General features: G+C 43.5%; 3 protein-coding genes, 3 long non-coding RNA genes and 1 pseudogene across 10 annotated transcripts; 4 read left to right on the top strand and 3 right to left on the bottom strand.

Moving 5' to 3' along the window:
- Positions 1–64,436: 64,436 nt before the first annotated feature.
- LOC103294129 (transcription factor BTF3-like) lies at positions 64,437–65,260 on the top strand. Its single transcript, XM_054726546.1, has one exon. It carries the CDS (start codon positions 64,530–64,532, stop codon positions 65,013–65,015), a length of 486 nt encoding a protein of 161 aa, XP_054582521.1. The 5' UTR covers positions 64,437–64,529; the 3' UTR covers positions 65,016–65,260.
- A 30,324-nt stretch (positions 65,261–95,584) lies between these two features.
- Positions 95,585–97,236, bottom strand: LOC129151472 (uncharacterized). Its single transcript, XR_008558161.1, has 2 exons — positions 96,913–97,236; positions 95,585–95,957 (listed from the first exon to the last, which is right to left on the bottom strand). It is a non-coding gene; the product is annotated as an uncharacterized LOC129151472 (long non-coding RNA).
- Positions 97,237–97,334: 98 nt separating this feature from the next.
- LOC129151524 (uncharacterized) lies at positions 97,335–193,580 on the top strand. Of its 2 annotated transcripts, XR_008558184.1 has the most exons (4): positions 97,335–97,431; positions 190,977–191,190; positions 191,759–192,809; positions 193,362–193,580. It is a non-coding gene; the product is annotated as an uncharacterized LOC129151524 (long non-coding RNA). The 2 variants fall into 2 exon arrangements; XR_008558185.1 differs by lacking the exons at positions 97,335–97,431; positions 190,977–191,190 and adding an exon at positions 191,365–191,434.
- Positions 193,581–222,123: 28,543 nt separating this feature from the next.
- Positions 222,124–423,421, top strand: MKLN1 (muskelin 1). 3 transcript variants are annotated; one of them, XM_054726677.1, is made up of 18 exons: positions 222,124–222,231; positions 283,151–283,220; positions 297,198–297,340; positions 299,400–299,488; positions 311,356–311,465; positions 314,202–314,394; positions 332,408–332,485; positions 336,449–336,514; positions 349,785–349,897; positions 359,088–359,300; positions 365,294–365,515; positions 368,738–368,867; positions 392,627–392,774; positions 394,328–394,442; positions 397,210–397,349; positions 403,856–403,958; positions 410,501–410,555; positions 423,067–423,421. In XM_054726677.1, the coding sequence occupies exons 1-18, from the start codon at positions 222,224–222,226 to the stop codon at positions 423,186–423,188; spliced, it is 2,118 nt and encodes a 705-aa protein (XP_054582652.1). In that variant the 5' UTR covers positions 222,124–222,223; the 3' UTR covers positions 423,189–423,421. The 3 variants fall into 3 exon arrangements, with proteins under 3 accessions (XP_054582652.1, XP_054582654.1, XP_054582653.1); XM_054726679.1 differs by lacking the exon at positions 222,124–222,231 and adding an exon at positions 267,905–268,197; XM_054726678.1 differs by lacking the exons at positions 222,124–222,231; positions 410,501–410,555; positions 423,067–423,421 and adding exons at positions 268,083–268,197; positions 398,490–398,574 and having other exon boundaries at positions 403,856–403,928.
- Positions 306,074–388,007, bottom strand: LOC129151523 (putative 40S ribosomal protein S26-like 1; annotated as a pseudogene).
- A 12,649-nt stretch (positions 423,422–436,070) lies between the features above and the next one.
- On the bottom strand, positions 436,071–522,379 carry PODXL (podocalyxin like). Its single transcript, XM_028159083.2, has 12 exons — positions 522,137–522,379; positions 517,925–518,012; positions 506,899–507,047; positions 504,085–504,194; positions 480,710–481,137; positions 445,956–446,543; positions 444,306–444,556; positions 443,897–443,968; positions 441,879–442,035; positions 441,545–441,606; positions 441,106–441,273; positions 436,071–440,113 (listed from the first exon to the last, which is right to left on the bottom strand). Exons 1-12 carry the CDS (start codon positions 522,377–522,379, stop codon positions 439,916–439,918), a joined length of 2,514 nt encoding a protein of 837 aa, XP_028014884.2. The 3' UTR covers positions 436,071–439,915.
- On the top strand, positions 446,978–466,677 carry LOC114234790 (uncharacterized). Of its 2 annotated transcripts, none has more exons than XR_008558126.1 (4): positions 446,978–447,410; positions 460,031–460,393; positions 465,901–466,104; positions 466,402–466,677. It is a non-coding gene; the product is annotated as an uncharacterized LOC114234790 (long non-coding RNA). The 2 variants fall into 2 exon arrangements; XR_003620976.2 differs by lacking the exon at positions 446,978–447,410 and adding an exon at positions 449,271–449,415.
- Positions 522,380–576,716: the final 54,337 nt, after the last annotated feature.

Below are 576,716 nucleotides of genomic sequence, written 5' to 3'. Positions count from 1 at the left end.
GAACCCCTCTCTCCAGCCCATCCCTGGCTGCTTCCCACAGGACAGGACCCGACACACGCCTGTTCTCACACGCAGAACACACCTGCTCTCCCCAGAGGACTTAACCAGGACAATGGGATTAAATGTTCAATAGGCTGAAAAGAAAAACATGAAACAAGCCAGAAAACAGTAACTGAAGGCCACACAGACCACATGTCCTGATGCGGCAGGCATGTGCCACACGAACAGGACACTAAACCTCTCTAGTGTGTACTGAACCCCCTCACCCACACCCTCAGGACGCACACCTGTTGCACACCCCATGCAAAGGCGGGGGGCAGGGGGCAGGGGGCAGGGGTCTCCTCGAGTCCCCACTACAAGAACCACAGAGAAACTCAGGACAATTCCGGAGGCCTTGCCACAGACTGAAACTTGTGGTCCATGCAGGGAGCCTATGGCTCTTCAGTGTATACCAACCGTGTGTTGCCATCCTGGGCTTGGGAGAAGTCTGCCCAGTGCAATGCCAAGGACCAATAAAGGGCCAAACTTCAGCAAACAAAGGAACAAATGGGAAGAGGGGGGGTGTCCCCCTGGGGTCGGGGAAAGGAGAGAGAATAAGCATTTTTAAAAAATGAAAATATTTGTTTCTCTAGAAGGAGAAAGGAAAGAAATAACAGGGAAACACTGGCCAGCACAGCCTCCTGCAAGAACCAAGAGTGCACATCGGCCTGGGTGTGTGCTTGCCTCCACTCCCGCCCACCCACAGATCCTGGGGCAAACAAATTCTTGGCTGAGCAGGTATGTGTGGGAGGCCTGATTTATTTTCCAACTATTAAAGCGTTGCCCAGAACTACTTAATCAGAAATGTTCAAGGTCAGACATTCAAATATGGTGTTCTAGCCTTACAAAATAAATAACTCTGGGGTTGGTGGGGCAGAGGGTGGGAGTATGAGGAGGGGGGGAAGAGGAATTAAGCATCCTTCTTTTTAAGTCTAGCTTCTTACCCGTGCTTACTTTATATCTACTACATATTCTCAGAAAAACTGACAAACTGGAAAAACACTAATAGCTAATTGTAATCTAATGCTTCCTCTATGGCAGGCACAATTCTAAATACTCTATATTATAGTATATTAACTTGTTTGTCCCTCAGTAATCCTCTGAGGTAGGTATCATTACATGAAATCATCTCTATTTACAGATGCACAGAGAGGTTAAGTGACTTGCCCACTGACCAACAGCACCTGGCAGCCCGTACCTGCACTATGCTGCACCCCTTCTCTGTGCTCAGAAAAGCAAAATGCAACAAGAGCTCTTTTCTGTCGCAGTGTGTCTAACTGACTTTTCCCGTGGAGTTTTCTTTAAGCCGCTTTCCTGGGAGAGTATTATCAGAGCCAGGCCCCACCACAAAGTACAGATAGGACAGCACCAGCCCTGCTGCTGAAAAAGCCATAGAAGCTGGAAAATTCCCAAGGCTCAAACCACAATTCCCCTCACACACTGCCTGATTGGAGAGGCAGTTCTAGGAAAAGCTTTGATCCCTGTTGAAACGTAAGAGCTCTGGGAGGTATACATTTAATGCAGTTATCAGTTTGTAGGGAAAGTTACACTGTTATCTTTTTAAAATACAGTTTCATGATAAGAACTGTAGGTGGTTTCCAGGTACTCGATTCACCTGTCCAGTTCTGACTTGTTCCCTGCTGGGTGCCTAGAACTCTCCAGGACCTGGCTCGTAACCAGGTGCTCAGTATACCAGCATGGGTGAACACATGAGGGATGAGTGGCTATAATTCTTACAGAGGCCAGGCTTTAGGGTAAACTTATGATGCATGTAGGTCTTAAAGGGGCAGCCAAGTTAGGCAAAATATTGCTGGAAAGGCCTAAATCTGAGCAAGTTAAATCGCTGTCTGCTGGGAGTAACTTTGGAAATAATAATAATAAAATTAAAAAATAAAAACCTCAGGCATGAGTTAAATATTTGAGAATGGTCCCTTTTAGAGATGATTAATGGAGTACATTTCAAAATGCATATAGAGCTCATTTATTAATGAAGAAGGTAATCTGCTTAAGAGAGTTGTGTTATCTACATTATTTTTCCCTAAAAGTATACGCTCTCAAAAAGTAAAGTGGCCTAGAACATCACTTCTTCTCCCTAAGAGTCTCACATCCAAGTCCTATATGTCCGCAGGACTGCCCACATGTCTTCTCTTCCAGGAAGTCCTCCCTGATTTTCTGTCCAAAAGAGGTCACTCCTCCATCTGTACTCAAAGGTAGTCTGTCCTTTCTTTGTGCACATGAACTTACTTTCTGAGTTACCGTTTTTCCTCATTTACACTACCTAGTTGTCCCCAAATGTATCTCTGTATTCCCCAGGAAACCAAACATTTTTCCTAACATAAATCAAGCATCCAGTCAATATTAGACTACTGTTTTTAGAAAGACTCGTATGGAAGTGCTCCAAGGATACCACCACCATCTGTTTCTAATGTTTAAGTACATTTTAGGTATTTTTAGAAACTGTAATTATTTTATAAATGATTCCGAAATGGCATATGTGCAAACCTCCCACCTGCTGCAGACACTGTGTCCCCGGGGCCAACGACGCAGTCTGGGAGATCTAGGCAGTCCTCCCGGTGGACTCACTCTGCACCTCTTGTACTTCTTTTTTTTTTTTTTTTTTAATATATTTTATTGATTTTTTACAGAGAGGAAGAGAGAGGGATAGAGAGTTAGAAACATCGATGAGAGAGAAACATCGATCAGCTGCCTCTTGCACACCCCCTACTGGGGATGTGCCCGCAACCAAGGTACATGCCCTTGACCGGAATCGAACCAGGGACCCTTGAGTTCGCAGGCCGACGCTCTATCCACTGAGCCAAACCGGTTTCGGCCTCTTGTACTTCTTATAAGTGCGATACTGAAGGGAAGTGGCAGCCCTGCCTCAGCCTGGTGCAAAACACTGGTGTGCACAGTCTGCTCTCATGAAGTCGGTCGAGCAAGCACACGGACACAAGGCCACACCTGAGTGGGCTTCCACCGACTGCCAGGCGAGGCTCGGGGGCATCTGGACGGCCTTGCTTTCATCACAGTAAAAAGTCCTTTGTGGTAATATCCTACTTGAGAGAGGGTAAATATTTATTCTAAGAATTAGATATTTCCTGTATGACTCTAGATTTATGATAAAGGAATGTGAGCAATTGTTTCCATAAGGTTAGTTACAGGGTTACCGTTTTGAAACAAATATTCCCTCCCTTAGACTGGCTGCACTGAGAAATATCCTGGGATTCTAAGGCAACTTATTTACTGGTAAAAACAAAACTAAAACTCTTGTTACCATTTCCAAGTAATTATCTATATTGGGTTTTAAAACATTATGCATTTAAGGCAAAGTATATAATTTTACTAAACACAGAAGTTGATAATATGAATATTGCTATTAGAGTTACTATCAACACCCGATTTAAGATTTTTATGTCTTTGTAACTGTCTCATTGTTCTTATTCTTCAGTAAGCATTATAAATGTAAACTTCAAACATTTTATTCAAATAAAATGTTACTTTATCTGTTTTATGTGGTAGATTCCACCCAAGATTTCACTTGATGAAAGGATTTCCTATCCCCCAAAAGTCTGAAAACCAGTCTCTGGTTTGCGAATACCAGTGTATGGACCAGCTGCATTCCTGGGCCCTTTTCTCAGTTATTCCTCTCCAATAGACAAAAAATAAATAAATAAAGGAAATGAGTGATCTAATCAACAGATCACCATCTTCAGAGAATTCTTGGTCAAATGCTTTGATAAAATCAAGACAAAACCTGCCGACAACATACCCTTCATGTGTGAACTCTTCACAAAAGGAAACACTCGTTTTGCGTTGTTTGTCCTCTAGTGAACTCTCGTTGGACCTATCCCATATACTTTTCTAATAGTTCAGAAACAATCTACTGAACTGAAAATTTCACTCCAGAGAGCAACCACTTGGCTTCCAGAATCTCTTGCTTTATTTAAAATTTGGACAAAGGTTGTTTTTCTCCTGTATTGAACCCCTTTTAAGTCCTATGTGATTTTTTCAAAGGGAGTCGGCATTGGGAGTCTTTGGAGGAGTAGTTTGCAAGCTCCTTCAGCAAACTGGAGAGTGTGAGAACCATTTTTTTAGACCAGTAGTCACTGGGTATCTCTCCACACTGAGCTACACTTCCAGAGGGATGGCTGCAGCTCTGCACCCTTTTCAATTAAAAAAAATTTTTTTTCTTGCTTAAAAAAACTGGAAGTAAAACAGCAGTTGAGCAGAATCACAGATTTTTGACATGGAAGGTGGAATGCAACTACTCGACACTGATTTTTCAGATAAGGGAAACGCACTGAAGAAACATCCTCAATGTGAGAGCTCAGCAACCACATTCCCAGGGGTTAGTTGCAAAGCGCCATCGAATCTGAGTTCACATTCAGATTCCTCCACTCACTAGCTGTAGGCTCTGGGCCAGACCCCATGAACCACAATTTCCTTATATGTAAAAACGGACTAATACCATCCAGGATGGTTATGTGAATTAAAATGAAGATACTTAATGGTCTTCCAGAATAGTATCTGACTCCAAGTAAACACGCAACCAATGTTAGCAGTAGTTTTTTTTTGCTGGTGTTTTAGAACAAGAGAGAATTCATTGGGTCTGGGGTGGACTAACCTGCAGACCTCTGAGTGTTAATGGTGGAGACCAAAGGAATGAAGGTGCTAGAAGACCTCAGAGCTATGGGTGTGAAGGTTGTGGCCTTGAAAATGGGAGTTACTCAACCTCTGAGGCTGATTTCGCCAACACTGAGCGGGGAAGGGGTTGCTGTCCCCTGAAGGGCAAAGCCCTGACCATCACACAGCTGCTGGAGTTGGGATTCCGATGAAGGTGGCTGGCAGGCTTCTCCTGGGGATGCTGGTGAACACATGGGCTCGGGGAATTCTGCTAAGACCCCTGGGAGAGCTGGCCATCGTGGGGCAGAGGCGCTGACAGAGCCTCCCTCGGGCGCACCGCAGGGACGGGACCTGAGCAGCAGCAACCGTGAGGGGTGAGACTGGGAGTCCCTCTTTCCTTCCAGGAGGCGAGGAGTGCCAACAATGACAAAGAGTAAATTTCCCACCCCCTGAGGAATAGGAATCCTCACCAGATTTCATCTGATTTAGAAAAATGATTTAGATCAGGTTCAGCCTCAGGTTACACAGCTCGGATTCAAATCCAAGTTGGTCTGATCCCAAAGCCCTCACTCCTGTTACCCACACTGCCCCTGTTCAAAACCTGCATCCCATGGGCTCCATCTTCTTAGGTGGAGATTGGTACCTAATTTCCCAATAAAAAATACTTCAGGTATTGTCTACCTGAAAACCATTTTTTTGATAGGGCTATCCGAATGGCCTAGATCTATGGGGCTGCGTTTACTATGCTTCCCTCTGCAAACAGGAAGTCTGGAAGGAAGAACATACTGTGAAAAACCTGCATAAAGAGCAATGCAAGTCAGATTTCTCGAGATATGTTTAAACCCAGAATGAGAAACAAGAGTCCTGGGGAAACGAATGCACCAGTCAAGTCAGAAAGTTTCCCTGGTTCCGATCAAGTCCTGGGGTGGCGCAGGCAGCCAGTGAGTTACGTTGGTAGAGACACCCGGCTCCCAACGTGGCAAACAGCTGGAAGAACAGAGCGCCTGGCCCTCTATGTACCTTGGAGTAATGAATTTGATGTAAACCAAGTAACTATTTGGTTTTCAAGTTACTAATATACTGTTAGTGAATTCAAGATGTTCTATTAAAAAATGAGACATGGTTGCCGCAAGGTGGTCTTACTTACTTGCAGCAAGTGAAGGAGACAAGGACTCATCTCTAAACCCTTTCTCCCCACAGGGAGGCTCAGTCATTGCTGATACACACCCTTTGGTTCATTACATGCTGATTTCTTCTTTGCAGCTGGCTACACTTATCAGGCTGGGTTCCTGTCAATCTTACTCTGTGTGCAGCTGGTCTCCAAAATATTGTGCTACTCTGCTACATTTTAACATTTATCAAGAATAGCATTTATAAGAATGGCCCAGACCTTGAGACCCTTGTCCTATCTTACAGAACCACTAGCAAAGGCCAGATTTATACAAATGATGACTGTATGCCATATACCAAAGGAAGTCATTTAAATTAACTTATCTCCTAGTTGTGAAATACATGGCTTGAGCATATGTGAAAAGATGCCAAAAGGATTTCTATTTGTCCTGCTGATGGTCAACGACAAAAGTAAAAATCCATGTACCAAGGTGTGTGGGAATTAAGCGTTTACCTCAGGGGCTTAGCTGGGATGGAGACTATGGAAGGGTTAGGTTTCCCAGAGCCTGGTTGGAGACCAGCATCATCGCATCACTGGAGCTTGTCAGAAATGAAGAGCCGTAGGCGCCATCCCAGAGCTACTGATCAGAACCTGCAAGTTAGTAAGATCCCCAAGATCTGCATGCACATTACAGTTTGGGAAGTACTGCACTTAAGTACCTTACTTAAGTACAATCAGAAGGCTATGCTTAAGTACAACATTTGGTTCTGTAGCTGTAATCACCTATCAGATCTTTCTCATAAATTAAAGTGTTCCTTAAATATTTCAAGAGAAAAGGATCGCTCCTTGAAAATGACCTGACATTCATCAATCTCTAAGAGCCTGACTCCACAGGCATGTGTCACATCAAATGTTTTTCTTGATGACGCTTTTTCATTTTTGTTTCTAATTGTCCTCAAATGATAGCAACTCCTATGACTTTATAAAAATCTCTTAAACTGAAAAAAATTTTTTTTAAATTCCTTTTTACCTCCTACCGTCCTTTCTCCTTCTGTAGCAATTCATTGTGTGCTAATTCTTAAATACTAGTGGCCCTGTACACAAAATTCGTGCACATTAAAAGGGAATTAATTACAGGAAATATTTTAATATTGCTATTTGCCCTTTCTCTATAATAGAAGTGTCAGAGATAAAAGAAAATTAGTAAAATTTATAAGGAGAAAGAACAGGAAAAGGGGTGTGGGGTTTGTAGTATTCCTTAGAACATTTCACTATACTGTTCCCCAGCCTGGTTTTATAACAAGTGATAACTAAACCCCCTTCCAGTCATGAACAATCTTTCATTAGGTGGTATGTGCTCTCTATCAGCCCAAACCATTGTCATACCAGCCCAAATCACTATCATACCAGCCCCAAATGACTGTCATACCAGCCCAAACCACTCTCATACGAGCCCAAACCACTGTCATACCAGCTCAAATCACTGTCATACCAGTTTTCCTCCCAAAACTAAGTACAAATGTATTTTAATCTATTTATCTGTACATCAAGTGATTTTTCTTTGGAAAATAGCTTTGGTGACAATAAGCCATCAGATCCACTTCTACAGGAAAACAGTGCTCCTCTGATAAATGTGTTAGCAGACAAAATGAGCCAGCTGTAGGAACCTTGAGCGATGAAACCATTTCCTCCTTTCCTGGTTGTTCTTTTGAAAAGACAACCTGTCACAGTGAGACTTTTTTAATAACAGCATCCGTTTTTGTGACAAATATTTGCCACTGGTGGGAGCAGAAGGAATAAAAAGGCAACGAAAGCAGAAAAGAGAAGCAGACGCCACCTGCTGACAAAAGGGAGAAGGAAGAAATCTGAGAACACCACTTCCTATGTGTTTGCAGAAACGCTATAAATCAGCTTTTCATTCATCCTCATGAAATAGTTTTACTATGAAAATATGTGGAATAAGTTTTAACTTTTGTATATTTCGTGTCCTGAAAATTACTATTACTACTAAATCAAGTAATAGAGACCACCATTCTCCAAGTGCGGACTATTTTAGGCATTAGAGTAGTATTACACCGAATGAAATCTAAATATCCCAGTGATACCTTTCAGCTGAGCCAGGCAGAGCCCTCTGAGGGATGATTTCTTTGGCTAGAAGCAGTCACCTAAGGTTTGAACAAACCTGGGACAGGAGAAGACAACAGAATACCTTAAAGGATGATGATCCTTTATAATCCAAATTTTGCTACTTTATTTTTCTTTCAAAAAAAAACCCAAAAAACTGTGCCCCTAATTAGTTTGATCTTTATTATCCACAAATAGGATATTGGCCATTACTCACTACTGATTACGTGCTAGCCAAGCTTTATCGTCACTCATTCTATATTACAAAAAAGGCATGAAATCTTATTATGAGCTTACACTGTGTGTATGTGGAGCACCTAAAGGCACACCCTCCAGAGCACATCACGTGTTTCAGAGCTGGAGAGGGTGCCCGGCAGTTCTTCCTTCACACTACCTGAGGCTTGCTAGTTTACCACACTGATACTCTCAGGCATTTAACCTACAAAAACACATTGTTTTCATTTCTTTATTTTGTCTATACACTATTTGATTGTCTTGCATTAAATAGATTTAAGGTTTGTATTTTGTTACCTAATTATGATGTTTTGTTTATAATTCTGGTCTTAAACTCTTGGTATGGGATAGCTGCAAAGGAGCTTTAAAAAAGTGGACAAAGAGCTATACTCTAGAGAACATAATGCCTTCTTAGGTCATGCTACCGTGACTATGCCACTTCTTGAAGCAATTAGGTCGCATTTCTAAGTGAATGTGGTGCTGTGTTAGTACAAATGGATGTCAGGTTGAAGGCTCAGGATCACTAAAATTTTTCCCATTGGAATTATTTAATAATTGATGACTTTTAAGAACCTGTCCTACAAAGGTTTTTCAGGAATAAATGATCCATATAATGCTGTGGCCCATTTATAAAATATCTTGGAAATTTTTTTAAATGTGGATAGAACCTAATATATTTTCACAGAAGAAAAATACACTCAGGGCTTGGGGATCTATGCAATTGCCACGCTGCAGGAAAGTAGGCCTTAATGAACCCGAGTCATTAAATTGTTCTAATGGAGGGTGTCTGAAAGGTTGAAGGGCATGGTTCCAGTCACATACATTTACAGAAAAGATCCTTCTTTATGAGTGGACACAAGTGTGACATAGCGCACTGAACTAGCCATCAGAAAAACCTGATTCTTAGTCCCAGTCCTAGCACTGGCAACCTGGATTTTCACCCCTGCCTCTCAGCTTCATCCTCCACAAAGGGAGAAGCCTCCACAAAGTCCAGCTCTGACTTTCTATCAACCCCATTTGCCATTAAATACACACACGTGCACACACACACACACACACCCCATCTATTAACCGAGAATAGAATTTGGACAGTGTCATCTCTAAAGACAATTTAGGATTATAGGCTTCAAAAAGAAGAAAATAGTCTCAGCTCAAACCACTATTCTGAATTTAGTGTTCATCAATCCCGTGATGTCTCCAAATTTTTATACTTACTTCTGCATCCATAAAAGCTAAATGGTGGTGTCTTCCTGAACTTGTCTCTTTATGCACATGTTCCAAAGTTTCTCTAGACCATATACCTGGAAGTGGAGAGGTGGGATGTAGGGTTTGCTCAGATTAAACCTTACTATACAACCTCATTCCTACATCACTCGCCCAGAACAGCTTCTTGAGTTGGAATCTACTCTTAATCCCAATTCCTGCTGGTTTCTAATCCACTTATAGTTTTGCCCTTGACACTCAGCCCAGCTTTTACCACACGGCTTTGCCTCCTCCTGTGATTCAAGTTCCTTAGGTGCCGGGACTGACTGGCAGACCCTGGACAATGGATGAATGATTACTCTTGACACATATTTCTGTGAAAGAGAGGGCTAAGGGACTACTTGACTATAGCCACCAAGTAGCCCCATTCACCTGCCTCTTTAGGCTGTTATTGTAACAACAGCTTGAACTAAAATTAACAATTAGATACTATCAGCCGGGTAGGCATCCTTGAGAAAACATATGCATCCTTTAAGCAAGGATGTTTTGAAGTCTAAACATAAAGATTCCAGGAAAACACCCGGGGACTCAGACTTGTTTGAAAAAGTCAAGGCAGGGGCTGCCACCCTCGGCAAGGTCCCCCAGGGGCCTGTGACCTTTCAGAGATTCTGCCTTACAGACTTTCCAACCAAGTCTCGTGCTTCCCCACACCTAACTGCTCTAAAAAATAAATTCATGCTATCTAATAAAAGAGTAATATGCAAATTAACCACCACTCTGCTACACCCACAAGCCACACCCACCAGCCAATCAGGAGTGAGTATGCAAATTAACCCCAACCAAGATGGCTGTGGCCACAGAGCGAGCAGGAGGGAGGCTTGGGTTTCCCTGGTGATAGAGGAAGCCAAGCTTTCCACACACCCTGGCGGGCCCAGGCCTACACTCAAGGGTACAAAGTTTCAATTATAGAAGATAAATAAATTCCAACAGAAATGGCGGCAGCCACAGAGCGAGCAGGAGGCTTGGCTCCGCTCCAGGCTACAAAGTTTCAATTATAGAAGACAAATAAACCCCAGATACCAGGGTCTCCACTTGGGTTGCCGGGAGGCATGGCCAGCCTGAAAACCACCACAGGCCCCTCACCCAGGCCACCCCACGCCCCAAGGGAACTCACACCCTGATCCGGGACACCCTTCAGGGCAAACCAGCTGGACTCCACCCATGCACCAGGCCTCTATCCTATCTAATAAAAGAGTAATATGCAGATTGACCATAACTCCAACACACAAGATGGCTGCCCCTATGTGGACACAAGATGGCCACCACAAGATGGCCAGCAGGGGAGGGAAGTTGAGAGGGACCAGGCCTGCAAGGGAGGGCAGTTGTGGGCAATCAGGCCATCAGGGGAGGGCAGTTGGGAGGGGCCAGACCTGCAAGGGAGGGCAGTTGGGGGGGACCAGGCCTGCAGAGGAGGGAAGTTGGGGGTGACTGGGCCTGCAGGGAAGGGCAGTTGCGGGGGACCCAGGCTGCAGGGGAGAACAGTTGGGGGGGACCAGGCTGCAGAGGAGGGAAGTTGGGGGTGACCAGGCCTGCAGGGGAGGGCAGTTAGGGGTGACCAGGCCAGCTGGGAAGGACAGTTGGGGGTGACCGGGCCTGAAGGGAAGGGCAGTTGAGGGGGACCCAGGCCTGCAGGGGAGAGCAGCTGGGGGGACCTGGCCTGCAGGGGAGGGCAGTTAGGGGTGACCAGGCCTGCAGGGGAGGGCAGTTAGGAGTGACCAGGCCTGCAGGGGAGCAGTTAGGCATCAATCAGGCTGGCAGGGGAGTGGTTAGGGTGTGATCAGGCTGGCAGGCAGAAGCGGTTAGAGGCAATCAGGAAGGCAGGCAGGAGAGCAGTTGGGAGCCAGCAGTCCTGGATTGTGAGAGGGATGTCCGACTACCCCCTAGGGGTCCCAGATTGGAGAGGGTGCAGGCTGGGCTGAGGGACACCCCCTGTGCAAGAATTTCATGCACCGGGCCTCTAGTGTGTATATATTTTATAATCATAAATGTTCGTTACTACTTATTAAAAGAAGGGGAAAACACTCCCTTCTCTTAAAATTAAGACTTATTCTGTCATCTACTGCATGTTCGGTTTAATTTAAACTTATTCTCAGAATTTCAATAGACATTGATTGCTGCTATCCCTATTTCCCTGATACAAATCTTTTTTTTTTTTTTTTAACTCTTTACATAGGAGATGAGGCTGCTACAGAGACTAGAAATTTTGGAAATTTGCCATGGTTTGGCATTCTAGAAATTTTCCTGACGTGTTCAATAGAAATAGGGCAATACTACAAGCTTGTATTTGCCCTTCTTCTTCCTGGCTGTCAGGAAGAAAACGTAGTATCCTGACATTTTTAGGTCAAATGTACAGCTTTTATCTTGAATGTAGCACCACCAACAGGGACACTAAGAGAAGGCCTTGGTTATAACACATAAGTAGTGTTCCTTTATTATAAGGCTATATTATTTTATAAAAACAGTGTTTTATAAAAACATAAAAAAAATACTCAAGATATTAACTTCACAAACATTTATGACAGGTGATATTCTGCCACTTAATAAATGAAACAGAAAAAGAACCTCTCACAATAAAAGGACCCAACTTCATACAGCATCAATGAACAAGGAAGTTCACTGGTGGTCTTACTTCACCACCAAAGAAAGAAAATCTAAATTAAAATAATTTGGGACTTTAATGGTGTCAACACCTTGGGTCTTGTATAACATGCCCAGAATCATTCTTTCCGAATCCTTAACTCCATTAAAAAAAAAAAATAACAACACACAGACAAAGGCTACCTCTGACAGCCAATGAGCACTTCTGGATGGGCCCGAGGCAGGTGCCACCCTATATAGTAAGGTAAGACGTACATCTCATAGAGCCAACAGGACACCAAGAAAGTCCCACGTTAACAATGAGATTCAAAGCCTGAATTTTCTTAGGAACTCAACCTACTCAGAGAGTAACTTCCAAGACCATTTCATCATTAACTGCTTATACAAAGAATCATGACGTAGTTCCACAGAAGGTTAAATTTTAACAGATAGAATTTCCATCTTCAAGTTAAGTTTCAGGACCTGTGCTAAATAAAGTTAAACAAGTTTCTTAATATCTGAGACTTAAAAGGCTAAGTAAGTGTGCACTGTAAGTTTCCAGAAAAAAATTAGAACCCAGCACTTTCCAAAACTTATTTGCCATAGAATCCTTTTTATACAGCAAAATCCTACAGACCCAGTGTTCCCAGGGATACACTCAAACAATTAAGTGTCCACATGAAGATGACAAAAATGAGTGAACTGGAAGCACCACCCAGGGCACCAACAGGAACCCCAGCCGCAGGTCAACATCCCTCTCTCCACTGCAGGTTCTGCTGCCAAGTAGGGTTTCGCACTGGGCCGTTTGCCAGCCTCCCCAGCCCTGCTGGGCCTCACCTGCCCCCAGGCAGCAACTGCCAGCCTGCCCGCCCCCCAGGCCCAGAGCAGCAGGCACGCGGCCACCTCAGGTTCCATGTCTAAATTTTGCAGAAATGCTGGCTGCAGAGGCTACCCTGCAGTGACAATCCAAGTAATTGATGACCCTCGTCCCACTATCATCCTAATTTCTACATTATCACATAATGAATATGGGGAATGTTCTAAACTAGTTGCATAGTAAGAAGAATTCTAAAAAAAAAAAAAAAAAAAAAATCCCAAATTTTCTCCAATGTAGATGTAACTGAAGAAAATGAACGAGTGGGGAGGGGGGTGGCAATGGTAAGATATGTACACATATAATACCTTAATAAAAAAAATTGGAAAAAAAAATGAACGACAAAACCTCTCCTTGAACTATTCTTTTCTTCGCAGAAATGTCCCCATTAGGAAATGACACGCAAATACTGGAAATTAGAGGAACAACACAGGTTTCTTTGAAATTAAAAAAAAAAAGGTTTTTCTGATAAGTATTATTGACTGAAAAGCAGTTAACATGTTTGTCACTTTCAAAAAGCCACAAATGAATTTCTCTGAAAAACCCAACGTCTTTTTTAAAAATCCACAAAATTGGGACTCTGCCAAAGCATGAATGTTACAAAACCATGTGGCACATGCCCTTCTTTATGTTTCGTGTAACTGACTAAAGCGAGAACTGAGCTTTTGGCCATGTGCAGTCAGAAAGATCACACATGGGGTTCCAGTGCTGGCTCTATTGGGTGTATTTGGGCGAGTTAGCACTTAACTTGTATTTAACCTCAGTCTCCTAATCCATTAAATTAGAACAAGAATACCTGGCTCACAGGATGGTGAGAGTTTGAAATAAGATGAAACTGAATTTGCCTAGCAGATTAGGGACCTGCATTAGTTAGAACTAGGTTTGGCTGAGAGTGACAGAAACCCCCAAGTATCAGTGGCTTCAACAAGAGAAGTTTCTTTCTTCCTCAGGAAAAAGTCCAGGAAGGTGAGTGTCACTTCCATCTATTTTGTTGCTCTACCATGAGTGACCTCAACTTCATGGTCCAAGAGGGTGTGGCATCCACATTCCAGAGAGCAAAATGGGAAAAGGGCAGCCACACCAGTATTTAAGGCTGTCATCCATACCGAATATCTGGGCTCCTATGCTGCACACGTTAAATATTTTCAAAATGACCCTTGCCTGGACGGTATGGCTCAGTGGTTGAGCATCGACCTATGAACCAGGAGGTCAGGGTTTGATTCCCGGTCTAGGGCCATGCCTGGGTTGCGGGTTCGATCCCCACTAGGGAGCATGCAGGAGGCAGCCAATTGATGATTCTTCCCTTCCCCTCTCTCTTAAATCAATAAAAACTTTTTTAAAAAATTATCCTTGCCTTTGCAAAGTGCTGCCTTAAACTTCTACAACAAAAAAAGATTTCCTTTATAATATACACAGTTTACGACATAGTTTTCTCCTAACTGGTTTTAACATAGTTTCTCCCCTTCATTTTCTTTCCTAAAAAAGTACAGATCCTAGCAACTTGCTTTAATAGGAAAAAAAAAAAAAAATTTTGTGGAATCACGGGTTCTGTTTTCAAAAACTAAGAAAGACTTCGCTTTTCCTGCACAGGCACTCCATTTTTGAGGTTGTGGTCTCCTGGAAGCTGAAATACAAAGACTTGATGGCGGAAGAAAGCCGCTCTGTCCCCACAGCCCAGTGCCCACACTGCGGGACCTCGCCACCTCTTCGTCACTGTAAGGCAAGGATGGGAGGAGAAGGGACAGTGTGGACTATGACGTCCATACTCAGTGCCCATGTGACTATGTGCTGAATAGGCTGTGGTGCATCGCTACTCAAATTAAGCTCAATTAACACGAGTGATCATCTTTTTTGAAAGACGAACTGAAGCAGGGTGCCCCAGACCTAGAACAATTTATTTCAATCTCATCTTTCTGGGCTAATTATCTCTTAGAGCAGGGGTGGGGAACATTTTCTCTGCCAAGGGCTATTTATAACATCATTTGCAGGCCGTACAAAATTGTCACCTTGAAAATTAACCTGCTATATCTGCTCAAGCATATAATTAACTCACCCCCCATGCCTTGGCGGGGCCAGACCACATGATTCCGTGGGCCTCATATGGACCGTGGGCCAGACGTTCCCCATCCCTGTCCTAGAGTTTTAATCGGCATTTCCTGAGCTGTGTTAAGTTTGCATGGGAAAAAAATAAATAAATCGGTACTAGGAATATTTTTCTTCTAAATGTATTAAATTATACATATAAAACAGTTTTAAATAGCTTTAATGGCTGCAAAATAACAAGCCCGTAAGAAATGGCGTGCTTACCTCAGTCCTGGCGTACCAGGAGGCCTGCTGAGGATTCATCTGTTGGTCACATGAAACCTCTGCCAGCCCTGGGCTCTCATTCAACTGGATAATTAATTATTTCTGTCCCAAGCGACCTTTACCTTCTAAACAAGCTATTCTGCATCCTGCACACATTTTAAGGATGTGTTTTATTTTTCCCTTCATTATTTTATTGACTGATTTTTTTTTTTACTAAGTAATACAAGCACATAGTTACAAGGTACATAAAGAAAAGGCTGTTCAGTGAAAAACTCATTCTCTGTTCTACCCATATCTCCCTCTCACACTATTCCCTTCCACACAGAATGACTCCTACTGTTTCTTATAAATTCGTGCAGATTATGTACTAACATAAATACATGCTGTTTTGCACAAAAAGATGCATTTCCAATATTCTATTATTTTGTCATTTTAATTTTTGGTCAGCACTCATTGTAACTCACGTTACTGGACACTTCCCGTTCCACAGTGAGCAGTAACATCTGCTGTTACAGATAGGTACTGTTTGACAGTACGTGTGCATCACCAATTATCACTTCAAGTAACATTCTATCCTCGAAAAGCTATCGAGCCATTTTTCTTCCCGCGATTAACTCTCTGTGGAACATTAATTCTCAACATACGACATGCTTCTTCCAAGGGAAGGATCAGAATCTGGAGTGGGGAGGGCATGAACGAGCAGCTCTCCACCCACTCCCAGGAATTCAGGCACCTGCTCCTACGCTGAGCCCCCCACCCCTCGCCTCACCTGTGGAATACGCCCTGCATTTAGTGAGAATGTGTTTGAAGACAGCTCTCAGTGCAGTGCTGTTCAAGGGAACCCTCTACAAATGACAACGCTCACAGCCACGCTGCCCCACAGCACACCCGCCCCCCACATGTGGCTAATGAGCACCTGACACTGGCCAGTACCACTGAGGAACTGAGTTTTTAATTTAACTTAATCTTAATTTAAATAACCACATGTGCCTAGTGGCTACTAGTGCTGGTCTACTGAATGATGGGTAGATAGAAAAAAAAACCTGAAAGCCCTGTTATAAAATATAAAAACAATAAAAATATGTGTGTCTGAATATGTATGGTAAGCATAGTAAATTAAGCTCAAGATCTCTGAATCTTCTTTCTTAACATACCCAATGCTGAGTGGACTATTTCCAAAAGTAATTTCCTTAAAGTTGGAACAAGCATTAAAGATATGTTGCAATTACCTCTAAAATCTGGAATTAAAATAGTTTTAATTTACTAAAACTCTGTTTGATTAGGCACTCTGTTTAAAATTTTTCCTGGCATGATGTTGCCTGTGGATCACACTAAATTAGCAGTTACTCTGTTAGATGAAAAAAAACAAACGGTGGAAGAGCATATACAATATTATGGCAGCTGCGCATACATGTGTGCACATGCACATGTATGTTTGGATATGAAGAGGATTCATCTGAAACAGTGCTGTGCAGCAGCACGTGCTGCAGGGATGGACATGCTCTGGGCCTATACTGTCCAGCAGGATAGCAACTAGTCACATACAGCTACTGCGCCTTGCAAGGGCTCATCTGACTGTGGCACTGAATGTTATAATGTCCAATGTAATTTCAATTACTTTAAATTTAAATCACCACAAGCAGCAAATGGCTATCTTATTAGATGGGACAGATCTAGAAGAACAAATCTCAAATTGTTAAAACAGCTACTTCAGAGAGATTACAATTAGAGGAAAGAAGATAATTTTTTACTTAAACTGTATGTACCACTATATTGCTTTGATTTAATCATTTAGTTTTGTATAATAGGCATGGATCACTCATTAAACAAATAAATAAAAAGTTGTGCCCTAGCTGGTTTGGCTCAGTGGATAGAGCGTCGGCCTACAGACTGAAGGGTCCTGAGTTTGATTCCAGTCAAGGGCACATGCCTGGATTGCGGGCTCAGTTCCCAGTAGGGGGCGTGCAGGAAGCAGCTGATGAATGATTCTCTCTCATCATTGATGTTTCTCTCTCTCTCCCTCTCCCTTCCTCTCTGAAATCAATAAAAATATATATTTTTTAAAAAGCTGTTATAGTCAACCAGACTGCTTTAACAAATTACCATATACATAGATGGGATGACATAAACAACAGAAATGCCTTTCTTACAGTTCTGGAGCTGTACATCCAAGATCAAGGTGCCAGCATGTCGAGTTCTGCTGAGGGCTCCCTCCCTGGCTTGCAGACAGCTGTCTTCTCAATGTGTCCTCACATGGGGGAGGGGGGCGAGTTCCATCCCTCTTTCTCTTCTTACAAGGAACTAATCCCATCATGCGTACCCCACCCTCATGGCCTCATCTAAACCTAATTATCTCTCAAAGGCTCCACAATGCCTGTAAGCTAGCATCCCCAAAACAGGCCTCCTTGGTCCTAGGCAGCCTGCATATTCACTCAAAATCAAAGTTGCTTTCTTGTACCCCATAAAAAGGTTAAGGGGCTTGCCATGGTCAGGAGGAGGGGGAATAGGGAGTGACTGCTTAATGGATGCAGAGTTTTCTTTATAGATGATAAAAACAGAGGGATGACGGAAAATGGTTTTCTTTAACCCTCTCCCCATATCCCGTCACATCTACTCCAGCAGTCCAGATCATGCTCTAGAACCATGTCTCGAAAACATATCTATATATATAAATGGCTAATATGCTAAGTGTCTGACCATCCGACCAGTCGCTAAGACATGCACTGACCACTAGGGGACAGACGCTCAATGCAGGAGCTGCCTAGCTGCAGTGACTTGGCAGCAGTGGTTCTTGGGTGATCCACCCTGAAACCAGAGAGGAGGGAGCCCTCGTGATTCCACCTTCGGCCGTGGGTTATGTTGTTGCTGGGACACGGTCAGCCCAGAATCTGGTTTACTGCACACTTGCATTTGCATTCCACAACCTGTACGACAGCAACTTTGCAGAGTGCCCTCTCACACTCTGGGACCCCTGGAGGGATGTCGGAGAGCCAGTTTCAGCCCGATCCCTGCAGGCCAGGCCGAGGGACCCTACCTGCCGGAGGGACCCCGCTCACTCCGAGGATGCTGGGGAAGGACCGAGGGAGGTTGGCTCCAAGGGGTGTCTGGCCTGTCTTGCCCAGTCCTGCCCCGCCAGCCACCTTCTAATTAATTTCCTTTCAATGTGCACGAATCAGTGCACTGGGTCACTAGTTTGACTATAAAATCAATTTCATGGAACACCTACCAACATCTTCCCCTATTGACACCACTCATCCTGCTCTTTCCCCATCTCAGGAAATGGCACCTTCCTTCACCTAGTTGCTCAGTCTAAAAATCACAGAATTATCCTTGGCTCTTCTTTCCTTCATACTCCACAAATGATCTATAAGCAAACTGTACCAGCTCTACTGTCAAAGTCCCCAATCTAACCACCTCTTCCAACCCCTACTGCTACCAACCAACCAGGTCTCAGCCACCAACCCCTCCTCTCTCACCTAGACCACACCACACTTCCACCTCGGCCCCCCTCCCCCAGCATCCAAAGTGTCTATCTAAAATTAAAACTCCTGACACAACCTTCCCCTGCTCAGAAAGGCTCCCCATGCCCCGGGAATCACATCTAAACTGGCCACCAGTTTAGGGCCTTACAGGGACCCTGTGCTACTCCTCCAACTTCACTTCCAAATGCTCTCTCCTCCATTGCCCATCTGCTCCAGCAACAATGCGGGGGCCACAGAGCTGTTCCTCAGACATGCCAAGCACAGGCTCATCTCAGGGCCTCCGAATTGCAATTCCCTGTGCCTGGAATCTCTTCACTGCGCTCAGTGCTGTGGACTGAATGTTTGTGTTCTCCCAGGATTTAGGTATGAAAGCCCCAACACCCAAGGTGATGAATTTGGAGGTGGAGCCTCTGGGGGCGATTAGGTCATGAGCACGGAGCCCTCGTTATTGGGATTAGTGCCCTTATGAAGAGACATGAGACAGGTGGTCTCTCTCCTCCGTGTGAGGACACAAGAGGGCAGCCACCTGAAACCTGGAAGAGGCGCTCACCAAGGCCCTGCCCCTGCTGGCACCCCCATCTCAACCTCCAGCCTCCAGGACTATGAGAAACAAATGTCTGCTGCTGTTAAGCCTCCCAGCCTATGGTATTTCTGTCCTGGCAGCACCAGCTGACTAAGACACTCGGGTCTTGGTTATATGTCACCTGCTCAGAAAGACCTGACGACTTAGCCGAAATAGCCACAAGTCCTTCCCTTCCCATTTCTCCCTATCCCTTTCCTCGGCTGCACTTTTCTTCACTGCGTTTCCTATCATCTGGCATTGGGTCACGTTTGCTGGGTGCCTCCCACTCCAAACAAACGCTCGAAATGGGCAGAACTGCCCTATCCTCAGCAGGCAGAATGGTGCCTGGCTGGGAGGAAAGTTTAATAAATATTTACTGAATAAATAAATAGTTCTCAAAATAATCTGTGAATTTTTCTGTCTAGAATAAAACAATAAAAACAAAAGGAGCCAAAGTGGGAGAGGGTAGGAACCATTAGGATCAGAGCACGGGAAACAGCTCTCTGAAAAGAACAGAAGCCGAGCCACAAAGCAGGGCCAGGCCAGCGGGCCTGAGCAGCTCCTGTTCCTCAGGGAAAAGCAGAGGTGCGGCTCCCAGCTAACTGTGATAGATGTAACCGGGCGATTAAAGTTAAACTACTATTTCCAGTGATCTAGAAAGCAGTTCCCATAATCCTTTCAGATGCAAGGCACTTAAAATGTCAAACCCAAGGTGAAGTATTTTAAGGTGTAAATTTGAAGTTGGCTCTTAAGAAGGTAACAGAAGGGCAAATACAATCATTTGGTGAGAATATGTCACACAGGAGACTCACAGTGCTAACAAATGCACTATAAACTGAATAAAGGCAGCGTAATTTTCAGGCAGAAGAAAGACACTGCCTTCCAGCAATCATACTGAAACCAATGGAGGAATAAAAACACGACATCACATAACTTTTAGCCAGTTAATTCTCCAACTCCTCACTGAGGCTAATAGTCAATGGTATAGTCCATTATATTTCTTGAATTCTGTTATTTGTGGCCTGCCCTCTGAAAGATGTGGGGAGTAGAAAAACTGTTCACAGCAGTGAAAAGCATGAGCTCTGCAGCCCACACTGAGACTACGGTCCCACTAAGTGCCTGCTGTTTAAGAGACTGAGCAAATGCCTTCCCATCCCAGAGCCTCAGTTTCCTCCCCTGTTGTATTGGATATAACCAAAAATCTTACAGGATTTTTAAAAGATTATATAAAACCAAGGGCCCAGTGCACGAATTCATGCACCTTGAAAGGAACTGTGGTCTATGAGTCTGTGGTAGGCACAGGGGCGGGTCTCGGCCCATCCTCTGCACCCCTCCTGCCACAGGCCCGGTCCCCAGTCTGCCACAGCCCCGCTCCTAAAGCCCCACTCCTGCTGCTCCCACGCGCTGACCTGACAGCACAGGACCCACTCACACCCGCTGACGGCATGGAGTGATTGGGGCCGGTGCCGTCAGTGGGTGCAAGCTGTGGGTGCTGCCCTGATCGCCCCTCAGGAGCAGGGGGAGGTGGAGAAGCCCTCAGGGGTGATCAGGGCCAGCAGCCACCGCTCGCACCCGCTGATGGTGCCAAGTGATTGGGACCAGCGCTGGGCACCGGCAGCTGGTGCGAGCGGGGTCAGCACCGGCAGCAGGTGCGAGTGCCGGGCAGGACTGCGGCATGTGGGAGCAAAGAATTTTCAGTAACCACCAGAGGCTCCCCCTGATGACAGTGACCGGCGCCCTGCCTTGGTCTGGTGCCCCCACTCACCTGCTCCACCATCCCACTGTGGCCAAAGCCCACCATGTTCCGCACACACCCCCTGGTGGTCAGTGCACATCATAGCGACCTGTTGTTCGGTTGTTCCACCATTCAGTCTATTTGCATATTGGCCTTTTATTATATAGGATTACGTATATGAAATGCTCGGTATGGACTTGAATAGTACTTATGATAATGTGTTGGAATTACTATAACCATTTGATGTTTCTTATGATCACCAGAAGAGTGTCATTCTCACAATCTGCATCCCCAAGTGTCCAGCTCTGGATCAGAAGAGTTAATAAATCAGTGAATAATGTCTACTAAATATCCATGATTTTATGTGAAAGCCAACCAAAGAGAGGTGGCAGAAGGAGAGAAGAGGGGGGAAAACCTGAAAGGAATATAGAGCCTCGCACAGCAGCAGGTGGGGGTGGCGGCATTTACAAGGACAACAGGAAAGTAGGCAGCGAGCAGCAAGCTGCCACCAGCATCGCAGAGTCAGCACACGGAGGCATAGAACAGAGCACACCTGAGGCTTACTTGGCAGGAGGGGGCCCAGAATCCACAAAGGCACCGATGAGCTACACCCAAGACAGCACTTTAGAACACAGTAATAATAAAACTGATCTATCTGGGAAATTCCTGCCCACTTCTAATCTGAAAGATGCCAATCAAACCTTTCCCTCTAGGGACTATTTCTGCAGAGTGCAAAACGACTCAGCAGCAAGGAAGATGGTTGCTATGCACGAGTTGGCATAGCATCTAGCTAAGATGCAGAGTGATGCCCATGCACACTCACACACAGCACGAGAGAGCCAGGGGCCCTGCCACGCTGCAATAAATTCCAGCTTTCCTCCAGCAGAAGGCAAAGGACAGAAGCACAAAGAACGTTTTACTGCACTTAAAGAAAAAACAGACATCAGTACTTGCCTTTTGACGGAAGTCAGTTTGACAGCGGTGAAACCAGTAAAGATGACTCAGGCAGTGCGAAGGAAAGGTCATCGGGTGGTTGCCAAGGGACAGAGAAGGCTCAGTGGCAGGTGGGATGGAGCCCTGCTGCAGGAATCCACCTGACTAGAGTAAGGGGGAGGAGAGCATCATACATCTGAAGAGTGAATTAGCTTAGCAACGGTCACTATGAACAATCAGAATGACAGCAATCCAAGTAACACGGTGCAACTACTGCCCAGTGCTTGCAATCCCCGTACTTATGCAAACAGGTGCCAAATTGCTCAGTTGTATGATTTTCTCCCACTCTGCTCAGCAGCCCAGGTGCAAGCAAAAGGACAACATGGTCAGGATGTGTACGACTTTGGCAAAAGAGTGATTTAAAATCTGGTCCATGGAGTCTAAGTTGGAGGGATATGAAGACAGGAAAGAACTGATGGGTAGGTACAGCAATATTCTCACACCAGAAGAAGCAAAATTCACTAGCAGTCTTGGTGAAATCAAAGGAGAGGCGGGGTTTAACTGTGAGGGACGAGGTGGATGGACAGGTGGGTGAGATCAAACAGGCAATTTCTGCCTGACTGATCTGAGCCATGAGTAGACAAGGTCTAGGGAGTGGGGAGCTGGGGAAAGCTAGGGAGAAGGTCATAGGTGATGAGAAGCCCAAAACTCATGCAGTCAGGGAAACAAGTGGCTCATCCAATGAAGTGGGTCAGGTGGAGAACAGGCGTCAGGGGGCAGTGGGAGTAATGAGAAAGCCGGCAGGTGATGGTCGCTCAGGGGCAAAGGATGGTTATACGCGTGGCTGATGCTGGAAAGAGCACCTTCCTTTTCACAGGATGGTGGAAGTTGGGCACCACCAATTCTAACTTCTGAGTGATTCTGTATCTCTACAATGATAAAGCTAACTACCTACCTGATAGGTAATTTTTAATCTGAAAGATGTAAATAAATATTTCCCCTCCATTTAAACAAAATAAATACTAGTAGTCTATTTCTATAGAGTGCTACAGGTTTCCAAAGATAAAATCTTCAGTGATTGGGAAACTCAATACCTTTAAAAGGGGTCATGCATTTACCCACATGCTTCCAGAGTATAAGTAAATTAATCATTTCTGTTAGAATTTTTAAGTGCCAAGTTTCTATCATACTTTACACCAACTGGAACCAAAGGTTTGACTTTAAATGGGAATCTATTTTCCTTGTCTTTTATATTAAAGACTCAGGGATTTGGTGTATTTTTTACTCTCCTCATCTCCCAATATTTTGTCACCGATTCAACTAAAACGCTTACGACGCAGCATTTTGTGTTACTAAATAAGTACTTTATGGCTCCTTTACTCTTCTGAATAGACTCGCTCAGGTATTGTCTCCTTTGGGAAAATGCCATTGATATCCACCCTTCTAGTCCCCATTTTCCCAGATGGATGCTCCCAGTTCTGCAAGAGTACTCCCTGAACAGCTGTTAATGCACTTAATGCATTTGTGCTTGTCAACCAAAACAAGCTTTATGACCTTAGACACGCACTTAGCTTCCCTGGGCCTTAAGTTACTCATATGGAAAATAGAGAAAATAATAGTAGCAACCTATAGGGCATTTGTATCAATTCACAAGTTAAAATTAATGTCTAGAAGGCACTTAGAACAGCACCTGGCATGTAAGTATTACACAAGTTTTTTCTATTCTTATGACAATATTTATTTGACTGTCTCTCCTTTTGGACTTGTCAGCATCTTTAAAATGGAGACAAGATCTTAATCTCCGTATCCCTAATGCCTCGTACAGTGACTGGTAAATGGGAGAAACTCAGTGAATGAATGCATCACAAGTCCATTAACAAATCATTTTTTTATCTCACAAAAGTGTAGGTATTAAAAGTGATAAGCCATCCTGGCCACTGATCTTAGTGGTTAGAGCATTGGCCCTCACAAACGGTCTCAGGTTCAATTCCTGGGTCAAGGGAATGTACCTGGGTTGCAGGATGGATCCCTGCCCTGATAGGGGCGTGTGCAGGAGGCAACCAATCAATGTCTCTCACATTGATGCTCTCTCTCTCTCTCTCTCTCACACTCTCTCTCTCTCTCTCTTCTCTCTCTCCCCTCCCTTCCACTCTCTCTAAAACAGGACTCCCTGTTCAGAGTCTCTCTAAATATCAATGGGGGGGAGGGGGAGATATCCTGGGTTGAGGATTACCAAAAATAAAAATAAAACGATAAACCAAAGTATTGCCCTGTTTATAACCCACCTTGTTTAAAAATAACTTAAGACCGTTCATAAATTATAGCCTGGCATTTCAGATATGTAATTAAATGAAACAAGTTAGAATTAAGGGTAGAACTGCACCATCAATATCACTAAACTGTCAGTGTCAAAATGGCCTTCTTTAGAATTAAGTGCACTTACACCGAGTCTAAGAATCAAACGTTTTTCACTTTTGCTACAGAAAACAGCATCCAGAGCCTTGGCTCCAGAACACGATTTGCTCCCATCATTTCTTCCTCAGATCGAGGGGGGAGGACAAAACTGAACAGCAAAGTCTCCCACTTAATCTGCCACCTGTCCGCGGTAGAAGGATCAACGGGGGTGTTCAAAAGAAAGTTCAAATTTGGGGGGGCTACAAGCCCCAAATGCTCCTAAAGCCCCCAGGGGCTCAGAGCAGGGAGCTGGCCATTTTCCGTATTTCATCTTGTGTTTCACATTTCTTCCCATCACCTGACCTAGGGTCATTACGTAACCCTCTTTAAAAGTAGCACTGCTAATAGTTTAATATTCTGGTTCTTTTCAGATTATTTCTAGCACCACTGACAATGAGTCTGTCAGATAACTAGTAGGACTTTCCTCTTTGCCTGGTGCATGGAAAAAAGCCACCTTACTCATTAAAATAGAATTTCAGGCAGGTCCATGTGAAATAAAGTCTGGGAGTGTTAGTGTTCCACAGGGTAGAAATGTATGTCACGTCCTTGCTGACATCCAAGCAGAAGCCTGTATGAAAAGGATGAGGGAAGAGTTCGAGGAAAACCTTCAGCCAATCCCGGCTGTGTCTGCTTGGCAACAAGAGCCCCTCATTCCTACTCATGGCCAGCCGCGGCCTACGGAGCAGTAGGTGGCAGTCGTCTAAGATAGAAAAAAATGACTAAAGCACTGGGACAGATAAATATAAATTTGAGCACTGAGAGAAGAAACAAATGGTTAATAAACTTCTCCACATCCTGGAATGTCTACTGATGAGGGCAAACTCATGCAAGCTCCTGAAAAGATGATCTGCTTTTCCAAATAACTTCACAGCCAAACGAAATCACTTGAAGCGGTAACTTTTTCCTGCTTTCCCAAACGAGCCAGCATTATGTACCTGAACATTCCCATCAGAGAAGGAGCATTCAAAAGGTAAGGATAAAGCACAACACACACGTCTTAATAGTGTTTTCCTACAATTAAGTGTTAAGCTTTTTATTTACTTATTTTAAATGAAAAAAAAAAAGAAAAGAAAACTGAGATCTCAATCGGACAAGGGGGATTGCATCTGAGGATTAAAATATCCAAGTACCTACTTCTTAATTCCTCATCTTTTAATACTGCATAAATGGTTGCCTAGGAAACCTCCTGACTGGATGAAGAGGCTCAAATGAACTCTCATTTCCAAGCCTGCAGGTATGACTCACTACCTTTGCTCCCACAAGTAAGTCCTCCTGCATTCTTAGAGGCAGATATTTTTGCAACCTACATGATATTAGAAAAGCAAAACTAGAATAATTATTCATTTTGAATGCAGATTTCTAACAGGAATAAAAGTTGAAGACAATGATCTATTCACATCGAGCGCAGAAGAGAAATGCATATTCTCAAATATGCCCTTATAATCTGTATCAGATAATTGTGGAGTGTTATTTTTGGGGCAATATGTTGATGTGACAGTGATTAAACGTTACAATAAAAGAGAACAGAGAAGACATTGAAATACTAAGACCACTGGGACACCAAAGGCGAACTGAGGGATGTGGCCTCCCAAATCTCTGCAGACCCACCCTGAGGTCAGGCTTCCTCGCTTTTCTTGCAACCTGGTTACACTCTGCCCCCGAACCCGTAAACAGGACAAGAAAAGCAGCATCGGTCACCACATGCCAGCAGATGTGCAACCTGGGGCAAGGGCACCTCTGAAGGTTCTGTTTTAACCACCGCAGATGCACTGATGGAGGCTGCAGTAGATTCAGCCAGGGGGACTTCTAAGGAAGGCAGAATCATTTGTAATTAGCAGTACATTAGAGCAGGAATAACTGACAACAGCCTCAAGGCCAAGGCTGAGGTCAGGGATACCCTGGTTCTAAAACTGCTTGGTTTTTTTAAATGCCTCCCTTTGTCCACACTCCTTTGCAATGAGACAGGGACTGTCCTCCCATCAAAAGGTGAAATCTATTTCTCCACTCCTTTGAATCTGGACTGGTGCTGGGCCTGCGTAGACCAATAGAACGGGGAGAAGATGGCTTGGAGCAGGTTCTGAGCCAGCAGGAAGGGACTTTGCAGCATCTGCTTTCTGAAACTGCTTCTGGGACCTCGGACACAGATGGAACCAGCGGGAGATGGAGGGGGCAGAAATTCTGGAAATTTTACAACCAGAGGAGAAACACAGAGGGTTTTAGAGAAAAAATCCGCCTCCCTCTCTCCCCACCAAGAGCCCTGACTCCCTTCTCCGAGTTCTCGCCGTCTGGCTGCTTCCTCTACCTTCTCTTCATCATCCTCTTAAGAACTAATCTCTCTTTTACTGTGGTAAGAACCACCACCATCTAAATTATCACACTCCACTCCAGCTCCGGCGAGGGAGGGGTAGGGAAGACTAGAGGCAGGGAAAGCCACAGGCTGCACTCAGAGCCCGCATCCTCTTTCCCTAGACAGTTACGATATTCTGCTACCCGCTTTCCCTGCTGCCCCAGCCTCACTGCAGCTAGTGCACTGCCCATGCTGAGGGCTGGGCTTTAAAACTCCCTCTCGGTGGCTCCCAGTGCCCTCAGGATAACAACTCCAAACTCTCTCAGCTGAGGTTACAAAGACCTTCCCCCACAGACCCCTAGAAACTTTACTGCACTCTATAGTGACCTTGAACCTGTAAGAGAAAAACTGTCCCAATCCTGGTCTAGAACAGCGAAGCAAGTTGCCTGCTCTCTAATTCATGATACCCTAGTGGGAAGACACAACAGCATTCCCGATGAAATGTTTTGTGTGTGTTTTTCTAATGGACTTTAAGAAGATTAAGACTTGTTCTAAAGAACTCATTACCATCCACCCAGCTGACTGTCAACTCTAAGTTAGAGTCTAAGGACTTTTAATGATGATTTAGTCATTCTTTTCTCCTATAGTATGTCCCTACCAAGAGTGAATCTACCAGGGGCCTCTTCCTTGCACTGCAAAAACTGTAATAAAACGGTGACACATACTCATAACTAAACTGTTTGAGAAATTTTCTTTAACAAACCCTAACCTCAAGTTGGTCCTATGTCAGTTCCTCCGGAACTATTGGCCTTGAGTGTCAGGGCTGCAGGCCCTCCCAGCTGCTTCCCGATCCAAGCTGCACCCCCACTGCACGCCCTGTATCTCAGGAGACTGGAAGCTTACTGAAGACAGCACTGGCCTTCTTATTTCTGTACCCCCATCTCATCACAGAACCTGGTTCACAATGAGCACGTAATAGTCCTGGCTGGGTGGCTCAGTTGTCTGAAGCATTGTCCCCTACAACAAAAGGTTGTGGGTTTGATTCCCAGCCAGGGCACATACCCTGGTTGTGAAGTCCATCCTCATTGAGGTGCATACAGGAGGCAACCAGTCAATGTCTTTCTCACATCAACGTCTCTCTCTTTCTCCCTTCTCTCTCTAAAGTCAATAAAAACACATTTTTTTTCAAAATGAGCATGTAATAAATGTTTGTTTAAAGAATTAATGTTAACTTAGGGCAGGAATCAACCCCACTTCTAGATGCTCTGAGTTTGGAATAAGTCAAAAACAGGTAAGATAGCTTGATATTAAGATTGTGATTTCTGGATCACAGTGTTAGAGAGACAAAGCTGAAAAAAAAAAAGTACTGAAGCAGATCATCCCTATGCAGCCTAGAAGCCATCCCTACGATGCAGTCTGGTCCTGCAGACAGCCTCCCTCAGGACAGGGCTGGGCTGGAAGCCATGAGGCAGCCCACGTGGCCTCTCCTGCAAACCAGCACAGAGCAGGGGCGTGAGGACTGGCTCGAGTCCACTGAAAAGCACAGACAGGCAAACAGGCAGTGGTTTAAATGTAAAATTTCTGGAAATTTTACAACCAGAGGAAAAGTACAGAGGGTTTTAGAGAAGAAACAAAATTCAAAGGGGGGAAATAAAAGCAGGATAACAATTTTAAAGCATCCTTACAACGCTGAATCTTCTTGGCATAAGAACATAAAAATTCAGTTTTTCATGAAAATACATTAAGTCCTCTTTTAGATGTAAAGGCCTGAGAGAACCAGGCAAATTCAAGAGAGACTATTTCTGTTTGTTTGTTGGCTTTGGATGGGGGTTGGAGGACTTCTCAATGCCTGAAGGGAAACCCAGCCTCGGCGCCTGCCCATTTCCCGCCATCGGTCCTATCTCTGGAGCACTCTCCTAAGGAGCACCCCCACTGAAGCCTGGCATCATGCTGGGAGGAGACCAGGCAGACACCCAGGGACTTTGCTTTCTCTCTACCAGTTACCAGCCTTCCTGTCACTTAAGAAGACTTCCATTTGATGCTAAATTTTGCAAGTGTGCTTGCAGAGTGGTACAGTGAGTGGGTGGCAGGGGTTTGCTGCTGGGGTTTCTCTGGGGGAACAGGGAGACTGAGCAAACAGGCGTGTACGTGGAACCTTGTCCCCACAGAAGCCATGGATCCTCTCCCAGAAGCTCAGGAAGGTCCAGGCACAGCACAGGTGGTCCACACAGATGGTTTTTGACGGACTTTCTCGGATTATTCTAATTCCACACGACAGGCCATGGCTCTTCATCCCAGTATATTTCTCCCCACATGGCTCAACATTTATCATCTTTTTAAAGATCACTTCAAGAAAGTGACTGAACAGTGGCTGCGGGGAAGCACCCCTGCCAGGCCTGAGCAGTGGAAACATGCCTGACTGCGCGCAGCACGGGAGCCTGCAGGTCCCGGGAGGGCAGCCTGATGCAGAAAGGGCAGGTACAGGCCTCCTGCCTCCGAAACCGGGTAGTTTTCTTGGCTCACTGCAGAAAAATGAGCCAGGACATAGCCACAGGGCTGATGCTTAATAGGCCTTTAGCCTACCTGAGAACAAACTGACTTTTTATATATTTCATTTCACCATGCTCGGCCTTTCCCAATCTTGCACACCCACACTTAGAAAAAAGAATGAGTAATGTCAGAACTAACAGGACACTGAACAGCCCTCACAACGGAGTTATCAGACGTGTGCAGCACTAACACTGCGCTACATTCTTCACATACATGAAAACTTTAAAGGAGGCTTCTTTTAGCACATGTGGGAATCCCCCCTCCCCCATGAGCTTAAGAATCTGTTGAGTGACTGAAAGCAGAATTGAGGGGCCAGGAGAAGGATTTCCCCTGTGGCTGATTAAAAGCACTCTTCTGTTTTTGAGTTGTCATACCATGAAGTGAGCCCTCCGAATGTATTTTTTTTTTACCTTTCCCCCAGTACTAGACTAACACTGACAAAGACAAAATACTCTGTCACACACAAAATAATTTCTTAAATAAGTTCACAATAATGAGAAGAAACATGATGTTCTAATATTTTGGAAATAGACCTTAACTGGTCCACCTTAACGAAATGTTGGCAACTACGGATGAAATTAAATGTCTGGAAATGTGGATTTGCAAAATTGGTCATTTTTGGCATCATAAACTTTATTACAAGGTTTTTCTTGAAACAGTAAGTTACCTTAGAGCACATAATATGATGATTCAACATTATATTTATAATTTCAAGGACATTCTATTATATGCTAAAACAGTAATTTATTCTTTCATTCTTATTTAGAAATGGACCTGAAGTGAAAATGCAAATCAAGTCATTTGAGTTGAGCACAAAAGAGTAATCAGCCAAAAATAATCAAATTCATTGAGAATTTCACCTCATGAAAAACACAAAAACAACGAGCAACCTGTAATCTGAACTTCGAAGGTTCGGCTACTTTACAGGTAGCAGAGGTGTGTGGAGGGCTAAACCACCTGCTATGATGTCAGAATATGTGTCAGAAAGCATTAAAAAACTCATAAATCTTTAAGGCCATTACACACAGAGAAAAACTTCTGTCAAATGCATTAGAATAAACCTATTTTGGTATATTGATTAGATAAGCTTCAGTATGGATAGAATGTTCTTACGCTAAACTTCCTTCCCCAACAGTAAAAGAAAGATGAGGCTCCCTTATGCTAGAAGAATAATGCACCAGCTGCAGCCACCTGAGCAGGACGGAGTGGACCAGAGGCACAAGGATGCAATGTGCAGGGTATGGAGACTCTAAAGTAAAGCCAATAAACCAAATATATAAGGACTGGAGGAAAGATTCAACACAGCTAACTACGTCAAATCCTTCTTGGGGCCTAGGCAATTTTTATCAATTCCTAAGGCTTTAAAAACAAAATCTATATAGAATAAAAAATAAATTATAGCCATGGTTCAAGTACAACAGGGTACAGATAGAGTAAACAATGAACAAAATTCTTTAATTGATGCCTGATAGGCGTGGCTCAGTGGTTGAGCATCAACCTATGAACCAGGAGGTCACAGCTTGATTCCCAGTCTGGGCACATGCCCAGGTTGTGGGCTAGACCCCCCAGTGTGGGGCATGCAGGAGGCAGCCTTCATCAATTACTCTATCTCATCATTGATGTTTCTATCTCTCTCTCCCTTCCTCTCTGAAATCAATTTTAAAAATATATTTTAAAAAACTCTTAAATTGAGTCTACACTCTGCTCAGTGACTTACCTCCAAAGAGTAGAGTATGGAAAGGGGGTAGGGATAAATTGACAGTGGAGAAACCTGGCAAACGCTCCCTTGGCCAGGTGTCCAAGGTCACATCATCAGAGGTAAGTCATGTCAATTTCAAGTTCCCTTCACACAGTGGGATGAGAATGTCACTTCACCTCTGTGGCCTTCCTCTCAAAAACCCCAGTCTAATAATCAGAAAAACGTAAGAAAACTCCAAACTGAGGGGCATTCTACCAGCATTCCTCAACACTGGCAAGGTCATCAAAAACAAGGCAAGTCTGAGAAAGTGTCACAGGCCAGAGGAAATTAAGGCGACATGATGACAAAATGTTATGTGATATGCCAGGTAGACCCTGGAACAGAAAAAGGACATTAAGAAAAAAATTAGTGAAATCTGCATAAAGTGTCGATTTTAGTTCACAGTAATGTACCAACGTTTGTTCCTTAATTTTGACAAATGTAACAATGTAAGTCAGCGATTGGAGTAACTGGGTGAGGACTATATGGGAACTCTCTACTACCTTTGCAACTTTTCTTCAAATCGAAAACTATTTTAAATAAAGGGTTTATTTAAACTTTTAAAAACCGAGCCCACAGCACCACGTAGGGGACTTCAAGTGTGTGTTGCTGCGCTGGTTACCCCACAAACACAGGCTAGGATCCTGACCGCTCTGGACGCTGACCAACAGACACTTTGGTCAATTTGGGAACCTGTCTAAGGTGCCAAGAGACCACAGATGGCATGCATGTGACAAAACAAACATCTCTGAAGTGCCTAACACTTCCATCTGAAGTGAAAAATAGGCAGTCTTATGCAAGAAAAAAGACAAAGGCTGAATGGTTTGGCCTGGAGCCCTGGGTGTTCTGTGAAAGCACATGACAAGCCAGCCTTCATTCTTCACTTAGCAAATACCACTGCCAGAATCCAAGCAGATGTGAGAGAGCCATGCGGACTTCCCTTCATACCCGACAGGCTTTGTGTATTATTATTATTATTATTTTTTTACCATAAAAAAGTAGGGGTACAGATATTGACTATTTTAAAGAATCTGCTCAGTCAGGTACCACATAAGCCATGTTGCCTTTGAAGCGCGGCTCCATATAGAAAACAGTGTCTTCACAGAATACACGTATAGTATATCTATGTTTAATTGCCTTGAATTTTAATTAAAAAAAAGAAATCTTGGGATTTATCTTATTTAACTCAAAAGTTCCAGAACTTATAAACTTTCAACAAGTATTTATATTTTGTTTGAAAACATATACTGCACAAATTTAAGAAGATTAAAATCATACCAAGTATCTTTCCCAGCCACAATGGAATGAAACTGGAAATGAGTAGCAGAAGAAACACTGATTTGGGAAATAAACAACACACTCTTGAACTACCAATAGGTCACAGATGAAATCAAAAGGGAAATCAGAAAATAGTTTGGGAGAAATGAAAACAAAACACAACATACCAAAATTTATGGGATGCAACAAAAGCAATTACTGAGAGGGAAGTTTATAGTAGCAAACACCTACAATTAAAAAAAAAAGAAAGATCCCAAATAAACAAGCTAACTTTATGCAAAGAACTAGAAAAGGAAGAATAAACTAAGCCTAAAGTTAGCAAAAGGAAGGAAATAATAAACATCAGAGCAGAAATAAATGAAATAAGAGAGTAGAAAGAATAGAAAAGAATCAACAAAACTAAAGAGTTGTTTTTTGAAAAAATCAACAAAATTGACAAACTTTGACAATGAATATGTAAAAAAGAGAGGACTCAATAAAATCAGAAATGAAAGAGCAGATATAACTAATGCCACAGAAATAAAAAAGATAATAAACAACTACATACCAACAAATTGGGTAACCTAGAAGAAAAACACAAATTCCTACAAACATACAACAAACCAAGACAGAATCATGAACAGAAAATGTGAACAAATCTACAACTAGTAAGTAGGATGAATCAGTAAAACTTCCCAACAAAGAAAAGCCCAGAATCAATGACTTCACTGATGAATTCTAGTAAATACTTCAAGTAGTATTAAAGCTCTTCTTCTAACATTGAAACTCTAAGACTCCAAGCATAAAACATAGGGGGAAAGTTTTATGGGATTGATTTTGCAACAAAAACAAAACTATTTTTTGAGGTAACTCCATACTGTCTTCCACAGTGGCTGCACCAGTCTGCATTCCCACCAGCAGTGCACGAGGGTTCCTTTTCTCCACATCCTTGCCAGCACTTGTCCTTTGTTGATTTGTTGATGATAGCCATTCTGACAAGTGTGAGATCGTATCTCATTGTTGTTTTGATTTGCATCTCTCAGATGATTAGTGACTTTGAGCATGTTTTCATATGTCTTAGCCTTCTGTATGTCCTCTTTCGAAAAGTGTATTTAGGTCCTTTGCCCATTTTTTTGATTGGATCATTTATCTTCCTTTTGTTAAGTTGTAGGAGTTCTCTGTAAACTTTGGAGATTAAACCCTTATCTGAAATATCATTGGCAAATATGTTCTCCCATGCATTGGGCTTTCTTGTTGTTTTGTTAATGGTTTCTTTTGATGTAGTCCCATTTGTTTATTTTTTCTTTAATCTCCATTGCCCTAGGAGCTGTGTCTGTAAAGATTTTGCTACAACATATGTCTGCTATTTTGCTGCCTATGGAGTCTTGTAGGATTTTTATGGTTTCCCATTTTACATTTAAGTCCTTTAGCCATTTTGATTTGTTTTTGTGTATGGTGTAAGTTGGTGATCTAGTTTCATTTTTTTGCATGTATCTGACCAAATTTCCCACCACCATTTATTGAAGAGACTGTCTTGACTCCATTGTATGGTCTTGCCTCCTTTGTCAAGTATTAATTGAGCATAATGGCTTGGGTCAATTTCTGGGTTCTCTGTTCTGTTCCACTGGTCTATATGTCTGTTCTTGTGCCAGTATCAGGCAGTTTTGAGAACTGTGGCTTGGTAATATAGCTTGAAACACAATCAGAAAGGATATATGCACCCCTATGTTCATAGCAGATATGGAAACAACCTAAGTTTCCATCAGCAGATGACTGGATTAAAAAACTGTGGTACATCTACACAATGGAATACTACGCCACTATAAAAAAGAAGGAACTTTTACCATTTGCATTAGCATGGATGGAACTGGAGAGCATTATGCTAAGCGAAATAAGCCAGTCGGAGAAAGATAAATATCACATGATCTCACTCATATGTGGGATATAATGATCAACATAATTTGATGAAAAAGAATAGATCCAGAGACAAATGGTAGGGGAGGGGGAGAGTTAGAGAACAACCAAAGGATTTGTATGCATGCATATTAGCATAACCAATGGATATAGACATTGGGGCAGTGAGGGCATGCCCGGGTGGGAATGGCTGAGAAAAAGGAGACATATGCAAAACTTTAGACAATAAATTTTAAAAAACTAATTATGAGACATTTAAAAAAAAAACTAAACAAGAGGGACTACATAAAACTAAAAACATTTGCATGGCAAAGGAAATAACCAACACAGACTGAAAAGAAAATCCAATTTAAAAATGGGCAAAGGACTTGAATAGACCAAAATATACATAGGGTCAAAAGTATATAAAAAGATGCTCAGAATCATCAGGAAAATACAAATCAAAACCACAATGAGATATCTCACCTGTTAGAATGGCTATTATCCAAAATAAATGAATAAACAAATAACAAGTGTTGGCAAGGATGTGAAGAAAACAGAACCCTTATGCATTGTTAAAGGAAATGTAAAATAGTTCAGCTACTAGGGGAATCAATATGGATGTTCCTTAAAATATTAAAAATAGAACTATTATAATCCAGCAATTATACTTTTGGGTATATTCAATCCAAAAGAATTGAAAGCAGTGTCTCAGAGATATCTGCACCCCCTGTTCATTGCAGCATTATTCGTATTAGCCAAGAAGTGGAAACAACCTAGGATGTCTATCCACAAGTGAATGGATAAAGAAAATGTGGCATATGAATACAATGAATATTAATCAGCCTTTAAAAAGAAGGGAATCCTGTTATATTCGACAATCTGAATAGACCTTGAGGACATTATGCTAAGTGAAATAAGCCTATCACAGAAGAACAAATACTGCATGATTTCTATTTACATGAGGTAGCTACAGTAGTCAAACTCATAGAAGCTCAAAGTAGAATGATGGCTGTCAGGGGGAATGAGTGTATAGTTTCAATCATGCAAGACAAAAGAGTTCTAGATCTGCTGTACAACCCTGTGCTTAGAGTTAACAGTAATGTACTGTACACTTAGAAATTTAAGAAGGTAAAAAAAATGTATTGCTGTTCTATTTATGTTTAGGAATACATCTGTATGTACTTAGTAAAAGTGTAAAGACACCAAACATAGGATAGTTACCTCTGTACAGTAGAAAGGCGGACAGGCTTGTGGAAGAATACACATGATGTTTTAATAACCACATAACATTTTAATTCCATAATCTTCCTTATGCTTTCTTCACATGCCTGGAGTATTACATAATTTTAAAAAATAACTTTAAAGAAGAGGAACAACTTGCCCCTATATCATCTACTCTCGACCTTCTTTTTACCACCAAAAAAACAAACAAACAAAAAACAGCATGGGCGGCATTCATGTGGATGAATTATCGTGGATGCCTCCACATTTTGATATAAGAATAAATTTCGTGGTAGAAGTAAAAAAAAGAAAAGAAAACCTACAGAGTTCCTTTCTCTTTTATATTCTTTCTTTTTTTTTAATGTTGTGATCTCAAAAGTATTTACAAGCTGGTAACTCCTTACAGCGTACCAGCAATAATAATTTTAAATTGGCTACTACACAGATACAATCCTGTGTAATTTCTATAGCAATTCCAGTTCTCTTTCTCCTGCTTAAGAAATTATCAGATTTCAAACCAACAAAAGTAATACTACACAGATAACTTTGCTTTTGTCAAGTTTCAAACATAGTGGTGCCATAATTTGAATTAAGGCAATCTGATTGTGAACAGTAACAAGCCTCAAAGAAAATTTCTAAAAGTAGGATTCTGAGTAAACAAAGATGCCTAGGATTGTTCTTTTTAAATTCCAACATTTTCCAACACAAAAAGATGCTAAAGTGTAATTTTAATTATGTAAAACACAATGTGTTTTTGTATAGAAATGCTAGCAAAATAAAATCATGTCCTAGATAATTTAAATAAAACAACACATTGACATGATTCATTCACATAGCTGACTTAAAACTATTTCCCTAAATTAGAATAATTCCACAAGTGCCAACTTCACTCTGTTTAGCTCTGATCATCATCTCAAATTTCAAAGTATATTAAAATTATTTCCATGTCCCTACTCGACAGAAACAATGTCTTTCCATGTTCCCACCCAACCTTCTGAGCAGTGCATGACAATAAAACATCAGATAAAAGAACTCAGAAGCTGAAACAAAGAAAAAAAAGTGTAGGGAAGTTTCCTAACTTAACTAATTTAAGGTAAAAAGGTTTTGTACAGTTCCAAGGCATCAAGAGCACAAACAATCCAATTTTTCTTTAACCAATATTAATCATTCAGGACTAGTACTAAGAAATTAAACTTTGACCCTGGCCAGGTGGCTCAGTTGATTTAAGTGCCATCCTGTACATCAAAGGTTGTGGGTTCAATTCCCCGTCAGGGGACATACCTAGGTTTCGGGTTGTGGGCTTGAACCCTAGTCAGGCACCTATGAGAGACAACCAATTGATGTTTCTCTCTCTCTTTCTCTCTTTCTCAAATCAATAAACATATCCTTAGGTGAGAATTAAAAAACAACAATTAAATTTTGTGTTCTGTAATTGTTTGATATAAAAGATTTATAGACAGTTGTAAAGAAGGGGAAAAACAAAACTAAAAAGTGAAAATTCTCAAATAACAAAAACAAGGTTGTTTTACCTGGAATAAAATCTGCAGTGATCTATGTTCAGCAAAAGCTTTCCTATCTTAAAGGAATTTTAGTCACAAGCTCTTCCTTTTCATTCCTTTATGTTTCAAGTGCCTCTTTCCCTTGACACTGTCCAAAAAAAACAACAACAACCTTTTTCTTTCACATTTTCCCAGCAACCCACTGGATCCTAACTTTTCAGGCGCATTTTAGAAGGAAATTCAGACCTCAGTTCAGGTTAGCAACAACATAGGCACTCCCTCTTGTGGCACAAAAGGAAACTGCCTGTCACTGGCACTCAAGCCCAAGTTACTCCTGAGTTTCACAGCACTGGAGCGGGTAGGTACTTCCTTGTCTTCAGCAACTTACTCCCTTAGGGTAGCTCGACCAAGAACACGTTTAAAGCAGGATCTGACCCCGTATCACTAAAGGATAAGTCTGAAGCAGAAGGCAGAACCTATTTTAACTCCTATTGTTTTGATACAGTTTCAAAGCAACAGTTTAGGCAGTAATTTTGGTTTATATATTCATGATCATTAAAAACAAAACAGGAAAGTGAATAGTGGGCAAAACTTTTCATAAGAGGAGTTACTGTCCAAATTATTTTTCAATACTCTCAAAAAGTACAAAAAAACAGGATTATTATTTTGTGCACCATGGATCACTTGTTACTGAAGTACTTCTTTCAAAAAATACAAGGCAGAAATAGTTAGAATTTCCAAAATAATAAATTGTCGCCTTCATTTATCCCCAAGCATATGTCATGCTATGTCATAGCCCATGCTTCATTTATTCTTGCAGGTATGTATGTCTTCTCTTCAGAATGACTGACAAATATGAGTGTTCCATAAGTCTTTGTTGAATAAAGAATTTGCACTGGGGAAAGGGGGAAGAAGAAAAAGTAGAATTTGGTTAAATAGCTGGTACCTTATTTGGGAAAATGGCTTGATGAATTTCAGTCAAGAAATTGGTTACTGAAATAAATTTTTGTATGTATTTGCATGAACTTGGGTAGAATCATGAGCAAAATGTTCTAGGTTGTTGATGTTTTTTTTTTCATTAAAATTAAGTAATTTTCTACCTGAAGATACTTGTTTTTACCTATAGATGTTAAAATTCAATCTCTTATTTTATATGTGAGGACACACAGGAGCAAAGGCACCAAGTCACCAACCCCAGGGAGCCGGACTCCTAGCCGAGTGTGGAACACGGCCAGAGCCAGTTGGAAAGTGCCCCAGGAGGGTTACTTTCTCTTGGTTGCACTCTATGCCCAGATTCCCTGATGCCTTCACATATATGGGGTTGGGGACAGGTGAGTGGACGCCTCAGGCCTAGAAGGATGTGTCTTTTTTGTACCTAAAAGATACAAAGGTGTTAAGCTCTCATCAATTTCCTCCCTGAAGAACTGAAAGGTGAAGGCAACCTACCACCACACATCTGAACTACTTTACACGGACAGAATCTAATCTAATAATAGACAAATATGCAAATTGACCGCACCTTCGCTACACCTAAGCCACGCCCACCAGCCAAGCCACACCCATCAGCCAATCAGGACGAGTATGCAAATTACCCCAACAAAGATGGCGGCTAATTTGCATATCAAGACAGCGTCGAAAGAAGCCAAGAGCTGCAGAAGGGAGTAAAGCTTCAAAGAAGCAAGCAAGCCGTGGGGGGGGGGGGTGGTGGGGGGAGGAGAAGGGAGGAGCGAAGTCAGGGCCGGGGCGAAGGGGAAAGCAGGCGGGCTGGTGGAGAAGGTGGGGCGGGTGACAAGGGCGGAGCGGAGGCGGGGCCGGGGGCGAACGGAAAAGCAGGCGGGCTGGAGGAGAAGGCGGGGCAGGCGACAAGGGCCGAGGGGAGGCGGGGTAGAGTGCAGCAGGAAATCCTATTGCAGGATTTTTCCTGCAATGGGAAAGCTAGTATTAATATAAGAAACTACCATTTCTTCCAGAAGGGAGTGTTAATAGTTATTAAACATAAACCATCATTCTAAACCAATATTCATGTGCAGGGAGATACAAAATTCTGGGAAAGATGACTAATAAATATTTCCGTTTTACTACTAGTATGGGGTATAAAACTGAAAGCAACAAATGAGCAAACAAGACAAACAAAATCTCATAGATACAGACAACAGTATGGTGGTTGCCAGAGGGAAGTAGGGTGGAGGGAAGGTAGTGAAGGGTAAAGGGGGTCAAACATACGGTGACAGAAGGAGATGTGACTTAGGGTGGTGATCACACAATACAATATACAGATGATGTATTATAGAATTGTACACTTGAAACCTATATAATTTTATTAACCAATGTCACCCCAATAAATTTAACATTTAAAAAAATCCAAAGAGCATTTAACATAGAACATTAATTCAACAGGTCTCATCGAAGTATTCCAAAGCAGTATGTTCAGCAAGTTATGTTATGTTAAAGATGATTTACATTTTTTAGTGGCCACCCATTTTTAACAGCTTTATTGAGATATAATTTATATGCCATGAAAGTCAACTATTTAGGTGACTTTTAGTAAATTTATAAAACTGCACAACTATTACCAAGAACACTTCTATCACCTCAACAATTTCCTTGTACCTATATTTACAGCCAATCTCTGCTCCCACCTCTGGCCCCAGGCACCACTGACCTGATCTGTGGTTTTGCCTTGTCTAAAATCCTATATAATAAAAGCCCAGTGACCATAACAACCATAACGACCACTTGACCAGTAGCTATGAGGTGCACTGACCACCTCTCGGACCCGCCCCCCCAGCCTGCAGGCTCTGATCTCTGGATGGCAAATGGGGAACCGGGGTGGGTGGTGCGGCGGGGTGGGACTGGTGAGTGGGCGGAAGGCAGACCTCTTGGTCCCTCCCCCCCGGCCCGCAGACTCCGATCGATCAGTGGTGGGGGCGGGACTGGGAACTGGCGAACGGGCAGAAGATGGCCCTGATTGCAGGCTAAGCCTAGGGACCCTACCCACGCACGATTTTGTGCGCTGGGCCCCTAGTTTCATATAAAACAGTATCTGCAATATACAGTCTTTTGTTTCTGCTTCTTTTATATGGTATAATGTTTTTGAGGTTCACCCATGTTGTCATATGTATGAGTAGGATGAATTAGGACTTCATTCTTTTTCATGGCTGAATATTATTCCATTGTGTGTTTTACTCATTCACCGGTTAATGGAGTTGGATTGCTTCTAGTTTTTATCAAGTGTGAATAATGCTGCTGTGAACTTTTTTGTTTGCTGGTTTTTGAATGGGCACAATCTTTAAAATAACCTCAATAAAGTGTAATTGTTTTACAATAAATTGCACATATTTAAAATATACAATTAGACATGTGTATATACCCATGAAACTATCATGCATAACCAAGAAAATGAATATATACAACATCCCCAGTGTTTCATGTGCCCTCCTTGGAATACTTCTTCCTCATCTCCCAAGCCATCAACCACTGATCTGCTCTCTGTCACACTATTCATTAGTTTGCATTTGCATTTTCTAGAATCTCACCTAAATAGAATCAGACAGCATGGTCCTTGGGGGGGAGGCGGGGGAGGTCCTGGGTTTTTCATGCAGCATAATTATTTTGAGATTTACCCATGTTGTTGTGTGTGTGCATGTGCGTGTGCATGTGTGTGTGTGTCTATCAACAGTCCACGCCTTTTCATTGCTGATATATGTGTGTGTGTGTGTGTGTGTGTGTGTGTGTGTGTGTGTATCCTATCTAATAATAGATAAATATGCAAATTGACCATACCTCCAACACACCCACAAGCCACGCCCACAAGCCACGCCCACCATCCAATCAGAGCGAGTATGCAAATTAACCCAAACCAAGATGGCTACAGCCACAGAGAGCAAGGTTTCCTAGGTAACAGAGGAAGCCAAGCTTGCCGCCTGCCCTTGCTAGGCCTAAGCCTCCACTCAAGCTACAATGTTTCAATTATAGAAGGTAAACAAATTCAAACAAATGGCGGCAGGATGGAGCTTGAGAGAGCAGGCCAGGGTTGCCACCGGCAACAGGGAAAGCAAAGCTTTCTGCACACCCTGGTTGGGCCCACCCGCTTAAGGCAACAAAGTTTCAATTATAACCCCAACAGAAATGGCTGCCAGCCTCGGAGGGAGCCCCAGGCTTGGCTCCGCTCCAGGCTACAAAGTTTCAATTGTAGAAAGAAAATAAATTCCAGATACCAGGGCCTCCGCTTGCGTTGCCAGGGGGCGTGGCCGGCCTGCAAACCACCACAGGCCCCTTGCTCAGGCCGCCCCACGCCCCAAGGGAACCCCCACCTGATCCGGGACACCCTTCAGGGCAAACCAGCTGGCCCCCACCTGTGCACCAGACCTCTATACTATCTAATAAAAGAGTAATATGCAGATTTATCATCACTGCAATGCACAATATGTCTGCCCCCATGTGGTCAAAGATTCTGCCCCCATGTGGACACAAGATGGCCACCACAAGATGGCCAGCAGGAGAGGGCAGTTGGGAGGCACCCGGCCTGCAAGGGAGGGCAGTTGAGAGGGACCAGGCCTGCAAGGGAGGGCAGTTGGAGTTGATCAACCCTGCAGGAGAGGGCAGTTAGGGGTGACCAGGCCGGCAGAGGAGGGAAGTTGGGGGCAAACAGGCTGGCAGCAGAGTGGTTAGGGGGTGATCAGGCTGGCAGGCAGAAGCGGTTAGGGGCAATCAGGAAGGCAGGCAGGCAAGCAGTTGGGAGCCAGCAGTCCTGGATTGTGAGAGGGATGTCCAACTGCCCGTTTAGGCCCGATCTAAGCGGGCAGTCGGATATCCCTTGAGGGGTCCCATATTGGAGAGAGTACAGGCTGGGCTGAGGGACAATCCCCGTCCGTGCACGAATTTCGTGCACCGGGCCTCTAGTATATATATATATGTATATGGCTAATATGCAAAGTGTCCCCTCGGTAGTTTGACCGGGAGATCAGGAGATCGCTCTCTATGATGTGTGCTGACCACCAGGGGGTGGCGTGAAATGAAGGAATGCCCCAGCAGGTGGCCGGCAGCTGGGGAAGGTAGGCCCCAGCCAGCAGCAAGGAAGGCAGGCCCTGGCCAGCAACCAGGCCTAGGGACCCTATCTGTGCATGAATTTCATGCACCAGGACTCTAGTCACAAATAAAGCTGCTATGAACACTGTATACAATTCTTTTTCTGGGCATATTCTGTTACCTTTTTTTACAGCATATCTAGGAATGGAGTTGCTTAAATATATGTTGAACTTTTAAATAAACTGCAAAACTGTTTTCCAACATGGCTACATCATAATTATATTCCTACCAGCAATGTGTGAGGATTCTGGTGTTTCCACATTCTTGCCAACAAACATATGGATTATAGTCTTTTTAATTATATCCATTAGAGTGAGTGTACTAGTAAAGTAATATCTTATTATTGGCTTTACTTTGCATTTCCCAAATGACATGTTGAAACTCTTCCTGTGTTTATCTACCATTCATGTACCTTCTTCAGCAAAATGTCTATCCAAATCTTTTGCACATATTTAAATGGGGTTGCTCTCTTATGATTGAGTTTTTCTAGATAAAAATCCTTTATCAAACATATATTTTATAAATATTATCTCCTAGTACCTGGCTTGACTTTTCACTTTTTAAAAAAACTCATTTCTGAGAGAGAGGAAGGGAAAGGGAGAGAAAGAAAAGCATCGACCAGTTGCCTCCTGTATGCACCCTGACTAGGGATCCTGTTTCTGTTCACAGGCGAAGCTCAACTGATCCACACCAGTCAGGGCGACTTTTCACTTTCTTAACAGGTCGTGTCTTTTGAAAACCAAAACTTTAATTTTGATTAAGTCCAATTTATCATTTTTTTCTTTGATACTTCACACTTTTTACATCCTATTACTAAATCTTTGCCTAGCCACAGAGACAAAAACTTCCTGCTATGTTTTCTTCACACTTTGGTCTATGACCCATTTTAAGTTCATTTGTGTGTGTGCTGTAAGGTCAAAGTAGAGGTCCATTTTACTTCACATGGATTTTCACTGTTGGCAGCCCTGTTTGTTGCAAACACAGTGCTGTCCCTATTGAATTACTTTAGTGAATGACCCCTTACATACCTATTTCTGGATATTCTGTTCCATGGATCTGGATGTCTATCCACATGCAAGATACCATGCTGTTTTTATTACTGTAGCTTTATGGTAAGTTTTGAAATCAGGTAGTTTAAGTCCTCTAACTTCATTCTTCTTTTTCAAAGTTATTTTAACTATTCTAGATATTCTGCATTTCCACCTCATTTTTAAAATCTGTTTGCCAATTGTATAAATATTCTTCCACAAAAATTCTTTCTCAAATTTTGACAATGACTTTGTTGAATCTATAGGTCAATTTGGGGAAAGCTGCTGCATTAACAATATTGAGTCTTTCAACCAATAAACGCAGTACATATTCCCCCTTATTTAGATATACTTTAATTTCTCTCAGAAAAATGTTGTAGTTTTCAGTGTGGAGGACTTATAGTTCTCTTGTTAAATGTATTCCTAACTATTCTAGTCTTTTTGATGTTAATATGAATGAATATCTATTCTTGACATTTCATATCAATGAAATCATATAATCAGACTTTTGTGATGGTCTTTTTTTACTGAGCGTAATGTTTTCAAAGTCCATCCACATGGTAGCACGTATCAGCAATTCATTCCTTTTTATTGCCAAATAGTATTCCATTACATGGATATACCACATTTCATTCATCCACTCATCAGTTGATAAACCTCAATATTCTAAGGGTTGATGTTCCTTTCAATCATTTGTTTGAACTTATAGAATCTGTCTCTTTCATGACATGTAGTCCCTGATGACTTTGCTGAGTTTTTAAAATTCAGATTTATAGTTTCTGACCCAGTTCCCTAGATGTTACCTCTGTCTGCCTAGGTTCATGGTCAGCCAGAGATGCAAGTAGGGGTTGTACCCAAAACTTTGTACTTGTAAGGGTTCCCCACTTCGCTGATGGAGTTGTTTGTGGGTTTTTTGAAAGTTGCACCCAAGCTTTTTTTTTTTTTATCCTCACCCAAGGATATTTTTTCCATTGACTTTTAGAGAGAATGGGAGAGAGAGAGAAAGACAGAGAGAAACATCAGTGTGAGAGAGACACATCGATTGGTTGCCTCCCGCATGCCCCCGCCCAGGACCAGGGCCCGTGACCAGGGCCGGGAGCCTGCAACCGAGGTACACTCCATTGACTGGAATCGAACCCAGGACCCTTCAGTCCACAGGCCAACGCTCTATCCACTGAGCCAAACTGGCTAGGGTGCACCCAAGCTTTTGGGGGGCCTCCCTTGGCTTTCACTTGTTATGTGATTGTCCCCCCTGGATATTCAACGCTGAGCAGTTGCCACAGATGTGTGGAGAGCTCATCACAATGCTTCTGCAGTTCTCTCATTTCCAGGCTCTCTTTCAATTTCTGCCTGGTGGCCCCAAAACAGGGCTGCAAACCTGATACAGCAAAGCTGGAGGTTTTTCTGATCCATGGTAAACTGAGTATGCCAGTTTTAGCCAGCAAAGCTGTGGGGTTTCACCCACAACCCCAGCCCCCACTACAAAGTCCCTCACTTCTGTAAAAACTATAAGCTGACAAAACTGCAGTTCCTACCAGCTGAGTTGGGGTTTGGGGGAACAGAAGAGGCCACACGTGAGAAGGCCACACTTCTACCCAAGCACCAGCATAATTATTTTCTGCCTTCCCCGTGCCCAGAAATGATTGTTTTTGACAATTTTGTCCAGTTTTACACTCGTTTTGTATCACTCATCGTCTTCACATCATCTTTAATGGGAGTGACCTTGGCTACCCATTTTAAATTTCTCATAACATAATCTCTTATGAAAATAAAGTATGACTATAATTTCACTTCAAGTATCAAATATAGAAATGCTCTCAAGTTTGACATAAAATTTATCATCATAACTTGAATATTTTCCATTAAGAGAGCGGCTATTCCACAGAGTTTCAGCAAACTAACATTAATGTGCCAAAATAGTCAGATGGTCAGTAATTTTGAGGCTCCTAGGGGATAAACTGATTGATTGTTTGGATCTCATCCATGGCTCTTAACCACAAAACTCTATGATGACCCAAATATGATTGACTCTGTGGCGTTATTAACAAAGCTTGACATATACAAAAGGCAAATTCTTGGAAGACTCTATTAGTATTATGTATTGTAGTTGTTCTCAACCCCGATTTTGTGACATTCCATTTATCTCTAGTTATTACAAAAACTGTCACAAAATCCTTGAGCCTAACTTTTAATGCTATTACTTAATAGGTATAGAATGCTTTATAGTTGATGAAGCTCTTTCACCTACTATCCCATTTGATCCTCATAAAAACCTCATGTAGTAGGTAGAACAAATATTATCCTCATTTTATACCGGTGGGAACTGAAATGCAGCGATTAAGTGTTCCACATAGCTAGTAAAGCAGCTCTAAGACCCAGTTATTCTGGCAATGTTTTGTCTTGTGACCTTGGGCATGTCTCTGCCTCAATTTCTCCCAATGCTTCTGGCAACCTCCTTTAAGGTAAGGAAAATAAATTACCCCCAAACACTAGTCTTCTCAACTCTTCCAGTTGAGGTGAACTAATTTAACATTTGCTTCCTTAAAGTTTTTATTAGAATGTGAATACAGACCCTGAGCAGGAAGAAATGAAGCCAAATTTCATAACAATTACAAAAGCAACTTTTAACACAATCTATGCCAACCTACACACACAGACATACACACACACACACACACACACACACACACACACACACACACACACTTTACAAAACACAATTCTATAAAATCCTCTTAGGAGGGAAACACTAATCCTTCCCACATAGGTCTTAACTGTCACAAATCTGGTGGGTTATTTCAGAAGATCTTAAAATCTTTCTAATATATGCCATTGAGAAAATATGGCATATATTTTTTAATTTCTCTCATTGAAAAAACTAAAACCAGTAATTTCCTTGACCCCTCTTGACTCCTCAGTTCCTGAAAAGAGTCTGTATATTCACCCTCTTCTATTCATTTCCTTCAATTCTCCCTTGAATCTATTCTACTCAGGCTTTTGTCTCCACCAATTCACTGAAACACTCTTGTCCAGCTCACTAGTAACCTCCTCATTGCTAAATCCAATGATCAATTTTCAACTCACATCTTACCGAACCTACCAGCAGCATTTGACAAGGCTGATTATTCCTGCTTTCCTGAAACACTTGGTCTCCTTGGTGACTACAATATCCCAATTCTTACCTTCTGGCCCATTTCTCAGTCACCTTTGTCGAATCTCCCAATCTCCAATTGTTGCAGTGGTCCCTGGCTCTCCTTTTTTCTATCTACTCTCACTCCATTGTTGATCTCAATTCTCATCAGAGTTTTAAATGCTAATGACTTGGACCCCTACCTCACTGAATTCCTTGACCTTTCCACTTAGATGTCTGAAGAGTCATCTCAAATTTAATGTGCCCAAAACTGAGCTCCTGGTGCTACTTCAAATCTATTGCTCCCACAATCCTCCCCAATTCAATAAAAGGCACTCTATTCTTCAGTTGTTCAGGCCAAAAGCTGAGTCAACAGTGACACAACTCTTTCTCTCTCATCCCATATGTAACTTCACAACAGCATATAACTAGAATTCCATCACTTCCTTTGGTTATGGTCTCAGGAACCACCACCTCTCAACTGGGTCACTGCAGCAGCCCTGAACTGGGCCTCTCTAGTGCATTCTTGCAATCTCCCACCCTCACCTCAGAGTATTAGAAACACAGCAGCATCAACAGAAAACCATCTCACTTCTCTTCTCAAACCCCACCAATTTCTTTTCATCTCGCACAAAGCCAAAATCCTTACAATAACCACAGCTCTCATTTCCTTTCTTCTTCTTCTTCTCTACCCATCACTCACTGCAACCAATCACAAGCCTCCTTCTACCATTCCAACAAGACAGACACAAGCCTGCCTCAAGATCTTTGCATTTGTTATTTCCTCTGCCTAGAACACTCTTCCCTACGTATCTATAAGGCTCTTTCTCCCATCTTCATGTCTTTACTCAAATATTACCTTTTCAGTGAGACCTTCCCTGAGTACCCTATTTATAATTGAACTTCTCTCTTATATTTTCTGCAAAGAACTTATTGCCTTCTAATAGATTATATATTTCACTTATTTACTTTTTAGTCTCTCCAATAGAATGTCAACTCCATAAAAGCAGAGAGTTTTGTTTACTTTGTTCACTACTGAATCCCAGTGCATAAAATACTGTTTGGCACATAGTAGGTACTCAGTAAATATATGATGAATCAAAGAATCTTATTCTTAAAACAATACAGATTTACAGTAATTGACCCATACACAGACAAGAAGGTTTAAGACCTACAGAATGCTGAGTAATGAAGGACTAAGAATGTTGATTATATATGATGATACAGACCAGTTCTGTCCATTAGAAATATAATGTTAAGCCTCAAGTAATTTTAAACTTTCTACTAGTCATATAGAAAAGTAAAATTTTAATATTTTACTTAACCCCTATATCCAAAATATTATTACTTTAACATGTGATTCATATAAAAATTATGAATAAAGTACTGGTAAGGACTAAGTCTCTACAGACTAAGTCTCTGAAATGTCATATTTTACGCACAGCACACCTCACTTGGGACTAGCCACATATCAAATGTCAACAGCTCCATGTGGCCAGCGCCTGCCATACTGGACAGCACAGATATAGGCCAAAATCAAATACCCCTGATGGGGGAAACATCTTCTGTATTTACTGTTTTTAAACTTAGCATTCCAAAACAAGGCCCTGGTACAACCTCATGGTTTCCTAGTTTTGTCCAAACAGTTTCAATGGGTATAACAAGAGTAATAATCACTTCCATTCTGAGAAATAATTTATATCAAGACAACTGGTTCAATTCTTTGGATTTCATAGAGATGTTTTGATTAGGAAGAATGAATGCCCTTCTTCCTCCCTAGTGTCTCCGATTCAGAAACAAAGCTAAATCAGAGAGTCTGTGATTTTATCTACATTAGCAGGAGGGGAAAAAAATCATTATTTACAAATACAACTATTAAAATTCCATTTCTACTAAAAAAAAACCCACCACAGTATTTATTTAAAGCTAACCAAAATACATTCTGTGTTAAAAAATTATTTTTGTATAGAGAGATAGCTGCATTTAAAGAATTCAGAACAGTTGCCTTACCAATAATTTTGCATTTCATTATATAACTAGTGGCCTGGTGCACAAAATTCATGCATGTGGGGTGGGGTCCCTCAGCCCAGCCTGCACCCTCTCCAATATGGAACCCCTCAGGGGATGTCCGACTGCCGGGGGATATCCCTGTGGGATCGGGCCTAAACCGGCAGTCGGACATCCCTCTTGCAATCTGGGACTGCTAGCTCCTAACCATTCACCTGCCTGCCTGCCTGATCACCCCTAACCACTCTGCCTGCCAGCCTGCTCGCCCAACTGCCCCCACCCTGGCTTGATTGCCCCCAACAGCCCTCCCCTGCTGGCCTCATGGCCCCCCAACTGCCCTCCCCGGCTGGCCTCATGGCCCCCAACTGCCCTCCCTGGCCAGAGGCCCTCCATGGCTGGGCACAGAACGCTTGCATCATCACCAGGGCAATGATGCAAGCGTTCTGCCCCTGGCCCATGCCACTGCCAAGACAGCCAGGCCGCCAGATAGAACATCCACTGTCATCACATGTAATAGGTTTAGTTACATCATAAATTCCATCCTCAACTCCATTCAGTAGGAAATGCCAACTACCCAGAGCCTATGGAATAACGCCTGGTGATTCCCTGCAGGTGTCCAAGCTGTGTATGAGGGAAAAGGTAGGGTGTGTGTCATATATATATATATCACAGCTGTGCATGCATGCGTGTGCCGAGGGAAAGGACAAACAAAATCAAGAGAGTTGGCAGCTACACCTCAGGAGCAATGACTGGCAGGAGACTGGCTCTAGACTGTAACTTCCCAAGCCTATCGCAGTACATTTCCAGGACACGTCCCAGCTCTGTCAGGCCACCTGCTGACAGGAGGCTGGCTCCTTCACCAAAACTGTTTCATGTGGGTCCTTTTGACCCCTGACCTCCCAGCATTCTTTGCCAGTATGTTAGGCATGCTGGTCGTTCACAGGGGGCCATAGCCACAGGCTGTGCAGGACCCCAGGCTGATGTCTTGTTAATCACTCAGTATGGGCAGGCAGAGCCGCCCAAGAGGCTGGCCTCTCCCATGGGCACACAGCAGCAGGGGAAAGCAGGAGCGAGAGGCCCTCTATACGCTGGGTGCTCCCGAGAGCTCCCATTCCTGGCAGGTGAGCATGTGACCCTCACAGGTGGGAAGAGAAGCTGGGCGACTGTAAAAGGTAGGGTCCTCCCCAAAAGGCGACCGTGAGGCAGCGGGCAGTACGGGCTTTCCCCTGCGTGCGTGGTTTCTGAACTGCGTCACCTGGACCTCCAGCCTCTTTAACAGCATGAGACTCAGAGGAGGGCTGTGCCGTAGACCCCATTCTCCGAACGCACTGGCAAGGCAATCGTGTGGCAGCACTGGCAGCTGCACTTGGGGCTCCATGATTCATCCCATCCTTGACCCTCCAAGGGCTATGAGGCCTGCCAGGTGCCCTGCAGGGCTGCTCCTCCCGTCCGCACCGGCCTGGCCGGGAGGCCCTCCTGCCACGGCGATGAAGCAAGTATTATTCTGCCAGGCCGCTCACGCTGCCTGCTCTCAACAGCTGCCCCCCTGGGGACTGGGGGACTCTGGCAGGGCTGAGAGGACTGGGCGCCGCCATCTTTTGTGATGGAGTGATGGTTAATTTGCATATTGTCCTTTTATTAGATAGGAAAGTAAAATAAAGCACTAAGGAGAATGCTTTTAATTTTCATTTAAATTCTCACTATGTCTCTTGATAGCTGAAGTATTATGTATGGAAATGTTTTCATTAATTTTTTTAATCATTAGGGGATTTCTTCCAGAATCCCATTACATAGAAATATTTACTTATTGGAATTATAATACTTGCCATCATTATTCAACAACAAAATTTAAAGAACCCAATTAAAATGCATAATATTTTAAACTTTTAAAGTTATAAAAATTTTACTTTTTTTTTTAAGCTGTAAAGCAGTATCTACTTACTCAGCTGTTCCGGGTGTTGTCTATCATCTCCCGTAAACTGGCAGGTTAGGCTTATGTCAGCCAGGCCCAAAAACTCCAGATGGTAAAATAGCCTGCCTCTTCCGACTCTGAAAAACATTAATAAATGCCTGTGTGAGAAAGAAAACTGGTATTACAACCAAGACAGAATGTTCCCGAATAGATTGTCTAGACAGAGAATAACTTCTGTTTCTCCTTTTCTTTCTCTTTCTCTCTCTCTCTCTTTCTTTCTAAAGTGAAGACTCACAACAAGTTAATTCATGGCCCTGAAGTTGTGGGTGACCTGAGATAGCAATACTTGGTATTAAAACTGCCCTTCTGCTTTAAGAAAGCTCATTGGGAAAAAGCCTAAATCAGCACAATAAATTATGCATCCAGTTCTAAAACTTGACCACTTTTTTTTACCAGTCTGACCCTCAACTGACAGAGATCCTCGGTCTCTAACCATATAATTTATCATGCAAACTAAGATACTTTTGAAAGTGGAAAAGGGAACTTTTGAAATATTTAACCAATAAACTGTTATTACATTTACTTTATTTTAAAAAATGAAAATAAGGTACATTCACTACATCAATGCAAAAATTTTAAGGTTTCTGTATATTATATAAACAGATTATTCTTGGTACTTATTCATGTACTCTTCTGTTCTTATTAGATTCTATCTCTAATATTGTGTCACTAGTAGTTTTTCTGGACAAAAAGATTGATATGGTCTTATATTTTTTCACAAAATTATCACAATTTTTGGTAAAAAATATTTTCATCTTTTTGTTAAATAATCTGAAATCACTGATACCTTCATCTGACTCTTCTGTATTGGTATTATTTTTAACAAGAAAATACTCTTTTCACAGCTGCTGAGAAACCTGGTAAACTCAAAGCAAATTATGCTAAAAGGAGGATATTCTCAATTCTATTTTTTTCATAGAAAAACTATTTCAGTCTACATATTTCCACAGATACTATCATTTTGCCTAAGTTGGTATTCTTTTTTCTCCACTGTTGCCCCCACTGATCCATTGACCATGACACAGCAGCTGTTTTTTTTCCCCGATGCAAATTGAATCATGTCATTTCCTACATTAAAACGTTTCAATGGCTTCCCATTGCTCCTAGGATATAATCTAAAATCTCCATGGCCAAGAAAGCTCTGCTAGACCTGGTTCCTGCCTACCTCTTAGGCCACACTGGCCACCTTCTAAAATCCTCAAAGCACCAGTTGTCCCCTGCCCCAGAGCTTCTGCATCTTCTGTTCCCTCTGCGTGGAACACCCTTCCTCCTCTCAATCATGGCCACCATTTATAGCTGGGTCTCCTAATGCTGCCAGTCTAAATCACACCATGGTATTCTTTCTCTCAAAAATACTCTGTACTTTTCCTGCTAAGCTTTCATCACAGTCTATATTTACTTATTGGTATTTTTAGAAAGCCTAACCCCACCAGACAATAAAAGCTTCGTGAGAGCCTGGCTGGTGTGGCTCAGTGGTTGAGCATCAACCTTTGAACCAGGAGGTCACGGTTCAATTCCGGTCAAGGGCACATGCCCAGGTTGCGGGCTCGATCCCCAGTGTGGGGTGCACAGGAGGCAGTCGACCAATGATTCTCTCTCATCATTGATGTTTCTATCTCTCTCTCCCTCCCTCTCACTTACTCTCCAAAATCAATAAAAATGTATTTAAAAGCTTCAAGAGAGTGTAGAGATCATTCCTATTTAATTCATCCCTTAATCATCATCCTCTACCCAGAACTTACTTCAGTCCTTGGCACCTTGTGAGCCATTAATACGTAACTATTCGGTAAACAAATGAGTGAAAGACTGAGAAGGAGAGGGTGGGAAACAAAGGACAAATCTCGTTATTTCAGTCAACTTGGGTCTACGACCCAAACACCTCACAATCCTTATCCAAATACATCATCAATTTATCCTCTATACAGGATGGTTCTCATCAGCATATAAACAGTGTGTACTTTCTCCCAACCACAGAGAGAAAAAAACCTTTCTCTTGACCCCACATTCCCATGGATAAACATCCCATTTTTCTACCTGCCGTCTCCCATTCTTTCTTCCCCTTCTCACTCAAATCCACCATTCCCATCAGGCTTTTGTGCCCATGGATCCCCTGAAAACTACTCTTGTTAAAGTCACCAATGACATCCACCCTGAACTATACAACCGATGGAGTGAGGCAGACGCTTTTTAAACAGTTCACCACAACCACCCTATGAGGCAGGTAATTCATTCAAAGCCATTTGGGTAAAAAGCATCAGAGACAATTTTTACTACATGTAATGATCAGTTTTCATCATCCTAGACTTGTCAGTGGTATCTGACAGAGCTGATTACAACCCTTTTTTAAAACGTTCTTTGGTTTCCAGGACATCACACTCTTCTGACTCTGCCACTACTTCACGGGCCATTTCTTCTTAGGTTTCTCATTATCCCACCCTCTTAATGCTAGAGTGGCCCAAGGTCTCAGTTCTAAAACTTATTTTTTATCTATACTCCCTCCCCTGGGGCCATCTCAGGGGTCTTATCACTTAAAATACCAATGATAAGAGCTCCCCTGAACTCAAGGCTCATATTTTCAGCTGCTTACTTGACATAGTCCTTAAATGTGTAATAGACATTTCACACTTCACGTGCCCCAGGCCAAACTCCTCTCTAAGATGTTTTCCAAGACTGATACTCCTCTAGGATTCCCATCTCTTTAAATGATAATTCAATCCTCCAAGTCCTCCCTGACTTTTCTCTTTTCCTCACACCCCAACTCCAATCCATCAGCAAATCTTGTTGGCTCTACCTTAAAATACATACATATCTAAATTCTAACTTCTTCTCCCTACTCGGCCATACTGCCATCTGAGCCTCCATCACTCCATATGGATGGTTGAATAGCCTGCCAGCTGCTTCTTCCCTTGCCTCACTGCACACTGTTCTCAAAACAAAAGGCCAGAGTCATAGTAATAAAATGACAACAGTGCCCCTCCTCTGCTCAAGACCCACCAATTGTTTCCTTCTCATTCAGAGTAAAGAGCATCACCAGGTAACATCTCTCCTTCATCAGCTACCATTCTTTCCCTTGCTGACCCCCACTCTTACCCCACTGCTCTCTCGGATGCTCCTCCAGGACTGTAAACACACTCCTGCCAGGGGCTTTGCACTTACTGTTCTCTCTTCACCTGCATGGCATGCTCCCCACTGACTTCAGGCCTTGACTCAAGTGCCAAACAGTCAGGGGTCGTGTGGCCACGCTATTTCATGTAACAGCTCATCACCACCATTACACTTTCTATCCATTTCCCCTGACTTTTGTTTATATTCATTCAGTCATTCATTCATTCGTATCACCCCACTTGGTACCTCCACCACCTTTTCCTATCTTCCCTCTATATAAGCTTCATAAGGAAAGAAATTATTGTTTCGTATTCCTCCAAGGGCAAGAAAATGCCTGGGGGTAACAGGTCTCCGATACATATTTAATGAATTGAACAAATGGTTGAAAATATAGTGTGTAGGTAATTTAACTAAATCTCCAGGCACCACTGCTCTTAACAGCACGCTCTTGAAGAGCATGGGCCATACAGTTAGAATCAAATTTTGTACAGTAATTTGCAGTCTTCATATAATTTTATCATTCATAACATTTCCCATTGACATTTTAGTTTTCCTATATTACACAAATGTTGCTAACTTTAAGAGTTAAGTAGAATATTTTTAAATATGACATCTGGGTCTCAATTATCAATACCAACTCCCTCAAATTACACTGCAACCACTTGATCACTTCCTCCTTTGGGGAGATGTACGTTTATTCATTAGTGCTGTCCTCACATAGTCCCTCTTGAGCTCTCAGCATTATATTGTTCGCTGCACGGCCTGTAGGGAGACCTTGTAGCCATGCACAGGCTTAAACTGGGTGGTAGGAAGAACAGTGACCGAGAGCCTAGTTGTGGCTGCTCTCTTTTCACAAAGTTCTTCTTTAAACTTCTCAGGTATATCATAATTGCCTTCATGCTCCCAAAGGCATTGCTCAGCCTATAGCCAATGATTTCAAGGTCCTTTTCATGAGTAAGCCTGTCTTCCATGACTCTGACTGGCTGCAGCAGTCGGCACACTTCTAATCCTCCGACTCCAGGGCTCCACCTGGTTCTCAGTGGATTCCACATAGGAGTACTTTATCAGTGCAACATATCTTTATGTGCTGAACAGATAAAGCTGGAGAAAAGTTGAATTCTGATACAATTATTCGACTCTTGAACTCTTGAAATCTTGTCTCGTTTCACCAAGAAATTCCAAACCATTTGCATTGTTTCCTGAGTTATTATCAGCCTATAATTTACTGAATAGAAACTACACTTTCAACACATGCTATTAGTGCTCTTAAGTGTTAATATAAAAGAACTCTACTAGAATCAGGATCAATCCCAACATGCCTAAATGTGTATGACCTAGAATAAGAATTCTAGAACTGTGTCTATGGCCATCATCAATGACATGAGAGAATGTAAAAGCAACATTGAGTACCTACTATGTGCCACGTATTTTGTCCATATTATCATATGTAATCCTGTAATAGCTTTGTATGGTAGATATACAGCACCAGACTTCTAAACCTCCTAAGACACCCTCCTAAAACCCACCAGTTCACCCTTTTACATGTTGGCTTGGTGTGACTCAGTCTTAAGAAGCAAAACTTGGTCAGTTTTTACCAGAATAAGGAACTAATACTTAACACCTATAACAGAACTGTTGTATATAGTAAACATGGAAAGATCTGTCTTAAACCTATAGACAGGCTAGTGTTTTAAAGTGTTTCAGTTAACTCAGCCCCGTAGGCTCAAGGGATACAAACATTCTTCAAAGAAACTGCACTATGATGACCAAACTCAAGTTTTTCAGTTCAGGTTTTCAAAAGATGATAGTTTGCTGTATCTGTCCCTCAAATATTTTAGGCGAAAGTTGTTTCTTCCCTGTCACCTGAAGTTGTGAAGTCTTACATTACTTCCTGTTATGGAAACTGAAATTAAGCACAAGCTCCTTAAAAAAATAGATTCCATTTTCTTCACTCTGAAGTGAACTAGACTTCTGAATGGGCAAAACTAGAAGCCCAACCCTTAAAATTCCATGAAAAAGGTGGCTTGCTTCCTTCGAAGCTTAAAAGCTTTACATTAATCTCCAAAATAAAATATCTCCAACTGCAGGTGTTTGCCGTGAGATGAATAAAAAAAAATCTCAATACCTACTATTTCAGAGAAAAAACAATCAATAGGTCCTATGGACAATTGTGATTTTCTAAGCTCCTTTCCCGAGTATGGCTTCAAACCAGCAGAGGCTGCGGGATGCGTGGCCCTGAGCCCTCCGAGCCGGCCCTGCGCCCGGCCCCCTGCAGCCAGCACACGCACCTCAAGCACGTTCTGCAGACTCCTCGACTCTGCCTCTGGAGAACCGCATCCACGTGAACGGCACTCCTGGGTCTTTTACATAACTGTGGTTGAAGATATTTTTCACTGGGTTCTTTAAACAAAGATTCACGTGATAAATTTCTGCTCAAGTTTAGTTCCAGGAAATGTTTGGTTTCTGCAGATGTTTATATGCTTCCGGTTGTCAGTACATGAAAACGATATAATTCTGTGCTTTTTTTCTCTCACTTGAGCAAGCAGAAAAAGTCAAATAAAAAGTATGACCCAAACCTACTGAGCACTGACAAATGGGAGTACTTAATCTTTCAGCTTCTTTTAGATGAGGTTGGTTTTATTCTTTTATAAAATTACTTTACCTTTTGGCCTGATATATGTAAGTTGCTTTAACTGTTTTCAGAACCAAGAAAAGCTATAAAAATGTAAAAGACATGTATCATGTTGACCTGCTTCTAAGTTCCAGAATAGAATGGGAAAAAAAGAGAAAAGCACTGTGGGTTTTTATACTGAGAACAGATATAAATGCCCAGAATTAAATTTCCTGCTACCCAAAAGATATGTTTCCATAGAGAAACAAAACAACATTCTCCCCGATTTATTTGATTTATTTAAAGACCTGGTTCACCAGCTCAAATACTCAAATATTCTCTTAGTTGAATTTCCCTCCCAATACAAAAATGCCTGAAAACTTTACAAACTACTTTAAGTAAGAGAGTTCTTCAAACATTATTTTGAAAATCCAAAACATTTTAGAAAACTGAGTAAAACTGAACATGACAGGTGAACAGTGAGTCACTTCACTTGGAAAGCAGTAAGATTCCATGTGTGGGGCTTGTAATTCTAATCAGCCAAGAACTGTTTTTAGCTCCTTCACCCTTTCTCAGGACGGATGTTCAGCAGTAAGTGGATCCTAATAAGTGACTAAGGTAATAAGTAACAAAAGTATCCATCAAAATCTTGAAGCTATTTATTTATTACTACACTAGAGACCTGATGCACGAAATTCGTGCACGGGAGGGAGGGGGTCCCTCAGCCTGGCCTCACCCTCTCACAATCTGGGACCCCTCGGGGGACGTCTGACTACTGGTTTAGGCCCAATCCCACCGAGCCTAAACCAGCAGTCAGACATCCCTCTCGCAATCCGGGACCTCTGGCTCCTAACTGATCACCTGCCTGCCTGCCTACTCACCCCTAACCACTCTGCCTGCCTGCCTGATCGCCCCTAACTGATGACCTCTGCCTTGGCCCCCGCCATCGTGGCTTCGTCCAGAAGGACATCCGGAAGGTCGTTCGGCTGTCCGGTCTAATTGGCATATTATGTTTTTATTATTATAGATACTTTGCCTCCTTTCAACAAAGCATTTGAGACAGCCTATAAAAATTAAGACATTACAGTAAAATCCTATTTTATAAATATAAAAATTCAGAGAAAGAAAAAATAAGCATGCAATTATGTAAGCCAGAGGTTTCTTAACTTTGCCATAAAGGTGGCCCTACACTATCTATTTGATAAAACAAAAAGAGAAAAACAATTACAAAATTCACACAAGCCATGATGGATTAGTATATCTCAGGAGAAACAGAATTTGTTCTAGTATGCAAATCTGAGAAATATTTCCCTAGCAAATTATTTTGTAAATAATACACTGGGGTCTTCAATACTGTCCCTGAGAGAGATCCTAATTGATTCATCCAGCAGTTTCTTATAGTATGTAACATATACAGTAAAAATATAAAGCTCTCTGGTAATCTAGATGAATAAACAATAAAACCTAGAAAGTGTCCAACAGAACTTTCTGCAATGATGAAAATGTTCTACATCTATCCTGTCCAATATGGTAGCCACTAGTCGCCTGTGGCTATTGAGCACTTGAAATGAGGCTAGTACAATCAAGAAATTGAATTTTTAACCACATTTCATTTTAATTTTAATAGCTATATTAGGAGAGCAAATATCTACCCATTGGGCCACACAGGTCTAAAACATTAGCTGTCAAACAATTTTTAGTAGCAAACATATTTTGGGGTTGGCAAACATACGAACTCTAACAAAAAAGAAAGGTATATTGTATATATTTATTTTTATAATTTTTAACTTACATTATTAACTAGAGGCCCAGTGCACGAAATTCGTGCATGGAGGGGGGATGTCCCTCAGCCCAGCCTGCACTCTCTCCAATCTGGGACCCCTTGAGGGATGTCTGATCACCCATTTAGGCCCGCCTAAACGGGCAGTTGGACATCCCTTCACAATCCAGGACTGCTGGCTCCCAACCACTTGCCTGCCTCTGCCTGATTGCCCCTAACAGCTTCTGCCTGCCAGCCTAATTACCCCCTAACCACTCCCCTGCCAGCCTGATCGATGCCTAACTGCTACCCAGCTGGCCCAATTGCCCCTAACTGTCCTCCCCTGCAGGCCTGGTCGCCCCCAACTGTCCTCCCCTGCAGGCCTGGTTCTCCCCTAACTGTCCTCCCCTGCAGGCCTGGGTCACCCCCAACTGTCCTCCTCTGCAGGCCTGGTCCCCCCAACTGCCCTCCCCTGCAGGCCTGGTCTCCCCCAACTGCCCTCCCCTGCAGGCCTGATCCCCCCCAACTGCCCTCCGCTGCAGGCCTGGGTCCCCCCAAACTGTCCTCCCCTGTAGGTCTGGTCCTCCCCAACTGCCCTCCCTGCTGTCCTGGTCCCCCCAAACTGCCCTCCCCTGTAGACTTGGTCCCCCCCCCAACTGCCCTCTTCTGCTGGCCTAGTCACCCCTAACTGCCCACAACTGCCCTCCCCTGCAGGCCATATTTGTGGTGGCCATCTTGTGTCCACATGGGGGCAGCCATCTTTGAGCACATGGGGGTGGCCATCTTGTGTCTTGGAGTGATGGTCAATTTGTATATTACTCTTTTATTAAGATAGGATTATAGTTAATGAAAATGAGTTTTCCAATAAATAAAAATTAGAAATTAAAGGTTATAAGTGAGTTATAAACTTTGATCAGCCCCAGTAAACACTTTATTTCTGCATTTTGAATTAATGCATGGTGCAATGCCCACATGGGACTTCTCACTACACATTCTGAGCTAGTTAATTACCAAGGGCCACACACAGCAGCCATCTACTCAGAAAGCATAAGAAAACACAGCATCCCAGCAGGGCAGTCTCAAGTGTTTCTTTCGTTCCAGGAGTCCAGAAAGTTCTCTTTGGCATTTAAATGAGAGCTCAGGTGCAAGGAAATGAGAATCACAGGGTGAGTGCAGAGTCAAGCTAGCTCAGAAGCCTTTTGTCCCAAACAGAACCCAATACACCTCACTGGCCCAAGCCACAGCTTCCAGGGTCCCCACAAAGTTTACACCCATCTCTGAAATGTGCTCCCAGGGGTGCTCAAAGCTATTGCTTCTGACCAAGAATGTGGGTTCATATGTAGTTCCTCCCAGTGCTGGTACATCTACCAAATAAAGATCCCTTTTACATATGCAATGTTGCCTAGTAACATGGTTGACTTTCCACTTTTATTAGGATTTAGAGGAAATGAGTAAGAAGTTCATCCAAGGTCAGATTTGTCCTTAGAGAATGAGAAATGGTTTCGTTAATTCTTTAACCACCACTCGTGATTTTGAAAAGTAATTCTAGCATATCAAGAATAGAAAAGAACTTCTTTAACAAAATCCTAAAATAAAATCATACTTAATGACTAAATAATAAAAGGATTTCCTTTAAAAACCAGGAAATGAGACCAAGGTGACTACAATCATCACTTTTATTCAATAAGGTAGAGATCCTAGTAATGTACTAAAAGAAAGGAACTGAGATATAAAAATTTTAATGAAGTGACAAAATTGTCCTTATCTTTAAATGACAAGTGTAGAAAATACTTTATTTCTATAGAGAATGATGAAGGAAAGCTATTAAAACTAATAAAAATAAGGTCATCAATGTTGATATTTATAAGGTTAACATGCAGAGAATAGTATAATACCTAAAAGCCAAAAACACTCTTAATAATTTTAATAGAAAAAGCTACCACTTAAATTAGCAACTTAAAAAAGCAAGACAAAAACTAAAAAAAAAAAGAACTCTGAGAGCTAATGGAGAGAGTGGGAGGGTGGACTAAATGGGTAAATGAGGTCAAAATGTACAAATTTCCAATTATAAAATGAGGAAGTTATGGGGATATAATATACAGTGTGGTGATTATCTTCTATACTAATAAAAGGGTAATATGCTACTTAGACTGGGAGACCTTCCGGACGTCCTTCCAGACAAAGCCAGGGTGGCAGGGCCGAGGCAGAAGCTGTTAGGGGCGATCAGGCTGGCAGGGGGGAGGCAGTTGGGGGCAATCAGACCAGCAGGGGGGGCAGTTGGGGGCGAGCAGGCTGGCGGGGGGCAGCATTTGGGGGCGATCAGGCCGGCAGGCAGAGTGGTTAGGGGTGATTATTAGGCAGGTAGGCAGGTGAGCGGTTAGGAGCCAGCAGTCCCGGATTGCTAGAGAGATGACCAGCAGTCAGACATCCCCCGAGGGGTCCCAGATTGGAGAGGGTGCAGGCTGGGCTGAGGGACACCTGCCCATGCACGGATTTTGTGTACCGGGCCACTAGTTTGTATGTATAAAAGCCTAAGTGACCCTTACAACTGTATGACTGGAACGACCAGTTGACCAGGCGCTATGATGTGCACTGGGGGCAGACACTCAATGCTCCCACAGCCAACCTCTCACAGCTCCTTCCCCCCGACCCCAGGCGGCCAGCCAACCTCCTGTGGCCCATCCCCCTGGCTGGCCAGCCCCAATCAGAACCTCCAGAGGCCCCTCCCTGCTGGCCGGGCCCTGATCAGGACTGGGCGAGACACCCCGATCGTACAGGCTGAGGGACCCTACCCGTGCACGAATTCATGCACCAGGCCTCTAGTAGTTAATAATACTGCATTACATACTAGAAATTAGCTAGGAGAGTGTATCTTAAAAATTCTCCTCACAAAAAATACCTGTGTATATGGTGACAGATGTTAACTAAGCTTATTGTGGAGATCATTTCATTATATTATACACCTGAAACTAATATAATGTTGTATATAAATTATATTTTAATAAATAAAACCCCACCAGAACCAAATCTGAATCAAAATCAATCAATATATTTGTAAACTTTCCCTTAGTGCTGATTTTCTGTTTACATGTTATTTCATTTTACATATCTTTGCTGTAGAATTGCCTCAAACCTTCTCCGAAAAAAAAGACAAGTTATTAATAATTTAAAAAACAATTCTTTAACAAATCCCACTAAATCCATGTCAGTAAACACAAAATAGAAGAATCAGTTGGAAAGGAACTAAGCACTGACACGGCAGCCCTGGATCAGGTGTCAGGACAAATGGTTCCATCACGAACTTTAATAGGAAAGGCTACAGAGGGGAGCCAAACAGGGCAGGCTGCCAGGGTGCTCACCTCCTTCTGGGCCACAAAACAAACAAATCAATCACAAATCATTAAGGAATATGAGAATAATAGAGGATCAGGTCAGAATCTGGGGGTGGAAAGTATATTTTTAATTTTAAAAAACTCCCCCACATGATTCTGATGCACTTTCCCCTCCATTGTACCAGCAAAGCCCCAACCCCTGACAGAGCCAACTTCCTGCCCCACGAATGGCAAGAATGAAACCTTGATGATGTGGAGTCTGGGGTCCCAGCCCATCTTCCTCAAAGTACAGGGACATACAAAGAAGAGTGGATTCTTGAACAAAACTGAGTTTCTGCTAGAAAAGAAGAGAGTGGACAAAGGCTGCAGGGAAAGCTACCAGAAGTGTGTGTTACCCTTTTACAGAATATTATATTTTGCACTAAGAGGAAATATAAAGAAAAAAGACCACCTTATTCTTAAGCAACCATATACACAAATTTCAATTTTTAAATTTTAACAGAGAAAAGCTAAAAATAAATGAATCTAACGGAGTATAAGTATCACAAAGGCTGAGAGATTACACAGTCATTGAGGGAGATCAGGTTTGAATAACCAGCAGCTCTGAAAGAAGAGAATTATGAAATGACCAAGAGGCTGGTTTATGTTTGAAGGCAGAAAGGTACAAATTTAGGGATGAATAGATATATTTATCTAGCTGTAATAGAGACTCTGTGGAGAATACTGAGAAAATGCATGAGCAAATATAACACCTACAAGTGTCTGTCTTGTTGCATAAAGGCACTCACACCTATGTGATGAATGAGTGAATGAAAAGGTTTGGATTTGAATACTATTTGACTGGAAAATCAGAGGACACATATGATCAAAACTATTTCTGATGAAAAACTATTGTTTTTTAACAAGAATCGACTGGAGGAAAACGAGACAAAAGTGTAATCCATTGGGAATCTACTGAAATCTTCCAGGCATGAAGCAATCAGGGCCTGGATCCAGGGATTCAAGAACTAAACACCAGAATTACAATTTTAAAAAGAGGTGTTTATACAGACTTCACTTATTTACAATGTCACAAACATAGAAAGAAGTAGTGTTGCCTATCTTAGATTCATTTTTTACTGCATTATGAAAAATAGGATGACTAATCTTTGATTATTTTAAGTGATCTTGCATTTGAAGAAGTTTTTACTGCATTTCATCAGGCTTTCTACCCGAGGTTTCCTTTTCAACTCCCACAGGAAAGATGCACGACTAAACCCAAGTCCATTAGAACCGTGGTCTCTGTGGCCTCCTAGTGCTAGCCGTCCAGAATGACAGCTTCTGTAGCAAATATTAAGTTGTACAGGCATACCTCATTTTATCCCATTTCACTTAATTGTGCTTTGCAGGGACCATATTTTCTACAGATTGAAGGTAAGACCCTCTACCAGCAAAAAAATTTATAAATTTAGGCTAGGATAATGGTTAGTACCTTTTAGCAATAAATGGTTTTCTAATTAAGGTATGTACATTGTTTTTAGACATAATGCTATTGCAGACTGAATAGACCACAGTATAGTATCAACATAACTTTTATATGCACTGGGGAACCAAAAAATGCATGTTACTCTCTGTATTACAATACTCACTTTCTTTGGTTGTCTGGAACCAGTATGCCTATACAGATTCATTCTGTCCTCTAGTTTTTCCTCTATATTTACATAAAGTAACAATGACATCCCCCAAAATAACATCTCAGACATTATTCACAAGCATACTAATCTATGATAAAGGTAAACGAAACACCTGCAAAGCTAAGCATCACTAGGTCATTCACACTTACGCCTCCAGCATTATTTCTTACAACAACCTGTGAGAAGCTCCTGCTAGGGATCTTTCTGTTTTGTTTTTTATTGCTTTAAACAAGATTTTAATTATTGTTTACTCATATCTCATATGCCATTTAGTCTTTCACCCCTGGCAACTTTATCCACTCTGCTTCTCCATGATTATTCACTATAAAAGGTGAGTACTCTATACCTCTCAAAAGACTCAAGTAACTCTCCTTAACCAAAGGATCTCTGATCTTCCGGCTGGACCTGGGGTATTTCTAGCTCATTATTTGTACTTGGCAGAGCTCTTGCTGACAAGCAGTCTTGATCACACACAAATGCAGCTCACTTCCAGCCAGCCAGACCCTGAGTCCCCCAGACCCTCTGGGAGGCAGCAGAGATGCTCCAACTAAGCTAAGAAAAGACCACCAGGTCCGAGAGGAAGGCTGTGTATGAGCTGGCAATGTTGTCCACTAATGAATGACATAACAGCACAAAATATCCAGGTGTCTGTTCCATGGAGCCATAAAGTTTTAGAGATACAAGTAGCCTAAGTCCTCATGTCATCTGGACCCTTCGTTCTATAAATGACAAAATATTTTATCAAAAGAGCTAAACTGGTCACATATCCTAACTATATTTAGACATCTGGGGAATAGGTTAGGAATGAATAAGTGATAAATACATAAAATCTAAGCAAACTCTTTTCCAAAAAAGCAATTAATACCAAGGGAAACAAAAAATAATTGTGTTGGAAAGAATAAGTAACCACGTATTATATGCTTCAGCTGTGAAAGTTTTTATAGTTTTACTAATATAACCACTGATTATTATTCAAAATTTAATTATAATGAGCATGAAGGAGGGCCCTTCATAGGGTAAGGGCACATAAGAAAGATAAATCTCTTCATCTATCATGAAAAGTCAAAGGTATTGCCTAAGACGGAAATATTAAAAATCGGAAAGAGCAGCAGGCTATCTAGAGATTTGGAAATAAATAATAAGAATCAGGTCTTAGAGTTGAACTTCCAAGAGTAGGGCCTGGGGAGAGGGGGAGGGTGAGAGTTGGGAGACTGCTGAGTTTTACAACCAGCCTTGTACAACTCCTGGACTACTGGCATTCTGTGCTTGTGTAACTGAGATTAAAATTAAATTAAGTGGCCAATCAGAGAATGGAACCTAGAATTTCTGGCTGTATAACACACACCCTTTTTTAATTATGTATTTTTCACTCAAATAAAATATAGAGAAAACACTGATATTTTACCTAACAGTTTAATTTTCTATTGTTCTTGTGGCTTTTCATGGAAGAAAAAAAACCCACAAATACTCATCAACTGGATTGAGGACGTTTGAATCTGCACTAGGTGCTGGGAAAACATGAACAAGACCTTCCCTGAAGAGGGTCACTCTGTATTAGAAAAACAGGTAACACACAAGTAACCAAAAAGCAATGAGATAAGCACCCTAACACAACTGTTCTGCGAGAGAGCCTTGGTTTCCTCGTTTGTAACATGCCTCATTAGGTTTTTGTGAATATTTAATGATTCAGCTCATATCAGTTCTTACAACAGTGCTTGCCAAAACCAAAGAAAAATAAGGCCAAAGGACAAACCCATGCCTGCCTGATTTTAAAGCCCGTACTCATTCCACTACATCACATTTCCAAAATAATCCTATTCTTTTCATAAACAAAAAATTATTTTTCTCCTGGATCCAAATGGAATCCAGTAAATGGACAAATAGTGATTCATTATGGATATAGAGGAGAAAGTAAATAGAACCTATTAGTAAGGATAAAAAAAATCTTTTCCAGATCTTGCGTCCCCGCGTGTGCGCGCGTATTCTCAGCTGGTCTGCCCTAGACCCCCTGAGCGTCAGCCCTAGTCCCCCGCGCGGCCCCGTTTCCTCTCCAACAAGATGAAAGAAACTATTATGAACCAAGAGAAACTCGCCAAACTGCAGGCACAAGTGCGCATTGGTGGGAAAGGGACTGCTCGTAGAAAGAAGGTGGTTCACAGAACAGCTACAGCAGATGATAAAAAACTTCAGTTCTCCTTAAAGAAGTTAGGGGTAAACAATATCTCTGGTATTGAAGAGGTAAATATGTTTACAAACCAAGGAACAGTGATCCACTTTAACAACCCTAAAGTTCAGGTATCTCTGGCAGCGAACACTTTCACCATTACCGGCCATGCTGAGACAAAGCAGCTGACAGAAATGCTACCCAGCATCTTAAACCAGCTTGGTGCAGACAGTCTGACTAGTTTAAGGAGACTGGCTGAAGCTCTGCCCAAACAATCTGTGGATGGAAAAGCGCCACTTGCTACTGGAGAGGATGATGATGATGAAGTTCCAGAGCTTGTGGAGAATTTTGATGAGGCTTCCAAGAATGAAGCAAACTGAACTGAGTCAACTTCTGAAGAAGATAAACTTGAATAAGTTTCTGGGAGCTGATATTTTATATTATGACTGCTTTTTCAAATTTTGTTTATGGATCTGATAAAATCTAGATCTCTAATATTTTTTAGCCCAATGCCCCTGGACATTGCAGCTCTTTTCAGTTTTTGCTTATACATAAATCATTCTTTGCAGCTAATTAAGCTGAAGAAGCTTGGGAATAAAGTTTGAAGCAGGTTAATAAAAAAAAATCTTTTTCAGCTTTTTACTTTTCTCATTATTTATTTATAAATATTTGATTTATTTTAAAAATAGCTCCCGCCCAGCCAGTGTGGCTCAGTGGTTGAGTGTAGACCTATCAACCAGGAGGTCGCTGCTCAATTCCCGGTGAAGACACATGCCTGGGCTGCAGGCTCTATCCCCAGTGTGGGGCATACAGGAATCTCTCTCTCCCTCTTCCTTCCTCTCTGGACTCAATAAAAATATATTAAAAATAAAATAAAAATAGCTCCCTATGTCTTATGAGTTAGGAATGATTAAAAATAAAGTTCTTGATTTATCAGAAAGTCAAATGTGATAGTGAACTATTTCCATTAACTAGAAAATAAATTATTTATCACTAGATGGCACTGTATTAGACAATTAAAAAAAAATTTTAGCACAAGATCCAACTTAGCAAATTAAAAGAATGCCTTCGATTATATTACTCCTTTTTTAAGTAATTTCATGGCTTTAAAAATAAACATATGGTTTAATGGAAAAAAATAATTGTATAATCAGGTTTAATTTTATTTTTTAACTATAATGATATTTCAAATATCCTGATATATTCGAAGAAGAAATAATTCTGAATGTCTCTCTTGTTTACAATACAACAAGTAAGTACAAGAACACATGTGGTTTGAACTGTAGTAACTTGGGTAAGGTGGAACTATTTCCCAGAATTCCCTTTCTATAAGTGATTCTAGGTCAGAGTTGGCCAAAAGAGGAATTTACTTGAGATTTGAAAGGAAGAACTACAGCAACAGTTGTTGCCCTCTGAAGTCATTCCTCGCTTCTAGGTTAGACATGGTGACAGTCACAGACTCTGCTGGGTTCCAGCTCATCCTCACACCCCTTTGTTCAGCTCTTTTCCCCAAATACTGGACCTACTGACCCACAAGGACCCCAGGCCCATCACCAGACATTTGGCATTCAAGAAATATTTAATGACTGACCAATGTATACTAAGCTATAATAACACAGTAAATGATTTAAGCTCCTTGTCACACAGTATCTTTAATGTCTTGATAATGTACTATTAATTTATAGAATTATATAACCTTTTGCACATATCAAATATTACATAACTTTTTAAAGAATAAATCACCTCACAGGGTAATCAGTGATATTAAATATTTATAATTTAATTTGAGATATCTGAGGAAATAGTGAGCTAAGAAATCCAACTCTGCCACTTCTTTATTATTTACCAAACTAGAGGCCCAGTGCATAAATTTGTGCACAGGTAGGGTCCAGCCAGTCAGCCCTGATAGGGGTGATCAGGGCCAGCCAGGCGGGGGGAGGGGATGCAAAAGGTTGGCCGGCCGGCCCCACCCCCTGGTCAAACTCCTGGTCGAACTGGTCAAGGGGACAATTTGCATATTAGCCTTTTATTACATTGGACTAGAGGCCCAGTGCATGAAAATTCATGCACTGGAGGGGGGGGTCCCTCAGCCCGGCCTGCCCCTTCTCACAGTCCGGGAGCCCTCAGGGGTGGGAGGCAACCTGGCAATCAGGGGAAGGCGATGCTCCATCACACCTCTGCTGCTGTCACTGCCGGCAGCGCAAGCCTCAGCCGGCCCTGGTTACCTGAGCATCAGGCAGCCCTGGGCAGCTGGGGAGCTGAGGGGTCTGGGGGACTCCAGAGGCAGGCATGTGGGGCGGGCCCAGCCTTGCCATGTGCCTGCCACCCCGATGGGGCTGAGAGGACTGGGCACCGCCATCTTGTGGCTGTGGGCACCACCATCTTTGAGGGCGGGGCAGTCAATTGGCATATTCCCTCCTTATTGGCTGTGGGAGCCACCATCTTTGAGGGTGGGGCAGTCAATTAGCATAGTCCCTCCTTATTGGCTGTGGGCGCTGCCATCTTTGCTATGGTGTGAGGGTCAATTAGCATATTTCCTCTTTATTAGATAGGATTATTTAGTAGTTTCACCCATTTTGCCTGAAAACCCTCAAACATTTACAGCCACCTATCTTTAATAGTCAGCCAAACACCTGAATTTGAGAGCCAGTCATCAGAATGGCTCCTTAACCTCCTGTTTTCAGCACTGATAAACTAGATCTGGTGCTAGAACCCATGGGAGGTGAACATAACAGGCTCCCTAATCATGTATCAAAAGAATTGATGTGTTATCTTCATATTGGTATCAGTCTGATTCAACTCATTTAACATCCGAGTTACCAGAAAGTAATACAAACAAAACATCAAAGAAAATAAGAAATGTAATTGCTAGACCACTTTTGTGGATTAAAAAAATAGTATTTCTTGGTTCTGTCCTGTTATTTCTTGTGTTTGCCTTTGGGAACGTCATTCAGTGTCATACAGTCTGGGTGATTGCTTCCATATAGATAACACCCCAAGTCGTATCTCTAACACTGAACTTCCAGCAAAGTCATAATGCCATGGGCCCACAGGATAACATTCTCTTCGTCTGTGTGTGTGTTGCTAATGTTTACAGAGGAATTCCTGTTCTAAATCCTTTACAACCATTATCTCTCTCCTTAGGCCTCCTGCACTCCTGTGAGATAGGTACTATTATAGAGATCAAGGTGTTGACATGTACTAGATATATAGCCTAATAAGGTTTAGAGAGACTGAGTAGCTTTTCCAAGGTTTTATATATAGTACATGTCAAAACCAGGATCTGAACTTGGGTTGGATCTGACTGCAGAACGCAAGATCCCAAGCATCATTCAACAGACAGACAACTTGAGAAATAAATGTCTGTCTCTGATTCATTTTAGTATCTGCTTAAAGCATGCAATGCACTTGCATTTAGTAGGTGTCCACAGTTATCTGCTGAGTAAATTTTTCTGAGTGAGAAAGCTAGCTGAGATATTGCCTCATATCAAAGAATAATTCCAGCTTCACTTTAGAGAACACTGTACTAAGTTTCATACAGCTTAACAGTGCAGATAATAAAAACAAAAACCAGAGGACAATGAAACTAGAATCATGTAACCTCTATACCTCAAATCTATCCTAATCTTTAGGATTCCAACTACATTACAGGACAATCACATAACATTATCGTACCTTCAGACACTACATTCTATTGCCTCCCCTGGGCTTTCTTCTCAAATGAATAAATAAACTCCAGGTCTCTACCCCTCCTGAACCTATTGTGGTTAAAGAGGCCATTTTCTGAGTGATAATAATTAGAGAATAACTTTAAGGATCAAATGTTATGTAAAAAAAAGGGTACTTTTCTGCCAACGCTCCCTGTCCCACCCTGAGATTTGGCACTTGGTTTTGTCAAATTAAATGCATCAGAGTTTTGTCCTGTGAAGACATCGTATCCTGACTCTGGTCTGCTAGCAAGAATCCCCTACTGGGTACTTGTAGTGAATAACAGACAGACAGTTTGTTTAAATACACCAAGACATTTACCACTGTGCACCTTGGGAATAGAAATGCTATTCATTTAGACCAGGGGTCCTCAAACTACGGCCCGCGGGCCACATGTGGCCCGCCGAGGACATTTATCCGGCCCGCCGGGTGTTTTTGCCGCTGCTGCCTGTCCTGCTTAGCAGCCGACTTAGCAGTGTGCATAGGAATTTGTTCATAGTTTGTTTTTTTTAAACTAGAGTCCGGCCCTCCAATGGTCTGAGGGACAGTGAACTGGCCCCCCGTTTAAAAAGTTTGAGGACCCCTGGTTTAGACTATGTTTTAAGCACAATAATCTCACCGTACACAATTTCATGGTAGGTCTAGAACATTAATCCTTTGCACTCGCTTGCTTTTTTCTCGATTCCTGCTACCAATGCTAACCGTGTCAAGTCACACTCGACATCCGAGTGCAAAAGGTTAAGAGGACTCTCCTAGGTCGTCCACATTATTATTTTCCCCCTGACTAGCAATTATTTGGAGTCAGTTGTTCTGTTAGGCCACCCTACCTCCACTCCCAGACGCGGCTGGGCTCTTCTCTCAAGGCCCGAGGTAAAGAGAACACGTCCATTTCCCTTTGAGACCAAGAGCTAGTCATTTGAGTCACTCTTCAGGCACCCAACACCCATCTAACCACTCAGTCTTCCTTCTCCTTCAGCATATTCTCAGCCTCACTCCTGTTCAGTTTAGCGTGGGTTCTCATTCCTTGCTAGAAGTCAGTTTTTTTCTACAACTCTGCCAGCATCACCCACTCACCTGACTCAGCAAGAGTCACAAATTGCATGCTTTAAAAATACCTTAGCTGTGTCTTGAACATTGTTCTTTCCTTTACACTTGAAGAAAATAATAAAGCTGAACATCTGATTACAGTTTAAGTCCCTGACTCTAAGTAGGCAAATGCAACCGGGCATGTGCTTTGTCCATGACCTTTACAATGAGGAATTTTTCACTGGCCATTAATTAGTTGCTTTTAAATATATGCAGTGAGAACAAGAGAAGAGCCCTATAATAAAGCAGAAGAGATTCTACACTTCCTAATCACCTGGACACTAAACCACTTAAATGTACCACTGGAAATTTTCTAATTCTGTCAATATTCGAGAGAAAATAATGATCTGTCATCGAAGATATGGTATTACTTGCCTGAAGGAAGAATGCAGGGTGTTTTACAGTTTCTCTGATTTATTCTTTGTTTTCATCATTACTTTAAAAGGTAATATGATCCACTCTAATGACCCCAGAAAACCACTTATCCTTTTCCAAGCACCCACTCTAAGACTGAACCTGGCTCCTGGTACTCTTCTTCTTTAAACTCATTCCAGAAATAAGCCTCAGAGGATGACTTTCTAAAGTCAACACAAACTTCAGACTTTGGGTCTCTCCAACAATTGGTCACAGAATGGAGATGAAACTAAAAAACTCAGTCACGCTCTCAAAGCTTTCAAAGCACAACACGGAACAAAGATGCCGAGATAAGCACAGCCTGCTAACGCCTCCAAAGCCCTCTGGCTGACTTCCATGCAGGTCCTGAGTTCTAGAAATAACTGCTCTATAAATGACTAGAAAAGAGAGATTTGACTCCTTTAGAGTAACAGAATTAGAGAACGAAGGGTCAAGAAAAGCGCAGGGAGCCTGGTATCAGGGTGATCAGGACTGGAATCCTGGCTCAGTTAACTTGCAAGCGGTGTGACCTTGTACAAGCTACTTAACTCTCTAAAATTCAGTTTCTTCAGTTCTAGAATGAGGAAAACCGTAATCTCCACCCCACAGAGCTGTTGTGAAGACTGAATGAGTCAAATGCAGCATTTGCAACTAACTCAGCACCTGACCAGTGGTCAATGGGATATAGGTACTAAAAGTGAATTCCTGTCTTCTACCTTCCCTTTCCCTGTGTAGAACTAATGTGGCAGAACTTGAGAACTTAACAATAGTTGTGGAATAGCTGTATTCTTGACAAAAAGAAGTGTGTTTTAAGTCACACTCTAAGAACACTGAAGGAAATTGTGACACATGCTACAACATGGATGAAGCTCAAAGACACTACACTAGTGAAATAAGCCAGTCACAAAAGGGCAAATATTGTATGATTCCTCTTATATCAGGTTCCCAGAATAGTCAAATTCATAGACACATTAATTATAATGATGGTTGCCTGGGGTGGAGGGGGGGCATGGAGAGTTAGTATTAATGGGTACAGGGTTTCAGTTGGGAAAGATGAAAAAGTTTATCACCACAAATGAATGGTGGTGATGGTTGCACAAGAATGTAAATGTACTTAAAGACACAGAACGGTACACTAAAAATAGTTAAAATGGTCAATTTTATGGTATGTGTATTTTATCATACAAAAAAGAATACTTAAAAGTACTACTTTTAAAAAAAAGTATAAATTCTTTTGAAAAAGATTACTTAGTAAAATAATCATGTCACAGTTTACTTGTTCCAGCTCCCAGGCTACACAGAGTGCTCACTGTGGGAAAAGATCAGGTAACTACCGTTTGGTGGAATAACTTGCTTTCCACTTCAACCAGGCCCTTGTTCCTGGGCAATCTCCCACAATTTGCCCTACTTGGCTCTCTTTCTCAGTTCCTACAATGGCTGTTCCAACCATATGTAGACACATTCAGACCATCATAGCATACTTATACCTAATACTTATCTATACTAAAAGGGTAATATGCAAATTGTCCCTATGGGCAGTTTGACCGACCGGGAGTTAGATGTGCACTGACCACCAGGGGGTGGCGTGGAACATGGCAGGTGTTGGCCAGCGCCAGTGGAGGCACTGCTGGCCCCGATGGGCCCCGACAAGAGTGGGACCACGGCGGGATGGTGGAGGTGAGCGGGCGTCACCAGGCCAAGGTGGGTGCCAAGGAAGGCCCTGGCCGCCGGCAGCAGCAAGCAGTCGGGGGAAGGGAGGCCCGGGCCAGTAGCTGGCAGCCGCTAGGGACCCTACTCGTGCACAAATTTCATGCACTGGGCCTCTAGTACTAAAATAAAGGACCTTCCCTCTACCCTTTATCTGTAATGTCTCTACTTTAAATTCATTTTCATGAAAATGCAGTCTATACTCATCGTCTCTACTCGTTTAGGTCCCCTGCACTTGGTCTTGAAGTTTCTAATGCTACTATGTTACAATTGTTCTCACTGAAAGCCTCTGACTTGGTCAAATCCAATGGCCTCAATTTTCTTCTCATCCCAAACTGACCTCTTGGTGACCTTTGATATTCACTACTTCCCTTTAGGAATGTGTTCTTAGCCAGTCTGTTCCTGAGTGTGCGCCGTTGAGCGCTGCAGTGCCTGGAGTCCTTTGCTTGGCCCTCCCTCATTGCTCAGCTAGCTCCCCTTTTGTGACCTCACCCACTCACTCATTCCACACTCCTCTCTTCAGTCCTAAACTTCAGTCACATTTCCAGCTGTCTGATGGTTACCACCATTTGGATGCCCCATTTTCTAATGTCCAAACCAAACCCAATGCTTCCTTTCTACTCTCCCATCCAGTGGTTAGAGGATTGAAGAATCTACAAACGTTTTCTGTCCTCCCGTTTCTCTCACAACTGCTCTACGTAGCTCCAGTCACTGAGTCTCACAAATTCTACCCACCAAAATCATACTCGGCGCTTTTTCTTCTCTTCCACATCTCCATTCTCTCAATCCAGGCCCTTCATCTCACTCATCTGGACTAGTCTGGTCTAGTTGTTGCACTGGTCTCCTAACCAGTCTATTCTCTTTAGTTTATTCCCTTCCAGTCCAATTTTTACACTGTTTCAAGGCATTTTACTAAAATGCGAATCTGTGCCATTCCTCTGATTTTAAAACCCCCAATGGTTCCTCACAGCCACTGGGGCAAAGACCAGCTACCAGCTTTATACACACACACACACACACACACACACACACACACACACGGCTCCTTCCAATCTCATTTCCCCACTCATCAACACTCATGAACTTCAAATGTTCCTTCTCACCTTTTCAAAGCGGGATCCTCAAACCTCTACAGCTTGGCAGATGCTCCTCCTCCTCCGAATGGTGAGCAACTACATACTCTTGAAGACTCAACTCAAAGGCCAGTCTTCCCAGGCCTCCCCAGGCCAAATGCATCACATGCTTCCCAGGTGCTTGCACAAGAGGCCTCTGCGGCAACCCTCACCGCACTGCACCGCTGGCTCGTTTCTTGCTCCCAAGCCATCACGGACCTCCGCAGTGGAGCACCTCGAGACCAGGATCTGTGCCTTACTCACTGGGGTCCCCACCTCCCCACCCCCAATTCTTTAAGGCCTGTGTGGTATCTCTCTCTTGTCACAGATCTCCTAACCATCAAAGCTCGGTGATTTCACTGCCACACTGATGGACCGTGGTGTGTCTACCACAAGGCACAGGAAAAGCACTCATCTGTTTATTCAACATTTATTAGATGTGGGATACCCAGATGAGTAAGACTGGACCCCACCTGCTGAGGAGCTCACAGTGTAGTAGGGGAAAGAAGCTCATAAACACGCTCATATAACAAGCTGTGGAAGCCCAGTGATAGAGTTATTCCAGGCCATTCTGGAGACAGAGAGGCGGGGACGAGGGCAATTAATCCAGCCAGTGTCGGGCACTGGGAACAGAAGAGGCCACTGGAGGGAGCTTCTGGGACGGCCGGCGCCCGAGGTGAGTTCCGGAGAACGTAAGGGAAGGAGGACAGCACAGGATGGGTGGGAAACAGGAAAAGAAAAATACACCAATTAACCACATTAAGTTTTTGTCAGATGCCCACATACAAGTAAAAAAAAGTCATGATATAAATTTTGCAAATATATCCAGCTCTTGAATTGTGAAAACAAACAACACAATCAGTGATCTCCTGAGACACCCTTTCTCATTCTCTTTTTTTTCTGTTCCTCCCTCTCACACCTACTGACAGAAAGAAAAAGCTTAACGCGCGTAATGAAAACGGCATGTGAGAACCTCCATGGCTGTACCGACACGTGCAGAGTCAGTGACGCTCTTTTTCACGCCACCTTCACCTATCTTCTGGGCTATCCGTGCCGAAATCGCTCAGCCTTTCCTCAAGCCCCTTCTTCCTGCCCACCGCTCTCTGACCCCTTCACCTCTGCCAGAGCTCCCCCAGGCACACTGCAGAACTAAGCGAAATCAAGCAAGGCCCCTATTTATTCAAAGATGATGTTGCCAAGAACAAGCATATCTTTTTGTGCTAAAAAGAACTGATAACAGCAGTTCTTTTTTCCCCAGCATAAAGTTTACCCTTTAATTTGAAACCACAGTTACTGTTGTTACGCTGATTTCATTTCTTTAAGTCTTTGGTGGACCTAAAGTTTTTTTCTTAAAAGAAAATAACCTGTCAGAAAAAAACACCACCACCTAACCATATAGCAGAGGAAACTCAAGATTTAATTTCTGGTTTTGTCAATGTTTTACTACATGATTCTTTGGCCCATTTAATCTCAAATTCTTATAGAAACCTTGAAATATACTATGTCATATAAAGTGATTTTTAACTATTTTCTTGTTTTTGTTACATCTTACCATTATTTTACTAATTGAAAACCGATTACATGTATAGATACAAAAGATAAAATCCATCTGGTAGTTACGACTTGACATTTTCAGTTACTAACTTTAGTATTTACTAAATACTAATTGCATCCCTACAAGTTCAATTAACAAAGCAGATAAATAATAGAAGTATGCTTGAAATTGGGAGGTAAGAGAGAGAGAAAAAAAATAGGTAATCCCTCATCTGATATCTGATCTGGAACAGTCATACTAAGAGGGTTGGGGGGAGAGTACAGATTAAGAGTAATTAAAAGCAACAGGTGAAGTTAAAAAAATTATCAAGTACGTTCATTTCACTTACTGTTAAATGATTCCCTGAAAACAAGAGGTAAAATCCTACTTCTTCCCTCCAGCCGAGAACTGAGTAGCAGTGCCATTCCAGGGAGGCTTGGTGGTGCTAAAAGGAAGCGAGATGGGTGTAAGATCTCAAAAGCTGTGACGGAAGGCGTGCCAGCCACTCATCCTCCCACCTCGAGCACTTTTTAGAAAGTGAATCATCGCTTTAAATGTTATAATCCAATTTCCAAAATTGTTCTACTCCACTTAAAGTGCTGTCACCTCTAATGTTCTGACAGGCAAATGCATGCATTTCAAACATCATTCTCTTCAGATTCTGTAACACGTGACGCTCGGCATCAGTCTACCTTCTCCTTCCTGCCAGGAACACAGCTGGCTCTTCTCTCTCCAAGGCCACAGATCTAGCTCCTGCTCATCATGCCCCAAACCACACCTTCCCCTCCCCCCTCCAAGGCTGGGGCCTCTGAGCTCTGGCCTGTCTGCGGACTCATCCCTTAAACAATTTGGGATGACAAATGTGAACTTTCTCTCTTTGGCTCGACATTTCAACTCGAGCCCTGGTTCTATAGTTTCAACTGCCTGGGAATTCCCCCTTAAATGTCTAAAACCAAAGGAGCACCCTGATCCCCTCAAAACTGGTTTCTCTTTCCAGTTATTACATGCCTGATCCTTCTTCAGACCTGGACGCCTGGAGACCATTTCTGCCTCTCATTTCCCTCTCTCTCATTCTGCTGCATTCCGCATGTGCCCTACCTGTCCCCCTCGCATCTCCCTGGACTAACTACATCACTGCTGGATTACCTCGCCAGCCCTCCCTCCCCTTCTCCCTTTCTTCAGGTCATCTTTGACACTGCCACCAGATTAATCTTCTGCTAGACACCATGTTTTTTTCCTTTTCAAAATCGTACCATCAATCCTCTCCTTCAGAACACAGACAGTGTGGTAGTTTTAAAATGTGTTCCCAGACTCTGACACCCCTCTCCTTGAAAGGAGGAACCTAGTGCCCTCCCCTGGAATGTGGGCTGAACGCACTGGCTTGCTTCTAAGGAACAGAATGTGGCAATAGTGCTGCCTGAGCCCAAGTCCCTGCCCCATAGAAACTGCTAGAGATCATTAATGTGTATGGGTGTTCTAAGCACTAAATTTGGGGGTCAACCGCTACACGGCAATAGAGTACTAAATCAGAAGAACCCTCTGCTGCCGAGTGGACCAAATCCACACCTTTAAGGAACTCCAGGTCTTCCTGGAGTCAATACTTTCTCTCTGCTTCAGTCTGAGGACAGTTACTCCACTGGCCTCACATGACATGGTGAAACTCTGCCTTGACGTCAGCCTATGTTAACCTCACAGGAAATGTCCTTCTTGATTCTCTCCCCTAAACTATATTCAATACTTTTAGTCTAAATTCAAAGTCTACTGACCAATGAAATTGTTGTTTTCTAATGCATATAAATAAATATATATCTGATTTCCAAAACTGTATTTAAGTTAGGGAAGGTGTAAATCATGCTTTTGCTCTCTTTATATTCCACATATCAATGAACAAATAGATATACACTTTTTGTTTAGAATTAACTGTCATGAGGCTTCTTTCAAACAAAAATTTGAATGTCTTTTAAGAACAAACATATACAATGAAGTTTACTTGATTTTAAAAGCGTCAAATAGTTTTGAGAGGATGATTTGGTAGAATATGTTACCAAAGATATATACATGGTCTATGACTAAGCAATTCCATTTCCAGGAATCTATTTTACAGATACAGTAACACAAGTAAGCAAGAATATAGGTACAAGGGTATTTTCCTCAGTACTGGTCATAATAGGGATACATTAGAAGCAACATGAAATACATCTGCAGAGAAAAATTAAATTAGGGCACAATGGATTATCATGGATCCATTTTATTTTTTTTAATCTTTATTGTTGAAAGTATTACATAGTCCTCCTTTCTCCCCATAAACCTTACAGCCCACTCCTGTCCTCCCCGACTCAGGCCCTCACCACCCCATTGTCTGTGTCCACAGGTTATGCATATATGCATACAAGTTCAATGGTTGACATGAATCCATTTTAAAAATGAAATACGTTTGCATGTACTGACCTGCATGTACACGTCAGATTTCCATGATATAATTAATGGTGAAAGCAAGTTTCACAAATAAAATATTTAACAACAACTATGTAAAATCCATCTGAGAAAAACTTCTAAAACATTCCTAAAAAGGCACAAATGAAGATTTTAACAAACAGACATTGCTTATTTGGGTATAGAATAAGTAAACATCAAAAAATGTATAGCATATGCCCGGTTGCAGGCTCGATCCCCAGTGTGGGATGTGCAGGAGACAGCCAATCAATGATTCTTTCTCATCACTGATGTTTCTATCTCCCTCTCCCTCTCCTTCCTCTCTAAAATCAATATATATATTAATCCTTTGCACTTGCTTGCTTTTTTCTCGATTCCTTTATTCTACTCGGGATTTAATTTTTTAAATACCCCAGATTTTACAAAGTGTGGCAGTAGAATAAAAAACTGTAGTTTCTTTTCATACAAACTTATTTATTTGGATTTTTTTATATTTCAAATTATTGATACATTCAATAACCGTCACACTCGACATCCGAGTGCAAAAGGTTAAAAAGTATAAATTTGCCCTAGCCAGTTTGGCTTAGTGGATAGAGCATCAGCCTGCAGATCAAAGGGTCAAGGGCACATACCCGGGTTGTGGGCTCAATCCCCAGTGGAGGATGTGCAGGAAGCAGCCGATTGGTGATTCGCTCTCATCATTGATGTTTCTATCTCTCTCCCCCTCTCCCTTCTTCTCTAAAATCAATAAAAAGGTATTTAAAAAAACATTTTAAAATAATAGATGGACTCTATATTTAGGTAATATTATTGCATCCATGTTAACTTCCTAATTTAGAAAAAGAATAAACTTAATAAATTAAGGGGAGAGTAAGCTCTGGCCAAGAATGCATACTGTGAATCTAACAATGAGGAAACATCAGACAAACACAAATTGAGAAACTTTCTAATATTAAAAAAAAGGCTCTAGTCTTCCAAAATGTCAATCTGATAAAAGACCAAGAATAAAGGACTTTATTACCTCAACTGACAAAGCTGCGATACAGATAGATTAAATGAAAATACTTCAAGAATATAAATATCTGAACTATTATGTAAGCAAATATTCTTATCCTTAGGAAATACACACTGAAATATTTAGGGGTAAAGGGCCATGATATAATATATATATGATATATCATGGCCCTTTACCCCTAAATTCCACTTATATGTGGAATCTAATGAACAAAACAAACTGTGTGTGTATATATATTTATATATATATATACATATATATATAATATTTTCAATTATTCAGAAAAAATACATACATATATACATACATAAATATAGAGAGGAAGAAAATACGCATAAATGATAAAGCCAATGGGGAAAATGTTAATAAGTGAATCTAAGTAAAAATAGTTATTCTTTGCATTAGCCTCAGGGTTTTTTGCAACTTTTTACTTTTTTAAATTTATCTTTATTGTTGTAAGTATTACAGATGTCCCCTTTTCTTTCCCCACTGACCACCTATCCCCCACCCCCACCTCCTCCCCAGGCCTTCACCACACTATTGTCTGTGCCCATGGGTTATGGAGATTTGCATATAAGTCCTTTGGTTAATCTCTTCCCGCCCCCTCCCCATCCCTTTAAGAATCTTCAGTCTGTTGCATGCCTTCATGTCTCTAGATCTATTTTGTTCAACAGTCTGTTTTGTTCATTAGATTCCACATATAAGTGAGATCATGTGATATTTGTCTTTCTCTGACTGTGAGCTTGCTTAGCTTGGTTAGCTTCATTCGGTCTCACAATCCCCATCAACTCTGAATGAACTAATAAAATCAAATTTCTCCACCTGCAAAGTCCCATCCTGGACACCTGATCAAACAGGGCAGCGTTCCTCTGGCTCCTGAAGGCTTGCCTGCCTACCTGCCTGAGAAGTCAGTGGCTTCCCTCCCTGACAGGAATTTAACTTCCACTGTTGAAATGTTACGTTTCCAGAAGCATCTGTCAAGGGCAGACAATCCGTCTCCATTAACCCCAGAATGCTCAGCAGACACTGGGAGCAATTCAGCACTCACTGATTAATAAACATTGGCCTTCAAGAGAAAAAGCACTAAGCACCAATCAACAACGTTTTGTTAATCTTATGAAAACAGAAAATAAACTGCGTCTGAGTTAACTCCGAAATTAATGCAACATATTTCAAAACACTGCAAAATATCAATTTTTAAGGATAAGTATCGTAAGTTCACCATGTAATTTTATAAGAACTACCATACAAAATAATCAAATAGCTATCAAATGAAAATAATTTACTAATATTTACCCGAGAAGGTTTTCTCTTAAACTTCCATATAATCTTTCATATAAAACCCAAAAGTCTTTTTTAAAATATAAAGAAAATAGCCAGACATTACTCCTAAATATTCATTTTCTTTTAGCAGCTTTTTAAACATACTTATCTTTTATCATCAAAGGTTTATGAATATATATGAAATGTAAATTCTGAGTCCCACTTGCCATCTTCTAGACTTTTCTACTGAAACAAACTACAAAATTCTATTCTTGTTTCTGTCTTAGAGGAGAAAAAATATATCCTTTATTCCAGTGATTTTCAACTAGTATTGCACAATTTTTAAAACTTGCAATACCTGACTATTTAGTCAATAAAAAGATGACAACAGCCAACACAATAGCCGTCCAGTGCGAATGCCCTGCCTTGAACCATAAATATATAGGTCACGTGACAGAGATGCATCTTATTGGTCACATCACATAATAAGGTTGCATCTGATTGGTTAATTATTGGTACCAGAAATCCTTATATACAAGTATAGATACCTGATTTTTTTTTAAGTCACTTTGGAGTAAAAAGAGTAATTACTATTTTTTTGTTAAGTCAATCAAAATTATGCCAATTTTTTGTCAGATTGGCAACAAATATTTTGGTGTGCCACAGAATTTCAGTGATTAGTTTGTGTGCCATGAGGTGAAAAAGATTGAAAGTCACTGCTTTACTCCAAGAAGAATATATAATCTTCCTTTCTGCTTTTCTCAGGGAAATTCCCAGCCTTCCTGACTATCAGGCCCCCATCAAGTCCCTCCTCTCCACATCAGCAGCTCCTGAAAAAATATCGTCTTACATCATGAACATCCTTTTTCAATAAGTGGCACAAAAGAGCAAATCTTCCTTCAAAAGTGAAGAGGAATATTTTCCTCCACCTTTCCTGTTTCAGGTCCCATTCTCCAAATTTCATTAGAACATAAAGAGAAGTATTGCCCTGACCGGTTTGGCTCAGTGGATAGAGCATCGGCCTGTGGACTGAAAGGTCCCAGGTTCGATTCTGGTCAAGGGCATGTACCTTGGTTGTGAACACATCCCCAGTAGCAGGTGTGCAGGAGGCAGCTGATCGATGTTTCTAACTCTCTATCCCTCTCCCTTCCTCTCTGTAAAAAATCAATAAAATATTTTTTTTCAAAAAAGAAAAGTATTATCCTACTTGCTACAAAGCTAATAATAGTATCAACATAAGTCTATGCTTGCTTATTTACTATTTATTTTTGAATAAGTAATACTATATTCAAATAGTTCAAAATTCAAAAGGTAAAAGAGGGTATTAAGGGAAAAGTCTCCCCATCCTCCAGTTCCCTACCTCCTTCTCTAAAAGGCACAAAATGTTAGTTCATTTTTTATCCTTCCAGATACACACACACACACACACACACACAAACTGTTTATAAATTTTTTACACTCTTCTATGCCTTGTCTTTACTTAAGATTATAGCTTTAAGAATAGAGCATATCAGAATATTAATAAGCTTTCTCTTTCTATTTTTATGGCTATATCTGACTTGTTAAGTACGTGCTATAGTCTCTTGTCCCATCAATTCATTCAATACATATTGTGACAGACAAATCTACCTCATTTAAAAAAATAAATAAATACACTTTCTACCCCCAAATTTAAATGTTTTCTATATATTTGACCATATTATTGTATCAATCCTAAACTTCTTGGGTATGATAATGTACTGTGTTTATACTAAAGAAAGTCCTCTTTAGCAGGTACTTAAAAGTGAAATGTCATGGTTTCTGCAACTTATATTCAAATGGTTAAGAAAGTATATTCAAATGGTTTCTGCAACTAATATTCAAATGGTTAAGAAAGTAATACAAACATACATGCCACATTTGACTCAAAACATACATACATGGAGCATGGGGGCAAGTACTGCTATAAAGTTAACGATTATTCCAGAAGAACAGCATATGTGTCCAGAGTACTGTTTTTCTAAAGATTTAAAATTTTCCAAATCAAAAGGCTCTGGTACTTCCATACGGTAGTACCTTATTTGCCACCTTAAAACATACAATGGTCATTTCCCAACTCCCAAGCCTATGTCTTAACACAGCCCAACCACATCCCTTGGACTCTCCCAAAAGAAAATTAAAATCAGTTAAGCCTCGGACTGACCTGTTGGCAAAGCCACAAACAAGTCCCAGTTTAGAGGGCACAGCCCTCTTAGCATAATTAAGCTTGACCTTATGAGGGTCCCTAGATCCTTCCTGGGTAGCTAATGGGCTGTGGGAGTTTCAGCAAGTGCTGCCAAAACAAGTGAAACTCACAAGAACATTGTAACTATGTTGTCCACTACCTTGTTTTTTCTCCAACTATAAAATAAAGCCTCGGCTTGCTGGCTGGATCTCTCTCTCTCTGTGGCCTCAGCCAGGCACAGGAGATCCACCGAGCCCCAACTTATTCTCTTTGTCTTTTCTTTAAATCCTTCGCTGTCCCCCCACCCCCACCCCAGGCTCACTGAACCCTTGATTGGGCTGGCCCGGCACATCAGTTCTTTACCTATTTTTTTTTTTAATCCTCATCTGAAGATACGTTTTTTAAATTTATTTTTAGTGAGAGAGACAGACAGAGACAGAGAGAGAAAGACAGAGAGAGATACTGTGAGAAACATCATTCAGTTGCCTCTCATACACACCCCGACCAGGGATCAACCTAGGTTTGTGCCCTTCCTGGGAATGGAACCTGCCACCTTCTTGGTGTACAGGATGATATTCCAACCAACTGTGCCACCGGCCAGGGTTCTGTGGCTATTCTTAACTCTTGGTCCTTCAAACTGCTCAAATGGCATGGCTCCTTGGGGTCTTCCTACTGCTTCAGGCCTTCTCCCTTCCCTCTCCTTGTGTAGACTATTCTTTGGGGTCCTCAGACATTTACTGTATCTCACCATTTCGTGGTCTATGCATTGGACACCCAGCCAGAGAGAAACTCCAGATGAGTAACTCTTTTGTAATTTCCAGTTAAATGTGATGCACATAATAGGTGTATACAATTTGTTTGAAAGAATGAGCTTACTTAAACAAAAAAGGCATATGGGAACTACTCCTGAGCAATGGGGGAAAGTCCCAAAGCTCAGTTAGTCTTATTAGAAAAGCATCTCCAGTCTGCTAAGCGTTTTCTCTATACCTTACACTCATCTCATCTTTCCCATCCTGCCAGATGGTCACAACTGTCTTCTGACACAAACAATGACATTGTCCTACTGAAAATGGAAAAACCTGTTTCACAACCCCAATTAAAGCCACTCTAGAAGTTAAACTAGCCGAAGTCTCTTATATTTTATTTATATGACATGACTTTCTAACATTATAATAAACAGTAAACCATTTGGAAAAAGCACTTCTCAATTACCTGTCTATGGGGCATTCCTTTGCGGTACCCTTTCACCAGTTTGAAGCTAGGGGACACCTGCCTCTGAATGTGTGTACTTCAGTGAATCAAGGTAATGCTAGAGGCATCTGAACACAGAGGCAACTATGATGTTGACAAAAACCTGTCTCTCACAACACTACACTTCGGAAAAGTTGATTCACAAACAAAAAACACACAAGTGACACCTACTAAAAAATAGGAACAATATTTACTTGAAATAAGACTCAAATTGAAACTACACAAATGTACAATAGGAAGAATCTATATCTATGTCAATTTCCTCTCCTGAGTACAGTCACAGGCCTGCAAGGGGCCTTAAAGTCCAACCCTCCCAAGACTGAAATTAGGTTAAACATCTAGTCCAACATCTCAGAACTAATGAAGTCAAGCTAGGTTTAGGACTCAGGCTTCCCTGCCTATTTTTGCCTCTAAATTTCATAAATTTAATTTTCTGTCCAAAAAAAAGCAGAGTGGATAGGGAAGTAAAAGACCTAATTGTGGTCAACTATGCCACTAACCAAGTGTGTAAATTCATTAAATTGTCTCATCTATAAATTCAGATTGAATTAAACTAGCTTCAAAGCCTCTTAAAGCTCTAATATACTCCGATCCTTGATAGTGGCATAAGTAATATTAAGGTATTTAAAACAAATTTGATGCTGTCACATTTTTTATACAGAACTTTGTTATAAATTAGGCCATTTAAACACATTATTTTAACCCCAAAAATATCCGTTTATCAAAAATTTCATAAATAAAAAGAATCCTAAAAAACACCATCTACGTGATTACTATTACCTAAATTTTGCACAAAATTTAAACTTCAGTCTGAAACCCACTGAATGCCTATTTATACATCCCAAAGAGTTTGGAAAGTTTTACATTTCACATATCTTTTCCATTCAACATGAAAAATGCTATATAAATGCATTAAACTTTTTAGAAATAGTCTGCACCAGCATGGAATTTTACAGACTACAGTAACCTTAAATGTCAAAGTAAAACTTCTCTTAAGCTCTGGTCTGCCATTAGTCAGGCTAAAAAATGCCTGTGGTAACCGTGGGATGTTACGAGGCTGTCCATACCAGGAAAGGGACAAAAGCAAAATAGTAAAGATGAAGAACAAAGGTAACAGAAAAGACCCAAAAAGGAAAAAAAAAAAAAAAAAAAGCGGGGGGTTGGTGGGGAGGGATATCAAGAGAGTAAAGAACATGGAAAGAAAAAAGAGAACAAACAAACAGGAGGGGAATGGCCAGAAATGGCTTGTCAGTACCCCTGGCCAGGGTGCACCAGCATCCCACCAGCTGTTTAAGTGCTTTAGTTTGTTTTCTTTTGTTTAGTTTTGGACAGAAAGTCTGCCCAGATAGGACATGTTTACTTGTTCCTGTTCTTAGACTCCCTGTGGAGAATTAGGAGGATTCCAATGTGTGAAAAGTAACACAGAAAGAGCTGCAATCCAAGCACACTGGGCTGTTTACCTGGCATGTCCAGGACCTGACATGTTCCTGATGAGTCATCGTCCCAGAACTTGGACCTCTGAACTCCAAAAGAGCACAATGATCCAAAAAGATGTTTTAGCAAGTAATATGTATACTTGTAAAATTGCAACTCAGTGCTTTCAAACAACTGCTACTCTCCAAAACCAACAACAAAGTACAATCAGAAGGGGGCATTTCCAGTCAGATTCCCAGGGCATTGCTGCTTCAACAGGGTCCCCTCCTCCATCAAGGGGCGGGGACCACTGGCCCAGAATAAGCCCAGGACATTGTCACCCTCAAGTATTCACAGGAGAGCTAATGCTCTCCAGTTGTTATAAGGCTCTTCAGCTAGTACATGGATAATACTTTTTTTAATCTTTTAAAAGCAAACCTGCTGCCCTCGCCAGTTTGGCTCCGTGGATAGAGTGTCGGCCGGAGGACTGAGGTCCCAGGCTCGGTTCCGGTCCACTTCGGTTGCAGGCTCAATCCCCGGCCCTAGTCGGGCACGTGTAGGAGGCAACTGATCGATGTGTCTCTCTCACATTGATGTTTTTCTCTCTGTGTCTCTCCCCCTCCCTTCCACACTCTCTAAATATCAAAGGAAAAAAATATCCTCACGTAAGGATTAAATAAAAACACAAGCCTACAAACATAGCAAGCACAGTAACCTTACACTTACTAAAAGGCATAAAATGGAAAACAGATTTCAAAGTTAAAATCCAAAGAAATGGCATTTTATTTAAAAATACTTTTCACTTGTTATCAAGTACTTGCATTTCAGACAATAATCGCTAAAAACTGAAGAGTCATCACAAAGTCTTTTGGGATAGAGCCTGTAAGTATAGGTATTGTATGATTTTGAAATGCTAAAAAAAAAATAGGAAAAGATGAAGAAATATTTACTCTCTCTGGAACATAAAGAAACAAAAGATATAATTATAGGTTTTTAGAAAATGGACAGTATGTGCAATGAACACGTTACACCAATATAATCGCAGAAAACAAAACAACTGTCAGTGACCTTGGCAGTGAACAGATAAGTAGCTTGGTGTCAATGTGAGCATTACAGAAAAGACTCAGTACTAACAAAAATTCCCCTAAAAATAGGAAACAAGCACTCAAGGTCACAGGCCATGTACAATTCTGAGAGAGAAAGCTGTGAGGTAGCATTTTTTATGAGTTGTTTAAGAATAAATAGAAGTATTCGGCAGGTTCCCGGAAACTCCCCCCGCTGTGTAAATACCATCAGCAGAAGGATGCTTCAGGAGCCCAGCTCTTTCACCATGGAGATGAGGAGCAGCAGAATCTCCCAAACATCAGGTCAACAAGCCTTCCCAAGGGGAGCACTCAGGCTCAACTTTCAGGTCTCCGATGCAGACAGCACAAGGATAGAGAAGAGCGCCCTGAGACCCAGCCCCAACTCCTGGAGGAAAAAGCAGCCGGGCACACTGCGGACAGGCTAACGAAGGAATCCTGGATCTCCTGGCCCCGTGTTCAAGCATCCCTCTACACGGAGCCCCGTCTTGTTTAACAGGTATCTTTCAAAAAGCTAAAGCACTCTTAGTAAGGATTTACCATGAGACCATGATGTGAATAAACTCAATCATACCCTTTAGGGCCAGAAACTCACTAAACCCCTCATTTTACAGACGAGGAGCCTCTGGCACAGACTGGGACACTCTTCCACGATCCAGTAGCTGGTGGGAGCTGGAATTAGTGGAAGGAATGTAAAGCACTAGCACAGTATCCAGCGGCAGGTACCCACAAATCATCAGTGCAAACACTCTTCTACTTCAGTACTCTTTCCACCAGCCGAAGGAAGACCAGGCACAGCACAGAAAGAGAACTTCTGTCAGGGAAAGGAAGAAGAAGATGCGGAAGCAGGGCCGTGGAGGAAATGCACAAGGAGGTCCGGCTCTCCAGAGGCCTGAAGGCTGGTGCCAGAGAGACAGAAATGTCAGAAGTTGCAAGAGAGGACCCTCAGGAGATGTGGACACCAAAGGCAGATGTTGCCGAGTGCTAGTGTGCTTACATTGAAGAAAAGGGTCTTAACTCTCTAAGACACGGGAGGAAGAGGTAGGGGAGAAACTTCAAGAAAGATGGGGGGAGCCCGGCTGGTGTGGCTCAGTGGTTGAGCATCAACCTATGAACCAGGACGTCATGTTTCGATTCCCGGTCAGGGCACATGCCTGGGTTGCAGGCTTGATCCCCAGGAGGGGGTGGGCAGAATGCAGCAATCAATGACACTCTCTCATCACACTGATATTTCGATATCTCTCCCCCTCTCCCTTCCTCTCTGAAATCAATAAAAAAATATTTTTAAAAAGAGATGGGAGGAGGGGATCACACAAAAGCTTCCCTCCCTCTGCTGCCCATGGGCCATGCCCAGCCCTCGTCATATAGACTGCCAACCCCACCTGCAAACTGTGAAGTCTAAAGAAGTCACAACAGTTCCACAGATTTAGTTACGAAGATTATGTCACAGATATTTCAGTCAAGAAATGACTGCATATCACGTGTCATTCTTCTCAAAGAAATAAACAGTAGCTCAAAATCCAAGGCTGTATCCATGAAATACAGTTTAAAATCAGTAATATGGATGCTAGATCAACTCTAAGATTTAAGGCTCAACCATTTTATAAAAGCAGTTAGAAAACAGAATTTTAAGATAAAAATTAAAACTAGTAGATATAAAAAGCAGTGAGATCTCCTGGCCTCGGCCCAGCTTTGTGGCTTGTGCTACACAAATGATTTGTTTCCTAATCCATAAAACACACCCAGTAATAGGGATCGAATGTACCTTCCGGAATTTGATTTAAACTATAAGTTAACGATCCTAAAACAATCTTAAAAAGTAAGCACTGGTTGAATCCTACTCATGACTTTGAAAGGCATCTGATTTCAGTCAAATAACAGCATCTGGTGATATTCTCAAGTATTCAGTAGAAATGAAAAGGAAAACTCATTAATTTATTTTCTAACCAAGAAGCCTGTGCTATTAACTAGCCTAGTCTTAACACACAGAGAAAGTTTTAGGACATTTAAAAACTTAAAAGCTTTCATTTTTACCTTCCCATTGCCTACTCCTCACCCATTTCTTATTTTTTATTTCCCTTTTCTCAGATAAGATATCAAGCTTCACTTCAACTCACCTCAAACCTCAAGTCCACCTGACTCCGGACACCTGGGAGGCAACTGTAATCTGGACCACATCCAGGGCACCACCTGTGAGAATGTCTTGGAATCTCCATGAACCTCTCCTGAGTGCCCTCCCCCCGTACCCTCTGGTCAGAACAGTGTGGCTTTAAGATGCCTCCTGGTATCTCTGCTTCCCCTTCATTTAGAAACTGCAGAGCCTCCACTGTTCCCCAAAGTCCTCAAAAGAGGGGATCCCGGCTGTGCCCTGGCGGGCATCTCCTTCCTGCAACCATGACCCTTCTATGAGGCAGTTATCCTCGAAGGACACCCAGGTTAATACTAGGAGAGTCAACTGTGGACCCAAACCCAGAGAACTAGGACAAGAACTATGTTCCATAAAAGCCACTTTATTTAGTGAGCCCACACTTATGCAAGGTGCCCCCATCATAACCTGTAGCTGTGCATTAAAAGGTGTATGATTAAATCTGATACTACTTTTAGGTTTAAGGAGCAGCAAATAGTTTTGTCATTTAATAACATCAGAAATATTTCAATATATTTTAACTAGAGAATCTACTTACTATTGGGTAAGTATACCCAATCCGAGCTCTGAGAGACCCAAAGTTTTTGAGAATTCTCAAAAACTCTCAAAATAAAAATTAACCCATTTCAAACGTTTAAAATTCAGTTTGCCAGACAGCAATCTTTAAATGCCATAATGTTGCAGAAATCGAAGAATAGATGCTGCAACTTGAAAAGGGGGGAAAACAAGCACAGAATCACAAAACTTTATTTAATCCACTGGTCCTCAAAATGCAGTGCTCTGTCCCACAACAGCAGCACCCCCTGGGACCTTGTGAGCAATGCAGATTATTAGGCCCATCCTACTCTGACTGAGTCAGAAACTCTGGGGTGGGGTCCAGCAATCTGGGTGTTAACAAGCCCTCAGTGATTCGAATGCACACTAGCATTTGAGAACCACTGATCCAATCCAACCACTCCACTGAAGAGAAAGATATGAAGCCAGTTACTTCCTTCAATTCTTATACCTTTGGTGACCAAATCATGAGAGACAGTTCTCAATAAACTTTCAAAATGATTCTTAAATTATACACCTGAATCCAAGTTGCCCAACAGGGTCTTCTAAGCCAAACAGATCGAGATCTACACCGCAGTGTGAATTCTTGTATCACTGCTATATAGTTAGGCAAAATATAAAACAGTTTGTCATATGTAATTTACATTTAATACCTAAAAAGAGACTTCATATTACTGACCTCGCCACAAAAGCAACAACTCAAATCTCATAGGCCTTATTTGTTTGGTTGCCTGGGTTAACTGTGTTGCTGATAGCAGTGGTTGGTTTTGTCTTTTTATGGTTGTGTTTTGGTTCAGTTCTGAAGGCAATAGCAGTCATTTATGGAACATAATGGTTGATGGTTTGTCTTGGCTTGTGGACTTCTCCCTCCACCAAAAAAGTTCACACCAAAGGTGTTAGAAGAGCAATCATAATGAACTAAGAGGCCAGAAATTGCTAAAAGAGAAAGTAACACACACACCCCCGAAAAAGAAAACGTCACATTTTACCTTGGCATACACAGTATGATTTTTTTAAACAACAGATTTATATTTTATGTTTACTTACTCTAGTATAAAATTAGTTTTCATTTGTGGCACCTAGTGGCAGAATGATAAGAAGGTAGCCTGTGAACTAGGAACAAGGACAGGCCTGTGGGCCAGCCACACAGAGCACCACGAGTATGTAAGCCTGATGCACAGCACGGACAGAAGGCTGTGTGCGCATCACCTTCCACATGATCTACACCACATACTGCATCTACCACATGAAATGGAATCTACAATTTTCAGCCTTAAGGTTCTTGTTCTAAACAGATGTTTGATGTATCTCCTACCTTTTTATATAAATATTTCAGTCTAGTGTTGGTTATCTGCACAACTAAACATCTGTTTCCATTTATGTTTCAAATATTCTCTTTGACAAGTTTAAAACTTGGGTGTTAGGATTACCACAGGCTGAGACTTAGAGGTTTAAGAAGTGTTTCCAGTCCTGTTTCTCATATAAAGCTGCTTACCCAATGGCATGCCATACGAGAGATATTTCAGTCCTCTTCTCAGACTCCATTAGCATGTATTACTACCTTCGATTTTAAAACCAAACTTTCTAACTAACGTAGTTCAGTGCCTGGTTTTATTTCTCTGAAGAAAAATCATGGTTGAATGAACAAGGCAACAGAAACAACTAGCTACTCAACTTGATTTACACTGCCAACTCTCTACGACCTGAGCACCAAATCTTCTTGTGACTTTATTTTTCAATCCATCATCAAATAAAGGTAACAATGCCTGCTACTTATCGTACAAAATAGAAATCAGTCACTGAGTTAACAGTAATTCCCCTGGAGAGATTGCATTCCTTGGAAGAACTGTAAATTCAGTGTAGTTACTCGTCCTCGGCCTCCTCTTCAGCTCCACAATATACCCCGGGAAAGCTAAATTAGAGGGGTTAAATTATCTGAACATTCATTCCTTCAACAAATATTTATGAGCACTCACAATGTGTCAGGTACTGTACAAGCACTGGGGGATACAATGGCCAGCAGGACAAATAAACTGCCTGCTCTTAACAATTCATCTTAGAGAAATATACTGGTTAGCTCACGGGACTTCCATTTAGTTTTATACACCAAGGGCTCAAATCCATTTTATTTGTAAACTAGAGACTGGGTGCACGAAATTCGTGCACCGGGGAGTGTCCCTCAGCCCAGCCTTCACCCTTTCCAATCTGGGACCCCTTGAGGGATGTCTGACCGCCCGTTTAGGCCCGATCCTACCAGGATCGGGCCTAAACGCAGACATCCCTCTCACAATCCAGGACTGCTGGCTCCCAACTGCTTGCCTGCCTATGCCTGATTGCCCCTAGCCACTTCTGCCTGCCAGCATGATCACCCCCTAACCACTCCACTGCCAGCCTGATCAATGCCTAAATGATCCCTGGCCAGTGGACCAGTTGTTCGGTCACTTAGGCTTTTATATATATAGATAACTACTCATAATCACTTTACTCTGCTCCTAAAAAAAAAAAGGGGGGGGAGGGGATGGAGGGGGGGAGGCCAGTTAACTACATGAAAGGCTCACAGAACACACAGACAAATGTTCTGTAATATGAAGGCCTCAAAAAAAATCATCCAGTAACAGCTTATAATGGGAAGCATAGTGTTAAGCCCTAAAAAAATGATTCAAGATTTTAATACCTTAGCCTAAATGTTTACCTGTCAAATACTCTATAATTGCATGTTCAATAGAGTAGCTACTAGCCACTTGTGGCTAGTTATATTTAAATCGACTAGAAATACAGTTCCTGTGTAACACTAGCCAAACTTAAAAGGGCTCAATCGCCTCAAGTGGCTAGTGACTATCACTTCTAAGTCATTAAAAATATATCATTATAATCATTCTTCTATCATCTCAGAAAGTGCTACGGGACAGTGCTGCTCTGCAAATACCTCTGATAATACTAAATCTGAAAGTTACAGTGCAATAAAATGTGATGAAGCACCTGTACTCGGCTATGGCACATGAAAGTATGTCCTTGGGCAATGGAGTACCATTTCTTCCTTCCTAAATAAACTGCAAGGTGATCATGTTGAGCATCTCCCCCAGTGTACCCAAGTAACCAAGAAAAGTCGTGCTGGCCAACTGGTCAACTGAGAATGAAATTAAGAAACAAGTGAAAAATTGATTATATTTTGCCCCGTCCTTCCTATTCCTTTTATAAGAACGTGTTTGTAATATTTTGTATTCTCTGTACATGGATGTGCTTTAGCCCAGTACATAGCAGCAGAGCTGGTGAGGACAGTTAAGAATGAAGATGGTGACGCTAATAATGCAACTCAAAGTCAATCCTGGCAATCAAACTCAAGTGCCTACTAGGTAAATAATCACCATTCCCACCTTTCATGAGCTCAATTCAGTAGGGGTGCCAAACTTGTAAACAAAAACAATATGACACACAGTGATACACACAGTGAGGCATGTGTGCACCAGACACAGGGGTGACACAGAGAGGGCATTAATAAAGCGTTTTCTGAGAAGAAACCAGAGGAAATTTCCTGAAGGAGGTACGCTGCGGAAGAGAAACCTAGGCAGAGCTGTACACAGGAACCACAAGTGGTTTGGCAATGCTGGAGAAAAGTGTCCTTGGCGGTTAACAGGGAAGGGGATGAGAATGAGAGAAGGACGTGGGGCTGGGGAGCTATTTCCATGCCAGACCTCAACATGACACTACTTAGGATTATGTCAAGCTTGCCTTGGTCAGTCTGTCAACTCTCCTCAGCAAAACTTGCAAGCAACATGAAAACCAATCCCTAAAACTTGACAAGTGCTATGCCTATGTCTACCATACAGCTAACAATATTAGATGGCAATCATCAGTAGGAACACCAAGACTTTTTTTTTTTTTTTTGGTGACACAGTACCATATAGTCATACATACTTAATACAAAAACATTTTAACTGTAACCCTGTTTTCAGGAAACCTGTGTTCCTTGTGGGTTTATTTGGAATATCCTTGGAAAGTATAGCAATGAACACATTTTCAAAACAAATGGATTACCCCCAGAGCTAAATATTCCCACCGAGTTTATCTGACCAGAAGACAAATGAAAGAAATCCAAGGGAGAATGGGGCTATAGAAGTTATGCTTCTGTATTCCAGACCAAAGTAGTCGTTTTCCTCCAAAATTTTCATGGCAGAACTTACGCTACTCTGTACACTGCCTTGTACTTTCGGCTACCGCCAGCAAGTGACCACCAAATCGACATCATGCCCAGCAGTCTACAACAGGGCTTCCGTGGCTTCGTGTAAATCCTTGGAAAATATCTGCATCTTCTGGACTCTTCCCTTCACTTTACACGTGTGTTCCAGTCTCAAAAAAAAAAAAAAAAAAAACTCCCATGGGATGTGTTTTCTTCAAGGTAACTGGGATACCCTCATTCTCCTCTTCACCAGAAACTCCTGGAAATATTGGTAGCCTATAGGCCTTTCTTGATCCACGAGTGGTTCTCCTCGCTTTAGTAACAAGCAAAACTTTCCAGATAAAAATACCTAACATGTAAATACATGTATATAAACTCGCTGGCCCGTAGGCAAACATCTAACCAGTCCTCGTCACACAAACGTGTGGCCCGTAAGTGAAGGTATATTTTCCAATGCAGCATATGTAATGGTTGAGTATGGGTTCTGAAGTCAGCCTCCCTGGGTCCTAACTATTCAAGGATCATCACTGACCAATGTTAACCTCCGGAGCCTCCAGTTTCCCCAACTGTAAAATGGGCATCAAGCATGTATATCCATGTCTGCGTAGGCACGACGCCAGCACACAGTGACCCCACGTAGTGACTGATCAAACAATGTTCGCTGCTTTAGCTATTTTTACCATTTCTTTCCTAAAGGTGGATCGTTTCACTACTATTCCCTCAAGCTGGTTCTCTCCGTACACTGTCAGCCCTCACTCTACATCAAAAGCACTCAGGGAGGGGTTTGTAAATGCATGGTGTCCAAGCCCCAAGCCCTCCTTGAATTTGGGTTCAATTGGTCCTGAGTTGGGTGGAGCATCGTCATTTTCCCTAAACCCCTCTAGCTGCTTAGACTGTGCAGCAGGATGAAGGACAAATTGCAGGTAGGTATCTACGTGCCCAGAAATACACACGCCGGTAAAATCTGTAGATTCCTGACCTGGCCAAATCAGCGCGCAGGCTGGCCCCGCCACCCGGATGGTTGCTGTGACGACGAACTCGGAATGGACACCCACGTCCGCACACGGCCCACGGCGGATCCCCCGCCACGACCTGACGCCCGGCACGATCCGGCCCTGTCCGGGCACACGCCCCCTCGCCCCGTGCCCCGCAGCCCCCCCACGGCCGCCCGGCCCCGGGACCGCTGCGTCACGGCGCCCTCCCCTCCCCGCGCCGCAGCCCCCTCCCGCCCACGGCACGTGACCTGACACGCGCCAGCTGCACGCGGGCTCCATCAAAACAAAAACAGAGGCGGCCGGGCGGCGGCGGCGGCGGCGGGGGCGCGCGGGGGCGCGCGGGGGCGGCGGGGAGCGGGCGCGTCCCCGCCGCCACTGCCCCGAGCCGCGGCCGCGCCTCCGTCACCCCGAGCGCCGCCGGCCGCGCGCCCCGGCAGCCCCGGGGCCGGAGGGCAGAGGGCGCCACCCTGTTTACAGCCCGCGCTCGGGGCGGGGGCCCCGCCCGGAAACGGTCCTCCCGGAGAGAACCCCGGAGAGCGCACCCCACCGCTCGGAATAAAACCGTCGCCACGGCCCTGGGGTCGGGCCCGCGCGAGCCCGCCTTCCTCGGCGGCCCAGCGCCCGCGGCGGCTCCGTGTCGGCCCCGTCACGACTCTGCTGCGCACTTCACCCTCCTCACCCTCCTCGCAGCGCCAGCGCTTCCGCAGACCCTCACGCGGCCGCTCCTCCCTCCACCGCGCTCCCCGCGGCCGGGGCCGCGGACCCTCGAGCACTTGGGGACCCCCAGCCAGCTCCCACCCCAGGGACGCCGCCCCCTGCGGACCACCCAGCCCCCCTCTCCCGCCCGGGCCGGGGGGCATGCCCACAAGCTGTCAGCAGCCTAGCTCCCCGCGTGACGAAGCTCGCTCTCGCCCTTAAACATCCCCGCTCACCCTTGAGCCTCGCTTCCAGCCGAATCCGACATTGGAACCGGGGGTCGGGGCGAGGGGTAGGGTGGGAACAGACTGAATGTTCTCCTTCATCCGCCAGGAAACGAGACGCAGCTCTGCCCACCCACTCACTCGCCTTCAGACTTCCCTCGTCGTCCCACCCAGGGCAACTTCCAGGGAGCAGTGCCCCCCGCACACCTGCCACGCCACCTGCCACGCCACCTGCCCGCGGGGCTCCGGAGACCCACCCGGCCCGCCTCCCGGGCCCGCGCCTGGGCGGGGCCCCCGGGCGCAATCCTGCGCCTTCCCTGAAGTGAGGGGCAGGGGGGCGGGCACCCCCTCGCCCCGCCCGGGAGCGCGGACCCCCGGCCCCCCAGCTCCCAAGCAAACCCCGGCAGCAGCCCACGTCCCTCCCGGCGAAAGGAGGGAGTCGCCAGAGGCCCGAGTGACAGGGGTGCGTTTCCCTCTGAGAACCCAGGCGCCGCCGCGTCCTCTGTCAGCAACACCGTCGCCCCTTTCCTGCGCCGCCTGGTTTCTGGGAGACACCAAAGCGGGGGGGGGGGTAGTTGGGGGGCACGAGCGAGTGCTCAGGGGGTTCGGGGTGTTGGTCTGCGCAGAGTGAAGAGGTGGGATCTCGAAATGGAAACAGCCTCCCTCCCTCCCCCCCCTACCCCCCTCCTCCTCCTCCTCCCCCCCCCTCCTCCTCTGTTTACCTCAAGTTTGAATTTTATCTGCGCAACATTAGTTGGAATGCGGACATTGAAAAAAAAAAAAAAAAAACCCTCTCAGCCCGGCAGCAGCTCCGGAGGAGCATGTGGCATCTAGGCTCCTCCAAGGGGGGAAAAGTGATCGTAGCCACACCAACATGGCGAAAACGCCCCGCATTGCCAGGAGCGCCGGGACCCCTACCTCCCCGCACCCGGCTCCCGAACACCCCGGCCGGGACCCGCGGCCCCCTCCCGGGCGCAGGCAGGGGGCCCCCGGGGAGTCGGAGGGTGGGAGCCCGGGGACGTGCGAGAGAGGAAATAACAGTCCCCGGTGCGAAGGTTCCTGCTGGACCGGCGGCCCCATCCATCCGCGTCGCCAGCGGCGAGGGGGCGCCTCGTTCCCTCCCGAGGAGAGGTCTGGACGGAGAACCCAATTCCCATCCCGAAGTCCGGCCGGCGGGCCGGCTCTCCCCGCCTTCCAGAACTTACCTTGGGGCCGAGCACCGGCGGCTGCCTAGATCCCTTTCTCTTTCCTCCCTCCAGAGCGAGACGCAGGGGGGGGAAAAACGATGCGCACGTAATATTTGCAGAGCGCGTTCTTCTAGAATTCCCCTCTGATCCTCACGGGGAGCGGCGGAGGCTCCGGAGACAGGTGCAGGGCCGGCCCAGGCCGCCGGCTGAAAGTTGTTCTCGCTGCGGCGGGCGGCGGGCGGCGGGGTCTGCGGGCCGGGGCCGAGGACCCGGGCTCCCCGCCTCCCGCCTTCCCCCCGGCGTCGCCCCCTTCTCCGCGCCCGCCGCTGCTGCGGGCGGCTCGGCTGCAGGGGAGGTGGCGTAGTTTCTCTTCCTCCCACCTCTTCTCACGCACTTGTTTTCGTAGCCGTGGGCTCCCCTAATGCTCTCCTCTCCACGGTGTTGTTTCATTATATCATGTCCATCATGTGACACCGGAGAGGCTTCTCTATGGAAACTTAAAGGGGCTCCCACGTGACTGCAGCAGCAGCGGCAACAACAGCAGCAGCAGGACTGGCGGCCGCGGACTCGGCACTCGCACCACCACCCACCGCGAGCCCCTCGCAGCGTCCTGGAGGGGCTCCCGGCGCTGCCGAAGCCCGGGGAAGGGAGCCGCGGCCTCCGGGAGCCGTGGCGTCTGCGTTGCGCGAGCAGCCTTGGCTCGTTACGCAGAGAACCGAACAGAAGGAGCGTCCTTAAATCCTTCCCAACAGTCACCAAACCCACGCTCTTGTGAAAATGACATTTCGTGGCTCCCACTTTATTTTCCCCCAAGAGTAATGAGTTCTCTCCATCAGGTCTGATTAGATTTTACCCGATCAAAAAGAAAAACCGGGTCTGTACCTCTGCGAGTTCAGCCAGCTCTTGGGCAGAACAGAAACGACAGGACAATAATAACAGAAACAGAATCGGGCATTTGATACATAATTACCATCACCACCAGCTTTAAAGCTTTCTGGAATTACATTCCTCCGGTAACTGTGGGTGATGCTTGCAGGAGACAAAAATGCGATGCAGTTTTCTTCCCGCAGCTATATTAGGGCTTTGTTGCTGACAACAGTGAAAACTTGTTTGTGTCAGGAAGTGAGGCACGAAGATACGACCTGGAAGGTACAGACAAAACCAAAGTGGCAGTTTCTGTATTACTTTCTGACCACATTCTTTGAAATGGCGAGAAGCAGCTGGTCCGCTGTCAAATGCATCGAGTGCTGGTGGGAAATAAAATTATCAGGGAAACACGTTTTTCCCTTAATCATACGTTACATGCTAGACACTAGAAATTATAGGTGTGTGTGTGTGTGTGTGTGTGTGTGTGTGTGTGTGTCAGAGACAGAGAGAGAGAGAGAGAGAGAGAGAGAGAGAGAGAGAGAGAGAGGCATGAACATTTTAATATTTTGAACCAATAATTTTGTCATTTCCAACATTTAATAACCACTATGAAAAGTCCAGTGATATGTGGATACTGTAACATCAGTTTTGAGTGCCTTTGGTATTATTGAATCACAACCCCTTTATGGACTGATGACTTAAATCCCAAATATCCGCCTTAAAGTTTGTGTGGACCATGGAGATTTCATCCCGTAAATCTAAGCTAAATAGGCATTTCTATGTTCCAGTTCATGCTTTTCCATTTATAAGGAAAACTCCCTGTTTGGATTGGCAGAATTATTAAAAACTTCACATACAACTAAGAGTGGGGTGTAATATCACCCTTTCTTTTGGCTTTGCCTCAATTAACTATCTCTTTCCACCTCATCAGCCATGATGAATGAGCTCCCAGACATCCCTTCTAATAATTCCATAGCATGTCCCCCAATTTTTACCTTCTTATCCAATGCGTAATTCTTCCATCCCTCTCCTCTTTTCTTCCCTTGCCTCCCCACTCAGCCCCCAGGCTGCCAGGGTACTTAGCTCAGGCCTCCCCAAATACTCCCTCCCAGTCCTCCTTCCCCTGCAGCTCCCTCCCATCCCAGCGCCCCCCCCCCCTCCAACCTCTCCCACCCCCCCCCCCCCCCCCTTCCAGCTCGGTCTCCTTTCTCAGCAACTCTACCTCCTTACCTCTCTTTGACCTCCTTTATTCTCCTTCACAGCCCGGCCTTTGACTTCTTGGCCTCTTCTTCCCCTTCTTTGCCTGCAAAGCCCTGCCCCTACCGGGGTCTCCTTCACACCCCGTCTCTCTGGTCCCATCCTTTCTGCCGCCAAACCCCAGCATTCCTCAACAGCTCGGCCTGGTCGGCTTTAGCCACATTTTGTGTCGGTGCCCCTGGGCTGGGAACAGAGTGCGTGGTGCAAAGTGGGGGGCAAGAACCCCCTCGGCGGTGGCTCCCCGCCTCGCCCCCCTTCGCCCCTCCGGAGCCCGGGTTGCGGCGCTTCCTGGGCGGATGGTTGGGACTTGCTGCAGCAGCTGCGGTTCTGCTGTGTCATGCAAGAAGAGGGCGGCCGGCGCTGGAGGGGGAGGAGGGGAGGAACCTGATCTCTCCGGTAGCGAAGGGCTGGAGGCTAACACCGAGCTCCCCCGAGCCTCCCCGGAGCAGGGAGGGCTCCGCTACCTCGGGGGGCCCTCCCCGCGGGCAGATGGTAAGTGGGGCGGCGCAGGTGGTCGCCTTGGGAAGGGAGCGCGTAGGGGCGCTAGGTGGGGAGGTGGGGAAAACGAGGCGTCACCGGGGCCAAAGTGAAGGAGCCCAGTGTCCAGCTGAAAGGGACCTAGGCCATGATAAGGCTGACCAGGAAAACGCAGCAATCATGACCATTCGAGTAACGGCCCGCAGTTGACCCAGGCTACAGAGGAGTTGTGCATCCCCAACCCAGGACAGGGCTGGAGGCAGTCATTCAGGGTGTGAGACCCTTCCTCCCATCAGCACTGGCTCTTGAGGGTAGAGCTGAGCAGTAGAAGTCACCATGCACCATATTCCTGCAGCCTGGCTGAGCTTTATGAGCTGACCTGTTTAAAAGTAGGGAACGGTATGGACACCTGCCCAGCCTCACTTTAGCCACGAAAATAATAATGCTCTTGGCCAGTGGCCCCAGACAAACAGCCACTGGAGCAATTAAACAATCAATAGGAAGAACAGCTTCGTTCCCCTCACCACCCTCCTTCAAAGAGAGTCATTTATCCTGCTGAAAGGAAAAAGAAGACTGCGTTCATGTTCGCTCCCTCCATCCCCATCAGCCTCCGCCCAACACAAGCTGCCCACCCCGCTATCTGACCATGATGCATGTTGGATGAGGGGACAGGACCGCCTTCACCTCTGAACAGTTTCGCCTCCACTGCCCTGGGGGATTCAGAAACAGAACTGAGAGCAGTGAATGTAGGGACAGGCTGGGCGCACAGGAACATTATTTCTTTTACCTGAGTGCAGTTCTCAGGGAAACCTTTTATTTTTTATTATTATTATTATTATTATTATTATTCCTTTCCATTTCACTCCTGGAAATTTTAAAGTGTTTTCTGAAACGTCCTTTATTTTTAATGTCAGTCATATGTTTAGAAAAGTAAGGGGTTGGTGGGGATTCACAGAAAGGCTAATGACTGTCTCCCAAGCACATGCTGTTGCTAGGGAACTCGGGCTCATCCTGCTTTCCAATCACTAGCGCGTTCTGTGGAAGTCACATTTCTCAGGGTGTTATTAAAATGAATGGCGTTTGGTTAAAAGTGTTCCTGCCTGTGTAGTAGCATCCTGCCTTATTATCGATGGCCCCACACCCACGTATCTTGTTTTTCTAATTTGATTTCTGTGTTTGCGTCACTGCCAGGGACAGCAGACCAGACCAGTCAGGTTCACTTCCTGTTTCTCAGAACTGGTTTATATTTGGTCTCGTAGCACTCGCTGGTAAAACATTATCAAACTGATCCTCTTGGAAAGAAATCCGTGCTTTCCGTGAAAACAAATTAGTCCAGTTAAATACTAATTTGCATGGAACATGTTCATCATTTGAGGAATAAAGTAGACTGCCCGTTGCCATTTGAGGAATCCATTCTTGAAATGTAAAGCTTACGAAAACCCATCATCTTTATTTCCTTTTTACCCAGAATCTTCATTCCTCAGCATTTAGAAGTAAAACAAACTCAAGTAGAGAGTGGATTTAAGGATGATATTTCTAAAATGAAGCCCAAAAAATACACATTGAAGCTGGAGAAATCATTTAGGCCAAATAAGGCGCAGAATTGAGTGGAATCCAGGCCCCAGGAGCACAGGGTTAGCACTGGGGCGCTCAGAGAACACCGTGTGATCGCCAGGCTACACTACAAATAGGAGCCCATCACTTTGTGGACTGTTTGTCTTTTACCAGTCCCCTATGTCCCATGCTTGTTGCCCCAGTTCCTTCCTCTCTATAACAAGGGCATCACAAAGGCAATATCATAAAGATAAGCACTATGTAAACAGTTTGGTGGGTTCTGGTGTAGATAATTAGTTTAGATGGAAAATGTAAGATGTATTTGGCATTGAGGGAAGGTCAGATGACTGGAAGTTAGGAAATTTGCTCCCATTTCTATAGACCAGATGACCTTGGGCGAACCAGTCCAGGCCTTTCTTCTCCTGTCAGTTTCCTCGTGGAAGCTTAACAACAGTGCTGGACTCAAAGATGTCTAAGTTTCCTTCCATTTACAAAATTCTGTGATTATATTGAATTTCAGTTTTAGCTGGATTTTGCAATGTTAAATGTTGACACTGAAACTTTAATACGTAGCCATAGTGACCTTGGAGGAAAGTGTAATGGGAAATGAGTTGCTGTTGCTAGATCATTTTTTAGTGTCCGTTTTCAGACAATAAAATGAAATCAGTCTTACTCTCAATGTACTTACTCTGCTTGTGTAGTGATGTTGTAGAAGCAACAGAAAGGATATAAAATTATATGGAAAGGGCGTTAAGCCATGTTAGATTTAGTTAACCCAAAATACTTTGATGAGCAAAACAGTGGAATGATGAAGAAGGGCTACACAAGAAATAATCAACTGAATCCTCATGGAGCTAATATCTATTTACCTGTATTTTAATTACTGATAGGCAAAAATATACATAGCACAGATTTTTGAAATTTTCAGATTCAAGATATTAAGAAGCAGCATCATGAAGAAATGTGAGACTTGTGCCACAGAGAAAAAACCCGACTTTGAAACCCCACTCTGCCACTTGATTTATTCATTATTGAGTGCCTGGTCTGTGTCAGGTACTGTGCTAGACACTGGGAATACAAAGACAAATAAGATAGTCTGCTTCGAAGGAATTTCAGTATACTGAGGAGACGCAATTGATCACACAGCAGTGAGACAAGAGAGCTCAGAGGGGGACCCAACCATGCCTGGCCATAGTCCAGGTCCCTAACCATAGAAGATGAAGAGGAGTTCTGAAAGATAAGTAGAAGTAATCCAGACAAGTGGGAAAGTTAAAGAGAAATGTATTCCAGGTTTAAAAAAAAAAAAAGTACTCTGTGTGAAGTCTTGGAGGTGAAAAGGTTACCCAGAGAGTTGGGAGGGAAGGACAGTGCCCAGGAAAGGAGTAGATTCTCAGTTAATACATTGTGTGGATGCGTGGCAGGAGTTCTGAGGGATACACCTTGAAAGATCAGTAAGGTCTTGTATGTCTTCCTGAGAAGTTTCAATTCATCCTAAGGCTGATGGAGAACCACTGATGAATTTTAAGGAGTATGTCCATTTTAGAAAGATCGTTACAGTTTGGAGAATTTATTACTGTGAGTAACAGTGTAAATAAAGAAACTAGTTAGTTAGGACATTAACATTATAGGCAGCAAATGATGGGCATCTAAACTAAGGCAGCAAGAATGGGAATGGAGAGAGAAGAAGGATTCAAGACATATTTAGGAAAATAGAATCAACTGAATTTTATTATTGATTTTATCTGTAGGATTAGGAATAGAAGGAGATTTATGACTTAGGTAAATGGGAGGATAGTGGTACCCTTTGCCAAGATGGAGACTTCAGGAGGAAACATAGGTTTAGGAGGGAAGGTAATAAGTTTAATTTGAAACATGTTGAGTTTGAAGTGTCTGTGGAATATCAAAGTGAAGCTTTCTATTACATAATTGAACAGGGAAGAATAGAACTCAGGAGAGAGATCTATGCTGGAATCATCAGAATGTGATAATGTGATGGTTTATGAAAGTAGATGACATACCCAACAGAAAAGGTATAGCATGAGAAGAGAAGAGGAACTACTCTGGAACCTTATGGAAATGCCAACATTTAAAAGGTGAGAAAACAAGCATACAAAGGAAGAACATCCAGAGAGGTAGCAGGACCAGGAACAAGTAGTTTCAGAGAAGCCAAGGGAGGAATTGGCAACAGTATTAAATGCTAGAGAAAGGTCAAGAAAAATGAGGACTGAAAGTCCTCGGACTTAGTAACAAGGAGGTCATTGTTGTGTTTGGCAAGAAGGAGTTTATTGGGGTAGTAACCAGATTGCAGTGGATTGAGGAGTAGAGGAGGTAGATAGAGGAAGTTCTTCTGGATAAGGAGGACTGAAGGGCAAGTAGAAGGGGGAAATAAAGGTATTAGGAAGAGAGTAAAATCATGGGCTGTTAAGGCTGCATAGGAAAAGAAGGAAATAATACAGCAATACCAAACTTTTTATTCTGTGAAGCCCACTCCTTCAAATTAAATGGCATCACCATCCACCAATTGCTCAAGTTGAAAAACACATGTACATGATTCTTCTCTTTTCCTCAGTCCTCACATCCAATCCATGAGGAATTCAGCGCAACCCTACCTCCAAAACACTTTCACAATCTATCTATTTCTATCTCTACTGCTACCACCCAAATATAAGAACCATCTTCTGGGCTTCTGTAATAGCGTTTTAATTGGTCTTCTTGCTTCCACTCTTGCTCCTACACTCCCCAGCACAGCCAGAGTTGTATAAAGCATAAAACATAAATAAGATCTTATTTCTTCTCTTTTTACAATCCCTCCATCTCTTCTGATTGCCCTTGGAATAAAGTCCAGACTCCTTTGCTGGCCTACAAAACCCTATGTGGCATCCCAGACTACCTCTTCAGTCTCTTCTCCCATCACTGTCCCCCCACTCCAATCACACTGGCCTTTTTGATAATCCTCAATCACATTGGATTTGCTCTTGTTTTAAAGGACTCACCGCAGATATTTCCTTTTTCCTGGAATAGTCTTTTGATCATTCCGATCTCTGTTTAAATGTCACCTCCTCAAAGAGGCCTGTCCTGACTGCCCTTACTAAAGTATCCTTCTCTGTCTACCTTCCCAACCATCACATGTATTTTTTTTTCAGAGTAGTAAAACTTTATTACTATTTGTTTCTATTATTTAAACCCTAAGAGGATTTCTGGCATATATTAGGCACTTAAAAATGTTCATTGGATGTTTATAGAAGGAAAAAAAGAGAAATTGATTATTAGAAATTAGAGGCACCAACCATCAGAGCCTGGTGTGGTTGAGGGATGGCCAGTGATGATGGATTACTAGGCTTTTAAGATTCAGGAGTGGGAGAGTTACTAGCTGTGTGACATTGGGCATTCATATTCTCTGAGGTTCACATTGTGATTAATAATAATATGTACATCACAGGGCTATTAGAAAAATTAAATAGTATAGCTATAGGTATAAGGCAGTCTTGTCATGCTATTATCAGGAAATCAGGACTTCTGCAAAGCAATTTATAACCTCTACACATGAACACTTCATGTGAGCTCCCCTATAATGGAGTTAACATTTGATTATTATTTTTTATTAGGGAAAAATGGCTAAGTTGTGGCTTTAAAAAAATATTAGGATGCCTGAAAGAACCTGGATATTAGATTATTTAAGAAGAAACCAAAACACTCCTACAAATTTATAAGAAAAGCAGCGAAAACCCTGGGAGATTGGGCAAAGAGTTTGACAGATTATAGTTAAAGAAATACAAATTGATTTTTAAATATGTAAAAAAGCTCACCCTTTCTCATAACAACAGATATACAAATTACAATGCAATGAGATGTGTATTTTACATATCAGGTTGGCACAAATAAAAAAGTTCAGTAGCTCCCTGGCCAGTGTTACTCGGTGGTTAGACCGTCGGCCTACACACTGAAGAGTCGTGGGTTCGATTCCCAGTCAAGGGCACATATCTGAGTTGTAGGTTTGCTTCTTGACCCTGTTAGGGGCTCTGGGCATGTGCAGGAGGCAACCAGTTGATATGTCTCTCTCACATCGATGTTTCCCTCCCTCCCTCCGTCCCTTCTACTCTCTCTGAAAAGCAATAGAAAAAAATATTCTCAGGTGAGAATTAACAACAACAAAAAAAGTTTAATAGCATACTTTGTTTGCCAGGCTGGGAAGAGGGTGAACATTGTCAGTAGGAGTGAAACCTCTGTGGAGGGCAACCTAGCAGTATTTATCAAAATTTTAAATGTACAAGCCTTTGACCTGGCAACTCCACTTTTATATATTTATCCAATAGATACATTCACACATCTATTGAAGGATGACTTTTCTAGGGTCTTCACTGATGCTTTATTTATGCTAAAGATGGAAAACAACCTACATATCCATCAGTAGAAATGTGGTTAAGTAAATTATGATACAGTTATATATACTAGGTATACCAGTTAATAATGCAGATTTTGTAATCAAAGAAAACACGATAATTTCAAGAGAAACATTAAAAGTGCTTTATTCAAAGTAATGTCCATTGCTAGCTACATACTTCTCCATCTTTCAGGTAATTTGTGGATACTGTCCCAATAGAACTTTTCTTGTTTTGAGGCAAACCATTCAGAGACCCAATTTTCCACTTCTTCGTACGTTTTGAAGTGCTGCTCAGAAAGTGTGTGTTCCATCGATAGGAACAAGTGGTAATCTGAAGGAGCAAGGTCTGATGAATACAGCGGGTGGATTAATACTTCCCAGGCAAGATCTTTTAACGTGTCTTTAACTGGTTTTGAAGTGTGTAATGGTGCGTCATCATGAAGCAAACTTACTTTGCTGTGTCTTCTGGCACATTCTGGTCGTTTCATGATCAAAGTGTGGTTCAAATTGGTTATTTGTTGTCAGTAGCGATCAGTATTAACAGTTTCACCTGGTTTTAGAAGCTCATAATACACCAAACTTTCCTGATCCCACCAAACGCAGAGCATTGTCTTCTTTCCGAAGCGATTTGGCCTTACAGTCGATGTTGATGGTTGACCTGGATCAACCCATGATTTTATGCATTTGGGATTCTCAAAGTAAATCCACTTTTCATCGCCAGTCACAATTCGATGCAAAAAAGACTTTCTTTTAATCCATTGAAGCAACATTTTACTGATGACTTTTCGGTTTTCCATTTGTCTTTCGTTCAGTTGATGTGGCACCCATTTTCCTCCCTTTAAAATCTTTCCCATTGCTTGTAAATGATCAGAAATTGTTTGCTGAGCAACGTTTAATCTTTCTGCAAGTTGTTTTTGAGTTTGACACGCATCTTCATCCAATAATGCTTGTAATTGGTCTTCAAACGTTTTTGGTTGACCTGGACGTTCTTTGTCTTTCACATTGAAACCAGTGTTCACAAGTATCTTGAGATGGAGCATGTTCACCATAAGCTTCCCGAAGTATTCAGCAGCACTTTTCTTCAAAATAAAGTAATGAATAAAACTTCCCGCAAATGCTCTTTTTTTGGCACAAAATTCGGCATTTTTAAGTGTAAAAATGTCTATGATGTTAACACCTTCAGAAAATTTGACATATGAAGTTTTGAAGCTTATTGTCAATACAACAAAATAGCATACATATCAAATCACATCTATATCAACCTATGTGTAACTCCATCTATCAAAAAAATCCGCATTATTAACCGGTACACCTAGTAAGTGAAAGGTAGGCAACTGTTTAAAAATTGTGAAGCGCTTTAGTGTACTGACCTGAAAAGATCTTCATGATACATTGCTACATTAAAAAAAAAAGATGAAGAACAACATGTATTTTGCTAGCATTGTATTTCTTTTTAAAGACTATTAACTTTTTTTTTTTTTTTTTTTTGGTCTGAGAAACATCTGTGAGAAGAGAAAATAGAGCAGGGCAAGAGCAGATGTGGGGAGACCAGCTGAGAAGGTATTTCAGCAACTCAAGTCAGAGATGATGGTTTCCCGGACTAGGGTGGTGGCATGTATAGGAAGAGAACTGATCCGTGTTAAGAGTTATTTTTAAAAATTTGACCATCTAAATGGAGAGGGAGGTAGTGTCATTGTTGACTTGAGAATTCCTCCAAGATCAGATGCATGAGTACAGGTGTCAATCACCAAGATGGAGAATCCTGAGACAATAACAGAATTCCCAGGATGACTCTTCTAAGATCTGTCAGTGAAGAGCCTAAAAGAGTCATCCTTCAATACATGTGTGAATATATCTATTGGATAAATATATAAAAGTAGAGCCCTAACTGGTTTGGCTCAGTGGATAGAGCGTCAGGCTGCAGACTGAAGGGTCCCAGGTTCGATTCCGGTCAAGGGCATGTACCTTGGTTGCGGGCACATCCCCAGTAGGGGGTGTACAGGAGGCAGCTGATCAATGTTTCTCTCTCATCGATGTTTCTAACTCTCTATCCCTCTCCCTTCCTCTCTGTAAAAAATCAATAATATATATATATTTTTTAAAAGTAGAATTGCTAGGTCAAAGGCTTTGTACGTTTAAAAATGTGATACATGCTGCCAGATTGCCCTCCACAGAGGTTGTACCAACTTTCACTCTTATTGACAATGTTCACCCTCTTCCCAGCCTGGCAAACAGAAAGCGGTGATGTCTACTGCAGACTTGTGATTCAGGCCTTAAGTCAGAAGAGCTGCTAGAACTGGGTTTATAAATTTTGGAGAAGATTGCTTAAAGAGGGAAGATAGAATCAAAAGAATAGCAGGCTCGGGACTAAGCTCTGCTCATTTAGGGATTGAATAAAAGGAAAGAGCTGGCAATGGGCACTGAGAATCAGAAACCAGAAAAATAAAACCAGGAAATTACGGGGCCAAAGAAACCAAGAGAAGAATACTTTAAAGAGGATCATGTTAAATGTTGCCAAGATGTCCAAGAAGATCATTATAACTTGTTTCTCTCATAAACCCCCAGTTCCTTGAGAGTTGGGATTATTTTACTTATTTTTGTATCTTTGGGACTTGCCCTGTGTCTCACACTTAATAAATAATCACTAAAATTTCATTAAATTTGAAAGAGAGACAATGACACCGAGAGACAGACACAGACAGACAGAGATACAGAAAGATAGTAGAATGTACCTATGAACCTCAAAAAATAAATAAGACATATTCCCTTGAACTTTGCTGCAAACCAAACTTGATCTCAGAAAAGCAAGGAGGTTCTGCTCCCTGATTTTATTCTGTGCCAACATATTGATTGAGCTCTCACAGGCCCTATTGTTGTGATGTTAAATGCCTCCCGAAAACATTTTGATAAGTCGCTTTCACCTGGGTCTGGTCATTCTGAGTCATTTTTGTCTTTATTTAGGTTCTGAGTGATGACAAAAAGAGCAATTTGCTTTTTCTCATCTATCTGACTCTGTCCTACCACCTTGAATCAGTTGATGGAGCCTGGGGAATCCATTTTGGTGCCACTACAGTTCTGTAATAACTGTAACCCCTCATCAGGATGCCCAGCCCTAGCTTCCCATCAAAGAAAAGGATGATTCTTGGCAGGAAGAGATGTATCACCTCTTAGAGAAACCACCAGCTTCTCAATCTGTTACTGTTTCTGCAGAGAGGAGCTATTAGGAGAGAATGGACAGGACACCAAAGGAGAAAAGGTTTTTCCTTTGTCCTGGGAACATGGAAACCTGCATAGCCACAGAGATGTCATGACCTTTTGGTGCAATGTCCTTGAATTTGAAACTAAAATAATAGATGTCGTTTAAACAATATTGAACATGTTATGACATCCTGTATTATGTAGTTAGAGCAAGATTAGCAAAAGTTTTCTGGAAAGGGCCAGATGTGAAATTTCTTGGGCATTGTGGGCCATACAGTCGCTGCCCCAGCTACTCAGCTCTGACACTGTAGTGTGAAAGCAGTCACAGACCAGGAGTAAATGAATGAGCACGGCTGTGTTCCAACTTAACTTTATTTATGGGCACTGAGACTTGCATTTCATGTATCTTTCACATGTCTGAAATATTAGTCTTCTTATGATCTTTTTTAGCTACTTAAAAATTTGAAAATCATTCTTAGCTCCTAGGCCATACAAAAATATGGGGTGGGTTGGATTTGGCCAGTGGACAGTAGTTTGGCCACTTCTGATTTAGCAAACATAAAGATCATGCCATGAGAAAGATGTTCAGAATCGGACTTGTGAAGAAAATAATATGTTCAGATACAGGGATTGGCAAAAGTAAGTTTACAGTTGTGAGCATGCGAAACACCGAGTTAATAAAGTCATTGTAATAATCATAACCTGCATGTCTTTTTCCATACGAACAACTGTAAGCCTACTTTTGCCCACCCCTGTAAACCTCTTTATTTTAACTTCTCAAGTTTATTTGAACATATAAACACATTTTCCCACATCTGACTTACCTGGAAATAAAGTATATCTCCTCAGTTCAGTATTCATATAACACTTTGCCCCTTCTCTCCTTGTGATGAACGAATGTGTAGGAATGTAGTATTTTTTATAGAGCAAACTGAAGAATTCTTACTACTTGACTTTATAAATACCCACACCAAGAGAGGACTAAGGAGTTTTAATAACATTTTAAAACTGCATTAAATTCCTTCAGTAAGTACTTATTAATGCTACTTCTTTAATAGTGCAGTACTGAGTGTTACAGAGTTAGAGATAAAAGAGGATAAATGATGATAGGTAGATGGATAGATAAATGATAGATAATAGATGAGAGAGAGAGAGAGAGATAGATAGATAGATAGATAGAGAGAGAGAGAGAAATCTAGAGGCTGATAGATGCCAGTGAGGATTGTTTGGATGTAGCACAGTATAAATGTAGTCACTTAAGCAACAGATAGGCCGTTAGACAAAACTAAGTTTAAATCTGAGCTCTTGTGTCCCAGATGTGTGACCACATAAGCTTCCGTGTTCGCTTTTTAGAATGGGGATAAAATACCTATTTCTCAATGAGGTTGTAGGGACTAAATAAGACTGTGCCTACCAACTAGTGTGGTACCCAGTACATGTAAGTCATCAGTCAACGGGAGCTGTTGTCGTATTACACCAACATGAAGGTACATAATTTGTTCAAAAGAAGCATACAAGATCAAAGGCAAAGCAGAGTGACCTTGTGAGTCAAGAACTTATGAACACAACCCTGAGGATCGATGCCTGGTAGAGAAGGTTGGGGTGAAAGTAAAAGCAGAAGTGACATGGTCACAGGAGCATACATCAGGCAGCCAGACAGTTGTCTTGACTCTGCTTCCCTAGTAACCAGCTGCTGAATTGTCTAAGGATTTCCACTTACAGGTCTGGCTCTCCAACCTCCCCAATACTTAAATGCCAGTTCTAATGGGGAGAAAGTGTATCATCAGTACAAACCCCAGCATCTTGCTTCCTTCCAGTCAGGTAGCTGTGAGCCTCACACACCTGTAGCTCCCTCCTATTCCTCCTGCTCCTATGTTTATCCAATTCTGGGTTTCCACCTTGACCTCCACACTTCAGTCTCTGGTCATTCTGCCTTGTATGACAGTCCCTTCCTGTAGATTTGGAACCCTGGCCTACTTCACCATGACTCTGACATCTTATTTAGCTTATCTCTAACCAGTCCTCTTCCCCAGAGGGTTGTATGCTACTGCCCACACCCCTGTTGCAATCCCCTTAAACTATGGTACACATATGGCTTACCCTTCATACTGGACTGTTCAGTATTAAAGACTTCCTGAACTTGATCTTGGTGTGAGATATCAAGTCTTGAACATCTCAGCTGCCTTAATCCAAGCCAGCTTCTGTATTCATGACCCCTGCCCTGGGAGTACTCCCCACACCAGTCCTGGCTCATGCTCTCAACCCACTGGCCATGTGTTGTCAACTAGTCCTAGCAAGACTTGTGATCCTGTTATGGCAATGCCAATAATGCTTTCCCAATTCAAATGACAAAATTATTGGCACAGGGCCACAATTTAGAGGTAATGGAGAACTTGAACATCTACGGACAAACTCATTCTGTGGAAAATGAGCATCAAATAAAGTTAGCATGACTTCAGTTTAGACTAATTGCTTAGCCCTGGCTGATGTGTCTCTGTTGGTTGGGCCTTGCCCTATACACCACAGTTGGGTTCCTCGTCGAGATGCATGCTTAGGTTGCGGGCTCAATCCCCGGTAGGGGATGTGCAGGAGGCGGCTGATTGATGTTTCACTCTCACATTGATGTTTTTTATCTTTCTCCCACTCCCTTCCTAGGAACCCTCTCTAAAAATCAATAAGAATATTTTTAAGTAAATATAAACTAATTACTCTTTGTATAGGTACAACTCTTCTATGCTTAATTCTAACCAGCTAAGAAGAATGTGTTGGTGAGGCACAAGTGACAGCTTAAAATAAATGACCACGGCATCCTTGAATTTGTAATGGCCAGAGAGGCAATTCTGTACTTTCCAAAATGACCCAAGGAAGACTTGAATAAGTTAAGACAAAACATGGACATGAGACTCTGTCTGGCCAGAAACTAGGAAAGCGATCTCAAAAGGAGTAAAACGACTTAAAACTTAAATTCTTATAAAGCCAGTAATTTCCGTGAAGAAAAGGGAGCATCTGGTAAAGATCAATGTGGCTGCTCAAGAAGTGTTCTCATAAATTCGTATTTTTATTTATTTTCTCCTCACCCAAGAATATGTTTACAATTATTTGAGAGAAAGAGAGAGAGAGAACATCAATGTGGGAGAGAAACGTGTATCGGTTGCCTCCATAAGTGCCCCAACTGGGGATCGATCCGGCAACCTAGGTATGTGCCCTGACTGGGAACTGGACATGCCACCTTTTTGGTGTATGGGACAATGCTCTAACTGAGTCACATGGCCAGGGCCAAGCTTGAATTTTTAAAGGATATGTACAAAAGGTAGCAGTTAGGGTATAAAACAAACCTCAAAAGAAGAGCTCAAATCTGTGAAAATAGTGCCAGAGGGCTAACATCCAGGGACAGCTAGGATCTATAGAAAGTACTGAAGACAATTCAAGGGTTTTGTGTGTTCGTTTTTGCTTATGAGTATAGTAAGAATATTATGAAGATGGGGTAGTGCTATTGAATGGGGCATAGTTAATGTTAATCGTTAACTGAAAACCAGAACTATTCCATTATAGCATTTTCTAGATTCTAAGGAGCAAGCTTTTCCCCTCATATTTTTCATAGTTTTAAAATCAGAAAATATATTTTTTAAATATATTTTTATTGATTTCAGAGCAGAAGGGAGAGAGAGAGAGATAGAATTATCAATGATGAGAGAGAATCATTGATCGGCTGCCTCCTGCACTCCCCCTACTGGGGATTGAACCCACAACCTGGGCATGTGCCCTTGACTGGAATTTAACCAGGGACCCTTTAGTCCGAAGGCCGACGCTCTATCCACTGAGCCAAACTGGCCCAGGCCAGAACATATCTTCAATAGATATGTTTTATAGTTATATGGTGGTATTTGTGGGGAGGAGGGCTCTAAAAATAGTAATTAAATGGTGGTGCATTATATAATAACTAGAGGCCCAGTGCACGAATTCGTGCATGAGTGGGGTCCTGCTGGCCCAGGCCGGCTGCGGGGAGGGGCCCCAAGTGGTTGGTGGGCAAGCCCCGCCCCCTGGTCAAACTCTGGTGGAACCTGGTCATGGGGACAGTTTGCATATTACCCTTTCATTCTGCAGGATTGGTCTTAGAATAGAGGATATATGGAATTCTTTTCACTTGGCTCTTCTAGTATTAATCCCACTTTGTGTCCTAAAAGTGGCAGTGCTGCCAGGGGCCACCAAAGGTAAGAAAGAGTCAGAAAGGAATTTGGAGGCCACAGTCAGAAGTGTGATGCCCATGAAGGGAGCAGAAAAGGGTGGATGAGCACTACTGAAGAATGGAAGAGTTGCAAATGCTAGAGAGAGGACTGAAACAGGAAAGGAATACTGTGGTCAAAACCTCTAAGAAGGGGTCAAAAAGAGACCATTGCTGACTTACAGAAGCCAAGTCACTGTCACAGAAGGCATAGGGAAGGTGTCTTAGTCAGTTTGAGTTGCCATAACAAATACCATAGACTGGGTGACTTAAACAAAAATGTTTATTTCTCATAGTTCTGGAGGCTGGGAAATTCACCACCAAGGTGCCAGCAGATTCAGTGTCTGCTGAGAGCCCGCTTCCTGGTTTGCAGAAAAGGACCTTCTTGCTGCATCCATACATGAAGACAGAGATCGTGCCTTCTTATAAGGATACTAATCCCATTCATGGGGGCTCCACCTACTTAACTCCCCAAAGCCCCACCTCCAAATATCATCGTATTGGGATTAGAGTTCAACATATGAAGGGGGGGTGGGGCACAAATGCTCCATGAATAGCAGATAGAGAGAGGGGATAAGTGTTGAAAAAACCAGGCATGGTCAAGATGCAGGGAAGGATAAAATAACTGCTACGAAGATACTCAGGAACAATATTTAAGAGGGGGTCGGTGGATAATGGCGTGGGTGAGGCAGAACATTTTGAACTTGACTAACATGTAGTATGTGGATATTACTGTGCCTTGCCTCTTCTGAATCGCTGCTGTGATTGACTTAAAGCCCCAGTGCTCCAGGGTCCACCTTGGTTAGTTCCAGTTGACCTAGGGAGGGCTCCTCTGAGAATATCTTTAAATCAAGATATGGGTCTGGGGTCACAAACCAGGAAAAAACATTGCCAAGTGACAAAGTGATAAGTAAGATCCTGAGTTTAAAAAAAAAAGACAATGGACCAAATAAGTAACCAGAGAACAAAGTAGCCAAAAGATAGAGACTTTACCAGAATAAATTCAGGGGAGAGTAGAAGTGTGGTCTAAGCCTACTGGCTCTCTGAAACCTATGTTAGAGAAGGAATTTAGCCCTGGCCGAGTGGCTCAGTTGGTTGGAGTGTCGTTTCATATACCAAAAGGTTGCCAGTTTGATCCCTGGTCAGAGCACATAAGGGAGGCAACCTGATGGATGTTTCTCTCTCCACATCAATGTTTCTCTGTCTCCCTTCCTCTCTCTCTAAAATCAATGAAAACATATTCTCAGGGGAGGGTTAAAAAGAAAAAAGAGAAATTTAGAGAACCTAAAGATCAGTAGGCCATAAGAAAAATGTTCCAACCACATCTGATTAGACCTGTAGAAACTGGTGCACCCAGGTGGCCCCTATGTAGCTTGAATATAAAGAGGTGAGTACCGAGGGAGGAACTATGTCATTCCATGATTTTGACTCTAGTTTCTACCATGTTAATAGTGGTAATATAAATGAGTTTTCAAATGGCTGAGTATTTGTCATTTCCTATTAAAAACAATTATCTTGATATTTAAAGATATAGCCCTTACCTTAGTTGTCTTCTCATATCATCTCCTTTCCCAGTAGTCATGTAGCTCTGGGAAAGCAGACTCCTCCTTTATCTCAGGAGGTAGGGCATGTGGTCCAGGCTAAGCCAATCAGTGAATCAGTACCGCAAACAAAATTAAAAGCTAAATGAGATGTTCTAGATCATAAAAATATATATGTAATAGTGTCCTTAATATATAAAGAGCGCTTAAAGGCTTATAAGAAAAAGACAACATCTCAAAAGAAGAATGGGTAAAAGAACATGAAAAGGCATAAAGAGAAAAAGGAATTCGATTAAAATGAAAAAGGTCCAGTCTTACTAGTAATTAAATAAATGCAAATTAAAATAAAACCAAAAGTTTCTGTGCCTAGCAAAATGTCAAGAAATTTAAAATGATACCTTGCATGGGTAAAGATGCTAGGAGTAAGCACCCTCGTATATCTTGGCATTTAAATTGGTCATGTATTCTGGAGAGCAATTGGCATTGTATATAAAAAACCTTAACATGTGCAAACTATTTAACATGGTAACTTCGTCTTAAGGCTTTATCTTAAGGAAACAAACCAGAATCACTCACAAAATGTAATGTAAAGGAATACTTAGTATACTATTCTTTACAATATTGAACACTTGGATAGCCTAAGTGTCCAAAGTGAAGTATTGCATAAATTATAATGAATACCGAAGATGAAATTTATTCATCCAGTAAAAAGCAGATTATGGGAAAGTGTCCTGACATCAGAAAATGTTGGTCATGTATTATTAAATATATTTGCTCAGAAAGAAGACTGGACAGTTACACAGATAAACATTAATAATGATGATATCTTGGTAGTGGCATTACAATTCATGTTCTTCTTGGTGAGTTTTGAATATTTTAAATCCACTCAATAAACAAATATTGCTCTTTTAGTCAGGATAAAAAAGAAATTTAAGCCAAAAAGGGAGCCCAAAGGTGAATAAGGAGGGAGAAGAGAGAACTTCTCATTTTTAAACGAGTTTCAAACCTTTGATCCATATAAACTACATCCTGTGACACAAAAAGAGTTTCCAGATATTATCAGAGACATGCTATGAGGAGGAGAAGTATCATATGGCTAGGATTAGACAGATATACCAATTATTGGAAAAGGAAAAGGTGGGTTCCAGAACCCACACTGACAAGTTTAATTTACTTAGGAAAACCAAGTTGGTATCAACAGGAGGCAGCATGGGTTCATGGAAATCCTTCCAAACTACACTCATCTTCCTGGTCCCCCCCATATGCCTTACAGCATGTGGTCCTCATCCCAGACCTCTGAGTATTATTATTATTCCCTTTACACTGAAGCTGAGCTGAGGCCAGAGATGTAAAGTGACTTGCTCAAGATCCTGTAGCTAGTTTGAAAGATTACAGACATATTGCTCAAGCCTGACATTGGACAGAGGTTTTCATGGGATCCTCGTATGTAATACAATGGAACATGGAACAGGATATTATACAGAACTTTTAGTAGATGAAATGATTATATCCAAAAGTGTGGATTACAAGAGCATTGCTTACCTGGAGGTTTCTAGTGGTGATAATACCTTCTCACCTATTGAGTACTCATGATAGGCAAAGTTCTGTGCAAAAGTACTTTCTATACTTCAACTAATCTTCCCCAACAGAAACAGGCACTGTTACCGTTCCCATTTTATAGATGAGAAAACCAAGGCTCAGGATGGCTAATGAACTTGCTTCCAATTAGACAGCTCGTAGGAGGAAAGGTGAGATTTGTTACAGAAAGTCTGTTTAAGAGCCCATATGTTTAACTATTATACTAACGTGGCCCTTAGCTCCTGTTCTGCTCAACTTGTTTTTTTTTTTTCTTTGTACTAAAAGGAAGGTTTATTAATCCTTAGTAATGATGTAAAACCCATATTTCTGCTAATACAAAGTGGAGAGAACAGAAGAAAAGGAAGGCAAGAAAAGAAACAATGAGTGAGCTGTCCTAACATATTACCAGTACGTACTGTGCTGCCTTCCTTTAAGCCTCCTCTAATGTCATTACACTTTGTAATGTAAATATGATTATCTCTATTTTCACTGATAAGCAAGTTGAGCTGGGAAGAGATCATGACATGTCCAAGGTCACTGGGCTACATAACAAAATCAAATAATATTGTTTAATTTACATCTGTCTGACTCCTAAGACCTTATTGTCTTTACTATTGACCAATAAAAATCAAATGTGAACATATAGTATTTAGTGGGAGAAAATGCAAAATCCTGCAATTGGCTTTAAAAAGTCAATGTTATAAATATAAAAAGTGGAAGATCTAGTCAACATTTCAAGTGCAAAAGGTCTGAGGACCTGGGTTGATTGTGAAGCACCATGAGTCAGTGGTATTACTGTCAGAACACTCATACAGTCTCAGATGGCATAAACAGAAGAACTGTGTCCCGGAAAATGGTGAGAATGCTCCTACTGGTTTGTGCACTGCTTGTACCAGATGAGAATTGCGATTAATTCTGAGTGCCACATTGTAAAAGGGACAGACTAGGCTATGGATCTCCAGAGGAGAGCAAAGCAGCCAGCTAATAACAAAATATATACATACGTACATGCAAGTATACTGTACATACTAGTACATAAAGATTGGATTATTTCACAAAAGTTAAACAAGTGAGAAAACCCAAGAAGTAGCTGAAAAACATCTTCAGTTAGCTGAAGGACTGCTATATGGAAGAGATTCTTATCCTATCTAATAAAGAGTGAATATGCTAATGACCCTCACGCCATCACAAAGATGGCAGCGCCCACAGCCAATAAGGCGGGAATATGCTAATTGACTGTCACGCCCTCAAAGATGATGGCGCCCACAGTCACAAGATGGCGCTCAGTCCCCTCAGCCCTGCAGGGGCAGCAGGCAGCACTCTGCATGCCTGCCTCCGGAGTCCCCTAGTCCCCTCACCCAACAGCAACCCAGGGCCGGCCTGAGGCACAGGCAAGCCTCGGATGGCAGCTGCCCAGCTGCCCAGGGCTGGCCCAAGGTGCAGGCAAGCCTCGGATGGCAGCTGCCCAGCCACCCAGGGCCACCCAAGGCTCAGGTAACCAGGCCAGCCAAGGCTTACGCTGCCGGCAGTGGCAGCAGCAAAGGTGTGATGGGGTGTTGCCTTCCCCTGATCACTGGGTTGCCTCCTGCCCCTGAGGGCTCCCAGACTATGAGAGGGGGCAGGCCAGGCTAAGGGATCCCCCACTCCAGTGCATGAATTTTCATGCGGGCCTCTAGTATTGTATAAGAACTGTGGGATAGAGGATAGAGAACTGTGGTTAGAGGGAGGCAGATTTTTGGCCAATAAGTGAAAAACCAAAATATAATTGTGTCTTGAATATCATTTTAGACACTGAAATGCCAAGCCCAATGCTTCAGACATAGCAGGTACTCAACAAATATATGTTGAACTGAATAAGATGTTCAATTGTTATTCAAAAATGCAACACCATTGTCTTGTGGGGTAGTAAGCTCCCAAGAGATGTTTGAGCAAAAGCTAGGTGCTGACACTTTGCCCAACCCCACCTTCTTCCAAGCCATTACCTGCATTTCCCTCAACCAAACTTCAGAGGAGTCTTCACTCAATCCATTCCTGCCTGACTTCTAACTCTAGAAACAGTGCTCTTCAGGTTTAATGACCAAACCCAATCTTATCCCTCATCCTACTCCAGGGAGAAGTGCTGGTCATGTCTTCTTCAAAGGTCTCCTCTCCTTTTACTTTCAGACCTCACTCTGCCCCTGTCTCCTGCTGCCTCTCTGACTGCTCTTGCCCAGTCTCCTCCCCTGACTCTTCCTCCTCTGGCAGCCACCTACATGCTTTTTTTCAGGGTCTTGTTCTTGGTATTCCTCTCACTGTTTGCCCTCCTCGGGATATTCCATCCATTCTGAGAACTTAGCTACCACTGGGCACTGACTTCTGCACCTCTATATTCAGTCCAAACGTCTCTCCTGATCTGCAGCCCTGTCTTTCATTCACACCCAGATCTCCTATAATCATAATAGGCTGGCTACTCATCTTCCCTGTTTATCTTAGTTAATGTCATTACACTTCAACCTTATCTCTCTCCCTTCCTCTGAGACCCCTGTCTAATCAATAACTACTAGAGGCCTGGTGCATGAATTCATGCACCAGTGGGGTCCCTTGGCCTGTCCTGTGCCCTCTTGCAATCCAGGACCTCTTGGTTTCAGCCCGATCCCCACAGGCCCGATCCCTGCACTGGACCTCTAGTATGCATATAAGATCTTTGATTAATCTCTTCCCACACTCTCCCCTCCCCCACTTCCCTCTGAGATTCATCAGTCTGTTCCACGTTTCCATGCATGTGCATTGAGCATCTTCCCCCTGGTGGTCAGTGCGCATCATAGCTACTGTTCCAACGGTCAAACGTTTGAATGGTTGCTTAGGCTTTTTATATATATATATATGATGTCATCAGTGCTACTTCTAAATCTCCATTGGACTACTTTTCATCCCACTGTTGCTATGGTGATTCAGACCTTAATCTCTCCCTCAGTCTGTTACAGTGGCCTTCTAAGTGGCTTTCCCGGCTGGAGTATCCCCTTAGTCCAGTTCAGCCTGCGGCAAAAGTTTTATTTTTTTTAAAATATGAATGATCACAACTACCTCCTATTTAAGAATGTTATATAATAAAAGCCTAATATGCTAAGTGTCCAACAGTTTGTTTCGACCATTTGACCAGTCGCTGTGATGCACACTGACCACCAGGGGGCAGACGCTCTGACCGGTAGGTTAGCTTGCTGCTGGGGTCTAGCTAATCAGGACTGGGTGAGTTGGGCTGGACATGCCCTGGAGCCCTCCTGTGGTCCCTCCCCGGCCCTGATTGGCCCCAATTGGGACTGGGCGAGATGAGTTGGACATGCCTTGGACAAATCCGTGCACCGAATCAATTTTGCCGGGCCTCCAGTCTCTTATAATTACTTATAATTACTTGCTACCTTAGCTGTAAATCAAGGTTCCCTTCAATATGGTTATAACTTACCTTGTCAATCATTTTTTAGCCTGTACCAGATTTCCCCTCTTTTCTTTGAACACAGTTAGCCTTTTCATACCTTTGTGCTTTTTCTCATCTTATTCTCCTAAGAATCTTCTCCCCTTGGCCAACTTATCTCCTCCTTTAGTGCCCAATCCAAATTTCAGCACTTTAGGAAAAGAATTTTCTTCAGCTTCCAAGTCAGACTTTGGGGCAAGAGATATGATATTTAAAACAATGGACTGGGTGGGCAATTGTAGATGACCATGCCCAAGGGGGCCCCCAATGTTCAGAAATCAGGAAGGACCCAGCAAAAGAGACTTAAAAGGAACAGACAATGAGGTAGGAGAGAAGCCGTGTGGTATGAAGTAGCCAAATGAGGAAAACGTTTCAACAAGAAGGGAGTGACCATTGATGCCAAGAAGCTGCTGAGAGGGCAGTAAGATGAGGATGGACAATTGACCACTGGATTTGACAGCATAGAGGTCATTGCAACCTTCACAGGAGTGTTTTCAGTGAAGTAAGGCAGGGGGCACAAAGCTAATTGGGTTGGCTTCAAGAGAGTCAGCAATGAGAATGTTGATGTTTCTTGAATGGGTGAAGTATTGGATAAATTGAAGAAATGATGTCTTAGCCTCAGAGGGAAGACAGGGGAGGGTGGGTGGGAAGAGATCAACCAATGAACTTGTATGCATATATGCATAACGCGTGGACATAGACAATGGGGTGATGAGGGGGGCAGGGAGGATGGGAGCAGGCTGGAAGAGGTTAATGGGGGAAAAAGGAGGACCTATGTAATACTTTAAACAATAAAGATTTTTTAAATTAATTAATGAAATGAGAGCATAAAAAAAAAAAGAAAAGAAATGATGTCTTAGGATTCTGTAATTAGTCAGGAACCAAAACAGATGAGCTATTTTAAACTCTTAGAATTTTGAACTCTGATATTTTTCCAAGATAGAAATTAAGATTTAGTGGTGCAAACCTTTTTTTTATTATTTTTTTTTACTTTAGAAAGAGAGAGAGGAAGTGAGAGAGAAACATTAATTTGTTGTTCCACCTATTTATGCATTCATTGGTTACTTCTTTCATGTGCCCTGACCAGGGATCAAACATGCAACCTTGGCGTATCTGGATGACTCACTGACCAACTGAGCTACCTGGCCAGGGTGCAAAGCTTTTCTTAAGAGACAAGGGAATTAAAAGAATTTCGAGGCAATAGGGTTAGTCTCGGAGAAAGTTCTATATGAGTTCTCTAGCAGTTGCATTTTATCCGGGGACCCAGTTCATAAAGGTCTTCATGCAGAACTTCTCAGAGGCTTCAGGGAAGAGCTGTCCCTTCAGGGACTTGGTGGAGAATTTTCAGAGCCTATTTCCAAACATCTCTTGCTAGTTTGTGGGGGTGCTAAGAAGCCTATAAGTCTGGCTCTCATTATTTTGAGTCTGTGCAGCACCAAGGAAGAATGGTTAGAAAGAGGTGAACAGGGAAAATCTGATCCATCCAACACACTGCATTTGAAAATGTTGTATTTGGAAGGATTTTCTATATAAAACTTATACACTGAAATAATAACAGAGATGGGCTAAGTGATCACCTTTATTTGATAAATAGGTAGGCTGCTCTTACCTGCCATCCCCTAGAGTAGAACAGTTATGAAATATACAGAATACAGACCTTGGGTAGACCAGACCCTGCCTTTGATTGTGTGCTGTTTGCCATGTGACATTCCTCACAGTTTCAAAAGGCACTTTGATGCCTGAAATACACAACTCCCCTTCTTCCTAGCATACTCAGATCTAAGAACACCTTCTCTAGGTCTTCCTCACACTCTCCGACAGAGACTGATCCCCTCTCCTTGCTCCCCAAACCATTTACCTGTGGGGCTCCACCTCCACACCTACCCACACTGAGCTACAGTTGTTTCCTCTTCTGGCTCCCTCATACAACTGTGAGTTTCCTGAAGTCAGTGATTTTGTCGTCTTCCTATTTTTATATTTAGCATCGAGAGTAGTGTTGTGCATTTTGGGCACACAAGCAATGTTTGTTGAATAGATGCATGAATGCTTAAGAGTGTGAATAAATGACTGAATGACTGAGTGACTGAATGAATGAGTGGAATGTATGGGTACATGAAAAGATCAGAAAAATGTTAACCCCCAATTGGAAGCTAATACAAGCATAAAAGTGTCAATGACTTTACATATATACAGAATTTACGCATATAATGGTACTTTCCAAATCCTATTGAGATGATGAGATCATGGCAGCGTACATAATGCATAAGAAGAGGAGAGTGATACACACATCAGCTGATAATATGTGTGGCACAAGGTGATGAGAATGGTGCTGATTAAAATTGGAGTTCGAGGATAGGAATTAATTGCTTTTGATCTAGATTTGTTGAGCACATGAACATTTTGGTTTTAGTTATTTCTCTTAAGCTAAGTTTTTTTTTTTCATTTTAAAATTTAAGGGTAAGATACACCTTAATAGACGTGTTTATCTAAAGCATGGCTTCATTGTAAAAAAAAAAAAGAAAAGAAAAGAAAGCAAACAGCTATTACACTTCTAAAATGGAAGTTACATTGAACCAGTTATTTTATTCCCACATGCCTCAGTTTCTTTCATGCAAATTTGTAAAATGATGATAGCCCTTACTAGTATTTACATTATAAAAGTGTTGTTACTATAAATTAGATAGTATAAAATGGGTTATGATGTCTTCTTTGAAAGATAAGCACTATACACAGATGAGGTATTATTATTTAGTTTTTCCTTTTCGATCTCGTTAAATGAGAATTAGATGGACACTCCCCTTCAAGCACTATCCAGTGGGTAAGTGATTATTGATTTGAGTGAAATGAAATAAAAAATTTCAGCTGTAAACTCAGAGTTTGTGCAGCTTAGCTAGTCCATGCACAAGGCAAAATTATTGTATTTATCTATGATGTTTACCACTATCCTTTATCTCCTCTTTGTGCTCTAATCACAAACTGCAGACGGTTAAGCCTTTCAGTTCAGTCATAGTGTTCATTTTAGAGAACATAAATATCCTGGAATGATTACAAGTTAGAACTAATGTTTCAACTAATCAAGCCATGCAGCTAGTTTTGTGATTGATTTAGGGCCTAAAATTTAGGCCCTAAATGAATACTGTCAGGCCTTGACTTCAACTCCTGGTTCTTAAGCTTGGGAACCCTTTCAAAGGAGTTGCTGCTGATGCTTCTGTGCTATCTTCTGTTATGATGGCAGGAGAGGGCTTGTGAAAATAAGATTTGAGGAAATGTTGTGAATGCTAGAAACTTTACTCTGTGTGATGAAGGCATGAGAACTAAAACAGTACAGTGAAAGGCTTCAGGATAACAGAGCTGGTGGCGTATACTCCCCTGTCCAGCATAATTGCACCTGGCCTCTGTGTATGCATAACAGCTTCAGCCCTTTCCTAGTTCTTGGTCCCTGCACTTGGACTGTCCCTGCTCTTCCCCCTCAGCCAGACCCCTTACAGTGTTCATCCATTACGTCTTGGCTCACCTTCACTCCTTAGAACTAACCTTCAGCATTTCTTGCACCTGTGGTCATCTGTTTTCCACCTGACCCATTTATTTTGGCTTCTGGGTTTTGCTCACAGAGGACCCCTGACTGGATAGTTGTCTGGCCAGCTGTGGGGCCAGCTGCCTGCTCCAGTCTCCAAGGTGACCAAACTCTTCCTCCCTCCCTGGCCCAATGCATGGGCTATGGCAATAGGTGAGCAATAGTGACAACGCAACAATTGCTTCTCACCAGCTTTCACCTGTGAAGATCATTTCATCAGTGGGCTGCTCAGGTGCACATTCATGCACCACATGGGCCTTAGGTCCAGGAAGCCTGCATGGACCTTAGAGATCTAGGGAAGGGATGCGTGTGAAGAAGACCTATGAAGAGAGCACGAAAGGCAGACCTGGTTTACTCCACAGTTTTAGCCACATCCAGCACTGGTTGAGATGCCTGTCCAACACCCAGGCCACGCCTACCAAGAGCATTGCCATGTGGTCAGGTAAGCTAATGTAAAGGTAGTGAGGGAAGCTTCACGGTGGTCCCATTTTCCCATCATTGAGAAGAAAACCCAGGGATTGTATCTTCCACTTTTAAGGCATACTTTTAAAAACAGTTGTCTACATTCATTGGTTCCATTGGTTCAACTCACGATGACCTGGCTCCTGCTTCCACTGACCCTGCTTCTGGCCAGCAGGTGCTCACCCATGGCACTTCTCAGTCTTTTTCATATCTGATTTTGTGAGAGCACCTGCCTTTGTTGACCACAATCTGCTTGAAATGTGCTTTCTCTTGTCCTCTGTGATACTTGAAAAAAAAATTCCTTGTTTCCCTCCTAACCCTCTGGCTGCACCTCTCACTCTCTCTTTCAGGATCCTTCTCTGCCTATCCTTTAAGCTTTGGCATTTCTCTGGCTTCTCTCTTGGGCCCCATTCTCTTCCCCAACATTCACCCATGGCATCTCTTTCATCCCTTTGGATTCTATTGTTGCCTGTTAGGTACTGGTGATTCCTAAACCTGTATCCTCAGACTTTTAGATCAAACTGCCTACTGCTACCCTGAAAATATTCCCCAGGAACCAAACATGACCAAGGCTGAACTTGCCCCATTCTCCCCCAAATATCCTCTGTTTTGTATTTGTATTTTCGCTGTCTCAGTGATAGCATTGTCCACACAGCTGTTCAAGTCAAAAATCTGAGCAGCAGGCTTCTCTTCCTTCCCTTTAAAACTCAAACATTCTAGTAATCACAGTTCCAGTAGAATCTTCCTCCTGTGTGACATGGCTGGTAAGGTCATGAATAATTTGGTCCCACGGACTTTCCAGGCTCTTGTCTGACCACTCTGCATCAGCTGTGCCAGACAATTTTCAGTGCTCAGATGCACAGCACACACTGCATGCATCTGTCACCTTCGGAACTTGCATCCACGGAAAGAGACCTGCCTCCCCTCTCTCCTGGACAGACTCCTTCACACCTTGTAAATCTTCGTGTAGAAGGCACTCACCTCCAATTCTCCCAAAGTTTGGGCGAGGTGACCTCTTAGAGCTCTGGGTGCTTTTCTCTTCATAACACGCTGCTTTCTCAGAGCTGCCTTTTCTGGCTACTGTAAGGTCCCTGTAAGTAGGGACCAAACTTTCCCCATTCATCTTTGCATTCCTAGCGCCAACAAAGCATTTGGTACAAAATAAATATCAGTGAATATAAATGAATATAAATGTTAAAACTGTCACTATATGGAAGCAACCTAAGTGCCCATCAATAGATGACTGGATAAAGAAGATGTGGTACATGTATACAGTGGAATATTACTCAACCCTAAACAAGAATGAAATCTTACCATTTGCGACAACATGGACCTAGAGAGTGTTATGCTAAGTGAAATAAGTTAGACAGAGAAAGACAAATACCATATGTGGAATCTAAAAAACAAAATAAATGAACAAACAAAACAGAAACAGACTCTTAGGTGCAAAGAACAAACTGATGGTTGCCAGGTGGGAGATGGGTTGGGTAAGCTGGATGAAAAAGCTGAAGTATTCAGAAGTAAAAATTGGTAGTCTCAAAATATATGATTCCCAGTGGGGTACTAGACTTATTGGGGGGATCACTTTGTAAATTATATAAATGTTTAATTAGTCACGGGGATATAAAGTACAGCATAGGGAATACAGTCAATAATATTGTAATAACTATATGATTCCCAGTGGGTACTAGACTTATTGGGGGGATCACTTTGTAAATTATATAAATGTTTAACCACTATGCTGTACACCTTAAACTAATATAAAATAATATTGAATGTCAACTGTAATTGGAAAAAGTCTTATTGTGAGAATACAAAATCAATGTCCAATTATAGGGTGCAATTAGGATTTTACTAAACAAAGATTTATCAAGTCTCTCTAACATGAAAAGGACTAGAAGATTAAAGCTATTTAGAAGAATTTATTAATGTTAGAATCATGAGCAGAGAGTAGCTGATAGAGGTAGATTTCAAATCGGTCCCTTAATGGGCTTTTTTCCCAGAAGTCCGTATCCAGGCTCTGGAAGTCATGTCTGGGGCCACCCTAGCACTCCATCCTCTTGACTATCCATAAACCATTGGATTCATATGCACTTCATACTTGAGAACATGGGGATTGGAACAAGGTAGAGTTAGATTTTCTGTTTTTCCCTCTATTATTTAGTCTCCAACCATATACTATATTTGTGGAGCAATAATTCTAAACTTCTCTCTCTGGAGTCTTCATCGGGAGGTATGACTGTTTCCCTCCTAGCCTCACTGGTCTCACAAGGTTTGAATATCCTATGCATGTAAAGAAATGTTGTGAAGTCTCTTGAGAAATTATGTCCTTTCGAATTTTGTTATTTCATGACTATTTAAATTCTTCATCATTAATCTCGATTTTTCCCCAGTATGACTACACATAGAGAAAAGTGAGTTTTGAAGAATCAGAAAGACTTGCTGCCCACTCTGGGACACCTTCTGGGCCAGATGCACGCTAAGATTGCAGGACATGAGCAGGGCAATCGAACTTCAAAACAGCTCTGCGCTATCCATACTGTCTATGGACAGCCCCACATTCCACCCCCACAATTAATCTTCTCTAGCCCCTTACCTGCTTTAGTTTTTCATTTAAAAAAAAAAACACAAAACCAACAACTTAGCATTATGTATTGACCTTCTTATTTGTTTATTTTTTAAAAAAATATTTTTATTGACTTCAGAGAGGAAGGGAGAGGGAGAGGTAGATAGAAACATCAATGATGAGAGAGAATCATTGGTCGGCTGCCTCCTGCATGCCCCCTGCTTGGGATCGAGCCCACAACCCATGCATGTGCCCTTGACTGGAATCGAACCCTGGACCTTCTGGTCCACAGGCCGACTATCCACTTAGCCAAACCAGCTAGGGCTTATTTGTTTATTCTTTATCTACTCTACTAGAATGTAAGCTTCATGAGGGCAGGGATTGTGTGTGTGTGTGTGTGTGTGTGTGTGTGTGTGTGTGTGTTTACCACTATATGCTTAGCACGTGGTACATAGTAGGCAGTCAATAAATATTTGTCAATTAAATAAATAATGTCTTTTTATAATTTTGAAGGGGCTGATGCACATCTAGATCTCCAGGGATCTGTGCAAGTCTGGTTTGCAGCCCTTAATGTTTTATTGATGATGAAGATGATAACATTGATGGCATGCTGAACAAGTCTAGAGATGACACACAACTAGAAAGAATAACAAATAAGTTGGATGATACAATCTGATTCCCCTCCCCTGCAAAGTGTCATAATGAATCCATCTATATATATAAAAGACTAATATGCAAAGTGTCCCCTCGGGAGTTCGACTGGGAGACCAGAGTTCAATTGCTTGCTATGACATGCACTGACCACCAGGGGTGGCACAGAATGAAGGAAGGCCCCGGCCAGCAGCCAGAAGGCCCTGACCGGCCCTAATCGCCAGCCAGGCCTAGGGACCCTACCCGTGCATGAATTTCATGCACTGGGCCTCTAGTTTCACTATAAAGTCAATGGGGACAAATATAAAGTACTCAAAGATCCCAAAGTTTAATTATACAAGTACAGGTAGAGGGTGAGATGGCCTACAATTGCTCATGTAGGAAGGTTTAATCTCCTATCGATTATGAGTAAAGGATGAATCAACACAGTGTGATGGAACTTACAAAAAAATCAATATTTTGTTGTATTAATAGAAATATAGTGTTCAAGTAGGAAAGGTTCTCTAGTGCTCACTGGTGATCAGGCCACATTTGTTCTGTTTTATGAATTCTGATCTTCAGCCTTTAAGGGAGACATTGATAAGTGAAAGGTTTTTCAAGAAGATAAAAAAAGGATAACAAGAGATCTGGTAATAAGTGTCATATCAGGGACGATTAAAAGACCTAAGTTTGTGTGTGGTCGTGTGAGGAGGAGGGTGATAGCTAGGACCATCCTGCAGAGGAGAGATTAGATTTCTTCTGAGTAATCCCAAATGACAGAGCGAGGACCCATGAGTAAAAGGTGTGAGCATGTATGTTATAACCCATTATAATATTCAACAATTAGATTTTCCCAGCAGTCAAGTGGACAATTTCTAGAGGTTGTAAGTTCCCTGACCGTGGTGGTATTCAAGCAGAAGCTGGGCGTTCACTCACGCCCCACTCACTGAATACACTTGTGATGGAAGTTCAACACTGTGGTATTTGGATTGTGTTCATCACAATAGCAAGCACATGAGTGCTTATTATTTGGCAGGTACTATAAAAAGTAATTAATGTGGGTTGCTATTTTTAATGCTCACATCAATCCTACTAGCTCCATCTTATGTATGAGAAAAGTGAGGTTTAAAGAGGTTAGGTAACTTGTTCAAGTTCTTACACTGTAAAAACAGAGCAAGAATTTGAATTTAGGCAGTCAAATCCCTGACCTTTATTATTCTGTAAGGGGCTCCCACTTCTAAAACACCATTTGTTCCCACCCTGAGGCTCTGTTTGAAGTAATCAAACCAAGGAGTTTATTATCTCTGGTTGGAAATTATCCCATAAGTAAGTAGGTCCCTCCAATACAGTATGTGGGAATTAAATTAGCCTGGGCATTTGCCACTTGTGGTACACTATATGGAGCCCAGCATAGGACCTGGCACACAATACAAGCTCAATGATTATTTATTAAGTAGTAAGAATGAGTGGATGCAACCACACAAGCTGCATTCGAAATGACAGAATCTCAATATGTTGTGGCTGAGGAAAAACAAGCACATTTTGGGGTGGTCTACTGAGGACACTTGGCAGAAAGTGATAATCCATCATTCTTGGCAAAAGCCATGAGAATTCCTGCTCAGTCGTTTGGACAAAATTTATTTAAGCAAATATTTATTGAGTACCTGTCCTGTATCAGGTATGTACAATGTGCTGAGGGTGCAGCGGTGAATCAGAGGATGCTGTGTTAGTGGGGGGAATGGACAAGTAAGCAAATGCTTATGATACAATGTGACGAGTGCTATAGCAGGTGTGTGTGTGTGTGTGTGTGTGTGTGTGTGTGTGTGTGTGAGAGAGAGAGAGAGAGAGAGAGAGAGAGAGAGAGAGAAAGAGAGAGAGAGAGGGAGAGGGAGAGGGAGAGAGAGAGAGAGAGAGAGAGAGAGAGAGAGAGAGAGGGAGAGGGAGAGAGAGATTTGTATGTTCTAAGTATTATAGAAGCATAGAGCAGAAAGGAACTAATTCTAGTTGGTTGAAAGGGTTGTCTAATACTTGATTATGTTTTTTAAATGACTGCCACATGCGTTGCATGAGTTTATGACCATGGGAATTTGTGACCCCTTTTTGTACACAAGAAGAGGTTAGGTGAATTCCCCAAGGTCATGCAGCTAGCAGTAATAATTGCTGGCATTTATTGAGTGCTTAGGATACCCAAGGCTCTGTGCTAAGCCCTGTTAAGACATGTAATCTTCACAACAATTCTATGAAGTTGTTATTGATATCATCACCATTTTACAAATCAGAAAACGGAGGCACGAGATTTAAATAAGTTGCCCAGAGTCCCATAGCTAGAAAGTGGCTTTAACAGGCACACATTTACCCACTGCGTTAAATTGCCTTAAACTTGTGCTCTGAAGAGGAGGAACTCACACTTAGATTCTGACTCCAAGTTCAGCTTCCTTTCCAGTGACCTTGCTTGTTAGCAATATTGCATCCAGATGAAAAGAAGTGGGGTGTGCGTGGATACAAGGAGAGATTGCGTAGGTTGGGCATCCCTGGAAGTGCTTGGGAGGGGCACGGGTAAAATCTGGATTACACATCAGTTGTGTATGCAGGGTTTCTCGGGGCAGCCAGAACGTGGCCTGTTGTTCTCCAGATCAGCAGTCTGGGCTCGAGCGACTATGATTTGTTACTCATGGGAACAAGCCAACAACACTTTGCCCGGAGGCCTTTTAAAATCTAGTTTAAATTTTTCTAAAAGAAGAAAACAAGATGTAAAACATTAAGAATGAAACAAGTTAAATTTAATGCCTTATATATAAGCAAGAACAGAGATACAGAAAAGGAGAACTGAGGCACCTAATTGCTTAAATTGTCCCAGCTTTCTCTCCATAATAAAAATTTTTGGATTGAAAAATAGCTCAATCTAATATTACTGTATCCTATATAATAAAAGCATAGTATGCAAATTGTCCCCCTCGACCGGGAGTTCTTCCAGGAGTTCGACCAGGGGGCGGGCCGCTGGGGGAAGGGAGGGAGGCCCCGGCTGGCAGCTGGCAGCCACTAGGGACCCTACCAGTGCATGAATTTCGTGCGCCGGGCCTCTAGTCTTACAATAATTAAGTTGTGTTGGCTCTATGGCAGATCTCAGAAAGAATTGGTATTAAAATGAATGAACAAGATTACCCTTCCCTCAGCAGTTACAACTTCAGCTAATGTGGACATGACCTATGCAATGGAACCTGCTGCTTTTTTAAGACATCCACCTCCCATAGAGGTTGGAGATTCGGCCATTTAAAAATCAACTGCAAGCTGGGATTTCTGTGGTAGGTGGAGAGGCAGAAAAGGTCAATGCGCTTTGGGCTTCTTTCCTTCACAGCACGTGGGGTTTCTTGGTTTTGTTTGGTTATTAGAGTTTTGTCCATGTATAGAGACCCGGTTGATTATCCTGGCCTTTGTGTTTCTGGATTTCTGTTTTCTTGGCTTCAGGTCCTTGGAAACATTTGTTTTGAAGGTGGCAGGAGCGTTAGTCATGTTTTATTTTTGTTGTTCCTATTTATTTTTGAGATCCTTTAGTTCAAGTCTACTTCCAAAGTATTGTGTAACTGCATTTACGTCTCCACAAATAAAATATTCCAGTAGTCACTTCTAGCACAACTTTATAGGAATAGTTAATGATTTGATGCCTAGTGGATGCCCATCAGAATGATTCTGTAGCATTAGAAGCTAGAACAAGGGTATGCCTTGGAAAATTATGTTTGGAATTTATAACTGGACTTAGCATTTAACATGTGAAGTTTCAAGTTTCTTAGATCAATTATTTTTGAGTTACCAAGCAGCCAAATTCTTATAAACATATTTTTCCTTTCCATCACTGAGTCAACAAAAGCTGGAAAACTCTTTTCTCACATGTTCCAGTCTTTAACTCAGCCTGAAGGTAAATTGCTTTTTAGAAACCACATCCCAAACAAACAGTTTTTCATGAAGTTGTGAGTAAATGAATAGAGTGGGCTCCACTGGCATTTGGGATGTACGTCTAATTAGAACTCTCTGTATTTCAAACATATAATTTACTAAAGTTGGGGTTTTTAATTCTTAGCTTTGAGTCCGTCGGGATGAAACAAGTGACCCTTGGTGGAAATATGTCAAGAATCAACTTTCTCAGGTTGGCTTTTTGTTTGCGGGTCACCAAATCGAAACACTGTTTATTCCTAGGCTTAAAGATGTCGGAACCTTCTCAACTTCCTTAAAAGATCAAGGCAGAAAGCTAGCTCCCCTCCCAGCTGGTGCCATTGTGGCTGCGGTAGGAAGGACATTGCACTCGAGTACATCCAGTTTGCTGGGGAGGCAGAGAGCCCTGACTTTACAATTAGACGGATGACTATCTGCCTTTGAACTGACTTTACATACTTTCTGGTACAAAGCTTGTTAGGCACCAAGGACCTCTACAAATGCTCTCAATCATCATAAACAAAAGTGGGGACACAAGATTTGCAATCAACTAGATTATTGTGTGACTTTGAACAAGCACCTTAACCTCTCTCCAAAATAACTATTTCTCAGGATTATTGTTTGTAATCAATAATTGAGACTGTAGATGAAAATACTTAGCAAAAGCCTGGCATATCATTGCAAGTGGGGATTGAAGCTACGGGAAGCAGATAACAATCCATGGAATCTCAAATGGACAAATGGACCCAAATCATTATCTGCCTTCAGCCATTTTTTAAGTAAAAAAAAAAAATGTCACTTCCAAACGAATAACTACATTTATCAATAACTTTGTTTTAAAGTCTACATTCAGAACAAAATGTTACTTTATGATAATCTGTTAATATAGTTCACAACAACAGCTGACTATGGTTTCTTTCGGAGAAAATTGCATGTGATCACAGAAGGAAAATTGGATAAATGAAATGTCTTTATTTCAAAATAGATGAAGAAGAGATGGTTATCTGATTAAAGATAATTCCAATGCTGACATAATTACATACTATATGTAATTATAAAACATACTTGTTTTTGCCTGGCTGGTGGTGCTCAATGGTTAGAGCATCAGCCTGTACACCAGAGGGTTGTTGGTTCGATTCCTTGGCCCCATCAGGTGTGTTCAGGAGGCAACCAATCAATGTGTCTCCCTCACATTCATGTTTCTCTGTCTCTCTTTCTCCCCCCGCCCCCCGTCTCTTCCACTCTCTCTAAAAATCATTTGGGGGGGGGGGGGGGAGGACATGTTTTCATAACTTAGTTTTAAATTTTTACTGACCTTAAAGGACTAATTTTCTCATAATTGAATGACAAACCCTGCAGTACCAGCATTAACTATTAATATGCTAAAAATACCCATTAACTATCTTTTTCTTTAATTGCATCTACTGTCATGGCCTTGCATTTATTTCAGCCATACAAAGGGAGTTATTTAAACTCCCTGTTCTCTCTGAATATTAGAAAGTAGGAGACAGCAGCATTCACCTGACCCAGTTAACTATGAAAAAAGGACTCTCGCAAGTTGCCAGGAACTAACACTGTAGTAAAATTACAAGAAAATTGTGTTAAGAAACCTTCTCTTCTACCAGTTATTTGACTGAAACCTGAGGTGCTGAGTTTTAGCACAAAGGTGACTTTGGAGGAGAAAGTTTGTGCCAAACTGGATCAGTTGTTTTTGTGTTATGTAAGGAGGAGAAAAACATTAACTGTTTACTCCTAAGCTATAATTTTAAGATTATTCTATTACACTGAATGACAGCATTTCCAAGCCTCAAACTTTGCTTTAGAGTTGCAGTTTCGTGAACTAGTATCTGTACCTAAGCAAAACTAAATATAATTAAATATTAAATAATTTGCCTTGCCCAATTATATTTAAAGCATACAAAGTAATTGTGTTCACTGTGTCAGAAGTGAATTCTAGTTGAATTGTGAAAATGGTATTGTTAAACAGCTAAAAGATTTTTCTTTTTAAATAATTTTTCCTGATTATAAAGACTATGATTCCAGCCCAGCTGGCATGGCTCAGTGGTTGAGCATCAACTTACGAACTTGAAGGTCACGGTTCGATTACGAGTCAGGCACATGCCCGGGTTGTGGGCTCGATCTCCAGTGTGGGGTAGAAGACAGTCAATCAATGATTCTCTCTCATCATTGATGTTTCTATCTCTCTCTCCCTCTCCCTTCCTCTATGAATTCAATAAAAAAAAATACATTTTTAAAAAAATGTTTAAAAAGAGGATATGATTCCACTTAAATGTGGGATCTAGAAAAACTCAAAGTAAATGAATAAACAAAACAAAATAGAAACAGACCCATAGATATAGAAAATAAGCTGATGGTTGCCAAAGGGTGAGGGAATGGGAATAAAAATCGTTTTTAAATTTAAAAAAAATGTGAAATTTCAGGCCACCTTGGTATCTGTTAAGGACTCTCTAGTTCAGAAAAGGTTTATTAAAAAAAAAAAGGAATATATGTCTAGTCAAAAAAATGTAGAAATAATTCTGATGATGACATAATTATACACTACAATCTCAAGCAGTAACCTGTCATAGTAATCACAGGTTACACACCAATTGGTAGATATATCTGTTAATATATCTGTTAAATCTTTTTAAACACATATGAGTTTCTACATATATATATACGTATATATGCTACATGTGTATATATAAACTATATATACTATATATAGTTTAACATGTTCTGTCTTCTGTGTTTCTTAAAACTATCTGTTAGCTTTATCAGACTCAGATTTCTCTTTTTTTGCAAGACTGCTTCACAGTGTGTTTTGTCATTGGGAGGTGCATAATGTGTAATAATATCTTCTTTTATGATGTTGCCTAGGTTTATTAGTCTATTAACAATTGCAAAATAGTGATATATTAATTCTATTATTCCTTGAGTTGATTTTATGGCATGTGCCAAAGGTGGCCAAAAGGTGTTTTGTTATTTTGCTTTTGTTTTCTTAATTATCCTTTCAACTCATTAATTGAAACATTTTAATGCACTAGGTCTTATTTATTATTCTTATTAATGCTGAAATTATCTGTAATTGGCCCGTGGTAGCCTCTTCAAATTGGCTCCTGAATTCTTTTGACATGACCCTAGTAGTCTTTGATAGCTCCCCTGCTATTTGGTAAGATAAGATGGTAGGCTCATCTTATATAGTTCCACACAGTAAAACATCTATTTATATTTAAGACTTAAGTATATATAAATATAACACAAAACCATAGGATATAAACTATATCAGCCACAGACTGGAAACAACCACATATTTATTAGAGGACTGGTGGAACAAAGTATGGTACAGCTACACAGTGGAGTTCTGTGCAGTTATATATGAATTACGAATCTTCAGATATACTTATATGGGTTGATCTCTAGGATATATTGCAAGTAAAAAAGCAATGGGGAGAAAAGTAGTCCAGGATACTATAATTTATGTAAGAATGGATATAAATATATATTTACATACATTTATATCCACCCAAATAGGAGTATATATATGTTAAATAACAAACAATAGAAGAATATACATCACAAAATAAGAGTTACCTATAAGAGGTAGAAAGAAAAGAAGTGGAAGGAATAGTGATAAAAATTAGACTTATTTAAATTTACCTTGTTTTATAGATCTGACTTTGGAATCATATAAATACACTAGAGGCCCAGTGCATGATTGAATCATGCACGTGTAGGGTCCCCTACACGCTTTCGCTTTTCGCGGTGGAGCTGGGTGCCTGTCCGCTGGTGCACCGGAGGCTTCTGAAAGGCCTGGTGCCGGAGCAGACAGGCACCCAGCTCCCCCATTTTTGATGGTCCGCGGCCGCTGAGGGGGGCTACCCTGCTGTTGAGAGGCGCAGGGGGCGGGACTCCCTCCCCCTGTGCCTCTAAACGGCCGCTGAGGGGGGCTGCCGTGGACACCTGGCTACCCTGCCATTGAGAGGCACAGCTGGATGTCCGCAGCAGGCCCCCTCAGCGGCCGCGGATCTGGCCGTTGAGAGGCACAGGGGGCGGTAGTCCTGCCCCCTGCGCCTCTCAACAGCAGGGTAGCCCCCTCAGGATAGGCCACCCCGAGTCCCGCCCCCCAGCCTCCCGCCGCCCAATCATGGGCGTAGCGGAGTGATGGTAATTTACATGTAACTCTATTATTAGATAGGATTACATAATTATTAAAAATACTAATTTTAAAATGCAATTTCTAATATTTTTAAAAAGCCTAATTGTGTATCCACATGGTGGCATACAAAGAATTATTTTCAATCATTTCAAGATCATCCCACATGTGGTGGGATATACCCTAAAAACAAAAAGAACTGCAAAACACTTTTTAACAGTTTTTGGTCATCATATTGTTGGTGGTAGTGTTGCTATTGCTATTCTGGGGAATACGGGAGAAGCAAATATTAATTATGGGATATTCTAATTCTATCATGCTCCGTGTCCTGGAGAATTGGGATCCTCAGCATGGGAGGAAGAAAATATAGATGAAAAAGAGAAGAGGTTAAAAACCCTGATGTTCTGCATTTGAATTAGAAGTTAGTGACATAAACTGATGATGCATGTGTGTATGTATAGATATATTTCCTATCCCTTCTGTTCACTAAAAAGACCTAGAAACAGTGACTAAGCCAGTAGCAATAAGCACCCTATGCAATGATCTGACTGAGTCAGGAAAGATGCCACACACACATACACATCTATCATAAATGTGTATATATTCATATATACACATATTTAATATATTCTGTGCAACATCAGTTGCTTGGCCATTCTTCTATTTCTGGGTACTTAGATTATTTCCAAATTTTTACAGTTATATGTAATACTGCAACAAAGCATTTGTGCACTTAGTACTTTTTTTAGTACACATTCCTATAAGTGGGATTACCTGGTCAGAGGGTAGGAACATGTTTAAGCTCTTGATTAGTATCGTCCGATCGCCTCTAGAAAGGTAATGACAGGTTACACGCCAAGCGGCAGTGTAGGAGAGTGACTGCTTCATCCCATTTCATTACGGACATTTTGGACCTTTACCTTGACATGTTTCTGCCAATACGAACTACGTCAGGCAGAGTCCCTCCTTTTCCCCCTTTTCTGTGTTTTCCCCTCCTGATATTCTTGTAGAGAAACTTTAAAAATGGAGAATACCACATGGAAAAACTACATTGAAGGAACATTTTTGTGTTTAGAATAAATAACTGCATATCAACAAAGATTAGAATGGCCTCTCAAACTAAATGCATTACTTATAATTAATGGAATTGCCAATACTTCAGTTGCAAACATATATATCATGAATGTATTAAGACATTCACTTCTATAGCTTTTCAGTAATTTGGTAGCTACTTTTGAAACTCCTGGGGGTTTTCATTATAACCTTGCAGTTGCAGAACTCATTATATGAAACTTTATTTCCTGGACATAAATGGTAACTAGTTTTGCAAACATTTCTTATATGAATCTTAAATATCATGAAAGCAAAAAAGAAAGTAGATTACAGATAGAAATCATGGGCTGTTAAAACTAGAGAGATCTTAAACTAGCGAGATCTTAGAGATCATCTGCTCCTTCCTCTTCACTTTATCCTCTGGGAAACTTAAGGCAAACTGACTTCCCTGAGGCCTGACAGCTGGTTCGTGATGACTGAGATAAAAATCCCAAATTACTCAATACAGTGTCCTCTTCGTGTAACTTCTCAGAGCTATTAACAAAACTTAAAGGCTATCTACAAAAATAAAAATAAATGTTGTTAGGGAAATTGGATTTGGGGTGTTTCCCTTGGAAATTTTATTGTTATGTTACCTTTTCAATGAAAACCTATAGAAAATGGATCAACAGCTACATTATAAAAGAGCACTTCTGTTATTTAGAAGCTAGAAATAAATTGTTCTGATAATAGGGATTTAGCAACCAAAGTGTACAGCATCTGAATGCCACACACACCATTGCAAGCATTTTCTTGGCATTATCTCATTACATTTAACAATAATCTCAAGCAGTAGAGGTCATGTGACTTGCCCCAGGTAATCTCATGCATGTCGGTCAGGATCGAACCTAAACAGTCATTAGACACAGTGGTTTGTTTTGAAGTTTCAAGCCTCGATGGTCAATTTCGTTGCTACTGAGGGTTGCTATGACTGGCCCTCCCCAGCTCTCTCTCTACAAGGTCAAAGTTTCCACCTTATGACAAAATAACTTGCACTCAAGGAAACTTATAACCTAGTAGAAGGAAAAGATAAGTACAGATTTGAAACAAAACATGTCTTTAGAGAAAAATACATTTTCTTTCTTTTTCTTTCTTTTTTTGGAAATAAATGTAACAGTTTAAAAAGTAAAAAAAAAAAGAGTTTCTACTTTAGAAATTCATTTATTTAAATAATTTGATACTATTTCTTAGAACAAAAAATTTTAGAGACAGTTCTTCAAAACCCCTCATCTGCCATTTGCTATGTGACTTTTCATTCCTCATCTATAACATGGGTATGATAATATATATCTCATTCGATTATTGGCAGATCAAATAAGATAAATTGCATCCATGTTTAGTAGAACACCTGACACACAGAAAATTCAATAAACAGTAACTGCTATCCTCAGCCGTGATGGTCATCAACATCTATATTATCGTTATCAACACCATCATCAATTCTTTCCTGTTAGCCATTTTTTAAAGGCAAAAACTTGTAGAAGGGGTAATACATTATCCTAGGGGCTAGTGACGCATCAGCTGTTCTAACAGGAGAGAGCAGAGAGGTAGTAAAGCATGAGGAAGGAAAGGGAGATACTGAAAAGAGAGGTAGGGGGCCCCCAAAGACAACTTAGAGCATAGTTTTACTCCAAACTAGTTGGGATAAGTTTACAGAACAATCCATTTGAAGTCCGGTGCTCTTCTATGGGGTCCTGTCATCTTTATCAGGTTCCAGAGGGTCCGTTAGGGAATGAGGAAGGCTGCTGTGTCCAGGAGGCTGCGGACACAGATCATCTGTGTCTGCCCAAGGACTCCCAGGCCCCGAGGCCACCTGCCTGTCCACGCTGCAGTGGTGGAAGTGGGCAAACAGCCCTGCGCAAACGCTTCTGTTTACTGTGCCTGGAAATAGGCTTTTTGCCATGGAAAAATTTCTCATTATGCCCAGAGGCACAGGACACAAATTGCACAACACGAAAGGAGTCTTCTGAAGACTCCTCGCTGACCTGTGCACACGTTGTGCTCCAAGCCCAGGGCTGTGTGCCATTTCCGAGGAGTCGTTCCGCTTTTTCTCAGGGGTAATGTCTAACGGTGGCCTTTCTCCTAGAACCCTTCTCTGGTCACGAGTACCTGAAGTCTTCCTGTTTTATGCGCCCCGCTTCTCGCTCAGGTCCACGACCACTTCTATTTCCATTATGTTATTTCTCACTTTACCTTGCTGTGCAAAGAACTTAAGTGCGTGGTAAGATAGAAATCAGTGCAGAAGGGTAGTTCGTGAAAGGTCCACCTCACTCCCATCCTGACCCCCAGTGCCACTGGGTCCCAGAAGTTGCCACTGTCTGTTCATTCAGAAACCACAGTAGGCTGCCTTCTCTGTGACAGCCACGTCCCAGGTGCTTAGGGTTGAGTAGCAGACAGACAGAGAAGACCCCTACCTTCTGGTTGGAGCTGATGGGTCCCAAACAAGATACATAAGCACATGATCATCTAGGTCAGTGGTTCCCAACGTTTTTTTGGCCATGCCCCAACTAAGTTTCTCTAAAATCCTGATGCTCCCCCTGTGACATACAATTCTTATTATTCAAAAAAGTGAACTCCTATTCACGTGGAGGACACCTAAAAGGCCATTAACTTGGTCTAAACAGGCTTTCAAAGAACATGGCATCCATGAAGGAGAAAAATAAAAGAAGGAAAGGACAGTTGAAGTACTGAGGAAGAAATAACCCAGAAGTTGTTAAAAAATAATAATATGAAGCGATATGAGAAAATAGCAAATAAAGTTTTAAAACATATAATAGAGAACTGAAATGCATAAATATGTCACAATATTTATTTATATACTGTATATGAGGCTCCTAGAACCATAAGAAATGCAAAAAATTCACTGTTAATAACTCATTCTCAAATTGCCCCCCTTCAAAATCAAATTGCCCCCAGTGGGGCGTGTGCCCCACATTGGGAACCACTGATCTAGGTGTTACCTGCTACAAACAGAAACGAGCAACCCAGGCGTGGGGTGGAATAAGCAGGGCTGCTGAGGTGGCAGCGGAACAAAGTGCTGAAGGAAGAGCGGAGAGGAGCTGACATGGAGAAAGGATGTGCCAGGAAGAAGGAAAGCATGTTCAAGCAAGGTTGGCAGGCTGGGGAGACAGCGTTTCAATGACTGCTTTGTTTTTACTTAGAAAACACTTATAAAGTATCTACCACAGGCCAAGCATTCTCTGAGCACTTCATATATGTTAACTTAATCCTTGCAATATGCCCAGGCACTCTCATCATCCCTGTTGTAAAGGGAAACCGAGGCACAGAAGAGTTAGAAAGCTGTTTACAATAACAAAACGAGTAGTGAGGCCCGGATTGAGCGCAGGCCTCACTACTCACCGCTGCGCTCCACGGCCACACAGAAGGCAGGCGGCAATGGAGAGGTGCGGGCCCCCTGAGGGTGAGACGGGCACTTTGGGAGACACGAGGAATGAGAGGTACGTTCTTTCAGGAAATTCTGGCACCTTTACATGCACTGATACATCTATATGCATGTGTGTCCTTGAGGTTTGTGCCTTCTTAGTAGTTAATATGTTTACTGTTAAAGTGTAAAACAACCTTAATTTATGGGAAGGAAAGACTTGATTTATGTATACTTTAGTTAAAGATGATATCCTATCCAATAACACTTTGGGCATGGGGGATCTATTTTTAAGGTCTTACCAATAATCCCTATTCTGGGGGCTCTGGCAGTACTTGTGTATCTGACTATGCTTTCCTGGAACAACAAATCAACTTCTTAAGAAACCACTCAGGGGTTTTGGGGTACATGTACAGTATTGTAGACTCATTGCCATTCTCTAATCCCAGAACATTTCCATCACCTCAGAACGAAACTCCGTTCCTGTTAGCAATTATTCTCAACTCTCTCCTCCACCCAGACCCGGGAAACACCGATCTACTCCCTGTCCCTATGGGTTTGCTCACTGTAGACACTTGCTCACTGTCTGAAGTATACAAGTGGACTCATGCAACATGTGGCCTTTGGTGACTGGCTTCTTTTACTTCACATAACGTTTCCCGGGTTTATCCACAGTTGTACTGTGTGCCAGCTCCCTCCCTTTCTGTGACTGAGTGGATGTACCACATTTTGTTTATCCATTCGCCAGCTGATGGACATGTGGGTTGTTTCTGTTTCGTGGCTATTATGGGTAATGCTGTTCTGTACATTTGTGTACAGGTTTTCGAGTGGACATACGTTTTACAATTCTCTTGAGCACACTTAGTGGAATTGCCGGGTCATTGGTAACTATGTTTAACTTATCAAATCAATTTTCGAGCACAATGTATTGCATAGCGTCTTGCTGCTTGTAAGGGGAAAGACATAGGAACAAGCAGTTGCTGGAGCAAATGCCCTCTCCCGTCCTCTTTGTAGGAGAAGGTGGCAGATGAGTGGTGGTGCTTGCTTCTTGGGGTTTAACGGGTCATTGGTACTCCGGGGCTATATTCTCCATGCAGATCCCACTTTTTGTCGCCCCCTGCATCGGGTACATGGAGAGTGACCAGGAGAAGTTGCCCCTGAAGGAACTGGAGGGCGCAGGCTTGAGCAATCCAGTTCCTCCGGGTACTCCTGAGAGCACCACAGGCAGGGCCAGTCGGAGAAGTGGAGGCTTTGAGAAGATTGTGCAGTTCTTCAAGAAGAATATTAATGATAACAATGGAATGCCTAGCTTTTCAGGATTCGCTGCATGCCTAGGATGATGGGTAAATGCCTTTATGCAGACCTGCACTCGCCAATGCGGGAGCCACTGGCCTTGTGCTTGCAGTGTGGTTAGTGTGCCGTGAGATAAACCATGCGTGTAAAATACACATTGGAAATCAAAGACTTAGTGCAAAAAAGGGAATGCAAACTATCTCACTGACATTTTTACATGTTGCAAGGATATTTTGGATATGCTGAGTTACATAAAATATATTACTAAGATTAATTTCCTCTGTTCCTTTTTACCTTTAGTGGGGTTACTAGAAAATTTTGCATTACATATGTGACTCACATTTACAGCTTGCATTATGTATTCCTATTGGACAGCACTTGTTCTAGACTATTCTTCACAGTAATTTGATCAGTATTATCATTTGACGGTATTATCATTCTTACATTACGGGTGAGGAAACTGAGGCTTAGAGAGCTTTAAGTAAATTGCCTGTGATCATACATCTGTGGCTTAAGTACAAATCTGTCTGCTCCAAACCCAAATTCTTTCCCGTTACTCTATGCTGTCTCCCCATAGCTCAGAAATACAACCCATGGGATAGGGTAATGGTGATGATCATTAGCTATGGCTAAAAGCTATTTTCATATCTCCATTGTAGAGAACAAGAAAAAGTGTCATGTTCTGTAAGGTAGACTTTAGGTTGTAGTTGGGGAAAATTGCCTGTGGGAAAGTTTCTTAAATACGAATCCTTTGCAATGGTTTGAGGCTTACTTGCCAAGGATAGAAGTCTGATGAAACTACTTCAAAGGTTGCTTTCATTTCTATGATCCTGTATTGCAATTCATGTCAGATTCATAGGTCAGTCGCTGCTGTAACACTCAGAGTGAGACAGAGTAGAGTGAGATGAATTAGTGCTACAGTTTTGTCCTTTTTTCCATGTAAAATGTAAGGCTTTGCCCTGGCTGGCATGGTTCAGTGGTCAGAGCATTGGCTCACACACTGAATGGTCTCAGATTCGATTCCCAGTCAAGGGCCGGTACCTGGGTTGCAGGTTCAATCCCTGGCCCTGGTCAGGGCATGTGCAGGATACAACCAATCAATGTGTCTTTCTCACATCAATGTTTCTCTCTCTCTCTTTCTCTCTCTCTCTCTCTCTCTCTCTCTCTTCCCCCTTCCACTCTCTCTGAAAATCAATGGAAAAAATAACCTCAGGTGAGGATTAACAACAACAAAATGTAAGGCTTTAATTTCATCCCATTTCATTTGAATTTGTGAAAACCTCAATGGGACCTTCTTCATAGCAATGCCACCCTCATCTGAATTGTAATGGAGAGAAGGCAAAACTGGATAGGAGAGAAAGAGTCTTTCCATTTCCTTTCTTCCCTCGCTACCTCAAAGCATTCTTTAAAATACATGTTTAATTCAGTCACATCTCCCTTTTCCTAAGGCATCAGTGTCATTACCAAGAATTCTCATATGTGCATATTAGTGCTATTACTATATTTTAAATACTATAACATTTTTACTATCCTTTTACATATACTTACATATCACATGTATCATGAGTATGATTTAATTTCAAATACCAAAGCAGAGGCCCAGTTTAGAACACTAGTTCCTTGAGCTATTTTTCAAAGTTGGGAGAATTGGGATAATTGGGAATTATGCTTTGCCACAGGCTCTCATCCCAAGTGTTTAAACCCTCTCATATTCTTGGAGGCTAGAAATGTTGCTGACAGTTGTTAAGCAAAATCACACACACACACACACACACACACACACACACACACACAATTATTTTCTGTATTTTCCCTCCAGACTACAAATTTACAGACTACCAAGCAGCATGGCAACCTGACCTTGAAAAGTTTAAGTGCAGCTCAAAAGTCAAACTCTAGGAAGGGGAAAAGATTATAATGTGCATGTGCTATGTTTTTTTATTTCTAAATTCAGAGTCAAAATTTTAGTCCCCCTAAATTAGTTTCACTTTGGTTTAAACAGCGACGGGGAAAATAAATTTCAGCATTTGCTTTTCTGTTTAGTCATCCTTCCTTAAATTTCCTTAGCGGTTTCAAATGTACTTCACATGAGATGACAATGAGCCATAGAAAGAAGTCAGAAAGATCGAATGGTATTGGGACAGGTAGATGGAGTTGGGATTCAGCTAACCTGAACTCTAATTGTGTTTCACCCACGAATTAGCAACAAGGCCTTGGGGAATTTACGTTCCACAAACACTTATTGGGCACCTAGTATGTTTAAGGCATTGTAATAAGTGCTATAGAATAAGCTATGGATCCTCCAGGATCATATCACTTAGAAGGAAAGAAAGCATATTCACAAAACTATGGCATAACATAGCACAGAAAGTATGAGTAGTGGAATGGAACTCAAGGGAACCCAGAAAGAAATAAGATTAATTCCAGCCATGGAGATTGGGGATGACTTAGTGAAGAAGGTGATGTTTGGGGTGGTCCCAGAAGTATGGGTAGGCTTTCTGGGTGGAGCTAGAAGGAAAGGGAAGGGAAGGGGGAGACAATGTAAGCAAAGGTGTATGGTAAGAAAGGGCAGAGCTGGTTCAGGAAACTTGTTAGACAGGAAGGCACGGTTAATTCTGATTAATAACAGGAGATAAGTTTTGACCCCGAGATTAGAATCAGACTGTGGTAGAGCTTGAATTTCATTCTGAGGCATTTGGACCTCACCGGTAGAAGGAGGGCAGCACAGTTAAAGAGCAGACCCACTTTGAGACCCACAGAGAATGATCCACTTTGCTAGGATGGTTGCCATAGCACTGAGTGGCATGGGGTGAGCAGAAACACAGAGGTTGGAAGATCACTTAGAAAACTGTTACGGTGGGGTCTGGCCATGGGAATGGATAGAAAAGGCAGACACCAGGGACATTTTGGAGGGAGAATTGACAAGGCTTGTGACGACTGGTTTTGAGATGCAAAAGATGACGGGGGTTTTGAGCATTGATGAGTCAGAGAAAGGAGATGCTGGGAATATAGGTTTGCTGGGAAAGATGTTGAGTTTGGTTCGGGGCATATTAGCTTATTCTGAACACATCAGCTAATCATTTGAAACACAAGTCAACTCCTGACTGCCCTCTTTCTAAAACCCTTTAGTGCCTTCCCATCCTACTCAAAATAAAAGAAAAAGCCTTACAGTGGCCGACAAAGCCTGACACGTCTGGCCGCCTCTTTCCCTTGTAGCTCATCCCCCTCTTAATGGACAGGAGCCACCCTGGCCCTCTTGCTGTCCCTCCAGACTGCCCAACAGGAGTCTGCTTAGTGCCGTTCTTGGTGTTTTCTCTGCCTGAAGCCCTCTTTTTTTCAGCTAATTCTCACGACTTACTCCCTTACTTCCTTCAGCTCTTACTCAAACACGACCTCTTTAAAAAGGCCTTTCCCTATCATCCTATACAAAACAGCAGCACCAGCCCCGCCCGCCACTTCCCCCTCCCCACTTGCTGTTCACCATTGGGCTTATCATTGTCTGACATGCTATGTATTTACTTGTTTATTATCATGGCCCAGAAACTGAAGCTGTAAAAAAAAAAAAAAAACCAACCAATTAATAATGTAATAATCAAATGTTTTAAAGGATGCAATGAGGTTTGTTACTCTCGCACGCCATTACTGGGACTGTACGTTGATATGATGCCTTTGAAAAGCAATTTGGCAGTAAATACGAAGAGTCATAAAATGTTGATGTCCTGGAACATTTAATGTTTTGAAAATTCTGAAAATCAATTCTGAGAAGATAATCTAAAATATGGAAAAGAAAACTGCAGGAATATATATACTGATACAACATTTTTAATATTAACAAGTAAGAAAGACTCTAAACATCTAACAATATAAGGAGATAGTTAAATTATGTAAATTACTGTTTATTTACTTAATGATATGTTATCCTCTGTTAAAGCTGGTTAGCAACAGGGAAAACGCTTGTGAGACAATGTTACATGTAACAGCACAGAATCCACAATTTTTACAGTATAATTTTTGTTATCTTTAAATATGCATATGAAAAAGACTAGAGGAAATTAACCCTAATGCCCATATTAAATACATTAGGCTAATGGGATCATAGGTAGCTTATTTTTTCTATATCTTTTAGGTTTTCCATATTTAGGTTATATCCTTGCTGTAAATGTGGTTATTTTATTTTACTTTTGAAAATATTTTTATTGAATTTTAGAGGGAGAGAGAGAAACACTGACGTGAGAATGAATTATCGATCGGCTGCCTCCTGCACGCCCCGTACCAGGGATCGAGTTGTCAACCCTGGCATGTGCCTGACCTGGAATGGAACTGGTAACCCCTAGTTCCACCCAACCAACTGAGCCACACTGGCCAGGGCATTTTATTTTTTAAATAATAACTATTTTAAAATAATCAACAGAAGCTGCTACTACAACTCACCTCACCCTCTGGACTGCAATGTCGGGTATCTATGGGAAGTGTGAGTTTCCAGGACAATGGAACCTGCATTTAGGACCGAGGGCCACTGATCCCAGTGGCTGGCCCTACAGGTCATTAGTTCCCCAAGTCTCAGCTCCCCGACCTCCTCATTCCCAACTTCTTCTACACTTGCTGCCATAACTTAGACTGTGTCTGCCTGATCATGATGGTCACAATCATGAAAGAGCACAACTGGCCCTGTGCATCTTGACAATATCTGTGTCTGAACTGAGCCTAAGCCACCTTATCCATGTCTGTCCTTCCGGTTTTTCTTGCTTTAGCTCCCCCTCCCACACTGATAGACATTTAGGGTTCCCACTTTGCTCTTCTTCATAGTGTTTATCGTCATCTGATATATTTTTGTATTTGATTGTTTATTATCAAGGGTTAAATATTGAAGTGGTTAAAAAAAAGACAACAGAAATAATCCAACATCTACCTACTACGTGTCAGTTAAGCTCTTTATATATGTACTAGAGGCCTGGTGCATGAAAATTAGTGCACTTGAGAGAGTCCCTCAGCCCAGTCTGTGCCCTTTCGCAGTCCAGGACCCCTCAGGGAATGTCCACCTGCTGGTTTAGGCCCGCTCCCCAGGGGATCGGGCCTAAGCTGGCAGTCAGACATCCCTCAGGCAGCCCAGGAGCCCTCAGAGGATGTCTGACAGCTGAGGCCCACACCCCGGACATTCTTAGTGCTGCCAAGGAGGTGGGAGAGGCTCCCGCTGTGCTCACAGCCATCAGCCCAGCTTTTAGCTGAGCAGAGCTCCCCCTGTGGGAGTGCACTGACCACCAGGGAGCAGCTCCTGTGTTGAGTGTCTGCCCCCTGGTGGTCAGTGCGCATCATAGCAACCAGTCGTTCCCTGTCATTCTGCTGTTAGGGTCAATTTGCATATTACCCTTTTATTATATAGGATGTTACCTCATTGTATCCTTACAAGCCAGCAAAATGCATGATTCTCCCATTTTAGAGATGAGGAAACTGAGGCTCAGAGAGGTCAAACAATTTGCTTAAGTTCACTGACTGACCTAAGAGATGACCAAATTGGAATTTAAATTCTCATCTTTCTGACCTCAAATACTATGCCCTTGGCCTGTACATTAATGAACACACATTAATTATCAAGGTAGCCTAAGTTAATTTATTCCATAGACATCACCCAGGCAAAGTAAACAACTGAATAACTGAATAACTCAACCTGAAACTCTCAACCAGGTGATGCTGAGTGTCTTTGTGTCTGGATTAACCAGTTAGTTGCTTCAGGTTTTCTCTGTGTAGTCCACAGCATCTTAACAATTATTTGAGATCCTAAAATTAGCAATTTGAAGTATTTTAACTATTTTGGTTATCTGCAGCATTCTAAGTATTTAGCCCTTAACTAAAATAATTTTGTTTGTTTTGATTAATGGCCTCAGTTGAAGGATTTAGCTCTTTTGGGACCAACAGCAACTTTTTTGATAAAATAAAATCCTTAGTTATTAAATATTAAATTAGATTCTTTTAATGGGTTATTTGGACTTAAGAATTGAGACTATTAATAGAAGATATGTAAGATATCAAAAGAAATAGAAAATCCAGTTATGACTAATACTATTTCAAAGCAAATTTCTAATGAAAAGAGATTTTCCATTTAATAACCCATCTATTTCAAGTAATAGTCAGTTTAGGAAAAATTCTAAGCAAACGTGTTGTAATAAGATTGAAGGCATTAGATAGAATTTTCTAAGAAATATCACTCATAATGTTCAGCATTAAAACAGCTTCACAGTGTTCTTTTTTGTCTGCCTTCTTTGACTACACTCCCATGTAGAAAACACTTTCAGCTCCTGACACAGACATGAAAAGCCATAACACCGTCATCCTCATCATAGCTAACATTTTTGAGAACTTACTTGATTATCTCATTTATTTGTCAGAATCCAATAAAGTAGGCACTATTGTTATACCCATTTTATGGATAAAGAAACTGAGGTGAGGAAGTATTAAGTAATTTGTTTGATATGACTTGTTGTATGGGTTGTTTCTCCTCTGTGATCTGAGAAAATAATATTTTTTAAAAAGTTAAGTTCAGTTCAACTATACAGCTTTTATGTTAAAAGGAAAAGTGAAAGGCTTTTTGAATTGCTATGGCTGTGAGGCCAGTGATTAATTCCACTGGAGAAGTAGGTCAGTGAAAGTTGAGATTTTAGGTCTAAAAAGTGTGAAGAGTGAATAGACTGTAATTTCCTCACAGCCCTTCCCCCCCATCACCCTGCACTGTAAATTTTCCTTCACTATATAAGAATGTTTTCATCTCTGAGGTTCTTTAACTGGTGGAGCTGTCCTTGGTCTGAGAGTTCAGAAGAGAAAAGTTTTGTCTGGGGCCTATGACTTCTCACAAAATTGCTGAGCTTCTCAGTGGATGTGTAGGAATCCGCCCACCCATCATGTAGAACACATTGGGAGGATTCTTCGGAGAGGCCATGAAAACTCTAAAGCACTTCAGGACGATACATTTTTATTTTTCTCTCCATTTAAGTGGTGCTTTAAGCCCTTAGATTGGGAAATGGGGAACCCGAAGTTCACTTAACTCAATACAACATTTTTTAATGCCTGCTTTGTTCATAATACAGTTCTAACCATCACAAAAGATAAAGATACGTTTCCGCCCTCAAAGACTTCACATCCCACTGATAAGACACTAACATATACAAATGTTAAACAATCCAATGTCATAAAAAGATGGCTCTGAAGCCAATAGAGTATCATGAATAACAAGTTAGAAGTTCAAGGCACAACCAGTATTGGAGGAGGAAGCATTAAATTCTAAAGCAATGAGGGGGGCTTTGAGAAGAGAGGAAATTTAATATAGGTCTTGGACAGGAGGAAGTTAGTCACAGAACAGAGTGTATAGTTAACCCCACTTACCTAAAAATGAAATAAAAAATGTATATGTATATTAAATGCAGGGAGAAAGAGTTGAAAGGATACCTAGCAAATTGGGAGGAGGGGAGTGCAGTGGGGGGATGGAGGAGGGCAGGGAAGGGCTAGAATGCAGAGAGCCTCTCAGTTTTTACTATACATATACTTCTATATTGTTCAAATATTTTTCTAAACATTGTGTAGTCATGCATTATTTTGTATAGTTAAGAAATCCAAACTTTGCAAAAAGAATGAGTAGTTTGGGTTTGTAGAGCAAAATGAAGAAGATATTCCAGGTGAGAAGTAGAGCTTGAATCAATGCCCAAAGGTGGAAAGGTACGGGGAGTGAGCGGACAGACACGTGGGACCAGCATAGGACGGATGTCGTAGGAATGTAGCTTGGGGCCAGGTGGAGAAAGGCTGTGAACGAAAGACCTAGGGGTGTGGGCCTTTCACCTTTGACCAGAAGCATTGAAGAGCCTCTGAAGGATTGGGTTCAGGGTTGATTACTGTAGCTGCATGAGGATTAATTTATTGGTGAGCATACATAAAGACCCAGCCAAGTTAGATACTATGAATTGAAGTCTGCCTAATTTGCCCACAATGAAAACCCATGGAAATGTCTCCCATAGTAACTGCAGCAAGAAAGGCTCTGACTAACGCAAACCTGTTGTTAGACTTTTCAGGAACCACAGAAAGATAGAAATGCTGTCAAATGCAAATGGAGAGCAGCCATTGACACTTGATCCACAGTATTAATTTCACCATAAATCTTTATGTAATGTTGGACATCTATGATAAATAATTCATGTGTATGAGGGAGATTATGATCCCTAGCCTAAGAGAAATGACTAAGTCAAATTTGTAAAATTTGAGTAAACACTACTTGACTTTAAAAACGAAAATCAGATGCATTTCATAATATGGTATTTGTTTTAGTTAATTTGTCCTTTTCTTGGATGAACTGATGAATCAATATTTTCTTTAATATCGATTATGCACAATTATATTTTATTTATACCCACACACATATATTCATACAATAAACACAGGGTAGCAAAAATCTATAGCTACCTGGGAGTGGGAAAGTAATGCTCCTACAAGCCAATCTTGAAGGAAACATTCTAATCTGAGGAAAAAAACTGTAGCTAGTTGAATCTTGAGTCATGCATGTGACTCATTTTAAATGATTGGATTCTGGGTAAGATGAATTTCTTTATTGATCAAAAAGTGGAAGAGGGATACATCAGAGTCCCAGGATGGTGATGTGAGTTAGGTTTATAAAAAACATGATCTTCCTCTACTGCAAATTCTTGTAAGCAGCAGTGATGTTTGAGGAGGAAACTGACAATTAAATTTAGTTTTCACTTTTAACTTTCTTCTTCAAACGTTTAATCCCCTCTCTCCCCTCACCATCCCCACCCCACTCTTTCTGCCCTTTTTCAGAGAGGCAGATGAAATTCTTCCCAGGCAGAACTGGGTTTCCCTGCCTATGAAGGGAGACAAATAACAGGGACAAGAAAGACTCCAAAAAGCTTTACAGAGAAAGAGATTCCTGATTCCATATGTTGCATTTGCCTCAGGATGCCTTCTCTGTTCTTCTTAATCCTTCTTTACCCTTTAAAATTACTCCACGGCACCTCCTCCCGTCACAAGACAAGGACAGCACGAGGCGTCTGACCTCTGTGTGTTGGGAAAAGGCAGGAATGCAAGATGATTCTGTGCCTCACGTGATTAGACAGACTCACAAACTTCAACAAGACAATTTTGGAATTAAAAAATAAACAAGGAAGCTTTAAAAAAAATCTTCTAGACCAGAACAAAAAAAAAATCTTGTAATCATTTTAATGTAGTTCTTAACAGTGGTTTTATCCATTGAATTCAGTAAATATGGACTGTCTGCCAAGTTGGATTTTTAAAAATCATGTAGTCCTGATAGCTTTGTGCTGATCAACAGGATTACAAACGTTCAGTGCCAGCTTTTAGTACAGGCCCGACAGGGGAAGTCTGTTCTCTGCCTCTTCCCTCTCTTTTCATTCTCTCTGTCTTTCCTCCCCAGCCTGCCTTCCTTTCTGATAAATGGGCACCCTCTATGTATCTTCATATGGGAAGCAATACATTATTTAACTGTATCTGAGTAAGGCTGAAACCTCATAGGTGGGAAATCTTTTTGAGTTTGATGTTCTCCTGTCCATAGAGAAAAGAGCTTCTATGAATGCCAACAACTTACTAATAAGCAAAGGCTGAGAAAGGATAATCATGAGAACAGAAGTTAATGAGAAAATCATTCTAAGCAGGAAGATGAGAGTTGATTTTGCAATTGCACAAAACTTTTTAAAGAGAGGAAGGAGTAGGGATTGGTGAGGAACTGGAATGGTGAGATAATGCTAAGAGAAAGCAGGAACACCTAGTGAGTTAGGAAATATTTTGGACAAAAAGAATAATAATAACCACCCTCAGTTTATCTATTTATACATCAACATATTTGAGATGAAACACACGAATATCACTCTACTCCTATTATAGATCCCCAAAAACAAAGGAACAAATACCCCATTCATTCCCAGTTGGCATCAGATAGTTTATCAATTGTTTGTGACGTAAAATGAGTTGGGGAACTTAGTATCATCAGTTCATTTCTGCTTTCCCTCAGAAATTCCCTGCTTTATTTTCAGGGATAAAACTTTTAAGTTTTTTATATATCTAACATTTATCTTAAATTTAATGTTATTAAATATAAACATATTAGAATATGTATAATTTATAACATAGTCTATATATTTATAATCTACTTATATGAAATAATTTATTAAAATATATAATTAATAGTATTCTTAATAGTCACATATTTATATATATTAAAGTACTTGATCATGAGAATACTCTTTTCTTTATTTTGAAATAGTTTAATTACTTTAATATTTTGCTTTAGTGAATAAATAAAAATGATTTATTTTGTGGGTTTTTTAAAAAAAGATTTATGTGTTTTTTCTTTTTCTAATCAACAGCTAAATTTAGAGGTTCTGTCTTATGTCACAGATGACTTTTTTAAATATATATATATATATTTTATTTATTTTTTACAGAGAGGAAGGGAGAGGGATAGAGAGTTAAACATCGATCAGCTGCCTCCTGCACACTTCCCCTAGTAATGGGCCCACAACCAAGGTACATGCACTTGACCAGAATCTAACCTGGGACCCTTCAGTCCACAGGTCGATGCTGTATCCACTGAGCTAAACTGGTTAGGGCCAGATGACTCTTATTGGTATAAAATGTTTATATTTGGGGGGCTATTGGGACTCCTTGTCCTTTAAACCTTATTTACAAAGTTTTTGTCTGTTGTTTCCTCATGTCCCTGTAGTAGCTTGCCAGCAATAGGCAAAAATAAAGCTGGGACTGTGTCAAAAAATTCACTGGCCCACATTCATCCTTCTTCAGCGGAGTTTACTCAATAGTGTTCCCCATTCAGCCACTGTGCCAGCCAGCGGAAACAGCTAGTTGTTGTCTGAAATGAAGAATAATTGGAAACATGGTGCCTGTTTCTTTTCCTGCAAGTAACAATTCATCCATTTAACATTCTTTCGGTGCACTTGAATTCTGTGTTAGACAGTGTTGTGTGGACTGTTTAGATGAGGCCAATTGGAGAAATGTTCACCTTCTATCTATCCTGCTGCTGACCTGCCCAATGTAAAACAGTGACAGCCATCCAATGGCCTGGCACCTCTACATGGAGTTGGTTACATGTGGCACCAGCAGCTTTATGTAGGTAAATGGACATCAAGCTGGAAAATGCTAGGCTGAGAGGGATAATAATTATAAAAGATAGCCCTGGTCGTTGGTTGGAGCATTGTCCTGTACACCAAAAGGCTGTGGGTTTGAATCCCAGTCAGGGAACATATCTAGGTTGCAGGTTTGATCCCTGGTCGGGGCGCATACGAGAGGAAACCAATCAATGTTTCTCTCTCACATTGATGTTTCTCTCTCTCTTTCTAAAAATCAATAAACATATCCTTGGAGGAGGATAAAAATCATCTATACTAATAAAAGGGTAATATGCTAATTAGACCGGGAGACCTTCCGGACGTCCTTCCAGACAAAGCCATGGTGGCAGGGCCGAGGCAGAGGCGGTTAGGGGTGATCAGGCCAGGAGGGGAGGGCAATTGGGGGTGATCAAGCCGGCGGGGGGGGGAGGGCAGTTGAGGGCCAGCAGGCCGGCGGGGGGGGGGGGCCAGTTGGGGGCGAGCAGGCCAGCAGGCAAGTGAGTGGTTAGGAGCCAGCAGTCCCAGATTGGAGAGGGTGCAGGCCGGGCTGAGGGACACCCCCCCCACACACACACACACACACCTCGTGCACAAATTCCGTGCACCAGGACACTAGTTATTATTATAAAATATAAAAATTCTAGCTATTATGATCCATGCTCTATAATGAAACAAAGCCCCGGAAGGTTAAGGTACTGCCCAGAGTCACTCTGCCAGCAAGCGAGAGAGCAGACTGTCTGGTTCCATCACCTTTTTTCTGGGCCCTATACTACAATATGCTTCTATCTCTTATGGCCAAGTATATTATTTTTTTAATATTCAATACACATAAAAAGATCGTATATTCTCTTTTTTGAGGTATAAATTGTGGGTTTTACACAGTATACTAATCACACACATATACTCATATTAGGCTAATAGGTTATATTATTATACTCTTCTGTATTCTTGCTTGTTTTGCCTTCACATTCTATCAATTCTGAAAGAGATATATTAAGATTTACTACTCTGGTGGTCATTTCATCCGATTCTATTTGTCTTTCTAGTAGTTTTATTTTTAAAATTTTGTTCTATTTTTTTTTTTTAGTGCAAAATAGCTGACAACTGTATTTTTTTCATGTTTATATCTGTACCACAGGAAATTGAGCTGGCCGTATAGAAAATGATACACAAATAAAAGTGGCTTACATAAATAGAAATGTATTTTTTCCAGACATAAAAGATGTCTAATGGTAAGAAGTTCAGGGCTGGTAGAATGGCTCCATGGTCACCTGAAATGCAAACTCCCTTTGTCTTTCTGTTTTGCCACCTTTACTATGTAGTTCCATTCTCCAAGTTATGGTTGCCACATGGCTTCTGTAGCACCAGCCGTCACATGCATACTCCAGTTAGAAAGGAAGCAAAAGAGGAAGGCAAAAAGAAGTAGCTTCTAGCTGAATTAGACTTCAGCAAGCCCTGGCCACTACACTCAGCTTATAACTTATTGTCCATCCCTAATTGCAAAAGAGGATAGAAAACATTTTTATCAGGACACATTTCTGTGCCAAATATAATGGAGGTTTCGTTAGCAAGGATGAAGAGGAATGGGCATTGTGTAGGCATCTAGCAATTTCTGCCACGGTGTCTTTAATCATTTCATTTACTCATTCTTATTTACTACTTTTGGCCTTCAATTTGATATTAACATTGCCACTCCTGCTTTTGTATTTACCTGACATATGTCTGCCCAGCCATTTATTTTCAAACTTTCTTTGTCACTTTATTTGAGGTGAGTTTCTTATACACAGCGTAATTTTGCTTTTTGCGTTTTTAGTCCATTCTGAAAGTGTATCTTTTGAAGGGTAAATTAGATTCATTCAAATTTATAATGATAACTGATATATTTATTGCTATTCTTTCCATTTTATTTTTATTGTTACTACTTACTAGACTTCGTTGCTGTTTGCTTTTTTCTTCCTTTCCTTAGGTTTACTAGCTTGATCCTTTTTCTTTTTATTTATTTCAGAGAGGAAGGGAGAGGGAGAGAGAGATAGAAACATCAATGATGAGAGAGAATCATTGATCAGCTGCCTCCTGCATGCCCCACACTGGGGATCAAGCTCACAACCCTGGCATGTGCCCTGACCGGGAATCAACTGTGACCTTCTGGTTCATAGGCCGATGTTCAACCACTGAGCCAAGCCAGCCTGGCAGCTTGATCCTTTTTAAAAAGTTATTTTCCCTCTGTTAAGTTGAAAGTTTTCCTGTGAAGTTCTTACTTCTCTTAAATAAATTAATGCTTTTCTTCCTGACTGAGTAACCCGTATCTCAGAGATTCATTGTGAATGCACTGAGGAAGAAGTGCAATTTGTTTCTTCAGGAGTGAAGGTCATTGGCACCACGTAATAGTGAAGGAAGCTTGTGTTCCTCACTTCCTGCAGCATCACACACAGGCAGCAGCACACTCCTGAGCAGAGCCGGAAAGGAGCCAGTGTTGGCTGAGCACTACTCCTCCGTGCAGCACCTTCCAGTTCCCTTCTGAGTCTAACTAATGAAGAAAAAGGAGAGCTATTCCCCTGGATTCTAGAAGTCCACACAGGAGTGGAGTCTGAGGAGTGTTCATTCTCTAAGTCTTTACTGAGTGCCAAGCAAGTTACCACAGGCGGTAAAGCAGATGACAATCCTGGGTAACACTGCAGCCCATCCTGTGGCTTGCTATCCCCATTGCATTTGGTTTCAAACCTGTTTTCCATGTGAGGCTTGAGTTCTACAAAGTCGGATGTACACTGAGTGGCCAGATTATTATGATCTCTGAACGCATAATAATCTGGCCACTCAGTGTATGTATGTATATAATTTAGAGGCCCGGTGCATGAATTTGTGCATGGGTGGGGTCCGGCCAGCCTGGCCAGGGGGAGGGGACATGGGAGTTTGGCCGGCCTGCCTGCTGGTCAAACTCCTGGTCGAGGGGACAATTTGCATATTAGCCTTTTATTATATAGGATATACACTGAGTGGCCAGATTATTATGCATTCAGAGATCATAATAATCTGGCCACTCAGTGTAGTTTGATAAGAAACTTGCATATGAAATGTAGCATTAGATTCCTTGGTGAAATTAGTAAGCCTTTTTTTTTTTTTGATACTTTTACATTTACATGATTATATTGCTTCTGAGAGAAGCCTTTTCTCTCTTGTCTGGCTTTAAATTATACCTCGCACTTCATGCCACAGCAGTATACTCATTCCCAAGAGCAATCAAGACTCCTACAATTAAGTGAATGGTACAAGTGTTACCATCTAGGTAGGAATTCTGCTGCTTTTTCCATTGGGGAACAATATAAAAGAAAAAAACCCAAAGTTATGTTAAAGTCATATAACTTCTACCAACTCTGTCATTCTAATTTACTTCTTTTTAAAAAATATTATTATTTTAGATTCCCTATGGGTATGCTTTGGCTACAAATTTATATGTATTTTGATAAATCTTAGAGTAATTCTATAGTGCAAACTATTTGTACTCTGCAAACTTCTTTATTAATGTATATAAATCAATCAAATAAAGAGCCTATTATATATAAGAAATTCTATACCTTGAAACATTTAGGTTGTACTGTTTGTCCCTGGGGCTCTCTCTCCCTTTAGCATCAACATGGAGTGATCTCCTAACAGTATCTACCACTTGTCATATATTATGGGGGCATCGGGGACAACGAATCAGTTCTTCCATTGGAAGGGCCTCCCTTTCCATCACCACTATTTTCTTGCAATGTTTAGGCAGAGAGAATAAGGCATGATGCCATAGAAAGAGAATAATGAATACATTGTAAATCTACTGCTTCCTCCTCTTCTTAGGTATTTTCCTCTGGCATTGACTATTAAAGGGGCTGGCCCCTTCTTAGTCCCAGGAGAAATGGGGGCGATTTGAGAGTGAGAAAGAAAACTGATGAAAAGAAATTATTTTTAAAAAATATATATGAATAAGCATGTTATCTGATTTGAACATTATAATGTACTAGAGGCCCAGTACACAAAATTCGTGCATGGGAGGGAGCGGTGTGTGCCCCTCAGCCGAGCCTGCACCCTCTCCAATCTGGGACCCCTCAAGGGATGTCCAACTGCCCATTTAGGCCCGATCCCAACAGGCCTAAATGGGCAGTTGGACGTCCCTCTCACAATCCAGGACTGCTGGCTCCCAACTGCTCGCCTGCCTGCCTGATTGCCCCTAACCACTTCTGCCTGGCAGCCTGATCACCCCCTAACCACTCCCCTTGCCAGCCTGATCGATGCCTAACTGCTCCCCTACCAGCCCGATTTCCCCTAACTGCCCTCCCCTGCCGACCTGGTCACCCCTAAATGCCCTCCTCTGCTGGCCTGGTCACCCCTAACTGTCCTCCCTTGCAGGCCTGGTCACCCCTAACTGCCCTACCCTGCAGGCCTGATCGCCCCCAACTGCCCTCCCTGGCAGGCCTGGTCCCTCCCAACTGCCATCTCGTGGCGGCCATCTTGTGTCCACAGGGGGGCGGCCATCTTTGACCACATGGGGGCGGCCATATTGTGTGTTGGAGTGATGGTCAATTTGCATATTACCTCTTTATTATATAGGATTGTCATTAGTATGAGTTACCGTATTTTCCAGAGTATAAGACGACTGGGCGTATAAGATTTTCCTGGGTTAAAGAGTCGTCTTATATGCTGGAAAATACGGTAAATATCTATGCAGCTTTGAGCACAAGTCACTTCACCTCTAAGATGGAAATACCATATTTTCCGGTGTATAAGACAACTTTTTAACCCAGGAAAATCTTATATGCCCAGTCATCTTATACGCCGGAAAGTATGGTAATTTTGCTTACTACTAATACCTACGAAAAATGAGACTTCACAGGACTGGCCACATGCTGAAGCTAGATGATGACAGTGGAAGTTGGGTCCATTTTTACTATTCTTTCTATGTTAGGGTATATGTTTGAAACTTACCAGAAAGCAAAGTTTGAAAAAGAAAATAAATGAGGTTTCAAAGACTGTTCTGGATTGGTTAATGCTGAAAAAGATGTTCCTCTTTTTATGTCTCATAAAAACAGCATCATTAATAGTTATCAATGGGGTTCAGATCTGGTCTGGATTCACTATGTTGACAAAGTGTTTGAACCCTACAGTTGACATTCTCTGATTGAACTTGGAAAAAAATAGACTCACATAGCTTTCATGAATTAATTGAAAATACTAAAATTGAAATTTTTCAGTAAGAGATTATAATGCTTACCAGAAACAAGTTATCAGTTCTCTAGTTATTTTTACTTCCATGTTATTTGGACTCAGAGTACTAGATGGGGAATCCCTAGAATATGCAACTTATTTTATCTCTTAGTGTCTCCATGTTTTCTCTCCAGTTAAATGAGAAAACAAAATAAAACAAAACAAAAAAACACCTGAGACTAAACTCTATATCTTCCAGAAGCATTTTGAGGAAAAACCATGTTTGAAAGATTTTTCCATTGATAGTATAGAATCCTGTTACTACAGAGAGACTGTCTCTTTTCTAAGAACAAATAGAAAATAAGGACTATAAATAGATGAATCATTCTAAAAGTGTTTCATAGTGGCATCTCTTTGTAAAATTTTCCATATAAAGGGCCACGTTTTTCATTTTCTTCTCAGCTGGCCTGGACGTAGAGCAATGATCTATCACTCTCACGTATTAAACAGGTGCTAGGATTTAGAAATATGCATACTCCTTGCCTAGGGTACAATTCTAGTGGGTTGATGCAGCACAAGAAAGGCTCTGAAACTCTGGCAGACAACAAAAGCATTGATCCCAAGGAGTCCTTGTATGATAATGTGACCATGGCATGCTTTGTGACTTTTTGGTTGGTTTGCTTAGATTTTAATCAAATTTTCAGGTACTTCGGAATAAAATGCACCAGGAAACATGTCACACAGTATTAGAAAGATGGGGAGTGGCTGTGCCACTCCGATAAAATTAAATCCTGAGAAATAAACCCCCTAAAGGAAATGACTGTAAGGAAAGGGGAACAATAACTTACAAGTAAAAATCAATCAGATGTTGGCGGCGTGCCTCTTTCGAAGACTTCTTACCCTCAGGTAATTATCAAATACTGGTTTACAAAATACTGCACATGTTATCTTACTTGATCCTCCCAACAAACTGGTGAGGTACGTGGGACAAATTTAAGATGAAATTGCATCTGAGACACTTACATCCTTCCTGAATACCTTATTCCCAGCGGCAGCGGGCAGGGGGCTCAGAAACCACCCGGGTCTCCAGACACTGGCCTGTGGTCACGTTTCCTTGACCGCCCAGATGGGGATCCTCCATTCTGTTTAGTCTGTGGAGGATTCAAACGAAGTAAAGACATGATCCCTGCCCAGTGAGTTTATGATCCAGATAAGAAAAATGTTACATAATGAAACAAGCAGAGAATTACTAAGTGTTAAACTGTATGAAATGGGCTATAAATGCAATAATGTCTGGATTACTTGGAAAATAAGGGGCTACTAGTATAAATTCTATCCAAGTCCTGAGAAGTGTTTGTAGGTACCCAAGAATACTGGTCAACTGAATGTTCCTCAAGTCTTCCAGCCAGGCAGCCAGTGTGCTCCTGAGAAGTTCCGTGATTAATAACTGACCGGAGGAAAGCCTGCGGAGGAGAAAGGGAAAGGCAGTAACTTCTCAAACCTTATCATGTACCTGCAGGTATAATCTTGCATAGCTCTGCAGGGACACATGATTGCTTGCAAGAGCTGAGTCTTGAATCGTCGAATTCTAATTGGGCTCAGTTGTGCCTCAGACTGGGAACAAGAAGCTTGTGTGAGCTAGTCCTAACCCTGGCCTGTCTTTGTTAGGTCCTCTGAGTCATCAGTGGAGGCCACCAAGCAAATTGCCTCTTTGTATTCTATTTACCTAACTGCAAAAGGAGTCAAGGGGAAAGTTCCAATTAAAATGTTTTTTTATTTTTCAATTACAGTTGACATACAATATTATATTAGTTTTAGGTGTACAACATAGTGATGGGACATTTATAAAATGTATGAAGTCTTGTACCCATCTGACATCATATGTAGTTATTATAATATATTGACTATATCCCCTATGCTGTACTTTATATCCCCATGAAAAGTTTGGTCCAATTTTTTTGTAAATATATTTTTATTGATTTCAGAGAGCAAGGGAGAGGGAGAGAGAAATAGAAACATCAATGATGAGAGAAAAATCATTGATCGGCTGCCTCCTGCACACGCCCAACTGGGGATCAAGCCCTAAACCTGGGCATGTGCCTTCACCAGGAATCGAACCATGACCTCCTGGTTATTAGGTCGACACTCAACCACTGAGCAACACCAGCCGGGCCAGCCCAAATTTTTAAAGAAAACTGCCTGGAGGCAGGACAATGTGCACATTTGTTCTACACTCAGAGGGACTGTGACTTCAAGGGTCTGCAGGGACTCTGTGATCACTTTTATTTTCTGATGTCCTAATGCTCAAACCTAAAATATTTCAAACCCCTGTTTGTTTCAGAAGTGACATTCTATTGGAAATATCTGTTCTTTCTTTTTCAGCAGAGCAGGCCTGTCCTCAGAGACTGCTGAAGGCCAGTCACTGTCTCTGCCTGTCTGTGTCTTCCCCACTGAGTGGCATATTGCTGAGAGGCCCCATAGGGACTTCCAGAGCCATCAGTGAGTGACTGGCAAAAAGCCTTAGAAAAAAAAAAAAGGCACAAGGCTGACCAGGTTCACCAGCATTATGGACATTCCCGTGTAGTCTTCTTAAGCCCTGGCCTGTTTTTCTCAGTGGTTAGAGCATCGGCCTGCAGACCAGGGTGTTGCGGGTTTGATTTCCCGTCAAAGGCAGGTACTTCGGTTGCAGGGACCCCAGCCCCGGTTGGTCCAGGCATGTGGGAGAGGCAACCAATCAATTTGTCTCTGTCATGTTGGTGTTTCTCCCTCTCTCTTCCCCCCACTCCCTCCTTCCCTTTCACTCTCTTTGGAAATCAATGGAACGTGAGGATTAAAAATAAATAAATAAACGAATGCTAACTTGAAGTGTCCATTGGCATAGGCCAGCACGGATGGATCTACTGTATCATCCTGCTTTCTACCAGGGAAGAGTCAAAACAGCAGTCCATGCTGGCAGCTGTGCTGGAGTCGCTCCTCAAGCATCAGTGCATGCCCACCGGAGAGCAGGAGATGGCCATGGGAGAAATCAGGGTGGAGCTCAGAATGCAACCATACTGTGCACACCGTGCTGTGAGTAACTGTGAGGGTGCCCTTTGGAAGCACCACCCCCACTGATCACTTACCCTGAGCACTTGAGTGCAAATATAAGCATAATTCTGACTCCTAAACCCAAGCACATAATCACTACCCATGTCTTTGTAGATACATCCTTTGAATTGCTTTTCCAGGAGTGGCAATGGATTTCTGCTGAGTCACTCAGCTTTCATTTCAGCCAGTGATTATGAGCATGGACTCTGGAACCAGCTCTGTCACGTACTATCTGTGTGGCTGTGGGCATGTTCATTACTTAAAAATTCTCCAAATCTGATTCCCCAAATGTGAAGTGGTGACAATTCTATCAGCTACCCCATAAAATTCTTAGGAGTAAATGAGTGTAGCCATGTGTTAAAGAACAAAAATTCAACCAAGTAAATGTAAAGATCTCATTGGCTTTATTAAGTGATTTATGAATCAGGTGGCATCCCATCTAGTAAGCAGAAAGATGCTCCAAGGAGCTATACAAAATGAAAGGCTTTTATAGGCTGAAATGGGGCAGGACAAGAAAATTAAGAGAGTGAATTATTTCAGGCAAGGAAATTTTTTAAAATTCTTCACCCAAGGATATGTTTTGTTTGTTTATTTATTGGTTTTGAGAGAGAGAGAGGGCGGGGGAGGGAGGGAGGAAGGGAGAGAGAGAGAGAGAGAGAGACAGAGAGAGAGAGAGAGAGAGAGAGAGAGAGAGAGAGAGAGAGATGTGAAAGAAACATTAGTTGCCTCCCATACAGGCCCTGACTGCGGACTGAACCTGCAACCTTTTGGTGTACAGGAGTACAGAACAATGGTCCAACTAACTGAGCCACCCAGCCAGGACAAGGACATGTTATTTTAGGGAAAGGCAGGGGGTCTTATCAGGCAGATTACTTCACTAGTGCTGACCGAGAAATTCTGGACTGATTGTTGTAAAAGTCCACTCCTGGGAGAGGTCACAACTGAATTAGGTTAGGTATTAAGTATTGGTGGAGCTTACCACAAGTGACTCTATTTTGGATCTGGTTGTTTTTTTTTTGTTTGTTTGTCTTTTTGTTTATTGATTAATTTCAGAGAGAGAGGAAAGGAGAGAGAATTGATTCATTGGTTGATTCTTGCATGTGCCCTGAGGGGGTATCAAACCCACAACCTTGGCATATTTGGACATCACTGCAACCAACTGAGCTACTCAGCCAGGGCCTGTTGTTGCTTCTTAACACATGTAAAGAGCTTAGGACATTGCCTGGCACGTATGTATTGTACAAGTGTTAGATATTTTCATTCATTCATTCATTCATTCATTCATTCATCTGACGTTAATTTTAAAAGCTCTGGTCTGGACTGCTAGGTATTGAGAAATAAAGACAAGTAAGACATACTATGTGCCCTCAGTAGGCTTACACTCTATATTATAGGCTTGTGTTTTATTTATCTTTTTTACCTAGCACAAGTTGGGACGTACTCAATAAGTGTTTTTGAATGCATGATTGCACTAAGGAAACAGACAAATATACTGATAATTTCAGTTAAAAATGATATATTTAACAATGCCTGGCACATAGTAGGTGCCTGGCACCATATAAGGATTATCTATTTTAATTATTAATTTAGTAGAATAATTGCGGAGACTGAGTGTGCAGACTGGAAGTTCAGGGTGAGGAGGTGGAGGTGCACTCAGGAAAGTCTTCCAAGAGGCAGTATCATTCAGCTCAGTTTTGATCAGCGAGTGGGCGTTAGCCAGTAAGAGAAGAGGGCTAAGTGTGTTCCAGGAAGAAGGAACATTGTGTGCAGAGCTAGAGAGGCGTGAAATAGCACAATACATTCAGGGAGCTCTGGGTAGGCAAGTACGACGGGAGCTCCGTCCTCATTGTGACATACAGCGTGTTTGAGATTAGAGGCTGTGAAATGAAACAAGACAAACGAGACATCGCTTTTGTCCCCCTGAGCATTAACTAAATAACCAACCACGGACTAAGTCACTAGGGAATTTTAACTTGTTCGGTATGTTGCTTGCCCTGTACAAATGCTATTAATTGCTCTGAGGTCAGCCCCTTCTGGTCTTCTGATAGAGGAAGTAAATTCACTTAACTTACCTGTTTTTTCAAATTAATTGAGGTGAATTACAGTAAAGTTGATGGGCTCAGACAATCGATGAAGGTGTTTTACATAGTAACATAGATTTCTCTAGATCAAGAGTTAGCAAACTATGGCCTGAGGGCAAAATCCTGTCCACCGCCTATTTTATAGTTAAGTTTTCTTAGAACACAGCCATGCCCGTTTGTTAACATGTGGTCTAGCACTGCTTTCACGCAATAATGGTGGCGTTGAGCTGTTGGGACAGAGACTGTATGGCTTGCGAAGCATAATGTTTACCAGCTGGCTCTTTACAGAAAACGTTTGCCAATCCTGCCATAGAGCCATCTCTTCTAATCTGCTGACAAGTAAAAATATTTAAGGTCAGGGATTAGTTTGGTTTAGAACCAATGTGGAAAACAGTAGGTTATTAAATTTTTAAAACTCACTACCAAGGAGAGAGAAGATTGCAGATATGTTAGCCCTAAAGGGTGCAATAAACATGAATAATGAATGAGCATAGATTCTGTGATTGGCCCTCAGATTTGACTCGGAGCTTCCTGTCAGTCAGAAAAAAAAAAAGGGGCGGGGGGGGGGGGCATTGGTCATCTGTATTAGTTACCTATTGCTTTATAACAAACCACCTTAAAAGTTAGTGGCTTACATTTACTATTTCTCATGGGCTGGGCCCAGATGATCTTGGTGGGCTTGCTCATGCCTTTGTGGCCAGCTGGTGTGTTAGCCCTGGGCTGGCTAGGCTGGGATGGCCTCAGCTCATCTCTACTCCACACAATCTCTCACCCCCGCCCCCTACCCCTCAGAAAGCAGGTTCCAAGAAAGCAAGTGGAAGTGTACACTTGAGGCTAGGGCTTGGAACTGGCCCAGTCTAGTTACTTCTGTTGCAGTCTAGTGGCCAGAACAAGTCAAAAGGCCAGCCTACATTCAGTGGCCTGGGTGGGGAAATGGACTCTAACTCTGGGAGGAGCAGCAAAGTCACGTTGCAAGGGGCAGGGAGACAGGAGGGAGAGAGGTGGGGCCATGGTTGAAATCAATCAGCATCTAAAACAGCATGTATTCCAACCATAAATTTTTCTTTAAAAGTCATCACTGTGGTCTAAAGTGCAAAGGAACAGTCATCATACGTCTATTCAGCCCCACCCACAGATATGAATCATCATTGTCTTTAACTAAGAGGACCAATATCCTCTAGCTAATGACAGATGCAGAAGAGGAATGGAAAGAGGCCTGTCAGAAATGTGGTGCCTATCATATGAGATCCAGACCCTATTAAAATGCCATCTTGATGAATTCCTCATGGAACTAGACTCAGTTTTAATGGATTGAAGGGATAAGGAAAATAATTATCCCAGGAGTTACCAATGACTAAACACATGTTAGCCTTTGAGACTAAAGCCTAAACAGACCCACAACATTCTTTATTATTTTATCCTCATCCAAGGATATGTTTATTGATTTTTAGAGAGAGAGGCAGGAAGGCAGGAAGGGAGAGAGAAAGAGAGAGAGGGAGACGAAGAGAGAGAGAGAGAAACATCCATTTGAGAGAAACATCGATCAGTTACCCTCTATAGGCGCCCAGACCAGGGGTCAAACCCCAGGTATGTGCCCTGACAGGGAATCATACCTACAACCCTTTGGTGTACAGGACAATGCTCTAACCAACTGAACCACCGGCCAGGGCCTACAACATTCTTGCTGACCATTCCCACTTTCTCTACTTCCGTTATCAGGTGGCATTAAAATTGTCCACTGTATTCAAAGATGACACTGCTATCTATGGATATGGATGTGATTGAAAAGACAAAGAATAAATACTCTTTTTAAAATTCACTTGCAGCCCTGGCTAGGTAGTTCATTGGTTAGAGTGTCATCCCAATATGCCAAAGTTATGGGTTTGATCCCAGGTCAGGCATACGAGAATCCATCAATAAATGCATAAATAAGTAGAACAACAAATCAATGTTTCTCTTCCTCCCTTCCTCCCTTCCTCCCTCCTCCCCTCCCTCCATCCATCTTCTCTCTTTCTCCCTACTTCCTCTCACAAAATCAATAAATAAAAAATTAAGAATCACTTGCCATGTGATGATATTTTTTAAATTTATTGCTGGAGTATTTTCCTTATTACCAAACTTGCCTCAATAAATAATGTTAAGAGTAAATAGCAACAGTGATTTCAGAAGTCTCCCTTAACTATTGTCTTCCTGGTACCATGGGCTGTCAGTAGGAAGAGAAGAAATAGAGGTAACCCTTGAGCCTTAGAGTCATTCAGAATCCCCCAAATTAAAAAAAAAAAAAAATTAAAAAAAGAAAAATGAAAACAAAACTCTGAAACTACTCAGACAAGCCACACAACTTCAGTTTGAGAACATTCCCTCTGGCCTAGAGCCAGTCAGGGTGCCACCGTCAGACGTCTGCAGAGACAGCGGTAGTGCATGGAGATGAACAGGACAGGATTTAGGGAACTATTAGACGCCTGTTGACTCAGACATCAGGACCAGCTGTGAATGAAAACATACTGCAACTTACAGTAAAGAGGAACTGAGCTGTTGATTTCATTGAAGAGGTGGAGACAAACCTTCAGGATGTGCAGATGACATGGTTCTGGGAGGGTCAGGGGAGATAGTGCTGTGTCAGGAAGAACAAATGAAGCTTCCAAATTTGGGGTGCAGAAAATCAGGAGTTGACCTTTGGGCAGGTCACATAAAGGTCAAATAATATATATCAAATTCCTGGCAGAGAACTTGGAAGGATAGACTTTAACAAATGTTGGTTCCTCTCCTCTCTCTGCATCTCCCACTCACCTTAGGGATTTCTTTTCTTTTCATTTTTTACATCTTGTGTATTTTTTTAATTGAATTTACTGGGATTACATTGGTTAATAAAATTATACAGGTTTCAGGTATACAGTTCTACAATACACCATTTGTATATTGTATTGTGTGTTTACCACCCCAAGTCAAGTCTCCTTCCATCACCATTTAGCTCCCCTTTACCTCCTTCTACCTCCCCCTCCCCCCAGGGAATTCTTACACACACACACACACACACACACACACACACACACACACACACACACACGACCTGCCAGCCAGCTGCCATTGGAAAGATGTCAGCTAGGATAAGCTGCTGATGTGGTAACTGTCAACAAAATTCCCACTCAGGTGGGTGGAGCAGGGCATGCCACCTCTCCATCCCCTCTCCTCATCGCAGCGTGGAGGCAGCACAAAGACATTCTCTCCTTCCTGCAGAGGAAGTGTGTGTTCCCTCAGATCTACCTTGGCATTCCTTGATGTTTTAGAGAAGCAGATGACCCCAGCTGAGCAAGACAGTCAGCAGAACAGCAGCCCTTGATGCTGCAATTGGAAATTTCCATTCTTTGCTTGCAGCTCTGAAAAAAAAAAAAAAAAAATCTGAAGAGCCCAGGAGCTGGGAAATTTCCACAATGGAAAATTTTAACATATTCTTTAGCTCTAAACTATGCAGGTTTATTGAGACTATTTTTTTTCTTTTGGTAATTTTCTTCTTTCACAATAATTTATGAAGATGGTAACACTACAGCTGTGGGAATAGGGAGGGCAAGATGACTTGGAGGGGAATGAATATGGCTTAGCTAGTGGGAGCCTATGCCATATCCATGTTTGACCACCTGAACCATAGAAATGCGGATCACAACAAGACCCACAGGCTGGGAACTCATCCAAAAGAGAGTTTGCCCAGGAGCACTGCAGGGAAACCTATGTAGAGAGAAGTGGAAAGTGGATGGATCCAGCTTAGGAACAGGAGATGGTGATGTCTGCTGCTGGGAAACGCAATCTCCAGCAGATTCCTTACACCACTGCCCCCCTTTTATTTTTTTTTTTAAATCCTCACCCAAGGATTTTTTTTATTGATTTTTTAGGGAGCAGAGAGAAAAACATCGATCTGAGAGAAAAACATCAACCAGTTGCTTCCCATACATGCCCCAACTGGGGATGGAACCTGCAACCTGGATATGTGCTCTGACCGGGAATCAAACCTGCAACCTTTTGGTGTATGAATGATGCTCCAACCAACTGAGCCACCTGGCCAGGGCCACCTCTGCTTCTTAAACCTAAATGTGCACACGAATCACCTGGGAATCTTAGGCTGTAGATTCTAATTCAGTAGGTCTGGGGCGGAGCCTGAGACTCTGTGTTTCTAACTGGCTCCCAGGTGGTGCTGATGCTGATGCTGATGCTGATGCTGATGCTGCCCTGCTGAGGCCCGCACTGTGAGTAGCCAGGCCGTAAACAACAGGTCCCCCTCATGAGGAGGCCAGCTTGCCTTCAATAGTAAAACACAGTGAAGGAGCAGCTGGAGGAGAGCTCCCTCGGGGTTGTTTTCCAGGTTACAAAGCTGAGGTCTCTGAGTAGAACTGAATGTCTTCTGGAACGATGCTCCATGCACTTCTGGATAAAGTGGAACCTTTGAAATGTGGGGAGGCAGTTTCCAGACGCCTGCCTACGGCAGCAGAGTCAAATTGCTGGTTTCCAGAACACAATGCCTTTGCAGAGAAACCCCTATAATGAGTTGATGGAGATAACCAAGCTGGGCCTCTCTCAATCTGAGCAATTGTCTAGATTGTGACATGTGGGGTGAAACACCAATGAAATGGCTCCAATTATTGAGGGAAGACTGTTGGCCAGCACAGTGTAAAGGAGAAAAGGACAATAAATTTCTTCCATCTCAGCCAAGATAGTCGTCTCATTTTCATTGATATAAAAAGGGAATAGGAGAATTTTCCATTTTCTTAACCTTTGTGCTACCTATTTTACTAAAAGAGAGAGAAAGAAAGAAAGAGGGGGGGGGTGTAAAAATCTACAGTGTCTTTATTCCATGGTGTTACCTCCAATTGATCTGTAATGTATCTGCTGTGTGTATCTTTAAAGCAACATTTGTCCTATTTTTCATTTTCCATTCGATTTTTAGATGGGTTATTACAACGTACTTTTCAAATTAAAGTATACAGAGGAGCATATGGGGAAAAAGGAGGAAAGAGATTACCAGCATGAAAATATATTGAAATCAGAGTGTTAACAGCATAAAGTAAATTTGATAATATAATAAAAAGTAATAAAATGTATTAAAAGTAAATAACTATCTTAATATTCTAACATGTACATAATACTTAACAATTCTAAATGGCTTACAGGATTAAGGATTTGGACTTCTGGAGATTGGTTGATGTCTTTTTCAAAAAGTCTTCACTGTGGGGTTCAAGTCTGATTCAGCGTTGAAATAGACTTCCTGATTATTTAACTAAAAAACATCAATTTGATCTTTTTCTTACTAAAGATCTCAATGAGCAATTATTCATTTAAGAACCATCTTACAACCTACAACCAATGAAATAGAATTTGCTTGATTCATCTAAAGTCACATCTTTTTAATAATAAACACAAGAATTATAAGATTTAACATTATAGGGTACTTACAACAGGTGAGGTGCTTAATCCTTACAAGCTTATAAGATGGGTACTGTTACCGGGAAACCTCCGCTTGGGCTCCGGCTGCCTGTGGCTGTGTACAATAAGGAAGGCAGGGATGAAGCATGTTAGGCATTTATTGGCAGGCTAGCCAACCAAGGGTGCTTACAAGCATTCAAATCCTGTCCTAACAGCAAGGGCCAGGGGACAGGATTATAAAGGGGAGTGGGCTGGGAAACAGAATGCAGCTACATGCAGGCCTGGAGGTCCGCAGATGTCAGCTATTGTCATCAGTTATCAGGTGATGAGATGAAGTTGATGAGATGATGTTTTGACTCCTGCTGGGTCAGCCTGACCCTGCTTATTGGTTCCGCTTGCTGGATTCACAGCTGAGTCACCTCCTCAATCATTCTGCACAGGCCTTGAAAAGGAAACTTAAGAAAAAATTAACCCCCTATTCATATGTAAGAAATTTAACCCGCTATTCACATAAGTATATGTGTTCTAGGATGTAAGCTAATACGATTATTTTCAGATTAATTCAGGTGGTCTTTCAGATTATAAGTACTCCCTATCAGGACCATTATTATATACACGAGAAACTGGGATTTAGAGAGCTTAAGTGAACTGCCTGGGATCCATACATTTCGACCAAACAGGCAATAACCTTGTTTGGCCAGCCCACTTACCCCAGTGCTCTTTCCAAATGCCACAGCCACACCTCAGCTTCACTTCCCTTACCCCAGACAGATGGACAGATGTGAATGCGTTGTTAGCTGCTATTTCTCTAGCAGTGCAGTAAGTCCAGGAAAACTCCTTTGAAGAGCTCATTAAAACTGCTAAAATAAAGTCTTAGAAGCAGGTGCATCCATTAGCTGAAATGTAGACGATTATGTTAATATCAAATTCAGGTGACAAATTTAAGCCATCCAAATCATGGAGGATAAAAGGATTCTCAAAGTGAAAGTGAACTTCTTCCTTTGTAGGGCTTGTTGCTCTGTAAGCGTGTGACTGCCTTTGCAGCTGTCAGCATGGGGACCTCCAGTGTTAACTCACAAAAATAAAGTCGTTTTTGCACTGTCATATCTCCTTTATAAATTATTGGGTCTCTATTAGGAAGAGAAAGGTAAGGAATTGCCTACAACACTAGTGCTGTTTTCTACAGAGGAGATCTGGCACCTCATTTACAATTTATTGTCAGATTGGGCCTAAGGGTACAGGAAACAGTTAAAGAGGGTGGTTAAAGTTTGTGGGCAGTGATTCCAGGTTAGGATAAGGCAGAGCAACAGCTGTTTCGTTTTGGCCCTTTTTCTCATCTTGAAGAAATATTGAGCGTGAAATTTGTGTGTGACCACATACATGTACTTAGGAAGCTAAACATCAGAAGAAGAGTTATGCCAGGATGATTTTGATTTTCTTTTTTGAGGATATTTTTGTATTTCTCAAATTTTCTACAATGAATATGTTACTCTGTACATTTTACAATCATTAAAAATTACTATGGGCCGAAACCGGTTTGGCTCAGTGGATAGAGCATCGGCCTGCGGACTCAAGGGTTCCGGGTTCGATTCCGGTCAAGGGCACGTACCTTGGTTGCGGGCACGTCCCCAGTAGGGGGTGTGCAAGAGGCAGCTGATCGATGTTTCTCTCTCATCAATGTTTCTAACTCTCTATCCCTCTCTCTTCCTCTCTGTAAAAAATCAATAAAATATATTAAAAAAAATTACTATGGAGCAATTAGCCTCTCCATATTTAGTTGTTTTACCTATAAAACTGGTTACTATATAATTGCCTAGCACCTGGGAGCTGGCTGAGATGTTTCCCCAAAATCCTTTCTTTTCAAATCTAGGATATCTGTGGAAACATTGATTCCTTCTTCCAGAAGAAAATATAAGAAAAAGAGGGCTAGGTATCCATTCACTTATAAAAATATTATAAACATGCTTAGATTTTTATGTTATTCTTCAGCACTTCAATCAAGTGGGTATTCATCAAAGTGAATACATCTGCCACTTGCAGAGGGAAAAAGCCTGAGCAACCTTTTAAGGCAAATTAAATTAAATTTTAATTTTTTAGTTATATATTCTGGGAAGACTTTGTAAGCTAATATTTGAAATGTGCATTTTTAATTGTATGCTCTGATGACTATATTACTGATTGCAAAATATAAATAATGAAGCTGCTATAGACTTGAGCTCATCTACTTATAGAGCATGTTTACGTGTGTGTGTGTGTGTGTGTGTGTGTGTGTGTGTGTGTGTTTGGCTAAATACCTTGGAATTAAGCTGAAAGGCTGTTTGTACAGGGTAATAGCCTGTACTATTTTTGCCTTTCTTCCTCTGTGACTCTTCTATCTTGCCCTTACACTATTACCTTCCTTTTTCCTACACAATTTTAAAAGACCATTGACTCATTTTAAATGAAAAGCAATAAAGAAAACAGGAAAAATCTCCTTGGGTTGGGGTTGGGTAAGCATATACTTCTACATACATGTACATATACTGAATACATGTATACATAGCTGAATCCCTGCTCCAAACTGCCATATTCTCATTACTTGGGATTTAAATACAGTGTGTGCTGTTCCCTTGATTGCTGGACAGCTCCATGTCACCTAGGAATACTTTCCCACCCGCTCCATCTGTTTAATTCTCAGAACTGCCACCCCTGTAGAGATGCACGTTCAAGACAAGTGAAGAGGGTAGCCAGAAGAAACTCCTGTCACTTCAGTATGGTGCATCACCACCATCGGTAGAGGGTAGACTTCAGAGCACAGAATCTAAAGATGAAAGAAACTTGGAAGGTCATTGTAGTCAAGTTCTCTTTAAATGTATGTTTCTCTTCTAGAATATACCTGACAGTCATCCATCCTGACCTTGACATTTTCCAGTGATGGAAACAGTCCTACTTTTTTTCACATTTATACTGACAGAGGGGTAGATAAAAAGAGCACAGACAACATTAAAACCACAATCAAGTGGACGATACCCAAGAGAAAAAAACGAATTATTCTTAATCCTGCCACCCTTCACAAAATCAACTATTTTTGAATTTCTATTACTCAGTATTAAATAAGTATAACCCTGCCCTGGCCAGTTTGTCTCGGTGGATAGAGCATCAGCCTGCAGACCAAAGGGTTCGATTCTGGTCAAGGGCACGTACCTTGGTTGTAGGCTCCTCTGTGGCCCTGGCCCTGGTCTGGGCTTGTGCAGAAGGCAACCAAATCGATGTGTTTCTCTCACATCATCGATGTTTCTATCTTTCCCTCTCAATTCTACTCTCCCTAAAAAAAATAAAATTAAAATAAATAAATAAATAATAAATAAATAAAACTCTTTAGGGTCCATGGGGAATGTAAAGAAGCTGAACCATTTGGCTTAAAGACTTTGGAAATCGCATTGGTTTGTGGTGTTCATCACACCACAAGAAACAGATCCTGAAAAGGAAAATTGTGTAAAGAATGTATAAGCCTCAAGACCATGGTATTTCCTAAGTCTCTTCCTAATTCATCTTCTTTTGTCACTGTGACATCTGTACAACAAACAGAAATCTCTGCGAGAATCTTATCCAGGGGTCTTTCCAACATTTACAAATACTACCTAAGCTGAGCAATGTGTTCCCAAGTTACTTAAATTGTACATCTGATGGTATTCTTTTCAAAGGAAATTGGACAGTTCAGCAATATTCTGAAACAATGAGGTATGACAGCGCAAAGAACAAAAATAACAAAAGAAAATCCTTCAAAGGGTGTGCCCTGTGGAAGCAGTATCCTGCCTTTCCACTTTGGCTTCAATGGAAGCTTCTTTAAAATGAATTCAAAATGAAAGTGGTGTTGAATTTGGAAGATGCAAATTCAGAAAATCAATTATCTAATAGAGAGGATAGAAGGCTGGACTATAATACAGCTAAGTAAATAGAAGGGAGAGGTTTTTAAAAAAACTAATTATTTTAATGAATTGTTAAAAAAAAAACTATTGAAAAAATTCAAACAGCACAAAAGAATATAAGGAAGAAAACAAACAAAAATACTCCACATCCCACCATCTAAAAATAACCTTCATAGATTTTTATGGAATATCGTTCCAGACATGGAAATAAGAGATATTTTAGTATTTTAAAAAAAACAACTAGCATCCAGGTATCTAAACATGGTCTTATTTGATCCTGGTCTAGAAGTGTGGAACGTCTGGCCCATTGGTCCGATAAGGCCCAGGAAGTCATTTGGTTTGGCCCAACCACGGCATTAGGGGTGAGTTAATTAAATGCTTGATAAATGTATCAGGCTAATTTTTAAGTTGATAAGTTTGTATGGCCCACAAATGATGTTATGAATATCCAAATGGCCCTTGGCAGAATAAAGGTTCCCCACTTCTGGTCTAAAGAGATCCAAAACTCGACTTTTTAAAATGTCTATTTCACCTGAAAAGTGATAAGAGGAAGTAAAAAAAAGAATTCTCAGTTCATAAGCGACTGTAAGAATGGGAGTTCAATAGAAATTAGCAGATATTTTTTATTTTTGTCTACATATCCATATCGTACCCTCCATTCAATTGCATCTAAACCATATTACAACAAAATATGTTTTCATAATGCTTTTTGGTTTAGAAATCAACTTTACACTGATTCTCAGGACCATATAAAATCATCAGAGTTGATATCTAGTTGGTACATATTTGTTTGGCCATTCTAGTTGCTTATGTCCAAGTGTCCAATCTGTTTTATTTTGATTGGCCAGTGCCAGTGCTTTACCAATGTTTTTTTATTGATTTTATTTATTTTTTTAAATAAATCTTTATTGTCCAGATTATTACAGGTGTTTCTCTTTCCCCTCCCGCCCCCATAGCTCCTCTCCACCTGATTCCCCACCCCCCCCCATGCCCTGACCCCCCGCCACTGTCTTCATCCATAGGTGTAAGATTTTTGTCCAATCTCTTCCTGCACTCCTCAGACCCCCTTCCCCTGATAATTGTCCATCCCCTCCCTTTCTATGTCCCTGATTCTATTGTATTCACCAGTCCATTCTGTTCTTCAGATTTTTTATTCACTTGATTTTTAGATTCACTTGTTGGTAGGTATGTATTTGATGTCTTTTTGTTGTTCATAATTTTTACCTTTACCTTTTTTTTCTTCTTCCTCTTCTTAAAGAATACACTTCAGCATTTCATGTAATCCTGGTTTGGTGGTGATGAACTCCTTTAGCTTTTTCTTGTCTGTGAAGCTCTTCGTCTGACCTTCAATTCCGAATGATAGCTTTGCTGGGTAGAGTAATCTTGGTTGTAGGTTCTTGCTATTCATCACTTTGAATATTTCTTGCCACTCCCGTCTGGCCTGCATAGTTTCTGTTGAGAAATCAGCTGACAGTCGTATAGGTACTCCCTTGTAGGTAACTAACTGTTTTTCTCTTGCTGCTTTCAAGATTCTCTTTGTCTTTTGCCCTTGGCATTTTAATTATGATGTGTCTTGGTGTGGTCCTCTTTGGATTCCTCTTGTTTGGGGTTCTGTGTGCTTCCTGAACTTGTAAGTCTATTTCTTTCACCAGGTGGGGGAAGTTTTCTGTCATTATTTCTTCAAATAGGTTTTCAGTATCTTGCTCTCTCTCTTCTTCTGGCACCCCCAAAAATTCGGATGTTGGTACACTTCAAGCCATCCCAGAGGCTCCTTATGCTATCCTCACACTTTTGGATTCTTCTTTCTTTCCGCCTCTCTGGTTGGGTGTTTTTTGCTTCCTCATATTCCAGATCTTTGGTTTGACTCTTGGGGTACGGTGGTCTACAGTTGAGTTTCTGTATATTCTTTATTTCAGACAGTCTATGCATAATTTCTGACTGGTCCTTTTCCATTTTTTTTGGTATTCTCATTAAGGTCCTTGAAGGTCTCTTCAAGTTTCTCAGCGGTTTTTAGAAGATTCTTGAGTAACCTTATAAATGTGGTTCTGAACACTGTGTCGTCCAGTAGTTTACTTTCCTCCATCTCTCCTATTCGTGACATACTTCGGTGTTTCCGCATTTTGGCTGCCTCCCTGTGTTGATGGAGTGGCTTTGTGTGGTCAGTGACCTATAGGGGCCAGTAGCTCAGCTTCCCTAATCACCCTAGGTGGTCACTCTTGGTACACCCCTTTGTGGGCTGAGTGGAAAGTCTTGTTGTAGTTAAAAGCCTTGATTGCTGTTGGTACACTGGGAGGAATTGACCTCCAGGCCAATTGGCTCTGAGGACCTGCTGTGTCTATAATGGAAGTGCTGCTGCGCTGGAGACACACTTGTGGTACAGGGCTTGTTTGAGTGGGGCTTTGGTGCTCACTGAGTCCGCCTCCCGAATGTGTCACTTATGGATGTGAGGAGTTGAAATCTGGTGTCTCACACTGACCACTAGGTGCATTGGCTAGTTCAGCTGCTGTCTGAGGCTACCCTGCAGGAGCTACAGCGAGAACTGCCGTCCTCTCCTCCTGCTTGGAGTTTGGAGGCCTTGGAGCTGTCTGTACCAGGTTGCAAGTTTACTAGTTTAAACTGCAATAGAGAAGGCCATTCATAAGCAAAAGCCACTGCTAGGAGCTTGGGTGTGTTTGTAGATTGTGTGGGGCGGAGTCTCAGGGCGTCACTAGGCTAGGGTGTGGCCAACAGCAATGGCTGGCAGTGAGCCGCCTCCAACCGTGTCCCCGCAACCGCATCCCCGCAGTCTCGCGCCCCGGCGCAGCCAACAATTCTACCTCCACGCAGCTCTGCTAGTAAGCCACCTTCACTCTCCGACCCGCTGGCAGACAGCCCAGTCTCTCCCCAGAAACTGGATTTCAGAGAGATTGGGGGCTTGTCTCTCTTCAGATTGAAGAAAGCAACGCCCGCCTCCAGCTGGGCTCCGCCGCCAGTTCATATCACGCGCGCACTCCCCTGTACCTCAGTTTTTCAGCGTTTGCGCCCTGATTGCTCCTATCTCTTTCGGTCTAGTTGTAGAGGTTCTGCTCAGCCAGCTTTCCCGTGGTTCTAGGTGATAGTCGTTCTGTCTTTTAGTTGTAGTTTTGGAAATTGTTGTGGGCGGCAGCAGCCCAGATGTTTATCTATGCCGCCATCTTGGATCCTCCAGGCTGCAAATTTCTTTACCAATTATTACATGGTTCATCAAGGTCCATTTCTACTGGTTAGTCCTCTTTCTCCGAGCATATAAATATTTCCTTGAGCAAGGTTTATGCTCTTAATTTTGTAATTTTTAATTTTTTTTAAAGTATGTCATTTTAACCCCATTCATTTCTCTTGCAGAAGTAAAATGATTTTTATTTCTTTCTTTCTTTATGAAAAGAAAAGAATAAAGTCCACCTCCCCCCACTCCTGAGTATCCCTCATTAAAATCACAGTAGCACAAAGACTTAACTGGAAGTTTTCAAACTCAAAGGAAATTTTGCTCGCTTATGTTGCAAAAATCAGGGACATTATTGTCTCCATTATCTGTGTTAAATTCAGGACTCATTGATTGATACTAATTAGTCAACTGGCAGATTATCCCAGTTATTTCCATTTAAAATTTTTAAATAGAACTTACTTACATTTGACTAATGCTAATACAAAATTAGATGCCATTTCCTGACTTACTCACCAGCTTACAGTGAGGAAATGCAGGTCAAATAGGTGGGAGAAGAAAGCCAATATTTCCTTGGGAACCCACATATCGTAATTGCTTAATCACAAGTACTGATATTTCGTGCAGTAATAGCCCTGTTTATCTCATAAACACTAGAACATTAGACCACCTGATCATTTTTCTGGGGGAAAAAAGCATAAATAATGTTAGTAAATTAATATTTTTCCACTGATATGCTGTAATTTAATTGATCCTTAATTGAGAGTGGCACTTAACCATTCTTTTACTATTTATACTTATACATATCAAGCAATAGGTGCCAAGTTTATGTCTCTGCTACTTGCTTTTACTTTTATCATATATAAAGAGCAGGAGCCACATTCCATGGAAAGGAGGTAAAGCCACACTTGAAAACACTTCTTCCTCCTACCCTAAATTCATCAAGTGGCCACCTCACTTCTTTGATGTGAGATGTCATAGTTAGAGACAATATACCCACTTTGGTGCCAAATGCCTACATTTGTATAGGGCTTTAATGTGGATGAAGCACATTTCACATAATGACATTTGCTCCAGACACAGGGAGAATCACTTTGGCCACTTCTGTTTATAATTGAAGCTCCCAAGTCCCAGAGCCATAGTCTCAGGCAGAATGTGGCTGATATTAGTGGCATTGACTTTGGTTATTAAAAGGAACCCTTAATATTGATTTAAAAGTGTTAAATTTAAAGTGCAGGGTTCTTTTTTGCTCTGTTAGAAATGGAACATCTAAAAGGCTCTCCAGTGATCTAAGTGATTCTGTTTTACTTAGATTCCTGGAAATTGTCAAAGGGCTTTAAGGGAGGAGGGGAAAAAAAAGAATGAGGAAATTTTCCCTGTGGGCAGTTGGGGAAAACAAAAATATTTTTGTGCTGTAGAGACTTCTCAGGAAAGGAAGGTTGGCCAGCAGCAGCATCTGTGCAAGGGGAATTTCCACATTTGGGAAAACATGGTCATAATTAATGACTGAGGAAAGCCAAGAAAATGGACCATGTTGGGAAAATATGATCTTCAATGGCCATGTCATTGTCAACTGATTGGGCCAGAAAATTGAATTGCTTTAGAAAGAGATTTTTATTTGTGGACTTTTGACTACAGGTCCTTCCTTCTGTAGATCTAATAAATATCCTGTACTTGCCCAGGGAATCAGCTTCCCCTTGCCGCCCTACTCTCTCTGTCCCTCCCTACCCTAAGGGAGTATTTGAGTGAGACTTCTGGCCCGGACACTGGCCTGTAGTCTTTTGCTTTGAACATGATACTTCAGACTAGCCAGCAGGGCTATTAGCATCCATTAGAATAGAGATGATTATCCAGGATTCTTGGAAAAGGGCGGAAGGATGAGATTGCATGATCCTAATGCAGCCATCATTTATTGAGAACTCCATGTCCTAGGCCCTGTGCAAAGATGGCTGAAAAATTATCCTGACTTACACATAGCTCAGGGAATTTAAGTAACTTACCTAGAGTCCTGTAGCTCTTAGTACCAAGCTATCCTTCTTCCATCTCCTCATCCTGTGTATAAAGTCTACTCCCTAAATTGGAATGTGCTCACCCCGCATACAACCTCTCGCTTACTTAACTACTCCCTTCCTCTTCCTCTTCCCCAGGTCAGTGTTTAAACTAGGTCTGGTCTTGGGGTTGTGCTCATCTGAGAACTCCATGGTTACCTAGCATTCTCAAGAGGAGAAATCTGGGTTAGCAGCTTAGCACCATTTATGTCTCTGTTTACTAAGGGAATGATTATGTAGTCAGAATGATCTTGCCCCACTTTTGGGTTTTCTTTGTCTCAGTGATCAATTTTATTTAAACAGGTGTGATCATCTTTTGCCTCTTCTCTCATAATCTTCTCAAGATCAGAATAGAGCTTGCTGAATTTCAACATATTTTTGAAGGAATAGGTCAAGTTTTTCAGAGAAGGAAATATAGCTAAGGAAAAAAAATCCCATTATTTCACATGCAGATGTGGCATCCAGTAGAGAACCTACAAAATGCAGAAGATTGTTTTGTGAAATGAAAAAGCTGCAGATTAAATCATGTCCCTGCTGAAGCAAGAATTTCATGCTCTAAACCAGTGGTCAACAAACTCATTAGTCAACAGAGCCAAATATCAACAATACAACGACTGAAATTTCTTTTGAAAGCCAAATTTTTAAAACTTAAACTATATAGGTAGGTACATTGTTATTAACTTAATTAGGGTACTGCTAAGCTGGCCTTTGCTAAAAACTCAAGGGGCCAAAGAGCCGCATGTGGCTCTCGAGCTGCTGTTTGCCGACCACTGCTCTAAACCCATATGTTGTGGCTTCTAACATTAGCCCTGACCTGCAACTGCCATAAATATGAGAAAACAAACCTAACTGAGATTAAAGAGTCTCATGGCCCTGGATTGAACTTCAGTGGGTAATATAATTAAAAAACTATAGCAGCTTGTAAATAAGTTAATATATTTCTTCTCTGTTGAACTTAAAACAAGTTAATTAAATCTTGTTAATATTTATTTTCAGAATGCTTCTTAGACATAGCCAGACATTATTGCCTTTATTTAGAGATGTAAAAATCAAAGGGACGTAATAGTTTTGTGCTGCTGTGTAACTAATTACTACAAACGCAGGGGATTAGGACACCGTCTCGCTAATTAGCTCACAGTCCTGTGGGTGAGCAGTCTGGGTGGGTTGGGCTGGGTTCTCTACTTGGTGCTCCACAGGCAGAACTCAAGGTATCGGATCAGTCAGGCTCTTACCTGGGGAAGAACCTGCTTCTACGCTCAGTCACATCGCTGTGGAACCCAGTTCCCGGGTCTGCAGCACTGAGGTCCCCGTTTTCTTTCTGGCTGTCAGCCCAGAGCCATCGCTTCTAGAGCCACACACAGTCCTTCTCACGTGATCTTCTCTTCCTTTTTTTCTTTAATCCTCACTTGGGGAGTGAGGATATTTTCTCTATTGATTCTAGAGAGAGTGGAATGGCGGGGGGAAGGGGGTAGAGAAAGAGAGAGACAGAGAGACATCAATATGGCAGAGACACATCGATAGGTTGCCTCCCACATGAGCCCCGACTGGAGGCAGTGATCAGACCTGCAACTCAGGTATGTGCCCTTAACAGGGAATCAAACCTGAGAGACTCTCCAGTGGGCAGGCCAATGCTGTAATCACTGAACCATGCCGGCCAGGGCTGATCTTCTCTATCTTCAAGGCCAGCAATCACCGTCCAATCTTTCTCACATTTAGAATCTCTTATACTTCCTCTCTGCTACCAACTGAGGAAAACTGTTCTTATAAAGGGCTCACCTGATTGGGCCCACCTGGAAAAATTTCCAAATCATAACGTTAACGCTGGGACTTTAATTACATCTGCAAAATCCCTTCACAGCAGTACCTAGATTAGTGTTTGGCCGAATGACCTGGAGATGGGAATCTTGGGGAGCTATCTTTAGAATTCTGATAACCATATGGGAATAGAATTACCCAGTTAACCCGAGATATGATGATATGCTCTGGAAATAGGCTCTCTACAGAAAGTCCATTTTACCTTTTAATTTAAAAAGTAAACCTGCATATTTTGGGGGTGCACACTTCATCTGTTTTACTGATGCATTATAAAAACTGTCAAGGCTGTTTTATGACATGTGTTTCAGGGGCCTGTGAATGTCCAAGAGGTAGTGTGTAGGCATGAAGCTAGACGTGAATGTATGTGTTTGTGTATGTGGGTGGGGTGGGGTGGTGGTGATGACATATGAAGAAGGGGAAGGGGCAGAGATTGTAGTGAGTACAGAGAAATAGTTCATTACTGTTTTAAACATAATCCCTCAAGACCTTTGATATGATCTCTTGTTATTTTCTGTTGGCAAGTTCCAAAGTTCAAAACCGCAGGCCTTCTTTGTATGCAATTTATGAGCAGTATTTGAGGACATTCCTACACATAAGGGCATTCTGGATTATGCTGGGTCAGCATCACCAGGACGCTGTGCCCCTAGCATGGATGTGCACTTCCCAAAGTTCCTATTGACCAATTTCAAGGTGCCATGGCCTGCCAGATGCACAGGAGGCTGGAGTGCAGGCTGAGCCCGTTGGCCCAGCTGGCCGCTGACCGAGAGCCTGGACCTGTAGGGTGTCACCTTGGGATTGAGAAGGTATAGGAAGGCCTGAGAGGATCCTAGAGAGAGAGGTGAAGGAAGATACCATATTGATCTCTCTGATTTTAACATTTTACTTGGAGGACAGCCTGTTGAAAAATCTGGATTTCTGGTGAATAAAGTGGAAATAGTTTTAGTCTTGGGAAGAACACATATAGATATGTGAAAGCCTTAGAGAAAGGCAGAAAATTTCAGATGCGAAGTCTTTCTCTCTTCTTCCAAGAGCATCTGGGTTTTCCCCTTCTTGAAATCCTGGCTGAAAAGAATGAAAAAGAGGATATTTTCCAGATGTTTCTTTTAAATTGTCCCAGACCTTTAGAAAATGGTGCAAACATGTAATCATATTATTTGGCAAAAGGAAAGAAGTCAGTGGGGAAGGCATTCGATAACTGCACTGATAGAGAACTAAGTTTAAGAGAGTCTGTGGGATGTTTAGCTTTGGAAAGGAAGATACAGGTGGAAAGAGGCTGGGTGGGAGAAATTAGTGTTGCTTGTTCCTTGTGAAGTCTTTAAAGCATCACACATTTACATTCTTTAACTAACCAAGTGATTTTGCTCTATAAAGGATAACTCTGAGGATGCTGATAATATGTTACAGATGTTATTTTTATTGCTCAAGTTCCTACTTAAAAATCTTTCCTCTCCTTTATTCATTCACTCAGAAATATTTGATGGGAACCTGACATGTGCCTTGATCTAGGTTCTAGGGATAGAGCAGTGAACACAACAGACAAGGTTTCTTCTCTGGTGGGGCTTATATTCTAGTGTGGAGGAAAATATGGAAATAGTTGTACTTATTACATGATACATAATGGGGCAAACAAGATAATTTTAGTGATAGCTGCACTACAGGGAAATGAAGTAGAGTGAAGTGGAAGGATGACCAGGTGGCTACTTTGGATTGGGTGGCCAGGTAATACCTCTCTGAAGAGATGACATTTGAACAGTGATCTAAATGACAAGGAGGAGCTGGTCATGAAAAGATCAGAATGAAGAGCATTCTGGATGGAGAGAACAGATGGGTCAGAGGTCCCTGTGATGGTAACGAATTTGAGTGTGAGGAAGAGAAAGAAGGCCTAGATGGCGGGTACTCAGTGGCAATTGGAAAAGTGGTACAAAATGAAGTTGGACAGGACAAAGCCTACATCTTGTAGGCATGGAAGATCATAGGAAGGAATTTTAGGTGAGAATGGGAAGTTTTAAGCAAAGAAGTGATTTTCGGTTTGGGCAATGAATTATAGAGAGCAAGAATGAAAGTACAGGGATCTTTAGGGGCAATTGCAACAATTCAGGTGAACAATAGTGACATGAACAAGGATAGTAGCAGTGAAAATGGGGAGAATAGAGTGGATTGGGGTATATGTGGGAGGTGGAGTCAGGAAAACTCTCTGGTGGTTTGCATGTAGGACATTAGAGAAAGAAAGGGATCACAGTCCTCTATTATTGGCTGGGACACTGGGCGGATGGTGGTGCTATTTAGTGAGACAGGTAGGCTGGGAATGAGAATTGTGACAGACTGTATTCATTTCCTCCCCAAAAGCCATTACTCTCTTCCTCCTTGTTAACAGAGTCCTGACTTTTTGAGGATGACAGTATATCCAGCCCCAAATGATGAATCATGATTGGTATTATTCAATCATAATAATGCCATTCTCTCCTGCTAGATAACCAATTTTCCCATCTCCTTTGCAGTTAAGGGTGATTCATTTATGGCTAATGAGACCTAAGCGAAAATCTTCTGGGGATAGATGTGGCTATCTGGAATACCATCACAGTGCCTGGAGTCATGGCAGCCATCCTGTGACTATGACTACAAAACTAAAGGCGTGATGATTAAAGGCCAACATGTTAAAGATAGTGAAGTAGAAAAAAAATTGCCTGGACCAACATCAGCAGCTGCTTACTGCCAGGCATCTTGTTTATGAGAAAAGTAAAGCTATTTGTTTAAGCCTCTTGTTATTTAATACAAGAGGTTAAGGGAGAGAATAGAGAGTTCTTCTTTGGCCATGAAAAGATCAGAATGAAGAGCATTCAGTTAGACATGCCTATTGGATATCCACATGGAACTGACTGTCTCATTTATTCCCTTCCACAACGGAATAAAGATTTCTTGACACTTTTATCTTTCCTTATTACTATAATACTAGAAAACAGGAAAAGGTATATATAAAAGTGAACAAAGTTTCAGTGACCATGAGGGAGCCCAAGACAGAAGCTGACCATCAAGATGTAAAACCCATTTCCTAGCATTGGTGTGTTAGCAAGGTTGAAGTTGTTAAAACCCAAAATCTGGGGCACTGGCCAAAGCTCATTCTGAGGACCGGTTAGGTCCCCAGCTTTCTAAGCACTTTTCATCATGTTGATGGAGAAATGTCGTCCTAGACTAGAGTACATTTTTCTATTAAGATACTTTCTTACTTATAGTGTATCACAGTGTTCATGTACTGCTTTATTTCCTCTTCTGACATATAACAAATTGCCTGATGAAAATTTCCCCACCAACTTATCCAGAGAACCTAAAGTAAGCTAAATTGAGCTTTTAGCATAGTTTCTGGTTGCTGATAAAAATCAGCATCTACAAACCCAATTACACCATTAGAGATATCACCCAGGACTAGATCTCCAGTTTTGTAGACTAAAAGTTTGCCAACCCACATATTTTATTTCCCCACTAATTACTTTATTGTATGCTGAATGGTTTCAACTCCATCTATAGAAAACAACAGTAAATATTTTTCCCAGTAGCTCATCAGAAACAGCTATTGATTTTATGTGGCTAGGCAAGTAACTGAGTCTGCAAAATTGACTGTATTCCAAGAGTCTGTGTTCTCTGAGGTTAATTGGCTCATCAGATTCTGCTTTTGTGTTCCATAGTTTATCACCCTGCTTGGGATTTTTTGCCCCTACACCTTTCACTTTGTTTTCCCATGATTTATTACAACAACCCTTGTATTTTTTAAACAGTTTTGAATCTACATTAATTTTTAAGTCCCTGGAGGAACATTATGATCCCAAACATTATGTTCTGCACTCTCATTCTCATATCACTTTATGTAGTGCCAGACTCCTCTTGGGAACTCAAGAAATGTTGTTTTCTTTTAAAAAGATAGGTGATTACTCTGGGATGCCCATAAAATGTCTTTCTCAGTTGAGTTACTCTCGCTGTTTATTTATCCCCAGTGGGTAAAAATATTGGTTCACAGAACCTAAGTCTTTGGAGAATCTTCGTTAGTCTCTTCTCATCTCTGTAAAAGCGGAGGCGAATATCGACTGCTGTTATAGGAGTGTTGGAAAGAAATGATGAAAAGCATTAGGGATGAGAAAGCCTTTCATTAAAACTATGAAATGTTAGGGAGATGATGTATCATTCTTACCACACAGGTCTCAGTGCAACTGGGGCTCACTTGACCAAGAGATGCTGCTCATGTTATTACAAAGAACGGTGGTCCAGCAGGGTCCCCCTTCTGCTGGTGGCATCTACTGCAGACAGTCAGAACTTCTTTCAAACACTCAAGACCTGCTGTGCACAATATTTCCTCTTCTCTCTGCTGCTCAGCTCCGTCTGGAACATTACAAGGCAAAATTTGAACCTCCCTCTGAGCTCTTGTGAGGTTGTCTGAGGCAGAGGAATAGGACCATGGACAGAGGAATCGCCTACCAATCGCTAGCGCTGCAGGAAAGCCAACTCTTCCTGCCAAGAATCCCTGGGAGAGGGTCTTTAAATGAATAGGCTTCTCTTTATTCAGGGGTCACTTTCCTCTTCTCTAATTTCCTTTTGGAACAGAACAGTTTCTTCTGGAAGCAAGGGCTTCCTCCACCAACTCTATGCTCCCAAAACACATTAAAAAAAAATCTTACAAATGCAGCTCTTAAAATATTTTGAAATACTTTCATTATAAATAAATATTTCAATGAAACTGAAATATATAGAAAGTAGTTTAATAAACATCTATGTATAAAACACTTTTAAAAAGCTTAATATTTGACTTACTTGCTTTAGGATTTTGTGTTTGTTGTAAAATGCCTTACAAGTACAGTTGAAACCCGTTGCTTATCCCTGACCCATTTATTTCTCTATTTTTCTCCTTTCCTCTTTTCCCAAAAGGAATCACCATCTTGAAGTGCCTATAAATCATCCCCATGCATGTTTTTATACTTTTTATTTTATGTATACAGTCAGAAACAATATGTAGTATTCCTTTGTATTTGTAACATGTAAAAGAATACTGTATCATGCTGTACATAACATTTTTGCAATACTTTTTTTGGTCACCATTACTTTTTAGACTCATTCCTGTTGCAACCTGAAGAACTAACTCATTAATTATAACTGTTGTATGTTATTCCCTTGTTTGAATATACGCAAGTTACTTATTCGTTCAGCTGCATTATGGCAAGTAGATTGTTTTTAGTTTGCTTTTGTTTGCTATAAGAAACAGTGCTGCAGTTACATTTAAAAACCCATCTTCTGGTGCACACCATATAAAAGTTTTTCTAGGCCAGACTTTCTCAACCTTGACATTATTGAAATTTTGGATTGGATAACTTTTTGTTTGTTTTTTTTTGTGTGTGTGTGTGTTTTTTCTTCTCAATTTTTTTTATTAAGGTATTATATGTGTACATATCTTACCATTGCCACCCCCCACCCCACTCCCATATATGCCCTCACCCCCCAGAGTTTTGCATCTGTTGGTTATGCTTATATGCATGCATATAAGTCCTTTGATTGATCTCTTATCTCCCCCACCTCTCCCTAACTTTCCCCCTGTAATTTGACAGTCTGTTTGATGCTTTACTGTCTCTGTATCTGTCTTTTTGTTCAAGTTTATAATGTTCTTTATTATCCATAAATGAGTGAGATCATGTGGTATTTTTCTTTCATTGACTGGCTTATTTCACTTAACATAATGTTCTCCAATTCCATCCAGGTTGCTGCAAATGATGAGAATTCCTTCTCTTTTATGGCAGCATAGTATTCCATTGTGTAGAAGTACCACAGTTTTCTGATACAGTCATCTGCTGACGGGCACCTAGGCTGTTTCCAAATCTTAGCTATGGTGAATTATGCTGCTATGAACATAGGGGTGCATATATCCTTTCTGATTGGTGTTTCTAGTTTCTTCGGATATATTCCCAGGAGTGGGATTACTGGGTCAAATGGGAGTTCCATTTTCAGTTTTTTGAGGAAACTCCATACTGTTCTCCACAGTGGCTGCACCAGTCTGCATCCCCACCAGCAGTGCACGAGGGTTCCTTTTTCTCCGCATGGACTGGATAACTTTTTGTTGTGGGATAGGATTTTAGCTGTATCCCTCATTTCTACTAGTAACCAATAGCACCCTCCCACACACAGGTGTGACAGCCAGAAAGGGCGTCAAATGTTTCCAAATGTTCCCTGGGGAGCAAAATCACCCCTGATTGAGATCCACTATCTAGGCAATATACCTAAGAGAGGAACTGTTGGGTCTTAGGGTTTATATTAATACTAGAGGCCCAGTGCATGAAATTCGTGCATGAAATTCGTGCATGAGGAGGTGTGTCCCTCAGCCCAGCCTGCACCCTCTCCAATCTGGGACCCCTCAAGGGATGTCCTACCTGGATCAGGCCTAAACGGGCAGTTGGACATCCCTCTCACAATCCAGGACTGCTGGCTCCCAACTGCTCGCCTGCCTGCCTTCCTGATTGCCCCTAACCACTTCTGCCTGCCAGCCTAATCACCTCCTAACCACTCCCCTGCCAGCCTGATTGATGCCTAACTGCTCCCCTGCCAGCCTGATTGCCCCTAACTGCCCTCCTCTGCAGGCCTGGTCACCCCTAACTGCCCTCCCCTGCAGGTCTGGTCCCCCCAACTGCCCTCCCATGCAGGCGTGGGTCCCCCCCAACTGCTCTCCCCTGCAGGCCTGGTCCCTCCCAACTGTTTTCCCCTGCTGGCCTGATTGCCCACAACTGCCCTCTCTTGCAGGCCTGGTCCCTCCCAACTGCCCTTCTCTGCTGGCCATCTTGTGGCAGCCATTTGTGTCCACATGGGGGCAGCCATCTTTGACCACATGGGGGCAGCCATCTTGTGTGTTGGAGTGACAGTCAATTTGCATATTACTCTTTTATTAGATAGGATATATTGTCATTTTGCTTTCTAAGAGTCCTGTTTCCCCATATCTTGCAACTTTGGGTATTTTCCACAAATTTAAAGAGTTTGCCTATTTATAAGTACAAAATGGTAAGTTTTTATTATTTTGTTTTCCCTTAATTTCTAGTGAGATTGAGCATCTTCTTGTATGTTTATTGGCATTTGAGTTTCTCTGCTGTGAATTGCCTATTCAGATCATTTACCAATTTTTTTGAGGTTGTTTCTTTCTCTTATTGTCCTGTAGTAGTTCTTTATAAATTCTGAATATTTACACCTTGATGGTTTTATGTCTGGGAAAACATCTTCTGCCAGTCTAAGCCTGTCTTTGAACTTTGTTGATGATGTCTTTTTATTTTAAAGCAGGAAAGTGTATCAGTCTTTGCTTTTGTGTTTTATTCTTTTGCGCTTTATTTACTGAATTCTTCCTATCCCAAGGATGTAAAGATAATTTCATGTTTTTTCCTAGAAGTATAAAGTTTGACTACTTACATTTCAGTCTTTATCAAAGCTTGTGATGTGAAATACATATGTAATTATTCCAACACATATTTATTAAGTAATTTATCCTTTCACTCCTGGTTTGTTATGTCACCTCTGGTTTTAAATATTAATTATTTGGTAGAGCAAACCCCCTGACTTAATTCTTTTTCAAAATTGCCTTGGGTTGTGGTTGGTTATCTGACCAAGGGATATTATCTCCTTTTCCTTTCAACTGAATCTAAATTGTTTTCAGGTGTCCATGAAGCCCAGTCTATGGTGCTTGGTCTAAGCTCACTACAATCATCCTATTCCATTGGGATTGGTTTGGCCATAGGCATGTGTTGCATCTCTTGCCAATGAGACTTATGTGGAATTATGCCAGAGTGAAGGTGGGAGAGGATAGGCAAGTCTTCTTATCACTTGACAAGGTACATAAGAAAAAGATTTGCCTTCCCTGTAATTGTAGAGTTGGAGAAAATGTGATGCCTGAAATGGTGGAAGCCATCTTGCCACCCTGAGGAGAAAAGCTGGAGACCAGCACTCTGAGAATGGCTAAGCAGATAGATAAGTAGGGTCCAGGTCCCCATGATGTCATCATGCTGCGGAACTAACCAATGCTAAACCACCTTCCACTGGACATCCTGTGATGTGAAATAATACACCTGTTATTGTTTAAGCCAATTTAATTATATACTATATATTTTTATTTGCAACCAAAGGCAACCCCAATTACTATTATACTAGAGGCCCAGTGCACAAATTTGTGCACAGGTGGGGTCCGGACGGCCCATCTGGATCAGGGCAGCCAGGTTGGATGGGGGGGGGGGGGTGCCATGGGAGGTTGGCTGGCCAGTCAAACTCCCGGTCAAGGGGACAATATGCATGTTAGCCTTTTATTATATAGGATGTTTTGACCCTTTACTTTTCAACATGAATTTTGTGATCATTGTTCCATGTTACATAATCAGGTTGGTATTTTAAAAATCGGGTTTGCCTCAAGGCTGGCCAGTGTGGCTGAGTGGTTGAGCATCAACTTATGAACCAGGAGGTCATGGTTCAATTCCCTGTCAGGGCACATGCCTGGGTTGTGAGCTCAATCCCCATCATGGGGCATGCAGGAGGCAGCTGATCAATGATTCTCTCTTATCACTGATGTTTCTATCTTTCTCCTCCTCTCCCTTCCTCTCTGAAATCAATAAAAATATTTTTCAAAAAATAAAAAAATATTAAAATTGGGTTTGCCTCAAAATTAAACATTAACTTTAGGAGAACTGACATCCTATCTAATAAAAAGGGAATATGCTAATTGATTGCTACACCCTCAAAGATGGCAGCACCCACAGCCACAAGATGGCGGCACCCAGTCCCCTCAGCCACACTGGGGCAGCAGGCGTGGAGCACGGCCAGGCCCACCCCCAGGTGGGTCTGGCCGCTCCACGTGCCTGCCTCCGGAGTTCCCCAGTCCCCTCAGCCCCCTAGCCACCCAGGGCCAACCTGAGGCACAGGCAAGCCTCGGATGGCGGCTGCCGAGCTGCCCAGGGCCGCCTGAGGCTCAGGTAACCAGGGCCGGCCGAGGCTTGCGCTGCCGGCAGTGGCAGCAGCAGAGGTGTGATGGGGCATCACCTTCCCCTGATTGCCCAGTCGCCTCCCACCTCTGAGGGCTCCCAGACTGTGAGAGGGGACAGGCCGGGCTGAGGGACCCCCCTCTCCAGTGCATGAATTTTCATGCACCGGGCCTCTAGTCTTCAGTATAATGAATAGTCCAATTCATGAATATGGTATATGTCTCCATTTTTTTCAAATCTTAGTTAACTTTTCCATAAAAAAAATCTTTTATACTTAAAATCCACATTATATATATATATATATATATATATATATATATATATATATAATTGATTTCAGAGAGGAAGGGAGAGAAAGATAGAAACATCAATGATTAGAGAGGGTCACTGATTGACTGCCTCCTGCATACCCCACACTGGGGATTGAGCCTGAAACACAAGCATGTACCCTGATCAGGAATTGGGTTCATAGGTTGGCGCTCAACAACGGAACCACACTGGCCAGGCCCACATTTTATATTATATTTATTCCTAGGTACTTCACTATGTATCAGGGCATACTTGTTATTAAGAGTAGTGTCTTTTGTTATTAAATATTAACGTATATGTGATAAACACTAATATATTAAATTTCAATTGAATTTTGTTTAATCTTATACCCAGAAATGTTACTGAATTGTCTTTCTGGACAATCATATTATATGAATAAAAAGAGTTCGTCTTTTCTTGTCTCCTGCTGTGACCATGGAGATGCCATGGTGTTAGTCGTGGAGGCCTGTGGTTGCTGCATCCAGTTCATGTGCCCCTATCTTCCTCCTCCTCATTCCCTCATGCCAGGCTCCTCATCAAGCAGTGGTCAGCTTTCTTATCCTCTTTAACAAGCCCGTTCGTGTGCATGGGGATGGGAGTTCCCAGTCCAGCCCCTGGAGTCAAGCCCTGAACCTGCTCGGGTTCCCACCTACTTCCCTCACCCCCTGCAGATCTCTTTTAGTCTCCCTCACCCTGCGGAAGCCTCAATCCAGCATCTTCTGCCCCCTTTCAGACCTGCAGCCCAACAGGCCCATTTGTTCCATAAAAAGTTTATTTTGGGGGCCAACTCTGCCTTTTAATATTTCTCTTTTATATTTTTGAAAAATCATTACTTTGTGTTCAGAGCTGAGCTAGTGCCTCAAAATTTTGTGTACAACAATGTTACATTGACCCGAAATCCTAATTCCAAATGTGTGTTTTGTGAACGGTTACAGAACTAGCTTCTGCCACTGCAGATACTGCATATAGCAATTATCATCAAATACAATGCTACTCAAAATCTTCCCAATGCCTTTCAGCTCCTCGTGCTTTGTAAATGCTGTCCCATCTGTGTTTGGCATCTGAGTAATGGGGAATGGAGGTAAACACTATTTTCTATACCCAGGGAAACTGAATCCACTTGTTTAGTTGTGGCCAAAAATCATCAGGCAGAACCACCAGACTGAGAGTTCCTCCAGAGGCAGAGCTGTGTGGCCTTGTTCATCCTGTGCCTTGTACAAATGACTCTCAGTGAAAGTGTTTGAGCCCATGCCTAGCTTTACTCAACAGGATGCCCCGTGAGTTGAGGAGACCCGTAACGAGGTCGTCAAGATCTATGCAAGACTATGACTTGAGGAAAAGAAAGGAAAGGAAGGAGAGGGATAAGAGCTGCAAGAGTTGATTTTAAGCAAAGTGAGTGGGAAGGAATTGTCAATGGCATTTCATCAAGGAAGTGAATTTTGATTGAGATTTAGAATTTTTTATACTAATTCCCTTATATAAAACAGCTTAGCATATAAATATAATAAAAATAGAATTCGTTAAAATTGCAAAACTTATTTATTAAAATATGTAAAACAGCCAGCTGCAGCAATAATGACTAAGAAGTATAAAAATAAATTATTTTTTTCAGTAAGTATTTACTGAGTTCCTACTATGTGGCAGCAGTGTATAGGAAACTGGGATACAAAGATAAGTAACACAGGTCCTTGTGCAACAAACCATCTAATTGGGCAAACAAATAATCGAAATATGATGGGATAAGCTTCTTAAAAGAATGTTAGTTCAAAGATGTATTTGTACACTCATGTTCATAGCAGCATTATTCGTAATAACAAAGAGATGGAAGCAACCCTAGTGTCTATCAGATGAATGGATAAACAAAATGTGTCATGTACGTGCAATGGAATATTATTCTGACTTTAAAAAAAAAAAAGGTATTCTGATAATACTACTAAGGATACAAGTGAAATAAATCAGTCACAAAAAGACCAGTGCTACTTACATGAGGACTCTAAAGTAATCAAGTGTATTGAAACAGAAAGTAGAACTGAGGCTGTCAGGGGCTGGGGGAAGGGAGGAGGAAATGGTAGTTGTTTAATGGTCATAGGCTTTCCGTTTAGCAAGATGAAAAAGTTCTAGAAATTGGTTGTACAACGGTGTAAACATACTAACTCTATTAAGCTGTATACTTAAAATGGTTAAGATGCTACATTTTACATTATGTGTAATCTACCACAATGTTTTTTGTAAGTTAGAAAGTGTTAGTTTCATGACAGTAGGGTCCTATCTCTCTTGTTCACTCTTACATTTCTAGTATCTAGCAGAATGGCTGATAGATAGCAGGTACTTGGCAAATATTTGACCTTCCTCTGGCTTCTCCTTCCCATCCAACATCCTACGCAACACAACAAGGCCAAGTCGTCTGGGAGCCAATTCTGCAAACAAAGGCTCTTCTCTCCTCAGGGCCCGGAAGGGGAAGAATTTCAAATATTTGCGATTTGATGTTTGTCCCGATCACACCAGCCATTCTTTACTTCTCAATTATGCCTCTCTGAGCTTTTTTGGCATTTAGATTTCCTAAAGATAGATACTGCTCCCACTTCCCAAAACAGCGTTGTGATGGGCTTTGTTAAGAAAAAAAAGAAATGTGGAAGGAAGTCTGAAATGAAATCATTGTTCGGCCCGGGTACAAACGACTCTGGGGCCAGGCTTGCAGGGCACAGGAGGAAGATGAGGTAACTGGCGTGTGTTTGCCCTCTGCAGCCTGTTCCGTCCCGTCACCGGCACCATCTCATTCTAGTTGCCTGGTTTACTCTCTTGTGTCTGTGTTTTTCACGTGGCCAAAAATAGAGAGACAAAAAAAGTTTCCTTGTACTTATTTGAGCTCTTCTGCTTTTTTCTTATGTGTTGGATTTCCTCTTGCCATGATCCCTTTACCTGCCACCTGGTTGTTTCTCTGCTTCTCCTGCCTTTCTCGATTAGGGATTTTCCTTGTGTTCTCTAGCCCTGGGTTGGTACCCAGTATCCACGAAGGACAAGTAAGTGAGCATTCGGTGGAAGGGCAAGCGTGGAGCTGCCCAGGGCCTGAGGGATCTGCGGAGGAATTCCGCTCCTGGCCCAGGAGCCGGCCAGTGCTCCCGCTGTTGGGCTGTTGGTTCTGGCTTGGGCTTGGCCCTGGGCCTGCATGTTGCTAGGCTTCACAGTAGAACAGAAGTGCCCTGCTGGTGCTCCACGGGCAGCCTGGGGAGAAAGTGTCGGGGACCTCTCTCCTGTCCTCTCATGCTGGGCAAGTGGGAGGTGAAGTGCAGAGCAGAACCAGAGAAAGCCTCCTCAGAGACAGAGTCGATCGTAGAACCAACCCAAGTTCCCTTGATTATGTGACTTTTTCAATATAGTTCTCGCTGTTATAGACGCTGTTCTAAGCGCTTTTAAATATTAACTCATTTAACCCTTTAAATACCAACTCATTTATTCCTTACAAACAACCCTGTGAACTGGGAACTACTCTTGATTCAATGATCTGGATGAGGAAACTCAGGCCCAGAGACGTTCAACTTGCTCAAGGTCACGTAGCTAGTAAGTGATAGCACCAGGATCTGAACCCAGACAGCCTGGCTCCTGAATCCATGCTTTTCATCTTCGAGAAGGTATTTGTGAAATAGCTGGTGGGTGCTGGGCAATGTGTGTATCCCTCTGAAATGTCTATGCCGCTCTTGGGATATCTGCCAGCAGCCTTGTGTTCACAGCTCTATTCTGCAGAAGCCATCAGAGTCAGACCTTCTCTCACTCCAGGATCAGGGCACAAGAAAGCAATTTATACGTATACAAACGTTAAGAAATAGAATTGGAGCATATATTTAATAAAAATAAAGTGTCACACTCTGTTCTATTGCTTGTACGCAGTGTGCCCCACACCATCCCCAGCATTACGCCGGGATCTGTCCCCAGTCAGGGTGAGTTTGCAGGCAGCCACCCCACATTCTCCACCCAGGCCTTGTGAACAGCATCATGAATTTTTTAGATGGCTGGCAGGACTTGGGAGTGCAGTTCAGAGCTGTAGACAGACCTTCCGGTGAGAGCGGCAAACTGGTCTGGAGAGAAGCCCATGACCTTGGCCTCTGCTCTGGAAGACCATGGCCATGGCCCTGAATACATGCAAATCCTCTGACCTTTCCCAATGCCTTCTGGCTGGGCCCCAGTTGGCTTTCCCTGGTTACAGCTGGGTTAGCAGAGAAGAAGGCTTCACAGGAAGTTAGGATGAGCTTGGCTTTCTGCTGCCTACACGAGGGACTGAGTTTCATTGTTGTGCAGGACTCTTCCACGGCTCCTGCTGGCTTCCCACTCATAATTCTCAAGGTCTCTGCCCGTTCTCCATTACCAAAATGCTTCCTCCCGCAGGGCCCTGGTTCTGATCTGGCTGGAACTGGTAAAAAGTGAATTCCTGCTAAGAAGTTAGCCGATAACATCCGAGGCAGGGCAATACTCCATATACTGCATGTGTATCTTAATAGGAATACTCAAAAGCACGAAGTTAAAAAACTCAAAGGAATGAATATCTAGGGATAGACTGTCAGGTGCCTTTATGCCTTTACACAGAGAGATGTGGGGGTCTGGTCTCCTGTAGATGTGTATATGCCTCTAAACCTGGCCCTAGTGTCAATGTCAGGACCACAACACCCTCAAATCCAGAATAAAACATTCACTTGGGAGCAACAGCTCTCTCTCTCTCTCTTAGTTGCTGTTAGGACTCACCAGATCCTGGGATCCGGATCAGGGCATGCTAACGAGTTCAGTTTGTTGGCAACTGGAGCAGAGTCCTTTGTCAAGTGGGGTATTTCCTCTGACGTCACTGGACTGCTCATCAGCTCCACGGTGGGTCTTTGCCAGGAAAACCTGAATTAAAGAGGAGGCTTGGCTTTCGGGGAAGAGGCCTGAGTCCTGGCTGGGTGTGTCTGCTCCAGGCAGGCCACCCAGAACCACTGATTCTCTGGGATAATGTACTTTTGATCCAAGTGGGGGGCGGGGGGGGGAGTGGGGAGGTACACGCAGCAGAGCTACAGAACAGTTCGCTGTTACTGGGTGGGACTTTTGAACCGGTGGGATGGTGACAGCCCCAGCCCCACCCACTCCATCAGAGGCTGCTGTCTTTCCTGCCCACCCTACCAGCCTCCCCTCCTCTCCCCCCCTCACCACTTCCCTCCCTATTCTCTTGAAGACCAACTGCGTAGGTGACACCTTTTGCTTCTAAAACCTTCTTTGTAGCTCTTCCTTGACCCCTTTCTCAAAATATTCCCTCTCCTTCCTCCTCCAATGCCAGACTGTTGGCGTCTTGCGCAGGCTGCCATCTCTGGCTCACCATGGTTGCATAATTGCCTCTGGTTAAAGTTTAAATAGATGGGTTTCAGCCCAAGAGAAAAATGTAAACAAGCCATTTCTGCAGTCTTTCAGAACTGCTGACTTCCAGTGCTTTTGAATTGTGAGCTAGGAAATCCATCCAGCTCCTCCCTGGCCAAGCAACTGGGAACGCCACTGGGCTTTCAGAGACGTGAAAGCTGCTCGCAAACCATTGAGAGGCTTTTAGACGATCTACACTTCTCCTTTTAACTCAATTAAGCTGTCAGGATCCAGTTCCTATTCTAGGATGTTCGTCTGCTGTGTTGAGGTGAGAAAACAGTTAAGCAATCTTCGTGGGCTGGCTTCTGGAGAGGAAGGAAGTGAAAGGAGCTGTCATTTCCCTGCTGGAATTTTTTCTTTGGGGGAGGAGTTTTATTGGTTTGACTGGTTGGTGGGGCTGTCTTAGGATCACGAGGGTGGGACCTTCTTGGTCCGTGCAGGAGGAAGAGGACATGTGGGGTTTGAGCTGTTGATTAGGCATATATTCCTCCATTTGCTGTGTTTCCTCAGAAGTAAGCAGCACTTTTTTTTTTTTTTTGAGTCTTGATTAAGAATATTGGTTTCTATATTTTTCTGCTTTGTGTACTTTATGTACTTGTGATCTGGTGTCAGGATGGATTCAGCAATAATTTCGGATGTTTTAGTCGATTTGATTGGATCCTTGCCTTCCCTACTCAAAAACCTTCAATAATTCCCCATTTCAAGCTCACACTCCCATTCACAGCCTTCTGTGGTCTGCCTCCACCCCACCCTCACCTTCCACTATTCCAACTGTACACTGACCTCACCAGACTTTCCACCAGCTCCTGTAACATGTTCCCTTCTTTACTCTGCAGGATCCCGTCCTGCGGACCCCTCCCCTGGCCCCCTCGGAGCCTTCTCAAAACGCCATCTTCCTGCGCTCAGTGAGACTTTCCTGCTCTCTGTGCAGCCGGAACCACCCCTCCTTCCCTCCGTTCTCAAGCAGCCCATGATGGTCCCCTTCATGGCAGCCCTCATTTCATCACCTGTGCTTCTCTGTCAGCTTTCTGCACTAGCTACTTAGCTCCCTGAGTGGAAGATGGGTCATTATATCCACCCACATTGCCCTGCCTCTGTGCGGCCCATCGTCAGCACTCCATAAAGATTCAATCTTTATTTTTCAACCTCCCTGAAAACTCGATGTCAGTATTTAAAAATGGCTCCTGTGAGGAATCAGAGGAGTGACGATGGTATTTTGGAGTCAGATTTGGGTTCAGGTCTAAGCTCTGCTGAGTATTAGCACTAAAATGGCTTCCTAATTCTTATCATTTCCTAGCCTCACCTTCTTCACTTGTACAAGGAAGGCAATAACATGTCTTTTATAGGTTTTTGTGAGAATTAAAATGAGATCTTGCAAGTAAAAAAAAAAAAAATCACAGTTCTGCCTTACCCCTACCCTCCTTTGATGTTAAAACATTTCAAATGTTGAAGCATTTTACCCTGGAACATGAATTGTATTGATTTAATAGAGATGTACCACATTTGCTGTTGGCTAATGCAACCTTCCTTGATGCAACAACAATCTCTTCTTATTCACACTTGCAAGTTTTGCAAAGGCTTATTATCTTGTAAGTGGACTTATCTATTGGTCACTGAAGAAATCCCAGTGATGGGCATGATGACCAGGCAGCTGCTCTGTTTGTTGCCGAGTTATTCTCTCATGTGGAGGGTCAGCCTCACACCATCATGCTGACCTCTTCACGCCCAACGTCAGCTTTAAAGATGACACTCTTCTCTTTTCCCCTCCACAAAAATTCAGTTGCTACTTTCACCCATGGGAGGGAAGCAGTGGACTCCACTCATCCATCTAACACATTGAATGTCTGCCATGTTCCAGGTACTAAGATAAAAGATGAATCAACCAAGGTCTGTGCCTTTCAAAGTTTGAATCTCACGGGTTTTTGGGGAAATATAAGCATCTAATTAAGCAAGTATTTGTACGGGTACAGAGAAGGGGACAGTCCATGTGTCAGGAAAAGCTTCAGAAAGACGGGATGCTTGAGCTGAGTCTTGAAATATCAGCATATGGCTGTCAACAGACAAGGGGGAGGCAAAGCACTTCAGGCAGAGGGACCCCTACTCTTGTTTCTTCCCGTCTGATTGCCGTGTACAGCCTGAAGCGTCTGGCTCTGTCATCTTTACCCTGTACAGCCATCTTCTCCTCGGTCCAGGCGACTTAAATCCTTCCTTGGCAACGGCAACATTATTAGTGCTGGTTTCGATCAGAGAACTGACATAAGAAGCTCTGAGGCTGCTTTTGTTGCCCAGGCCAGAAAACAGCTGGCGTGGTTTGAGCTCCCTCAGGGGAGGGGAGGAGTTGAGCATGCGTGGGCATGCACACCTTTGTGTGTATGGGTGTGAGTTTGAGGGCTGTGGGGGTGTGTCCATTTGGATGGCTGGCTAGATGTTTATCTGCAGGTGTCGCCACAGAAAATGGAAGTGGATATTCAGAAAACAAAGGGACAGCGGAGGATCTCACAGACAAGCTGAAGGACTGCTCAGAGAAGGGGGAGGTTCACACAACCTCAACCAAAACAGAATGAGGCAGAGAAGGAAGTTGCATCAGAAGAGGAAGAATGCCAAGGTCATGCTGAAGAGCCACAATGTCACAAAATAAAAATAAAATGCATGACTCTTATTGTACCTAGTCAAATACTGTTACAGTATTTTCTTCTTTGCAGCATGTAAATATTAATGAGATAATATTTAGTGCAGCAAACATGGAGAACACAGAAAAACACAAACAAAAAAATTGCTATAATTTTTTTAAGTTATGTACATCATATCTTATTTATTTGGATCAGTGATTAATTATAACTTGCTTTCAACTCCAAATAAAAGTGTTTTTCTCCAGCACTTAAAAATATTAAAAACACGTTCTGAGATGGACTTACTAAAGAACATTTTAAAGGTCTCCTTATTATTAGCACAAATTGAAATTTTTAATAAAGATACTCTAATAATAGTGAAGCAATTGAAATGTCAGAGCAAGAAATATAGATCCCAAGATGTTATTAAGTTTTTCCATTTCCATTTATGTAGAAATGTTAGTTCTTTACCAAAAAGAAGTAAAAGAGTAGTTTTCCTTTTGATTAGATCAGTGGTTCTCAACCTTTCTAATGCCGCGACCCTTTAATACAGTTCCTCATGTTGTGGTGACCCCCAACCATAAAATTATTTTCATTGCTACTTCATAACTGTAATTTTGCTATTGTTATGAATCTTAATGTAAATATCTGTGTTTTCTGATGGTCTTAGGTGACCCTGCTAGCAGGTCTCAATCTGTGGGTCGTGACCCACAGGTTGAGAACCGCTGCTGTAGAGCCTAAGACCATCAGCCTAAGACCAGCAGCAGTTCTCAACCTGTGGGTCGCAACCCACAGATTGAGACCTGCTAGCAGGGTCGCCTAAGACCATCGGAAAACACAGATATTTACATTACGATTCATAACAGTAGCAAAATTACAGTTATGAAGTAGCAACGAAAATAATTTTATGGTTGGGGGTCACCACAACATGAGGAACTGTATTAAAGGGTCGCGGCATTAGAAAGGTTGAGAACCACTGGATTAGATTCTTGTGACTGCACAAATAAAACATTTATAGGAGTAGCTTTAAATGAGGGGGGTTTATAAAAAGTTAATAAAACACTGGCATAAGCTTGGCATTAGGGTCTTGTATGAGTCTTTTGAATCTATTGCTTTATAAATATAGTCATAGGAATTGGCTTTCCATCCCTTGTTGGAAATGTAATGGCTTGCCAGTCTCACAAATAGTTAAAAGCATATTGAGTTTTGGGCAGTGAACTAGGAAAGTTTGGTGTACTTTAATTAAAGTACAAAACAGTACTTCTCCATTGAATAAATTATTAGTCCACATGCTAGTTTGCCAGGTAACTAGTGAATGGGCTTGGGGTGGGCAGAGGGGAGAGAATTTGACAAGGAAGAAGAAAGCACCCAGTAATGAGAGTGGGAGCAAGCAAGTAAGCTCACTCTATTTGCACACAGTAGGTACTCAGCGAATAATTGTTGAAGGAGTGAAGGAAATGAGTGATAAGTACAAAGAAAGTGGCATAAACACCTAATTCAAAATCAAGTTTAAATTTTGTTTCATGACAGGGTTATATTTTGCCCATAATAGCTGTCTTTATGATACATAAAGATATATAATTTTTTAGAAATTGTGAGACCCTTAGCAAGAAAGCATGTAGTCTTGGGAGAAATAGAAATCTATGCAAATGTGTAGATTTCCTGAAGTTTTCTTTTTTTTACAAGCCTAAATTCAGTGTCACTTTAGGAACATAAAAATGTGTTAGGTGTAAATTGGTTTACTCAAAACCATTACATATTTTAAATATAATTTATTCAAATATTATAAATTTACTAATTAAAATTGTTTTTTTCTTTTGAAAACTAATTACTAATGGGGCTATGAACTGACATCAAATATTTGGCTTTTGCCAAATGAGGAGAAACCAACAAAAAAATTGGAAAGGGAAGAAACCATAAACATTACAGTTAAAACAAACAAACAAAACCAGAAAGTTAAAATGTTTTCTAGACCAACTGCTTTCCCTTAGGCATTTGTTTTCAGAAAATAATCTAAGGGTTGGAAGAAGAGAGAGAAAAAAAATAAACCAAAATAATTGACGGTAACTTTTTCCCAAGGATCCACATTTTTGTTTAAAGAGTGAATGCTCCCGAATTGGCTAGTTTCCCTGCTTTCTGGGCTTGCACATCTTCATGGGGTTCTCCATCTGGACATGTTTCCTGACTCAGAACTTGCTGAGGACCTCGAGTCCCACTCCAGAGGAGCCTCATGAACTCCCCACCCAGTGTATGTTCTGGGAAGCCTGTCCTTTCTGATGGTTCTCAAGGAATGGGAAGCAGGGATGGGTGTGGTGTGTGTGTGTGTGTGTGTGTGTGTGTGTGTGTGTGTGTGTGTGTGTGTGTGTGTGTCTGTCTGTGTGTGTGTGTGTCTGTGTGTGTGTGTGTGTGAGAGAGAGAGAGCTTAGGGAGGGTAAGTCCTCCTTTACATTAAATCTATAGACCTTTCCTTCAACAAGTGGCAGGCCATTCTTAATTCCTGCTCCTCTGTACTGAAGAACTTAGCATTACTTCCCCTGGTGATCCAAGGAACTTTTTTTGCCCGAAATACCCCTCTCTCCCAAGACAGTTTCCCCTCCTCTGGGAAATGCTCTCGTGTCAGGTCGCACTGCCCTTGAACCAGACAACTTTCTCTGCTTGTCTTTATCTGTCTAAATAAAGCTAACCTACATTTGCTGTCTAATTTGTTGGGATGCTTGCTCATGCTATTTAAAGCATCCCTCAAGGCTCCGTGGAAAACAAGATGCATTATCTCCAGGAGGGAACCTTTAGGTTTGCTGGTCATTTAAAGAATTCAAGAATTTAAAGAATCCATTCAGTCTTCAGTTGTTCAGATGTGAAGGACAAAGGGACTCTTCGTGGTTTTTATTTCAGTACATAGCTGGGATCAGTTATAGCAAAAGAAGTAGTTAGCAAGTCAGTCTCTCTCTCTCTCTCTCCCTCCCCCTCCTCCCCGTGTGTGTGTGTGGGGGTGGGAGGGTGGGGGGGAGTGTTTTTATCTCTAGGCTTCATGAAATCCAGCTTTTCTGAAGATTAAGTGCCGGACAGACTGTATTTTTCATCCTGGGCTCTGATCATTGGCCAGTACCCTCTCAGGGAACAAATGTGAAAGATCAAAAGGAGGTGTCACCTTAGCAAACAAGCTTGTGGTGAGGCTATGGTTTGTCTCCACCTCCCTTCTCAGTCTCCATCTGACATTTCATTAGACAATCCTGGTACTTCCACGTCCCAGGGGGAAAAGAAAATTCTAAACAGGGAAAGGAACAAAATATTGGGGCTGTAAATAGGACTCCACTGTGCACTTCTATATGACTGGTAATTCAGAGAGGTTTCAAATCTGTTGCTTGTTTTTTCTCATCTGGTATTTGTGTCAGTCTGTTGGCTTGCTTAGTGGGAGGGAGAGCTGGTACAATGAGATGGTTTTAACCATTAGTGCCCTGCTGCTCCACTAAGCACATGCTTTTTATCAGTATCCACTTGTTCAGCCGTGATTTTTGTGACGTCCATTGCAGTGAATGAGTCAGAAACCACAAGCTAACAGGTCTATTCTGTCACCTAGGAAACCAATGCATCATCCACAGGAAATGCAGGCCCCAATGGGGAGTGTGCCCAGATCAGGTTATGAAGCTGGCAATGAGTTTTTCAAAAGAGGTCAAATAATAATGTGTAGAATCTCAGTCTAGGGTGGGAAGTAGATCCGGGCTCATAGGCAGGGATGGAGAACTGTCAGGCAGAAATACCAGGAGAAATTCAGCTAATATCATGAAAGATGTCTGTTTTAACAAATTTACCAAGGACAAAGGGTATGGAGACATGTTTTAATTTGCCACTACACCAAATGCATTTATTTGCCCATTGGCTGAGGGATTTTCAGCGTATGAAGTGAAATGAAAAAATTGACGATAAACCAGGCTTTATGGTTAAACTCCTTTTTCATGGTCACTCTCCCTTGGGTTAAAAAAGTGATGGAGCATTCCTTCCGAGAAAATCACACCCTGATTCTCATGCTCCCACTGTTTCGTTTTGCTTTTCTGCCTGGGCCTTATTTTTCCCTTCCTGATCACTATAGTTCAGCTGTAGTCTATCCAGATATCTGTGAATATAAGCTTAATACAGCTGAGAAAAATTACCTGCGCAGTACTTTCAAGTTGTCTGATGAGCTTAATGTTTCCAGGCAGAATTACACCCTCCAACTGCAATGGGTGAAAGGTTCTGCGTAAAAGTACAACACGAGCTCTCCCAGATCTTCCTGTTTTAGACTCAAAGAATATTAGAACGGGGGAAAAAACAACTCAGAGATTACCTGGTCCAACCACCTCATTTTTCATATGAGAAATGAGTCCCAGAGAAGACATTTGTAAAGGTCACACAGTATAACCAATTAGTGTGTATGGTGGGGGCCGGGGAGAGGAGAGGAAAGAGGTAGGAAGGTTGACCACAAGCTTGAAACAAGTTACCAGGTGACATGAATACCTCAGAGGCTGTTAAAATACTAAGCTGTGTTAATTGAAGTATGGAATCCTGACTAAGAGGGGCAATGGTACCCTCATGGCTGGCCAGTGTTACCAAGAGTATGACCTTCTATCTTGAGTACCCATTGAACAGGGAACAATGACAAACTCAAATGGCCCACAGGAGGGTAAAGATGATGGTAAGAGTTTTAGTAATTATAACCTAAAAAGAACAATGAAAAACATTAGACTATTTAGCTTGGAGACCATGGAGGAATGGGATGAGGTATTGTCAAATAAATGAAAGTCGATCTTGAAGAAAGATCAGACTTATTTTGTTTAACTGAGAAGGGCAACCACATTGGTACAAGTTAAGGGTGATGGGTTTTAGCTCCATGTAAGTGATTTTTCAATAATTCAAGCTGATTGAAATGGATTAAACTACCAATAGGGTAGTGAATTAATTATTTATCTTCAAAGGTGTTCAAGTATTAATTTATCCAAACGCATCGATTCATTTATCCAAATACCTGCCATATACCAGTCTTGGGGGACTTTAAGGTTATTGTCTGTGTTAATGAAGGCAACACTAGCTGCTGTGTTAAATTTCTATATCAAACCTAAAACTGTGTTGTGGCTCAGATGATGGGAAATTTGTTTCTCACTCAGATAATATCTAAAGTGGGTGTCCCTGGTTGTGGGTGGCTCTCATGGTAGTTGAAGGAACCAAGCTCTTCCATCTTGTAATTCTACCATCTTCAACATGTGGCTTGTGAGGTTGCTCTAGGCACTGACATCCTGCTGACAGACAGGGAAAGAATGTGGAGATTGCACGGGGAGATTTTTATGGGGTGGACTGGGAAGTGACGCACATAAACTCTGCTCATATTCTGTCCAATGGAATTCAGTCACATGGCCACATCTAACTGCAAGAGAGGCTTTAAAATGCAGTCCTGTGTCCAGGAAAAAGAGGAAACGGGTTCGATGACTGACTAGTGAGTCTTTTACCACAGTGTCCAACTCTGAGCTTCTATAATTATGGTGACAAAACTAAGATAGAAATTTAAAATTTTTCTTGATTAATGCCAATGTCATCATGTCTTAGGTTTTCATTAAATGTCTTTCTGTTGAAGGTCTCCTAGTTAATATATATAGTTAAGTTAAAAAAAAAAAAGCAAGATAGAGAACAATGTATATAATATGCCACTTTTGTGAATGAAAAGAGTAATAATAACGATAATATGTATTTGTATTTGCTTGCATACGTATAAAGAAACACTAAAAGAGTGCACAAGAAACCATAGGGACTAGGGTGGGAGTAAGAGGAAGGATGGAGACATCACTGGGAGCAAGACTTCTCCATATATGCCTCTAAATATTGTTTATGTAATTAATTATATAAAACTATGTCGTTTTTAAAAATATTTCTATTGAGGAAGACTTTTTCACAGACTGATCTCTTTTTGTTTTCAAGTAATGGGAAGCTTGAGAAAAGGACTATTTGGGAAGGTGAGCAAGGCATAACTTATGAGCCTGAGGTAACAGTAGTGATAAATATGATGCCTTTCTTGTTCTAATGTGCCTGTACTGAATTAATTAGATTTTTCAAAAGAAAGTAAAAGAATAATAATGCTTGGTTTTATGTGGAAACATCTGAATGTCTCAGAGTGCTTTTATATCCTACATTTTTGTTTATTTTCATAATATTCTTACTAACTATGATACAAAAGGTTTAAATTAATTTCTTGTTTTGTAAGATACTGTCAGAGTCAAGAATAGGAGTTTAATTGTCAACAATTCATGTTAGACTTGTGGATCAACCCTCTTCATTTCTGGGTAGTATCAACATTGGAAGTATGTGATAAAAATCCTTTATGTTTTATTGCATTTTCATAAATTTTTATTTAGTTTTCTCATCAACCATGTGAATTAATTGGGACTGGTATTATCTTTAGAGATGAAAAACAATAGTGGCCACTATAAATAAAGTTAAAAGGCTAATGTAAAATTGAGGGAAGGAGGACTGTCCTTAATATATAAAGAGCCATTACAAATCCAATCTAATAAAAGAGTAATATGCAAATTGACCATCACTCCAACACACAAGATGGCTGTCCCCATGTGGTCAAAGATGGCTGCCCCCATGTGGACACAAGATGGCCGCCACAAGATGGCCAGCAGGGGAGGGCAGTTGGGAGGGACCAGGCCGGCAAGGGAGGGCAGTTGGGGGCAATCAAGCCTGCAGGGGAGGGCAGTTTGGGGGTACCAGGCCTGCAGGGGAGGGCAGTTAGGGGTGACCAGACCTGCAGGGGAGGGCAGTTAGCAGTGACCAGGCCTGTAGGGAGGGCAGTTAGGGGCAAACAGACTGGCAGGGGAGCAGTTAGGCATCAATCAGGCTGTCAGGGGAGTAGTAAGGGGGTGATCAGGCTGGCAGGCAGAAGCGGGTTAGGGGCAATCAGGAACACAGGCAGGCAAGCAGTTGGGAGCCAGCAGTCCTGGATTGTGAGAAGGATGTTCGACTGCCCATTTAGGCCCGATCCTGGTATGATTGGTCCTAAACGGGCAGTCGGACATCCCTAGAGGGTTTTCAGATTGGAGAGGGTACAGGTTGGGCTGAAGGACACACACCCCCATGCACGAATTTCGTGCACCAGGCCTCTAGTAAATAAATAAAAGGCAAATATTCCAACACAAAAATTGGCAAAAGTTATAGATTAAAAAATCATAGAAATTTCCCTGGCTGGGTAGCTCAGTTGGTTAAGAACATCATCCCGATACGCCAAGGGTTCTATCCCCTGTCAGGGCACATATAAGAATCAACCAATAAATGCATAAATAAGTGGAACAACAAATTGCTGTTTCTCTCTCTCTCAAAAAAAAAAAAAAAAATCACAGAAAAAGATCTTAATAACAACCAAACATTTAAAATATTATTTCTCCTAAAAATGAATAGAGGTAAAAGAATCATAGTATCTAGTACTAACAGAGGTATATGAAAATAAGAACATTGATATTTTTCTGGAAGGGATTTCAGTTGGCAATACCTTTCTGAAGGAAAATTTGGAAATATATTAAAACTTTAAACATGTTCTAGCAACTTCATTCCAATTTATCCTAATGAAATATCCAGAAAAACATAACAATTTATGTTAAATAATATGAATATTAATATTCTTAAGAATTCAGCAATAGGTGGATCGCACAACATAGTAAGGAAGTGGAATACCAAGCTGCCATTAAAATACCATGCAAAAGAATTAGCTAAAAGCTAAAGGAAAATTCCACTACCCAATCTACCTAATAAAAGAGTAATGTGCTAATTGACAGTACCTTTGCAACGCCCACCAGCCAATCAGAAGTGAGTATGCAAATTAACCCAACAAAGATGGTGGGTTAATTTGCATACTCAGGCGTCCTGCACCACCCCAGCCACTCTGGGCCTCTGGGCAGAGTGGGAAGGCGGAAAGGCGTCTCCAGCCGGAGCGAAGGCGGTGCTGGCAGCCAGGGGAAGGAAGGCCCATTCTTGCACAAATCTTCGTGCATCGGGCCTTTAGTGTTAAATAAAAAAGCATGATTCAAAGAAAATATAGAGAAATGTATATATACACTTATACATCTTACAGTCTGAAAACTTAGTTAGACAAAGCTGGCTAAGAGTGACTTAAGTTTAGAAAGACACATTTCCACCAAAAAGGGTTTGATGGTCCTTGAAAGCTTTAAAACTAGATAGCATTCTCACCTCCTTGCCGATATTTATTCTATTAGACTGCTTGATCAAAAATAGAAAATTGGTCAGCACAGCCCTTGGTGGGCTTTGCCAGGTCCCATAAAGAACCCTCAGCAGCTCCCATAGGGAATTTAATGTTGCATAGATCCAACAGACTTTGAATCTATGGAACTATCAGTGTGGTTCAGCAAAGGTTTCAGAATGAGAGCTTTTACTACACCAGGCTTTTAAATGCTTGAATATATTTTTAGCCCTTCCCTCAATTAATCTTTGGATTATAGACTTATAGGTGTTCAAAGTCGATGCCATTTTTCTAATCACACACTTCAAATTATTTCCATTTCTTGGATTACTTTTCCTCATTTCTTGCTGATTGCTGTTCATTGCATAGACTCAGCCAGCATTTTTTCACGTGTTTTGAATCTCTCTTTGTCTTTCAGGATCACCCTTCTTGACTAATCATCCATTTCTTACCCACATGCAGCACTGGTGATTTTTTTTTTTTTTTTTACCACATACAACTTGTGAATCTCTTTCATTTGCATCCTAATCATAAGCCTCTTCTCAATAGCACATTCAACATTCTCATTGCTTTTGCAATGATCAGACATACTGGGGTTAATAATGCTGCAAAACACTCTAAATTAAATATAGCAAACCTGCTAGTAATATAAAACCAATTGGCCAAGGCTAAAAAAACTGTCCAACTGCTATTGCTGTCTGTTGGGGGCAGGCAAAGTTGAAACACTTTTACTTTTCATCTCAATGAAAGTTCACAGGTGGATAAGCTGCCAAAGAACCCCTGTCTTTCCACCGCCCTGGTGCCTGCCATTCTGGTGAGTAATTTGTAACGATAGTCATCAAGTCACATATAAATATGTAATCAACCAACATTATTTTTAGATAGCTCAGTTGGTTCTCATTGTCTTAATGAGGCTGAGGTCCTGGGTTTGATCTCCGTGTAGGTTATTTAGTACACAGAGTAAAGCTGTTTCCCACAGGCAGTCTATACGGACACCCAGCCGTCTCACAAATGCATGTTCTTCAGGGGCCTAGGTACAGTGTGTGATGAAGCAGTCATATCATTTCGCTACAGTCCTTGTAGGACAATGCCGTTACCAACCTTCGTAACAATTGTGTGACCCTGCAATCTTCAAACTCAAAACTTCAATTAGCCATTAGTCCGAGAGAAGATGCCTCAGTCATATATTCAAACATTTTAACAGTCTATCTATAAGCACAAGTTGGACCACACTGTTCTCCAAATATAAAATACTAAAGTCAAAAGAGGCTCATTTTTCTAATTGAGGTTGTTAGAAAAAATAGAGGGTGGTGCCTGATTTGCCTACCTCTCCTCTCCGGGGACCTGATGACAATGGATTCCCATTGAGTTAGCATTCGGAGATTTGCCAACCATCACGGCAATGTCACCAGAGAATGTTACACATTTGTGAAAGCGCAGAAGGTTACAGATTCACAACTCAGTTTCTGGCCTCAAATACAATTTTCTCCCTGTGTTTTCAGGATCCCCTCCTCCCTCCAACGCCAGAGCTGCAGGCAGTTCTCTAAATAACACCGCGTCCCTGGACTCCTAGCTCGCATTGGTACATTTCGGCAGGGCTCCTTTGAGGTCTGCCCCCCACCGCCTCCCCTCTCCCAGGCTTCTCTTCCTTTGTCTGAGTCAGCCGTGAGTCAGCTCACTCATTAGCGGAACTCAGAATGCCTCTCGGTCCTCTGGGTCCCTTTTGTCTCCCTTCTTGTAACTAGTTTCCTGGCAGCCTAAGGTCTGAGGCCAACCTTGAAGCTGGGGCTGGGTCCTTACTAAGATGGTCTGGTCAGTAAAGAGGTTGGCAGACAGCGAATAGAATGAAAATGATGATGACGATAATGACAATGGTGATGGTGGTGCACACAGTTGCTTCAGAAGCATTTTAATGGCCCAATTTGGTGTGTCTGCCTGTGTCAGCTTATAGGACATCAAAGGAGTCCTTAATTCTCGGTCCCTTCTTTCTCTTCTTTGTCTCTTCTTCCCCCGCCCCCTTCATCCCCCCTCCACACCACACACCTGCATGGTCCAAGGTGAAAGCTCACAGACCCGCTCTCTGTGGAAAGGCTAGTGAAGGGCAATATCCTTCCACTGGTGAGCACTCCTTTCTCCAGCCTTTTCAGATTTGTTATTCTCATTTCTGCTCATTTTATTTTACATTCCCAATGCTTGCCCTTTTGTGAGAGGTGGACCAGAAAGGACAATCAAAGAAATGGATTTATGCCTCGTTGGTGCCTCGTGGGCATATAGAGAAGCCTGGTGAAATGATGCTAATAAGAAACTAAATTCACTGTGGAAAATATCAATACCAAAGCACTGTTATTAATTCATTAATCTTGGCTGGATAGTGACTAGTTTTCAGCAAGTCAGATGAGTTTCTTTGAAAGGGACCTCAGAGATCATCCTGTCTTTCAATCAGCAGCCATTTACCCAGCACTTACAATGCGCAACCCCAGAGCCAGGCCCCTAGGGCAGTGTTCCCCAAGCTTCACGGTGCATGCGTATCACCTGGACGCTTGCTCAAATGCAGATTCTGGTTCAAGAGGCCTGGAGTGGGGGCTTGAGGTTCTACATTTTTCTAAGCTCCCTGGGGATGTCCTCAGTGCTGCCACGAACCACCCTTTGAGCCAGACAAAGCTTGACTCTGTCCCAGGGGAACATCCGGGGACCCACAGGCTCTGTGATACTGCCCTATGCATTCCTCCGCCTCAGCTGCTGATATTTTATCCACGAAGCTCAGACAATGCTGACCTATTCTTCCCAATGCTCTTGGCTTTCTCAAGTCTTCACTCCCTGTGGAGGGTGTTAAAATTGCAAGATTCAGGTTTGGGATTAGGTCAAGGAAAAAGGCCCATTTATCTTCAACCTGGCTGTGAAGTCCAATCGAGGCCATTTTACCAGAGAGCGCTGAAATCACATTTTAGACAGAGCCTTTCTTTGATTGCTACAGAGATCTCCTTTTGTTGTTAGTTCATATCCTTCACCAATTTTTCTGTTGGGGGTCTTTGTATTTTATTTACCGAGTTATAATAATGCTTTATTAAATACTAAGGGAAATATTTTTCCCCAATAAAGATTCATTTTAGTCTTTTACTTTTGTCTGTGAATTTTGGACTTAGGAACCTAGACTCTAGTCTAACATTAATTTTCTTGCTAATCTGAATAAGCCCCTTTACTTGTTGTGATTGGTTCCTTTTCGGTAAATGGAGGCGATAAAGACTACATATCTCAGAGAACTGTTGAGCATAAAAAGAAAGTTTTTGTGGGACAGTGCTCAGCAAATATAGGACATGAGTACTTTGTTTTCAGAGCTTATATTAACCTGATAGTGTTATTGACTCTAGAGTGGGACACCGCTCACTGGTGTTAACAAGTACCCATTTTGTTTTAAGAACTTTGAGTGCTGGTCTAGGTTTTGATAGTATTAACATACATAAAGTAGAGTTATATTCATAAAAGTGCTTATGATTTCTATATTCCTTTTGCCTCCTCAACTACCCTTTCACCAGATGAATCTCCTATCACTCCTAACATGTCCAGGTAAAAAACCTCCCCATGCCCTGGCCGATGTTACTCAGTAGTTAGAGCGTCGGCCAGTGCACCAAAGGGTCACAGGTTCGATTCCCAGTCAAGGGCAAATACCTACCTGGGTTGCAGGTTTGATCCCCAGCCCCAGATGGGGCCCATGTGGGAGGCAACCAATTGATGTGTATCTCTCACATCAATGTTCCTCTCTCTTCTCTCTCTCTTTTTCTCTCTCTCTCCTTTCCACTCTCTCTAAAAGTCAATGGAAAAAATATCTTTGGATGAGGATTAACAAAATAAATAAATACATAAATAAATAACCTCCTCAACACTGAGGCAAATGACCTGGTTGTTCCTTGGTTTCTACATTTAAAAAAAATATATATTTTTATTGATTTCAGAGAGGAAGGGATAGGGAGAGAGAGATAGAAACATCAATGATGAGAAACATTGATTGGCTGCCTCCTACATGTTCCCTACTGGGTTTCAAGCCCACACCCTTGTGCCCTGACTGGGAATTGAACTATGACCTCCTGAGCCACACTGGCTGAGCTATTTCTATATTTGCTATCTCATCTCTACTAGAACTTTATAATTGTTAAAATTATTTATTTATATTGTAGACATTATGAGTAATAGTATTCCAGTTTAGACTGATAGGTTTGTCTAGTTTTGAGAAATAGAAAATTTATACTTTCTTCCCCAGCTATATGTTTAATGCCTTTAAGTTCTCTCCACTGCTGCCTGTTAAAAATTATATATTACTAGAGGCCTGGTGCATGAATTCGTGCACGGATGGGGTCCAGCCAGCCTGCCCTGATAGGGGTGGGGGAGAGGCTGACGGGGAGGGGGCGGTGGGAGGGGGTGAGACTGGCCGGGGGGAGGGGCCACAGGCGGTTGGTCAGCCGGCCCCGCCCCCTGGTCGAACTCTCAGTAGAGGGGACAATTTGCATATTAGCCTTTTTTAATATAGGATATTCAACCATAATAGTAAAATAGAAAGTTCTGAAAACAATGTGTTTGCCTCCAATTGTTTTTTAAAGGAGTCAAAGGAAAGAAACTCTAGTAGCAAAAATTTAACTGTCATTCAGGTAGATACTATTCCTCCACTATTCTTCCTATACACAAAACTGCCCTATGGGTTCCTACACTGAGCATAGATTAAAAAAAAAAAAAGTCAATTCTATTGAATCCCATTCATTTGCCAAGCATAGCGCTAAGTGCTTTCATATACATTTTCTCATCTAATGGATCTATTGCTTTCTCACTGCAGGGGAGAAAGTGAGATTGTGCCCTTGCTTTGCTGCCTTCTCTACTAGAGTCCTTGCTCTTCCATGTCTGTATAGGTCTTACTCTGGTAGCAAGGGAACTGAGTTTGAGGCAAAACTTATTCTTTTTTCATCTTATCCAGGTCCATGCAAAAAGTTGGTTGGTTTCTCATTTCTGGAAGAAGAGAGCTGTGTTGGTTTAGGAAAAAGTGACTGGAACAGGGCTGAAGGTCTAAAGCTGAAGGTACATCACTCTAAGTACCCACAGGGGTGAGCACCTATCTCTGTGAGAGGTCTTTCTTCTCCTGGCTTCTTTCCCAGGTACTCCATTGAAATCTCTGGGGAAAGGATCCTTATACATCCTACCTTCCCTTTGATTTAGTTCTTTATCTATGAACATATGTCCCTTACTACTTCCCTCCCCCTGCAAAAAAACCCAAAACCCTCCTGAAGGAACATGATAGACCTTATCTACTCTTGAGATTATCTGCCATGGTCTCCTCTTACCATGGTTCCAAATCTTGGACTCCACTAAGAAAAACAGCCTGAGTGAAGTTGCATAACCAGTGAGAAAGGAATCTTCCCTGGACAATGAGAGGACGGCTGACCCACTATCTCAGCTCTTAGGTATGGCTCTCCAGCTGCTGACTGAAGCCCCATGGGTTTAGCCATGAGGCCAGTAGGGACCTCCCCAGCAATTAACAAAAAGGAAGCAACCAGGACTAGCAGAGCTGAGCTGGAGTAACTGTCCCATTTGCAAATGTGTCCCCAAGGACAGTGGCCAGCAGTCCACGTTGCAATGTCCTGGCAGTGTAGCAAACTCAGAGATGATCCAATCTGGGCATGAATGGTGCCCAACAATGAAAGACTCTGAGAAAGGATATACTTATAATCAGCATGCGGTGACATTTTTATTTCAGAAGCTTATTCTTCATTCTTTCACTTGTCTAGCAGACATTTGAGTGAATATGCTAGGCACCGAGCTAGAGGTGGCACACTCTGCCCTCTGGGAGTTCACAGTTCAGCAGAAAAGGGGTAAACAAAGGAGCCCTAGGAGAACTTAGAAGAGGGACTTAAGATTCAAGAGGCAGGGACGTTTCCCCAAGAATTTGTGAAAGATTTATACAGACGGGGAGGAGGCAGGACACTCCAGGTAGAAGAGGAAGCAGTGCAAAGTCAAAGAGAAGAGAGAACAGGTGGCTCACTGGAGAAGGAATGAGGTTTGGTGTGGCTGAGATCAGACTATGCAGCAGAAGGGGCAAGAGATACTCCTAAAGAGATGAGCAGGGGTCAGATTATAAAGGTACAATCTTATGTGTCATGCAAGAGGGTCTGAACTCTATCCTGGGCCACGGGAACCACTAACTGACTCTCTGTGGGGGAAGGACGTGTCAGATCTGCTTTTCAAGGAAATTTTCTCACTGGTTGTAATGGGGAGATTGGATACTAGGAAAGTGAGCATTGAAGTAAGAGGACCTTGCAATCATTGAAGAAGGAAATAACGTGGGCCTGAACTATAACAGAGCCAGTGATCCTGCCATTGGCTTGAATATCAGTGGTGGAAGCTCAGGGCAGCTCAGTGGCGTTGGGGACTCTCCAGGTGTATTCCAAAGGAGCCCTAAAGACAATTCCAGACCCCACCAGCTGAGAGGATGGAGCTCCTAACACAGGCTCCTACTAAGAAGCCTGGCTGATTAAGACTGAATCTGTGCAGGACTGAGGCTGCAGATGAGAGGGCCTCAGAACCTGCAGCCAAGCAGGGTCTGACAAGCAGTTTCCATGGAGATGTGGTGTACGCAAGAGGGAGTGAGTAGGAGGGCTGATCCATTCCAGAGCCTGGGGTCAGAAGGCAGTGGCGGGCTAACAGATAAACAGGAAAAAGATATAGTCAATCAGAAAAGGATATTCCAAACTAGCAGAAGTTAATTGGGGTTATATCGTCCTAATTCTAGATTAAGTCTAACAATCTAGAAGGATTAGAGTAAGCCACTTAATGATCTTGCTGGTTATTTCAGGTACCACTTAATGAGGGCATAGGGAAGTGGATGCCAACTCAGGCTAACTCCAAATGTTATACACCCATCGTAAGCCTTTCTGCATCCCTGGACCCTAAGCAGCTACATATCATTGTCAAGTTTCTGGAGAAACAGGCAGAGACATAGGAAGTTACATATATACTTGAGACCCGATGCACGAAATTTGTGCAAGGGCCTTGGCCCCTGCCACGGTGGCCAGGGGCCTCTGCCTCCTCTGCCTCGGCCCCTGCCCACTGCAGCTTTGTCCGGAAGGAAGGACATCTGGAAGCACGTCCAGTCTAATTAGCATATTACACTTTTATTTTTATAGATATTTTTAAAAATATATTTTATTGATTTTTCACAGAGAGGAAGGGAGAGGGATAGAGAGTTAGAAATATCGATGAGAGAGAAACATCCATCAGCTGCCTCCTGCACACTTCCTTCTGGGGATGTGCCCACAACCAAGGTACGTGCCCTTGACCAGAATTGAACCTGGGACCTTTCAGTCCACAGGCTGACGCTCTATCCACTGAGCCAAACCGGTTTCAGCTTATTATAGATATTTTTTATTTGCCATGCTGATGGCAGTAATACTCAGGAAACCTTGGGAGCTCTTTGAGAAACTCAGGTGCTGGCAAAGTCCTAGATTAGATGGTATTGTTAAACATTTTGAGGAACATTCTGGACAGAGCAAGCAGCAGTGGGGCCTTGTGTGTGTGTGTGTGTGTGTGTGTGTGTGTGTGTGTGTGTGTGTGTGTTAAAATATACATAACAGCACTGGCCAGTGTGTTCAGCGGTTAGAGTGTCGTCCAGCACACCAAAAGGTCATGGGATCGATTCCTGGGGCACGTACCTAGGTTGCAGGTTCGATCCCTGCCCCTGGTTAGGATACCTGTGGGAGACAACCAATTGATATGTCTCTCTCACAGATCTCTCTTTCTCTCTCTCTCACTCCCTTCTTCCCTCCCTCCATTCCTCCATCCATCCCTTCCACTCTCTGTAAAAAAAAAAAAAAAAAAAAAAAAAATCAAAGGAAAAATATCCTTGGCAAGGATTAAGAAAACAACAAATATCCTAATATATAAAAAGCCGGAGCCATCACGACCGAAACAACCAGACGAACAACCAAATACAGGCTGCATGGGGCGACAAGGCTGGCAGGGGGTTAGTGAGGGATGACCAAACAACTGAACAGCAGGCTGCGTGGGGCAACAAGGCCTGCAGGGGGGTTAGTGAGGGACGACCAAACAACTGAACAGCAGGCTGCATGGGGCGACCAGGCCGGCTGGGGGGGACAGTTGGGGGTGACCAAGCTGGCAGGGGGGCAGTAAGGGGCAACCAGGCTGGCAGGGGGGCATTAAGGGGTGACCAGGCTGGTGGGGGGCAGTTAGGGGTGACCAGGCCAGCAGAGGGGGGCAGTTAGGGGCAACCAGGCTGGTAGGGGGGGAGTTGGGGGCGATCAGGCTGGCAGGCAGGCAGTTAGGGGTGATCAGGCTGGCAGGCAGTTAGGGGTGATCAGGCTGGCAGCGGGGGGCAGTTAGGGGTGATCAGGCAGGCAGGCAGGTGAGCAGTTAGGAGCCAGCAATCCCGGATTGTGAGAGGGATGTCCAAATGCCGGTTTAGGCCTGATCCCCGGGATTGGGCCTAAACCAGCAGTTGGACATCCCCTGAGGGGTCCCAGATTGGATAGGGTGCAGGTTAGGCTGAGGACCCCCCCCCCATGCACGAATTTCATGCACTGGGCCTCTAGTCTATAATAATAAAAGTGTAATATGTTAATTAGACAGCTGAATAACCTTCTGGACATCCTTCCAGACAACTTTCTGGACAAAGCCAGGGCTGCGAGGGCTGAGGCAAGCTGCCACAGCTGCGAGGGCCAATTCCCTTGCAGGAATTTCATGCATCAGGTCTCTAGTATATATAATAAAGTTTATAGTTTTGACCATTTTTAAATGTGTAATTCAGAGGCATTAAAGTCTCTTCGTAATCTTATGCAACTATCATAACTATATCTAAAACTTTACTTACCATTCAAAACAAAAACTATAACCGTTAGGCAATAACTTCCATTAGGGTGGGCCCAAAATGTTTTAAACAACTTTATTATGCTGTGATAACTCTGCCTACCAGGCAGGATGATGGTTTGGCTCCTGCATATAAGCAAACTGTGTTGATCTTAGTTTGGTCAGTTGCTCTGATTCAAACCTGGAGTTTTTGGCCAAATAATCCTTGTGCTGTGGGTGGATTTGTTAAACCTAATTTCTGGAGGGATTTTAATGACTAATGAGACTTATTAACCTTGATATCCAAGGTATCCAAATGGCTTGTGACAGTGCTTTATTAAGAAGTCTGTAAAAATTAAGTGAGGGATACATGTCCTCATAAAAATCCTACCAGAGGCTAGCTTTATTCCAAAATTTAAACTTTTTGGTAAAATTCAACAGTGAAGTCATCTTGAGACTAGGCTTTTCTTTGTAGGAAGTTTTAAATTCATAACTCAATAATTTCATTTGTTATAGGTTTATTATGATCTTCTATTCCTCTTAAGTCAGTTTGGGTGGCTTTGTCTTTCAAATAATTGGTCCATATTATCTAAGTTATGTAATTTATTGGCATAGAGTTGTTCATAGTATTCCCCCCTCCTTTTTTTAAGTCTTCCCCTTTTTTAAGTCTAACCTTTTTTATTTTTGTATAGTCAGTAGTAAGGTCCCCTTCTTTTTGTGTGTGTGATTTTAGTATGTTAAGACTTCTCTCTTTCTTTTCTTGGTCAGTCTAACTAAAGGCCTACTATAAGTTTTGTTGATCTTTTTAAAGAATCAACTTTTGGCCCTGGCTGGTTTGGCTCAGTGGATAGAGCTTTGGACTGCGGACTGGAGGGTCCCGGGTTCGATTCCGGTCAAGGGCACATGCTCAGGTTGCGGGCTCGATCCCCAGAAGGGTGCGTGCAGGAGGCAGCCGATCAATGATTCTCTCTCATCATTGATGTTTCTATCTCTCTCTCCCTCTTCCTTCCTCTCTGAAATCAATAAAAATATATTTAAAAATAAAATTAAAAAATAAAATAAAATAACCAACTTTTGGGTTTCTTCATCTTCTCTACTCTTTGTTTCATCAATTTCCACTATAATCTTCTATTTCCTTTATTCAGGTTTAGTTTGCTCTTCTTTCCTAGTTTCTTAAAGTAAAATGATAGGTTATTAATTTGAAATCTTTCTCTTTTTTTAAATTAAGTTATCTACAGCTATAAATTTCCCCTCTAAGAACTGCTTTGATATATTACATAAGTTTTAGTATATTTTGCTTCCATTTTAATCTTAAAGTATTTTCTAATTTCCCTTTTAATTTTTTGACCTATTGGTTATTTAGGAGTTTATAGATGAATATCCACATATTTGTGAAATTATCAAATTTCCTTCTCTTATTGATTCTAATTTCTTTCCATTGTGGTCAAAAGTCATATTTTGCATAATTTCAGATCTTTTAAATTTATTAGGATTTATTTTATAACCTAGGATAGTGCCTAACCTGGAAAATAGTCCATATTCATCTGAGAAGATGTGTATTCTGCTGTTGATGGTTGGAGCATTTTATAGATAGATGCCTGTTAGGTCTAGTTGGTTTATAGTTTTGTTACAAACTATTTAATACATTGTTATAAAATATGATTTTATACCTTCTAAAGAAGTTGAGGAAAAGAAAAGTAAAGTAAATTACATTTAGAGTTTGTTATATCAACCTTCTTATTTACCATTTCTGGTTCTCTTCATTTGTTCCTGTGGAATGGAGTTATCATTTTATAACTAATTTCTTACTCAAATTCAGCTTTGTTCTCACACACCTCCTTTGTGCTATCATTGTCAAATATATTCTTGTATAAAATTGCTTTTTAGATTATTTTAGAAAGTAAATGAGAAGAAATATACTGGTATATTGATATACTGTCTTTGATAATATATAATTACATTTACCAGTGATCTTTGATCTTTGTGTGTGGATTTCAATCACTGACTAGACTCACTTATGTTCAGCCTGAAGAACCTCCTTTTTTCTTGTTACTTTGGTCAGCTAGCAATGAATTCTCTCAGATTTTGTTGATCTGGGAATGTCTTTATTTTACTTTTATTTTTTGAGAGACAGTTTTACTAGATAAAAGATTCTTAGTTGACAGGGGTTCCCTGCCCCCCCATCCCTCCCAGCACTTTGAATATATTATTTCAATGTCTTCTGACCCTCATTGTTTTTGGTGATAAGTCAGATGTTAATCTTATTTGGGTTCTGTTGTATGGAATTAGCTTTTTATTTTTTCTTGCTGTTTTCAAGATTTTTCTCTTTAACTTTCTCTTTCAACATTTTTACTAGGATGTGTCTAAATGTGGATCACTTTATATTTTATCTGTTGAGGTTAGTTGAACTTTTTTAATGTGTAGATTAATGTTTTTCACCAAGTTTTCAGCCAGTATTTTCATATATATACACACACACACACATTTTGCTCCTCTCTTCTTTTTCTGGTACTCCATTATGCATATGTTAATGTGTTTAATGGTATCTCATATTTTTCTGAGGTTCTGTTCATATTCTTCTTTTTTCTCTCTGCTCTTAAGGTCAAATAATACCTATCTATCTATCAATCATCTATCTATCTATCTATCTATCTATCTATCTATCTATCTATCCATCTATCCATCTATCTGTCTTCAAGTTGGCCAATTCTTTCTTCTGCCAGGTCAGATATACTATTGAGCCCCTCCAGGGAATTTTTTTTTCTGTTATTGTACTTTTCAAGTTCACAGTATTCATTGGGTTCTTTTAAAAATATACACTGAGTGGCCAGATTACTATGATCTCTGAATGCATAATAATCTGGCCACTCAGTGTGTGTCCTATCTAATAAAAGAATAATATGCAAATTAACCATCACTCCACTACACCCACAAGCCACGCCCACCAGCCAATCAGGACAAGTATGCAAATTAACCCAACCAAGATGGCTGCGGCCATGGAGAGAGCAGGAGGTTTGAGTTTCCCCGGCAATGGAGGAAGCCAAGCTTTCTGCACACCCTGGCAGGCCTAGGCCTCCACTCAAGGCTATGAAGTTTCAATTATAGAAGATAAATAAATCCCAACAAAAAAGGCAGCAGCCATGGAGCTGGAGAGAGCAGGAGGCTTGAGTTGCCCCCAGCAATGGAGGAAGCCAAGTTTCCGCAGCCCTGGCCTGCCTTGGCCTCCGCTTAAGGCTACAAAGTTTCAATTATAGAAGATAAATAAATCCCAACAAAAATGGCTGCCACCACGGAGCAAGCAGGAGGCTTGGCTCTGCTCCAGGCTACAAAGTTTCAATTGTAGAAGATAAATAAATCCCAGATACCAAGGCCTCCGCTTGGGTCACCGGGGTGTGTGGCTGGCCTGCAAACCACCACAGGCCCCTCACCCAGGCCGCCCCACACCCCAAGGAAACCCCCTGATCCGGGACACCCTTCAGGGCAAACCAGCCGGACCCCACCCGTGCACCAGGCCTCTATCCTATCTAATAAAAGAGTAATATGCAAATTGACCATCGCTCCAACACACAAGATGGCTGCCCCTATGTGGTCAAAGATGGCTGCCCCCATGTGAACACAAAATGGCCGCCACAAGATGGCCAGCAGGGGAGGGAAGTTGGGAGGTACCAGGCCTGTAAGGGAGGGCAGTTGTGGGTGATCAGGCCAGCAGGGGAGGGCAGTTGCGGTGGAGGGACCCAGGCCTGCAGGAAAGGGCATCTGGGGGGGACCAGGCCTGCAGGGGAGGGCAGTTAGGGGTAACCAGGCCTGCAGGGGAGGGCAGTTAGGGGAAATCAGGCTGGCAGGAGAGCAGTTAGGCATCCATCAGGCTGGCAGGGGAGTGGTTAGGGGGTGATCAGGCTGGCAGGCAGAAGCGGTTAGGGGCAATCAGGAAGGCAGGCAGGAGAGCAGTTGGGAGCCAGCAGTCCTGGATTATGAGAGGGATGTCCGACTGCCCATTTAGGCCTGATCCTACCGGGATTGGGCCTAAATGGGCAGTTGGACATCCCTCGAGGGGTTCCATATTGGAGAGGGTGCAGGCTGGGCTGAGGAACACAACCCCCCATGCACGAATTCCGTGCACCGGGCCTCTAGTATATATATATACTAGAGGCCGGTGCACGGAATTCGTGCATGGGTGGGGTCTGGCCAGGGGAAGGGGACATGGGCAGTTGGCCGGCCTGCCTGCTGGTCGAACTCCTGGTCGAGGGGACAATTTGCATATTAGCCTTTTATTATATAGGATATACACTGAGTGGCCAGATTATTATGCATTCAGAGATCATAATAATCTGGCCACTCAGTGTATATATCTCTTTAGTAATTACCTTATGAGACATTGTCATTATGCCTTCTTTTGCTTCTTTTTTTTTCTTGTTAATCCACACCTGAGGACATTTTTCCATTGATTTTTAGAGAAAGTGGAAGGGAGGGGGAGAGACAAAGAGAGAGAAACATCGATGTAAGCGAGACACATTGATTGGTTGCTTCCCACATGCACCCTGCCCAGGGCCGGAGATTGAGGATTGAGCCTGCAATTGAGGTATGTGCCCTTGACCAGAATGGAACCTGAAACCCTTCAGTCCACTGGCTGATGCTCCATCCACTGAGCCAAACCATCTTGGGTTTCTTTTGTGTGCCTTTTAAATCCTCACCTGAAGACATGTTTCCACTGATTCTAGAAAGAAAGGAAGGGAGAGAGAGAGCGAGAGAGAGAGAGAGAGGAGAGAGAGAGAGAGAGCAACATTGATGTGAGAGAGAAATATCCGATGCCTCCCGCACACACCCTGACTGGGGATTGAATCCACAATCTAGGTATGTGCCCTGATTGGGAATTGAATCTGAAACCTTTTGGTGTATGGGATGATGCTCCAACAAACTGAGCCATCCAGCCAGAGCTTCTTTTGCTTCTTTATACATGGTTTTCTTTAGTTCATTGAACATATTTATAATAGCTGCTTTGAAGTTTTTGCTAAGTTGAGGATCTGGGTCCTCTCACAGGGAATTTCTGTTGATTGCTTTTTCCACCCATGTATAAGTCACAAAGCACTTTCCTGTTTCTTTGCAGGTATAATAATTTTTTTGTTATATACTGCACATCTATATATATAAAAGCCTAAGTGACCAGCCGACTGGCCGACCGTTCAACCATCCGACTGGTAGCTATGACATGCACTGACCACCAGGGGGCAAACACTCAACACAGGAGCTGCTGAGCTGCAGTAACTTGGCAGCTGCAATTCTCGGGTGATGCACCCGGAACCAGAGAGAAGGGAGCCCGATTCCAGGGTGCATCACCCAAGAACTGCCCTCTCCCAATCCGGGACCCCTTGGGGGATGTCAGAGAGCTGGTTTTGGCCCTATCCCCACAGGCCAGGCCGAGGGACTCCACTGGTGCATGAATCTGTGCACCAGGCCTCTAATTTTAGATAATGTAATGTAGCAACTCTGGATATTGATTCCCTCAACCTTATTGCTTATTTTTGAGCTTATAAACTTACTGTTATAGTTTGCTTTTTTGCTTGTTTAGTGACTTAGCTAGATTATTTTAATAAAGTCAATTTCCCTGCAGTGTGAAACCTCTGATGTTGCTCCTTAGAATATGCATGCTTGGTCATGTGCACAGTCATCTTGGGATGACAGTGACTTTAGCACAGCTCTCTTGGACTGTCTCTATCCTTGATTTCTCTGTTAAGTTGTCTGTCTCTATTGGTATGATCACCAGCTGTTAGGCTTCATTAGTTGCTAACTAACCACTCTATTGCTTTCAACAATGCTCTGGAGCATAAATTGCTCCACAATCTGATCCAGAGGTAGTTTTTGAGGCCAGACTTTGAGATTTATTCTGACCCCGGGAGGGCTTTTCTTAGATGTCCTTTTTTTCTGGTTCTCTCTGGTACACTTAGATAGCCTACAGTCTAGCTTGTTGCAACCAGCTTCCTCTTAATTGCATATCACCAAAATATCCATTGTTTTCCAGAACTCTCTTCAGTGTGACTTCCCCAAACTCTGTTCCAAATAAAGTCTGTTCTCTTGTGGAGAGCTTCAGAACTCTCTGTTCTTATCACCTGCCTCTTCCCCTGGGCAATATCTCTTGAGATTCTGCTCTCAAACTGGGGACAGGGAAAACAACCACTTCTCTTGGAGTGATAACCCTGCTTTATAAGCAGGCCACTGAGTGGCAGCAAGTAGCCTTTGGTCTTCTTGGCTTGTATCTCCCTTTGTGGAACAAGAACTTCACATGGTTGTTTAAAAAGTAATTTTCACCAGTATGGTTATTTTGCTGAAGCGTGGGTCTTTGGAGCTCCTTACCTACCATTCTGGAAATTGTCCCCTAATGTCATCTTAATAACAGTAAACCTTTTCTTAACTGCTAACAGTATTTTATGGACTTATACCCAAAATTTGGTTTCTGATTGAAAATAAGTGCAATATGAAGACTACATTGGAGGTGAATTGGAGATAAAGGTACTGATAGATTACCCCAGACCAAATTAAAGCTTTATGGAGAGGCTCTGAGAACCATCTCCCTTGTGCATTCCAAGCACAGAATACCAAAAGATACTGATCAAGGAGAAACCAAGATGGCGACATAGGTAAACACCTATACTGCTGCCTCACACAACAATTTCAAAACTGCAACTGGAAGACAGAGCGGACATCATCCAGAACCACCGGAAAGCTGGCTGAGGGGAAATTCTACAACTAGAAGGAAAGAGAAAAGGACACTGAGACTCAGAGGAGCTGTGGAGGACAGAGGTGCGGAGACCCGCGTGTGCGGAAAGGGCAGGTGGCTGAATACGCAGCTGGCTTACTCGTGGCGCACAGAGAGGGCGGGCAGCAAGCGCGCGGCTAGCTTTCTTATTCGGGAGGGAAACAAAACCTCCCGACTGCACTGAACTCCAGTTCCGGTACCCAGACTCATTCGGGGAGAAACTGGACTGTCTGGCAGTGGGCGAAACTCGAGAGCAGCCTTCTCTCAGAGGTGTGTGCAGCCATTGCTGCGGGACACTGAGACACAGGGGCCTCTTAGGGCAGGGCTGATGGGAAACCAAGGCTGTCTGCTCCACCCTGATCCTCACAGCCAATTGGCCTGGAGGTCAACTCCATATCTGATCCTCACAGCCAATTGGCCTGGAGGTCAACTCCCCGCAGTGATACTAACAACAATCTAGGCTTAACTACAACAAGACTGCACACACAGCCCACAAAGGGGCACACTAAGAGTGTCCACCTCAGGTAACTGGGGAGGCTGAGCCACTGGGCCCTGCTAGGACACCTAGCACACAAAGCCACTCCATCAACTCAGGGAAGCAGCTAAAATGTGGAGACAAAGAGGCAGGTCACAAATGAAGGAAATGGAGGAAAGCAAACGATTTGGATATAGAGTTCAAAACCACAGTTATAAGGTTTTTCAAGAATTTCCTAGAAAAGGCCAATAAATTTAACGAGACCCTCGAGGATATGGAAAAGGATCAACTAGAAATTAAGCATACACTGACTGAAATAAAAAATATTATACAGAGACCTAAAAGCAGACTAGAGGATCGCAAGAAGCAAGTCAAAGATTTGGAATACAAAGAAGCAAAAAACACTCCTCCGGAAAAGAAAAAAGAAAAAGAATCCAAAAATATGAAGATAGTGTAAGGAGCCTCTGGGACAACTTCAAGCGTACCAACATCAGAATTATGGGGATCCCAGAAGAAGAGAGAGAGCAAGATATTGAAAACCTATTTGAAGAAATAGTGACTGAAAACTTCCCCCACCTGGTGAAAGAAATAGACTTACAAGTCCAGGAAGCACACAGAACCCCAAACAAAAGGAATCCAAAGAGGACCACACCAAGACACATCATAATTAAAATCCCAAGAGCAAAAGACAAAGAGAGAATATTAAAAGCAGCAAGAGAAAAACAGTTAGTTACCTACAAGGGAGCACCCATACGATTGTCAGCTGATTTCTCAACAGAAACTATGCAGGCCAGACAGGAATGGCAAGAAATATTCAAAGTGATGAATAGCAAGAAACTACAACCAAGATTACTCTACCCAGCAAATCTATCATTCAGAATTGAAGGTCAGATAAAGAGCTTCACAGATAAGAAAAAGCTAAAGGAGTTCATCACCACCAAACCAGAATTATATGTAATGCTGAAAGGTATTCTTTAAGAAGAGAAGAAGAAGAAGAAAAAGATAAAAATTATGAACAACAAATATGTATCTATCAACAAGTGAATCTAAAAACCAAGGGAATAAAAAATCTGATGAATAGTATTAACTGGTGAATATAATAGAATCAGGGGCATAGAAAGGGAGTGGACTGACAATTCTCGGGGGAAAAGGGGAGTGGGGGGTGCGGGAAGAGACTGGACAAAAAGCGTACACCTATGGATGAGGACAGTGGGGGGGAGGTAAGGGCAGAGGGTGGGGTAGGAACCTGGTGGAGGGGAGCTATAGGGGGAAAAAAGAGGAACAATTGTAATAATCTGAACAATAAAGATTTATTAAATTTTTTTTTAAAAAGATACTGATCAAAATAAACCACTAAGCCAGGAATTAGGTGACAAAGGTACTACTTTTTAGTTTTCTTTCTGGTTTTCCGGGTGACCATAAGTAACCCAGGCAACATACTCTGAGCTCTAGTTCCCAGGAATAGTATATTGCATTAAAAGTATTTGTCTCACTACTGGTGCCCAAAATAGGGAATGTACTGTAGATTGTGTTTATGATGGAATGATTTCACTAAATCTTCCCTGGTCCTTTTCCCTCGGCTGTCTCTTGTGACTGACATCATGCATCTGGGAAGTATCTGTCTGTACATTAAAAGTTATTGCTGTTTTGGATCTGTGAACTCCAGGCAGAGCCTTGGTCTATAATCACCATTTTCTAAATACCTTGAACTTGTTGGATGAGGAAATAAAGTCACAAAGGCTTTTCTCTTCCCTCACTAAATGTTTTAATTTGTGAAAGAAAAGGGAGTGGGACACTTGGAATTTTCTGATCATAGTCTAATTTTAAGCCAGAATTATGTCTCATCTTACCCAGGCACTATCATTTTTGGTTACTTAAAATGAAGTTGGTTCAAAGCCCAGGTCCAATATGACTTCACTGTTTAATTTTACCACAATATAAAGAATTACTAGAAATTCTTCACAAACTCTTCCAAAAAATAGAAGAGGAAGGAACACTTCCCAACTCATTCTTTGAGGTCAGTATGATCCTTATACCAAAACCAGACATCACAAGAAAAGTACAGAACAATATTGCTTTATGAAAGCAGATGCAAAACATTTATGCTAGAACTTGAAAATAGCAACATATAAATATGACTATACACTCTTAGGGAAAAAAACATGGGACAAAAACTTCATAACATTGAATTTAGCAATGCTTTCTTGGATATGACACCAAAGGCATAGGTAACAAAAGGAAAAATAAATATTAAACTTCATGAAAATTAAACATTTTTGAATATCAAGACACTATCAACAGAGTAAAAAGGCAACACACAGAATGGGAGAAAATATTTTCAAATCATATGTTTGGTAAAGGATTAATATCCAAAATATATAAAGAACTCCTAAAACTCAACAAAAACACAAGCAAACCAATTCAAAATGAGCAAAGGACTTGAATAGACATTTCTCCAAAGATATGCAAATGACTAATAAGGACAAGAAAAGATGCTCAATATCCCTAACCATTAGGGGGCTGCAAATCAAACTATAATTAGACTACCTCATACCCAGTAAGATTGTTACTATAAAAAAAAAAAAAAACACTAAAAAACAGAAAACAAGTGTGGCAAGGATATAGAGAAATTAGAACTCTTGCACCTTGTTGGTGAGAATGTAAAATGGTATAGAAGCTGAGAAAACAGTAAGGCAGTTCTAAAAAAAAAAAAAATAGAATTACCATATGATGCAGCAAATTCTCTTCTAGATATATACCCAAAATAATTGAAAGTAGGGTCTTTAAGAGATATTTGTATGCCTGTATTCACAGCATTTTCACAATAGTTAAAATACGGAAGCAACCCAAATATCCATTGACAGATGAATGGGTAAGCAAAATGTACTGTATACATACAATGGAATATTATTCAGCCTTTAAAAGTAAGGAAATTCTGACATATGCTATATGCTACAACATGGAACCTGAGGATATTATGCTAAGTGAAATAAACCAGTAACAAAATGGCAAATACAATATGATTCCACTAATATGAAGTCTCTAGAGTAGTCAAAATTATAGAGACAGAATGGTGGTTTCCAGGGGATGGGGGAAGGGAGAAATGGGAATTTATTGTTTAATGAGTATAAACTTTCAATATTATAATATGAAAAGAGTTATGAAGATGGATGGTGATGTTGCACAAGATTATGAATGTATTTAACACTACTGAACTGTATACTTCAAAATATTTAAGGTGGTAAATTTTATGTGTATTTTAAAACAGTTTTTAAAAATTGGGGGGAGAGGGAGACTCTCTAGAATGACCAAGTGGGAATTATCCCAGGAAGGCAAGGTTGGTTTTACAGCCAAAAATCAATTAATGCAATACATCATATCAATAGAATAAAGGTCAAAAACCACATGAACATCTCAACAGATGCTGGGGGGGGGGGGGAACACACCTGTTCTTTTCATATATTATTTACAATAGCCAAAATATAAAAGCAACAATCCAAGTGGCCATCCATAGACGAATGAATAAAGAAAATATGGTACAAATATGACTGGAATATTACTTAGCCATAACAAAAGAATGAAATCTTGCCATTTGCAACAACATGCATGGATCTATAGGGTACTATGCTAAGTAAAATAAGTCAGACACAGAAAGACAAATACCATATGGTTTCATTTAAGGTGGAATCTAAAAAAAAAAACACACAAAATAAACCAACAAAACAGAAACAAACTCTTAGATACAGAGAACAAATTGATGCTTATCTGATGGGAGGGGGTTTTGGGTCATAGAAAAAGGTGAAGGGATTAAGGCATACAAATTACCAGCTATAAAAACAGTTGCAGGGATGTGAAATACAGCATAGAGAATATAGTCAATAATAGTGTATGGTGTCAAATGGGTACTAGACTTATCGGGGTGATAAGTCTTAAGTTAGATAAATGTCTAATCACTACGTTGTGCACCTAAAACTAATATAATACAGTATGTTAACTGTAATTGAAAAGTAAAAAAAAAAATTTTTTTTAAAGAACATTATAAGAACAGAGGAGAAACAAATGGTCGAATTTCATTGCATGAGGGAGAAATGCCCTCCTGAGACCACCTAGAAGGAAAAAAAAAAAAACAGAAAAAAAGGCTAGAGAAGGGAAAAGGGTAGAAGGGGCGTGGGGGGGAAGGGGATGGGAGGGGAGAAGAAGGTTGGGGAGAGGAAGGGAGATACCCTACTCACTGTAAATGTGGCCTTATACCTGCAATCAGAGTACTGTCTCCTCTTGCAGAATAGGAAGGAGAGGACAGAGAAGGTCGATTCCCCTCTCCTAGATGCTCTTTAATTGGAGGAAGATTCCTGACAGAGATGTAGAGATGCAAGTAGCAGAGAAGACAGGATCAAACCAAACCTGAGCAGAATGCCTTGGTGAGTAAAGAATACCTAACAGTTCCTTGCAAATCAAAGACCCTTACCGAAAGCTGCTCATTTTGAGATTTGTAAGATTTTAACCCGTAAGAAAATTGAAGAATTATTAAAGTGATTTGTGCTTTATAGCAAGGACACAACTGTTGGTATAAATGAAGTGCTTTGCAGATGTTATAAGATGTTGTGGGCAGGGGAAGCCATCCCAGAGCTTTACTTTATTAAGTGCCTTGAGTGGTTATTTTTTCAAAGTCTTCTTCCCTTCTCTTCTGAGTGCACTTCTAGTAGGGCATGCTAACGTTCTATTCATGAAGAAGAAGAAACCTTTTTTTCTTCATAATGATCTAGAAGAGACACAACCTAGTGACTTGCTTTCTGGAGCATTGATTTGTAAAAGAGAAATGGCCTACAGGGTGCCTTTGGTGAAAACAGTTCTTTCTCTCTGTTTAGCTTCCAGAACTGCCAACAGTCTGACCTTTCAGTGCTATTAAAGACTAAACCCCGGGGGAGGAGGTGGGGGCAGCTGGGGAGCCAGTTATAGTTGATAGTAATGATTCTTTGTGCAGACTTCCTGCACTCTGGCTTTGGAGTGACACTTTTTCTTCACCCTTTTGAACTTTCTTTTGGACTACTTATTTATTTATTTATTTATTATTTTAATTCTCACCCAAGGATCTGTTCTACTGATTTTTTTTTTTTTTTTTTTTTTTAGAGAGAGAGGAAAGGAGAGAGGAAGAAAAAAAAAAGAAAGAAACATTGATGTGAGAGAGAAACATCAATTGGTTGCCTCCTGTACATGCCCTGATTGGGGATGGAACTGGCAACCTAGGCATGTGCCCTGACCAGGAATGAAAACCTCACTTATTGGTGAATGGGATGATGCTCCAACCAACTGAACCACTGGCCTGGACCGGCTTTTTGATATGCACATGACTATGACCACTAAGTCTTCTTGCCCCTGGGAAGTGTGGCCTTCCAGAGAGCATCCCCTCAGGGTAGCTCATGTTTCCATTTCAGAACTCCAATCACAAGTTTGTGGTGTTGTACAGAGAGGTGATTTGCCCATGGTTCCCCTCTCCTTTTCAAAATTCTAGTACATACCGAAAAAGAATCAGAATATTATGATGATCATCCAATATCCATCACCTAGATCAAACAATTGCAAAAATTTGCCATATTTTTTTTTATTTTTCCATTTTCTTCATTTTTATGCTGCAGTAATTTAAAGCAAGTTTAAGTATATATATTTCACCCCTAAATACTTCAAAATTCATCCAGAAATAATTAATACATCTTTGTTAGGTAAACACAATTCTGTTGTCACATTTAACAAGATTCACATAATTTTTCAATACATTCATATATTCCCTACTAGTAGCCCGTTTGCACGAAGATTCGTGCAATAGACCTTCATTCACCTGGCTGCCTGCACCAGTTTTCTGCAGGCACCAGGGACCCAGGCCTTGGCTGTGGCCACCGCCTTCTACCTTCTTTCAGGGTCCCAGCTTGGCCCTGGGCGGTGGCCTTGGGCTCGGCTGCACCCAGCGTCCCTGCTACCCGATCGCAGGAGCGAGCCGACCCCCAGGTCGGCTCGCGCCTGCGATTGGAGCAGGCACCCCACTGGCACCCAAGGCCGGGAAAGCCTCGGGTGGCTTTCCCGGCCTTGGGCTCTGCCGCACCCCAGCTTCCCTGCAACGGTTTCCTGGTGTGCGTGGTTTATGGGCGTGGCTTGGTTGGTGGGCGTGGCTTGGGCGTAGCGAAGGTGCGGTCAATTTGCATATTTGTCCATTATAAGGTAAGATTGTAAAATTTATTTATTTATTTTTTTAGAGAGAGAGGAAGGGAGAAGGAGAGAAACATTTACATGAGAGCGAAACATTGATGGGCTGCCTCCTGCACGCCCACTACTGGGGATAGAGCCCACAAAGTGTACAATTCAGAGGCACTAAATACCTTTACAATGTTATACAACCACCACCACTATTTCCAGAACATTTTCATTATCCAAAAAGAACCCCTATACCCTTTAAGAATAACTCCCCAGTTACCCCAAACAATCTTTTAAAGATGGTTAATTCAATAAGCTCCACATATTTCATTTGGTTGTTGTATTTCTTAAGATTTCTAATCTAGAACTGCCTCCTCTTGCCACACTCACATATATTTTATTTTCATGACATTGACTTGTTGACAATTCTGGCCAATTATTCTGTAGAATGTCCCACCTTCTGGATTTGTCTGATTGTTTTCTCATGGTGTTGTTAAACATGTCCTTCTGTCTTCTGTATTTCTTATAAGCTCAGAGAAAGGCTTGATAAGAATCAGGTTAAACTTTTTGATAAGAATTCTTCCTACTGCATCATATTGGGCTGTACATAATGTCTGGTTGTTCCCCTATTGATGAGGCTAATATTGGTCACTGAGTTAAAAATTGGTTTTTAAAAATGGGTTCTTAACTACTTACATAGTTTTCAAATGATTATCTCTACTTTGAATGTTCAGATAAAGGGACTCTGAGATGTTGCCTGGCACCTAGGAGACAGCCTTTATCCAATATAAAGGATAAGAGGATTAAGACTAAGGCTTTATGCTCTTTATGGAGTACTAGAGGCCTGGTACATAAAATTTGTGCACTGGAGGGGCAGAAGGGGGGGGTGTCCCTCTGCCCGGCCTGCTCCCTCTCGCAGTCCAGGATCCCTCAGGGGATGTCTGTAAGCCAGCAGTCAGAGATCCCTCTTGCAGTCCGGGGCTCTCGTAGTCCGAGACCCCTCGCTCCTTACCACCCTCCTGCAGCGGAGGCAGGAGAGGCTCCTGTCACCGCCACTGCACTCGCCAGCCATGAACCTGGCTTCTGGCTGAGCAGCACTCCCCCTGTGGGAGCACACTGACCACTAGGGAGCAGCTCCTGCATTAAGCGTCTACCCCCTGGTGGTCAGTGTGTGTCAGAGCGGCCGGTCATTCCCCCGTTCGGTTGATTTGCATATTAGGGTTTTATTATATAGGATACGCAAGTCTTCAAATTTATTGCTAAGGGTGGTCAATCAAGGCAGAAATTTTTGGAATATGAAGTCCAGCAGAGACTACTTTTTCTCTGGGCCCAAAAGAAAATACTCTGAAATTCATTTTTAGCCAGAATTTAACCATGGAGAAGTAGATCTCTTTGCTAACAATTATTAAAGACAGTGAAATCACTTTGGGAATTCAGATACAGAAGAATTTTTTATGACATTTTACAATAATTCCCTATCCACCTTCAACTCCCCCACCCCTGCCAAAAAACAACAACAACACTTTAGACACTAAAATAAAAAATTTAGGAAGGGCATTTTCTTTGAATGCAGAATAGACAGATCTTTAGATGTTTCTTGAGTACTGTTTAAATTTTAGAGTAAGGAAAAATATGTATCTGCTCTCTCTCTTTGATGTTTACCTTTTGTCTTTTAGCTACTATAAACTAAATAACTGATCCGTTGAAAATATAAGCAAGTAGGTTAAAGGATCTCATTATTTAAACTAAGAATTTGGGTTTCTAAAGTTATTTTCAATCTCCATATAAACACTTTTATTTTACAGCAATTAAATATCCAAGTCAGTTAAACTCTGCTCAAGGTTGCCCAGTATTTCTGGATACCCAGAGGGGATTTTGGGTTATTATTGCTTTGAGTGTGTTTGTTTGTTTTTATTATTTTGTTTTTAAGCTAACACAAAGATAGGGGAGTTGTTGTGAATTTTCTGCATAGCAGTACAGAATTTAACCATAGGATACTGGACTAACAATTTTCATTTTACTACTGGAATTAGTAATATCCTTTTTCTTAACTTTTCTGTAATTTTTAAAGATTCTGGCTTCAGAGTTACCAGTTGGGTAGGGAAGGTTGTGCAGGTCCCTTTGATAAATGAGTTCTGCAACAAAAGTACTACCAGAAGGCCTAGCAACACTTTCCCATCACCTCCCACTGGGGATTACTTCATTTGGTGAAGACCCCACCAGTAGATTACAAAACCAATCAGTTGAAAGGGTCAGCCATCCTTTCCCTTTTCTTTTTCCCCCCTCCTCTTCTTTTCTCTTTTCTCTTTTCTCCTCCTCCTCCTCTTCCTCCTTTTCTTCTTCTTCTTTTCTTGTCCCTCTCCCTCCTTGTTTTGTTACAAGAGTGTGTTTTTTGTGTGTGGTTTGTTTTTCTTTTAATCACATCACAACAAAGCTGGCTTGGCTGCTCTCAGAGCCTCCCAAATTATCAAATGTCTGTCTCTCACTCTGGCCAGTCCTGTCTTTTCTCTTCATTGTCACTCATCCTAGGCTGTCATTCTTCAATGACTCCTCTTATTCCCATCAAATTTTGTATTCCCTAAGGATTCCCTTCCTCGCATCAGTCCATGGTATGTCACTGAATACTCAATAGAATTGAAGGAGTGAAAGAATGAATCCAGCGGAGGAGGTCTGTGCCTAAACCTGTATTCTGAACTCCCTCTGCCCAACTTCCATTTGTTTTGAACTGCCAGCTCCAGTTTCCTGACTGGATTCTCTAGGCTCTTGGTGTTCTATAAGGATAACCTATGCCAGACCAGGCCAAAACCGGCTCTCCGACATCCCCCGAGGGGTCCCGGATTGCGAGAGGGCGAAGGCTAGGCCGATGGACCCCATCGGTGCACAATTGGGGCCTGGGAGAGAGGTGGGAGGTTGGCCAGCTGGGGATGGACTGCAGGAGGGCTCTAGGGCGTGTCCAGCCTGTCTCACTCAGTCCCGATTGGCTGGACCACAGCAGCAAGCTAACCTACCCGTCGGAGCGTCTGCCCCCTGGTGGTCAGTGCACGTCATAGTGAGTAGTTGAGCGGCCTTAGCATATCATTAGCATATTATGCTTTGATTGGTTGAACGGCCAACCAGACGACTGGACACTTAGCATATTAGGCTTTTATTATATAGGATAATGGGATTACTTGAACCATGCCCAGTACTTCAAAAAAGCCTAGAAGACTGTATATGTAGTCACAATAAATTGGACCAGGTTGACTAAATAATGGAAAACTTCTTTTCTTTTTTGGAGGAGTGGGCAACTGGAAGATGGGGAGATTAAGCCACACTAACTCCCTGCAAAGGCTGTATGTTCCTACTAAGAAGGAGTTCTCGTTGGCTGTGTGTGTTTTCTATAAGGTAGAGAGAGTATACTGGAAAGAATACAGATATAGAGGTGAGGCCCATTTAGTTTCTAGCAATAAGACTTAGACTATTTATTTAACATCTCCAAACCTCAGTTTACTCATCTGTAAAATGGGACTAATAATTTCCATTTTTTTCAGAATACTTGAGGGTTTTTAGGCAATGTGTGTAAAGCACTCATTAATACAATTCCTAATAAATATTTAATACTAGAGGCCCAGTGTATGAAATTCGTGCACTGGTAGGGTCCCTAGCGGCTGCCAGCTGCCAGCCAGGTACTCCCTCCCTTCCCCCAGTCGCCTGCCAGTGCCAAGGCCTCCCTCCCTTCCTCTGGCCATCTGCTGCCACCAGGGCCTCCCTCCCTTCTGCTGGCTGGCCTGCCCCCTGGTCGAACTCCTGGAAGAACTCAGGTCCAGGGGACAATTTGCATACTACACTTTTATTATATAGGATGTTTTCTTTAGAAATGTGATTTATTTAGTAACACATTACTAAATATAATGATTTTTAGATTAAAATCTTTCAAGGAATAAAGCTCTTGGGGAAAAGAATGAATCTGATTATTGAGAGAAGAGATTGAGAAGCATTAACATAACAGCTCTACATAGAAACACCAGTACTCCCTTAAGAACTCCTGCCAAGTCCTGAGGGCTCTGACTAGGGAATGTATAAGGAGGTTGCACATCCTTTGTGTTGATGAATGAATCCTAACTTGAGGGGGGACAGTCAGTTCGCTAATCATATCGTAACAACATATCCTTAACAACCACCTGCTCTTGTGCTGTGATTCTGACATAGCTCTGGTGATGAGCTTCAAGAAGTACCAGGTCTGCTCCCAGCTGCCTGTTTATAGAAGCTTGGGATTTTAAGTGGGACATGAAAGGAATGGAGTGCCATGGGAAAGGGGATAGAAGATGAAGTTTGTGGAAGAAATGTGGAAGAAAGTTAAAGGACCATCATGACTTAGTTTGCACCCCTTGAAAATGGGGCAACAGAATTTATTTCTTGAAGAGATAAGTACTGTTCCAAATCTATTTCTTCCATCTCGGCCCCATGGGGATTCTACTAAAAAATGAAACTTCCTCCTAAATTTCTTACCGCTTCCTCCTCGTAGGCCCTGACAGTTTCCCAGTTCATCCCTTTCTCTAGGCACTCGCAAGGTAGGGAGATCAACTGCCCCCTTCCCATTAATGGGCTCAGGTTTACAACTAAGAGCCAGAAGCAAGCTAGCACTTTCGAGAGCGCCTGTCCCAGGCCACTGCTGAATTTCACTTGGTAGAGAATCTTTAGAGAGATGACTTATGGAATCCAGCTTTTGAGTTTGTTTGTTTTTTCTGTTGGACAGGCCAAATGAATTTGGAATATTCTGTTTTGGGTTGAATTTATCCCTTGTTATTTTAATGGCTGTAACAAGTTGTTTTTGAAATGTTTCCAATCAGCACATCTTTATTTACTGTCCTTAACACCCGGAGGCTACTTGAAGAAGGATTTAATTTCCAAAGTCCAGTAAGTAAACAAAAGTTTTCCAATAACATCTTCAGGCAGGCACTGAAAGACCTCATTTTTGCCACAGCACTTGCTTGGCTCCCCCATAATACTTCATTAGTACTGTGCTCAACAAACCTTGTACCATCATTTAAAAACTAAACACAAAGTTACTTACTAATTTAATTTTCTTCTTCTTAATCACCATGTTTAACAAAAAACAGAAGCAAAAGCAAAACATGTTTTAAATGTGGTACTATCTGACTAGACCCTAAGTATATTAAATCAAATAGGCCTTGTGGGGTATCGGATACATATGATACCTAGTGGGGAGATGGTTATTCACTCTTCTCCTGAGAGAATGGAAATGTCCAGAAGGCAGTGATTAGATAAGCAGAGGCTAGCAGGCATGGCTTCAGCTATGTAGGAATTTCTACAGCTTTAAAATTAACTCCAGAATCCCATTAAATGCAATATTCACTGATATTGGGTATGTTCTCTGTTACCTTCTTTTATCTCAATCCTTTGAGAGTCCAGAAATTTAAGGGTTGTATTCACCAAAATAGGCTAATTGTTATAACAAGTGACTTTACAATCTCAATGGTTTGACCCAACAAAATGTATTCTTCTTTTTGTCCATTCTCTTGTCACAGTCCAAAATGGATTGGTAGGGGTAGAAGTGCGTGGAATGTGGTGGTCAATCTCCTATTCAGTAATTCAGGGACCTAGGCTCCTTCCAACTTATACTCTATGTTCCTCTAGGTCAGAATCCTCTCCATTCAGCCAATGGGTAGAGAAAGTGTATACTGAGCACTGCACGGGGAGGCTTTTCATGGGCCAGACCTGGAATTGGCACCCATTACTTCCATCCACATTCTTGTGGCCAAAACTCAGTCACGTGGCTCTGCCTAACTTCAATGAAGAGAGCTAGGAAGTATAGTCCAGCAATGTGCCCAACTCCCAGGCAAGACAGAGAGCTCTTTGAGGCAGGCCAATCGTTCTGTTCTTGTATATTACCAAAGGAGTGCAAAAAAATGTACTCTCCTATTTACAGGTCACTTAATGCCTAGCCCTGCCACTAATGTCTTGGTCAGTTCCTGGCAAAAGCCCATCTGTCAACATCAACATCAACCTCATTACCACTCAAATGAGTCCACACTGCAAATTTACTCCATTATATTTAGGACTTCCCAGAGGTCCAAGATAACCTGGACCGGTGCCTGTGAAGAGGTTCCAATTAGAAGTTGCCTGACAAAGTCATATGTAATATCTAAACCAAATTTTGTCACATGGGACCTATGAGAACAATAAATGTGTTACAAACATTTAAAGGACTGTCTCAATACCTCTTCAAAAACTATGAAAACATATTTTTGTCTTTTCTCAATCACTGTATTTTTCACAGTTGTCATGATTCTGTAATTGTCTGCACTCTTGCTTCCTGCTTCTTTCATTAACCAATTTACAAAGGCTATCTGATAGTGCAACCATTTTAGAGACATCCATTTGTCCTCATTTACTCACCGGCTACTATCCCCGTTGAGATTTTAGCTTCCTCCAATAATGTTTGTTCATCCTCTTACATAAAGGGGATGATGCCATGGGCTATGCAAGGTAATGATGTTAAAGTCTTCATGTGCACTCTGGGCTGTCTTTCTAGTTGTGGTAGGTTTTTACTGCCCTATCCATACTTTCCTTGGATAAGCCAAGCTAAGCATTTATTATATGGCTCATGCAATTAAGGATGCAGTCTTCATTCATGTATTTATTCATTTCTTTATCCATTCATTCCTTCTGAAATATTTATTGAGTATCTACTATGTGACAGACAGTATGCTAAATGCTAGAATCAGAGCAAAGACCAATATATATATAAGGTCTCTACCCTTGTGGAGTTTATGAGAGAGACATATTCTAAATAAATAATAATGCAAAATATTAATTACAACTGTAGCATTTACATGGGAAGCTTATTTTCTTTTTAGCATTTTAGATGACCTCAAATCACCAAGAGTTCTGTTATTTTTTACACTGAGGTCTTTGTTGCTCTGTAAAAACCAGCTTCTTTTCTTTAAGGTAATCATTCATTCATTCTTTCATTTACTGATAATATTCATTAATTCATTAAATATCATTGTAAAACTACTATTTACCAGGCACTATGCTAAGGTTTCCAAATACAAAAACAAAAAAACAAGATTCCTGCCTCAAGGGTCATAGTTCAGTTAAGTAGACTGGCATGCAAACCACACAGTATCCTATATAATAAAAGCCTAATATGCAAATCTACTGAACACCAGAACGACCGGTGGAATGACTGGTTGCTATGATACACACTGACCACCAGGGGCAGACACTCAATGCAAGAGTTGCTCACAGCCCGCAGGCCCCAGGCCAGCCAAGGTGGGTGCCAGCAGGGGCCCCTCAATCGCCCCGCCGGTCGCCCCATAGATTGGCCCTGATCACCAGCCAGGCCTAGGGACCCTACCCGTGCATGATTTTCGTGCACCAGGCCTCTAGTATTATGATAATAGTCCTAATGGACAAATGTAAAATGTGCAGTGAGGGATAGGAAAGGAGGGCCTAAATATGCCTGCGTAGATCAGGGAAGACTTCACCAAGGAGGTAGCACTTGGATTTGAAGGGTGAATAAGCCTTTGCTAAGTAGAGAAGTCAAGGAAGAGGGTGTGATGGCTGGTTGATTATCAAAGAGTTGTGCTTTCTCATTCCATAGTATGAAAATGTTCTGGGAAGTGGCCCTACTAATTTCCAGTTCCCTACACATCTACAAGTGACAAGTGACAAGATTTCATTAATGGTACGTGAGCAGAAGTGATTGCATCATTTCTGGGCTGGGTTAAGAAGTAGGTGTACCTTTTCTTCTTTTTCCCAGCTGTTAGCTCTGGAAGTAAAACACTGAAGCTTTGAGGATGGCAAAGCTGCAAAATAGAAGGATTCTGGATGGAAGGCTGCTTGTCACACTGAACTGTTATAGGACTAAGAAATAACTTTCTATTGTGTCAATCTATATAGCTTATTTGTTATAGCAGCAAGCTCTAGTTTAGTTAATACAGGGAAGTCCAAGCAAAGTGAACAGTATGTTCAAAGGCTTACTGGTGTGTCTAGCACAAAGTGCATACTCATAAATATTTGATATTGCAGTAAGAGTATTTTAGGAAAATACAAATAGTCCAGTTTTGCCAGAGTATAAAATACATGATTGGTGAGTATAAAGGGAGGGTGGCTGGATAGGCATGGTGGACCACAAAGAACCTTGAATGCCATGTTGAAGAATCTAGGTTTGATTTGTGGAAGCCAATGAAGAATGCTGAAAAGGTTGAGGCATGATCCCTGGAATAACAGGATGTCTGAGAAACAACACTCAGGAGCTTGCTTTAAATTTTCTTTAAATGTAAAATGGTAATTCAAAGTCAAAATATAGGATTTCAGAATCAGAACACATCATAGTCTGGTCAAACCTCATTTAACAAATGAGGAAAGCGAGGCCCAGAGAAGCTAAGTACCTATGCCAAGGTCACCCAGCTAAAATCTGGCAGAGATGGGGATAGAAGGCTAGTCTCTTATTTACCAGCCCTATAGCATTGCTCTTTCCACTGTACTGCAGTGCTTCAGAGCAGTGGAGACCAGCTGGTGTGCCTGTGCTTTCAGTTCTCTAATGAAGACATTGGGGATTTGGAGGCAGGGTATTTTCCATGGAAGGCTGTCTTCTCTGTAAATCCTCATCTGGCTTGAACCACTACTTTGGAATAAGTCCATTTTTCAGCATCAGATTTCCCTGGAGGGCCATTGGGAATGTGCTTAGTGACCTGTGGGGTGCCCTTGCACTTTCTGAGCATTTGTTGGGAAGATGAGAAGAAAGTAGCAGTGGTTTGAGCTCCTGGAAATGCTGCTTGGTACCTTGGCAGCATTGTTGGCTCTCTCAGCGACTGTGGTTCAGCCCTCCAGCTGATTGTCCTTCAGGGGTGAGATCAAAACATCTTCTTCAGCTTGTCTACTTAAAGGGTCAGCCCCTATAGTTGGCATTTTCTGCTCATCATTTCACTACTTCTTGTTTTCATACATTGTTGAGCTGATTCATTATTCATTACTAGAGGCCTGGTGCACGAGATTCATGCATGGGGGAGGGGTGTGTGTCCCTCAGCCGAGCCTGCACCCTCTTCAATCTGGGACCCCTCGAAGGATGTCTGACTGCCTGTTTAGGCCCAATTCTGTGGGATCGGGCCTAAACGGGCAGTCAGACATCCCTCTCACAATCCAGAACTGCTGGCTCCCAACTGCTCGCCTGTCTGCCTTCCTGATTGCCCCTAACCGCTTCTGCCTGCCAGCCTGATCATCTCCTAACCACTCCCCTGCCAGCCTGATCGACGCCTAACTGCTCCCCTGCTGGCCCGATTACCCCTAACTGCCCTCCCCTGCTGGCCTGGTCGACCCTTACTGTCCTCCCCTTTAGGCCTGGTCGCCCCCAACTGCCCTCCCCTGCAGGCCTGGTCCCCCCAACTGCCCTCCCCTGCAGGCCTGGTTCCCCCCAACTGCCCTCCCCTGCAGGCCTGGTCCCCCCAACTGCCCTCCCCTGCAGGCCTGAGTCCCCCACAACTGTCCTCCCCTGTAGGCCTGTTCACCCCCAACTGCCCTCCTCTGCCAGCCTGATTACCCCTAACTGCCCTCCCCTGCAGGCCTGATCCTCCCAACTGCCCTCCCTTGCAGGCCTGATCCTCCCAACTGCCCTCCCTTGCAGGCTTGGTCCCTCCCAACTGCCCTCTCCTGCTGTCCTGATCGCCCACAACTGCCCTCCCCTGCTGGCCATCTTGTGGCGGCCATCTTGTATCCACATGGGGGTGGCCATCTTGTGTGTTGGAGTGACGGTCAATTTGCATATTACCTCTTTATTATATAGGATAGTTATTTTACTCCCTGTGCTACCCAAGGCCATATGACATCCATTTTTAAAATGGGCAAAGGGCAACTATGCTGAAGCCAGTCTCAGAGAAGCATGGCATGTGGTCTGATTTAAAAAGGACAGGATATTAATGAATTATTTTACAACCAGGAAGCCAGAGCACTAGTTGGGGAACAGTGCTTCCAAGAAATCTGGGGAAAATATATTTCTTGATGTTTTTGGTCGAGAGTTATATAATCACCCATTCTTTGTCCTTTGGTTGTATCACCTTTGCCTCCCTTGTATGTTGCTCAATTGATAGCTCAGTGGACTAGGATGAAGTATTAAATGCAGATGAAATTGCTACCTCGGTCCCTAAGGAGTGTCTTGGTGGCACCCAAAGACAATATCTGATGCAGTGTATAGTGCTTGGACATTGAAGTCAGAGCGATGACATATGTCACTCATTCATTGTGAGACCTCTGGCAAGTTTCTAACCTCTCTGAGCACCAGTTTCCTCTTATGGGAAATGGGAAAATACTGTAAACTACTGGAGGTTGCTGTGGAATTAAATAAATGAACATATCTAAGGCTTCATCCTGGCAAGTGGTTGGCTCTTAACAAACACTTTTCAGGCCCCTGAGAAGTTACCATAAATAGCATTCTTTTCTTCAATCCGAATTTTAGGATTCAGATCAAGATGAGAAATGAGACAAAAGAGTAGGCAGATGGAGACCAAAATATTACCTTGATTGCTGTTTACTATGAGATAGAATGGGATACTAAATACTAAATGAGTCTCAGCTTTAGGTAGACTTATTTACCCAGTCACAAGTAACACTTGACCAGGACAGGCCTTCTCATTCTGGGGATGAGGGTTAGGGTAGGAAGGGGAGCCTGCCCCAGAGAAGCAGAGCATCCTCACTGTAGCAGGCAGATACCTAAGAGGAAGAAAGGAGGAACTAAACTGGTCATGCCCTATGTAGGCTTCACAATTCCCCAATCAGATTAAGCCCCTCCTCTAAGGAGGAGAGACAAGAAGTTAGACAGAGGGACAGACGTGTCAAACCTCCACAGGGAAGGAAACCTCAGAAGCATTTCTCCCAATATTTCCCTTCTCTTGCTCTCCTACTATCATCTTGTGCCTGTTACTTCTCAGCCGCTCTGCTTATGAGGGACACAGGTAACCATGTGCCACTGTAGGTAGCCCTGAGTACAAAATGTTTGGAAGAAAAGTGTGGGACAGGGAGGGAGAGGTTGGGTTGAGTTGTTCCTAACTTCAGAATTAGGGGTTAGAGTTCTTAAAGGAGGATCAGTGTTCAGAGACCTGTTCTAGACAGGAGGGCACTGCAGGAACATAATCAGAATTTTCAGGCTTGGGGCAACATCCAATGGCTCAATCCCAAGAGGACAGGTGGGCAGCAGGGTTCCAGCAGCACTTGCATCTGACCTATGAGTCCCAGAACTTTGTCTTCTGGAGATGACTCTCAATACTACTTATATATGCTCTGCCCAGTTTTTAAAAGTATATATTTTTCTTGATTTCAGAGAGAAAGGGAGAAGGAGAGAGAGATAGAAACATCAATGATGAGAGAGAATCATTGATTGGCTGCCTCCTGCACACCCCTTACTGGGTTGAGCTGCAACCCAGGCATATGCCCTGACCAGGAATCAAACTGTGACCTCTTGGTTCATAGGTCAACGCTCAACCACTGAGCCAAGCTGGCTGGGCTTGCTCTACCCCGTTTTAAATCTTTAAAATATAAACATATTTTGTGATTATAAAAATCATACATACTCACTTTGGAAAATTCAGAAATATAGAGAAGTATAAAGAAAAAACCCAAACTAACACATAGTCTCACTATAGAGAAAAAAAATGTTAACTTTGACTATATTTCTATTCAGTCTTTCTTCTATGCATAGCATCACACAGATAAAATGATTCTACCTATACATATTAAATTTGCATGCTGACTTTTTACTTAATGTTAGAGTATTAGAATCATTTCCCCATGTTATTAAAAGTTCTCAGTAATTAAACATCATTTTAAATGACATTTTCCCAGGTTTCAAGCACATTTGGATCAATCTCTACTAATTTATGAAAATCCCAAAGGCCCGGAGAGATCCAAGGATTTACCTTCTTTCGGGTTGATGAAGAGGGCATTTTCAAAGGCCAGGGCTCTCTGGGGCCTGTGCATGATAATTACTGTACAGTACTTGATCTTCTGGAATCTGGAGAGTTCTCACATTTTTAACAATTGATGAGATAGGTGATCAAAAGATGCTACCCTGCAAAATGCAATAATTCAAAACATAGGCCTTTCTTATACATGATGTCATTGTTACATGTTCAAAAGAACCACTGTGTTAGTTTGCTACAGCTGCCATAACAAAATACCACAGCTTGGTAGCTGTGGGCTTGCCCATATTTTTACTGGGTTTGCTTTTCACTATTGAGTTGTAATAGATTTTTATATATTCTGAATATAAGTTTCTTCTCAAATATACTTTCAGCAAAGATTTTCTCTCATTTTGTGGGTTGTCTCTTACTTTCTTGATCGTGTTCTGTGTTTTTAATTTTGAAGTCCAATTCATCTATTATTTTCTTTTGTCACCTCTGCTTTTGGTGACATATCTAAGAAACCATTGACAAATTTAGGTCATAAAGATATACTCCTGTGTTTTCTCCTAGGAGTTTTATAGTTTTAATTCTTACATTTAGGTCTCTGATCTATTTTGAATTAATTTATTTGTATGGTGTGAGGTATAGCCCAACATATTCTTTTGCATGTGGATATCCAGTTGTTCCAGCATCGTTTATTGAAAAAAACTATTATTTCCCTATTGACTTGTCTTGGCACCTTTGTCAAAACCAAAAACAAAAAACAATTGACCTTAAATGTGAGGGTTTATTTGTGGACACTCAATTCTATTCCATTGATCTCTATGTGTATACTTATACCAATGTCTTCATACTTGTAGTTTTGTTGTAAGTTTAGAAATCAGGAAATGTGTATCTTCCAGCTTTGTTTTTCCTCTTCAAGAGTGTTTTGGCTATTCTGGGTTACATTTCCATATGATTTACAGATCAGCTTGCCAATTTCTGAAACACACACACACACACACACACCTGGGATCTGGATCTGGATTGTATTGAATTTCATTTTAATTTTCAGATTGTTCATTGCTAGTGTATAGAAATACAGTTGTTTTTTGTATATTGATCTTGTATCCTGCCACATCTCTAAACTTGTTTTATCCTTTTTATTTGTTTTTTAATCCTCACTCGAGGATATTTCTTCCATTTATTATTTTATTTTTATTTTTTTAGAGAGAGTAGAAGGGAGGGAGGGTAGAGGAAAGAGAGAGAAGGAGAGATAGAAACATCTGTGTGAGAGAGACACGTTGATTGGTTACCTCCCGCATGTGCCCCAACCAGAGTCAGGGATCAAATTACAACCCAGGTATGTGCCCTTGACTGGAAATTGAATCTGCCATCCTTTTGTTCATGGACCAATGCTCTAACCACTAAGCAATGGTGGCCAGGGCTATCTTCTATTTTTAATCATGCTTTACTGTTTACTCTGCTCAAGGTGTTGTGTTAGCTACTATAGAAAATGCAAGGAGCAACAAGATGTTTTATAGTTTATAGCCTAATTCAAGATATAAGTTTATAGCCTAATTCAAGATATAAGACATAAATCTATTGAGTAAATAATAGCCCATTACAGCAATGTAAAGGGAAGTACAGACTTGCCCAACGAACTTACAGATGATTACAGCTCTAGCAAAGTTCAGAGGATGGAGAGACATTCAAGGTTGGAGAGTGGATGAAAATAGATTAGGAAGGATTTGAAAGCTTACTGTCCCTCCCTTTCTTCCTTCTCCCTCCCTTTAATTTTCTTGCTTCTTTTTCCCCCATCCCAACTTCTTTGAAAACATTAATAAAACATAATCATGTTTGTTAGTGGTGCTGTTAGACCTCGATCTTTGAGTTTGGCTAGAATTCAAGCCAAGAAATCTACTCAAAGAGAAAGTTTATTTAGAAAGTCACAGAGGTAGAAGTGAGCCAGCTGGGCTGCATGGACTCAGGAAACAAGTTACAGAGGCGAAAGGAGGGCCCTTGGAGCTTAGGGGAAAGAAAGAAATATACTCACCTTAAAGAAAAGGGGGTGGAGAGTCATGGGCATGCTGTAGAGCAGGGGTGGGGAACCTTTATTCTGCTAAGGGCCATTTGGATATTTATAGCATCATCCGTGGGCCATACAAAATTATCAACTTAAAAATTAGCCTGCTACATTTGCTCAAACATTTAATTAACTCACCCCCAATGTCTTGCCAGGGCCAGACCAAATGATTTCTCAGGTCTTATACGGCCTGAGGGCCAGACGTTTCCCACCCCTGCTCAAGAAAGAAAGCACGCACAGGCTCCTTCATCTTAAGGGTTTTTATCTGTTTTCCAAAGGCGGGGATTTGGTGGGGAGAGGGGATGGGGATCTCAATATAATATTCATCAGCTTTGCACCGTGTGTTCTTTCACGGTTGTGGTCTCTAGTGATTGGTTGGTGCTAGCGTAGGGGGTCATCATTCATTTCATCTGGTCCTGATATCAGTCATTAGGTTGCTTCATCTGGTTTTGCTGCTTTTCCACCCTCATTTATCTCAAACTAGAGACAACTGAGGCCTAGATGTTATCTCTAGTTTGACCAAAACTCTATCTCTGTGGTCAACAGACCCAAAGCTTTGTTCCCAAAATTATTTGATGTGGGTCAGAACCTCTTTGTCCTGAGGACTTAATGCTTGAGGGAATGGTGCAAGGGAGAAGGAGGCAGGTGAGTCAGGGTGCTGGATGGGGCCAGTTTGAATCAGCTATTTGTCTCAGTTTCCCCATTCCACTTGCCAAGGAATTTTCCTAACTTCTTACTATCCTGCCTCATGATTATTTATCCTCATTTCTCAAACCTGGCTGATTATCAGAATCTCTTGACAAGCCTGTTAAAAATATAGATTCTTGGTTTTCACCTCAGAACTACTATTCCTGGTTTTCACTTCAGAGGCTGGGGCATAGACAATGGCATTAAAATTTTTATCTGGTGATTATGACTTTCAGCTAGGTTTGGGAATCTCTGATGATTATAATAATGGTCTCCAAATGTGGACAGGTCCCTAGCTTCATTCTATTGCACCTCTGACTATATTAAGAATGCTCACTGCCGAAACCGGTTTGGCTCTGTGGATAGAGCATCGGTCTGTGGACTGAAGGGTTCCAGGTTCGATTCCGGTCAAGGGCATGTGCATTGGTTGCGGGCACGTCCCCGGTGGGGGGAGTGCGGGAGGCGGCTGGTCGATGTTTCTCTCTCATCAATGTTTCTGGCTTTCTATCCCTCTCCCTTCCTCTCTGTAAAAAATCAATAAAATATATATTAAAAAAAAAAAAGAATGACCTCACAAATCCAGGAGGTCAGAAGCACACCTGAGTAGGAGAGTGTGTGTGAATCTGTGTAATAACTCCTCCATTAATGAAAACATCTCAAAGTACCTACATTACTAAGAGGGATGAGTAGTGTCATCTGTGTTTATGGGAATGGCTTATCCCTGTAAACAAACTTTTTTTTTTTAATATATATTTTCTTGATTTTTTACAGAGAGGAAGGGAGAGGGAGGGAGAGCTAGAAACATCAATGAGAGAGAAACATCGATCAGCTGCCTCCTGCACACCCCCTACTGGGGATGTGCCTGTAACCAAGGTACATGCCCTTGACGGGAAGCGAACCTGGGACCCTTCAGTCCGCAGGCCGACGCTCTATCCACTGAGCCAAACCAGTTAGGGCTATAAACAAACTTTTATTTTCAGTATTTGTGAATCTTAAAAATCTTGAAAGATCCTTCTGCTATGGAAGATCTTCAGAGTCACTTGTGGGACATATATCCAGTACTGAGATTTTATAAATTTTAACAGCTTGCCATATTTGCTTAAGATTAAAAATAAATAAATAAATAAATAAATAAATAAATAAATAAAATGTTTTAGTTACAAAAGAGGGCCTTCTATCCCATCTCTACCTAGAGGTAACTAATCTCTTAAAGATGGTGGGAATACTTCTCACATGTTTTTATGTTTCTACTATACAATATATATGTTTTGGGTGTTTAAAGATGTATATAAATAGTGTACATATTTTTCTGGATCTTGTGTTTTTTCAACATCATGTTTTTGAGATTTATCCATGTGATACTTGTAAAGCTAGTTCTTTCTTTATGGACACTCAATTCTGTTACATTGATCTCTATGTGTATACTTATGCCAATGTCTTAGTATAATATAGTATAATATAGTAATTTTATAATATAGTATAATATAGTAATATTATACTAAATCATACTGCAGTATAGTCCCATACTATAAATGTTCTGGAATAATTATTCTGTGGATGGATATTTATGATAGTTTTTAGCTATTTCAAATCTTGATGTAATTAATGTACTTATGTATACTTCATTGGGCACAGGTGTGAGAATTCTTCTAGAATATATCTGGAAAGGAACTTTCTAGGGACACATTTTCATCTTCACAAAATTGTTCTTTAGATTGCTCTCCACAGTAGCTGAACTCATTTTTACTCTCATCAATGATATCTGAGAATTTCTCTTTCCCACATTCTAACCAATAGAATATATAAAAACCAATAGTGCCAAGTTTTTTAAAAATGTACATATCTAGGCCCTGTTTTCAGATTCTGGTAGGGTAGCTCTGGAGTGTGGTTTAAAACAGGCCACGGGTGACATAGGAACACAAATATCATTGAGAGCTTCTTCTTCCTGTATGTATATATACACAATCGAATATATTGATATGTGAATTGGCACAATGAGAGCATTCTGTTGCTTTGTTGTAACATCTGTGTTAGCTGCATTTATTTATTTATAAATATATTTTTATTTATTTCAGAGAGGAAGGGAGAGGGAGAGAGAGAAAAACATCAACCATGAGAGAGAATCATTGATCAGCTGCCTCCTGAATGGCCCCCACTGGGGATCAAGCCCACAACCGGGCATGTACCCTGATGGGGAATCAAACCGTGACCTCCTAGTTCAAAGCTCAACCACTGAGGCATGCCAGCCAGGCTGTATTGGCTTCATTTAGATCCTTGAAGAAAGGATAGAGAAGTACCACTGTCCAACATACCTTGCAGATGCATTATGCATCAAACAGGGGTCTGTGATTTACTAGTCCCCTGGGTGGTACTCAATCTAAAGTCCCACCTTTACCAGCTAAGCTGATGGGGAAGGGGCTGGCTTTCTGGGCACTATCTTGACTCTTCCTAGGTGTAAGGCTGGGTGTCAGTTGTCAGGGCTTGCATACGTGCCATCGCTTAGGGCAGGGTGCGTGACAGTGATGTCTGCCAGCCCTCTGGGTGGTGTCACTGTGTGGAGCATTTGTGGCTTTTTCAAAGCCCTGAGGAATCTGAGAAGCAAGTGAGGGAATGATGCATGAAAACAAAAGGCAGTGGAAAGAGTGACCAGCCAGCAGGCTCCAGCAGGCTAGAACGCTCTGTCCTTGTTATTACTGCTTCATGAAAATGCCGCCGGCTTCCTGGCAAGGTCTGGGAGGTAGAGGCTTCTTAAGAAAACAAGGACAAGTGATCTGTACTTTGAGGCTGGAATCTGGTTTCTCAGCTTCCTCATTTTCCAATGGAAGCTACAGGGTGAGGATGGGGGAACCCTCTGCCCCTTGGTGGGTTAGGTCAGTCTTTCCCTCTCTCCTGGCTGCTTTCCCAGGAGTTTTCTCCTCCCACTCACAAGCAACACAGCTCTGGTCTCAGAGGCCTAGGAGGGCTGACTGGGGAGAGATGCTGGGCGGTGCCCCTGACAGAGCAGTTCCCCAAGGAGTGATCTGAAGGTCAGTCTATGGCAGGAAAAAGGGCCTCAGCCATTATTCCCATTCAAGGGGGCTTTGCCACAAAGATATGCCTCCTAGTTTGGGGTAATGAGACAAAGGGGTGCTCTCATGCCTTGCCTGCTTTCCTCTGAGTTATTCAGGCCCTGCTACCCCACAGGCTCACAGAATAGCCCACCTCAGTTTTCAGAATTGAGGTAGAAGCTCAGGAAAGGTAAGAGTGTTTATTAACTCATTATTGCATGGCTATTTGGACTTGTCATTATTGAGCTTGTAAGAGGGCAACCTCTACTTTTCCTCCTGATACCCTCCTTTCTTTGATGCAAATCTAGATGCAAAGTAGGAAGCAGTCCGAATTCTCTTCCTTTCTTACTATCTAGCTAAGAGGACGATGAATAAAAATAAGGTCAGATACAATAGGGCTGAGCTAAGGGTGTGGTTTGCTTGGCAAAGTTATTTCTCTTGGTTCCCAGTGCTTCTGACTTCGCCTGTGCCTGATAAAGTCCTAAAAAACTAGCTTGAACGTGACTTTGTGTGTGTGTGTGTGTGTGTGAAATTCCCATCCATAGACTTAATCTGGTTCCATAGTATCTTGTTCTTATAAAAAGCATTCATCATATTGTGTCACAATTACTTGGGACCATGCCTTATTCTGTGTGTTTGTGTTTTTCCAGCATTTATGGATTCTACTTTAACATAATAGCCCTTTGATGAATATTTACGGGGTGAATCAAATTCCTGAGAGAACACCAATATTCGGCTCTTACATTTTCTTAAGGACGCCCTGCCCTTTCCTGGGGGTGACTGCAAGCAGGTTCAGCTCCACATGAAACGGAGGACGTGCTACAACAAAATGTAATTTTTTTCTGAGGCCCTGCTCCAGCAGGAGCCGGTGTTTCAGATCTATCATTTTGTTACAGGTACGGAAAGTGGTTCTGGGAAACACCGCCACTATTATCTCTGAAAGGCAAGTCAGTGGAAATTGTTACTTTTCCATTTATAGATGGACAAATGGAAGCTTTCTTTCTTTCTCATTTACCAATTACAGAATATCCACTCTGTTCAAAGTACTGGGCTAGGGTTTTCATGGCCTACAAAGATGTACAAGGCAAGGTTCTTGTCCTCAACAAGAATGTGGTCATCAGATTAGGATGAAAAGATATTTGTATGCAAAAGTAACAACAACTTGGGAGCATTTAACTTGAATCATATGAGTTGTCCAGAAAGAAGTACCAACGTGAATAAAGAAGGTAGGCAAAAGAATTCCCAGCAAAGGTGATCAGGGCATTATTGTGGTCAATCTGGCATTCAGAGTTGAATAGATTTTATGCTGGTAATTCTCCATTTGGCTGGTCCCTGTATTACTTTCCTGTGACTGCCGTAACAAATGACCACAAACTGGGTGGCTTTAAAAAAAACACACAGAATTTTAGAGAGGCCTCAGAAGAAACCAATCCTACTGACACTTTGATCTCAGACTTCTACCCTCTAGAAAATAAATTTCTGTTGTTTAAGCCAAAAAACAAACAACAAAAACCAAACAAACAGAAAAGCCCAGAATCTTATCTTTTTACAGTTCTGGAGGCCAGAAACCCAAAATCAAGGTTGTGGCAGGACCATGCTCCCTTAGAAGGCTCTAGGGGAGACTGTTCCTCGCCTCTTCCCTCTTCTGATGGCTCCAGGCTTTCCTTGGCTTGTGGCCACTTCACTCCAATTTCTGATTCTGAGGTCACATTGCCTCCTCCTTTTCCTTTTTCAAAACTACCCCTGTTTTTCTTTTATTAGGATACATATGATTGCATTTAGGGCCCACCAAAATAAACTAGGATAAATTCCTCTACTCAGGATCCTAAACTTAAGCACATCTTTTGCTATATAAGGTAGTGTTCTCAGGTTCCGGGTATTAGGGCATGGACATATTTCCCTCCCCCCACTTTGGAGAGGCCACTAGTCAGCCCATGATAGCTCTCCCTCACCCCCATCCCTCTCTGTTCTGCACCTCATGAGGTTGTTATCCACAAATGACATCACCTGGGCTCTCCTGCCTTCTTTCTTTTAAATATATTTTTATGGATTTCAGAGAGAAAGGGAGAGGGAGAGAGAGATAGAAACATCAATGATAAGAGAGAATCATCAATCGGCTGCCCCCTGCACGCCCCATTCTGGGGATCGAGCCCACAACCCTGACTGGGAATCAAACTGTGACCTCCTGGTTCATAGGTAAATGCTCCATCACTGAGCCATGCCGCCGGCGGGCTCTACTGCCTTCTTTCTTACTGTAGGGTTTGGGCAGTGCGAGGCATCAGCAAGTATCAGAGGGTACGAGGAAAAAGAGACTGATAGGCCTCTTTCTCCCAGCTTTCACACCGTGATTCTGGCAGCAGCTATGCCCCTTCAGGCTCTAGCTCTTTCTAGACTCCCATCACACCACCACAGTTTCCTTCCCTTGTCTCTTCAGCCCTGGATTCCCACTCTTGCTAGTCCTTGGGCACCTCCATTTTCCTCCTCCCTTCCCACAAACCTGCCTACATCCTTGTAAATAGTGTCTTCAATTATTTTCAAAACCCCAGCTGAGTTGCCTTTAGTTTCCTGCCATGATCTTGACTGATAGAGATACCGGAGGCAAAAATTTAATTTCCAGAACAGAGAGAGACTCAGGTTGCCGCAATCTAAGTTTAAGTAATGTCCAGTGGGAACTGGAAGATGAGTCAGCACACACTACAGCTGGTTACCTCGTGGGTTCTTCAGCAGTAATATCTGTTGCTTTGTTCTCTATCTGCTATTATTATGACTCTGCTGCTGCTGCCCTTGCTACTAAGTACTTTCTAGTTCTTTCTCCATCTCACAGCTTCTATTGCTTCCTGGTTTCTGCTTCTCCCTACTGCTAACTGATGACTCTGCCCCTGAACTTCATATTAACTTCCCCAAAGGGCCGGACTGGGTTGGCTGCTCACCATCAAGTGCAGGCTGTTAGGTGGAGCTTCTTTGATAAGGCATCACATCCACATAGATAGGTTTATTGGCCTAGGCTAGGCTCTAGCTCCTGGACTAAATAGTTTTGTTTGGGATGGCAGAATAAATGGACACATAATTTGGTGTCCTATTAAAGGTAGGCATTCTTTAGTAGTTATTGGAGGTAGTTATGGGAGGCATTCTGATACTTCCCCAGAGGGGTATGGGGAGGTACCAAAACCCACAAATACTTCTGTTGACCAGTTCCACTGCGGAGGCATGGTGGTCTTAGAAAAGTACAACATATGTTTGAAAAAAGCATGCTGCCCAGAATAGCTGGTGGTGTAATTCACATAGAGAAACACTATAGTTGGTAGTAAAGCTGGAAATGTAGATCACTGGTCACCGGTTTGTAAAGGGCCTTGAGTGAAGATTAGTTTTAGAAGGAACTTTACACATTATTCTAGGGGTAGTGAGAAATTACTGAAAGTTTTTCAACGTAGGGGAGCAAGATAAAATCAGCTTTTAGACTATTTATCTGATGGCAGTGATATTCAGATTCGATCAGAAGTAGGTGAATATGGGAACAGAAAGACAAATTGGAAAGGTGTTCAATAGTCCAGTCAAAGTAAGAATACTGGGGACGCAAACTACGGCATGGCTGGAAGGAAAGGAAAAGCTGGTTGTGAGATACTCAGGATATGAATGGATTTAGGATTGATTCTAGTTTTGAGCTACTGGTTCAGAATCTTTTCACCATCAGGGATCCTTTCAATTATTTTTATTTTTGGAGGAATACATGAATTCTCTCATGTATACTGATAAAAAGGACAATAGTGTCAGATATTACTATCTCTTGAAAGCTTGACTTAGAGCCAAGAGAATTTAGGAAGTGGTGGTACCAATGAGAGAAATTGAGTCTAGATATCTTAGCCTATGTTTTCTAGAAAAATAGAACTCCAACCAAGAATTAATACTAATGTTTTATTTAGGAGATGCAATCCCAGGGCAGTAAGAGTGAGACAAAAAGGGAAGAGAAACAGAGAAAGATGAGAAGTAATGCAAGATGATGGTTGGACAATCTGCAGAGACAGTAGGTATGCCTTCATGTCCAAGCAGAATATCTCCAGACATGCTATATGGTGAAAACATGCTCAGGTAAGTTCTTGGGAGGGAGACAGGAAAATGAATCCCCCTTTGTGGTTCCCTCCCATCTCCTATTTCGGTTATTATCCTCATACTTCTAGGTTATGTCATATTTTCCCATTGTTAGTCTCTCAGCAAGCCACAGCCAATGCTCTGTGGTATGGCCTTTAATCATGATTGGGAGTAGAGAGAGAATTCATTGCATGTGGCTGGTGAGCCTGATTATTCAGTGGCAGTCAAGGGGGCAGGGGCAGGCTGGGAAAATGGCAGATACAGTAGCAGGACTATGTGGGCCCAAACAAAGCAAGTTAGCTGCCGTGGTGGCTGAGACAGAACAAGGAACTGAGGGTCTGAGAAATGATAAGAAATCTGATGAGGCACATAAGATGTGTCTGAAAAACTGAGCAGTACATAAAAGGTGAAGGCTGAAACTTGCACTTGTGTGCAACAGGCAACTGGAAACTCAGACCTGGAACCACCTCCAGAGAGTCACTGTTAACCTTCTTGAAGGTTACAGAAGAAAGAGCCATAGAGAATTCTATTCCTGGCCTGGACAGTATAGAATAAATGAGTAGGGATATGGGCTTTGGAGACAAGTACAGCTGCGCTTATGTCCCAGCTGTATATGATCTTGGACAATTTAGTGAATCTCTTTAGGCCTTAGTTTACTATATAGCTCATGCTTGTAAAGCATTTTGCATGATGCTAGGCCTACAGTAAATGCTGACTATATTGTGGTAATTATTATGATCATTAATGTCATTCTTGGATAACTATGATCTTTTCAACGCTTTCTCTTCTCCAGACTGACTCTGCCTGTGCTGCTCCTAAATGCTCCTTGAGCAGGATGGATGGCTTGAGCCAGAGTCCTTTAGATACTCTCAAGTGCAGGAGCCTCTGGATCACTCTGCACTGGAGGTCACGGAGCCCCAGTGAAGGTGTGTGGCCCACGATAAGGTGCTGATACATTAAACCCCAAAAAGGCAGCACTAGCTAGGACATATCTTAGCTAGTCCATTTGCTCTTATAATTCCCCTTCCCCTTCTAAGGAGGAAAACAAAGTTTTTTGCTCATAACTTTGCCTTGGTGCCTCCCAAAATGCATAGCCAAGTACATAAGTATTTCTAGATCCTCACAATAAAGAGGTTCTTGTAAGACTTTAAAAATAGAAGAGATTAACCTTACACAAATAGTATTTGATAGGATAACATCGCTAAATTATACATATCAAATTTTCTTTGTTCCCATAAACGGATATCCTTTTGAACTTATATACCAGTATATTAAATGCCAAGAGCAACACATACCTTAAGTACATAACTGCTTTGGAAATTTCTGGAACAACAAAACAAACACATATCACCCTTCTGTTTAAAATTCATATCACTCAGAATAAAAACTCAAATCCTTACCAATGGCCTTTAAGGACTTATGGGATCTAGCCCCCAGTTATCAGACCTCATCTCTTACTATTAGGAGGCAGCACAACAACTTGGCTGCTTAAAAGCTCCTGAAGTCTCTAGAGACAGACTATCTGAGGCAGTCCTGGCTCTATAACTTGGTAGTTATGTGACTTGGGGGAAGATATTTAATTTTCCTGTGCCTCAGTGTCCTAACCTAAAAAAGAGAAAAAACAGCATCCACTTTACATAGTTATTGGGAGGATGAGTTAACATTTTCAAGTGCTACTAGTGACGGCTATTTTGTTTTTTCCCAAATACAAGTGAAAGTTTATTTAGAAAGACACAGAGGCAGAAAAAGTGAGCCAGTGGGGCTGGGGCTGCGTGGGCTCAGGAAACAAGTTACAAAGGGCAGTTGGAGCTTAGGAGACAGAGAGAGAGAGAGAGAGAGACAGAGAGAGAGAGAGAGAGAGAGAGAGAGAGAACAGCAAAGGTATGCCCCTTGAGGGGAAAGGTGGGGGGAGTGTGCTCCAGAGAAGGGGGGCACTGCATGACCACTAGAGAGGGCTATTTAAGTGTTTGTTGGGTAAATAAAATACTTCCCCTCATTCACTGCACTCCAGCCACACTAGCCTCCTTGCTGTGTCTCTAGCAGGCCAAGCGCACTCCTGCCCAAGGGCCTTGTATTTGTTGTTCTCCCAGATGGCCACGTGACCAATTTCCTCACCTTCTTCAAGTCTTTGCTCAAATATCACCTTTTAAATGATGACAACCCTACTTAAAATTGCAATCCCCTCCTCTATACCTCTGCTTAGTTTATATTTCTCATTAGTACTTACCTACTTCTAAACCTCTGTGTCATTTGCAAATGTATTTGTCTTTCACCTATCTTCCCAAGTGCCTAGAACACTGTATATGACATAGAAGGTATTCAATACAATTTATGGAAAGAATGAATGCACTGTTTGCAACAAAGCTGGGCCTATTCTGAAGACTGTTTTGTAAATGAACTTCCTAATGTGTGTGTAAAATGAAAAAGATCTCCCCAAAAGTTCTCCTCTTAATTTGAATAGATATGATCTCCTTCCCACAACATTGTTTTAAAAATTGACAAACTGGCCGAAACCGGTTTGGCTCAGTGGATAGAGCGTCGGCCTGGGGACTGAAAGGTCCCAGGTTCGATTCCGGTCAAGGGCATGTACATTGGTTGCGGGCACATCCCCAGTAGGGGATGTGCAGGAGGCAGCTGATCGATGTTTCTCTCTCATCAATGTTTCTAACTCTCTATCCCTCTCTCTTCCTCTCTGTAAAAAATCAATAAAATATATTTAAAAATTGACAAACTGGTTTTTCCCCAAAAGATATTTAAAGATAAACTTTACTTGAGACTTAGGTCAAGCTATCTTTAATTCCTAGTGAGCATATTCTGAATAGATTAACTCCTGATTAATTGCTAGTGGATTCTGTGGCACTGTCATTTATCCAAAATGACCTAGAAGTCATGGTCAGTCATTAGGCTATGGGAAAAAAAACACTAATAAACACCTACTCTAGGTTATGTAAGCTTCGGGGCTCAAACCTATGAGGCAAATGTCATCATCGCCATAGTAGAGATAAACAAACCAAGGCCCAAATCACATGCCTAAGAGGTGGTAGAGCCAGGATTCAAACCATCAGTTTGCAAAATCCATGTTCTTTCAGTATCTCACTTTTTAAGCCTCAGATTTCTCATTTGTAATATGTAGTAACATTACGTAGGCAGTTATTATGACAATTAAAATAACATGTAAAGCAGAGAATACTCAATAAATGACAGCTTTTTCTTATGGCCATACTTTAGGAATGATATTTTTTTTCCCATGGGGAATAATCACATGGCCTCCCCAGGGAGAAAATTATGAGCCCTGACTTATTTGGACTTCATAAGTAAGTCCTATGGGATACATTAGGAGTGGTCACATTTTAAAAATAAAAATTTTAAATTTTACTTTCCTTCATTAAGAGTTGACTTTATGGGCTCTATCTAGCCAAATGTGAAACAATTTGATCACCAAAAATTTGTCTGTATTGTACAAAAATGATTGTTGATATGATATTGGATAAAACGTCACATGATGGTTGTATGAAAGTAATAAAAAAGAAAAAGCCGAACATTCAAAGTGATTTAAAAAGTGAGGGAGGAAAGAGGAAGAGATGGGGAAGAAACAGGAAAACCTTTTTTACAGAACAAGACCAGCTAATAGCCGAAACCGGTTTGGCTCAGTGGATAGAGCGTCGGCCTTCGGACTCAAAGGTCCCGGGTTCGATTCCGGTCAAGGGCATGTACCTTGGTTGCTGGCACATCCCCAGTAGGGGGTGTGCAAGAGGCAGCTGACGGATGTTTCTCTCTCATCTATGTTTCTAACTCTCTATCCCTCTCTCTTCCTCTCTGTAAAAAATCAATAAAAAATATTAAAAAAAAAAAAAGACCAGCTAATAAATGTTGAAGAAATGGTGAGGCCTAAAAAAAACACTGTTGTGTAACCCCCAATGTAATAATTGAGTCAATCAAGGACTATCAATGGATGATAAAACCTTGGAGTGAAGAGATGATGGGTGTTATGGGTTGAATTATGTTTCCCAAAAGAGGTAAGTTGAAATTCTAACCCCAGGATCCTGGAATGTGATCTTATTTTGAAATAGGGTTGTATCAGACATAATTAGTAAAGATGAGGTCATAATCCAGTAGGATGGGATCCTAATCCAATATGACTGGTGTTCTTATAAGAAAAATTTCATGTGAAGACAGAGACACAGGGAGAATGTCATACAAAGATGGAGGGGGGACTGAAGTGCTGCAGCAGCAAGCCAAGGAATGTCTGGGACTACCAGACACTGGGAGAGGCAAGGACGGTTTCAGAAGGAGCCCTGCTGACACATTGTTTACAGAACTGCGAGACAATAAATTTCTGTTGCTTTAAGCCTCCCAATTTGTGGGTATATCAGCCCTAGGAAAGTAACACAGTGGTGAACAGGATAGACACCCTGTATCAAAATATCAATGCACAGACATGAAAGATAGATCCAAAGGTGAGCTTTGTCCGTTACCATTTAATCCAGCCTCAAACTCAACATCACTAATACTGGGCCAATTTGACATTATTTATCTCTGGATCTGATGCAATCAAAGATATGCAATATCACTTTGACAGACTGATTGCAATAGGCCCAGGTTCACACTTCCCTCATCTACACCCCTTGCAATGACTGTGCAGCAATTCCCATTAAGAGGTAGAGTTTATTTCTCTACCACTTGAATCTATGCTGGCTTTGTTACCTTCTTTAGCCAACACAATGCAGTGGAAGTGACAGAATGCCAGTTCCAAGCCTGGGCTTCAAAAGATCTTGCACGCTTCCACTGTCTTTCAGACCCCTGTCTCGTCCATGAGAATAGCCTGCTAAGTGTGATAGGTGAATGGAGCTGAGCCAAGTCATCCCAGCTGAGGTCATCCTAGACCAGCCAGCACCTAGTCAAACTATCAAATGACTGCAGATTCATGAATGAGTCTAGCCAAAATCAGCTGAGCCCAGCCCAGATCAACAGAATGACTTAGCCCAGTGGTCGGCAAACTCATTAGTCAACAGAGCCAAATATCAACAATACAACGATTGAAATTTCTTTTGAGAGCCAAATTTTTTAAACTTAAAACTTCTTCTAACGCCACTTCAAAATAGACTCACCCAGGCCGTGGTATTTTGTGGAAGAGCCACACTCAAGGGGCCAAAGAGCCGCATGTGGCTCTCGAGCCGCAGTTTGCCGACCACGGACTTAGCCAATGGCTTGTTAATATTATGTCACTGAGTTTTGGGGTGGGTTGTTAGGCAGTAATAGCTAACTGTTGCATGACTTATACAATATTCTTGCCAAATATGTTTAAATGGAAACTAATAATGAGAAAACAATCAGAAAAATCTAGAATGTGGAACATTCTACATTACAACTGGCCTGGACACTACAAGTCAATGTCATGAAAAGCAACAAAAAGTAAGGAGACTATTTCAGATAGACAAGGTTTTTCAATCTCAGCAATAATTGACATTTTGGACCAAGTAATTCTTTGTTGGGGGTTGTCCTGTGTACTGTAAGATATTTAGCAGACATTCTTCCTTGGTTTCTATCTATTAGGGGCTATTAGCACCCACAGCTGTGACAATCAAAAGTATCTACAGGCATGCTAAATGTCCTTTTGGGGCACTGGATTAGAGAGACAGAATCAAATGGACTTTGTTAAGATGTTGGTTCAAACATAAAAAGATGGTAATAAAAAACATTTGGAGCAATTAGGGGATATGAATGTGGAATTAAATATATTGAAGCGTTAATTTTCCTAGGTCTGAGAAATTGTATCAGTGTTATATAAGTGAATGCTTTTATTCTTGGGAGATGTGTGCAGAATTATTTTGAATGAACTGCCATAAGGTATTCAACCTACTTCCAAATGCTTCAATGGATAAAAATGTATATTTATAGAAAGAGATAAAGCAAAGGTGACAAAATGTTATCAATTGGTGAAGTATTCATTGTATCATTATTTTAACTTTTTGAGTTTGAACTTTTTTAAAATATAAAGTTGGGGGTAACTTTAAAAAGAGTTAATCTCATCTTCAATGCCTGATTCATTATTAATTTAATGTAATACAAGGAGCAGGCTTGTTTTAAATGAATCTGGGTGCTCCTTCTCTGTTGCCTGGACAATAAAGTGGCTCAAACAAGGTATGGGGCCCTGGTGCTGAGGAAAAGGGCTGCTCCCAGCCTGAGAAACTACACAAGCTCAGCTTCCATGGGACCACTGGCTTCCTTTCTTGGGTAACATCCTACAGGACCAAAAGTCTAGGTGCAGGGCAGCTTGTGTGTGTTTCCCAGACAACTCTGGCAAACAGCTGGCACCAAAATCTGTGCTGCCTGGTGCCAAGACAGTCTGATTTTTCCATTCGCTGATAAGGCTACTCTCGTACTTGTTCCATACAAGGAGACCAAAAGAGGGGCAAAGTTCCCTTTCCTGGAATACAAATCATTCTGCAAGGCCAGCAGGTCAGCCAGGGACAATAAGAGGATGGGGTCTCTGTGCCCTCCCTTCTCTCAATGGCCTTGACATTGTAAGTTTCCTCTTTCCACAGTAAAGCCTAGTTTTTTAACCTGTATCATACCATGCAGTAGAATTCAAATCAAACACTGGTGCATTAAAGTGGCAACTGCAGAGACTCCTCTTGCACGAGAGCTAATATTTAAAACATAGACAAAACTCAGAAACCAAAAAGAAAAATGCTGATAAATGCTTTCATGTAAAACGTTTAAAAATTTTATATGGTAAAAGTGAATATAGCAACAACAAGAAAATACAGTAAATACAGCAAAAGACAAAGAGCACAGAGGAAAAAATTATTTGCAACTCAAGAGAAAATGTACATACTTCTTTATTATATAAAGAGATTTTACAGTTTTATAAGGAAAAAATGAACAGAAAAATGGGCAAAGAATATGAACAAATAGTACATAAAGAAAATAAGAATGGCAAAAATTTACTTGAAAATCATTTAACTTCATTAGTGCTTAGAAAAGTGAAAATCACAACAATGTGATACTATTATTACCTATCAGATTGACAACAAGTTGAAAGTCTGATAAAACTCAGGTCTGACAGGGACAAAAATAAACTTATACTGTTGATGAAAAGGTGTATTGGAACCATTTAGGGGTTACAATTTGGGAACATCTAATCCAATCTCAAATGTACACATATTTTGACCTGGCAATTTCATTTCAAGGAATTTATCCTACAGATAGAGTAATACAAGTTCCCAATGACAAATGTGTAAGGATATTCATGGAAACATTGTTTACAATAATAATAATGGATATGATTGGAATGTTCATCAGTGGGGCAATGGTTAAATAAATTATGGCACATCCAGTGATTAAAAAATCTTGTAAGATCTGTATGTGTTGACACGGAAATATTTCTGATATATTATTAAATGAATAAAGCAGGGAATAGGGGTTCAGGAAAAACTCACTCTTCCTCCTGTGTGTCTCTCCTTCACTCTCACATTACCACCACACTTTCAACACTTCTGACATCAAGCAATTCTCTGTGATACCATCTGGGTGTCCTATAATTTAATTAAAATTTGATACAATCTACCTACCTGGAGATATTGTTCGATCCCACAGGTTAAGGGCTCAGTCCTATGAAACTTCCCCACTTCAGATGCCAATCCCAAATAGTAAGTCCCCAGGTTACCCACAACTTCTGACTTGGCTACAAACGGAGGTTCTTGTGACCACCGCCCCCTTGGATTCGATTATTTGCTAGAACAGCTGACAGAACTCTGGGAAACAAAGTTATGTTTACCAGTTTATTGCATAATAACAACTTAAAGGATACAGATGAACAGCCAGATGGAGAGAAACATCGGGCGAGATCTAGGAGGAACCCTAGTGCAGGAGCTTTTGTCACTGGGAAGCTGGGCTGCCTCACCCTCCAGTTAGGTGGATGTTCACCCCTCTGGAAGCTCTCTGAATCCCATACTATTGGGATTTTTATGGAGGCTTCACCACATAGGTGTGATCAATTGTTAACTCCATTTCTAGTCCTTCTCCTCTCTCTGGAGGATGAGGGGTGGGTCTGGAAATTCCAAGCTTCTCATCATAGCTTGGTCTGTCTGGGGACCAGCCCCCATCCAGGAGCCATTTAGGAGCCCACCTCGTTAGAACAAAAGATACTCCTATCACCCCGGAAATTCAAAGGGGTTTAGGAACTCTGTGTTAGGAGGCGGAGACTAAATGTTAGGACAAACATATACTCCTAGTACTCTTATCACTTAGGAATTTTTACAAGGGTTTTAGCTCTGTGCCAACATGAGACAGAGACCAATATATGTATTTTCTATTATCTCACAAGAGGACACTGTATATGATGTAATCTGCTTTGTGTAAAAATGGTGTATATATATTATATATGCTATGTGGAAAGAATACACTGGAAATAGTTAATGATGCTTACCATCAGATAAAAGTGGGAAGGAGATTTGCCTTTCCATTTTAAACATTTTTTAAATAACAATACATTTTTAAAATATATTTTTATTGATATAGAGGAAGGGAGAGGGAGAGAGAACATCAATGATGAGAGAGAATCATGGATCAGCTGCCTCCTGCACGACCCCCACTGGGGATTGAGCCCAAAACCCGGGCATGTGCCCTTGACTGGAATCGAACCCGGGACCATTCAGTCTGCAGGCCAATGCTCTATACACTGAGCCAAACCGGCCAGGGTTTAAACATTTTTGATGTTTGAATTTATTTTTATGTTGGTGTCTTACTTCCTTTCAAAATGAAAAAAATATAGTAAGTCCTCACTTAATGTCATCAATAGGTTCTGAAACTTTGAGCAAAATGATGTATAATGAAACCAATTTTACCACAGGCTAACTGATATAAATGAAAGTGAAATTCCTAAGGCATCTCATCAACCTTATAATGAAAGGATTTTGAACAAAACAATGTTATTCAAGAAATGCTGTACCTAGATTGTGCCTTGAAACAATTTTCAAAATGTCAATCAGTGACCCTTCCAATACTTTTGTAGAAAATATTTTAATTACTGAAACAGGACAAGGATGTGTGCAGGCAAATTGATTTTAGCTGGGGATGCAAATATGAAAATAATATTGAGCCACTGCAACTGGGTGTATGATTTTTAGAATGTAGGAAGACTGAGTCAGAGCAGTTTGTTTAAAGCAGTCTTGAATCATTCATCCTTTTTAAATTGCTCAGACCAAGCCTTCAGCAAGACTCCTATTGGAAAGCCCAGCAAGGAAAAAGCAATGTGATAGGAAATTTTCTTCCTCCTTCTCCCTCTCTCCTGAGTTTCTTCAGGAACATCGAAGTTAAGATATAAACATGATTCCGAAACACTGAGATATAAAGAAAATTTGCCAAGGTGCTTGGATGATTCTTGCTCTTTATAAATGCACCATATTCGTGTCTGGCTGATCCCCTTTAAAACACCCAAGGTACTAATCTGAGAGGACAGCCTCTATCAGGGGAACAATTTCTGTTCCCAGTGAAGTGGCACATTCAGTTCCTGATGCGGGCTCACTTAATTCCTATTAGTCATTTCACAGCTGTATCTTGGGAAGAGAACATCTCAAATGCTTTCGGCTTTCACAAGTAAACCCAAAACAACGCCTTCCCTCTTTTCCCACAGTTCCTCTTTGTTTACAAATTTCAAGTCAATAAAACCTGTCTATCTTTGTGGCTAATTCTCCTAAATGTTTTAGTTTGTGTGCTGACCTATCTACCTGGTTTCGACTCTACTTGTACCTAGATTTATTGCCATAACAAAGCAGGTGGATGCTGGGTCACCCACCCCAGTTTGTCATCGAATTGATGGTGCAATCTTTGTTTGGTGGTTTATGTTTCTAAGGTTGTTCTGGGACACTGCTTAAACACACAGGTCAACTACCAAGTGAGACACTGGCTCTGATCAAGGTTTGTTTATTATTTTCTAGGTTGCTTAAGGACATTAGGTGAGTGCACACATTTGTTATTGTAGAGTTGCTATGAAGACTGAAGATGCACATACAAGATTATTATTGTAGGTTAGTTTGTGACAACTGGCCCTGTTTTAGTTATTTCCTCAAGAAGACACTTCGACCAATTATTTAAATGCCTCCCCTCTGCAATTACAACAATAATCATGATGATGACTTTGCAAATGAATATGCAATTCAGGGTGCATACACTCAACTACTGTTTTTAGTTTCTCTTTTACATTGCTATCAGTCGTTGGGATTATTGAAGAACCGAGAAACATTTTTCTATTGAGGGTCACTGAACTACTTGAAAAAAAGTAATCTAGGGCCAATACAGGAAGTTATAAAAATAATTATTAGCCCTGGTCGGTTTGGCTCAGTGGATAGAGCGTCGGCCTGTGGACTCAAGGGTCCCGGGTTCGATTCCGGTCAAGGGCATGTACCTTGGTTGCAGGCACATCCCCAGTGGGAGGTGTGCAGGAGGCAGCTGGTCGATGTTTCTCTCTCATCGATGTTTCTAACTCTCTTTCCCTCTCCTTTCCCCTCTGTAAAAAATCAATTAAGTATATCTTAAAAATAATAATAATTATTATTATTAGTTAGCATTTAAGGAGTACTAACTATGACAAGGAGGGAAAAATATATCACTTTTTCTCCTTGGAGAGAGAAATATAGCACTTTCAGAACTCATCTGCTTTTAAAATTAACAACAAAATAACTTATTTAATATGATAAATATCTGACAATGGTTTTGTTCTACAGTATAGTTAATTGAGGAGCTGTAAGTGTGAAAGATAATGAAATAAAGGAAACAATGTATGTTGTGGGTAAGGGGAAGAGAATAGAGTAAAAAATGGATCAGATGCAGAAGGTATAGGGGTGAGGCAGAGGGTAAGATAAATAAGGGGTAACAGTGACACCCTGTGACCCCGAGCAGCTGAAGGAGACAGGCAGAGAGAGGAAGGGAAAGAGAAAAATGGGTAAAGGAGGAGGAGAGGGAAAAGACTGAGTAGTTCGGGGATTTAAAAAAATACATTTATGTTTGTTTTAAAGATGAATTTGGGATTTCTAAAGTGTGGCATTTTTATCACCATCACTTGTTTACAATTCTCTTTGACATACTGATTAACTAACCACTGTTCACAGCTCTTTAAGTACTGGAATAATATTAAACGTAGACTTAGTGAATAAGGTGGTAAAGTTGAAATGGAAACCTTACAAAGTGGAGGTCCAAGCTAGCACCATTGCAGTATCTGGTTTCTCCATGCAGATTTTCAGGAAACATTCCAAAGGAAGCAGGAGAGCTCAGGTGTCAGTCACCAGCTGACCGGCTTCCTGCCTGTCAGTTACCAGGCTTTTTGCCTCTCACTGTCCTAAGACATAAAGGGAAAAGTTCTCAACCTTGGCTGCACATACACATCTTTTCATGAACTTAACATTAATAAATCGATGCCTAGGTCCCACACCTAATATGTAATTGATTTGGGATGTGGTATGCGGACTTTCAAAAGTTTCCCGTGTGTTTCCAATATGCAGCCAAGAGAGAGAGCCACTGCTTAGACGCTTCTCTCTGAATGTGCTCACCAGAATCCCATTGCAATGCTGGGTTTGGGGGCTATGAGAGCAAATTTAATGACTTACATTAAATTGGATAAAGTAAGTCAAAGGCCAGAGGTTCTCAACCCTTGTGCTATATATTTAGTAAATGGCATGGCTGAAAATCGGATGTAAAGGTTTGGGGAGGGGATCATTTTGAGCTTATCCTACCTAATAAAATAGTAATATGCAAATTGACCACACCTTCGCTATGCCAAGCCACGCCCACCACCAAAGCCACGCCCACCAGCCAATCAGTGCGAGTATGCAAATTACCCAACAAAGATGGTGGTTAATTTGCATACACTGTGGGAGGGAGGAGTTAAGACTGAAGACAACTTAGAAGGAAGAGGGAGGAAAAGTGGAAAGCAAGGTGGCTGCCAGAGGGAAAGCCCGGGCAGGGCAGGGCGGGGCCAGGCAGGGCGGGTGCAGGCGCGGCGGCCGCAAAGGATTCTTCCTGCAAATGGGCTACTAGTCTGGAAATAACAGGAGGAAATAAAAATTATCAATATAATAAGAAAGGTCTCTATAAATATTTGCATTTGAGAAATGATTTGACCTGATTCCAACATACGAGGGCACCTTGCATCTCTTAGAAGAAAAACTTCAGTTGACCTCCTCAGACTCACCTGAGATGTGGGGGAACCAGGAGATGGTTTGCTCCTTTTCTGCTTGTTTGTGGTCCCACTGGACATCCCTGTGGTGCCTTATTCTCTGACCTGCTCTCCAAATTGGATATGGTTCTCTTTTCTAGTGTGGAGCCAGCCTAAAATTTGCCATCACCATGCTCTCCTATTTCTGTCATCCCTCAGTTCCTCCTGTTTCAGGAACACTGAAACCTGTTTAACCCGCCCATAACCTGTGCTAATATTCTCAGGAGGAAAAGGCAGAGGAGGAAGCTGTCCCCTCTCAGCCCATGCCTGGTAACAGACACATATTTCCATTTATAGTGGCCTTCTGGGACCAAAGCTTCCTAACCCAGGATGGGATTGTAATATGATGACTTTCATGGAAAATAGGAAGAGGGTGGCCTTGACAGAACCACAGGGGCCAATAGGACAATGAAATTATCTTTACATAATTCCATTATGTTCTGGGGATAGCTTTAATTGGGAAATATATTTGGCCTGTGGTCTTTATGAAGATAATGCTACCACCACTATGACCACTATTATTTCTTCATATTGTATATGCTAATCCTTTCTGAGTTCTTTATTTTAGCCCATTTAATATCTGACTACTTGATTGTGAGCTCCTTAATAATTAGGTGTTCCCAGCACCTGACACATAGTAGGTGCTCAATAAGTGATTACTGAATGAAGAGATAAAAGTTGAAGCAGTCCAGTGAAGGTGATAGCGCCAAGATGAAGTGGGGTGGATGGGATGGGGGAATGAGAGGAGCTAGTTCTGTCTCCTCCTTCACAAAAGACCAGGTGATGGGACAAAAGCACTGGCAGATCCTGACTTAAGAATCCTCTTAACCTCAAACATTTCTTTACCCAGGGGGCTGGATAAATTTTTCTGAGCCAATTTTACTTTTCCCAAAAGACCTTTTCATTCTAAATACATTAGGAATCAGTGTTAATTGCTTTTTGGAATATTATTTTGTCAGATTCATTTAGATGTGGTAATTTGCAAAGTAACTCCCAGCAGTTGACAGTTCATCCATAGCCGTGTGGTGTTCAGACATTTCCTGGGATTCCTGCCCACCTCTTGGGCAGCTGGCAGGGTTCACCAAACCAGGATATGTGCTCACTTGGGATTAACTTGGAACCAGTAGTTCTTTGTTGCGTGTGGGATTTTTTAAATTCTGAAAGGGGGAAGGCCCAACCTTACTTAATCCAGAAAAATCAAAGTTCATTAACTCTTAATTTAAGAATTAGCAACCACTAGGTGGTTGAGGAAATTGCAGCTGAGACAGATTCAATGACAAGGTCAGTTGTCTGGTAGCTGGGCGACTATGTCTAGAATCTATATTCTTGGTGCAGCACCGAAGTGGGAGCTGGAGTCCTCTGGATTTATGCCTGTGTGGATGGAAGTGTTCAAGTTACAGGTTCTTTTTGAAGCTCTTTTCCTTGGCCAAAGACTTCCTGGTCCTCCTTCACACATGCTTCAAGGTCACGCCTCAGACCAAAGTGTTTATAAAAACTAGGCACTTAGGAGAGGAATTGTTGCCAGTTCCTGTGCCCTGACTCCAATCAACCTCAGCAAAGGAAAGGAGGGATTTAGTGGTTGCTGGAACCAAGATTCTAGGTTTGGATGCCAATAGGCAAAAGGAATTCTGTCTGATTTCTCTAGCAGGCTGTGGCTGCTGCTGCTGCCACCTCCTGGGAGAAACCGACCCAAGCTTCACACTTGAACCTAGTCTCAATGTTCACCTATGACCTGTGCAAAGGCCCCATTGGGGGTTGAAGTTCCTTTGTCTTAGAAAATAAAGGGGATATCCCCTTACTCAGCAAACAAAACTTTGGCATTTGCTTTTCATCTGCTCCTTTTGGTAGTGTTGTGCTCAAAGAAAAGATTTCAAACAACAATAACAAAGTTGAAATGAGTTAATATAGAAATCCTGAGAGAACAGAAGATTGAGGCAGAACAGTTAGCTTTAGGAATACAACAGATTGATTCTCTTGGTCTTCTGGATCCTGAATGCTGGGGTGATGTTAGGAATGCATACATTTGAGAATTGTATAATAAAGAGGGCACACATGAGTTTGGTGAATCTTAACCTCCAAGAAACTGAGTACTTGCAAGACTGTTGTGAAGATTAACTGAAATAATGCGTGTAAATTCCTGGCATGCAAGAAATGTCCAATGGGAATTATACTGGGGCAAATTCACTCTTCTAATCCCCATGGTGATATTCATTTACTGGCCAAAAAATAGATTGACAGCTCCCATGCCTTTAATTCTTTTAGTCTTCTAATCTATAGATGATCCCTAAGCAAATTCCTTTTATTTAAAAAAATATAATAATAAATTAGTGCTTATGGACTGAATGTTGTGTTTCCCTAAATTTCTTATGTTGAAGCCCCAATCCCCTATGTGATGTTATTTGGAAATGGAGCCTTTGGGAAGTAATTAGGTTTAGATGAGGTCATGGGGTGGAACCTAATGATGGCATTAGAGACCTTACACTGGGTGCATGCTAGAAAAAGTCAATATTGCTGTGAAGGAATCCCTAAAGGTGATTCTGGTGAAAGCTCAGAAAGAGAAGAGGCGAGCTGGAGAGAAAGCTTCTATCCTCTTAGAAAATACATAAATAATTATGTACAGAATGTTGGTAGAAATGTGGACAGTAAAGACCATTCTTGTCTTACACAGAAATGAGGAGCATGGTATTGGAAACTGGAGGAAAGGTGATCCTTGTTATAAAGTGGCAAAGAACTTGGATGAACTGTGTGTGTGTTCTAGTGTTTTGTGGAAGGTAGAACTTACAAGTGATGAAACTGGACATCAAGCAGAGGCAATTTCTATGCAAAGTGTTGAAGAAGTGGCTTGGTTCTACTTGACTGCTTATAGTAAAACGCAAAAAGAGAGAAATAAATTGAGGATGGAACTGTTAAGAGAAAGGAATCAGAACTTAGAGATATGGAAATTCCTCAGCCTGTCCATATTACAAAAAAAATGAGAAAGCAGTGTTTGCAAAAGAACCCTGTGTGTGTGGTTAACTGATCACTTGATAAGATCAGTGTAGATGTGAACCACAGACCTAATCATCTCACCAGCAGTTACTCCTAGTTTGAACTGAAGGGGGTGGAATGAAGCAAGACTGTTGGACTTCTTGAATTTTACTAGTACAGGACCTGGTTAGAGCAAGGCTATTATTCTTCAAGACTAGGGAAGGATGACCTTGAAGACAATTCAAAGATCAGGGCTGCCTCCATGGTTTCAAAAGGGCATCACAAGAGTCAGTCCTCACCCAAAGCCTTGACCACCATCAGGGAGAGCCCTGGCCTGGTAGAGCTGCAGGGCAGGGGTTGGGGGAGGTTTTCAGAAAGTGGGGGAGGGATGGGGGAAAGAAGGTGTCCAGAAGGCAGAGCATCAAGAGAAAGGGGTTTATTCTCAAGCCTTGAGATCTCATGGAGTTTGCCTTGATAGGTTTCAGACATGCTTGGGACTAAACATGCTTCTGTCCTTCCTTCTACCTGTTGGAGTGGGGATGTCTATCCTTTGTAGGTTTGGCTTCATAGGCTCATAGCTGGAAAGGAATTTTGCTTCAGGGTGAGTCTCACCCATATCTAAATTGGATGATAGGTAAGACTTTGGACTTTATAGACTTTAGAGTTGATGCTATTGGTGTTGTTGGGATGGAAATTTGTATGTAAGAACATCCATTTTAGGGGCCAGGGGCAGAAGCAAGAAGGTGGCTGTCTGCAAACCACGAAGAAGGCTCTCACCAGATACTGAATATACTGGCACCTTGATCTAGGTGGTTACTGGAACCCAGAACCAGAGAGAGCTGTGGAGAGGCCACTTGGGAGGAGGGCTTGTTACCTTTGCTTGTAAAGAGCAGTCAGCCCAGAGTCTTGCAGGCAGGGAGTCAGGGGAACAAATACCCAGTCTCACTCTCTTCCCTCCTGCACATCTGGTGCGGTGGTAAACAGAAGACAAATAATTATTTGACATTTCTGAGTCTCATTTTGTTTTTTTCATTTGTGAAAGGGGGAATAATAATATTTATTTTTCAGGGTTCTGTGAGAATTAAATGAGAGCTTATATCATAGCAGACAAGCACTTTTCCTTCATTTGGTCTTCAAAACTCCTTGTGAAATAGAAAAGATACATTTTATTAAATTCACTTTATAGTGGTGGAAAATGAGACTCAGAGAAACTGTGACTTTTCCACAGTCTCATAGCTAGAAAAGTAGAACTGGGACTGAAACTGAGATTTTCAACATATACTTCAGGTTTCTTTCCCTAGACTGTTCTTGTACTCCTGCATCCCTTCTGCAGAAGGCTGCCACGGATGGTTTCTTCTATCTAGAGCTGCTGTACCTGGAGCTATGGTGACCATGCTACTCAGAGAAAAATTTACTGACCTTGTGCCAAAGCCAAAAGAAAAAAAGCAACTCTTGATTGGTTAGATATGAAGAAGGCCAAATGCCTATGGGGTGGTTTGATAGAAGACTCTGACCAATATTGGTCATTGGATCCACATTGGATCCTTGGCAATTCCACTTGGCTATCTATTAGGCATCCCACTGAAGTTAGAATTTTTGATTCCTTCAACCTAAAACTGTTTCATCCCCAGATTTTCCCTTCTCAATAAAAGCTTCAATATCTACATAGTGGTGCAAACCCCAAACCCAGGAGTTATCCTTAATTCTTTCCTTTTCTTCCTGCCTTACTCATTAGCAAGTCTAATGGGCTTTACTTCCAAAATATGTCAACCACTTCTATCTCCTCTGCTAGTCCAAGCCACCGTCATTTCTTGCCTGGTTACTATAATAACCTCCTGTCAATTCTTCTTTACTTCAAACTATCTTGCCTCTTCAACCTAAAAAGAAATTTTTTTTTTCAGAGTGATCTTTACAAAATGTAAAGTGAATTTTGCTACTCCTTGGCTTGAATCCTTACACAGGACTCCCCTTTGCATTTCCATGTCATGACTTCTTACCAAGACTGTTAGGGCCTTATTTGTTCTGACTACATTCTCCCCTCCATCACTTTGCTCCAGCCATACTTTCTTTTCTTTGAACACATCAAGCACTTTCCTGCTGTAGGCCCACTGCACTTGCTTATTCTCTCTGCCTAGAATGTTTTTTATCCACTTCTGCATGGCTGGCATTTCTCATTGTACAGGTATTAGTTCAAATATTACCTTCTTAGAGAAGCTTTCCTTTACCATCCAATCTAAATATTACTCCAGTGCAGTCTCTTCTTAGCATCTAAATATACAAACTAAAATGACCTAGTTGACTTATTTGTTTATTATATGTTGCCCTACCAGAATGTAAGCTCCATGAAAGCAGTGTCCTTGTCTGTACATCCTGACTCCTTAGCATCTAGGACAGAGCCTGGCACATCACAGCCTTTCAATAAATCTTTTTTTTTTGCAGGTGACAAACCAAATACAATCAGTTACTCTCTCCAGGAAGTATTCACTGTGAGAACCATACTGAGATTACAAGATGAGTAAAGATGATCACTTTTAGGGGATGACACAATGACTGGGTCACTAGAGCTGCTGATCCCTGAAAAATGATGATCTATTATCCAGGTCTCCATGAGGCCATCAATATGTTCCAATCTTTGAAGTGTGGGGGAACTAGAGGGACTAAATGGCTGCTGACAGTTTCCAGGACTTCCCCATATATCCTTACAATAAACCTCATCACTGAAGCCAGTGGTCGGCAAACTCATTAGTCAACAGAGCCAAATATCAACAGTACAACGATTGAAATTTCTTTTGAGAGCCGAAAACCGACTTCTGCGCATGGGCCATGAAGTTTCAATTGCACTGTATGTGCGCGCCCGCACGTGGTATTTTGTGGAAGAGCCACACTCAAGGGGCCAAAGAGCCGCATGTGGCTTGCGAGCCGCAGTTTGCTGACCACTGACTTAAGCTAATGCCCCAAAGGCAGGAGATAAAGGTTTACCCCTAGGACCGTGGTCGGCAAACTGCGGCTCGAGAGCCACATGCGGCTCTTTGGCCCCTTGAGTGTGACTCTTCCACAAAATACCACGGCCTGGGTGAGTCTATTTTGAAGAAGTGGCGTTAGAAGAAGTTTAAGTTTAAAAAATTTGGCTCTCAAAAGAAATTTCAATCATTGTACTGTTGATATTTGGCTCTGTTGACTAATGAGTTTGCCGACCACTGTCCTAGGAGACATGAGACATTAGCAGACTTCTGCAAAATTTGTAATTTCTTTAGTTTTCTACTTTATCTTAACATTTACACAAATGTTGGGTTCAGTATGATCTTCACCTGTAGACATAAATCCAGTGCTTTAAATTATTTTACCATTTGTAAAATCTATGCTGTAGGAAAGCCATGCTATCCTGAGTTTTTCACATTCCCCATGGCAATCATACCGCAGGGATACATGTTAGCAGTCTGAGAAGTTCTTGCATTCTTATTCCTTTGTAACCCAAGTTTTCCTTTAGCACAATCCGCTCATTCTTCAAGAAATATTATTGAACATCTATTATATGCTAGACACTCTGACAGGACTGAGGATACAACTGTGAACAAGATATGCTTGATCCCTACCTTTATGAGAATTACAGTTTAGGGAGAGAAAATGAGAAATAAAGAGATTAAAATATATTGTAATGCTTGCTAATATAAGGAGGGAAACTCAGAGTACCAAAGAAAAAGTAGAAAATGGCACATAACCCCAAAATAAGTGATGAGGAATGATTTTCAAGAATGAAAGAAGCTGAAAAAGGAGCAGGAGTTAGACAGGTGAAGAATGGGGGAGGGTATTCCTGGCTTGGCTAAGCCCTTGAGGGAGGCCAGAGAGAACTCAAGTTATAGGAGCTGATCCCATGTTAGTTCAGTGTGGCTGGAGTAGAGTGCAAAAGGGGGACAGAGAGAGAGAGAGAGAGAGAGAGAAAGAGAAAGACTGGAGAGGTAGGCAAGGCAGGATGTGAAAGGTATCTGCTAAAGGCCTTTTGATGTTACCCAAAGGGAACAGAAAGTCACAGAAAGTCATAGAATGTCACTTGGGAAGAACTGGCTTATATGTGTCTCTTAAAAAAGATTATTCATAGCCCTGGCCAGTGTGGCTCAGTTGGTTGGAATGCCGTCCCATGGCACCAAAGGTTGCCGCTTTGATTCCCAGGCAGGGCACATACCTAGGTTGTGGGTTCAATCCCTGGTTGGGCGTGTAAGGGAGGTAAACGATCGATGTTTCTCTCTTTCCCTTCCCCTCTCTCTAAAATCAGTAAACCATATCCTTGGGTGAGGATTAAAAAAAAAAATCACTCATCCTATCTAATAAAAGAGTAATATGCAAATTAATCATCACTGCACTATATCCGCAAGTCACACCCACCAGCCAATCAGGAGCAAGTATGCAAATTAACACAACCAAGACTGCTGCAGCCACGGAGCGAGTAGGAGGCTTGGGTTTCCCCAGCAATGGAGGAAGCCAAGCTTTCCGCACACCCTGGCGGGCCCAGGCCTCCATTCAAGGCTACAAAGTTTCAATTATAGAAGCTAAATAAATCCCAACAAAAATGGCGGCAGCCAAGGAGCTGGAGAGAGCAGGAGGCTTGAGTTGCCACCAACGATGGAGGAAGCCAAGCTTCCGCAGCCCTGGCCTGCCTTGGTCTCCACTCAAGGCTACAAAGTTTCAATTATGAAGATAAATAAATCCCAACAAAAATGGCTGCGGACACAGAGCAAGCAGGAGGCTTGGCTCCGCTCAAGCCTACAAAGTTTCAATTATAGAAGATAAATAAATCACAGATATCAGGGCCTCCACTTGGGTCGCCAGGGGGCATGGCCAGCCTGCAAACCACCACAGGCCCCTCGCCCAGGCTGCCCCACACCCCAAGGGAACCCCTAACCTGATCTGGGACACCCTTCAGGGCAACCAGCTGGCCCCCAACTGTGTACCAGGCCTCTATCCTATCTAATAAAAGAGTAATATGCGAATTGACCATCACTCCAACAAACAAGATGGCTGCCCCCATGTGGTCAAAAATGGCTGCCCCCATGTGGACACAAGATGGCCACCACAAGATGGCCTGCAAGGGAGGGCAGTTGGGGGGTGATGAAGCCTGCAGGGGAGGACAATTAGGAGTGAGCAGGCTGGCAGAGGAGGGAAGTTGGGGGCGACTGGGCCTGCAAAGAAGGGCAGTTGTGGGGGACCCAGGCTTGCAGGGGAGAGCAGTTGGGGGGGATCAGGGCTGCAGGGGAGGGCAGTTAGGGGTGACCAGGTCTGCAGGGGAGGGCAGTTTGGGGCAAACAGGCTGGCAGGGGAGCAGTTAGGCATCAATCAGGCTGGCAGGGGAGTGGTTAAGGGGTGATCAGGCTGGCCAGAAGAAGCAGTTAGGGGCAATCAGGAAGGCAGGCAGGTGAGCAGTTGGGAGCCAGCAGTCCTGGATTGTGAGAGGGATGTCCGACTGCCCATTTAGGCCCAATCCTACCGGGATCAGGCCTAAACCGGCAGTCGGACATCCCTAGAGGGTTCCCAGATTGGAGAGGGTGCAGGCTGGGCTGAGGGACACACCCCTCCCCCATGCACGAATTTCGTGCACTGGGCCTCTAGTAAACAATAACTCTGTCTGGAAAAGAACAAGGACTCTATGACATTAGGGTAAGAGGCATACTTAGCAAAGGAGGAGCCCCAAATGAATTGAACTGAGTCACCATCTTAATCTTCTCCCCTTAAAAGTATCTCCTTCCCCCAAAGATAACCACTCATCATCCTTGGGGCTAACCTCCTCTGGTCCTACCCACTATCGCTGGACTCCCAGCTGAGGTCACTGGGGTTATAGCATTGCCTAAGGAACACATACTTTTCCAACATGCTGCAACACGCAGAGCACACGTGATCTTGAAGGCTGACATACTGTGGCCTATTTAGCTAGTGGAGGCCACCATTAAGTTTTCCCCGATGGAAATAAAAAGTCAGGAAAAGATCTGAGGGAGTTTCGGCAGGTTAATGATTATAACGTAAAGAGAATACAATTATCGAGGCGTTTTGACTTTGCATGAGATTTTTCCATCGGTCAGGTGGAGATGGAGACACGGTCCAGGCTTTCAAGGGTAAGCCCTCTGAGACAATGAGTGACAAGGACTCTGGTGACCACAGTGGCTACGCCAAGGGACCAACAGGCATACGCCTGACCACCCGGCGCCGGATGGGAGCTGCCAGGCGTTTAGAGCCAAGTGCTCCTTTTTAGATCAAGAAGCTGGCATGATGCCCATTGGGCCTTCGGGGCACAAGGACTGTTCGTCCCCCTGGGGTCTTTTTCTTGAAATGCCTCTGTCTCTCGCTCTTTCTGAACTTTTAGGCCCAATGTCTGTCAGAGTTAAAAGTGGGCAGATGTGCCAACTAGAAAGTGGATGCCACACAGCTTCCCCAACTGCTTAAAAGATTTTTTTCTGGTCTGGTCTTGGGGGGGGGGGGTAGGGTTTGGGGGTGAAGGGGTGGCTGAATGTCTGACTGAGTAAACCAATCCCACAGATTCGTGTGAGAGGCTCACAACCCATGTTCACACTGGAGGGCAGGGAACCCGGGGCGGACCCGCGAGCGGTTCCTTCTCCCGCCGCCGCCGTGCGCCTCTGGAACCGGGCACAGGACGTTGAAACCCACGACAGCTCCAGAGGGGAAGGGCATTCGCTATTGACTCCAGTTCCCTTCGACGCGGTGTCCTTCAAGGGCTTATACACTGGAGAGGGCAGTGGTTTCCGAAGTCTCCAAGTTCGTCTTCTCCCGTTCCCTCCCTGGCCCATGGTTCCCATCTATTCCTTTCCATCCTGTATTCTTGGCTTTTTCCTTACCTCCGCTTGCTTGTAAGACAGTCCTTGGCGCCACTCCCTCCAAGCCCCACAGGAGAGCCCCTCAGGTGCTCACACTCCCGTCCCAGTTTCGGGTAAGTCATTCAGGAGGGTTCAGCGTCGGAAACCCGGAGGGAATCGCGGACCCGCGCGCGCCTCGGCCCTCGGGGGCAGCGGTACCCGCGACGCGCAGACCCAGGCTGCGGACGGCCGGGCGGGCCGCGGCCCCTTTAAGACCAGGCCACGCCCCCCTCCTCTGGTACGGCCCGCGGTCGGTGGCGGCCGCTCTGGTGCTGACAAGATGGCGGCTGGCGGGGCTGTAGCTGCGGCGCCCGAGTGCCGGCTTCTGCCCTATGCGCTGCACAAGTGGAGCTCCTTCTCCTCCACCTACCTTCCTGAGTAAGTGCCGGGCCTTGGGCTGGTGCTACCCTTCTCTTCGGCGTAAGCTCCGCTGGGCCGGGCGGGCAGCGGAGGGCGCCGAGCCGTGAGGCCCAGGCGGGGCCTGGTGAAGGGACGCGCGGCCTCGGAGTCAGTCCAGCCGCCGAGAGGTTGGCCGCCCCCGACTCGGGAGGGTAGTTCGAGCGGGGAGAGCGAGGTTGCGGGGAAGGGGCGAGGTTCGCGGCGGCCCGGGGACGCTTCCCTTTGGAGCCGGTGATGCTGCACCCGGGATTTGGGACTTGAGGGCTTGGGGGGCGGGCGGCTCGGGGAGGTGGGACAGGAGTCGCAGCTTTTGGGGTCCGGGCGGCGGGCGGGCAAACGCGGGGGGGGGGGGGGGGGGGATGCTTCTAAGCTCGTCCGAGCTGGCGGGAGGCGGGGGACGATAGTCCAGTCGAGTGCTGCCGGGGCAAAGTGTAAAGCTGAGACGAGGGTTTTTGCTGTTGTTGTTGTTGTTGTTGTTGTTGTTGGGGGGGGGGGTGTCATTAAAAGTGATCAACAGCAAAACAGTGGTGAAACTTACGAAGACTTAAAAGTTGTGCAATTCACCCGAGTCCTTGCAAGTGGGGAGATTTGCAGGGCGCATTTCCCCCCCGGCTGGTAGTTCTAAAAAAGATAGGGAGTGGGCAGGAGGGACCTTACCGAAGAGTTCCATTTATATTATGGCCCAGAACATGGATTTATATAGACACAGACCAGTTTCCCCAACCTAGAAACTCAAATGTAGACAGAAAAGACATACTTTAATGAACTTGACTTCCAGCACTGTCTGGGTCTGGATCTGCGATTTAGGTGTTAAAAAGAGTCCCATTACTGCCATTGCATACGTGATACATACTGCATGTGTTTTCCTGTAGAAAATTCATTCTGAAATGCTGAAAGTACTTTAGTGCAGTATTTCCTTATCTTTAAATTTTGAGAGAAGGAGCAGATCTAACTCCAGTTTTAAAATACAGATAGAGAAACTGATTTTAGTAAAGTTTTTAAGACCCGTGCAGACCCTGAAGAAAAGTGACAGTTGTCCCCCTGGACCATCATCTCATTAGACCAGAATGGTTTTATGAACAAAACACGTTACAGATAATACACTTTCATGTTACTGAACAAATGAAGTGACTAGATCTGTGAAGCACATTCCAAGAAGTTTTCCACCTATGTTTCAAAAATTCTTCACATCTTAACAAATTTGATTTGTCGAGTCAAATCCATCAAGAGTCTTGAAACAGAGTGGTGGCTAGAAGAATCTAACTCCTTATTGCCAGGCCATTGTCCTGTTGGCCAGGTCAAGGGTTGGCAGGCAGGCCTTCAGTAGGATCTGTTTCCATGAAGGGGGCCAAGTGACCTGTGGTCTGATCTGGCCTGTGTATCTTATTGATGGCTGCTGTATGGCCGTGACCTGATTGGTGCTGGTTGAAACTTCTAATTTGAGAGTGAGCCAGGTAAACATTCTTAGCCCACAGCTGGAGTTGAAATGTGGCCCTAGGTACTTGACTTCTGATTTTTAGGGCTAACAAGTTCTTGAACCTGAAGATAACATCATTTTTTTATACCCAGGTTAGGATCTCAGACTACTGGGGATTGGGTGGCATTGTTTGAGCCAATGACTGTGAAGATACTTGCCTGGTCTTGAGTTAAGCTACTTCCAGGATTTCACTCCTCAAGTGTCACAAGTCCCATCTGAGTTACCAGTAATAAGGGAAGAGTACATTTCAAGTAGGGAATGATCTAATGGGATGGCAACTTGACTGTGACTTATGTCTCTTTATCCTGGCCCCAGAGCACTAGTTTTGGGGTTAGAAGGCAGCTGTTTGAAATTGGAGAAACCTGTTACAATTTCCTCAAATATATTCACAAACTCATATTTAATGTATATTTAACTTTCAAACACTTTCATTTACAGTGTCTTATTTAATGTCTATAATAGGCTCTTGACTTATGCAATATAGATTTTATTTTAAAGCACTAAACTATTATAATAGAAGAGTGATCTGAACTTTTTCTTTTGAAGGAATAGTAGTTGAGTATTACGGAGTTTGAATTTGAGAGTTTTGTGTCTGCTGGATTGGTGTATGCCATGCCTAAATTGTAAAACTCTTTTTGGTACTGAACTTCTATTAGCAAGTTAATGATGCTACAGCTTTGTATGATAGGAAGTGTAAGAAGGGATAGACTTTCCTTACATTTGCCATAAAATCCTAATAGCAACTGCTCTATCTTTGCTGACCTTGACAGTCATGTTAAGATATTTCCTAAGCAGGTCTAATATTAAGTAAAGCCATTTGTTGAAATTTTCTACAGAGTAGCAAATATTTATTGATTACAAGTCACAGATCTAGGCATTTTGAGGGGTAATAATGTAATGACAACAAAGGGAAACATAACGTGCCTTCAATATGCTAGCCTCTCTCATGAACACTTTAAAGGTTTAATCCTTAAAACAATTGTATGAGGAATCTGCATTTTTGAGGAAATAGTCATGGGGAGGTTAAAACATGCCTAAAACTAAGGTCACACTGTTAGATGGAGGCAAGATTTGAACCCAGGCAGTCTGGCTCCACAGTCCATGGTCTTAACTATAGTACTGTTCTGCTTCTGCACTAACGTGGAGACAGGAAATCAGAGATTTGAAAGAGTTGTTGTATTAAAGGCACTTACATTTTAGTTGTGTAAAGATGTGAAATTATGAAAAAAATAGAAAAGTTCAGATTTCTGTTTTCTTCCTAAGGACTTATAATTTTTCTTCCTAAGGATTTATAATTGCAGAAAGAAACAAACATTTCCCCTTCTGACCCTTTTAGATTTATTTGGACTTAAATTTTTTTTAAGCAAATCTAGTTATAGATAATGTATTTTTACTTTGAAACTAGTGAAGTGGCCCTTTATCTTTTTAGTATGCTTAAGAAAACTTGGTCTGTATTTTACTTTTTTTTTCTGAAATTTACACCTAACTTGGGAATTAAGAGAAATACACTTATTTAAATGATGAATAATTATTAGAATTACATGTACTCTTTTAAAATATAAGAATATTTTAAAAATTGCTAATCCCTATACTCAAATATTTTATTGCTATAGCTAATAGTGATACCACAATTTACTGAGTAGCTACTATATGCAATATGATTTTTATATCTAGTTTTATCTAATCGTACAAACCTGCATGATAGGTATTATATCTGTTTTGCAGATGAGGAAACTGAGGTATGTAAAAGTTAAGTAACTTTTCAAGAGGCTTGGTAAGGTCATACAGGTTTCAAGAGGCTTGGCAAGTTCTGTGACTTAAAAATTGTGGCACATGCCTCTACTCACAACCACCACTTACTGGGTACCTTCTACTCGTAGTCTTCAGGCATGAGGCTTACCACTTGTAGTTTTTTATTTAGTCTTTTACAAAAACTCTATGATAAGTATTATCATTTTGTTTTATAGCTAGGGAAACTGAGAGGTAAGTTAACTTGGTCAGGTCTAAGAGTTGAAAGGGTAGGAGATAGGATTCTGATCTTGGGCCTATGACTTCTATTACCAAAGCTCCTTCACTATTTTACTGGACTATATAATATGTGCCAGGTTGGGAATACAGATAAGAAATGCTATAAGATTAGAACAGAGAGGGAACGATATTTAGGTCTATTTTATCTTTACACTTATGGCTTTAATGTATTAATATGAAAATTGGAAGGACTGTTGAAAGTGTTTTTTATACATTAGGTAATTTCATTGATTTGGAATTATTTGTGCTTACATATTATTTAAAGACAACATAAGTTTAGATGGTAAAATTTGATGAATCGTTAAGTGTGTTTACCTTTTTTCTATAAGTCTATTTCTTAAAATCAAACATTGATCAGAATTGTTTCTTACGTTACCATATGGTTCATAGTAAAAGTGATATATATGATTTGACGACTAGGATAGGAAGTGAACCTATTTCAACTATTTTAAAATTTCACATTTAAAAAAGAATTTGTATTTTTTTCTAATTGCAAAACATTCTAAGAATTTTTTTGTGGAATATTTGTAAAATATTGACGCACAGAAACAACATAAATTACTCTTAATACTACCACCCAAAGATAACTCATCACCCTTTGATATATATTATTCCAGATATTTTGTTGTGTCTGTATGTATATTTCAATTTTGTTTTGGCTTTTGTTTGCTGTTCTATATTCTTTTTTCTCTTTAATGTATAGTAAATATATCCTCATGTTATTAAATAGTCCTCTGTATTGGCATTTTATTTAATTGGTCCCCTATTCAATATACATAGGCTTTGGGCTTCTTTTGTTTTTGTTTGTTGTTGTTCTTTGACAGTTATGAGTAATGAGACAGTGTGCTTTACAGAAACAAATCTTGAAATTATTTATGATGAGTTCCTAGATATTGAATTATTGGATTAAAGCTATCAGTTTATTTTCTTACTGTCTGTGTAGGAAACTTTCTGTTTGATGTACCTTGGCTTTAGTTTGACATTATCCTTAGTAAGTTGGGATTACGAATGTGGTTTTGATCGGACAAGTCCATAGAAATTTATCTTGCAACCCACTGAGTTGGGGACTGTCATACTTTTCCTTTCCCTAAACTGAGATTAGACACTGGCCTTGTTTGGGAACCTTACTGGCCACTGAAAGTTCTGATATTCTCAGTCTGGTAATCTTACAACTTTAGAAAAATAAAGATTCCCATGATAAAGAAAAAGTATCATGAGGTGGATGGAGGTCTAGAGATTGAATCTGCAGAACTGGCTCCTGGAATTAGAACTTTGTGACTTTTAGCAAGTTATTAGTTTCCTTATGCAGTACTTGTTATCTTGACCAAATGCTGGGAGATTTTATATTATGTTAAAATAATTTTTTTGCTCATAGGCAAATGGTTCTATTATTTGCATAAACTTTTAGGGAAATGTAGTGGATTTTTAATAAATGATTTTTGAGCCTGATACAGGGACTTGGTGATGTTTTACATGTAGATAAGATACATTTCAGCTATTTGTGGTGATGTAATTTTGCTGTATTGCAATCATTTTAATTTTAGAGATATAGCTATTAGCACCTAAGAATATGGTGATTTTCTTTATATTTATTCTAGGGTTTCTGATACCCCTTGGATCTGTAGCATGACTCATCAATTCTGGTTTGGTGGTGATGAACTCCTTTAGCTTTTTCTTGTCTGAAGCTCTTCGTCTGACCTTCAAGTTTCTCAGCAGTTTTGAGAAGATTCTTGAGTAACCTTATAAATGTGGTTCTGAACACTGTGTCGTCCAGTAGTTTACTTTCCTCCATCTCTCCTATTCATGACATACTTCGGTGGTTCCACATTTTGGCTGCCTCCCTGTGTTGATGGAGTGCCTTTGTGTGGTCAGTGACCTATAGGGGCCAGTAGCTCAGCTTCCCCAATCACTCTAGGTGGTCGCTCTTGGTACACCCCTTTGTGGGCTGAGTGGAAAGTCTTGGTGTAGTTAAAAGCCTTGATTGCTGTTGGTACACTGGGAGGAATTGACCTCCAGGCCAATTGGCTGTGAGGACCTGCTGTGTCTATAATGGTAGCGCTGCTGCGCTTGAGACACGCTTGTGGTACAGGGCTTGTTTGAGTGGGGCTTTGGTGCTCACTGAGTCCGCCTCCTGAATGTGTCACTTATGGATGTGAGGAGCTGAAATCTGGTGTCTCACGCTGACCACTAGGTGCATTGGCTAGTTCAGCTGCTGTCTGAGGCTACCCTGCAGGAGCTACAGTGAGAACTGCCGTCCTCTCCTCCCTGCTTAGAGTTTGGAGGCCTTGGAGCTGTCTGTACCAGGTTGCAAGTTTACTAGTTTAAACTGCAATAGAGAAGGCCATTCATATGCAAAAGCCGCTGCTAGGAGCTTGGGTGTGTTTGTAGATTGTGCGGGGCGGAGTCTCAGGGCGTCACTAGGTTAGGGCGTGGCCAACAGCAATGGCTGGCAGTGAGCTGCCTCCAACCGCGTCCCCGCAACCGCATCCCCACAGTCTCGCGCCCTGGCGCAGCCAACAATTCTACCTCCACGCAGCTCTGCTAGTAGCCACCCTCACTCTCCGACCCGCTGGCAGACAGCCCAGTCTCTCCCCAGAAACTGGATTTCAGAGAGATTGGGGGCTTGTCTCTCTTCAGATTGAAGAAAGCAACGCCCGCTTCCAGCTGGGCTCCGCTGCCAGTTTGTATCGCGCGCGCACTCCCCTGTACCTCAGTTTTTCAGCGTTTGCACCCTGATTGCTCCCGTCTCTTTCAGTCTAGTTGTAGAGGTTCTGCTCAGCCAGCTTTCCCGTGGTTCTGGGTGATAGATGTTCTGTCTTTTAGTTGTAGTTTTGGAAATTGTTGTGGGCAGCAGCAGCCCAGATGTTTATCTATGCCGCCATCTTGGATCCTCCCTTTCTTAATCTAATTTTCTTGAACATTAAATTACCAGACACCGAATAACTGCACAAATTAATAAGTGTAACACAAATCTATTTTTCTTGTTCTCTGAAAGCGAAATATTTCCTGTTGCGCACACCAAACAAGTCAGTACAAGACTAATGATGTGGTAATCGGCTGCTAAAATACTCTCTGCTAGTATTAGTGGAGAGATATGGTGCGCCTGTAAGGGAAATGAATGCAACATGATTATAGTAATCATTCATTAGCGAACGTTGTAGTTCATTATTAATAATTATGTATAATAGGATATTGTAAAAATTAAGTTACTAAATTTTTATTAAAACGTTTCTTACATACTGTTATATAGGCTGGGCCGCAAAAATATTCATTGTGGGCCACATGTGGCCCATGGGCTGCAAATTTGACATGCTTAAGAGGGTAGGAGGAGAAGTCTCACAAAATGAATGCATTTGGATTAGTTAATATTGGTTTGATTTCTTACCATTAGTACAATTTGAATTATTGCATTAATCTGAGGGTAGGAGTTAGATCTGGTACAAAGGAAAACATGAAAAAATCTAAACAGTGTAGCATAGAGAGAACACTGAACAAGGACAGGAGACTTGGGCTCTAATCCCAGTTCTGCCACCAATTATTTGGTAATTTTGGATCAATCATTAATTTCTCTGGCCTTTTATTTATTTTCATATGAAGTGAGAGGATTAGATTAAGGCCTTTTGGCACAGGATAATAGCAAGATGTTGATATTACAGAATAGTTTTTTAAATAAATGTACCTCCCCCATTACACATGTAGTAACTCAAATTAAGCTAAATTATTTGCCCAACAAAGATATTTTGGGAACGTGATTTAGTAAGAAGGTGATTATGATTATTTTCATGTAATTAATTACATGTAAATGCAGCTTTTGAGGGTGCTTGGAAAGAGTTTGATATCTTAAATCTCTAATTTCTTTGTAGATATATTGTTATTTTGTCTGAGGTTTGGAGATGTGCATATTAAGTAGTAAACCTTTTCCATATCATGTCCAACTTTAATGGTCTTTGCTTTAGATAGAAAAGGGCAATTTTTACTTTTGAAATATATTCTGAAGGGCCAGTTGTTTAATTTTAAATATATTTTATTGATTTTTTACAGAGAGGAAGAGAGAGGGATAGAGAGTGAGAAACATCGATGAGAGAGAAACATCGATCAGCTGCCTCTTGCACACCCCCTACTGGGGATGTGCCCGCAACCAAGGTACATGCCCTTGACCGGAATCGAACCTGGGACCCTTGAGTCCGCAGGCCGACGCTCTATCCACTGAGCCAAACCGGTCTCGGCAGCCAGTTGTTTAATTTTAGAAAAGATTGTGATTCAAGCCTTCTGAGGAGTATTTTTATATGGCTATCTCAGCAAATTTTTCTGTTGTTTGGAGACCCCCAAACCACATTAGCTAGTTTTCTGATTTTGTGCTAGTGAGGGTTTCCAATTTTACCATTCTGTATGGGAATGTTTGTTTATTTTGTTGCCACTCTCTTTTCCCCATTGATTGCTGCATTTTACTTATGTGGAGTGTGTACACATAAGTATGTGATCCCAAAGTGCTTTGAATCCTTAGAGATAATTGCTACAGGCTCAAACATTTTCAAGTGCTTGGTAATAAGGTGACTTGAGTTTTGCTCTGGGTGTTGATAAGCAGATGCCTACTATTTGTTAGGCCATTGACATCCTGAAATTTTCAACAATGACTCTTCAGAGTGTAATGTAGGTATTAATTTTGAAATGGAGAAACTTAGGCCAATAAGAGTGTAACCAAGGTCATTTATTAAGGAAGCATTGAAGCAGAGTTTAGAGTCCACATCTTAATACTGTAAATTCAGTCATATTTTCTACATGACTAGAGTATATTATCAGTGTGAAAAAATTTTAAATTTTATTAATATAAACTTTTTTGTCAATGAAAATGATATCATTGTGTGTCCAGGGTACACTTAAGCATTATGAAATGTACCTGTGCTTAATTTTCTCCATCTTTTTTTGTCTGTTAAAAAGGGAGAGATCATTTTAGGTTAGTTCTTTCACTTACACTTTGGATCTTATTCCGATTTTGTTCATTCAGTTATCTCTTTTTTTTCCTATGTTATCCACCACTCAGTTTCTACTTCTGCCCCCATTCAATGCCCATTGGACCAACTTTCATTAGTCTTTAAAAAACTTTGACTTAATCTCACATGTCCCATTTATCTGCTTCCCTACACAGCTAAACTCCCAAGAGCTTGTGTGTTTGCTGTCATCATTACTTCACTAATTCATTCATTCAAAAACTTTTAAAGAACATTTTCCAAGCATACTCAGCAATAGAGAAAAATGAATACTAATAATTCCATCTTCAACAACTATCAGCAGTTTGCCTGACTTTTTATAAAACAATCTATTTGCACCCACCTCTTTTTCTTTCTTCTGGTATGTTTTAAGATGAATATAAAATAAATATAAGATTATTTCATTCTTCAATATTTCCATATGCATCAAGAAGAGGACATTGTGTTAGTTTTCGATTGCTCTATAACAAATTATCACAAATTTAGCAGCCTCGAACAATACGCATTTATTATTGCACAGTTTATGAGGGTCAAGATTTTGGGCATAGTTTACTATGTAAGTGTATCCTCTGCTTCAGATCTGTTACAGGGCTATAGTCAAGGTGTTGGCAAGGGATGGGGTTTTATCTTGAGTCTTGAGTGGGGAAGAATCTGCATTTAAGCTCATGTGATTGTTGGCAGGATTGTTTCTTGAAAGTTGTTGCCTAGATGCTGCCCTTAGTTCATTTCCAATTTTCCCAACACCATTTATTGAAGAGACTGTCTTGACTCCATGGTATGCTCTTACCTCCTTTGTCAAATATTAATTGAGCATAATGGCTTGGGTATACTTCTGGAGTCTCTGTTCTGTTCCATTGATCTATATGTCTTGTGCCAGTACCAGGCTGTTTTGATTACAGTGGCTTTGTAATATAACTTGATATCTGGTATTGTGATCCCTCCAACTTTGTTCTTCTTTCTCAAGATTGCTGTGGTTATTCAGGGTCTTTTTGGTTCCATATAAGTTTTTGAAGTGTTTGTTCATATTGTGAAATATGCCGTTGGTATTTTAATGGGGATTGCATTGAATCTATAGATTGTTTTGGGTAGTATGTACATTTTAACCATGTTAATTCTACCAATCCATGAACATGGTATATTCTTCCACTTGTTTATATCTTCCTCTGTCTCTTTTTTCAATGTCCTGTAGTTTTCTGAGTGCAAGTATTTTACCTCCTTGGTTAAGTTTATTCCTGAGTATCTTTTTAATTTTTATTTTATTTATTTCAGAGAGGAAAGGAGATGGAGAGATAGAAACATCAATGATGAGAGAGAATCATTTATCTCTGCCTCTTGCCCACCCCCCATTCAGGATCCAGCCTGAAACCTGGGCATGTGCCCAGACTGGGAATTGAACCATGACCTCTTGGTTCATGGGGTGACACTCAACCATTGAGCCACACTGGCTGGACATCACCGTGTGGCTTTAAGCAGACCCTAGACACAAATGGACTGCAGACGGTAACCCAAGGGCATGCAGACCCTATACACAAATGGAATGCAGATGGAAACACAAACTTAAGCTAACTGTGCTTTATTATAGAGTAGAGATTCTGGTCAGTGGCTTTAATCTTAGCCCTTCTGAAGACAAGATTGGACTTTTTCCATAGCAAGACAGAGGGAGATGGAACCTTGGAAGGGAACCCCCTTAATTTTACATAATCAATAAAGCGTTCCACCATACCTCATCCTTTTGTGAGGGCCTCAGGAAATTCTTTTCCCTGTGTTACCCCAAGAGCTCCTTTTCCACCAGTGACAGGTGGGGATGCAGAGGGCACCCTACAAAATCACAAAGAAGGCAAAAAGGTTCTTCTCATCTCAACATTGAGAAGTATTGTAATATATGTTCTTTGTCTTTTCTTCATCAATGTTATTATTACACTAGAGGCCCGATGCACAAGGATTCGTGCAAGAATGGGCCTTCCTTCCTCTGGCTGCCGGCACCGCCTTCGCTCCGGCCCGGAGCCGCCTTTCTGCCTTCCCATGCTGCCCAGAGGCCCGGAGCAGCTGGGGCGGGTTGGGGCGGCCATCTTTGTTGGGTTAATTTGCATACTCCTGATTGGCTGGTGGGCGTCATGAAGGTACAGTCAATTTGCATCTTACTCTTTTTATTAGTGTAGATATAGCACTTGATTAATCATGTATGTACTGTAAACTACTTTTTCCCTTCACTTAGTATGTAATGAACATTTGCAACTATACTAAAGTCAGGCTGTAGAATACATCATGATTACATGGTATTCTGTAACATAGGTATGTCATAATTTGTTTAATGAATTCCTTATTGTTAGACAACTAGGTTGTTTACAGTTTGGCTGTTATAAATTGTGCTGTGATGAATGTGGGTGATTTACATGTCGTAGATTATTGTTTAGGTTAAGTTCCAAGAAGTGGAATAATACTGAGGTTGTATAGTGTGGTGATTAAGAGCATTGACTTTGGAATCAGATTGCCTTGGGTTCCGATCCTTACTTCTTAGGTGTGTATATTTAGGCAAATTAATTTATCTGTCTCAGTTTCTTAATAGCCTATGTATGGAAAATACTTAGAACAGTGTCTGGGATATAATAAAAGCTCACAAATATTAGATGCTAGCATCATAATGGTTGGCATCATTTTTATTTAAAGTATATGCACACTTAAAATGTTTTTGATATGTATTATATTAAAGTTCTCTCCTAAAAAGTTGTATCAATTTGCATTCCTACTAGCAAAATATGAAATACTATTTACTGGCTCTAGCCAACAACTGAGATTATAATTAAAGCATGTTTTGTTTTGTTTTTTAGGGTGTGAGCACAATATTATAGGGATAATCTATCTTTGTTTTAATCTCCAGTTTTGGGTTATTATTGATTCTGAATGTTTAAATTAGATTTTTGTATTTTTTACATTGCTTATATTTTTGTAGTTGGTTGTTTGCCTTTTAATTTTGTTTGAGATCATTTTATGTATTTATTTTTACCTTTGTGAGATGTGTATGTAAAAATAATTTTCTGTATAGTTCTGCCTTTAAAGATTTTTATTCACTCATCTATTTGATATTTATTAAGTGCCTTCTGTATACCAGGTATAGATCTAACTTTTTTAAAGTATACTTTTTATTTGAGAATGATTTTACATTTATAGCAGGTCCTCAAATAACCTTGTTTCCTTATTAGATTGATGAAATGCTGAGGAAACTTTTGTTTTATCAGTTTAACTTATGGTAAAATTGGGTTCATTATATGTTGTTTCACTTGAAGTCACAGAACCTATTGACAGTGTTAAGGGAGGACTTACTATACAGAAGAGTAGCAAAGGCAGTACAGAGTTCCCATATGCCACTCACCTAGTTTGTCCCTTTGCTAACATCTTATATTACTAATAGAGTCCTGGTGCACGAAATTTGTGCACTTGGAGGGGTTTCTCTCAGTCCGACCTGTGCCCTCTTGCAGTCTGGGAGCCCTCGGGGATGTTTGACTGACAGCTTAGGCCCGTTCTCTGCAGAGCCATCAGTCAGACATCCTTAGCGCTGCCACAGAGGTGAGAGAGGCTCCTGCCACCGCCGCTGTGCTCGCCAGCCATGAGCCCGGCTCAGGGCTTCTGGCTGAGCGGCGCTCCACACTGATGATCAGGGGACAGCTCCTGCATAGAGCATCTTCCCCCTGGTGATCAGTGCATGTCATAGCAACTGGTCGTTCCGCCTTTTGGTCAATTTGCATATTAGCCTTTTATTATATAGGAAGGACTAGAGGCCGAGTGCATGGATTTGTGCACTAGTGTGGTCCCTTGGCCTGGACTGCAGATATCAGGCTGAAACCGGCTCTCCGACATCCTCGAGGGGTCCTGGATTGTGAGAGGGCGCAGGCCAGGCCGAGGGGCCCCACAGGTGCATGAATCCATGCACCAGGCCTCTAGTATGCATATAAGATCTTTGGTTAATCTCTTCCTGCCCTTCCTCCCTTCCCTCTGAGATTCATCAGTCTGTTCCATGTTTTCATGCCTGTTGTTTCCACTCCTTTGTTGAGCGTCTGCCCCCTGGTGGTCAGTGCATGTCATAGCTACCGGTTGGGTGGTTGAACGGTTGGCCAGTTGCTTAGGCTTTTATATATATAGATGGTACATTTGTCACAACTAAGGTACCAACATTGATTGATGCATTACTATTACCTAAAATCCACATTTTATTTGCATTTCACTAGTTTCCCACTAATGTTCACTTTCTGATTCAGGATCCCGTTGAAGATATCATTGACCCTTGAACAACATGCTGGTTAAGGGTGCTGACCCCTCGTTGTAAAAAATCTGCATGTAACTTTTGACGCCCTGCCCCAACTTACCAATAACGTAAACAGTCAATTAATACATATTTTATATATTCTTTGTTTTATGTAATGTGTTCTTTCAATAAAGTAATTTAGAGAAAAGAATATGTTAAGAAAATCATAAGAAAGATAAAAATACTGTCACAGTACTGCCCTTATTTATTGAAAAACATCCTCATCTAAGTAGACCCAATCAAGGGTCAACTACTTTTAGTTGTCATGTTTCCTTATTCTTCTCTGGTCTGTGACAGTTTTTCAGTCTTCCTTGATTTTCATTTTATTTAGAGTTTTTAGGACTACTGGTCATGTATTTTGTGGAATGAGGATGTTAATTTGAGGTTGTTTTTCTGATCATTAGACTGGGGAATATCAGTATGGACCCGTGGATATTTATTTTATACTTTGGGTTATAATCTAATACTACATTATTTATTTTGTTATTTATTTCAGCTTTGACCATTTATTCTTCTTTCATGTTGATTTCTCAGTGCCTTTGGCATGCCCCAATTATTTTCTTGTTTTTTGTTTGTTTGTTTTTGGTAATATTACATGATGTTCTGGGCTTTAATCTTCTGAATTCCCTGCCCTGACCCTAGAGTCAGCCACTTCCCCAACAATCACTATTTATTTTATTGGACTATGATATGTAGAAACCAAGATCTGGGTGTGTTCATTGCCACTGAAGTGTCACTGCTTCTAGTCTCTCTTAGGAACAGAAGTAGGATTAGTGTGTGTACACACACATATCTATTATTACTTGTGAACCTATTTATATTAAACTAAACATGAGTTCACACTGATATCTTTGATTCTAATCCAATACCAGTGGTTCTTTCTAACCTCCCACCACTTGCTTTTCTGTCCCCACTCCAATGTGAGAAGCTTAGCTCCCACCAGCTACGATCCGTTTATTTATTTGTTCAACCTGAATATACATATAAAGTGTTTCAGAATTAACCCATGTTCCTGTGAAAGACAAGTTTACCAAATATAGTACAGTTTTTATGTATGGTTCCATTTATCTTTAGTTTACAGTTTCCAGTAAGGCACCGTTTTCCAAAGTTAGTTATATCAATTTCTTTTTTCACCCACAGTTCTTTTGATGATGGGCTAAAAGAATTTCTTGGTCCATAGATTGATTATATAAATACTAGAGGCCCAGTGCATGATTGAATCATGCACGGGTAGGGTCCCCTACACGCTTTCGCTTTCCATCACGGGGGAGCTGGGTGCCTGTCTGCTGGTGCACCAGGCCTTTCAGAAGCCTCCGGCATGGCGAAGGCTTCTGAAAGGCCTGGTGCCTGAGTGGACAGGCACCCAGCTCCCACACTTTCGCTTTCCATCGCGGGGAAGCTGGGTGCCTGTCTGCTGGTGCACCAGGCCTTTCAGAAGCCTCTGCCCCGCTGGAGGCTTCTGAAAGTCCTGGTGCCTGAGCGGACAGGCACCCAGCTCCCCCGCTTTTGATGGTCCGCGGTGGGACGTGAGCTCGCTGCCCCAGAGGCCCCTTCTGTGCCGCAGCACAGCCATGGTGCAGATGCTGAGCTCGAGCTGCCGCTGGCGACGCAAGCTCAGCGTCCCACCGGCCCAATTGGCCACCCCGAGTCCTGCCCCCCCCACGCCTCCTGGCCAATTGCGGGCATAGCGAAGGTACGGTCAATTTGCATATTTGTCTATTATTAGGTAGGATTACATGAAATGTAATATGTAACAATTATATAATATGTAATAATACAATATGATTGTATCTAATATAATATATATGTGGTATTTTATTTATTATTAGGTATTTTACTGCTTTGTTTTTACCTAAAATTCCTAAATACATCTTCAGGTCATTTTGTCACTTGATATGAAGTAGAACTATGTTTTTCTTGGTTTTCTCAATATTTTGAAATGCTATCTTTATCATATTTTAGAATATTATATATACTAGATGTTTTCTGTTTCTGTTTTATTTTCTCCTCTTTTTCAAGTTCCAGACATTATATACCTTGATAATAATTTTAGCATCTGGTAGATTATTCATCTCTTTGCATATTTATGTTCACTTATTCTTTTAATTAACTTCTATAATTTTCTTTTCTTTATTTCAGGAATATTTTAGTGGATAAACCAAATGACCAATCTTCAAGGTGGTCTTCAGAGAGCAATTATCCTCCCCAGGTAAGATTATGTGTAGCTTCAGATACTATTTAGAAATCAAAATTTAAATAGGTAATTGATTGGCATTTATATGGATTTCATTAATAGTTTATTCAGTATTTGAAATTATGAGGTAAATTTTTATTTCCTCTTTTTTTGCTTGTTTAAATTTTGGAAGGATTTTTATTTCATAGGTAAATGCAGTGTGGGATTTGATGAAACATAAACTTTATACTGCTGTAACTGAAACATTTAAAATCTAATTTCTATTTTTCCTGGATTACTAATGATACAAAACCAAGTTTCTTGATCCTTTTGAGAGAAATATTAACTAAAAAGAAGTGGTTAAGCCTAGCCCATGTGGCTCAGTTGTTGAACATTGACCTGTGAACCAGGAGGTCACAGTTCCATTCCCTGTCAGGGCACATGCCCGGGTTGTAGGCTCGATCCCCAGTAGGCAGGAGGCAGCTGATCAATGATTCTCTCTCATCATTGATGTTTTTATCTCTCTCTCCCTTTCCCTTCGTTTCATATATATATGAAATAAATAGAAAGAACTGGTTAAGGTGCTGTTACTGTTCTGAGCAGTAAAACTGATTGGAGTACTGATCTGAGCAGAAGTTGTGACTTCTGCAATGAAACTCAAGTCATTCTCTGTATGTTTAGGGAAATGTTAGTAAGATGAACTTTGACTCACTGACTCAATGACTACCTTTAGGGGAAAATAAACTTAATATAGTTTGTTATTTTTCTGAAGTAGCATATTTAGATGACAGCAGGAACATGAGCTAAATTTTTTCCTTGACAAGTGGTGTGGGTGCCCCACGTTGAACGCCAGTTGCGAGTACCCCACGTTGGGCTGCCAGTTGCAAGTATTCCCCCCACGTCCCTCGTGGTTCAGGGTTCAGGTTCAGGGTTCAGGCTCTGGAGGAGGCCGCACGCAAATGAAAGAGACTAGACAAGAAAATATTAATTTGGAAATATTGGGGGCCAGGCGGGAGCCCAGCTCAAGAGAAAGGACTCCGCTTTGCTCTGGCCTTGCCATCCTTTTTATTCAGGTCTGGGGTACACCCATAGCCCTTAGGCAGGCAATTCCAGGAATAGCTCGATGATAGCCCATCAGCAAGGATTTACATAAGACTAAAAGGTGGAAGTTGCTTCAGCTCCCTTTGTCTCAACTAGACAGTGGGTGCTTGGCTCTGACCCTTGGCAGAGCCTCAAGGTTGACCAGCCTTCCGGGTTCCTTGTCCACCTCTTTCTGCTAGTGAAGGCAATGGGCAGCTTCCAACAAAGTGATGTCTGTAGACATCTGGATTTCAAAGTAAGTATTCTTTCTGTTATATACTTTCAGTATTAACACATTATGTCCTTATCTTTGAGGAAGAATTAATGTTCTCATCGGAAAAACAGATGAATAAATTAAACTTACTTTAATTTTTTATTCTACTGTAATTCTTGGAAACTAGTCTCTGTACTTATTTTTTCTTTTCTTTTACTTTTTTACTATTTGCATATCTTTTGAATCACCTGGTGTTTAAATGTTTCATTACAAAGACACATTTAAACACCATACCTTGGTGTCCAAAGAATAGACACAGCTTTTATCTATAAAAGACCTGTGATTGTCACACCCTAATGTAGAACGACCAAACAACCAGTTACCAGGAGGTGCTGGAGCACCTCTCGGTCCCTCCCCCCGGCTCGTGGCGTTGGGACGGGGCTTGCCGCTCACGCGGCGCTGTGGGACTCATGGGGCTGGCAGGGCTGGTGCGGCTGAGGCGGGGCCCGTGGCTCTTGCAGGGCGGGTCTGGGGTACTGCCAGCGAGGAGGGTCTGGGTCTCGCACGATTTCGTGCACTGGGCCTCTAGTATACAATATAAAAAATAATGAAACACATACCAATTTACTCAGCAACCATTTTTAAAAATGAAAATTGACCACAACCTTTTGAAGCCTCCTGTGAGCCCCATCTATTATCCGTCCTCTAATTCCATTCCAATAACTATTATTTCATATTTTGTTAAGCACTTTCTTACAGTACTGTTATACGTATATGTTTATAAAAATCCAATGATTTAAGCTTTGAAGAGTTTCTTTGAAGTAGAATTGCTGGATCATAGGGTATATGTGTGTACAACTTTTTTTTAAAAATTGATTTAACAGAGAGAGAGAGAGAAAGACCGACATCGATTTGTTCCACTATTATGCATTCATTGTTTGCTTCTTGTCTGTGCCCTGACTGGGATCAAATCTGCAAACTTGCTCTATTGAGACAATGCCCAAACCAACTGAGCTACCTGGCCAGGAACTATGTTCAACTTTTATAAGGCAATGCAAAACTGTTTTACAAAATGGCTGTATAATTTATATTCTCACTGGCAGTGTATAAAAATACCTATGCATTGTATTCTTCCTGTCTTTCTATGGCTGATTTTTAGATTTTGCCAGTCTGGTGGATCTTTTATTATAACTCACTGAGTTAGGTTCCTGTGAGCTTCTGGTCGCATTTTCATCAGCCACTCAATACATAACCTTATTTTATGTGTGTTTCTGTTTAAAGACACTTTATTTTATATATATTATTTATTCATTAGCATTGAACTCATAGCCCAACAGCATTATACTCATGTCTGAACGAAGCTTATTTAACACATTTTCTCTGGAAGGCATATCACAGTCTTCTTGTATTTAGAAATACTACATAGCACTTCAGCACTATACGTGGGGAACAATTTAGACAGGGAAATCACTAACAGAAAGCACAAAAATATAAAAAATGTGGCACTACATAGTCATGAAAAGGACACTTATTTATATTATGAAAGCTAAAACAAGAAGATACAGTGTCCCTTGTTTGACCTCATCTGGGAGAACGTGCATCAGGAGACTCAATTTTTTTGCTGTTCTGTGTGATTCCGGGATGACTATGAAAGTGCTGTTGGTATTGAGTTTGGTGATAAAAATAAATTTTAGTGAGTAGGCGAACTCACAAATATGTAATCCATAAATAATGAAGAGTGACGCTACTGTAACTAACAATTAATTTAGCTTATCTTGAACAGCTTTGAGAATTAGAAAGAGGAAAAGAGGATTCTGAAAAAAATCATCATGATGAAATTTTAGGTCTTGAGGACTTTTTCTAGAATCTACTTTGGATATACTGTTGTAATTACTTCATCAGGTTTCAGCAACTGGAAGCAACTCTGTGCATGGGGTGCACAACTGACCAAGTGTTATGAGGGAGAAGACAAAAAAATCACAGTAACAAATAGAAAAACAAAAATATAACATTTAGGGCATTGTTAGTATAAGGATCCTATCTAATAATAGACAAATATGCAAATTGACCATACCTCCGACACACCCACAAGCCACGCCCACCATCCAATCAGAGCGAGCATGAAAATTAACCCAAACCAAGATGGCTACAGCCACAGAGAGCAAGGTTTCCTAGGTAACAGAGGAAGCCAAGCTTTCTGCCTGCCATTGCTGGCCTAAGCCTCCACTCAAGCTACAAAGTTTCAATTATAGAAGGTAAACAAATTCAAACAAATGGCGGCAGAATGGAGCTTGAGAGAGCAGGCCAGGGTTGCCGCCGGCAACAGGGGAAGCAAAGCTTTCCACACACCCTGGCCGGGCCCACCCGCTTAAGGCAACAAAGTTTCAATTGTAGAAGGTGAATTAACTGCCACAAAAATGGCTGCCATCCCGGAACAGCAGGCTTGGCTCCGCTCCAAGCTACAAAGTTTCAATTGTAGAAGGAAAATAAATTCCAGATACCAGGGCCTCTGCTTGGGTTGCCAGGGGGCGTGGCCGGCCTGCAAACCACCACAGGCCTCTCGCTCAGGCCGCCCCACACCCCAAGGGAACCCCCACCTGATCCGGGATGCTCTTCAGGGCAAACCAGCTGGCCCCCACCCCTGTACCAGGCCTCTATCCTATCTAATAAAAGAGTAATATACAGATTGATCATCACTGCAACACACAATATCGCTGCCCCCATGTGGTCAAAGATCCTGCCCCCATGTGGACACAGGATGGCCACCACAAGATGGCCAGCAGGAGAGGGCAGTTGGGAGGCACCTGGCCTGCAAGGGAGGGCAGTTGAGAGGGACCAAGCCTGCAAGGGAGGGCAGTTGGAGGTGATCAACCCTGCAGGAAAGGGTAGTTAGGGGTGACCAGGCCAGCAGAGGAGGAAAGTTGGGGGCAAACAGGCTGGCAGCAGAGTGGTTAGGGGGTGATCAGGCTGGCAGGCAGAAGCGGTTAGGGGCAATCAGGAAGGCAGGCAGGCAAGCAGTTGGGAGCCAGCAGTCCTGGATTGTGAGAGGGATGTCCGACTGCCCGTTTAGGCCCGATCCCACCGGGATCTAAACGGGCAGTCGGACATCCCTTGAGGGGTCCCATATTGGAGAGGGTACAGGCTGGGCTGAAGTACAACCCCCCTCCGTGCACGAATTTCATGCACCGGGCCTCTAGTAAGTAATATTCGACTAGGATATTTTAGTGGCCTCTAGGATAGTGTTATCTAGTAAACTTTCTGTAGTGATGAAAATATTCTATAATTTATGCTGTATAATATGGTAGGTGCCAGCAACATGTGGCTGTTGAGCAGTTGAAATGAGGCTAGTGCAACTGACAAAAGCAATTTTTAATTTTATTCAATTTTCATTAGCTTAAATAGCCCCAGGTGGCCATTGACTATGAATTAGATTTCACAGATCTAAGGCATTACTATTATTAGGGTGTACTGTTTGATTCTGATAGTACTTTACTCTGTCTGTAAGAAATGTTAATTATGTTTACTATATACACCTGAAGCAGATAAGAAACATAATGGTACAGGTTATCTAGAGAAGGGTGGTAATCAAACTCAACACGTCTTAGTTACTCCTTTCTTTGCCCAGAATGAGGAAGGACTTACATGTATGCATTGGTGCTAGGATGTATAGCATGTTTTGAGAATGGCACCCCAGAGTGAATGAACCCTAAATACCTCTCTCTAAAGCTCATGTTGGGGTATGAGTGGGGTAGGTAGAAATACAAATATTTTTCTTTTCAAATGTCAACTAAATTGTCAGGACTTAAATACTTGTTAAGTTGTTTGGCCATAACTACTTAATAAGTTGAACTATTAATATTTCTTTTGGTTTTGGGTGCTGTATTTAGTCATCTGTTGCTCTGTAACAAATTACCCTAAAACAATGCAGTTAAAAAACAATAAGCATTTATTATTTCACACTGTTACTGAGGGTCAGGAATCTGAAAGTGCCTTAGCTGGGTAGTATTGGCTCAGGAAAACAAAAGAATACCCAATTATAGGGGAATGCTGGGATACATTTACTGGTAGACAAAATGAACTGGCATGCCAGTTTACTTGAAGGGATTTTCACTGTAAAATGATAAAAGCAAGATGTAGGGAAGCACCTACAATAAGATTCTACCTAAATAATGACCCTCCTTCCCTCACTAATATGTGTATAGCTATGTATGTATGTATATTTGCATTTGATGTAAAGAGCCAAGAAAAAAGAAATGAAAGGATGCACATCTGGTTGTTGGCATTGGTTATTTAAGAGAGGAGGAGATGAGGGAGGAAAATGAGAAAAAATTATTCTAAAAAGTTATTTCAATTAATAAACATTTATGATATTCCATCTGTAAAGTATGTGTGTGAGTGTGCATAGAGAGTGAATTTGAATAATTATCAAAATGGTGGTAGTGGTTATATCAGGATGATGGAATTCAGGTGATTTTTAATTTATTTTAAATTTCAGTCATACTTTTATCTCTTTTATTTTCATTTTCAATTATTTGTAATTTTTATCAACAGAAAAAAATTACGGCCATGTTCATTGTAGTAGGAAGCATATATCTTGAGATCTAATGAGGAAACATTGTTATTGATTCTGGATCATCTTTACTAGTAGGGAGTAAATGTAGCATGAATGAAAATCCCATAAATACTTAAAGATAGGATAGTAATTGTATCATTCTCCATTATCAAATACGTTCCATAGGAGAGACTGATACTGCCACAGAAAACATGCATTTCAAGGTGACTGGTGCATACTTTAGAATTGGTTAAAATGTTTGCATGGGCAGTTACAGATGTCTTGATATTTGCTTTAAAAAGATTAGATCACAACTCTTTTATAATTATAAGCTCCTTCCAAGGTAGTTTAAGGAAAATTAGGTAATATACTTTGCTTTCTGGGGTTAGAGGGAGCATTTAAAGTTGTTTAACAAACATCAAACATTCTGCTTTTGTATAATCTAAACAGGTCAAAGAAGCTATAGTGATTATTTAATACACTTAGGGTGTGTGTGTATGGGAGGGTTCTTTCGCTTTTGTAATACACTGATACTGATGTTATTCTTTCTCTGTTTGATGAACCATAAGAAGAATATTAATAAGAATAAGAGTTACTTGCTAAATGAGGGAATAAATAGAAAATATATGCACTTTAACATAATTTCTACCTGTTTTTATGGTATTTTGTCTAAGTTTATGAAAAGATCATTGTATGTATTGTATAATACACTTTAATTAATATAATTTATGTTAATATATTATATGTTAATGAATCATAATGTAAATATCTGTGTTTTCCGATGGTCTTAGGCTCTACAGCAGCGGTTCTCAACCTGTGGGTTGCGACCCACAGGTTGAGAACCGCTAGCAGGGTCACCTAAGACCATCGGAAAACACAGATATTTACATTACGATTCATTAACAGTAGCAAAATTACAGTTATGAAGTAGCAACAAAAATAATTTTATGGTTGGGGGTCACCACAACATGAGGAACTGTATTAAAGGGTCGCGGCTTTAGAAAGGTTGAGAACCACTGCCATAACCGGTTTGGCTCAGTGGATAAAGTGTTGGCCTATGGACTGAAGGGTCTCAAGTTCGATTCTGGTCAAGGGCATGTACCTTGGTTGTGGGCACATCCCCAATCGGGGGTGTGCAGGAGGCAGCTGATTGATGTTTCTCTCTCATTGATTTTTCTAACTCTATCCCTCTCCCTTCCTCTCTGTAAAAAAATCAATAAAAGATATATTTTTTAAAAATGACAACTAAGCTCAGCTGGTCCAATTCCCAATCAGGGCACATGCCCAGATTGCAGGCTTGATCCCCAGTAGGGGGTGTGCAGAAAGCAGCCGGTCAATGATGTTTCTGTCTCTCTATCCTTCTCCCTTCCTGTCTCTCTAAAATCAGTAAAACATATTTTTAAAAAATTACAATTAAAATACAGAACAACCATAATTCAGAACTTTCTGAAGGCTGGCTGAATGGAAGTCCTACAACCAGAGAAGTATGAAAGAAAGCCCTAAGAGACTGCTAGGAGGGACGGAGGCTTGGAACAGGCTGGTCCAGTATCCATGTGTGGCATTTGTTTAATCAGGAGACATACCGTGGCTGCAGAGGCCTGCCATGAGGAGCAAGGGATCCCAGCCCCATCCCAGACCCCCCAGCCCAGGGTTCCAGAACTAGGAAGAGAAGTCCCCATAACTTTGGCCTGTAAAAACCAGCAAGGATTGTGGCCAAGTAACCCAGAGGCTGCTGGAAACTCAGGTAGTTTCTCTTAAAGGGCCAGCACTTGAAATTACAGGGACTTGCTTCCTCTGAGCTCCAGCCCTGGGGCAATGGCTGGGGGCGGGTGGACCCAGGGACATACAGGAAGCAACTGGATTGTCTGGCATCAAAGCAAGAACTCGCAGGTGGCTTTCAAGGGTCGTTGTTCCTATGCTAAGACCTCTCCTGTTGCAGAACTGACTGGCATCTATATCTGAGTTTCTATCACCTTGGCCCACACTGTTCTCTCCTCCCTGGTGATTCTCTGAGACCCCGCCCCATCCAATTTGCAGACCCACCCAAACTGTTTGCAGTGGCTTTTCCATATGAATGGCCTATCTTGGCTCAGGCTTCAGGCTTCAGGCTTTCCTAATATCTCTCGAACAAGCAGCAGCTGGTTTGAGCATGCCCCAGGCCTATCAATAAGAGGCTCAGGACAACTTGGCCTTGCCTGGGTACTTCCAAATCCAACTCAAGTAGAAGCCATCTGTAGATGGCTCTGTAGCTCATGCTGAATGGCCCCAGGAAATGGCTGACTTTGCACCTCCCTGGAGGCCCCAGAGCTAGGTATCCCAGTGGGCAGCTTCAGACCATGCTGTATTACACATTTACACATCCACAAGCAACACACTCAAGGGACAGACTCAGTGAGCACCAAAGCCCCACTGAAGCAAGTCCTGCTCCATAGGAGTGTCTCCTGCACAGCAGCTCTTCCAATGTAGACACAGATGGTCCGTTCCTTCCAGTGATGCCAACAGCTATCAAGGTTTGACTACAACAAGACTGTGTATACAGCCCACAAAGGGGTGCACCTAGAGTGCCCAGCTCAGGTGACTGGGGAGGCTGAGCCCCTGGACCCTACAGGACACCTACTACATAAGGCCACTCTACCAATTGCAGGAGCCATAGCAGCTCTACCTAATACACAAAGAACAGAAGAAGTCTCCAGAAAAGGAACTAAATGAAATGGAAGCGAGCACACTACTAGATATAGAGTTAAAAACAATGGTTATAAGGTTACTCAAGGATCTTAATGAGAGCTTCAAGGGACTTAATGAGACTTTCAAGAATCTTGGTGAGAATTTCAATGAAAAAGGACCAGTCGGAAATTAAGCATACACTAACTGAAGTAAAGAATAATTTACAGGGATTCCGAGAATCAAATCAATAATTTGAAATATGAGGAAAGCAAAAAACACCCAATCAGAAGAGCAAAAAGAAATGGAAGCAAGCCAACTACTGGATACAGAGTTCAAAACCATGATTATAAGGTTACTCAAGGATCTTCACAAGACTTTCACGGATCTTAGTGAGAACTTCAAGAACCTTAGTGAGGACTTCAAGGAACTTAGTGAGAACATCAATAATGTAAAAAAGGACCAGTCAGAAATGAAGGATACACTACCTGAAATTAAGAATAATTTACTGAGAACCAACTATAGAGTAGAGGATGCCAAGAATCAAATCAAGCAATTTGGAAGATGAGGAAGCAAAAACAAAAAACAAAACAAACAAAACCCAAAAAACCTAATCAGAAGAGCAAAAAGAAAAAAGAATCCAAAAATATGAAGAGAGTATAAGGAGCCTCTGGGACAACTTCAGGTGTACCAACACTCCCATCATGGAAGTGCCAGAAGGAGAGGAGAGGGAGCAAGATATTGAAAACCTATTTGAAAAAATAATGACAGAAAACTTCCCCTACCTGGTGAAAGAAATACACTTAACAAGTGCAGAGAGTTCCAAACAAGAGGAAGAGGCACACACCAAGACACATCATAATTAAAATGGCAAAGGTTAAAGACAAAGAATCTTAAAAGCAGCAAGAGAAAAGCAGTTAGTTACCTTCAAAGGAACACCCATACAACTGTCAGCTGATTTCACAACAGAAACTTTGCATGCCAGAAGGGAGTGGCAAGAAATATTCAAAGTGATAAAAAGTAAGGACCTACAACCAAGATTACTCTACCCAGCAAAGCTATCATTTAGAATTGAAGGTCAGATAAAGAACTTACCATACAAGGAAAAAGCTAAAGAGTTCATCACCACCAAACCAATATTACATGATATGTTGAAGTGTCTTCTTTAAAAAGAAGGAAAAATAAGATAAAAAACATGAACAATAAAAAGGCAATAAATACATATCCATCAAGAATTGAATCTAAAAGTCAAAATAAATGAACAAGAATTTGTTATACATTTATTCTTGGCTACAGGGTGGCTAGGAAGAACTGGCTTGAGAATGAAGGTTGGGTCAGCCAACCAACAGTGTCAACCAAAGTCTGATTGACTGATTTGTAATCTCAGCACTGTCATTTATTAGCTGTGTAACTATAGTCAAGTTATTTAGCCTTTCCAAGCCACAATGTCTTCACCTGTGAAATGAGGATGAAGAGGATAATTGTTGTCCTTAAAATACTATTCCTGTTCCTCCTCCTAGTAAAATGAGATAATGCATGTTAAAATCTGAACAGTGTGACAGACAAGAGACTTACTGCTCACAAAATATTAGCTCTGATCTTATCTTTCATGTCATCACCACCTTCATTCTTTTATTTTGTTGAGATGAAATTCACACAACCTAAAATTAATAATTTTAAAGGGTACAATTCAGTAGTATTTAGTATATTCACAGTGTTGTATAACTATCACTTCTATCTAGTTCCAAAATATTTTCATCATCCCAAAGGAAATCTAGTATCAATTAAGCACTCTCCTTTTCCCCTTAACCCAGCTCCTGGCAACCATTAATCTGCTTTCTACCTCAATGGACTTAACTGTCCTGAATATTTTATGGAAATGGTACCATACAATATATGACCTTTGTGTTTGACTTGTTTCACTTAGCATGTTTTTGAGGTGCAGCCACATTGTAGCACATATCAGCACTCTATTTCTTTTTATGGCTGAATAATATAAATATTCCCTTTTGTTCATCCACTTATCAGTTGTTGGACATTTGGGTTGTTTACATTTTTTGGCCATTGTGAATAGTGCTGCTCTTAGCATTTATGTACAAGTGTTTGTTTGGATACCTTTTTCACTTTATATATACTAGAACTCCTGGGCCTTATAGTAAATTATATATTTAACTTTTTGAGGAGCTGCCATACTATATTCTACATTCTGCACTGTTTTACATTCCCACCAGCAATGTATGAGTTACAGTTTTTTTCAACTTCACTGATACTTACTGTTTTATTTTTATAATAGAGGCTGGGTGCACGAAATTTGTACACTTGCGGGGAGGTGGGAGGTCCCTAAGCCTGGATTGTTAGAGGGTACAGGCCAGGCTGAGAGACTCCACCGGTACATGATTGGGGCTGGGGAGGGATGTGGGAAGTTGGCCAGCTGGGGAGGGACTGCGGGAGGGCTCCAGGGCATGTCCAGCCTGTCTCACTCAGTCCCGATCGGGCGGATCCCAGCAGCAAGCTAACCTACCAGTCAGAGCATCTGCCTTTTGGTGGTCAGTGCACATCATAGCAAGTGGTTGAGCGGCCTTAGCATATCATTAGCATACTACGCTTTGGTTGAACTGCCGACTGGACACTTAGCATATTAGGCTTTTATTATATAGGATTATTAGTATAGCTATCCTAGTGGGTGTGAAGTTTTATTGCATTGTGGTTTTGATTTGCATTTTCCTGAGAACTAATGAACATTTTTTAACTTGTCCATTGGCCATTTGTTTATTTTCTTTGGTCAAAGGGCTATTGAGGTCCTTTGTCCATTTTTAAATTCGGTTTTCTATCTTTTTGTTGTTGGGCTATAAGAATTCTTTATATATTCTAGATATTAAACCCTTATCAGATATATTATTTGCAATTATTTCTATTCTGTAGGTTGTCTTTCTGATTTCTTGATAGTGTCCTTTGATACAGAAAACTTTAATTTTGATGAAGTTTCTTTATTTTATATTTTGTTGCTTGTACTTTTGGTGTCAATATCTAATAATTCATTGTCAAATTTCAAATCATGAAGATTTACTCATATTTTCATCTAAGAGTTTATGGTTTTAGCTCTTACATTTAGATCTTTGATCTTAGAGGATCCATTTGGATTAATTTGATTCATTTTGAGTTAATTTTTCTATATGGAATGAAGTAGGACCACCAACTTCATTCTGATCACCTTTATCACCTGTATTACCCATTGATATGAATCATGAAGCCACTACAGCATGATGAGTTGTTTTTCTGTATAGCTTTTTCCCCATGTATTCAGTCAGTGGTAGTTTCCTTTTTAATTTTTACTAGAGGCCTGGTGCACAGATTCGTGTACCGGTGGGGTCCCTCAGCCTGGCCTGCGGGGATCAGGCTAAAAACGGCTCTCCGACATCCCCCGAGGGGTCCCGGATTGCGAGAGGGCAGTTCTTGGGTGATGCACCCCAGAATCGGGCTCTCTCATCTCTGGTTCTGGGTGCGTCACCCAAGAACCGCAACTGCCAAGTCACCACAGCTCGGCAGCTCCTGCGTTGAGCATCTGCCCCCTGGTGGTCATTGCACATCATAGCTACCGGTCGGATGGTTGCTTAGGCTTTTATATACACTGAATGGCCAGATTATTATGATCTCTGAACGTATAATAATCTGGCCACTCAGTATGTATATGGAGACATGGGTGTTGGCCGGCCTGCCTGCTGGTTGAACTCCTAGTCGAGGGGACAATTTGCATATTAGCCTTTTATTATATAGGATATACAATGAGTGGCCAGATTATTATGTGTTCAGAGATCATAATCTGGCCACTAAGTGTATATAGATAATTGAAAATATTCTTCCTAATGTAAAATGTGTTTCCTAATTAAATAATAAAATAATCCCATCTTATCCTATCTAATAATAGACAAATATGCAAATTGACCATAACTCTGACACGCCCACAAGCCACGCCCACTATCCAATCAGAGCAAGTATGCAAATTAACCCAAACCAAGATGGCTACAGCCACAGAGAGTAAGGTTTCCTAGGTAACAGAGGAAGCCAAGCTTTCTGCCAGCCATTGCTGGCCTAAGCCTCCACTCAAGCTACAAAGTTTCAATTATAGAAGGTAAACAAATTCAAACAAATGGCGGCAGAATGGAGCTTGAGAGAGCAGGCCAGGGTTGCCGCTGGCAACAGGGGAAGCAAAGTTTTCCGCACACCCTGGCCGGGCCCACCTGCTTAAGGCAACAAAGTTTCAGTTATAACCCCAACACAAATGAATGGCTGCGGGCCTCGGAGGGAGCCCCAGGCTTGGCTCTGTTCCAGGCTACAAAGTTTCAATTGTAGAAGGAAAATAAATTCCAGATACCAGGGCCTCCGCTTGCGTTGCCAAGGGGCGTGGCCGGCCTGCAAACCACCACAGGCCCCTCGCTCAGGCCGCCCCACACCCCAAGGGAACCCCACCCTGATCAGGGACACCCTTCAGGGCAAACCAGCTGGCCCCCACCCCTGTACCAGGCCTCTATCCTATCTAATAAAAGAGTACTATGCAGATTGATCATCACTGCAACACACAATATAGCTGCCCTCATGTGGTCAAAGATCCTGCCCCCATGTGGACACAAGATGGCCACCACAAGATGGCCAGCAGGAGAGGGCAGTTGGGAGGCACCCGGCCTGCAAGGGAAGGCAGTTGAGAAGGACCAGGCCTGCAAGGGAGGGCAGTTGGAGGTGATCAACCCTGCAGGAGAGGGCAGTTAGGGGTAACCAGGCCGGCAGAGGAGGGAAGTTGGGGGCAAATAGGCTGGCAGCAGAGTGGTTAGGGGGTGATCAGGCTGGCAGGCAGAAGCAGTTAGGGGCAGTCAGGAAGGCAGGCAGGCAAGCAGTTGGGAGCCAGCAGTCCTGGATTGTGAGAGGGATCCCAGATTGGAGAGGGTACAGGCTGGGCTGAGGGACAACCCCCCTCCGTGCACGAATTTCGTGCACCGGGCCTCTAGTCCTGTGTATAGTAGGAAAATGTGAGTACATTAGACATGTTTATAGTAGGTCTGGGTGTTTTAATTTATAAAATTTGCAGCAGTGATTAGTAAATCTCCTGTTTGTTTCTAGGTTTAAATTTTATCACTGATTTTGAACATTGAATTTGCTATTATAGTCCATCAGAATATAATTGTTATTTTTGCATTATAATATTGTTTTATTTGGTTATTCATAGTCTGTTATGTCTTTTCTTGAGTGGTATTTCTTGATTATAAGTTGTCTACTAGTCCTTTTTTCCTCCTTCATCTACAGATGTATTTTCCGGGGGAAAAGTGGTATGTTATGGTAGCCTATATAAGGCTGTTGCATATAATTCTTAAGCATTAAAATAAAAATCTACCTGTGCAGGATGGACAGAATAGACCTTATATGTACTTATCTTATCTGTCCCAAATTTTAACTTTTAAAGTTGTCTCTTTGTTTTAAAAAGAGGAGTATATAATTTGGTCATTCCTTTTTTTAGTACTTGGTTCTGAAGCTTGAAAGGCCTGCTATAGTCCAGAATATCACATTTGGAAAATATGAGAAAACGCATGTCTGTAATTTGAAGAAATTTAAAGTCTTTGGTGGAATGAATGAAGAAAATATGACAGAGCTATTGTCCAGGTGAGTTATAATTATGGGATGGAAAGAGTTGTTTTCTAAACAAGGTGCAGTCTTAGTTTAGTCTTTTTGTATCTAAATCTGCATGGTTTGATTTTTCTTTCAAGGGAAGAAAGAATATTTCCACTATTCTATTTCTAGTGACTTATTTTAGTGTTATGGCTTGAGTTAGCTTTTTTTTAAAACAAACAAACAAACAAAAAAAACCCCCATCAGATTCTAGTTAATGTTTTTGGAGAATTGCATGGGTGGATTTCTCCAATGTTAGTGGGAGTGGGATTCTTATGATATCTTGAGAAAAGGAGTTTTTTAAGACTCCTAAGGGAGAATGAGATTTGGTAGAAAGGCTTATTTGCGTGAAATTACTTCCCTCAATTTCCAAAGTCCCATTTCTCTTAAACCAGTCCTGGAAAAGTTGCAGCTGGGGCTTCAGCAGAGCTAGAATCAAAGCCAGTGTCCAAAGTTTCTGTTCCATGGCAAAGGTGAGTCGGGCACAGCACCAGGCTAATTTTAGTCCATCAGTCCATTGTGTGTGGGGTCCACATGACTGTGGGCCATGTGGGCTAATGCAGGGGAGCTCACTCCTTGCAACAAGAGAGTCAAAAGTGCAATTGGGAACTCCCTTTGTTCAGGATTTTAAATAGTAAATCTTCCGGTGCTTGCAGTGGCTATGCCTATTCTAGCCCATGGTCTGTTTCCAGATATGGCTGACAGGTAAGCACCTTCCCACATCACCCAGATTTTACTGGGCATGTGTCTGTTGTCCAGTCCCTTCCCCCAGTGATCTGTGGGGAACAGACCAGGAGAGTGTTCAACTGCCGTTTCCTGGTAAAGCTGTACAAATGGCATGCCTGTGTAATTTAGCCTTCCCTTTGCTCCTTTTCTGTTAATTAACTAGTAACTTATATTATAATGGTATAAGTTAATATTAATTATAATGGTTAATTATAATGGTATCAGTTAATATTGTTACCAAACAAGAAAGAATAAAATTTTGTCTTTTTCTACTTATTTTTTAGTCTTCTTTTTTGGACTGTAATGACTTTAGAAATACTTTCAACTTTAACCAAATCTTTGCTATAATCTTTGCTATAAAAATATAGATTCTATGTATGGATGCATGGAACAGAATAACAGATCTCAATGGTGGAAAGGGGAGTGGAAGGGGACAGGAAGAGATAAACCAAAGAACATACATGCATATATGCATAGCTCATGGACATAGACAATAGCATGGGGAAGACCTGGGGTGGGGTTGGGTGGAGGGGGGCAAAAGGGGAGAAAATGGGAGACATCTGTAATACTGTAAATAATAAAAAATAAAAATTTATAGGTTTTATACAAAACATTAAAATTGGTTGCCCTATCCAGAAGTAATATTCTGTGAATTTACTCTAAATTGGAGACTAAAAAGAGAAAAAGTATCTGACTAGCACAGTGCCTCCCAGTTAGAAAGAGCTCAGAAAAATTGAGTTTTAACAACATAGACCACTAGGAATGAAAGGGTTAATTTACCTCATAGATAATGAAAAATCAAATAGCCAGTGGAATGGACAAATAAAGCCATGAGGTTTTAGAATATATTTGTGACATAGTGTGTCCCATTAGCACAATAGATTATATAAGTAAATATTACATTAGTACTGATTACATTTAAACTAATTACTTTTACATTAATTAAATAACTTAATTCTTTGACAAATTTTGGCCCAGTTTAAATTATAAGATATGAGGGTGAATTGTTTTCTTTTTATTTTCTTCTTGCTGCTTGAATATTTTGTTATATTCAGTTATACATTAAGGATGGTAGGTCATCACAGATTTCCATTTTTTTAATTAATATTGAACATTTTTCACTAGCTCTCATAATTAAGAGAATACAGTAATAATGCAGATGGTATGAATGTACACGTTTTGACCTATATTTTCATGTTCAACTACTTTGGTCATATATTTTTAGCATTATTTTAACCTTAAAATCTGAGGGTGGTACTAATCTGAGTTTTAGTGCAGTTACTAAATTATGAAATCAGATTTGACAATCTAATTTTTTCCCCCACAGTGGCTTAAAGAATGATTATAACAAAGAAACATTCACCTTGAAGCATAAAATTGATGAGCAGATGTTTCCTTGTCGATTCATCAAAATAGGTAAGGTTTTTAGCATTCTGAAGTATAAATAAATTCATAATACCATCGGTCAGCAAACTACTCCTGGCTGAATCCTGTGGGCCCCCTCTTTTTTAATTAAACATTGCCACACAGGTTGTTCACGTAATGTCTATGTCTGCTTTTGCACTACCAAGGTAAAGTTCAGTAGTTGCAAGAGACCACATAGCCCACAAAGCCCAAATGTTTCAAACTTTGTAAGAAAAGTTTTCTGACTCCTCCTTTGTAATTCTATAACTGACAGTTATTTGAAGTGGAACTGTTCCCAAATATTTTCTCATTTGAAAGTTTATTAGAAGATTTTATGAGATACAGTGATTTGATTGCCTTGATTGTTTTATTGAAGATTTATCAGTTCTAAAGCTGTAACATTTTACAATCAAATACTGATGAATTTCTTAAGGCAGTTTATTATATTCTCTATTCTGTTCTTTTGTATTTCATTGTCTTAGTGAAATGTTGCTCAAGCACATAAAACTAATTTCATGACCTTAAGTAATAAATTGCGGAGTATTGTTTGAAAAGTACTACCAAAGGCATGTATTTATTTACCAAGTGTTTTAGCTTGAGAAAATACTATAATGCCTCTTCAAAATTAATATTTTTAGGGTTATTTTATTTTCCTTTAAGATTTATTATTTAGAAGGTAGAAAAGTTAAGGACTGGAATATTTTAATTTCTATCTATATTGCATACCTTTGGAAATATGGTAAAATTGAGATTAAAGTGAATCAGAGCCCTCAGAGAATAATAATGAAAGCCAGAATCCCATGTTTTGATTTGGAAGATAATTACCTCTTTTGGAACAAGCAGTATACTTCATACTCATTCTTTACTATTCTATCAGGAGTTAGCCTGTTTATTTCATTAAGTCAAATAGTACTGTTGTGCAAAAAGAATATCTGAGGTCTTAATAAAGATTACCTATAGAGGGAAAACTTTTAAAAATAGTTGGGCTATCCAGTGTATTGTGGGTTGTTGTTTTTTGTAATTATAGTTTCAGTTATAATAAATAATTATAAATAAGAACCTGTGTCCTGTTTTCCTGTGAGAATTTATGAACAAGCAAAGTTTTTTTTAAAAGTATGTTTAACTCTTGGTTGTCTCTTCTTTTGTCAATGAATAATTCTTTTCTCAGCATGCAGACCACCTAGTTTTTACAGACTCTTGCGTAGATTTAACACTTCTATACTCATATATTTCAAATGTACAAGCAGTGAAAATATCATATTTTCACATAATATGAAACTAGAATTTATAGTTTTAAAGTACTTATTTAGCTTCTCTTTTGCTTATTCAGGCAAAATGAAGTGGTTTTTTTTGTGTTGTTTTTTAAGTTCTTTTCTTGGTGCTTTTTGTACCTTCCTTTTGGTCATTAGTTTTCTAGAAAATACATACTGATGCTTCTATAGTTCTTAATCCTCTAGTATCATTATTCATTAGAAGTATCAGTAAAAGTCTGTTTTTCATAGTTGCATAGTTTCTTTTCTTAAAATGTTATAAGAAGACAACTGAGGTTTCTTAGGGACCAATTAGATATTCATCTGCCTAAAGACAAGAATTTGGACCTTATTTCCAGCTCTTTCTATCAAACTTTTAATTATAGGATATAATGATTTTTTTTTACTTTACCCTGGTGGGTTAGTTTTATGGTATTCAGGCAAAATGTTAAATGGAGCTTCCCCCAAAATTGTAGACACTTACTAGCTCAGTTGATATTTAGGATATTAATATTTAGATAACTTCATATTTCTCACTTTTCTGTTAAAAAAAAACCTGTTAATGGTGCTCAGCAGTACCTTTGCTTTCCAACCTTTTTCCAACATTTTCTTGCTAAGTTTTTTTTTTTTAAAAAAAAGGAAAATGTGAAACTAAAAGCTTGTATGTTAGGTTAGTATTTCTAGTTTATTGCTATGATTCCTTTAAAAACTATGTCAATAAAGCACTTGAGTAATGGTTAGCTCTCTTTCGGTGGTGATTTAGCCCAGATAATTGTTTTACCTAGTTGGTATAAATTGTTAAATTTCTCCTTAAAAGAAAAAATGTTTTTGAGTACTTCATATTTATGGTCTACAATAATATGTTTGAAAGATCTTTCTTTATTTTTAAAAAGTTTATCCTTAAACAAATACAATTTTTAAAATATAATCAGCATTCAGTTAGTCACAGTAAGACTAACTCAATGGCAGATAATTTCCAGATTTGATAATGAATATAGCATCATTAGATTTGGCTTAAACCAAATTTAAGTAAGTCTTAAAAAGTAATTTAAGCTCATATTTATGAAAGATTGTTTCATTTTGAATGTATCTTTTTGTGCATTTTTATACTTATATTCAAATAGTTCTGGTTTACATGATTTCTTAAATGTAATATTTCGGGTACTACAGAAAATGAATATGCACAGATATAATTTGAATCATGTCATTTCAGCATTTATTATTTAGAGCTTCATATGTTTTATGTTTTTTTATAGTATGTAAGTGCTTTCAATGTGGTATCTCATTTGAACATTATACTGACAGATAAAATTTTTCCTTTTTTGATTGGGGATATTAACAATGGACCAAAGACATAGCATCTAGTATATGCTTACATATGTGCTTATATTGTTTTAAAGTAATAATAATAGTAGGTATTGTTTATGAAGCATCCACCTAACACTGTGTGAGATAGGTATTATTACACTCCCTTTACAGATGAGAAAAGTGAAGTTTAGAGGTTAAATGGCTGGACCAAAACCATACAGGTAGTAAAAAGTAGAGGTGGGATTCAAACTTAAGTCTACAGCCAAAGGTTGAATTCTCTTACTGTGTGATATATGTAAGTTTTGTTTCCTCAGGTAGATTGTGAAATCTTTGGGTTTAGTGACCCTGTATTCTGTTTACTCAAATTTCAAAAGCACCAAGCAAACTGCTTGCCTCATTAGAGACATTGTATATACACTTTTTGAGTTTATTGTACAGGAGTTTAGAAGGATTAATCAATGGTTTTATGAATTTGATGGAAGAAAAGTTGCATCTTTATCTTCTCTAACCTTAAATATATTTAACATTTCTTCCAATTATGAATATAGGCAATAATTCATAGTAATATTAGCAATAATTCATAGTAATATTGTGACTTGTCACAGATAGAAGTTACAGATTTTCCCCATCACTTTATAGCATGGCAAATATAAAAACTTTGAAATTGTAATTATTGGACTGGCCTCTAGATCTTGTTATCTAATGTATCAGTAAAAAAGCATATATCTTTACAATTTTGTTTTAGTTGAATTTAGAGTGGAGAGAGGGAGAGGGAGAGAGAGAGAGAGAAACATTGACGTGAGAGAGAAATATTGATCGGTTGCTCCACAAATATGCCCTAACCAGGATCAAATCCACAACCTGGGCATGTGCCCTGACCAAGTGGGAATCCCACCCACCACCTTTTGGTGAACAGGATGATGCTCCAACCAGCTGAGCCACCTGGACAGGGCAAGCATATACACTGAGTGGCCAGATTATTATGATCTCTGAATGCATAATAATCTGGCCACTCAGATTATATATATATTATTACTACATTAATTTCCCTTTTAATAGTACACTTTTAAAATGTTACCTTTCCACATGTTCTCATGAAGAGCCACCATCAGGGTACCTCCCCATCCCCAGACTTAGTACTCATCCTAGACTTGTAAATACTCCTGAGAATGCAGAATGCAGGCCGAATCCAGCCAGAGCTGAAGCTTCTCCCTAAAGCAACCACAACCATCCAAGCCACAAAAATCCCAGAACTCCATAGAAATCCAAGTCATCCTATCTGCCAAAAACCAGGACTCCCCCAGAATCTTTCTGAGTTCTCCCAAGTACCTTCTTTGAATTATATATATACACACACACACATATATGAGGCCCGGTGCATGAATTCGTGCATGGGTGGGGTCCGGCCAGCCTGGCCAGGGGGAGGGGATATGGACAGTTGGCCTGCCTGCCTGCTGGTCGAACTCCTGGTCAAGGGGACAATTTGTATATTAGCCTTTTATTATATAGGATATATACTGAGCGGCCAGATTATTATGTGTTCAGAGATCATAATAATCTGGCCACTCAGTGTATATTTTCTATATTATAATTTTGTTTATTGTTTTTATAACTATATTTCAATACAGTTGCTTTACTCTGTATTCCCATGTATTTTCCTTTATGTATTTAAATCCGAGGGGTGTTGGGTTATAGGGCTCACCAAACAGCCAAAGGGGGATTCATGGCACAAAAAAGGCAAAGAGTTCATTCAGGACTTATTGTGGAAGTTGAGAGTTGGCCTTAGGAGAAGCTAGATTTCAATAAGGCCTGTAACTAAAAGGAGAAGCTAGTAAAGAAGGGGAGTTGTTAGTTGGGACCCCAGATTCGAGAGAGCAAGTTAAAAATTCAGAAGGGAAAACTTCCTCAGTGGGAAATGAGAAAACATAAAGTGGAATGGGATGAGGCTATTGGTTACAGAGGACTAGAAGGGCTTACATCCTGATAAAATAACAGCTATGTGAAGAAATTAGCAAGGTTAGGTGGGGGCAAAGAAGGTACTTGGGAGAACTCAGAAAGATTCTGGGGGAGTCCTGGTTTTTGGCAGATAGGATGACTTGGATTTCTATGGAGTTCTGGGATTTTTGTGGCTTGGATGGTTGTGGTTGCTTTAGGGAGAAGCTTCAGCTCTGGCTGGATTCAGCTTGCATTCTGCATTCTCAGGAGTATTTACAAGTCTAGGATGAGTACTAAGTCTGGGGATGGGGAGGTACCCTGATGGTGGCTCTTCATGAGAACATGTGGAAAGGTAACATTTTAAAAGTGTACTATTAAAAGGGAAATTAATGTAGTAATAATAGCTAATAATAGGAGTAGTAGCTATCTTTTATTGAGCACTTACTATGTGCCAGTTACTGTGCTAAGTGCTTTGTGTACTCATCTGGTTGATTCTTTCAGAATGGTTAAACTTGAATTTTTAGGGACTTCCAGAGACTGATCTTAAAGTTACTAGCATCTTGTAATAGTTGTTTTTAGCCATCTAGACAAGAGTTTTCCAAGTGATACTACCGAAGTACATTGTGCCACAGATATGTTTAATTGTGTTGTGATGTTGACTCCCTACCCCCCTATTCCTGGAGTAATTGAGCCTGCAACCTAGTACCTACCCTTGTGTGCCTTTAAAATATTATCATTTTCTCTGCATGCCATTATGAAAAAGGATGAGAAGCCCTGATTCTGATCATATCTCTGTCTGATTGTCTCATGGGGAAAAACTGGTGGTTGGATCCTAGAATATAAACTCTTAGCCTTGGGAATGTGTGTTAGGAATTTCTAATCTTTTTATTTGAGGTGGGAGCAAAGGCATTATTCATTGGAGAACAAAGAATGTGTGCTTGTAGCTCCAATTCACATTTAGATTTCTGACATATAATACATAATATGTCTAATATGCATTATTAGTGTTGTTAATACCACCAAAAATTATTGGTGAAATTTTAAGTGGGAGTACTTCATTTTGTTCATTCTGTATATATCTCTTTAGTCTAAAACATTAACTGCAGTTGACCCTTGGACAACATGAGTTTGAACTGTGTGGGTCCACTTATATGCAGAACTTTTTCAGTACACTGTATAGAGTTGTCCCTTCATATCTGTGTTTCACATCTGCAGACTTAACCCAAATTCAGATCAAAAACCAGATTTTCTATCCAGGGCTGGGAATCCACGGCTGGCTCATACATTATTCTACACCATTTTACGTAAGGAACTTGACTATCTGCCAATGTGGCTATTAGCAGGGGGTCCTAGAACCATTCCCCTGTAGATGCTGAGGGACGACTGGGTTTTGGGGGGAGTCAAAAGTTATACATGGATTTTTAACTGTGCGTGGGCCAGTACCTCAGCCTTCATATTGTTTAAGAGTCAACTGTATATATATTTTTTAATCCTCACCCAACGATATGTTATTGTTATTGATTTCAGAGAGAGAGGGAGGGAGAGAGAGAGAGAGAGAGAGAGAGAGAGAGAGAGAGAGAGAGAAAGAGAGAGGAGAGAGAAAGAAACATCATTTGGTTGCCTCTTGTAGAAACCCTGACTGGGGATCGAACCCGCAACCTAGATATGTGCCCTGACTAGAAATTGTACCTGGGACCCTTCCTTGTACGGGATGATGCTCCAGCCAACTTAATCACACTAGCCAGTGCTCAACTGTATGTTCTTCATTCATCTATAATATATGATGTTTTTCTGATATAACTTCCTAATTAACCTCCAGCCCAACAATGTTCTTTGAAAGGTGTTAAGAATTAAAACTACCCTGGCCATGTGGCTCAGTTGGTTGAGTGTCGTCCTGTGCAACAAAAGGTCATTGATTTGATTCCCAGTCAGGGTACATGCCCGGGTTGCAAGGCTGGGTCTCCAGTAGGGGTGTGCAGGAGGCAGCTGATGGATGTTTCTCTCTCCCTCATCTCTAAAATCAATAAAAACTTTTTTTTTAAGGTACAATTACCATTTACTTTTTTCCAATAACTTTTTTTTCAGTTCTTAAGAACTTAGCTCCTTACATGGGCTTTGGTGGAGGTCGTGGGGCAGCATCCACAGATCTAAATCAGGGTGGGGGTGTTTGGTCCTTCTAGGCTTCATGAGAACGATTCCTGACTACCTTGCTGTGAATGGCAGAGCTCACATAGTAATGCAGCTTCACATACAGCTTGGGAAGCATATAGACACTGAAGACACTCACTTTGGGAATGTCCCAAATGACTGCAGCCTCTATGTTTCGAATGACAGACTTCTTATTAAGAAACTAGAGGCCTGATGCACGAAATTCCTGCAAGAGTAGGTCTTCCTTCCCCCGGCTGCCGCACCGGCTTCCCTCTGGCACCCAGAACCCGGGCTTCCCTCACAGCCCCTGCTGTGAGGACGTCGGTCTAATTAGCATATTATGCTTTTATTATTATAGATAGATGGTCTTGTCCTTGGGCACGCAGTGGGCGCAGTTGGTGCAACGAAAAAGCTACGCATGGCCATGGCCTTTTTTGGCATGAGCATTGTTCCTTCTGATCTTGGTCATCTTGGATGTGAGGACCTGAGAGCAATAAAAACATATTTTTTAAAAAGCAAACATAATTGCATGAAAGGTTTTAAAAAAAGAACATTTTATTGGGATTTGAATAGATATAATAGGAAGATTTTTTTTTCATCCTGATTTTATTGATCTTGGACCTAGAACTTGATCATGGATTTCAGATCTCTAACTAATATTATTTTTTTATTAAAATTTTTTAATGTTGACACAGATCTCTAACTAATATTAGATGTCTGTTTAAACTTGCAGACTATGTTCTTGGGGCCTTGGGTTTAGAATTCTATTTTATTCTGATTGTTATACTAGTTGATGATTATTACTGTGATGTAGTAGATAAGCTTTTTAAATGGTCCTGCCACATAAAGAAATGAATACCAAAACAATAATTTAATATTTGTTGCTATAAAACTTTTTTAAATTTATGTTTGCATATATAAACTAAAAGCCATATTAAATGTCCCAGGAATTTGTCATATAACGTAATGACTGGTTGCTATTGACTGTGTCTGTCTTCACTCACACAGCTTCTTTTGGCATCTAATACATCTTAGCTCATTGAGTCTTCGTTGGATATTTTTTTCCATTGCTTTTCAGAGTAGGAGAGAAGGGAGGGAGGGAGGAAGGGGTGGCGGGAGAGGTAGGGAAGGAGAGAGAGAAACATCGATATGAGAGACACATTGACTGGTTGCTTCCTGTACACATGCTCCCCGACTGGGCCAGGGAGCAAACCCGAAACCCAGGTAGGTACCCTTGACCAGGAATTGAACCTGAGACCCTTTGGTGCACAGGCTGATGCTCTAACCACTGAGCCACGCCAGCCAGGGCTTATTGAGTCTTGATATTGCTAAAAAAAAAAAAAAAGAGTAATGGACTTGGAAATTAGTTCCTTCAATGTTGATATAGTGGACTTTCTGTTTTGATAATTAAATTTGGTAAGTGTTAGTTTCTTAAAGATAGTCTCATTATTCACTTTGAACCATATCGGTGTTAAGTAAAATCATTTGGCCTGTCTTGCACTTTGAATTAATCTTTTATCCATGCATGGTTTTGTAACATCAATCATTGGTCATTTTGAAAACATGATTCACTGAGTTATGCAGATCTTTTAAATGTTAAAACATTTCATTGTATAATTTAAAAAAAATCACACTCAGTAACATCACCACCAGTCTCATCAGAAAAGTCATAAGTATTGGAAAGTAATTAAGATCACAGTGGTGGATACCAATTTTCAAAAATTCTAATTTTCCCGTGAGAGCTTGAATTTTATACTTGGCAACAAATACTGCCAGTTATTTTCTTTGAAATGACAGGTAAATATCTGGCATATACTAAATCTAAATAAATCATAGATAGTGAATCAAGAAAAAGTAGTTCCTGGGGGTCAGGGAACAGCAGGACAAATGGCTATTTTAGCTCACAACTTTCAACTGTACAGGTCCTTTTCCTTGCAGTAAACTTCATACTTTGGTACACAGCAAAGTACTTTGTGTGTAGTTCCCATTGTGTCACACAAAATATTAAAAAGATGTGTACTTAATGATAGGTATTATTAAAATTACTTTTTACTGCATCAGGGACATTCTTAAATGAATTGGCTTTTATGTTTTAGCTGCAAGTGTGTAATGGTGAGGAATACAGTACAATGTGTATCATATTAAGGAATTCTATGCACTTTCATTCCACTACTTTCCATGGTGCCAGCAGTCTTGGTCGTCATTGCTTTTGAACCGTGAGTGCAAATGTCAGTACATATGCACGCACACAAAAGTCCTAGTCTTATAAAAACTAGAGGCTCAGTGCACGAAATATGTGCACTCAGGGGGGGGGGTCCCCTCAGCCCAGCCTGTGCCCTCTTGCAGTCCGGGAGCACAGGGAGCGGGCCTAAGCCAGCAGTTGGACATCCTTAGCACTGCCGCGGAGGCAGGAGAGGCTCCTGCCACTGCCGCTGTGCTCACCAGCCATGAGCCCGGCTCAAGGCTTCTGGCTGAGCTGCGTGCCCCCTGTGGGAGTGCACCGACCACTAGGGGGCAGCTCCTGCATTGAGCGTCTGCCCCCTGGTGATCAGTGCACATCATAGCGACCAGTCATTCTGCCATTCGATCGATTTTGCATATTAGCCTTTTATTATATAGGATTTTTATATATGATAGTTTCGACTCTATGGGACCTCCTGAAATTATTGTTGGGATTTCCAGGAGCCCATGAATTGCATGTTAAAAACCTCTACTCTGTTCTATCATTACTGATTATCCTATTTTAAATTCCTCTAAATACTTAAGAGACTTTTTTTGATACACTCTTCTCTAATGATTTACCTTCCTTTCCCTCACTAATATCAAACTTATAGTTACTAAAAAAATAAACTTAAAGTTACTGTATTATTTTAGTATATTTGTTATTATTTTTATTATTTAGGGTATTTTTGTCTTACTTTCAGATTAGTTTTTTCAGTCACATGTCAAGGAAAAATGGATATATACCATTGGGGTTTTCATTGCAATTACATTTAATTTATAATTAATTTGACAGGAATTGACATGTTTACAAACATTTGCATTTTCCCATCTAGGAATATACTATGTCTGTCTATTTATTCAATTTTTAATTAAGATTTTATGTTTTTTTAAATAGCTCTTGTATATTTTAAAGTTTATTCTGAGATATTTTAAGCTTTCTTTGCTGTTATAAAGGGGACATTTTTATTATATTTTCTAGTGGGTTATTATAGGTGTAGGGAAAGTTGATTTTCATATGTTTACTTTGCGTACAAACTTAAGAATATTATTTTAGGTAGATAGCTATATCATTTGTAAATTATAGTGGTTTTTTTTTTAATTTGCATTTTTTCCCTTATTGCACTGGCGAAGATCTCCCATATAGTATTGAATTGTAGAGATATTGGGCTTCTTTGTCTTGTTGCTGACTTGAATAGCAATACTTAAAGTTTCTCCATTAGGTTTAATTTTTAAGGGTTTTTATACTTAAAAAATAACCTAGATAAGGAAGTTTTATTTTGCATTCTATTTATGATGTTTTTGTTAGTGACTAGAAATAAATTTTATTAGTTTACTGTGGCACCATTTGAGGTAATCAAATTTGTTTCTTCTTTACTTTGTCAACATTGTGAATTATATTAATACTAGATGCCCAGTGCATGAATCATGCACAGGGGATGGGGGAGCAGGGGGAGATGGGACCGCAGGAGGTTGGCCACTGGCCCCGAGGAGGGAGCTGGCCCACAGCCCCCCTGGGAAAGGGGCCGCATCCGCCACCACCCAACCCCGGTTCCCCATCCCACCCCAGGGCCTGAAGGCCCCAGCGGGGTTGGGAGAGAAGGCGGCAGTCCGACAGCGGCCCACCACTGTGTGGTTCCCTGCCTTACCCCCCCTCCTTCCCTCACTGCTGACAAACCCTTGTGTCGAAGGCTGACTTTCAATATATCACAGTGAGGGAGCTGCTCTGCTATGTACAAAACCCGACCCAGAAGCAGGTCTCTACAAATGGTTTAGCACCAGGGGCCGATGGGGGCCTGCTGGCTGGGGGAAGGGGCTGGGGGAGGTTGGCTGTGGGAGTGCACTGACCACCAGGGGTAGCTCCTGTGTTGAGCGTCTGCCCCCTGGTGGTCAGTGTGCGTCATAGCGACTGGTCGACCGGTCATTTGGTTGTAACAGTCGCTTAGGCTTTTATATATATAGATAGCTCCTATTATTTAACCATCCTTTTATTCATAGAATGAACACTACAATGGTTACAGTGAAAACCTGGTAGTATTTTTTGCAACTTAAAAAAAAAATTTTAATGTGTCTTCATAGTTGAGATTGGCCTTAAATTTTATTTCTTCTGGATTTGTTTTCAGGATTGTGCCACTTTGATAAGTAATTGACCTTTCAGTCTCTTTCTGATATAGTTTAAATTACATCATAATTATTTGTTTCTTGTGGGTTTGGTAGAATTTGCCTAAATCATCTAGCCCTGACCCTGTTTTTTTTGGGATGTGTAAATGGCCACTTCGACTTTATCTTACTATCTATATATATATATAAAAGCCTAATCGACTGGCTGACCAGCTGACAGTTTGACCGTCCTACTAGTAGCTATGATGCACACTGACCACTAGGGGGCAGATGCTCAATGCAGAAGCTGCTGAGCTGCAGTTCTTGAGTGATGCACCCGGAACCAGAGAGGAAGGAGCCCGATTCTGGGGTGCATCACCTGAGAACCGCCCTCTTGCAACCCCGGGCCCCTCAGGGGATGTCAGAGAGCCAGTTTTGGCTCTATCCCCACAGGCCAGGCCGAGGGACCTGGGCCTTTAGTCTATATATATAAAAGCCTAAGTGACCGGCCAGCCGACTGGCTGACCAGAAGCTATGACACGCACTGACCACCAGGGGCAGACGCTCAACACAGGAGCGGAAACTACAGGCATGGAAACATGGAACAGACTGATGAATCTCAGAGTGTGCGGGGGGAGATGGGAAGAGATTAACCAAAGATCTTATATGCATACTAGAGGGCCTCTAGTATTTTTATAATTAAAGAAACCTCATGATGGCAATCATGTTTCATTTTGCTCTTGTAGCCCCAGCACTTAATAGTACAGTGCTAGGTACCTAGAAAGTGTTGAGAGAAAATTTGTTGAATGACTCCTAATAGGCTTGAATAGTGATTTTACTTTGCTAAAGTTTTATTTGAACTATGTTAATTTTTTTATTTTTCTTTATTCCTTTTTTTTTTTTTTTTTCTCCTCAAAGTTCCACTCTTATCCTGGGGACCCAGCTTTAACTTTAGCATCTGGTATGTTGAACTTAGTGGCATTGATGATCCCGATGTAGTACAACCTTGTCTCAACTGGTATAGCAAGGTAGGACTGTATTTTAAAATCCTTATATCATGTTTCTAATACTTGTAAAGGAGAATTATGTTACTCTCTTGTCTTCATTGAGAATAATTTAAAATATTGAGAATAGTGATAATTATTATGATTAATCAACTAACTGTATTGCTCATTTATAGTCTCTCAGCTTCTAAGCAGCCTTTATTATTAAATCATTACCACTCTATGAGATAAGTATAGTTATTATCTATATTTTACAGATGATGAAATGGAACACTTAGAGGTTAAGTATTTTGCCTAAGATCACATAGTTATAAAGTGGTTAAGCCAGTATATAGACTTGGGCATTCTGGCTCCAGAATCTGCCATTTTATTATTATAATCTGACCATTAATTTTGTTTTTAACCTATGTTGATTGTAATTATTAAACACAGTTTTTAGTGGGGTAGTTTTGGTTCTGAATTGCTTTTATCATATATGCCTTCATTCCTATGAAAAATTCCTTTATAAGAATTTTTGCTTTTCCTTTTAAAGAAGTTGAAACAGTTTCTCTAAATATTATGATCTTGTGTTTATAGGAAAAAGAAAAATTAAATTTACAGTTTTTAAAAAAAATTTTTTTATTGATTTTAGAGAGGAAGGGAGCGGGAGAGAGCTAGAAACTCCAATGATGAGAGGGAATCATTGATCAACTGCCTCCTGCATACCCCCACTGGGAATTGAGTTGTGACCTCTTGGTTCATAGGTCGATGCTCAACCACTGAGCCACGCTGGCTGGGCATATTTAACAATTTTATTCATAGGTCATTTTATATGGATACAGACTGAGAAATGTGAGTTTAAATTATTGAGAACTAGACATTCTGTTTTTGTTTTTTTTTAAATATCTTTCATGCTTCATTTTTGTTTTTAATGTATATTTATTTGACTCTTGGCTAATTTGAGGGGAGGCCTCTTTCTTGTCAATCTGCTCACTAGTTCCTGATATTTTTATTTGTGAGTAAACTGATTTACTCATAGGAGATTGGGAAACAATATAATATTTTTGTATGGAATTTCAGCTTTTTTGGTCAGTTTAATTGAGAAACTTTTAACTAATTTATTTTGGGCAGTTGATTACATTCAATTTAAAATAGATGCTGACTTTTCTGTATTTTGCGTATATTTTTGGATCTCAATATTGTAAATTCTTTCAAGGTGAAGACGATATTTTTAAATGTTAAAAAACACCTTTACAGTGTAATTCACATAATAGATAGTAAGTCTTTGAAAGGTGCTTCTTTAAGTAAAAAAGATTTAGATTCTCTGGTAGTTGAATTTTCCCTTTAGCCTATGATATGAATATGTGTTTTCTTTAATAAATTCACATGGACTCTTGATATTTCAGGAAGTTGCAAATTTCACCTCTTTCCCCAACACTATGGAAAGATTATATTTGAGAACTTAAAATTGTTCAACCACATTCACTTTTCAAGTTCTCTATATTTACTCTGAACCTCTAGAAATTAAAATTAAATTCTTTACCCTCTGAGATTCAATTCTGTTTTGAAGCATTAAAATTCTATTATTTCATAAATCTTCTACTATGTATCTATATGCCACCTGATAGAAAATTTATATGGGGATGATTCAGACTCCTAAGGTCAACACAATAAGAAGGTATTACTGTTTAATATGGTTCTGGATAGTTATGATAAATCTTTATTTACAGGCCAAGGGTAAGAAATTAATAATGTAAAATTAGTTTGGATATAGAATCATTCTTTTATTATTTGATGAGGGAGAATCTTGGTTAACTATAGTGCTTAAGGAAGTATTTTCGATAACCTTTTATTAATAAAAAAAATCAGGCAACTGATTTTTTTTTTCTTGTGAAGCTTCCTAAAAGGTAGCATCTTATTTTCCTGCTTTATTAAAGGATATTGCTTACAAGTAAATCATATTTTTGTTTAATTATCATATATTGCTTCTGTGTCATTAGTTTTGTTCATTCTTATTTTAGAAAATTTGGAAATCTCAAAACGTATTCTTGAACTTACTTTTTATCTTTAAAAATTCTTTATATGAGCTTGTATTTTTGGCATTCATCCTATTACAGGAAAGATTTAGTAAATTAAACATTCCTGTTTTGGGATTCTAGTTTATTAAGATTTTTACTTATTGCTGTTTAAATAGATGAAGTAGTCGAGGGTTAGAAAAAATTATACAATTTAAGTAGTCTCTTTCTCATGATTTTGAGTCATAAAACCTTTTTGTGAATTTAAAATACATAAATATTTGTCATTCAAGTAATAATTTAATACCAAGAACCAAGAGTAAAAAGCATAATATAATTTATGTATATTATTTAATGGTTTCTAGTGGGGTAGAACCAACATTATAATCTGATTAGTAAAAGCCATAAAGTTATAATTTTTACAATCTTAAGTGGGTTTTCATAAATAGTTTTCCTGCTTTTCTTGAAAGTTCAGGCTCTAGAATTAGGTCTGGTTTCATCTCTTTATATATTTCATCTTCATGAAAGCTATATCTATATATCTTTATCTCATTCATATCTTTCTGTTACATACTCAGTGACCTTTGACAGGTTATTATAATTGACTATACATCAGTTTTGCCATTTAAAAGTGAAAATAACGATATAAGGAATAGGTTTAGCACATAATAAATGCTCACTTTAGGTTGGTTAGTTGTCACTTATATTCCTATAGTAATAACTAAGCAAATCTCTTCTTTTCATATTTTCTCTTGTGTTCCAGTAGTACCGTGAACAGGAAGCCATTCGTCTTTGCCTAAAACACTTTAGACAGCACAATTATACAGAAGCCTTTGAATCACTACAAAAGAAAACCAAGATTGCCCTGGAACATCCTATGTTAACAGATCTGCATGATAAACTGGTATTGAAGGGTGATTTTGATGCTTGTGAAGAGCTAATTGAAAAAGCTGTAAATGGTATGTTATAGACATTAAACTTAGTTGGTTATTAGTGTGATTTCAAATATATTCAAGAAACTTTAAAAAAGAATGTACGCTTATGTGAGTTATTTCCTTTTTTTCTTGTGTTTTTGTTGTTGTTGTTGTTTGTTTTTTACTCTGTAAAGATTGTTAGGTCCTTGGTTAGGGACCTCTTTTATTAAGATAGGTATACAATGTAATGAGACTTGAAAAACAAAAAAGAAGCACATTGAATCACATAGCTAAATCTAAGTTGTCTTCTTGGGAAATCATGCACTTATGAATGAATGATAACATTGACTAGCACTAAACCATGTGGAAAAGGCTTCTAATGTTATCCTCAGTATTAGTAGCTTATTTATTTATGTCATTTTTGTTGATAGCAAATTGTCATTTTTTTAAAAGTGTAATTTGAGGAAGGAGATGGTTGGATAAGCCAAAAATGTTATTAATAGAAGGTTATAATGAATGAGGAAATTTATAATGGAAACATCTTGTGTGGTGTGAATGCTACATCATTGATGATATTCTTGGGTTTTGAAAGGAATGTGAATGTTAGAACATAATGTAATCTCACAAGGTAACTATGTTGTAGGATGACACCCATTTGAATATTTAAGGTCTGACATGTTTTGTTATTTTACAAAGGATCTGTTGTTGTTTTATAGCAGCGGTTTTCAATCTTTTTCATCTCATGGCACACATAAACTAATTATTAAAATTCTGCAGCACACCAAAATATATGTTTTGCAGGTCTGACAAAAGAAAAGATGTAATATTGATTTATTCACATTGAATAGCCATTGCTGTGTTGACAGCTGTCATTTTTTTATTTGACAATCTAAGAGAAAAGAGGTTAGTGCCCTAGACTAAATAGTCAGGTATTATGCCTGGCTGGCATTGCTCAGTGGTTAAGCGTCGACCTATGAACTATGTCACAGTTCAGTTCCCGGTCAGGGCACATGCCAGGGTTGTGAGCTCGATCCCCAGTATGGGGCATGCAGGAGGCAGCTAGTCAGTGATTCTCTCTCATCGTAGATGTTTTTATTTCTCCCTCTTCCTTCTCTCTGAAACCAATTAAAAAAATAGTCAGGTATTGTATGTTTTAAAAATTGCACACCAGTTGAAAATCTCTGCTTTATACAATGGCCTCCTTTAAAACAGTTTCCCACAGTGACTTCCATGGTGACAAAGAACAGAATAGGTGCTTCTGGTATAAAAAAATATGTGTGTGTGTGTGTGTGTGTGTGTGTGTGTGTGTGTGTGTATATATATATATTTGGTCTTTGTACAGTTCCTGGCCCAAGCTTCTATAACCCTTGGAATATGTGGAGGGATAAGAGTGTCTTGCTTGCTGAGATGACTAGTGGCTGGGTTCCTAGATAGCTTCAGATCTCCAGAAAGACCAAAACATGTGATTAGAGGCTGGAAATTTCAGTAGCACCTACCTCACCACCTCTAATGAGGGGAGAGGGGTCAGAGATTGAGTTTAGTCACCAACAGCCAGTGGAACCTCAACAAAAAAAGGCCCTAAACAACTTGGTTCAAAGAGCTTTCAATTTGGTGAACACATGAAAGTGCTGGGAGAAAGGTATGCCTAGGGAGGGCATCGAAGCTATACACACACACTTGCCCTATGCCTTTCTTCCATTTGGCTATCCTGAGTTGTATCCTTTATAATAATAACTAGAGGCCCAGTGCACGAATTCGTGCACCAGTGGGGTCCCTCAGCCTGGCCTGCGGGATTGGGTCGAAACCAGCTTTCCAACATTTTCTGAGAGGTCCCGGATTGCGAGAGAGCGCAGGCCAGTCCGAGGTCCCCCCCCACTCCCTCCCCCAGTGCACAGTTGGGGCCAGGGAGGGATGCAGGAGGTTGGCCAGCCGACAAGGGATCACAGGAGGGCTCCAGGGCATGTCCGGCCCTCTCCCTCAGTCCTGATTGGCCAGACCCCAGCAGCAAGCTAACCTACCGGTCAGAGCGTCTGCCCCTTGGTGGTCAGTGCACGTCATAGTGAGCAGTTGAGCAGCCTTAGCATATCATTAGCATATTATGCTTTGATTGGTTGAATGGCCGACCAGATGACCAGACATTTAGCATATTAGGCTTTTATTATATAGAATAAGTAAATCACTTTCCTGAATTATGTGATCACACTGAGTTATTGAACTTTGAGGAGAGTTGTGGAAAGCCTTGATTTGTGACCTCTGGGACTTGTGCTTGGCATCTGAAGTGGGGATCATCTTGTGGGACTGAGCCGTTTAACTTGTGGAATCTGATGCTTAACTCCAGATAGATAATGTCAGCATTAAATTGAATTGTTGGATACCTGGTTGGTGTCAGAGGAATGGTTGCTGTAAGAAAAACCCCCATACATTTGGTGTCAAAACCATTGTGAGTAAAAGCTGCTTAATGCTCAATATAAAACTTGTGGAATAAAATTTGGTGAATCTTTTATAGAAAGAAATAAAGAATCATAGACTTTCTCAATGTTTTTATATGTTTTAATCTTATCACTGTTATTATCTAGTATTATTAGGTACTCACTTATCTGATATTGGTAGCATTTTACAACAGGAGAATACAGAACCAGTACTGCCTTCTTTATAAATTTAAAGTTAACTTAAAATGAGGTGCTTCTAGCTCCATTGAGTTACAACAATAAACCTGCCTCTCAGCCTTGTACATTGTTACTGCTTATTTAATTGGTAACGATGCCTGCAAATAAATGATTATTATGGCCCTAACCGGTTTGGCTCAGTGGATAGAGCGTCGGCCTGCGGACTGAAGGGTCCCAGGTTCGTTTCTGGTCAAGGGCATGTACCTTGGTTGCAGGCACATCCCCAGTAGGGGGTGTGCAGGAGGCAGCTCATTGATGTTTCTCTCTCATCGATGTTTCTAACTCTCTCCCTCTCCCTTCCTCTCTGTAAAATATCAATAAAATATATTTTTAAAAAAAAAATAAATGATTATTATATATTAAATAGAATATACTTTGGAATATAAACAAATAGAATATATATGATAATCATTCCCAAACCATTAAACTGCCACTAGTGAAAGTATATGTGTATGCATGTATGCCATTTCAGAGAATGAATTCTATATATTTTTTAAACTTACATAATAAGAAAGATACAAGTAATTTTATGAGGTCTTTGTTTTACTTCAAATCTTTGTCATGTAATATTTTGTTAAGGTAAAGTAAACAACAATAATAGCAACAAAAATTTCTGACAACTTTCTGTAATTCTTAAGCTAAAAGCAGTTACATTTTAAAACTGTCTGTTTAGTTATATACACATTTAAGAGAATTTCTTAAAATCATATCCAACTCTGATACTATGTAGACTTATCTTTCCTGCTCTAGGAAGAAACCAAGTTAAATTGGTAGTAACTATTCTTGAGACTTAGAGCCAAGTCATATTTTTTGTACTCCTCAACTGGCTTGCAACAGTGTTTAGTTAATAAACATTCTTTCCAGGGTTGTTCAGTTTGCTGCTGACTTCACTGATGATAATTTGTTGGACAAATAAGGAACTAAACATTGCAGAGGTTTTTGGCTTCTGTTCCACTAAAAACATAGCAGAAAAGGACAAGAAGTTCCTCCTTGCTAAAGAGGAAAGTCTAGAGAATCAAAAGCATCTTTTATCAAGCATCTTATAATGGGGGAAAAATACTATATATATATAGTATATTATTACACTCTTCAAGTATGATCTATATTTTAAGAAGGTGTCTCTAATTAGCTTTTTATTTGCGTAGAAATATCTTTACATTAAAGGTGATTCCTGAACCAATCATTGCCACTTCCTCTCTGACAATGCCAGGGGCAAAAGGAATAATCCAGTGATGATGGGCAAAAGTAATCACCTAGGAACAGGAAATTATCAAAGAAAACCTCTTTATGCAGTATTTATCTTATTTCATTTTGAAATGAAAGTTTACTTTGTGAGAAAAGGGTGGATTAAAGTTGTATAAATAGCACTCCAACAGGCTCACTAGTCTGAATTTCCTTAAGTTTCAACTTGAGGTCTTGGTCTCCTTTCCTCCCTCCCCTTTTACCTCCTTTATTTCTCCCTTCTTACTCCCCTCTTTCCCTCCTCCTCTTTTTTTTCTCTCTGTAATCTGTCCCTTCTCACCCCTTGGTTTATGCATTGGTTATTAATTATATGGTAGGCCCATTTCCCTCCTTAAAATTTTTTTTAAGTGAGATCTCAAATCTTGTTAGAGTTACCTTTGTGGCAAGGTTCTTAACGGCAAATTTAGTATTATCAATAACTCTAGGACTATTTATATTCTGTATTTCTTCTTGAGTGAGCATTGGTAGTTTGTGTATTTGAGGAATATGCTCATTTCATCTAAGTTGGTGAATTTATTGGTATAAGGTTGTTCATAACATTTTGTTAACCTCTTCATACCTTTATGTCATCTCTTATTTTTGATATTGGTAATTTTTGTCTTTTTTTCCTTAGCAATCTGGCTAGAGAGCTCTTAACTTTATTTTAAGAAAACATTTCTTGGTTTTCCTTTGTCTTTTTCCCTCTCTGTATATATTTTTCTATTTCATTGATTTATTTTGTCTTTATTTATTTCCTTTCTTCTACATGCTTTTGTTTTCATTTGCTCTTTTCTATTTTCATAAAATGAAAGCAGAGGCCATTAACTTGAGATCCTTCTTTTCTAATGTAGGCATTTGATGTCAAGAGTTTCCCTTTAAGCATTCATTGTCTTAGTTCTAAGTCACAAATTTTATTATGCTATGTTTTATTTTTGTTCAGTTTAAGATACTTATGCATAATGACTCATTTTTCTTTCCAACCCTTATGCTTTTTCCCCCTTGTGTTTAGTCTTTTGGACAGGATACTTAGTGCAAGGGTGAGGTGACATAATGATAGTGGAGATACTTGTGTAGTTAGTTCATCATCTCAAAATAAATGCTTTCAATATTCCATAATTAAAATGATTTTTGATCTGTGATTATTGGAGATCCTATATCAGATTCCTAGATTGCTAAGAGTTTATGTTATAAATAGATAGTGAATTTTATCACTTTTTTCTTTATCCTTTGTGATATGATTTTTTTCCAGCTTTATTCTATTAATATGGGAAATCATAATGATTGATTTTCTAATGTTAAACCCCAGATATTCTTAACTTTGTCATATAATTTTTGCTGTATTTTGCTCTGTTGGAAATTTTTGTATCAATTTCATTTCTTTAAATGTTTTAGGACTATTCAGGATTGTTGTTTGTTTGGTTTAAAAAGTTATATTTTTCTAGGAATTTGTCAGTGCCATTTAAAATTTCAAACTTATAGACATGAAAATATGCCTAATATCCACTTTTTATTTCTTTAATGTTTGCAGGATTTCTTTTTTTTTATTCCTTATAGTTCTTTTTTTTTTCTTTCTTTCCATCACTCACTCTCACCAGAATTTTATCAAACTGGGTTTTTTTTGTTGTTGTTGTTTTTGAAGGAACCAATTTCTGTATTGTTGATCCTTTCTGTTATTTTTAATGTCCTTGACTTATGCTCTACTAGATATGTTTAATGTCTTCTTTCTCTCTTTGGGATTAATTTGTTGTCTTATTGAGATGGATGCTTAGCATATTAATTTCCAAACATTATTATCCCATTTTAGGGTATTAATTTCCCTTTGAGGTAGGTAGTTAGACAGACATGAGCAAATCAAGGACGATGGGCCAGGTACAGAAGGTCACCAAGTACCTAGCAATGAGCAAAACTGGGCTGGGACCTCACCCCTAGAGTGACCTTTCCTCCCCTAGCATATTGCTGGTCATGTGGTTCAAACCCTTTTCTGACCTTATTCCCTAAAGTATTGCTAGGCATCTGCATTAGACCCCCTTAGAAGGAGAATGAACAAGGAGGCTGTAGAATAGCCCTTAAGCATTAAGCCCCCAGGACAATGAGGTTCAGACCTGCATCAGATACATCTAGGCCTCAGTTGTGTTTCAGTTCCAGGCCCTGAAAAGTAGCAAACCAAATAAGGGATGTCATGGCTGACATCAGGACCAGCTACATTGACCCCTGCCCTGGCCCCAATCAATCAGTAGAAACCATTACCCTAAAAGGACACACTTAGAAAGCTGATTAAGATTCTGTTGGAATCCTCCCTTGAGACCTCCAGATAAATTCCCTTTAGATGGAGGACCCAGTGCAGCTCTCTGTGGAATGTGCAGTCCCTTCCTCCAGGCAGGTTTCCCTTGCCTCTCCCTTTCTCCTAAGCTCCAAGGACCCTTCTTTTGCCTCTGTAACTTGTTTTCTGTGCCCGTTTTTTTTCTATGGCTCACTTCTTCTACTTCTGTGACTTTGTAAATAAACTTCCTCTTATAGTTTAGGTCTTGGTTTTGAATTCTTTCTTAGCCAGAGCGCAAGCACAGGTCTAACACCTGGTGCCGTTTTGCTGCCAACACCTCTACTTATTTTTCAGTTGTGCTATGAAGTTTATTTTTATCCAGTTCAGTAATTTCATTATGAAATAATATGGTTGTTTTGTGTGCCATAGTTATATAGAAATAATAGTTTTCAGTTTTCAATACATAAAGATTTTATTTGTTACTGACTTATAGCATGAGTGAATAGTGGTCAGAGTACATGTTCTGTACAATTTTAGTCCTTTGAAATTTTATGAGACTTACTATATGGCCCACTTTGTTCAATTTTTATAAACATATTTATACTTGGACAGAATGTGAGTTCTTTAGTTGTTGGGGCACAGTTCTATATATCTGTTTGGTTCAGTTTGCTAATCACGTTGCATAAATCTTTACCAATATTGATTTTTTTTTATTTTCACAATTACTAAGAAAAATATTTTAATACTTCCCCCTATGATTATGGAATTGTCTATCCTCGTATAGTTCTGTCAATTTTTTTGATTTATATATTTTGAAGCCATTTTTCTATACACATAAATTTTACATTCTTTTATTTTGAATTAAATCTTTTATTGTTATGAAGTGTGTTTTTATCTTTAGTAATATTTTGTCTTGAGGTATAACTTGTCTTACATTAAGATCTGCTTTCATTTGCTAAGTGTTTGCATAGCCTATCTTTTTCCATCTTTTCTTTTCAACCCTTCTGTATCCTTTTTTAAAAGAAGTATGTCCTGGAAATTTAGTTGGATTTCTTATAATCTGCCTTCTTTTTTTTTTTTGTTTGTTTGTTTGTTAATTCTCACCCGAGGATATTTTTCCATTGATTTTTTTTTTAGGGAGAGTTGAAGAGAGAGGGAAAGACAGAGAGAAACATCAATGTGAGAGAAACACATCGATTGGTTGCCTCCTGCACAATCTCTGACCAGGGCCTGGGCCAGGGAGGAGCCTGCAACCAAGGTTTGTGCCCTTGACTGGAATTGAATCTGGGACCCTTTGGTCCACAGGTTGATGCTCTGTCCACAGAGTCAAACTGGCTAGGGCAGATCTGCCCTTTTTGATTTAACCATTTGTTTACATGTTTGAATTACAGATAAATATATACATTTAAACCTACCACTTTATATTCTTTGTCATATCTGTTCTTCTTTTTGGTTGTTGTCTCTTGTTTTTACTTTTTAATCTTTTCATTTTTATTCATTTGGAAGTAATGCACTCTGTATATTTTATTTATGATTAGTCTAGAAATTATGACAAGTATACATACTTAACAAAATGCATCAGTTTCTTTTCCCTCTCTCCTTTCAACCATTACTATATTATTAGTATAGACTTTCAACTCTCATCTACTCACCTTCCAACTCATGCTATTGTCCTTTATTTTGAAATTTGATTCAAAGACCCTATAAAATAGTACTGTTCTTGTTTTATACAGCCAATGTTAATTAATTTTACCAGATATTTATTAATTTTTTTTCTTCATTACTATTTGCATTGCTGATCTTAAAAGTAGGATCATCTTCCTTCTGCCTTAAACACTTCCTTTACAATTTCTCCTGATGCAGATTAACTCTCAGTTTTTGTTTGCTCAACAATTTTATCTCTTTTCTTGAAGAATATATTTGCTGAATATGGAATTTTAGGTTGACAGTTATCTTCTTCAAATACCTTTTTGGATATTATTCTGCTATTAACCAGTTATTGTTGCTATCAAGAGTATACTGTAATTGTCAACTCTTGCTCCTTTGAATTTAAATTTTTTTTCTATGGCTGTTTAAGTATTTTATTTTATTTTTAGATTAGTTTAAAGTTATATTAACAGGGCAACTTCAATGTTGCAGCACTGTTAGCTTTGTGTATTTTGTTTCCTTTTAATTAAATTTATGTTGCCTTTGTCTATTCTTTCATTTTCTCATTTGTTCTTTTTAATAGCACATTTATGCTGAATTCTTCAAGCTTCTCTAAATCCTTTATCTCATTTCCATTACTATGTTATTAGTATGGTCTTATATCTTGACCTTCATTTCTGTGATGTTTTAATTTTTTTCTTTCTCTTTTCGTTCAACTCTAACAATTCATATTTTATTTCCTCTTATTGCTTTACCATATCTTTTCTAAGTATTTATATTTCTACTTTTCAACTGTTTATATCTTTAATTTGTGCTTGTATTTTATAGAGAGGGTTGCTTAACGTTTTTATATTCATGGTAAAAAATTTTACCATTTTCATCTATTACATGCCTTCATTTTTTTGTTAAATCAGATTAATTTGCCACTTAAAATAATTCTTCCTCTTCCTTTTTATATCTTTGTATAGCTCTTGAGTTAATTTTTTTTAAATTTTTTTTAGTATTATTAATCTTTAAATGAGATGAGTTTCTTATCGATCAGTAGCTAGGGTTGTGTTCTAGGATAGCAAGATTTTTGCTTTTCACCTTAGGATACTGTTTCTTCTCAGCAGCACTCAAAATGCAGAATCTCTTTCCCCCACAGGACTGCCAGGCTGCTTTTGGAAACATGGCTTCTTTCCATGTTCCTGCCCATTCTGTCTTTGTGCCCTTGTTTATGCTGTGTTCCCTTACCTGATTGCTTCTCTTTCTGTCACTATTCACTCTTAACTCATTCTTCAAGGCCAGCTCTTTCAAGATAGCTTCTTTTGTTATTCCTGTACCCCAGGCACTTCCCCTTCTCTTAACTCCTTTTAGCCTTTGTGTTGAAGTTCTCATTTTGTGCATAAAAGATTGTTAGTTTTCTGCCCAGTATAGTTCCAAATATTACATAATTAAAATTATAATAACTAACATGAATTTGAGAGTGTTACAATGTGCCATTTACTCTTCTGAATTCTATATAAAGTCCTGGCTGGGTAGCTTAGTTGGTTAGAGCATCGTCCCTATACACCAAGGTTGAGGGTTCGAGTCCCGGTCAGGGCACATACAAGAAACAACCAATGAATGCATAAACAAATGGAACAACATCTCAGTGTTTCTCTCATTCTCTCACCTTATTTCCTCTTCCTCCCTCTCTCTCTCAAAATCAATCAATACAATTTTTTTTTTTAATGTATGAAACCCTATATAAGAATAAATTTGTTTAATTCTCATACCTACTTCCTAGGGTAAGTATTGTTGTTATCCCCATTTAATAAATGAGAATGATTAAGTAATTTTCCTAAGACAGTGTAAGCTAGCAAGTGGCAGAGCTAAGATTTGAATCCATACTTTTTACTACTATGCTTTACTATCCTAATAAATATTTACAGATTCAGTTTCCCCATTATTATTGTACTATAAATGCCTTAATTCATATTTTTCTTCAGAATTTGAACTGCTGAAATACATTATTTTTAAAATCTTTTACCTAGCCATTATTACTCTTGAATTATCAAAAAGGTTTTATGCTCTGCACATTATTTACCTATAAATGAATTTTTAATTTTTAAAAATGTAATCTGTGTTTTGATGAGAAATCAGGCAGCAGTACTATAATCTCTGCTCTTTTTGGGGGGGGGGGGATCTTAGGTGAGGTTATTTTTTTTTTTTTGGTAAAAGCTTTCTTCCTAAGTTTCATTTTTTGTCATGTACTTTTTAAGATAGTATACACTATTGGAGACAAGAACAGCTTGTGCTTAGTTTGGTCTATATGAAATGTGTTTATCCTATATAATAAAAGCCTAATATGTTAAATGTCCAATCATCTGTTCAACCAATCAAAGCGTAATATGCTAATCATATGCTAAAACCGCTCAACCGCTCACTATGACGTGCACTGACCACCAGGGGGCAGACACTCTGACCAGTAGGTTAGCTTGCTGCCGGGGTCTGACCTATTGGGGCCGAACATGCCCTGGAGCCCTCCTGCAGTCCTTCCCCGGCTGGTCAACCTCTGGAGTCCCTCCCTGGCCCTGATTGTGCACCAGTGGGGTCCCTCGGCCTGGCCCGTGCCCTCTTGCAATCTGGGTCCCCTCGGGGGATGTCAGAGAACCGGTTTCCACCCGATCCCACAGGCCAGGCTGAGGGACCCCACTGGTGCATGAATTTGTGCACAGGGCCTCTAGTTTATAATAACCATAAGGGGAAATTGAGATAGTTTTGGACTGGAGCCTTTAACCTTTTGCACTCGGATGTCGAGTGTGACTTGACACGGTTAGCATTAGAATAAAGGAATCGAGAAAAAAGCAAGCGAGTGCAAAGGGTTAAATAGTTTGAAAATAGTTAGCAACTAGGTCTTCGTGTGCTTTCTGCAAAGTTATATTTCCATTTCTTTTTTATAATTTTATTTTTCTGATTTCCTACTTTGGATTTTATCAAAAATAGGTATATAGAAATATTAGCAACTGCCTGGCTTCCTCTTTAAAAATAGCATTTTTAAAATGTAGATTGTTCACAGGCACGTTTAAATACCTTGCTGTTTCATTTGTTTTTGAGATTTTCAAAACGGTGTAATGGGTGTTGCCATATTTTTATAGATGAGAATGTCATATGTCATTGTTTCAGTAGAAAGCCTAAAATTTTTTGCTGAATTATATAGAATATCAAAACAAAAGGTCTTTCAAGAATTAGAAATATAGAGAACATGGTAATATTATTTGGGATAGACATGTGAACTTCTCATTTGTTTTTAGATACTGAAAGGAAGTTTTTGAACATTAAAACAAGATACTGAAAGCAGTGTATTGAAAAAAATATTTACCCTGCTTTAATGTTTGAAGCATTTTTGATTGCCTCAAAGAATTTCAACTTTATGACTTTGATTTCTAAAACTTAAATTTTTTCTATTAAAAAATAAAGTTTCTTTAGCATGTCTCATATGGTTTTGAAACAGAATTTACTATTTACCAAAGCCTTAATAAACATTTGTATTAGTCATTTTTGAAATGTAAAAGAAGATTCTTAAGTATGTTATTATATTGAAATAGCGACTAAATGTAAGCTGCTCCAGATTTGGGCTATTTATTGGTAACCCAGTTTCCCTGGCAAAAGGCAATAATATGTCTTTAAATGAGAATCATCTTTATCATGTTTCTCTGAAAAGTGCAGCATTCTTTTTTTATCTCTATATTATTTTTTATTTGCAGTGACTGGATGATTTAATATTATAAAATGAAAATGTCAGAAAGGTAATAATGAGTGGGATATTAGTAATGTAAAGAGATGTGAGAGGGCTGTAATTTATGTTTGTTTTTTCCCCCAGTTGATTTTAGAGAGAGAGGAAGGGGAAGGGAAGGGTGAGAGAGAGAGAGAAACATTGATCTGTGCCTCCCACACCCCTCCTGATTGGCCAGGGATTGAACCGCAACCTGGCTATGTGCCCTGACTGGGAACCAAACCTGTGACCACTCAGTTCACAGGACAATGCTCCAATCAACTGAGCCACACAAAGCCAGGGCTGTTTTTGCTTTTGTGTCTTATGTGAAGCCATGATTTCTCCAAAAGAAGAGGTGTTTCATTTTGTTGTGTTTTGTTGTTGTTGTTTTGGTAGAACAGCTAGCTTCACAAACTGGCCATTGATATGGAACCACTTCCAACTAACAAGAATGCTTCTGTTAAGTTAGTAAGTAGTCTGGAGTAATGGCAAACCAATGTTCCAGAGAAGAATCAAAACATAAAAAGTAAACTTTAGCCACAGCAGCCAGTGTCTTAAGAGAGAGATTGCATTTTTTCCTTTAAATCGTAAGTGATATATTTCACCTTCTTTAGTTTTATTATTCTTTTATAATATTGAATTTGTTTAATCTCATAGTAGAATGGTCTGATATGGTGAGTTTTTTTTCCCCTAAGTCTTGTATGTGTTTTTTTCATTTTACCATGTCTATTATTAATAGCATTTCATGTTAGATTTCAATTTAAAAAGTAGTCTATTATATGTGTGTTAGTCTGTTATATATGTGTGTATCTATATTCACATGTTGTCTATGAAGAGTTGAAAAGGTTTCGGACTTTGGAATGGGGCTTTATACTGTTTTCTTTCGAGTTGTTGGGCATGTTATTTAACATCTTTAAACCTTGATTTTCTAATCTTTGCAGTAATTAATGACCATTGCATAGGTTTATTTTAAGTAGAAAATGAGTAAACCTTTGTGGTGTCTTCCACACAGTAGATACTCAATAAAAGTAATTTCTTCTTTTAAGGTCTTTTTAAAAGTTATTTTCAGATTTGATAGTGCCATCCTATATAATAAAAGGGTAATATGCAAATTGACCCTAACTGCGGAACAACCGGGAATGACTGGTCACTGTGACGTGCACTGACCACCAGGGGGCAGATGCTCAATGTAGGAGCTGACACCTGGTGGTCAGTGCGCTTCCACAGGGGGAGCGCCGCTCAGCCAGAAGTTGGCTCATGGCTGGCCAGCACGGGACCAGGCCTAAACCGTTAGTCGGACATCCCCTGAGGGCTCCCGGACTGCTAGAGGGTGCAGGCCTGGCTGAGGGGACCTCCCTCCCCCGAGTGCATGAATTTTCGTGCACCGGGCCTCTAGTATCTAAATAATTTTCTTCAAGTTTTCTAATCGTCTGCACAGAAGAGTAAGAGGTAGCAAAGAAAATTGTGTGACTTTAGACTAGTGAAGACAAAAGGGATTTGTTAGGGAAATGGAGGCAAATTAAAAAGTTCTCAAAACAATTTTTTTAAATGTTTGCATGACTGTTTTGTGGGACTGGTATGACTTGTCAGGGTGCCATTAGGTACTAGGAATGTGCTTTATTGAAAGGAGGATTTTTATGAGTAGATTGTTTAAATGTAAGGAACTTAGTAACATTAAGATGACTTAGAGGAAATGACAGCCAAGTGGCTAGGAAAGTTTCCCACCCCCTGCCTTTTTTTCTGTTCTAAGCATTTAATATACTAAGCATTTCTGATTATACACTATTAACTGTCATTATTTAGAAGATTAACTTTATTGACCTAGAGTAAGATCATAATTTCTAATATTTTCTGTTTGGGATACTTAATATTATAAATTTTAGAAGTAATATCTTCTGCATTCCTGATTGTAAATCCTTCGGGCATATTTGGGCGTATGCTTTATCCTTGTTAAAACAAGCTAATGTCCCCTGGCCGGGTGGCTTGGTTGGAGTGTCGTCCCATGTACCAAAAGGTTTGGGGTTCCATTCTGGTCAGGGCACTTAACTAGGTTGTGAGTTTAATCCCCTGTCAGGCTGTATACCAGAAGCAACCAATTAATGTTTCTCTCCCTCTCTCTCCCTCTCCCTCCCTTTCCCTCCCTTTCCCTCTCTCTCCCTCTCCCTCCCTCCCTTCCTCTCTCTCCCTTTCCCTCTCCTTTCCTCTCTAAAAACGCAATAAAAACATATCTTTTGGTAAGGATTAAAACAATCAGAAAAGCTAATGTCAATGTACAAAGCAATGCTTGTTAGAAACAGAGCTGTGTCTAGTGAGCTGGCAGGAATAGGCATTTCAGGGATAACAAAAGATGTGAAATGACTTATATTGGTAATAACTATGTTACAAAGTTTTCCTAAGGTTCAGAAAATAGTTCCATATATCTGGTTGTTTTGTGGCTTTTCTTCTGGTAATTATAGTGTTTGATACAAAAAATTGGGGTAACATAAAAGTACAAAGAAGAAATCCCCAAATCAAAAATCACCTTAATCTTGTCAAACAAAATCACTTTTAAATTTTTGATGTATGTCAATGTTGAATTTTTGCCATATGTGAGTTTGTGTGTATATTTAAGAAATTACTTTATAAAAATTATATAATGTTTGAGAGTTTGCTTTTTTTACTTTGAAAATTACTGACAGTATTTTCTTAGGACAGTTGTCTTTGATAGGAGACAAATAGAATGAAGATCTTGATGGGTAGAGTATTTGTAAGCTTTTCGGGTTATTAAGAGTGAGGCTGCCGAATCCGGTTTGGCTCAGTGGATAGAGCGTTGGCCTGCGGACTGAAAAGTCCCAGGTTTGATTCTGGTCAAGGGCAAGTACCTTGGTTGCGGGCACGTCCCCAGTGGGGGATGTGCAGGAGGCAGCTGATCGATGTTTCTCTCTCATGGATGTTTCTAGCTCTCTATCCCTCTACCTTCCTCTCTGTAAAAAATCAATAAAATATATTAAAAAAAAAAAAAAAGAGTGAGGCTAAGATTGGTTGAAAAAGCAATTAGAGAATTGAATTTTACCTGCAGTGTCCAGAATGACTTAAGACCAGTGATGGGGTCCTTCATCTGATGAGAGCTGTTTCTGTGATCACTCTTTTGGAGTATTAGCAGAATTTTCCCCAGTGGGATTGTGATTTCTCTCTCAGAGTGGTCATAGAACGCATAAGGGGAAAAAAGGAGATAGAGACATTCCTAAGATGAACATAAGGTAGAACCAGCCAGACACACATAATTTCAATAAATATATTGGTTCTAACAATGGTAAAGTTCTAACATGCCTGCATTTGGAAGGATCTAAATCCTCCTCTATCCAACTCTTAAACACCATTTTTTTTTTCAGATAAAGAACTTAAGTTGTGTAACTATATGGGAGACAAGTAATATGGTAATTGGTTACTTTTTTTTTTAATAGATTTTTATTGATTTCACAGAGGAAGGGAGAGGGAAAGAGATAGAAACATTAATGATGAGAGAGAATCATTGATTGGCTGCCTCCTGCACATCCCCCACTGGGGATAAAGCCTGCAACCCAGGCATGTGCCCTTGACTGGAATCAAACCTGGGACCCTTCAGTCCGCAGGTTGACTCTCTATCCACTGAGCCAAACCAGCTAGGGCGTAATTGGTTACTTTTAAATAATGTGAAATTTATTACTTTTATACATTTTGCTTTGTATTTTTCATGTGTGCAATTTGCTTATCTCCTTCAATTTTTCTACTCATTTCTATATATTCCCATCTTTTACTTTTTCTCTCTCCTCTTCAGTAGCTATTATGTAGACTTAGTATATATTTTAAAATCATTGTCTTTATTGAATAATTTTATCTTCTCTGTTTAAAAGGAGTATTTAATTTTTTTTTATTATTGACACTATTACAGATGTCCCCATTTTTCCCTACTTTGTCCCCCTTCAACCCCCCTCACTCCCCCTTCCCTCTGGCCATCATCACACTATTGTCTGTGTACTATTGTCTATGTCCATGGGCTATGCATATATGTTCTTTGGCTAATTCCTTCACCTTCTTTCATCCAGTCCCCCTTCCTGGATGAAATAGTATTTAACTCATATGTGCTTTTCTCAAAACTGAAAAAAAATTTGATTATGTTTTCTTTCCATATAGTTGTAAATTTATAATTTACATTTTTACTATAATCTTACCTTTACTATTATTAAGAGCTCCACAACATTTTATCTGAAAAAAGGATTACCAGCTCTTGTAATGAGGGAAGAGTATTGGTTAAAATAGGCTCAATGGGACAAGAATTATCAGAAAAGCCCATGGGGAGTAAATTACATTATAGAAACTTTCTCACTGAAATAAGTTGTGAATCTACTTGTTCCTCTTACTTTGACAAAATATAAATGCTAATTTATTAGTACTAATTTTAAAAGGAGGAAAGAATAGTAGAACTTTCTTTTTTAAGGAATTTTAAAAAGCCCAGAAGGCAAAGAAAAAGAAAAAATTGAGTGTATATATGGAAGTTTTTATTAAAGCCATCTGAAAAGACTTGAAGTGTTGTGGTGTGGTTACAATTCAGCTTCATGATTAGCCAGAAAAAGAGATTAGGGAGATTTCTGTATATTACACAGTCCCTGGCGAGTATACAAATCATGGAGAACAAACAGTTTTACTTGTAAGTTCTTTGGAAAAGTATTTGCTTTCAGTGACTAAGCAAAAGGGAAAATCTTTATTCAGATTGAAATCAGAGTCAAATGAAAGAATTTATCGTATAGGTAACTTTATAAATTATAATCTATTTGGGCTCCTGTAAAAGAAAACCGTAGTTTAAAAAGTAAGGAACTGTTATTATCTATACTAACCTCTAGTCCAGTGATGGCGAACCTATGACATGCATGTCAGCACTGACACGCGAAGTCATTTCTGATGACACGCGGCTGCTGAGGTTTATTAAGTACAATTATATATACAATTATACATTTATGTTATTTAAACTATAAATATCGCGAAATAATGTTTTTTCCTCAAAGTGACACACTACCAGAGTTATGCTCAGTTTTTTGGCGAAGTTTGACACACCAAGCTCAAAAGGTTGCCCATCACTGCTCTAGTCTATACTAATAAAAGCCTATGTGGTTGTCACGCCCTCACACCGTGATGCCCTCACTCTGTAACAATCCATCACCAGGAGGCTTCGTGTGCAGCAGGCGCACGTGGGTGGGCGTGGCGGGCTGCGTGTGTGGCAAGGTGTGCGCAAGTGGGTGGGGACTTGACGTTGAGTGCGCAGCCTAGAGGTGGGTCCTGGTGGCTCCGTGCAGAGGCGGGACCCCTGGCTCCAGCCTATCTCTTTGGGGCAATCTATCGAGGAGCCCCAAATGGGTGGGCGTGGCCTACCTCTTTGGGGAGATCGATCGTGGGGTTCCTGCACTGTGAGAGGGCACAGGCCAGGCTGGGGAAACCACCCCCTCTTCCCCCCCCCCCAGTTGATGAATTTCGTGCACCATGCTTCTAATATCACATAACAAGAAGTCCATAGGTAGTTTCATGGTTGGTCAATTCAGTGATCCAGTTTCTATATCTGTCTGCTCTGTTATCATCATAGAACTGACTTCATTTTCATACCTTTACAGATTGCTGTAGTAATTGTGTACATTGCATACAGATATGAAAATTTTTAAAAGAATAAAAGATTTTTCTTCTCTGTATGTCTGTTTAGAAGTAGGGAACATTTCCTAGCAGTCCCCTCAAAAAATCCTCATGGTTCAGTAGCCAGTATTGTGTTCCATATCTTTCTTAATCTTTGTTGAGAGGCATGGGATTAGGGATAATTATTTGGGGGTAGGATAAATGTATGTGGGGAGTTCAATCTCCACGACCATTATAGTAACTAGTGTAACAATTCCTCTTAAGAAGTAAATTAAGAATTTATTGATGTGTGATCTAGGTTAAAAGATGTGTTTTCGGTTCAATTTCTTAATTTCTCCATTTCCCCATCTGTAAAATGGAGATGATAATGCCTTGTTCATAAGATTGTTTTTAGAATTAAATCAGATATTTAAGATAGCATGGATTCTAATTTTAGTAAGTATTCAATAAACATATTAATAACTATTACTGATACTTTGATCTCTATGTGGTTTTATACTCAAAGAAAGCTATAAAAATGGAATTTTCACTTTAGTGGATTAGTGTTTTGTTTTGTTTTTTTTCCTGAAGATATAAGAACCTAAACCAAAGTAGTTGGAGCTTCCATTTTCTTCTCTAGTTTTCTTGTATAGTAGTGACAAAATGGGAAGGCATAGTGAGTTTAATATGAACTGCCATCAAGACAATTGCTTTACATGGCTTTGTCAACCAATACTTTTTATATTTGAGGTAGCATGAAAACTGCAGTGATATATTTTATGAACATGTGCTATTGTATTAATGATATATTAATAATTTCCCTTAATGTAGGCTTCTACATTTTTGTCTTTTTTGCTGTAATAAAAAGTTTAAGCTGGTTAAGTTGTAATTCTCATTCTTTGCTATTTGCAGATGGATTGTTCAATCAGTACATCAGTCAACAGGAATATAAGCCACGATGGAGTCAGATCATTCCCAAAAGCACCAAAGGTTAGCCCTATCTTCTAGGTGTGGGTGCTTTTGCTGTAATGTCTTGATTTTATTTTTTCCCCAGGTAGCTCAAATTTCAAAGTGCTCTGTTAATGAAAAGCAGGTTTTAAAACAAGACAGTGGGGGCTTGTCCTGGGGGGTGGGAGTGGCCAGGGAGGTGTCGATGGGGGAAAAAGGAAACATATGTAATACTTTAAACAATAAAAAATGAAATTAATTTTAAAAAATAATAAATAAAAAACATAAAACAAGACGTAGGTTCCTTAAGTAGGTGGCAGACTTAGTTTATTATATTAAATTTTTCTTTTAAACCTTTTTGTTTTACTGCTATAACAGAAGATTGGGCAGTTTTTACATGGAATACCATCATAAATTACTTTTATAGAGACACTAAAATTATAGGCCATTGTGTTGTAATGCCAAACATGTTTCTGAAAAACCTTAAGTTCTGCAAAATTGCTCACTAAAGCTAATAGGGCTTATGAGAAAAATAGAAATGGGGCATACCATTCTAGATCTATGGAACTTTATGACCAGATACTAATAAAAATGAGAGTAGTAATCCTAATAAAAATAAATAATATTAATATAGTTAAATCTTTGCAGGCACTTATATTGAGCATCAAAATGAGTTTGGAGCCTTAAATCCTGTGCTCATGCTTTCTCCTTATAACTGTAGAACCTAGAGAGCATTTGTTTCTAATAAAGACTGTTTTAATCAAACTTGAAATCTGATTCAGGGTGTAGTCTTCTTCATTAACCTATTTTTTCAGGTGGAGGAAATTTTTGTCACCCCATCTGCACTCATTACTCTGCCAGATGGTTAATATAGTAGAAAGTGCAGCAATTCTCTAATGCAACTACTTGCATTAAAGGAAGGCAGTTCTGTCCGGTTGATGTTGCTCAATGGCTGAGTGTCAACCTATGAACCAGGAGGTCATTATTTGATTCCTGGTCAGGGCACATGCTTGGGTTGGAGGCTCGATCCCCATTAGGGGGTGTGCAGGAGGCAGCCAATCAGTGGTTCTCTCTCATCTTTCATGTTTTTATCTCTCCTCCCTTCTCTGAAATCAATAAAAATATTTTTTTTAAAAGAAGGAAGGCAGTTCTATAGATATTCAGCTTTTTCCTATGATCATCGTATATTGATTGCTAAGGTCTTCTCTTTAATTGTGAGAAAACTTTCTTCTGAAAGTTTTAAACATTAATATACTGGAGAAAATTGCTATGAGCACCCATAATTTCTGCATTATAGGAATATCAATTCTATTTTTATCAGTCATATATGAGGTAATTTTATTCAAAAAAGCAGATTTACAGTAAACATAATTGCGTATTTGAAAACTAATGGATTAAATATATAAAGTACAAACAATAAATTTATTTCAATGTTTTCTTAATCTGTTCTTGCAAGTGGCATTACTGACTGGGTGAAAAAAGAAGAAAAGGACAAAACTTCAATAATAATGAACTGCAAAATCTAAACCTAACTATTAGAAAGGAGAAAGAATTTGCAGAGACCTTTTGAATGATTAGCTCTTGAGTACCATAGTAATGAAAAACTTCAGTTTTGCATTTTATTTTTTATATAAGAACTGACTTTTTTTTTTTTTTTTTTTTTTTGGTCAGTGTAAGTTAGAATTTATTTTGTCTTTCCATACACAGAAATAAAAGGTTAAACAAGGTAGAATTTTAGTTCTGTCTCATATTAAAAAAAATGCCCAAAAGGTAGTTAATGCATTTTTTAAATTTACTTAATTCTTTAATTTTATTATTATTATTTTAATTGTTTAAAGTATTACATATATCTCCTTCTTTGGCAACATTCTTTTTTTAAATTTTCTTTATTGATTAAGGTATTACATCTTTAGCCCCCCCCTCCCTTTGCCCTCCCATCCCCCCCCACTCATGCCCTCACCCCCCCTGGTGTCTGTGTCCATTGGTTATGCTTATATGCATACATACAAGTCCTTTGGTTGATCTCTCCTTTTACCCCGACCCTCCCCTACCTTCCCTCTGAGGTTTGACGGTCTGATCGATGCTTCTCTGTCTCTGGATCTGTTTTTGTTCGTCAGTTTATGTTGTTCATTATATTCCACAAAAGAGTGAGATCATGTGATATTTATCTTTCTCTGACTGACTTATTTCGCTTAATATAATGCTCTCCAGGTCCATCCATGCTGTTGCAAATGACATTTTAGTCTTTTTCATAGTATCCCTGTGAAATGTTTCCTATTTTACATAGGCAGAAGCTAATACAAAAGTTATTAGCCAAAGTAATATATTTCCATTAATATGAGAGTTATAAAGAAAACTGTGGGTTCTCTGATTTATATGTCAAGTAAGATTAGAATCCTGTAACCTATTGAACCATTGCAATAAAGTTATATCTTCATTTATATAAAATTTTGTATAAAGTAAGATTAGATATAAATTTAGGAGTGGTTTTCTCCTACAGAAGTTTAAAAGTTTCACTGATTATATTTAAACATACCTACCTATTAAGCTTTGTAATGGAAATAACAAAAGAAAAGCAAATCTTAGTTTTCTCAGTCACTGCTCATATAAAATAGGTGGTCTTTTATGTGGAAACTATTTTCTGAAATACTGGCACAAAGTTAACACAATAAGAAAATTATCAAGGGTATAAAACTTGATAAAATCTTAATTTTCAGTAGCTAGTTTTGTGAATTTTAAAACTGCGCATTCTACTTATAAGCTGTGCCTGGATTATAGACCTGATATCTAATTCTGTAATTGTTTCCCACTTCACTTTGTCACTTCAGTAGTTTAGAGTTTTCTTGTCTGAGGTTTTTGTGGAATATCCTATATATTATTGCTGATTTATGACATTGGTCATAAATACATTGAAAATAGCTTCCAATTGCAATAATAGTCAGAAAGCAATTGGAAAAAAGAGCAAGATAATTATTATAAACACTAGGGGCCCTGTGCACAAATTTGTGCATCTTGAAAGGAACTGTGGGCCACAAGGCTGCAGTGGGCACAGGGGTGGGTCTCGGCCCATCCTCCACACCCCCACCTGGCCCCTCCCGCCATGGCCTCCGGACCCCTGTCTGCCAGCAGCCCCGCTCCCTGCACCAGCCCCACTCGCACCCGTTGACAGCATGGAGCTATTGGGCTGGCACCAGCAGTGGGTGTGAGTGGCGGCTGGTGCCCCGATTTCCCCTCAGGAGCAGGGGGAGGTGGAGAAGCCCTCAGGGGCGATCAGGCCGGCAGCTGCTGCTTGCACCCGCTGACGGCACCGAGCGATCAGGACCAGCGCCGGGCACCGGCAATGGGTGCGAGCGGCTGCTCTGGTGCTGGAAATGGGTGCAAGAGGGCTGGCACCAGCAGCAGGTGCAAAGAATTTTCAGTAACCACCAAAGGCTTGCCCTGATGACAGCAATCAGCACCCCGCCTTAGTCTGGCGCTCCCACTTACCTGCTCCACCATCCCGCCGTGCCGACACCCACCATGTTCCCTACGTGCCACCCAGTGGTCAGCGCACGTCATAGTGACCGGTTGTTCGGTTGTTCACCGTTCGGTCTATTTGCATATTAGCCTTTTATTATATAGGATAGCTATGTATCATATTATTTCTTTTGAGTCTTTTTACTTACTATTAAAAGAATAAGTGTGTGTTATTTTCACTAGTCCCATGGTCGGCAAACTGCGGCTCGCAAGCCACATGTGGCTCTTTGGCCCCTTGAGTGTGGCTCTTCCACAAAATACCACGGCCTGGGCGAGTCTATTTTGAAGAAGTGACGTTAGAAGAAGTTTAAGTTTAAAAAATTTGGCTCTCAAAGGAAATTTCAATCGTTGTACTGTTGATATTTGGCTCTGTTGACTAATGAGTTTGCAGACCACTGCATAGTCATTACAAACTTATGAATAAAGTTACTTTGGGTTTGCAGTTGTTCTGTGCTTTTCCTTTAAAAGAAAATATTATTTCTACTTCAGGTGATGGAGAAGATAACCGACCAGGAATGAGAGGGGGCCATCAGATGGTTATTGATGTTCAAACAGGTGAGGGATACTTGCAACGGAAAGCAAATTTTAAAATAAATTTATGCATTTTTAAGTATCAGGTAAACATGAATTTACTTTCCATTCATTCCAAAGGTTAAATGTTAATGCCCATAACCAAGTAGCAAAGAAAATAGGCATTAGCCACAGGCATAATCTAAACTAGGTAGTGACCCATGAGAGGAGAGGCTGCTGAACAAATGAAATTAAATAACCTAAAAGAATTTTAATGTGTAGCCCTTTATAGCTCTGTGTGTGTGTGTGTGTGGGGGGGGGGGGGGGGGCGAGGGGTGTATTTGTATTTGATTTTCATAGTAAACTTTGATATATTTCTGGATTTTCAGTGCATTTATATTTTAATGTCATACTATGGGAATTATAGTAATGAAGGGGACACGATATATTTTAGAAGGAGAGACTATCAAATTAGTCTTGTTGGACTAATTAAGTGTTGTTGGATCCATTAATTGCTAAACACTGTTCACAAGCCTCTGAATCATTTATTCTTTTTTGCTGCCTTTTAAATTTTCTATAATTTGGTATGGAAAATTTTTCTTAGGTTACTAGAGGCGAAGACAGCTTAAATACCATTATATTTAGAGGTTAATGCTAAAATTATAATAGGTTTCAAATTACCATCTTGAAAAGCAAATAATGCCAAAATTTTAGTTTAATTTGACTTTATTATCTGATTTTAAAAGTCTTTACTACATAGAGTGCTAATATTCATTCACTCATAGTACTTTAGGAATAAATAAGTTATTTTTTTGACATAAAATAATTAAGAGTAAAAATTATTTCAATGCAAATAATCTAGGCATTAATGTATATTCACAAATATTTTGTAAATAACAAGAGAAAATATATTTTATTTAAAATTAACTGCTAAATTCATATAGTAACCTGTGAACTTGTTTAGCAGTATTATTAGGTCTCTTTGGAAAAGGTTCATTTCAAGGCCTAGCGATTTGTTTTCCTGATCTTGGTACGTCTTCTTCCTCCCACAGAAATAGGTTTGACTCAGTTTTAGAATCTTAGGCATCTAGGCATCTTTTTTTCTATGCAAGTGTCTAGGAAATGTACGTATGCTTATTTCTTAAAGAGTCAGATTTATGTACAAATGTTTTTAAATCTAGAACAATTAAATACTTGATGAAAATTTGTGTTTAGATTGTCTCCAGTATATATTTTTTCAAACTCTTTTGAAAATATAGTGGAATTTATAATGCCTTTGTTATGTCTGGGTGGTAGTTACCTAGTGGTTTAAAATGTTCTACTTTAAAATGCAGTTGCAGAAAATTTTATTCACCAGCATTCCTTTTAGAAAGGAATTATTATTTGGGAAGGTACGTGGGGTACAACCTAAAATGCCTAGGAGAACTGATTATAGAAGGAACTATTCTTTGCAGTACAATGAGAACTTTTAAGACCAGAGAAAGGGGACAAGGAAAAACATAGAGATAAATGGTAGTGGAGCCAGCAAATGGCAGAATGCACACTTTGTGACATGAGTCTTCTGTCACCAAAATCTTATAAGTTTTCTCTAATAAAATTGAGTTGGGAATGTGTGTGTGTGTGTGTGTGTGTGTGTGTGTGTGTGTGTGTGTGTGTGTGTTGGGGGTTTGGTGGATTAGGGTGGAAGAACTGGTGGTGCAGTTAGGTTTGGGGTCTAGCGTGAGGTGGGGCAGGAGTGCAGTTTCTTCATTTGTCTGGAAGCAGAGAGAAATGTAAGGAAAGATGCCCTAGGACAAGTCAGAGAAAGATTTTTGAACTTTCACAAGACTGCAATTATGGTTTAGGTTAAGTTTAAACAGGTGTCTGGTTCTGAGTCTGGATAATCCAGGAGTCTGTTATGATCAAATAAAACAAAAGTAAAAAATAATAATAATAATAATACTATTGAAAAATCTAGTAACTTTTATATCTTGGCATTCCTTCAACTAACCATACTGTTTATATTCCTTTCTGTCACCATTCTGTATCCTATTAGTATTTCAGTGTTTTCTTTTTTGGTTTTTTGTTAATCCTCAACTGAGGATACTTTCCATTGATTTTTAGGGAGAGAAAGGGAGGGGGAACGACACACAGAGAGAAATATCAATGTGAAAGAGAGACATCAATTGGTTGTCTCTCGCACGAGGGCCAGGGACCGAGCCTGCAACTGAGGTACATGTTCTTGACTCGAACCAGGCACCCTTCGGGCCACAGGCTGACTCTCTGTCCACTGAGCCAAACTGGCCAAGGCTTAATCAGGTTGATCTTAATCATCTTCAAAATGATTTTTTTTGTAAATATTTAAAAGAACCTTTTCTATTCCAGTCTTACTTATATAACAACCAAATATAGTGTTTGGGGATTGAGTTTGTAGGAAAGGCATGTGTGTGTGTGTGTGTGTGTGTGTGTGTGTGTGTGTGTGTGTGTGACATAGGACTTTACCACTGACTTTTCGTTTGATCTTGAATGAGTTATAATAATTTTGATAAAAATAGGAATAATAAATTAAGCTATACTGAGAATTATAAGAAATAATGTACTTTATATGTAAAGTATGTATTTATGTAATTTATATGCAGCATATTAATATGCAGTTTATACTGTGGTTTTTGACAGAATCTCACAGTGGAAATATTTTTAAATAATTAAAAAATTTGAAAAACAATTTAAAATAACTTGAAAAGCAGTGTTTGGGGGGAGGGAGAATAACTTACCTAGTAGTATTTTGGTATATTTGTCTCATCCTACCTAATAAAAGGGAAGTATGCAAATAACCATCACTCTGCTACGCCCACGATTGGGCCGGTGGCAGGCTGGGGGCAGGACTGAGGTGGCCAATTGGGCTGACAGGATGAGCAACGGCCGGCACTGTGGGAGGACCGATGGAGCCGGCGGAAGGCGCTGGTGGCGGAACTCGGGGTAGCCGATTGCGTGGCTGACAGCACCAGTTTTCCGCCAGCAGCAGTTTTCCTCTGGCCACCCGCCGATCAGAGTGCCTCCCAATCGGAGTTCCTCTCGGGGTGGCCAATCGCGCTGGCAGGAGGCGCTCCGATTGGCGGGTGGCCAGAGGAAAACTGCTGCTGGCGGAAAACTGGTGCCGGCAGCCAGGTGAAGGAAGGTCTATTGCACGAAACTTCGTGCAACGGGCTTCTAGTCCTATCTAATAATAGACAAATATGCAAATTGACCATACCTCCGACACACCCACCAGCCACTCCCACCAGCCACACCCACCATCCAATCAGAGCGAGTATGCAAATTAACCCAAACCAAGAAGGCTACAGCCAGAGAGAGCAAGGTTCCCTAGGTAACAGAGGAAGCCAAGCTTTCTGCCAGCCGTTGCAGGCCTATGCCTCCACTCAAGCTACAAAGTTTCAATTATAGAAGGTAAACAAATTCAAACAAATGGTGGCAGAATGGAGCTTGAGAGAGCAGGCCAGGGTTGCCGCTGGCAACAGAGGAAGCAAAGCTTTCTGCACACCCTGGCCGGGCCCACCCGCTTAAGGCAACAAAGTTTCAATTATAACCCCAACACAAATGGATTTGGGTCTTGGAGGGAGCCCCAGGCTTGGCTCTGCTCCAGGCTACAAAGTTTCAGTTGTAGAAGGAAAATAAATTCCAGATACCAGGGTCTCCGCTTGCGTCCCAGGGGGCGTGGCCCACCTGCAAACCACCACAGGCCCCTCGCTCAGGCCGCCCCACGCCCCAAGGGAACCCCACCCTGATCAGGGACACCCTTCAGGGCAAACCAGCTGGCCCCCACCCCTGTACCAGGCCTCTATCCTATCTAATAAAAGAGTACTATGCAGATTGATCATCACTGCAACACACAATATAGCTGCCCTCATGTGGTCAAAGATCCTGCCCCCATGTGGACACAAGATGGCCACCACAAGATGGCCAGCAGGAGAGGGCAGTTGGGAGGCACCCTGCCTGCAAGGGAGGGCAGTTGAGAGGGACCAGGCTTGCAAGGGAGGGCAGTTGAGAGGGATCAGGCCTGCAAGGAAGGGCAGTTGGAGGTGATCAACCCTGCAGGAGAGGGCAGTTAGGGGTGACCAGGCCAGCAGAGGAGGGAAGTTGGGGGCAAACAGGCTGGCATGGAGTGATTAGGGGGTGATCAGGCTGGCAGGCAGAAGCAGTTAGGGGCAATCAGGAAGGCAGGCAGGCAAGCAGTTGGGAGTCAGCAGTCCTGGATTATGAGAGGGATGTCCGACTGCCCGTTTAGGCCCGATCCGACTGGGATCGGGCCTAAACGGGCAGTCGGACATCCTTTGAGGGGTCCGAGATTGGAGAGGGTACAGGCTGGGCTGAGGGACAACCCCCCTCCGTGCATGAATTTCGTGCACCAGGCCTCTAGTCCTATTAATAAAAGCCTATGTGATCGTGACACTCTCACGCCATAATGAGCAATCACCAGGAGGCTGCATGTGCAGCGGGCACATGCGGGTGGGCGGGGGCTTGACACTGCATGCACGGCATGGAGGCGGGTGTCGTGGCTCCACGCGGCACGGAGGGGGGTCCCGCGGCTCTGGCCTACCTCTTTGGGGCAATCCATCGAGGAGCCCTGGATGGGTGGGCGGGGCCTACTTCTTTGGGGCAATAGATCGCGGGGCTCCTGCACTGTGAGAGGGCACAGGCCAGGCTGGGGGACTTCCCCCCCGTCCAGTGCACGAATTTCGTGCACTGGGCCTCTATTATATATGTTGTCCTAATTTTAGAAAGTAAGGGAAGGCATATACTTTTAAGATTTTTAGAAAAAAATATTAAACCCCATTTAGTAATTTTGTTGATAATGTGTAGGTAGGGTTAGTAATGAAGAATGATTTTCCCAAGTAGAGTTTGAAGAACCTAGAAGTTTCATCTTTATGAAGTTAGTACCTAAGGAGTAAAATAGAGTGTAGAGAAGCCCAGTTGTTATTTTAAGTATGCGTTCCGAAGATTTCCAGAATGAAGGCTCTTAATCTGTTGAAGTAATATACAAAATTTTGTTTGTATATACATTTTTCTGGGGAGAGAATCCATGAATTCTGATCATCAAAGGGACTTTTGACTCAAAAAATTAAGAACACCTTCACTAGAGTAAAACTTCGTAAGTTCACTACATCTTTTTAAAGTGGCTTCGTAGTGTTTCATATATGTTGTTTTCTTAAATATTAAATACTTAATAATACCTAAATTTTATTTCTTTGTTAGTCTATAGTTTTTTTTCCATTTTGCTGCAGCTCTAAGAATAGAGTTACCATTTTTAAAGGTACATGATGATGAAGAAAAAAAATTAAAAAATAAACAAGTACATGATGACATAAATGTTACTATTTAATTTTCAAACCTTCCTTCCTTCCTAAGTGAATTCTATCATTTATACCATGGTAGAGAAGGAATCTAGTATTTTGTACTACTAGATGTATATGTCAGTTTCATTTATTATAATCTCTGTACCTGGTACCTCTCTACTTATTAGATGCTTCCACTCTGAATTGGGTTTCCATTCTGAGGAAATTAGGTGAATAAAAAGAGAGAAAAGGCATGTCTATTTTGTTTCAGGGTTCAAGTCTGTTCAGATGAAAATTTAACTGTTCATTCGACCAGGAAGTTCTTTGTTATATAACTTACCCTAATTTTGAGAACCTATAATGCCTGCCTTTTTTCCCTCTCTAAATCGGAGTAGATAGTAAGACCCAGGCAAAACCCCAGTATTTGATATCTACAGAAGAAGTTTGAGGGGGTGATGCTTGTCACTTGGAAGAGCCTTTCTATGGAAAGCTATACCTTTGACTATTCTATATTAATTCTATGCAAGTTCCTTTTTTTTTTTTTACACACAGTGCCACATAATTGATTTTCCTAATGTTCCTTAAAGAAACCTTTGAAGGAAGTAGGTGAACATGGGTTTTTGTTGTGAATTACAAATATATTCATATGGCCATAGATCTGTAGCTATATGTACATTGAGTGGCCAGATTATTATGATCTCTGAACGTATAATAATCTGGTCACTCGGTGTACTTCTCTTGAGTACCTCATTTATTTGATACTAGAAATCAATCGTGTACCTGATCAGTATTCCCCTTTGCACTGGCTGATAGAAAACTCAGGGCAAATAGGTGGTTGATCTCCAACAAAAGTCTAGAATACTTTTGGTACCCATTTGAGATACAAATACACTGAGTGGCCAGATTATTATGCGTTCAGAGATCATAATAATCTGACCACTCAGTGTATACTGTTATCACAAAGGAGTTCTGAAATATAGCCTTGATTAAGAATACAATGTATATTGTCATAGGCAGAAAATACAACCTTTTAGCTGGGAAAATAACTGTTGAATTCACTAAAAAGATCAGTGTCATCTAGATAGTTTTTAAATCATAACTTTCTGTTTTAAAAAGAGTGGTGGATGAATCCAGTTGATAATCTGCTGGATCCTGTGAGTTCAAGGAAATGGCTGAAGCTTATAAAACATCTTTCCCCTTCTTTTTTATTGCTCTCTTCAAATTTTCTCATGTCCATTTAAGGTCTTCCTAATTGCATTTTTAGAAGGATTAAACTTTTAAACTAAATATTCTGACAGTGTTTCATTTTTATCTTGAATATAAATTTGTATTTCTTAAAATTGCATTTTCCACTTCATTTTTCCCCCTCTCAGTGTCTATATTAAACTAAGAATTAAGATAACCTCCTTCACTAGCCTGTTAACACTTCTCCTACTTCTTCTGTTTTACACAAGAATTTTATCTAAGATTGGGCTCATGCTGTGTTAGTGCGATGGCATTTGTATTCTATACTGTTTCAAACTGGAAAAATGAATTTAATTACAAAAATAGTGTGCCATCTTGTGGAGGATAATGCAATCAGCACAGTCAGTTTTACCTTTAAAAATCAGAATAGGATAGATAGTTGCATTCAGGCTCTTAAAATAAAAAGCCTGCTTCTTTGTGAAAAATGTTGGGAAGACACTGATGTGTTAGCATATCTACCTTATTTTTAGTGTACATAAGATACATAGATTGGTACTACTCGCACTAAGTAGCTGTAGGGTTTATTCAGTACTGCTACCAAAAAGACCTGTACCAAAGAATATGGTTGAATTTTAGTTTTATGGCCTAAGTAATGAGAGATTTATTGATTGGTTAATGATTGATTCATTTATAGTCTCTTAGAATGAAATTGGTTTAAAATTTTGAACATACGCTATTATTGGTCAATTTAATTCCAATTCCTTTCTTTTATTGGCTCCTTATTTTCAGTCAGTCCCATATGCTGCAAATTTCGATCTGACCATGCTAAGTCTGCCTAAAATCTTCTGTATCTACTCCAAAGTCTGTGGCGTCAAGTTCTTAGTTTCTATATTTTCATTTAAACCTTTCCATTCCATGTTCTGGCCACTGCCTGTCTTTTTACCCTCATTACCTTCTGTGTTCTTCTTTTAAATCGAACAGTGCATTTATTCATTACACAGTTTTTACCACTTTGCATGCATTAATTAAGTCTCACAGTTGCTTTATGAGATAGGGACTGGGTGCCATTTTAGAGATGAGGAAACCAGTGGTTAAGGAACTTGGTGGGGATCACATGGCTGTGGTGGTAGAGCTACAATTCTGTTCGAGACCTGTCTGACTTAAGACCTGTCTTGTAAAACACTTTTTGTGTTTTTCTGTCTTTGTACCTTTATTTTTTACTCTGCTGAAATGTCCTCATTTTTGTCCCTCATTCTGTCAACAAAGCCACCTTGTGATGCAAATACCACTGTTACCATGAAACCTTTCTGATGACACTTATCTACCCTGCAATCATGCTGATTTATGTACTTGTTTTAAAATATGTTTTTATTGATTTTTTTAGAGTGAGAGAAAGGGAGAGGGAGAGGGAACAAGATAAACATTGATATGAGAGGGAAACATTGATTGGTTGCCTCCCGTACTTGCCCCAACTGAGGATTGAACGAGCAACCTGGGTATGCACCCTGACCAGGAATTGAACTGGCAACCTTTCAGTGCATTGGATGACGCTCAGTCAATTGAACCACACCAGGCAGGGCTATATACTTGTTTAATATTGTTGATTTGAGTGTAAGCTCCTTGAGGATAGGGACTCTTTTTTAAAAAAAATCTTTATTGTTGATAGTATTACAGATGTTCCTCTTTTTTCCCCCATTGCTCCCCTCTACCTGGTTCCCACCCCATCTCAGGCCTTCATCACCCTATTGTCTGCATCCATAGGTAATGCTTATATGCATATAAGATCTTTGGTTAATCTCTTCTCGCCTCTCTCCCCCACTCCTGCCTCCTTCCCTCTGATATTCATTAGTCTGTTCCATGTTTTCATGCCTCTGATTCTATTTTATTCATTAGTTTGTTTTGTCTATTATAGTGCTTGTTTATTAGATTCAACTGTTGATAGATATGCATTTATTACTATTTTATTAATACATTTTATTTATTTTTTTCTTCTTAAAGAAGACCCTTTAACATCTCATATAATACTGATTTGGTGGTGATAAACTTCTTTATTTTTTCTTGTTTGGGAAGCACTTTATCATTGATTTCATTCTTGGAATCCTCTATTCTACTGCCTATTCCCTGTATTCTTCAATTCTAAATGATACCTCTGCTGGGTAGAGTAATCTTGGTTGTAGGTCCTTGCTTTTCATTATTTTGAATATTTCTTGCCACTCCCTTCTGGCCTGCAACGTTTCTGTTGAGAAATCAGCTGACAGTCATATGGGCGCTCCCTTGTAGGTAACTAACTGCTTTTCTCTTGCTGCTTTTAAGGTTCTCTCTTTGTCTTTAACCCTTGGCATTTTAATTATGATGCGTGGGCCTCTTTGGGTTCCTCTTGTTTGGTACTCTCTGGGCTTCCTGGTCTATTTCTTTCACCAGGTAGGGGAAGTTTTCTGTCATTATTTCTTTAAATAGCTTTTCAGTATCTTGTTTTCTCTCTTCTCCTTCTGGCATCCCCATAATGTGAATGTTGGTATGCTTGAAGTTGTCCCAGAGGCTCCTTACTATCTTCATATTTTTGAGTTATTTTTTATTTCATTTTGTTCTTCTGATTGGGTTATTTTTGAGTTATTTTTTAATTTCATTTTGTTCTTCCTCATATTCCAAATCGTTGATTTAATTCTTGGAATCCTCTTTTCTACTGTTGATTCCTTGTAAATTATTATTTATTTCAGTGAATGTATGCTTAATTTCTGACTAGTCCTTTTTCATGTTTTCAACATTCTCACTAATATCCTCGAAAGTCTCACTAAGTCCCTTGATGCTCTCATTAAGTCCCTTGAAGCTCTCATTAAGATCCTTGAAGCTCTCATTAAGATCCTTGAGTAACCGTATAACAATTGTTTTGAACTCTATATCCAGTATTTTGCTTGCTTTCATTTCTTTCATTTGTAACATGTTTCTTTGTCTTTGCATTTTGGCTGTTTCCCTGTGCTTATTTCTGTGTATTATGTAGAGCTTTTATGTCTCCTGGAATTGGTAGAGTGGCCTTTGTATTAGGGGTCCTGTAGGACCCAGTGGCTCAGTCTCCCCAGTAACCTGATCTGGGCACTCTAGGTGTGCCCCTGTGTGGGCTGTGTGTACAGTCTTGTTGTAGTTGAGCCTTGATTGCCATTGGCATCACTGGGAGGAATTGGCTATGAGGACCAGCTGTGTCTACAGTGAAAGAGCTGCTTTGCAGGAGACACGCCTATGGAGCAGGACTTGCTTCATTGGGGCTTTGGTGCTCACTGAGTCTGCCCCTGGAGTGTGTTGCTTGTGGATGCATAGAGTTGTAATATGGTATGGTCTGAAGCTGTCCATCGGGTGCACTGGCTCTGAGACCTCCCAGGAGGTGCAAAGTCAGACACTGCCTAGGGCCACTGGCAGGAGCTACAGTGAGATCTGCAGATGTCTATGACTTGTATGGGCTTAAAAGTGCCTGGGTGAGGCCCAGCTATGAAGCAAGGCATTCTGGTGTTAGTGCTGGGTCTTGGACTTTTTATTAATTGGTTTGGGGCATGGTGATGCCTTGATTAAGAGTTTTTAACAATATCTTAAGCCTGAGCCAGGACAGACCATATATGGAAAAGCAATTGCAAATAACTTGGATGGGGCTACAAATTAGATTGGGTGGGGTCTCAGGGAATCACCAGAGTGGAGAGAACAGTGTGGTCCAAGCTGATGGAAACTCAGATATGACTGCCAGTCAGTTCTGCAATGGGGGGAGGTCCCACAGGAACATGACCCTAGGAGCACCCCCGTGGGAGAAAGCTGCACCCAAGTTCCTGTTCCTATGCCAATTCCTCCCCATATGTCCCTGGATTCCCCCAAAGCTGCTGCCCTGTACTGGAGCTCAGAGGAAGCGAGACCATGTAAGTTCTTGCATGGGCCCTTTAAGAGGAAAACCTGGGTCTCCAGCAGCCTCCATGTCACTCAGCCACAATCCCTGCTGGTTTTTACAGCCTGAAGTTATAGGGACTTCTCTTCCCAGCTCTGGAACCCTGGGCTGGGGGCCTGGTGTGCGGCTGGGACCCCCGCTTCCTTGGAGATACCCTCCCGATTAAAAAAACGCAGTATGTGAGTGTTGGACCAGCTCAGTCCATGCCTCCGCTCCTCCTACCAGTCTCAATGTGCTTTCTTTCTTCTTTGCTTCTCTAGTTGTAGGACTTCAATTCAGCTAGATTTCAGGTGGTTCTGAATGATGGTTGTTCTGTATTTTAGTTATAATTTTGATGTGGTTGTGGGAGGCGGTAAGTATAGGTGTTTACCTAAACCGCCATCTTAGTTCCTTCCCTTTTCTTTTTTTTTTTTTAATTATTCTCTAATGTGCCTTGCCAATTCAGATTAGTATTCAAAAAATATTGACCATACATGCCTCTGAGTGCTGGGAGAAATGGATAACTTCTATAGCCTGTTCTCCTTTAAGAAAAAATAAAAAGAGAGGGCTGCTGTTTGAGGAGGATTATACTGTCCCAGGGATGTACATGAATTGTTATATAATCTTTAAGCTTGAGAATGGACATTCAGTAAACCAAACTACTATCCTGTTGCAAGTAATGTTTTTTTCTACTTTCTTAATTTCTCACTACAGTTCTCTCCAATTATTTCTATACTCTTTAAAAGTTCCTTACATTATTTATCCATTAAGTAATACTTTTGCTGCCATTTGTTTCTAGATAATATCTCATCTCTGAATGATTTGAATTAAATAATTAGATGATTTAATTAAAATATTGTTATGCATTTCATTCAGGTATGTCAGAAGGTCCTGTTTCTCTCTGATTTATTCAATTTTACTATTAAACTTCAACTGGGACCACAAAGTATTCATGGACAAGAATGACATCTTGGATTAATTCCATTGGGATGCTTGCTCTGTGCCAGATTTTATTTTGCTCAGCTATCAATGAGGCTGTTGTGGAAATGTGGGTTTTCTTTGCTGTGAGAATTTATGCGTACAAAGAGACCTGCTTTCAGAAAGAACATTGAGAACCCAGAGTCCAAGAGGAAGGGTTATTAAAGTTAATGAACCAGGATAACCTTATCCAGAGGGTGCCCAGAAACACTATAAAACAAAAGGTCAATTGCTATTGCTATTTTAGTTATATCCCCCCGCCCTCTCTAGGCTTCCAAGTTTAACAGGGTTAACTGCCTTTACAGTGAGGCCTTGGCAAATAATATTTAAGCCAGATGAAAATTCTTTAATTTTTTTCCTGTAAAATTCTATGTATCTGGGCAGTACTGTGTGCCATTTTGAAAACAGAATGTTACTTAACTAATGAGAATGGATTGTTTTGTAGTTCTGATACAGTAGTTCACATTTGTACAGAGCCAAAGTGTTCTAGGTACTGAGTTAGACATGGAATTAGACACAAGTATTTTATATTTCTGTGCGTTTTAAAGCTAAAAATGCTGTTCATACTTGACAGTCTTCAGAATGTTTTCATGAACTTGTATCTGAAGAATTTCACAAAACTGGGAGTTTTGTAAATAAGAAAACTAACAACCAGTGAGGTTAAGTGACCTGTCACTGAGTTAGCACTAGAATTCAGTCCTGTTCCAGTGGTCTATTCTTATCCAGAAGTATTGTTTTGATTTCCCAAGTTTCTTGGGGCATAGAATGGGATGTTTCACTTAGAAAGTTCACTTAGAGTTTGAAATTATATGACAAAATTGCAAAAACCTCTTAGAAGACAGCCCAACTCTGTGAATGGCAAGACACTTCTTAAAGGGTATTACAGTATTTCCAAGTGTACTTTGAATTATTATAAACCTTTATGGTGGGGCATAACTTAGATGACAGTCTCTTCATATATAGGACTAGGGCATGTTAGTTAGAGTAGATGGCTTTATAGTTTTCCTGTGATGTCTAATTAAATTTATAAAAAAATAATTGTTGGGATTGTATAACTGGTAGACATAAGACATTTATTTACAAAGGGGGGAAGTATTTGAAGAAAAGGCACTTTTATTATACAAAGAAGAATGGGATGATACACATTGTTATGTAAATCTTTATTTTCACTTTTTACTGAGCAAAAAATCAGTTTTCTCACGGATAAAATCTATGGATATAATAGATATTTCAGAATTAGAAGATACCAAATTCTCAAGATACCTACAAATGACTGAAAGGTTGACTTATAAGGAGTTAAAGCTACCACAGTATATATGGAAAAATTTCCCATGGGAATACCGAGGCCATATGCATTACTTTATTCTTAAGATATCTAACTCTAACTTGCAGCTAATTATTGTTTTTGGTGTTGCATTAGAGAGAAAACAGTTATAATGTGATTTTTTTCCAGAAATAGCTAGATGTCTTTATATTATATTTTACATTATATATTTCTTTGGTATTTTTTTTTCTTTCTCTTTTTTTCTCTTTGCAGTCTGAAGCTGCATTATTAAGAAGATGGTAAATGTAAATTTTTCGTGGCCTAACACAGAAACTCCTATACTATAGGCTGAATATCAGATTCACCCTGGATACTTTAAAAATACAGACTCTTTTTTACCTACTAAATACCTATGGAAGCAGAATCTTCGGGAATTCCTCCTCAATGTATTTTTATAAATCTCTCAAAATAGTGGTTCTGCAGCAGCCTTTCCACTCATGTTTAGGAAATACTAGTCTAGAAATATTTTTGGAATGCTACCAGTTTAAAATTTTTAAGTTTATTTAGATGTACCTTTTGAAATGGTTTTAGAGACAACTGGCTAGGTCTGGATGCCTAGACTTACATTTTGTCCTTAAGTTTATCTTTTTACACATATTTTTCTAATTTTCATAGAGACCGTTTATTTGTTTGGTGGCTGGGATGGAACACAAGATCTTGCTGACTTCTGGGCGTACAGTGTGAAGGAGAACCAGTGGACATGTATCTCTAGAGACACTGAGAAAGAGGCAAGTTCTCACACTTTTCATCCATCGGTATTGCAGTAGGGGTGTGGGTGTACACTTCTTTTTTTCTGGATAATTTCTATTCTAATATCTATCAGCAGTGATAGCAGAAGAATTTGTGGTGAACAAGTTTGGCTTAAGTACTTTCACATTACAGCTTTTATACATGGTTCGTCAATTACTTGTACATGAACAAATCTATTTACAAAATTAAATAGCAGTGGTTATCTGATACTAGAGGCACGGTGCATGAGTTCATGCATGGGTGGGGTCCCTTAGCTTGGCCGGCAGTCAGGGCCGTCTCGCCCAGCCTGAGGGGAGGGACCGCGGGACAATGCCCGGCTGGCCCCGATCAGAGTTGGCCGGCTGGGGGGAGAGACTGCAAGAGGTTGGCCAGCCAGGGGGGGGGGGGGGGGACCATGGGAGGTTGGCCAGCCACTGGAGGTTGGCAGTGGGAGTGCACTGACCACCAGGGGGCAGCTCCTATGTTGGACATCTACCCCCTGGTGGTCATAGTGACCAGTCGTTTGGTCACTTAGGCTTTTATATATATAGATCATTTAGTTTTTACTACTTTCCTGGGAATGTAACTATGTAACTATCTTGTTCTTTTATGTTCCTGTCACCTCTACTCTTATTTCAAGCATTCATCTTATTTTGAGTTCTTCTGGAAAATTGTGCTTTGGATGTCTTCACTATCTCACTATTTTGGCCCCTTACTATTTAACAACATATCAGTTTTATGAATGAAACATTTTATTTTTACCTAAAATTGTATGTATGTATTTGTGCCTCTTGATACATGTATCCATCAAGCATTTCAGTAGTGAATAAGATGGCTTGATTTATGGCTTTGAATTAAGTAAGTACATAATTATACACTGGTATAAAGTAAAAATTCAGGTTTTTTCCCCCAAATCTTTTTTTTTTTTAATGTTTTTATTTATTTTAGAGAGAGGGAAAAAGAGAGGGATAGAGAGATAGAAGCATTGATGAAAGAGAAACATCCATCTGCTACCTTCTGCATGTCCCCTACTGAGGATTGAGCCCACAACCCAGGCATGTGCCCTGACCAGGAATCTTATCTGGTGACCACTTGGATCATGGATCAACACTCAGCCACTGAGCCAGCCTTGCTGGGCCCAAATCTTTATAGAACGTTTTATTGTACCCTATGTCCAAGATGTTTCAGATTACAAGGTTAAAAATAAACTGTAACAAAACTGTTAAGAGCTGCAAGTGAAAAGTGGGAGAAAAAGACCTAATTTAAAACCCACTGATTTTCATCTAGGAAGGCCATTTCAAAAAAGATCTGATGCTGTGTCTTTAATCCCAGGACACTGGATTCTTGCGTACTCATGTGTTCCCTGGGTTAATAATTTAATTAATCATTCTTATATTTCCAAAGGTATTTTAAAATTCTGATTTCTATTTATTATTTCTGTAAAAGTATGTAAAAATGGCCTTTGTTTTTTAATATTAAAGTACCATTTTCTGAAATGATTTCTATCCTCAACAAAAATAAAGACACCTAAAAAAATACCTAACTTTCTTCTCTTCAACTATTTTATTATTTTAAATTTATCTTTATTGTTGAAAGTATTACAGATGTCCCCCTCCCCCCCCCCCCCCCCCACTAACCCTCTCCACTCCACACCTGCCCCTCCCAGGCCTTTACCACACTATTGTCTGTGACCATGGGCTATGATATCCTATATAATAAAACCTAATATGCCAATTGACCGAACATCGGAACAACTGGTCACTATGACGCGCACTGACCACCAGGGGGTAGATGCTCAACCCAGGAGCTGCCTCCAGCCCGCAGGCCCCAGGCCAGCCAAGGCAGGTGCAAGTGGGGGCCCCCCAATTGCCCCGCCGGTCGCCCCGCAGAGGGAGGTGACCTGCAGCAGTGGGTAGCGGGGCCAGTGAGTAGGCAGTGCCATGCCGACCAAAGCAGGTGCCAGCGGGGGCTCCCCCCCACCCCCATCGCCCTGCAGATCGGCCCTGATCACCAGTCAGGCCTAGGGATCCTACCCGTGAACGAATTTCACGCACTGGGCCTCTAGTATATGCATATAAGTTCTCTGGTTAATCTCTCCCCTCCCGCCCCACTTCCTTCTGAGATTCATCAGTCTGTTCTATGCTTCTAAGTCTCTCGATCTATTTTGTTCATCACTTTATTTTGTTCATTAGATTCCACATATGAGTGAGATCATGTGATACTTATCTTTCTGTGACTGGCTTATTTCACTTAGCATAATATTCTCCAGGTCACTCCATGCTGCCTTAAAGGGTAAGAGAGCTTTCTTTTTTACAGCTGCATAGTATTCCATTGTGAAATGTACCACAGCTTTATTATCCACTCGTCTACTGATGGGCACTTGGGCTATTTCTAGATCTTAGGTATTATAAATTGCGCTGCTATGAACATAGGAGTGCATATATTCTTTCTGATTGGTGTTTTGCATTTCTTAGGATATATTCCCAGAAGTGAGATCACTGGGTCAAATGGGAGTTCCATTTTTAACTTTTTGAGGAAACTCCATACTCTTCCACAGTGGTTGCACCAATCTGCATTCCCACAAGCAGTATATTAGGGTTCCCTTTTCTCCACATTCTCGCCAGCACTTGTCATTTGTTGGTTTGTTGATGATAGCCATTCTGACAATTGTTAGTTGGATACCTCATTGCTGTTTTAATTTATCTCTCTCAGATTATTAGTGACTTTGAGCATTTTTCCATATGTCTCTTGGCCTGCTGTATGTCCACTTTGGAGAAGTGTCTATTTAGGTCCTTTACCCATTTTTTAATTGGGTTGTTTGTCTTCCTTTTCTTAAGTTGTATGAGTTCCTTATATATTTTTGAAATAAACCCCATATCAGATATATCATTGGCAAATATGTTCTCCCATGCAGTGGACTCCTTTTTCATTTTGTTGATAGCTTCTTTTGCTTTGAAGAAGCTTTTTTTTTTTTTTTTTTTGATAGAGTCCCATTTGTTTATTTTCTCCTTAGTTTCCCTTGCCCTAGGACAGTGGTCAGCAAACTCATTAGTCAACAGAGCCAAATATTAACAGTACAACGATTGAAATTTCTTTTGAGAGCCAAATTTTTTAAACTTAAACTTTTTCTAACACCTCTTCAAAATAGACTCGCCCAGGCCGTGGTATTTTATGGAGGAGCCACACTCAAGGGGCCAAAGAGCCACATGTGGCTCTTGAGCCACAGTTTGCCGACCACGGCCCTAGGAGATGTATCAGTAAACATATTGCTACGAGAGATGTATGGGATTTTCCTTCCTATGGTTTCTTCTAAGATTTTTATCTTCAACTATTTTAAATGTAGGTTGATTGCATTTGTAATTACTCTTGCAATAAATCTAGAATTTATCCAGAAAATATCCTTCTTATTCATAGAGTGCATCTAATTAATGCCTAAGTTCCAGCAGTTCTAACACCCAGTATGACATTTCACATGTCTTTTCCTGTCTTCTTGGCATTAATTCCAACTTGATAGTTTCTTTCTTAAAATTTTTACCTCTGTTGTTGACTCCAGATCTATTTTCCATTTATTAGCACAGCTTTTAGAAAGCATATTGGACCATGTGACACCTGCTCAAACCCCATGGTTAGTTAGCTTCAATCCATTTCAGTTATCTATTGTATTCTATTTCATTTTGAACTTAACAAAACTTCAGTGGCAAATAATAATAAGCATTATTTTACTCAAAAGTTTACAGATTGGCTGGGTCATTCTTTTGATTTTGGCTGGGCTCACTAATGTGTCGGGACTCAGCTGGCTGTCAGCTAGTGCGGGATAGCTTCAGCTGGGACAATTTGGCTCTGTTCTCAGTAGTTGCTTACCTTTCTGTTGGCTAGTTGGGGACTTGTTCTCATGTCTGGGGTAGGGCTGCAAGAGGAATGAGGTGGACATGAGTATGCCACCAAATTTACTATTGTCCCATTGGCCAAAGAAAGTCATGTGACCAAGTCCGGTGTCACTGTGTGGTGAGGGGTGCTATCAAAGGGTATAGGTACAAGGAAGTTGGAATAACAACAACAGTGATCAGAATGATAAAGCAATTTATCTACCTAGCTTTTGTTTATGGGGTTTGTTTTTTTTTGCTTAGAGTAAAAACTTCACATTTCTCTTTAGGATTTGGTCACCATTTCTAGCCTCATCTCCTGACTTTGTGTGCTAGCCATATCTATAGTTGCTGGAATTATTCGACTTTCTCATCTGTGTCCTTTGTCAATAGTTTTTTTCCCTGTTTGGAATTAACAGAGGGTTGTCCTCCCATGCACCCTGATTTTACCTTCCTCTGTGTAGTGTCCGTGTCTTCTCCATACAGAATTAGTAGCTTTTTTTTTCTTTTTTATGTGCCCATTTAATGCCTTATATTCTTTGAATGGGTTATTGTAATGATTGGTTTGCATTCCTGTGTTCCTACCCAGACTCTGAATTCCTTAAGGCATAAATCATATACTTACTCTCTAGTGAGTAATTAGGTGATATTAATTAAATGAAAAGTTAATACTGGGGGCGATCAGGCCGGCACGCAGAGGCAGTGAGGGACAATCAGGCCGGTGGGGGCGGGGCAGTTTGGGGTGACCAGGCAGGCAGGCAGGTGAGCAATTAGGAGCCAGCGGTCCAGGATTGTGGGAGGGATGTCCTAAACCAGCAGTCGGACATCCCCCGAGGGGTCCCGGATTGGAGAGGGTGCAGGCTGGGCTGAAGGGACCCCCCACCCTCCATGCCCGAATTTCGTGCACTGGGCCTCTAGTTATGAAAATAACATTGATTTTGTGGACTCCCTGAAGTGTTTTGAAGACTTCAGACTGCACTGAGAACAGCTGCTTTAATGTAATCCACAATCCCTATTCAGAGGTAGGTAATCATCCCAATAATTTCTTAGTAATGTCCTCTTAGGTGTCCCACTGTCAACCTAACCCCTATCCCTGACCTAGGACTCTGTTCATGATCATGCATTGCATTTTAACGTCATGTTTCTTTAGTCACCTTCAGTCTGGAATAATTCCTTAACCTTTTCTTGACCTTGACATATTTGGAATACAAAGAAGTTATTTTGTAGACTGTCCCTCAATTGGGTTTGTCTATTTCCTTAAGATTGCATTTAGGTTAGGCATCTTTAGCAGGAATACCATGTAGTTGACATGACATTGGGTCTTCCTTATTGTATTTTATCAAGAAGTTTGTCTGATATTAGCTTTGATCAGTTGGTCAAGGAAGGTGCCCTTCAGATTTTCCCATTCTATAATTAATAAATAAATTTTGAGATTATGAAAATATCCTATTATTCATCAAACTTTTATCCTTTTAGCATCCATGGATGAAACTGTTGAAGCTTTCCCAAAGTGGTTGTACCATTTTATATTCTTGCCAAAAATGTTTGAGAGTTGTTGTTGCTCCCTATCTTCTTCCCCATTGATCTTTGTCAAAATCAGTTGGTCATATAAGTATATGTCTCTTTTTGGACACTCTTTTTTGCTCCATTATCTTTTGGTCTGTTCATATATCAATATGGTACTCCTTAAGGTCAGGTAATGTAGAACCTCTTTATTCTTTTTTTTTAATTATTCAGATTCTTCTAGGTCCTTTACATTTGCATATAAATTTTAGAATATTGTCCATTTTTAAAACTGTTGGGATTATTGGGAATGTAATGAATCTATAAAGCAATTTGGAGAGAATTGCTGTCTTATTAATAGTCTTGTAATCCATGAACATAGTTAAATCTCCATTTATTTCAATCTTCTTTAATATCTCATCATTCTTAGAATTTTCATGTTAGAGATCTTGGATATTTTTTATTCAATTGATCCCAGTATATTTTGATTTTTCATGCTATTTTAAATGGTACTTAAATTTTTTTTATTAGCAAACAAACTGCTAATATAGAGAAGTAAATTGTGGGTTTTTTTTAACTATTGCCTTTGTATATATGTTACTTTTGTAAATCCACTTAGTTTCTTTGTTGATTTCTTTGGCTGTTTTCATCAAATAGTCATGTCATCTATGAATAGGAACCGTTTTACTTTTTTTTTCCATTCTTTTTTTTCTATCATAACTTTCTATTTTATTTTTTTAAATTAATGCCTTATTGCACTGACTTGGACTTCCAGTATAATGTTAAATAGAAGAGGTGAGACTAGATATCCTTATCTTGTTTCAGATCCTAGCAGGATCTGTATTTCACTATTAAGTGAAAATTAGATTCTGGATTTTTATACATTCCTTATTAGATTAAGGAAGTTTCTATTCCTAGTTTGCTGTGAGTTTTTCCTCATGAATATATGCTGAGGAAAAATGCTTTTTCTATATGTACTGATACAATCATGTTTATCCCTTTAATTCTGTTAATGTGATGAATTAATTTGATTGATTTTCAAATATAAAATCAACTTTGCATTCCTGAGATAAACCCTTTAGTTATAAAATATCCTTTTTATATCTTGCTGCATTCTGTTTGATAATATTTTGTTAAAAATTAATTTTGTGTCTCTGTGTACTAACTGCCTGTATATTATTTCTCTTCCTCCTCCTCCTTTGTAATATTGTTACTTGGTTTCAGTGTTATATTGTCCTCATAAAGTAAATTAGGAATGGAATACAGTGCAGATTTAAAATGGAAGTTATTTTTCCTTTTCTGAAAAATTTTGTATAAATTTGATATTATTTTTTTCTTTAAGTGTTTGGTAAAATTTACCAGTGTAGATACATAGGACCAGTGCTCTTTGTAGGAAGATTTTAAATTATAAATGCAATTTTTCAATAGATATAATGATTTCAGATTTTCTCTTTTATCTTGTGTCAATTTTGGTAAGTAATTTTCAAGGACTATGTCTGTTTTATCTACATTGCCAGACTTTACTTGTTTTTTTATACTAGGCCCTTATTTCCTTTTAATTTGTAGTGAACTTGTAGTGATATTTCTGCTTTCATTTATAATATTGGCAATTTGTATTTTCTCTTCCTTTTTAAAAAATTAGTCTTAGAATGGTTTATAATTCTATTAATCTTTCAAAGAACCAAGTTTGTTGGTTTTGTCTGTTTCCTATTCTATTTATTCCTATTATTTTATTTTTTTAACTTAGGTTATAATTGCTCAACATTTTAATAGCACTCTTTTTTAAAACTATATATTTTTATTTATTTCAGAGAGAAAGGGAGAGAGAGATAGAAACATCAATGATGAGAAAGAATCATTGACTGACTGCCTCCTGCATGCCCCCTACTGGGAATTGAGTCTGCATCCCTGGCATGTGCCCTTGACTGGAATTGACCCTGGGACCCTTCATTCTACAGGCTGATGCTCTATCCACTGAGCCAAACCAGCTAGGGCTTTAATAGCACTCTTGCTAATTAAAATGAAGCAAGAAGTTGTTACTCTCCTAATACAATTTCAAATTTCACATTCTAGGAAGTATGGCATTTATTTATTTATTATATATTACCCCATCTTTGGTTTTGAGATTATTTAATTATACAAGAAATTCTTTCTCAAAACTTTTCACCTTATCTATTGAAGATTTTTCTTGATAAAAATCTTTAAAAATAAGTTTTAGGATAATAATTAGTATGAATACTAAAATGCAGATTTATTTATTTAAGTATATTTTTATTGATTTCAGAGAGGAAAAGAGAGGGAGAGAAAGATAGATGAGAGAGAATCATTGATACATGCCTCACACTGGGGATCGAGCCCACAACCCAGGCATGTGCCCAGACCTGGAATTGAACCGTGACCTCCTGGTTCATAGGTCGACATTCAACCACTGAGCAACATCGGCCAGGCTAACACGCAGATTTAAATCAACTTAATATCTGGGTTAATAACATTAATGTCAAACTGTTCTTTATGCTGAATACCTTTATTGCTTCAAGTAATCTAAATAATGCTAGATTACTCTTCATATAGTACCACTTTTTTATTTTATTTCCTGCTCTAGAAACTTGGAATAGTTATTGATTGCTTAGAAGATTTTATCTAGTCTCCTCTGTCACATTCACCAAGCTTCCTATTTCTGCCATATACTTCAACTCTTTTGTTTCTGCAGCAGCAATTCTTCATCTCAGTCATAACCATACACATTGTAGTAAATGTATTTTTGCTTTTGTTTCTCTTCCGGAAAAAAAAACAATCTGGAGTAGTGGAAAGAACATAGTTTTTGCCTTAGTTGTCCTGGGGCTTAGATTCTCTATCTTACTTTCTAGTTTTGTGACTGTGGACAAATTACTTAAACTCTATGAAATGGTGATATTTCCTTATAGAGTTGTTATACAGATTAAATGAAATATATACACACATACATAGTAATAATATAGACAGAATTTAGGAGATATTTAATAAATATTAGTCCTGGTTTCTTTTCCATCTTTCAACTAATTCAGTCTTGCCCATTTGAAGGTGTTTTTTTTTTTTTTTTTTCGCTTCATGAACTCTACTTTTAGTTTATACTATAATAATTTTTACCTTTGATTCAGTCCTGTGATACAAATGATCTCAACTAATTGATTTTTTTGGTAATATACTGTTCTTCCCATATTCCCCTAGTTGTGTTATTGATTCAGTCAGGAAAGTCACTTTTATATATATAAAGGGTAGATGAAAAAGCCAAAGACTTGGATTCTCATTCTGCTTCTCTCACTAGTGTACTAGCTTTCAGGAGGATGCCTCTTATCTTTTGACTTTTAGTTCCTGTCTTTAAAAGGGGTTAATTGAACTAGAGATTTTATAAAGGGTCCTATTAGTTATGAAATTCAGTGATTCTAGATATTCTTGGAATGCCTATCTGTGCTAGATTCTGGTAAGAAATTCTGATGAGAAATATTTTAAAGGACTAAATGTGTCTTTAAGTAGATCAACATATAATAGAGAATTAAACTCTGTGCACAAATGACTAAAATGCAATGGAGTATGTAATAGAAGCCATATAAGTGTTATGAACAGAATGCCATAGGGTACAGAATAGTTCATCTCATCTTTCCTGGTAGATTTTAAGCATTTCTATGGAAAGATTTTTATCTCCTACTACTTCTTTTGTTGGACTTGTATTACTTGACTTGCTATGAGTTTCTGAACAAAGCTTGTAATGAAAGTAAACAAAAAGAGGCATTTAATTTTATTTTGTTATTCTTTTCATTTCTTGTTCTTTTTTTTCTCTCCGTAGAATGGTCCCAGTGCCAGATCATGTCATAAAATGTGCATTGACATTCAACGAAGGCAAATCTACACATTGGGCCGTTATTTGGATTCCTCTGTGAGGAACAGCAAATCTCTGAAAAGTGACTTTTATCGTTATGACATTGACACTAACACGTGGATGTTACTCAGTGAGGATACTGCTGCTGATGGAGGGCCGAAATTGGTGTTTGATCATCAGGTTTGGTGCACAGATAAATATATGGTAGAATTAATTAGTGCTTAGTAACTTTCTCTTAGTGTTTATGTCACATGTTATGCTTAATAATCTAAGTTATCTCTTAGATTTCTATTACAAATACCTGTGACAGATAATAAAAGTAACTTGTACAGTAGTTATCCTTTAAAATTTTTTTTTTATATATTGCAGGATAAAATACTAAGATCTCAGAACACAAATGTTAATTTATAAAAACTTTAGATAGTAGATGGAGCAGTATATATCAGGAAAAACAAATTTAGTTGTATAAAAAAATCTAGGAATCATAACAATAACAATTTTCCCTTTTAAAACTTCTTATTCTACATTCCTGGAAGAAATTTTAAATTACTTTATAATGAATTCAGGAATTTGAAATTTAGAGCTTTTCTTCTAATTTGTGTGAAATATATTTACCTTTGTATATAATCACAAACATTATAAAACAGATAGAAATTTGACATAAACTAGATGAAGTTTAAAATCACCAATAAAAATCATATAATGATGTTGTAGACAAGACTACACATAGCGATATTGTAAGCCATTTTAATATTAATATGCATGTATCATCATCATCTTCATGAGTGTCATTATCATTTTTATCTATATTTGAATATGTACTCCATGTCAATCAGTTCAGTATAGTTCAGTACCTCAAACAAAACAGTAACCACTTTGAATTCTGTAGGCAGTTTTATTTGATTCAAACCATGTCCAAAGTTTTTTTTGGAGTGTGGGGGAAAGGAAACTTTCAAAAAATCTTTAACACTGTAATGATGAACATAGCATTGTCTAGTACTTGAGAAATAGTAGATGGTGCTAATTATGATCGAATCTAGTTTAGGCCTAGCTTATCTCCTATCTTATATATGAGTTAAAACCAAGTCTTTATTGTTTATTACATATTTTTGTTAATTACTTACTTTAAAAGTATTCTTGCGCTATATTTATATTAACAATTAGTTGTTATAGTAGAATGGTAAGGAAAAGAGGAGTGGGTTATATGCCTATCAAGTAAGTGGTGGGTGGAAAATCAAAAACATTAGTCCTCAAGTATTCTTCCCCAGATCGAATTTGGAACTTCTGCTGGCTCTACGTAACTGAGCTCTGCAAAGCTTTGCACTTCCCTACGACATCCTCAGTGTTTTCATGTGGAAAATAAGAGCTCCAAAAAAAGTTTGGCTGGTTCTGATCTTTTAAAAACAAAACATCAACATAACATTTTGAGGGAAACAACTTATTTTCTTGCTTTCAACTGGTTACGAATTTCTTTTACAAAAGATGCTTATGTCTTTATTTTTACAAGTTGAAAAAAGAATAGCTTAGGGGTAGTCTAAGTACAAGTGTATGTATGGTCTTTGTTTCTCTTGACTTTGATAAAATAGAATGTTCCTTGGAAGCTAGGTTCTGTTAAGTGTTTGGTTTTCAAATGATTTGATGTGAAGAAACCAAGATTTCAGTGCTAATTCAGCTAATAACTAGCTCTGTGACCTTGTGTAATCTGTATAAGCCTCTAGTTTCTATTTTGTTTCATGTAAATAAAGCTATAAGTTGGAACTTCAAAATTACTTAGGGCTGTTCATGACACTTTAAGATTTGACACAACGCTCAAGAACGTGAGAAAGCTAGAGGCATAAAAACGCTTTAAAAAGTTACTTTGCAATTTTGAATTTAACAGTTAATAAATTTAAAGCTTTGGATTTATTAAGAACATAGTGGCAGCTTAGTTCTGAAGCTTTCGATGTTGTTGCTTTGTGTGATTTTCAGGAACAATGAGAACCAAACCAAAAAAAAAAAAAAAAGATTAAAAAACAAAACAAAACACAAGTCACATATTCAGCAAAACCAGGAGCCAAAGAAAACCCACAACTCCCAATTTCTTGTAAGTTTAGCCAAAAATAACTGAAATATTCAGAACCTGTATTAAAGCTGACAGTAATGTAACAGGGGAGAACTGGGAATGTAGAGGGAGCCTAGCAGAGTTACATCCTAGCAGGGCAGACTCTGGGGGAGTTAGTGAGATAAAATGTGCAAAGCACCCAGAATGGCTCAGAAGTGGTAGATATCAGAAAGCACCATCTTCTAAAAGTATGGGAAACACCGTGACAAGTATGAACAGTGCTCCTTTTGCAATATCTAGTGAAGGAACTGGAGGAAATCAAGTCTTGAGATAGAAACACCGCCGTCCCCCCCCCCCCCCACCCCCACACACACACACACACACAGATGAGGGTAGATAGAGTTTAAAAAAGACAGGGCTTCACAGATGGACTACATTTTGAAGAAACCATTTAATTCAGTAGCAACAGAGGAGGGAGTCCTTGAGCAAGAACATTACCCTTTCATAGGAACCTTCTGTTATCTGGTCCAGGGAAATTCAACAAATTTAAATATGAACATTTAAAAAGCTTAAAACATGAAATTTTCAGAGAGGTACTCTAAGGAAAATTAATAAAAAGAAGAAGACCAGCAAAACTTACCTTCACACAATAGCAGATGAAAATTATATATCAGTATCCGAACATGAATTAAATGATTTAATGAAGCTTGATACTTTGAAGAAAACTACAAAGCATAAATTCAATAGTGCAGATGAGATGTCCAAATAAGAGGAGCAGGTAAAACGGGACCTGGTAAAATTCAGGAAAGAAATTGAAGAAAACATAGTAGCATTTTCAGAAATGAAAACTAATCTACATAGAACAAAATGAAGAATAGGTAAGGGTCGTATACATAGATATAAGAAGAGCAGGTACTGTAGAAATAAAGATTAATAAAAGGATTAGTCAGAAAATTATAGAGAAGACAGGCAAAAATAAGCCAACATACATATAATTGGAGACATTAAATACAGAAACCAAAATAATGGAACAACAAATATTTATAATAAAATTCAAGAAGACTTTTCTGAAGAAAGAAGACTATTTCACATTTCAAAAGGGTGTGTTATAATCAGAAAGGAAAAATGTTGACCTATGCATTCAATTCTAAGACATATGTTAGTAACAGTGGATTTCAAATATAAAGAAGCCATTTTAGGGGGAAACTAGGCAAAATGATCAAGTCACCTATAAGAGGAATAAAATGAGACTGGTATCAGATTTCTCTACAGCTACATTCAGTACCAGGAAACATTAGAGCAACACCTAGAAGGTAGGAAAAGACAATGTGATTCAAGGATTTTTTATCTAGAGAAACTGTCCATCAAGTATGACCACCTTTTGAAGAAATTACTAGAAAAAGGAATATAAGCTAGCCAAGAATTGGCAGGAGAAACTTCAGTCAAGGATTGGAGATCTCAGCTCGTTGACATTCATTCACCTTGGGTCAGTGTGGATCATTGGCAGGCTGAACACATACTTTTACTGCTCTCCTGCCCGTATCCTATGAAATGACAATAGAACACATTAGTAATAGTGTTGAAAACAAAAAAGAATGCCCTTTGGGAACTTAAAACTAATTGGGGGTGGGAGGGGGGGAGAATTCCTTTAAGGTAGAAAGCAGATAGGATGAGATCCAACCGGAAGAAACTAGAGCCTGTAAAATTGAAGCCACAAAGTTTATATAGCTGAGGCAAACATTAGATGATCAGTGGGAGACTGAACAGCAAAGCATTCTTCAGTTTGAGTAGCACTTAAGTGTGATATTGTCCATAGGTCAGGTGTTGAGTGTGGGCATCGGAGCTGGAAAGGTAGAGCAATACTCCCAAGGGCAGCTGAAGAGCAGCAGTGGAACCCTTCACAGCATCACATATCATTTCTCCCCACCCAGTCCCTTTAGGCCGGCTATTATATATGTAGCAGGCAAATGACTAGTGATTCTCAGATATAAAGAGGACTAGAACAACCAAAAAATCCATATATTTTAATGTAATTAATACCATGAGACGGGTGCTGAAGTCAACAAATTAAGAATTAACAAAGAAAAACAGTTGTATAAACTGAAGAAGCCTTTAGGATAAGTTTAAGTGATATTTTTAGAGCAATTCAGACAGCTATTCCATTCATAAAAGACATATCTAGAAAAGTTACAAATTAAAGGTTTTTTTAAATCTCAGCAAATTATTTGAAAAGGAGAGTGGACACACCTCAAAATGGTTCCTAAATTAATGAGCTGAAATTATGAGAGAAAAGTTAAGAAACAGAGAGAAGATCCTGAAGTTCCAATGCCATCTAATAGGAGTTCTAGAAGAAGAGAAAGCTAGCCAAAACAAACTCAAGGTAAAAATGAAGAAAACTCCTAAAGATGAAGAAAGACAGTTTTCAGAATGAAGGGAACACCAAGTGCAGTTCAGGATGAATGAAAAAGAATATCCCTGCCTAGATACTTCCTTAATGAAATTTCATAACCAAGGATTAAGAGAAAATCCTAAAAACCTCAGAGAGAAATCTGGTTACCTTTGTAGGCAGACAACTGAGAACAAGCACATCAAAATTAAATATCCCCCAAAGGAAAGAGAAAATCCCTTTGTAGCCATATGAAGAATTTAGGGGCTAGATAACCATAGGAAACCTGATAACAGAGATTGGCCAAAATTAGTATAACTCTGAATTTATGAAAATATAATTGGCTTATGTAATGTGTGTCCCTCGGGATTTTCAGCATGATCCCCAGGTGTTTGGAGAGACTTAAGCCTTAAGTATTTAGGACCGGGTACTGTGACCCAGCTTCAGTGCAGCCCTAGACAGTCATATATATAGTAGGTGAATGGGGCCACACTGAGTTGTCTTCAGGAATGTATGTATTGCTTTTAATGATAGGATTATTAAAGATTAAAGAGTGAGAACACTTTCTTTGGGAGGCCAGGGACATGAAAACTTTATCTCAGTTTTGCAACCATATTCATTAAGATTTCACCTTTGAGGTATAGATATTCACCTTTATGAAAATCAGCCAGAAACCTAGGAAATGGCAAGTGAGTGGATCTTTTTAGTGGTAGGTAAAGATTAGAAGAGCTAGAGTGTTTTTTTTTATTTTAATTTTTTAAAATTTATTGGGGTAACATTGGTTAGAATCTTCTTTTTAACATTAATTTTAAAACCAAATTTTACAATTATTAAAAAAACTTTTTATTAAAATGCAAAAAATGAATAGCAGAAGTAATTGGAGGAGAGAATTGAACATACAATTCAAAAAAGTGTTTGTGCTTTAGCAAAATGATGTTTTGTATACACAATTTTTTTCTTTAATTATAAATGCCACTTGTGTTCAGTATCTAATTTCCAACTTATACTTACGTATTCTTTGAAATAGAATTTAATTCTTATTTCTTATCTTTGACAAATGACTTTTCTCAGATATTTTTATGAAAAACTGTCATCTGAGTTGAAAGAATTAAGTTTGGCTTTTGAACTTGAGTTGCATAACATACCTCCAAGAAAATTAAATTTATAGTATTGTGTTAAAATAAGGCAAGATTCATCACACGGTAGAAATCAGTCTAAAGACTGTTGCAAATGTCTGTTTATTTTATTGTTTTTTAACATAATTTGAAGAGTTTTGTAAAATAAATGCAGAGAGGTGAATTTAGTTGCATCACTCATTCACATATCTGCTCTCTTATTTAATGGTAGCAAAATTAATAGGATGCTTGCAAGGAGTGTGTGATCACTTTTTATCCATAGAGTATGACCTGTATTCACTCTTAGGTTTACAGATCAGCACCTCATGTATTATTTGTTGGTTGATGTGGTATAAAAATTATGCAGTTTCAAGAATGCATAAAGCTCTTGAACCCAACATATTTTGTTCTCAGAGGGAAAAATTGAAACTGGAAAAGGTATTTAGAAATCCATCTGCCAGGTGGTTGGCAGTATTGCAGTAAATGTGTATGATAATCAGGGGCGGTACTTAGATTTATTAAGACATAGTTCAGGTTTTTTTGAGAGTCTAAAACAACACACATTGGTTTCATTTTAACACATATGACAGGAACAATCTAAAACTATTCAATCTATTTTTTATTCTGATAGATGTGTATGGACTCAGAAAAACATATGATCTACACCTTTGGGGGTAGAATTTTGACTTGTAATGGCAGTGTAGACGACAGCAGAGCCAGTGAACCTCAATTCAGTGGGCTGTTTGCTTTCAACTGTCAATGTCAAACCTGGAAACTTCTTCGAGAGGACTCCTGCAACGCTGGGCCTGAGGATATCCAGTCTCGGATAGGACACTGCATGCTATTTCACTCAGTAAGAATATTCTGTACTTTGTGTTATGTTATTTTGTCATGTGTATCTCAGTAAGAAAAGTGGTGAAATCTAATTCCTCAGTAAGTGATCAAAACTTTTCATTAGATATAAATGATTAGTGTTAGCAATGATAGACAAAAAATAAAACTTTTTAACAGTGAACTGTTATAATTGAGGCTCTTTCCCATCAACTTAGTAATTCCTAAATAGTTATCACCTGAATAATAATGTAGGTATTTTTTTTACTAACTTCATTGCTTATATAGATCTATTTCTCTTTATTTTTTAACTGCAAGGTCAATTTTCTTATCCGTTCTTATTTTTCCCTTTGCTATTCTTCATTAAGTGCAAATAATTAAGAATTGACATTATAGAATTAAAATTAAAATTTATCAGCTAAACCAACACACAGACATTGCATTAAACTTTTCTGATGCTACAGTGGAAACTTGGGCCTCTTTCTGTGAATATAACTTTAAAAATATATTATGGAATATTTTAATCCTATGCCAAAGTGGGGAGAAGAGTATGATAAATTCCTGTGTACTCGTTAGTTTCAACAGTTATCAATATTTTACTGTTTTTCACATATCTACCCCACTTATATTTCTTTTTTTTTTAATGTTTCTTTGATTTTTTTTAAGTGCTGGGGTATTTTAAAGCAAATCCCAAACACACTTATCATGACACCTATGAATATTATAGTGTGTCACTAACAGTAAAGGATTAAAAAATAATAATTGCAATACTATTATAATATTAACCAAAGTAAAAGCAATTTCTTAACATTTATACATAGAATTTTTCTGAAATACTGAAAAGTACCTTTTCATAATTGGTTTATTCAAGTCAGGGTTCAGAAAAGTCTAAGTATTACATTTGGTTGTCAGATCTCTTAATTTTATTTAATCCATAATAGTGCTGACCCCTCTTATATTATTCCCCCACATACCACTTATTTGTTAAAGAAACTGAATTATGTGAGCTTTAGAATTTCTTGTATTCTTGATTTAGCTGATTTTATTTTCTCATAATGTCATTTATTGTGATCTTTTATCTATATTTCCTGGTCTAAATCCAGAGTCACTTTAAAAAAATAATTTTTCAATTACAGTTGACATATAATATTAGTTTCATATGTACAACCCAGTGATTAGACATGTATATAACTTACAAAGTGATCACTTCCATAAATATAGTACTTTAGATTCACTCCCCTTTTGGGGAGCGCAAAAGGAAAGGTGCAGGAATACTTCATAGGTGGTCTGATTGCAAAATATCGAGAGGCATTTTATGTGTAGTTATCATACTTTTGGTGGTGTTATAATTGTTCAGTGCATTCAGGTGCTATCAACCTGATTATTAATTATAAAGTTTCCTGTCAATATTTTACCCCATGGCTCTAGCAGCCATTGATAATCATTGCCTAGATTTCAATAAGATTGTCAAATGGTGATTTTTCTAATTGTGTCATTTCTTCAGCATTTGTTAACTGATTGTATTATTAAAAACTTATTCTCATTAACTGTGTAGCTACTCTGATATGTAAACTGCATAGGATAGGTAATATAAATTGATTTTCTTCCTTTATCACTTTTTTATATTAATGAGTTGAGGCTCCAAAGTTAACCGATAGATTTTTTTTTATTATTATTGATTTTTTACAGAGTGGAAGAGAGAGGGATAGAGAGTTAGAAACATCGATGAGAGAGAAACATCGATCAGCTGCCTCCTGCACACCCCCCACTGGGGATGTGCCCGCAACCAAGGTACATGCCCTTGACCGGAATCGAACCCGGGACCCTTGAGTCCACAGGCGTTTCGGCCCGATAGATTTTTTTAAGTGTTATTATGAACTCATCGATTTTTATATATTTGATTTGTTTAATCCAATGATGTCATTACTCTTTTTTTTTTTTTTTTTTTAAGTCCTCACCCAAGGATAGTTTTCCCATTTATTTTCAGAGAGAGTGGAAAAGGGGGGCGGGGGGACATCAATGTGAGAGAGACACATCCATTGTCTGCCTCCTGCACGTGTCCCAACTTGGGCCAGGAATTGGAATCAAACGGTGACGCATTGGTGCCACACTGGCCAGGGCCATTAATTTTTTTGATGCCCCAAAATTTTCTCTGTATGTGCATGTATATGTGTATATATGTATGTTTGTGTGTGTGTATAAATATATATATATCCTTTTTAGTAAGAGAAAAATTAAATCATGAGTTTATACTGCTATATCTAATACAAATGAAAGATTATAATTTTTAATATCTTTGATTTTATATATCTTTTAAGTTTAAAATCCTCCTTCCTAATGTTAGTATTATATTATTCTGTCTTATAGTTTACAGAATAGCAAAACTAACAGCAAAATCACTAAATGCTGTTTAAAATTGCTTTCTTATTATTTTTCTGCTCAGGATATAGCCCACTAAGAAAGGGTATTCAAAAACGTGAATTAAAATCACTAGAAATATTCTCTATGTGGTCATATCTTTATGTACCGATAGGTTTATTTTTTTTCTAATTTCAGAGATTTTTTCCTTTTGAGTTAATTTGTTTTCTAATTAAATAAAAACATACACCTGGTTCTAAAGGCAAAACCAAAAGTCTGGGTACTTTAAGAGAGATCAGTGTTATCCCTGTTGTCTTCCTGTTCTGTCCCTTCTCCAAGAAGTAACTGTCTTTTATTAGTTTCCTTTCTTTGTTTCTTTTTGGAGAAAGAAACAAACACATACACATTTCTTTTTTCCCTTTCTTGCACAAGAGAGCACTTTGTATACATTATTCTGCACCTTGCTTTTTTTTTTTTTAATGTTTTTATTGTTTTTTTTTTTTTTTTTTTTTTTAGAAAGAAAGGAAGGGAAAAGGAGAGATAGATACATCCAGGAGATCAATTGTGGCTTCCTCAACTCGGGCATGTGCCCTGACTGGGAATCAAACCAGTGATCTCTTGGTGCATGGAACTCTGCTCAAACAACTAAATCACACCGGCTGGGCTGCACTTTGCTTTTTTACTTTAATAGGATATCCTGGAGATCACCTCTTAGCAGTATATAGAAAGCATCTTCATTTCTCTTTGTACCATCATAGTACTCCACTGCATGGGATCTGTCATAAAATTACTTTTATAGAGGTTTAAATTTTTTAAAGATCATTCTGAATTTTTCATGGAAGTGACTACTTTCTCTGTTCTTTGCCATTTTTTTCTTATTTTTCAGAAAAATCGTTGCTTATATGTATTTGGTGGCCAGCGATCGAAGACCTATTTGAATGATTTCTTTAGTTATGATGTGGATTCTGATCATGTAGACATAATATCAGATGGCACCAAGAAAGACTCTGGAATGGGTAAAGGCATTTAGTGATTCTTCTTTCATGTCTTAAATACTTTAGAAGGTGGACGACTATAGCCCATTTTCTTTTCTTTCTATCCATTCTTCACCCTTGCCCCATTTCTTTAATTGAAGTAATTCTGACTAAGAGGTCAGAAAACTTGTTTTTGTCTCTTTCTTCCAGCTAAATTATTCAATCCTATCTGTTTAAAATATATTAATTATTATTTCCTTGGAGCAGAAAGATAGTATATGAATCTCTATGGGAATTTTTTGTGTGCTTATTGGGGAGGAGGGGCTTTGCAAGAATTGATATCCTAAAAACTATATCATTCTATATTTGCTAATCAGTTCCACTTTCTGCTTTCAGTATAGTAACATATTATGCACTAGCATTGTAGAGTCTGTCTTTGTTCTGAAGGAGGACATGTAATGGTAATGCCTTTTAAGTCTACAAATTCAGCATCCAAGAAGGTATTCTCCTCGTAATAGGGTAAATGGTTGGCTTCAGATAGTCCCAGTTTTATGTATATTGCCCTGACATAATTATTAAAACTGCCCCACTCACTCTCAAAAGTATCCTATTTTAGATGATACACAGTTACCCTACATAGTAGTCACTTTGCCTGTGATTAGTATGCACAGGAGAATGGTATGTTTGTTTAAGGCCCAGGGGTTTAAAATGCCTAATTTGAGCAATAGGGTGAGAAATTAGAATAGCTTGCTTTTCCTTTTAGCTATTATTTATAAAAACAGATTTTTAAAATTATAATAGTTGTTCATATTTAAGAGGGAAGTTTTCTTTTAACAAAAGATTGCACCATTGTAAAAAAAACAACAACCACACACATGAAGTAGTTTGCCCTCAGGACCCTTCTCCCATACTTTCTACTAGCACTTTTTTTTCTGGGGAGAAATGAAATGATAAAAGCTCTGTGGAGGCAAAGGGGACAGGGCAGAAAATAGGACAGTTCAACCTATAAACTGAATAGTAGAACTTCTAACCACATCCCTGTTCCCAGAATGCTAGACATATGTCTCTTACAAAAGACTGGAATCACCTTTTCTGGAGGAAATGTATAGCCTCAGAGAAAATATTTCCAGATACTATTGTTTGGGGACCCTCCACGCCCATAAAATGGCTAATCTCGCTGCCTGGTCCACTTTCACAGCCCAGTCCCCCTATAGTGTTGCCCACGATATACATAACATTTTCAATTAACTTTTTATTTTGTCACTCTTATTGAACTGTCAGCTAAGTATCTTCTGTATTAGGACCTTCACCATGGAAGAGAGAGACAAAAACAAAACAAACTTGAAAACAGAAATCTGGAGTAATGCACTGAACACAAGTAAATGAAAATAATAATGATCAAGGCCAGTTTTCTTAGAGGAAAGGATCTGCATCCATAAAACTATAATAGGATGCAATGAAAAATCAGAGAAGAGTTGTAAGAAATCTGAAAAATAGACAAAAAGACAGAGTTGAAAATAAGGACCTTAGAAAATCAATCCAGCAAATATGTGATACCTTAATCAATAAAGAAATTAAATTTAAAAAAAAGAAAATCAATCCAGGAGTTCCAATATTGAACTAATAAGAGTTTCTCAAGCTATAGAGAACAGGGAAAATGGAGGAGACTAGAGCCTATCTAATAAAGAAGGAATAGGCTTATTGACCCTCACATCATTGCAAATATGGCGGTGCCTACAGCCAATAAGGAGGGAATGTGCTAATTGACTTCCCTGCCCACAAAGATGGTGGCACCCACAGCCAATAAGGAGGGAATATGCTAATTGACTGTCCCGCCCTCAAATATGGTGGCACCCACAGCCAATAAGGAGGGAATATGCTAATTGACTGTCACACCCTCAAAGATGGCGGCGCCCACAGCCAATAAGGAGGGAATGTGCTAATTGACTTCCATGCCCTCAAAAGATGGTGGCACCCACAGCCACAAGATGGCAGCGCCCAGTCCCCTCAGCCCTGCCAGGATGGCAAGGCCAGGCCCGCCCCCAGGCAGGCCTGGCCGCTCTGCGCGCCTGCCTCCAGAGTCCCCCAGTCCCCTCGGTCCCCCAGCTGCCCAGGGCCGGCCCGAGGTGCAGGCAAGCCTCGGATGGTGGCTGCCCAGCCACCCAGGATCGCCCGAGGCTCAGGTAACCAGGGCCAGCCGAGGCTTGCGCTGCCGGCAGTGGCAGCAGCAGAGGTGTGATGGGACGTTGCCTTCCCCTGATCGCCAGGTCGCCTCCCGCCCCTGAGGACTCCCAGACTGTGAGAAGTGCAGGCCGGGCTGATGGACCCCCCTCCAGTGCATAAATTTTCATGCACCAGACCTCTAGTTATAAAATAAATAGCAGAAAATTTCTCTAAACATTGGCTCCAGATTATAAATGGACACCTACAGAAGTCAGTATGTCAAATTTAGCAAAATAAAAACCATCATTGTTCACTGTGGAATTTCACATATCAGGGTAAGGAGAATATCTTAAAAATTTCTAGGGTAAAATGAGGTCACATTCAAAGGAATAGGACTTAGAGTGGATATACAAATTCTCAACAGTATTGGAAACTGTAAGATAAGGGGAAACAAGGTCTTAAAATTCTGAGGGATAATTATCATGATCTAGATTTCTACTTAGAGCCAAAACACCAATGAATCAAGAGAGAGGGAATACTGTTTTCAAATATGTATGGTTTATCAATAGAATCTGTTTGCCTCAAGTAATAGAAAACCTAGGGAACCATGGCTTAAACATATAAGGAATTTTTTCTCGCACAGAATAAGAAATCCAAAGATAGATAATCTGGACTGATGCAGTGACTCAAGCAATATCTTAAAGGCCCCCAAGTTCTTTTAAATTGTTCTGTTTTCCATCCTTAACATGGTGATAGTCTCATGGTGGTAAGTTGGCTGATGCACCTCAAACGATGTCCTCATTTTAAATAGGAGAAAAGGAAAGAAAGCAAAACTTGCCCAGAAAGCTCCCTGTGAAACCTGGCTTCAAGAGAGTCTGGGAAAGCAAGTATTTAGCTTTTCCAGCCTATATTTATGTAGTACACTGGGGAAAGGGTTTGAAAGTGGCTATTAGATCAGGCAATCAAAAGTGTCTGCCACACAAGAATAAAATATGATAGATCTGCTCTGGCTGGTGTGGCTCAGTTGGTTGAGCATCATCCAGTGCACTGAAAGGTCACCAGTTTGATACCTGGTCAGGGCACATACCTAGGTTAGAGGTTTGATCCCAGGTTGGGGTATATACAGGTGGCAACTGGTTGATGTTTCTCTGTCTCTTCCTCTCTTCCTCTCTCTAAGATCCATTAAAATTTTTTTAAAAAATTATAAAGAGCAGGGATTTGAAGTTTGAGTACAAATAAAGTCGTCTCCGTGCCCTCCCTCCCGCCCCCCAATTCTAAGTAAGCTGCTTCCCAAGATTAAAAGAAAAAAGTGGCAAAGAGTAATAGTGATAGTGAATTAGTAAAAGAATAAATAGAAAATTTCACTGTCATAAGTAGGCTTTAATGACTGTTATTTGAAGGTTTAAAAAAATAATGTAATGCTTCATTCATTGTTATGACTAGACTTAGAGCCATCAAAGTATAATTGTTTTGTTTTTAGTTCAATTTTGTTTTGATTATAAAAGTAACATTCTCATTTTAGATAATTTGGAAAATATAGAAAGATGCAAAAAAGAAAATGTATCAAACCATCCAGATGTAATCTGTTAACATTTTTATGTAGTTCCTTCTACTCTTTTTAAACTTATTTATTGTATAAAATTTAGTACAATTTTATTCTGTTTTTACATTTTCATTGAATTGACATTTTTCCCCATCAATATAATTTTATTATTATGGACTAGAGGTATTAGTAGAAAAGACAAGAAGATTCATTTTCTAAGTTACTGCTATAATCAACTTTTGTGAAATCAGAATCACCCATTTTGCTATGCATTAATTTTTAATTTATGGTGCATTATCCCACCATGCAAATTAATTCATTAACTCATTCCTCCTTCTCAACATATTTCAGTGCCTTTATATGCCAGGTGTGTTTTATGGTTCGTATGTTATAAAATCCCTTCTCAAAAAGAACTCACATTGTAGTGGAGAGAAACATGCAGTTGCCTTCTACGTACTGTGAAGTAAAAAAGTTGGATGTTATGATAATGGGAAGTCCCATTTAGGTAGAGTGGGTTGGAAAATCATCTCTGAGGAAGTAATCTTTAAGACTTAAGACAAAAAGTAGAGAATTAGGAAGAACTATGTTAAGAACTGAGAGAAAAGCAAGTACAAAGGTCCCAAAGCCGGAAAGAACTTGGCATGTTCTAGGAACAGTTGGGGCTGGTGCAAATTGAGAGTGGGAAAAGTTGGTATGAAATGACGTTGAAGAAATAGTTGTCTGATTATTCAGTGCCTTTTACAAATGCAAGAACTTTCGATTTTTTTTTTTAAATAGGAGGTTATTGAAAGGCTTAATTACAGGGTCTTGATCGAATTTAAGTTTTAAAAATATCACTCTTTTGTCTACATACAGAATGTTTAATTTTGTCAGTATGCTGATAAATTGCATTGTCCAAAGGTTGTATGTATGATGGATGCCTTAACTGAAGTTGTTGTGGCATGGTTGATCAGTTAGAACTTCTGTACTTGGGAAATTTTCCCAACTAAAACTTTTCAATTATACTTGGAATTGTGGAACCTTAGTGGTTCTGTTGGCATATTAGGAAACTGAAATTCTCTTTTTTTTTATTTTTTTCCATCTCTTTTCCTCCATCCCTCCTTTCTCCCTTCTCTCCTTTTCCTCCTTCCTTACTTCCCTTTCTTCCTCCTTTCCATCTTCCTGTCCCTCTCTCTCCTCCTCTGCCTCTCTTCCTTCTCATTTTTCCCTTCTCTTTTAGTTTCCCCCCCCATTCCCTCTTTCTCTCTCTGTTTACCTTGTCTCCCACCCAAGGAGCTTTTGATATGTGGCCAGGATTGAAAACCACTGTCTTCAAGCCTATCTCAGTCCTTAGTCAAAGTAACTTTGAGTAAATTAATGTCTCAGCCTTAGCTTGCATGTCTGTAAGTGACCAAAATTGCATTTCAAGGAAAATAGTGTCCCTGCTCATGGCAGGGTAGAGATGGGTTGACCCTCTAGTTTAAACTGGTGTTAATTTGGGTACTTCCATTTTCACAAGAGTATGTCAGTACTACCTAAGGTCAGTACTATCCAGTAATCAAGTCATGTCGGTTTTACCTCCATCTTCTCTGTATTCCCATTGCTACTCACTGGTTTAGGCTATCATCACCTATTTGGCCTCTGTTTCTAGCCTTCCTCTTCCTGTGACCCCTATTCTTCTCCCCAACCCATTCTTCACACTGTAAGCAGAACATAGCTGTTCTCTGTTACCAGTTAAGTACATAACCATGCATTTTAACGTTTAAAAAATATATTTTTATTGATTTCAGAGAGGAATGAAGAGGGAGAGAGTTAGAAACATCAATGATGAGAGAGAATCATTGATCAGCCGCCTTGTGCACTCCCCGTACTGGGGATCAAGCCCACAACCTGGGCATGTGCCCAGACCGGGAATTAAACCCTGATCTCTTAGTTCATAGGTCAATACTCAACCACTGAGCCATGCCGGCCAGATGCACTTTAACATTTATACAGCGGATATTTTTTGGTCACCTACTAGGTGCTAGATAAGCACTAGAGATACAACTGTAAATAAGGACTCTATTTTTATGGAGCTTATAGTTGCTCATAGGGAGAAAAAAGTAGACTGACAACCTTACGTTTTGGTTACTGCTAATAAGGTAAGAAAATCTCTTTTAAACATATAAACCTGATAGTTTTCCTTCCCTGCTTAAAATCTTTGTTCTTTTTGTCCTCAGGATTAAGTATAAACTAAGCCTGACTCACAGCTTCCTTAATGATATGCTCCAGCTTACTTAGTTCCAGCCCCATTCTTGCTATCCACCCACACCTTGCCACCAGTTCTTTGTTTCATGACCACTGAATATTAATTCTTTATAGATAGAATACTTTTTCTTGCCTTCGGTTTTTTGCTCATGCTGTTCTTCCTACCTGATCACTCTTCCCTCCTACCTCCAAAAGTTAACTTCTGCTCCTCTTTCAGATTTTAGCCTATTGACCATCATCTCCTGAAATTCTCTAACTCCTCAAGCCCAGGTTAGAATTTGAAGTATATAGTTCTAACCTTAGTTGTTAACACAGTTCTAGGTATTCACCTTGCAGCATAATCTACTAGTACCGTGATCGGCAAACTGCGGCTCGCGAGCCACATTCGGTTCTTTGGCCCCTTGAGTGTGGCTCTTCCACAAAATACCACAGCCTGGGCGAGTCTATTTTGAAGAAGTGGCGTTAGAAGAAGTTTAAGTTTAAAAAATTTGGCTCTCAAAAGAAGTTTCAATTGTTGTACTGTTGATATTTAGCTCTGTTGACTAATGAGTTTGCCGACCACTGTACTAGTAGACTGTGCTTTTTAAAACCTGTGAAAAGCTCAGCTAAAATATATAGACTTTACTTAAGATTTCTTAAGGAGCATTTAGTCTTTTTAGAACTCTAGATCAAAAAAATCTTTCACTGGATTTAGTTAGACCATTTGGAAAACCTCACATTAGAGAATTATGGTATAATGCAGCGATTTTCAATCTTTTTCATCTCATGGCACACATAAACTAATTACTAAAATTCTGCAGAACACCTACAAATATATTATACTTTTGATTCATTCACACCAAAGAGCTATTATTGTGTTGGCTGTTGTTACTTTTTTTTATTTGACAATCTAAGGGAAAAGAGGTTAGTGTCCCTGACCAAATAGTCAGGTATTGCATGTTTTAAAAATTCTTTCACCACACTGGTTAAAAATCACTGGTATAATGTATTGAACTCCCATAGAATTACTTTTACCTTATTTAAAGTTCATTTAAATTTAATTTTATCTTACTTATTTTGTAAGCCATGAAAAGTCCTTTTAAAGACAAGGCAGGGTACTATTTAAATGTCCACATTATTTAATATTCTTAGAAACACTAATTTCATTCCATTACATGGATGCTCTGTATCTTATTTAAATATTCTATTTATTAACTGTTCTTCTGAAGCTTTTTTTTTTTACTAAAGTTAATTACTGTAATTTGAGATGGACTTTACATATAATTACTATGTTTATATATGATTCAGTAATGTGAGTTGATTAAAACTGCATTTATGATGTGAGTTCCAATTGGATTGTTTGAAATCATAGAAATTTGTTTGAACTTTTGAGGTCACCAATTAGAGATGATATATCTAATTCTAAAATGGTTACTTCTTGTTATAATTTTTTATTTTGCAGATACTATAAAATCTTACATTGTTGTTCTTTATAATTACTTAAATGAATTATCTCAAGATTGAAGAAACCTCAACTCTTATTTTTTCACCAGAGTATAATAATTGTATGCTCCCCTCAGGAGAAAATTATAATTTAAATGAGTGGATTGGCAGCTGCTTAGAAAGAAGGGATTTATTAGCATTGTGTCTAACACATACATAATTAACATCAAAATTCAGCACATATAACATTTAGGTTTATTTCTGAATAACTTTTGGCAATAAATCCATGGACACAATGGGTTTAACAGACTCTCCATATCTATGCTCTCTATTTAACACTAATTGAAAATTATGTTTAGAAGATAGTCTGTCATACCAACAGAGCTCTATGGTATGCTATCCTACCTAATAAAACAGTAATATGCAAATTGACCGCACCTTCGCTATACCCAAGCCACACCCACCAGTAAAAGCCACGCCCACCAGCCAATCAGGGCAAATATGCAAATTACCCAACAAAGATGGTGGTTAATTTGCATACACTGAGGGAGGGAGGAGTGAAGACTGAAGCCAACTTAGAAGGAAGAGGGAGGAAAAGCGGAAAGCAAGGTGGCTGCCAGAGGGAAAGCCCGGGCAGGGTGGGGCGGGATGGAGCGGGGCGGGGCGGGGTGGACGGCAGCGGTGCGCAGGTGCAGGCGCGGCGGCCGCAAAGGCGGCGACAGCTGGCAGCGCACGCGGCCGAAGCGGCCGCTTGCAGGATTCTTCCTGCAAATGGGCTACTAGTTATAATAGAACTAGAGGCCTGGTGCATGAATTCGTGCATGGGTGGGGTCCGGCTGGCCCGCCGTGATGCGGGCCCATCAGGCGGGGCCGGCAGGGGGAGGGGACATGGTAGGTTGGCCAGCTGGCCCCGCCCCCAATTGGGGTGGGGGGCCAGCCGGGGAGAGGGGCCGCCCCCGATCAGGCCAGTTGGCCAGCAGCATTGCATGTCATAGTGACTCGTCGTTCTGGTCGTTCCAGGCATTCCCGCGTTCTGGTCGCTTGGCTTTTATATATATAGATTACTTTCTCATAGCTGTATTAAATGCAAGGTAACAAACATATTGAGTCTTCATCATTTGCCAGGTGCTAAGTCAAGCATTGGTGATACAGAGCTCTTACAACCTAATTCCTATTCTAAAATAGCTTTGTGTTTACTTATTTTGTTCCTTAAATTTGGTTGACTTTATTTTCCCACATCTGCCACTCTTTTTTCTAACCATAGTGGCAGATTGTTATAATAGAAAGAATAGTGAACTGAGAATCAGAAAACTTGGTCTCTTCATCTGCATCTGCCACTCATCCCTCTGCAACTTTGGCAAAATTATATAACTTCTCTGGACCTGATTATTCATCTGAAAATGAGGGGATGAGACAGTTGATCTTAAGGCCTCATCTAACTCCAAAATTTTGACAGTTAAATTTCTTACCCTTCTGTTATCAGGCTGTGAAACTAACACAAGTGCTATGTTAGTTATGTCTGCAAGATCCTATTTATCTATAAACAAATTTTCATGAACCTTAAAAGCAAAATCTACTGACTGTCATCTCAGCCCTAGGAATATGCTTTTATTGTGCTAATTGACATTGTGTTTTTAAACATATAAAGTTTTAATGTTTTTGACCCTTTTAGACTTGTATCAATTAACTAAATAAGGCCCATTTCATCAGTACAGAGAAGATTATGAGGCTAATGATTTGCTGTCATTAATATAGATTAGTTAACCAAGCTAGAAAATGATAGTGCTTATATTCAACATAACTTGGTTTCATTGCTTTCGATTTAGCATCTTTTATATTTGGTATGCCATTCTGCTAAAACTGGATTATGTACATTTTTCTCTCAACATTATTGTAAATAATAACTTTCCATAATTTCCCCCCTTTAATTCTCCCCAGGAGTGTTTTTCCTAGTTACAGGCTCATCATGAAAGTACAGTATTCATATTTTTAATATAAAATTTGTCATTTGATAATGTTAATTAAAGTTTACCTTAAAACAAAGATAAAACATGCAACAACACTGAAGACAATTTTTAAAATGAAAGGTAATAAAGTAGTATTAACACAACAATTTATATTTATAAAGCTACAACTTTATACAGATTAATTAAATGGAATAGAACAGATCGTATAAAAATATCTCCAGATACATATGAGAATTTAGTGTATGATAAAGTGGTATTTCCACTCAAAGAAGGAAAATGAATTATGCAATAAATGACATTAAGATGCCACTTAGAATTGGTTAAAAATAAAAATAAAATCTGCATCTCTGATGTCTGTGTATCACAAAAATGCTAGAGAGATTTAAAAAAAATTTTTGAATCTTTATTGTTGAAAGTATTACAGATGTTCCCCTTTTTCCCCCCTGTTGACCCTCTTCACAACACTCCCACCCCCTCCTCAAGCCTTCACTGCACTATAGTCTGTGTGCATGGGTTATGCATATATGCATATACATTCTTTGGTTAATCTCTTCCCGCGGCCCCCCCCCCCCCCCCCCCCCGAGAATTACCAGTCTGCTGTGTGCTTCCATGTTTCTGGATCTATTTTGTTTGTCAGTTTATTTTGTTCATTAGATTTTACATATAAGTGAGATCATGTGATATTTGTCTTCCTCTGACTGACTTATTTCACTTAGCATAATACTCTTCAGGTCCCTCCATGTTGTCTCAAAGGGTAAGAGTTTTTTTAATTTTTTTTTTTAGGCCTACGTAGTATTCCATTGTGTAAATGTACCATAGCGTTTTTATCCACTCATCTACTGATGGGCACTTGGACTAATTCCAAATCTTAGCTATTGTAAGTTTTATGCTTAAGAAATAAAATTATAAGTCTGGTTGTTTTTAATAATTTAGGATTGGGAGAAGACCTTTCTATTTTTTTTTTAATATATTTTATTGATTTTTCACAGAGAGGAAGAGAGAGGGATAGAGAGTTAGAAACATCGATGATAGAGAAACATCGATCAGCTGCCTCTTGCACAACCCCTACTGGGGATGTGCCCGCAACCAAGGTAAATGCCCTTGACCGGAATCGAACCTGGGACCTTTCAGTCCGCAGGCTAACGCTCTATCCACTGAGCCAAACCGGTTTCGGCGGGAGAAGACCTTTCTAAATACGATACAAAACCCAGACATTATTAAAAAAAAAAGATTTATTTTTTTTACCTATTAAAAAATATATGGAAAATATTTATATCAAATAATGAATGATAAACTAACAACTAGACAAAGGTTTATGTGCTACTATAAACAAAAAGCTCTTACAAACCAATAAAAAGGAATAATTTTCTAGTAGAACATGGCAAATGACATGAATATATAGTTCAAAGAATAAAAAATAATTCAAATAGCCAATACATTTAATTAAAAGATTGCTCACTGAATATTGGTATTTATTAAAATATAAAATATGTATACTCTTTGGGTAAGCAAATTTCCCCTAGGAATTTTTCTTAGACATATACTTGTACAGATGCATAAAAATAACTTATACAGAGATATTTATTAGTACTAGAGGCCTGGTGCATGAAATTCATGCACTTGGGGGGGGCAGTTGTCCCTCAGCCCAGCCTGCACCCTGTCCAGTCTGGGACCCCTCAGGGGATGTCCGACTGCTGGTTTAGGCCCGACAGGGATCAGGGCTGTACCGGCAGTCGGACATCCCTCTCACAATCTGGGACTGCTGGCTCTCAACTGCTCGCCTGCCTGCCTGCGTGATTGCCCCTAACCGCTTCTGCCTGCCTGTGTGATCACCCCCTAACCACTCCCCTGCCAGCCTGATCGACGCCTAACTGCTCCCCTGCCGGCCCGATCACTCCCAACTGCCCTCCCCTGCCAGCCCGGTCGCCCCCAACTGCCCTCCCCTGCCGGCCCGGTCGCTCCCAACTGCCGGCCCAATTGCCCCCAACTGCCCTCCCCTGCCTGCCCGATCGCCCCCAGCCGCCCTCTCCTGCCAGCCTGGTTGCCCCCAACTGCCCTACCCTGCCGGCCTGATCGCCCCCAACTGCCCTCCCCTGCCGGCCTGATCGCCCCCAACTGCCCTCTCCTGCAGGCCTGGTCGCCCCCAACTGCCCTCCCCTGCAGGCCTGGTCCCACCCCCCCCCAACTGCCTTCCCTCCCCTGCAGGCCCAGTCACACCCAACTGCCCTCCCCTGCTGGCCATCTTGTGGTGGCCATCTTGTGAACACATGGGGGCAGCCATCTTGTGCAAGGGTGTGACAGTCAATTTTCATATTACCTCTTTATTATATATGATTGTTTGTGAGAGTAAAATATCTGGAAACAACTCTAATTGTCCATCAGTCAGTAATCAGTTAATAAATTATGGTTGATGTATTTAGTGAGTTGAATTCTTTGTAGCTTAATATAACTGAGATAGATCAATAAATACTATATTACCCAGTGTCAAAAGTTAGTTGGGATTTTACAATAAGTAAATGATGAGTGGTAGAAACCCAGGTTCAAGTAAAATAACAGAAGTTTTAAATTAGAGTTACTGATAGAGCTTAATAAGGTCTCATTTAGTATTTAAAATATCCCTAATTTAGAAGATAAGAAGGTGGCAGATACTGTTTGTTGCCATTGGCCTTTCTTAACCAAACCATGATTCCTTTAATGGCAAGTTGCCCAGCCCCAGGGGATGAATCATGATTAGTCTCAAGCAGTCATTGTTCCTTTGCCAGATTCCCTTTCCATGCTTCGCATGTTACAGGGTTCTTCTGGCCAATGATACACAAGGAAAGTCTCCTGGAAGACAATAGGGAAAAATATCCTCCCCAAGGAAGTGATGCTTAGAACTGGTATTTGCAACTTTCCAAAAATGAGAGGAAGGACCAGACAATTATAGGGATGTTAACCTAATGTCATGATTTAGTTGAATTGCTGAGCCACAACGACTGGGCTGAATTCTACTTTTTAAATTATGCACATTGCATTACTTCTATAATAACTTTTCTTGTGAGTTATTTTTAAAAGACTAGTTAAGTTTCTTGGCATTTAGTCAAGCTTTTTGGCTCTTGAATATAAAAGCTATTAAAATATTACCTGTTGCAAATCTCCTATCCATTCCCCCTCCCCCTGCTACTACCCATTAGAAACTGTTACATTAAAAAGATAGCCTTATTTTCATGTTGGGAAGAAAATTAATACATAAGATGTATTAGCACTTATAACATGTTAGAATGAAAGCTTTTTTTAATCTTTAGGTCTTTTTAGTTTTTGATAATACCATTTTCAACTAATTTTAGTTTTATACTAGAGGCCCAGTGCATGAGATTCATGCACTCAGGGGGTTCCCTCAGCCCGGCCTGCGCCCTCTTCGCAGTATGGGAGCCCTCCAGGGATGTCTGACTGACGGCTTAGGCCCACTTCCTTAGCGGCTTCTGGCTGAGTGGCTCTCCCCCTGTGGGAGCGCACTGACCACCAGGGGGCAGCTTCTGCCCTTGAGCATCTGCCCCCTTGTGGTCAGTGCACATCATAGTGACTGTTCATTCCGCCGTCCATTCGATTTGCATATTAGCCTTTTATTATATAGGATATTTACTAGAGGCACAGTGCACGAAATTCATGCACGGGTAGGGTCCTGAGGCCTGGTCAGCAATCAGGGCCGATCTGTGGGGCAATGGGGGGGGCTCCCACTGGCACCCGCCTTGGCCGGTCTGGTGCTGCCCACTCGCCAGTCCCACCCCCTGCCACTGCCATTGGTTGCCTCCCTCTGTGGGGCGATCAGTGGCGGGCGGGGGGGGGCCCTACTGGCACCCGCCTTGGCTGTCCTGGGGCCTGCAGGCTGGGGGCACTCCTGCGTTGAGTGTCTGCTCCCTGGTGGTCAGTGCGTGTCATAGCGACCAGTCATTCCACTGGTGGTTCTGCCATTCAGTCAATTTGCATATTAAGCTTTTATTATACAGGATTTTTTCCTGTGTTTTTCCTTTTTCTTCTGTGTTTTTTTATCTTTCCTGTATACTAGTGTATGTTGTTTGGCTACTCTCCTCACCTTCTTTTATCCAGGCCACCCCCCTCCTCCCTCCCCTCTGTCAGTCTATTGCATGCTTCCATGCCTCTGGTTCTATTTTGGTCATCAGTTTATTTTGTTCATTAGATTCCACATACAAGTGAGATCATATGGTATGTATCTCTCTCTGACTGGATTATTTCACTTAGCATAATGCTCTTCAGGTCCATCCATGCTGTTTGTTGAAAAGGATAACAGTTCCTTCTTTTTTACAGCTGTGTAGTATTCTATTGTGTAAATGTACCACAGCTTTTTTATTCACTCATCTACTGATGGCACTTAGGAGTATGCAGGAGGCAGTCAATAGATGATGTTTCTCTCTCATCCATGTTTCTATCTCTCTATCCTCTCCCTTTCTCTTTCTCTAAAAATCAATAAAACATTTATTTTTAGTAGAATTCAAACAACATAAAGAGCTACAAAATAAAAAGTATTTCTGCCAAAATAGCAAACTAACACAGGCTCTTGATTCTCTTCCCTAAAACCAACTCTGGAAAAATAAGGAAAGGCAACTGGCCTTCAGAAATTCTTTAAATGAGATAGAAGACTTTCTCACCCCTAAATTAACTTGCATCAGTTCTTGTTCCTTCACTGTAGAAACTAGCAGGAGTAACCCATCCCACTAGTCCCAGAATCCAGAGAACATTATGACAGTGCACAATCCCTATGGGAGCTAAGAAGTGATGAAAATAGATGTGGACGGGCTGTTACCGGAAAGGGACTGGGACTGAGGTGGGTGTGCCCTGTCACGGGTCTGGAATGTGTGGCTTCTTTTTTTTTTTTTTTTTTTTTAATCCTTACATAAGGACATTTTTATTGACTTTTTTTTTTTTTTTTTTTTTTTTTGAGAGAGAGAGAGCGCGCGAGAGCAAAAAGCGAACATCGATGTGGAAACATCAATAGGTTGCCTCCCATACACACCCCCAATGGTGATCAAACCCATGACCTAGCAATGTGCTCCGACTGGGAATTGAACCCAAAACCTTTTTGGTGTATAGCACAAGCTCCATCTGAGCCACCTAGCCCTGGGTGAATGTGTGGGTTCTTGACTTTGTGCAGGAAAGATTTCACAATGAAAGTCCAGGTGATTTTGAGAGTATGTTTATTAAAATGGGTCAGTACTCCCTGACCGGTATGCGTCAGTGGTTAGGGCACTGGTCTGTGCACAGAAGTGTCGAGGGTTCGATTCCTGGTCAAGGGCAAGTACCTGGATTGTAGGTTGGATTCCTGGCCCCAGTTGGGGCATGTGCAGGAGGCAACCAATGTGCCTCTCTCACTTTGATGTCTTTCTCACCCTCTCCCTCCTTCTCTCTCTCACCCCCACCTCCTTCCTTCTCTTCCTTCTATTCTCTCTAAAAATCAATGGAAAAAATATCTGGTGAGGTTAACAAAAATAAAAAGCAAAAACTGGGGACAGTGAATCAAAGGAAGGAATTAAGATGGAAGAGGCAAGATCATAGCAACAGGAGTGAGCCTACATGGAGCTGCCTTGACCCTTTGGAAACGTAAGAATTGAGCCTAGGCAAGGCTGCTTTGACCCTTTAGAAGGAAAGTCACACGCCCTAACCGTTTTGGCTCAGTGGATAGAGCGTTGGCCTGCGGACTCAAGGGTCCCCAGGTTCGATTCCCATCAAGGGCATGTACCTTGGTTGCAGGCCCATCCCCAGTAGGGGGTGTGCAGGAGGCAGCTGATTGATGTTTCTCTCTCATCGATGTTTCTAACTCCTCTCCCTTCCTCTCTGTAAAAAAATCAATAAAATATATTTAAAAAAAAAAAAAAAGAAAGTCACAGAGGCAGAAGAAGTGAGCCAGTTGGGTTGCGTAGACGCAGGAAATAAATTACCAAGATGGAACAGGTTCAGGGGGTTAGCCCTGGCCTAGCTGCTGCTGCCCACTGCTCCCCTGGTTGCAAGTTTCCTGAGAACCATTAGAGCTTTGGAAAAAGAAAGCAAAGATACATGCCTGAGGAAAAAAAGGGTGAAGATGTGGGCATGCTCCAGGGAGAGTGTGTACTGGGTCCTTTGTCTTAAGTATTTTTATCTGTTTTCTAGAGGTGGGAATCTTAGGGGAGTTCTCAGGAGAGGATCTGAATAGAATATTCATCAGCTCCAGGTGTGTCCTTTAAAATGTTGATTCATCAAAATGAGCCTTTAGAGGGTACAGGGTCATTATCTGGTCCGTTTCCCCTTTAAAAAATGTCACTGAAGTGGGACCAGACCAAGGCAGGTCTGCCCCTGCACTGATCTGGAATGTAGAAGGCATTTGATCCTAAGTGTCCTTAGTTAGGGAAGGTAAGACCTTGTGATTTATTATCTGTCTGAGTTTCCTCATTCCATTTGATGAGGAATTTTTCTAGCTTCTTACTATCCTTCCTCATAACCATCCATTCTCAGTAATTCATTTCTCCCTTCCCATGCCCTTTTAGTCAAGGGAGACTGCCTTTTACTTCCCCCAAGCGTTTGAAGGTATGAAATGGTGTGAAACCCTTGTATGGAGTAGGTGGCGGAGAGGGGAGGAGATCATAGTAAATGGAAGTGATAAATTTGTTCTTGGTGCCTAGGCTTTGCTACCCTATGGCTCTTCCTTCATTTTTCTTAAACTCACTGCAGCTGATACTAGCTGAGGCCTGGCCTTTGGTCCCTCCTAATACATTTTTCTTTAACAGAAAAATAGCTGGTACCCTGAAAAACATTACTTCACAGGCCAATGTAACTAGACATTTGAGAAATCAGTAAGAAAATATATATGATCTATTATGATAGATGAACCAAGAATTTTAAAACAAGCATGATCAATGTATTTAAAGATATAAGGGATCCCATTAGTAATATCAGTAACATATAATATCATAAAAACAGAACCAAATGGAAATATTAAATAGGAAATATATACATTTGAAATGAAGAATGCGACGAATATAAATATGATGGATATGAATTAATAATTAATTAGTTGAAAGATTAGAATGAATACTGTTCTAGGAGGAAACAGAAAAGGTAAAGAGATAGAAATATAAAAGAAAAGCCAAAGGGTATGAAGAATTGCACAAGTACCAACATCTTAGCAGTTCCAAAAGGAGAGAAAAATAGAAATTTAAGAAGGTGGAATCATTGAAGAAATAATGGAGATAAATTTTCTATCTCCATTATTTTACAATCCCTTTCACCAGTCTGAGGTGAAACTCCTCAGATTGGTGAAAGGGATTGTAATGTGCCAAACAGGAAAAATAAGGGAAAATGCATTCTAGACATATTAAAAGAAAATTTAGAATATCAAAAACAAAGGGAAAATTTTTAAAGAGTTCAGAAAGAGCAGATGACTTGCAAGGGAACAAGAAAGATATCATCTCAACAGCAGTAGTGAATGGCAGAAAACAGTTAAGTTAAAAGGTACTCAAGGGAAATGACTCCGAACCAAGAAATTAATATCCTCCTAACTTTCAAATGTAAGGGTAAAATAAATACTTTAAGGAGCATTTGTCTCGGGAAATTTGCCACATTGGAAACCCATATGGAAGCAAGACTCTGAGAAAGCTAGGAGATATCTATAATAATAAAAGCATAAAATGCAAATCGACCAAACGACTGAACAGCAGAATGACTGTCCAGACAACCTTCCGGACAACCACGCTATGACATGCACTGGTGCCAGGCCAGCCAAGGCAGGTGCGATGTGATTGGTCGGAGGCCCCCACCATCACCCCGCAGAGGGAGGCCCAGGCCACCCTCTGCGGGGCGATCAATGTGGGGGCTCCGCGATCAATTGCCACAAAGAAGGAGGCCCAGGCCACTCTCTGTGCGGCTATTGATCGCGGAGTCCTGGCCAGGTGGGCAGGACCTTCCTCTGCTGGGCAATCAATCGTGGAGCCCAGCAATCGATCTCCCCACGAGGGAGGCCCAGGCCACCGGCCCGCAACGCTGTGGAGGGTGTGCGGGGCCAGCCAGCAATTGCCCCGCAGAGGGAGGCCCAGGCCAGCCAAGTGATCACACCCCATGCCTGTCGCCTTCAGAAGGAGACGACTGGTGGCCGGGGAAGGGGGGCAGCGCCACACAGATGGCAATCGGTGGGGGCCGGGGGGGCGTGGCTGCCGGCAGCCAGGGGAAGGAAAGCCCCGATCCGCCCTGATTGCCAGCCGGGCCTAGGGACTCTACCCAAGGGGTCCCAGATTGCGAGAGGGTACAGGTTGGGCTGAGGGACACCCCTCCCCACTCCACCCCCGTGCAGAATTTTGTGCAGCAGGCCTATAGTTAGAAATAAGTAATAAATGGTGATGAAATTATCTTGAGAAAATTTGTTGCCTGAAGAGTAACACTACAACCAAAATTCTAAGCAATAAAAACAGTGAGGGAGGGGAAATTGGGCACCATATAAATTCTGGTATTGTGATTGGACTTACAGGGAAGAAAATATTCTCTATTAAAACTTTTTTCATTCCAAAATGTATTATACAAGGCTCAAGATCTAATGGATCTTTATTTTCTTTCATGTTTTCTTTTTCTGTGTCATATATCACTACCACTGTTTCTTATATCCCATGTCATTCTTTTTCTTGGATTCCATTTTTTTGGTTTGTTTTATTGAAATAGCTCCTCAAAGAATTTGTAAAGATTAAAGATTTATTGAGGTAAAGTAATTTGATAATATGAAACCAGTATTGAACCCAGTGGTTTAATATCCTCATTTGACTTCAATTTTTCATTTTTTGCTTTGAAAAGCACTGTCTTGATTTAGGTGCTTAGCATACATATTATGATGAGTTATTATGTCATCTAACTGGCTAGCACAAAATCAGTACTACAGTACAATGACAAAAGTAGAAGAGATAAATTGGACTTTATAAAAATGAGAAACTTTTGTGCTTCAAAGGATACCATCAAGAAAGTGTAAAGACAATCCCTAGAATGGGGGAGGGGTGATTCTGCTAATTATAAATCTGATAAGGGGCTTACATCCAGAGTATATAAAGAACTCTTAAAATCTATCCTCCTATATAATAAAGAGGTAATACGCAAATTGACCATCATACCCTCACAAGATGGCTGCCTACAACCAGGCCGCCAGGGTGGTTAGTGAGGGACGACTGAACGACTGAACAAGCAGGCTGCGTGGGGCGACCAAGCTGGCGGGGGGGCAGTTATGGGTGACCAGGCTGGTGAGAGGGGTGCAGTTGGGGACGACCAGGCCAGCAGAGGGGCAGTTGGGGGCAATTAGGCTGGCAGGGGGGGCAGTTTGGGGCGACCAGGCAGGCATGGGAGGCAGTAAGGAGTGACCAGGCTGGCAGGGGGACAGTTAGAAGCCACCAGGCCAGCAGGGAGGGGGCAGTTGGGGGCGACCTGGCCAGTAGTGGGGGCAGAGAGGGGCGATCAGGCTGGCAGGGGGGGCAGTTAGGGGTGACCAGGTAGGCAGGCAGGTGAGCGATTAGGAGCCAGTGGTCCAGGATTGTGAGAGGGATGTCCCGGATTGGAGAGAGTGCAGGCTGGGCTGAGGAGACCCCCCCCCCCCCCGCATGAATTTCGTACACTGGGCCTCTAGTATATATATAAAAGCCTAAGCAACTGGTCGACTGGTCACTATGACATGCACTGACCACTATGGGGGCAGACACTCAATGCAGGAGCTGCCCCTTGCCGCTCAGCTGACCAATGGGCACCAGACCAGGGCTCATGGAAGGCGAGTGGCTGGCAAACTCCGCTGCGGTGGCACGATCCTCTCCTGATCGACCAGTACTGATGACCCTGTAGCAGGCACAGCCAGGCTGGGGCTGGGATGAGTGAGAGTGGCAGGCGGTGTTGGACCGCCAGCTTGGGCCCAATCCCCGCAGGCCACGCTGAGGGACCCCACTGGTGCAGGAATCCGTGCACCGGGCTCCTAGTTCAATAATAAAGAAACAAATAACACACTTTTAAAATAGGCAAAGGATTTAAATAGACATTTCTCCAAAGAAGATATACAAATGGCTGATAACCACGCTATGACATGCACTGGTGCCATGTCATCACATGAAGAGATATCTAACATCATTCAAATGTATCCACTAAGATGTAGTGAAAAAGGTGGACAATAGCAAATGTTGACGATGTGGAGAAATTAGAACCTTTTTAAATTGTCGGACATGTCAAATGATGCAGCCTACTCCATGAGGAGTTGGGGAGGGGGAATGGGGAGTGACTGTTAATGGGTATAGGGTTTCTTTTTGGAGTAATTAAAATATTCTAAAATTAGATTGTGATGATGGTTTTCCAGTTGGTATACTAAAAAATACCAAGCTGTACACTTTAAATGGGTGAATTTTATGGTATGTGAAATATATCTCTATAAACATGGTAGTCTTAACCTCCCTGAGTATTGTAAACCTGCCCACTGCTTAAAAGACCCTTGTCGTTTTTCTCTTCTGATACTAAGGTGCTTTTAGGCAAAATGTGACCATATGGAAAAAAACGGAAGCATGTACAACTTGGTCTTACATTCTTCTACGTTCTTACATTTCTTCCCCAGCTCAATACTATTTTAACCCCCTCTCTTTGATGACTCCACCCCCACTTAGGGAATTCAAAATATATTTCTCCACTGATTTCCATTCTGCTCAAAAATTTCCATTTCCTCAGTGGGTCCTTATTTAATTAAGCAGTTTGTTGCATTAGTTTCTAACTCAAATCTCTGATATTTGCATTTTAAAAGATTATAGAACAAGGGTCAACAAACTATTTCTATAATAAACCAGATGTAAGTACGGCGTGTCCCCCCAAAAATGTGTACACACTTAGAATGATTATACGGTCAGTACTTACTAACATACAGTTCATTTTCAAATTTTAAAAGAATCTATAGAAATGAGTCAATTTTTTTGTCAATACCTGTTTTAGAACTGATGACCGTCCTGGTCCAGGCACTGCTGATAACACAAAGCAATGGAATCACAAACATCAAGAATCATTTCCTTCGGTATTTGTGTGCCCCCAGTTCGTTGACTCTTTCAGTTTTGTACTATAAACTTTATCTTTTATGTATCGCCATGAAAGAAAAGTCTAGTGGATTTTTAGGATAAATTTTCTTTGTTCAGAGCTTAGTCTGGCTTTAGCCATTATTTCAAATCAGTTAAACCTGAAAAGGAGTAAAAATTAAGTGAGTTATCAGCTGTTAAAGTGTGTATACATTTTTGGGGACACCCTACCTATATTTTGAGTTTTACCAGCCATAAGTGTTCTGTTGCAGCTACTCAGCCTTGCTACTATAGGGTGAAAATAGCCAGAGACACAATGTAAATGAATTGATGAGGCCTCATTTGACCCTGATCAGATCAAGCCATAGATTGCCAATCCATATTCTAGATTTCTTAATTTTAAGGCTCAGTATTAAGACAAAATGGGACAAAGAAATTTAAGTGCAATAAATTTAGGCAGTTATGTCCTCCACTTCCACCACTAATAAAAAGTTATTTCATTTTCACCTGGCCAGTGTGTCTCAGTGGTTGAATCAGGAGGTCACAGTACTATTCTTGGTGAGGGCACATGACCGGTTGCAGGCTCATCCCCAGTAGGAGGGGGATGCAGGAGGCAGACAGTCAGTGATTCTCTCTTATCTTTGATGTCTCTCTCTCTCCTTCTCCCTCTCTGAAATCAATAAAAATATGTATATTTTTGTAAAGTGATTTCATTTTTTTACAGTTTTGTCTTTTTTTCCAAGGTTATTTTAGGAATAGAGGTCAAAATTTTGGCACTTTTGAAAGTTTACCAAGCCTTATTAAGAAAATATCAGAGTTTACATAAACACTAAGGAGTATGGCACGAGGGTCTAGGTTTTTGTTAAGATTAGGTCTGTGTTTGAATGAATATAAATATACATAAATGTACTTGTGTATGATGTATACAAATTACTGTGTTTTGTGTGTATAATCTTTAAATACACTTACTGTGGAATACATATGGATGGTCTAAAATATCTCAAATTTATTGAATAGCAATGTAAGAGGACACATGAATTTAAGGTAAACTAGGAAAAAATAAATACAGTATGGCTAGCATCTCCTATTCTGAATTGATTGAGATATTTTTCTTTAGTTTGATGTTTGTTTAGCTTTCTGAGCATATGATAATTGTTTATCTATAAGAAATGTAGTGTTGCCCTGGCTGGCGTGGCTCAGTAGTTAGACCATTGACCTGGGCACCAGAGGGTCATGGGTTTTATTCCAGTCAAGGGCATATACCTGGGTTGCAGGTTCAATCCTGGGTCCCTCTAGGGGCGTGTGAGGGAGCCAACCAATATATGTGTCTCTCTCACATTGATGTTTCTCTCTCTCTTCCTCTCTTTCTTTCTCTCTCTCTCTCCCTGCCCTCTCCTTTCACTCTCTGAAAATCAATGGGAAAATGTCTTTTGGTGAGGATTAACAAAACAAAAAAAGAAAGAAATGTAGTGTTGAAACAATACATTGTTTTAGATACATGGCAGTTATGTTTAATATAAAATTATATTTCAACTAATATCCTATATAATAAAGATGTAATATGCAAATGGTCGTTACTCCGTGAAGCATAACAACCGACCGTGTAATAACCGACTGCGTAATGACTGGATCACAGGTCAGCAGGAGGGTGGGGCAGCGAGGTACAAGCGGGCGGCGGAGAGCTACAGGAGGGGGCAGGGCAGCAAAGTATGAGGGGGGGCTGGGGGAGCAGAGGGAGCTACAGGAGGGCAGGGCAGCAGGCGGAGAGCTACAGGAGGGCGGCAGCGAGCTACTGGCTACAAGCAGGCAGTGGAGAACTACAGGAGGGGGCAGGGCAGCAAGCTATGTGGGGGGGAGCTACAGGAGGGTGGGGCAGTGGGCAGAGAGCTACTGGAGGGCGGCAGCAAGCTACTGGTGAGCTACTGGTGTATGGATTTGTGCGCAGGGCTACTAGTTTCCAAATAACATTGATGAGAACAATTTACATTTGCCATATCGACGTTTTACAAATTTCTGGGTAATGCAGAATGACCATCATTCATTTAATGGATTTCTTAATAAAAAACAAACGTTAACTCTGGGGAGTTAGATCTCTCTGGAAAATATATTTGGGGCATATTATACACCAACATTTTTTTTTCTTGGAAATTATGTCATTTCATATTACATCATGACAAATATTTTAAATGCTTCTGACCATATTAAACAAATCTGTTTCAGTTTTGTCAAATTTTGTTTTTCCAGATCAAGATTTGAATATTTTATCTCTATTATTAAACTAGCATTCCTGTTGCAGGAAAAATCCTGCAATAGGGTTTCCTGCTGCACTCTACCCCACCCTGCCTGCTCTCCTCCCTTGTCCCCCGCCCCGCCTTCTCCGCCAGCCCACCTGCTTTTCCCTTCTCCCCCGGCACCGCCTCCGCTCCTCCCTTCTCCCCCGCCCCGCCTTCTCCACCAGCCTGCCTGCTCTCCTCCCTTCTCCCCCGCCCCACCTTCTCCGCCACCCACCTGCTTTTCTCCCTTCTCCCCCGGCCCCGCCTCCGCTCCTCCCTTCTCCTGCCCCCCCCCCGGCTTGCTTGCTTCTCCTCAGCTTTGCTCCCTTCTGCAGCTCTTGGCTTCTTTCTACGCTGTCTTGATATGCAAATTAGCCGCCATCTTTGTTGTGGTAATTTGCATATTCGTCCTGATTGGTTGGTGGGTGTGGCTTGGCTGGTGGGCGTGGCTTAGGCGTAGCGAAGGTGCGGTCAATTTGCATATTTGTCTATTATTAGGTAGGATTAGAGCTGACCCAGATAATAAATCAGTTCAAGTATTGCCCTTTTTCTCAATCAAAATGATTACATTGCATACCTCCTTCTATCTCTTAGCTCCATTCTGGTAGTTACTATTTATTTATTCTGTCAACAAGTAGTTGATAACTATTGTATGCCAGCCATTAGGAACAAAATCATGAACCAAATAACCTTGGCCCTTGTACAGCCTATATTCTAGAGTGGAGAGAAAACAATAAACCATTGTTTGTTTGTTTATATTTATTTATTTTACCTTTTTTTTCTTTACCTGAGAATATGTGTGTTTTTTATTTTAAAGAGAGAGGAAGGTAGAGAGAGAGAAACATCAGTGTGAGAGAGAAATATCAATTGGTTGCCTCTGGTACCTACTCTAACCATGCCCCATGGGATAGAACCCCCATCCTAGATATGTGCCCTGACCTGGAATCAAAATGTAACCTTTTGGTCCAAACTATGCTACAACCAAGTGAGCCACTGGCCAGGGCTGTTTATTGTTTAATATAAAAGTTATGTAGTGTGTTAAAAAATAAGTTGTGGCCTTACCCTACAGAGTATGGTAAGGATGTATTAATCTTTAACATAATAGCACTAATCTGCTATCTAATGAAACACTGTCTATGTGAACATTGTCTTCTTACTGTTTTCTTTCATTTTATAGTTCCAATGACAGGATTCACACAGAGAGCAACCATTGATCCAGAACTGAATGAAATACATGTCTTATCTGGACTCAGCAAGGACAAGGAAAAGAGGGAAGAGAATGTCAGAAATTCATTCTGGATTTATGACATAGTGAGGAATAGTTGGTAAGGAGCTCTTGTCTGTACTGCAATTCCAATTTAACATTTCTTGAGGTTGTATATTCAAAAGAAGAGGGAACTGGAGGACTTGTGTTAATTTGTGATGTCAAAACAGGGCACTTAAGAGAACTTCTGAACTTCTTCCATTCAGTAATGGAGGGTAGTGCTCAACAACTAAAGAATTTATTTTCTAAATATGACATTTATTTACGGTAAAAATGAAAATGTACTGTAGTTTTATTGTGAATTGGTAAACAGGTTTTTAGCTCTTTCAGCCTTTGTTTTGAACCTTCATAAGTGCTGTTTGTGTTTCATAACATGAGGTAGGTTGTTCTTAAGTGAGGTTTTGATGGATATTAAAAGAACTTAAGAACTCCGTTCTAACAAATCAGATTATTTTATGTGAATGACCAGAACTTTAAGATTTGATGTAAACAAATTTATAATTGTTTTGTTGGTAATTAGACATGCAATTAATTTGCTGTCTACAATTGTATTAACACTAGAGGCCCAGTGCATGAAATTTGTGCACTCGGCGGGGAGGGGTCCCTCAGCCCAACCTGTGCCCTCTCGCACTCTGGGAGCCCTCGGGGGATGTCCGACTGAGGGCTTAGGCCCTAAGCCGGGGAGTGGGGCTAAGCTGGCAGTCAGACATCCTTAGCACTGAACAGAGGTGGGAGAGGCTTCCGCCACCGCTGCTGCGCTCTCCAGCCGTGAGCCCAGCTCAGGGCTTCTGGCTGAGTGGCACTCCCGCTGTGGGAGTGCACTGACCACCAGGGGGCAGTTCCTGTGTTGAGCATCTGCCCCCTGGTGGTCAGTGTGCATCATAGCGACCAGTTCTGCAGTTTGGTCAATTTGCATATTAGCCTTTTATTATATAGGGCTAGAGGCCCGGTGCATGAAATTCGTGCATGGTGTGGGGGGGTCCCCCTCAACCCATCCTGCACCCTCTCCAATCCGGGACCCCTTGGGGATGTCCGACTGCCAGTTTAGGCCTGATCCCGGGGACATCACTCTCACAATCCTGAATTGCTGGCTCCTAATCGCTCACCTGCCTGCCTGCCTGGTCGCCCCTAACTGCCCCCCCCCCCGCCAGCCTGATTGCCCCTAACTGCCCCCCCCCTGCCGGCCAGGTCGCCCCCAACTGCCCCCTCCCCTGCTGGCCTGGTTGTTCCTAACTGCCCCCTCGCCAGCCTGGTCACCCCTTACTGGCCTCCCTGCTGGTCTGGTTGCCCCCAACTGCCCCTCTCTGCTGGCCTGTTCGCCCCACGCAGCCTGCTGTTCAGTTGTTTGGTCGTCCCTCACTAACCCCCCTGCTGGCCTGGTTGCCCCATGCAGCCTGCTTGTTCAGTCATTTGGTCATCCCTTACTAACCTCCCTCCCAGCCTGGTTGCCCCATGCAGCCTGCTTGCTCAGTCGTTTGCTTGTCCCTCACTAACCCCCCTGCCAGCCTGATCATAGGCAGCCATTTTGAGGTTGCATATTACCTCTTTATTATATAGGATTATGTGTACTGCTAATTTTATAGGATAGCATGCCTTAAAAGCAATGTCTTGCAGGTCTTGTGTCTATAAAAATGATCAAGCTGCAAAGGATAATCCAAGTAAAAGTCTTCAAGAAGAAGAACCCTGTCCAAGATTTGCCCATCAGCTTGTATATGATGAGTTACACAAGGTATCCTAACTACATTGACCTGTAAATTTTCCATGACCTACAATCTGAAAGAATCCAAAAAATATGTTTTTTATTATTTTTAAGTGGATTTGAATAAAAAATTATAATACATACCAGACATTTAATAGAGTATGTAGCAGGCATTCAATATTATTTTCCCCTAAAATTCCTTAAGAGAATAAACATTTTTGCATAGATGGTAACTCCTTGAACTTTCCTCTTTTGAAAATGGTCAATGGCTACTTCTTAACTCATAGATCAGATACATAGCATGGCCTATTGTATAGTTTTCAGCATTTGGGTCCCATGTCTCATGATATGAAAAGGTATATATAACTTCCTGATTTTAGATTTCATTGTGTAAGAAATCTTTTTATCTTTATTTTTCCTATCTATGAGTGACATATCTTTTCCATCTGCTTTGTGAAATAGTATGGCATTCTGAAGTTTAAGTGTCAGTTAGTGTTCAGAATGGTTTCTTTAACTATTTCTCCCTTAAGCTTTACATGTAGTTTAGTGACTGGGCTCAGATTATATAGTAAGCTACTGACATAACCTATATTCTTTCCATTTAGGTCACAGATGAATATTTAAATTTTATATCATTTGAGACCTTCATGTTAAAGATACCATGGGAGTGGATAAAAGCCCTTTCTCTTAGTGTCTCCCAAATTAAAGGGTAAATGAATTTCCATCCTTAGGATAGAAATAATATTGTGATTCTATTACACTATTGAATATAAATTTATTTATTTTTTGATGAATCCTCACCTGAGGATATTTTTTACATGGATTTTTAGAAAGAGAAGGGAGGGGAGTGTAGGGGAGGAAGGAGGGAGGGAGGGAGACAGAGAGAGAAACATCACTGTGAGAGAGACACATCAATTGGTTGCTTCCCGCATGCACCCCAATGGGCTGGGGATCAAACCTGCAACCCAGGTATGTGCCCTTGAGCAGAAATTGAACCCAAGACCCTGCAGTGCAAAGTTCAACACTAACCACTGAACACACTGGCCAGGGCTTGAATATAAATGTTTTTAAAATTTCAGAAAATGCCTTTAACACTTTGTGTAAGTACAGAATATCACTAAAACTAAATAATATAATAGTGAAATCATTATTGCATTCCTTTCACATTTAATTGAGTAATGGAATATTTTAAAAGTTATTTCACAAATTATATGTGCCATTTAATATTTGACCTTAAGGCTAAAGCTAAATTAAGATGCTAAAATTTTATAAAAGTTTCTAATTGCTGTTGACTTTCAGTGATTTGACATCTTTTTTTAATAGTTTTTTAAAATATCTCTTTTTATTAATTTTAGAGAGAGAAGAGGGAGAGGGAGAGAGTAACATTGATTGACTGTCTCCTGTACACCCCCTACTGAGGATCGAGCCCGAAACCAGGGCATGTGCCCTAACCTCGAATCCAACCAGCGATCTCTTGATGCTTGGGATGATGTTCAACCAACTAAAGCACACCGGCCAGGTTGTCATCTGTCCTTTTTAAAGATATAATTTATTATAATCAAAACTTGATTAACTTGATAACCCCCATTATTCATTGCCCTCAAACTATAATTGGATTAGCTTCTTGCTATTGTTAATAAACAAAATATAACTGAGCAAATTTGAAAGTCACATTGGGTATTAAGCCACTTATGAATTCAGCAGCATCTTATCTAGCAAGCAGAGAAATTCTCTGAGGGATTAAGTCTTGCCCTGGTCAGTGTGGCACAGTTGGTTGGAGCATCATCTAGCTCACCAAAAGGTGGCGGGTTCAATCCCTGGTCAGGACATAGGGCATGTTAGGAAGGCAACTGATTGATGTTTTTCACATCAATATTTCTCTCTCTCTCTGTCTCTCTTTCTCTCTCTCTCTCTCTTCCCCCCACCCTTCCTGTCTTTAAAATCAATTAAAAAAAACTTTTTAAAAAATATATTTATATTATTGATTTTTTTACAGAGAGGAAGGGAGAGGGAGAGAGAGTCTACTGGGGATGTGCCTGCAAACAAGGTACATGCCCTTGACCAGAATCGAACCTGGGACCCTTGAGTCTGCAGGCCAATGCTCTATTCACTGAGCCAAACCGGTTAGGGCTAAAAAAAACTTTTTAAGCTGGAAGTCTTTTATAGAAAAGAGGGTGAGGCAAGTAAGTCATCAATAAGAGAGAAATGAAAGTTCATGGAGGAAAGTAAAGAGTTCAGGTGACGCTGGCTTCTCACTAGGTGAGCTGTGGAGTTTCAGTTGGCTGGGCTTCTTGCTGGACAAAAAGAAAATCTTCCTTCTTCCTGCTGAGGTGGTAAAGCAGTTGCGCTTTCTATTTGGGAATGAAAGGGCCTCTCTTCCTGTTGGGGTCTGTAGTTGATGTCTTCCAATATGGAGGTATTTGACTTCCAGTGATAGGTAATTGACTTCTATAGTCTATCCCAACTTCAGTTTTAGTTGAGGTTTTCTTTATTCATTTTTACACTATCATTGCTTTTGTTTCATGTTTCCATTGTCAATGTAATTGTGGTAATAGAACTTATTTTAATATAAAATGTAATTTAGGAAGTAGTCACAGTAATTTAAAAAGTAAAGTGGAAACTTGAGAAAAATCAAGAGAAGCAATAATATTTTGATTTTTTTTTTTTAATATAAGTAAGGCTAAGAAAGGTACCTGTTACACAGTACTAGCAAAATGAAGAAATTTTACTGTCACTTAACATAGTTTCTTAAGTATGCATGTCTTTTTAAAAGTCTGGTTTGTTTTGTTTATTACAGGTTCATTATTTATTTGGTGGGAATCCAGGAAAATCTTGCTCCCCCAAAATGAGATTAGATGACTTCTGGTCACTGAAGTTGTGTAGGCCTTCAAAAGATTACTTACTGAGGCATTGCAAGTACCTCATAAGAAAACACAGGTATAAAAATAATTCATGGAAAACTTTTATTTAACTTTGTCAGCTATTGTTAGTATTACCTAAGCTTTGGAGACGTGCCTTTGTCTTTGGAAAGTTAGTAACATAAAAGTGTAAACACTGAAGGTCATGACTTTTGTAGGTGCCCTGTTATTCTCCTAATTTTGGTTTCTTCTTTCAAAGGAAGACACAAAGTGAAAATAGATATTGATGCTAAATTTTTAAAATATAGAACAAGGAAATTTTGCAACTGTTAAAATAATGGAAAAAGTTTCTGTGAAGGTGATTAACTTAACATCAAGTAACTTAAGGCCTAACCACTACAAATTACATCAATTTTAGATTATTGACATATGCCTGACTTGTTGATAACTTTAACTTTGAATGTGATGATATAGTTTATTAATAATATGTTTATAATTTGATGTTTCAGAATACAACTTTAAATAGAATTAGTTTTATGTTATTGCCTTTGCTAATTAATTGTAAAATCATGTAATTAAACATTTTCATGTATCTCTCTTGAGTCATGTTTGCTTTTTAAAAAGACCTAGCAGGTGTTAAGCTACTAAAAAAATGTAGAAAAGTATATCTGTCCTTTTGGTTACTGATAGTGTTAGATGATAAATATTTATAGTTTGGAAGGAGAAATTAACCTTTAATGACGATAATAGCTACCATTTATTGAACAATTTTTGTGTGCTAGATCTTGTATGTTATTCTCACAATAAGCCAGTGGAGGAATAACTGTTACTATCACTTTTTTATAAAAGAAGAAATGATGGGGAAACTTTTAAATGGGTTATATAACTCAGATCTAAGGTCACTCAACCATAAGTGACAGATAGAATTTGATCCTGAGTATTCTGATTCCATTTCATCACCACCACCACCACCACCACGACCACACACGCACAGAGGCACATACTAGTGTGTATACACACGTATGTTTATATGTTTATTATATAATATGTTTTATATAGAATATAAATACATGAAAGTCTGTGTAGATACAAATTAGACTATTCCTTTATCATATGTTTATTGTTGCTTTTCACAAGTTATACTTGAGAGATAAATTAATAACAGAAGCTAGTTTTGTTTCTTTGGCATTACTGTGAATAATTAGTATATTTTCTATAGAATCTGCAGGAGAAAGGGTCTGAATCTTCACATTGTCTGCATGGCAAGAATAAATTCTGTTTTATTAACAAGATTTAAGCTTGAGGTACCTTTGCTAATGTTTACATTGCTAAATTTTATTCTTTAGTACTTTACTTAATGTACCTAGATACTTAATATTAAACTTTGTTTTTATAGAGCTCTTTTTCTACCTTAAATATAACAACTAATCATTGGAATGTTAGAGTGAGCTTTTTAAAAAAATTTCCTGACCAAAAGTCCATTAGAGATTAAAGGAAATTGTTTAATGCTGCATGTAAAGAATTGGAACTCACAAATACTTCCCTCTGGCTTTTAATTGTAAAAGTATTGCATGGATAATAATAAAGAAGAAAATGAGTCTTCTCTCCCTACCAAAAAATTGAATCACTTATCATCCCATTCAGGAGTAATACTTTGGTGTATATCCTTCTAACTATATGTACACACTATTGTTTTGAATCTGATTTCTTTCAGTGAATGATGTATTATAAACATTACCATGTTAATAAATACAAGTACAAATCATAATTGTAATGGCTGCATAGCATTCTACTTTATGTAATTCACTTAACCTCCTTTTATAGAATATTTATTCTCAATTTATTTGCTATAGTTAATATTACTGTAGTTAAATAATATTATTGTTAATATTATATATTTCTATATGCACCTCTATCTAAAAATTCTGTAGGATAGTGGTAGAATTGGGAAATTACCGTTTGCCCTGCTTCCCACAGCCCAGCCATCCTCAGAAGTGTTATTTTTTTTATCTTTGGAGGTTGTTTTCTCCTTTAGAAATATATCAGTGGGCAGGTGAAATGACAGTTTGGGAATCTGAAATATTATGTATTAGGGCATGCTTTAAGTTTTAAGTACAATCATCATTGCTAGTAACAATTCTAGTAAAGGTGTAGAGTGAGGAGTGAAAGTGGATGAACAATAAAAGAATAATCAGTAACAAATCACTTAGACTCTTAAATACATGATGAAAGAGTCTTACAAATGTTGTATGAGACTAAGTCATTAAATAAAATGACTGAAATTGAAAGGCAGTAAGTTTGGGTGGTTGGGCAAATAATCAACATTGGAAATTTCTACTATGGGAAAGAAAGTGTGCCAGCTTATTTCAGAACTTCAAAAAAGTTCTTGAAGGGGAATATAAGAATGTTTTATATAGATTATCCATTTATATATTTTTTTTTCAGTAGAGTAATAATAGCATAAAAATATGGACCACAGTACTCTTCTTTTCTGATCTTGATTACTCTTTGCCTCTAGTTCTGTAACTAATAGCTATATTGGAAAAATATTATACCTGAACCTTGGATTGATATTCAAGCCTTCTAATTTAATCTTTCTGGAGATTACTTTGCTCATGTGTAAAATGGCCAAAGCAACCACCTAAGGGTTTTTATAAATACCAACAAAACTATTAATATAAGAAATATTTATTGAGCAACTTCACTGTGCTAGATATTGTCTTAGGTTCTGTGGATATGTCAGTGAAGAATACAAAAATTTCTATCCTCAAGTTTCCTTCTTAATGAAGGGAGGCTAACAATAAGCTTAATAAGGAATTTATATGTTAGATAGTAAGTCTTAATGGAAAAAACTCAATCAGGTTAAGAACTATTTTTGTACAGGTGAGGGAGCTGGGGATGTGATTTTTAAATAAGAATATTAGGATAGACCTCACTGCAAAGAAGGCATTTGAGTAGAGATCTAAAGAACATGAGAGAATGGATCATATAATTTGAGAGGGAAAGTGTTCCAGATAGGTAATTGACAAGGCTCTGAGGTTAAAAATATTCCTGGATTATTTGAGAAATAAATTGAGGAGGACAGTGTGGTAGAAGTGGAAAAAGGGGGTCAGATTGTGAAGGTCCTTTGGCTTTTACTCTGAGTGAAAGAGTAGCATTGAAAGATTTTTACACTGAGGAATGACACATTCAGATTTAGCTTTTATTTAAAACAATTCTGGATTTTCTTCCAGAAGAACTGGGTAAAAGGTCGTGGCTATTTTCACTGGGGGAGGTGCGGGGAGGATTCTTCAGAAACAGCAAGTTAATGTATTTCAGTTTGGTGCACTTTAAGTTCTGGAGATCATCTGTTCACATTTGAGGGAAAGGTGTTGGCTGTATTACATTAGTGAGTCATGAGTAAGGAAAAGGAGCTTGCTCTGGAAGAATGAGAAAACTAGAGGGATGTAGGGCATTATCTGAGGATCTCCACTGTTTGAGGGAAGGCAGAGGAAGGGATACTTCATAAAAGAGATCCAGAAAGTACAGTAAGATTCCGGATAAACTTTGAAGGTTGCAACAACTGAATTTCTTGATGGATTTGATATGGGTATGAGTAAAAGAATAAGGATGACTGCTAGGGCATCTTAAGAATCTTGTCTACTAAATTGAACTGACAATAAAAAGGCCCAACTTAGACATTTGAGAAAAACAGACTCTTTTTTTTCTACCACCTTTTAAAATGACTTAGAGTTTTGAGGGGCTTATTACATTGGGGTCAGAATAGATAGAAGTTGATTTCTGAGTTGAACATGAAAATTACCTTTTTAATTAAAATCTCATATTAAATTAGATGCCAGGTCTTTCATTATATAAAAGCTTACCCTGTACTGCTGTGCTGACATATTTATTTTTGTTGTTCTTTTGGGAAATAACTATTTCTTCTTTTTCAATAAAATATAAATTTGGAGGGAGAGAAGTATATTGTATGCCAAGAAAGTGTCTCCTGGTTCTTAATGGTACCATGTAATATAGCAAATAAAGTGCCACTTTATATATATATAATGTTCAAGTTTCCAAAATTGTTTATGAATTGGGGCATAGAAAGAGGCAAAATAAAAGAAATTTAATAGGGTTAATTCCTGTTCCTTTTACAGAGCAGAATTGTTGGCTGAAATATAATTCTAGACTGCAAACACAAATCCAGTGATAAATTTTTGCAAGCCAAATAAAAGCTTAGAAAAGGAAGAGAGAAAACATAACTTCCAGGAAAATTGATCTCTTTACTGGATTTAATAGGATGGTAGGTGTATTTTGGTTAGGTTATTTCAGGTTGCAAAGGAGAAAGACATGCTTAAAATAAATTCACTGAAAGAGAATTTATTATGAGAATTAAGGCAGTTTCTCAGCATTTGAACACTGAGGCATATGGAGAATTGTTTAGGATACTGGACCAATTCTAGTAGCTAGGATCTAAGTAAAGTAGTGTTTCTTGTAACGGAGCCTCTCTCTTTCTGCTTCTTTCTCCCTGCTTCTCCTGTTCTACTGATTACTGCTGACTCTGCTTCCCCTCAACCTCCTGGCTTCAATAGATGGATGGATGGATGGATGGATGGATGGATGGATGGATGGATGGATGGATGGATAGATAGATAGATAGATAGATAGATAGATAGATAGATAGATAGATAGATAACTATTCACCTCTTTAGCTTCAGTTGATAAGTAGGTAGATAGGTAGGTAGATAGGTAGGGAGGGAGGGAGGGAAGGAGGGAAGGAAGGAGAGAGGGAGGGAAGGAATCTATTATGTCTTCTGTTAACTACCTTCTGTGTTTTGTCTGCCTTTTATAAAGTATCCTGTGTATCTCACATTCTGATTCTCTGAGAGAGAGAGTATCTTCTTAGAGAGGGTTCCCTAGAGAGAGTATCCCTATTGGGAATAATTCTGCCAGGCCACTTTTTAAACTGCTCATTAAGCTTGAGATGATTGCTTTTGGCTCAGGTGCCAAAATTCTGGTCTAACTTGTGGGCAAGATGGTAGAGTAACATGATCTCTGCTTAAGGAACTCTCCTCTGAGGTTTGTAAGGCTGGCTGACAGTCATGGTATTGTCTGGTATATGAGAACTATAATATATTGATAGTCTTTGCCCCTGCCTGAAATACAGGTAACCCTATCACTAAGGTTAGATCTAAAGACAGGAAATTATTGAGGCCATCAGCCTGAACACCATTGTGAATAGCTTATTATTTTCACTTTCCAAATGAAATTAAATGTCTTCTTTTCTTTTTCTCTGAACATTTGAAAAGCATACAAATTTATTATAAATAAATCCATATATAGTTATGCTATAACAAAAGGACATTATCTTATTTAAATAGATATCCCAAACAGACTTTTTTTTAAGAGATCTCATTCTCTCCTTTTCAGCCTTGGAATCAGATAGTCCTGTGTTAGATTCTGCTTCTGCCACTTACTACCTCTTATCTTGGCCAAATTCATTCTCAGGTCTCAGTTTTTGTTTTTTTGGTTTTTCAATGATGATAATACTTATTGTCATCACAGAGTTACTAGAGGCCTGGTGCATGGATTCGTGCATATTGAAAGGAAATTAATTAGAAGGTGGTTGGCGGGGCGGGATTAGGTGAGACAGGCCAGACACACCCTGGAGTCAACCTCCCGCCGTCCCTCCCCTGCCGGCCACACCTAGGGCAGCGCCAGGGCTCAAAGGGCATCTGCAGAGTGAGCGGAGTCCCTCCGGCGGGTGGGGTCCCCCAGCCTGGCCTGCGGGGATTGGGATGAAACCAGCAGTCCAGCAGCCCCAGTTGGGTCCCAGAGTGCAAGAGGGCACTCTGCAAAGTTGCTGTCGCTCGGCAGCTCCTGCATTGAGTGTCTGTCCCCTGGTGGTCAGTGCGCATCATAGCTACTGGCTGGTTGGCCGGTCACTTTGGCTTTTATATATATAGATTATTGTGAGGATAAACAAGGTGATATATGCTTGATACAGTGTTTAGCACATGACAAAGGCTTGATAAGTTGCTGCAGTTTGTTGGTATTGTTATTACTGACTAAGGCATGGAAATAATTCATTAAAATGATCTAATCAGTGTGAATGATATTTCATTAAAAGAAACTACGCATTTCTATTTCTAAAGTACCTGTTAAGCACCTCCATTTGGGGCGGCGGGGGCGGGGGTTGGAAGGATATTACACAAATCTAATAAAGTATTTTTCTTTTATCTCTACTTGTTTTTTATGAAACCTACTTGGCTTCCCCCCCCCCCCCGCCCAGTTTATGTAAACTATTTGACATATTTACTATGTTTTATAGTTGATTTTATCTTAGCTTATAGTTTTAAGAGGAGGGTGGAAGTGCTCTCACACAGTCTCTAGGAGCACAGCTGCCTGTGCCCACCTGGCATTACCATTACATCTCAGGGACTCCACATCTGCACTATGTGAAAGTCTTCTCATTTCTGGATTCTCAAATGCAGGGTTTTTAGATATCCACATAACTCCTCATATACAGTGTCCCAGCTCTGAAAGACATTTCTGATGTTTTCTTATAACTCCAGACAGTTACTATTCTTTTTTTACGTTTTCTAGGTTTGAAGAAAAGGCCCAAATGGATCCTCTTAGTGCTCTGAAATATTTACAAAACGATCTTTATATAACTGTGGATCATTCAGACCCAGAAGAGACAAAAGAGGTAAAGGTGGTGATAAACTTTAGAAATTGAGCTTTAAAAAAAAAGTTTTTCCAACTTATATTTGCTGATTTTGCTCTTAGATGTTTAAAGGAAACTATGATGGTTCTAATATTAAAAATGACAGAGCAGATGAAATAAAAATTAAATAGGCTTATTTTCATGTGATAAAACATTCAAGTCACACACAAAACCCTTGATCCATTTAGAACGGGATTATCAGGTATAAAGTTTTCATTTAGATACTAATTTTATGCATTGGAAAGAAAGTAGAAATTTTACTCCCATTGCCCCATGCTTCTTTTACTCAGAGATTACATAATGGTTCATTATAAATTTTTCTGTTGATACTCTGAAACCCGCTTAAAGAAGAAAGAAAACTCCCCTTTTCTGTAGGGAGAAGGTGAAAAGAGGTTGATGGGAGTAGAATCCTTCCTGCTTTGGTAGTTAGTTATGCAAATGTTGTATCAGGATAGTTTGACTATAACTACTAACTTCACTTGTCAGTGGTCCCTAAGTTTGAAAAATGAGTAGCAGATCATTGCTTTTCAGGGTTTTTTGTTTTTTGGGGTTGTTTTTTTGTAATCTAACATGGATGGAAGCAAAAGATCTAATATTATTTTTATGAATATACCTGCAACAAGTTTCATTGTTTTATAGCCTGTTTTTCTACTAACTTCTGAGATTCTTTTTGTCATATTTTCCTTTTGATGACTGTCCTTATTCATAGTTCATCTAGAAACATCTGAACCATAATCCATTTCATCTTCCACTCACAGAATTGGTGCTAATTATATGTAGTTCTATCCTTTACAACTATTTCCCTGTTAGCTGTTGCTTTGCTTTGGCTTTGTAATAGCAACATCAAGCAGTGCTTTTCTCTATTCAGCATAGGTTTCAGATTTAATATCGAATCACTTTCAGGCACCAGGTTCATTGTACTTTCAAGCAGTAGAGCCTGTCTGTCCTTGGCAACAAAACAAAGAAATACTCTTTCATAGTTGCCTACTGTGAAAATAATTCCTATTTCTCTTACTCAGTATTGGTTACAACTCTTCACTAGATGGAGAATCATCAGTACATACTTTAGGGGGTTCTTCTCAAAGGAAGACAGTTAATTGTCTTTCCTTGAGTCTTCAGTCAATTCATGATAGTATGTTTTCTCCATAGTCTAAAATGGCTAGAACATGGAAACATTAATTTTTCTCTAATTTTTTAAAAAGCAAACCAAAACAAAATATTGCCAAGCAAATAATTTCAGCTGCAAGTAGGCCAAAGAAAACAGACAGTTTGTTCTTAATGCTAAGCTCTTGGGAAAACCAGGACAGGGAGTTATCTCAGATTCAAACAGAGCAATTTTTAAAATTTTGGTAGTGGATTTCACTTTGTCTCCTTTCTTTAATAGTCTCAAATTATGATTTTGTATGCCACAGACTTCCATTCTATTTCTTAAAAGTTTTATCTATCAAGAGTTGTTTAGCCCTAGTAGAAGTTAGTTAAAATGATGTTGTGCATGTGTTATCTGAATCACTTCAGAAACTTTTTCAAAACAATACCCTCACCCTAAGATACTCCTCAGTCTGATTCTATGTAACAGAAAACTGAAAACATCCTGACATTGATTTTTGTAAGATTATTTTTTTTTATTATTGATTTCAGAGAGGAAAGAAGAGGGAGAGATGGAAGGAAACATAAATGATGAGAGAGAACCATTGATCGGCTGCTTCCTGCACGCCCCCCATCCTCCCCCCCCCCCCCCCGCCCGACTGGGGATAGAGCCCACAACACAGGCATGTGCCCTTGACCAGAATCGAACCCGGGACCCTTCAGTCCACAGGCTGACGTTCTATCCACTGAGCCAAACCGGCTAGGGCGATTATTTTTTTTTAAATGTGTGAATGGATTTTATTTTGGAGAAAGAAATCTCTTGATGATGGTTCCAGTATATACACTTACAGTATTTTTAGTAAGCTATATAGATCTTCATTTTCCTTTTAAGAAATCATTCCACTTATCAAGAAAGGCCTTAAGCCCTAGCTGGTTTGGCTCAGTGGATAGAGCGTCGGCCTGTGGACTGAGGGGTCTCAGGTTAGATTCCAGTCAAGGGCACATGCCCGGGTTGTGGGCTCGATCCCCAGTGGGGGGCAAGCAGGAGGCAGCTGATCAACGATTCTCTCTCATCATTGATGTTTCTATCTTTCTATCCCTCTCCCTTCCTCTCTAAAATCAATAAAAATATATTAAAAAAAAAAAAAAAAGAAAGGCCTTAATGCTATCCAGTACTTTCTGTATGTAGGAGTTTATTTTTGTTCTCTATGTACACTTTATAAAATTTTTACTATATTAAGTTGTTACACAGCAACTAAAAGTGGTTTTTAGAATTTTCTTTTGCGGGGGTGATCGTCATGCTATTGGGGAAATAGTGGTGGACTACCATTATATCCAAATAATGGTTCTTTGCTTTTGTCCAGTCTCCAGAATATGGGTTCTAAATTAGTGATGAGCTTCTAGTAAACATGAAAATGACATCCCCGCCCCCAAGGAAAGACCCTAGAAGAGGATGCGTAAATCAATTCCATCATTCAGAGGATTGTATAATAGAGAAAGAAAAAACAAAACAAGAAAAGCAAATTTTAACTAGTATTGCACATTATTTATTTAAAAAATGTCTGCTGAGCTTCCAGAGTACTGGTGTCATTAATTTAACAGGTGTGTGTTGAGTCCCTTCAGTATGCCAGGCATTCTTCTAGGCACAAGAGGAATAAAAAGGTAAAGGGAGATCGGAATGCAAAGGGGTGAGAAATGGGCAGTTGCTGTATTAAATAGGATGATTATAATGGACCTCATTTAGAAACGAGATTTTCACAAAGACTTGAAGGATATGAGGAAGTGATCTAAGACAATAATTTGGTGAAGGGAGGGCTAGAACAAAGACCCAAGGCTGAGTGCATTCTGGCTTTGTTTAGGAGAACAGCAAGGAGGCCATTGTGGCTGGAGTAGAGGTGAGATGGGTAAGAGTGGTTACAGATGAGGTCAGAGAGGTAAGAGCAGGGATTGGAGATTGTGAATGATTTAGTAAGCCATTGCTGGAACTTTGGCTTTTACTCTGAATGAATAAAGAGCTAGTTCAGAGTATTGTGCAGAGGAGTGATATAATCTGCTCTATATTTTAGATCTCTTTATTGTATTGAGGATAGATGAAGGAAGGAGAATGAGGATTCAGACAGAGAGACTCATGGGGGAGGTTGTAGAAATCTAAGCAAGTGATTATTGTAGCTCAGACCCAAGTAGTAGTCATAGAAATAGAAGTGAAGTAGATCAGATTCTCAATTTATTTAAAGATAGAACTAACAAAATTTTATGATGGATTGGACATAGGGTTTGAGATAAATGACTCCAAAGTTTTTTATCTGAGTGAATGGAGTTATTATCAACCAAATGAAAATGCACTGGGTAGATCTGGTTTGTGGTGGTGGGTGGGGACTTCTGACTGGGATCGGGAATTTAATGTTGGGTATATTCAGTTTGAAATGTCTATGAAACAGCCAACTTGAGATGTTGAAGTGGTAGTTAGATATTCATTTCTGAATTTGGAGAAGAGGTCTGGATTTACTCAGATTGTATATCACTTGGTACCTGTTAAAATCCTAGACCCGTAATTTAATAACATTATTTAAACGACAGGGTTTTTTTCCCCCCATCCTTCTGTATGTAGAGCCAATAAACCTTAGATGTTAGAAAAGGGAATTAACCCCCAAAATAAGTAGAAGATAGGAAATTAGTGAAATAGGAACAAATAATAGAAAAGATTTAAAAAGTGAAAGGTTGGCTCTTTGAAAAGGTGAATAAAATAGGTAAACCCCTGGGAAGACAGGAAAAGAAAAAGTGAAAACAAATTATCAACATCACAAATGAAAAGAGGAAATCATTACAGACCCTACATACATTAAAAGCTAATAAGGGAACATTATTAATAACTTTGTCAACAAGTTGCTAATTGATGAAATGGACAGATTCCTTAAAGGACACAACTTATCAAAGCAGATAGAGATTGAATTTGTAATTGAAAACTGACTAATAATGAAAATTCTGCACTTCATTGGCTGTATTGTTCAATTCTATCAACAATTTAAATTACGAAAAAAAACAAACACCATTTCTACACATAGACTCTCAGAAACCAGAGGAAGACAGTATACTTTCTAAATTCTTTTATGAAGCAGCTTAACTCTCATATAAAAACACAACAAAGAGCCCTGGCCAGTGTTGTTCAGTGGCTAGAGCATCTCTCTCACATTGATGTTCCCTCTTTCACATTCTCTCTCTTTCCTTCCCTCCCTTCCACTCTCTAAAAAATCAATGGAAAAAGTATCCATTGAGTGAGGATTAAAAAACAAACGAAGATATTACAAGCAAAGAAAATCACAGACCAATACCTCTCCTGAATACAGATGCAAAATTCTTAATAAAATTTTAGCTATTTGAATCCAGCAATATATATAAAAAGTTTAACGCACAGTGACCAAGTAAGGGCTTATCCTAGGACACAGATTGGTTTCACATTTGAAAATCAGTCATTCACCACATTGACAGAATAAAGGAAGAAAACCATAGATCATCTCGATAAATCAAGAAAGGGGCACTTGACAAAATTAAAAACCAATTCATGATAAAAATTCTTAGTACACTAGAAATAAAAAGAAGCTTTCTAAGTCTCATAAAGGGCATCTATGAAAAACATGTCAATAGACATCCTCTAGTTACCATGTAAGAAAAAGAAATAAACAGCATGTAGATTGGAAAGGAAGAAGTGAAATTGTTTGCACTTGTAGATGACATTTTGTGTACATAGAAAAGCCCATGCAATCTGCAAAACAATATACTAAGTGAATTTAGCAAGGTTACAGAATGCAAGGCCTATAGGGGGGAAAGCAATTATTTATATATTTCTTAGGAATGAACAATTAGAAGAGGAAATTTTAAAACCTGTTTATATTAATATCAAAAATAATTAAATATGTAGTTATAAGTCTGTTGTAAGAAGTTAAATAAGACCTAAAATGGAGAGGCATTTATGGATTGAAAGACTAAAAATTGTTAAGATTCTCATTCTCCCCATATTGGTTTTTAATTTAATGTGGACCCTATAAACAAGCCAGCAGCCAGCAAGTTTGGGTTTTGTCATTGTTGTTAAAATCAACAAACTAATTCTAAAATTTATTTGGAAATTCAAAAAGGTCCTGCACTAGCCAAAACAATGTTGAAAAAAAAGAAGTTGGAGATCTCATACTACTTGATTTCAGAACTCTATATTGTGGTATACAGATCAGTAGAACAGACTAGAGTACAGAAATAGACCCACATCAATGGAATCGATTTTTATTTATTTTTGACTAGGGTGCCAAATCCATTGGGGAAAGGAAAGTCTTTTTAACAGATGTGCTGATATCTCAACCCCTATCTCATATTTTATATAAAAATTTAAATTAAGATGGAATATAAAACCCCAAACAATAAAAACTTCAAGAGCTCTCGCCGGTTAGGCTCAGTGGATAGAGAGTTGGCCTGTGGACTGAAGGGTCCTTGGTTCGATTCTGGTCAAGAGCACATGCCTGGGTTGTGAGCTAGATGCCCAGTGAGGGGCGTGCAGGAGTCAGCCAGTCGGTGATTCTCTCATCATTGATGTTTCTATCTCTCTCCCTCTCTGAAATTAATATATATATTTATATATATATAAAACTTCAAGAAGAAAATAGATTATCTTCACAACCTTGGGATAGATCAAAGATTTCTTGGACATGACATAAAGCCACTAATCATAAAAGAGAAAATTGGATAAATTGGACTTCAACAAAATTAAAATCTCAAAGACATTATTAAAAACTGGGCAATCCACAGACTAAATATTTACAGTAGATATCTCTGACAGAGGATTGATACCCAGCATATATAAAGAACTATATATAGGGTGAGCAAAAGTAGTTTTATAGTTGTGAGTATGTGAATCATAGAGTTTATTCTTATTTATATTATTTGTATTGCAGCTGTAATTCATAACAATGTAATTGTACATGGGCTAATTTTAGGAATGGGCTGAGCATAATAAGCATGCTTTTCTTCCTCAGAGTTTGATTTACACAGCAGTGTTTTAATTAGCATGTACTTATTTTTGAAATGAGAATGTATATGTACTAAGAATTAATAACTGTCCAGGACACCAATCTATCCGTATGTAATAGACTATCTCACACTGGAGAAAGTAATTTTCTATTTTATTTCAGTTGACCAGTTATTTGTTAATAAATACATATCTTAATAAAATTTTCAAATAAAATAATTCCAGAACTTGGTTCAGTATTTTGGAAAATAATGAGCAATCCAGTAGAAGAGTCAGCATATTCTTTTATCTCACTGTGGTGTTCTTCTGGCCTCTTTGGTAAATAGACTTAAATGCAGAGGCATACAGTGGCTAATGATAGTCATAATTAGAGGAGTTATTTTTCTATGATGTGCTTAGCTAATTTGCTTCTATTTTTCTTTTATAGTTTCAGCTCCTTGCTTCAGCTCTATTCAAATCTGGTTCAGATTTTACAGCTCTAGGTAAGTATTCCCATGTAGTTTATTCACCCAGGTGCCCTAGCATTTGGGAGGTTGGAGTTGTTTTTTTTTTTTTTTTTTTAAATGAAACATCAGAGGAGATGTTCATCTAAGCAATGGAACAAGTTTCAAGGTAGAATGCAAAATTTCTGATAACTTACTACAAAGTTATTATCAGTCACCAGTTCATAAAACAGTTTGCTTTTCCTGTTCCACCAATTGCTTCTTATTATGCAAACAGATGACAATTGAAGCATGATCAAAATAAATTAATTTGTATAGCATTGTTTTGGAATACAAATTGTATTATTGATGTACTTACTATGAGATAACACTTGTTAGTTGAATGATTTTTCCTCTCAGTTTGTTCTTTGTGGTGTTGTGTGGTGTCAACAGAATGGTGATGGGGTATGGTGATAGGGCAGGCAATGAAATAAATCTTTTGGGAGCAGAGAAAATAAATTATCTTTTTCCTGAAAATTGAAATTTTTGTATGCTGGCATCTTGATTGTTCAAGACAAATTCTACTTGAAACTCAAGTGTTTCTTTTTTAAAAATTGATTTTAGAGTGAGAGGAAAGAAGAGAGAGAAACAGCGATTTGTTGTTCCACTTATTTATACATTCATTGGTTGATTCTTGTATTTGCCCTGACTAGGGATCGAACCTGCAACCTTAGTGTATCGGGACTATGCTCTAACCAACTTAGCTACCCGGCCAGGGCAAAACTCAGTGTTTCTTAAAGAAACCAAGTCTGATGAATCTTAAACATCCATCTTCATTTAAGAGTACTCTCATTTAATATTAATGAATTATTAAAGTAAAGTAGACTGTAGTAAAGTGGGAAATTTGTAACAGTTCCAGAACCCAGAGCTTTAAGTCAGGTGAATTTTCAAAGATCTTTTTGTAAGTCATTTTTATAGCTTCACTTTTCAGCAAGGTATTTAGCCTTTTGAAATATAGGAATTTCCAGCTTTTCTCTTATTATAAGATATAGTCACACAGTACATGCATATTAATCTCATTGGTGCCACTGCTGTTATTGTGTGCCTTAGAGTTGAGCAACAGTATTGAAGTTTTCTAGTATATGTAATATAAGTTCTACTCTTTATCTCTGGAATAAAATAACACTTTGGGATATCAGTTTAACTTCTTTAGTGTTTGTCCTTTTGTCTCTTAAAGGTGAACCATATCTCAAAGGAAAAAAATAAAGACCATATGTAATTCTGGTATTCTTCACGGGGATGGGAAAAAATAGCAGTGTTCCTTGGGGTGTTGCCCTTTCTTTTTCCACAATGGCTAATTAAGGCTTTTCTACTGATCAAGGCAACTGCAGTATGGAGGTCTGGTTCCCAAATATGTCGAGTTCCACAGGGCAAGACTGGGGAGACTGCTGCTGTAAAATATGACTCCAGTAGGTTCTAAAAGTGTTGATAGTTGTTTTCGACTATTCCATACAGTGGGTGGGATACATAAGGGCTTTTAAAAAAGATGTTTTCAGGATGTTAAGAAATCTCAACCTGCCGAAATCGATTTGCCTCAGTGGATAGAGCGTCGGCCTGCGGACTCAAGGGTCCCAGGTTCGATTCCGGTCAAGGGCATGTACCTTGGTTGCGGGCACATCCCCAGTAGCGGGTGTGCAAGAGGCAGCTGATCGATGTTTCTAACTCTCATCGATGTTTCTAACTCTCTATCCCTCTCTCTTCCTCTCTGTAAAAAATCAAGAAATCTCAACCTTGTGATGGAAAATTTAGGTATAAGAATTATTTTAGAAATTCATGCCCTTATGAATTTTAACATTTGAAACAGATTTAGAGCTAAATGAATTGGGAGCCTGGCACATCGATATTCAGTTTGAATGAATATTTGCCTTGTTATATGTGGATAGCACAGTCCGGAGCTGTTATTTTTACTTTATCAGTGGGTAGCACTAAAATGTTTCTGGCTGACTTATAGAACAAGAATTTCTTGGCAGTTATTTAAATACTGCCCGGTGCATGAAATTCGTGCACTGGGGGAGGAGGGAGGTGTCCTTCAGCCCAGCCTGCACCCTTTCTAATCCAGGACTGCTGGCTCCTAACTGCTCGCCTGCCTGCCTGCCTGATTGCCCCTAACTGCTTCTGCCTGCCAGCCTGATCACCCCCTAACCGCTCCCCTGCCGGCCTGATTAACACCTAACTGCTCCCCTGCCGGCCCGATCGCCCCCAACTGCCCTCCCCTGCCGGCCTGATCTCACCCCCAACTGCTCTCCCCTGCTGGCCTGATGGCCCCCAACTGCCCTCCCCTGCCAGCCTGATCTCCCCCTCAACTGCCCTCCCCTACTGGCCTGATCTCGCCCCAACTGCCCTCCCCTGCCAGCCTGATCGCCCCTAACTGCCTCTGCCTGCCTGATCACCCCTAACTTCCCTCCCTTGCCAGCCTGATCTCGTCCCCAACTGCCCTCCCCTGCAGGCCTGATCTCCCCCCAACTGCCCTCCTCTGCTGGCCAATTTGGTTCTGATTGGTCGGTTTCTATGCCAGTCAGTATCAAAAGCTCCACCTCCTAGGCAGCCATTGGCTCCTTGCAGTTCACCCAGATTTGGTTCTGATTGGTCAGTTTTTATGCCAGTCAGCATCTCTGGGCCTATCTCTGGGCCTGATCATAGAGGCAGGGCTGATCAGTAGCTGCCCCAGGCTGCTGGCAAACTGCTGAACTGCTGACCTCTGGGAGAGAGAGAAAGGCTTGGCTGCTGGCAAGGGAGAGAGAAGCAGGGTCTGATCACCCTACTTCTCTATCTGCGCCTTGCCAGCAGCCACTGCCACTGCTGATCAGCGCCTCCTCTCTCTCTCTCCGAGAGCTCAGCAGTTCAGCCCTCTCGCCTGCTGCACTCGCAGCCTGGCGAACGGTCAAGCCTCCCGGTTGTTGTTGATGTGACGGACCCAGGGTTTTTATATATTAGGATGTTAGGCTGTTGTCAGCAAATATTTTACCTTTAGCTTAACTCCTTTCTTCTGTCTCTGCCCTGTTCACTGCCAGCTAATATATTTTGTCAGAAACTGTTTGTTTTACTTGGATTTCAAACAAACCTCAAATGCTCTGAGAACAATACAAACACAATGGAAAAAATACAAAAAGAAAATTCCTGTGGAGTTTTGTTTCCTACTTTGTCTAAAGGGAGGCAGTATATTTAATAGTTAAGAAATGAGAACATAGTATAGTGGTTCAGAGATAGAATCTAGGTTTAGATATCACCTCTGTCACTTGCTAATTTTAAAAGTGACCTTGAGCAAGTCATCTTCTTAATAATTTATTTATTCATCTATAAAATGGAGGTAATGAGAGTACTTACCTTATGTTGTTGAAAGAACTAAGTGAAATAATTATATACAGCAAAATAAAACACTTAGTAAGTGCTCAATTTAGGGTACTGTTATTAACTCCCTTAAAAATATAATCTTTGGCCCTGGCGGTGTGGCTCAGTGGTTGAAGGTCTAACAGTTTGATTCCCGGTAAGGGCACATGCCCAGGTTGTGGGCTTGATCCCCAGTAGGGGACATACAGGAGACAGCTGATGAATGATTCTCATCATTGATGATTTTATCTCTCTCCCACTCTCCCTTTCTCTCTGATATCAATAAAAATATATTTAAAAATTTTTTAAAATATATGTATAATCTTTGTATCATTGTGAATTTGGATGAGGAGCAAATTCACATGGCATGCTAATTTTAATAAGGAGAAATCTGATATATTGAAAACAAAAAATACTTTGCATAAAAATTTATGAACAGAAGTACCTTTTATAGGTTTCATGCCTACTTAGAGTTCCTGGTTCTTGTCCTCATTCATTTTCTGTCTGATTGTTTTACCTTTACTCCACATAGAATTGAAATCAAATGGGTTATTTCGTGTATAGATGTATATATATCTTTAATGATAAATAAACCAAATATTTCATTTTCTAAATCTTCTAAGAAAAAATTTGCCTCAGCCTAACTTTCTGATTCCCTTCAGAATTAATCTAGTTTATCTTAATTTCTTAGAATTAAATAAAAGTATTTGTTAATGTTATATATAATTTAAAGAATTAGAAAGATAATGACTTATAAGAAAGAAGCTGCCATTATCTTAGTTTTAAAAAATTACTTCAGGGAAGAATAACCTCTAGGGATCTTTAGTTTAGAGGTTCTGGTGGCTGTGGGCACTTTTAAGCTTTAACTCAGACATTTTGCTAATTTTAAGAGCAATATCTTCTTTCCAGAAAGTATGCTTTGGATCAATTAAGTGTATTTTCAACATTTTATGTGGCATGTAGGGGAAATATGGTCTATAGAACGTATTGCCTTTTTGGTCTTCATACTCTTTTTATAACTTTTACAGTCCAAATATGATGTGCAAGTATGAATTCAGATAAATATTTAAAAACATTTTATACAATAAGTAGTTAGTGCTTTTTGGCACTGACATTTGTCAGTAAGGTGCGTTACCAGTTTCACAGAATTTGCTATGTCCTTTTAGCCCACAAAATTTAGATTTCAGCAAGATACTTTCTTCAACTTCTTGTCTGTAGCTCACATGTTTACAGGTGCTTTTTATATAATAACTAGAGGCCCGGTGCACTAAATTAGTGCACTGGTGTGTGTGTGTGTGTGTGTGTGTGTGTGTGTGTGTGTGTGTGTGTGTGTGTGTGTCCCTCAGCCCAGCCTGCGCCCTCTCACAGTCTGGAACCCCTTGGGGGTTGGACATCTCTCTCACAGTCCGGGACCCCTCGCTCCTTACCGCCTGCCTGCTTGTTCCTTACCACTCAGCGCACTGCCGCGGAAGCAGGAGAGCCTCCTGCCACCACCGCTATACTCACCAGCTATGAGCCTGGCTTCTGGCTGAGCAGCGCTCCCCCTGTGGGAGCACACTGACCACAAGGGGACAACTCCTACATTGAGCGTCTGCTCCCTGGTGCTCAGTGCGCATCATAGTGACCATTTGTTCTGCCATAATGGTTGCTTAGGCTTATATAGACTAGAGGCCCAGTGAACGAAAATTCATGCAGTCGGGGGCGGTGGGGTTGTCTCTCAGCCCAGCCTGCACCCTCTCACAATCCAGGACCCCTTGGGTAGGGTCCCTAGGCCTGGCCTGAGATCAGGGCCTATCGGGGCTTTCCTTCCCCCGGCTGCAGACAGCTGGCCCCACCCCCACCGCTGCCACTGCTTGCCATCTGTGCAGCGCTGCCCCCCCTCCCCTGCCACTGGTCACCTCCCTTTATGACAGGTGTGGTGTGTGATGGCTTGGCTGGCCTGGGCCTCCCTCTGTTGGGTGATCGCTGGCCAGCCGCACACCTGCCACAGCGTCGCCGGCTGGTGGCCTGGGCCTCCCTCTTTCTTTTCTTTCTTTCTTTTTTTTTTTTTTAAAGTAAGAGTAATGTTTACTGAGCGATACAGAACTGAGTACTATGAAGAGTTTACCAGGATGGAAATGCACTGCACCCCACCCCTGCCACCCTCAACATCCAGAGACTACAGTACTTAGAAGTTACACACAATGGCCATAACTGCTGAATATCTGTTTGTAACAAACCAACCATAGCATATTTATACTGTATCACATTGAGTGATTATAGAAATCATATTTATACTGTATCACATTGAGTGATTATAGAAATCCATTTATATATTACTTGTATAAAATCTTATTTTTGTAAAAAATATTTTTTAAAAAAGTAAGTATAAAAAACACATACAGTTGAAAGCCCTGCCAGGACAGCCAGTCTGTAAACATTCAGTGAGTATGTGCTTTGGAATGGCGCCCATGCCTCATGCCCACAGCAACTCCAGCAGGGCCAGTGAGGGTGCACCCTGGCTGCCACTCTGGGAAGGACTGAGCTGGACCATGGTGGTTGGGTACAGCAGGGCCTGGCACTGTGCCCTTCTCCAGCCTTGCATCAGGATCAGGGTCAGGGGTGGGGGTAGGCAGATTGCAGTTTTACTCTGAGTTCCATACTCAGCCTAATTTTGGTTGCAACTCATGGCTTTTCCTCGCTGCTCGGAGGTCCTTTGGGTGGGTGCCCTGGTGGAAAAGCCAGAGAAGTGCCCACAGCTGCCTGATTGGGCATCTCTCCAGCCCAGAACTTCTGTTCTGCCTCCTGCAAGCCTGGCCCCAGGCAGAACAGCCCATCCTCAAGACTACTTTGGTCTCAGCACTTGGTCCTAGGTTTCATCAGCCTAGGTTTCTTCCCCTGGTGTGGCTGATCTGAGTTTCACAAAAAAAAGTCTGGCTGATGCTGACTGTGTTGAGCCTTATTGAAGAGTTTTTCATGCAGCAAGGAAGAGTCCTATGGGACCCTCCTCCTCCTCCAACTCCTCATCTCCTTCTCCTCCTCCTCCTCCTCCTCCCAGCCCATGGTCACTTCTTCTCCAGCTGCTCCAGCAGTGGGTTGCCTTCTGAGTCGGCGGTCTTACCACTGTTAGTCCTAATGATGCAGGTGGGGCAATGCTGGCTGAGCATCGGGATGAGCTGCTGCCGCTCCTGCTTCAGCTCCTCCATCTGGGTTTTCAGCTCCACATTCATGAGCTCCAGCCCCTCAGATTCCTGCTGTGGAAACTCCTTCCGCTCCTTCTTGTTCCGGCTTGGGGCTGCTGCCGCTTTGTTCTTTTCCCAGCGCCTTTTCCTCCGCACTACTTGTAAAATGCCAATCACATAAAATTTTCATGATGATTCAATGTTATATCAAATATATATCCAGGGATTTAAGTCTTAATATTTAGTGCCCATCCACTCCTTCTCAGCTCTTTATAATATGACTTTAATTCTCTATTCATTAAAAAGCTATAATTACCATTCAATATATGCAAAGCTTTTTTAAAATTGATTTTTAGAAAGAGAGTGGAAAGAAGAAAGAAAGTGAAATATCGATTTCCTGTACCAGTTATTTATGCATTCATTAGTTCTCCGGAGCCTGCGGGCCCGGGGGAGGGACCCAGAGGCCAGTCCGATTGCAGCATGGCTCCGGTTCCCCAGAGCCTGCAGGCGGGGGAGGAGGGGGGGACCCAGAGGCCAGTCCAATCGCAGCATGGCTCAGGTTCCCCAGAGCCTGTGGGTGGGGGGAGGGACCAAGAGGCTAGTCCAATCGCAGCATGGCTCCGGTTCCCCAGAGCCTGTGGGTGGGGGGAGGGACCAAGAGGCTAGTCCAATCGCAGCATGGCTCTGGTTCCCCAGAGCCTGTGGGTGGGGGGAGAGACCAAGAGGCTAGTCCAATCGCAGCATGGCTCCGGTTCCCCAGAGCCTGTAGGCAGGGGAGGAGAGGGGGACCCAGAGGCCAGTCCAATCGCAGCATGGCTCAGGTTCCCCAGAGCCTGTGGGTGGGGGGAGGGGCCAAGAGGCTAGTCCAATCGCAGCATGGCTCTGGTTCCCCAGAGCCTGCGGGCAGGGAGGAGGGACCCAGAGGCCAGTCAGATGGCAGCATGCCTCCATTCCCACAGTTCCCTTCTGCCGCCACGCTGCGGGTGGCTGGGGCCTAGACTGACTCCCACCATGCCAGCCGGGACCCAGACTGACTCCCGCCATGCAGGCCAGGACCCTAGCCTGCCATCCAGTCATTTAGGTCGTGACAGTCCCTGGCTTTTTATATATTAGGATACATTTATTATTAGAACTAGGAAGTATAAATAAAGAAACTTGTATCCAGGAAAAAATGAGAATTTTTGCTATTACTACTTCTTCACCATAAATAGGAAAAACTACCTAGTCTGTGTAGGATGTTAACTTAAAAATATACAGGCAGTCCTTGGGTTACGTCAGAGATCTGTTCCTACGGCTTGACTTAACTCGATTTTTAAGTCGGAACCCACCTATGTCACTCACATGGAGCACATACACAGCAGTAATGAAGTGGAACAGTAAAAAAAATTTAAAGGAAAGATAATTCCTGACCTTTACTTGTGGTAAATAAATAATAAAAAACATAAAGCACATATGTACATATGTCGAAATGACAGAACTTTTTTTAAAATAAATACTGTAAATGGGAGATGGCGACATAACCTTGAAACGAAGTAAGTCGAATCCGATGTAACCCAAGGACTGCCTGTATTCTTAATAGGTCACTTTCTTTTTAGAGCAGTCATTGTCTTCAGTCATGGTAATAGTGATAAAGTGATAGCTAGTATTACTGAGCACTTTCTATGGGGCCACATACTATTCTAAGCACTTTATCTGACAAAATTCATTTAATTTCCATTGTAACGTTATGAAGTAGCTACTCTTATGATCCCTTTTAATATTCAAAGAAACTAGGATACAGAGAGGCAAAGGTAACTTGTCCAGGAATAGTGCTAAGAGTGGGAAAACCAGGATTCAAACCTTAGTAGTATGGGTTCATAGCTCATTCCCTAAACCACTAACTATACCACCTTTCATTGAGCTTTACTAGTTTTCACTCTTCTGAGTGATCAGTTTCTCATTTCATTCTGTGGTGAGAAAAAGTGATTAGGATGAGAGATGAGATTTAGAATCAGTACAACCTTTTTTTGTCCTGTCTCTGACATTTAAGTAGTCATGTCACTGTTGATGAGTTTCTTAATGTCCCATCCTTTTTAAATGTATTAAAAAAAAAAATGAATACAGATAAAAGCTTAAGATTCTCCTTGAACAACTTTCCTCAATCTTTGTCCCCACTTCTCAAGTGTAACCACTCATACTGGACAGCTCTTTACACAAACACACACCATATACACAGACATCAAGATACAGTTGATTCTCATTATTTGCAGAAGTTACATTCTGTAAAGTCCCGGGGACACTGAGTTAATGAATACTGAACCATTCCTCCTATGGGACATACACAGGTTCCTGCAAGCCTCTGTTCACAACATTTTTGTCAACCTAGCAGTACATAACCTTGCTTTATGTGTGTTTTTGTTGAAAGATACCTTATTTGTATATTTATATTGTTCATTAAATTGAACTCATAGCCAGCAGCATTAATCACTCATTTTTAAACAAAGCTTATTTATTTAACAAACTAATTTTTCCCATAAGGCACATCATGGCCTACTTGCATTTAGTAACACAAGACACCACTTCAGCACTACACTTGGGGGCCATTGTAAGCAGTGATGTCACCCAAAACAAAGCTCAAAATGCAAAAAATGTGGCACTAGTAGACTATTTAAATGTATTAAAGAGCTGAAACAAGAAGACAGAGCATCACCCAGTTTGACCTCAGCTGAGAATGTGTGCATGTGGTGACTCAAATTTTCGCTGCTCTGAGCATCTCTGCGAAGTGCCACCAGTATTGATTGTGGGGTTGTAGGCAGGCACACAAATATGAATCTGAGCAATGACAATTGTATATATTCATGTACACACACATAGGTGTATAGTTTTGGTGTTCCGGTTTAATTTATTATATAATATAAAAACATGTATTTTGCATTGTAAATTTAAAATTTAATGATGTAACTTGGAGATGTTTGCATGAAACTACACTAGCTCTATTATATTCTTACTAGAGGCCCAGTGCACGAAATTCGTGCACGGCGGGGGGTTGTCCCTCAGCCCAGCCTGTACCCTCTACAATCTGGGATCCCTCTCACAATCCAGGACTGCTGGCTCCCAACTGCTTGCCTGCCTGCCTTCCTGATTGCCCCTAACTGCTTCTGCCTGCCTCTCACAATCCAGGACTGCTGGCTCCCAACTGCTTGCCTGCCTGCCTTCCTGATTGCCCCTAACCGCTTCTGCCTGCCTCTCACAATCCAGGACTGCTGGCTCCCAACTGCTTGCCTGCCTGCCTTCCTGATTGCCGCTAACCGCTTCTGCCTGCCTCTCACAATCCAGGACTGCTGGCTCCCAACTGCTTGCCTGCCTGCCTTCCTGATTGCCCCTAACCGCTTCTGCCTGCCAGCCTGTTTGCCCCCAACTTCCCTCCTCTGCCGGCCTGGTCACCCCTAACTGCCCTCTCCTGCAGGGTTGATCACCTCCAACTGCCCTCCCTTGCAGGCTTGGTCCCTCTCAACTGCCCTCCCTTGCAGGCCAGGTGCCTCCCAACTGCCCTCTCCTGCTGGCCATCTTGTGGTGGCCATCCTGTGTCCACATGGGGGCAGGATCTTTGACCACATGGGGGCACCTATATTGTGTGCTACAGTGATGATCAGTCTGCATATCACGCTTTTATTAGATAGGATAGAGGCCTGGTACAGGGGTGGGGGCCAGCTGGTTTGCCCTGAAGGGTGTCCCTGATCAGGGTGGAGTACCCTTGGGGCGTGGGGCGGCCTAAGCGAGGGGCCTGTGGTGGTTTGCAGGCCGGCCACGCCCCCTGGCAACGCAAGCGGAGGCCCTGGTATCTGGAATTTATTTTCCTTATACAATTGAAACTTTGTAGCCTGGAGCAGAGCCAAGCCTGGGGCTCCCTCCAAGGCCCGAAGCCATTTGTGTTGGGGTTATAATTGAAACTTTGTTGCCTTAAGCGGGTGGGCCTGGCCAGGGTGTGTGGAAAGCTTTGCTTCCTCTGTTGCCGGCGGCAACCCTGGCCTGCTCTCTCAAGCTCCATTCTGCCACCATTTGTTTGAATTTGTTTACCTTCTATAATTGAAACCTTGTAGCTTGAGTGGAGGCTTAGGCCTGCAACGGCTGGCAGAAAGCTTGGCTTCCTATGTTACCTAGGGAACCTTGCTCCCTCTGTAGCCATCTTGGTTTGGGTTAATTTGCATACTCGCTCTGATTGGATGGTGGGCGTGGCTTGTGGGTGTGGCTTGTGGGTGTGTCGGAGGTATGGTCAATTTGCATATTTGTCTATTATTAGAGAGGATTAGTGACACATAGTATTCCATAATAGAGGTCTACCATAATCTAACCATTCATCTAATGAAGTATAATTTCAATTTCCTCTTGATAAAGTGTGAAAAAGTAAAAAATGTTCTCTGGAGGATTAAATGAACTTAGCACATTGCCTACAACTTAATTAAGCACTCAATCTTCTATCTATAATAATAAAATGGTAATATGCTAATTAGGACGTCTTCCTGACGTCCTTCCTGACGAAGCCTGGGCCCAAGGGAAGCCAGCCCGGCTCCCGGGTGCCTGCCGGCGGCTGGAGGAGGGAAGCAGCCTGGGTCCCGGGTGCCAGAGGGAAGCTGGTGCAGGCAGCTGGGGGAAGAAATGCCTACTCTTGCATGAATTTTCATGCATTGGGCCTCTAGTTGGTTAATAAAAATAAATGGGCTTTGGAGTCAGATAGACATGGATTCACATTCCCTTCTCCCCTTACCAGCTGTGGAAACTTACTAAATTACTGAATTTCTCTACGTTTTCCCATCTGAAAGTGGAGTTTATGATAACTGCTTCATTGTTTTTCTGACAGTGCAATGCAGTCATACAGAAAGCACCTAGCACACAGCAGGAACTTAGTGTTTCTTACCTCCTAAATCATTTGATCTCATGAAAATGATATTACTTCATTAGAGTACTGTCACAGAATCAAGACCACAACATTTTCACAAATAAAGAAAACAAGGGGAAAACCCTAACATTGAATACAAAGAGAAACAAACAAACCTGTCTTTCAAATTAGTAACATTACCATGCAGTAGGGGTGAGGGGGAGAACATTAAATCTTTTTAGTACAGTGTTTAGACTATACACTTGCAGATATACTCTAAAGACAAAAGCAAAGAATCTTGCGTTTTTGCTGGTAGTGGTATGAGTATAGGAATTCTGGAACATTTTTCGTGTATTAGGTTGAGCAAATGGGTAAATATGATGATGTTGCAGGGAGTTGGTTTTCTTAGTGGGAGAAAGGAGGTATAAATATAGAATGGGATAAAGAAAGGAAGAATCCTGTGGAGGTTCTTAAAAAATTGGAATTAGCAATAAAAACAGGAACTCATGATTCTGTTAAAGAAAAAATACACTATGTGTATACTGTAATGTGTGTACATATATATATATATATATACAGGCCTGGAAACAATAACACCCTTGGGAATTAGTACAACTGATCTGGTTTCTAGATATCCTTCACCACTAAAAGGAATTAGGGCTCCATGGAAAAAATAGCTGACTCCAGAGCTGTGTAAAGATAAGCTTGGATATCTACCAGAAAGTAAGGAAGTGCTCAGGGATATTTCAAAAAGACAGGAGCTTGAAAGAGTTCTCACTGGCCAAATCTGGGACCACATGAGTATTAAAATGATACCAATGAATATAACATTGAACAAGGAAAGGATCCATGAAAACATATTAATACAAATGAATAAAAGTCAGAAAAGGAGTGAAATAATCCTCAATGGACTAGAGGAGGAAAAGGAAGAGAAATCACTATTAGTTACTAAAGTGCTGGTTATTTGGCTAGGTTCTTTTCACATCAGTCCTTGAAAATGCTACCAGCTAGTCAGAACTGGGGTCAGGACCCATAGCTCTAGTTAAAGCCTGTTTTGGTTTTGGTTTTTCCATTATACATTGCTGCTTTTCTCAATTGGCTTTTCTGTTACGTGTTGAGTTTTAAATTCAACACAATGGATGAATTTCTTTGTATCTCTCCTTCACAGGCTTTTCGGATGTGGATCATACCTATGCTCAAAGAACTCAGCTCTTTGACACCTTAGTAAATTTCTTCCCTGACAGCATGACTCCTCCTAAAGGCAACCTGGTGGACCTCATCACACTGTAACTAAAGAGTCACTGGACAGAAATGGAGACCAGGAGTCTGCTTCCAGTATCCTGGGTTTCAACTCTACTGACCGACTATTAGGCCGCAGTGACTGAGGACTGCACCAGAATTCCGAAGGGATCTTTATCATCACAAGTTCTAACCCTCTTTCTTCATACCTGACCTCAACCCCATTCTCCTCATCCCATTCCTCAGTTAAGTTAATAATAAAGTGAAATTGGTATACTTTCCATTTAAATATATATATATTTTTTACTTTAACTTTTAAAAATTAATGAGTATAAAAAATAATAATCAGGTAGTTTACCCTTTCCTGATTTTTATTTCATTTTTATAAAATTAGGGCAAGTAAGCACTATTAACAGACCCAGTGCTACACGAATTGGGATTGTGTTGTTGGGTTGTGTGACCTTTCTTCTTTCTCCTCCCTTCCCATTTCACTTTACCTTGCATCACACAACTGCTTGTAGGTGGTGTCACTTGTTTACCTCTTCATTCTTAACAGTATATAGTTCTGTAGGGCAATTGATGTATGTTAAAGTGATGTATATGTGTCTCTGTTGACTAGAGTCTTGTATTACATTAAGCAATAGGAGAAACAGAGGGCTCAAATTTATGTTCCTCTTCATAGAACTGAAAAATGAAACCCAAGATTGGTCCAGGCACTTATCTGAGATTGGCCTATAGTGTTTCTATGGTGGATATTATAAGCTTTGAGTCACAGAAACTTAAACAGAAGAGTATCGTTCAGAACCTTTAAGAGCCATTATAAAAGTTACCAGCAGGAAGATTCTAGAAGTAATTAATATGTTCATTGATACCTGTGTGGCAGTTTTGGAAGAAAATGGTTTTTCCCTCTGATAGAGCTGCACAGATCCAGGGCTTCCATTACTTCCTGTGCTATCAGTCCGTAGCATTTTCGTTTGGGAGGCTGGGTGTCCAGAGCTCTGCTTTGTTGATCCAGACACATTGTCTCTGCACATCTGCTTTTGCATACTGATATTTTAAAGAGTGATGGTGTGTAGTTCAATGGAATACAACTAACAGGCATTTTGCTAAGCACATAGACTAGGCTTTTTTAAATGAAGAAAAAGAACAATGGTGCAAATACTTTTTCATTAAACTAAAAAAAGAAAAAGGCAGATGATAGGTTTGTCCATTTTTTGTGGGGGGTGGAGATATTTATTATTCCATGAGGTGCTGTGGAATGCAATATAGGAAACCTACACCTGACCAGTACTTATTACATTTGCTCAAAAGTATGCTGTGTTAAAAACAAGTTGTATTTAAAAAAAAAAAAAGTGTGCTGTGTGCAACTGATACCTACCATGTTTAAAGCAGACTAAGTATAATGAATATTCATCAGTCCAGTGGCTCTTAAAAGTGAATGACTTTATAGAATTCAGTATGTACTTGAGTAGCAAGATTAGGTCTCACCAAAGAAAGAGAAGAAATTGAGTTGCACTTTTGAAAAGTCTCATATATAGAAATGAGACTTAGAGATCCATCTTCACTCTGTATTGCATGGTTTTACTTCTTTTGGGGATGGACAGAAATCTATTTTTCCTAGTTCTAGGCTTGAATCTTGGGCTCCTTAGCTTTCCAAGCTTCCCAAAGGAATCAATATAGTGACTTATTAAACAATTAGATCTGTACCTTACCTTGTGAAAGATATATAATTTAGTAAGTACCAAAATTTGTGTAGCTGCAGAATAACCAATTGACTTTACAGATGAGCAAATAGAATTTACTTATATACTTGTATAGTTTCATAAAATGATTTTTCTGAGTGACAGTCTAGAATATAAAATATTAATATCACTAATATGGTAGCCAATTGAATCTCATTTTGTGAAAACAAGTACAAATCAAAGAGTTGCTAGGGAAGAACTTGAACTTGATAAGAGTTTCTAAATTTAAAACCTCAAATTTTGCTCTCTGTGAATTCTGGCACTTTAAAAACATTAACCAAATGAAGTTCTGCCCTCCACGATTTATTTTTATAATGCTTTGTCCTTTTTTTTCATTCATTTAGATTCCATATTTGGAGGAAACTCAGTGGCTTTTTTGTTCTTATTTTTCCCTGAAAGTACTAGTAGTTTTGTTTTGTTACATATACTTATTTTCATTTTATCTTTTACTTTATTTAGGTGTGGGACTTTTCCTCTTTATTTCTGATTTTTTTTTTTTTCGAACATGTTTAAATGGGGTTGAATAATAGCAAACACTTTAATGTTGCTTAAGTGAGAAACTGTTGAGATTATTGACTAGGTAAATCAGAATTTGTATCATGGGGCTTTACACTGCTGGTAATGATTGTAGGAGAATGTAGGGCTTCATTATACCCATGCCCAAGAGTGGCACATTGGTCACATTTCACATCACTGTTTTAAAACTTATTTATAGATGTAATGAGTAACTACATTTATTTCCAAGAATTCCAGCAGTATATGTAATTTAAATAATCTAATTTGGTATTTAGATGCATTGTTTAGATAGCCAAGTAGCTGTTTTACTATTTTTTAAATCTTTCTAGTTTAGTAAATCTCAGATTGAAACACCTGGTTTATGCTAGTTAGTGGACTACAGTTTGTTCAATTTTATTATCCCTAGCTTCAACTTCATTCCCATTTCTCTTTTCTTCCAGCCAAATATATTATTCCAGAATAATAAACTAGAAATAGTTTATTTAAACTAGAAGTAAACTAGATCTTTACCATTTTCAGTGCTTATACTTCATGAGAAATTCTCTGACTTGTAAGGTACTTCTAAAATTCATCTGCATTTTGTGGAATGACAGAGACCTCATGTGGCCAGCTTGATTAATTCAAATGTATCAATCTCTTATTCAAGCAAAAAAATTTAGACTTGGATGCCTAACTCTGTGCTAAAGCTGACAGTATTAACCTTTAGCAAGATCATTTTTTAATATATTTTTATTGATTTCAGAGAGGAAGGGAGAGAGAGATAGAAACATCAATGATGAGAGAATCATCAGTCGTCTGCCTTCTGCACGCCCCCCAGTGGGGATCGAGCCCGCAACCCGGGCATGTGCCCTGACCGGGAATCGAACCGTGACCTCCTGGTTCATAGGTCGACAACTCAACCACTGAGCCACACCAGCCAGGCAGCAAGATCATTTTTTTAAACCTGGTTTTCATTTGCATTAAAGTTGGCCTATGCATGTCTAATATGTAAAAACTGATAGAGAACATTAGAAAGTTAACTCTGGTTTATCATAGACAGGCTTGTTGGGTTCAGAGCTCAGTGATTTTAAGATTGTAAAATGGCCGAAACCGGTTTGGCTCAGTGGATAGAGCGTCAGCCTGCAGACTGAAGGGTCCCAGGTTCGATTCAGGTCGGGGGCACATAACTTGGTTGTGGGCACATCCCCAGTAGGAGGTGTGCAGGAAGCAGCTGTAAAAAATCAATAAAATATATATTTTTTAAAAAAAGATTATAAAACTATTCTTGGGTGAAATATGTAAGTTGAATATAAGTGGTTGCCAGCTTATCCTCCAGTGGGTCTTTTCACATCTGCCTTATAAATGCTATTTACGGAAACATGATCAGTTTTATATAATAAAACAGTTTTAAAATCTAACCTGCAAACTAAAGCTAGTTTGAGGCACTTAATCATTTAGTGAGGAATGGAGAATGATGCTTAATGGATGAAAAGGCACTTAGACAGGAGTATGTTCCTGATTTTATTCTCTGAATTATACTGTTTCATGGGAATTACATGAGAAGTTACCCTGTAATTATTCCTACCACCATATGAAATTGATTGAGTAATTGTGGGTCATTGATTATTTCCTGAGTAAATGTGTTAACTCTTTAGTTGGTTGGATGTTGCAAAGCAGTTGAGAATTATGGATTCAAGTGACTTCTCTGGGGGTGGGGTGTCCTTCCAATGTGTACTCTAAACAGAGTCATCTAGCCATAAAAAATACACCCTTCATAGCCCTTCTTTTCTTAGAAATCGATGTTCATCTGCAATGTCATCCTTTTGTAGATTCTGATCTGAATTTTCCCCAAGTTTTAAATTCTTAAAATAGCCTTGATCTGGGATGTGCAGGCTTCCTCAGAAGAGGTTTATAGAAGAAATATCATAAAGGGTCTGCACATAGCAATGCTTGAGGATTAGATTTTTGGGGCTCTTTCACTCAAAGATTCTTTTATTTTAATCCTCACCCAAGGATATTTTTCCATTGATTTTTAGAGAGAGTAGAAGAGAGAGAGAAATATTGATGTGAGAGAAACACATTGACTGGTTGCCTCCTGCATGAGCCCTGGCTGCAACCAAGGTACATGCCCCTGACTAGAATCGAACCTGAGACAATTCGGTTCGCAGGCTGACACTCTATCCACTGAGCAAAACCGGCCAGAGCTCAAAAATTCTTATAGTCCTAATTAGTTAAATAGCATCATTCTTTTGTAATTTTTTTTTTTTTTTTTTTTTACTGTGGGCTGTATCTCCCTGTGATTTGTATTCATGCTGAAATGACTTGGCTATCTTAAACTTCTAGTCTGCAGGTATGTCAGTTGAAGGTGGAAGTTTCCAAGTTTGTTGAAGTAATTAGCCTACTAGATCAGCTGAATGATGTTGTCATTGTTTGTTTTGGCGGGAAGGACTCATTGCAATTTATGGGTTTCTTCATCAAATGCTTTTCATTCTTCTCAAAAAGTACTATCTTAGGGATTTTATTTATACATAATTTTAACCTTGATTTCCTTCTACCCACTAAATACTGTGAATTGTGTTGTGATTATTTTTCTGACTTTATTCTTGGCTCTTTTAGCCCTAGACTTTCTAGGTTTTCTATAGCATTGCTTACGGGTGTTGTGCTGCTTGAGAGAAAAAAGTCCTAATTATTCTGAGACATCATTATCCTTGTTTATGACAAGAGAATAGTGAAATTAAAACTTGCACATTATTAAAGAATTAATGTTCAGATATTGCTGTAAAAATGCTCATCATTTTCATATGGGGGATAGTAATATGGTTATGGCAGCTTTAATGGAGGTGCCAGTGTTGGCTTCTTTTCCTGTCACTAGGAAGTTTATTCATAAAGTTATTGATAAGGTACAAGTTTCATAGCAGAGCTTATGGAATTCACATCACCAACATTTCCATTTGCCTATTGTTTTTCCTTTCTTTATACTTTATAGCCTTTTCCCCCTACTCCCAACTCCTCTGAGTAGCACTGATTTTCTTCTGAAGTTGGAATTTATGTTAAGAATTGACTTTTAATTTCAATATAATTGAGCATTGGTAATAGCTTTGATTGCCATGAAATAATTGGTATTCATTTTTTCTTAAATAAAAGTAATGCAGGCTTAGACATGTCTCTTCCCCTCAACAATGTGAATTTAGTTCAAATTCCAAATGACTAAATCTTATTCCTAGTCATAGCCAATGATAAAGTCCTCTGACAATAGATTCTATAGCCCTTAAGGAGTCATGAGAGATTATAGTAATACAGATTTCCTAGTGGTGCAGAGAGCGGTGTCCTGTGGGAAATCATATCACTGTCTGTCTGTTGGGTAGAGCCCTGAAGTTCTAGACCTGAACTAGGAATCCCAGTTCAGAGCTTGAAAACACCAGAACCAAAGGGTGGTTCTAGTTTCTCTTTCATATCAGAGTCATTGTTTGGAAATAAAGTTTGCAAATATGCTTTCAAGTCCTCAAACACTGCCTGGCTTGATTTAAAACAGGATGTTATGTGGATGATATCCAAGAGCTATAGGGTTAACAACAAAAATGGGAGAAATGTTTAGTAGGGAAGTAGACCATTTGTAAGATATCACTTATAATTGTGAAACAATTTGTCTTTCTTTTTGTCTGTTGTTCACACCATCTTAATGAACAACTTATGTGTGCAGTGTTCTATTTTGCCTGTCTGTGGCATTTTCACTTGAGCCTCAGGAACAGAGCTAGAGAGGAGAATGAGGATATGTTAGAAAAGAAAAAAGGAACTTTTCAAAAAAATTATTCATTTCAGAGAGGAAGGAAGAGAGAGATAGAAACATCAAAATCATCAATAGGCTGCCTCCTGCATGCCTCCTACTAGGGATTGAGCTCACAATCCGGGCATGTGCCCTAGCTAGGAATCCAACCATGTCCTGGTTCATGGGATACCGCTCAGCCACTGAGCTACACCAGCCAGGTGGAACTTCTTTTTTTCCTTATGGATTTTAAGGTGCACAAATCTAAATGAAAAAGAAAGCTCTTCCTTTCTAGCCCTAGATTAATTTTATTAATGCAGTGCTGGAAAGAAGACTTATCAAAAGGGATCAAAGCTCAGTTATTCTGAATAGTTGTTGGAAAGCAGCATTTCTTGGTTAGTTTCTTTTCTCATCTTCTCCAAAATAGCTGTTAGTGATCTTGAAACAAACAAGAAAAGAACAACAACAGTGTAACCCGGCCAGCGTGGCTCAGCAGTTGAGCGTTGGCCATGAACCAGGAGGTCATAGTTCAATTCCCAGTCAGGGCACATGCCCAAGGTTGTAGGGTCGATCCCCGGTGGCGAGGGGGTGGGGGGAGGGGGGCTACAAGAGGCAGCCGATCAATGATTCTCTCATCACTGATATTTCTATCTATCTCTCCCTCTCCCTTCCTCTCTGAAATCAATAAAAATATATTTTTAAAAACACAATGTAATGGGCTCTAGATCTTAAACTAGGTGAGCAGTTGAGCAGTTTATTATGTACAGGTAGTTCCTTGATAAGGATCCAGAGGGAAAGCCAGCACTACAACATTTTAACATGCAGTTTGGGGCTCCCACAGGACTTGCTTTGCATGGAGGTGAAGCTCTGCTGACAGCTCTGTACCATCTGGGATGCTAGCATTCAGGAGTTAGTTGGATCTCTGCACTGTCTGCATGTGAATACCAGCCTAAGGAGATCACCACTCTTCAGTTTTCTTCAGGGCTTAATGAATGCCAAATTAATTGGCAGGAAGGGAAAACACTGTTGATATACTAAAAAGGCGTGTATGCATGATTAAAGAGTTGCTCAAGTAGACAATTTTGAGCTTTATTTCTCTCCTTTGTTAACCAACCTCAAGAAAGCCTTTATTCAGTTTAGGGCATTCGGTTAGTATTTTTTTCAAGCCCTTCAGAATAGGAAAAATATTGTCATTTCATGCTTAACTTATAACCCATACAAAATTGAACTGACATCAATTTAGTTTCCATGTTTTAAAATAAATTAATTCTACATAATCCCAAAGGTCTGTTTATTCTACTTGGCCAAGAAATACATACATGAATTCTGGGCTTGGCATTAGAAGTATTAAATAACTTGGATTATTCTTTAGGTTGCCTCCACGTCTGTAAAGTGTTAATTAAATTAGAGAAGGTATCTAGAATAAGGCTAATGCTATTGCGGCTGGCAGAGCTTATGATTATTTTGCAACAAAACAGGAGAGGATCTTATGCCCTCAGGGCCATGCTGTCAGGTGTTTGCGGATGCCTGTTCTGGCATGTTGCCTGGGAGTTACTGTCTTTTCTTTCTTGGGATGAGGCAGAGAAGGGGGCTTGATGTTTTTTTAATTGCCTACTTTAGAAGTCCTAGGCTACTCTCATCTTTTAAAGGCTTAGTTTACACATACACATTAGCTATACGTGTAAAAGCACTGAATACAACATTATAAGATATACTAAAGTAGTTGTCTATCCAACCCCAAATTTGATAGTAGGATATGAAAGTTTAAAAGTTTAAGTATGAATAGTCTATGGGGAATATATATATATATTTAAAAGTCATGTATTGGTCTCCTTTTTTTTCCTCCTTTCCCAGAAATACTATTTTGGTGACTAACCAGTTGTAAACTGTGTTCTCCCTCAATTGTATACCACCCATTTTTTTTATTAGAGAAATAAAAGTGGACTTTCTTTCTTAAACATTACATTTAGTCTGGCCAAGAGGTGCTGTGATTGTGTTATTCTGTAAGCCAGCTTGCTTTTTTGACTTGTGTAAAATGTATTTTAGAATGTATAAATTAGATGGCATAGCATTAATTTCCTTTATTACAGTCTTCAATTTAGAAATTACAATATAATATGGTGTTTTTCTATGAGCAGATTCTGTTATGGATATATATATATGGAGATATTAAATAGTTGGCCCTTGAACAACACAGGTTTGAACTGCACGGGTCTACCTATATGTGGATTATTTTCTATAAATACTGTATATATATTTTCTCTTATGATTTTCTTAACATTTTCTTTAGCTTACTTTATTGTAAGAATACAGTGTCTGATACATATAACATACAAAATATGTGTTAGTTAATTGGCTGCGTGTTTATTGGTAAGGCTTCTGGTCAACAGTAGGCTGTTAGTAATTAAGTAATTAAATTTTGGGGGAGTCAAAAGTTATATGTGGATTTTCAAAATGGATATCAACAGTGCAGGAGTTGAGGGTCCCTACCCTCCTCCCCCATTTTGTTCAAGGGTCAGCTGTATATATTTTTCCTTTAAAGAGATTTCTTCTCTGCTACCACTTCAAAATCTATGTGCTGTTGCGTCTGCAGCCTCAGAAGAAGAGTACAGGAAAGCTAAGATGAGGCCCTCCTTTTCCTGTCTTGGTCTTCGTCTTGGTAACAAACATTATCCCATCTTTCAAAATAGCATGTGTTAAAGTTGTTTTTAAGTCAACTCTTTTACTGCTTTTATAAATTAGAAGTACTCAATGGCCAGAAATTAAGATCCCTCCATTTATGGATGCTCAAAACCAAAGTTGGACTGGAAGTTAGATTGAGAAGGAAGGTACAGCTCCTTCCTCAGCCAGCAGAACTGCTCTTTCCAGGCCTGCTTGGTAATGCTGTGACAGATAGCTCCTCTGTCGCAGCGTCTCCCGCACCGGAAACACGGTGTCACAGCAACCTCTCATCTGAAAGTTGGAAAGTTAAATATCTCTTATGAGACTTTTAAATGACAACATTTATTGATGTTTGTGATTATATAAGTGTTTACTATAGAAATTTAGGAAATAATTGTAAAGAAGGAAAACCACTATATATTAGCTGATGGGACTTAACTCATTTTCTTTTTCCTGACTTCCATAACCCAACATGTTAGAGGACAGAAAAAGTGTTGTTGTTTTTAAATTGACACAGTCATTCTCATTGTCTTTTACTGGGATGCAAGCATTTGTGCCTACTCTTCTGTTCCTTTAAACATTGTCCTTTTCTAGACAGTCTGGAAACAATTCTGTTGATATGTATCTTTTTAGCCTAAATTATGGGTGTAAGTGTTACCCAGAAGCTGTAGAGAGCTGCCTTGTTCAGGTCATTGGGAACTTCTAAGACTCATTCCGATTCTTCAGCTCTTTGTGCACCATTATGGACATTGGGGCATCTTCACACCCACGAAGAGCTTTCTGTTTCCATGTGTTTTTTAATATGACCATAGTTAAACTCACACCCAAAAAGGACGTACTTTTCAAAAGCCAAAGGAAAAGCAAAGCAAAAGGAAAACAGGCAAAAGGAACGTAAGTGTAAATAAGGAGTCCTTGAAACAAGCGTGCCCTTAATCATGCGTAAGCAGGTGTCTCTTCAAAAAGTGTATTTCTTTGCTCACAGCTAAGATTCGGAAGTTTTGTATTTCATTTGAGACTCCTTTTCTTAGCGGGTGAAGGCGATAACCGCCGCCTGTCAGGGCTCCACTCTTGTTCACCCTCTTCGGTGGCACGTGGGGGCTTAGGACTGTATCCTGAGGTTCCTAAACCAGAAATGGGAATCATGAGGGAGCTCAGGAACAGCAGGCGCGAGCCAGTTGTGGCTGTTACCCAGAAGTGCTTTGGGGCATCAGAGCTCTTCTAGCGTCGGCATTGTTCTGTCACTGTTGCGCCATGTGAGTGTTCTGCAGTCTCCCGTTCCCGTCATGATCCTCTGTCGCTCGATCTGTGTGGACATTGTAGGCTTCGTTCTTTGGTACAGTAATCTTCTGACCCAGGTTTGATGAATGTTCTCACTGCTTTGTGCATAGTGATCTGCTGAACAATGGCAATTGTAGAATTGTTGTATGTAATGTACATATGGAAAAAAGAATGTATTTTGTTCATTTTCTTAATAAAAAGTTATATATGGACACTACAAGTTGTCTCTTGTTTGCTAAGACTACTTTTGAAGTCAACTTGTAAAATGTTTATGTACTTTGCAGTTGTTACATTTTTTTCCTCAAAAAGGTTTTATTCAGGCTTCCCAATAGGAAAATGATACACAGTGTAGAAGGGCCTTTGGCACGAAGTTTCTGGGGAGGTTTTCATTTTTAAAGAACTGTAAATTCATGAAGTGAGGTTTTTTTAATCTGTTAATGACCAGTTCAGTTTTATCTGTTTTATATATTTCTTTAAGGGAAACACAAGTATAGGTTAGGAACTGGAAGAAAAAACTGATTTGAAATAGAAAACTTATGGTAAAAAAGATAGTAACAAAAGAGAACCCCAGAGCTGAAAGTGTTGCAAAGTTTGGAAAACTTCTGGATCCCTGTCCACAGTGAAAGCGTTTGAGCCTTGAAAAAAATAAACTCAGAGTTATGCCAAAGAAATGGATCTCAAGAACAAAGACCTGCACTTGGCCCTTTACATCTGATCTGTTTTACATTTTCTTGGCTTAGTCCTACATTTTGCAATGAATTAGTTGGTCAACTGATTTTACTCAAAATAATTATATTTCCTCAATTTACAAATCAAATCCATCTTGCTTTATCACTTCCATTTCTTGAGTGTGCTTTGAGCATGGGTCATAGGTGATATTTGTTTTCAAAACAGGAAAACCTGAAGTGATCAGGCAAGGAATTGGTTAATCCAGAGAACTAACAAAAGGATGGAGATGTGGGATACAGTCTCCTCTCCCTCAATACATTTGTCTGTTCCCACCTTGAGTGTGGAGACCTACCTGGGCTACCTCAGGAGCTTCTAGTTACCTGAGGAGCCGATCAAGCATCTACTAGGGAAATGCCGGAGTGTGCCCATACTGCCAGAGTTCATAGGAATTTGAATTTTTTTTTCTGTAGATGAAGGCAGTATTTTTTTACCACTAACCCTTCTGATTTGGAGGGTGTAGTGTGAAAGGCTAACTGATGGCTATCCTGAAGCCCAGGTGAGTCCTGGCATAGCCTTAAATACTAGTTGGTTACATTCCTGCTTTTCTTCAGCACCACACAGCATGCCACATTCTCCCTTCCTCTTACACATCTTGGAAGGAGAGAAGGAAGAGGAGAGACGGGCTTTCTGTGGCATAGGGAAGGTGGGCAGGAGCATGGTGCTTGGACTAGCCTGTCTGAAGCTTCTCATGTTCACAGGGACTTCCTCCCTCAGCTTCCACTTGGAAAAAGCAAAGCCATCAGTTCCATCGAGAAATATTCTTCCAGGGAAGAGACAAGCTGTAGGTAGAGGTGGCCTGTCTACTGCTGTGCTGCTGAATTCTGATGGTTGGCAAACCCCAAGAGGGGAGATTGGGACACTGGCAATGTCTGTTGCATAGAACGTACAGCTGCCCTCTGAACATGGGCTATGGGAATGGGGTAGCCCAGGGCAGGAGTCAGCAACGAGGTTTATTTCCAGATTGGGCATAGTCTCAACGTCTCTGCCTCACTTTCTCATCTCTTAAGTAAATGTTGGCAGCAGATCTTGTTTGCCAGGATCCCATTGACTTTTTAATCTACAACATACCAAGGTCCTTGAAAAATTCAAGCTATCTCAGTATTCATCACTAGTGTTAACTATAATAGCCAGTCCTATTCTTCGCTCTTTCCCTTGGGGTCCAGAAGAAAGGATGGGAGAGACTGAGTGACCAAGAGGCATAACAAATAAAAAATGACAACTGAGAGTGGCTCTGGGTTGGCAGGGCAGAGAGGAAGAGAATGGAGTCTGAGGTCTAATTTGTAGCCAACAATAAACTATGAGTCATTCTCTTCTCAGAACAGTGTGCCTCCAGCATGGCCCAGGGGCCTGCCGAGTTCCTGGTACTTGTATTCCTTTCTGTATCCTTGGCACACTCTTGAAGTTAACCTCAGAAGACCCCTGGCCCAACTCTGGTCCACCGTTAAGGGTGATGACTGCCTCTCAGAACTCCCACATAAAATCATATTGTAACAGTGGTTGCATTCTAGAAATATACTCTGTTGTTGGGGCTCAAGCATTAATGTGATATTAAGAAAAAAGAATGTAGGACTGAGAGAGAAAAGTTGTAGATCCAAGGCCTAGCACTGCCATTTAAATAGCTGCCTGTGAAATGTCAGAGAATCCATCATCTCTGTACCTAACTTCCCTATTGGTAGCGCTGACAGTTCCTAAGTAAGATATGTAAAAATGTTTGTAAACTGTACGATGTCAGGCAAATAGAAGAGGTTGTGTAGCAAGTATGAACGTGGACCAGATCCACGTTCCCCTCTGGACACTGGCACTGACAGTTCTTCCCTTCCGTGCGGACACACAGGTAGGTCACACCACCTAGAGGAAGAGAATCGAGGCATCTTCGAGCGATGAAGGACAGGCAGAGGCTTCTTGTGACGAGTAAACAGATCCTTTTGTGGGAGGAACGGGGCCAGGACAGAACCTGCATTTATTTTTTAAAAATCTTTGTCTCCATCGGCGTTTTCATACCTGATCAGGGTGTGGTGCCTGGTGGCTGACAATTGTGTGACGCAGGAGCAGGGGGAAGAGGTGAAAGGGATAAAGCAGTGTTGTGAGGGGCAGTGGCCTTTCGTTCTGAGACTGGAGCAGCCTGAGGTAATCCGGAGGCCCCGTCACCCCCAGCACCCCGCCGCTTCCCTCTTCCTTCCTGTCAGCTCCCTCCTCTCTCTGGGCTCGCAGCAGGTGCGCTAGTGAAGAACGCAAGCCAATCAGAGCACAACACTGGGACCAGACCAGCTTACACAAAAGCACTTTAATGGACAGTATACAGTTTTCAAAAATATATTTTTGTAAGAAAATGGCAATAATTAAGTATAGCCTTTACAAAGAAGTTTCTCAGTAAATTCCAGTGTACTTCAGACCCCTGTCCACCAAGACAGCCTCCTGGGCAAACGGTTTAACATCCACTAACAACAGAGAGACCCACATCCAATAGCGACCCCCTCTTCTCCCTCAGTGTTGGGTTTGCACCAGGCCTGAGTGAATCGGCCTTTCCTCATCTTGTTCCCTTTGATCCGTGGTCCGCTAGTAGCAGATGCATATGTAACAGCTCACTCAAAGCTGTTTTCTTGACAAAAGAATTGTTCATTTAAGTCTTAGACCTGAATAACTAGGAGGAAGTGTAGAAGAACAGTAAGTTCCTATTGCTGCTGCCTTGCTGCAGGGCAGGATGGAGAAGGGAATTCTGCCCTTTGTCACGGGGGTGGCCTGTGCTCGATTAGCAGTCCTGAATTTAGGGGTTCTCTCTGGGGCACAGAGCACTGGGCAGGCTTCCAACGCAGGTTTTAATCCTGTTTCTGTCACTATGTGACTTGGGCCAGGTCACTTTATCTTTCTGGGCTCCAGGTTTTCTGTTTAAGATTAAAAAAAGATTAGACTAGGTCTCTACCACCCCCTTCCTGTGACTGTCACTTTCCAGACAGTGCATGCTGACGGCAGCCCTCGCCGTACAGGGTGGACTGTGGGGAGAGTGAGGATCGATTTTCAAATTAAAATGCCCAATGCCAGACAAACACTGTGTCATCAGCCTGTCTTACACTTTTCATTCAAGAAACATCATTTCTAGTAAAATAGACGTTTACATTCCTGTGCAGAGAAAAAAGCCATCTCTCTTACAAATGTTTTTCCAAAGAATACTCACTTAAAACAGTGCTGGGTGAATATTAACGTGGCTATTTTATATACATTACCAAAATATCTATAGATGTATCAGCTTGAACTCGTTTTTCAAAGTTTCTCCAGCATATTGTCCAAAAGGATAAAGCTCAGAAGTAGTTTAAATAAACTTTCTGCTAGCTTTCCTTGTCAAGAGGGGGGAAAGGAATCTGTCTAGATTAAACCCGTATTCTCTCTCACGATTCCAGAATATTCTGTTCGTCCTTCCAAAGCTTTGTGGCTTCTCTCGCTCTCGTGGCAAGCACACTTCCCACGGGATTTGTTCAATCGTCAGATTCACAGCTTCTGGCCTTTTACGTGGCTTAGGGCAGTGGTCAGCAAACTCATTAGTCAACAGAGTGGCAAACCTGGGCTCACGAGCCGCAGTTTGCCGACCACTGGCTTAGGGGACCCAGTGTGTCACGCAGGAGAGCGTCTGTAACCTCTCTGTGGGCACAACCTGTTTACAGTCGGCTGTGTTCCTGGCGTGCCCCTCTCCTCAGCCCGGGACCTGGCTCCCCGACAGCAGTTAGAACCCAGGAAGAGGCGGGAAGGCCTTTACAGGTGCGCGGCCGTGTGGCCTTGACATAGATGTCTAGTGGCAAGAGAAGCCAAGGCAAGGGATTGGACTCGGAAGTTGCCCCAAAGGCTAGAGAAACACACTTTGGATGCACCAAACGAAGGAGCCTCCAGCCCAGCCCAAAGCTTCTTAAGTATCTCCTTGGGCAGAGCCAGTCATTCCTCTTGACCAAGCTTTGCTAAGCTTCATCGCTCCCCCCCTTAACCCCCACCACCCCCGCCCAGGCCTGGGGGGAGTGGCTTTGGCCAATTTTCAGACATATTTGCTCGCTCAGTCTGGGAAACATGACCCAGAATGACAAAGGAGGAGAACCCTGGCCCCTCCCCCAGTGGCCACGACAAACCCACTGGGGCAGAAAGGACAAGATTTCCTCATTTCCCCAAACTGGCATCGTTCTCCCTCCTGCCGACTCCACACACTAGAGTAGATCAGGGCAGATGGTTTTGGATCCTTGTTGGCCTCGCATCTCTCTAGCTCTTGGGAAAGCCATTGGGGCCTCAACTTGAACACCAAGGCCAAAGGGCTAAAGGCTATGAAGGAATCTGGCAGCCAGGGAAGGACATAGAGCTTACCCCTCAGCTCTTACCCTTTAAAACAAAGAACCTATCCCAAAGCAGAGAGCCGATTTCATCAGAGCCATGGCAGGGCCTGCCTCTAGGTTCTAGAGTTCTGGCTTTTTCTCGTTCCCCTGAGCAGTTCTGCCCATCTTCCTGGTTGCTTCCAGGGAACTGAGGCCCAGGAACAAGAGACCTTGCGCAAAGTGCAAAACTCCACACAGGATTCTCTTCTCGGAAAGTCAGATTAAGCCTCACTCTGCCCAGTCCCCAGGTGCCGTCTCCACGGCACTAACTGCTGAGCTTCCCCGACATCCCTCCACTGAGAAATATTTGGTTTCCCTGAGATGCCACCAGCAACTGCAGGACACCTGGGCAGCCCCCAGGACCCGAGAAGAGGACACGGTTCCTAGGCAGAACAGCAAGGCTGCTGGGAAGAGACAGACGCCCGGTCTCCCAGGCTGCCCCGTGCGCACCTTAAAACGCTCACCGCTCATCCCCTGGGGCTCAGGAGACTCGCAATCGGTGAGATTACCTGCCTGAGAGTCTCCCTATAAATTGAGCTTTGGCCTTGGGCAGTAGAGGGCTGGGTTGAAAATCAAACAAACAGATACATCAAAACAACAAAACGCTCAGCAACTTGAAAAGTCCCTGAGTTTCCTATGACAGAGAGAGAAAGCCCACCCTTCGTGGCTGTTTCACCGATTGTCTCTTTAGGACACCTCTCTGCTGGCTGGGGACCGGGGAGGTCCTTCCTGAAGCTGCTCATTCACACTGGATCTTGGGGGAAGAGGGTCCCTAGCTTGGGTCTCACCCCATCTGATGAGCAGTAAACAACAAACTAGGAACACTTTGCCTTCAGTAGCTGCTGTGGATTGAAGTCCCCCATGGAAATGGGAGGCCAAAGGAACAGAGGAGCCTGTGGTGATGGGCAGGACCCACCCGGGAGGAAGGGCGCCCCCTGCTGCTCTCTAAAGACAGACCCTTAGCAGACCTCGTTCACACTGGGAGTCCTGCGTGGGTTACGTCCCAACCTCCTAAGCAAAGGCCAAGAAACCAGAATTCAGAACAAGGGGTTCAAGGTCATGAGTGACCTGTGAGTCCAGGGCACCAAGGCAGAGTGGGAATAAAAATTGAGTGAAGGGAGGGGAAGAGCAAAGGGGATGGGAACACTGACAGACGAGGCTGGGGTAGGACGCTGACCTTGGGACCCAGACTTTCAAGTAATCAGATCCCACTGAGACGGGACCTGGCCCCGCTCTCCCTTCTGCCCCATCCATCCATAGACTGCCGCCTCACCCCTGCCCAGGGCAGCTCCGGAGGGAGGGCGCCGGTGATCCGAGCAGGTGGCAAGGTGGGGATGAGCACTGATCTGAAGGAGTCTGTTTTCATCCTGACTCTGTCACCAAGCGGCTGTGTGATCTTGACCTTACCCTCCGTAGGCCTCCGTCATCTCGTCTGCGAAACGAAGGGATTCTACCAGATGATCCCTAAGGTCCCTCATATGGCTCTTTCTTTTATTTCTCTTCCTCGTCTTCCAGCAGCACTGAGCTCAGGCACTAGTGGGTTATTTTACAAGAGGAATCTAGACAGAATGTGATTTGTTCAGCTTGAAAAGGGAAATATTAAGGCCCTGTGGGGACTGGAGGGCGGGTCCCTCTGAGTCTGCGCATCCCCCCACCCCCAGTCTTTCCCTCACGTGGGGAGGGACTTTCCTCCCCTGTCCAGTTGGCACTTGAGGTGGTTCAGTCTGGAGCTCTGTGCCCTGTCGGCGGCGCCGGCAGACCTGATTAGAGGTGTGTGTCCTCCTCCTCGTCCAGGTCATCCTTGATCAGGTTGTCCAGGGGGACGATCCAGCTGTCCCCCAGCTCCCCATTAAGGTTGACCACCTTTTTCTCCTGCATCTCTGATGAGGTCTCCATCACTTCCAGTGTTGGGTTGTCATGGTAACCATTCTCCACTGTCTGCAGCTCCTCTGTGAGTCGTTGCTAGAGTGGGGAAGAGGCGTGAAGAAGAAAGGTAATCGGTGGGGGCTACTACCTTTAATGTAACACAGGGACCCCTATAATCCAGGAACCGCCGTTTGGCCAGTGTGAGCAGTAAGTGCTCTTGGAGTCCACCCTGACGACGGGCCTGCCTCCGGGCTAGCTGGAGACAAGGGCTTCCTCAAGTTCCCGGCTCACCTCGCCTTCGCCCTGGTGACTTGTGTGAGTGGAAATGGACTTCGTTCTCCAAAGTCCTCCAAGCTCTCTCCTCCGTTCCCTCCCCACGAACCTTACTCTCCAGGCGCCTGCCTCACCCCACTGTACTGAACTGGGAAGGACACACCTTATTCAGACGGGTGCGGAGGGCCTCTCTAGGCGGAGCCAGACGGGCCCAGCAGAGCGTACAGCCACCTCTGCTGTAGACCGTGGCCGTCTGGAGCCAGAGTTTTCTCCGTCTCACCTGAGACACACCCTGGGTGCACAGTGGAGTCACCTGGGAAGCTTTTAGCAAATACACTGATCCAGAGATTCTGTTTCAAATGCCGTGTAGGCATGGGAATCGTTTTAAAGCTCGCCCAGTGCGCAGCCAGGGCTGAGAACCAGGGTCTGGGTGGAAGCGGAATGATGGGAATCCCAGTGAGGTGAGTGGAAGAACTGGCTCGAAAGGCGTGCCTACACCCACTGACTTCAGGGACTCCTCAGAGCAGCTCGGCAAGGTGGATCTTCTCCCCATTATGCAGATGAGAAACCTGGTGCTGAGACTATATGACTTGCTCAAGGTCACACAGACAAGAGAGACAGAGCGAGCGCTTAAACCAAGTCTTTCCGACGCCAAAGCCCACGTTCATCCCTCCCACCACGCTGCCGCTTTAACTGTCCATGAAAGGGTCCATCTCCTAGAAGGGCGGTGTCTGCCAGGGTCCCCGGCCCACTCACTGACCCCTCCACGGGAACAGTGGGGTGAGAGTCCCTGGCTAAGGGCGGCGAGTGCTCACCTGGTCCTTCCTCTGAGAGAGGCGCTGGTGGCAGCAGCCGTACAGGGCTGCCACGAGGAGCAGGAAGGATGCCATGGAGACGATGGTGATGATGAGGGGCATGCTGAACCGGTCCTCGGTCTCCTCCGGTGGTCCTTGGCCCCCCAGCTGCATGTTACTGACGCCCACCTGGCCAGGAGAGGGGAAGGCGTGTATGGCAGAGAACAGGTGCCAGGCCCCCTCGCTCTGAATTCCCACTCATGCAGGAGGTCTTCTGCTGAGGGTGTGGTGGGGCCTAGGACACCCCCCTGCTGTCCCCTCTCTCACCCTCCTGTCTGCTAGATGCTTGCAAGTTAGAGGTGCCTCTACAATGAGAGATGCTGTGGAGCAAAGTACCTGGGGACTTCCGAGGGATAGGCTCCTGACCCCTGGGTCCCAGCACGTGGGAGCAGCCCCTTACCTCCTTCAGGTCATCCCATTTGTCTTTCAGCGGCTCATAGAGGTCCTCGGGCAGGAGGTTAGCTGTGGGGAGGGAGAGACACTGCCTCAGTGGTCTGGCTCAGTGATCTGGTGAGGGACAGACGGGGCCCCAACAGGAGGACATGCTGTATCCCCACCTCCTGAGCAGCCTGGGAGGGGGCCTCTGGCGCGGCCTGGGAGGGGGACGGCTTGACGATTCTTAGGGAACTGAGGGAGCACCGGCCCTGACCCAACTCTAGGTCTCCTGAGCTGTCACCCCTCCCTCCCCATCCCCACCCCACAAAGGGCTCAGCCCCTCTTTGCCCCCAACTCACTCAGGATAGAGATTTCTTTGATTGCCACGGCCTGGGTTTCTGGATCAGGCACCAAGCGTATATGGCACTGATCTTGACTTGGGTTGAAGTTGGCCTTTGCTGCTCGGCACAGAAGTGTGACCAGCTTGTCATCCAGAGGGTTCTTGGGGTCCCCCGCCTGGAGTGGGAGACCACAGGTGATTCCTCAGGGAGTCTACGCAGCCTAGGCTGTGGGGCTGCCCTTCGGAAGCACGGCTGAGAGAGTGCTGCTGGAAACCAACCTGTTTCCCTCTCCAGCCTCAACTGGGGCCATTCCCAGGCCGGCCAGGAGCTAAGAGATCTGTGCTGCTCTGCAGGACTGACCCTGCCCTCCACGCCCCGGGCACCTCTCTGCCGCCAGCCCCCCGCCCTGTTTATCTTGTCCATGTGGAACAAGGCCTTCACCCTAATGCCCTTCATCATCTCTCTCCTTAGAAGGGGCTGGAGGAGGTACAGCCACTCCACCCCCAGTGGGAAAGACCAGTTCTCTCTGAGCCTCTCTCCAGCCTTGCAGCCCAGTTCAGAGACCTCAGCAGAGGAAGCCATAGCTCTCATGAGGTTCAAGGTTATCTATCCCAGAATTGAAACATGTGCCTATTCCCTAGGCTAAGACCCTCTGAAACCATAAGCAGGCTGACAGCATGAAAGGCGGGGCCGTCACTGAACAGGGGACCGGGGAGTATCTTGAAGATGCAGAAGGGGACATCTTGGAAGGGGGTTTTCTATATTTCTAGGCAGACAGAGCCTGGCTGGCGTGGCCTTAGGGCAGAGGGTGAAGAAGCAAAGTGTGGCAGCTTTTGCCCAGTCCTGCCATGCCATCCAGAGGTACCGAGCTGGCGTTTCTCTGACCTGATTTTGGAATAAGGGACCGAGATGAAGAAAGGACTATTGGTTTGGCTTACCTCAGGACCCCCCCAAACCAACTGCTGGGTTTCGACCTGGCATTTCTTAGGCTTACTAATTCCCCAGCCTGACACCAGGTGAGGATCCAGGGCTTCCCACCTGCCTTTCATAGCAACGGGGGGAAATGCTTCCCACACCCAGTGACAGCCTGCCAACACTGAGATTCCTGCCTGGTCCAGGAAGCCCAACCTCAGGGGGAACACTGCTCCCCTTTCAAAACTCTCATCTAAACGTGTGGTTTTGTAAATAAAATTCGCTTGGAAAATGCCAGCAAAATGGGCACCCAAAAGGAAACAACTGCAGAAAATACAGGCGGCACTGAAGTGCTACGAACCCAAGTTCTCCATTCTTGAGAAACCATGTTCTAGTCTCTTTCCTAGGGGTGTTTGCAAAAACAAGCACTGACCAGGAGAGGGCAGCAGGGAGCCACCCATCACCAGCACTCGCAGGGCTCAGCCACTTACTTACTGAGTAACCAACACCCACACGAGGCTACACTCTGGCTTTCAGGCCACCCCACTCCAGTGCACACACACGCACCCCTCCGCCTGGGAGAAAACAACTTGGCAACGGCTCTCTGATGCTCAGGAGCTCTGACTCCTCAGGTTAAAGGAAGATTCTCTCTGGTTTTTGTGAGGCCAGGGCCCAGGAAACAGAAAACCAGACGGTAAGAACAGGGCGGGTTAGCAGACTAAGCTTCTCATTTTGACTCGAGGCCTCCGAGGCCCACAGAGATGGGCTAAACGTCGCCCTGAGCTTGAGGCAAACAAGAGCTAGGACTGGGCTCTCCCGATGATGCGCACAGCATGTGAATAGTTGCGCAGTGAAAGCCCAGGACGCCGGGTGCCCCTGGCCCTGCCGCTGCCCTGGGCATGGGGCTTCACATAGCGGCACCTGAACCCCACTTCCTCCCTCTATAAGAGGGGATGGGGCTACTTCCTAATAGGACAAAACCAGGCCAGGAAAGTGAACACATCTCAGCCCCCTTCCCTTTCTGAAGGGATGCTTCCTCGTTCCCACCTTCCTTAACCCTGCTGCTGCTGCTGCTGCATTTGGGGTGAGGATCGGGGCGGGGCTCGGGTTAGCGAGGCACTCACACAGAGGCTGGTTTTCGTGAGGTTCAGGATGAGCATCTTCTCATTCAGCTTTTCCGGAGGCTCACATTTTACCTGTAAGAAGCCACTGGATTAAGGTTCAGGCTGAGACGGACAGGACCTCTCTCAAACCCTTATTTGACTCCTCCCCTCCTCCCCCTGGGTGGGTGAGACAAAGGGGTTCCTGGCACCGGGAGCGTGGATGGGCCAGAGAGTCAGAGCCAGATGTGTCCTGCCCGTCCAAGCCAGCGCCTAGCCAAGGCTGGAGGGAGCAGGGCCACTGGACGGCTGCTCCTGCTGCCCTCGCCAGGCGCCCGGGGCTGAAGGGAAGGAGAGAAATGCTCTTCTCGGAGAGAGCCCCTTCTCCCCACCCGGGTCTGGGCTCTCGGCGGCCCATCCCTGCTGGACGTACCCTGCCATGCCCAGGAGCTGAGGGGGAAGAAGGGATGTTGGAGTCTTGGGGGGCAGTTGGAGCCAGGGGAGGGCTGGAGCCTGGGGGTCCCACAGGAGACGTGGCCGCGGGTCCCGATGAAGGTGCTGCCGGCTGCGGGGGCTCAGACGTAGAGGCCCCAGGAGAGGTCCCAGCGACGGAGGAAAGGGTCCCCGTGATGGCTGGCACATTGCTGGAGATGGGGTGTTTTCCTTGTGAGGTAACCAGTGGGGCTGTCATTGGGAAAACAAAGGTTGTGAGAAAAGATGAGTGGTACCTTTAAGAGAAAAGGCCAGCCTTTCTTGTTCTTAGTTTCCTCGGGTCCTTTGGTCTTATCCCCCCTCCCCCCACCCCCTAGCCCACCTGGACTGCAAGCGGGAGTAAGCAAACCAGGAGGAAGAAAAGGCAGAGGGCACGTCCTGCAACCTGGTGCAGGGTGGGTTGGACTGGGGGAGCCAGCGTGAGAACAGATGAAAGAAGTAACAACGATGACAGTGACATCAGCGGCAAAGGCTCACATGCACTAGAGGCGCTGACTTCCTGGAGGGACTGTCCTAAGTGCTTCAAAGGTGCTGACTTATTTAACCCTCACAACAACCCTAGGAGGCAGGTACCATGATTATCCCTGCTTTATAAACACGGAAACCAGCCTAATGTCATATGCTAACAAGTGGCTGAGCCAGGATTTGAATCCAGGCGCATCCGACTCAGAGCCCTTGCTCTTACAGCGGGATTCGACCACCCTCTCCCGGCGTGGCAGTCCGTAACCTCGGTATGCACCTGGACTCCCCGGGGGAAGCTTGAAAATGCAGAGCCTGAGGCCTGCACTCAGAAGTTCTGATGCAATACCTCTGACATAGGTCATGACCGTGAGGCTCATGACCCATCAGTGAGTTCCGAAATTAATTTACTGGGTTAAGACCAGCACTTAAAAAGAAAGAGGAAACGGAATGAAATAGGAAATATCAGGGTGTGTCACGTCTGGTAAGGATAAGCCCTGATTAGTGGAAATTTGCATCAGTTATGTGTGTGTTACATGCATTTTACATGTATGTGTCCTGCATCACGGTGTAAAACCAAAATGTATTCCTTATACACTGCCATCGAACACACTGGAGAAAGACTGTTCCGGAGGATTTCTAGTAATACCTCGCCACTGCCACCCACGAGTCCCGCCCACGAGCAGACAGTTGGCTTGTGTCTGTCTCAGCCGGGCGGGGGGGCACAACATTGACGCTCAGGACGCACCAGGCTGAGTGAAGGTGGCGTGTCTTTAACAATGTTTAACTCTGAGCATGGATCTCCGTCTTCCAGCTGAGCAACTGTATAGATTCTAAGTATTTAAGTCTCTTCTTGACCTGGCCAGATGGCTCAGCAGGTTGGAACATCATCGCATACACCAAAAGGCGGCAGGTTCGATCCCCGATTGGGGTTGCATACAGGAGACAACTGATTGATGTTTCTCTCTCATGTCAATGGCCTTCTCTCTCTCTCTCTCTCTCTCTCTCTCTCTCTCTCTGCCTCCCTCCCTCCCCTTCCTCTCTCTCTAAGAATCAATTAAAATATCCTCGTCTGAGGATTAAAAAAATAATAAAAGTTTCTTCTCACTTGAAAATGAAAGGCATTACTTACCTGGTGGGGTAGGTGTCCCCTGAGATGTGCCTGCATCCCCCGTCGGCGTGGTCCCTGGGCTCCTGGAAGCCGTGGTCATTTTGGTTGGCCCCTCAGGAGAGGTCCCTGGGGGACTCGGCGTCCCAGGGCCCGGGGTCGGTTGGTGAGTGCTTGAGGTGGTCAAGGCAGGAGCAGCAGAAGTGGTATCTGGGGTGTTAACCCCATGTGGAGGTTGAGGGGTCGCCTGATGTCCTTGCTGAGTGGTCACGATGTTTGTAGTAACGCTACTTGGGGCCCCAGCTTGAGCTGTAGTTTTCATTTCACTCTGGACGCTTGTGGTTTCCGGCTTGGGCTTTGTCGTCGGGGCAGCCGTTGGTGTAGGTGTAGTCTGGCTTGAATCTTGCACCTGCTTTGGGCCCCCCGCAATGGTGGTAGTGCCGCCTGAGTCTGCTTTATCTCCGCCACTGGGTGCTGTCGCTGTGCTTTGCGGGGCTGGGGCTGAAGTCACCCCTGGGACACTGGGTGCTAGAGCTGTGCTTTGGCTGGCTGTGGTTGGAACCGGGCTTGACTTGCCTGTGGTTGTAGCAGGTACGGTTGTGGCTGAGGTGCCTGTTCACAAGGACAACACAGAACGAGTTAGGGTGTTAGCTGGCAGTGTTCTCTGCCCCCTGCCCCAGCTTCCCCAGGATCCAGGGGCCTTGCTGCGTCTCTGCCATCTGCCTCCCTGAAGGCCTGGCCCTTGACGTGCCCAGATTTTTCTGGGGTTCAAGAAGCCTCTCACGGGGAGACTGAAAGTGAAGCCACGTCAAGGAAACTCTGCCGAATGAAAGGCGAGGCCAGCTACTAGTCCTGCTGCGCGTGGGGCCCGACGTGGACTCCCTGCCCTCTCCATTGGCCCCATGCACGGGCCCTTGAAGTTTTCAATCCGATCCCACAGACCCAGGCTGCAGGGTCACTGGGCCTCCTTCCCCAGCTCCCAGGCACATGACCCTGAGGAGACCCCTTTACACCTGTAAGGACTCCTGCTTGTTGAACGGCCCTGTTCTAAGCAGGAGAGAGACAGGCCTGTTCTCAGGGCGGTGCAATCTGGAAGGAGAAGCTGACAATCGAGCTCACAGAACAAATTACCACTTAAGAGTAACAGTGAGACCGAAGTGGGGACAGCGCAGCGTGCTCGGACTGGTTAGCGCAGCAGCTTAACCCTGTCAGGGGGTCAGGGAATGAAGGTCCTCTACTTGTTTGTTTAACAAATTATTTATTGAGGGAGCCCTTCAATGAGGGGTTCTCTGTTCGGCCCTGGGATACAACGATGAATACAACACAGGCCTCAGGAAGCTTACATTCCAGTGAGTAAGGCGGCGATGAAACAAGTAGACAGAACTTCGGAACCTCAGGTTCTTGTGACACGAACAAGGAAATGATACAGAGAACACGGCAGAGCTGTTTAGACAGAGCGCTAAGGAAAGGAGCTCAGAGGTGAGTGTTAAGCTAAGACTCGAAGGATAACGAGGAGAAGGCTGTGTGGGGAAATGGGAGGAATAAGTATGCCCAGTGGAAGGAACAGAACCTGCAAAGGCTCCAAAGTAGAGAGAAGAGCGAGGAGAAGACAAGTGCCAGTGGCATTTAGTGGGGAGCGGGGTGCCGGAGACAGGGCTCAGAAAACACAGGGCCTTCTAGGTGAAGTGACACTAACTTAACTGTCCAAGCTCTGAGAATACAAGGAGGCTCTCTCCCTTAGAAATCACATCCTAAGCAAAATGAGACATAAGATCACCCTCCTTAGAGACCAAATAAGGATTTTAGATTTATTCTAAGTTAAAAAAGAAGCCACCGAAGGCTTTAAAGCAAAGGAGTTTTATCGGATGATTTATAAAGAAACATACTTGCTGCTTTGGAGAATCCGCATGGATTGGAAGGGAGAAAGTGTGGAAGTGGGAAGACAGGCTACGACAGAGATCCAGAGGAAACGGATAATAGCATTAGGTTATTAACACAAGAGACGAACAGGACTATATTTTGGAGACAGATCAACTACCTGCCGATGTGCTAAGTGAAAAGGGGAATCCGTCCTGAGCAGACGGGAGGAAGGGTGGGAAGGGTACAGTGGACCTTCACCATTCTTTGTAGCCAGCCAGAATCTACCATTTTTCTACATCTGGGAATTCCCCACAGTGCGACGGACGGTCAGCAGCAGGCTTTGTCTCCTATTGTAGATGCTGAGCAGGCCCAATATTGGCTATTCCGGCTCCCTGGTGGCCGGAGCACAGTGTGGGCTGCGCTGCCACGGATCAGCTGCTTCCGAGCCAGCAGTGAGTGAGGAGGCAGTGGACCATGGGGAACTGGTGGTGACGGATGGAGACTTGACTTGGAGTGGAAAGCACACAGACAACATACAGATGATGTATTGTGGAACTGTATACCTGAAACCTGTATCATTTATTAATCAATGTCACCCCAATAAATTTTTAAAAAATGAATAGGAAGAACCCAAAGTCTTAATAGAAGTGTTAAGAGTAGATTATCATGTATGATCTGGTCACTCACATTCTAACTTTGGTCCTTGAAAGAGCTCAAATGACTCCCTCTACCAAGGCTTTGAGAAACACTTTATTTCATGAGTCCTAAGATGCACATTTTTTTCATGTCTCTGATAAGAGTGTTATAAATTATTGTAGGTCACTACACTTTGCCAGTGCCCCTCCCCCAGTGGCTCATGAAACAATAGTGTATTTTATAATTGACTAGAGGCCCGATGCACGAAATTCATGCAAGGGGCTTGGCCCCTGCTGTCGCCTCGGCCCCTGCCGCTGCTGCCTCGGCCCCTGCTGCCATGGCTTCGTCCGTAAGGACGTCCAGAAGGACTTCCAGTCTAATTAGCATATTATACTTTTATTATTATAGATGGTGTCCTGGATTTTATTAAATTTGGGGTATTGTTGTGGGGACCAGAGCAGCATGTTCTAAGGGAGTGTTGTGGCCGTTATACTGGGAGGTGCTGTTGATTTCAGGGAAATGGACACCGGGTTCCCTGGGGAGTAGAGACAAGAGCAGAACTTCATCTCTAGGACAAAAAAGGTGGGTATCAGACCCACCGGCAGCAGGAGCATCATGGTAATCAGAATAGTCTAATGAAGGGAATTAGGGGCAGTGGCTAATAATCATGGATCCTTTAGGACCAAAATGGAAGAGCAGCCCAGTATGTCCGACCTCTCGACCTAGCAAACTGAGACCTGTGTTGAGTCACCACAATGGAGAACACAGCTAGCCATGCATCCGATTCCCAGAACGGAATCTTTGTCACAGACTTAGGGTACCTTGAATGAAGCATTAGTTTCCCAAGGCTGTGGTAACACAAACCACAAACTAGGCGGCTTAAAACAACATAAATGTGTTCTCTCATGGTTCTGGAGGCCAAAAATCTGTAGTCGACAGGGCCATGCTCCCCCTGAAGGCGCAAGCAGAGAGTCTTTGCTTCTTCCTGGTAAGTCATCTTGGGTATTCCTTGGCTTATATCACTCCAATCTCTGATTCCATATCACATGGCCTTCTTCCCTGTGTGTCTGGGTCTCTGCTCTTACAAGGATACCAGTCATTGGATTTAAGGTCCGGTATGACCCCATCTTAACTTGATTACATCTGCAAAGACTATTTCCAAATAAGGTTACATTCACAGGTACCAGGTATTGGAGGTTAGGACTCAAACACATCTTTTGGGGGGAACACAACTGAACCTTCTAATCTGCTCCCCCAACCCCACTTATTCCACTATAAAAACCAGGGTTCTTAGAAATCAACTCTGCTTTAAACAGAAAATAAATTTATTAAAAAGATAATGAGTTAGTTAATGAAATCACTTGAGATGGCTAAAGAATGAGGCTTAAGACAGAAACAGCACCCAGAACTCTTCTCCTGAATCTGGCTGGTGAGGACATCACTTCCACCAGCACTGAGCATGGGTGGCTTCAGTTTGCACCCCTGACACCGTTAGTGCGAGATACTGATGAGAGAGCTCAGTCTTCAGGGATGCCATCAGTACGAGCTTCCCCATTTTCCGTTATGTCTGTATGTTAAGACACTGGAGGCACCACAGGGATCCCTGGGTTCCATCCACATTCCCCACTGCTACATTATTGTCACCACATGTAGGATTCATAGTGAGATGTAAGGTTAATGCTCTTATTTTGCCCTGAATGAATTCCTAGGTGATGCCGTGTGCTCTGTGGAATACCATGATGGTGACTAAGGCATTCTATATGTCCATGCATAGTGTTGCTGACAGAACATGGCAGCTGGGAAGACATACTCAGATCGAGACGTGTATGTTTTAGCTGCCTCCCTACACCATGGCCACTTGTTCGTGAGCCCACAGAGCAATCATTATTAGGTGGATGCAGAAAGACACTAACCGATGGGCACAATGGGTCATCTTGTCCACCTGATTATCGAGAGTGAGAAAAAAATCCTCGCACTCCAGTTCTATCCCAAGAAGTCCCCCCATCTGACTCTTCCATAAACCTCTTTGCACTGATCCTCCATTCACTATCCTAAGTTCCTAAACACCTATCCAAAAATCACTAATTGTTACCTATGAATTAGTAACCAGATCCTCACCTCAATGTAGCTTACCGTCAATTAAAAAAAAATCATGAAATGTACTATTCAAAGTCCTGCCCACTGGAAGAACTTTTTACACTATCCTTTAGGGTCTCTCCTAAAATGGGCCTTTATCCCACAGCTGTCCACTCTTGCCAGGTCCCAGCCTTTTACATACATCAACAAAACTTTCCCCTTCTCAGACAACTGATCACGGGAACTACCTTTCTTTGAGACTTTGAGGTATGAGTTGAGGGAAGGTGGCAATGTGGCAGGAACAGACAGGCTGAGGGTGTGGCCACCTTGTAATTTACACATATCTGTTTTAGGACCGGCTCAGGTCTGGTCCTTTATATACTCTTCAACTTGATCATGGAAAGCTGCAACATAAACCCAAAGAAAAATAGTAGGAATTAAATAATAAAGAGAAAAGCAGAAAACAATGAAATAGAAACCAAAAGACAATAGCAAATATCAACAAAGCCAAAAATTTGTATTTTAAATAACTAATAAAATAGTAAAGACTTTGGTGGGATTGATCAAAAGGAAAAATAACCCAGAAGGCATAAATACAAAATATGAACTATAATAACCGTTATTTATAGTATTGGCCATTATGAGCAAATGCTGATAAATTTGAAGCAGATGAGATGGACAAATTCCTAAGAAAAATACAACTTACCAGAGTGACTCAAGAAGAAATAGAAATAATAACTTGTCCTATATTCACAAAGAAATTAAATTGGTAGTTAAAATTCTCTCACAAAGAAACTCCAAGCCACAATGCAAGGGTCAAATATTCTAACCTTACATGAAATTTCTATAGCATACTTTGTTTTGCCTTAATATGTGTGTCTGTAAAAAGAACTCATTCATATGCAATTGTCAATCAACAAAACATGAAAAGTACAAACCAAGAAAAAAAGACACATTTGGCTTCACCAGAATTAAGGCCTATGTTCATCAAAAGAAACCACAGGACTTCCAGTTTCAGCTAATAATGATAGTTGCAAAAAAACAAACAAAAAAAAACACACATCACTCCTACCCTTACGACAAGAAAAAAGCTGGAGAAACAGACAACTAACAACTCTTCTTGAACCTGTTGGAGAATTGAGGTCATGAGCAAACAGCTACCCTGAAGGCTGATAGTTGGGGACAGGCAACTGCAGGGAGAAACTGGACCTGAGCATTCGCTGCCCAGGACAAAGTTAGGCAAGGAGACTAAGCCTTTTTAATGACTTGGTCAAGGCTGCATGTGAGCTAGTGTGAAAGTGGGAAGCCCTGGGAGCTGCAGACATTGAAAGGTTCAAACCCTTTTTAGGTTTTCCCCCCAGGAACCCCGCAGGCTCATCAGGAAGACTGGGAAGAACCTTGAGAAAGTTCCCCTGCGGGGCTGGCTAGAGAAGGTCAACAGTAGCCACTGCTGGAACTCCATATAGGCCGATACCCCTCGAAGAGGGAAATGCCTTACATTTCAGTGGGATTCAACAAAATTTACAGGCTGAGAGCACTGGTGGACAGCTAGGAAATCAAAGAATTAAACTGCAGGAGAACGGCGGAGAAGTATAGCCTAAAGGCAGTGGTGGAAACCCATTGCAGCTGGGAAAGGGAACAGGAAAATAACAGCGCTCTCTACCCCTGGAGAGGGCAGGAATCCATGCTAAGCCCAGCTTCACTTCTAGAAAAGAGGCAAGAAGGCCACACCCTCGAGCCCCGGGTCCCAGGGCCTGTGTAAGACTGACGTTAATCAGAGCATCAGAAAATGCCCTTCTTTCCCGCCATTAACACAAATGCTAGCAAGTGTGCAGTGCAAAGTGGAACACACCTGGAGGGAGCTGGAAGAGAGACTCTGGGGAGCAAGAGAAAGGGAAGACCTACAGTCAAGCAGGGAAACAAACTGGTACTATTCACAGAACTTGCAGCCTCTGCTGCAACAAGTCTTAAAGCCAGCCCAACCTCTTAGCTAGAGGAACGCAAACTCGCACACTGAAGACCTAGCCGAAGAAGAGCCACGTGCGAGGCAACCAATAATCTCTCTGTCTCGATGCATTTGCCTATTCTGGACATTTCCCATAGATGGAATCACACAATGAGTATGACTCATTCAATGACTAGCTTCTTTCCCTCAGTATAACGTTTGCTTTTGGTTTATCCATGAGCATGTCAGTGCTGTATTCCTTTTTATTGCTGAATGCTATTCCATTGTGTGGATATACCACATTTGTTCATCCATTCATCAGCTGATGAACATCTGGGTTGTTTCAACTTTTTGGCTATTATGAATAATGCTGCTACCCATTTGTGCACAAGTTTGTGTGTGGACATATGTTTTCATTTCTCTTGGGTATATACTGAGCAGTGGAATTTCTGGGTCTTAAGATAAGTCTACATTTAGCATTTTGAAGAATTGCCAAGCTGTTTCCCAAAGTGGCCACACCATATTTATTACATACCCACCGGCAATGTATGAGGGGTCCAATTTCTCCACATCCTCACCAACAATTGTCATCTGTCCTTTTTGTTATAGCCATTTTAATGGACTATAATGTATAGCCCATTGTGGTTTTAATTTGATCTTCCCTAATGACTCACTAAAATCCAGCAATATATAAAAAGGATAATACATCATGATCAAATGAGGTTCATCTCATGGCTAGTTCAGTATTTAAAAACCAATCAGTGCAATTCATCATATTGACAATAAAATAAGAAAAATCATATCATCTCATTATATTCATAAAATTCCTGACAAAATTCATCATTCATTCATGATAAAAAAAAACCTCAGCAAACCAGGAATAGAAGGAAACTTTTCTAACCTGATAAATATATCTCCAAGCAACCCTTTAGCCAACATAATTAATGGGGAGAGACTGAATGCTTTGCCCTTAAATTTGGGAACAAGGCAAGTCTGTACTCTCTCATCACTCCGTTTGGGCATTGTAAGAGAAGTCCTACCCAGCTCAAGAGAAAACTCGCCTCTTAAAACTCAACAATAGCCTGGCCGGTGTTGCTCAGTGGTTGAGCATCCAACTAGGAACCAAGAGGTCATGGTTAGATTACCAGTCAGGGCACATGCTGGGTTGCAGGCTCAACCCCCAGTAGGGGGCCTGCAGGAGGCAGCTGATCAATGTGTTTCTCTCTCATTGATGTTTCTATCTCTCTATCTCTGTCCCTTCCTTTCTCCCTCTAAAACAAAACAAAACAAAAAAACCCACCGTTAAAAAACAACAACACTCAACAATAAAAAGATAACCCAATGTTTGTTGTTGTTAATCCTCACCTGAGGATATTTCTCCCATTGATTTTTTCCCATTGCAGGGGCCAGGGAATGAACCTGCAACACAGGGACGTGCCCTTGACCAGAATCAACACTGGACGCTTCAGTGGGTGGGCCGACGCTGTACCACTGAGCCACACCAGCCAGGGCAATAACCCAATTTTTTTCAGAGGGCAAAAAACCTACAAGGAAAAACAGTTACCAAAGATATACAGCCCTGGCAGGTGTGGCTCAGACGGTTGAACATGGTCCCATGCACCAAGAGGTCACTGGCTTGATTGCCAGTCAGGGCACATGGCCAGGTTGTGGGCTCTGTCCTGTGTCCTGTAGGGGGTGTGCGGGAGTCAGCGGATCAATTTCATGGATGTTTCTCTCCCTTTCCCTTCCTCTCTCTCTCTCTAAAAATCAGTTAAAAAAGAAAAAAGATATACAGATGAAAAACATGAAAAAATGTTCAACATCATTAGTCATTAGGTAAATACAAATTAAAGCTATGATGCGATACCATTACACACCTATTAGAATGGCTAAAAACCAACTGGCCATACCAAATATTCAACAGAACTCTCAGACATTGCCAGTGGGAATGCAAAACAGTACTGCCACTCTGCGAAAACAGTATAGCAGCCTATTTTCAAGTTAAGCATATAATTATCACATGACCCAGCAATTCCTTTCTTACTTATTTACACCAAAAACTGGAAACAACCAAGATGTCCATCAAGTGAATGAATAAACAAATCGTCATACATCCATACAATGCCTACTTAGCAATAAAAAGGAATGAATGTAACATGGGTGAATCTTAAAAGACATTTTAAATGAAAGAAGTCCAGGCTACATGTTTTATTCCATTTTTATGATATTATGGAAAAGGCAAAACTGTAGGGATAGAAAACAGATCAGTGGTTACCAGGGGTTGAGGGAGGGAGGGGAATTAATTTTAGAACAATGGAACTGTTCTATATGGTTTTGGGGTGAGGGACACAAGAGTCTGCATTTGCAGAAACCCATGAAATAGTACACCTTAAAGAATTAACTTTAGTTAGTGCCAATTTAGAGCGGGGGAAACCCTGAGATGCTCAGGAAATCCCAGGATGTAATCCCTGAAAGACACATCATCTTAACCAAATGATCAAGGATGTAATGGAGGCTATGAAAATAAATTTTAGTTAGGTTACAAATGCATGTGACATAATCTCACTGGAGAGATGGGAAAGTTGACCAAAGCAACTGGAAAGGGTATTTTGAATGGATGCTGTAAAGCTAAGGCAAAAAGGACTATATAAAAAACAGTGCACTCTAAGTGGTAAATTTGTTTCTTAAGAGGGTGTGGATTATCAACTTTAAATCTAGTTTATGTGCATACCAGGCTTGGTCAAATCGGTCAATAAATGATACATAACATGAGCCAGATTCCTCACTGTCAGAGAAGAAGTTACAAATAAACCGGCGAGTGGGGAGGAAGCTGAATGAACCCTGAGGAGATAGGATGTTAGAGATAGAGAAGTCAGTACAAACTCATGTTCCTATATAAGTACACATACATACAAGTAGATAAATGTATATAGGTTTGTGTACATACATGGGTCAGTACACAAACATATATTTCCTAGCTCTGTCCACTGAGAGGGTCTCAAAGTAGTGGCATCCAGTAGCATCAAGGGTAACCCAGTCATTCTCCCACAAAATGAACCAGGGCTCCCTGGAGAAATGACCTGATCCTAGTGCTGATGGAGAGAAAATGCCAGATGAGCCTGGAACATCTTGTAATGCCAAAAAGTAAGGAAGTGCTGGGGGAGGGGGGGCGGGGAGGAGGGAGTGGGCAATTCCAAAAGACAAAGAGCTCCCAATGGCCTAACCCAGAACAATTTAAGTAACAAAATAAAAATATATGTTGCATTGGAACCAAAAGAATAAAATACTTAGCTATGAGTCCATGCTGATAAATGATTGAAAAAAAGAAATGGGACAGAAGAAACAAATCATCATTACAGAAAATTTCCAAAAACCGTCGATGCCCTTCCCTCCTGCAAGAGAAACGCTCTTCCCCACCTCCATCTGAATGCGGCAAGTCGTAGGCTCTTCTAAAGAAGGACAGAAAGGGAAAACTAGTAACATTTTAGTGAAGAAACCTGGAAGACACATCATCTTAACCAAATGATCAAGGTTAACATCACCAATGATAAGTCATGACTAGCCATAAGTCATCAGGTCCCCTGGTAAGGTCTTATTTCTGAAAAGACATAACCCCAATCTAACCATAAAAGAACATCAGACACACCCAAATTAAAAGGCATTCCACAAAATATCCAGTCAGTACTCTTAAAAACTATTACGGTTTTGAACAATTAAGGAAAGACTAAGAAACTGCCACAGATTAAAAGAAAGACATGATTAAATGCAATGTCATATCCTGGAACAAAAGAGACCATTAGTGAAAATACTGGCAAAATATGAATGCTCTGTAGTTTATTTAGTTAAAAGTATTGTACCAGTGTTAACTTTTTAGTTTTGATAAATGTACAGTGGTTATGTAAGATGTTAACATCAGGGGAAGCTGAAGGAAAGGTATATGAACTCTGGATCAACACTTCAATTTTTCTGTAAATCTACAATTATTTAAAAACACAGGGCAGGAAAAAAAAGAGAGAGAGAGAGGCCAAAAGGGAAATAAAAAGAAATCGGGAGAAAACAGTTGCAACATATATAGTCATAAAAGATTAGTATCTAAAAAATATTTTTAAAAAACTTCTAAATGTAAGAAAACAACCCAATAGAATAATAGACAAAAGAATCAAACAGGTATTTCACAGAAAAAAGCAGCACCAATAGCCTATAAACATGTGGAAGTGTTAGTAATTCAGGAAATGCTAAATCAAATAAGAATTATCACTTCATACACACCAGATTGGCAAGTAATAGCAAAAATACAGAGTGGTGTAAATTGGTACAAGCACGTTGAAAATAGTATGACATCACCCAGTAAAGTGTAACACGCCCATAGCTTTCAATCTACAGTTTTCATTTATACCACTAGGCACAAATGGGAAGATGCCACCCTGGGAGATGCCTACATGTATATATCAAGACTAGAGGCCCAGTGCATGAAAATTCATGCACTGGAGGGGGGTTCCTCAGCCCGGCCTGCCCCCTCTCACAGTCCGGCCTGCCCCCTCTCACAGTCCGGCCTGCCCCCTCTCACAGTCCGGCCTGCCCCCTCTCACAGTCCGGGAGCCTTCAGGGGTGGGAGGCGACCTGGTGATCAGGGAAAGGTGACACCCCATCACACCTCTGCTGCTGCCACTGCCCACAGCGCAAGCCTCGCTGTCCCTGGTTACCTGAGCCTCGGGCAGCCCTGGGCAGCTGGGGGGCTGAGTGGACTGGGGGACTCCAGAGGCAGGCGTGCGGGGTGGGCCCGGCCTTGCCGCACGCCTGCCGCCCCAGCAGGGCTGAGGGGACTGGGCGCCACCATCTTGTGGCTGTGGGCGCCATCATCTTTGAGGGTGGGGCAGTCAATTAGCATATTCCCTCCTTATTGGCTGTAGGCACCACCATCTTTGCGATGGCATGAGGGTCAATTAGCATAGTCCCTCTTTATTAGATGTGTTCATAAGAATGCCCCTAACAGGAGTTTTGTATTGGCTCCATATAGGTAACAAGCAAATGTTTATTAACAGTAACATGGATAAAAAAGTTATGATATATTCATATAATGGAATATACTAAACAACACTGAACAAAATCAGTGAATGTGTATTGTATTATATTTTTATTATATAATACATATTATTTAGAGTAAATCTAAAAATAATACTGACCAGTAAAAGCAAGAACAGAATACTTACATGGTTACATTTATAGGGTTCAAAAATTGGCAAAACTACTTACAATTTTTGAGATAGGAACAGAAAATATTACTAAAGGTTTATAGAATACTAAGTTTAGGATAACAGCTATTTCTGGGGAAAATAGGAAGATACAACAGGTATCTGATTTATTGGTTTGATTGTTTTTGCAAAAAGGGAGACGTCTGTGCTGACTGATGAAATCAGCAACACAGAAGTCCCTGGTGATCGGATCACTTCCATTTTCAATGGGATCAGTGCAGGGGGAGTCTGACTGGAGCTGACTGGCAGTGAGTGGATGGTAGGCCAGTGGGCTCGTGTGTGTAGATAACTTATCAGATGTTAGGCATGAAGAGGAGCAGAGAAATGTGGCAGTCACTGGAGGGAGCTGGTCTAAAGCAAGTTTTGCTTTTTTTGAAGGTAGGAGACCCTAGAGCTGATAAAAATGCTCCTTTTGGTTTGTCCCTGCTCTACTGTCTCATCAGGCCTTTAAGATATAGAAGAGGATGCATGGGTTTGATCCAGAGCCCACGGTGGAGGGAGTAACGGACTTCATCACAGGGTCGGACACTTCCGCCTTTGAAACCCGAGGGAAGAAGATGCATTGAGACATATAAGTACATTTGTAATTGGGGTAGTGAGACCTGAATTTCCATTTGACAGCTTCAGTTTTCTCAAGCAAGTCTAGATGAAATCTGCTATACTAATATAAATGAAATCAGAGAGGAGGAGGAATTATGTGGAAGGAAAAAGTATGAAACACTCATGTTGGAAATGGAAAAGTAAGCCTATGAGGAGAGTGGTTCTCCACTGGTAGCAACGGTCAGCTCGGGCCTTGTTAAAGCACCAGCTGCCAACCTCAACCCCAGAGACCCCAACCCCAAGGACCCCAACCCCAGAGTTCCCGATTCAGCAGCTCTGGGATAGAGCATGAGAACTTGCATTTCTAGCAAGTTCCCAAGTGGTTCTGATGCTAATGGGCAGAGGACCACGCTTTGAGGATCACTGTGCTAGAGAAAAAAAGTATGACTGCCTCATAGTATTTGGTGCCAAATTGAGGCACAAAATTATGAATTTAAAATGAATCCAGCCCTAGCTGGTTTGGCTCAGTGGATAGAGTGTCGGCCTGTGGACTGAAGGGTCCTGGGTTCGATTCCAGTCAAGGGCATGTGCCTGGGTTGCTGGCTCAATCCCCAGTGGTGGGCGTGCAGGGGGCAGCCAATCAGTGATTCTCTCTCATCATTGATGTTTCTCTCTCTGAAATAAATAAAAAATATATTTAAAATAAAATAAATCCAATTAGCTAGAGTGCGATTTTACCTTAGCAGTGTTCCGCTACTTTGGCACAGGCACGGAAAAACGGAAGAAGGGTTCCTGTGGGAATGGGTTTGCTAGGTGGGTATGATGGCGGAAGAGGGTGCAAGGGACTTGAGGGTATTTGTAAGGTAGGGGTGGATTACGATGGATTGTGAAATACAGGATGACAAAGACAGATGGGCCTTAGCCGGTTTGACTCAGTGGATAGAGCATTGGCCTGAGGACTGAAGGGTCCCGGGTTTGATTCCCAGTTAGGGCACATGCCAGGTTGCGGGCTCGGTCCCCAGTAAGGGGAGGTAGTGGGGGGGGTAGTGCAGAAGGCTTGCAGGAGGCAGCCAATCAATGATTCTCTCTCATCATTGGTATTTCTATCTTTCTCCCTTTCCCTTCCTCTCTGAAATCAATAAAAATATATATTTTTTTTTAAAAGATAGATGGGTGTATGAGCAATGAGAATGAACTGCTCACATTTCAGAGGTGGGCAGCTTGTGTTGGTGATAACATTTGGGTGTGAAACGGAAGGGCCGAATGAAGCAGAGATGGGGAAAGCGCAAGAAAACGGGAGGCCGGGGTATTTCATTGTTTATGCAAGTGCTGAGGTCTCTGTTCACAAACTGAGATGGAGAGGGGGGAGGGAGTCCTCAGGGAGGGTGGGGTGCGGGGCAGTGGGTGAGGTTTCTGCAGGGAGGAGATGACACTGAAGCTGTCTGGAAGGCTGTGTTGAAATGAGGGGCGTGTAGGGGGCAGCACCAGGGACGTGACTGTTGGTCCACATGCCTATCTCATGTCGGGAGTGGATGCGAGTGGGAAGAGACGCTGACCTAGTCTTCTCTCCTGGGGTGAGGAGAATGCTGCCCTGAACCTTCAGCGAGGGCCGTTTCCTCCTGCTCCTGGCTACTGACAGACCTGGGACTGACTCTCCACTATTAATAGCGGGAAAGGAAACTCAAAAGAATGCCCCAGGAAGAGGGTGTGTGGAAGGAGGGCAGGAAGGCAGAGCTGGGAGGCTCTGGCCTGGACACCGGCGTCCACCTCTCCTTCCTTTGTTACCCCAGCTCACCTCCCCCAGCTGCTGCTATCTCCAGGGAAATAAAACCTGAAAGCTCCCAGGGGGCACCGTGAAAGGGCAGAGACCAGGCAGGATAAGCTGATGTCTCGTGTGACAACGGAAAGCGCTCAGGCTGGGAAATCAGAGACCTGCACCTTCTCGTCCCGGTTCTGCCTCTGATGCCCGAGGCCTTGGGCAAGGTCTTGGCCTCTGAGAAAGAAGCACATCTGTGAAATGGGCCAGATGCTTTCTGCAGGCCCTGGGACGTGAGGGCGCTTCCCCAAGCAGGACGCAGTGCACATTCGCTGTGACCAAGAGCCATCCTAACCAGCCGCCTTTCCGAGAACTGCCTGACCTGCTTCTCCAACAGGTGACGTCTGCTTTGTGAACCTCTCCCCCCTCCCCCCGCAGGCACTGCTAGTGAAGGGGAAGGGGTGGCGATGCTGCCTCCGTTCAATCTGCTTGAAGCCTGAGCCCCTCCCAGCTCTCTAGGACACCCCCCCCCCCACTCAGATCCCAACTCCTTTATTGCCAGGTTTCTAGGCAGCAGCTGGAAACTACAGTGGGGTTGGTGGGACAGGGGCTTTGAAAGGATGCAGGCCCCAAACTCCTGGGTCAGTAAGGAACCTGGGCTGCTCCAGGAGCCCACTGGTGGCCTGGCCAGGAACCTCCCCCCCCACCCCCCGCCCCACCCCAGCGCCATATGTCAGATGTCCTCTCTGTACACTGCATTCAGGCCCCTTCACTCTCCTTCCCTTGTTTTGAAAGAGGTGCTCCAACCCCCCTCCCAGGTGATGTCCCCACCTCTGTGCTTCCGGGTTTTATGAAATAAGTCAATGCCCCCGATTCCAGCCAGGCCTTACAAGTCCCTGCCTCAGCAGAGTCGGTCATCCTTTCCCGCCACCTCCCTCTTGCTGAGCTGAGCACTCACTGCCTCCCACCAAGACGCCTTCTCCATCCCTTCTCTGCCCTGGGAGGGTCCTGTCCTTGGTGTCTGCTGGGGGGGGGGGGGTTCGGCCCTGGGTATCTCATTAGCCTGTACCCGCCCTTTATAAATACTCCTCCTCTGTGGCATTAAGAAAGCTAATCCCACCAACCTGGTGAGGACCTTTGTATATATGGGGGGGCCGGGGGGAGCCTGGCCTGGGTGGACAGCACCAGGAAGGGGCCTATGGGCAAAGGTAAGCTCTGGACCAGGAGCCCAGGGAGGGGAGCAGGGAGGCGGCCTCGCCTCACCTCTCCTAGCCAGCTGTGGTGGTCAGCCAGCTGTGGTGGTCAGCCAGCTGTGGTGGTCAGCCAGCTGTGGTGGTCAGCCAGCTGTGGTGGTCAGCCAGCTGTGGTGGTCAGCCAGCTGTGGTGATCTCCCAGTTCTGCCCAGACCCTCTCTATACAGATGGGGTCCCGTATCAGTTTCCTGTGGCTGCCATTCGAATTCCCACAAACGGGGTGGCTTAAAGCAACAGAAATCCATTCTCAGAGTTCTGGAGGCCACAAGTCTGAAATCAGTGAGTGACAGGTTTGCCTCCCTGGGAGCCTCCAGGGGGGACCTTCCTTGCCGCCTCTGGTAGCTGTTGGCATGCCCTGGCTTGCAGCAGCATCATTCCAACCTCTGTCGCCCTGATCACACTGCCGCCTCTTCCTCTCTGCCTCTTATAAGGAAACGTGTCAACAAGAGAAAAGTAGGCCTGCCAAGCCAGCTTGTCAGCAAGCCCCCAGCTAACCCAGGGTGGCCTCATCCCAAGCCCTTAGCTTACTAATAAGTGCATCTGCAAAGACCCTTTGTCCACATCAGGTGGTAACCACAGGCTTCGGGGCTGACATGTATATTTTGGGAGAGGGGGACATTTTTCATCCTGGCACAGGTCCCCATCTGAAAAATAGGGGTAATGACCTCTGCGGCTCCTCTCTATACCCCTCCAAACAGCCCCTTGCTTGGGCCAAGGACCCTGAAGATGCACCTGGTCAACTTCCTGGCATAGGAGGTGCTGTGGTCTGCATGTTTGGTTGAAGCCCTACCCGGCAATGTGATGCTACTAGGACGTGGGGCCTTTGGGAGGGTCACAAGGGGTCATGGGAGCAGACCACCCCATGCCCAGGTTAGTGTCTCAGACTACAGGAAGGGCCCCCAGAGCTTCCTCTCTCTGCCGTGTCAGAACACGCGGGAGGGCGGCGGTCGACAAGCCAGCAGGGGTCTCCGGGACCTGCCACGCTGCCACTCTGAGTTGGAACTGCCAGCCCCTGGAACTGTATTGTTTGGGCCCCCCAGGCTGTGGGTTTTGCAGCAGCCCAAGCTGACTGCAGACAGGGGCTGGGGTGGAGGTTAATAATGAGGATAAAAATAGCAGGAAGGAGGGCTCCAATGTCTAGGAAGGGCAGGGTGCCAACCCGCCTTCCTCACTGCCAGGCAGGCCGAGTGGCCAGGCAGACAAGTGTGGCCACAGGTTCTGTCCCCTCCCCAGAGCCCTGTCCCTCCCCCTGTTCTCTTGGGGCCTCTGGACAGCAGGACAGCACCCTAGGGGGTAGCAGGCCTGGCTGCTCAGCATTGCCTCTCCCCGCCGGGCCCAGAGCTGCCCCATCAGGGGAGATAATTCCGGGCATTCTTCAAATCTGGAATTGTTCAGCCCTTATCAGCTTGTTTCAGCTGGACCGCCCGACACTCACTCCCAGGGTGGGTCCTCGTCTGGCAGTTTCCCTGGGCAGGAGAGGGCAGCCACTGTCCAGCACGCGGTCTCCCAGCAATGGGGAAAGGCAGCCTTCACCTGGGGACCCCCTTCCCTGCGGGCGAGGGCTCCAAGGCAAGGGGACCTCACCCCACATCTTCTGCCCCAAGCCAGCAAGTCATACTGCTTTCCTGTCCCCTACACCTGGCAGTGTGGCCCAGAGCCCGAGGGCATCCACTCCAATCTGCACACACCCCTGCCCAGTCCCACTGTGTGACCCCTCCTCTCTCCTCACGTGCGCGCGCGCGCGCGCACACACACACACACCCCGCAGCCGAGAAACAGTGGCTAAGAGCACACTTCGAGCCAGACCATCTGGGCTCAGGTCCCTGTTCTACCACACACAGGCTGTGTGCCAGGCAAGTGTGTTAACTCTGTTCCTGTTTCCCTGTCACAAGGGGGGAGGGAAGAACAGTACCTGAGTCAGACCTTCACGTGCTGACAGCAGTGCCTGCACAGACAGTGCGGTGGTGCTGCCCCAGGCCCCCAGTCATGGCCCTCCGCACCTCCTGTTACAGGCCTGCCTGCTCCTCCTTCCGGGGTGCTCACGCCTGCCAGGCCGTGACCCCCGCGGGGTGGACACCCATCGGGGCTCTTCCCGGGCTCCCCAGTGAGGCACGGCCACTGAGGGGAGAGGTGAGGGGCGATGAAGCACCGGGGTGGCTATGGCCAAGCGAATTCCCGGATAAGGGGGTAAGCAGGGACGGGCCTGGATGCAGGAAGAGCTTCCTCACCTCCTCAGAGAGGCCTGGGGAGTCCGAGCAGGGCGAGGAGGGAGGGCTTTCCTGCCAGCTGCCTGAGTTTTGCCCTGACACGGACCCCAGACCTCAGTCTCAGGGAAAGGCTCTGCGGCCTGGCCTCCCTTCTGAGTGCTATCTGAGGACCTGCGCCTGGTGTTAGGGGCCACGCGGGGAGGGGTATGCTGGGCGTGCCCATCGCCTGCCCAGGGCTGGGTTTCCTCCCCCGAGAAGCCGAGCTGCAGCACCTGGGCCTCCTTCCCAGCCCACCCTGGGCGGTGGGGAAGCAGAGGAAAGTCTGGTAAGTCTGGCTCGGAAGGAGGCGGGGAACTCCTGGATTAAAATGTACTGGCCGTCCACTGAGGGCCGGCTTTTACGTGGCATCTCAATGGTGAAAACCTCCGAAAGCTTCAGTTATTCAGAAACCGAAGTGCATGCCCTGGCCGGGCAGCTCAGTTGGTTGGAGCACCGTGCCGGCCGATACGCCGGGGTTGCTGGTTTGACCCCCCGTCAGGGCACGTAGGGGAATCAACTGGTAAAGACATGGATGGGTGGGCAACAAATCCATGTTTCTCGCTCTCTCAAATCAATCAATACATAAAAGCTAAAACAAAAACACGGAAGTGCAGAAAGGTGAACTGACCGGGTCGATCCCACAGCACGTGGGAACTCGGGGTGCGGTGGGACTGAGGGGCAGCTTTCTCTCCGCGCACCTGAGGAGGACCAGCTGGGAGTGGGGGGCTGGTTTTCGGCCTGGGGTGACTAGTCAGGCAAGCCACTTTCGTTTCTTGGGCCTTGCCTCCGTCTGTAGAATAAGGGACACAGTAACGTCTAACAGGGTTTACCAAACTTCTGTAAAGGGCCAGAGAGTAAATATTTCAGACCTTGTGGGCCATCCAGTCTCTGTTGCAACTACTCAACTTCACTGCATCCCCAAAGCAGCCTCAGGCAGCATGTACATAAATGAGCACGGCTGTGTCCCCATGAATTTTATTTACAAACGACAGGTGGCTGAGCCGGAGTGTGCCCACCCCTGAGGCACACGATCCCTCCTGTCGGGGGCTGGGAGCCTAGGTTTTCACCCCGCTGGGACCCAATTCTGTGGTCCCTGACGAACCCAAAGCCACCTGCACTAGCCCCCTGTTAGAAACTGAAAGAAGTATTTGCAAATCCTATCACAGACCAAGGGAAAGACCCACACTGTCAACTCTTCACACACACGAAAGTAAGAATTTTAAAGCCTCAGAGCACCACATTCCCACACTCACCCCTCAGAGAGGTGAGCGGAGCTGATGGCCTTCCCTCCTTGTGTGGCTGTGACCACTTGCAGCAATGGCACTCCTGGAGGAAGGATCTGCGGCCACTGCCCAAGGCCCCCGGTGCCTGCCCAGCACCCACCCCAGGGGACACTGGAATGGCCAGACACACGGCCTGGCCGGGGCAGGGCCGGGGCAGACAGCTGGGGCACCTAACTGCTCCTTTCTGTTCTCTGGGGCTGGCAGCCCTGGCCCAGGGCCTCTCTCCTCCTCCGTTTCACCAAGAAGGAAACCCAGGCCTGGGCCGCCCCCCTGCTCAGCGGCTCTGCGCGGGGTTCCCAGGGGCGCCCGCTGTGTTCAGAGAACAGCCCCTTCCTCATTCACGCCACAGTGTTTCTATCCAAGAATTCCATTCAGAGAATTACACGCCGCAGGTGCGGATGGAACACACACGTCACCAGCACCCCAGATCCCAAAATGGGACACGGAATCTCAGAAGCCCTTCCTGTGCCCCCTGAAGCCACGCTGTACCCCCAGACCCCCAGGGTGACCTCTCTTCTGACTGAAACACCTCGGGTTAGCGTAGCCTGCTTTTGAATTTACATCAGTGGTATCACCCAGTACTGACTCTTGGGTCGGGCATCTTATTTGTGCGACGCATCCTCCAGCAGTGCCGCTGCATCCTTCCCGAGCTGTGCACTATTCATCCCACTGCGTGGCTTCCCATGCGTGGCCACTGTGGGCAGGGCTGCCCCGAACACTGCAGCTCATGCCCATGGGGGGTGGGGGGGTTGGGGGGAGGACAGATGTCTTCACTTCAAGAGGCTGAGCTGCTGGTCCCCCAGGGCATGGGGAGGAGCTGAGCCAGGGGGGTAGGCTGGCTCCAGGCCTGAGCTCCTCCCTCGCTCCCAGATGCCACCCCCACGTAGAATCTCAGGCCCTCTCTGTGTGGGCCACTCCACTCAGCTCTGTCATTGCAGACACCCGCGCCCCTGCATCCTCCCTCCCCCCCAGCCAGCTAGTTATTATCACATGTGGGCTTTAGTGCGGGGGCCTGGAGAGCTGGAGTGGTGGGCGCAGCGAGGGAGCTGGGAGGTCTGGTTTTGCTCTCAACTCCCTCCCTGGCAGGCCAGCTCAGAGGCCTTCTTTCCACATGATTCATAGGGGTGGCTGCCATGACCTATTGACCATGAAAGGCCGGGGCTGGCTGCACGCCCCCACTGCACCCCATCAGAAGCTCTCCAGGTGAGGGTCAGAGGGCAGAGCCCCACCTCCAAGCCGGAACAGGAAAGAGCTCCTGAGCAGGAAGCTTCTAAACACATTCTTGGGATTACTCGTTATTTTAAGTCTGTGGCTGAAGGCAGAGAGGTAAGAAAAGAGCTTGGAATCCAATCAACTGTGCCACCCAAGGTTGCAGCCCTGCCTGCCTGTGGCGGAGCCCCCACCACCCTCTGGTCCCTCTCCCACCCACGGGGAGCTCCCTCCTGGGCCTGCCTCTGCCACGGGGAGCCGCTGTCCTCACAGGAGGGTGTGCAGGTGCTGACCCCGGGAGGCTGGGGCAGGTGTGTCGGGCTTCATGTAGAGCCGGCCGCCCGCCCAGGGAAGAGGCCAGGCTGCTTCGGAGCTGCAAAGAGGACTAACTCCTCCAAACAATACCCTTTCAAGGCCTCCTAATCCCTCGGCCGGCTGCAGGCCATGTGAATCCTGATTTGTCTGACCGGGCGGCGTGCCCAGGAGCTGCCAACCCACCGGCCTGTGACGTCCGGCTGACTGAGCTGACCTCCCTGCCAGGAAGGGCCCCAGCACAAAGGTCAGCACCACAGGCCGGACCCCAGAGGAGGGACAGTGCCCTTCAGCTCGCCTTGAAGGTATTCCAAGGATCACAGACGTGCCACACGTGCAGCCTCCACAGAGGGTGGGCGACGGGCCTGCGTGAGCGGGGCCTGCGGGGGGCCTTGGTCCTTGCCTGTCAAGGGAAAGAGAAACAGCTGTCTTGGAACAAAATGAACTTTTAAAAACATGTATAAGCTTTGGGGGGGGAGATGTCAAAATACTCCCAATCCGCAGAGCAGCAGGTCTGGCTGGATGGAAGCATTTTCCTGCGGGTGCCTGGCGTGCTGGGCAGGGCGCTGCCTGTCCTGCAGAGCCCGCGTTGGGTCTGCCGCCGCCGCGGGGCACCGGTGTGCACCTATGCCTCCTCTCTTCACGTGATGGAATTTTCTACAAACCCATCAAAAGCAGTGGCCGAAACCGGTTTGGCTCAGTGGATAGAGCGTCGGCCTGCGGACTCAAGGGTCCCAGGTTCGATTCCGGTCAAGGGCATGTACCTTGGTTGCGGGCACATCCCCAGTAGGGGGTGTGCAAGAGGCAGCTGAATCATGTTTCTTTCTCATCGATGTTTCTAACTCTCTACCCCTCTCTCTTCCTCTCTGTAAAAAACAATAAAATATATTAAAAACAAACAAACAAACAAAAAACCTCTTAAAAAAAAAAAAAAAAGCAGTGAATCATCATTACTTTTAAACGTATACAACTAGCACTTCTGAAGGCCTTGTCCTATCAGCCAGACACCGAGCCGAGAGCTTTACACGAGATGCCGTCTGCATCTCCCACGCCCTCTGGGGGGGGGGGGGGCGGGGACGCGGACACTGGGGCGACAGGGGGATGCTGTAAGAGTGGGGAGGCGCAGGGCTGGGCCCCCACGGCGCAGGGCTAACACAGCTTCTCATCTGGCCCCGTCCGGCCCCAGGCGCACCTGCTGCGCGTGTCCTGGGGTGCACACGTCCTTCCACAGCCAAAGTGCACGCACACTTGGCACCTGACTCTTCCCTCAGCGGTCAGTTCAAAAACAACCTTGGTAATTATTTTTCTGAGGGAGCACGTTGTCGTTCCCACGCCACCTCCTGAAGCCATGAAAATAAGCAGATGTGCAGGGGTTTCTGAGCCACCCCTGGAAACCTCCGCCAGGGACCAGGCTCCAGTCCCGCTGAAAACAAACAAGGGCCGGGAGCCAGAGGGAAGTCCCGCACAGACGGGACAGTGGCCTCTGGGGCCGGGGAGAAGGCTCTGTGAAATGGGGCCTGTGAAGTTCCCAGGCAGCCACGGGGTTCCGCCCAGTGGAAGCCGAAGGTTAAGGCAGCAGCGAGCTTTCCAAATTCCCAAGCGCTTTTCTGTCCCGGAGAGAGTGCACCCCTTCCAGGAATAACACCTGCATCCTCCTTTCTGCACAATCATCCACATTAGTACTGGTCGCCAGGGTAGGTCTGCGGGTGCTGGGCTCAGGCTCAGCGAGCAGGCTCCTCAGACGCCCCCTGACTGGGCACAGCAGGTTCAATAGAGGCAAGACTCTGCTTTTGGCCCGGGAGGCAGGGAACGGCACCGCATCTCCCCACAGGGCACAGAATCCGGCTCTCTCCGGTGCTTGAAGGTGGGCGAGCTCTTGGCTTCCCTCGGGGGAGCGAGTGGGAGTCCGATAGGGGTACTGCCTAAAAAGAACACACTTCGTATAGGAGCAGTCCTCCCCCGACCCCCACTAAGGGCGGGGCGGCTGTGTGTGGGGGGGAGATTAGTTAAAAGCCACCATCGTTCCTTTTAAACAAAGCCAAGTCGTCCCTGGAGCCAGTCAAGGAAGCTCGGTTTCCTACGGCTCCGCCTCAGGAAGGGAGCCGAGGGTCCCAGAGCCAGCCCTGCTTGGAGCTGGGTGTGCAAACAGCTGGAAACGTCTCCCCCCAAAGTCACCGAGGCTCAGTGACACCAGCGAGGGAGACTGCAAGGTGAACACACGCACGTGCACACGCGCTCACGCATGGTGACCTCACAGCTCTTTTCGGAAGAAGCTGGGAGCAGAGTGAAACGCTTCCCTGTGAAGGTTCTGGGCCGGGCAAGGGGTCAGGCTGTCTTGGATCCCGCGTGCCTGCTGCCGAAGTTAGGCTGCGGTGTGGCAGGGGAGGCACCGCCTCTTGCCCCGCGCCTCCCACCCCAACTTCTTTCTCCACTCTCCTCACTGCGTTTCCGGTCTTGCTCCCCTGCCGGGCGGGTGCAGAGCCCAGGCGTCCAGGCCAAGTTCCTTTGGCCCCCTCTGTGCACAGAGCACTAAGGCGCACCTAACGTGGAAGGGGCTACGGAGCCTCAAGACATGACTCGGGGCCAATCACCACCGTCCCCCCTGCCTCACATTCCCCACCTGGAAAGTGGGTGCTCTGGAGTGAGGTGAAGTACAACCCAGGGCCCGCGATTTCAGAGATGCTGAGCCCCGGGGCACTGCCTTTCTCATCTCCCCTCACAGACTGGTCTTTGCTTTTACAGCGATGGCATCCCACCTGCAGATGCAGCCAGAGCGGGGCTGGTGCTCACCCCTCAGGCTGGGGAAGCAGGGCAGAGAGGCAGGGAGCCATGCAGACATCACCCCCCTCTGCATCAGGGTCCCAACACCAGGACTAAAGGGACCCTGGGCATCACTTAATCCCACCCTGACCAGGGGCAGATGGGCAGAGGGTCAGAGTACAGGGCACCTAGTCACACCCTCTTTGGCTTCCAGAACTCATGGGCAGCGATTTTCAACCCTTCCCATCTCATGGCACACAGAATTACTAAATTCTGCAGGACACCAAGAGATATATTTTGCCAATCTGACCAAAAAAAAGTATAATTTTGATTCATTCACACCAGATGGCTACTGTTGTGTTGGCTATTGTCCTTTTTTAAAATTTGACAACCTAAGGAAAAAGAGGTCAGTGCCCCTGACTAAAGAGTCAGGTAATGCATGTTTTAAAAGTTCTTGCGGGCTCTTTCCAGCCGGCACCGAGCCATGGGCATCTCTCAGAACAAGCGGTACAAGCGCTTGCAAGACAGGGGGCAAGAGAAAGCCCTACCACAAGAAGCGAAAATATGAGCGGGGACGTCCTGCTGCCAGCACGGAGACTGGCTGCCGCCGTGTACACACGACCCAGGTGCAGGAGGTGGGCAACTTCTCCTGGGGCTCCGAGTGCTGTACACGGGGACTGATGTGTGTGTGCACCCCTCAGGAACTGGTCCACAGCAAGCGCCCAGAGAAGAACTGCCTCCTGCTCACTGACGGCACCCGCTACCCACAGTGGTCGAGTCCCACTAGGCACCACCCCTCGGCCACGCTACTCCTGATGAGGAAGAGAATGTGACAGAAAACGATGAAAGGAAATTCAGAAGAAATCGGATGAAAAGAAAAAGAACGCCACAATCAGCAGTCTTCTCGAGGGGCAGCTCCAGCAGGCGAGCTTCTTGCCTGCATCGCTCCAGACCCGGCCAGCGTGCCCAGCAGGTGGCTGTGTGCTGGAGGGCCAGGGGCTGGAGTTCTAATTGCAGGAAATCAAGGCCCGGAAAGGCAATTACATCCTCTACATCCTCTTCCCTCCTATCTTAGCTCATGTAATAAAGGTGTTTATTCTAAATAAATAAATATACATCTATATATATATATACACAGATTCCTGCAGCACAGCCGTGACATCCATCGCTGCAGTAGGACGCATAGGCCCTTATGCTCCTGCTCCAGCTCCGGCTCCCCCTCCTGGCCACTGGATGGGGAGGCTGGTGCTGAGTGGAGATAGGGCATCTCAGGACAACAGGGGACATGTACACACGCCCTCCCTCACATTATCCAGGAATTCAAGGTGTCGCTCGCTGGCTGTCCCCAGCAGCCAGATGCAGTGAGAACAGCTTCCCTCGCCTCCAGTCATCTCCACAGACTCAAAGCCTCAGTGCTGTCCCATCAAGGCTCCCCCAGCCTCCCTCCCCCAATCCCCCCCTCCCGCCGGGTGCATCCACACACTTGAACCCAGTCCCATTATGCCAGTAGTTCTGGGGCCAAAATCATCCAGACCACCAAGAAATAGGGAACAGAAGGGTCCCCGAGATCTGGACCAGCCCCTCTCCGATGAGGAAACAGGTCCGCAGGGAGCGCTTCGCCCCGAGTGGTGCAGCATCTTCCTCTTGCAAACCTGTTTTCCTTCCTCTCTGCTCTCTAGTCGACACCCAACTCAGATGGACCCTCCTGAGTGTCTGCCACAACCCCATACACACATAATACACAAAGCTAATTAACAGGAGGCCCCGGGGCAGTTACATTTGGGGGTGACAGGATTGCCCGAAAAAGCCCATGGAATTCAGAGATGTGATTCTGCGTGGTCAGGACCGGACTTCCAGGATCTCCCTGGGCCTGGGAGTAAAAGCCAGTTTCTCCACCCAAGTGCAAGCTCCCAGGATACCAAGGGGAGGAGAGCCAGGTGTCCACAGCACAAGCTCCCTAATGACTGGGCCAACGGTGGCTGTCGAGGAGTGGAAAGCAGGGTGACCTCAGGGTGAGAAGCAACTCTGGGTGGTGCTCTGGGGTCTCCAGATGAAGGCAGCCTGGCTGGAGGCGGGGATATGTTGGGGAGTGGGCTGAGAGCATAGGGCTTGGGGAAGGGAGCAGCAGGTTGAGACCCAGCCAACACTACTCGGCAGTGCCCCCTAGGGCTGGCGTGCAGAGCTGCATCTGCCTGAGCTGGGGTTCCCTGTGCTTGTGGAACTGAGCTGAGCTCAGTGACCTTCCTGTGAGGGGTGCCTTATGTCTTCGGTGCCAGCAGCATCTTGGAAAACACATGCAAGCAAGCGACTCAGCAAACAAGATGCTCTCCCCACCCTTTCAGCCATTGGGCTCCCGGCTCCCAGGAAAAACGAGAGCGTGAAGATGGGTGAGATCCGTGCACCTCAGCAAGCCCTGCTTCACCACTGCACTGGGTGAGCCACTGAGGCAGTGCTGGCTGACAGCTCGTCCTCTGGAGCCCCCTTATCCAAGCCCGGGGGCAGGATGATAGGATGACAGGATGAGGGGCTCGCACTGCACTTGCACCGATGCTGTCGGGATCAGGGACTCAGAGCAGCAGGGGCAGAGGCCCAACAGGAAGAAGCCAGGAGCAACGATGTTTGCTCCATCTGGGCTGGACAAACATCAACACGTCCACGTCCACGTCCACCACTTAGTAACGCCTCCGACTTCTGAGAAGCAGCACCATCCTTCAACACCCAGGAGGGGCCTGGAATGTACCTCGTTCCCACACAGGCTCTGGTGCAAGCAGCTGGCCCCATCCAGCCGTCTGTGCGCTTCCTATGAATGCCCTACGAAGGAGGGCCGGCTGAGGCCACATCTCTGCGTCAAAGGTTTTGCTTAGCAAAGCCCCCGACACACGCACTCTGTCCCGGGCAAACAAACTCCACCTTCACATCAGTATTTTCCCACACGATGTTAACAGATGATCCAGTAAAGAGGATGCAGTAAAGGGAAGGCTCCACAGTTACCGTATGTTTGGGGAACACGGGATTCAACGAGATTAAATGGAGGTAATAAGGGACAGCTCAGTGCAGGTAAGATCATAATCCTGATTTTCTGAGGAGGGGAACATTTCCCAAACATTGTGGGCCATAACTATCAATATCTTGAGGGCTACTAGGGTTCTCTGTGGACACAGGTTGGGACACAGCTTGTTCTAACACAGTTGCAGACTTTTTCTTAAAAGACTACACTGAGTGGCCAGATTACTATGATCTCTGAACGCAAAATAATCTGGCCGCTCAGTGTACTTCTCTTGAGTACCTCATTTATTTGATACCAAAGATACTATAAATTGTGCACCTGATCAGTTTTCCCCTTTGCACTGGCTGACAGAAAGCTCAGGGCAAGTAGGTGGTTGATCTCCAGCAAAAGTCTAGAATACTTTTGGTACCCATTTGAGATACAAATACACTGAGTGGCCAGATTATTATGCGTTCAGAGATCATCATAATCTGGCCACTCAGTATATATGATGCTAGCCCTGACTTACCATCTGGGTAAACTGAGTCACGGAACACTGCCCCACCGGGGTTTATTGTGCAGAAAGTTCCTGCCTTCCTCCCACTTCTTATCTTTGTGAGGAAACAGTCGGCTCCCTGGTCCCCATGCCCCTCCCCCTTCCCTCTCGGAGAAGGGAAATACAGAGCCGGCCAGCTGGGGCTGGATGGTGTCACTGGGAATTTGGTGCGAGAGGGTGGAGTTGGTTAAGGAGAAACAACGCTGTGTAGAAGGAGAGGGGGAGAGACTCAATCTGGCGGCTGGACCAGGGCAGTGGAGCAGGGGTGGCTGTGGCACATCTGACCAGGTGGAAACCGCTGTGGGTGTGAGACTCCATTTCAGTATGATGGGCAGAACCTGCAAGGATAAGGGTCCGGGTGGCTTCAGGAAAGCCTGTTTTCACTTGAAGCCCAAAGTGACGGACAGCGCCCCCTAGAGCTGGGGTAAGAAGCACCTCATGGGAACCAGGAAGGTGAAGGGGCTGGCCATCAGAACTCCTTAGCTAAGCACACCCTGGCCACCTCACCCGGGATTGTGGTCTACAACACACCCTGACTGGCCTGGCTGTGGGGCTGTGACTAAATGGGGAAGGGCTGGTTCCTGGGCAAGAGTCACAGAGAGAAAGCCTGGCCCAGCAGGGTCTTTTTCATCCGCTTCACACTGGGCTAGAGCTGCGACCCGTAAAAGAAATAAAACCAAAATGTGCCAGGCATAGCACCTGAGATTGCACGGGACCTCACTGGAGGAAGGCATCATTCCCATTTTATAGCTGGGGAAACAGAGTCCAAGGAACAAGGCTAGTAAGTGCCAAAGCTCCAAAGCTCAGACTAAAATCCAAGCTCTAACTTCAAAACCTGGGGCAAATCTCTTCATAAGACATTGCCATTTTTTTCTCTTTGACGGAACTTTTTCTCCAAGAAACTCTTATGTGGAGACTCCCACACAGAACAGATAAAGCAAAGCTGCACAAAATGGATGGGATTGAAGTTCCTCCCCGCAGATTGGCCTACTCTTAGTCCTCGCACCCCCCCCCCCCCAGGTGTGCACCCAAGGCATCTCACAGAACACCTCCACCAGGTGTGAAAGCCACTGGCCTCCAGCTACTGCATTCCCGGACCTAACTCCTAAGACAGTAAAGTATCCCCCTCCGCCCTGTACTCACCCCACTGAGGGTGGGGTGCAGAAATACTTCTTTGTCATCTAGAGGCCAGTGGTGGAAAGCAGGTTCCCCCCTCTGCCTGCCCTGGTGGAGGCCCTGGTCAATGTGTCCTCAGCTGCTCACTGGAGTAACTCAAGGCTGAGGGACCTGAGTGGAAGGAAGCTGGGTTTTGTGGTGCATTTCAAAGAACTGCTCCATCAGTACCAAAAGGCTGGAGCCACAAAAAACAAGGGCTAAGCTAGAACTGACTCAGCCAGAAGGTAGCAAAGCCTCAGGCCATCGAGGACAACTGCTTACATTTTATTCACGCAGGTGCCAAGTTGATCTGATTGGCAAGGTGAGGACTAACTGAGGGCAGCTGGTGATAAACCCGTGGTTTTCGGGGACCAGGTCTATGGTAGCATTTGCCGGAGATCTATTTCAATATCCATTCTGAGCTTCGTCTTTGTAACTGAACCACTGATTTTCGGTTAGGCATATAGGTGCCTGGAATAAAAATTACTTTCCCTAAGGAAAGTACTCTTTCCTGCTTCCCTTGCAGCTAGGTGTGGCCGCAGAACTAAGTTCCATGCAAGTGTTGTGTGTGGTTTCTGGCAGGTATCCCCAAAAGAGGAGCTGCGGGCTTCTTGTTCCTTTTTCCTGATATCTGGAGCCCAAGTCGCCACCTTGGACCGTGAAGCAGTGTTAATGGTGGCAGAACTACCACACCAGCCCTCTGAAACTATGATATACAGAGACAGAACTTCTGCCTTGCATAATGCACTATTTCTTTTTAGTTGCTCTGAGCAGCCAAATCAAGTTCTAACAAACAGAAGCCCTAGCTGCTGCCCCTCCCACAGCTCTCCTCCTCCCAGGAGTCCCTGCTCCCTCTCATCCCCATCTGTCTGTTCCCCCAACGCCTATGGCCAGCCCACCTGCCACCTGCCTCTTTCTTCTGGAAACAGGTTAGAAGTCCTGCAGTTAGAAAGCTCAGATCTGGCAGGCAAGCCTTTGGGTTCTAAACCAGCTTGCTGCTCACTCATTCAGCAAATATTTATTGAGCATCTACTACATGCCAGGTACCGGTCTAGGTGCTGCTCTCGTGGAACTTACAGTCTACTCAGGGGAGAGACAAAGAAGTGAGTGCACTCAGGTGACAAGTGCGATGGAGAAGATAAACAGAGGAGGGGAACGAGGGTGTGTACTACAAGGTGTCCCGGAAGGCCCCTGAGAAGGTGGCATTCAAGCAGAATGCTGATGGAAAGGAGGCCATGAGGCATGTGGGTATTTGGGAAAGAGCTGGTTGTGTGAACTCCTGTGAGTCCTTGGTGTCTGGGCCTCAGTTGCCCACCTCTGGAACGGTCTGGGAGGTAGCGGCTGTCCAAAGCCAACCTCGTGCTACCCCAGCTGGAGACTCCAGCTCCAGTCGGTGTGTTCAGAGCAGGTTCCCAAAGGAGTCCGATTGGATGGTGGCGGAGGGACCCTAGGACAGAGATTCATGAATTTCAGGGGAAGTGGCGCTGGCCTCTCCCTGAACTTAGCTGGTATGTTGAAGAATTGCCTCCCCACTCTCCCTTGTATGTTGACCTGGGAGTTGCAAGGTTAGGAGATCAGACAGCTATGGGCTGGTCCTCCCATAACCAGGGACCATGTTTCTTTCTCCCCTTCCCCTCCTCTCCCCTCCCCTGCTCTCTCTCTCTCCCTCTCCCTGGTCTTCAGGGACCTGGCTCTAGGAGGGCCCCTTGCACCCCCAACCTGGAGCTGCATGGCAAGCCAGACTCAACCACTCCTCAGAATTCTCTTCCCCTTGGGCTGAGGCACACAGCCTTCCGGCCACGACAATTGGCGGACGGGGTGCCACCCTGCGCCCTGGCCCTAGGGAAGTTGGAGGTGGCTGACCCGAGGGGAGTAAGGCTACAAAGGAAGAAAGGGTGGTGGAAAGGGGTGGGGACGGAGGATGGGCCAGGAGGCCAAGCTAAGCTGAGGGTCTGTGCTGGCCACTGCTACAGTGGTGGGGGTGAGGGGGTGCAGGTGGCAGGGCTCAGAGCTAATACAGAAGCTTGAGGTGGGAGAATGTGGGGAGGGGATGCTCCTGAATCTGCAGGCGATCTTGGCATTCACGCACTGGTCATCTAACCAGCACGTCTAACCATCTATTTGTTCCAGGTCCTGGCAGGGTGTTGTGTGCACGGCAGCGGTTCCCAGCAGTGGGAGACAGGCACATGCAGTCATAACACACGGTGGCCAGCCCTGGGCATGGTGCTCAGGGAGCCCTCCGAGAGCCTAACTCTTGAGTAACAAAGTGGCTCCAAGCCTCAGCTTGCCCTAGTGGCGAAGGGGTGGGGCAGCATCTGGGCACAGTATGGAGTTGTCAACATCATGCATTCCTTTCTGAAAAGCGTTCCAATGAGCTTCTCCAAAGCCCAGGAGGAAGGTCCAGTGACCAGTTTCTGTGGCTGCTCACACGTCCACACAGCTCCCGGAAGCCGCCACTGGGAGCCGCCGGGAACCCGGACAGTGACCTCACAGCCTGGTCTGCATGCCCTCACCAGAAAGATGAGCAGGTGACGCCCAGGCAGTTTGGCTCAGTGGATGAGTGTCAATCTATGAACCAGGAGGTTACAGTTCGATTCCTGGTCAGGGCACATGCCCCAGGTGTAGGCTCGATCCCCAGTGGAGGGCAGCCAACCAATGATTCTCTCTCATCATCAATGTTTTTCCCTCCCCTCCCCTCCTCTCCCCTCCCCTTCTCTACCCCCCGACCCCCCGCCTCCCCGACCCTCGCTCTCCATGAAATCAGTAAAAACATTTCTTTAAAAGAGCCCTAGCTGGTTTGGCTCAGTGGATAGAGCATTGGCCTGCTGACAGAAGGATCCTGGGTTTGATTTCCAGGAGTTGTGGACTCGATCCCCAGGGCGGGGCATGCAGGAGGCAGCTGGTCAATGATTCTCTCTCATCATTGATGTTTCTCTCTCTCTCTCTCTCTCTCTCTCTCTCTCTCCCTCTCCCTTCCTCTCTAAAATATATTAAAGAGAGAGCAGGTGTAAATGTTTTCCAGAAGGCTCCCAGCTCTGTGTTCTACAATTCTCTAGTTTACTTAGTGGTGTAGAAATTACCATTGCCAACTGAATTCTGCTTTGCGCAGCCTGCTTGAAGGAATCTTACAGTAAGCACTACTGCCAATATGAAGATCTTGTGTGTAGATTCTCTGGAAGGATTTCCTTGAGAGAATACCTCCAGTTATGAGGCTTGTGTGACCCCAGAGTCACAGTTTCAGATCTGCCAACTCACCTGATCTTCCAACAGCCCCACACAGTGGACAGGACACGTGACAAGGGGAGGCCCGTGCGACTTCACCCACGTTCCTGGGAATGGGACGTGACAGGAACCCTCCACCCCCGCCCACGGAGCTCCCGGCCCCGCTTCACACCCCACAGGCACAAACAGGCAGGGAGCCCAGAGCGCCCAGGCCTCTGGGTTAGGAAGTCTCAGGGGTGCTCAGGCAGGTGAGCAGGGGGAGCAGAGGAAGCTGGTTCTCCTCTTTCGAGTTGTGTGGGAGAGCTTGCGCCGGCAGCCCTGCAGAGGGCCCCCGGTGTGGGAGGGGTGTGAAGAAGCAGGCCTCTCCCAGGGTAGGGGCCATCGAATCCCAGCCTCCTTCCCACGAGGTGCCGTGAGCTTCCCCGAGGGCTCTGCCCACTTGCCTCAGGAGTGAGTGGAGGGCCTCCAGTTCAGCGCTAAGCTGTCCTCACAGCAGCCACGGGTCTGGGCGGGATCCCAAGCCCAGAGCCTGGACCCTCAGCAGTTGCTCCCGCCAGCCCAGAGCCTGGACCCTCAGCAATGGCTCCCGCCAGCCCCGGCTGCTGCAGAAGGAGCCCACTGGCCATCGTCACTGCCCAGGATGCGAGCTGGCGTGGCTCCCTCCCAGAGAGCCAGAACCGGGGGCTAAGGCCATCCCCTCAGCTCCACACTCCAGATAAAACCTCGAGCAGCTGCTCAGGGCCTGATGCTGCGCTGGGCCCTGGAGGTGGAGAAGAGGATCTGCAGATCCCCGCCCTTGAGGGGTCACCGTGTGGGACGTGACAGGTGAGGCTCCCAACAGGCCATGGAACATAACTGGTTCCACCTAGGAAGGCAGGGAAGGCTTCTCAGCAGGATGATACCTGAGGACGGACAGGAGTTAACCCTCCAGCCCTCCCTGCCTGCTCAGGGGAATTCAAGCCAGGAGGCGACCCCTTCCTCTTTTAGCTTCCAAAGAGCAGATATCAACACCCCCACTCCAGCAAGAGCCCTCCTCTGCCTTCAAACGTGGATCCTCGAGGAAAAGGCAGTTGGGGTGCAATCTCCATGCTGCCCCCTCTTCCCACCTCTGAGCCCTGTCATGATGGGGTCCATATTGATGAGGGTCCATATCAAGGTCCCCCATCATGACCCCCAGCCTCTAGTCTGCATCTCCTGCACCCTGCAACTCATGTAGCCTCAGCCACTCCAGAAAAAGGTCTCCCAACCCACGTTGGCCCTTTTATGTTAAAATCCCCAGACAAACCCCCACCTCCTTCAGGAAGCTTTGCCCAAGTCACCGCCTTTCCCATACCATGTAGCACTTTAAGTTTCAGCTTTCATTACTACAGATGGACGGACACCCACAAACACGAGCAGAATCCTGATGCTGGGGCACCTTAAGCCAGCCACGTGCTCAGTCCATATGCTGCATTAATCGTTAACAGCTAAAGTTTATTGAGCTCTGACCAGGAGTTGGGCACAAAGTCAAGCTCGTCGCCTAAGTTATCTTTACAGCGACTGGCACGTTAGAGGTTTGTTATCATTTCATAGATAAGGAAACTGAGGCTCAGAGATACGACATGGCTATCAGACCAAAACGCACTGGGGAGGAGTCTACTGCACTGTCAGGACGCTGGGTTGAATGTGCTTACGCTATAAGCTGCGTGTTCTGCCTGTCTCTGTCTAAGGAGGTAAGCTCCCAGGGGGCCTTGGCCAGGAATAATTCCTTTGCTAAGGAGACTCACTCACTATAAGCCTGTGTGGGGTTTTTTAGCACTGAATCACAGGATTCCAGCAGTTTGGGGGTCACACCATCCCTGATAACCCCAGGTGGCCACACCTTCAGAAGGGCAGAGATGGAGCAGTCCTTACCGACTCCCTCCACAGCCACGAAACACCCAGCCTGTACCCCTCAGCCTTTTCAGGCCTCTATGTATGCAAATAATAATAACCCCTTGCTGATTTACACTTTGTAAAGCATTTCCCTTTACCACTGCATATTCTAATAACTGCATTTGGGGGAGCTCGGAGAAGCCAAGTGACTTGCTGATGGGGGGCAGGAGGGAGGTTCTGGTCGGTTTTTGTTTACATTTGTTTACCGCTTATCAAGCTCCTGCTATGTGCCATGCCCGTGTGCTAGGCTTGAGGATGGCATCCTAGGAGAGACGGGGCTTCAGGGCAGTGCCCAGACGCCAGGGAAGACAGTCCAGCCTTGAAGCCAGCAGAGCTGGGCTTGCAGCTTTTCCCATAGGAGGCTCTAGGGCACCTCCTCTTAGGGCAGGAGGATGGATGTCTCGTCCCCAAACCCTCACCCTCTCCTCAAAGCTCAGCCTCTGTAAGCTAGAAGCACTGGGAACTCACTAAACCCTTTCCCTCTGGTGGCGCTGAGAGAGCGCCTCACAGAGAGAGGGTGCTTGGCCAGGCCCACAGGGAAGTCGGCTGCCCTGCGAGCGGGACTGAGAGCGCTTTCTCCAGCATCTTCTCAGCCCTGGCGGTTGTACTAATCTTCAGGGACTGCCATCCTGAGTTGCTCCCACCATTCCTCACACTGCGCCCCCTCCTCCAGGGCACACCCTTTGTTCACGGGGAGTGCCCTTCCCTCTCCGGCCAGGCTGGTGGAGCCTGTGTGCCGAGCGCCAGCCCTCCGCACCACCGCAGCTTCCCAGCGGTGCCCATGCAGAGAGACTACACAGTACCGCCGTCCCAGCCCACCCTCCCGCTGAGTTGAGTCCCAAATGCCAGCACCTGCGAGCAGCAGCGTTTTCCCCTGGCTGGGCTCTCCCCCTGGCCCCCCTGGCCCTGGGTGGGAACTTCACTCGTCCTCACCGCAGACTCGTGCTCAGGTGGGCAGGAAAGATACGCACCTCTGTCTGGGGCTGAGATCCCAGCCGTTCCCAGCGGCTTGTGGGACACCTGTTCTGATTGGGTTTGCAGCCACCGCCTGTCCCCCCAAAAAGGCAACATTTTACCTTCAGAAGGAAAATGGGTATGTTCCTACGGTGCAGCCCAAGTTGCATGAGCAAAGTTCCGCTTGTGCATGCAAAGGGGGTGGAGCAGGGGTCCTGGCCACGCGCTAAGAAGGGATCCTTTGGTGACAAGGAGGCAGGGACTTCAGGTGATTCTGGGGCCGGGGGAAGGTCTACTTATTCCCCCTCCACCTGCCCCAGCACGGCTCGGTGGGCTGAGCCTGCACACACTGCTTGGCAAACCAGTCACACATCGCCCGCGTCGGCCATGAGTGGAGGCTTGTCACCTGCTTCGGGGATTTTCTCCTGAGCGTCCGGAGTGCCGCTATGCCTGGAATCAACGACCGCACAATACCGCCCCTCGTCCCTTCCAACACGGAGAAAAGGAGTGATCAGACCCTGAGGGTCGCGCGAAAGCCTGGGGCCGCGTGGTGCCCTAAGTCCCTGCTCTCTTTGCCCGAAATCCCGTCCGCTCCGGCACAATTCCTCGCCCACTCCCCCCGGACCCGGGACCAGAGACAATCCACGCTCCGGCCGGCACCTGCCGCGTTCCCGGGTTGGAAGGGGCGTGGATGGTGCAAGGTCAGGACTCGGTGTGGGGCCCGAGCGGGAGGTCGGCGGAGGGGCAGGCAGCTACGGGCCGGCCTGGAGGCGCGGCGGGCTCCACCGCAGGCCCGCCCAGCCGGAGCGCACGGGCACGGCGGGGTCCCGGCGGGGTCCCGGCGGGTCGGGGCCACCACTTACCATCCTGGGAGAGCGACGGCAGCGGAGGCAGCAGCAGCAGCAGCGCCGAGAGGGCCAGCGCGGAACGCATCGTGTCCCGGCCCCGGGCCCGGAGCAGGTGGCTGCGCGGTTGGCGTAGGGTCCGAGCGCCCGGGTCGTGAGAGCTTGGGCGCCGCTCGCGGAGGCCTGGCGGTGGCTGCGGCGGCCGGGCGGGGACCCGTGCTCCCGAGTGGCGCTCCGGCGGCCCCTCCTCGCGGCCGCTGCGGCAGAGCTGGGCTGGGGCTCGGAGCCAAGCGGCAGAGGAGCGGCGGGCGGCTGCGTCGCGGGCGGTGTCTGCGCGGCTGCGGTCCGGGTAGCGGCTGCTGCGACTCCGTCCAGTCCGCGCCGCCCCGCTCCCCCCGGAGCGCGCTGGCGGCGGCAGTGCCGGGCGGGGCAGGGCTGGGCGGGCGCTGGGCCGCGAACAATGAGCAGAGGAGGAAACTCCGCCCTGGAGAGCGGCGGGAGGGGGAGCGCGGCGGGAGCGGGTTGGTGGGGGGTGGGCCACGGGCGTTCGGTGGGGGGAGGGGGGAGGGAGGGACTCCGCGCTGACCGCTCCCGGCTGGCGGCTCAGGATGTCGCCCGACTAGTTTTGGGGGGTTCCGACGGGACCTCCGCACAGCCCCGGCCTTCGCACGCCCATATCCGGGGCAAGGCGAGCCCCCAGCTGTGTCCACGGAGGATCATTCGAGGCCTCCGGGCTGCAGCGCGTTCTGCAACGCCCGGGAAGCGTGTCTCCCACCTGCCAGGTGCAGCGCACCTGCGGGCAGGCCCGCACCTCGCAGGACTTCTGAGCAGGTCTGTGCTGCAGAGTGCGTGCACGGGGCAATCTGGACTAAGTAGTTGCTTAATTTCTGCAAGCCTACCTTCCTCGCTTGTGAAATGGAGGTGATGGTCAAAATAAGTGAATAAGCACGTTTTTTTGAGGGATTAATATGTGCCAGTCAAAGAGCTTTGCATATATTCACTCGTTTAACTCTTCACAACATCCGTATTTTTAGCCTCCTTTTGCGGACAGGGAATCGAATCAAAAAGAGGTTAAGAAACTTGCTCGGGATTATATAACTGGTGAGTGGCAGACCTGCCTCTGAGAGTACTAGTTTGGAAAAATACTTTGCACGGCATTTTGGCAAGTAGACATTTCTCAATAAGTATTAGCTTTTATTCTCTTTTAAAGCTGTTATTCTTAATCTTGCTAAATAAAGAACAGCAATAAAGATTTAGGGCTCTGAGGTCCAGATGGGCTTGGGCTCCAAACCCAGCCGCGCCATCAGAGGCCCGGGGCAAGCGACTCTCCGTGCCCGGGGTCTTCCTTCCCATCTGCGTTACAGGGATAACAACACCTGCCCTCAGAGGGTGCGTGGCTCTGAGGCTTAACTAAGATGATAGGGAAGAGCACTTAGCACGGGGCCAGGAACACAGAAAATCCCCATCCTTGAAGTGGCCAGCGCTCGACATCCTGGCGAGAAATTTGCAAATTTGGGATGGGGATGGGAGTTGAATGCCATTAACCGAGTTAACCCAGTGAAAGAACAAAAGAGCGCACCCCTCCTTGTTTTCTTTTCAAAAGCTGACGATGCGTTGGGGGGGGGGGGTGGGGGGCAGGGCGGCGGTGTCTGCAGATTCTGTGGCTCCCTGCAGAGCAAGCGCAGCGGCAGCGCAGGTGCGGGGGGGCGGGGTAAAAGGGGGGACGCGCAGGGGCGGAAAGCGTTCCTAGAGCGGGAGGGTGATTAACCCGGGTTTGGCCACGTGATTATTGGGTAGATAATCGGGTCTTTCAGCCAGCTAGGTCTGGGATGGCCCCAGGACCCCGCCCCGCGCCAAGGACCCCATACTCCTTGAGCCCCTCAGGCCGGCTGCACGCAGGCGCTGCCCCGAGGCACAGCATCTCCGGAGTCGCCAAGGAAGCGCTCAGCCCTGGCTGTGGTTGCGCCACAGCCGGGCTGCAGCTCGGGAACGGCTGACCGGGCTGTTTTCGTCAGGAAGTTTCTGCAGGATCGTGCTGGCCCTGTTTTCCACGCTGCATATGGGAAAGACAGAGGGTGTTCCCTATAAAACTGTGGGATGTGTGACTATCTTTGATATTTTTTTTAGTACTGTTCCCCTAATATCCATGTCAACAAAAGATTTGTTTGTCAGAAACCAAGTGTACCCTTAAAAAACGGAGCGTTAAAAATTTTGTATTGTATGCTGTCTGATTTAAACAGTTTTTGCACTCAACGAATCGATTTCTGGAAAAACATGTTAACTTCATTAAGGGAGACTATATATTTCAAAACTTGGAGCATTTTTTGCCCTGCTGGCATGGCTCAGTGGTTGAGCGTCGACCTATGAACCCGGAGGTCAGGGTTCCACTCCCCATCAGAGCACATGCCCAGGTTGCAGGCTGGATCCCCATTGTGGGGTGTGCAGGAAGCATCGGATCAATGATTGTCTCTCATCATTGATGTTTTTTCCTCTCTCTTCCTTGCCCTTCCTGTCTGAAATCAGTAAAAATATAAAAACAAAAAAAAAACCTTGGAGCATTTTAAATTCACAGGATTTGGAATTGGTCCTGATCGTGCCAAATAAAATGAGAGTAGACATCCAGGCTTAGGAAACCAGGCTAGTCTTTGTAGCTAAAGACTCAAAATTAGCTCTGGACCCTGCCCAGTATCCAACAGCCCATCCCCCTTCGTGCACAATGGGCTTTCAGGAATGAGGCCGAGGCTGGCTGGGCTTAGGGCTCACCTGTGATCTGTCCTCAGGTAATCAGCCTATGTCCTTGGCCCTACTTAACATCTTGCCCACACTAGCAAACTCAATATCCCAGATCACCTGAGCTTCTAGTCAAAACTCAAAGCATTTTATAGATGCTATCCCACAATCCTTTAGAGATTTATTATATTTTGTTTATATGAATGCATGAGTTAGATCCCCTAGAGCCGTGGTCGGCAAACTGCGGCTCGCGAGCCACATGCGGCTCTTTGGCCCCTTGAGTGTGGCTCTTCCACAAAATACCACGGCCTGGGCAAGTCTATTTTGAAGAAGTGGTGTTAGAAGAAGTTTAAGTTTAAAAAATTTGGCTCTCAAAAGAAATTTCAATCGTTGTACTGTTAATATTTGGCTCTGTTGACTAATGAGTTTGCCGACCACTGCCCTCGAGGATTTTAACCTTCTTAATGTGGGGTCTTCCTCAGACCACCCAGAACAGCAAGCCACATCATAGTTATAGATGGAGATACTGAATGCAAACAAGAATACCAACTGGGAGATAATACACAGGAACCTATGGCACGAGGTTAAAAATGGTTTTCCCCCTGGTCCCTATCAAAGTCAGGGTCACGATTCTCGGCCCCACGTGACGTTGCTGCCCGCATCCTTAAATGTATGCAGGTTTGGTAAAGTCCTCTTTATCCTCACCCTAAATAACTTTAATCCCCAGTCACAGGATCTACACTGAGAGCTGGGACAGAGCCTCCAGCCGCCACACCCCTGACAGAGGACAAAAGCACACAGCGATTCATCCTGAAGCCACAGCACCTGCTCGTAAGGTGCCAGGGATGCTCTCGCTTTGGTTTCTTAACCCCTGACCTCGGAGTTCCTTGGGAGCTTGGAGCGGCATTTCCTTCATCTTGGAATCTCAGTGCCCAGTACATTGGTGCCTAACCCCAAAAAGGTTGTCAATGCACATGGGCTGAATAGATAAAGACGCGTTTGGGTTTTATCTCCATGGCTGGGCTTTATCTCTGACTGCCAAGTTGTGTGATTCTATGAATATCAGCTGGGGTTCGGGTTGGGAACCTCTCCCCAAAGTCATGCACTTACGTATTATTATCCAACAACATCTACTCTAGCGTCGTGTGCCAGGTCCTGTGCACAGTGCTGAGAATGCAGACAGGGACGGCACAGCCCCTGCCCTCTCAGGAGAAGCACCGCCTGAACACAAGCATAGCTGAAGTGCCGTAGGGGCTGGAACAAGTGCCGTGAGCAGGCGTGTGGGAAGCAGAGCGACACAGGCTCAGCTGGGCTGGGGAGGTCAGGGAAGGCTCCTGAGGGGGGAACAGAGTTTGGAGGAGGAGTAAGACTCCACCAGGGGAAGAGCAAAAGGAGAGGCATTCACGCAGGCGGAACCACACGTGGAAGTGAAGAGGGGCCCTGGGAACTACAGGAGTGTAAGGTTTGTAAGGAGTGAAAGAAGAGGCTGGAGAGACCAATAGGGGTGAGACCCTTAGACAACGGAGAATCTCTGAAGGGTCACAAGCAGAAAGAGACAAAATGGGCTTTCCATATGAGCAAGGTCATTCTAGCCGTAGTGAATGGAAGGATGTGGAGGTGAGCACAGCACTGAGGGGCCTGAGCAGCAGTCACGCTGGAAAGAAGAAGGTACTGTGGGGCAGAGCTGATAGGACTTGGTGGCCATTCAGTGTGGACTTGGTGTATGGTGTGTTGCAGGCAGGAGGCATGGCAGTGTGTCTAGGAGTCCAGGTTTCCCACCTGGGTTCCTGGGTGGACTACCCCAAGTGCCGTGGCTCAATGTCACTGAGATAGAGGACATAAGAAGAGAAGCAAGTTGGGGAGAAGAAAATGATGAGTCCAGTTGTGAACATGTTGACTCTAAAGACCCCTGGGGCACTCAGGAGCCACGTCTAGAAGTTGTATCTGTGACCCTGAAGCTCAGACCTGAGGTCAGGACTGGAAATAGAAACGGGAGAGCCATCAATGTGCAGGCGGGGTTGCAGCCATGAGCGGAGGTGATCAGCCTGGAACACCCTGCAGTGGACAAGAGCCTGGAGGCAGAGCCCTTCCAACTTCACAGAATGAGCTGAGGAAGGGGCCGGGGGCGGCATAGGAGGTAACCAAGAGAGAAGGGTGCCTTGGAAATGGAGGGAGAAGAAAGTTTTCATCAGAAGGAGGTGGTCAAGAGTGTCACCTGCTGCAAGGACTGAACTCTAATGACAGCCTGACCATGACTTTAGCAATGTGCAGTAACTTGGGGAGTGAATGAAGATGAGGCAGTGGAAGCATCAGGCGGGGTGTGAAAGGAAGGAGGGAAAACATCGGGTCGAGGGAAGGGTTTGCGTGTGTTGGTTTGTTTCAAAGTGGGAGAAGCATCCATGATTGCGGGCCAAGGGGAAGAAGGACGTTACAGGAAATAGGATGTGAAGTAGAGAGGAGAGAAGGACCGATCTCAGGCAAAAGCAACTTCGTCGCTGAAGGTATGAGGTTGACACTATCTGTTATGGCAGATGAGATATGGCCTTGGAGTGAGTCAGTCAGCATTTGAATCCTTGCTCTTCGATTTAGTAGCTGTGTGACCTCAGGTTCTTACTTAACCTCTCTGAACTGCAGCCTCCTAGAAAATAAATCACAACATCCATTTTGCAGAATCACCGTGAGAATGTAAGGGAGTGCATGATACCTAGTTGACCAGCTGAATAACTGAAGGTAATATTCTTGTGTCAGCAGAATGCCACTGCCCACATCCTCCTAGTGCTTTCACTCCTGTGATGAGCCATAAGCAACAGGGACAGTATTCTGTGCTCTTAACCATTACTGCTCTTCACCAGGCATTTTCCTTCTCTGATCGCCTTGCATCCTGGGTCAGAGGGTCAGAAGAGCAGCTGTGCCAGGGCAGCAGGTAAAGAGGTGTGTGCAGCCATCCTGGAACATCAGCTTGTCCCTCACTATCAGATGCAATGGAACGGCTTATACCAGGTCCCTCAAGGCACCACCTAGCACCTAACCTTTACTCTTGGAATTTCCAGACACCTCCGATTCAGAGAGAGCCTGGGCCTCAGTGGATATTAGAAATCGTTGGCCCACTGCCTCATCACATGATAAGGAAAGGAGGCCAGGAGAGTTGAGCTGACTTGTCCTCGCTCACCCAGCTTGTAAGCAGTAGTGGTTCCAGACCAGTCTAGAACTCCAGCCTCTGTTCTAACGTAGCCCATTGCCTCCCCATCAGGATTATCTACATTCATGCAGCTGTCCATCTCCCAACTCAAAAGCTACAGGTCCCAGGGCAGGAGCAAAGGAAGAGATCAGGGAGATGGAACTGAGGGAAGGAGATATGAGTCAATTCCTAATTAAGTGGAAGTAAAACAAGCCTGAGGCATCAGCTTCAGCTCAGTCTTCCTGATACCTACGCCCCAACCTGCTTTCCATCTCATCTCCCACTTAGCCCCTGACCATCCCCCGCATTCCTCTGCCTGGGACAATAAACACAGCTTGCAATTAGCTTCTTCCACCCTGGAGGCTGCCCAGGGCCAGACTGTGTGCTTGAGTGGTAGTGCATGGAGCTGTGCCTATATTATGGGCATGTGCTAAACACTTCCCTTTCCTAACGTGGTTTGATCCTCATACGATCCGGAGAGGTAAATACTATATACTATATATTCCCATTAACTCATTTTGCAGATGAGAAAACGAAAACTTAATTTCCCTGGCATCCACCTGAGGGTAGAAGACGTGGCTTTGTTACGTGGATGCTGACATGCCTGTGTCCAGTTTCCCCAGTGAGCTCCGAGCTCCTTGAGGAAAGGGCTGTGTCTGGTTTGGACCGTTGACAGCCACACCCACTCTGCATCTTGTACCCTCACCTCTCTCCTCTCCTGCCTTCCCTCCACCTGCCACCAGAGTGTTGTCCTTGGAATCAGATGTGATCCTATCCCTCACTTGCTCAAACACGGCAAGGTCTCCAAATTCTGACCCAACAGGAAGATGGAAAATCTCTTGTCCCACTGAGAGAGAGAGACAGCGCTTCAGATTCAACTATGACACGTGTTCCCCCTGAGTCTTTGCCTTAGCTTCTCCCCGTGCCTGGAGTTAACCTACTTTCCGCCTGTCATAGTGTTTGAAGGCTCAGGTATCATGCAGCCTATTCTGACCTGGCCCCCACATCCTCTGCTGGGGTCCCCTTGCCTAGGGTAGTGCCTTAATTCATTGTCTGACTTTGAATGTGTGTTGTTAGTTATATACACATACAGACCTCGAGTTCTTTCTGTGTGTCCATCCCATCCTTAGCATGGTTGAAGAGTTGGCACCTGATAATAAAAATAAGGTGAGTAATGTCTGAGTTTCTTGATCCTTGCCGTACCCTATGGGCTAGCACTGAGCTAGGTGTTTCAACGCAAAGCCTCATTTAGTCTTTTCAACAACTCCATGAGAACTGTTCATTAATCCCATTTTATTAATAAAGAAACTGAGTCATTAATGGAAATTAGGCAACTGGCCTAAGTTCACATAGCTATTAAGGATTCGAACCCAGCAGCCTGACTCCTAAAACCACACTCTTCAGAGGGCGAATAGGTGCGTGAATGTCTAGTGATATTCATTGTACTATAATTTTGTCTGCAGTCTCTCATAAACATGGTTAAGATGAAATGTCTGCCCCTCGGAGCAGTCCAGAACATACAGTATGGATGAAGCAGACTACGAGTGTTTTTCTCAACTCAAGAAATGATTACGTCACCCACACAACTCCTCCTATACTTGTCAAAACCCACACTTCCCTGTATCCCCCCAAAAGCCCACCCAATTCAAATAAAAGTGGACATGGGCTTAGCCTTACTGTTTCAGTTGCTAAAACTTCGTAATAATACACAGGAGCTGTAGACTATTACCTGCATTCAAGTTAAAGACACAGAACTATTCATTTCATCACTGAATCCTTCACATCTCAAGGCTACTTGCCCCATCTGCAAAATCAGAAATGAGAATCAACCCCGTGCTTCTACACCACTGCCCCCAACTCTCCGGTTCACATTCCCAAGGGTCTAACCAACTGCCTTGATTGGTTGGCATTTTTAAGGGTTTTTATTCACTCTATGGGTTGGACACACTCCATTCGGGGGGAGGGGGGAGCTTAGGTCTACAGAAAAGGTATCTAGCCCAGGTGTCCTTCTTCCTTGCTACTGAGTGAGTAAAACTACTGCAGCCACCACGGGGGCAGAGCTGCAGACCTGCAAAGATAAACAAGCTGGCCCAGATATGCACCAACAGCAGCCACGGGACGGGGCTGGGATCTGGCACTGAGGTTCCCATGACTTCATTAACCTCTGAAGCATTGTTCTTCCCCGTCACCAGGGCCTTTCGATAACATTTACACGCAGTGCACAGCCGGGGTGTGCGATCCGCCTCCGTGCAGCAGAGACAGAGCGGAGCCCGCAGCTCGGGAGGGCTGCCTGAGCAAGGGCGGCTGCCGGGGCTGGAGACTAAACCCAGCCTCCCGCCTCCCACAGCCAGAGCGGTTTTCCAAGAGGCCACGTGGGAATTCACGGATTCTCAAATTGGAAAGAATCCTGACAACCATGTAGCTCAGGGGCTTAGATAAAATTCCAGGTTCAGAGACTCTGAGAGGGTAAGGGCTTCTCCTCTGCCTTCATAGCAGGGCTGGTCCCTGGGCTTATCTCTCTGTGCACGCAGTTCTGGCCTCCCCCACCTCACTCACAGCTCCATGAGGCCGCAGGCCACGTCTCTGTGTTCACTCTTACATCCCTGGGGCCTAGCACTTTGTAGGGAAGGCCATAGTAGATGCTCAGTAAATACTGGTTGAGTAAATGAATCGATCTCCAGAGAAAATCTGCAAAGCAAAACGTTGTATTTCTATTCTTTGTTCTACCATCTACCATCACGTGATACCAGGACGCTCTCAAAGTGTTAGTTTCTTTATGTTCCAAATGGAAGAAAACATCTGCCCTTTTCTTTTTTTAAATATATTTTTATTGATTTCAGAGAGGAAGGGAGAGAGATAGATAGAAACATCAATGAAGAGAATCATTGATTGGCTGCCTCCCGCATGCCCTGCATTGGGGATGGAGCCCACAACTCACGTATGTGACCTTGACCAGAATCAAACCCGGAACCCTTCAGTCTGCAGGCCAACACTCTATCTACTGAGCCAAACTGGCTAGGGCAACATCTGCCCTTTTCAAAGATGATTTGAACCTCTAGAAGCAAAACTTTTTGAAGAGCTTTGAAAACTACCCTGCTCTTTGTACTAGGACTGATATATTGCTTATGATAAGCATTAATTAAAAGATCAATTAACAATAGTTCCTTGCTGTTCACAGAATTTAGAAAGGATCTTTGATAATAATTTGAAGATATTTTGAGATAAAATTTGAGGCATTTTTTAATTTAATAATTTAATAAATTTTGAGATACTTCTCAGGCACCCAGAGTATATTAAGAACTTATCCAAGCCGAAACTGGTTTGGCTCAGTGGATGGAGCGTCGGTCTGCGGACTGAAGGGTTCCAGGTTCGATTCTGGTCAAGGGCATGTACCTTGGTTGCGGGCACATCCCCCGTGGGGGGTGTGCGGGAGGCAGCTGGTCAATGTTTCTCTCTCATCGATGTTTCTGGCTCTCTATCCCTCTCCCTTCCTCTCTGTAAAAAATCAATAAAATATTAAAAAAAAAAAAAAAAAAGAACTTATCCAAGCCTGGCCGGCATGGCTCAGTGGCTGAGTGTTGACCTATGAACCAGGAGGTTCTGGTTTGATTCCTGGTCAGGGCACATGCCCAGGTTGCAGGCTCGATCCCCAGTGTGGGACGTGCAGGAGGCAGTGATTCTTTCTCATCATTGATTCTATCTCTCTCCCTTCCTCTCTGAAATCAATAAAAAATATATTTTAAAAAAAGAACTTATCCAAGAAAGTTTGAACCATTGCCCGATTTTTCTCCCAATGAATTTTCTTTAATGGGAACAGAGATGTTCAAAATCGATTCTTTTGATCTTAACATTGCCTTCAAAATGGCAGCTGCTCATTCAGATGGCAAATTTTTAAAAAATGTTTTTAGAGAGAGAGGAAGGGAGAGAGAGAGGGAAACATCGAGCAATTGCCTCTGGTACCTGCCCCAACCCGGGTATGTACCCTGATGGAGAATTGAAGACGACACTCCAACTGAGCCACACTGGCCAGGGCCAGAAGGCAAAACTTTTTGAGCACAGACTTTGTGCTAGAAACCAGGGGTTAAAAAAAAAAAAGGAGTAAGTCTCTACCTGGCAGAACTCACTGTGGGCGGGCCAGTTATTATTCACATTAGCAGCTACCTTTGTGAAGGTTTATTATTGCCATATATAAGCATTGGATGCCCGTTAGCTCATTTAATCTTCATGTTGGAAGGAAGATATATGTTTTAGAGAGAAGAAAGCACATTAAACTTACCCCGGTGTTATGGGTCGAATTCTGATTCCCAAAAAGATATGTTACGGCCCTAACCCCCAGGATCTGACAATGCAAACTTATTCGGAACTAGTGTTGTTGCAGATGTAATTAGATAAATTAAGATGAGTTCACACTGGAATAAAGTGGGCCCTTAATCCCTCATGACTGTGTCCTCTCAAGAAGAGGAGAGAGGCACAGGGAGGAGGATGCCACGTGCAGACAGACAGACAGACAGACAGGGAGAAGACAGCCCTGTGAAGACAGAGGCAGAGATGGGGGTAGTGTCTGAAGCCAAGGGCTGCAGCTGTCACCAGAAGCCAGTTGAGAGGCTGAAACAAGTTCTCCCTAGAACCCCAACATTGTCAACACCCGGACTTCTGGCCTTCAGATCCATGAGGCAATACATCTCTGTTCCTTTAAGCCACCCAGTTTGTGATACTTAGAGCAGCCCATCACACAGCTGGTGGGGCGGAGCCAGGAGGGTCTGCCTCCCAAGCCCACGCTCTTCATGCCACCGTGAGGAGTGGGAGCAGCCCCGTGGCAGGGGAGGCAAGGTGGAGCGGCTACCTCTGCCCACTGGTAGGAATCTGGGAAGGCTGCTCAGAGGAGGGAACTTTTGAGCTGGATTTCAATGACTCAGTAGGAGTTTGCCAAGGCCAGAGAGGGTGGGGGAACATGCTGGCCCGAAGGTGGGAGGCGAGAAGTGGCTGCACATGTGGGAAATGGGGTGATACAGAAAGGTTGTGTTGCTGGGGGAGGTGGTGGCAGTTTTTGCCTTAAAAAGGTTTCCTTATAAGGTGAGGATTGAGTCCCCATTTCTTTCTTTCCTCCTCGCCTACCTCCTTGGTATAGCTGAGGCAAAGATTCATCCCCAGCAACTGCCCCACCCTGCCAGCCTTCCTAGGCCCACTTCTGCCTTTGGAGCCTCACCATCCCACGGCTGACCCCTCTGGTCCTCAGGGAGGCTTCCTTATTGCCACACTGTTTTCTTCCTGGTGCTTTTTATTACTTGAAATCATCTCATTACCATGGGATACTCTTTGTTATCTGTCCCCGCACCTAAGCTTGAGCTTCATGTGAGCAGGGACTCAGTCTGTCTTGTCCCCAGGATTGAGGTCTGAGACTGGGACTTAGAAATGGTTTCTATAAAGATTTGTTGAGTCCTAGCTGGTTTGGCTTAGTAGAGCGTTGGCCTGCGGACTGAAGGGTCTTGGGTTCAATTCCAGCCAAGGGCATATGCCCAGGTTGTGGGCTCAATCCCCAGTGGGGGGCGTGCAGGAGGCAGCCAATGGATGATTCTCTCTCATCCTTGATGTGTCTATTTCTCTCTCCCTTCTTCTCTGAAGTCAATAACAACAACAACAACAACAAATATTTGTTGAATAACCATAGCAAGAATTTTCTAGCAGTGAAAGCAATTTAAAAAATAAAATGGGTGGCCCAGGAGGACCTATCACTGAAGGGGTTCAAGAGAGGCACTACAGGGGGCGGGGGGGGGGGCCTCAGGCTTGGGAGGGAATTAGACTGAAACCCCTAGGACTCTGAGGGCTCGACATGAAGCTGGACTGCGTCTCCAGGAGGGCGTGGGTGAGTCCAGCAGCCCGCTGGCAGAGAGCTAGAGCATCACCATCCGTAGGTTCTAGAGTAACGGGCCAGGCTGCAGGGCAGGAGCTCCGTCCAGGGTGCAGCAGCGATGTGGGTAGAGTGGCAGCAGCAGCCATCTCTGCAGGAACCTGGAGGGCTGCTGTGCCCATGGAGAGGGAAGCCCTGCAGTGGGTGTGGCCTGCCCAGAGCTGGGGCCCCTGTCCTAATCAGCACATGGGTACCATCTGGGCCAGAACCAGGCAGGAGGGCAGGATGTTGGTGGCCAGACTGGAGAGCAGTGTTACATGGCACACTCCCCAGTGAAAGGCTGGGCTCCTAGGAGGGTGGAGCTGGGGAGCTCGGAGCCAGGGAAATACTGGCCGGGTTACAGTCTTTGTAGCCCCTTTTCATTCCCTGGCCGGTTGTGTCTGGGAAAACAGAGTAGCAATGTTCCTCAGATTACTAAATTATTCTTCCTTCACCTTAAGTGTCAAAGGCACTTCCTGACACCTCCTTGCTGGGAGGTCAGAACACTTCACACTTCAGTGCTGAGCCAGAGAGGAAATCGATAGGACTAGAGCCGGGGATTTCTCCCCGGCCTGGGGAGACCAGACAGCTTGCCTGTCCCTCCTGGTGGCCTCCCTCGGAGAGGAACTGGGCCAGCTGAGTAGGCCCCTACCTTCCAGGAGCCTGTGGTGAATGGAGAGATAAGGCACCCAGAACACACACACACAACACCCTCCGAGACTGAAGGAATGCGTCAGGTTCAAAGGTCTGTATTCATCCGCATTGACAGGCTTGGGGGTGGGGTGCAGGGAGTCTTTCAGCCAGTGACTAAGCTCAGGGCACAAAGACCCAAATCTTCCTGTTCAGAGAGGGTGTGACATCAAAGGGTGCTTTTGGAGAGAGAGCTAAGGATTGCGGAGCGCTCCTCCCTCTGTGACAGGCGTCATGTTAGATGCAAATGCTCCATACAAGTGACGTCACTTATTCCTGCAAAAACAATTATCCAAATAAGGACACGGATGCCTGGAGAACTGGCCCCGCTCTTCTGGCCTGGCCCAGCACTCAGTTGGTTAGAGCATCATCCCGATACACCAAGGTTGTGGGTTGGATCCCTGGTCAGGGCACATACAAGAATCCACCAATGAGTGCATGACTGGGTGGAACCACAAAGTGGATGTTTCTCTCTCTATCCTCTCCTCTCTCAAATCAAGAAGGAAAATAAATAAACACATAAAAGAATTGGCCCACATTGCTCCACAGCCCAGCAGAACCAAAGCAGAGGACGGTGGAGGGACAGGTGTTCAATAAATATCTTCACAATGAATGAAAACAAAGACAACCCGCCAGCGTATTCTGGTTTATGTCACAAGAGCAGCTGCATCTGCTCAACTCACTGGTCCTCACATTTGCCTGGTGAGGAGGGACCAGAGCAGGCGTGTTCGCTGCCGTCGTGGGGTTATCATTACTGCTGTTACTAGTGTTATCATTCTCCTTTTGCAGACGAGAGATTCAACAGGGAGCTCAGAGTGTAATTCTCCCCAGAACCAGAAGAACTCAAGGTTCAGCCCATCTCTCTTTTTTTTTTTTTTAAATTGATTTGAGAGAGAGAGGAAAGGAGGGAGAAAGAGAGAGAAAGAGATCATTGATTTGTTGTTCCATTTATTCATGCATTCATTGGTGGATTCTTGTATGTGCCCTGACCGGGAATCGAACCCACAACCTTAGTGTATCGGGACGATGCTCTAATCAACTGAGCTACCCGGCCAGGGCATCAGCCCAAGTTTTCTAACCCCAAATTCCAGCTTCCTCGCAGCAACCTTGAAGTGAGCAGAATCTACAGGAAAGGACTTTGTTCTCATCAGGAAGCTGTGGTTTTACTTCAGCCCCTGTGCTTGCTCCCTCTACCTCCTCCTCACATTCCCTATCAAAGGTAACTGTCTTACCCCCATGGAAGAAGGTGACCCCAAGGCCAACTCTCACCATCCCTGCAGCCCCTCTGGCTGAGATGGTTGGATACACGGGGCAAAGTCCTGGGCTCCCAAATTAATCCTGGCAAATAACTCAGCGGGACCTGGTCTTAGTTAATCTGTCATGTGCAGGCAGCGCTATCTCGGGACTGGAGGGCTGACTAAGTGAGATAGTATGTGGAAGTGCTCTGGATATCTTAAAGTCTACGCAAATGTTAATTATTATTTTGGGCTCCACCTCCCTGGAGTGCCTCGGTATGGCCTCTAGAATGTCTGGGGCTCCCACATCTCTGAGGAGGGGAAATCTAATCATGCTCATTCCTGTCCCTCTGGCTGGGGGAAGTGATGGGGCAGCTCCAGGTGAGGGGGAAGGAAGCCAGGAGGAAGGGAGGGGACACTGTTTGTAGGGAGCAGGAGGAAGAGCAGGGATTTGCACTCTGCACCTTAGCTCAGAAATAAACTCGGACGAGGCTGACTTACAGTCAAGGAGAATTTTAAGTAGAAGGGAAGACAATCTGGTTCAACAATAATTTATTAAATTTCTTCTATTCTTCTGAAAGGCACCATAGGAATATATGGAAAAGGTCCAGTCGTATCTCACTGTTCCAGATCTCATCTTTCTGACAACTCTTCTGGCTAGAACACAGTCAAGCAGTAGGAAGGAAAGAAAAGTCATTGATTAGTCAGAAATATGCACCCAGTACACGCAAAAAGACATGCACTCATATATTTACTCTGGGCTTATTAACTCTTAATTTACATATAGTTCCCGCAGATTAAGAAGTCACATGCTTGAAAGAGAGAGTTCTACTGTGAATGAGTCATTAACCACCGTCTAAAATCAGCCTAAAGACAAGGTAGGAGAGAAGGAAAATGACAAAAACAAAAATGAGAACGGAGCCAGCTGTGGTTACGTGTGTGAGGCAAATGGCCTTCTGCCCCACAATAACTTCTGTATTGCCATCGCTGTACGACCACTCGGTACAAGACAAATCATGGAACCACCGATCATGAGAACTAAGTTGAGCCGACTTCTGAGAAGCAGAGAGGTGAAGGAACTTGCTCAAAGTTGCACAGCTAGCCAGGCAGAGTGAGGAATGGCACCCAGATCCCCTGGTCCTACCTGGCTTCAGGGCTTTCTACTGCTCACACAGGACTCCTAACCAAGACCCTGAGTGGCCAGGAACACCTCAAATGTTGTCTACGTCTTCTATCGGAGACATCAGGAATGGGCGTGAACCTTTTAGACAGAATTATGCCAGTCTAACCGATACACTGAAGAAAGACTGGGGACTTAAAGAGGTTCTACACGCACCACAAACCCGAATGCCAGCTCTCTGGAAGCTAAGAAGAACCCTGAAGAAGATGACAACAAAGATTTTCCTACGGTGGAAAGAAAGGGCCTCTTTCTTCTAGGAGCCCACTCTGACGGAGGGTCGAGCCAGGCTGGTCCACTCAGCCACTCACAGTCAGACGAGGGCAGAGCAGGCCAGGAGGACTAGAGGGCGGTGCCAGCCGAGGGTTGATGGATGGGCGGCCGTGAGCCCCTGAACCGTGCCAGGGAAGCACGGGAAACATCTCTTCAGGTATATAAATACCAGACAGGCTTATTATTGGGAGTCTACGGCCACATTATTTTAATTCGTCAATCCTGCCCCGGGTGGTGGGCACCCTGCCAGTCTGCCTTCCCACATCCTGCTGCGGACTCCGGATCCACCCATTTCTATATTGAGGAGCTCCTCTCCATAAATAACGAGCGGGAGTCAGGCACGAAAGAAAGGCTGGAGCGCTGGGAAGGCTGCACACGGGCCAACAAAGGGCAGGAAGTGCCGGGCGGTGGCCGTGTCAGTCCCCAGGCCCAGCTCACCTGGCTGGGCTGTGCAGCCTTTGTGTAAAAATGTCAGGCCCAAGTCCTGAACTTCCTGCCATTTGTCAGGCTGTGCCGTGACCCGGAGTTCACGGAGATGCTTGCTGCTCCCAACAATACACACATACATCCTTTGGAAAAATCTCGCTCTCTCTCCTGTCCAATGGCATAGCTTTTTATGGAAGCGGCTGGAGGGGGCCCGGGCTGAGCACTGGAAAGTTTCGTGTGTATTTCTCTCCCAAAGGCGCCAGCTCAGACAAGGATGGGAGACGGCAAAATCCGGGGTGGAGACAGAGGTTCTGGGGTCTCACCCAGCTCGGCTCCTGCCTGGCTCAGAGCCGTGAGGCCATGGGGTGGGGGTCAGCTTCTGGGACCCATTCATTTTCTGCTTCTGCCCCCATCCCACCTGCCTCCCCGGAGGCTCCAGGACTTCACCCCCCCAAATAGGGCGCAATCAGTGTCAAGAATACCTGTGTGCCTGCGGAGGGGCCAACACTCGGCCATGTGTCCCAGGGTCTGAAGGGATGACAGTCTGGGCGTGGGGTCACCATTGCCCGGCCAGCCACGTCCCTCACGCCCAGGCTGGATCTTGTGGGAAGAGGCTCACGGTGGCTCCTTCAGGTGACAACCAAAGACAGCCAAGCAGTGGTCCAGGCACTTGAGAGCTGAGCCAAGGGACTCACAGGCAGTGGCTCCAAACACCAGGGGTGGGGGGGTGGGGGAAGGATGTGGATGGTCCCCTGTGAACCGAAGAAAAAAAAAAAGAAAAGGAACGAAGAACTTTCCAACCTGCTAAATGTATTCCATGAAAAGGACTGTCCTTTGATTCCGAAGTCATGTTCTGAAATGAAGAAACAGAAAAATGTGAACTTTTCTCCAAGGATTGTCCTTTATCCTGAGATTCTATCCTTCCTGCTTTCCTGGTGTCACTTTCACAGTATCAAAACGTGCTGTGGTTTATGACCTCGCGGTCATGGAGAAATGTCTTTATTTGATGGAACGAAAAGTTGGCAATCCAAACAAAAACGAACCCGCTACCACCCACGGTGACGTTGGAAGGTGTAGGAGCCCCAGGGACACCCAGAGGCTGGCTGGCTGTCCTCCTCCAGGAGCTTATGACAAGGTGGAGGCCCACATACCTGTGATGGTGACACATACAAGACCTCAGGGATCCTGTGCAATAACGTGGGGCAGAAGTTACTCGGGCATTAGAGCTCAGAGGGGTGGCTGGTCAGTGAGAGCCTGGCCCATAGCAAGTGCTCAATTAACATGCACTGAATGAATGAATGACCGAGGAGCATGGATGAGGACTTAACAAAAGTGGGACCTGCAGGGAGAGGAGGTCTTGGTGGTGGGGGAGGAGATACTGCAGGGCGTTTCTGGTGGGCAGGCCAGCTCGCACAAAGGCATGGAGGCCTGAAAGAGCCTGCTCGTGGGGAGCTTGGAGGGGCCGGGGCAGAGGCAATGCTTGTTGGAACAGTGGAGTATGCTGTCACCTAAAGTGCAGGTGTACCTTGAGGGCTAGGCCTGCTTAGATTTGATACAGCCCTTGACAGGGAGTCACGGAAGGTTCTTGACCAGGGAGTGCCAGGTGAGATGCTGGTTGAAGACTGGGCTCGAGGCTTGAACGCCAGAGTCCCGGGCAGCTGTCTGAGGGCTCCGGCCTAAGGAAAGGGGCCGGGCTCAGGCCGTGGTCCCGGTGAGGGGCACTGGGGGATGGGAAGGCACGGGAATGTGACTGAGATTTCAGTCCAGGAGCCTAGGAAAGGTTTGGCATGGCTGAACGGTGGAAAGGTAGGAGGTTTGAATAAGGCAGAAGAAGAGGTTGGCTTTGAGTTCACTGATTTTGAGGGCATGACTGGACTTAGAAGAGACGTGTCCGGCTGCCGGGTGCTGGGGTGAGACAACCAGGCAGCAGCATGACCAGCTCACTAACCAGACCACCTTGCCGAGGGAGGAGGGGGCAGGAGGGTGCTCTCGTGGGCGTGGGCGGCAGCTGGGGGTCTGATGGGGTGGAGGTGCTCACATCCCCAGGAAGGTCTCCAGTTGGCCTAATAATGTGTGGAATTCAGGCCTGGATTAAAGGAGTTTACAGCTGCCAGTGATGAGCGCCGCTCTTCTTGGGAGGGGGAGCTGTCAGGCGGCTCCAGCCGCTTAGATAACCCCGAGCTATTTCGGGAAAAGAGCCCTAAGAAGATAAACAGGCCAGTGGCCAGCAGATGGACAGATAACCTGTGCTTAGCCCTCATCCCAGGAGCGCCCCAGACACAGCGAGGGCCTGGGGACAGGGTCCTAGGAGACAGGAAGGTGCCAAAGTGCGTCAGAGGGAGAGAAGGAGGGACGGGGGCAGGACCAGGGCGCCATGGCTCCAGCTGAGGAGGGGACATCTCGTGGCCCTGACCCAGTCACTCTGATTCTGATGGGAAATGGAGGTGGGAGTTCCCTGGAGTCATCCTAAATCCAGGAGCTCCAAACCTTAGTTGGGGTCTGAATGCCCAACAACAGCCCCAGAGATTAAAGACTTTTTACGTTTTATTCCCTCAGGTGTTTCATGCTCAGTTACCTGCCTACGTTTACAGGAGGCACAACCCCCGTGTGGTACAGTGTTCGGGGTGCTGGACATGCGTGTGTGTGGGTGCAGTGCAGTGGGGGCTGGAGATTGTGGATGTTGAGTGTATGTGTGTGATGTGTGGGTGCACTGTGTGTGCTGTCTGGGGTTAGTGTGTGGGTATAGCATGTGTAAATGCGTGTCTGTGTGAATGTGTGGGCACAGTGTGTGGATGTGTGGTTTGGATGTGTGTGTGGTATGTGGGCACAGTATGTGTGCATGTGAGGTATGTGTGGGTGTTTGTGTGCGGTGCATGTATGTATGTATGTGTGCATGTGAGGGCTGTGCGTACATGTGTGGTGTGTGTGTGCAGTGCGTGTGCGTGGGGTGTGTGGTCACAGTAGGAAAGGAGCAGAATGACCAGGAGGACAGGCTTCTGGCCCAGCTCCCACCCCCACTGTCCTGAAAACAGCTGAGCTGTCACTGCTCTGTGGTCCCCGGTGGCTGTGGCTCCCATGTACTTCAGAATATGGCCCAGATGCCAGGCCATCGCGGAGGCCTTTGTGGCCCCCTTGCCCACCTTGCCCGCCCAGGCACCTCCTGTCTCTTCTGAAAGGCCGGTGTCTTCCTGTGTCTGGGCCCGATGACGCGGTTTCCTCTCCTTGGAAGGCCCTGCCCATCCTTCCAAGCAGAAAGCATCTCTGACCTTGAAGGTCAGCGCCCAGCACGTCCCCCTGGTTACAGTCTCCCTCCCATGTCAACCCACCGGACTGCCCTCCACCCCGGCCTAGGGGTCTGCTCCACCCACTGGCATCATGTCTGTGACTGGTTTCCAGCGAGGAGCCTAAGAGTCCATGATGCCACACAGTAGGTGAAGGGCTGCTCTCCCTGTGGACGCCCTCCAGTCCCCAGCCCCCCCAGGCTCTCTCAATTCAGTGGAGGCAGGAATGGGAGCAGGTACAGGAGAGTCCCTGGGCCTGCGGCCTGGTCAGCCCTTGGCCCTTGGGGAACAGAGGTAGGATCTGTTAGGATGTGTCCTGAGGTCTCCCTCCTGTGGGTCCCTCCCCTGACCTTGGTAAATTCTCTCTCTGCAAGCTACTGGTCCTGCTTCTTTTTGCCTGGTCCTGGTCCTGGCTCACACCACACTCCTCACCAATCCCACCTCCAAGACGTAGCACCGCCAATAATTAGCTGTAAGAATTTGTGAAATATAGTCACGCCCAGGAGCAAATGTGCATCACTGTGCAAATTGCTCCCAGGGCCATCTTTCCAGGGACGGCATAGGGACCCGACTCATTCTTCCCACTGGCTGCTGAACATTTCAGTTCTGCACACGCCATAGTGCATTTAACAGGCTCCCTGTCCATTACTTACCACAGACCTGGCATGGGCAAGGCTCTGTTCTGGGGACCAAAATTTACATTCTACTAAAAGAGACAGGAAATAGGAAAATAATTAAGTAAATAAACAAACACACCAACATGCTTCATCAGCGAACTGGCCATGTCTGTTTTTGTGTGGGATCGCCACCTTACATTAAGTCCACTTTGACACAAAAAAGGTGGCCACACCAAGTAGCAAGTGAAGGAGAGTGGAGTGTGCCACCCCCAAATATGCCTCTTTGGGATATTGATTATTTTATTTATTTATTTACTTACTTACTTACTTATTTGTTAATCCTCACCCGAGGGTATTTTTCCATTGATTTTTAAGGAGAGTGGAAGGGAGGGGGAGAGACAGACAGAGAGAGAAACATCCATGTGAGAGAGACACATCGATTGGTTGCCTCCCACATGTACCCCAACCAGGGCTGGGGATCTAGTCTGCAACCAAGGTATATACCTTTGACCGGAATCAAACTGGGACCCTTCAGTCCGTGGGCCAACCCTCTACCCACTGAGCAAACCGGCTAGGGTGGGATATTGATTATTTTAGTTAATTTTAAGAAATGAAAACCAAGTAGAAGTTACCCTGTGTCAAAAGACATTTAACTTGTGAGGTGTCTCACCATACTCCGAAGAGGATACGTAAATCTCTAGAAACTTTCAGCAGCGGAGAAGGCAGGACTTAAATCTCCATAACAATCTTACTCTTGTTTACTCTCCTTTTCCAGATGACCTCCGTCCACCCATTCTCCACCCCCAAACAGCTCTGGTCTTTAGCTGAAGAAGGGGGTATTTAAGGCAATGGCTTTTACTTTCTTGGGCCTCTCCCTGATGTCAATGTAAGAAACATTGAAGAATTTTTGTGCGTTTATATGAGCTGAGCTGTTGACAATTGCCAGGAAGCAAAATCTCAATGCATTGAGGTAATACTCCAGAGAATGACAGTTTTGCACTTTATTTGATACATTTCAATCAAAAGAGAAGATGTAAGTGGGTTACATGAAATTTGTTGGTGATAGGTTAGGGAGGCGGGAGAGAGCAAAGTGGAGGAACCTCTGGGGTTGGATAAAAAGTAAAATGATACATCTTTTACATAGGTGGGTACAGGACAGTTAAATAGTCAACAATGAACATGATAAAAACACTGAGAGGATTGAAGTCTCAGCTCGGGTGCACTGGCTGGGCCCTGAGGGGTCCGGAACAAAGGGGAGTTGCCCTGACATTCCAAAGGTATGTTATCCTAGATGCAAAAGACAATGGAGGGGCTCAGTTAAGGTAAAGATTGACTTTTGTCAATCTAGCCTAGGCCGTGACTACCTGCCACACACTGCCTTTAGTGAAAACATTTTCATTTCAGACCATCCTTTGGGGTTACTTTAGCTCTCTGAGTTTGCAAGGCCGCCATGAAGGTCTCCACTGGGCTTGTCCAGTGTTCGTCCTCACTGTATTCGGGAGGTACCCATGTTATTAAACGTTGTTTCCTCCTGCGAATGCCTCATGCCAACTTGTTTATTAGTCCAGCCAGAAGAATTCAGAAAGGTGGGAGGAAACTTATCTTTTCTGTCCCCCCCGCACGGTCTGACAGAGTCCACCACACCGGCCCCTGCCTGGCCACATTTAAAAGTCTCTCCTGCTTCCTCCCATGACCTTTGTGACTTCAAGAGCCACCTGGCAGGCTTCATGTGTGTCACTGCCCACTCAGGAGGTCCCAGCTGTGACGTCTTTCCCTGTCTAACCTGTCCCCCATGCATCATGCTGTCTTTTCTCAGCCGCCCATTAGTATGCTAGGGGGTGAACTCGCCAGCGGTGGAACACTCGAGGGGAGCGGGAGGAAGCTTAGCTGAAAGGCGGATTGCAAACACATCAGAACACACAACACACACATTCAGCCAAAAGACCCCCGTCCCTGGACCCCTTCCAGACGCGTCCCTTTATTATTTTTGTTCTCTTTTCCTCTTTAACTAGGTCTTGCCTGAAAACAGCCTGGGCGTTGCTAAGGTAACGCCTTAGAGCCTCCCTGAACACATCATTGTTTAATTCCAGCAGCGGCAGCCCTGAGGAATTTGCTATTTGTTTAGGAGATGAAAGCCACCAACTTCCACACATTCTCCAGTTTCACTCCCCTGGCATTGTGTGGCCCAGCCAGAGTGGAGTACGTTGGGTGGAGGGGGCTCATGGGACCCAACAAAACAGTGGGCGCTTGCGAATGGGCCTCACCATCCACAGACAGAGATTTGGGGTTTCTCTCTGCAGAGCACTGGACAATAACTGTCCTCACTGCGGCTCTGAGAAGGACGTGATTGGAGAGGAAAGCCCTCAGGGACACTTCCCCCAGCCTCAGGTCAGGAAACGATGAATTGGTCCACACTTTCCCCAGGGCCTCAGTGTCAGAGTAACTCTAGGAAGGGTACCAGAGACCCCAGGGAGCAGCATACCTAACCTCTGAAAGATGAAACAGAGGGCCGGAGACCATGGGATACCAGGACACAGGCTTTATTGGCGATCACCCTGCCGGCCGCCTTCCAGAGGGGAAAGGGAAGAGAGAGAGAGAGAGCTTGAGAGAGAGAGAGAGAGCTTGCCGGGGTGAAACACGGGGGATATAGCTCAGAGCAAGGCGGTGTTTCAGGGATTCGGACAGGCCCTTTAACAAGCTTTAACAAGAACCCACTGAGGCCGTGTGGGGACGGTCTGGGAAGCAGGCGAATAGGATCTGCAGCTTCTCACCCTCCTTTGCTCTGTTGTCACGGGACAATATTTCCCTGTGTTGTATGGTACCCCCATCTTACAAAGGATGCCTCAAGAAGTCTGAATTATGGAGTCATTTATTGAAAGCCGGCGGCATATGAGGGAGCCATTCAGCGCTCCAAACCTCGCAGCCCCGAACAGCTTGCCACATCTGGCTTATATTGGCAGAATATCACAAAGGTATTGATTACATCTTTGGGTCTGGAATGAGGAACCTGTTTCGCGAAAAGCATTTTACATTTTACAGAAGCGAGATTGAGCAAGTTAGTTATCTAAAGTACAGTTTTTGGGTCTACAGATCACTGAATCAACAGAAACACATTATCTGGGACCACCTGGGCAATTTAGAATAATTGTGCTGTCCAGATTCTGGGACCACTGAGTCAACAGGAATGCACTATCTGTAGCTACTGAGGCAATTTAGGGTCTGTTCTGATTCTGGGACCACTGAGTCAGCCGAAACTCAGTTATCTGTAGCTTCTGAGACAATTTGGGATAACTGAGCTGTCCTGGTTCCCAAAAGAATGTGCTTCAGTAACCAGTGAGATCACAATCAATGGGATATTCAAACCACCATCAATGGATTGGGATAGCATACATAAGTTCAGAAAATCAAAATAACTTCCTATTGTTTTATCAAACAAATAAGTACAGAACCCAAACAGCAGTTTCTACCTGAGATGATTGCTACCATACTTCACCTGTCCTTGCTTTTTAAAAAATGTATTGACTTAAGGGGGAGAGAGAAACAGCACTTTGTTGTTCCACTTATTTATGCATTCATTGGTTGATTCTTGCATGTGCCCTAACTGGGATCCAACCCGCAACCTTGGCGTATGGGGAGGATGCTCTAACCAACTGAGCTACCAGGCCAGGGCTGCCCTGCCTTTTCTTTCTACATCATTCTGATTCTCTCACTGACAACCGTGTGGTTGTCATCCCATGCCGCGTCCAAACTCCCTAAGCAGATTAATTTTATTGGTTCAGCTTCACTAGCTCCTAGGCTGGGCTACTTCATAGGATGCTGGCTGACCAATAGAGGGGCAGCCCCCAGGTCAGGTGCTCACTTGTGGCCCAATCGGCTATGGCCTGTGAGCCGCAGCTTACCTGCTGTAGCACCGAGTCTTTAAAGGGGGCTGCAGATATGGCAGGTCTTCCGATGCCCGTTCATCCGTCCAGTGCAGAGTACATGAAAATGTGACGCTTTCCGAAGAATTCTGAGGAGAGAGCAAAACGAGGAAGATTGATTGAATTTTGTGGTGTGATGTGGTGTGTGATATAATGGCTCCCCCATTGTCCCATGGAGACAGTGATAAAATATGCATCGCTCACAACACTTCTGGCCTTAGACTTGTGTTTTTGGAAGATGGGCTTGTGCTGACTCCCGGAGGACACAGGTTTAGAACCAAGGCTGCCGCTGAGGCCCAGCTACAACCAGTCATCTGCAGAAAAACCTTGAGAAGTTTGGCCTTGAATGGAAGGAGAAAATAAGAAAATTCTACTGGAGTAACAACATCATCTATACATTAACCCAAAGTAGCCCTTGCAGAGGTATCAGGGAGACAGACTGACACACACACACACACACACACACACACACACACACACACACACACACCTGGACAGACACAGTGAGAGACAGAGAAGAGAGAGCTCCAAGAGACACAGAGGGACACAGACTAATGCATACAGAGCAAGACACAGCACACACAGGCACGGAAAGGAGCAGAGATCTGAAGAGACCTGGCGGCTTAAGAGGACGAACACTGCATCGCCCCTTCATACAGGCGGGTGAGACGGGCTTGGCATGAGAAGAAGAAAAGGGGGATCTTTCTGGATGTTTGGGTTGTTCTGGTAAAGTCGCTGCTGTGCTCATGTGCAGGAGAGGAGAGGGGGGAAATACTATGGCTAGCCCATTCAATACAATCCCTTTTTATAGGGAAATGTGCTCCTTGAGGTTAAAAAGCAAAAGAAAGGAGAACAGGAGTAGACTTGCTTTTGGAGAGGTTGCTAGAACCCAGATGAGTTCTGAGTGTCTCTTTAGTCAGTGGTTTCAGCACTCAGATGGGTCCCTACCTCCGGGAACACAGTGACACCCCTCAGTGCCTGGTGAAGTGGCCAGTCGGGTTTTGGAGCCCACGTGGCACAGAAGGGTGGCTGTCTGCCTGTGGTTTTGACCTCCAGCCACCCACATGGGGATTGGGACCACAAAGGAATGGCTACTGGATTCCAGCCACAGCCAGTCCTACGGGCCAGGTCCTGCACCTGAACAGCTGAAGGGAGGAAGGGATGAGTTGCTCCTGTGGTCAGAGGCAGAGCTCACACCCGAGCCTTAGGCTGTCATGTCTGGAAGCAGGGACCTTAGAGGCCTCCTTGTACAGGCCTGTAACTTTTCAGAGGAGAAAACGGAAGCTCAGAGGTTAAGCGATTCACCTGAAATCATGCAGGGAGTTAATGGTTCTTCTGGCATTATCAATGGCTGCTGCTTTAACTTAGGTCAGTTTTTTTTTTTGTTTGTTTTGTTTTGTTTTTACCTCTTGGAGGGAGATCAGGCCTGTGGGGCAGGGCTGGTGGGGCCAAAACCTGGCAATAGGTACAAGGGTTTCTGAGAGGGATGGTTGGGAAAGTACTGTGGGACTAACTGTCAAAGAAGTTTCTGCTTCGTTTTGTCTGTAGTGTCTTCCCTCCTTTGGGCCAGTGTACCTTGATGAAGACTTCATTTTGGTCACAAAAAGGATACGCTGACACAAGTCCTTCTGAGCACAGCTGATCTGGACAGAATCAGGAATCAGGAAGGGAGTGGGCAAAGAAACTCAACCGGTGGTGGTCAGGGCAGGCTGTGATACGAGTCACAGCAGGGGGGCTGCCCGCTTCCTCTCCTCCCGCAGCTACTAGTGAATCTGTTGATTTGGATGCAAAGTGGTATCTGGTGGGAGGGGTGCCAGTTCAGGGGGAACAAAACAACATGGATCTCAAATTGGTGACAGAGGGACCCTCGGTCACAACAACTGCAAAGCCTTACTGGACAGAGGTGTGTGGAAATCTGAAATTACTGGCCAAAGGGGGCTCCGGCTAATCTACTGACGGAGCCCGGCCACGATGTCCCTGTCCCTTATGAATGCTCTTACACTGAACATGCTCTGACTCTCACCTTTGATGCCCTCACCTTCCCCGGGATGGGAAGTAGGAGAAGAAGGCCAAACACTTCTCCACGTTGGGAGGTGGTAGGAGTGAGACATCCAAGCCCACTGAGGTTTGCTTGAGGGCTCCCAGTCATGTCTACCAGCACACAGGTGCCTTGGATGGTCCCTGGGAACCCCTAGCTCGTCTTAGAGATGGGCATGGCAGTTACATCACTGGTGACAGGCCTGGGGCTGGGGCAAGAAGTGAGAGAAGAAGATACGGTAAAGAAGCAAAAGAAACGCAATCTTTCCGCTATACCCTGCACCCCAAGTGACTCCGTTGGTCACGGAGATGAGAAAACAGGCACCAAATTCTTTCAGCTCTCTGCTGGGGTCTTCCTTTTGAATGCAAAGGAGAGACTGGGAGGTCTCTGCAGAGTTTAACTTGGATCTCCATCTCAATGCCCAGAGACAAAGGCCAAAAAATGTGAGGAATTTCCAAGGAGGCTCCTTCAAAGGGCATCTCCCCCACCCTCTGGCTCAACTCCGAGGGCACTGCGGATGCGCAGGGCGCTTTCTTCTCTGGGTCAGGCCTGGCCTGTTGCCCACTTGATAAAAGCTTGTTTCTAAGGAGCAATGACATTAGGAATCTCCCTGCTCAGCCTCATGCTCTTGTGCTGTAAGAAGATACTTCTGTGAACCCGGATGGGCCTGGTGAGGGGGCCCCAGGACCTGGTGGGACGGTTTGCACCAGGCAGTCCACGCTCGCCCTCCCTCGCCCTCCCCACTCTCCCCCCACCTTCTCCAAGTGCAGCCGCCCTGGTGGCGGTGGAGCAGCGGATGCACCCACCTTCTCCAGGGCAGTTGGGCCATCTTCACTTTCCGACAGAGGCCTGTAAGAAGAGCCCTCATTGGGCTCAGGATTCTTAAGTTTTCCTGCTTTGGAGGCTGAACAAAAGGGCCGAAGCTTCCAGGACAGCATAGGAGTGTAGAGACTGGGAGAGAGCTCATTTTAAGATGCCTTTAAGGGGTCCTTGGCCGTCTGGACACACCCCTGCCAGCCCTCACTGTCACGTTTATTTGACACTCGCCCCCTTCTTTGAAGCATCTGGATTTTTGGGGGTCACTGTGACTCCTCAGAAAGTGAGGAAAAACGGAAAAGATGACCACCCATAGTAATCTTTGGAGGAGTGGTTGGCAGTGATAACAGCTGGGTTACGCAATCTGTGTGGAAGTACTCAGTTACCACAGGACAGTATCAGGGAAATTGCCTTGCTCATGGACTGCCTTGATCTACCACTCGGTAGTCCTGCCTCAGGCTCTCCTGGTTCCCATCTGGCTGCCAGAAGAGTCAGGCCATTGCCAACTGTAGACCCTGTAGCAGCACCTTCTGGCCACCGGATCAGCCCCTGGGCTCTTGGTGTGGGCAGCAGTCCAGGATCCGCTCTTTCCAGCCTCTGCGTACGACTCACCACCCACTGCCCTTCACCTGCCAACTTCTCACTTATCTCACCCCTCCCCTGTTCTCACTTTCCTGACTCTTATCCCACCCACCATGGAGGACACCTCCTCTCCTCCCCTCCTTCTCTTCCCCCATTTCAATACGGCATTTCGGCATTTCGCAAGCTCCCTACTCCTCTTCACTGCTCATCTTGTTCACCATCTAGTTTGAGCTACTTTTCCTCTAGGAAGCTTCTCTGACAAACCCCACCTCCTCTTTGATGTCAGGCAGGCCTTGTGTTCGCTTCCCCTTGGGGAAGTGACGGACCGTGGAGCCACTTTTTTTCTCATCTGTGAAGCAGGGAAGTGATTAGTCACCTTACAGGCCTTGATGACAGTCATGTGAGGTGAGGAGAGCATGAAAAGTAAGCACTCAACAAAGGTCTTCCCTCAGTTCTGATGTGTTTCCTCGAATCCCCTCAATTCTGATGTATTCAGTCTGCATTCATCGCATTTGTGGGCAGTTTTTGCTCTGAAAGTGTCTCAGGGAACTCAAGTGGGTATTGGTAGCGTTAAGTGACTTGGAATCTCCCTTGAGGGTAGGGGGACCCTATTTTGATGATTCTCAAAGTGAGGTCTTCTGACCACAGCACCAGCATCACCTGGGAACTGAGTAGGAATGCAAACTCCTGGGTCCCACCCCTCTCCCAATGAACCACTCACTCTGGGGCTGGGCCCAGCAGTCTGTGCTCCACAGATGATTCCAGTACACGGTCAAGTTGGAGACCCACAGCTCTGTCCGCTGCTGGGAGCATGCATACTCTGCAGAATAGTTTAGGACTCGCCAAGATGCACGCGCTTCAAAACCCAACGAATTGACTCTTAGCCAATGTGGTCCCTGCCAGCAGCCCATTCCTCAGAATTGACTGTCCATTTGGTCCCTCGAGGCGGGTGCCTTTCAGACAGCTCTTTTTCTTCCCCTCAGCTCACCGGAGGAGGAAAAAGTGTCTACTGATAGATCCTCCCTTCCCCCAACTGATGGATGGAGTATGACATAACCTGCACCTGCGGCCTGGACATTCCTGAGCACCTAACCAGGCACCTTATATGGACTATACATTGAGCCACCAATCAGCCAAATACCCTAAGCTCTTGATTCCTAAGTACCTAATCATGTGCCTTATATAAAACCACCAATCAGCGTGTGCCGAGTACCCTAAGCCCCATCCCTTCCCTTTCCTCCTCTTAAAAGGCATGTTCACCTCTGCACGAGTGCCTGTTCTCCCCTTGCGAGGCAGCCCGGCAGGGTCCTTCTCCTCTAATAAAGCCTGTAGTCCTGGCTTTTCGGCCCTCTGTCTCATTCTTTCAGCTAATGCATGCTTCGTTGTCCCTGTCCTCTCATTGGCATTTCGTGGCAGCCAGGAGCTTGGGTGACGGTTGACAGAGAGGCACAGGCTCCCCAAAGATCTGCGGGCCAGTGTGCATGCCAGGGCCTGCCGCTCTGAGCCCTGGTCAGCACCTCCCAGGAGGCAGACAGAAGGCCCTGCAGGTGGAGGAGGGAACTCGGCAGCAGGCACTTGGTGGAGGCTGAGGGGAAGATCCACCCGAACCCCAGGCAGCTTTCTCAGGGAGCAGGGGCGCCTGTGCGGCCGAGGAGGGCCAGCCTACATGAATGGAGACCTTGTATCGAAGACCTCACTGGAGCCGGGAGCCACAACACAGGGGCTTTTCACAAGCCACCTCGCCACAGAGGCGGCATTGAGCGTGACTGGTGGCTCACGGGCCGACGTGGGGTCCGGCGGACGCATGGTCTTGGTGGAACAACATTGCTACTCCTCCTGACCCTGTGTTGGCCAGCAGGGTTGGATGGAGAGGGGGGAGAGGCTTGGATGCCCCTCTCAGAGGGGGAGACTTGCAGAGTCATATTGTCCATAGCTTAAGCTGCCCCGACCCCCTTAGTCAAGGCCGGAGCTGGAGGACAGAAAGTGGATGAAGGGGTTGATGTGTGCAGGGAGTAAGCTGGCGGGCTGGGCAGGAACGGGTTAAAGACAGCTGCTTGGCAACATTGAACATCGCCAAAGCCCAGCTCCAGTGGGGCCTATGTTGTGAGACAAGGGAGGATGCCAGGTGCTCTCTCTGTGTGAAGGGGATAGAATCCCAGCATGCCCTCCCCAAGGTCACTGAGCGGTGAGGATGAGCGGCAGCCTTGCTGGGGGCTGGGCGGGGCTTCAAATCAGGGACAGATGACAATGGCTGGGGGCAATCAGGAGGGGTTGGGGGGTTAGTGGGTGACAATGGGGGGTGGGTTTAATGCTTCCAAAGGAAGAGCCTCCTTCCCCTAGAATCTAGGGCCTAGATAGACCCCTCTCTCTGCCCACCTGCAGCCAACCGTCACCTTCCCAAGGTGGTTAACTGATCACTTAGCCAGATCCCTGCCTTCCTCTCTCTTCTCCCTCTGTCTTATTTTCTAGGGTGATCAGTCATCCTGGTTTACTGGGGAACAAAGGATTTACCCGGATGCAGAACTTTTGAAGCTAAAACTGGGACCGTGGGTGACCCTACTTTTATACCTTTTACTACATTTGAAATTCCTTATACTTATTTCCCAGGCCTTCCCCACTGAACAATTGATCATCAGATGTATAGTGAAAACAAAACAGATGGATAGTAGGCCTCTGTTTGCCCCTGGTCAGCATGTTAATGGGATATTGGATGTGGATATGCCCTTGGTTACAATATAATGGAGAAGCAAGTTATGGCTGATGTTTTATTTAGTATAATTAGATGAGATGGTGGCCTTACTTTCTTCATTTTCACTCTTGTGGACTCTTGAGAGCTCTTTCACTCTGCCTGGCAGGTCCCTCCCACCCCTCCAAACAGCCCAGGCTCGGCGAGTGGCCTCCCAGGTGCTCACACCTCATGTGTGAGGTGTATTGACATGTACCCACACGCTTACACACATGTGTACATAATTGCATTTGGACACATACATCCAACACTCTTCACACTTAGTTCCTTATCTGCTCCAGTGGGATGTGATCCCCATAAAGGAAGAATTGTTTTATTTTTCTGTATCCATTACTACATGGAAGGTTCAATCTATGTTTGCTGATAAGTGAATGAATGAGCAAATTTTTCCCATTCCGGCAAGAGAATTAATGAAGACATCATGGACAAGGGGGCCTGAAAGGTTGAGCTGGGTGTGGCAAGGTAGAGGTGGAGTGGTGGCCTTCTGGGATGAGCTGTGTGACACCAGGAAGAGTCAAGGCGGAGTGTCTCCTGCCCAGCTGTCCGGGCCCCTTGCCTGCGGAGCAGCCCTCTATCAGCCCTCCTTGGTGCCTGTTCTCAGTCCCAGGCTGGGCGGCTGCCGTTGTCATGCAGTGGTGACTCACTGCTCCCTGGGACTTGTTTTTCTCCTGAGCTCATTGACAGGCAGGCCCTGGGGAGCAGTCCTGAGGCCTTGCATGGCCAGCCCTGTCAAAATGACGGCTGCCTCAGGGGGCCACTTGATTTACGGGGAAGATGGGAAGATGCTGTTCTGTTTTCACTTTTCTATCAGAAAGAGACAAGTGATCCCACCCAGGTCATCTTGGGCCACTGGTGGGTTCACGTTCAGCCATCTCTCTTCCTCAGAGGCCTCCTTGGGCCCTGCCCAGGCCTCCGAGGCAGCCGGCAGACTCAGAAGCTGACAAGCTTGGGGCAGGAGGCCCCCTGGAGAAAAGCCTAGAGGTGGAGGAGATGAACCCCAGGTGAGCCCCAGGCAAGGGCTGGCCCCAATGGCCTCCCTCCCCTACACACTCTTTGAACCATTTTCTCCCTTCCCCCTTTTGCCTCCCACTCTCCCCTGTCTAGCCCCACCGCTCCCCTCGCCAGCTGCAGTCTGCATCTTAGCCCAGGAGAGGGTCACGTGGGTGAATAATCTTCCTCAGCCACCCTGAACTCTATCACCTGCTTTTGTGCTTCTCTCCTGGACTTGGCTAGAATAAGGGCCGAGACGCGTTTATTCACCTAACTACGCCCCAGCACTTAGAACAGTGCCTGGTATGTGGTAATTAGTGAGTAGATGAATGAGGATAAATATTCAGCCCCATACACTCTTAGCCTATAGCAGTTTACTGCTGGGCAGTGCCCAGGCTCTGTGTTTGGAAGTTTTCTGGGACAGAGCCTTGAACCTGGGGCTGGGAAAAGCCCCCTGCAGTTCTAAAATCACTTCTTTTAGTTCTGTAGGCTCCAGGGAAAGAAAGAAGATCCCTAAAATCTAGTCACCCAGGAGCATGAAGAAACAGGGAATCGTCATTTCTTGTGTGGGTCCAGAAGAGAACATTACAAAAGTCCATTAGAGCTTTCTAGGAGAGAAATAGTGTCACACTAAACAGGACCCATTCCTCTAAGGAGCAAACAGCCTATGTCACAGGGGACACTTCTATGTTGGAGAGGCAGAGACAATGCAATGTGTTCACCAAATCCAGCTTCATTTTTCTCTTCCTAAGCACATAGCAAGACTACATTCCCCAGATACCCTTGCAGCTAGTTTTGGGTGATAGGAGTCCTGAAGACTGCGATGTGAGCAGAAGTGACGTGGTATTGTCCATGCTCCTTTCCCTCCGATTACATATTTAAGATGACATCCTGCAAGTTGAAGATTGCCTGGATGTGCCAAGTAGAACCCCCTGATGCTCATTGGCTATGATTGGTATTAATGGTTTGGAATAGCCTCCATACGTGGACAAAAAAACTAGCAAACAGAAAAAAGTATCCAACTTAAAAAACATACTCTCTAAAAAGAGTTTTTGAGGGATGTGTACATAAGTATTGAAAGTACACTGAAAAGCAAGATTAAAATAAATAAAATAATTCAGAAGACTACTCTGCCGCAGGTGGAGGGTGCAAAAGGGTGTGACTAAGAGGGCACAAAGGTGCTTCAAATGCCATGGTAACGTTCTCTTTATTAAGTTGGGTCATTCGCATGTGGTAGTTATGATGTTATTTTTATGTTATTGGTCTAGAACTAATCCTATATAATAAAAAGGTAATATGCAAATTGACCATCACTCCAACACGCAAGATGGCCGCCCCCATGTGGACACAAGATGGCCACCACAAGATGGTTGGCAGGGGAGGGCAGTTGTGGGTGATCAGGCCTGCAGGGGAGGGCAGTCAGGGGTGACCAGGCCTGCAGGGGAGGGCAGTTGGGGGGAACCAGGCCTGCAGGGGAGGGCAGTTAGGGGTGACCGGGCCAGCAAGGGAGGACAGTTGAGGGTGACCCGGCTGGCAGGGGAGGGCAGTTAGGGGCAATTGGGCCGGCAGGGGAGCAGTTAGGCATCGATCAGGCTGGCAGGGGAGTGGTTAGGGGGTGATCAGGCTGGCAGGCAGAAGCGGTTAGGGGCAATCAGGCAGGCAGGCAGGTGAGCAGTTGGGAGCCAGCAGTCCTGGATTGTGAGAGGAATCCCAGATTGGAGAGGGTGCAGGCTGGACTGAGGCGCCCCCCCCATGCATGAATTTTGTGCACCAGGCCTCTAGTATGTAATAAAAGTTAAAAACCAGGATGGTGTTTTATATGCTATCATTTGATCTATCTATTATCTATCTATCTATCTATCTATCTATCTATCTATCTATCTATCTATCTATCTATTCCTTTCCTCACATACATATGACCCAATGAAATGGTGAAGGAGGAGGAGTGTCTGAGGAAAGGAGTGTGTGAAGAAAAGAGGAATGGACCATAAATAAATCCAGGGTCACTGCAGGTAGGTGAGAAAAGAACAGCCATTGATGAAGGAAGGACTGGCCAGAGGCAGTGCAGCCTGGACCACGAAGCTGGGGAGCTGATGGGCAGTCAGGGTCTCTGCAGGAAAATGATGCCATGCACAAAGATCACTGCAGAGAGGTTAATAAAAAGACTGTTTAAAACAGATGTGCAGGGTTAAAAGAAACCAAGAGATGGTACAGTACCCCCCACCCCGGTTAGTAAGAGCTGGGAGCCATAGAGAGAACCTGGGCGACCTGTGTATGGAGAGGGCTGCCTGGCAGGCACACAGGCAAACCATGGTGACCTGAGGGAGGGGGAGGCCAAGGAACAAATATCCTAGTCTCACTCTCTTCCCATGTTCCCATCCCTTGGTGTTTCCCGGTGGCTGAACCCACCCAGGTGCCAGGGGGAAAATATTCATGTAGTCCCTACATATCAGCCTCCTGGGTGGGGTTTAGGGTGGAGAGTGGATCTGGAGGGACAAATGGGAAATAAATACCTAGTCCATCAGTGAAGAAGAAAGTTTTGTAAATAATTTTACAAAATGTCATAATGCTTCCCTGGCCGGGTAGCTCAGTTGGTTAGAGCATTGTCCAGAAATGCCAAGGTTTCGGGGTCAATCTCTGATCAGGGCACATGTATGAATCAACAAATGAATGCATAAATAAGTGAAACAACAAATTGATGTTTCTCTCTCTGTAAAAAATAAATAAATAAATAAATTTTAAACAATGGGCATGGACAACAGTGTGGGGATTGCCAGGGGAGGGCAGGGTGGAAGGGAGTGGAGGAGGGTTTGGGGGGATAAATGGTGATGGATAGAGACTTGACTTGGGGTGGTGAACACACAATACGGTGAGCAGATGATGTCTTATAGAATTGGGCACTGGAAACCTGTATAATTTTGTTAATAAGGGTCACCCCAATAAACTCAATAAAAGGAGAAAAATAAATACATGCATTTTAAACAATGTCAGAATGCTATACAGTCATGGCTTGGAGAAATAGGGTGGGTTTGATTCAAGACTACTGCAATAAAGCAAATATGGAAATAAAGACAGTCTCACAATTTTTTTGATTTTCCAGCACGTACATATAAAAATTATGTTCACTCTATAGTGTAGTCTATTAAGTGTGTAATTACATTATGTCTAAAAAACAATGTACATACCTTAGTTAAAAACTACCATATTGCTAAAAAAATGCCAACCGTCATCTGAGACTGTTGGAAAAATGGTGCCAACAGATTTTCTCGACACAAGGTTGCCATAAACCTTCAATTTGTGAGAGAAAAAAAAATAACCCACAATATATGTAAAGTGCAATAATCAAATGTGGGTATTCACTCTGGCTGGTGTGGCTCAGTGGGTTGGTCATTGTTCAGTGCACCCAAAGGTTGCAAGTTCTGGGTCAGGGCACATGCCTGGGTTGCAGGCCCAATCCCTAGTAGGCCTAGTAGGGACATGTGGGAGGAGCCGATTGATTGATGTCTTTTTTTTTTTTATAAATATATTTTATTGATTTTTCACAGAGAGAAAGGGAGAGGGATAGAGAGCTAGAAGCATTGATGAGAGAGATACATCGACCAGCTGCCTCCTGCACACCCCCCACAGGGGATGTGCCCGCAACCAATGTACATGCCCTTGACCGGAATCAAACCTGGGACCTTTCAGTCTGCAGACCGATGCTCTATCCACTGAGCCAAACCGGTTTCGGCTGATTGATGTCTTGTTCTCACATTGATGTTTCTCTCCCTCTCTCCCTCTCCCTTTCCTCTCTCTCAAAAAATAAAAACATTTTCAATAAAAAAAATCTTAAAAAATAAAAAAAAATGAGGATATGCCTCTTAGGCTGGTGCTTTAGCATCAATTAAGGCAAAAAAAAAAAAAAAAAAAAAAGCCCGTTTCATGTAATGTTTTTGATGAAGCTGTAATAAGTATTAATTTTATTAAATCTTCACCTATGAGTCCTTATATTTTTTCTGTGTGATGACATAGGAAGCATGCAGAATGCACTGAAATGAGGGTTGTCTTAAGGAAGAAGCATGTGATGTGTTTGGTTTTTTTTTTCTGCACTGTGAGCTGAATTAGAGGCTCTCTTTGTGGAACCTTATTTTATTTTTTTTTTACTAGAAAGAATGACTGACAAACTGTGTTAATTAGACTTGGATATTTTGTAGATATTCTTGAAAATGAACAAAGTGAGACTGTCACCTCAATGAAAACAACTGATTTGTTGCCAATTACAAAATTTCAGCTTTAAGGCAGAAATCGGAATTTGGGAAAACTTGTATCTGCCTCTGTGAGCTTGACAGCTGCCTAATATTTAAAGACTTTTCTGATGAGATTGGTGTTGATAGTAATGAAAGCCGCTTTTGATATTGTATGAAAGGGGCCCACACTTGGAAGATTTCTATGATTTAATGAACCAATATTTTTCAAAAGACCAGTGCATGAGATGGCAAAATCAGGCATAGATAAAAGCTTCATTCAAAATGCAAGAGAGACTAATGTGTTTCATTGTAACGGAGGATAAAAAGTTCAATGATACAGCTCCTGCTGCAGACCAGGCCCAGAATAGAGAAGCGGGGAGAAATGCCCTGGTTTTGTTGTGTTTCTCCTGTTCTCCAATTTCACTGGATAACACTGTCTCCACAGACCCTGGGGGATAGGGCTTGCAGGAGTCAGTCCCCCTGCAGTACAGAGGAGAGCAGGGAAGGGAAGGGAGAGCAACCGGCAGGTGCCTGGCTTAGAAAGGGAAGGAGAGAACCAGATGTCTGCTCAAAGGAGCCACAGGGAGGAGGAAATGATGCTCATTGATGGGAGGACCTTGCACTGGTGTGAAGGAGGCAGGCAGCGTGGAGGAGACAGAGGCAAACCCAGTCTGGGTGGGAAAAAGGGCCGACTAGGGAGAAGGTGGATTCCGGGCAGAATGTTCTAGATAGGGGCCGCTGGGCCTGTAATCCTTACTAGTAAAAGCCTAAGTGATCGTCATGCTGTGATGCCCTCACACTGTCACAAGATGACTGTGTGCACAGCAGGTGTGCGCAGGTGGGCGGGGCTGGGCTTGATGCTGCGTGCGTGGTATGGAGCCTGCCTGGGAGTCCCGCCTCCTCCAGCATGGAGGTGGGACCCCTGGCTTCAGCCTACCTCTTTGGGTCAATCCATAGAGGAGCCCTTGATGGGTGGGTGGAGCCTACCTCTTTGGGGCGATCGATTGCGGGGCTCTTGCACTGTGACAGGACACAGGCCACGCTGGGGGACCCCCCCCTCCCAGTGCACGAATTTTATGCACTGAGCCTCTGGTTTCTATATGAAAAGGGCTAAGTAGGGTCAGCTGATTGTAACTGAAAATAGGAAAGTTGTTTAGGAATTGCATGCTACTCTTACTTAGGGTCTGTTTCTTAGGGGATATGGTTGGATTTGGGACATCTATCTCTAGACTGATAATTTTAAGTCTCCACATGCACCCTAGACCCCTCTCACATCCTGCTAATGATCTCTCCTGGATGATGGGGGACTATATTCTTCCTCATGGCCAGGCAGCTCTCACCCTCAGATCTCACCTGAGACGGACTTCTTCCCAGAATCCTTCCCTGGTTCCTCGACTAGACTCCCGTAGTCCAGGCTTCAGTGTCATCAGCTGTCAACCTAAACAAAGGGGTAAACTGAGGAAGCTCTCATTACCAGAAATTGAGTTTGTTCAAGAATAGCAGAGGAGTTGTAATTTGGACAAAGCATGCTGCAGCAGGCTACCGGTGAGTCTGTTGAGGTTCGGGGCGGGCTGTATGTATGGGCAAGGAGCGCCAAGCAGGGCACATCCATGGGTGGTGGATCCTGGAAATAGTGTCCAGGCAGCAAGCTCCTTGGCTTGTGGGTGGGGAGAGATTCTTGGCGCAGGTTCCTTGGTCAGGAAGTAAGTTTTGGTCTATTGTAAATCAGGCATTTACAGGAAATCAGCCTCTCAGCTTGTTCTTTTTTTTTTTTTTTTTAAAGCACATTCTTTCTTTATTTATTTAAAATACGTTTTTATTGATTTTTAGAGAGAGAGAGAGAGAGTGTGGAAGGGAGAGGGATAGAGAGATAGAAACATCAACGAGAGAGGAACATCACACATCGGCTGCCTCCTGCAACCTGGGCATGTGCCCTGACCCCTGACCAGGGATTCAACCAGTGACCTCTTGGTTCCTGGATCGACACTCCACTGCGGAGACACACCAGCCAGGCTCAGTTTGTTCTCAAGTTCTGTTCTTGGGCAGGCGCATGTGTGAGAGCTTCCGTTTCCTACCCCGGTTCCATTTTAGGTTGAAATCCTTTCACACGTCCTGGATCTCTGTTGCCAGCACAGTACTGGGTACCAAGCAGATGCTTGGTCCAGAGGTGAGTTGATGAGGGAGCGAATGGCTGGCTGTTGTAGGGAGATGTGGAGTGTTGGGGTGCATCCCCATCCTCGAGATTCCCACTGAGCAGCTGTCCTCGCCCTCCTGCCTCCAGCATCCCAGGGAGCCGGGGAAGAGGACCCTGCTGGGCACGCCCCCTCCCCTGTGCACAGTTCACAGAGAAGAGCCGGGAGCTGGGGTTAATTCGGCGGCCACATGGTGGCTGTGAATCCTCAGGCACGTCATGTAACTTACCTGCCTCCGTCTTCTCTTGGGTCTGATAGAGACGGGCATAACTGTCCTCCCCACCTCTTGAGGTTGGTGTGGAGGGGAGTTGATGATACTGAGACAAAAGCATCAAAACACGAACCCAAATTCAGAGGATTCTGTGAACCATCGTCCTGGCTGGAAGCCCCGGGTGGCCACACTGATGTCACCAGCCTTGTTTATCTCGTCCGGAGGGGAAACGTTAACTGGAAGCACTTCAAGGGAGACAGCCCTTGGACTGTGGAGTTGGCCGGGTCTCCGTGGGCTTCTGACCTGGCAGTGGTGGAGGGAGCCTCCAGGAGGTGTGGGGAGCGCTGGCCAACTGAGGGCCCAGCCCCTCTTCCCCCACCCGAGGGGTTCCCACACGGGGCTGCCGATGCAGAGAGCAGGCAGGACAGCTTCTTGTCCTGCCGAGGACGAATGAAAGAGATAGGCCCTGAGCACAGAGCAGCCCCAGGAAGTGCCCCTGTCCCTTCCCAGCTGTGACCTGTGCCAAGCCCTGGGATGTAGGGGCTAAAGGCACAGACAGCTCTGCCCTCAAAGAGCTGATGGTTGAATGAAGGGGGGGAGGGGCGAGTAGAGCAGATGCCCTTATAGGGGCAGAGGACGCTGCCTCGTTAGGGAGCAGAGAAGGCCGGGCTTGCGGGGGACGGGGCAGTGGGTGGGGGCCCTGCCCAGGGCTGCTGTCTGGCTGTTTCTCTCCTGGAGCTGCGGAGCCAGGCCTGCCAGGCTAGGGGGGTGCTTCCTGGCTCCAGGCTCTGGGGTTGACTCATGGGCAGTGAGGCGGATGCCATGGGAAAGGGCTTGTCTCAGAGGAAGGCCTGGGGTTCCTGGGGAGAAACAATCTCACTTCCTCATTTCTCCGCCTGAAGTGCTGCAGGACCTTCCTTGAGGCCTGGCCCACAGATGCCCGAGAGGCCCCCACAGGCAGAGGGTGGAGGAGAGGTGGTCAGGAGGAATGCAATAGCCCCCACATCCTAATCCCTGGGGCTTGGGGGAGGGTGCGGCTGGTACCAGCTAGTACGGTGGTTTCACCACCAAAGCCCCTCTGAAGCCTATGAATTATAGGCCTGGCCCCGCTGGGTGTGTGTGTGTGTGTGTGGCAGGGGGGGGGGGGAGGGGGGGGGGGGGGGGGCGCTGAGCCAGGAGCTCTGGGCCTCACACCCGTCATGGGCAGATAAGGACCGATCACGGGGGATTGCTTGTGGGCCCACCCCTCCTACCCCACTCTTTCCAGGATCCACCACCCAGTGGCTGGAGCAACAAGACAGATAATGTACAGACATGCGGGGGTGGAGGGGTGGGGGTGAGGGGTGGGTTGTGTTTCCTTGTGAGGTCCTTTGCATAAACATCTTGGGTGTGAACAGGGAGGCCCCTGGAAGGTCCCTGCTGCAAGCCCAGGCCTGGCTCGGGGTCAGCCAGCACTTTGTTCCCGCCCCTTATCCAGCCCCCAGCCCTGGGAGAAGTGTGGGTTTTCCTGGAGGTTTTGTGGAGGTCAGGAAGGGGGCACTTCACTCACCAATTGCCCTGCAGCACTCAGGAGCAGACTTCCCTGCCCTGGAGACATCCTGGCCCCCTCTGCATCCCTGTTCCTTGGCCTGGCTGCCAGCCCCGGGCGGTTCCTTACTCAGACTAAAAACCCCTCTGCTTTCCAAGGTAATGGGGCCTTTCCCAGGGCCGCCCCTCAGGCTCCTCAGGATTTCCCTTCAGCTGCAGGGCTCACCCAGCAAACAGGGCGGAGGCTGCCCAGCCACCAGCGGCCCTGAAACAGCTGTGCTGTTCCTGTCCGTGGCCCCTGAATCCTGCCCAGGCTGCATCCACCTGCTTCATCCCACCACTCGCAGGGAAGAAGACTTTGAAGCAGAGAGATCTGGTTGCAACTGCTGCCCATGTTAGTGTTTGTGTGTGTGTGTGTGTGTGCGCGCGCGCGCACAAACACACACACACACACACACACACACACGCGCGCGCCCTGGACTTTGCCCCCGAGTGTTTGCAAAGCTCAGGACTGGGGTCTTTGTCCACTCTTAGAATCCGGGAGGGAATCCATCCTGCCCCCCAAGTCCCCACAATCTTTCTTCCCTCCAAACAAAGAGCCCTTTGAGCTTTATCACTGTCTTGGAACATACATGCCAAATGTCTTGGGAAATAAAAATAAGACTATCAGCAAACATTTGGAGAACAGTATGTTCGAGGTACTATTGTAAGCACTTTATAGATATTAACTCATTTAATCTCAGTATTTGTGTGTGTGTGTGTGTGTGTGTGTGTGTGTGTGCGCGCGCGCGCGCGCGTGCACGTATGTGTGTGTCGAGTGTCTGTCTGGTTTCTTTAACTGTACAGTGAGGTCCTCAAGGGCAGAGCCTGGGGTGTCAGGTGTATGTACCCCCCAAATTTCTTGCATTCCAGGAATGTTTGCTGATTGACTCAGTGTGCCCGAGGAAAGTCCCATCCCAAACTGGTTGCTCACTTTCCCTTTCTCTTCAAATGGGGCTACGACTTCCTGCCCCTCCCGCTTCCCTCAGGATGGAGTGATGGCACGTCACCTGGGGAGGCTTCGGGACACAGGGGCCTTTCCTCTGACTGCTCATCAGGGCGGGCACCTGCCAGCCGAGCAGAGAAAGATGCAGGTGGAAGTTCTGAGCAGCGGGGCGAGAGGCCCCTGTGTGTGGGCGCCTGGTGGTTGTCTCGGGATGGGGGATGGTGGATTACGGATGACTTCGGCTTTCTTTATTTCCTTCTCTGCATTTCCTGCCACCAGCAAGCATTGTGTTCTCAAAAGGGGACACAATGAGGAACTAGCAGGGGTCCTCAAACTTTTTAAACAGGGGGCCAGTTCACTGTCCCTCAGACCGTTGGAGGGCCGGACTATAGTTAAAAAAAAACTATGAACAAATTCCTATGCACACTGCACATATCTTATTTTGAAGTAAAAAAAACAAAACGGCAAAAACACCCGCATGTGGCCCGCAGGCCGTAGTTTGAGGACGCCTGCACTAGAGAGTTAAAAATCAAAACGTTTTAAAATCTTGTTAAAATCATGTTTATTGAGCATTGTGTTGAGGTAAGTTCTGAAGGATGAATACAGAAGCCTCAGAGCCAGCATTCAGCAGGCACCCGTCCTGAGGGTCGGCGACCCACCTCGACTGACCGGTGTCCGTGCCGCACTCACAGATAAACATTTTATATCTCCCCTGCCCAGAACTCACAATCTCTCCTTCGAAAGGGAGGAAGGTGGGGGCCTGGGCCAAGCCCCTTCCCCGCCAGCAGCACCAGTCCGATGGTGTGCTTTGTTGCTGCATGAGTGGTTTCACCACCTCTCTCCTGGGTTCCCTCTTTCCGCCTCCCAGCCCTTGAGTTAGCAATCTCTCTAGCTCCAAGTTAATGCCCAAACTCGAGAGGAGATCCTCAGTCCTGGCTGCACATTGCAAAAAGGCCAGGGCCTGAGTCACATCCCAGACCAGGTGAGTCAGGACCTCTGGGGTGGGCAGGGTGGTTTCCCAGGCCCCCTGGTGCCTCTGCTGCGCCGCGGGTGGAGGGCCAGGAGGCAGCGGACAGAGGCCGAGGCCCCGGCATTGGCAGAGGGGCCTGCATGGTGGGAGAGGACACGCAGGTGATAGCACACGGGGGCCGCCGTCCGGGCTTGTGCTTGATCACAAAGTCAATGGGAAAGCGAGCACCTGTGTTCAATGAGGCGGGACCCCTCAAAGTGGTGCCCACGTCCAACCTGTGCCAATTCAGACACGGGCGTTGGAAGGGCCGGGCAGGTGGTGATGCAGGTGGCCTGAGGCTCATCAGGCCAGTCTTTCTGGAAGATGTTCTGGAGGCAGTTTTGGGGGGGAGAGTCCCTCGCACCCCTTTCTCAGGGTTTTCCGTGAGGCTCCTTATCTGACGAATCAGCCTCTTGGTGACGCTGGCCCCGCTGGGTGTGGCTGGCCACTCTTCAGTCACTGCCCTCCCTCCAGGACACCCCGGCAGGACTCGGCCTGGACAGATAAGGGCTGTGCTTGTTAGCACAGCTGTTTCTGCAACACCCAGCGTTGTTTTCAAACCGACGGAAACTTGGGTGCGGAAGTGTGGCTACATCCACCCAACTTCAGAGTCGGGCTTGGTTCCAAATCAAAGGAAATTTAGTCAGTTTTCCCAGACACAGGGACAAAAATAGAGCGGACAGGAACCTCAGAGGGGCTGCGGGGGTACCGGGTTGTACCTGGCAACGTCAGCGGGATTTCTGCTCTGGATGCCAAGTGCCCCGTTCGAGCTTGAAGTTTCAGCACCAACGCTTGCCCTGGCATCGGTGCTCAGGCGCTGCAGAGGCGGTGCCCTGGGGGTGATGTCGTCTGGAGGGGTGGTCCTGTTCCTTCTGCTGTTAACGGTCCTGGAGGTTCTGGGTGCTTTCTGAGCCTCTTTGGGGTTCATGAGGTTCAGATACACGACCCGCATGGTCAAGGATATTGTATCGAGGGGAAGGGAACCGGATGGCACTCCTCCTGGTTGGGCAGAATGGACTCTGGCCCGATTCACCCCTGGGTCCTGATAGATCCTCCCTTCCCCCAACTGATGGACGGAGCATGACGTAAACTCTACCTGCAGCCTGACATTCCTGAACACCTTATATGGACTGTACATTGAACCACCAATCAGCACCTGCCATACACCCTAAGCCCCCAATTCCTAAATCCCTAGGCCCCTAACCATGTACCTTACACGAAACCACCAATCAGCGTGTGCTGAGTGCCCTAAGCCCCGTCCCCTCTTTTCCTCCCCTAAAAAGGCACTCTCACCCTGGCAAGCTCTCTCTCAAGCTCTCTCTCTCTCTCTCTTTCCCCTCTGGAAGGCGGCCGGCAGGGTGATCGCCAATAAAGCCTGTGTCCTGGTATCCCATGGTCTCGGGCCCTCTGTTTCATCTTTCAGGTCCTATCTCAGGGCCCGAGTCCTGTGTGAGCTCATCCTGCTGAACTTGTCCTGCCTCGATGTCCCCAGCAGGCCTGCACTGAACCAGTGCCGACATTGCCCGTGTCCTTCCTCACATCCCGGATGACCTGCCGCTGACCTCCTCAGCACCGGCCGGGAGGGGGGTCTCCAGCTCACTGTGGGTCTCTTGAACCCGAGCCCCCCTCAGCGGGGAAGGAGGCCACGTGCTGGTGCGCAGCAGCGCTGAGCCTGAAGTCCAGATCTCTGGGTGCCCCGCCCGTCCTCCCCACGCAGTGGGTGTGGGCAGTGCCGAGGCGGTGCCCGGAGATCTGAATTGGGAAAGCAGGACGTGTATAATCTGGACAGCCCAGCTCCCATGTTGCCGTGTGTTTGGCGGTGTCAGGCTGCATGTTCCTGGCCGGGCCAGAGTGGTGCGCAGTACAAACACCCTCACTCCCCCTGGGGAGGCCCGGAGAGCTTGGGGCCCCTGGTTGTGCTGATGGTGAAGGGGAAGGACTGAAGATGGCAGAGCTGAACTCATTCTGCTTTACAATGAGAAATGCTGCCTAGAGGTGACTGGGCAAATTATTTGACCCCTCGAGCTTTAGCTTTCTCATCTGTGAAGTGGGGATGTGAAAAGTACCGACTTCACAGGGTGTGGGAAGGTCGAGCTGAGATGTTCCGAAGGCCCGAGAGCCCTGTGCACAGGAAGCTTCGTAAGGCCGAGAAACCACGTTTTTCCTGAAAGGATCCCTCGCTCTGAGCCGCCCTTCCTTCTCCCTTTCCCTGGGCATCACCTCCGAGCCCTTGAGGGTGGGTGTGGCATGGCTCTGTCCCTGCGAGACAAAGGTGCCCTCGGAAGTGACTTGTCCCTGAGACAGGCAGTGAGTCAGCAGCTGGGGTCCTGGGCCTGCATGTCCCTGCCGTCGTCTCCGCTGGTGCCTGGTGAGCGGGGTTCCTGCCTTCCGCTGGCCAGCCTGGCCCTGCCTCCCACCTTGCGGCAGTCCCTGCAGGAAACCCCGCCCCATTGTCCCAGGCGGCCTGGGCCCAGCTGCCTCCAGCTGCGGCAGATGCCTATCGGTGCCGGGGAAGGGTGGAGGGTCTGAGGGAGCCCCTGGCTGCCCCTCCATATCTGGCACACAGGACTTAGAGAGGAGGTCCCTTAACCTCACTGCCTGCCCTATGATGCTCTGCCGTCCTCCTCCCATCCCCTTCAAAGGCTGGGATGATTAGCTGGGAAGCTTGGGTGTGAGGCTGGGCAGCCTCATTAACTCCTTCAGCTCTCCCGGTGCTGTGTGTAGGGGAGGTGGAAAGGGCCCTTCCCGGGCAGGCTGGCCCCTGATGCAGAACGAGGGGAGGGGAGGTTTTAAGAGGGATGAGGCAATTGCTCTAGGATTTTGTTTCTTTTAAATTGGGGTATAGTAGACGTAGGGCATTATATTTGTTTCAGGTGCATAACATAATGATTTGATATTTGTATATATTGAAAAATGATCACCTCAATAAGTCTAGTTAACATCTGTCACCATACATAGTTACCAATCTATTTTCTTGTGATGAGAACTTTTAAGACTTACCCTCTTAGCAACTTTCAAATATGCAGTACAGTATTACTAACTAGAGTTGCCATGCAGCATGTTATTACAGCCCCATGACTTATATTTTATAACAGGAAGATTGCACCTTTTGATCTTCCTCACGCATTTCCATAGCCCTGACCTTCCTCCACTCCCAGCAGCCCCTAATCTAGTCGTTGTATCTGTGAGCTTGTTTTTCTTTTTTAATATAGTATTTTTTTTTTTTAAATTTCAGAGAGGAAGGGAGAGGGGAGAGAGAGATAGAAACATCAATGATGAGAGAGAATCATCTATTGGTTGCCTCCTGCATGCCCACTACTGGGGTCGAGCCCACAACCTGGGGATGTGCCCTGACCAGGAATCGAAATGTGACCTCCTCGTTCATGGGTTGACATTCAACCACTGAGCCACAATGGCCAGGCGCCCCCCCCCCCCACTCCCCTTTATTTATTATGGCTGAATAACACTCCATCATTATACTACATTTTCTTTATCCATTCATCCATCAATGATCACTTAGGTTGTTTCCATGTCTTGGCTGTTGTAGGTAATGCTGCGGTGCACATGGGGGAGGCAGATAGCTTTTGGAGTCGGCTTTTTTTTTTTTTAATATATTTTATTGATTTTTTACAGAGAGGAAGGGAGAAGGAGAGTTAGAAACATCGATCAGCTGCCTCCTGCACACCCCCTACTGGGGATGTGCCCGAAAACCAGCTACATGCCCTTGACCGGAATCGAACCCGGGACCAACGCTCTATCCACTGAGCCAATCGCTATCCACTGAGCCAAACCGGTCAGGTGGCTTTTTGTTTTATTTGGATAAACACCCAGAGTGGAGCTGCTGGATTATATGGCAGTCACTCTGGTGTAGTCCCAGGGAAAAGCTCAAACAGGTCTAAGTCCAGGCTCTGTTATGGGTGAACTCAGTGAGTTGGTGAACAAAGTTCCTTCTCCGAGCCCTGGCTTTCTTACCTGTTAAATGGGGATAAGAGAGCTGAAAGGATGTTACCCGGAGGGATAAGTGATGTAGTTCCTGCAGAGAGCCTAGCAGAGGGCCTGGCGCAAGGAATCGAGGGGAATGGTCATTCCTGTGCTGCCAACTGGAGGCGGCTTTGTGACAAGAGGGAATAGGAACTGTCCCCACCTCGCCCTTTACTGGACACAGCAACTCCAGTCCTGATGGGAAGTTAGGTGGGTCATCTTGGCATGAAAGCAGTAACACTCATCCATTCAGTGAACATGTATATTGAAGCCTTTCTAGGTACCAGGCACTGTTCAAGCATCCCGGGAGACCCCAGGGAGCAGGACAGTCCCTGTGCTCGGGGTGTGTGAATGTGCATGGCTGGGGCGGGGAGGTGGGGTGTGGGGATGGGGGTGGGAAAGGGATGGGAGGAGAACCCATCACACACCAGCAAAACATCAGAACATAACATTACTTCACAAAGAGACGAGTACTTTGAAGGAACTGGAAATGGTTGAAGGGTTAGATGGAGACGGGCTGCCTGGGTGCTGTGTCAGGGTGTGTGGGGAAGGCCTTTGGAAGGGGGTGATCTTTTTTTAAAAATGTTTTAATTGATTTTGAGGGAGAGAGAGAGGAAGGAAGAGGTAGAGGGAGAGAGCAATATCAATGAGAGAGAAACATCATTGATCAGCTGCCTCCTGCATGCCCACTGGGGATTGAGCTTGCAACCCCAGCATAGGCCCTGACCTGGGAACCGAACCAAAAACCTCTTGGTTCCTGGGTCAACATTCAACCACTGAGCCACACCAGCTGGGCTCGAAGGGGGAGATCTTTGAGCTGTACTTGATGGAGTGACTGAGGGTAGGCTGAGGATTTGACAGGAGAGTTGTCCAGCCATTACAATAGCATGTTGGAAGCCTCGAGGTAGAGAGACCCAGCTTGGCAGGTTCCAGAAGGGACATGAAGGGCACGCAGGTGGGTGAAGGGAGAGAAGGTGATGGGAGCTCAGAGCAGGGGCCACCCTGAGATGGAGGAGCTCTCTCCCGGCTGTGGCCTGTTAGTGCGTGCGTGCGTGTGTGTGTGTGCATGTGTGTGTGCGTGCGCGTGCGCGCACACACGAGTGTGTAGACGAGGCATCAGGGCAGCAGAAAGCTGACCATGGTGGACTGTGTGTTTTTTTAAATGAGGGTGATGGCTGGCAGCTGTCACTGGTTTCCTCTTATTTATTTATTTTGTCCCTGGCTTGTGATGACACTCTGGTGCTATTTGCTGATGCCAGAGGCAATCTGGAGTTCTGACAACACAGCAGGGCCCAGCTGCTCCCCTTGGGCCAGCCCTGGTTTAGGGCCAGCTGGCCAGGGCCCAGAACACAGCAGGCAGCCGGGCAGTGCCCTTCACCCAGCCAGGAGCCCTCGTTAGGACCCCGATATGGGGAGAAGGGGTCACCTCAGTCCCCAAGTCAAACTCATTGTTTGACAACAGTGACTGATATTTTTCCTTCAGTAACTTGGTGCTCACTCAAGTCATTTCAGAGCAACGAGCATTTGCTGGGACTGGGCAACTGTGTGGGTGCAAACCCAGCTGGGAGTTGTGGGGGTGGCTGCTGGCTCACCGCTGTTCCGATGGGGCTTTACACCTCAAGGCATCACATGCTGGAACAAGGGCGGACGAAGGCCTTCTCTGCCTGCAAGGAGCGTGCACTTGACACCCCACCCAGTCGACTGTCCAGAGCGCTGGGCGAAGCGGGAGCTTTGACAAGTGGGTAAACCAAGCACAAGGCAGAAAGTAGATAAAACAACAACTTTCCCCACTATTTGTCTCCCTGAGCTAAAACCACACGGCCTACCCCTCTGCCCCTACTCACCTAGGCAAAGCCATCCCCAAAGTCTGTACTGGTTTTCTCTCGCTGCTGCTGGGTCTTCCCCAGGTTTTCACTCTGAATACCTGGCGCTGGGCCGGCCAGCCAGCCTTTGCCCCCTGAGGACCCCTTCTTGCTCACATCTCAGGGCCTTTGGGGGTTCCCATTCCTCAGATCCCCTCATGTTACACTGGGCTTCCGGTAGCTCTCTGTGGGATTCTCTACTCCTCCTCCTGTGAACACCCCTCCCCCTGCCTGGCCCAGCTCAAATTCTGTTCCAGGGTCTCCTTGTAAAGCCCCTCAGGCTATGGGGACGGTCGTGGCCCCAGTGGCCAGCATCTTCCAGGTGCACCCCGTGCTTCTCAGACCGACTTTCTGTGGACTCCCAGTGGCTGCCGGAATCCACCCCCCTTTCAGCGTCCGGGCTCCCCGGCTCCAGCTTGAAATGACGAAAGGTGACTTTGTGCCCTCCTAGCAGCCGCCACCACAAGCTGTACTTGCAAGAGCAGAGGAGGGCAGGGGAACACACCATGGGGTCTGGGGAAGTCTCCCAGTTCTGTGCTGGGTGGAGCACCCCTGAAACCCAGGCCAGGCAGGCGAGGGCACCGGCTGGAGACCCAGCATTCCTGTGATGGGCCTGGGGCAGGAGAGGGAGGTAATGACCAAAGCCAGAGCCCGGTTCCCGGGTATCCATGGGCAGTGTGGGGGCGCGGAGTAGGGCGGGTCGGCGTTTCCCCATCTCATCCAGCACGTGCTCCTTTGCCTCTCGGGGTGCAGGGCTGCGTACCCTCCTCCCTCCCGCCCCCCTGGCTGGCTGGAGGCTGCCCCTTCTCTGTCCGTTTTCTCAACCTGAGCCTGGGGGCAGGCAGGGCAGGACTGGATTGGCCCCTGAGAACAGGGCTCCTCAGAAAGGCCGTTTTGGCAGAGGGTGTGTCCCAGGGGGTGATTCCAAACTTCCCTTTCGGATTTTCTCCTCCAGCTGGACGGTGACTCACCCAGAACAACGACGTGACCACAGGAGCATCAGGAAAGGTCAGAGGTGTGACCCGGATGATGGAGAGCTGCTGTGTGGTACAGAGCAGAGCAGAGCGTGGAGGAGGGTGGTGGCTACAAAGGAAATAGAGACACAGTGGGTGGGGGAGACGGCAAGTCCCTAACAACAGGGGCTGAGCACCATAAAGGCACATTCCTGTTAGGCAGCCAGCTCTCCCTGGGCTGCGGGAGGCAGAGGAGAGGGCAGAGAGAGTCAGAGGCCAGTCAGGAAGGAGCCGGCCTTCACCCCCAGCCACTCCTCAGAGAGCAGATCAGGAAACGGGCGCACCCATTGAGGTGAGGGGCTGGACTCTCCATCGCCCAGCCATAGAAGGGTCAAGGGCCCTGCAACTAAGCTGCTGGGATCAAGGTCGTGCCTCCCCCCTCGTCCCTTCAGACACCGCCTGGGGCTGTGATGAACTTGAACTGGGAAAGCTGATGGGGTGGGGTTTCCTGGTGGGGGAACACTAGGTCACAGCAGGCAGGTATTGGCCTCGGGGCAGACCTGATGGAACCCTGGGATGCTCTCATTTCTCTCTCCTCTCCTCTTCTGTGCTCATTGATCTCATCTTGTGTTGTCCTCTCCCTTATGGCCTTCCCCACCCTCCAATCCAGTTGAGAATGGATGCTGGCCAGAGGCCTGTATTTTTCCTCCTAACCCATTTGGTTCCAATCGTTTTGTTTTGTAGTCACCAACCACAGCTTGAGGGATCAGAGTGAAGAGCAAATGAACTGGAAGACAGGGCTTCAAAGCTTCTACCCTTGAAGAGTGCAGGACCCACAAACGTTCATGGAGTAGCTCAGTATGTGCTGGGTTCTGGCCTCGGCACCCAGTTACACATATGAGGGAACCTGGTCCCCGCTCTCAGCCCGCTGTTTAGTGGGAGAGACTAACAACCACACAAACAGCTGACGCGTTAAAGAGAATGGGGTGGGGGTTCCAATAGCGACGTGAGCAATGTGTGGTGGGCAGGAACTGGTCCATCTCCCTTCCTCCTTCCCACCTTCCTTCCTTCTGTCCTTCCTCTCTCCCTCCCTCTCCTCTCTCTTCCTGCCTTCACTCTTCCCACAGGTTTGGATGTGTCTGTTGAGCACTGGACCTTAATTTCCAGGAAGCTTCTTGCCAGATACTTCCACCTGGATGTCCCACGAACGTCCCACGCTAAACTCATTCTTTCCCCCCCCACACCTGGTTCTCTGGATTCCCCACCTCAGGTGAAAGCTTTGCTCTGTGGCCCCACCAGAAACGTTGGTGTTGATTTCAGCTCCTCCCTTTTCCCCATCTTATCTAATAAAGAGGGAATATGCTAATTGACCATCACTCCATCACAAAGATGGCTGCACCCACAGCTGAGGCCAAGTTCCCATAAGAAGCCTTAACAAGCAATCAGCAGGGACCTGAGGCTATGCCCTCCCCCGCCCCTGTGGGGCTTGACAGGGGACCTGAGGCCATGTCCCCCACCCGGCAGGGCTTGACAGGGGACCTCAAGGTGCGCTTCCTGTCCTGGTGCTGGGCTAGGGGACCTCAGGCTGCTCCCCCTGCCCCAGCGCCAGGCCGGGGGACCTCAGGCCACGCCCCCCACCAGGTGGGGCTTGACAGGGACTTCAGGCCACACCCCAACCCCAGCATCAGGCCGGGGGATCTCAGACCGCACCCCCCGCCTGGCAGGGCTTGACAGGGACCTCAAGCCTCACCCCCCGCCCCGGTGCCAGGCCGGGGGACCTGAGGCCATGCCCCCCGCCCAGCGGGGCTTGATGGGGGACCTCAAGGTTTGCTTCCCGTCCTGGTGCTGGGCTAGGGGACCTCAGGCTGCTCCCCTCTGCCCTAGCGCCAGGCCGGGGGACCTCAGGCTGAGCCCCCCACCAGGTGGGGCTTGACAGGGGACTTCAGGCTGCGCCCCCCGCCCCAGCACCAGGCCAGGGGACCTGAGGCTGTGCCCCCTGCCTGGCGGGACTTGACAGGGGACCTCAGGCCGTGCTCCCTCCAAGTGCCGGGCCAGAGGAACTGAGGCTGTGCCCCTCTGCCTGGCGGGGCTTGACGGGGGACCTCAGGCCATGCCCCCTATCCTGGCACCGGGCCAGGGGACCTGAGGCTATGTCCCCTGCCTGGCAGGGCTTGACAAGGTTGGGACTGGCTGGGTCTGGATCTAGCCAAATGGGGGTGGGGGGGGGGGCGGCCGGGTCTGGGTCTCACATGATTTTGAGGCACATGTGGGTGGGTGGGGACTTGACTCTGGGTCCCGTGGTGTGCCCCAGACTCTGACAGGAGGAAGATTTTCATATACATTTTACTAATTTTCTTTCATCTCTGACACTTCTATTACATAGAAAGGGCAAATAGCAATATTAAATTATTTCCTCTAATTAATCCCCTTTTAATGTGCATGAATTTCGTGCACCAGGCCACTAGTATAAACATATCCAGTGACGGCCGTGTGAGGACCCACCTCCAAAACTCTGTCCCATCTGCCCGCCACTCCTGTCTGTCATGTGGTTGTGATTAACATGGGCTCTCTCTCACCTTCTCTCTCCAGACCATGGCACAGTGTCCTCTTTTAATGCACAGCCCCGCTAGGAACATTTCTAAAGCACAAAGCAGATTTGGACAGCATGTGTATTGCAATCATTATGTGTCAGGCACTGTAAGTGCTTTATAAATATTAACTCATTTTATCCTTCTCACAATCTCATGCGCTATGTAGGATTATAGCCATATCTCATTGACTTGAAGATGTCACCAATTGTAAGTTGCACCTTATTTCTGTAGCACTAAGAAGAAAAATTATGACCCAATGCTTCCTTATCACACAGAGGTTTTATTTTATATTTAATGAAAGAGCTCTTTTAGACTTGTTTAGACATGGATTTTCAAAATCGTCTATTTATCTGGTGCACACTGAAGGACTTTATACATGAAGTAAATCAGTCTAGGTAGTCTTACAGTGTCCTCCCCTTCAGAGTGCCGCCCTTCTGAATTGTTTGGAAGCTCAGAGTTATCAGCCTTATCTATGTTTTCCCCCCCACACTATATTTTCGGTGCCATTAAAAGTGGTGTAGTGTCTCATAGAAGCTTGAGTTTTCTTCTGAATGACCGACGCATGCACAGCTGATGACAACTGCATTGGTATTGCCACCTCGCTGATGATTCTAAGATGCTTGTAGATGCTAAAATGGGTGGGGAAAATCGTGCTTCTTATAAGTAATGAAATACATCATCCCATTCAACCGATGAGAAAACTGAGGCACAGAGAGGTAAGGCATCTGTCTCAAGGCCACGCAGCTAGAAAGTGGCAGAGCTGGGACTTGAACCCAGGCAGCCAGCCTCTGGGGTGTGTGACTTACTAGGAAACCTTTTCTGGAAACTCTTTCCCTACAGCAAATGAGATCCAAGCTCTCATCACAGCATTCACATGCTCCGTGCCCTGGTCTTGCTTGCTGCTCTAGCCCCATCCGCTCCCAAGCAGCTATGCTCTAGCTGCTCCCAAACAGATCTGCCATACCCTGGCTTGCACCAGGCGCCTGGCTGTGGAAGGTAGCCCAGACACCATTCAGAGCTTAGGGCTTGGCTCAGTGCCACCACTTCTGGGATGCCCCCGGCCCCTAGTTGATCCCCTCACAGAGTTTGGTTTGTTAAAGCCCCGCTGGCAGCTGCTGTGCATGGTGGTGGCTCTGCTGAAAGTGTGGGAGCCCCTGGGGCTGGGGACCGGCGTCTGCCTGGTGCCCCCATCCCAGCACAGGGCTCCATCTGGATCTGACGATGCCAACTTCCCTTCCTCCCACCTGGACTGACAGGAAACCTAATGGTTTGGGAATCATTTGGGACATCTGGAATGTTCTATAATTGTCACTTGAATGTTGACCAGCTGGGGACTCACTGTTCGTATAAGTAATATCCTGTCCGTGGGGGTGCGTTCCTAGCATCATACTGAGTTGTAGGAAAACACCTGATTTGGCATGTTCCAACCTAGAATGCCACCCTCCCCCTCAAACCTCCTCTCACCTGACAACTTGTGGGACATGATGACTCCGGCATTGCTGGCTGCTGAACTCAGGGGTGTCCGTGTGTGTGTGTGTGTGTGTGTGTGTGTGTGTGTGTGTGTGTACACACAGCGCGCACACAGGGTGGGACAGATGACTTTCATTTCTGCTAAAATCCCTTTTCCTGCCCTGGCCAAAGTGGCTCAGTTGGTTGGGTGGTGTCCTGTGCACTGAGAAGTTGCTAGTTCGATTCCTGCCCAGGTTGCAGGCTTGATCCCTGGTCGGGGTGCATGTGGGAGACAGCTGATCGATGATTCTCTCTCTTGTATTGGTGTTTGTCTCTCTCTCCCTCTCTTCCTCTCTCTCCAAAATCAATAGAAACATATTTTTAAAAAGTCCCATTTCCTGTTTGATGGGTTTTGTGGAGGCTGCAGGACCCTCTTCCTAGTGCCTGCCCAGGGCTGCGCGCCAGCTGCCCTGGCAGGAGACACTCAGGCCAGCTCACTCCTCCTCCGGCAGCCTCCTGCTCGCTGGGATGGCAGAAGCTGCGTGGGAGAAGGGGAGGAGGAATGTTCCAGCCTGCTCAGATATTAAAGACATCTCAAGATAATGAGGCACAGGGAAGAACAAAGAGACAGAAAAGCAGCAAAATTAAAAAATGTCTCCTCCCGTGTCTGACTATGGGGCCTGAGCCGGGGCTGTTGGCAGATGGATGGAAGAGGGAATTTCTGGCTGTGTGGGTGGGAGGTCTCTGGTGTCCAAGGGGACACAGGAAATGCTACAGTGGCCTAGGGCTGTGTCCCTGACAAGGTGCGTTCTGATTTGTGGGTGATCACTCTCCCTGATATCACTCTTACAATCAGGGATTTTGCCTCCAAATTCCATTTTGCTCTTAATATCCGAGAGTGGACAGACTCTATGATTTTATCTAAAACTTTCGGTACCAGTTTATGTAGCTTTCTGGAACTGTCCCGTCAGAGTATTGATAACTCGGGTGAGCCACTGCATGGAAGAGGGAGTGGAGGATAGGATGGGACTTTTCATTCCCTTCCCCCTTTCCCTCCCCCCACCAGCAACCACCCTTGCACAGTCATCTGACTATCTGCCCCCAGTCCTTGAACTTGGAAGAGGAACTCAGACATCAGCCGCCTTGCTCAGGCCTCCTCCCACCACTCAGTACTTGGTAAAGGGATAGGACATCAACCCGGACATGTTTTGCAGGTGTGCTTCCCCCAACCTGGTGTGTGCAGGTGTGCCCCCTCCCCACCAAAATCACCGTGTGGGCAGGTATGTCACCAACAGAAAACGGTTATGATTTTGTGTTTTTGCCAGTGATTCATAACTCAGCATCCTATATAATAAAAGGCTAATATGCTAATTGTCCCCTCGACCAGGAGTTTGACCAGGGGGCGGGGCCAGCTGGCCAACCGCCCCATCCCCTCCCCCCAGCTGGCCCGGCCCAATCGCCCCGATCAGGGTGGGCCAGCCGGACCCCACCCATGCACGAATTTGTGCACAGGGCCTCTAGTAATTTAAGAAAAAGCACCCTCTGGCCTCTCCTTTGCCAAAGTGATTACAGATGAAAGCGTGCTGAGGGCCAGGGCCACATGTGCTTGAGAAATGGTAAGTGTTGGCTTTCACTTGTTTTCTCTGTCGTGGCTACTCTCGGGGTATCCGGGGTGTGAGGTTGATGGCAGCGGCCTCTGGAGGGGTGCTTTGATGATCTTCTGCCCAGTACTCTTGAGGAGACATTTCCTGTAGGGAGTTTAGAATGGCTTTGAGTTGGCATCGGTCTCTCCTGTGAGTCAGGCAGGAGCTGATGTGAGTCTGGGATGGGGACCCAATGCTCTCACAGTTGTTGAACGGAACGAAAAATAAACTTCATATCATTTGGACTTGGCCCCTGTCCTGACTAATGTGGTCTTGAACTACCAGAAGGGAAGCTGGTGATCACCAAGGAGCATGCGGGGTGTGGGGCTCCCGCCCAGCATAGGTGACGGTCTTACACCCCCAAGAACGGGGTTCTGAGGCGCTGGAGATGAGGCACACAGAACATGCGGAGGGTTTCAGGGGGTCCAGGAGCAGACGCTGGAGAAAAGGCAGGAGAGCAGAGCTGAGGGGAGGGCCAGCCGTGGCTCCGGATGTCCAGATCTGGGACGAGGCTCAGGGTCGGCTCTGCATGGGAGTTAGAGGTGGCTCCTGGAAAGGTCAGCTCCAACCTCAAGTCAAAGGACAGACCTTGCTTCTCTATGAACCCAGAGGCTGGAAGACCATTTGGTGTGGATGAGGGCTAAACCCACGTGGTGCAGAGGAGAAATGGAACCCGGGGGGCTGGGCTGGCGGCGGGGGCCTAGGGACTGGAGGGAAGAAGTAGGGGAGAAGCCTGGAAGCAAGTGTGGGATTCTTTAAACGGGGAATGTTCAAAGGAGCTGCCTCAGCCTGCCAGCCACAGGGCCTGCGGGCCAGGCCTCTTTCTTATCCTGGAGGATCAGGCCGCCGCACAGCCGAGCACTGGAGCTGGGAGGAAGCCTGGAGATCACTCACCCGCCGCATCTTAGAGTTGGGAAATGGAGACTCAGAGAGAGAAAGTGACCTTTTCCAGCTCACACTGCCTCTGACCCACAGCTGCTGATCCTCGGGCTATGCTCTTTCCACTGAACCATTTGGTCTGAACCAAGGGGCCAGCCTACAGCGGCATCTCAAGTGGGCCATGAGCTACTCTGTGCCAGAGCTCTAGGCAAGGCCAAGGCCATAGTCTCTGGAAACATGCCATTGGGATGAACATGTGGCCAACTGAAGGTCACTCCTCTCTCCTAGTGCAGAGAACTCCTGAGGATAAAGTTAAAGGAGTGAATGTCTAAGGGTGACATTTTGGGCATCAGCCAGTTGTGAAAATGTTCTTTCTTAGGTGCCCTCAAGCATCTGCCCAATCCTGGGCTTTTGTAACGATGTTGGCACCAGACCTGATGCCAATTTAAGGTAGCTTGTCCATGCCAACCTCATGCCTGACATGGCCACATCTGTACAGGCTGGGAATCAGATCAGCTTGGCCACATCTTAGAGGCAGAGAATAGGATGCAGAACAGAAGGGGGGCATGGGTCACAGAGGCCTGACCCCTGTAGGGCAGCCTGGGGTTGTGGGCGAATAGCAGAGGGTTTGGGAAGAGCCTCAGATGAACCTGCTGACCACAGTTTCCTTGCTGTGGGCCCTGCAGGCTACTCTGTATAAGCACTCACAGGAGACCAGACAGATCCTACTCCCCCAGAGCCTCCCTTATCACAGCAGCAACACCAGAGCGCTGAGAGCAGGTACCTGGAACCAAGGCCTCAGGTCACATTCCTCTCATAAGTGGAATAACACAATGGCCCTTTTAGCTTCCTTATTAATTGACTTCTGCGGAGAAAGCAGTCCATCACCCCTCCTTCGAAGGGCCCTGATTACGGTGCTGATGAGGTCGGGCTCTCGCCTGGCTGACATGATGATGAAGGGCAAAGCCCCACACCCCTTTCGAGCTCTCAAGTGGGGGCTGTGCCGGAGCTGCCTCCTGTCCAGACTCGGCTGTTTAAAGAAAATTCAAGCAGACTGATGGGCTCCCCCGTTCCTGGTACAACTCGGGGAGTGATGTCAAAGGGTGTTGGGAGGGAGCCCTGGAATTCCGGGGGCCCCTTTCCCCAGCCTCCTCTCAAGACGCATACAGGGCAGGCGATGTGCTTTCTCCTGGAAAGGGTAGCACCGCACCCCTAGAAGGGAACACCAGGCCCCGTGGTCCCCAGCAGGCGATGGGCAGCCTGGGGAAGGCCCAGAGTGTGTGTGAGTTGGGGGACGAAGGCTCTCAATTCTTGTGCCTGAGCACGGCCGGCACTGGGTCTTGGCTTCGGGCGCATGGCCCCTGTAGATCAGCTCTGGGTCTGAGTCAGCCTTGGCATTTGCAGGAAGCAGCTCCAGTTCCTGGTCAGCTCTCAGGCCCTAAAGGTGCAGGATAGGGACCAGCAGGAGCTATAGAGGTGGGACGATGAGGGGAAGGTGGGAAAAGAGCTTGGGTTGCTGGCTGGGAAAGCCAGCTCTGCCTGTGGGATCCCATGAGGGCCAGGCCTACTCACCCCACTCCTCCAGAGGGTTCAGGAGATGTTGATTAAGCACCACCAACAATTTACTATGTTTGCTGAGCATCACGTGGCTGGCACTGTCTTAAATGCTTTGTATAAATTGCCTCTTTGTCCTCAGCACAATCTTCTGAAAGACTTTTTTTTTTTTTTTGCTGGCGAAGTAATTGGAGCGCAGAGATGTTGTGTAACTTGCCGAGCGTCACAAACTGGCTCCTGGCTCGGGCTGTCTCTCTCCAGAGTCCCAGGCTTCCCCCCCTGTCTGCAGGTCTCCTTTGATTTGAATGGATCTGTCCCCGATGGGGGCTTAGAGCAAACGTGAGAAGCAGCATCGTTACTTTAGTCAATTAAAGGAGAATGCCATGATCCATGGGCACACCATGAGCCAGGCGGAGTGCCAGGCCCAGGGAGACACGCGTTCTGTTTGGAGAGCGTGCTGGTATCAGCTGTTTGCCTTGTAGACTCACCCACTCAGTCTCTCTGCCCTCCAGAGAGAAACATCAAGGCCTCCCTTGCTCTCTGGTTACCAGTGGGTTTGGCTATGGGGAAGCTTGGGTAGGAGATCAGTAGGTGACTCATGGGGGATTTATTCCTGCAGGTCCCTCCCTGGGGGGCCTGTTGATGCAAAGTCACTACCTGTCCAGAGATATGTTTCCTCTCAACCTCGGCCCCAGGGATGTGACAGGTGTCCTGTTACCAGCCCTGAGCTATAGCCCTTCCTCTTCTGGTTCCTCTCTACCCTAGCCACACCTTTGTAAATAGACTCTTTACGCTAAAAAACGCTCCTACAGGGATCCTGGTTAGAGTGTGCTCTTTGTTTCCTGCTGGGACACTGACGGATACAAATAGCAGGACCTGTAGATAGAAAATAACCAATGGAGCAGAACTGTCCACAGGCAGAGGAGTGAGTGCGTAGGAGTTTGGGGGAGGGACTGAAGGTCCCTGTGGCCTGGGGCAGGCAGGGAGGACTCCACAAAGGTCATGGCATCTGGGACCTTGAAGGATGGTGGGAACTGAGATGACTCTGAGGCTCCTAGCGCGGTGCCCAAAGAACTGAACAGAAGATGAGGCTTGGAATTCAGCCATAGCAGTCATCCCCTTCCCGGCCAGGGTCCCGGTGGGCCACTTGGATTGTTAGGGTAAAGGCAGCAACTGTGCTGGGACATTTCTCCCCAGGGAGCCCCTGTGCTCCGTGACACATTCACATGGCCCTTCTCACATGTGGTTGGGTAGCACAGGTATGAATGTACCCATTTTAGCTCCCTAGTAGATTCCCGTCAAGCATCCTTGCGCCCGCCCCGCTCCCCACACCAAATAACTGAAACTATGCTTTTCATATAGCAAGGTTTAAAGGAATATTTATTGACTGCATTCATGAATGAATGAATCTAATTCTGTCAATGTTTGAACATCGGATGTTCAACGACTGTGAGAGCTGCAGGGGATAGAGGTAGGACCTGCTTATTAAGAAGCTCCAGGCAGGCCCTGGTCAGTTTGGCTCAGTGGATAGAGCATTGGCCTGTGGACTGAAGGGTCCCGGATTCAGTCAAGGGCACATGCCCAGGTTGTGGGCTCGATCCTTGGTTGGGGGCGTGCAGGAGGCAGCCAATCAAAGATTCTCTCTCATCATTGATGTTTCTCTCTCTCTCTCACTCTCCGTTCCTCTCTGAAATCAATAAAAATATATTTTTTAAAAAGAAGAAGCTCCAGGCAGGTGGAGCAGGCCACCACAGAGTGACCACACTGAGTCTGCTTAAAGGCAGTGACAATGCGATGAGTCCAGAGGAAAGAGGAACCACCTGGGAATGGGCATGGGAGGGTCAGGGAAAGCACCTCCGAGGAGGTGGCCCTTGAAATGAGCTTAGATTCTGCCTTTTGGGTAAAGGATGGAAGAATGTTCTAGGCAGAGGTACAGCCTACAGAAAAGTGCATGGCATGTTTCGGGAACGACTACTGTGGACTTGCTTGAAGACCAGGGTGCTTTCAGAGTGTCATAAGAGCAGACACTGCAAGGTGGTAGAAGTCAGGTTAGCAAGGGCTTGAGGGCTATGGGCAACCATGAGAGATTTGAACATGATCAGATCTATGTTCTGGAAAAATACCTCTGGTGGTATGTATTGGGAGGGGGCTTGGAAGTTCAGGTTGCCACTTGAGAAATGCTGTGATCATTTAGGCACCAGATGAGGAAAACCCGAGTGAGGGTTGTGGGCGGGGGTGGGGGTGGGGGTGAGGAATGGTGAGGAGCGGATATAGGTGAGAGATGTTGAAAGTTGAACAGATAACATCTTATGACCTCTCATGGGAAGTGAGCATGGGAGAAGTCAAAGATGATGGATGCCTGGCTGCCATCTGGTGTGGCTTCCAAGAAAGATAGGGAACACAGGAGGAAGAGCCAGTTTGGGGAAGGAAATAATTCCTTCATGTCAGTCAAACTATGCTTGGGGTGTCGGTGGGACCTTCCCTGAGCAGGAGACAAAGGCTAGGGGTGTGGTTCTGGGCTCTATCAGCAGAGGAGTGAGTGTTACAACCCAGGAGTGAGGGTTACAACCCAATATAGGGTGAGAGGACCAGTGGCTGCAAAGTGAGCCTTCAATATCCCAATTCAGGCTCAGAGAGAGACCAGTCCAGATGGAGTCACTGAGCTGAGAGAAGAGCAACTGATTAGCCCAGAGTTTAAGAACAAAGGGAGCTTGGTCCACGCCCTTTCCCAAACTGAAATCAGGTCAGTTTTGTATAAACCATCATGGTGGTCAAGGAAAACATCGATTCTTACCATTGAGATCTGATACTTGGGGCCGATGGAGAGAGATGTTGTGTCAGGGCTAAGCGGATAGAGTTCAGAGGTCCCAGTGGGCCTTGGGTGACAGCAGGTGTAATAACCACGTGTCTTCACCTGGGTGCACAGGGGGCCAGGCTGACACCCCCGGGGAGTGTGACATCTGGGCTCTTATTGTGGTTCTGTCAGTCATGAGCGACTTCATCTCTGCACCTCAGCTGTCTCGTGTGTAAACAGCTCTTGCCTCTCCTGAGGCTGAGCTGACGGTGCTAAAAATACTGTCCAGTACAGAGAAAGAACAGCTTGTAACTCAGGGAAATGAATGCCCGCGTGCTTCCCTAAATCATAGCCATGAGGGACGAGCCATCTGGGGAGCTCATCGCACTGACTCCATGTTTGGGTTGGAGGAGGGCGGGGCTCAGAGCAGACAGACCAGGACCCCAGCCCCAGGAGCTGGCTCCGAGCATGTCTCAGCGACTCTGGTGGTGGTGCTGTGTCCCAGCCCCTCTTCTTCCCCAGGGTGGCCCTGTAGAAAGTCAGGGCGTTCATCCCTGTGGGCTGATGTGCAGAAGACCCTGTGCAGAGTGTGGGTCACAGGCCTCCCTCTGAAAGATCCTGGTCTGAGCCCTGACCGCCACTGACCAGAGCAGTTTGATGACACATCAGGGAAAGGTCAAGTTCACATACAAAACCCAACACACCCTAGAGCAAAAATCAAATCATGTCACCTCCTACTTGCAGCCCTCCATGGCTTCCCTCTGCCCTTAGATAATCCAAGCTGTGCAGCCACCTCTGCCGCTGCCCCGCCCCCCCATCCCCATCTCTCTCCTCTCTCGACCTCTCTGACCCTGTGCCAGCCACTCTGGCCATCCAACTTAGAAGCTTATTCCTGACTCAAGTACGAACTGTACCTTCTGGTTGGAGTACCCCCCCCCCCCAGGTCAATCTGGGGGACCCAACTATGATGTCCCCTCCTCTGAGGGTCCTTCCCTGACAAGTCTAGCTAAAGCACCTGTACTTTCCGCCTGCCCTTCATTATTTTCCTTCACATTCAGGGTTTATTTTCTTCCCAGTTCTTCTCCCTATCTGTAATTTTCCCAGATATTTATTTATGGACCTACTAGAGGCCTGATGCATGAAAATTCGTGCAACAGTAGGCCTTCCTTCCCCCCGCTGCCAGCACCAGCTTCCCTCTGGCACCCGGGACCTGGCCTGGCTTCCCCTGGGCTCCAGCTTCATCAGGAAGGACATCTGGAAGACATCCGGTCTAATTAGCATATTATCCTTTTATTATTATAGATCATCTGGCTCACCTCACTAGAATGTAAGTGCATGGGGACAGGGACTGTTCTTTTCATCACTGTGCCCTAGTGCCTAGCACGGGGCCTGGAGCATAGGTGCTCAGCCCAGACGTGGTGCACAGGCCCTGACCCTGACCGTACCATGAGCCGGGGTGTCACCTGGGACAAGGGTGCTGTGGTTACCAAGGGAGTGTGGCCAACTCCACAGAGAGCCTTGGGCAGAGGGAGGGAGGGAGACAGGTTGGATGCTTCAAAGCACAAGCTTTGGCCCCAGGTAGATGTGAGCTCAGATCTTAGTTCTGAACTTTGGGAGAGTTCTTAATTCTGAATTCTTTCCTTTCCTCATTTAAAAAATGTTGACATACAATACACATAACATAACATTCACCACGTGAACCGTTCGACGTGTACAGTTCAGTCATGCTAAGTAAATCGATGCTTCTAAGTACAGAGCACATTGTGGTGCAGCCAACTTCCAGAACTTTTTCATCTTGCAAAACTGAAACTCTGCACCTATTAAACAATCACTCCCCATTTCCTCCTCCCTGTTCCCCGCCTCTGGCAACCAAAACTACTTTCTGTTTCTGTGAATTTGACTACTGTAGCTAGGTACTTCGTATACACAGGCTCACACAGTATCATCAGTATTCCTTTTTGTGACTGGCTTGTGTCACCTGGCCTAATGTCCTAAGTTGATCCATGCTGTAACACGTGTCAGAGTTTCCTCTTATGGCGGAACAATATTAGATTATCTGTATGGGCCACATTTTGTTTATCCACTCATCAGTTGGTGGCCCCTTGGGGTGCTTCTACATTTTGGCTATTGCAAGCAATGCTGCTACGAACATGGTGTACAGATATCTCTTCCGGACCCTGCTTTCAATTCTTCCGGGTGTGTACGCGCAAGTGGGATTGCTGGACTATATGATAATTCTGCTTTTAGATTTTTGAGGAGCCCCCATAACAGTTGCACCCTTTCACATTCCCACAAATGATGCCTAAGGGTTCCAATGTCTCCATCCACATCCTTGCCAATACTTGTTTTGTTTGTTTGTTTTTAATAGTAGCCGTGCTAACGGGTGTGAGGTGGTATCTCCTCACGGCTTTGATTGGCATTTCTCTCCTATGAGTGATGTGGAGACACTTGCCTCATTTTTAAATGGGTGTAGCACGCCCATGTCACCCATCTCACAGTGGTTAGGAGGCTCCAAGGAGGAAAATGTGTGTCACATCCTTGTGGAAGTGCTCAGTAGAGGCATCCATGACTCTATTGCCCAGTTTATTCTAGATAATTGGCCCAGCCCAGGTCCCGAGGGGGCTGTGAGAAGGACTTCGGATGCTGGGTGTCCCTGTTGGATGCTCAGCTCTGTGCCCTGCATTCGGGGAGGTGTGGGAGCCCCTAAACGAGGCAAGACACTTGGTGGGGTGGAGGGGAGAGCAGACGTAGGCCGGGTGCCCCAGAGTTCTCACTGCTCCCTGAGCACCAGCCACCACCTGTCCTCTGCAGCGGTTCTGCCTTTGTCACCAAAGAGGCCACGCTGGGGAGAGGGGAGAGGACAGGAGTGAGTGTAAACAGCTCCGAAACCTGCCCTGGAAGCCTGGGGTCTGCGTGCGGGGCCTCTGGCTCTGTTCCTTCTCACAGGTTTACTTCTGCCCAGAGGACAGACAGGCTCTGCTCACCAGAACCCCCAGCAAGCCCTAAAAGCCCCTTTGAAGTGAAGCAACCACTTCTAAATGTAATCAGCTCAGAGATAACCCGAGACTCCCGGCCTGGCCCAGGAATGTGTCCGCCTGCCCCTGCCCACCCCTGGGGGGTGCTCCCAGGTCCAGGAACAATCTGTTTCTGTTGGTGGCGGTTGTGCTGTTTTGCTTTGCATTTTTCTTCTGTGAAAATGAAAGATGGAGGAGGATAAATGTGTTCTCAGTAGTAATATTCTGAGCAGGACGACAGGATGGATCTCTGGGTTGCTAAGGAGAAGCTGGGGAAGGAAGGAAAGAGGGAAGGTTCAGGGAATCAGCTGGAGAGAAGAGACAGGCCAACAGGGGCGCAGGCGTGGGGTCATTTTCCCTGGGCGGCGGGGGTGGGGGTGGGGGGCTGAGGCTAAAGAGGCAGAGGGAAGGTTTGTACCTGCAGGCCTCTGAGCAACGCTGGGGAGTTGGGAGCAGGTGCTTGGGGCAGGCGTTGGGGAGTGTGGGCGTGGCCCTCTCACAGGAGCACATTGGCCTCTTGTGGGAGGATGCCCTCATGGGCTGAGCCTGCACTGGCCAGGAAAGCCAGGTTGGCGAGGTCACTGTGTTGACCTTGGGCCTCCATGGCTGGTTGCCCAAGTGTGAAGTAGGGAGGGGGGGGGCAGCTCGGGACCTCAGAGGCAGACTTGACTTTGGTCCCTTCTCCATCTTCCTTTGACTGTCTGTCAACGTCTTAGAGGCTTGGTCTCCGTTTCTGTGAGAGGGAGCATCGGGACCTCCCTCTGGGAGGTGTTGTGAGGAATATGGACGATAAGGGTGTACATGTCTGCCATACAGCACGCGCTCAGAGGCATTTTCTTCGGAAGAGGTGGAGTCAGGGCCGTTGGCAATGCCCTGGCTGCCTTCGCGGGCTTGCCCTTCAAGTTCATGCACAGGCCCTTCACCCAAGGGCTCAGAGATGCCCTTGCCATGTGCCTTAGCCATAGGTCCACCCTGCTCCCACCTTGCCAGGGCACTTGCTAGCCCAAAGCACAGGTGAGGATGCACATTCTCAGGAGACCAGCTTCCGGTGGGCAGAGGCAGGAGCCAGGCCAGAGGTCGCCTCTGGCTGCCAACAGTCCGGACCTCCCGGAGTAGATGCTGCTGCTAGGGGAACTCTGGAACTGCGTTTTGGGGAGCCCTGGCTGTGTGTCCCCGGCCTGCACAGGATGGGGAGTTGGGATGAGGGTGTATCTGGCACTGAGCTGGTGCCTGCAGTTTGAGGTGCCTAAGGAGCTCAGCTCAGGCTTAAAGTGGCCTTCAACTTACATAATAGACCATCAACTATAAACCTCCCCAAGCTTCACTGAGCAAACTCCTTCCCACCTCCTCCCTGGTGCTCTTCGAGACTTCCTTTCCCCTTTTAAGCTAGTTTCTGCAACCAGCTGGGTGAAACTGGGGAAGGGGGAGGGATGCTCCTGGCTGCAGCATCTCAGATTGCAAACCCATCCCTCTCTCGGTCCCCCAAGAGAGTCTTTACTTAAAAAAAAAAGTTTTTATTGATTTTTTAGAGAGAGAGGAAGGGAGAGAGATAGAGAGAAACATCGATGAGAGAGAAACATCATCGATCAGCTGCCTCCAGCACGGGCTCCAATGAGCCCTAACCAGGAATCGAATCCATGACTTCTTGGTTCCTGGGTCCACACTCAACTGCTGAGCCACACTGGTTGGGCCAGATTCTTTAATTTTTAAGAAACACACAACCTCAAATTTACCATCGTAGCCATCTTGAAGGGTCCAGTTAGTGGTGTTAACTTAAGTATATCCACATTGTCATGCAAAGATCGCCAGCACTTTTTCATCTTGCAGAACCCTGTCCCCATTAAACAGTTACTCCCTCTTCTGCCTACCCCCAGCCCCTGGCAACCACCATTCTCCTCTGTCTCTATGAACCTGACTACTCTAGGCACCTCTTTGTTAGGAGCACTCAAGGTCAAAAGTGGTGAGGGATGATACATGTATTAGGTCATCTGGAGACCAGATGGGCTGAGCCCCCAAATGGCACCAGCACTCAGGGATGGGGAGTCAGAGGTTTTAAAGGACTCTAGGCTGGCGTTTGCTGGGCAGAGCATTCTCTGGGCGGGGCTGGAAGGGGAAGGATAATGGTCTTAGCAAGTGGAATGTGGTTGTAGCAAGTGGAATGTGGTCTAAAGGAAAGGGGATGTCCATTGTGAAGTGATCTAAAGGTCAGTTCCCAGGGGAGGGGTGTTGACTCAATTATGTGATCAGACCTAACGCTCCTCTGCGTGGAAGCATGCAGCATTTGCCTTTGTGTGGCTGGCTCCTTTCACAAAGCGGAATGTCCTCGAGGCTCACCCTTGTGGTTGCACATGACAGGCTATCTTTCCTAGGCTGAATCATATCGCATGGCTATGCCACATGCACCACATCCTGCTTATCCATCATCTGTGGGTCGTGTTCAGCTCAGGTGGATTCTGATTCCGACCTAACTGGCCCTTGCCCAGTGGGTGTGGAGGACCATTGGAGCGTCTTAGACGCTCGTTCCACGGAGGTTCTCACACTCTCAGGAGTGCCCACTGCAGGTGACACAGTAGGGTCGTAGATCTTGCCCACCTTCTTGACCCCGGGAACCCTGCTGTCTCACAAAGGATTCAGCTGCAAACCTGTGCTGCTTTGATAAGCATTTCAAAAATGAAAAAGACTAGAAAAGAACAAACAATGGATTCTTGTAGCTAAAAATCGGTTTGGAAACATCGGCTTCACCTCATTTGGTCATTGCAGCAACTGTGTGGGATTTGCGATCCTGTTTTTCAGATGGGCAAATAAACACGCTAAGATTCTGGGGAAGTAGGAGGGTGAAGGCAGGAGAAAGGTTGGGAAGGTGAAGGGGGCTGAGGGGCTGGGGCTCAGGGGATCAGAGTGAGATGAGCGGTGCCCAGGGCGAGTGCCCACCCAGAAGGGCATCCTGACATCTTGGGCTGGGGGCTGAGCCTGAGAGAGGTCTCCCCAAGGAGCAGCCTTTTACATTCGTGGGCCTGAGAGCCACCCTGAAGTGGGCTCACCCTGCAAGGGGCTCGGGGTTGGAATTCGTGAGGTCCCTGGGGTCTGGGCTCCTGGAAAGCAGGGTTTGGCCTAAGAGGGACAGAGCCCCGAGACCTGCACTGTCTGACGTACCTGTTATCCCCATTTTATGCCTGTCCCTGTCTCCACTGCTCAATCGTTAAAAAAAAAAAAGTATATTTTTATTGATTTCAGAGAGAAAGGGAGAGGGAGAGAAAGAAACATCAATGATTCACTCTCATCATTGATTGGTTGCCTCTTGCACACCCCCTACTGGGGACCGAGTCTGAAACCCAGGTATGTGCCCTGACCGGGAATCAAACCATGACCTCCTGGTTCATAGGTCGACACTCAACCACTGAGCCACACCGGCTGGGCATGTTCAGTTTGGGTGACTGCTCCTCAGTGTCCCCTAGAGGAGCCCCTGCAGGTGTTGTGGGTGCCTGGGCAGGAGGAGTGGGCCCCCGGGGTTGCCGCTGGCAGAGGCCTTGCCCAGGGCCTCCCGCTGCCCCGCTGTGTGGCCAAGGTGCTCTGGAACCTGCTTCCGCGGCCTCTGTTCGGAGTCACAGCACACAGGACACACCTAGACAGGAAGCCATTTGTTAAGTTTCAAGTGGTGTTCTCAGCCTTCTCTGCCCCTGACACCCCCAGGGAATTTAGCTCTGGCCACGAGCCCCTTTCCCCGAAGGCGGAAACTTCTGGAGAAGCATCCTGACCCCTCTCTGCCTTTCTCAGGGGAGCTGCCTCCCCCAGGATGAGACCAGAGTGGCAGACATCACATGTGGGGATGGAGAGGGGGTAATGGCTGAGACTAAGGTGGGTGTCAGCTGTGGGAGGGACAGGTGCTGAGGGACTCGGGCCCAGGGCAAGTCACCCCAGGCGTGTGAAGAGCTGGCCTCCAGTGCTGTGAGTGGGCAAGAACGCAACCTCTGGAGTCTCGCTTCCTCGTTTGTGAAGGGGCAGCACTGGCCTCTGCCCTCAGGGCTGCAGAGCCCTCAGAGAGAAAGCAGGCGAGGAGGCCTGCCCGAAGCAGAGATGTCCTGCTGGTGGGAGGCTCTGTTTTCACTTCTGAGGAATGGATGGCGGAGAGAAGAAAAATGCTGATATTTGGGGAGAGGATGGTGGGAGAGAAAGGCATGGCAAGGGAGTGTTTGGGAAGGGATGGTGAAGAGAAGTTTGGAATTTGTTGATACTGAGGAGACAATGGGAGGGGAAGAGGGTAGAAAAGCTGAAAAAGGAAATGCTAGCAGCTACCACAATGGTGTGAGGCATGGTGTGTGAGTGTGTGAGGCATTGTGTATGTCATGTGTGTGGTGTGTGTGTATGGTGTTTGTGGTGTGATGTGTGTGGTTGTGTACTGTGTGTATGTTGTGTGTGTGGTGTGTGATGTGTGTGTATGTGTTGTGTGTGTGGAAGGTGGTGTTTTGTGTGTGCTGTGTGTGTTGTGTATGGTGCATGTTGTGATGGTGTGCTGTTTGTGTGTGAGTGATGTGTGTGTATGACGTGTGTGGTGCGATGTGTGTTGTGTATGTGTGTGATGTATGGGGTGTGTGTTCTCTTCCCATCCCTTTCCCTCCATCTCTGCCCAAGGCCGCCTCTGGGTGCTGCTCCTGGGCACCGTGGTGAGGGCCTGCCACCTGGTGGCCGAGGGTGGCAGGTGACCGGGCGTCTCACCAAGGCTGGGTTTGGGCACATTCTCTTCGAGAGTGTGTTCCGGTCTCCCTCTCTTTTTTTCTTGTCTCTATTGCCCTCAGCCTCATTGCTGCACCTCCTGCCACCCTCTTCTCCCACCTTGTACCCAAGGCCGTCTGCTTCTCCTGGAGGTCCCCAACTTTTGAAGCACAAATGGGTGATACCGCCACAGCTGCCCACCCAGGGAGTATGAGGGTGAAATGGATGCTAAGAGGGGCTGTACAAGGACTTGGTAGATTGCGGGCCTTCATGAATGCAGTGGCAGTGTGACACGGTGTGCAGCCCGCCCCCAATCAGGTGGCTGACTGTAGAACATTCCCATCCCTGCCAGGACTTCGGTGGGGGGGCAGGTGGGGACGGGGGTGTCACTGGGTTTAGACATTTCTGCTCCATGCAATTCACAACTGCTTTATTGTTCCTAATAAAGCTTTAAAAACAAACAAGGAGGCGAACAAACCACATAGTGCAGATTCCTGAACAATTAGAGGCAGCACGGGACTAATGGCAGCGTGCTGTGGGTGCTGTCTGGCTTTGCCACTGACCCCTCGCCCTTGCCACACGGCGGGCGGGTGGGTGCCTCTGCCCTGCTCATGCGGTGGGACCTTCGCTCACTTGTGCGTTTGGTTACTGACGCCACAAGCATTTACCGACTGCTCAGCACAGGCCCGGCGTTGAGCTAGACACGGGGCACAGAAAGCTGCAAAGGACACTCACCTGCCCTCGAGTGGCTACTTCGGGATAAATGCTCCCACTGTAGCAGGTGTGTGTGTATGTGGTGTGTGTGTGTGTGTGTGTGTGTGTGTGTGTGTCCCAAAGCTGTGGTCCTGGAAGGGTTCTGGCATGGGGTGAGGGGACATTCAAGATTTACCAGTTCAATGATACACAAACATGGTCTTACCAGACTCATCTGTGCAACAACTCACATGCTGATGCTCCGAGATTTTAATTCAGTGGGTCGGGTTGGACCCAGGAGTCAGACTTCCATAAAGCTACTGCAAAGCCAGGCTGGGAACCCCTTCTCTGGGGCGTAGCTGGGATTGGACAGTGTGGGAGGCAGGGGATTTCAGGGTGTGCTGATGGCCTCGGGGGACAGTGGCTCTGGGGGCAGCCGGCACCTGCCTCTCAGAGGAAACCTCTGCTCGTGGCCCCGGACGAGGAGGCTCGGTCTGCACATGTCACGTGCTGGTGGTTGTTCTCTGACATGGGTGAGCGGGCCATACCTTTGTGTTAAATAAACACGATCTAATGAACGATCTTACAGTCTTTCTGCTGCCTGCGCGGCTGGGGTACAGCACAGAGGCTGAGTCTGTGCTGGGGGCTCCGCTGGTCAGGACCCTGCAGTCCGGCTGGCCGGCTTGACTGAACCGCAGAGCTGTGCACTCCCCTTCTTGGCCAAACATCACCAGAAAGACTCACTTCTTGAGAGAAAGCGACTCCGTACCTGCGGCCGCATTTCCAAAAGTATGTTCTGTAAACAGGAATTCAAAGTGATGTACAAACATGAATGCATAGACGCGAGTTTCAAATGCAGGGAGAGAAAGACAGTGTAAGAGAGAAGAAGAGATATTCATTCGTGGTCAACTTAAACGAAGATATATTGGTGTAAAAATAAAGTTTTTTGTTTTAAGTAGCTACTCAGGTTTTGCTGAGATGACGTCCCAGGAGGTGGAGCGGTGTCGCACTCACCATTTCCCAAGCGTGTGGCCACAGAACTCTCCTTGTGAGCTGCCCCCTCCGCACGCGAGTCCTGGGAACATTAGTTTGGAAGAAACCTCTGTGTGGCTTTAGCCAGTCTTCCTCTCCACCTGCATGCAAAGCAAAGAACAAATCAGTCACACCTCACACCCTGTTCGCATTCTTTCTAAACAATTTATTTCATTTTATTTTTTAGAAAGAGAGGGCGAGAGAGAAACATCCATCAGTTGCATCCCCTATACATCCTGACTGGGAATCAAACCTGAGACCTTTCAGTGCATGGGACGATGCTCCAACCAGTTGAGCCACTCAGGCCAGGGCCACTGTTGGCATTCTTTTTTTTACCTTATTTTATTTATTTTCAAAATATCTTTTTATTGATTTAAGTGTGAGGAGACGGGAGAGAGTGAGAGAGTGAGGGGGAAATATCAATTGGTTACTACCCATATATGCCCCAACTGGGGATCGAACCCAAAATCTAGGCATGTGTCCTGACCAGGAATCGAACCGGTGACCTTTTGGTGCACAGGACAATGCCCCAACCCACTGAATCATCTGCCCAGGGCCCTGCTGACATTCTTAACAGGAGTGGTATCACCCCCAAGGGGATGAAGTTGCTCTTGAAGAGTGAAAAAGATCTCACTCTTTTTATGTACAATGTACAGATATCCCTATGGTGCACAAACAGTTTTTCAGTATACCTGTGGTAATAAAACTTCACGGGGGAGGGAGCAATTAGGGGGAAAATGTCCCATACAGCTCCTTAGAAGGGCAATAACAACAACAACAACAACAATAACAAAAGGTGGAGAAATGCTGACATAGAGACTTCCAACCAGTCAGTGGGGTTTGGGCGACAGCTCTGCCACGGTGTGGCCTTGGGGTAGAGGATGTCCCTGTCTGAGCTGCAGGTGCCTCACCTTGGAAATAGATTCTCACCGCCTCATGAGTTTGCTGTGAGTCCTGATGAGACAAGCACAGGGCCTAACACACAGGAGGTGCTTGTAAAACAGGCAAAAGACAGGCCTTTGACCTGGAACTGTGCTGTCCACCCAGGTGTCTGCAGCTGAGCTGGCCAGCACACCATCACGTGGGACTTTTCTAACTTAGGATATATGGGTCTTGGTACAGCCAGGCCTAACACAATAGAAATGGGAAAATACTATTCTCAAGCTTGTAAGGTAAACAAAAAGAAGCACTTTAGCCTAGAGCAGTGATGGGCAACCTTTTGAGCTTGGTGTGTCAAACTTCGCCAAAAAACTGAGCATAACTCGGGTAGTGTGTCACTTTGAGGAAAAAACATTATTTCGCAAATGTTTCATCCTCAGGAGCAGCAAACGTTTCATCCTCGGCATGCGGCCGCCTCAGCAGCCGCGTGTCATCAGAAATGGCTATGCATGTCAGTGCTGACACCCGTGTCATAGGTTCGCCATCACTGGCCTAGAGGGACCCCACCAAGCCAGAGCTGGCCATGAGGGCTGCTGGGCCAGACACTGCTCCCCAGGACAGCAGGGCCGGACCCCAGGGATCAGATGCTTCATCGGGCCGGCCCACCCTGTGAATGTCAGAGGCTGCGATAGGCACCAGGTAGGTGGGGCAGGCGGAGCAGGAAATGTTCCCTGCACCTAAAAATAGCCTGGGAGGGGACAGGAAACAGAAACTTTGGGCCACTGTGGAAATGCTTTCTGAATTAGCAGGAAATCAGGGCTGGAGCTGTGGGGGCAGCCACCACCCCACAGGGACAAGGCAATTCTCCTGAGCCTTCTCCACGAAGGAACTGGAGGAAGCCGGAGCTGGAGAGGGTTGGGGGCTCCTCACTGGGAAAGCCTTGGGCTCAGTCCTTTGCTTCATTCCTAACACAGCATATTTGTGCCCCTTGATCTTTAACTGCGCAGAGAGAGATGCAGGTCTTTACTGGGGTGACCAACAGTCCTGGTATTCCCAGTATTCTGTGGATATGAGATTTGAGGTGTTTTTTTTTTAAAAAATATGTTTTTATTGATTTTTCAGAGAGAGAGAGGGCCAGGGTGAGATCGAGAGAGAGACATCAATCGGCTGCCTCCTGCATGCCCCCTACTGGGGACTGAGCTCACAACCAGGGCACGTGCCCTGATCGGTAATCCAACTGGTGACCTCTCGGTGCAAGGGACGATGCTCAACCAACGGAGCCACACTGGCCAGGCAGGAACTTGAGTTTTAAAGCTGCGGAAGTCCTAGGCAAACGGACAAGTGGTTACCTGATTCTGAACAGGATGCTCAAATCCCTCAAAGCTTTAGTGCCGTGGGTACGATCCTGCCTGCACAGAGCATCAACTGTGAATTATTGAAAAGCTCCAGGCCTGGGCTGCACTCAGACCGATTAAATTCGACTCTCTGGGCCTGGTGGCGTGGCTGAGTGGTAAGAGTGCTGGCCTGCTCACCAACGGGTGGCAGGCTTGATTACGTCAAGGGCATGTACCTGGGCTGCAGGTTCGATCCTGGCCCTGGTCCGGGTGTGTGTGGGAGGCAACCAATCAATGTGCCTCTCCCACATCGATGTTTTGCTCTCTCCTCCTCTCTCTTTTTCTCTCCTTCCCCCATCTATTCCACTCTCTCTGAAAATCAATGAAAAAAATATCCCCAGGTGAGGATAAAAAATAAGACTCTTGGGTGGGACCCAGGCTTCTGTATTTTTTCAAGCTCTCCAGGTGGGTGACTCCTCCGTGCAGCCAAAGCTGAGAACTGCGGCTTTCACATGGAGTTAGGTCATTTGGGGGCTGCTTTCTGGGCCTCAGCCCCAGAAATCCTCGTGCACGGTCTGCAGTGGAGGCTGGCTATGCTTCACTTAAAAGTAAGTCAGCAGTGCCGCCTGTGTGAGGGGTCCCCTGGGCACACTTTGAGAAACACTGGCCTGGCATCTTATTCCCTTGGGGGATCTGCTAGCTTTGAACAGAAAGAGACATTTCAGTAGATCCAATCAAAACATTTGTTCAACACCCACACACTGAAGGACTTGCAGGGTTTACAGAGATGACTCAATCAAAGTCCCTCTTCTAAACACAATTAACTTCTAATGAGCAAGGCAGACACACTTTAGGGCAGCTGGCGACAAAAGTCATCCCTGGAGGAGAAAGCTGAGGTTGAGCAGCACTGGATGGGGCAGCAGAATTCCTGGGCTGTTATCATAAGCAGCATACTAATGAGCTAGGTGTGCGGCCCTCGAAAAATTATCCCGTTTTCTTGTCCTCATCTTACCCGTAAATTGCAAGGCGTGGACTCCTGACTGCTAAGGCCCCTGCCTCGTCTGAGACGGATTCTGAGCCTGGCCCACAGGTCTTGTGGGGAGAGCGGAGTATGCGTGGCTGCATGCAAACACTCCCCCACGCTATGGGCAAACTCCCCGTGCCCTGAGAGTAGGTAACAACACTTAGGCCAAAGAGATCACAGTTGCCTGGGGAGAAGACAGGTAAAGTCATAGGGTCCCATATGGAGACCAAAGATGGAGGGGTACCCACGTAGACGCCAGCATTTGTTGCAGATCAGATGGGAGAGGGAGAGAGTAAAGCCTTCTGTGGGTGCACCTGTTTGCAGTGGCTGCCATAACCAATATTGCACATTGGTGGCTTAAACAGGGGACAGTTATTTGGAGGCCAAAGTCCAAGGTCAAGATGAGGGGCTGCCTCCCTCTGAAGGCTCCGGGAAGGACCTGTTCCTGGCTGTTCTCCCAGCTTCTGGTAGCTCCGTGGTTGGGGAGAAACATAGCATCAGTCTCCACACGGTGTTCTGCCTGTCTTCACATTTCCTCTTTTATAATGATACTAGAGGCCCAGTGCACGAGATTCGTGCACTGGGAAGGGGGTCCCTCAGCCTGGCCTGCACCCTCTTGCAGTCCGGGACACCTCGGGGGATGTCTGCCTGCCGGCTTAGGCCTGATCCCCAGAGGGAAGACATACCCCTTGCAGTCTAGGGCTCTCGCAGTCCGGGACCCCAAGCTCCTTACCGCCCACCTGCAGCAGAGGCAGGAGAGGCTCCTGTCACTGCGGCTGCGCTCACCAGCAGTGAGGCCAGCTTTTGCCTGAGCGGCCCTCCCCCTGTGAGAGTGCATTGACCACCAGGGGGCAGCTCCCTGCATTGAGCATCTGCCCCCTGGTGGTCAGTGCAGGTCGTTCGGTTGTTCGGTCACTTAGGCTTTTATATATATAGATCAGTCCTGGATTAGGGTCCAGGCTACTCTGATATGACCTCATCTTAACTAATTACACCCGCACTGATGGATCTTATATATAATAAAGTCACATCTGAGGTGCTGGGGGTTAGGACTTCATCTCGTGAACTTTGAATGAACACACTTTTACCCATAACAGTGGGGATGCAGCTAATCAGGTTTAGTTACTAAAGGAGGGACAGAGATCTGAAATGATGATGCTTGCAAATCTACCATTTATTACAGCACAGCAGCAACATTAGCATAGAGGCCTTATCACAGCCCAAGGCCGCTCAGCACAAAGGGTCTGGAAGGCCATGTCTGAGCTGCTATTTACTCCCCAGCTTGGGGCCGAGGCAGAATACATTCTCTCCAATCAGGAGCCACCCATACCTGCACAGAGCCCTTCAGAGCCCCCAAAGGGCTCTCGCTGCACAGCCATCCCCGGGGCAGCCTCCGGGGCTCACTGAGGCCAGATGCAAACCATCAGCGTCATTGCTACCAAAGCACAAGCTGGCATGAACCACCCCAAACTCCTCGGGGCATTGTTACACAGCAGCTCTATCACTCAGTGTGCTTTGTGCCTTGACGGGGCCAGTCCTGTGCGCCATCCGGATTTCCCAGGCCCAGATCAGCACACCCCAGGCCCGAGGGAATTAACCCTGCCAACCCGGGGGCTGAGGAAGTCACACAGGTGGCCCTCTTCACGGGAATGGAGTTCCCACTTCCATGTGGCCACATGTGTGAGAGTCAGGTGGATCTCCAGGACTAAAACCTGAGGCTGCTTGAGGGACCAGGCTGTTCTGTTCCCTTTGCCATTGGCCTCGGGTCGGGGGCTGTGGTTTAAATCTAATTTCTAGGTGTTTGCTTTATAGTCTTCTGTGGCTCCTGCCACTGAGGCCCTTCTTCCTCTTTTCTTGCTGCTTTCCTGAGTCACTGCTCAGGCATTTGGGGTCGGAGGTGCCCTGAGAGTCCAATGTGTGGGACAGAGGCTCCAGGCCTTACCCTGGGACTCTGCCACCCTGCGGTGTACAGAGCAGCAGGGATTGGAGGGAGCACACGGAGGTGAGCCCCGTGGCCTGAGTGGGTGCTGATGGGTTGTCACCCTCAGGCAGTCATCTTCAAGAGGGCCACCAGAGCTGGGGGCAGAGTGCCTGGGCAGCCCCAAGAGCAGGAACACGGATGAGTTGGAGTAGGCAGGGAGAGTCCCAAACCCCAAGTGTGGGGGGATCAGAGGGCCCAGCTGGTTACCACAGCCGCTTCTTTCACATGGAGACGGAGCAGGAACCAGCAATGGGGTGTGGGCAGCGGGAGAAGGAACAGCAAGACGCTGGCAAGGCTGAGCAATGCCATACCCCCGAGGGTTCCTTTCTCTCTAGCCCTCCAGGGACAGGTCACCCTGGAACTTGAGGCCTGGCTGAGTCTGCAGAGATGGCAAGGGGCCACAGCAGAGGTGCCGGAGGTGCCAGTAAGGAAGCCAGGCAGGTCCCACAGTCGGCAGAGCAGCCCTGCCGAGACGGAGGGCAGAGCAGACTGAGGCCTGGGAGATGGCCTGGCAGCGCCAACAGCAGTCTCAGAGGTGGAGGCACAGGGCTCCGAGGGGGTGCTCCTTCGGCACCCCCAGCCCAGCTGGGAAGCGTCTGTCTGACCTTCCCTGGTACCCAGCTCCACCCACCCCAGTCTTTTCTTCCTCTCCTATGTGGTGCTTCTAGCTCAGCCCTGATCTAACCAAGTCAGCCCCTGTTGGTCCCCACTCCCAAGCTGGACAGACAAGCCACACCATTAATGAAGTTTAGTTTGTTTTCAGGAAGATCAAAGCAGGAAAAGGGGACTGGAAAACACACAGAGGCAGGAGGTCCCCTGTGCAGTTTCGTGTCTCCTTCAGTGGCGGGAATGATTGCTCATGAAGGACCTCCGTGGATGGAAGCACAGTCGTTTTAGGTAAGTAGCTTTGAGGGTGGGTAGTGATGATTGTTTATGTGTTATACTGTATGTCTGCCTTTATAGTTCAGGGGTTTCTCGAGTGATCAGTGTGCTCATTTGCCTGCTTTATGTGACTTAAGAGCAAAATTTTACAGTTTTAAGCAATTGTGGAGGCTTGAGCTCTGGTGTCTCTGCATCAGATAAGCTTTTCATTGTGTGTATGACTCGGTTGAAGCTGAGACCTAACCTGGTTAAGGAGACGTTGGAAAGGCCACTGAACTGGGATCGAATCCCGGCTCAGTCACTGTTTATCATTGTGACCCTGAGCAGAGTGGTCCTCTGAGCCTCAAGTTCTTCATCTGTGCGATCAAGAGAACAAACGGCCCACCTGCCGGGACCAAGTGCAGCGGTGTCCCTGAAAGCCTCTCTCGGGGCTCCAGACGAGTGCAGGGCATCGCTGCCCTGTAACCACTCCGTGTGACATTGTTTCCCTGGGAAAGCACAGCGTGCTCTGTGACAATTGGATTTGCACTGTCGTTTCCAGGAATGCATTTGCCTTGAAGCCTGTGGCCAAAAGCAACATGACCTGACCCAGAGGTAAAATACACTGCGGCCAAAGGCAGGAACTGCCCAGGCAGGTTCTCAAAGAGAAAGAAAGCAGAAGCGAAGACTTTCCCTCGGCTCCGATGCTCATCGGGTCCCACCTTGCCCGTCGCAGAGAAGGCCTCGCAGCAGTCAGGCTTCTCCAGCCAGACAGGGACAATAGGAGGCATGTGTGTGTTGATTTATTTCTTTTAAGACAGTGGCTTCGGCCATTGTGGAGGTTTAGCAAGCCCCAGCTCTTTAGCCAGCGGGCTGGGGACCCGGGAAAGGCCAAGGCTGCCGTTCCAACCCAAAGGCAGTTTGCTGGCAGGATTCCCTCTTCCTTGGAGGGGGGGAGGTCAGTCTTTTTCTATTGAGTCCTCAACTGATTGGTTGAGGCCCACCCCAGTACAGAGGGCAATCTGCTTTTCCTTGACGTCTATTGATTTAACATGAATCTCATCTAAAACGAGCTTTACAGAAACATCTAGAATAATGTTTGACAGAGTGTCTGGGCGTCATGGCCTAGCCAAGACGACATATAAATGTCACCATCCCAGCCCCCCTCTGTCTCCCTGCCCCCTGCTTTCCTCTCCCCTCCCCAGGGGTGTAGCAACCATCCTGAAGTTGGTGCGTTTCCTTCTCACCCACGTTTTCACCCGGTGACGACACAGGTTTGTGCAACACTATGGCAGGCAAAGTGGCAGTTTCAGCCGAGGTGCCCAGACAACGACCAGGTGTGAAGCCATGTGGGAGGATTTGCAAAGGAAAACCAGCTGCAGACCCTTTAACCCTCATCCTCATGAGCGTCTACAGGAGGCAGAGATTCGAGCTTCCAGGAGGATGGAGGGCAGCAGCCGCTGTTAGTGAGCTCTGAGCCTCGTGCACCACCCCCGCCCCCAAACCTGAAGCCGCCACCTGGAACTCTGAAGGTCCCCAAAGAGATCCCGTGGCGTGCTCATGAGAGTGGCCTTGAAGCACCTCCTGGCTCAGAGGCTGTGATGCCAGCATTAGTCTCCTGCCCTTCTTCTCTTCCTCCCTCTCCTCAGGCTGGAGAGGTCAGAGACCAGGGTTGACAAGGTAGCAGAGAGGGCACAGGGAGGGAGGGAGGAAGAGAGGGAGAGGGAAGAGGCTGGCCTCATTCCCCACTGGATGGCTGCACTGCAGCTGGCCTGAGATACATAGCAGGAGAGAGATTTTTGATTCTGTAAAGATTCCCTCTGCCTCCTCCCATGGTGGTAGAGTCTATCTCCCCACCCCACTGGTGTTGGGTATGGCCATGTGACTTGCCAGTGGGATGTTAGCAGATGTCACGTGAATAAAGCATCCAAATGCTTGCATTGAGGACGTTCCTCTCCCACTTTTATCATCACCAGGAGAACATGACCCAGGCAGAGGGTGTGTTTCCTAAAGAAGGAACAGCCCTGAATAGAGCTGGTGGCCTGGAGCACGCCCGGCTGAGGTCAGCAGAGCCGCCAGACTCTCGAGCCAGAAATAGGTGCTTATGTATTTCCATGTGCCACTGCGCTCTGGGTGGGTTATATGTGGCATTAGTCATGAGAACAATGGCAATCGCTGAGTGATGAAAGGAGTGACCAAATAGAGTGGAAAGTTGTGATGATTACACTAAGATAGACATTATTTATTGAGTAGAGGACATCAGTTAGTGATCAGAACTGCCTACATTTCATTCTGGGGTGGGGGAAAAACATGTCACACAAAATAAAAACAAAGGAACATTAACAGGCAACAATGCCGCTGCTTTCTGATTACACCCATGGGCCCTGCTTGTTCTACTCCAGTTACATATACTCCCACTAACGGTGTATAATAATGCTGTATATGATTAAACATTTATACAAATCGCATCACTTCGTACTCTGCAATTTACCCTTTTCAATCAATGTTATGTTTTTTTAAAAAATATATTTTTATTGATTTCAGAAAGGAAGGAGAGGGAGAGAGAGATAGAGACATCAATGATGAGAGAGAATCATCGATTGGCCGCCTCCTGCACGACCCCTATTGGGGATCAAGCCCGCAACCCGGGCATGTGCCCTTGACTGGAATTGAACCCAGGACCCTTCAGTGCTATCCACTGAGCCAAACCAGCTAAGGCAATGTTATGTTTTTGAGCTTTATCTAGGTTGATGCTTATAGTTTGAGTTTTTTATTTAAATTGTTGAAAACTATTTCATTATATGAATACTAGAGGCCCAGTGCATGAAATTCCTGCACTGGGGGAGGGGGAGATGTCCCTCAGCCCGATTGCGAGAGGTCGCAGGCCAGGCCAAAGGACCGCACCGGTGCACGATTGGGGCCGGGGAGGGACATGGGAGGTTGGCCAGCCGGGGAGGGACTGCGGGAGGGCTCCAGGGCATGTCCGGCCTGTCTCACTCAGTCCTGATCAGTAGGACCCCAGCAGCAAGCAAATCTACTGGTCAGAGCATCTGCCCCCTGGTGGTCAGTGCACATCATAGCGAGTGATTGAGCAGCCTTAGCATATCATTAACATATTGCGCTTTGATTGGTTGAACAGACAACCGGATGACCAGGCACTTAGCATATTAGCTTTTATTATATGGGATACCACAATTTTTGTATCCATTCTCCCAATAACGGACACTTAGGTTGTGCCCCCATCTCTTTTCTGGGGGAGGTTTTTACAAAGTATGCATGAAGCAGCAGGCTTGTCGCTGAGCCCTCCTGCGCACACAGATGGCGTCTCTCACGGGCCTGGGCTGGATGGAGTGGTGACCATCGGTGCTGCTTCCCTCAGCAGGGCTCCCATTTTCTCTGGCGGGCACAGGACGGAATTGCACACCCTGTCCCTTAAGTCAGACCTGGGACTTCTTTGGCCAACGAGACACAAATGGAAGTGGTGCGCGTCGTTTACAGGCGGCGCTTTTGAGAGCTGGCCTGTGACTTGCCCCGTTCTCCTGCTGCCTCAGGGAGCAGCATTGCTCTGGATGGCGAGCCTCTGCCGGCCAGCTTCTCGGGGTGAGAACTGAGCCCTCAGCGACCCTATGGTGGATGGATATGCAGCACGAGGAAGAACTAAACCTTGAGATGATTTAGGTTATTCTGTGAAGTCAGCATAACCTTTCCATCCCGACTGATATATACATGAGGACCCGCGTGGGGCGTTCCATAAGAGAACACCTGGCTGTGGTACTGGCTGAGGAGCTGTGTGAGGTGCAGGAGGAAACCCAGGGATGGGAAGGGAGGACTGTTTACTGAAAAAAATCTCTGTATAAGAGACCCCGCGCTGTTTAAACCTGCATTCTTCAAGGCCAACGGTGCGTTTCCCTGGGCCTCTGTGTCCTTTTGTGGGAAGCAAAGGTTGACGATGAGCCCCACAGCCCTTGCTGTGTGGCTGTGTGGTGAGTCCACCCTTTTTCTTCCCAGACTCTGCACTGCAGAAGTTTCCGAGTCTCGGTGTTTTGCTGGCTCAGCACTGTGGCCCTCTCTGCTGAAAACTAATTTGTGCTCCACAATTGATCTTAAAAACAAGGCGAAACAACAATCAGGGCTCTTCTTATTAACTGCAAGCAGCAGAGGTAACCCAGGAGGAAACGCTCGCAGGTCATCTGAGGAAACTGGGCTTCGCTCCAAGGCGCAGGGTGAGGGATGTGCTCCTGGGGCAGCCTCGATGCACCTCGACACCCACGTGGCACAGAGTGGCTCGCAGTGACTGGCCTGACCTGGCTAGACATTGCCTAGAGCCCTCTGGGGTCCCGTCTGACTGGGGATCTTATGGAGGCCAGGCAGCGGGCATCACTCGGGCCTGACTTTCCTTAAAAGTCTTTTCAAAAATAGCTCATTGTTCTCTCATGGTGCGTGTTGCCTTTATACTTTTAATGAATTCTTGGCTGTCTCATGATTTTAAATATTCTGGTTTCATTGTTTCTAGCATTTCCCCCTCCATCTGAAAATTTGGTTTTCTGGTACTTGTGTTTGTTTTGCCTGCTGGCTCCTGCTCAGGAGGGACGTTCCCGAGAATTTAATTGGGAATTGTCATTTTCGTTGTGAGAGCTCATCTTCGGGAGCTTCATCTGTGGGTTAGGTGCCTGTTTCTTCAGAGCAGTTTTGCAATTGCTTTTTCTGGACTTCCTGGGTTATCGCTTGCCATGGAACCAACTGCCTGTTTATTTTTCTACTTGGGGCTTCCCAGGTCCCCAGGTGATGTAATTTCAACTCCCAGACCCTGTGAGTCATACCCTGATGCCTGGGGTTCTCAGGGGAGACTTCTCAAACAAAGGAGGAAGGCAAGATAGTTTCCTTGCCGTCTCCCTGCTCCGGAAGGCATTGTTCTGATCCACCCTTTATTGAGATTGCATCCCTTTTTGAGGTCTGGCTCTATGCTGGGATCTTGGTTTCAACTCGTCACCTTGTCCTATACGAAGTCTCCTTTCCTGTTCGTGGACGTAGGCAGCCCCTGGTTACTGAGCTGAGCAGTTCACACTTACCTGGGCAGGCTCACAGGCTTCAGTCCCACAGGTTTCCGGCACCGAGGAATTTCTCCTCACTCTCTTGTGAGCTCAGCTACACTAAAATGTGTAGTTTTTTGTACTTTCCAAAAGTGTATATGAACTTTTAGGTTCTTTTAGTTCCCATCTTGCTAGAATCTGAATCTCTCAGCCCCTCCTTTCAACTGAATAGGGATGATGCCTCTGCTTAAGAAGGGAGAAGGGACCAGGACCAGAATGGGTTGTGTTAACTGGTGAGAGCCTCTTTGGAACAGGTGCATTTCATTTAGCTCTGTGGTCTTCACCTTCTATTACTTAAAAGAAGTGTGAAAAGTGTTGTGCCTTGTAGCACATTTTAAAAAATCCTCACCCGAGGATATGTTTATTGAATTAGAGCAAGGAAGAGAGAGAGAGAGAGAGAGAGAGAGAGAGAGAGAGAGAGAGAGAGAGAGAGAAGAGAGAGAGAGAAACATCGATGTGAAAGAGAAACATCTATAAGTTGCTTCCTGCATGTGCCTCCGCCTGGGATCAAACATGCAACCTAGGCACGTGCCCTGACCGGGAATCGAACCTGCAACTTTTTGGTGCACAGGAGGACGCTCCAACCAACGGAGCCACCTGGCCAGGGCTTGTAGCACATTTTTAAGTTCACTTAGGAACATCTTCCAAATAAGGTGAAATAATTTTCAGCCTATTTGAAATATGTTCATTTAAAAATAAAACTTAGATTGCTTTTTAAAATGTTAGTGATTTGCTATCTACCATCATTCATTTAAAAAATGCACATACAACTTCTCCTTTACAAGTTTGAAGCTTCACATCATTCTTCTCTTTGAACTCATTTTTCGGTACCACATCCTCCTAAACAATTTTATTCTGATGTAATATTTTCCCTTTGACAGTATTTTGTTGACATCTTCTACTATTTCTCAGTAACACAAGTATGTTTATAAAGTTAAATTTTATTTCTCATGATCCTAAGTTCCTTAATGTTGAACACTTTTCTTCTGGATCGAGTTATTTTGCAGTTATTATTAGTATGCTGTTGACCAAAATGACATATATTCATACATTATAAAAATTGATAAATAAATAATTAAGTACTTAAAAATGGAAATATTTTTTGAGGTGGATGGGACTGACGCATTAGGTCAAGCATCCATGGGCCAGTATCATTATTGCTTGAATGAGCCAGGACTCAATATATTTCACTCTTATTATTTTCTTTTTAAATATATTTATATTGATTTCAGAGAGGAAGGGAGAGGGAGAGAGAAAAAGTCAATGGTGAGAGAGAATCATTGATTGACTGCCTCCTGCACACCCCACACTGGGGATTGAGCCTGCAACCCGGGCATGTGACCTGATCGGAAATTGAACCATGACCTCTTGGCTCATAGGTTGATGCTCAACGACTGAGCCACACCGGCTGGACTTACTTTTTAATTTTATAGAGGAAAGTACTGAACAACTTTGGTCACATAAATGAGAGGATGGAAATGAAGTTTTGTTCACCTATTATTCAATTCTTCAACTTTCTTCTGATTTTTAAGCCAAAAAACTGCATTGTGAGCTATCATCAAAAAATATTGTTAGCAATTTATATCAATTAACAACTTGATGAGGTTCTCGTCCTATTTTGTAGAAATCGAAGAATTGGAAAATTACATGACTTGCAAAAAGTAAATGGATTCACTTGTTTTCTCACCACATAATCCAATGTTTCAAAATTGCTCTTTTTGTTTGGTGCCCCAGAGGTTTACACACCTGGGAATACAGCATCGCGGTGCGATTCTGGGTGGGTGGGAGTGTGCCTTCCTTCTGCAGAGTGGGAGGAGGGAGATCGCTTGGGGGAAGGCTCTAGGGCAGGTGTTTTCAGGGAGATCAGTTTCAGGGGTGGGGTATATTTGGACGTTGAGTATTTGGAATGGAAATGGATTTCCTTTGAGACGGCCGGTCCTCAGCACTTCCCGGAAACCTTTCTGAACCTTCAGTCACTTGTTTGAGGTGGGCTTCCTGGAAGAAAAAGCCTTGGCAGCTAGGCCATGAGCTCTGTGGGTAAGGACCATATCTTACACTGTCCTTACATTGGTGAGGGCCAGAGGGGGGGTGCTCAGCAAGTTCAAGGTGGAAACATCAACGAACATTTGTTGTGTTTACCTTAGTGGTGCTGTGTGTGCCTTAGCCCAGTCAGTCCATAAATAAACTTCACGAGAAGTTCATGCTCATTAACTCTGTCTCACACACGGGTCGCTAAGGACTAGAGGGGTCAAAGACCTGGCCCTAGGTTGTATGAGTGGTAGATCTGGGGCTTGGGCCCAAAGAGTCTGTCTAATATCAAAGCTCATCTACACTGAGTGGCCAGGTTATTATGATCTCTGAACGCAAAATAATCTGGCCACTCAGTGTATATCCTATATAATAAAAGGCTAATATGCAAATTGCCCCCTCGACCAGGAGTTCGACCAGCAGGCAGGCCGGCCAACCGCCCATGTCCCCACCCCCTGGCCAGGCTGGCTGGACCCCACCCATGCACGAATTCATGCACCAGGCCTCTAATCTATATATATATATATATACACATACACATACATACACACTGAGTGGCCAGATTATTATGCGTTCAGAGATCATAATAATCTGGCCACTCAGTGTATATATATATAAAAGACTAATATGCAAAGAGTCCCCTTGGGAGTTCAACCAGGAGAACAGGAGTTAGATCACTCACTATGATGTGTGCTGACCACCAGGGGGCAGCGCGGAACATGGCGGGTGACCAGTGGCAGTGGCAGGGTGTTGAGGGAGCAAGGGAAGGAGGAGACATGGAGGCCGTGAAACTGATCAGCCCTGATCGATGGCTAGGCCTAGGGACCCTACCCATGCACGAATTTCATGCACTGGGCCTCTAGTGATGGTATAAATTGCTAAAAGAAACAAGCAGCAAAGAGAGACCTCAGGGTAGACCCCTGACTCCCCTTCCCTCCACTCCAGTCAGGGAAAAAGGAGATTGCTTCTTGCATAATTAAAAAGAAAAGAATGGTAGTGTTGGAAATGGCTTTCTAAATGAGCAACATGCTGTGGAGTTAGTTATTGTTTCTCAGTCCTAGTAGCTTCAACTGTAGAATGGGGAAGGGGACAGTGATAGTGATGATGATGATGGCGACTATACCTCCTGCCTATCGCACAGCCGGTACTACTGCGGCACACTCCCAGCTCCTTTCAGCTCTCTCTTCTATCTAGGCAAAATCTGTCTTCTACCCTCTTGTCTACAAAACACTCTTCATAACAAACCTTTAGCTATTTGATGTTTAAAACCCTCTTCCCTTTGTTGTTTCTTCTCCAGGATAAATCTCATGTTCTTTTTAAAACGGGATTTATAATTTTAATACTCCTTATCCTCCTGGTCACTCCCCTCTGGATATATTCTCATTTGTCAAAGTGACTTTTAAAATATGGTACCCAGATTTTATCCCTGTATTCCAGATGTGATTTGGCCAGGGCAGAAGACGGTGAAATTGCTCTTTCCCTTGATGTCATCTACAAGCACGTAGTAGTTTTCCCAGTATCCTCACTGTTGACTCTGTAAACTTCTATTAAATCACCATCCTCGGATAATGAAGTAATCCTCGCTGAGGCCGGTTTGGCTCAGTGGATAGAGCATCAGCCTGGGGACTGAGGGGTCCCAGGTTCGATTCCGGTCAAGGGCATGTACATTGGTTGCGGGCACATCTCCAGTGGGGGGTGTGCAGGAGGCAGCTGGTCGATGTTTCTCTCTCATCGATGTTTCTAGCTCTCTATCCCTCTTCCTTCCTCTCTGTAAAAAATCAATAAAATATATTTTAAAAAAATGAAGTAATCCTCATCTCCCAACCCATCCAATAATTTTGCAGTGGACAGTTTGTAAACTTGAATATGAGATATCACACCTACCTCTGTGAGATTTCACCTTAATGACCGCAGTCCAAGTGATTTTGAATCCTGATTTTCTTCATTTTAGGAGGAGAGTGCAACAGGATGGATAAAGTGGATAGGATGGCTTCAGAGAAAGAGCACTGAATTAATGGTGTTGCAAACATACCCAAGACAGTTTAGGTCATCACTATTTTAGGTTCTTTTTGGTTGCTATCAGTCACTTCTATTGCTTAGAGATATGTTTCTCCCACCTCCCTGCTAAACCTCGTACCTGTTCATATATATCAGAGAGTAAGTCTCAGACCAAATTTTGTTACATGCACATGTGTTTATTAGCAAACAGGCACAAAAGGATGATCAAACTCACTACTGAAGCTCCATGACCCTGCTCCCTGTCCTGTGGGCATTCTAAGCCCTTTGCACACTGACTGGGGTAGATGAGGCTGCTTGAGCAGAGGATTCAGCTAACTTCCTAGTTGGGACCAGGTGACAAACCTCTATAAGCAGGAAGGAATCATAAAGCCTGGGGTGTATTCCCCAGGGCACAGGCCAGTAGGCCAGGTGGAACCTTGTACTCCATTCACACATGGGTAGAATGCCTGTGGTCTGTGTTCAGCCAATTCATACATCTTGAACAGCATTTACCTCAGCAATAAAAATATTTTCTAACATCCATTATACTAATTAACAAAAGTGGTAGTGTTGATCAGAACTTAAGTTGGTTGGAATGCTTGTAAGTAGCTGTCCCTTGAATGGGGGGTTTTCAAGAGAGTATTCTAAATGCTAACTTCGAGCCCCTGGCGTGTGTATGCCCCCTTAGGGAACTTGCAGTGTGAAATAGCCAGCCCTAGGCTATCCACGGATAGACGCCATGTCTGTAATCATGATGGTTAATTTTAGGTGTTAACTCGACTAGGCCCTAGGGTGCCCAGATATTTGCTTAAACATTATCTCTGGGTCTGACTGGAAGGTGTTTCTGGGTGAGATTACATTTGAATGGGTAGGCTGAGCAAAGCAGACTGCCCTCCCTCGGGTGGGTGGGCCTCACCCAATATGTTGAAGATCTGAGTGGAACAGAAAGGCTGAGTAAGAGGGAACTTCTTCTGCCCGGCCCTGTGAGCTGGGACATTGGTCTTTTTCTGCCTTCAGACTGGAACTGGGTCTAGAGCTGCTGGCTTTTGGACTGGAACATACACCATTGGAGCTCCTGGGTCTGCACTGTGCTGACTGCAGATCTTGGTCTTCTTAGTGTCCATGATCATATGGATCAATCTTTGTAATAAATCTCTATACCTACACCTACACCCACACCTACACCTACACCTATGCCTACGCCTACACCCACACCCACACCCACACCCACACCCACACCCACACCTATACCTATACCAGTGATGGCGAACCTATGACACGCGTGTCAGCATTGACACGCATAGCCATTTCTGATGACACGCGGCCGCTGAGGCGGCCGCATGCCGAGGATGAAACATTTGCTGCTCCTGAGGATGAAACATTTGCGAAATAATGTTTTTTCCTCAAAGTGACACACTACCCGAGTTATGCTCAGTTTTTTGGCGAAGTTTGACACACCAAGCTCAAAAGGTTGCCCATCACTGACCTATACCTATACCTATACCTATACCTATACCTATACCTATACCTATACCTATACCTATACCTCTCTCTCTCTCTCTCTATCTCTATCTCTCTCTACCTCTACCTCTATCTCTATCTCTATCTCTACCTCTCTATCTCTATCTCTATCTCTATCTCTATCTCTATCTCTATCTCTACCTATCTCTCTTTCTCTTATCTCTATCTCTATCTCTGTCTCTGTCTCTGTCTCTGTCTCTATCTCTATATCATCTCTATCTATATCATCTACCTGTATCTGTATCTATATGCATGTATATATCTCTGTTGGTTCTGTTTCTCTGGAGAACCCTAATACGGTTACATGTGTACTATCACCTATGTGCAAGTATTGTGAAGTTATAAGAATGTAGCAGACCGGGAGATGAGCACCTGGGTTTTCTTCCCAATGATTGCTGCCTACTGGCTCTGCATGGCACACGGTGGTCCTATAAGAGTCACCACAGGGAGGTCCCATCTAGCTGCCCACCTGTTATGCAACAGGGGAAGTACCCATTCCACAATGTCACATGGTATTAATTAAGCAATAGACTTCTCTTGGGGGTGGGGTGAGTAAAGGGAACTTACCAGGCGGAGTCAGCAGAGAGAAAATGTACAGACCCCCTTGCTCCCACTGTCCCCCGAAGTGTGCCAGGGCCGTTTGCTGCACAGCTTGGCTCCCATCGGTCCGTCTCAGGCCCTGCATTCTAGACAGAAATAGAGGCCTCCTTTCTCTGCATTAAACAAAACTGGTACATAGGCATTTGCTATAGAAATGGTGTACGTCAAATATACAAAACTCCAAGATTCAAAACGTTGAGAAACGTGCCTTTAAGTTCTCTTTTGCACAAATGAGCACCATCATGTAAATGTTAATATTTTGCTGACAATGATGCTCAATGATTTGAATGTGGGAAGAGATGTTAAGAAATGCTCAGAAATGCCTGATAAAGGCTTCCCATCACCCGGCCACTCAGTGAACATTTGTAGGACAATGACGTTGCTATCATTTCCCGGAACTCATTGAAAAAAGCATGTGGTGATTTTGTGTTCTTAAAGCTCTGCTTTTTTCCCCTCCCTAAAACCGCTGCATTTGTTTAAATTCTCCATGTGACTAATTTTGGAGCGAGGGAGTCCTTTTCAGAAGGGCAGACCTTGACTCCAAACATTTCTAGATCCGGTCTCACGTTTCATTCCCAAACGCAGACGGGCTTTGGACACGTTTTGCCCATCGCGTTGGCGGGCGTGGGGGAAAGCAGGGGCGGAGGGCTGCAGGGGCGGGAGGGAGGCGCACCGCCGGAGGTTTAGGCTTTCTGTTCCGACTCCGTTGCCGTGCAGTTGAATAATTATGATGGCATCATTTTCCTGCATTCGGCAAAAATTGCACGCAGAGCAACCTGACAGTGCGGGTTGGTCTGAGCCATTTTTCTTCATAAAAGCTCCTGCATTTGTCTCCTTTTACAAATGACTCTGAGACTCATTTCAGAGGCAGATAGCTTACGTCTAAAGTATAGCTGTGCCCCTTTTCAAAATCGTTGGGAAATTTCAAGTTTTCCTTTCCTGATCTCGCAAAGCATCCTGCATACAACAGGCAGTCGGGAAATACCTTTTGTCGCTGATGATGGTGGGGAGTGACATTGAGGGACCTTTTACGTGTGTACAACAGCGATGCTGAGCCTGGATTGGCGTGAGGGGCCGCCAGAAACATCCCGCGACCGGCCCCATCTCCCCGCAGCCCTTGGTGAGCCTGTGATTCAACGGAGATAAAGGTATCATTTTGCTGCATTAGGAGGAAAGGTATATGGAGATTTGACGTCCATGGGGTTTCATAACGTCCTCTCCATAAAATAGCAACATTTGTCTTCTTTCATCTAAGGCTGAGTCATTTCTGAAATGGAGACCTAAAATTTAAGGTCTGGAAGATTTCAAGTTAAACATCTTTGAGAAAGCCGGCGTCAGGTGCTTTCTGCCCAGATGGGGAGGAAGGCGATAGAAAGCAGACACCTTCTGATAATGGCAGTTCTGAGTCAGAGCCTGTGAGGGGGGCTGCAGGGAGCTGCCCCCTGGGCCGGCTTGGTTTGCTTTGGTTTCGTCCAAGGGATGCAACTCGATGGTGGTCCCTGCTGAGGGCGAATGGTAGTGGGGAGCCAGAGGGTGGTTTGGGGGAACAAGGATAAAGGAAAACCTTGTACAATGGTGTTTCTTGGAGACCCATCTCATGCCAGGCACTATATCAGGCAGTGAGCATGCAAAGATGACTATGGTCTCTGACCCCACAGAGCTCCTGGCTAAGTGAGGGAAATGGATGGAGGAAGCAAATGCTTGCAGCCCGGGAGATCCCGGGGCCCAGAAAGGAGGGCCGGGTTCAGTGAAAGCAGGGCACAGGGAAGCTTCCTGGGGAGGGGCTGTTTGCATTCGTCTATGAAAGATCAGAGGCCCGGTGCACAGATTCATGCACCGGTGGGGTCCCTCAGCCTGGCCTGCGCCCTCTCACAATCCGGGACCCGCAGCGGGGATCAGGCTGAAACCAGCAGTCCGACATCCCCTGAGGGATATAGTAGTGCACGAAGTGGCAGGGGGCCGGGGAGGAGCCCAAGCTTGGGGCTGGGCACTGTTCTCACTCATCCTGGCCCCACTGCTCCTGCCGTGGCCACTTGGTAGCGCTGCTGTGGAAGCGGGAGAGGTAAGAGTCTTCAGTGGACAAGGAGACCAGATTGGCGGGCAGATGGCAGAGATGCGGTCCAGGCAAGGAGACATGGGGAGAAGGGGTCGTGGTGCAGGGAAGGCCTACCAGCGTCAGGGGCAGGGTGCCAGCCAAGCCCAGAAGTAGGAGGACACTAAGCCAGGCAGCCTCTGGGTGCTGGGGTCAGAAAGGGGGGGGGGAGTCTCCACCTGTATAGGAGGAGGTAAGGGGAATGGGAGTGAAAAGCCCCCTACTCCTTCAGGCTGGCCCTGGGGTGGGGCCCAGGTGCAGCATCCTGTGGGAAAGAGAACAAAGGTTGGAGAGGCGGTGGGAGGAAGGGTGATTTCTGCATTTGGGTGGCACCAGGATGTGGTTGCACTGGTGCATCCTGTCCACCAGAGGGCAGGAGAGACCCACACAAGAGGCTCCCAGGGCACTGGCTGCAGAGCTTGGGGAAGGTCACTGCTTGGCTGCGGGGCTGGGTGGTCAGGAAGGAGCAGAGAGGGTGAGAAGGAAAAGCTAGGCCTGAGTACTCTTCTTCTTCCCAAGAAAGGCTCTCTAGACGGGCATTTCCCAGCCCGGGGCGGGTGGGGGAGGGCACGCAGAGCATGCCAGAGGCTGTGGCCTGGGTTTGCCCTTGCAGAGGGCATTCAGATGACTCCAGGCAGCACTGGTGAGGACCTGGTCAGCCCTGGACTCTGGTTCAGGCCTCCTCACCTGTCCACGCTGCTTCTAGCCCAGCTTTCAGAGGCAGGGGAGTGCTGCTTCCTCTCCCTGGTCTTCTGAGGAAGTCCCACCTCCTCATATCCGAGGACCCCACCCCGTGGTCACGGCTGGCTCTCAGGGATCACCAAGCCCTTCCCCATCCTGGAAACGGCAGGGGGACGCCGTCTTGCCATCCAGCGTGGGGGGTAGAGTGCAAGAACTTTGAGCTCTTGGGGCCTTGGGGTCAGGCTCCGGCTGGGACCCCTGTATCTCTCTGAGACTCAGTGGAGATTTGAAAACTTGCCCACGGCTGTTAGGAATCTGAAATGAGATTATTGCATAAGCACGCTTCCGACCAGTTAACTGATTCAGAAATGTGAGTTTTTGTCATTGATCTTCCCCTTCAGGTATGAAAGGTCCTGTGAGGACCGGGCAGGGTCTTATTTATCTTCTTCTGTCTCCATGGGGCCGAGGACTGTCCTGGCAGATGGGAGGTGATCCCTGTCAGAGGGTTGTGAGTGCCGACCAGATGGGCACCAGCTCCTGCAAAGGACAGAGCAGGGCCGGGCGGTGGATGAGGCCACGAGGGCTGCAGCCGCCCAGGCCTGACCTGTCCTGAGACCGCAGGTGCTCTGAGGGCGGGGGTGGTGGTGGGGTGTAAAGATCCCAGTGTCCCCACTGAGGTAGCGCCTCCTGCAGGAAGCTTCCCAGGAGCTGATTTGGCTCATTTGCAGCTGACGTGACCCCACTTGGCCCCGGGTGGCAGGGGAGGTCAGGGCTGGTGGAACTTGGTCAGGTGTGCAAGGCTAGGGCTTGAAAGGAGCCCCGGTGAGGCCGGGCTGAGGGTGTGGTGGGAGCTGGGCTCATCCCTCCTCCAGCAGCTCCCCTCTCTAGCTGGCGGAAGTGTCTGATTGGAACCCCTGCTTGGATGCACATTTTATTTCCGGAGAGACTGTTTCATAGCTCACAAGGGTCTTAGATTCCTTAACTTGTCTTTCTTCTTCCTTGAGAGCAGGCATGTGTGGGGGCGTTCATAGGCTCTGACAAGTCCCATTTCCGTACTAATAAATATTCCTCCTCTCCTCTCTGAGTGGTAAAGGAAAACCAGAGGAAGAACAAGGTGCCCATTTGTCACCTGCTCCCTGGTCCAGGGCAGGGGACGCATTTTGCTATTGCTGGTGCCGACTTGAAGAAGAAGGATGAGGGATGGGCTTGCTTCTCTCCGATTAGTTTAATCTTGCTTGGAAGGGCCAGCCCTGCCTTTGACCCAGGCCTGGCCATTGCCCTGAGGAGGGGCAGGAAGAGGAGGAGGAGGACAGCACGGGCAGTGGCTTGGGCAGGGGCTGTAGGAGACCAGACAAAAGCCAGGAGGACGGGGAAGGAGGTGGGTAGAAGTGGGAGATGCAAGGTTGTCAAGCAAGCAGGCCACCGAACTCCAGCCTTGCAGCCACTACCCCAGTGTGGAAGCACCGAGGGGCGTCTCTGTGCCCCGCTGGAGCGGCGTCTCCCTGCTCTGAGATGCTCTGTTTTCTCAGGCCTTTGCTCCTCTCTGTTTAGTGTGGGTTTCAGCCTCTTACAGAGACAGATCCAACCCCTCCCAGACCACGCCTGGCTGTCGTCAGATGACAAGCCGGGTCTTGTGGTGGGGAGGTGTGTGTTCTGGTCAGGACAAGACCTTGTGATTGTGGGTGACCCATCCCAGGGGCCCACAGACACTACTTGAAGGTCAGAGCCCTGGGCAGGGCAGGGCAGAGCAGGGCAGACCTTGTGCTGTGTGACTGCGGGTGAGGCACACAGACCCCTTGGGCCTCCCGCTTTCTCATCTGCAAAACAGAAGGAGCCTGTCCCTGCCCTGCCCTGTCTTTTGGGGTCGATCAGTGCATGTGAGAACTCTCTAGTCCTGGGAGGACCAGGTAAATGGAAGGGCTGTTCTGGTTATTTTTGGGGAAGGATGGTGAGCCCCTTCCCTCTGCTCCCCTTCCCCCTCTCACCTTCTGTGCTGCCCGTCCCCTCCTTGCAAGCTGGGCCCAGTGGGAGCCACCAACCCGGTATGCTCCCTGCTGTGAGGGTGAGTGGAGAGGGAGGTACCCTTTTGGCCTGCTCTGCTTTCTCCTTGACATCAGCCTGGAATATTCGGGACGTTGCCAGCAGGGGGCAGTAGCACCTCACACCTGGACCCCTGCTCTGTGCTTCTGCACCACATCAGTAGGGCCCCTGGTAGGTGGAGAAGGTTTTAATGGCCCGTGCTGGGTGCAGTGGGTTAGCCACAGGCCACGTGGCAGGGCCACCTTGACAGCCAGGCCTGGCAACAAGTGCTGGTTTACTTTGGGGAGCAGAAGACGAGGGGTCCATGTCCTGGATGATGCTGACTAATGGTGAGGCCCCCAATGCCGCCTCAGGGTAGCTCATGTCCATTGAGCCTCCTGCCCAAATTCAGCTCAAATGAGCACCGCAATGGGAATGGGGAGCAGGCAGGTGGGTCTCACCTGGCCAGGCCCTCCAGGGCACCCTGCTGAACCCAGTGGTGACAACAGCAAGGACACACCCACCTCAGCACGCCTCAAGTCAGGTCCCCTAACCTGGACCCCTGACCCTTGCACAGACCCCTGCCCTCAACCTTTACTCCTGACGTGGACCCGGCCCCTCCCGGCCCGGCACTTGGAAGCCCCGCTGCCTGCGCTCAGTCATCTCCCCTTCTCTGGATTCCTGGGACTGAAGGCAGACCCAGGCTCCCTGCCCAGCGGGTATCCCCCTCGCCCAACATCTGGGCAGATGCAGGGTGAGGTTGCAGGATGAAGCTGACAGCCTCTAAGGAATAGGGAATAACACGAATCCCGTGGTTCTGTTGTGTTTTGCCCAGAGGGAGGTTTTGAGGGGACAGGGGACTTATGGCAGGTAATGTCAGAGTGGCTGGCAGCAAGTGTTAGGGTGTGACCGTGTAGGGGTGGGTCTGTGTGCCGGGGGAGCGGGGCGGTGATAAAGGGCTCTTTTGGGCAAAGTCCCTGACTTCCTGGAGCTCCCCTGAGTGGACAGAGGCCACCAGAGCTCCCCTGAGTGGACAGAGGCCGCCAGGGCTCCCCTGAGTGGACAGAGGCCGCCCGGGCTCCCCTGAGTGGACAGAGGCCACCCGAGCTCCCCTGAGTGGACAGAGGCCGCCAGGGCTCCCCTGAGTGGACAGAGGCCACCAGAGCTCCCCTGAGTGGACAGAGGCCTCCCGGGCTCCCCTGAGTGGACAGAGGCCGCCCAAAGGAGACTCCTGCTCCCAGCAGCCCCCTCCCTAGTGGGCCTCAGCTGGGCAGTGTCCCGCACCTTCCTCTTGTCTAAGCTTGAAAACATACTTGTCTGTGTCCCTTTTCTGTGTAGCCCCTGGTTGACAGGGACTCCTTTAATGAGTTACAGTGTTAAAGACTATTAATGACTCAAGGGATAAGGCCTTCCAGGTAGCGGTGTCCTCTGAAAGCATAAGTAGCTTAGCACCACGTGATGAGAGACGGGGCAGCCAGGCAGGGCCGGGGAAGATACCGTGGAAATCTGGACTTGTGGTGCGTCCAACCTCGCCAAGTCGATGGCCAAGCTCTTTGCCTCGAAGGCCAGCTCCTCCCGAGCTGTGCACCTATCTCCTGCTTTTCAGGAAATCTCCTGGGCAATGGGGTCTACTCTTCTCTCAGGTCTGAGTCCCAATGGCCCTGCACATGCCCCCAGGCCTCCTGAACCCTCCCTTCCCCAGCTGAGGGGTGGTGTCCCCTTCCAGCCCCAAGGAGGTGGACAACAGCCGAGCACTTTTTATTTTATTTTATTTATTTAAAAATATTTTTGTTGATTTCAGAGAGGAAGGGAGAGGGGAGAGAGAGAGAAAAACATCAATGATGAGGGAGAATCATTGATTGGCTGCCTCTTGCATGCTCCACACTGGGGATCAAGCCCACAAACCAGGCATGTGCCCTGGCCGGGGAATAGAACCCTGACCTCCCGGTCAACATTCAACCACTGAGCCATGCAGGTCAGGCCAGGCAAGCACTTTTTAAAATAGTATTTGTTTTTATTGACTCCAGGGAGAGGAAGAGAGAGAGAGAAACATTGATGTGAGAGGGAAACATCAATTGGCTGCCTCCTGCACGCTCCCTACTGGGGATCAAGTCCACAACCCAGACATGTGCCCTGACAGGGAATCAAACCTGTGACTTCCTGGTGCCTGGGATGATGCTCAACCAACTGAGCCACACCAGCTGGGCCAGCCGAGCCCTTTTTAAAATTTTGTGAATGTTGTTTCTAAGTCTGTCTTCCGTCTCTTACTTTCTCAATTCCAAGAAAATCTGGCTCCTTTAACCTTTCTGCAAGCATCTGCTCTTTAATCCCTAATCATGTTTGTAATTTCTACTCTCTAAATCTTTTCCAGCTCTTGCTTTTCAAGTGAAACCTTAAGTTGGACAGATTAGGAATTTGTGGATTTTAATGGGTGATTTTTTCTTGGTTGCTGTTAAGTTTTGAAAAATTCCAACATAATAATTATAAGAAATAAATGTTTTCATTTTTTTTTTCTGTGTCAGGCTGTTTTCAGGGCTTTTCCTGTGTATCTTAATTTAATCTTCATGACAATAACCCTGTGAGGAAGGCATAATTATCCTATTTTTTCAGGTGAGAAAAATTAGGCTCAGAGAAGTTGGGCAATTTGTCCAAAGTCACACAGCTAGTCATGGAAGAGCCTGGTAGAGGTCAGGGGAGGATGCTACAGAGCTCTAAGCTAACTTCTGTAAATATGGAAACTTGTTTTTAAGTCTAATTTAAAATTTTTTTTTTAATAATTCATGCAAACATTTGCATTGTGCTTAATATAAAACCCACATTTGTTTAATATAAGAATAATGCCTTTAATTTCTGTGAACCTTGGGATAGAATCGATGCTCTGGGAAAACATGCTATGCACAGCTGTGACCTCAGATCCTTTGGACACACGGACACCACCGCCCCCCCTCCCCCCGCCCAGGCTTCCGACACCCCAGTGAGCAAACTGCTGCTCTCTGAGTCATGGGCTCTGTCTTCCAGCCTCACAGAGCTGCCTGGCTTGGAAGGTACCCATCTTTTCTTCTCCGGAGCACCAGTCCTCACCTTCTAAGACGGGAGAGATTTGTTTCTTAGCGTTCCTTAGAAGATAATGTGAAATAGCAGACATGAAAGGGTCCGCGGAGTGCAAAAGCATGACATTTTTGGTTAACATTTACATTTTGGCACCAGGAGGCCATTTGACCCACACTGAGCCTCTGATTTACTCGGGATCTAGGTTTATTTCACTACATTTCCAGATTCATTTTACGTAGCGTTTTCTATTTAGCAGTTTCCCAAGGTCTAGCTGAAGTCCCTGTTTCCCTGACTTGATTTCTCTGCCTGATTAATAGAATTCCTCTGCAAGTGAGGAGGGGGCACAGTGGCTGCAGGATAAGGGTGGCCCCTCCCAGGAGAGCAGACGTGCGTGCGCTGGGGCTAGAGCAGCCCCGCCCCACACACAGCGGGGGGCTTTCCCAGAACCCTTACCCCACCTGAGTGTCAGCATCTTCCAAGTTCCCCAGTGAAGGGAGCCAGGCAGGTTGGTGCTTCTAGAAACCAGGGATTTCAGAGAACTGGACTAGAAACAAAAAGGAAATTTCTAGAACTGAAAAAATACAACATGATATGGGGTCAACAGTAGATCTGACACACTGAAGAGCATAGTGATCTGGAAAACCATGAGACTAAAACATCCAGACTAAATATGTAAATTTCAGAAAAGAGTGTCAGAGGCAGAGAGGACGTGGTGAGAGGTCTAACATATAGGCATTAGGGATTCCGGAAAGAGAGGAGAGAGACGATAGGGAGAAACAACCTTTGAAGAAATAATAACCACATGATCTCACACATTTGTGGATTATAATGAACAACATCAACTGATGAACAAGAACAGATCCAGAGACAGAGAAGCATTGATCAGACCGTCAAACCTCAGAGGAAGGTAGGGGAGGGTGGGGATAAGGGGGAGAGATCAACCAAAGGACTTGTATGCATGCATATAAGCCTAACGAATGGACACAGACAACAGGGGGGGGTGAGGGCATGAATGGGGAGGTTGGGGGAGTAATGGGGGGGATAAGGACACATATGTAATACCTTAATCAATAAAGAAATTTTAAAAAGAGAAATAATAACCAAGAATTTTACAAAAGTGATGAACGTCTTCACGCTATGGGTTCAAGAAGAACCATGAACCTCAAGCAGGATAAATACAAAGAAAACAACCTGTAAGGCAGCCAAAGAGGGGAAAACATGCACTATTTTCAAACGAACAGCAATAAGATCAACTACTGGCTTCTCACCAGAAATGATGGCGGCCAGAACACAGTATCTTCGAAGTGCTAAGAAAGGAGTTGCTGATCTAAAATACTACCCCCTTCAATGGTGAAGGTGAACCTAAGCATTTTGGGGCAAATGGAGACAGGATTCTTCACTAGCAGATCCATCCAATTCTTTAGGGAGAAGCACAAGGGTCACAGATGGAAGCAGAAGCGTGCGGGAGGAGCGCCACCTGATGGTGACCGTGGATAAGCAAGTCTCCATGAACACTGACTGCATGAAACAGTGACAAGAGTTACTTTCCCTGAAGCGTGTACGATGTTCCAGGCCGTGTGCAGACTGTGTCAGGCTGTTTTCAGGGCTTTTCCTGTGTATCTTAATTGAATCTTCATATGTTTATTCTTCACAGCAATCCTATGAATCTGGTGCCATTATTAGTTCCATTTGGAACACAAGGAAACTGAGACTTAGAGAGTAAGAGTAGCTTCCCCGAGGTCACCTACACATTGAACTTGAGTGAGTCTTACTGCCATCTGTTTCTCTCACTAAGTTGTGCTTTTCTGAAGAGTCAGTGGCTTGTCCCCTTGAGTTCCAGGGAGAACTGGTGAGATGGGGATCCCTCTGGATCAGCAGCGGTGGCTGTCATTTGCCTGTGCTCTCCCTTCACGGTGGAAGGGTAACCCATCCTGGGTGTGGGAACAGCAGCTGGTTGGACTGTTCCCCACTGTGGAGCTTGTGAATTCCTTCTGCTTCCAACAACGTCTATCCTCCTCTTCATCCACCCAATCACTAGCCATCCTGCAAGACCCAGCAACCATCTTGCCCTGACCATGAAGTTTTTCTCGACTTTTACATTTATTCTGAGCATCCTCCTTTTACCTTACCTGCAAATGTAGACACCGGTACATGATTGAAGAGTTCCCCATTGTTTCTCATGTGAGGGCACTTCTCCTCTGCATTAGATTGTAAGATCTTGGAGAGCAGACCCCATAACTTGGTTGACATTTTAACCTACCAGTGTGCTTAGTGTGACCCCTGGCACCCAGAGAGCACTCAGGTGGTAAAGACTCATTGATTCACTAATTACAGTTCATCCTACCCACTGCTGGCAGGGAAGCCAGAAGCCCGTGTTTGGTCCTGAGTACCCTGTGAACAATCGCAGAGCATTTCGAGTTGCCCTGAACTTAGCAGAGTTGAACTCAGTGGGACCCAACCAGGGTTCTATATACACAGTATCAAGACCTTTGGATTGAAGTGTGAAGTTAGCTGAGTTGTATTTGGGTTATCAACCAACCAAATGCCCAAGCACCACCTAGAGAAGTTGTTTAATTGGCTTTCTCATAGGATCTTCTGTCAAACTGACTTGTGAGTGGCATTAGTCAAAGCATTCCAGATGTCCTCCTCAGCCCCTTCGCTCTGGGTCCCACCTCAGAGCTCTGTGCCCTCCCTGTTGACTCAGCACAGATTTTTAATCTAGTTCCCTCATGCTGATATTCATGGAAGTCTAGACACCTCTGCGGGTAGAGAGGACACCCACAAGGGTGCCCAGGGTGAATGTTAATGAGTGTTCCATAATGAGACCAGGACACCTGTGTGCCAGTGGGAGTGCAGAGGCAGCGAACAACTGTTCGAAGAGATAAAAGAATAAATGGCCTTCCTGGCTGGGCAGGATGCAAGGAAGAGTGCTATGTGGCTCTACAATGACCCGAGTAGAATTTGGGTCTCTTTTA

Source organism: Eptesicus fuscus, chromosome 14 (genome assembly GCF_027574615.1).
Source record: "Eptesicus fuscus isolate TK198812 chromosome 14, DD_ASM_mEF_20220401, whole genome shotgun sequence".
In the NCBI taxonomy this organism is placed as follows: domain Eukaryota; kingdom Metazoa; phylum Chordata; class Mammalia; order Chiroptera; family Vespertilionidae; genus Eptesicus; species Eptesicus fuscus.
Note: the sequence above shows the minus strand (reverse complement) of the source record. Positions and strands in the feature narration are given on the sequence as shown.

Bases quoted from the DNA above. Each gene is read 5' to 3' on its own strand.
- PODXL (XM_028159083.2), bottom strand. From the start codon at position 522,379: ATGCGGGTCGTGTATCTGAACCTCATGAACCCCAAAGAGGCTCAGAAA. The intron at 446,544-480,709 runs GTAAGTGGTGGC...CCTTGTGAACAG, and splicing joins GCCGTCGCTCTCCCAGGATG to GCACCTCAGCCACAACCGTA. The intron at 444,557-445,955 runs GTAAGTAATGCC...TCCCAATGACAG, and splicing joins GGGGACACCTACCCCACCAG to CCCCACTGGTTACCTCACAA.
- MKLN1 (XM_054726679.1), top strand. From the start codon at position 268,100: ATGGCGGCTGGCGGGGCTGTAGCTGCGGCGCCCGAGTGCCGGCTTCTG. The intron at 314,395-332,407 runs GTATGTTATAGA...TGCTATTTGCAG, and splicing joins AATTGAAAAAGCTGTAAATG to ATGGATTGTTCAATCAGTAC. The intron at 349,898-359,087 runs GCAAGTTCTCAC...TTCTCTCCGTAG, and splicing joins CTAGAGACACTGAGAAAGAG to AATGGTCCCAGTGCCAGATC.
- LOC103294129 (XM_054726546.1), top strand. From the start codon at position 64,530: ATGAAAGAAACTATTATGAACCAAGAGAAACTCGCCAAACTGCAGGCA.